Genomic DNA, 538,011 nt, shown 5'->3' with positions numbered 1-538,011 from the left:
TCAATGCTTTTGAACACCTGGTGCCATCCCTTCTTGTATTACATGCTCACCCTTAAACACATGCAGCGTGATTCAGTCAGAAGCGTACAATGGACACCTCTTTCAACAGAAATAGTGGTTGCAAATACAGCCACGAGAAATGGCCATGAAAAGAATCCGTTACCTTTTTGCACTTTTATTTCCCAAGTTTGTACGTCACTGGCTATTTGGTGAGTCTTTGGTGTATTACAGCATTATATTGAGAACCATGGACGCTCTGGAAAAGGATTATGGAAGACAAATGGTTATTGCACTCTGTTCTTTAAACCGTTACTTGAAGGTCATAAAACCTTCTAGCCTTGGCTGGCCACCGACCGCATCGCACCATTTCATATGGTTCGTATTCATTTTCCGTCGGGTTGTTAAATAACCATCTGTCGAGAGCAGGAGAAGCGAAAAAAGTGCCAAAATTGTTCTGCTTGTGCAATAAAATCTACAATATGGGTGGCAGCGGTTTAAATTTCTAAGCAGAATGTAATCTTGACCAAGGAAGTTTTTATTGGTATTCCCTAGCGACAGGAAACCAGTGAGAGTCGTTCTCTTGGTACCAGTGGCTGGGTGAATAGCCGAAGTGTAATTGTGTCTCCCAATGTGCACTGGTCTGATTACAGTTATGAAACCACTTTCAGCAAAAGACCAGACATTTTTTGCCTTTTCTTCTGCTTTTAGTGTCTGTCTGAAGCTGGGGAATTAGACCATAAACAGGCGCGAGGACGGACGGTTTTCGGCACGTTGTACATCAATTTCGTAAACATAACGAAAGGTAATACCTGCGCGTTGCCACATGTCTGATAAGTTCATCAATCTCCCCAAAGTACCTGATGTTTTTACTTTTTGTGAGGTCGTAGACAGTGAAAAAAATATGGTTGGCTTTATGATATTTGTAAAGGGGAGCCACTCTGTCAGTATCCGCGAGAAGAACATGTCTGATGCTAAGCCGAAATTCCATCAATACCCAGAAACGGCTTTACGAGCGTTTTCCATCAGAAATAGCTATCTTCCTAGCAATCCACAAAGTATTTATTGTACACAGGCATTGCATCGACATCGTTAGCATTTACAGTTCCCCTGTAAGGACATTGTCGCTGCATAACCATATGTTATAACACAAGACAAATAAACTACAGATGATTTCTGAACGAAACACTCCGTTTTAGGCTTAACATTCCGAGACAATGTTATGACAAAAGTATAGGAATCTTGGCATTGATGACCTCTACGTTTTTCGTTTCCTATGAAACTTCCAGCTTCTTAGATAGTCTTAGATAATGTTTCTTCAGAGGAAATAGAAAAGCAAATACTAAATTAAGTATCCGTACTGCCGACATATAACCCGTTCAGCAGAACAATTCAGCACGTGCACTAGGGCCAGGAACCTGTCTACCTGGGGCTTTGTTCCTTTTCCACAGAAATCGATTTGAGATATCTGGAATCAAAATACTGTCTTGCAAGTCAGCTCCTTGTATGTAATATTCTCTCTGGTGACACCAGTCGCAGAGTCCCCACATAATGTAATGCCAGACTGATGAACATTGTCCATGACTATCCCACTAAATTGGCCTGTGCTGGTCAATGCGTTTTCACCATTGTCGAAGTATGCTTCTTGAATTCATGACCACTGACACGTAAGTAATGACGATGTTAACAACAACACTGACATCGTATCGCCGTCGACCATGAGGGAAACTATATCCTCTCCAGTCGCAATTACACCCAGTACAGAAAGAACGCTATCACAACGGCTGTAAAATGAACAGCTCGTTGTCAATTAGTCTACTTATCTTGGCAACTTTTTAAATGGCTTAAGTTTGGGTTTGTCACTTACCGATTGTTTGATTACTTTGCTCAAAGACTTCAGGGTCGTTCAACAAATAAAAGGAGCATGAAGCAATCAACGTACATGAAATGAATAACCAGTCAATTCACCCAAAAACACACGACAGGATAAAACATTACATCGATGATATCTTTGCAGATTCCAGACATGTACATAAACACCTCATCAGTTTCCGAATCTTTAATGTCTGACAATGGAACGCTGTGGGAAATTTAGTGAAACGCTAATTTGGGCTAGTTTCATTGTTTCTCAAGTACAGGTGATTACAGGTAAAGGGGTGTTGCTGAAAGGTGTAACTCAGACCAAATGTAAACGAAAGTATATCCTGAACATTTCTAGAATAGTCATTTGTCAATTATCGTTTGTCGTGTTTAGTTCTCTTAAAGATTTCTGGGTCTCTTTTCAAAGACAAGTTGAGTGAGTGAATATAGTTTTTAGCTGCTTTCAGCTATATTCCAGCAATATCACAACAGGGGTCAAAGAAATGGAGCAAGAGGCATTCAACATATATACAGATAATAAACATTTTTAAAAATAAACACAAGACGGCTAAAATACAAAGCAAGTCAATGTTAAAAAATACGTCGATGACATCTCCGAACATTCCAGACATACGTATAAACACCTCATCAATTTCCACAACTTTAAAGTCTGACAATGGAACGTTGTAGCAATTTTAACACAACACCAATCTGGACTAGCTTCATTGTTTCTCAAGTACAGGTGATAACAGGTATGAGGGGTGTTGCTGAAAGGTGTAACTCAGACCAACCCCAAGGGACGCACCTGCCAGCTACTCTTCCCCCTGTAGTTATTACCTGGATGTTATTTGTTGGCAGTGTAGATGGAAATACGAAACAGGCCGACAAGTGGACTGGATGGGGAGATTCCTGAACCCACGTCTACATACAATCAAAGAACAATGGTGACCGTGACTTCATAATGCTAAGGGTGTGTTCAGGGCGAAATGAACTCAGTCCAAACATGCTGCATGTGTCCGTATTACTGTACGCCGCGTTCAGCGCGAATTTTATGTCTGGCACTCAACCTGACACTAAAATGGAAACGGTGTCTTCACTCGACATAGCCCTTTATGTTTCACACTATGCACATGAAGCAGACCTTGTTTTTCCTTTGATGTTCACCGACCTGGTCTTGCAACTGATTGGTGTTTGTTTAGAGGTTTCGGGGTGCGAATTCTCGATTGACCTATTATCTTAATGAATACTGATCAATCAGGTATCACACCTATAAAAGTAAGAAAAGAAGAAAAAACGGCATCACACCTACATAATGAACCGAGTTAAAATGTCACCTGTCACTTAATCATAATGATATGAAAAATGTTCAGTGGAATACTGCGTAAGGGAATGGTAATTTGTCCAAGACATCATTCCCAGGAATGGCAGAGTTTTTTTCAGGTGGGCAACATTTGGGTTGACATCAACGCCAGCACGCCAGGCGATGCTCGATGCACCAGCCTTGTCGATTACTTTACCAACCACTGGAAAGAGGGGGATCTACACACTCGTCAGTGAAACTACCACAACACCACTGGGCCACGGGCCAACAACCATTATGAAGGGTACCATAGTCAATTGAACAAAATCGTCAGAAAGGCTCATCCTGACATCCCTGAAGCCATCACCTCCCATAGTCCATACAAATATCCACTGAATCAAGGGCGAAACAGTATGCTGCCGGAGGCAAACCAACCTCAAAGAGAAGGAAATATGTCAGATTGAACCATGACCTATCTTGGATGAGACAGGAAGAAGAATAAACGCTCATGGAATATGCAGATTCTGCTTGTTTCAGCCGTAAGTTGTGCTAGTTGTTGTGTGACATCTGAATTGTAGAGACTTGTAAATGTGTAAAAATTATATATAAATTAAAATCTGATTTCGTTTTGAATATACCAATCTATCAGTGACGTAGGTCAATAGAGCGAACGAGCTGACCACTCAGGCATATAATCCGGATCAGATTAGAAGAAACAACATAATTAATACTGGTTTAACACTACTGGTCAAATGTGCATGAAGTAGACCTGCTTTTTCCAGCGCAAAGCTGTAAGGTCTGTTTCATGTGCATAAACCATCCAAACTTGAATGCCAGTCTTGACACCGGGTGTAAAAGACAAAAGGTTGCTTTAAAGTATGTGTCAGGAATCGAACCACCAACCCTCCACTCCCTTGGGAGATGTTCTGTCTGATATAACACTGGACGGCCGTTTAACATACAGACGACTATGTCTGTGAGGTCCAGTTTACCGTCTGTGTTTCTTTAATCCGGTAGCCCAGAACAGCAAACTGCCATTCCCAAAGATTGGATCGAGAGGGGAACATACACCATACCCCAACACAACTTCACACAAAAATCAGTCTGGTTGACAGATACGTCTATTTAGTCTATGTTTTCTCTGCTTGCAGTCAAACACGGGTTGAATGTGGGTCTGTGCCGCGTGGAATATGAATCAGCTTCTTCAGTGACAACTAAGACGCTCCATCTTGCCTCATCCTCCTCTGTGTTCCCCTATATCACGACAACACATGGACCAAGGTTCTACAACTTTGCACATTTCCAGTTTTTCAGACGGAGGAATATCGCTTTTACTGTTATCTACTCACTTTTGCAACCAAAGTTATGAGACAAGAAGGGTCTTGGTAGAGAGCTCTCCTACAAGAACCTGATAATAACGCCCTTTGAAGAAATGAAGCTTTGGCAAGAAGAGGCATTTGTGTCTTTGTCTCATAGCATCTCACAATAGTGTTGACTCAAAACAATTTATTTACATGAAGGTAAATAATAAAATAACAAGCAAATATGTGCTGGTGCCAGGCATAAGGGGTGGTCCCCCAAACAGGTGCGTCATGCAAGTCGGAAAGTAATACTTGAAGAAATGTTCGACAGGCAAGGTTTTAAACATATATTCCCTTATTGTATTCCTGAGATGTCAAAGAGTTTTGTAAATATATATAGTACACAGGTAAAAGCTTGTTGGGATGACTGTTATGTCAACACAACAAAATGGCTGACAATGTTAAAGCCGCAAGTGTTTGGTTATAAGAGATTATTGCGGGTTGAGGTTTGTTTGTAAGAAGGTGTTTGTGTTTTTGTACCATTAAGAACATTGTTGAATCTCAGATGTATGACACCATGTTCAGTTAACGTACACACACTTGTGTGTTCAGAGTGAATACGTGTGACAACACCAGTGTCTGCTCGTTCAACGACTCGGGGTTATTACACGTTTACCTTTCCATGTGGGTGTTGATACAATGGTTTAGATATCATCTGTACTTACCAGTGTCAATATTGTAAGTTTGTTTCGTTTTCAGATTGAATTTAACGAAAACATATATAGATAATTTAAGAAAACATCGATAAATGACATGCTGACTTTTTTAAGGATAACTTTCGTCTTTCGTCAATGATCCTACACTTCGTTAAAGAATACGTTTCAAATACACAAACGTGAAACCAGTTAGCTTCGCGGAAGGAAGCCAAATGGGAATCATCAATGTTGTCTTTTAATTTCACATTCATCAATTTCACGCTTTTTCTGCATACTTTCCAGCAGTTGACCTTCTGTCAAGGTCATTAAGTCACGTCAAAAGGCAGCGACTCTCATTTTTTACCTCTATAAGAACAAAGTGACTCTTGATGAAACCATGACGGCAAGTAATACAAATTAATGTGTCTGACAGAAGCACCTCGTGCTTGTGGCACTATTCATTAACTATTTGTCTTTGCAAAACGTTCTGAGTTAATTCACTTGTTTCTTGTCCGTGGCGCGATTTTCCGTAACTGAAGACATAATGTCTTCTCAAACCTAGATCCTGGTCAATTATCACCACCGCCAATCCTCACTATAGTGGCACTTTTTACCACATCTGACACCAAATTTGCAATTTTTCCCAGCTTTCTTGGTTTCAGGTTCCAGAGAAGACATCACATCTTGACATATAACATTCCGTTACACAATTCAGAAACATGTAAAAGTAGAAAGGGCTTAAACCGGTAAAAACGCTGCTCGAGAAATGCTTGTTAAAATTGATGCATCTCCTTCTCACTTGCACGGGGTGATGGTGTGAGATAACATTTGAAGAATGGAACCATTGCTTCTGTTTTGTTTTGTTTTGTTTTTTTTGCAAAAAAATAATTTAAAAAATCTCAGGCATCCTCTCCGACATTTGATGATCACCCGTCATTAAAATTCCTCAGAAATGGCTTAGCTCGCTTATTGCACTGACGTTATGGCTTCATGATATGATGGGAGTTCAATGGGTGTGCGTATTAATGGGTGCTATGTGAGAGAATCAGAATGAGGTAAGGGAATACGGTGATATGTTTTATTACTGAAATGGAGAGACCTCCATCAGAGACCTCACCTGGCAATACAAGTCTGAGTCTGTTGTTCGCGGAAAGCATACGGCAGACATTTGTCACCGTTAATGCTTCACTATCACTCGTAATACACTCTAACTGTACGCGAATATTTGGTAATGCTACATAGTAATGGCAGTCACAGTAGATCGCTCATTTACATGCTCTCATAACACACGATACATGAAATATAGGCTTGAGTATGATGATAATTGTGTTAGTATGTATTGCGATCTCCGTAGGTGTGGACAAATGCTTGACGTAATCTAGGCAGCTGCAGCTGTATCAGTCCTTGCTGCACTTCCACACGTGCTCTGGGAGAGACAGAGTGACAGCTTTTACGGAAACCATGAAACCATGCTTGTATGCATATAAACCCCAGTCCGGGTTTACATGCCAAGCTTAAGGTGGAGCTCGAGTTGGCTGCAGTATAACGAAAGATGTAGAGATGAGGGAGTTTTAGGATGTAGAAAAAAAAATGATAAATCTGAATGACAAATTTGTGGATTTGTTCAAACCCCGATAATAGAAAACACCTGCCTTAAAAAATTGAGATTTGTGCAGAGACCACAGTGATCTGTTTGTAAACCTCGACGGCAAAAAATTATCCTTGTTCGACCTTGCTCTCTTTCAAGAGAACTCTCGTCTGTTGTGTCTGTTCCAGCGTCAAGGCACTCCACAGAATGCACTCCTGCGGCTTCTTCCTTTATATCACGATAATCCCCGAGATTCCCCGAGATGTCAGAACGGTGGCAGAAGATACTTGACTTATGGCAGGCTTTAGGAGAGCATGTTACTTCCCCGAAACAGGGGGCGTCTGTGTGACGAGATCAAGACCTATAGGTTACATGTCTAGCACGGCACATTTATGTTTGCATCAAACACATACACAGATGAGGTGAAGTGTGGTTTAACGTGACGTTCAAAATACTTACGATGTGCGATTCCCAAAACAGGTGTGATGTGTGTTGTCTAAGTATGGTGCTCCACGCCGTAATACTGAATCAGATGTAATACTGATAAAAGCAGTGTGGCATCATACTCACTCACTCATTCCCTCACTCACCCTGTGTGCTTCTGGTCCAGACTGAAACCGGGTATGCTGTGATTTTCCCACTTATATTTCGTGATGCAGTTTAGCAGGTAACTCCACTTAGATACTCAGACTTGTACAGGTCATTTATTTCATTGAGCCAGGGTAACAACAAGCACCGTCTTGTCCCATGGTTTCGCATGGTTCATAGGGAACCAAATGAACATTTCGGATACTTGCCGCAGTTTAATATGAAGTTCCATTGGTCCCTCACCTGACAAGTATCAGACACTTTGATTCTGTTTCCACCTGGAATTCCCACGTTACCTGACGCACGTTTTTCTATTTCTTTAATCTGTACCTAAAACTTCAAACGACGATCCAAGTCAGTGACCACTGAGGCGAAACGGAATCAGTTAGTATGATGACATCAAACGGTAGATTTTTAATTTTTTGAGATATTCAAAACAATTCGTCATCTCATCGTTTCACGGTTACGGAATAAATGTCGGATTCGGCCATGGGTGGAGACAAGATTAAAGGAGCCGTCAACAGTTAATGCACACTAGATGAAGCCTATAGACACTTTATTTTCAAATTGGTATATGGTTTGTTGGTCGCCTTGGTTGTTCCCCCACTGCAAGCATATAACTGGGAAGTCCAACAGCGCCGGCGTCAGAGCGGAACTCGTCCGGGTTTATTCTCTCTCTGCTATCTTTACACAGTCAATTAGCGAATCCTAAAGGGGATTCCCCTCTTTCTCCGTGCTTGTAGCATCCATCAGAGAAGGGACATAAATGGCTTGTACACGAGCCCCCCTCCCCACCGACGCCATGAAGGATGAGACGGTCATTGTCATATGATATTATGTGAATGTACAGCAGAGATGGTGTTTGATAATGTTGCATCATCATTGTTCATTGCTGGGGAATTGGAGTGTCTGGGGAGTGTTTGTCAAAGGGGCCGTAACTCGCTGTGGAGAGTTGTTTCCCTTGTCTGGTAGGGTCGTTGTCAAACTGATTTTTGGGTTGTCAACAAACAAAACTATGGGAATAATCCTGATAGATACATTCACATCTCAAACTGAAGACATTATCGTGGCACCTTTCTTGTGAATAATTAAAGACAAGTTGCGTACATAAATTTTGTATTCCTCTTTCTCAACTCACTAGGTTGACCATAGATGCTGATAGCAAATACTCTCATATATACGACCCTGACGGATACATGTTCAATGGAAGTTCTTGGATAAGCAGTCTTAAATCTAACCTAAGTAATTATCCCCTTTGCAGTAATTACTTTGTAGAATTTTAGTCCTGACAGGCTATCATAACTTTAGTCGTGCTCGGTGCATCGTGGTCCCTGTGAAGTTCGTGCAGGTGTGTACGTCACGTGACCGAAAGGGTTCAACGCAAAGCTGAATATAAAGCCGTCTGCCATCACGAAAATGTGTCCCAAATCTGTTACAGGTATGGATATGTAAAGGTTCTTTAAAAAGTTAAAATAGGTGTAACGCCATACTACCTGTCAAGAAATGCTTAGTCGTGGTGTTCCACTCATTAGTCTACACATTTAGTTTATGTTCTGTTGACTGTGTTTGTTAGCATGTGCACACAATAGCAATGTTACAGCTGAATCAGTTTGTGTGCAAGCCAGAGGTTGATGTCATGAGAGAGGTACCACGTCATCGGGATACGATGAAATCGAGGCTGACCATCGCTTCCAGTTAGTATCATTATCCACACTGGCTGATCGCGTCCTATCTAGTTCTGTACCGTGACCTAGTGGTTGGAGCGTTCGCTCGTCAAGCCGACGATCCAAGATTGATTTCCGATATGGTTACAAAATGGGAAACCCATTTCTCGTGATATTGTTGGAATGTTGCTAAAGGCCGCGTAAAACTAAAGTCCCTCGTCCCAGCACCCGTGAAAGTCCGGGGTATGTTAGGCCTTCTGCAACCTATGCTTGCCATAAAAGGCGACTATATGCTTGTCGTAAGAGGCGACTAACGGGATCGTGTGGTTCGGCTCGCTGACTTGGTTGACACATGTCATCAGTTAACAATTGCGCAGATCGATACTCATGCTGTTGATCACTGGATTGTCTGGACCATCCTATCTGGCCCATATTTACTCACTCACTCATCTCCCATCTAAAGGATTTTGATACTGATTTGTTACAAGTGTCTCTAGAAGTGAATCATAATATGTTCTCTACTGAAGAACGTTAAGTAAATTTGTAAGGATATATTTAAAAAAAGCAAAGACACTGGGGCTGCCCGTAACTCTGTAACGACTAGTGAAAATTAAAGCAAATTTAAGTCTTCTGGAGGCCTGACCCTCCTGATTAGGCCTGATGAGGGTCAGTCTAATTAGGAGATAGTCCTTTTGTGGTTACATTTTGGAAGTGATTCGAGTTGGTTGGACGCTGGTAAAGCGTTAGCGCAGTGAACCGCCTCTCAAAGGTGGTTATTGAAAACATTTTCACCTCTGTTTTACGAACAGCCAGTCAAAAACCGGCATACCTAAATGTCGCGTTTGACTGGACGGCCATGGGTCACTCAAAAGTTACCTGACGCGACCTCTCGCTACGGTTTGCTAGACTCAGTAGAGGAGTGTAACGAAAAATACTGAGTCTAAGTTTATTTAGACTGAGATGCGGGGTAAACTTGATCTTTAGTAACCCACTATTGTAGTGAACGGGATCGCGTGGTTGACACATGTCATCGTCTCCCAGTTGCGTAGATCAATGCTCGTAATGTTGATCACTGGGTTATCTGGTCCATTTACAGACCACCACCATATAGCTGGAATATCTTGCGTAAAAGTAAACTCACTCTGCAGATCTGTTTGAACAGGGATATCCCTGTGGAGATATAGCTTCTTTTCGTGATATAATGAACATTTAGTGAATACAGACTTGTTAAAATATCCCTTTTGTGTGTTTTCATAAATGATTAAAACTTTAAAAAGGTGTTGTTTCGTGAATGCTCGTGTATGTATTTCACGACATTTGGCAACTGTTTGGTTGTAAAAATATACTATAGGCCCATCGCCTTTTAAGTAGCTTAAATACGAGTGACAATTTGAAAGTATATTTTTCCCGAGAACGGAGTTGCCCATGCATCAGAAGCAGGAAGACTGGTCCAGATGTCAAAGAGTTCGTCCCACATGCGGAAGTTCGATAGGAGTTCGTGATTTCGTAGTACGCCATAAAATCATATTCACCTACCATACACAAAACCAAATATCGTTGTGTGTTCCCATACATATCCAGTTCATGCAAACCTACCCAATCTATGTACGCCTGTCAGAGAGCGTTGCCTGAAGAGACGTGGCGAATCTTGTCAGTGCTTTGTCGTGGTTCAGTTATGGGGCGCTTCCAATCTTCCTCTTTCAGTTTCCTGCTTTTTGCTCGTTACACATGAACGTGACAGAAATGTCCCCTGAGATTTCAGAGCAAAAACGCGTCTACATGTGCAGCCGTTTGTTACGCCATGCCCCAATTGGGATCGTTTCGTGTTATTGTGCATTTTCCAAGTTTTTCTCTCTCATGAAGAACGTTTTTCCCCACAAATTGACAAAAAGTTTAACGGGGTAACAAGAGACAGTCTGCACTCTATTTGTACGTTTGGGCATTTACTGTAAAGATTAAACACATTTGGATTTAATTATTTACGTCTCAGAAACTCTGAACAGAGTGATGGGAGAAGAATGTCCAAGATAGCGGAATAATGAAGCGACTATGAAATCGTAGTTTAAAAACGGGGACACGTGTTGTCGTAGCTCGATTGTCGCACGGTGGTCGCGGTAACGTATCTAAAGGGGGCGTCTCAAAACATTTGTGATTTTATGGGAAGTGGTTGTTTGGTGGTGAAAGCGTTCAGTAGTCGGGTCGGAGACTTTTTTCCATTCTCAACGGTTACATGACTCCTGAAAAGGACCCCACACACTGTACCCATGCGGGTAATCAAACCCTGGTCTAGACGAGTGAACGCTTCAACCACTTGACTACTCTTACCTGCTGATCAGTGGAGTGTTCTCCTGAGTTAAATGTGCATATCTGATGGCAGAATTCGTGCATTAAAATTTTTACTTTCATTGCAAATGTTTCGTAATCGGTCCTATTCAGCAGCGTAGGGGGGTCCCATAGGTGTTACACGAGACATGATCATTACTTAAACACCACCTGAATTCAAGGGTCAGTTTTACAATGTTGGTCTGAACAGGAGGTTATACCTTAGCACTAACCAGTTGTAATTTATTTCTAGATGTGTCTGACCCGTGAAGGCCCGGGGTAGAATAGGCCTTCAGCAACCCATGTTTGCCATAAAAGCTTGTCGTAAGAGGCGATCGGGTGGTCAGGCTCGCTGACTTGGTTAACACATGTCATCGGTTCCCAATTGCGCAGGTCAATGCTCATGTTGTTGATCACTGGATTGTCTGGTCCAGAATCGATTATTTACAGACCGCCGCCATAGAGCTGGAATATTGCTGAGTGCGGCGTAAAACCAAACTCACTCACTCACTCAGAAAGTTAATGTACACTTGTCTTCCTCAGACATAACAATTGGTGGGGTAGACTAGTTCGTCACGCCGAACACCCGGGTTCGACTCCACACATGGGTACAATTTGCAAAGCCTATGAAGAGAGATGAGACGCATGACGCAATTCAAGTGACAGGTGTTACATCTCCACTAGGTTCTCATCTGTTCAGACAGATTACTGAGTTCGGTGTACAACTAAACTCACTCACTCACTCACTCTAGATCTATCTCCGCCATTAAGACGTCGGATAGAACTAATGTTAATTAACTAATATGTGTGAAGCTATGGTTCAATGATATATATATTAGCTAATTGAAAAAGCCAGATTAACCGATCTCGTTAATCCTGCATCCTGCAATATTCAGGGTTGCCGACTATCTGTTCTAATCCGAAGTTTTACATCTTCTAAACGTTGGTGTATCGGATGATGCTGGATTCACACCATGTGTTTGAATCGCAGACTTTCATCCTGGGTTTGTCTGTACCATATCGGTTTTCGGTTTTCACCAAGACGTAAACGTCCAAGAGCACATCACCTTGCGCCACGCGGTGACATCAATGAATACTGTCCAAAGGCACTAGCTCTCATTAATAAAATTGAATGTAAATTTGTTCACACTTTCTTCAAATGAGTATCTTGCTTGATGCGTGATGATCTGTGGAAGAATAGGATCAGCAATCCATGTTTGCCACAAAAGGCGACCACGCAAAGAGGCGACTAGCGGGATCGGGTGGTGATGCTTGTCGACTCGGTTTCCAATTGCGCAGATCGAAGCCCAGTCTGGTGATCACTGAATAATTATAGTCTGGTCCAGACTCGATTATTTACCTACCGCCGTCATATAGCTGGACTGAATGCAGCGTAAAACTAAACTCACTAACTCAATGAACACAAGGCACAAACCCTGAACTGACAAATGTTGAGCCCTTTACATATACGACAGAATAGTGTTGAGATGGTCCCCAACTCCGGCGTCACACGGTGCTCACAGCGCGGTAAAAGTTTTTAGACAGTTAACGTAGCATGAAGCGTTATACGACATGCATCACACGTCACTGGACGTGACACGTGATCACGATAGCTTGGCCACACGCCAACTGTCGTAAACATGTCTGACTAGTATTGACGAAGACTGATTTTTAAATACAGTCAACTCTCAGCTGTCGTCTTAAACTGTTATTTTGCACTAACTGTTGTAAAAAGAGCGGTAATTGCCAACTGGAAGTCGCATTGTAACGAATACAGTGGGGAACAGAACAAGGGTTGGATTGTTCCGCCACAGTTAGCTTGTAGGGCACAACTCAAAACTCTTTGAATACATCGATGCGTGCGCACACCGTCCTGTGTGCCGAGGTGAGGGCTTGAAATTTTTCAATTTTCAATTACTGTAATGAAAATTGTTCCTTTGCTACAAGACATTTCCTCAGAATGTTTGAAGTATTTCCCTTTAAGTTTAATAATTAAGTTACACAATTACACATATTTTCCCATAATGACACATGACAGTGTGCTGTAATCAAATATTAAGCATAAAAATCAATTTCTAAAACACTGAAACGCTTTGGAAAAAACATGTCTATTTTTTCCTGTGTAGCAAAATGGCCGGACAGGTCAGACAGTTCTTCTGAGTATCTAAACTTGAGATAATCAAACAATGTTTTCGTAGGACTCCAGATTACATCGATATAAACCTATCTTATTAATATTATCTTATTTCGAACTGAAGTTGACTGTGCGTTTTCAGTGTTCACAAACTGCAAAGGACAAAACATGATGAACCGATACATGAATTGGCACCGGTTAAAGAGGGCACCAGGTAGTATGGAAAATTCCTACTTGATTCATAATTGAGATAAAACATTCCCGTAGGGAAACGAAAGTGGACAAAAACAGGACTGAAACACGTTGAATTATGCCAAGAGCGTGTTCGCATTGATATCGATCACTCTGGGAACCAACAAGAAAATCGGCACTAAATATATGGGTCCATAAATCTCATTGTCATGTGTTACATACCTCACCCAGAAAGTTAACGGACCCGTGAAGGTCCCGGGGTAGAATAGGCGTTAAGCAACCCATACTTGCCATAAAAGGCGACTATTTTTTGTCGTAAGAGGCGACTAACGGGATCGGGTGGTCAGGTTCGCTGACTTGGTTGACACATGTCATCGGTTCCCAGTTGCGCAGACCGATGCTCATGTAGTTGATCACTGGATTGTCTGGTCCAGAATCGATTATTTACAGACCGCCGCCATAGAGCTGGAATATTGCTGAGTGTGGCGTAAAACCAAACTCACTCACTCAGAACAATTGGTGGGGTAGTGGGGTAGACTAGTTCGTCACGCCGAACACCCGGGTTCGATTCCACACATGCGTACAATTTGCAAAGCCTATTTCTGGTGTAATGCTAAATTATTGCGAAAGGCGGCGTTAAACCATGCTCACTCCTCAGAGCAACGGTTTATGGGCATCAAAACACACACCTTTGTTGGTGGTCTTTGACTTGTTTTGAGCTGTATATTTTACAGAATGAGGGACAATGCCCTTATTTCCCCGTCACATATTCCCACTGTCCCTTACACGGACATTGATAACTATAAAGAGAGATGAGACGCACGACGCAATTCAAGTGACAGGTGTTACATCTCCACTAGGTTCTCATCTGTTCAGACTCAGTCGTTGTCATGCCAGGTAACCAACAAGCTCCCTACCCGGTCAGAGGTCACATAACATAGGAATATGATGTTCAACATACAACCCATGATATTCTTTGATATTCAGAATCTGGGCCTTTTCAAGAATGTCGAGTGTCACTACGCCGTGCAGCCTTCTGCCCAGTTCCTTCAACATCAAAGGCCCCATCTCCTTCCATGCATTGTATATCATACTGATGTATATATGAAATAACTCATCTCAGCGCCTCAGCACATCACTGGTTACCTAATGGTGGCCAACTTGTTCGCCCAACCCTTCATGAGCTAACGACACACGTTAAACATTATCACCATCAGAATTAGGCTTCATACGAGATAATTGGCGTCTGTGGGATGAAAGTAAGGTTTGATGGTGGTTCCAGTGTTTCATGACTTTTTAATGAGTACATCAAAGTAGCCAGGTGATGTTGCATCGCCATGTGATGCTGTAATAACGGGATAATGCGTCGCCTCCACGTCGACCATACATCAGTTTGGTAATTCATTACCGTGACATGTAATCAGTTTGTGGCGAACACATGACGCTGGTCGTGTGTGATAGGTTTAAAGAAGTTGACAGTATAAGGTGATCAGATACAGAAGTGTCCACTTGTTTTGGGTCTGAAGGCCGTGTCCATTCAGCCCCAAAGTAGCCAAGGTGATCCACATCCATTAAATACTGAAAGAAGCGCTTCACGCACGCCAATATTTTTCAGACAATGAATCAAATCAGGATATACGACATCCATACAAGGCACATTTTAAAACTAATGGACCACGTTATGCCAAGTTAATATTTCTGACACCCCACCCCACCCCACCCCACCCCACCCCTTCTCAAAGAAAAATACAGACTGAATCTGATTATCCTTAGCATGCACATCACTCATCTACCTCTCAAATAATTTAATAATACTGACCAAGACATGAGATTTTCTATTGGAAGCGATTATTATGTTGTCTGCCAGAATATATAAGCATAATACTGAACCCTAACATAACCTTTAAATGAAATTGTATGATATGTTGTTTTAAAACTGGAAAACGCATGTACTGGGACTCGTCTCTATCATGCCAAATGAGGCAGTCAAGCAGGCTCGTCTGACCACCTGATCCCACTGTCACCACTTACGAAGATCATTTACCTGTTTCGTAGAGCAAGTGTTGCTGAAGTTAGTTCATAGGACAGATGTAGCGACCCCAATCCAGCTCATTCATAAATTTGGGAAACGTGCCTGCTCAAGGCCCGAACATCATTCACTTCACACAGCAGTTCTACTGCACAAAGTACATTACGGACCACAATTTTTCAATGTTACTGAAGTCATTCGATAATATGAGCGGCCTTTATCTCCTTTGAGTAGAATATATATAATTACCTTTGAGCATGTAACGTGATGTTGTTTTGACTTGTTCCTTACATTATTCTCGGGAGTGATACATATCACCATAGGACTGTTTGATCGAAGGCGGTTTACTTTTTATCGCTCTGAAAAAACATGTAAAGTTTGAACTGCTGCCATGATCTGTTTCGAGGAATTTCAACTTTCATGGTTTTTGTATATTCATCCTTCGTCTGGCTGTGCGTTATTAAGATTTAATTGCAAAGGGGGGACAGTGGCGATAGCTTGACTCTTTCAATTACAAGACATGTCAACTCGACCCGAACTCAACGGACTCATAAAACAGAATCTGAAGTTACTTTGACCTAACAGTTGAAGTCAACTTTCTGTAATAAATGCCCTCCTTGCTATTAAGTCTGAGTTTCATCCCTTGATTTGCGTAGACTTCGACGATATTAAACAACGGTCATAAAATAGTGTATGGATATTGTCAAGGAAGAAGCACGCGATCCCGTGATATCAAAGATACAAGTTAATCTGAAATTTCTCCTCAACGGAACAACATGTAGAAGACTACTACATGAAGTTACGTTCATGAGAAAATGCTTCCTTTGAACAGAATTTCTTTTCCAGGCAGTGAAATGTAAATGTTTAACGTTCATATCAAGACCGATCATCTCCACTAATTATCCTTGGCTTAGAACCGATATCTTTTCCTCCTCAATCTTGCAAACGTATGGCGCCGGAATGACGAGAGTTTTTGTTTATACGTATGTTCTTCCAACGATTTGGTTGTAGTGATAAATCCGACCTTGATCCCCCACGCTTTCATGTTGTCAGGTAACGTCAGTTTACGATGGACATCTCTGAGGAGTTGCTAAGGTTACTGACTTGTCATAAACATCAATTAACTGGGTCTGATTTCAGATGGCAGACTGTGAATACCATAAATGATTAGTGGTTGTAACATAATGTTATTACCACACCAAAGGTCAGAACTATATTTTGATCCTTCATCATCTGGAGTTATATCTTTTATACATCCACTCAACCCAGAACTGTTGCACACAGCAGAACGCATGCCAGCAACCACCACCTGTATTGGTCCAGACGGTACTTTACGGCGTGAATGAGGGGTTTATGAATGAATAATGTTTTTCGCCGCAGTCCGAGTCATCGCGTGAATAACACTGGGTCATATAAACTTTACGTCTGGTCAGGCTAGTCATCCCAGTCACTGAAACGACGAACAGCGATCACGTTCATTGGGTTTCAATTTACAGACCTTATTATAGTCGTGTCCTTTAAGCATTTATTATTTCACAATGACTAGGTTATAGTCAAGCTCATTTGATAGGTCCTTTGATTTATCAACGTGCGTATAGATTTCTACTGGAAAACTTTTCTCCTGTGGTCAACGTTGATATGAGTTTTTCAGCTTTGTAATTGACATCATCGTCAGATAAATGTCATCGGTAGTTTTTTTCTTGAGGCGTTTCTGGACCATGCAGAGAAACAATGACTATTATCTCCACAGGAACCCAATGGCCTAATTGGATGGAAATAGTAATCGGCAATACCCATTAACTGTAAAACGATTCTATATATAGTGAGTGTACTCTTGTGCGTCATAATATTCTGAAATATATGGCCCTAGCTTGATGGTATAATTGTCTGTAGTAATCGCTTTCGGACCACTTACATACTACTCGTGTGTAAACACCACACTATAGCTGTAGATTATCAAGACGGCATTGACTCTTGGTTTGACTGAAGCACAAGAAACGTCTGTGTGTTTCCACCTGCAAAGTAGTCCCTAATATTCTGATCTTAGGTCATCACCATGGAGTAACAAATCATGAACCTGGAATTGGATCCCATATGTCTTGCAACAGTTGTCTCAATTGTAAATTTGATTTTCACAGTGCGAATGCTTGAATAAGCAAAGATTAAACTGTTTGTTTGAATCATGCCGAAATTGTTCGTCCTTCACCTGAGCGTGGAGGCATTCAGTGTGAAATGACGTTACAGGCACGTCTTGCACAAGATGTAAGATAAAGTAACCAGTTAAGCATACGAGGTTACTGATGAAGATGGTATTTTTAATTTCCGACAAACTAATCCATTGAAACCCATTTGCAGGAGAATATCATTTTTTTCCGACAATACAATTAAATACCTCTGCTAATACCTAACAACATTACCTTTGCCATTAGAATGTAGCTCAGACTGAAGCAATAGTTATTGAAGGAAAAGTGGACTTCTTATGTGTTTTTATGGTTTTAAGTTAAAACGGCAACCACATGATACTGACCTCAGGAATTCGTTGTCTTTATCATTAATAACAATGTCTGTACGTGCTTCAATATTTACGACTCTTTGCTGTAGTACAACATTATATTGAGCCTCAAGGGCGCACTCAGTGACATGGGAACAGGGTAAGAAGAATTTTTGGAAGACAAATGGCTATTCCACTTTGTCCTTTATTCCGTTACTTGAAGTTCACAAAACCTTGTAGCCTGGCTGGCCATCGCAACCATTTCATATGGTTCATATTCATTTTCCATCGGATTGTTAAATTCCATCTAGTATTGTTCTGCTTGTGCAATAAACTCTACAATATGGGTTGTATCGGTCTATATTTCAAAAGGGAACAATGCAGTTTTGACCAAGAAAGTTTTCGTTGGTGTTCCTAGCGACAAGAAACCGGCGACAGTCGTTCTCTTGGTACAAGTGGCTAGGTGAAGGGCAATTGTGTCTCTCAATGTGTTTAGGCGTGATTACAGTTATGAAACCACTTTCAACAGAAGACAAGAGACTTTTTTTCTTCTGTTTTTAAGTATCTGTCTGAAGCTGGGGAATTAGACCATAAACAGGCACGAGGACGAACGGGTTTTGGCACGTTGTACATCAATTTCGTAAACATAACGGGGGGTCGAGAAGACTGTCTGATACTTACCCGAATTTCAATCAATATCCAGAAACACTTCAAACGTCCTTACGTGCTTTTTCTTTAGCAGATATGGAAAAACAAATACAAATTAAGTAAATACCCGTATTGGACACATAATTTGTTCAACAGGTCAATTAAGTAATATCCATGACTATCTCCCTAATGTGGCCACTCTAGTCTTGTCCAGGTTCATATTTCTCCACTACTGTCGAGGAATGCCTTTTGAATTCATGACATGTTGCTAACATTGTTGTCGATTACAACTCCACAAACGTTGTATCGGCGTCGACCATGCGAGAAACTACATCCCCTCCAATTGTAATTACGCTCAGTACAGAAAGGAAGCTATCACAATAGCTGTGAAGTGGACAGCCTCACCGTGAGTTAGTGGACAGTCATGAAGGACACTGTAATTATCCAGTTAATCCTTTCGAACCTGTTAGATGGGTCAGTCAGGCTGGACATACATTGTTTGTATGTTGTTGAACGCCATATTCGGCAAATTCATAATTACAATAAGGCAATCTCTAAATAATTCAGTCGACCAGACAAGCAAGTGATTTACTTACGATGACATACATCAACCAAATTAACCAGTCTAACTCACCGATCCTGCTGTATGCGTTAGTCTGTCTCCGGGACCCCGAGTATAAACTGAAACAAATGTAGATGTATTCAGCTAAAATCAAGAATTTGGTCTGGACTTCAATTTATTAAATTTAAGTTTCATAAGCAGATCTAGAGGTTGCTGAAAGCCGGATCGAAACCGAACCTTTACTCGAGGCCCATATGGGATCCTATAAGTAATGAAAACTGAAGCACAGGGCACATTTGAAAAGGCTCCTAAATAATAATGTCATCTGAGTGTGCGAAAGAATGTAATTATGTACACAAAAGTTACCGTTTGCTATTTCACTTAAGAACTTCGTGAATTTCGTTTTCATCTGAGTAATATCAAGCAACGAAACATGAAGCAATCAAGATATATACAGATAATAAACATTATTTAAAATAAACACAAGACGGCTAAAATACAAAGCAAGTGACTGTTGAAAAAATACGTCGATGACATCTCCGAACATTCCAGACATACGTATAAACACCTCATCAATTTCCACAACTTTAAAGTCTGACAATGGAACGATGTAGCAAATTTAACGCAACACCAATCTGGACTAGCTTCATTGTTTCTCAAGTACAGGTGATAACAGGTAAGAGGCCGACACAAGCCGACAAGTGGACTGGAGAGGGAGATTCCTGAACCCACGTCCACATACAATCAAAGAACAATGACGATTGTGACTTCATAATGCTGAGATTGTGATGTGGGTAATGTAAGCTCTACCTAAACATGCTGCACGTGTTGGGGTGTTTACAAACACCTGTTCTGTATGGGGTTGGTTTGATCAGGTTAACAAAGGAATTCAGACAAGGGTGTAAGGTGGACCATTGTTCAAAATACCTTTATTAAGACAAACGTTGTATGAGTGGTTGTGCACAGGTGAGTGTGTATTGTCTAGAGTTACCTTTTAGGTATACTGAAGCTTAATCATTTGGAATTACATATAACTACTCGACCCAAAGACAATCCTGGACAATCTGGGATAGCAGTCCTGTTTCACACAGCAGAGCTCATGCCATGAATCATACCAGACAATGAAAACGATAACGTTCAGTGGATTTCAACTTACAGTCCCTATTTTACTCGTCTTTTAAGCATTCAATACTTGCCAATTTCACTAGGGCTACGGTGAAGCTCATTTCATAGGTCTGAATCTTTTGATTCAGTCTACGTACTTGTAGTTTTCAGCTGGATGACCCTTCTCCTGTTGTCAACGTTGACATGAGTTTATCCGCGCTGAAAAATTAACATCACCATCACATAAATGTCAGCGGTAATTATACAATATGTATTTCAGGATCATGCTGGGATAACAATGACTATCGTTTTTGTAGGAACACGCTGACCTCATCTCGAAATAGCCATCGACAATACCCCTCTTTCAAACGGCTCTATTGAGAGTGGCTGCAACATAAGTGTCTACCATTTCTGAAGTGTATGGTCTTTGATATTATTATGTGCAGAAACTCGATTTCCCACCAACTGCATACTGTTCTTAACTTGTGGATTTAATTTATCAAGACAATATTGGGAGAACCAAACACACAGCGTTTCGACACTGGCGATTTACATATGTTTCACTGAAGCACAAGAAGCATATGAATGAATTTAAAACAGCAAAGTAGTCCGTGGTAATCTGACCTTAGGTCATCACTGGCCTGCATTTGGACCTTTCATATGCCGACACCAGTTTTGAGTAAAGAAAGGTCTAATTGTTTGTTTTAAAAAAATGTTTGTCCTTCATCCCGTAGGAAGAAAGCATTCGGCGTGAAATCAAGGCAGTTACATGTACGTCTTATTTAAGATGTTAGATAAAGTAACCAGTTAAGCATGTGAAGAACGTTTTCACGGTTGCTGACAAAGGAGGTATTTTTAGTTTCCGACAAGCAAATTTATTAAAACTAATTTGCAGGAGAATAGCATGTCTCTTTTTTTCACAATACAATTAAAATACCGCTGCAGATACCTAATAGCATTGCCTTTGCCATGATAACTTACCTTGGAGTGGGGCAATAAATTAGTGAAGGAAACTAAAATAAGATCAGTTCGTGTGTGAGTTGGGGATGATCTTTCTTGCTCGAAGTGACAAAACAGGAATGGCTCTGAAATTGCTATATGCATTACCTCCCTGCTTCAGTACAATCATGCACAACGTGACGTTAAACCCAGATAACTTCGTCTTTCCGTATTTGCAACGTCACTAATTGTCACTAAAGACACACGAGACTAAATTTTTGCCTGCATGGCTTTGTCATTCGTCTTTCGGGTAATCAACCCGAACAGTACCCTGCTTTGAACTATATTTTATATAGGGGTGCTGGAGACAACTGACTCGTACAACGTGAAATACGACCCATTGAAAAATGCGAATGAAAGATTTAAGCAAGATAAGTTTTATGATATATCAGAATAATACTGGCTGAAGAGAGAGACCGTTTCGTCGAATAAAACACTCCTTTGTCATCAACAGAAAGCATCATGAAAGACGCCCAGTTATGCAAGCTTGAGAAATATTTCTTTCTATTGTTCGTGTGGTCTAACTTGGAATTTTCGGGGGGAAGCTGTAGCCGAGTGGTTAAACCGTTCCAGTCGTCATGAGGGCGGTGGGGTAGTGGTAATGGTGAAAGCGATCGCTCGTCAAGCCGAAGACCCGGGTTCGATTCGCCTCATGGGGAAAACGTATGAAGCCCATTTCTGGTGTCCCCCGCCGTGATATTGCTGGAATATTGCTAAAAGCGGCTTCAAACTAAACTCACTCACTCCCTTCTTGATGTTGGTAATTTATTCGAAACACCGTTAAATCACACTCAGTCACTTTGACGGCCCTTGTCTCATTGCTGTTTGATTTGCTCTTCATATCGACTTGAAGCACAACCATTTCTTTCTATGGAAAGGTTTTTATCGTTTTAAGTTATTATAGCAATTGCAACCACCAGAAACTGACTTTCTAGGAAGCCGTTGTCTTTAGCACTATTATTTAGAATGTCTGTATATGGATCGATCCTTGTGACCGGTAACCCTTTGCCGTAGTACAACATTATGTTGAGTCACAAGGGCGCACTAGGAAATAAGAACCAGGACAAAAAGTATTTTAAGAAGACAACTGGCTATTGCACTCTGTTCTTTGAACAGTTACTTGAAGGTCATAAAACGTTGTAGCCTTGGCTGGCCACCGACCGCATCGCAACCATTTCATATTCCGCCAGGCTGTTAAATAGTCATCTGCAAGAAAGCAAACAAATGTGCCAAATAATGTTCTGTTTGTGAATAAATTCTACAATATGTGTGGTAGTGGTTTAAATTTCTGAGCATGGTGTAACTTTGCCCAAAGAAGGTTTTTATTGGTATTCCCTAGCGACAGGAAACCGGCGAGAGTCGTTCTCTTGGTACCAGTGGCTGGGTGAGTAGTCGAAGGGTAATTGTGTCTCCCAATGTGCACTGGTCTGATTACAGTTATGGAACCACTTTCAGCAAAAGACCGTACTCTGTTTGCCTTTTCATCTGGTTTTAGTGTCTGTCTGAAGCTTCAGAATTAAACCATAAACAGGCGCGAGAATGGACGGTTTACAGCACGTTGTGCATCGGTATCATAAACATAATGAAAGACAATACCCGCTCGTTGCCACATGTCTGATAATTTTATCACTCTCCCCAAACCAGCTGATGTTCTTGTTCTGGGGTGGTTGTAGAGAATACGAAAACTATGGTGAGTTTTGTGATGTTTGTAATGGGGAGTCACTCTGTCAATAGCCAGGAAACTTGTCTGATGTTTAGCAAAAATTCCATCAATATCTAGAAGCGCTTCAAACGACTGTACGATCGTTCTCCATCAGAAAGAGGCTTCTCCGTGCAATAACCAAAGTATTTCTTGTACTCAAACATCGCAGCGTCATCGTTAGCATTTACGATTTTACAGTAAGAACATTGTCGCATATGATTATGAATAAAATCCAAATAAACTGGACCCGTGAAGGTCCTGGGTGGAATAAAGCTTCACAACCCATACTTGCCATAAAGGCGACAATGCTTGTCGTAAAAGGAGACTAATGGGATCAGGTGGTCACGCTCGCTGACTTGGTTGACACATATTACCGGTCTCCAGTTGTGCACATCGATGCTCATGCTGGTGATCATAAAAGGAGACTAATGGGATCAGGTGGTCACGCTCGCTGACTTGGTTGACACATATTACCGGTCTCCAGTTGTGCACATCGATGCTCATGCTGGTGATCATTGGATTGTCTGGTCCAGACTCGATGATTTACAGACCGCCGCCGTGTAGCTGTAATATTGCTGAGTGCGGCGTAAAACTAAAATCACTTACTCCAAATAAAGTGCATGTGATTTCTGAATGAAATACTCCAAATTATCCACAATATTCAGAGACAATGCTAGGACAACAGTATCGGTATTTTGGAACGCCTATCAGCTTGGGAAGTGTCTTACCTTTCATTACTGCCTGCGGGTCATATTATGTTTTACACAACAAAGCTAAAGAGCACCTGATTCTTTCCAGAAGTCTACAGTACATTTATCATGGCCACTTGGTATTCTTAACTTCTTTTGAGCGGTGTGTAACGTCTTTCTGTTCTTTATTGTTATATCAAATAAGCCATGATGTTTTTGTTAGTTTTGACTATTTGATACTGTGGACCCGTGAGGGCCCCGGGGTAGAATTGGCCTTCAGCAACCTATGCCTACCATAAAAGGTGGCTGTGCTTGTCGTAAGAGACGACTAACAGGATTGGATGGTCAGGCTCGCTGACTTGGTTGACACATGGCATAGGTTCCCAATTGCGCAGATCGATGCTCATGTTGTTGATAACTTGATTATTACTTGATTGTCTAGTCTAGACTCCATTATTTACAGACCGCCGCCATATAGCTGGAATATTGCTTAGTGCGGCGTAAAACTAAACTCACTCACTTGATACCGAAAATTACAAATTACTTGTTCATATAAAATAAGGTCCACAGTGATGAATATTGTCGGTTGCTACATTACCAATGTTGGCACTGAGCTACAGTGCTGTTCCTTCACCATTGTCTAAGAATGCCTCTTGTTATAATCACCACTGACATTTAACCAACGACAATGCTAACAATAACTCCACTTGAGTCCTACCGCCATCGACCATGCGAGAAACTGCGTCCACTCCAATTGTAATTACGTTCAGTACAGTAAGGAACCTATCAGAGAGGCTGTAAAATGGACAGTCTTACTGTGAATTAGTGGAATATGTCTTAGGACACAGCCAGAGCTTCTAGTTAATCAAGGCAACCTGCCAAAATGGATTATTCTGACTGGACACTTGTTTGTCGTTTAACACCACATTCATCAATATTCCCTGTACATTAAGGCAATCTCTGAATGATCCAGTCGACCACACAAAGAGACTGACAAAATAAACATCAACTCGCGTAATTACGGTAGCACCACATACATCAACCAAATCAACGAGAGTGACCACCCGAACCTGTTTCGTCGTCTCACGCAAGCGTCAGTCTGTCTACGGGGCCTGTTAGTACAAATTCAAAAAGAACAAGCGTGTTGACTGCCAGTGCTAAAAAAAGACAATGTTGTTCGGACTCCATTTTGATTTTGCAGAAACATCTTAAGAGATATATATCTGATATCTTAACTTTTGTTTCTGGTACTACATGTTAACGTTGACTAGCAAAGGTTGCTGAAGGACGGTTTTCTGTTCACGGGAGGCCGACAAATAAACTATCAGTAATCAAATTTATAGCATTGGGTACATATCAGGAGGCTTATTAAACACAATAGTTCCAAAATTATACCATTAACGAAAGCAAGTAAATATGATAATGTCAGCAGAAGTAACTTGAACATTCTTCAGAATAATCATTTGTCAATTACCCTTTTCTTGATGACTGTTCAGATATGTCCGGTTTGTTCTTCAAGCGAAAGGGAGCATGAAGCAATCAGCATGTCTGCATACAATAACCATTAGTTCACGGAAAATAACACACGTCCGGGAAGAACCACTAAAACAAATGGATGTTGCAAATAATACATCGATGACATCGTCGAAGATTCCAAACATACGCATAAACACCTCATCAGTTTCTGAACCTTTGAAGTCTGACAATGGAACGTTGTAGCAAATTTAACGCAACACCAATCTAGACAAGTTTAATTTTTCTCAAGAACAGGTGATAACAGGTAAGAGGTGTGTTACTGAAAGGTGTAACTCAGACCAACCCCCAGGGACGCACCTGCCAGCTACTCTCCCCCCTGTAGTTATTACCTGGATGTTATTGTTGGCAGTGTGGATGGAAATATGAAACAGGCCGACAAGTGGACTGGAGGGGGGGATTCCTGAACCCACGTCTACACACAATCAAAGAACAATGGTGATTGTGACTCCATAATAATAAGGTTGTGATCTGGGGATTTATAAGCTCTACCTAAACATGCTGCACATGTCAGGGTGTTTACAAACACCTGTTCCGTAGGGGTGTAGGTCGTGATAAGGTTTGCAAGGGAATTCTGACAAGGATGTAAGGTGGAACATTGTTTAAAATGCCTTTGTTAAGAGAAACGTTGTATGAGTGGTTGTGCACAGGTGAGAGAGTATTGTCTTATATAATGGTCCGACATTGTTGGTGCCATAGTTCTCTTCTGTAGACTCAATACCTTGCATGAGAAAGTGGGGCGAACGACTGTCAGTCACTTTGAATTCTGTGCGTCACTAAAATCCAAACTAAAGTGATTACATATGTGAATGGGTCACTGGTGTCACCAGGTGTTGGAAAAGGGTAAGCGTGACTGTCCTACTGGTAGTTCATGCCACTCGCACCTTTTGTGTCAAATAGGTAGGGTTTGGTGATTAACACCAAGGAGTTCACAATTGAATCCAGACCAGACAATCTAGTGATAACTAGTTACAAGAAAATAATCCAGTGACCCGAGTGTAGTAACTACTTTCAATTACTGTGTTGAGATTCTAATACTTAGACACAGAGAAAAACAAACTGAGCAATACGCTGTCACAAGATGATTCATATTCAAGATGCGCCATGTAAATAGAAATTTAAACAATAATAATAACATAATAAAATGATTTGAGTAAATACGGTAACACTATAAAATATTGAAACATGCGAGACCATATGTTGATGCAAACATCACACAAAAATCAGTCAGGTTTGACAGTGGAGGCTACATACCATTTAATTATTGTCGGTGTCGTCTCTGCTTGCAATCAAACGCGAGATGAATATCGCGAATATCCCACGTGGGATATCAATCAGCTTCTGTGATAACGAAGATGTTCCATCTTGCCTCATCCTCCTCTGTGGTCCTCTTATATCACGACAACACACGGAACGCAACACATACAGAGCACAGATCTGCATCTTTGCACATTTCCAGTTTTGCAGATGGAGGAATATCACCTTCACTGATATCTACACATTTCTGGAAGTTAACTTGTGTTATGAGACATGAGGCGGGAGCTCTTATACAATAATAGAATTATCAAGATAACGAAGCCCTTTGTAAAAAAATATGCTTTGGCAAGAAGGGATATCGGTATTTTTGTCTCGTAGCATCTCACAATCGTGTTACCTCCAGACAGTATATTTCCATGGAGATAAAGCCTGTTGGTGATAAGCATGAGAGGTGGTCCCCCCAAACAGGTGCGCCATGTAAGTCGTGAAAGTATCCACCAAGTAATGCTGGAAGAAACATTCAACATAAATTACCATTTTGTATTCATGTCTTCATTGGGTACTGTATCCAGGTAAAGACATATCAACAGAATTGAACGGCTGACGATGTTAAAGGCTCCTGTGTTTGTTTACAAAAGAGTATTGGGTTTGGAACCTTGTTTGTAAGAACGTGCTTGTCTTTTTGTACTATTTTGAACGTTGTTGAATATCAAATATATGTAACACCGTGTTCAGTCAAGTACACATGCACACACTTGTGTCTTCAGAACGAAGACGTTTGATGAGACCCGTGTCTGCTCCTTCAACACTTGGGCTAATAATATTTACCTTTCCATCTGAGTGTTGGGAAAGTGGTTTAAATATCGTTTATGGTTACCTGTGTGAAATTTGAATATTTAGTTTCGATTTCAGGTAGGATTTAACAAAAACATCCATAAATGATTTAAAGAAAACATCAATAAATGAAATGCTGTCTTTGTTAGGTTAACTTTCGTCTTTCCTACAATTTGTTAGCGAACAGACTTCAAATAAACAAACGTGAAACCAGTCAGCTTTGCGCAAGCAAGCCAAATGGGAATCATCAATGTTGTCTTTTAATTTCTTTAAGATTCAATTTCACATTCATCAATTTCACGCTTTTTCTGCATACTTCCCTGCAGTCGACCTTCTGTCAAGGCCATTAAGTCAGGTCAGAGGACGGTGACTCTGATTTTTTACCTCTATAAGAACTAAGTGATTCTTGATGAAACCATGTCTGACACAAGCGCCTCGTGTTTGTGACTCCATTCATAAATATTTGTCTTTGAAAACGTGTTGAATTAATTCACTTTTGTCTTTGACTGTGGTTCGATTTTCTGTAACTGAAGAGGACATAACGTCTTCTCAACCCTCGATCCTGGTCAATTATCACCAGCGCCAATCCTCACTATAGTGGCACTTTTTTACCACATCTGACGCCAAATTTGCAATTTTTCACAGCTTTCATGGTTTCAGGTTCCAGAGAAGACAACATAGCTTGACATATAACATCCCGTCAAACAATTCTGAAACAGTAGAAGGGGTTAAAAACTGTAAAACCACTGCTCGAGAAATGATTGCTAAAAGCGATGCATCCCCTTCTCACCTGCACGTGGGCGGTGGGGTAGCCTAGTGGTTAAAGCGTTCGCTCGTCACGCCGAAGACCCGGGTTCGATTCCCCACATGGGTACAATGTGTGAGGCCCATTTTCTTGTGTCCCCAGCCGTGATATCGCTGGAATATTGCTAAAAGCTGCTTAAAACCAAACTCAAGCATTCACTCACTCACCTGTCCGAGTTGATGGTGTACGATTACATTTGAAAAAAGGAACCATTGCGTTTCTGAAAGATTTTCTGAACAATCCTTTCTGAAATTTGATGATCACCCGTCACGAATATTCCTCGGACTTGGCTTAACGGGTTTATTGCACTGACGTCGTTCATATAACGAGAGTTTGATTGGTGTCAGTTTTCTTATTTGAGAGAATCAGAATGGGGTAGGGGAATAAGGTGGCATGTTTTAATACTGAAATGAGAGACCTTCATCGAAGATGCTCCTCACACTCGTTCAGGGAAAGTATACGGCAGACCGCTGTCACCGTTAACGCTTCGCTGTCACTCACAACACGTTCAAACTGTATACGAATATTTAATAATGTTACATAGTAACGGACCCGTAAATGTCCGGAATAGAATAAGCCTTCAGCAAGCCATGCTTGCCATAAAAGGCGACTATGTTTGTAGTAAGAGGCGACTAACGGGTGGTTAGCCTCGTTGACTTGGTTGACACATGTCATCGGTTCCAGACCGCTGCTCATGTTATTGATCAGTGGATTGTCTGATCCAAACGCGATTATTTACAGACCGCCGCCATATAGCTGGTATATTGCTGAGTGCGACGTAAAACTACACTCACTCACTGACTACACAGTAATGACAAGCACAGCAGATTCTTAATGGACATGCAAGATGCATGAAGTACAGGCTTGAGTATATCTGGGACGGTGAAGCTGACTAGTAAGTGTTCGCTTATCATGCCGAAGATCCAAGTTCGATTCCCTTTATGGGTACAGTGTGTGAAGCCCGTTTCTGGTGTGCCCCGCCGTGATATTGCTGGATTATTTCTAAAAGTGTTGTTAAGTTAAACTTTCTCATTATGGTTGTGTTAGTATGTTTTACGATCTTTGTGGGTGCGGGCAAACGCCTGGCAATCTTGGCAACTCTGTATCAATCGCTGCGGAACTAGTACATGTGCCCTGGGAGAGACGGTGGATGTGCACGGAGAAAGTCTTTTCAGTGGATAATGTGTACACGTCTATCAGCTTATACGGTACCATTTGTTGATAAATAATTTCCCTTAACATAACACGACTAACCAAACCAGCATTGCTTTGAAATAGTCGTATTCATCTGTCAATTCGTGTGAATTGAAAATCTGAACAAGTAAAACTCCATTTCCAACATTTAATTGACTGGATGTAGATACTGGACTGGTGCATTGGGTGAAGACGTGACAGGGTGACAATTCTTTTGTATTGACCAAGGGTAAGCTGGACCTTGATTTGCTTGATGTGTAATGGATGCAGTATGGCGAAAGGGCTGGTGGTGACGGAAATTTAGGTTGGAGAAAAATAATACATCTGACGGACAAAGTGGTGGAAAACATACATGCAAAAGATGTACATGCTAACATTTTAACACTTGGATGAATTGCTGAAATTTGTGCAAGGAACCACAGTGATGTGTTTCTACGGGATAAGATAAGTCTGCGTTTGACCTTGACATCTTTCAAAATCTCGACCCGTGATGTAAGACTGAAAAATAGATAAAAAGAAAATCTCGTCTGTTGCGTCTGTCTGAGAATGCACCTTTCTGTATATCACGATAATCCACGAGGCTCCCCTACTTATGGTAGGTCTAAGGAGGGCATGTTCCTTTCCCGAGCCAGGCATCTGAGATCAGATCAAGACCCACCGGCAACAACATGTTACATGTCTGCCGTACATTTGTTTTTGTAAAACGTGAAGTGAAATGTGGTTTAACGTCGCGTTCAAGATGATTACGACACGCCTACATGCGTGAAGTGAAATTTCGTTTAACGTGGCGTTCAAAATGATTACGATGTCCATGTATGCGAGCGTGTGTGTATTTCTCTTCGTGTGTTTGCGCGTTGGGGTCCCATTCAGCTTAATTGACCAGAGCACATTTGGGAGCAACCTTTTGACTTTGAAAGATGTATGTACAAGTTGGTATGTATATGTTGGTATGCTTTGGGTGAAGTATTTAGTAATTATCCACTGTCTGACCAACGCAAAAAGGGTTTGGTGTAATTTGTTTTTTTGGTGTTTTATTTCAAAACCATAAAGTGCATTCTTTGTACACGTCTTATGAAACGAGGAATGTTCTTGGAACTATTGAAGTGAAACAGCTCCAAGTTTTCAGAACACATTTTCATGAAAATCAGAACTTTGAATGAGTTGTCTCATGCAGCAAGTCTCAGACACGTGGACCCTGTTTCTGCCTGGAATTCCCACAGACAAGTTACCTGACGTTTCAACAAATGTTTCCCAAACTGCTTACTTTAACTTAAACTTTCAAACAGAGAATCCAGGCCAACCAACAGTGAGACGAAACGGTATCATTTAGTCAAGTGACATCAACATGGCGTCAGATCAAACGGCAGATTGTTTTCTTTTTTTCAGACATTACAAACAATTCGTCATCTCATCAGTCATGGTTTAGAAACTAAATGTCGGATTCGGCCATGGGTGGAGACAAGATTAAAGGAGCCGTCAACAGTTAATGCACACTAGATGAAGCCTATAGACACTTTATTTTCAAATTGGTATATGGTTTGTTGGTCGCTTTGGTTGTTCCCCCACTGCAAGCACATAACTGGGAAGTCCAACAGCGCCGGCGTCAGAGCGGAACTCGTCGGGGTTTATTCTCTCTCTGCTATCTTTACACAGTCAATTAGCGAATCCTAAAGGGGATTCCCCTCTTTCTCCGTGCTTGTAGCATCCATCAGAGAAAGGACATAAATGGCTTATACACGAGCTCCCCCACCCCGACGCCATGAAGGATGAGACGGTCATTGTCATATGATTCTCTGTGAATGTACAGCAGAGATGGTGTTTGATAATGTTGCATCATCATTGTTCATTGCTGGGGAATTGGTGGACTCTCAAAGGGGCCGTAACTCGTTATGGAGAGTTGTTACCCTTGTCTGGTAGGGTCGTGGTCATGTTGATTGTCAACAGCCTCTTGTACAGAGCTTGAAATATAACTATAGGCATATTCCTGATCAAGACTAGATACATTCACTTCTCAAACTGAAGACATTATCCCGGCACCAGTCTTGTATATAAGGCATGTCAACAAATTTTAATGTTTCCCTTTCACGAGAAACGATTAAAGGCAGATGCTTAAGATGCTTATAGATTATACACAGGACCTGTCGGATATATGTTAAAGGGGAGCTCTTGGATAAATGTAACTCATTATCCCATTTGTAGTACAATAATCTTCGAGAATTTTAGTCCTGTCAGACTGCCATAACTTTAGTCGTGATCGGTGCATCGTGGTCGTTGAGAACCTCGTGCAACTCATGCAGTTGTGGCAGGTCACGTGACCTAGATGCTTCAGTGCAACGCCAAAGATTAATTCGTCTGTGAACAGAACACGAAAATGTGCCCCACATCTGTTACAGGTATGAATCTGTAAAAGTCCTTCAAAAGTTTAAAAAAGGTGTAAACGATATAATGGATGAAAAGAAAAGCTTAGCTTTGGTGTTTCACTCGTCGCCTTCAAAGTCACACAGCCCTTCGACTTCAGTACATGTTTCCGTTTGCATTGTTGCTTTACATGTACACATGACCGCAGTGTTCCAGCTATATCAGCTGATGTGTATATAATCCAGTCTGGACCAGATGGGCATGTGAACCTGAATCCACGCTACTGTGACCCGATGTCATGCACGTGAATTGCGCGCTGATCCATCCTGTAAGCTGTTGCGTTTACTGCGATTAATACTCCCCGTCTCTTGACACACAAAAAACATTCGCTTTTCACGTTCGATTCCTCACATGGTATAGTGTAAGAGGTCCGTTTGTGTGTGTACCCTGCTGTGATATTAATGGAATATTGCTAAAAGCGGCGTAAAACCATACTCACTCACTCGATTTAGTTACGTATTACTCGGTAGGCTGATCTTTTTCTAACTGTGAAGGATTTTGATGACAGTTTGTCGCTGAGTGTCGCAGGAGGTGAATGATTGTGTGTGTGTATGTGCGTGTTTGCGCGCGTGCATAACATTTGATCTCTTCCACGCATGCTCCTTGTTGAGTTCAAGGAGACTGAAATCGGTGATCTATCAGAAGCACTCGACAGGACTGCCGATAAATGTGTGGAGACTTGTAAAACTTAGATCGTTTGCAATGAGATAAGGTTTTGACACACATTCTGCTAGAGGTCTGAACTCGAATTACCCCCTGGAGATACATACTCACTGGTGTAAATTTAGCCACGTACTTCAGTTAACTGATCTGAACAAGATCTGGCAAATTATTCCATGCTTTTAAAGGTAATGTTTCCACACGAACTGATGCATGTATTGTAAAACAAATTCATAATGTTGAAACGCCTTGAAAATCGGCGAATTCCTAACAAAACTTTACACCAAAATGCAGGATTTCTCATGCACGATAGTTGCCCATGCCTTTCAGCAAGTTTATTCAAGCCTTGGACGTCTACGTTTTGGTCATGTGCACAGGGTTTGCCGTTGGTTCCGCAATGTTAGTATAGAAATTAACCTTCCATAACGTTATGTTTATGTATAGTGGGTGCATTAAGTGAGTCTAAACTTTAATAGGTAGTATATTATGAATAGTCCCATAGTACCTTACACTAGCATAAATATCAACTTTATTTGAAAGTTAAAGTAAACAATTAGTAAAATCAATCTGGACAAAGTATCCCTTTTTGCGATATAAACATTAAAATTATGGCGTTTAACGAATGCTCATGCGCATGCGTAACAAGACTTTTATTTTTGTTTATTCCCGAGAATATATTCAACAATGTCCATATAGCAGAGACGGTACACATGAGGGTAGCCAATATGTAAAAGTGTTCGTTCGTTCGTTCCAAGGTTGGAGTTGCATTACACTGTCTGGAGCTTGTTTCTGTTGTCATTCGCCGTGATATTGCTGTAATACTGGTTTATAACGGCGTAAAATAAATCTAACGTTGTCCTTGTGGCAGGCTCGGTAAGGGTGCTTCCATTCCCCACGTGTGTGCTGTGTGTAGAACTTATTTCCGTTGTCAAATAACTGTGATGTTTTTACTAAAAGCGGCATAAAATCATATTCACCTACAATACACAAAAAAACAAGTGTCGTTGTGTGTTCCCATACGTATCCAGTTTCATGCAAAACCACTGTGGCTATATTCAATATTTATACGAATGTCACATAGCGTCGCCTGAGGAGACGTGGCGAAACCAAGTCAGTGCGTTTTCATGGTGCGCTTCCAATAACTCCCAGTCTCTCTCTCTGTTTCCTGCTTTTTGCTCGTTAGACGTGAATGTCACAGAACTGTCATCAGATATTTCACTGGAAAAAGCACCTCTACATGTGCAGCCGTTTGTTACGCCATGCCTCAGTTGGGATCGTTTCGTGTAATTGTGCATTTTCCAAGTTTTTCCCTCTCCTGAAGAACGGTTTTCCCCCACAAATTGACAAAAAGTTTAACAAAGTAACAAGAGACAGTCTGCACTGTGTTTGTCTGTTTGAGCATTTACTGTAGAGATTAAACACATTTGGATTTAATTATTTACGTCTCGGAAACTCTGAACAGAGTGACGGAAGAAGAATGTCCAAGATAGCGGAATAATGAAGCGACTTTGAAATCGTAGTTTAAAAACGGGGACACGTGTTGTCGTAGCTTCATTGTCGCGCGGACATCGGGGTGACGCACGAAAAGGGGGCGTCGCAAAACAGTTGATACAGATTTCGTAGTTTAATGATGAACGTCAAAGACCCTTCCCATTGTCAGTGGGTATATTATAAATTGGCATAGCTGGATTAGCACAAAAACAGCGTGGAAACAAACTCTCTCTCTCCCTTCTTGGCTGGTCACAGTCACCATGAGTTCGAATCCAGGCCCTGCCTGTTTCTAGATTTGTCACTACCATAGCGGTGATTAGGGAGTTTGCAAGCGCAAATCTTAAAATATTAGTCAAAAAAAGTGATAATACCCTAACATCATATTTGTATATATATTAATATATTCCAGATCTGCCTCGCCATCTACGCACGGGCAGCCATTAAGACGTCGACGTAAGGACACGTGACGTGTAGCTGAGTAAGGTAACTGAAACACATCTTACCACTTCATTCACAGATGCTCAATCTCAAAATATTCCTACATCATGGTGATCTCATTCTGGGTTGCCATATTGGCTGAAACGTTCGCAAAGAACCGGTTCCCTTTTCCACATGAGTGCATGTCTGAAGTCCAATCTTCACATTGCAGCAACTCGCTACTCTTGCCAGTAAATCTCGCTACTTTCGATACAAAGCTGGTTCCCGGCTCCGGCTCCCAGCTCCCTTTGCGCGCGCCAAGTCCGAAACGGGGCCCGGCTTGCTTCCGGTATGATAGTTCCGGTCGTAAGGTGGTAAGGATTAATCAAGAACCAGTTCTGCTTCCAAATTGTGTGACCACCAGATAGGACTTTACGAGACCGGACTTTGTGTACATGCATGCTTGATTGTTACAGCTGTTGACAGTCGTAATAGTAGGCCTATTTGGGAATGATTGAGTCGCAGATTTGTTATTCCTGCAAGGATTGACGGTTCCTTACTGTTGACTGAGACCATTTGAAGTGCCATAACCTATTTTCCAAGAACGAATTTCTCAGTGAGAAAACGCACGTTGTATAAGATCTGTATTCACATCGGGTGGTCAGGCTCGCTGACTTGGTTGACACATGTCCTCGCTTCCCCATTGCGCAGATCGATGCTCATGATGTTGGTCACTGGATTGTCTGGCCCAGACTCGATTATTTACAAACCGCCCCCATTTAGCTGGAATATTGCTGAGTGTGGCGTAAAACTAAACTCACTCACTCACCTGCCACCCTGTGAACATACTGGTCAATGCCACTCGCTCTCATATGTTTTCTATATTCGCAATATTTCCCGAAATGTCTTCAGGAAATGATAAATTTTAACGTCTATACTTTCCTCTGAACACAAGTCACAAACTCTGAACTGATGTTGAGCCCTTCATGGGTAAAGGTAAAATGTTGTTGAGATGGTCCCCAACTCCGGCGTCAGGCTGTGCTCACTGCTCACAGACAGTTAACGTAGCATGAAGCGTTATACGACATGCATCACACGTCACTGGACGTGACACGTGATCACGATAGCTTGGCCACACGCCAACTGTCATAAACATGTCTGACTAGTATTGACGAAGACTCATTTTTAAATACAGTCAACTCTCAGCTGTCGTCTTAAACTGTCATTTTGCTCTCACTGTTGTAAAAACAGCGGTAACTGCCAACTAGGTGGTCGTATTTGTTGAGATTACAGTTGGGAATAGAACAAGGGTTGGATTGTTCCGCCACACTAGATTTCTTTGGCTTCTTGGAAAATGGCTGTAAGGGTCAAATGACCTTGTCCTGAGTATTTAGAAATCATGCTAATCAAACACTGTCGTCTTAAGAGTTCAGATCATAATACTCTAGACCTGATTTAAAACCATCTTATTTCTAGCTGAAGTTGACTGTCCGTTTGCAGTGTACATCATTCATCGATACATTTAGCTTGAGTGAGTTCAGTTTAAGGCCGCCTTTTGGCTATATTCTAGCAATATCACGGACTGGGGGTGGGACACCATAAATGGGATTCACACATAGTAACCATGTGGGGAATCGAACCCAGGCCTTCGGCGCGACCTGCGGATTCTTCAACCACCCCATTCAATGTGAAAAGAGGGTGGTGAAGGGAGTACCAGTACGGAAAGTCTCTGGATGATTTGTGTCAAGGTAAGGCAATCCCAAAAGAGGAAGCGAAACAGAAGAGACAGGTGACAGGAGACTAGGAATAATGTTAGTGTTCTTAAGCAAAGTTGAGTTGTGCTATCAATCACTACCAAGTAATCTGCATCAAATACATGGGTCCATACCTTACACAAATAGGGGGCGGTCGGGTAGCCTCGAAGTTAAACGCATTTTCACGTCACACCAAAGACCCAGTTTCGATTGGGCGTAATGTGTGAAGCCCATTTTTTTGTCCCACGCCGTGATATTCATGGAATAATGCTAAAAGGAGTGTAAAACCTAACTCACTCACTCATTCACGCAAGAAAGGTCGTTTCTTCCTCACACGACACAGTTGATGGTATTGCCCCGTCCCTGTTGTTGTTGGTCTTTGACTTGTTTTGGGCAGTGTATTTTACAGAATCCAGGATACAGTCATCATTTCCCCGTCACATATCCCCCTGTCCCTAACACAAACACTGACGACAATAAAGAGAGAGGTGTGACGCGTAAGGTAATTCAAGTGACAGGTGTTATATCTCCACTGGGTTCTCATCCCTTCAGACTCCGCCGTTGTCACAACACCCACGCCAAGTAACCAACACGCTCCCTTGCTCTGTCAGAGGTCACATAACACAGGAATATGGTATAGAACATAAAAGTCATGTCCACTTTGATATTCAGAATACGGACCTTTTCAAGAATGTCGAGTGTCACTACGCCGTGCAGCCTTCTGCCCAGTTCCTTCAACATCTAAGGCCCCATCTCCTTCCATGCATTGTATATCATACTGATGTATGTATGAAATAACTCATCTCAGCGGCTCAGCACATCACTGGTTAGCTAATGGTGGCCAACTTGTTCGCCCAACCCTTCATGGGCTAACGAGACACGTTAAATATTATCACCATCAGAATTAGGCTTCATACGAGATAATTGGCGTCTGTGGGATGAAAGTAAGGTTTGATGGTGGTTCCAGTGTTTCATGACTTTTTAATGAGTACATCAAAGTAGCCAGGTGATGCTGCATCGCCGCCGTGTGATGCTGTTATAACGGGATAATACGTCGGCCCCACGTGGACCATACATCAGTTTTGTAATTCATTGCCGTGACGTGTAATCAGTTTGTGGCGACCACATGATCTGCTCGTGTATGTTGAGGTTTTGGGGATATGAGATTATGGTGGCCAGACAGAGTTGTCTTTTGGGTCTGAGCATGGTGCCCATTTACCTGCATTTACCTACCTAGCTATGTCCTCTTCCACGTGGACATCCATCGATCACATAGCCCAGTGGTTAAACGTTCGCTCACCACACCGATGACCCAGGTTCGGTTCTCCACATGTATGAGGCCCATTTCTGGTTTCCCCCGTCATGATATTCATTGAATAATTCTAAAAGCGGCGTAAGCCAACTCGCGCAGTCACTGTGCATGGCAACAATGTGACGGCAATTACCACGTAATTGCATGTCAATGTGAAGGGTTGCGCCACATGTCCAGTACCAGTTTGTACATATATTTATCTACTGTAATTCCATAAACCTGATGTCACAGTAGTGCAGCCTGGATTTGGCATCAAGGCAACACTGAGATAAAATCTATTATGCGGTAAGTTCATTGGCCATTTAGCTCCTTAAGAATCGAATTTTTGTGATGACCGCATGGGAACTCCCCTGTTTGTTGTGACCGACTGGCAAAACTCCACTGTTTGTGGTGATCGACAGGCAAAATCCCGTTTGTTGTGACCTACAGACAAACATCCATCCACTGTTTGTGATGCCAAACAGGGAAAACACACTGCTTGTTGAGGCCAAACCGGGCTGACGTCTCCCCTGTTGTGGTTTCAAAGTGGAATTATTTTTCTGAAGTCCTCCTTGGGGTACATGTAAGCAATAAAATGTCCGTTTTAAAATCCTATGACAGTTGCCACTATATTTTGTAATTAGGTCTTTACAAAAGAAAAAAACTCGTTTTTGTCGTGAGACCACACCTACAGGGCCCCATACAACCAAGAGCAGGTAACTCTCGCCGTCATCCTCGTACCTCACTGTTCATGTTGAGGGTATTAGACCGGGTTATCTCCCCTTTATGGATTCTAAGTGGCAGTTTATGATTTGAACAGATATACAGCACTTGCAATGAGGCGATGTACATCTTCCCAAGACGTTAACGCCCGGAGGCCATGACATTTGTGTTGTAGTATTTTTCAAATCGGATGTTCTTTAAATTCTTTTGAGTGGAGCGTCCGCACGTTTCTTTAGATCCGGGTTCGATTCCCCACATGGGTCGATTGTGGGAAGCCCCTTTCAGGTATTCCCCGCCGTGATATTGCTGGAATGTTGCTGGAGGTGGCTTAAAACTTCACTCACTCTTTGCTCAAAACGACGGCAAGACGTGTGTATATGCGTTATCGATTGTATCAGTAATTTTGTTCGCCATGTCAATCTCACTTTATAACTTGGCTATGCCGAAGTTGACCGCACCTCCGACCCAAAACATAAGTGAGTAAAGAAAGAATATTCTTTAATTCGACACATATAAATGTTTGATGAGATGCATATTTTTACATTTTTGTGTAGAGTAGACAGACAGAAGAGTTTATTGTGTAAATGGCCATGAGGCCAATAGTACATCGACATTCGTTATAGTATAGAATCTGGAGCGCCTGGATATTGAGTTATACATTAACGGTACGTGACTGCATTATTTTTGTACAATACACAGCTAAACGCACTAGTATATTAGCTGATTTAGAATTCAAAACAGCTATAAACTTATGGGGATTTGGGTTGGTGTAACAATAGCTCGGTAGATATTTTCTTGCTTCATCGTCATACAGTGGGCATTCTAGTAATACATGGTATTCGTTTTCTATCTTCTTGAGAAAATGGTGACACTTGGCAATTGCGATATCTACACTTTTTGATCTTCTATATAACTGTATGTTAAGACCAGCGATGCCACATCTAAATTTTGTCAGTGCTGTACGCAAATGAACAGAACGTATTACTCGTAGGTAGGTTTCTGGCATTATATCACATTTATAGGTTGAATAAGTAATCGGAAGCAGTCACAGAAGCTGACCGCTCTTGATAATAAATATCTTTACATCTTTGCTTAAATATACTCATGAACAATCCATTATTGCCTACGTCTTGGTTAAACCAAGCATAAGACATGCGATGCTGGAACAATAGCTCTCGCACAGCTGAGGCCCATCTAGACGTTTTAACATGAGGTACGATCTTTTCGAATTTCGACAGTCAGGTTGTCTAAGCAACCGTAACCAATACGATATTACTCTAGCTTTATAATTTACATGCAATGGATATCATCCACACTCAGCAAAGTTTTTGTGGGTGAGCAGTACCCAGTTCGCAAGATAAATTTACACAAGTTTGAATGGACCTTTTCAATGTTTTGTCGGTACACTGTCCTCCAGATTTCTGCCCCATACAAGAGTATAGGTTAGATTTTTCCATCAAATATTTTAAAAGCAATGTTTGGAAGTACTTATTTATAGGTACAGATACATTTCTTGATTGGATACAGCACCCTTTCGGCTTGTTGTGATAAAACATCGCAAGCTTTAGAAAACATGTTTCTACACGTCAAAGTTAATCCCAAATATTTATAGTAATTGACAGTTTCAAGTTTCTCATTACCGATGTGCCACTTTTCATGTTTTGATACTTTGCCACCCTTTTTAAACACTACAACCTTGGTTTTGTCGGTATTTATAGAGTCCCCATTTCTTGTAATACATTTCTTGGATGTCAATTTTCTTTTGTAAATTTATGACATTGTCCCCAAATTTTGCAACATCGTCGGCAAACAGGAGAATGGAAAGTGCGTTTACAGTTTCGTCAATAAACGCACCACTGAGGTCACTGTTCACGATATCTTTAACTAGTTCCTCGATATACAGAATAAATAAAATAGGTGATAAGATGCAACCTTGTCTGACCCCTGTCGTAGAATTAAATACCTTGGACATTGTTTGCTTATTACACCGGACAGCTGACTTAACATTTGTATACATGCTACGAGGCAAAGTGTTCATTTTACCATGTAGGCCATTATTTAGGAGAACTGAAAGAAGTTTGCTTCTATCCACTGTGTCGAAAGCTTTGTTGAAATAGACGAAAATACAATTTTATAGAATTTGCAGCGTTTCTTTCTGATATATTTGTGTATTATAGAGTTAAGAATAAATATTTGGTCAGTTGTGCTGTAATCTTCCCTAAACCCCGCCTGTGACTTTGTGTAGAGTATTTATTGTTTAAATGCACACTGAACAGCAAACTCAAATGAAATTTCATGAAAGTCTGCGTTCATGTTTGTCTATTTAAGAACTTAACAAAAGAAAAAAAAGAGAACGATTTGCTTTTCTTTATTTTCATTTGTATCTATTTTAGGATGAAAATGCATTTAGCTGTTTTCTTCATACTTGAGTAAATGTATCTTGAATGGCTTTTCTACGTAACAAATTATTGAAATCTGAACATACGTTTCCGTCAAACTCACAATTCCTGTACTCTTCCAAAGATGAAAAATGAACTTTAATCTGTATAGCATGGCATGAAAATTGATATTAAAATCTTACAATAATCAGATTAATAATGCTGAAAAGAAGGAAGATCTGGTATTTGAAGTGCAAAAACGATTGTATCTGCCTGAAAGTGTATACCAACATAACACTTTTGTATAAATACATTTAATCGTTTGTGTATATTTGTGCTTAATATTTGCAAATTCAAGCAGGAAAATTCAAATTCTGCTTTGTGTAGAAAAACTCATTTCATTCAAAGACAATTCCACAGAAAAGTGGCTTAATGCTAGATATTGTCATGGACATGGTTATGCGAGGCAATGTAACGGGTAAACTGTCCACGAAAACATGGTACGTTGCGGGCGTTGAGACATGGAAAAAATATTTTAACCGTAATGTAGAGGAAGTAAACCTTTAGGATTTTGAAGCTTAAGTCGATTCCCTAATCTGTGAAATACTTTCATGGTGTTCGTCGTTCATGTTGAGCTGCCAGATCACCCACACGTGAGAAGGATATATGGATATATACCATCGACAAACGATGAAGAAACCCTCCCGTGCAGTTCCATTAACGGTAATTCTCTGCTGCTGAGGTCAAATATATTTCCAATTTCACACAGATTGCCGACAACATGTCTCACTGTGAAGTCTTCAGATTCAGACCATCATCTCCTTAACAATGACATTCAAACAGACCCACACACATTTAGTTTGGAAATCAGTTGAACATAACAGTTTTGGGAAAGTTTGTTCAAGCGACTAGCGTAATCCACGCAGACAGCTTGGACCACCAGTCTATGAAACCATCATGTCCGGTGTTCATTTAAAAGCTTCTGGATCAATTGAAATAAAAACCGTGATTATCAGTGCCATAAAATCATAATGCATTGGTTGTCTGAATGTTTCCGGTTCACATGAATAGAATAACACGCTGGATGCCCAGTAGTGTCTCACAGTTGGTTACCATTTAAATCATTTTCGCTGTCTCCCTGTGGCGTCCATGTTTCCTGGGTCGAGAACGAGGTTGATTGAGGATGGAAGCGAGGCTAACTGGGCATTGTGTACGAGCAAACGGCCGACATCAAAGGCCAAGTTTTAATGAAGTCCTTTAATGCAATGATTGGAACATGTTAGATGGTATTTTGTTGGACATTAAATAGCTTTCGGTATTCCCCCGTAATGATCGAATAGCATCTTCTCAGTAGGGGTCGTTTGTGGTGTATAGTCATGAACTTTGAGGTGACTGCGGTTCGGGGGGATAGGACGTCGCGTTTCTGACGTCCCTCCTTTGCCAAGCCAGCCACATCATCGACAGCCACACCAACCCATGCCCTCGACGTCCAGTTTCTCATCTGCAGGTGGCCTTGTGTCATTGAAGTCTCATTTGAGAGTGAAATCAATATCCTTATAAGCTGAATTATCTTTCTGAACATGCTACAGTTGTCTTTATAATTTGAACAATCGCTAAAAAATATGATTTGATGCATGAAGAAACTGTTATTATCGTTTGTGTCCATTAGGGTTTCTACTTCTTATCCTGTCGTATGATTTTATCTACAGAAAAATTACATACCGTAAATCTTGAAATGAATGTAAAAAATGGCCCTGATATTTTCTTGCATTGATCAATTTATGTATTTATGTATCAATTTACGTCGGATCTCTTTCAGCTAATAACACATGGTACAAAAAACAAACATTACAAGACAAGACTGTTTACCTTACGTTCTTGCTCTTCATGTTTTTATGGCAGAGACCGATAATATCACAATCTCTTTAAATGTCTATGATGATGGTCACATTGCTTTTTTGCCAGCTCCTGGTGACAACATTTTCGACATGTTTTGCTGAACTTTTAACAAGTGAATGAGTTTAGTTTTATGCTGGCGTAGGACACCAGAAATGGGCTTGGCGCCCGAACCCGGGTCTTCGGCGTGACGAATATGGGATATGGGAATACTGAAACTATTTTAAGTTTTGAAATTATTCTGTTTGGTTATTTCTTATGATGGCAGGAGGCTTCAAACAAACCCTTTGAATTCCTTTGTCTCGTATACTTTCTGTGGGCCTACAGAAAAACCTCCCTTCAGGATAAAAAGAGGTACAAAGTCCAGCAGTAACATACGTCTCGTAGCACGGATTCGTAAGGATCTTCAGAGTTCAGTAACAAAGGAAACGGACACGCCAGGTTTTAAAGTCAATAGTTTAACAAGAGATCTTCCCAATCTGACATACTGCGTGGTGTATCGTTTTATTGCACTTTACCTAGATCGGGGAGGTGTGGTAGCCTAGTGTTTAAAGCGTGCACACGTCGCGCCGAAACCCGTGTTCAATTCCCCATTTACAGGGGTAAATGTCTGAAGTCCATATCTGGCTTCTTCCACTCCCCGTGATATTGCTGGAATATTGCTGAAAGGGATGTAAAACCATATTCACTCACTTTTACAAAGATCTTTCATGCGAATGTGACAATATTCTTTCTTTCGGAATCACGTTCACCGAGGAAATTGCGTCATGTGTCCTGAAAACAGATGACAATATATGAATCAAGACAAACAAATCTATACATAATCATGTAATGAACTTTTGACTTAGTCATTAAGAGCGCTGCTAATGGGTGACATCGGACTTGCATGGAAAATTGTCCATAACACGTCGTCCTTGCTGGCCAATCGGCAGTCTAAATACGCAGAAATAACTGTATAAATGAGATTTTGTCAAGAGACGTCCTTCAAAACAATCGGCAGTCTAAATACGCAGAAATAACTGTATAAATGAGATTTTGTCAAGAGACGTCCTTCAAAACAGTTTACAAAAACACATCAACAAACTGGCCATTGATCACCAACTACATCAAATCTTTCAGTTTATATTGTGTAATATCTCGGAATACGTACACGAGTCCACTGATACGATCCCTGAAATAGTCCAACGAAACTGACACCGACACAAACGTGCCATTGCAGGAAATGTCGATTTCACGCTGAAAAGCATCAAGATTTCAATTCGTCTCTCTCGAGCCAAATGGCATCCATCAACAGTGAGATAAAGATGCAGTTGAACTTTGTATTGGGCATTTTATATAACTACTGTAAAATTATGGAGCTTCGGTGAATGTAAGTTACGTTCAGGTATTTCTACATTTCTACTGTCAATCAAGAAATTAGAAGTTGATATGAACAGCGCTTGTCCCATCTATAGTCCGTTTGGCGCAAAAGCGGACCGATGAATTGCAGTCTTGCTCGAAAACTAAAAATTTAAACATATCACACTCAGTGAAACGCTGATCATAATTAGAACATCATACCAACTCTGAGGTTTTTGCAGAATATTTTTCCTTAAAATGTCGAAAATGAAAAATAGTTGTTTAACAAACTGTCGTTAAATTATTGACACAGATGACCGTTCATTACGAGGGAGGAGTGCAGAGAAAGGGGCAGCCAGGTGTGCGAGACAGCGTGGAAACAGCACGGAACAGGTCAATGACTAAATAACTTTCTCGGCACTTGTGCACGTGCTTCTCGAAAACCTGACTGTGCCTTTCTCTGCACTCCCCCCTCGTAATAAACCGTGAACAGTATGCTGAACAGCAAACGAAACGCAAGTTTTGAAAAAATGAAATGTCGAAAGTAAGCATTCGTATTTGTCTTCTGTTTAAAAACTTGACAAAAGCGGAGTTTACTTTGTTTTTCTGTTCAGTATATTACCGTAGTTAATCAGTCACAGTTAACTTGAACACGATGAAAGGATATTTTGGTATTTAAGTTATTTTGGTGACCAAGTCCTTAAGAAGCTGCCTGATTATTTTGTCATTTGGAAAGTAGCGTTTTCTTTACAATGGTTTTTCTTCAATATCATTTTACCCATGAAGTGGCCTATGCTTGCCGTAAAAGGCGACTATGCTTGTCGTAAGAGGCGACTAACTGGATCTGGTAGTGAGGTTCGCTGACTTGCTTTGACACATGTCATTAGTTCCCAGTTGCGCAGATCGATGCTCATACTGTTGATCACTAGATTGTCGATCACTCACGGACCTCCACCATGTAGCTTGGATGTTGCGGAGTGCGATGTAAAACTGAACTCACTCACTAATGCCCTTTTCGTTAAAAATGCAAGTTCTGAATGTTTAGGCAGATAGGTTTTCCGCACATATTTTATTTACTGAACGGCAGAACGCTTGTTACAAAAAAATTAAATATATAAACAAAACAAAAATCTCGTAAAGGTAAGCATTCATTTTTGTCTTCTGTGCTCAGACTCGCTGATTTGACTGACGCACGTCATAGTATCCCAATTGCGTAGATGGATGCTTGTGCTGTTGATCACTGGTTATGCTGTTGATCAATGCCTGGTTCAGACACGATTCTTTATAAATCTCAGTCATATAGCTGAGATACTGTGGATAGTGTGGCGTTAAACAACCAACCAACCAACCAACCAACCAAGCAAAGACGGAAATGACAGGATCGGTTGGTGAGCCGTGCTGGCATAGCTGAGACGTCACCTTATACTGAATGCGTATATCGATGCTCATGCTGTAGATCACCGGGTTGTCTAACCCAGATTAAATTATTTACAGACCGATGAAATATCGCTCATTGCGGCGTTAAACAACACAATTAATACGCACACAACGTGGACGAGCGTCGGGGAAACGGATTATAACACGCACTTGCTTGACTTTTAGACCAGTAACCTCAAAATAACCAACAACAAAAAAACAAAACAAAAATCAAACAAACAAACAAAAAAAACCCTAAGAATTACGATTTATAAATACATCAAAGAGAAACCAAAAAGAAGCACGTATCTTGAGAAAGAGTTTTTCTCACATAAAACCCTTGCTTAAACAATTGCATCAATACAATAGATTACCATGTTCAGCATCTATTTTGTTTGTCTGAACTGGTAACAAAACCCCCGATATTCCAATTATTTCAGAGGATGTAGAAGACATGCACAGCATGATTCTGCTGAAGCCCAGTACTCCGAACTTATCTTCAGGTAAATAGTACCCTGTACGACGTCCTGCTATAGAAATTCAATTCCTTTTTTTCTAATATCAAAATATTCTACCCATTGCGGTTAATTGAATATAGAACCTCCATCCAGTTCTCTTTCCAAGTTATTACCGTTAGTTATTTGCGAAACTAATTTTGTCATGGGCTAAATTGAACATTGGCGCCAACCAAGCATTGTTCTGCTGTTTACGAAGACCTGATGTTATTGGCGGCCATTTTGTTATTGCTGAAGTGGGATCTGGTTACGAAGATTAAAAAATAAATTTAATAAGCTTGCTCGAAATCGTGTTTTTTGCCTGACAGGTCAGAGGCAATAACGAAATATATGCCAACATGTTGGCTCCTGGTACGAGACAAAGATTAAATGTTTGTAAAAAGGTAGGCTCTCTTGTTTTCATAAACATGGTCTGTTGTTTTCTTCTTTGAAAAGCGTGGTGGTTTTTTGTCATTTCAATCAACGCTCCTAATGCCAACCGTCGCCATTATTGACAAATCGCGATTGGGAAACGTGTTCAGGCAGATGTAAAAGCGATTAAGGGCAATATTTGTCCATCCACTTTTAATTTCTACGTGTACATTGCAAATTTTGTACGTTTTCCTTTAATCGACTTTCCAGGAAGACATGTAAGATCGTGAGGGTTTCTGTGAACCATTACAGCGTTAACACCAGGTAGAAAGAAGTGGTAAATTAGGATGTAACGGTTACTCAAACCCCACGTGTACTGTGGTCGTTTGTGAAATGCGCATGTTATTTACGCAACATTGTAGCTTAGTATTTTCAATCTGACAGCCGTGGTACTCTTTTGTCGTATATGTATAAAAACTTTCCGATATTTGTCGGCGTGCTTTTTTGCCATTCTCAATGCGGACTCTTCACCTGAAAACAAATACCGTCACAGAGCTTGATGGCTCATCGTAAACCCAAAATGACGTCATTCTTCATAACGTCACAAATTAATTGCAATACGTCATATGAACAAAGTGAACTGTTTTTATGGGGATGACTTAATCTAGTAAGTTTTCCTTCCTAAAATGTCAGCGAGAAATATATTGAAACTCAGGGATTTTCTCCTTTATTTTTCGTCGAAAGGCTCCGGAATAACACCTTTCGTTAATTCGGGGCAGCTAATCCGCATATCCACTAAGTTCGATTCTCTTTCGCCAGCTTGTGACGTTTTTCTCCTTAAAGGATAGGCTAATATATCAGATTCACCCCGGCTGTTTCATGTTTCCTTTAAACCACCTCGTAGTCATGTACCGACGCCATAGGTACCACGCAGACACCTTAAAACAGTATACAAACCCGTTAAACATTTCTGTATGTAAAACCCAGGAGTTGCGGAGTTCAAACTCCGGTTCGGCACCATATCCGCTCATATGCAGATCTAAGACAGTCTGTTTCACAGTCCCTGAACCACATTAGCTACCAACTACCAAGTCCTCCCTGCAATGCTGAAGCTGTAAATAAAGCAAGTCTAGATTTCTTCAGGTTCTGAAACTAAAAATGTGCTCGAGTGCCTTTTTAACTTAAATGGGTTTGTTTGTTACTATCAACATTAAATTACATTCAGAGTCCAAGTGTAAGACTATCCTCAAACGTTTGACCTGCATACGTTCCGGCTTTACTAAACTGACATATCATAGTAAGTGAAATGTTGTTGATCAACCAAACTTATTACCCCCGACATTGTAATTCGCCATTTGAGTCCTTCTAGAACTGACCAGTAGCCATCACGCTCAAACTGTAGACTGCTTTGCGTATGACTGGATAACTGTATGTGCATTGACCCCAGGTCCGTATATACTTTGACATGGAAGCCCTTTCTTTTCTCTTTTTTTTGGTTAAATCCGTGAAGGTCCGGGTTGGGATTTGTCTTCAGCAACCAATGCTTGACCCAAGTGTCTACTAACCTTGGCCTCGTTTCACAACACTCTCATAAGCCTAAGATCTCGTAAGTTTCCTCGTAGCCATTGTACTCCCTATACTGTAACACAGGAGCTACGGATGCTACGAGAAAAGTTACGAGATCTTAGGCTTACGAGAACTTTGTGAAACGGGGCTCTGATCAGGTGGCCAGACTCACTGGCGTAGCTGACACTTATCATTGTATTCCAACTGCGGACATCGATGCACTCATGATGTTGATCGCAGGGTTATCTGGGCTTGACTCTTACTCACAGAACGTCACCACCGCCTTAGGGCTTAAAACTTAGGTTAAGCAACAAACAAATGGAAAGAATGCTGTGGGACAGGATGACCGTGTGGATATCAGTCAGCGTTCTCTGTTTACTTTGATTGGAACACCCAAAGTACAACCAAAGCACCATTACCGATTGAATAGGCGTCGGAAGTTGGGGTTTGGGGCAATAGTCTATGGACTGTGTTTTTTTCAAAATAGATAATTCAGTGTGCAACGTTGTTTCTAGGTCAGAAAAATAATCATTGACCTGTGAATTGATATATGTAAAAAGCCTTGGAATCAATTTTTGTGTACAGACTCTGTCCGTGTTGTCACAACCCCTAGAGTACAGTACACAAACCTGTGCACTTATAAGAACACATGAATCAATTGGTATATGACCAGATGGTGGCCACATGAATACCTGCGAACACCAAGGTGCGAGTGCAGCAACCTGCAGTAAACTTTGACAAAGTACTGTACAAAGTAATTGGAGTGGGTGTCCCAGTCCACCCAACTGTGAATGGGTACCTCGATAAGATGAGACCGCTACAATAAGAGCTGTATGATCCACGGGGAGTTGAGACTGATAGTACAATGGGCCGCTGATATTGACGTCCAGTGATCAAGGGAAATACATGTCAGCGCCTTGAGCAAGCACTAGTTGCCTGGATATGTGGCTATATAAGTATCCTATAACATAAAAAAACATTAAATATGTTGCACGATCTGAACCAGCAAGGCAAATTCGTGCGGGGAAACCTACTGGTTGAAGCTTTCTCTCTTCACGACGAAGACCAAGTTCGATTCCCCATATGCGTGAAGTCCATTTCTGGTGCCCCAAGCCGTGATAGTGCATGAATATGTCTAGATGCAGCGTAAAACTTAACTCACGCACCCACTACAGAGGCACTCGGCAGTATTTCAATGACGTCAGTGTCCAAATAATCGTGTCACGGCAAGACAATCCGGGATCCGATATTACCCAGAATCCACCTGCAGGTTGGGAATGTTGTCCGCGTGTCAGCTAATACCATTCAAACAGAACTTCGAACGATTCCACAACACGAACCTGTCTGAAGAACGCGAGATTTTAACGAGATGATAGATGACGTCATTAGAAGGTTAGAAAACTCCTTGCAGGTCACATACCTTTAATTAAGGATACACGCATACCAGTGGCGGTGCCAGGAGATGTATCATCGCTGTGGGGAGCTTTGATAGCCTGTCTTTCCAATGAATGTTTAACGTGACTATGGAATGAACTTGAGACCAATTGGAAATAACGAGCGCATTATGCACGTTGTTTGGAGTTTAGATGTCACATGGGATACCTACGAGTCTGTGTGACGTCATATGTTGATGAAGGCATGCATTTATTCTCTTTGATTTTCAGTGTCATTTTGTCTCCTTGTGATCATGATTGCATAAACAGAAGTTCTTATGAGCTGGATTTAGCGCATTCCTGTAAAGGTTGCAGCTGTATACTAATTGGGGTATATGGTGCTCAATGTACTGTGCAGAGTTGCGTCCCTTCGGTCTTTTGAGTATTGGCCTGTGGTTGGTTCTAATCTCAGTTTAACGTTTGTCGGGGCGGTTGCAAAATCACCAAGGTGTATAATGAACCGATTCTTATCTATATCACATTGTTCTGTTTTGTACACTCTCACTTCCTCACCCGTGCGAAATTTCGCAAATGTGTTAAAGTGTACAGCTCAAACCCAGTAAAGTGGACAGACTTTTAATAGTATTCAGCTTGTTCTCATCGCTATGTGGCTGCAAATTAGCCGATGCGATGTAAACTTTTAACTCAATCCCAGTTAAGTGGCACTCGTTTGACAGTGTGCTCTCCTCCGTGGTCTTGTGGTATGAGCTCAAGCGTCCGTCAGGATAGCGGACGGTGGGTGATTGGATCCTCCGCCGCGTGATACCGATAGATTTTAAAGATGCTACTTGTTTTTGAACCTGGTGCTCTGCATTTATGGGAGGAAACTGTGGCTCACGTATGAAAAGGCGTCTCTCGGCTACCCCACCGCCCCCTTACTGTCAAGACAGCAATACCTGCGGTGTGTCTTCCAATGACCAAATCGTTACTAGATAATATGATCAATTGACTTTGATCTCTGAGACCAGCTACGTATGTTATGTATCAGTTGGGAGTGTCAACACCTTGGTTTGCTGACTGGACTGTGTCTGTGTGCTGTATGTATGCTTAACCTTTCATTGTTCCACAGCGGTCTTTGAAGTGTTCTGGGAACATTGCCGCCCTGGACTAGAGGTAATCGTCCTGTCTTCACAAAGGGTACAGACCTAGTCCATTTGGACTTCAAATGGTTTGAGGCAAAACGTCGGGAATACTTTCTGTACATAAACATTCAGCTAAATGCTGTTCCTAAGCGATGCGACGCCTATCTACATCAATCCCTTGCAAACTAGTTTCCAAGGTGTCTAAGCAAATAGCGGCGGTGGGTGAAGCCCATTTTTGGTGTCCACCTCCGTGATATTGCTTGGAATATTGCTAAAAGAGGCGTAAAACCATACTCACTCACTCTACGCAAATAGTTTGGAGCACGAATGATTATCTTATCATCCCCGATGACATGGATATTGTTTTTGTGTGAATCGTTTGTCTTCGTTTTTGGGGAATATCATTTTCAGACAACTTGGTCTTAAGCAACTACTCTTTTCGGAGGCAAGTCAGTATGACCCATCTTGGTGGTACGTCAAGGCCCGCTTTGGTCTGATGGTATGACTCACTGTGGTTTGATGATACGACCTGATATACGTGATGATTGCTTGGTCAGTCATGGTGATCAGATTGACAGCGTTTACGTCGTACCCCAGCTGGTCGAGGCTCGCAACATCAGTAGCTTTTCTTCTGGTCCACGATCTCTTACTTACAGACTGCCCTAAAACATGGAATATTGCTGAATGTGGCGTAAATTTGGCATCTCCTTTTCATTCGTAACTACGGCGTCTGAAAAGGCGCAGCCACTATCCTCAAGAACTGTCCCGGCACGCCTTCATCAATCAGCTGACTTGTCTGTTGGATGAATATCCCTCGTTGTTTGACAAATGTCTTGTCGGAGTGTAGGTGTGATGTGTACACTTTATTCAACCAGTTGACTACCACCTTAAATGAATGATTTCCGACTGTATGACAAATGAGTGTATGACTTTAGGGAGATGCCGTGCGGGAACCACTGACAGTGAGTGAGAGCGAATGTTATTTCCCACAGTCAGAAAGGTGGCAGATTTATTCCGAAAATGTAGTTTTGTCATTAGCAGAGTTTTACTCGCAGAAGCAGGTCGATGTCTCCATAACACATCGCATGGCTTTACATGTCTTACATGCTGAGTCAGCTGTGACATGAACATTTGTTTCGTGTGTTTGTTTGTTTAGTTTTTGGTTAAACGCCGCACTAAGCAATGTTCCAGCTATATGGCGATGGTCTGAAAGGAATCGAGTCTGGACCAGACAGTCCAGTGATCAACAGCATGAACATCAGGATGAAGATTTATGGATATCAACTTCTTTATATGAGAACACAACGTTTCGGAGTTAATGCTTACTCCTTCATCAGGTGAACATTAAGCATTAACTCCGAAACGTTGTGTTCTCATATAAAGAAGTTGATATCCTTAAATCTTCATCCTTATGCATTTCACTTCTAAATGCCCTTCAAAGACTTGAGCATGAACATCGATCTACTTTTCCTTTTGACTTTATGCATTTAAACCTTTGAGGCTACAATCAGTCCCTGTTTAGGAAGATTTCGGGGAGAGTTAGGATCAAGGTTAAATCATTCAAAACCCTGGTTAACGTTTCGAAAGGATATATATGAGACATGCTTAAAACATTGTCAAATTTGACCCATTAGTTCAAAAGGATAATGTTCAACGCACTTTCGTAGTAGCATTTTCCCCCGAATGAACATGTTATCGCGGTAGTAGCTAACGTGAGTGCAGCGTGCTCTTTTCTGTAAGAATTGAGTAATTAACTCAAGCTATTCGTGCAGTCAAAACGGAATAGATATTTCTTACAAGCACGGAAAATGTTTTCGTCGCCTTTTATTTGAAGACATTGGTTCCTTGTGGATTAAGTACCCAGATCTTCCTGTGCTTACCTTGCTTGTTACCGTACGTTTGTCTGAGATTCGAATCTCATATTCCCCTGGCCTGGCAAATTTGATATGTTACACCAAACCTAATCGCCATGGTTACAGGAATATGAGAGATCCATGTCCACATAATGCTGGGCAGTTCTTCGACAAAAGTGTTATGCATTATCTCTGTGTAGTAATCCATGAATGTTCTTACTTCATTGCTACCTTGTAAGATATGTTGCTAGTAAAACACAGCCATATGAACCCGTGAGCAAACAGCTACCATTACAGCATCGACTGTGGTGCTATGACTTACTAACTGTACAATCCTGTATGACATCTGTGTGGTATGAGTGTACATATTCATGTGAATGCAGACTGTGGGAAGAACACTACTGCGACATAACACAGTCGCTGAAATGGCAGTCGTTGAAAAAAACTCCTAGCAAAACAATTACCTACGACTGACGTACGTTCTTGTTAAAGTATGGAGTTACGGTAACCTCAACGCTGAGATCGCTTTGCGCAACCACCCCATGGATGTTAAAATCGAACTCTTACTGTTCTAGGATGGAGTTCAGGGCTGAGATTTTCGTAGCTCTCTTAGCGCAGTGATGGTTGAAAATGCCATACATTAACTTGAACTTAAGAAAGTCTAAGCACTGACAGTTTCGAAAATCTAGGTTCTGGGCCCATGTTTACAAAGGTTTCGTTAGCCTAAGATCTGGTAACTTTTCTTGTAGCCTATGTTACCTATACGATCTGGTAACTTTTCTTGTAGCCTATGTTACCTATACGATCTGGTAACTTTTCTTGTAGCCTATGTTACCTATACGGTAACATAGAAGATACGGAACCTACGACAGAGGTTACGAGAGCTTTGTGAAACGGGGCCCTGGGTTGTAGTGTTTCTAATATGGGTACCTCATAATCCATTACACTGAACTGTCAACCAACAGTGGGTTCGATCCCAGTATGACGATCCCACCAGAGGGTAGTGCAATACATCACCGTCACAGAAACATTAAACCAGATTATTGGCTGAAACTGACCCTTACATGAGAGTGAAAGGTACAGTGGCGGTGAAAGTAATATGAATGAATCGGTGGTGATACAGGTTCTTTGATGCTTGCAGTCAACTTGTCAATGTTCGTGTTATTTCCCGTTATCAACGCTGTAACATGACTTTAACATAGACTTAACCTTAGTGCTAAGATCGCCTTGTGGGGCGGTGGGGTCTCCTGGTTCGTTCGCCACGCCGATGCCCCGGGTTCGATTCCCATCATGGGTAGTATGTGTGAAGCCCGTATCTGTTCCACCGATATAATATTGCTGGAATATTGATAAAAGCGGTGTAAAACTTCAAGTGGTCGCCAACTGGAAGTATAGAAAGCTTCCCTCCTTGGATCGCCCAACAACCTGTCTCTCACCTTTGTGCTGCCGCTCCGCTATTAAGCAGATGTTTCTTGCGCATCGGAGAATCATTTTCATTGCCAGTAAAATTATAACAATTTCACAAATACACACTGGATCCCTGATAAATAAAGCTTAACACTTGCCAATATATTAAAGTATTAAAGTATGGAGTATCGTTCATTCCGCGTCGCTTTGTTTTAAGCCCACCACTGACTGGAGTCGGCAATTATAAGGACACAGGAGAGTGTGTCATAAGCCGATGGCGTAGATCGATCTTCGCGTTATCAACCACTGGTTTGTCCAAGTCGATTATTTACAGGAAGCATAATATTTCTCAGATTGCTAACAGCATCGTAGTAATTAATTACATTAATCACCGAAGCCAGTTAGAACTTTTCCAGATCTGTTAGGGGTAGTGGGCTAGCCTAGCGGTTAATGCGTTTTCTAGTCGCTTGAAGGCCGGGTTCGATTCTCCACATGGCTAAACTGCCCAAAGCCCACTTCCCCTCCGTTATATTGCTGGAATATGTCTAAATGCGGCGTAAAACCATACTCACTCGCCCCATACCTGCTGCCATTACCAACACACTCACTCTGACAATGACGGTTTTGTTTAATATCATAGCAGTATATGTTTCGCATTCTTCAGTTCACGTGTGGTCGTTCACACTCAGACGCAGGGCTGGCAAAACTTTGCCTCGACCTGGAGCGGACGTTCACCTGGATTAGGCCACTTCCTCTCGGTGGTGTGTGTGACCAAATGTCGCGGGCACGATATATATTTTGAAATGTCGTCTCGAATTGTGATACGTCTGTCGATCTAAGTCGGATCACCGTCACCTTCGTGAGAATTTGCCTGTTTGCTTCCGTTTGTATTGACGTATCGTGTTGCCCGGCTGATGGAAACCTTTTACGGGCGTTTCATTAAGTTGTCATGTCGTCATTGCATCTGATTTGATTGAACTTGCTTAATCGGCTGATTTGAAGGAACGAAAATAATGTCATAAGGAGGATGTTTAAGTTCACCTTTGTTCAGAAATGTGGAGCAAATATGTATTTGAAGAAAATTCAGGCTCTGGTCAAACTAGGTGAGCAAGTTCAGTTTTATGCTGCACTCAGCAATATTCCAGCCATATGGCAGTGGTCTGTACATAATCGAGTTTGGACTATACAATCCAGTGACCAACATAAAGAGCATCAATTTGCACAACTGAACCAAAAACGTTTCAAACATGTCAACGAGCCTGACCACAAATCCGCTTCTTACAAGCATGGCTTATTGTGAAATTGTAACCTTACATCAACTAAATATTCGACACTTTTGTCCCCAAATAGTACTCAATATTCTTTTTCATTAAAACTACAATCAATTCTTGAACAAATACTAGTGTCATTATTAGCAAGTTGGTGAAGTTCAAGTTCCCTTTGGTCCCTTTATGTTAACTAATTACTTTCAGTGTAAAGTGTATTTCAATCATTCTTACTAAACATTTTTCTAAATGAGCAGCCTTAAAGTTGGTTTTAATGTTACACTTGAGAACATTTTAGCTGCATCATTGCATGTCTGCCTGGAATAAGGACAGTATGAGGTGAGTGTGATAAGAGAAGTGAGCTTCACACATTGTACCCATGTGTAAAGTCTTCAGGCAGACAAGCAAATGAATGAGAATATGAAGTGAGGCACTTTGGTGAAACCCACAAGCAATATCTTGGCAAACAATTCATTTTCTAAAAGTATCTGTAATAATTCAAGACAGAGAAATCTCTTAAATACAAAACAATAATTTATTCAAGTCTCCTTTTTTTATCACTCACAGAAAGAAATGTTGAACATTCATGGATGCTATATTGAATCTGATTATCATACAGCTTGCACCAGTGAAGGCAGAGCTTACAAGGTAGATACACAAATGATTCCTTTCAAACTTGGTATGTGCATTGCATCTCAAAATACAGCCCAGTTTGTCTCTTTACGAACAATGTGTGATTGTAACCCCAGAATCATATAAATCATTTTGTTTATGAAAAAAAGAGAAAGATCAATGTTTCCCAAATGTCTAAAAAAAATTTTTTTCTAGTTCCAAAATAAATAAAAAATAAAATAATAATAAAAAAATAAAATGGATATACTGCAAAAAGAGATGAACACATTGATTGTAAATACATACCAAGTCTGAGTGACTGACAGAGGTGTTGATTGTCCATATAAGGTAATGAGGTTGTTGTGGTTACCAAGGTAACAGGGATACAGAGCACAATGACCACAAAAAGCTTATATTAACACTACCCAGTAGCAACATAATATATATATATATATATTTATATATAAAAATTTCAACCTTCAAAAAATTTGTACAACATCCTTTATATGAACTGATAACTATGTCCATAACAAGTTATCCACAGTCCATAACTAGTTATCAAGATAAAAGCTGGCTCAGCTTAAACGGAGCTTTGTGTCCCTGTTAAATAAACGATGCATTGCACTTGTCTGACAGATTTCTGAATGTGACAACCTAGCGCAATGAATGCATTCTTCCATCATCTGTTTGAAATTGTAATACTGAAAAACACTTGAACACAACAGCTTCATGTACTCGAGCAATGCTACACTGTGTGCAGGGATGGTTGTCACATTTGGAAATCATTTCAGAAATAACCACCTTGAAAACAGTCTCAGGAATCCACATTGTGTAACAGTGAGTCTATATCAAATACATGGTCAGGGAGCAATGTCTATATCACACAGCCCTGGACCATGTATAGAGCTTTTGAATAAATTTCTCAAACACAAGACAGTAAACAATTCTCTGGTTTCGTGGAGTGCAACAAACTTGAAAAGATGACGTTTACTACAAGACAGCTTTTAGCACTTAAGGATAGACATGAGTTCAATGCAGATGCGGTACATATAGGATGATCATATAGAATATGCTGTGGACAGTTGGACAGTGTGTATGTCCAGGGGAAGAATTTAGGCTAGGATGCACTTGGATGTCAAAATCAATGAATTGTTTCTGATATTCTCACATCAACAAATAAACAATACAGGCTTGTGTAGTAACAAAAATTGCACATTTTCAGTAGAAGTCTGTATTCACTGACTGTAGTTGTATGGAAAATACTACATCACAATCTCACAGCTTTCATACTGCATGTACAAATCCAACATGCGACAAGGCAAAGTGAGATGCCTTTATTTGCTGTATATTTCTGCAATGATCTATACTAGGCACATCGTGTGCAGTTATACTTTAATTGTGAACTGCCGTATTCAACCCCCAAAGTGCTCCATTCATTGTGAATATTCGCGAATGTCAGTTCAAATATCCTTTCACCATTCACAGTGTTAATAACAGCAAAGTCCAATGAAATAATTACAATGTCAATGTACACAACTGTACTGTACATGATTTAGTAAGCTCACCGATATCCTTCATGACATGCTTTTGATTAGACACTTACTGGGTTGAGTACAGTATACTGACTCTTTCATCTTAACTGATGTGCACAATATCAACTTGTATATTATTGTAACTCATCACCTAATTGGGAAAAACCTCTTCAAAAAGTATATTTCATCTTCATCACTATGCAAATCTAGATCGGCAGACAAAATCATACAAAATGTACAAATATACAACTTGAGTACAACGCGCCATACAATAAAACAAGTATAATTGAGGAGGTATACACTGTACATGAATAAATTAGGCTCTCTAGCCCACAAGGGCACAATTTACACTATGTTTAAATCGTTTTCTTATTGTACATCAGGCAATACATACAGGTTATTAAACACAAGGTTTGAATGTCATGGCTACATAATTAATCTTCATATTTCAATCCTATTTTGAAATTAAATCATGTATTACAAGAATCAAGCTCTAATTTTTCCTCTTTGCACAGCAATTTAATATTTTTCATACCTGGGCTCTATTTTGTGGGACTAAATTCATTCATAAGAATTTGGAATTAGCTCTGCTTCAAAAGTTAACTGTATATGGTTTATGAAAACTTACTGAATGAATATGATTTCAATGAGAATGTTCTTACAAATGTGACTGATTGTTGCTCGCTACATTGCATACATCATGCATTTAGAATAATCGAGTCTTACATTCTGGTCTAATAATATTGGATTTGTTCCCTGAAAACTCAAGTTACAAGTTTTTCCTTAATTAGCATACAAACATTCCATGCATGATTTCAATTTTTGGAGATATTATCTCAAGAACACCCAATGACAAACATACAACACATGAATATTTCTTTGGTGTGTTTTAGACTTCTAACCAAATTCACAAGTTCAATTATCAAAGACTTAAAGCACTGTTTGGACAAGTTCCTCAAATGTCTCACAATTTTCACAGTATGAACATACAAATGGCTCCAGTCCACAAAATGCCAAGCCATCACATACAGTCAGTTTCCAATGCTCGCCACTGACTTTATTCCTGCATATAATAAGTTACATGATAATGGTTTCTCCATCTCACCACTATGGGTTACACAGCCAGTATGGGACACAGACAGACAGACACTCAGTCTACATCATACAGTAGTGACGGACAGTAGCGGGTTGTATGTCTTTCCATCCGGTACACGACTACCGTGGGCGAGCATCTCCTGCACAGTCACAAAGTTGTCAAGGACTTTCTTGCCCTTGTGTTTGTTCATCTTACGATGACTCAGTTCAACAATATTCGCCTCCTTCTTCTCCTCCGCTTCCTTCAGAGTTTCCATTCTTGCCTTGATCATTAACTCTTTCTTCTTCTTGTAATCCTTTGCCTTTTCCAAGTGGCGTTTCCTCTCCTCCTTTGTCCAGTACCTTCCTGTTTTCATCTCGCTCATGGCATCGTCATCTGTGGTCATCCCACAGCGCTCTTCAGAGATTTTCTTTGCTCGTTCTTTGAGGATTTTGTTTCGCACGGGCCGTCTGGTGATGTAACGCGTGCCATCAGGCCGGCGTTTGACAACCCATTCCATAGCACCACTCTCTGATTGGGTGGCATCTTTACCCTGACCAGACTTGGCAGACTCACCTTCCCCCGACTTACTGACACCAGATGGCTTTGATAGAGAACGAGTGCGATGTTTCTGGTCCATCTGCTGTTGAAACAGTTTCTGTTGAATTGCAATTGTATGTTCCAGATTTGCACGATTTGTGTACATGACATCAGCGTATTGAATGTACAAATCCTGAAGAGATTCACCCATATGGATATGGTCTTTGAGTCCACCACTATTTCCATTGGTCTGAGGCGCTCCGGGCACAGGCACAGGCACGATGCCCTTGTAGCCATGACCACTGTCATCGCTAGAGTAATCCCGTGACTTGGTTGGGGTTTGAGTCTGTTTCTCGGTGTCACTGGATGAGGGGATAGCAGGACCGGGGGCTAAACACAACATTGAATTCTTGAAGCCTCTTTCCCCTTCATCACTAGCCTGGTTGAGCTCTAGTGTCAAGGGCGTGCTCCGACAGCTTTCACCAGTGTTGTACGCACTCGTAGTTGATGTGTCTTTCTCCCGCTCAGAGCTCTTCACATTCTGCTGGCCCATCTTCATAGAGGGCGCACTTCTCCTGATGAGGAGCTCAGCAGGATCAAGGGATTGCACATGTTTAAGATATTCCAGTCTTGTTCCCATTCGGGGCACAATTCGTGGACTTTTCTGTGGCTCTATTTTGAATATGTCTCTATGGTGTTCCAGTTTCATCTGATCTTTAATATGAGAGTCCACAATTTCTTGACACTCTAAGTTTATCTCCTCCATTTCTCGATTGAGGAGATGCAGCTCTCTCTCGATGCTGCTTCCAGAGTCCTTACGTTTGCCGTCCTTCTTTGGTGATTTTTCACCTTTGACACATCGGTGTTGTAGCACCTGACGGAACTGATCACAAGCCTCTGCAGAAATGTCATTGCTCATGAGCTCGGGATCGTTTGACGTGACACTCTCATTGCTGTGATGGAGTCCTTCCCGATTGAGATTACATGCAGGGGGAAACTTCATGTGCATTGGCGGAGTCAGGCACTCAATGTCAAACGTCTCCTGAAAAAGAAATATAAAAAAATTACTGTCAGTTCCACACACATTAATCTGAACATCTGCCTGAAATGACAGGTCATTTCTACAATGACACAAACCTGTATGGATGGCAAGGGATTGAGTTGGAAGTTTTTAACAGCCACAATTACATTAGGTTTAAACAAACAACCTGTAATCTATGATCTATAACCTCAACTGTAGAGGAAAGTGTTCCTATCTTTGATCATCAAAGCACTACAAATTCCCCAAATCATTATGCTCACACACTTTTTCCATCCTTACCAGCATCAAGAAATATTTTCAGGTAGTGGTTTCACGAAAACCTGTTCACAATGTATCCCTTCTGAGTGAGGTCTCCTGTTTCTAGATTTCACAATGTTAAGTGACTTTAAAGTGATTGCAGGATATTGAACATGTAAACAGCATTTCCAGCTGACACATATCTATGGAGATTACCCTGCAAAAATACACTACTTTCTCCGCTAAACAGATATGCCAATAGATGTGGAATAGTTAAGGAACCCATAGCTTCTGGATAAACACAATCTTTGGGAGGTCTTTATCTGCAGAATCCTGTTTCTCTGTTAAAGAATACAAACAGGATAAAATTTGCTCAACTTGGAAATATGCCTTAAAAATTGGTAATTCTGATACCTTTTGTCTAGGGCCTGGAACTAATTTTCTAGCTTTATGTATAAGAAGTCTGATGTGACATTTTTACCCTGGAGTCTAATGTTAGCATGAGTTATGCAGATCCTGGTACCATGTCACTGATGAATTAGATTTTTATTTTTCCCGGGTAACCTTAATATGTACTTGGAAACTAGGTTAGGAATCTTAAATATCTGGGGGAATATTTCTTTACAATGCCAACTGAGACTCTCTGAATGTATGGGTTCATGCTATATTTTTGTATACCAAATTTTGTTCTGATCAGTTTAGATGGTCTTGATAATATCTTGTATGATTTCAGGAGATTGAGAGATAAAACTTCCTAATAGTTTATATACCACTGGAAAGCAGACATCCAAAGAAACTGCTCATTGTTCATCAGAATAGATTTGTAACATTTTGCCTTACTGTAGCACCAAGCGACATACATTTTTTCTATTTTCTGATGCAATGTAATGTGAAACTGAGATATAAGAAACACATTGAGATAACAAGAGAGAAAAAATATACCTTGGCAAATGTCAGGCTTTGCATGAAACAATGCCTCCATAAATGTAACCTGGTATGGTGTACTTACTGGGTCATAAATCCTTTTTCATGATCAGGAGAAGAATGCCAGTAAAGTGTTTTAGAACGCAGACTGTGGTCCCAATGGGTCCCCCCATACACCAAGTGACCTATCACCTTTACTTCCTTGATGACAGCCAGATGATGAAGTGATACAAGTACTCTGATAAGGACAATCTACAGATTATACAAGAACCTACAAAGATTGCTGAACATGCTGAGCTTTAACAGAACTTTGTGTTTGACCACAAGTGTTGACCTGAAAAATGAGGCCGTGTTTAAAAATCATTCTTTTAGAATCCCCAAACTGTGCACATCCTTTATCCAATTCTCCATTACACTCAAAACATGAAAAGCTTTGCTGAATCACGGTGATGCCCATTTTGACATGAAGATTTTGTTATTGCCCAATGAAAGCACTAAGTTCATACAGACCATCAAGCTGGCCGTAACCACTGCAAGTTGAGACGAGGTCGTAAGTTATGAGCTAAAAGGGTTTGAACAAGGGCAAAATGGCTGCCTAATACTACTTTTCTCAAAGCATATCCTAAATCAGGCCACACTCAAAGAGCAAAGTCATTGAGCTAGAAACAAAACTGTCTGGTTTGCAATTAGATGACAATTGATTTGCAGACTTGATGATGGTAAATGACTGCAATGTGTTCTAACGGGCAGTAACTGCCTGTTGGTGATGGCGCCAGAACAGTTGTGCAACGACCATCGTCTCAAGCAAGGAAAGCTTGTCTTAACTTGGAAACAAACCAATACAGATTATTTCATTTTTTTCTTAAAGTTGTTTCAAGATGTCCCTGTAAAAATATGTTCCAGAAATGATAAAAGGTTTGGTACTCAAATGTTATGATGCTGCTACTTGAATTCAATGTTTTATTCAAGTACTCTACTTATTTTCTGGGCTGGTGGGTTAGTTTAGTGGCTAAAGCGTTGACATGCTGAAGACCATGGTTTGATTCCCTACTTGTGTACTATGTGTGATGCCCATTTCCTCTGTTGTGATACTGCTGGAATATTGATAAAATCAATACAAAGCTGTAGTCGCTTTAGTTATGTTCTATGAACCAACATAGATTGGAAAATATTGCCGGGACTACTGTTTATTGAGCTCACCTGTTCAGAACTTTCATCATTTTTTGTACTTTCATCAGTTCGCCCAACACCACTGTCTTTCTCATGTTTGTTCGAGTTCTCAGTTGTAGCAGTATCTGTTGTTCCCCCTTCTTCATCTAGGTGGCGCTGTAATAAAAATAATTTGGATAAGATCCCATTGAAGTCCCGAGACAAATGAAAAAAAAACAATTTGAAAATAAATGATAAAGCTGTGTGATACCTCTGCATCTGAACACAATCACTTTGAAATTTAAAACAAACCAAATTGGATTGCATGTCAGATGTTCAGGCAATAAAAAAGCTATCACTAACCATGTTATTACAAAAGATACCCCAAACTCAACACAAATAAATGTCAAATTCCCACAGAAAGGAGACCGTCGGCACATTACAAACAAGTACGATCTTTATACATTGCATATTAGATCAGATTAATATTTCAAACAATTTGCACCACAAAAGCCCTCAGATCACCCCAAATATCTGTATTCCCCAAACACCGACAGTAACTGAAGGGAGAATATCCCTGCCTATAATGTTGCATTCTACCAACACACATGTCCCTGGATACAACTGGCATGAACACCTGTTTTTATGTCCATTGAAAACATGGTGAAGATAAACTTCAAAGCTCTTGGTATCAGCAGAACACAAGGGATCTCCCTTCAAGCATCAATGCTGAGCTGCAGCCAGCCGTTTGTACTATGGCTAATGAGCTTATGTTATCGGTAGTTGGTCGTTGGTGTCTTCTGCCTTGTCTTGAAACAACATCAAACAAAAGCTGTCTCATAAATCGCATAATCTAACTGTTCTCATGAGAACACTGCTTCTTTTTCATAACTCTCCATGGGAAAAGGACATTTGCCGTCCATGTTACCTGGTTCTGAAAGGATGAGATGGATTCCCACCCTGATCTGCTTGCTCAATGATTTGTAAGATATTCCATGTGTTCAGCGCTAAACATTAACAAGAACACTCACACTGAACTGTGATGATCGTCTCTCCCCTCCTTGCTACCGTCTCACACTAATATAAGCATTAAACGTCCATGAGGACGTCAAAGTAAATATTTTGGTAGTCTCCAAACCTGACCTAGTTTAGATTGTTTCTCCTCTTTAACAATGACATGAAAGGTATTTTACTGACCTATATTCCTTTCATTCCATCTCCGATTTCAAGAAAATGGTCAACTTTGGCATGTTTGCACAACAAGAGCTGGTGCTAATTATACCGAGTATCTGGAGGCCTCAAAGATGACAAAGTCTTTGTACAGTGTTGACAGTTGTCAGGGCCCTCTCTCTCAACCTACATACATCATATTAAATGAATACATCTTTTTTTCCCTCACTAGATCCCCTATTACAGGCTTGGATGGCCAGGAATAAAGATATTCATGACAAATAAGCTCCCCTTTGGAGCTCTTCAATTGCTGGAGGCCAGGTTTCATCGTCACTGGAACAGTACACACATACATAGAAAGATCAAAGCCGTGAGAAGACTTCGCTCTCTATGGTTTGAGCAGCCCACAAAGGCTGTGTAGTTTCGACCATAAGTTGCCTACTGAAGTCCTAATTGACACGAACCCATCGATGTGATTGATTCTACAGGAGTCCAGACCTGTCAATGGACTGGACTTGTACAGTGTTGTCCAACAGGTAGCATGTACTGATGAAGTGACTTTATCCCTCACACTGGGATAATGTAAGCACTTCATTCACACCTTTCATTCGCATAATCCAAACTGGGGAAGGGGGGCAGTGGGTAGCCTAGTGGTTGGTGTCCATTTGTCATGCTGAAGACCGGGTATCAATCCTCACATGGGTACAATGTGTAAAGCCTGTCATGATATGGCATAAAACTGAACTTAATACAACTGGAGTAGAGAGTCACTGAAATGTAACTGGGAAAATATAAAGTATGACTCAACCATGGTTTAATCCATGCCATATTGTAACTAGACATGTATGCTACTCAAAAGAAATAAAGGACCAACCAAGATTCCACTAAAATCATCACTGTTTCCAGTGTTTTTCACGCAACAAATATTTAGGAATATATTGAATAAACTGTCAGATTCTCCATGGGGTAGCAAAGCAGCCCAGGTAGTGTTTGTTCAATTGCCAAATGGCTATAAGGCTTGAACCCTTTTCTAGTGTCAACTGCTAAAAGCAACACAAAACCATACTAAATTCCCAGACACCTGGAATTACATAAAGACCACAAAGGTAAATAGTTATTCCATTCACTATGTACAATTAAACTGTCTAAACCTCTTGTAAGTTGTAGATGTTACACTGTGTGAAGTTCATACAAACATGACCCAAGGCCACATGGAAATAGAATACAGCATTGTATTCCCTTAAACAACTTTGAGTTAAGCTAGCACTGCATGGACTCCCAAAGAAGTTCATACAAACAGTACTATAAAGACCACATAGAAACAAAATACAGCATTGTATTCCTTGTGATGACCTTTAGTTAAGAGGAAGCCAGAAAGTTCATACATCATAAAAGACCACACAGAAAAAAAGATGTAACTTTGTATTCCCAAAGATGGCCTTGAGTCAAGGATAAAGCCAGCTCATCATGTGGCATCATGTCAGACTACCTGCACAGGAATATGTTCAGGAATTCAAGCCAAAAACCTCCTTCCTGTGATACAGCCCAGGTGAAGTTCCTGTCAACACCAAGAGGTGAGGCTGCAGGAAAACATGGACAATCTTGACATCATCTCTGATGTGTCCTCTGATATACCAACTCATCAAGCAGCCTTTGATTGGCTGGCATCCTTTTCTTCTCTCTTCAGTCTGGGTGAAGTACATGCATACCCACATGTCCTGACAATTGCCTCCTTGACTCAACACTATGACCTTGGTAAGGTCTTTGGAGATGTTCAGTGAAAGGTGAAATGTTTTCTGAATATTCAGAATTCTTTTTTTTTTAGCCAAATCAAAGAAGGCTGTATTCCTTCTGCTTTATTACAAAGACTAACATTCATCTGAAAATACAACCAAATTTCCATCTTAAGGTAATAAACTTAATTATTTTTCCTGCCTTTCTCAAAACAAATGCCCCTTTCATCAGTCTGATAAAAGTATCCAGACAAGGAAAATGACAATATGTGTTGCATTCTTACATCATTTGATTATTACGGTGTTACATTTAGTTCTACAAAACATGCATACTTCGTTTGAAACTGCTATCAACAATCAAGGTACATAGAGGCACTGAACACATTTGTTTGGACTATTTGGACTGAAACCTAACAATTACATATGTTACAAAAAAAGACCCATTCTGGTTAGAGTCCTATATGGAGAAAGTGTTCGTCAAACAGACCTTGGGTTTGATACCTACATGGAGATGTGTGAAACCCAGTCAGTAACTGTCATGGAAATAGATCATCTCCAAAACAGAGCTCTCTTACTGAAGAGGATATAGATCAGCCATCGTGCAGCCTTGCTTACCCCATCCTGGCATTATATGACTCATTTCCACTCATTGTGGAACAGTTATCCACAAATGTTGCTGTGCAACACCTGTACTAACCATTTACCCTCATGACTGAATTGATCCCGTCAACTCCCACAGACGAACCTAAAACATGAGCTGAAGTGCCGTTTCCTGAACCCCAGATACGACAACAATCTGGGGGCTGTCCCATTTTCTTCTCGCACAACCACATTACTTCATAATCCCATTCATCAAAGTAATCCCAGCTCCAACCACAACAACTGACAGCCACCTTACCTTCTGTTACCTCAAGGTCGCCTAATTATCTGTTTTTCTCCAGTATCCCTGTATTTCTCCCCAAGATGTGACTGTCTTACTAAGCAGTCATGGTCTCCACTAACAAGACTTGACAAAAACACCCTGTGTTGTAGTACAGTCATGATTGTATGGAGGCAGGCAGTTGTGAAAATAATTACCTGTCCGAGGTAATACTCCAAAGTCGCTTGTCTCCTCCATTACAAACTCTCAACGTTCCTCCATACCAGCATATGGGCAGTGAGACATCCACTCAGCAAGCTTTAGCCCTAACATATGGAGACCTTGCTTCACAGAATTAGGTTTAAGTTTCTGTCACTTCCAACCAGTTAAATTATCATTTCAGTGGAGTCATGGCCGTTGCACCTAAGAGTTATTTCAAATGAAAACTTGAAGACCACTGACTGAAGTAACTGAAGGACACACAGTCTATCACTTTGTTACATGCTCAACAGAATAGTGGTCATGTGTAAAGTCTGACATTCTGTGTTCAAGAGTGAGAGCCCAAATTATTTCTTTCAAGCTTGACTTTCTGCATTCAACAAAAAGTTTTTTAACTTTATGAGGCAAGAATATATGGTTTTCCTTCAGGACACATTTTTTATCATGCACTTAGATTTTTTTTTTTTTGCACTGAATAACTGAGAGCACGAGCCAACATTAGTGGCAGCAGATGAGCCACAAATACATTCACTACTGTAAATTATTTTACATGGATCATAAAAAGTCATATAATCATGACCATATTTTCCTGATTGACATAAATCTAACTTGTAAATTCAACAATTCTTCCGTGGCTAGTAGATTACAACCAAAGTATATATAAGGGACAGTTCCCAAGGCAGATTAGTATCTGCGAGACAGCCTGATCTCTAACTAATAGCACAATAATAGGAACAGTCCACAGAACTAGTATTTAATACTGCCTTCCCAACAATGCTGATGTGTTCATCAATCCATATCAAACCGAAAACTGGGAACACACATTTCAGACTTGAAAGTGGCTGAATCGGATTGGATTGAATGTGTTTGCTTCTGCTGACAACATAATAGCAGTGTTCATCACAATTAGGGCCTAATGCTGTCCAAGGGGAAGTGCCAACTAGGTTTCCAGCCTTGCAGGGATGCAAGCTTGTGTTATCCTGCAGGTTTGACAGTGACAAGGATTCTGCAAGACGTCTTGGTTGAGTCAGGTGGTTTATGGGTCCATCTGCCCTGTGCTAAAATCCATCTGTTTCATCCGCCATCATTTCTGCCATCACTACCCATTACAAAGTCTCCATCTTCAACAAAACACGCTGCCTCTTGTTGCAACTGTTAGGAAATTTATATTGGCTGGTGTCTGGAAGATAGCATATTTCCTGACTACACCAGACACTTCTCCTGATCAGATGACCTTCAGGTGGTTCTGATACTGTTTGTCTGATAACCATGACATATGTTGGGAACTATGTCTAAAGGTTATGAATTTGCACCACCTATTTGTACAGAAGACAGATATGACAAGCAAAATAAATTTATTTTCAAGTACATTTTTGCCAGTTTTTCTGCATTTAAGATGTTCTCAAGATTCTGTGGCATTGCCTCACATCTCACTTGATACATACATCCTCAGATAGTTACAGACAACTTGGTTCACAGTAAAAGAAGGAATTCTAGAAGCAGATATTGCCTCAAGGAAATTGAGCATATTTCAGGCGTGTTTCTTTCAGCAGAGGCAAACATCAGTACTTCTTGCCACTTGCAATTTGAGATCAGGTTCCAAACACTCACAACCATTGTCTGAGGCAATTCACCTGAACTACTCTACAGTTCTAACAATACCAGGAAACAAATCTTGATATCTTCAAGACTGATTCTACAAGTTCCTGCCACTAGTACACCCGATGTGTAATAGTCTCATCACAGGTGTTGATGTCATAGTATCACGCTACATCTGGTCCCTCTCCTGTCAGATTCTTAAAACAGAGTAGGAAGTGAGGTTGAAGACATCCTGGATACATGCCCCTCAGCTGGATAGACTAACAAACTGTACCCCAGGTTGTAGCAAAAACAATTTAGTTAATCTCTGAGAATTAAACCTGACTTTTGAAGCAACTCACTATTGTCTCTCAGCAATATATTACATACTACTTGCATAAATAGTTCAAATGGCAAGAAAGGTTGGATAACAACTTGTCTCTGAAATGAACATATTTTATAGGGAAAAAGTTCACAGTACAAAAAAAAAAAAAAAAAACATGATGAAAAGCAGTCCTGGGACTATCTTCTTTTTCAGCTAGACCTGGGCTTTCTCAGACATGTTTCCTTCATGGTCTGTATGACAGATTAGCTAGAAAGTTATAGACTTTAATGACTGGACACAGCTTCGAACCTCAGTAATTACTGAAATAGAATTTCCAACCCTTTCAAATAAGCTGTGTGATTAATTGATAGGACATCTGCCTGGATAGTATTTGGTCCATCAGTGGTCACTTCAGACCAGAAGATGTCAAAAGATGGGACTTACTGTTACTCTGCCTGGCACTTTGCATTACTATGGCAATATGTGGCCTGACTGGCATGGAATCTGTATGCATGTTAATCACTACTACGATGCACGAGTTTCCTGGGAATATAGACCTGACACAAGCACACATCACAGTATCATATAACTTTTCCATTGTAAGATCAATCTTTTCACTGACAGTTACTGAATATGTCAATTCCTAAATATCGATCCAACAGTAGTAATGTGCAAAGTGACAGTGCATAAAGTTTCAAGTCACATTTGTAATATGTGGAAAGAGTTACCTACCCTTGCCAGCATATGGGCCATGTAAGCCATGTTGTCATGGTGATGTTTTTCCAGTAAATCCATGTGCAGGTCGTCCAAAACCATATTGTGCTCATCCATGAATCCATCATCACACTGTAACAAAAATTTAAAATATTTCTAAATATAAAGTTATCTTAATGATCCAAAAACTAAAATAATATGGTCACTTTTTACTGTTTCGAATGGATACAAGGATGATCTTCCATAATGAAATGAAAGTAGATACCAGTTACAAAAATACATATGCCAGCAATAAATGATATATATTTATTCAAACCAGCATTTTTCAAACTAGATATGAACTGGTTACATGACATGCTTGATTTATGACGTCTGATTAGCTGGAACAAAATCAACACCCCAGCCATCTGCAAATGAGGAAAGCAGGAATCTTATCAGCTAAGGTGTCTAAGACCGATATTCATCAGGGAGACTATATTTGGAAAGGGAGGAATCAAGAAATGCTCATCTTCAATCACAGCCCCATGGAGAGTTCAGTCAGGACGGAGATATTAGTTGTACTTTGCTACCTCCACATACAGAAGAGCTCTCAGACATTCACAGTAGAATCACAACAACTTGTATCCAGTGTTAATTAAAATGAGCTATATAAATCACCCTTCTTATCAAACATTTTCAACGCTGTGACTAATACACTAATACTGGATTCAGTGGAAGTTGAAGAAAACAGATATAAAATGAAAAAAAAACAAAAAAACCAAACAAAAGCACATATCTTAAACCTATGAAAGTTTATATTTTGCAGTAATTTAATTTCAGATCTTGCATTTGCAGACTGCACATCAAGGCAAGCAGAATCAGTTGTGAAACTGGTAGCATAATGCATCAGAATTAGTTGTAGGTAAATGGGAAGACTTGTGTTCAACTACTGAGCCAGTTTTTATGTTGAAGCAGGAGGATATTTACCCACCGTGTTGCATCTTGATTTCCCTACAGTGGTGAAAATGCTTCAAAGACACACGTGAGAAAATCATAGTCAGCGATGCAAGCTAACCTTAACCAACAATCATGTCTTTAGTGACTGTTTCTCAGATCAGGAAGCTATGTACCTGCCAGGTAAACAACTTTTTTGTAATTAAAACCACAACTTGCACTGGAAATAAACTACAAGTTTACTGAATACAGGTTATATGGACAAGTTGGTTGGTGTTGAGCACTATAACAGGGCTGTTTAATGTAGGGCAAAACCCTGGTGTCTTTAAGAGTAAACTAGCGCGACTACCAACTTTTTTTTACAATACCATGAGGATTGTTTTTTTTGGTTTTTTTGTCAGTTAACAAACACATGAAATGAAACAAAGAGTTTGGGAAACAAATCCTGATTAAAGTTGCAGCATCAGCAGCTGGTTAGTTCTGTGGGTACAGTATTCATAATGCAAAAGTCCGGGTTTGATTCTGAAACATTGTGAAATCTTTTTTTCCTTTTTGGGTGTTAAATTATTGGAATATAAATAAAGTAGTTTGTAATCAGAACAAATGTTAATCCCATTCTCATATCAGCTGATTTTAGAGATTGCTCATTTCATACCATTTTTTTTTGCTTTACAGAATCATGTTTCAGTTTGTTAAGCTATTAATGGTGTTGACAAAGTAGACTACTGTTAATATAGAGGTCCCGACTATGGAAGCATCTATCCCAACAAAGTACAAATTTGCCATCAAAGTTCAGCTGTCACCTTATCTGTGAAATAAATCAAAACCACATCAGTCTGAACCCTTGGGTCACGTTCAGTGACAACTTTTATTTACATGAAAACATGCGACAAGAACATTAATTTTTGTGGAACATATGCAATGCATAAGCATCATGGTATAAATATTTGTAGTTGTAAGGAAAACATCATGAGATAGTTAAAAGCTTCATTAGCTATGAAACACCTTAAGTGAATAGCATTAGAACATTATGATACCATCAAGTCCATTGGTCGTTTAAAGCTTCATTTAACATGTTTACACATGGGGACCATAACTAGAGTTATCCCCCTTCCTTGCATCTTCAGGAAAGGAGGTGAACTTTGGAGGATTGGTACAAGCAGGCAGTCACCTGAAAATACTTTTTTAGCCAGTTGTGGATTTTCTCCTGAAATCTTCTTATACACACATTTCGGGGTCTCGTCAGGAATTATCCTTACTTAATGAGAGTCAATCAACATTAAACACTGCTGAAATTGGGTCTGTAAAGATCGGACAATCGAAACCCACCCAAATCTAGATTAGGCTGTCAAATACAGTTGATTGTTTTTTGTCAGCAGCATTTATAAAGGTAATTTATTAGCACTGGCCATCCTTTACCCATTTGTACTTTCCCAAGATGCTGGTAATAGGGCTGGTCCTGAAGATCCACAACTACTTATATTTACAGTGAAAACAGAAGAAGGCCTCTGCTGATCAGACCAGCAGCTGGAGAGGAAAGATTTGTAGTTTTAAATCTGCATTATGGGATAGATGCTGACCAAAAAACAATATTTTCCCAAGATTTACCCGGATGGAAATACATAGATGATGAAATCAGGGAGAAACAGGGCAAACAGTTCACCTGACTGAATATAGAATTGAGTGATGCCCCACTGGATGTTCTGTCAATACTGCTATTTGCAACAGTTTGAAGTCTTGCAGAAACTGTGAAAAAAAAGTATCTAAACTGCTTGCTAACTTAACATCTGAAAAAGACCTTATACTTTGTTGGTTTATATGTTTTCAAATTACATGTTAATCTCTTTTGTATATTAGAACTTTTGTGAAAAATGAACCCTTTCTACTTGTATTTAATTAGAACCATTCTCTTTAAAGCATATTCGGGTTGCCTTGAGATCAAAGGTGTCAAATATGCTATTTGATATTTTTGTGTAATTCTATACAATATAAAAGTGGGACAGGTCTACAGATGTGAGTGTACAATTTCCCTTTATGCCAGAATAACGGCCATTCCCTCAAGAAAGTATCAAGAGATCCTGACTAATCATTTCCAAACTTCAAAGAGTTGCCAGGAATCAAAAACATAAGTCTGGTGCCAATTCCTACAATCGACAATAAATAAGCCGAAACAAACATGTTAAGTGGCGGTGAGTCTTCATATGATACAACGCAGGAAAGAATTTCTTCTGGCTCAAACTTGGCAGGAAAGGCCATGAAGACGGCTTGGATACAAAAGCAGTTACTCAACATCAAAGACTAGATTATACGCATCTGTTACTCTGGAGTCCAGTACCGCAACACGTCCACTTTGTGTATCATCTTCCCAGCCAACAAGCACCTGTTATGTTCTGGAGCCTAGATGTAGGAAATTCCTCAGCTTAACAATGGTATAATGGTGCTGCTGCCAGTGGAGGGTCTTGTTTACATCAATGATACCAAAAGTAAACAAACTGAAGCACTGTTCACCATAGACCAGACAGGTGGTACCATGATACAGTCTTATGTTGGTAAGGAGTTCCTTTTCATGAATGTTTTCATTTGAGGCTACCTAGTTTGTCAGAGATAAAAGAATAATGCTGGATTGCATTTATAAGTCAGGAGATCACTTTCTAAGTTGAACTTCTGAGCAAAGACAAATGTGTTTTAAAAGAGCCAAAAGTCTTTTGAGAATAGATCTCTACACCTAAAGCCCTTGGGTTCACAGACAAATCATTTCTGCTTGTACAGTTTTAATCTTTTCTTAGGTATAATTTCTCTTGTGAGACTGTGCGAGAGGAACAGCAACCTACTGATATATGCTATCAATCTCCCTTGTCTCTTGAGGTCTTTGTGTTCATTAAACTTAGTAACTGTTTGATGGGAAAACCGAGAAACAGACTTTCTCATTAGGACTAACCAAGACATACTAATAAGATGTTTTCCTATGGGTCTCTTTAAAACATCTATTATCCTGTCCAGTCTTGGCATAAATCTGTTCATTTAGTGTCTAACTTGTTAATTAACCACTGGCCTTCCAGAAACCTTTGGCGCTTCTTATACCTAGCTAAGTTCACTTTAAAATCCATTCAAGCAGGCAACAACCAATTACCCCTAATTTCTGCTGCACTCTTTCGCAGCAGACGTCCAAAATGTATGAAAGCAGATGCAAAAACCAGCCTGAGCAGACGCAAGACGATAGCAGATGTAACATAGGTGTCAGAGTTGAAGCCTTCCAAGTTGCTGGTTGTGATGACCTCAGGTTGCATATGCCACCTTGCAATCATTCCAGCTGTAAGAACTGCAGGTCTTTGATACAGCCTATTAAAGAATTAAGCTTAATAATGCCATGATGGTGAACATGATGGCTACCAGGCACAGCCAAGCATGGTATCTCTTCATCCAGATTCTTGAGGCATCCTCTTTTGGTATGGAACTCCCGTGATGCTTTAAATAAGCCTTATTGAAAAATTAACTATGTATTGCCTGAGGCCAGCCTCCAGTTAGACCCACTGCCGATGTAATAGACCTGATATTTGTTACGCTATAAGTAGTTACATCATGTAGAAAATGAGCTTATTGCTTTTTGTGGACTAGGCAAGAATGAGGCATGGAGATCCCTTAGAGTAATGACTTCAAGCAATAATTATTTCATTTTTTACGGAAGATGGTCAAGTCAAAAGTTCGTTGAAGATTAACTGGATAAGCAATTTCCCTGGAGAGGAATCTTATGTGTGATATTTTCAGCTGGGATTGTCATGACCTGCAGACTAAGGAGAATGCTCCTGTTACTATCCTGTAATTTGTACCCATAGGACCAGAGTAGTAATGTTTAAATATAGAGTAATTACTGCAAATGATATTGACTTTCAAATCTGATGAGGATGCAAGTTCAACCTTCATCACTGATTTATACGTGGAACCAGACAAGATGCAAAAGAACTGTTTGCATCCACAGTAAGATGCAAGTAAGAAATGGCTTACTCTAAAGTTAAAGTAGGATAAAAGATAAGATCGATAGACCAAACAGTTGTAGTCTGGAATTGTGTTGAGCTGCATGAAATACTTTCCTATTGTTCCAACAGTGGCACAAATTCAGTTTTTGATGCTTAGTGTTGTTTTGACCCATTAACAATCAGTATACATTGTTATGGTACATTATCCATAAACTCTGAGTACTTATGAAAACTAAACATTTGTTACTGTTGATGGTTGTAAGAGAATACTTCTTATCAGCCAACTTCAATCAGTGCTGTTTTCCAAAACACTTTGTCTTAGTTTTCTGCCCAGATAAGAAAGATGTTTATATGATGCTATTCAAAATAAATCTAAATTATTGGACTACACACAAGAAATTTTAGATAAGGAATATACATTAAATAACCACGGTATCATCAGGCTGATAGCAGACAAATATCTTGTAATTCGTAATGCAAGGCTGTACGAGACACTTTAGGTAGGAAACCCTCTGAAGTTTGTAAAGTCATTACAGGAGCAATTTTTTCCCCATGTGGATCAAAAGAGTTAAGAATAAGCAAGTTACAAAAACAAAATGGGAAAGAAAATAGTGCCTTGTCTTGGTCTCATCATTTTAGTGAAGCCATTTAAAAGCCATGATGGCGATTGACAAATGATGATGAATGAAATGACAGGATCTGCTGCCACATTTCTACCAACATTAAGCTGACATGACATGATCAATATTGCTTAAAGTGGCATTTTACGCATATCACACTATGATGATAATGTCATTACATTGTGTGGACATTATTGCCTAGTGAGCATCAAAACCCAATCCTTTTCACTTGGAGAATAAAACTGACAGCAAATTAATTGACATTGCCTTTAACGTCCATTTTTGGGAGTATCATCTTTGCCAGTGACCTATAGAATTCAGAATCATGAGTATGATGAAAAAATTTGTACAAAAACACAATCTCAACATACTGACTAAAAGTTTTCTGACAGCAAGTCATTGTTGTTGGGTGTCATTAACCAGGCAATGGTGCAATGTGAATGTTATCAAGGAATCTGATGCTGATAGAAACAGCAATCAGATCTGCATCATTTCACACAATGCGCACCTGTCTACCATTAAAACAAGAAATCTAACCCTTCCAAAAATGTCACAAATGGCATAAAAAAGTATATCAGCCCACAATCAAACACAACATGAATCTGACCAAATGGCTTCAACCTGCTGCTTGATCTAGAAGCAACAAACACATCTCTGCCCCTGCTGTTGGATGGCCCCACTCCTGGGGTTTACACACAATGTGGACATGTTTTTTTCTAGGCTATCAGGCACTGAGCACATATGCTAGAGATCTACAATACCTATCCTGGGTTGTAGAGAATGTTTATGTGGAGAACTAGCCTTGGGTCAATGATAAGGGAGGGGCATTAACCCTCAGAATCTAGGTTCATAATTTCTAACTACAGGATATTATCAACGGAACTGTAAATTATATGACTGGAATGAAGAGCATTTTGTTTCCACTTTCAAATGAGGTGCCACACTTGGGGTATCTTTTTAAACAATAAATACTTTTTTTGCGATTACAGGCATATCAGTGGTTAATGTGGTGTCTGTTGCAACTACCAAGAACCTGCCTCATCTGACAGATTTGTTAGACCAATATAGACAAGAGAACAAGCCCTATTATTCTAACCAGATATCAAAGTTTCTGATTATATGCAACTGAATTTCCCTGCATGACATTCAGTACAAGGACTCCTCTTCACCCCACCATGGATGGTTTGAATTCTAGATGCCTTGCTTTTCACACAGCAGGAAGACAAGGGACTGGAGGAAGTCAAGTATCACATCAAAGGCTTGATGTTGTTTATCATCAATGTTTTTCAGGAAGTCTTCTTTGAGCCAAGTTCAGAAACAAGAACAACGATAGATTATTTTTGGGTTTGGATTTTCAAGATTCAAGAGCAAAAATCTGGATTACATTACTTTGTACAAACAGACTGTTAACTCATGACAAATTTCTGTTTTGAAAAATTTCATACAACTAACAAATCATTTTTTTTCAAATTTGAAACTAGTGGTTTAAATTTCTCATCTCCTGCTGTGAATGTGAAGGTTGTGAAGATCTGATGTCAATGATAATGGCTTTTTGAAAGCATGCTCTAATAAAGTATTTTGATTCATAGAAAATATTTTCCCTGCCATAAGTCCCAAAGTGTAAATGATATGAAACTGGATCTTCCCTAGCATCATACACTGCTTTACTAGCACATAAAATAACATAAATCAATTAAGGAAAAACTGAAAAAGTTGTCATGAAACCTAATTATTTTTGGCATTGAGCTGAAGAATTTCTGATCATATTAAGCTATCATTTACAGAAAGCATCAGTAATCAATTATGTTTAAAATTTCCCATAATATTGGAAGCATGAGACAGAATTTGAAGACTACAGAGACAAAACTTTCATAATGCCATATGTCTGTTACAGGGCTTCTAGGAGCCCATCACTGGAACATATCAATGCTGCTGATAACATAAACAAGAAGAGGTAGCCTTTGGCTTATGCCAGTAGATCAGGTTTGATTCCCCACATGGGTACAATGTGTGAAAAACATGGTTGGTGTCTTTTTCCCCATATTGGTCAAATCCAAAAAATAAGCCAGTATACTACTTACTCAAACAGTGATTCTGAGTATCATCATGAAACACTTTTAGGACCTTGGAGAACACCTAAAAAAACATCACACATTGTGTGGTTGTTGGGAATCAAACCTTGAATGGTGAGCCAACACGCTTATGTGCTGTGGCACCATGAAGGACTTGAGACTGGGTGTGCAGTCCTACCTGTAGCTGAGGCCGGGCCACGAGCAGGGTTATGTCTGCTCCTTGATCAGAAAAAAGTTTAATGGCTTGGTCACGATTGTGAACATCCACACCATTGATCTGGAACAGAAAAAGGAATATCTTAACATGTGAGGAACAACTGTCTGCACATATGATCAATATATATAGCTAGGAATGCTACGGTTTGTTCTTTGCCTGATGGCGACTCTGTGATAGCCCAGCAATATGACGCTGCTGTTGGAAAATGCTACAATCAGGACAGGTTGCTTATGATGTCAGTAACTAAGTCATCAGTCTAAACAATCCAGAGAGACAATCACCTGAACAAACCATGTCACAGGACATGACCATCTAATCCTGTTACTCCCCTCTTTCAACAGGTATGGGTTCTTGAAGACCCAGATCTTCATAATTAAATGTAACAGGTAAACTACCAACCATGTAATCATCCATCAAATCAGGACCTCTTCAACAAAGTAATGACATTCTGGACAGAGTTGAAAGTGTTCAGTGTTGAAGGAGTTCCCTGACATGGTTATATGGCACTTATCAACGGTCATGCCTAGCTGTCCTTCCATACTCAGCAGTCATTTTAAACCATCCAATCCCAAAAGCCTTCTCAGGCATAACTGCATCATACAATTTCTACACCTTACATTGAAACATCTTTCAGTGCTGTAGTGTGAACACTGTGTGTCATAATGCCTGTTTGCGTTACTACAATTAGGACTAAACTGGTTATATAACACATCGCCCACATTCAACCTAACCACACTACATGCAACCTTGTAAACATCACCATGTTTACTTTTACGTTTTGTGATGGAAAAGATACAACCAATCTCCTTCAAGAATCATTTAGAGACAGACAAGTCTAACTGATGAGCTTTGAGGATGACAGGTCCAAGATATTCATCTCATTACCATGTCACTTCCTGTAAACACGACTCACTTTCACAATTTGCGTTTCAGCATCTACCAGTTGTTAACATCTAAACCATCACAGGTGCCTTGTATAATAATGACGACCATCACACAACAGGCTTTTTTCACCATGCCATTTTTGTATTTTCCCTTTGAAGTGTCATGGATGATACAAGCACCAATACATCAGTAATATGTAAAAACTTCCACCGACAGGGTTTTCAGTGACAGCCTTGCTTTGAATGTTACTTTAGCTTCATTATTTACGAGGGCAAAGCACAAAAGGTCAAAACTGCCGAGGTAATATTTATGGTTTACGTGTAAGTAGAGGTGTAAGGGTGATCGTTTGTTAGATGAAGGCTGAAACAGTAGCACAGAATCAATAATGAGTTCACACCTCAGAGTCCTGAAGAATTTTCATCATTTCTACACTGACTGAATTCCGCAGCCATACTCAAATACCATGTTCATCAACTACAGAAGGCTAATCTATTCATTTGGACCAAGTAGGAAACAACCTTAATGTATAATTGCTGTGAAAAATTACATGTCATTCTTTTAACTTATGACATGGATGAATTGGAAGATTTTTTTTCATAAGAAAATGGAGATTGGGCAATCACACTGTGTTTCAGGACCATCAAAGAACATGTTCATTTGAAAATAATCTGAGCAGATGCATTATGCAAATCACAGACCTGAACATGAGCACTGAAGAGCAAGCCATGTTGTGTTTTGAGAAGGACATGCAAAATTTGGGAATACTTCCTACCTGTAAGATTTGGTCCCCTTCTCGTATTCGACCATCTTTGGCAGCTATACTGTTTGGATCAATCTGAAAAAACAAAACGAAACCCACATACTTTAAGACTTTATACAAACAACTCAATCACATCACCAAAATTAAAAACATACAATTTCCCTTCATATTTGAACACAAATACAGAACTTTTAACAAGTCTCATTAGAGCTTCTTGTACAAAATGTCTTTTAAAATTACCAAAACATATGACATACAAACATAATTGAACCAAACGTTTCAATTTTATTATTCAGACATCAATCGAACTGTCACTTTAACTTAGTTTATTTACACAGGTTTCAGAATTATGTCTGCTGTAACTTGAAATGAAACATTTCTTACATTTCAATCTACAAGGATAAACACTCTATCTGACTATCTTATTCCAAATCAGCCCTAAACAGACATTGACCTTTGCAATAGATTTTCACCAGTCACATTTGACCTCTCTGGTTGTTGCGGTGGTGTAATTACCCAAGAGATTACACGTGTCAATTGAAATGATCTCCATTATACATCTCATGAAAAATTGTCAGCCATAGTTCAAATGGGACAAATCCAATTGTTGGTTTGTCAGATATAGTTTAGTTGTCTAAGCTTACTGGCATTACTCTCAAATCACATATATCTCTCTGCCTTCAGACCATTTAGAATGTCTCCGATACTGATAGTGTAATTTGAGATTTGTCTGATCAAATCATTGGACTTATTTTACCCACTCATGATGCAACTTTTTTTAGCAGAACAAATAATTTCTGCTGTCAGTTGTAGTTTGTAGACGCAACAGTGTCTGGACTTTTACTCTAAAACTTGTACAGTTACTTAAGCATCGCAGATTTCTGGATGTGGTTGGCTCATAGTAAAATACATCAATAATAGGAAACCACTCTATTCGTCCACACAGAAAACTGGATATGGACTGAGTGTAATACATGTAGCTTGGCATCATATGTTTCTTTTTCACAAGCTATATGATAGGATTTGGGTTTTTGCCAAAACAGTTCAAAACCTTTCATTAATGAAGTATGATTTCATTAGACATGAAGTACTTGATAGCAATATCTGTCAAAATTACCATGTGAAACATCTAACATGATTAATGTTGTGTTGGTATTCTGGACATAGAATGGCATAGCAAAGTTGCAAAAGATCATAAAATGTTGTTATCACACTTGAACTTAGGGTGCAAGCATCCAAAGAACTTCTTCAAGAAACTGATCTCTGACCTGTGATCTATACCTGTTCCATGACATATATACACACATCAGGGGTTGATAACAACAGTGGGGAGTTCTTTGTGAGGGGGAAAAGATTAAGTCGTTTCTGAACAATCTTAATGGAACTTTCATGTAACTGTGAAAAACAGACAGCTAAAATCCTGACTCCTAAAACATCTGCCCTGGACAAGAGGTGTGTTTTCAATCTCAAGTGTTCGCTTAAATCTAAAGTTGATAAGAGGTAGCTGACAAAACACAAAGAAACCGTGGCCTGCTGTGTAATGCTGGTGTTAACACCCATCCTTCTTAAACACAAAGTGCAAAGGTTGTACATACTAAATAACTCCCTAAGAATTTAGTTTACAAAGCCAATTTGTCCAAATGGGTTTGCTTCTAAAAAAAAGAAATGCCTGAATACGTATTGCATCTCCCAATTGAATCAAGAATCTTTGTTACCTGAAGATACAATAAAAGTACAATAAAATAAAATAAATAAAATACAATAAAGTACAATAAAAGCAGTGACATTTGAGAATGTGTCATTCACGAGTTTCCATTTCACATTCAAACTATGATTTTCTTGAACTAAATATTATGTGCTAAATATAAAGGTTATTTTTTTAAAGAAAAATTTTCATAAAATAGTACTTCTATAAATAGAGTGAGTGAGTGAGTTAATATTTAACGTCACATCGGCAATATTGCAGCCATATCTATATATAGAACCATATTATTTTCCATTGCAGTCAAGCCTTCACTGCAAAGCTAAAGTCTAGACTTCTCCAGGTTCAGGAATCTCTGGTCTCCCTTTCAAGCTAAATGGATTTATTTGTTACAATCAAATTCAATATATTAAGTGACTAAGCCTTAGTCAGTTGATGCTTGTTATGTTCAACACATATTTAACAAATGGGACCCAGGCATGGCCTCTCAGGTGAAGATATCAAAATATATCAGGGAGTATTTGTTAGCGAGTAACTTGCACATATGGCTGATTTGGATATATCTGATGATAGAAACTGAAATATACACGAGGCAGGCCAAAAAGTTCTTGATGATGGAGTTACGAGTTCTGCTACCCAGTTGTGAGAATTTGGCGGAATTTGCCATTTTCAGATAAATTAGGTGAAAAGCGACAGAGACTTCCTTGTATTTCCAATATGATTAATGTTTCCATCATAGCGTTGATGGAATATTTCAAACATCATCATATCAACACCCAAACATTCTTCATTTAGTTTTTGCCTTGCAATATGGTTTATTTATATGCTACTCAAAACAAGTTAAGAAACACAACTGGTAGGCTGCCACAATACCTACCAGTGACCACAGACTATCTCTCTAATTTTTTGTCTTGCAGATTTAATAAATTATTATTATGAATTACTATTAATACTATTCCACAACATCTGCTAAAGGCCAAAGTAATCTGAAGATGTCTGAAAAAATTGGTCCTTAACTCATGTTGACTAGTACATTTGTTCATGGGAACACAACATTTTTCTGTTCAATTATAAAAAACATTATCGTAGTGCCAAAACTTTTCAACGAGGCTGAAGTTGGTATAATGAGGCGACATGGAGCCACTGAGATTCTTCGAAAGGAGCATAATGTTAAGTGCACGTTTGTTCCAGATGACCATATTTCACTTTAAGGCACCCAGGCGTGCTAGTCAACCCAATTTGTACAACCATGACATTTTCGCCTGCAAGAAATTTACACCTTTTTCAACTTCTATATGAGATTAAACAAACCCTTTCCCCAAACTGTTTCAGATTTATCTTGTGAATCAGGCTACTTTTCACATGACAAATTGATTTTCTTCAATTCTTTGAGGCCTTACATGGGTAAGTTTCTAAATGAAAACAGGTCCCTGGCCAGTCTTTCTACATGCACACCCCTTATAACTAAAGTACGGCCAAATACACACTCCACTTCCAACAGATTTATCTGGAGACTAGTGAGACGAAGTTTTTTCATCCCTGATTGGATCTGGGAATAATTCGAAAGAAAAGCTGGTAATTACACACATTTGTGTCTAACAAAGTCAGACTGCTTGGCAATGAATAAATAATTAATGTCAAAAGCATTACTGCAACTTGATGAGGGGATGGAAGAGTAAAAAGAGCTTTAATTTCTGTGTGTTCCAAAAACTTCACCACAGAAACAGCCGAGTATTTATTACAGTTGTCACGGGAGCAAGGTTTCAGGGTTTTTGAATGGTTCCCAAGACAACGAAAAACAACATCCTTTCTCCAGGTCTTGTGTTTCAAGCTGTATGGCATTACTTTAAGTATGTAATAGTAGAATTATTTCTCACAGTCTCACATAAAGTCTAGACCGCTTTCAGGCTGGTTGAAACCTCAAAACCCTAGGGCACAGATTTGCATTACATACCACTCAAATCTTGATAGGGATATTCTGCAAGTTTGGGGGGGTTGCAAACTTCTGAGTAAGTTGTCACATGAATAGTATCGTACTATTGTTTTAGATATTCTGAATCCACTGGGACTGAATGCTTTAAGTACTCAAATAGTTTGTTTGTTGGCTAACACCACACAATGCAATATTCGAGCTATATGGTGATGGTCTGTAAGTAATCAAGTCTGGACCAGACAATCCTGTGATCAACATCATGAGCATCATTTTACATTGGATACAATGACATGTCAACCAAGTCAGCAAGCTAGAACATAATCTCAACACCTTTTTATGCTACATAACACTATACACACAATTATTGTCCTTGAAGTTTGCTAACAGTTTGAATATCTGAATGAACCTGTCAAAACTTGAGTGGTATATATGTAAATGTGGTACATAAATATTAATGCCATTCTTTTATTCTGCCAATTCAAGTCTGTAGATACAAGTACTTGCAAGATCAATCAGGGTGCACTAAAATACATGTGTGAGTGCTTCTTTGAAACAAGTAACTTGATACCAACATAAAGTCCTGTCAATAAGCCATCTTTCAAAGACATAAAATACAATTAGTTTAACAAAACCTAACCAATCGTCATTTCTTGTTTTTGCTATAAAAGCATGTATGTTAGTGTGTCATCAGGAATGTTTGCAATAGTGTTTTTCTTGGGCTGTTCAGTGGAAGGAAGGTTTATTTTATTCTTCTTTCTGGTGTTAATTCTTCAGAACTTTACTTTGAAGTGCTATCTGTTGGTTTTAGAAGATGGGATCTCCTGAGAAAAGCAACTCTAGATAACACAGCCCAGTTTTAGGACCACCAGGGACATGTGTTGCCAGATTAACATATCGGCAGATGAAGATGTAACACCTTCCCAGGATGCACCTCACTTATCGGTCAGATCTTTGCGAGAGAAAAAAAAAAAAGAAAAAAAGGTAGACATACACTGCCTTTGCTGAGGTCCTTGATCTAGAAAGTGGTTGGAGGGAAGTGACTACTAGATTTTCGTTTATGAGGAAAGTGTCGCAGTTATTTAGCAACAGGGGAGAACTTTCGAAGACAATAACTAGAACTGTCACATGAGAGCGAGTCTGTTCGTCCTTGAAAGAGAGCAAGTTTTCAGGTGTCTGTGAATCTGGTGTCATTACGATTAAAAGAGAAAAGCTTTAAATTTGGGTAAGGTTGTTGCACTAAATGGAATCGGTACTTTCGTATCTTATGATTATTTCAACTTTCACAAACTGCAACAAACAATATGTTGACATTTCTTTGTTGGCATATGACCACTCAATGCAGACATAGGTAAACTTACTTACAATTTCGATAAGACAGGTTCAAAAACAAATATTGTAACTTGTAACTTCCATGACAACATGTTTCCATTTGCTTGCCTTCTCTAGTCTGGGACCAAAAACCAGGTTGAAAGTTCTGAAGATTATCAAGCAATAAATATAAAAGAAGCTTTGTGTATGCTTATCTGATAAAGATGAAGACGAGCAGCGCCATAGAAACTTGAAAGCACCATCCCAAAACAGATACATTATACACAAATATGATGCCTTGCAATGAAGCCAAATTATTTTCTCATAACGTTGCTTGATGGGGCAATTTTAAGTCCAGTTGAGCGAGACTCAAGGTTCGTTCTTCCTCTCTCAATGCCAAGCTACATAACTTGTACCTCATCAAATGCTTTATAGTTTAAGAGACTGCCAGAAGAATCAACAGGCAATGATGTGACTACATTCTATCAAAACAACAATGGCCACAGAGAAAACATTGGAATTTATATGTAATAAGAAAAACTTACACATCAATTGCAAAAATAACATGAATTATGATACAGACTTACATTTTCATTGCTAAATAGGTCAACATTTTCTGCTTTCTGTAAAGTTGTTTTTATGTGGAAAAAAACCATAGAAGGGACTTTTGTTTCTATTTTTTTAACAATGAAAGGCAAGGCAAAGTATTTCACATCTGATTTGCTCTTCAGTTTGACATGCTGTTTGAAAAATTACACAGACCAAATGAAAAAATACATAACTGATTTGAAGAAAATGATTTTTTTACAGATCAAAAGTATTTGACATTCCTTGAATGACATGGTATTATGAATGTTTTAGGAAAGCAGTATTTCATTATTGAACGGATTACCCATGTGAAAATCAGTTCCTCACAAAACTGGTTTTTGTCATATGTGCAGCTAATATCTGTCAGTTGTCCAATTGGCATCAGCATTTCACAAATCTCAAGCCAAGATTAATCTCCGATTTCCTATGGGAGGGCTTACACTCGCAGAGCTTCAGTGGCTCAAACTGGTGTGAACAGGGTGACAATAAAATCACAGATAATACCTGCAGCTGCGGAAATTGCAGTCCAAGTGGTGGGGAAACCAAGTACAATATTCCACGAGTTCTAATTTGGCCTGGTTCAAATTGTCAGGCAGCGATTTCCAATTAATTTTCATTCCCTGCCAGTGGTTTACTTAGAGTTTTAAGAATGACTATATCATAATCTACTTCAACCAAGATACCTTCATTATTAACCCCTTTTCAGTATTTCAGAAAAGCCTGAGGACTAAGCATGATCACGAGTGAATGTAAAGATGTATCAAAGGATGTAGGAAGGAACGAGATACTCAGGACTGCCGTCACAAAATGAAGCAGCATGTCATCAAGACTTTGCCTCAACTGGAATTGAGAATGAGATTTTGAAACATTTCAGAAGAAAGTAGAGTTATCCACATATGGACCACTTGAGGGCAATACTTATATAACCAGTTGTAAGGGTAGCAATTTGAGAGGTGAGACATATATAGTCAGCCATATATAGCTACTGTCTGAGAAAAGAGAATGTGGGGCAAATAAATACATTTTGTGGAATAGTTTCTGAAACAGAACACAAACCAAATTATGTGTTCACCATTTCTGACATTGTTGTGGTGCCTTGCACAAATAGAAATACCATATAATCTACACCCTTCAGGTTCTGTGTGACCAATCTATGGATACTACTTTCCACACAACACTCAACCAAAGTGTCCCTCACTCAGCATCAAGATCATTATCTTAGACCGACACTAGGCTGGTTACAACATGAGACCCATTAGTTTCCCCTCTCAACAGTATTTGCTGCCTATTGTGTAAAGTATCGATGATCATTATTGATACAAATTGCGATAGAAACTGTAATATGACTTTGAAAATATTGGGACAGGTGACACCTAGAGCGCCCCCGACCGACGAACTTCCTACTTCCACTTTGCAGCAGTTGAGCTGCTTTCATCAAATATTAATTTGTAATGGAAGTTATTTTAAGCCACTTACTAAATATTTTTTACTCATATGAAAAAGTAAACAAGCAAAATAACAAACAAAACTCTCTTCATCTAACATTTTTTCCTATTTGTTGAAACTTCTCTTTGACATTTCACCCCAATTTGAACAACCTTACGATTCACGAAAAATGTGAAATTAGAGAATAATCTTATCAATCTCTTGGAGCATGAATACGATTTTACAAATCAAGTTGAAGACATTCTCATTTACGTCTGATTCAACCCTGAACAAATAGGACTTTATTTTCTAAAGAATTTCTTTGTTGTGGATGTAAATACATCTCCTCCTCAGCGATTGCGACTAAATGCAACACAGTTGATTAAAGCCTATAAGCTATTAGATGGGTGTTTTCTCTTGCCTCGGCTCAATACATATCTATGTGAGAATGGGATGAGCATTCCTAAAGATCTTGTACCAGCTGATTGGAATTTAATTGAGCTTCTGCAACTGGATAAATAGTCGTGCTCATAAATCACGCCTGCCTGTCGGTCTAAAAGTCCAGTCGGAGCCTCCACGTCCGCACAGACCCTGATCAATCCGTGTACAATGGCAGACCACATCAATCTGGCCCTACATCGAATCTAAGAAATAAATGTGATTGAGCTGATCTACTTGGGGATAATAGAGCTTATTGCCCCAATACACTTGGGTTAGGGGTTCATGCTGGTAATGTTGGCAAGACTGCTCTGGACTGTAGTGTAATCTTGTGTTATTGGTAGGTGGACAAGATCTAGTAGCAGTTATTACAACATTTCCGTCACATTTAAATCCTCAGATATCACTGTCTTGTATTATAGTTGCATTTTGAGTGAGTGAGATTATCTCACTTGTAGCAATATTCTTCACTGATCTGAGCACAACTGGGAAACTGAACCTGAGTAATCAGCAAATGTTTCGACAATGTAGTACCCAGGATGATTGGAAACAATTTTGTTATTATTTTCAGAACATCATTTTTTAGTTACTTGTTTTTTAACCTTGTCATCTGAAGAATTCGAGAGTAAAACATCTCAGATAATAAACATTACAAAGATATTCTTTTCATAACGCGTGAATTTTATTTATCCAGGAGTTCTGTCTGACTTTTCAAGAGGTACATATTGAACCTATACAGATCCTCTTCTTCTTTCCTGCACCTGAAGCCAGATCATGTTTTGAAGCCAGTTGGTTTTCTAATCAGGGAGAAGGGTAATGGATGGAAGCAGTTGTGTCAACAACTATCTTGTCAATTCTTTTTCAGATCTTCTTGCTGGGTCCTGGTCCCATGACCCTCAGTGCATAGCCATTACATAGGTACAGCACAGGCGTGATATCATTTTCATCACGCCCGGGTGATAAATTCACATAACACCTACAGCTCGGGAACTTATGTGGGGAAGCTCGTCCAAGGGGAATCCAAGCTTCAGTGATTACCAATATATACTAATGTGCACCTAGGCTTTGCTCACAACATTCTTGCCGAAAATCTCGGGAAATTATCTTCGACCACCATTAACCAAAAGTGTGGACTAAGAGCTTTTAACATGAAGAAAGAATCTACAAGCAACACATTGACATTTTTGTACCATGATCAGCAAATATTTGAGTGCTAAAAGCCCTGATGAAGGGAGATAACTCTGGTGAAATGTCAAGGCGTGTTCGAGCAATCCTGCTGGGATATTAGAGATTATGCTTACAGTTGTAAAAAGGATTCCATGCGTTCTTACAAATATCTTCAAATTTACTGAGGATGTTTTTCAAACACCAACATTAAGAAAAAAAGGGTGGTCATGAACGACTTTCAACAGAAGGAAATTATACAATTTTAGCAAAAGTAAATATCTTGACTGACGATTATATGATAAGGAAACAAAAAGCACAGGAAAACAGTAATTGCAGATACGTATGTCAGTGACATTCCTGAAAGTCATCGACACATTGCAACCAGCAGCCATTTTGAGCATTCTTATGCAATCAGCATGGGTGTTAGTTATTCCACATTGATTTTGCATGCATCTACTCGCAGGCATGGCATTATTACAATTATCTCTAGAGGGATCACATTTCTCCTCATTTATTTCTCATTTCTCCACTATTACCTAACCTGAACCAGCTGAAGCCAAAATTGACCAGAGATATTATCTGTTGCATGCAAGCTGTATGGCAAAACCCTGGCCTTCCACGTGAAATGCCTCAATTCCTTTCTGCAATATCTGTTTCATATTCCATTTCTTAAAACCATTTTTTAATGTGTAACTCATTCAATTTTTCATAATCAGTCATCCTGCAAATAACAATATTATTACATTTGAAAAGAACATTAGAAATGAAATTGGTTGGATCTAAAAACAATCCAGAGCAATCGTTTTTTGTGTTTAAAAATATTTTCATAACATATATTCACAACAAGATTAGAATGAATTTAAAAATTGCTACGAAACATATCACCTTGTTGATAAGTAGTGGTTGAGAAAATAGCATGAGAAAAGAGAGTACAACCCCACAAACAGATTGAAGATTGCCATACCACTGTAAGCGATACCAATAAGAACAGATGCATGTTCTCTCACTAACACAAGGCAGCAATTTAGGTTACTTATTTCCTGAATTTGACACAAATGGTTTAAAATGAGGAAGCTTATGCTCAAAAATTGTCAAATTAGAGGCAGTTTTAGATATTATCAGTATTAAGCCACAGGTTCTTCATAACAACATGTGTTTTGTGTAGATTGTTATCAGCTTGACTGTAATAGCTGCTCCTGCTGGCTTCGAAATGAATCATGTCTTCAATAACATAAGCATGGATAAAATTTCCCAATTCATGCTAAAATTAAATTCATATCAGCACGCTTCAGGATCTTTACTTCAGAAAAGACCTACAATGTCATCCGATACATGATTTAAGCTGAATTTGATACTTTTGTCAACTTAATCTGAAATTTTAAAGGATTTATTCTGATGCAATTCATAAAAAACCAAGTCGCAGTGAATCAGGAAACGTGATACGTTGCGGGATAAGTCAATCTTCCTCCTGATGAATTCCTGTCTTGCGCCTAAATGCTTCCAAAATCAAATTATCCCCAGGCTTTATGGTTGGTTAGTGTTTTCAGAATGAGAGTCTTCCCAGTTGTGAGAGGTCCTTACTTTGGGATTAGATTGTGAAACGAGGCATAAATATACTCCCATTAAATGCATGTCGGCCAAAGCATCCCCTGGAGATTAACCAAGGGATCATGCCAACAGTATTTCATAAGTGGATGAAATTTCAAAACACACTGTCCATGTATTTCATTCATAGACCTGGTATCATGCACTGCTCAAAAACTGACACAGTTTCAATGACTTTTATCCATCTGTAGGAGACCACAATGTGGGACGTGTTTATGTTTCACTTTAAAGTCCCATCCTGCTAGGAGGTGCTCGTTTCCTCAAGAAGGAACATGATACCTTTAGCCAAATAAACAGTAATAAATATCATCATTATGCTAACAGTTTACTTCACTTTTGGTGTGACTGGTAAGTTCTGCTTTCTACAGATGAATATGCTTTCATTTTCATTCCCAAATATCACTTATCACATAAATTGTTCCAGAACACTGATTTCACGGATAACTGATATTTATTTACCCAACAGTTAAGATATCTTTTCTTGGCAATAAATACCAGTTCAAAGGATACATAAATGTATGAAGTTTAATACATTTTGTGGTATATCCTTAATTCTTGCCCTCTTTTGATCAGAAGGAAAGTTAAGAAAAATTGACCCAAAAAAGTAACAAAAATATATTTATGTCTATTAAGCCCACAAAAAGTATCAAGATCAGCAAAAACGCAGTAAAACTATCCAGATGGAGTAACTTATCACAAATAGTTGTGAGAATTTTGACCAAATATTCATTGTCGACATTTATGAGGAAATACGAAACTTAAGAAACCCACACCAAGCATCTTGGATACAAAGAGTAGGTAAAAATATGTAAATCATGAACATCGCAATAAATGTCCTCCTTAACTTTAAGTAAGGAGATCACCAACAAATGTAGACCACCGATGAAGAGAAAACCCTACGGACATCCTAGCCACTTCGACATCAAAGGCCTGATAATAATAAAAACACCAAGATCACTTTTCTGTACAACGCCGAGAATAGAGACTAGACGAGGGGAGACACATCGTAAAGGGTGATACGTGGACTCCATAAATGACCTTTTAGGTGAGAAATGAATCAATCTGATAAAGGATAAGATTATCATTTTTTAGCCCTAATTAGGTGTATCACCCAACAACGGGATAAAGGGAACCTACTCCATGAAAACACATCCAACCAAGGAGAATAACAGACCTCTCACCTGTCAAAGACAATGCATCACAGGTGAGCACCTGTAAGTTTTCTAATACACAACATAATACTAATTTGAAACTGAAGTCATAAGGTGACAATGTATCTGGTTGGTATACTGTATCTATTACAGTTGAATACCTTGTAATAACAATTACACAACAATGCAATCCACAGCAAATAGTAACATTATCAAACATGAAAGCGGCAGGGTTATATTTGTGGATATATCATGTCAAACATAATCATAATTATCTTTTTTCTATTTCTCAAAATGGGCCATAACTGTCAGACTAATCAAATCAAATGTGTTTATATTTGTATAATAGAGGTTCTGTTTATATTTCCGCTCGGCTGATTTCTATTTATCCTCAAATCTGCATCCAACAGAGCATACCAGTACACCGATTTCAATGAAATAAGTCAACCATACACATCGTCCTCGGTAAACTGTCTATAGGCATGTACAGGTGTTTCAATCTCATGCAGTTTTATGTTCCTTGTCGACACTTATCTCATTGATTAGGTATATCATTCCTTGTAAATGTATATCGCTTACATATAAATGTCCATGATATACAAAAAGAACAAAGGCGAATGCTTTTACATCACATGGCGGCAAGTTCTGGGTAGTTAACTGCCAATATTTATTGCATGTTGCAACATTAAGTTAAGAAAGTCCATTATGCATTTTCTGAATGCTTCTCATTCGACCAACATCAAATGGAGGTCATGCAAGATGGCTACAGTAGTTTCAGAAATGTATAACAAGAGTTGAAGAGTTTGTTAAAGAGTAGGAGAACACTGAAGTATCAGACTGTCTGCCCCTTTAACAAAACAGGTATTTTATGCATCTCCTTTAAATGTTTAAAAGGCAAGTGAGACTGTCAAGGAGAGGACAAGAAAACTTATTGTATTGATACAGCAAGGGTTCAGTTTCTTACGGGTGTCTAAATTCAAGGTTTAGTCTATCATGATAAAGCTTCTTTGTCCAGTTAGTGATAGGCAACTTCAGCCAGGTTCAAGTTAAAGATCTAATAATTTCATCTTTTCATTTTCCCAAATGCTGTCCTTTAACAACTGATAAATATCATGGTAATGCAAGTGAGTGAGTTGGGTATAAACTGTATTCTATTCCTTATATGTCAGTTAATGCTGTATGAAAATCCTTAGTTCTGCATGAGTCAGACTTCTACCAGTCTGTGAAACCCTTGTAACTGCTGTAACAAACCTATACTGGACAAAAATAGTTAGGGATACTTATAAATTTTAAAATATGCATAATGATGTATTTATTTATTGACACACTGATAAAATATGTCATAAAAACATCAATATCCCAAACTTATTTAGTCCAGTATATACTGGAATCAGGACAGACCATGATTTGGTGCTTCTGGTATGACCAAAGGGACACAACTTTTCACAGAAAATTGCAGGGCCTTTGATGAGGATATCCCCATCACCTCTTTAGCATTGCAAATGTCATTGACTAGGTCCACATCAAGAAGAGTGATTAAGTGACAACTCACCTCACTGATGAATATATCTGTAACCTCATCCTCCAGAGAACCATAACACAAAGTCAGACCCAGCTTTTCCTCACTTGACACCCGGTGTAGCACCACCTCCTGTAACATCAACATCAACATCAACATCAACATCATCATCATCAATATCACCAACAACAATACCATTATCACAAAAATGGGGCTCAAGAAGTAGGGAAGTCCATAATATTTCAGTTATCATGAAAGGAATCTTCTCACCTTACACGGTTATATCATAAACAGATGAACACTATACACACAGGGAGTCCAGGGTTCCACACAGCCATCTTAGCATCACAGTCATTTTAAGGGTATGTGACAATGTGATCATCATAGCACTAAGATAACTTTGAGAATATGGACCTTGTCTGCAGCAAATCCTGCACTAGAGTCAATCATACAGGTTCAATCCATGTGACAACAGCCAGTCACAGCTGAACTGCTTTCAGTAAAATAATATGACAAAACTCTGTTCATGGATAAATAAATTCTCCATACATTCAGTGAAACACTTCATTCATATTGTTGACACTGCCAACAACCAGTATTATTTAATGTCTCTTGGAGAAAGTTAGTGGCTTCATCCATGATTTACATTTCATCATAAACATCCTCATAACAAATATCTTAACATTCACCATGTCACTGTTACAAGCCCAGTTGAGCACCCTGTCAACAGAGATTGAGCAACTCTTCTGGATAAGAAGGTGAGAATACACTTCATGACAAGATGAAGGATTTGACAAACCTGGGGTATAAATCTTGTTATGAAATACTATTTGCTTACCACTCCTAACAAGTTGCTACAGTAAAGAATAATCACCCGTTATGGTATGTGTTCATGACCTTTCTAACTGACTTGCAAACAGGCAAATAATCTGAATCTCTTATCTTTCTATGATAGTGTATGAAACCACTGACTTAACAAAAAATTAATAAACAAAGAAAAAAGTGATAAAGGAAAAAGGTGAAATGAAACTATTCCAAAGATTTTACAAGATGAAAGAAACTGGACCTGACACTGTAGGAGATGTCTCATTTTGACAATATTCTGTGCCTCCAGGTTTGTGCTTTTGTTTGAAAGGCAATCTTAACCCAGCAGATCAAAGGTGGTACATTGAAACCGATACTTTCCCAATATCAGTTGGTCAGGGCCAGCAGCGGTACTTTCACTTGACTGGACAAGCATGTCTCGAAAATGACATGCTATGTCAGACATGACAATTAGGTTTTCAGAAGGTCTCAAGTTTATAACAGGCCATGTTCCTGCTAGTTGCCCTCTGTGCTTTCAGCATGATCTAAACGCTGTCACTCCATAGAGAATATTAGCATGAACTTGTGACCTGAGTACATGTCTATTGTATTTTATGTATTTTTTATAGGAGATTGATAGAGATGGAGCTGTTTAAGCAGATTAAATATATCTAGTTGACATCTCATTTCTGTCTCCATGCTCAATCACCCAGAAAATCCAAATGCGAGCTTGACTTCATAGTCATTGGAGTGTAGCAGAAAGCGTTGTAAACTTGAGCCTTCTTTTATAACTGCTGAAATACCAATGGTCGGCCATTGAGAAACAGATGGTTTTCATACAGCCACAATTAAATCTTTCTACTGTATCACTGTTAAATGCAGATGATAGTCGTATACAATTTCAATTAACGCCACACAGGAGACAATGTAAGCTTTCATCAGCAACAGAATTAAGTAAGGGGCGTTTTAGTTCAAGCGTTCAAGAGAGTGCGTCTAAACAGTGGTTCAATTGAGCTGGGTTTGAATGATGATTGTGACATATTGTCAATGATGTATAAATATTAAACTAATTAAGTTTGTATTTTTAGACCTCTTCTATCCTGTCAATATCATGACAATACGTGTCAATAAACAGGTGTTACTAGGGTAACCAGAGTCAAGTCATTCATATAGAGAGTGCCTGTCAGAAAATGTGAACATTTAATTTCCAGGGCATATCCTCTTGTAAATGAGTGAGCATTGACTAATCCAAAGCAGCTCTTACCAATTTTCCAAAATAAAATGGTGCAGAAACTGTAAGAAATGCTTCCGTCTTTGTTTCCAACTGGAGAATCAAATCTGGGTGTAAGGCCTGACAGTGGAATGCTTTAACTACTTGACTACCTCATTGCTCATGTTTATCACGCAGTGTTATTACCTAACATCAATATTTTTTTAATAATCATTAAACAGAACACAAGAACAAACAACTTGTTTTCATTTACCAGTTCCAGAGAAACTTTACACAATATCTGAAACAATTGATCTTAATCTTTGAACATTGCCTAGCTGAAGATGAGACTGACAAAGTGAAAGTTTGACCTTTGATATTAGGCTTATTGCTAAAAATTCGCATTAAGAACGTCATCTGCCCAAAGAACCATTTATTCTTAGATATATCGTTAATTTTGCAACAGTAGCTGTCTTCCTGAAACATGCCATCATTCAAGTTTTATGAACTGAGTCAAGTTTCACATTCACTGTAGCAGGAAAAACATTTATCCTGAGCCTTTGTCCAATTCTTTTGATTCAGGTGACCTAGGAAAATATCACATGTTGTTTTTTTCAAATAGAACCAATTATTTGTCTCCTGCCAAGCCCTATCGAGTGTCTGGAGAAACAGAGGCAGATTATAGATAAGGTTATGTGTATCTCCTGGGTGGTGATGACCTATGGAAAAATATGATGATAATGGCCACTATTGTAACACAATTTGAACATGGGAACATTTCTTTTCAAAACCAGACAATACCACTTGTGTGGGTACTTGAGTGAAAGAATTTTTCGATCTGTTTTGTTTTAATGGGACATAAATATCAAACTTGCAAAAAAAGTAAAATTTGAATATTTCAGTTCATTCCCCAAGGCTTGCCATTCCTTCATATTTTTGTAAAATGTCAAGTATTTTGTCTGTTTGAACTTTAAACACAGAAAATATTACAATATCAAATTTGTTTAGGAAAGAGTCCCAGAAGCCGACAGGAAGCCATGCACTAGATTACTGCACCAGCTATAAACATGAAGGGTAGGATGAGGCCATCTTAATGGAATCTCACAACATCACATTTTGTCTTTGCTTGTTGACCAAGCAGGCTACGGCTGCTGGCATGCACCTAAAACCACAAAATAGCTGTCTAATTTGCCAGGGGAACCCATAGTCTTGGGGCAGAGCAGGTAACTTCGCTTTTGCCCTTTGTGGTAATGGTTCCAGCACACGGCAGCCATTATGAGGGTTGAAGGGTCGGAGGCACAAGCCTTGAAATTGTTTACAGCCTGGCAGTATGCATGCCGGAATTCATGGAAGGTTAGGAGGAGATAAAAATGTCCGTACCCAGGTAGAGTTGTTGGTGGCTAAAACACCATGAACTGGGAACAAACAGGTTCAGGATGACCATCTGGTTATACGGGGCAATGGTAGCATGAGAAACCATCCCTAACATCTTTTCAAAGAAAAACAATTAGCACGAACACATACTTCCTACTTATTTATGAGCAGGAATCCTTCTGATCTTTGCTGACCCACATACTGGTAGAATCATGTCAGTCATGTTATGAAGTTTCACATTTTAACAAACCAATCACATTGAATCCCTCTCCAAATCCCTCCCTTTTAACCCAGATACGAATCGCTAATCATCAGGACCTAATGTTACCACAATAATTTGGAAGGTGTTGTAAAAGAAAAGTGGAACATAAAACACTCCCATCTGTGCAATGCTTTCAGTGTGTAGGAATTCCTCCATTTCCTAAATGGGCTAATCCTCCTACCTCTATCAGCAATGATATACCTGATAAGCTAATGGACAATTTGGCAATATGGTCAAGCAACACTGACTGGTGACAATTGTAGCCAAATCGGTCACTGGCGTGATGAACAGTGGCTAATGGTGGCAATCCATACCTCCGATCTAGGCGCAGTACATCACCTTCCTCTAACTGGTCGACCTTATTTGCTAATGGCGCCAGAACCAAAGACGAAGATAACAGCATGGCAAAACAGCCAACAATGTCTGTGAGAATGCTTGCATTCATTATGGGGGATTAGTCTTCAAGATATTAGACAAATTACTTTGGGCATGATTACATTAGGGGTTTATTGACCAGTAAAGCATCAGCCTTTGTGAATCATCAGGGTATTTTTCTGTTTCTGTAGGTCATATGTAAGCAAAAGCTTCACCCATGGTGCACGGTATATCCAACAGACCAGAGTATTCATGGCTGTAACATATGATGTCCACCATCGCTTCAAAGACCAGCAAAGCCATTATAACAAGTGTTTTTCCTTTGTGATGCCTGATGACCTTCAGCTAAGTGAGAGGGGAAGTGCTACTATTCTCTTGACAACTTAATATTATGGAGGGGAGGGGAGTTAGTCACATAGGGCAGGGTTCAAATGAAACAGACCATGTCTTGGGAGCAGGCTTCTGACCCTTAGCAGTATAAGTGCCACCTTGCAGGGGTTTGGCTCACCTTTGAAGGGGACAGGAGGGAGGAATTGGGTGATGAGGAGAGAAAACAGAGGAGGGTGTGGAGAGAAAAAGAAATGACGGTACGGAGATGGCTAGACTAGTTTCTGAACATATGTAATTTTGATAGAAACAAATAATTCTATCTGAACTGAAAAGGCGCCTCAGTGAGATGAAACATTCAGGAATTTCAGAAAATCTACACTTGTTCACTTGTGCTGGCGCTCACTTCAAATAGTCACCTACTAATATCTACAGAACATGACCAAAAGGATTGATTGAAGAGGCAGGGGATGAAACTAGATAGAAAAACCAAATGAAAAACAAAGTGGCTAAATATAGAGACGAAGAAATCAAGACAGTAAATTTCCTTTGAAATCATAATTAATTTGAGGGATCAAATATCACAACATACTCAATCTTCTGAGGCTCTACGAATTTCTAATTTTGAACAGTAATCATCTTTTACTTTCAGTAGGTTATGAAGGAGACAAAAATATCTTCATCTGTGTAAACACCTTCATATTTCCCTCTTTATTTCAAATTTGAAACCTTCATTGAAAATTTGACATTCGGGACATGTCTGAAAAGAAATTCCACATCTACTACAATTGGATTGAGGGTTCTCTAAATATTTCATATTATTGATTTTTCGTAAATTTGTGAAAAGCCTGGATGTGATTAAATTACCATCTTCCAAAACTGGGTCAGATCAGCAGACAGGTGCCAAAATTGACCTAGATAGAGAGCAGCAGTCACATTTCAGATGAGGTGGAAATTGTTGGCACATCAGACTCAGTCTATTATAAGGACTGTAACCAGAGCATTGAGAAACATGTTCTATCAACATCATCGCTGGAAATAAGCGCTAATCAATACGTAGTGATGTTCTCCCCGAATTCATCTACACTTAATAAAGACAGATGGACCAGTAATGGCACCATGGGGTGAGGTCAGCGTCTCAGGGAGGGTTGCATAAATCCGGGAAACGCGACCAGCTGATGCTTATGCTATCTCTGATTGGCATTCAACAAGCTTGACCGATATTCTCCACTCCAGGAACCCCATGGTAGCACCTCTCAGCTGGACAGTCCGTCCAATGCAGACCACAACTATCAAAGCCCCTGCCTCTACAGACTACTTCAGTTTGGTTAAACCCTCAAAAGTGAGGTGTTTCCGTTAGAGATGAACTGTGCTGTGTCATCACTGAATCTCATGATCCCTCCAGTCCAAAGGGTTTGCATTAACCCTATATGTGATCTTACATTCTCTTGCATGTCAACCAAAATGAATGAAGATGACAATGTCAGGTAAAAGATGACGATACAAAAAACCGCCAAAACTTGGCCACCATGGCTCAAGCTGTTACCTAATACATGGTGCACTGTCAGCATATTTTTTGTTTCCAAAGAAAAGAAATACTGATCCTATTCTCATATTTAGCCTCATGCCAAAGAAAATAAAGAAAACTTTCAGCAATCTCATCTGTACACTCTCAACAGAAGAAAAAATCAGTGACTACTTCTAAAACTATGAATACTGATGTAAATATTTCTGAAACCAAAGATGCTGACCATAAATCCATTCACAGTATTCACAATATGTTTATTCACACAGTGATTGAGTTATCTAAGCTCAGTTTGTATGTGAAACACCGACAAGGAATGGTTGATGTTGCACATGTATTTTCTATACCAGACCTTCAAGGGTTAACATGGTTGAGATGGGCAGATATGAGAAGATTGTCTGTCTGCCGGCCTGTGATTGTCATGTCAGAATCCGAGCCCAAACCCAAGGCTCTGACATCCTTATAGTCCACATCCAGCCACAGACAGCATGACTGTTTAGACCCAGGAATCAAGGCGGCATTAACTCTTGCATGTTGGTCTAAGCACATAAGCTCTGCGTGTCATCCAAGATGAGATAGTGACAAGCCTATCAATAGATTGCTGATCGTATGTAAACACACACATCATATATATCAATCTATAAATACAATATGTCAACACGATGGCAACTGATCCTGGAAGATATTAGAAGAGAACATGCAACATCCATAGAATAAACACCCATAACATCATCGGATTGTTCCTGTTCCACCTATTCTCGTTTCTATGGATAATATCACCAACCAATACTGCTGCATAACAAGTGATTAACCAGAGGTTTGGGCGCCAAAAATGTACTTAACTGTACTATCTGCCAATAATTTATTGCCGACATAAGGCAAAAAGGTTCTTCCTAAAACACAAAATGCCTAAACAAAACCACCATTATTCAAGTTTTCCTTAAGGAACTATACTCATCATCTGAAAACATGATTGTAATACAGACATCCACCACATCCATACCTGAAATGTGTTATTGCAACGAACCTATACGACTTGGGGGGAAGAAAGATGTGGAGGTTGTAAAACAGGTAACAAACAGGTTTTTTTGCACATGGATCAACTGGTTGGATGGTGCTAGAGGAACCTTCTGGAGGTAAATAGCCTAGTTCACCCTGTCGTTAAACTAGGGAAAGAGCAAGGTGAAAAACAAAATGTAGATAACATGAATCTTCCTCTGGTGTTGTGTATGTTTTAGAGTGGTGTTATTTACTGTTGCCCCCTGTTGTGTGTGATAGTTGGCACCGAAACAATGGATTAGGCTTCTCAATTTTCTGCCTCATAATGTCCGACTTTCTTTCCACTGAACTTACTCTACTGGTAACTGTTTCCATACAGTATCACTTGTGACCCAGCACACACTCGCTTGGGGAAATTGCTTGAATCTGTTGATTCAAGAAGTACAATGTTTGAGTGTTGAAGGGATGAGTTGCTGCTACATCGGGAGTAAACTTTTTCTGTTTTCTGAACTGTTTTCAGAACTGAGCTTTCATAATGACCTGTTTGTTCAAATGGACAGAGCAGTCCTACTTCAGAACTGTCACAACAATTGAAATGGTTCAGCATGTTGGAATGATTTTCAGCTGTTTTGACAATATTCCTGAAAGATTTGATTTCACACCACATAATCACCTTTGGCATCAAACCTGAATCTTCCATAAAACAATCCACCAGACAGCATAGAGAGAAAGATGTATGTGAATTAAATAGTATATCCTTGAACCTTCAAAAAACAAACCTCTGTACTATGAGACCATGTGACAACATTTTCTGAAGGTCTTCAAATAGTACTGCTGCAATGGAATTTGTGTACAACTTAAGAAAACATTCAAGTGAACAGAGTATGGGAAGTTTACACTACAACTTCAGAAGTATTTCAGCACTTAAAGAACACACACACTTTCCTATTTGAAAATGAAACCTTTTTGATCACTACAAGAAATAAACACCTCACCCACTACACTACCCATGTGATCTTAAGGATCTGAGTTCTAACTGTGTTGACTAAGGCACACCATATGTTAGGTCTGCATTACTAACATAACTTCACAGTCATCATCCATCGAGTTCACAGCTCCTACGAAGCACCTTTTAGAGTTACCTCCCTTGAGACCACCAACAGAATGTCTGTGTAGCATAAACACTAGATTTATCCATCACTGGATGCGCTTGTCATCAGGTTTTCATGTTCACATCATCAACTGTACAAGCATCTCAGTTACAAAAAAAATATTATCAAGAGGCTACAAAGTCAACATCATCAACTAGGAACCTGGCTTTTCATTAAGTGCTATTAAACATCTTAGCCTGATGGACAAACGAGGCAAATCAGATATTACATTGTGGGGTTTCTGGTGTGTCTTTGAAAAGATGCAGTCACATGGTGTAATGCATCTTTGAAGCACACAGAGGTAATCCAGCTATAATTTAGACGAAGGTTACATCTTTTAGTGCCACAAGTTAACAAATGTACCTTAAAGACTTTATAATTATCTTCTTTTGATAGAGGAGCATTTTATTGATCCTGTGTTAATTCCCTCGGATTGTGCAATGAACTATGGATTGTGTCAAATATTTTGAGAAGGGATGGTTTGTGTGAAGGAGTTTAAACATATCAGGAACATTACAGTTGTATTACACCAGAGTTGACAGGTGGAAGTCCTGTGGAAAAGGTGTTTGCTTGTAAGCTGCATCCTGAGTTTGATTCCCTTATGTCTCTAAGCATGACAGCATGAGACGTGTACTCTCAATACTATAACCCAACTTATTCAGTAATGATTGAATCTCGACCAGGTAAAACAACAGGATAGTGAGTGAAAAGACAACATCACAGCAAAATGCATTTGATATTGGTCAGCATCTCCACAACTCATTATAGCCCAAAGGGATGAGTGCCTGCCCAGAGAGCCGGATGTCTATGGTTGGGACCCCCCTAATATCATACTAAAAATATGTTACTTCTTGTTACCCTGCCCAACATCTTGTTACCCTGCCTGACATTTATGATAATGGAACAAGCAAATGCTACCTGGCATAAAGTAAGAATATTGACTCAGAGTGTGGTATTATTGTTTAACTACAGCATGTTATCTCAGTGGGCGAGCAGTACCAAACTAGCATCATTCTGGGCTGGCACAGCAGCTACTGGTGCATGTGCATGCACATGCACATTATCTTGAAGTGAAACCATACTGAATGCAACATTAAACCCCATTTCACCCCACAAATGTCAAACAGGTGATACAGCTGGGTTCCTCACCAACTTAACAATATGTTCGGGGAAGTTTGTGTAAATGTGATAGACCTCACTCACTATCAATGCATGGAGTAACAAACCAAGAGTCTGTAATGATCAAACCATTGAAGGATTCAAACCCTAATCAGAAGTTTCTGCATGGGTGAGTTGGTGAGCAAGTGAGCAGATGAGTGGGTGATCGAGCGAGTGAGGTGGTGAGCAAGTGTTAAAATTGCCAATATTTCAGCCATATCATGACTATAAAAGCTAGGAGTTTACATTCAAAGTAATTCTAGCCCAAATGACACAATTGAGTACAACTGCACCCCTTCACTGACATAAGAGCATGGGTCACATGATCCTTATGGGACATTGACGCTAATACAGTGTTAAAGTAGTGAACGACTACATGAGAATGGTAGCTTGTGACAGCAGCAGTAGCAGCATCCTGCGAGACGACGAGGAACAGGCATCAGTAACGGAGGGATCAATACCCATGGATGAAAGACCTGCTTGTGCATGTAATAAGGTAAAGAGAGAGGCACACAAAAACACTGAACGTGGTGGAACTTGCTGCATAGAAACATCCGCGGAATTGATCTGTTTTTAAGAGAAATCAAGAGAGATGAGAAATAACGTATTCCCTAATGCGGCAAATCCATCGTCAGAATATATTACATAACTGATTTCCTGTGGATGGGTGGGAACTGGCTTTTGGGTTTGTACTGTAATGATAGGAAACGACAGGCAAGCTGAACAATGATTCCCTTTAGAGAAAATCTTCAGCCTCAAGCAGCAGTGCCACATGGCTTTTTCAATAGAAAGTCTCATTTCATTTCTGAATTCCAAAGAGTCCATAAGTAAACTTACTACAAGTATCAGGTTTCAAAGGGCTTTCAGAAGAAGTTAAAAAAAACCCATGATTTTAAGTAAACTGCAACATTTCAATTATTTTCTTTTAACTTAACAATGTTTTTTCGCTTTTGGATGAATTCATAGTTTTGATTACAGAAAAGCTCATAACCTGACAAAGTCATTCAATGGTATTCTAAAATGAGATTTAATTTATTTCAGTGCCACTCATGTTAAATGTGAATCACACAGATTACTGTCATACCTGTAAGCTCCTAATTGATGAATTGATGAAATAATCCTTTAACAGATAACAAAGAAGCAAGGTGAAAAACCTTTTATGATTGGTAACTTAAAATGTTGTAGTTATCCCCATGGTAACAACCATAGCGCAAGCAGTTATAAGAATGAGCACGACTCGGAATTATTGAAAATTTCCTCAGACTTTTTAACAAGTGCTATCTATGCCTGCGGCTAAATTCAACTGCAAATATAAGCATCAATAATTTGTCATATTTTCATGCTGAAAGTAAACACAGGGCTGCGATGACGATACTGGGATACTTGCAATCATCACTGATGAGATCTGCCAGCCATTATAGGATGCCAGCTAATGAAGAATTCATCAATTTTCTTTGTAATATTTACTCAGAGAATGCGCATACAGTATCAGGTCATGGCTGAATTTCTTACATTTGGACAGTTGTACATAAATTTTGAGTAACTCCAGGTTAAAACAAATAAATCATGCCCTCCACAGAACTATGTAGGTGGTAGGTAAAAAATATTCTCTTGACAACTGATATATATGTGATAATTTGAATGATAATGTTCAAGTGTCTTGATACAAGCAACTTCTTCAACTTCAATTTTTGCAGCAACAAATGCATAATCCCTTTTTAAACATAAATATTTTGTTGAGTTTTCCTGACAAGTTACAGCTGCTATACTACTTTGTCAGAAGGTTGGTCAAGTTTCAGGAAGTCAGTATATTGGGGTGGTCCTGGATTACTGAAACATCCATAACTAACACTGGAGAAACAAACCTATGACAGTACCAAATATACACTGTGTGACCATGCTATACATCTGACCATACTGATGACACATCCATTGCTGCTATACAAGCATTCTGAAATATTATCAACATAAAACACCAAGATAAGGAAACAGTAAGTCCATCTTTCAGTACTTTGCAAGAAGCTACAATCTTGCATACACAGAAACCCACAAATACACTAATCTCTCTGAAGAAGCCATACTTTTCAACAATACTCGGGTGTATTGAGTACACACTCGCATCAAGTAGCAATTACTGCGAAATTGGTGTTATTACATTTTTTTGCAAACCAGAACCTCTACATTCCTTGAAAGAGATCTTAATCAACAGATTACACGATAACATCAATAATGTTAGCAGCATTGATAGGAAATAAAATTAGATCGCCTACAGCACTTGGCTTTATGGATCTCATGGTGGGGTCACATTAAGATAGAAGGCCAAAATATATTCTTCTTTCAACTTCTTTCAGTTTCTCATAACATGCCAATTCTGAATGCGCTAATGGTACATATTTCAAAGTATTACATTAGTTTTCACTTTAATGTTTAACTGCAAAACCATAATTTATAAGAAAATAACCACAAAAACCCAAAATACTAATCTTATGAATAAAACAGAATGGTGAAAAGGAATCAAACAGGATCTACGTAACCTAAAAACCATATTTTTTATCATTATTTCATAACTTTTGAATTGAAAAACCAATTCAATTCCCTTTCTGTATTATTTCGTCTTTGATATTGTTCCAAGTCAGTTCAGCAGTTGGTTACTATGCACCAGAAGATTGTGTTATGTCAAAGATTAATTCAATTTGCCACCTCCATATTTGATTGCATATGCATAAGAAATGACAAGCACGGAGTTATAGACATTAAATCTTTTAAAAAATATTCTTATGAATAGATGATAATGAAGTATTTTAGTGAGTCTGCTTTACAAAAAAACATGCAATACTAAAAAACAAAAGAAAACTGTCACTCATTAGTCAAGGGTTCACAAATTGTGCATTCTAACAATAAAAACCATGCAAAAAGTATGGCATAGCTGTAACGCAAGATTATCCCAAACTTCGGGTAATGTGTTTTTATATAGATGGTTACAGACACCATGAAAAGGTATCTGTCTCTTTCTGAAACATGATATATATTTTTTTGAATGTATCATTTTTAATCCTGTTATATTGAAGTTGTTTGTCCAATCTCCTTATATCGAGGTATGGCTTCAAGAGCCAGGGAAGATGTCATGCTAATTGGGTGATACTAGAAATAGTGTTGGCTAAAAGCATAGTCTTGTAGGTATGGCCAGAATCAGTTCCTGCTCCAAGAGAGAATGCTTCGGTGCTATATATAGAGGTCATGTGACTACTTGTAACAGTCATAGTTTGTGACAAAGTACTTTTGGTCTGCCAGGCATGAAATTTCTTGACAAGGAATGATGATGTTTTGTCGCAAAAAATAGCCAGGATTTTATTTTTCCAGTTTGAGAAAGAACCATGACAAACTGTACTTGCATGTCAATCAATAACTGAAGAGTTCAAAACTTCACAATCTTTTTCAAAATCATTAAAAAAAAACATCACAAGACAAAACACTTTCCAGATTTGAAATGTCAAGAAAAACCATAAATATTTTCAAAAACGTAACACCACAAATTAATATTGAAATAAGACATCACTCAACCCCGCCACATCTACATCTGCAACAATCAGGAGATGAGGAACAGGATTTTGATGGCAATTTCCAAAAATGCAACCCATAAAACTTCATAAAATTTTCTTCTTGCAAATATATAATATGGCTGGGAAATCTCGTCCTGAATCCCCCCATGGGATGTGGAGCTGATGGCAACTGAGTCAGCCCGTTCAAGGCTGGTCTGGCATTAGGGACCTGGTGCTGAAGCTAATGGTGGGGCCAGCAAGGCCCAATTCATCATTGTGTAACATGCCTGATAGGGTTGAACAATCATCATTATTTAATACTTTGTTTCACAAACTATATCGTTTTGCAAGAAAACTTCTCTTTATTTTCTCATGGTGCTTGCTGTTATTTGCCGTGATAGATGCTGTTATAAAGATGCTCTGATCTCTCCAATAAAGATGTCGTTGCGAAACGTGTAGCGGGATATAAGTTATTGCTATTACCTATCAGCATGGAGAACTGTTTTTCATTTGTTTGTATCTGGTATGTGCTTGAATGATCTTAGCGATGAGAGCAATGCCCTAGCACTAAGATCATTGGTGTACCTGGGACCTGGACACAGAATATCTGAAAACAACATCTTAGAATAAACTATCTGAATCTTGGCAGACAAAACAGGAATGTGAACACAATTCCAGGCTGACACCAGCAGAACTACAAAAGTGGTCTACAACAGAAGGGGTTCTACAAGAGGGGTCCCACCACAAGTCAAAAAGCAGCGCAAGTGTTGTCATTGTTATGCAATTAAATATCACGATGAAAGTGCAGGATTGTTGTCTTACCTCTCCTACCCCATCCCAGGGCTGTGATACAATACCCCACGTTCTTGTCAACTCAGCACATTAGGATCACAGTGGGAGAGTATACATGTTAGCAATGTGGAATACACAACACAAAACAGTTATACTCTTTTCTCAACCAGTCTAATGGACTACTGCTGACCTGGAAACTTGCGTAGGACATGGGGAGTCATGCCAAGGTATCACTACAGGTGCTAAACAGGTATATCCTATTTGTAGCCAAATGAAGATGCTAAAGACAACAGGTATGACTATCTCTGCAGTCAAGTACAGGAGCTAATGAGAACAGGTATTGCTAATTACTTGGTCAGTACATGTGATAATGAGAACAGGTTCACTATGCTGACCCAAACACAGGTGCAAACAAGAAGTGGAATACCTAACTCCTCAGTCAAGTACAAGTGCTTCTGAGAACAGGTATACCTATCTCATTTGCATACAGGTGCTGATGAGAATAAGGATTCTATCAGACTACAATACATATTTCAAAATTTTGCAAATACAAGATGAACATGTATCACAGCATGGAAAACATGTTCCAAACAGCAGAGAGTGTTACAAGGAAAAATAATGTAGTAATTTTATTCATATGCTTCATTGGGAAAGAAATCTCTGATAAGCTTACCAGGGTTTTTCTCAGTGTCAAAAGTTCACCAAGTCCCAATCAAAAATATTTTTTCCACCTCAGTGTCAAATTGTGTTGACCGCTAATATGATGATGATATGCCTGTGTTGACACTCCTAACTGGGCACTTCCTGAGACAAGGGGAGCATATAGAATTCCTCCATGCCACTCCCCTATCAACAGATTCGGACAGGTTGAGTGTCACTGATTTAATAGCATGCACTTCCTGCTTACAACAATTTCAGTCATAGGGAATATTCAAAGAATGTTCTGAAAACATGTCAGCACACTGGTCTCCTTTCAGAAATGACATTTTAACAGAATTCTGGTGTCAGGGTTTCACACTTGCCACAACTGAAAGATAATAACGGAAGTGTCCACAGCTCTCCCATCAGATATTCCCCAGAAGCACTTCTCCAGGAGCATGAAGGGACAAGCACCTTTGTGGGGGTTGGATGGAGGGGGAAGAGGGAAGGGAGAGGTGTCTGCATCTTTCCTCAGTACGCTCACACCCCAGTAGTGTGTGTAAGGGGGGAAGGGAGGGAAAGAGAAAGGGGGAGAAGCAGTAAGACAGGAGTGGAGGGTTAGAGAGTTAGTGGAAGCCTTGCCTCCCACCCCTTGTGACCTCATGATACTTCAATGCTCCAGGAACAGGAAGGGTATAGTTAAAGGGGGAAGAGGCAAGGAGAGGAACAGTGTTGTGACAAGATCCCACCTTACCCCTGCATTATCACTGAAACACTTTTGAAAATATATGTGGGAACAGTGCCTGAAGATCCCTCAACCACACTATTTTCCCTTCACCCAAAATATTTCTGTAATGTAAAAACTCCGGGGTTATGTAAGTTCAGATTTTCCACAGGTGCATGTTCAGAACATCATACATGAAATGTAATTTTTCAGTGAAAATGGAATTATTTGTTTGTGACAAAAATTAATTTTCAGAGATAAGATTGTCTACCGGGAACATGGTAAGTCAAGGAGTTTAGTTTTATGCATCACTCAGCAATATTCCAGCTAATGCCGATAATCTGTCTGGTCCACACTTGATTACTTATAATCTGGTGATCAACAGCATGAGCATCAATCTGCACAATCAGGAATCTATGCCATGTGTGAACCAAGTCAGCAAGCCTGACCATCCGATCCCATTAGTTGGCTCAACAAGCATAGTTGAATTTTGGGGTCAAGCATGTTTTGCTGAATACCTTTTCTTCTCCGGATCTTCACAGGCAGGCAAGTCAAAAGGAAAAGGTGAGAGGATGTACTGATTTAAATCCACATATCTCCTCACATCTGTAATGACAGCACTACACCTGAAGTCTGAACCCCATCAGTAAAGGGATGGGAGACCTCAAAATAGAAAATAATTTAAAATCCAAGAACATACATCCTGCTCAACTCACAGCACCGACCGAATAAAAAAATCCCATGCTCCTCATTACAACGTATCTGCATCAGTATCACTGCAGAAAACATCCTTAATGAAAGAATAAGTTTATAAAGCCCACAGAAAATGGTTTCCTTTACTCCTTTAGATATCTTATCACGCAAAGAGAAACATCTAGATGAAGTACACTCACACTAACTCACATCCCGAGACAAAAATCATCTCAGATACAGGTGCCACAGCAGGTTTATGAGTTACAAATAAATCTGATGCTTCATATTACTGATTTAATTAACCACCTACAGATTTTAATACCACAGACTGCTTCAGTGACATTAACTCTCCTTCATGCCGCTGTGGTGATAACATAGACTCCGCCATCAGCGTGATATCCTGGCCAGCAAGAAGACGTTTGTTTCCAGGGACTAATTACTCCATACTTGATTGATAGGCAGAGTACACAGGTATAAATGTTAATGATTGGGATATCAGGCAGGTTGGAATCAGTTGTGCAGAAGCTGCTACACAAAATTCACAGGTGCATATAGGAAAGTCTTATCATTGTTGGCAAATATTGAGGTCACCAGGTACACAGATGGTTCAATGGTGCAAACATTTAGAACGCCTAGGATGCTGGTGGTTCAATGGTACAAACATTCAAGAGGATCAGAATCAATGCATGCAAAATGTTTTTGGCGTGTTTTTATCATTTTCTTGTGTGAAATACCATGAACCCTGTGGGAGACGGAAGTAGTTCAACGGTGCAAATATTCATGTCACAAAAGATATGTGGTTCAATGGTGCAAATATTCAGGTTTCCAGGTGTATAAGTGGTCCACTGGCGCAAATATTCAGTCATGCAAGATATAGATGGTTCAATGGCCTAAATATTCTTGTTACCATAGCTACATGTGGTCCAATGGTGTAATGCACTACAAGTTCATCTGACAAATGAGTAATGGAATTGCTTCCCTTAGCTATGCCTGGATCAGCTGGTTATGGGTTAAAAATGTTGAATGAATTGTCCTTCATCACTTCAGGCTTTTTCCTCTTTAAGCTGACACACCAAGATATAACTGAAATATTGGTCAAAGTGTCACTAAACCATCTCAGTTGCTCATGAACTGAACTACCCAAGATTGATATCTGAATCTTCAAAAAAAAAGTCTAAGAAAATATCACCTGTATGCCGTGGAACCAGTCCCCTACACTCTCCCTTTTGGGCTCCAAGTGGCGATGCAGGGGTCTAATGAGCCAAATATCATTACTCCGGAACTGCCAAAGATAACAAAATGGCGGCATCAAGATGTCCACCTGTACTGACACGAGTGATAAAAACTGACCACTCAGTCTCAGGCCTGCCAGACATCAGTAGCCAAGCTTGTTAACCACTTACATGGCAAATATTAACCCCTTGGGTGTTAGATAGGCAGGTGTCAGCCATGTAACATACTTGAAACTGAAGGAGTAGCCCCATGAACACACCATGCTTAAAGATACTGACAAGATAGACTGAGGTGTTTGCATAATACTCTCAGGAAGTTCTCAGGCTCCTCCAAACCAACTTGACACGAGAGTAGTTCACTACTGGGGTGGGAGATTACTTCATAAATGGACTATTATACTTTACATTTATGTTCAAGTTTCAATTAGAGACTGGGAGATCCAAACTCTTGACCACAAGAGACTGAAACATTCTAAGAAACATTTCACTATCACTATGATCCTGATCACCATGGTAAAACCTTTCTGTGATTTTCTAATCCAGAATAGTAGGTTAAATTATTCATTTACATGGGGTTCGATTCTCCATGTCTTATTGACCATAAGTTTGATTTGACTGACATGCTGCTAAAGTCACAAGAATCCACTATCACTAACAGACATATGATCTAATTTTGCCTGCTTTTCATCAGTATGTATATATGAGTGTGTACGTACCTACACACATATACTGGTAAAAGGAATCTGGTATATTATGACATATTAACTATGATACCAAATGAAATTGGAGGTTTTTTCCTCAATTAACCATCTAAACACACCTAATTTTGAGGATAATGCTCGTAAAGGACATGACCATTACACTAAGGAAATAATGATAAAATACCCCTGCATTCTAGACCTGGAAGTTGCCACCACAAGTACACACTAACTCTCAGGACATCATCAAGGGCAATACTCATGAAAGACAAGACCCTTACACTAAGGTAAATGTGATAAAATGTAGTCCCTGTAGTCTAGTCCTGAAAGCTGCCACTACCAGAACACACCAACTTTCAGGATATCATACTGCCTGCACTTGCATCAAAGATGTTAATGATAACCTGATGTAGCCAACTCCAAGACATGCAGGAACTTTAAAAAACATTTGTCTATGTATACTACGGAAATAAGAATCATACTAAGGCTTTCCACACAACGTGAACAGGTGCCTGAAATTGTTACAATTTTTAAAACTTCCTCAACAGTTTGAGTTACACGTAGCCTTCAGAGCAAGTTTAAGACCTCCACTACCCTGTCGCCACATGTGTGAGACTGCATACCCCGACTCAAAGTATGTTGGAATCTGCATTACTTCCATTACTAGATCGCCAAGGTGACAGTGGACGCCAAACTCAGGCAAAATGTCCATTTCACAATGCAGGTTGACATTTTCAAGAATTTGACACTAATTTTTAACATGTGTTGTTTCTGCACTTGATTTTACCCGTGCATGAATGTGTTTCTGTACAGTGGTGCTCTTTTGTTGAACTTCTTCTCAATATGTGTATCAACACCAAATATTTAGGTAAATATACAACAGAAAATACATGATGTAACAGACATATTTATGTCTTTGTACTGCTAATTTTGGATGTATAACACTGTGGTGTTTTGCAGTAGGTTCTGACACTATTATCAAACAAGTAATGACTTTCTCACTGTAATAAAAAAGTTGTTCATCCATATATTGTTGCCCATCCTTATGGTCCAGCATCTAAAAAAATCCGAAAAAAAGATGGCCAAACAGATCAAATTAGGCAATTTTGTATTAAAAAACAGAGAAACAAACATATTGCATAAGAATACATGGCATGTCATGTTCAACAAAGATATGAAAGAAATCATATTTCCATAAATCCGAAAAATAGATGGCCAAACTCACTAATAGGTTTCCGTTTCTTGATATGCTGAAAAAAGCTTATGTTTTATTGGGCAAAATAATGTAAAGAATTTCATTATTGTGTGTTAGTGACTAAATAATTATTGACAGTTCTAAATATGTGGACATACAGCATGTACACATCTGCTGTCATATCAACACTTCATCAAGCCCATAAGTTATCAATTCTCAAAGAGATTTGAAGCTTATGTAGTATTTGTGTAAAAATCTCTTCTTGTCTGATCTCCTACCTCATATGAGCAGCATATGAAACTATTTTTCATCTTGAATGAGAATGATGTATTTCAAGATAACAAACCACAGCGACAATTCCATGTTTGTACAGATCCAATCTTGTTCAGATAATTCTCCTTTTGAAGTGTCATTATTTTAGTTGAATATTATGGGATTAATATTTGAGTTAAGTTATAACCCTATCATCATGAGAGAGTGTTATGCAATTACCTAATGATGTTACGTCATATGATCTATAGCTGTCATGCCCAGCCAATCAAATTATGCTCCCTCATCATGTGACAAGCCGCAGTTAGATAAAGTTGTGAGACAACTGAACAGGCCAATCAGAGGAGAGGGCTCCTCGGGCCAATCAAACAGGCTGGTTTTATTGGCTCTTGTAATGAAATAATGAAATGAAAATGGTGGTTTGGAGAAAAACTAGGAGCAAACTGACGTTGATTGTCGGAAAATGACAGCATGCCTGGACTGAAAGTTGATTTGTAACTCCGAGATTTGTTCATGTTTCTTCAAGAGCAGACATGTTTAATGCTTCTATGCATCAATTTGCAAGAGATACGGCTCCATTACTGTTTCAATTCAATACACAAGAAGCTCGCCTAAACGTCACTCCTAAACAACATGGAGGAGGTCACTGCAACTGTTTTATAAGGAGTAGTTGGATGATTCAGTGATCGTGTAAAAGAATTTAACTTATGATCAATGCCAGAGCCCTGTTACATTATGTCAATGTAGCACAAGCATACATCTGTGTTGGAGTTGAAGTTACGACCACCCAGCATTACGCCTCGTAGCAACGCTGCTAGTCTGTGAGCTGGTTGCGTTGCATTATGACACTAAAGCACTACTGCATTCATTAGTTGGTTGAACTTATGACAGTCGTAGCATCATGTCATTGCAACACTACGATAAATATTTTTGACATTAATTAGGTTGCACGGTAACATGATAGGAACAGTATTACTACATTCATACTGTCCATAACATCACTGTAGGTATCGTAAGTCTGACTGGTAAAGCATGATCTCATCTTAGTACTACTGCTATCATTTATCCATCATATGTCTTGTAATAAGGAATAAAATGGGGACAAAGATCAAGTAAATGTTTTGGAATGTACTGCTGATAAGGGAGTCATCAAGAATCATTAAATTTCGCCACACACATTAAGAAAAAAAGAAAAGAAAAAAGACAGCAATCCTCGTAAGTGACACTTTAAAATGCAAACATGGGTAACAGATTTTACTGCTTCACATTTCCCTGACTAAACAGCATTCAACAGAGCAAGGATCAATGATATTGCACGACAAATATACTTGACAAATACGCTAATGGAGTTATATATGCTGCAGGAAACGGCCAGCATGTGTGGATTCCAAATTACAATCCTACAGCAGAACTGGTTCCCGATCTCATTATAACAAGGAAGTTTACCAAAGTGTCACCCCAGAACTGAAGAGCAGGTGCCCCTTACTACACATTCATGGTTTACAACATTGGTACAAAATTAGAAAAATATACAAATACCAGAAACTGCCAGATGTTAACATTATTTTGCACTTCTACCATAATACCTTTTCCAAAATATGACATCATATTTACAATTTTAAATGAATTTTGTTTATTACCATAGTCTCCTCATATTGTTTCCATGTGATTATACTACATATGATTTGTAAAATTGTTGTAATGTATATCGTTTATGTATCTACAAAAAATTTATTTATCTGGTTTTCTGTATATGTTTAACTATTGTGTCTATATCTCTAGTGTATAGAATACATGGAAGTCTACGCAATATATATCTTACAATATCTATCTCATGACGAACACTATCTGAGTTTGATTATCACTAACAGTTATAACCAGCTCAAGTGGAAGGTTTCGTAAATTGTATTTCATGTCATTAGATTTTCAACAATTGGTTTAATGTGTCAACCATATACATTTCTTTCACCAGACCAGTCAGATTTGACATTATTCATCTAGTTTCATCGAATACCATTTCTATGTTGAGAAGAATGTGGTGGCATCACAAAGGGATGGTACCAGTAATTAAACACAGACTTGTGACATATAGTTACATTTTAAATAATTTACTTGCGGGCTGCATTAACAATTCTTCTCTGTCAAAGGTGTGAATAAATGGCCTAACTGACACCAGTAGTTGTGGAGCTGATTTACACATTTCCAGAGATGAGGGTCAAGAGTTGAAACTTCCAAGAACATGTGCCTACTTTCACTTTGTTCTAGGAACAGGGGACCTGAAGAAACAATGACACAGTTTAAAATTGCTTCCGCAATCTTCTTCAGATATGACATTTTCAGCATGAGAAGTGAGTTCCCTAGCAGTTGTTTCCACTCCGTTGTGTAAATCTATATAATTTTCTGTGGAATGAGGTATAAAAATATTTTCAAGCAAACTACTGGGAAAAACATCAAATTATTTTCTCTTTGCCCTTTGATTTGGTCTATTTTAAGTTTCAAAGACTAAATGACACAAAAGAAGAGTAACAATTGATTCGAACTTTCTCGTTTTGACGTTATTTGATTCTCAGAGGACGTTTTTCTTTTGTGAAACCTTAAAAGTTTAAAGACTGTGAAAGCACTGCAAGCAGTCGCAGGCTGTAGCTGAATCAATACAGCATTGTAAACTGAGGGGCTTCCCTTCCTGTCTTCAAATCTGAAGAGTGGCTAAATGTATCGGCAAAACATCTCTCTCCAATGGATTGGCAACTGAAACGTCACATAGAGGCTAAAACAAGAATCACGTTCCAAGCATCAGCATTCCGTTAGACGAAGGATCATCTTGTTTAATGGCCTCGATTAAAACAAGAAGCAAACCACACATAACAATCCACAAAACTGCTCTTCCTAAAGCTCTAGAATATCTTTCACCTAATCCTACTGCCAATGATTGGTGAAAAATTACAGATTTTGAACCAGCTCTGTGTGCTCTTGAGGGAGAAATGTTCATGATCTGGAAGAAATATTCTTTTCAAGGTTCATGTTCTTTTCCTCCGACTGAGCTGCGGTTATGGAAGCCTCAAATGCCAACACGTGACTGTACAGAATTAATCCGCAGTATCCCAAACCACCACAGCTATCAACATATAAATAGACCTCAAATATGATGGACTTGCAAGGCATGTGGTCCGCACATGAAAAAACTACCACACTGAATGTCCAGAAAAGCTAACAAAATGTGAAAAAGAATTTCTCCCCAATGGAAATGATGGCAATGTTATTATTCCGAGGAAGGAAGGTGGGTAGGGTGGAATTGTGGGTAGTATCATGTGACATCTGCTCAAATACCACTTTCCTACAACTAATATTGCTTCAACCTATCAGAGAATTTCATTCGCGCATCCTATCAGAAACATGACGCATGTCATAACACATATAATTTATTTCTTATGGTTTATACAAAACAGTGCAATCTATGATTGGAGAGTTCAAAACCGATATGACTTCAATCAAATACCCTTCCACCAAGAGTCTGACAAATTTCATATCGCACTGAAGTCAAATAGCCTTATCTAATAAAAAAAACATGCCAGATAATGCTGAGTGAGCATTGTTTTCATAACATCTGGCATCTCAATGGATGAAGGGATCTAGTTTATTTAGAGAACAATGCATCTGTGTTTGTGACCAACCACCGACTGTTTACTTTCCTCTCATTAGCTGAATGAAGCAAGAGACTTGTTCCATAATACAACAGTTGGTGGAACAGCTAGAAGCGTTCTTCTTCCATGTCACAGAAACTGATGCCCTTCGCATAGCAACGCTGATGAAATACTTCCCACTAATTTTCTACATTGATTCAAAAACTGTTTCCAGTTAAGTAATCACCAGTTATATGGATGTAGCTTATTGGGTTTTATTAGCTTGGTATTTCTGGGAGTTGAGTGAGACAGGAATCCCAGCAACTGGTTCAGCTAACACTTGGACTCTCGGTTCATGTCAGAATGGGTGTTTCAATACTGCTGATAAATGGAGGGATTAACTGATGCAACAGATCGGTGAAGAAATTGAAATGAGTAAATGAGAGTGAGTGAGTGAGCTGCACATTGAATAGTATTTAAGTGACATCATTTAAACTTCATGTTCACAGAAAGCTGGAGAAAATGATTGTTTCAGATATTTACCACTTTTAATGAAACCCACAAGTAATGTTGTCAAATCCAGAAACAAACTGGACTCGAACCCCTGGTGTGTTCAAGGGACACAATATATAACTGAACCAATCTTTTTCAGTAAAAAGTACGATGTGGTAAAGAGCACATTGTGTTCATGTGAATATTGAGTTCAAATTGTGCTGAGAGTATCACATTCAATGTGTAAACAGCTTTAGCATTTTTAATGTTATACCATGTTTCCTGTTGGTTCCATGAACTCGGTAGCAGAAAGGTGATAGAATTCGCTTCCGCCAGGTGCTCCATTCCTTGTATTTCAAAGAATAACCAACAGAGGATTGATTGTGTGGCTATATATAGCATAATCACCACAATTAAACTTCAAACAGCCAGAGCTGCAAGATATTTCTCAGTTTACATGCCAAATGTCCCATCCCCTCTGAGGCAAGGACTTTTCACCTTGAACAATGTAAACATCAGTAGAAGGGTTATGTAACACGTGTATTACAGGGCTAGGGGTGTGCCAGCTACCTAATGAACAGGACTGGGGGGTACAGGGAATGACGAAATGGTGGGGGAGAAAAGACGGTTGGGGAGGAGGGAGGACTACTAGAGAAATGGGAGGGATGGGCAAGGGATAAGATGGTTTGTAGAAAAAGGGGAGAAAAGGGAGGAAGAAGGTAGGGAAGGATGGAAGACTATGGTAAAGAATGGGAGGATTGGGGTGGGGACAAGATGGAATGGAAATAACAAGGGGAGGGGAAAATCTGGTAGGTAACAGGGGTGGGGGAGTGTACAAGTGGGGAGAAGAAGGGGATGAAAGGAGAGAGAACTACAGCAGGTAATGGGGGGATGGTAGAAGGCACAAGATGGTTCAGAGAAGAGGAAGGTGAATAACAGAGAAGGTAGGCACTGAGGGCTACAGAAAGGAGGGGCAGTTTGGAGGAATATCATTTGGGGAAAGGACTAAACGCAAGGTAATGGGCACAGAAAAGTAGAATGGATAGATAAATGAATGTGAAAGGTTGAAGGCTGGCAAGGAAATGACAGCTGGTTGGATCAGGGAATATGTGGAACAAAGTTGCCGAAAGGCTGGCTAGGGAAAGGAAGGTTGGGTGGATTAATAGTAAATGGGGTATTAGACATAGAGAGGGCAGGATGGCATGGAAATCACAGCCATGATTAGATCTTACAGGACAAGTGATTGAACGATCTTAATCCAAGTTAAACATGGGAAGAGGCACATGATCAGGGTATGATTATGAGAGGGTGGACACTGGCCCAAGGATCATAAATTTACAGTGTGTAGGGATTGGTGTCAGGTAAGGCTGACCTTACAACTGATCAAGTTTCCCCACAAACACCACCTATATCTCCAGTGTCCATCATTCTTGAAGTCTAACAACATGAAACAGAAACAGTTTTCTCAAATACACTCTAACCAGTCAGTTGTACAGGGTAAGATAGTAGGGTTCAAGCAGCAAGGGGCAGCCTGGCAGACCTGATTGGTGTATATTGTTGTGTAACTCTCCAGTTCTGCACTCACCAGGGGGCAGCACCAGATCTATGCACTAATAGACCCCATGCTGTACTGTGATGTAACGGTAAGCAGGAACCCCTAGGCAAACCCTCATTGCTGTCTAATCAGGAGTCCACTGATAAATGGGATCTTGATGACCACCGTGAACAACAATTAATGACAATCCCCAAAGAAAAATAATCATATTACTAACCCATTTCAATATTTCAAGTTTGTGATAAACTTATCCACTTACAATGTAGTTATGACAACAGCCCCTTGTGAACAAGTCTCACTGTATGGACAATTTGACAGTTGTTGATTTTCCCTGTCCAAAAGTGCTTTCATACCATTTCACCAGCAAACTAATGTTATCACCTTATACTACTTGTTGACACGTAAGTACACCTAAAACTATTACTGACTTAATAGGGATTAATCACAAAACACAGAGATAAACTTCATCCTTACTAAAATATAAAAATAAAATCAATCAGCGAGATTCACACTGACATGGCAGTGTGAGAAACAGTTATTTTTGGCTGCTTAGGCCGGTTTGTTTGAAAAGTAGTTTTCAGTCGGTACTGACATGGTATCGAAAAGGATGAGACTTCACTTTAAACCTAGAGTGCCTTATACACAGCTTGGATAGCACACTGCACAAGGAGATGACCATGACAACAAAACCACACTAATCCACTGACCAGTGTACACTCTGAATATGCTTTTGATTGTGCGTTAATTTTCATAAATATGCAAACAACGATACAATAATAATTGAAGAGGAGACAATTACAGTTCTGGACACAGCTACCACAGTGTTCCTAGCTATGAGATCGCGAGGGAGATGTTCCGTGTACAAATTGATCCAGCTGACCATCCCCGACATGGACACTCCGAGCGAGCGGCCATTAACCCCTTACTGTCCACATGATTGCACACTGACTCCTGTTACTCTTGTAAAAATGTTTGTTTAGTGAGGTGCTTATTTGGAGAGGCATCATTAACATTTGTCACCTAGTAGAATAGAGTTGGTTGTGGCTGAGTTTCCCAGTAATTACAATTAGTGTGATGTCCTGAATCAGTTCGCAGAGCCCCAGACAACATTCCTGTGTTCGATAATGTCCACCAGCTTATTGTATTTTGTCAACAATAGTTCCTGACTGGCAATAAATCTCCACCAACCATTCCTGTAATTGCTCTATCAACTTGTCTGTTGCAATAGAGAAATGTAACACAATACAGAGAAAATGGTTGAAGTCAGTTAAGAAGCAACAGAAAATATTTATTGCACATTCAGTGAATATAAAACAAAAAAATGATTTGGTAATTTGTTTTGACGTTTTCTACAGCGGTAATTTGTTTTGTGAGACAAGAATGATAGACTACATAAAAAAAATGAATATCCTTAAATACCAAGCTATATCTCCCTCATCACTACAATGTACCTATTTGTATTGGTGGTGTATAATGTGCCCCGCCCCAAATTAAATGTAACGACATTCAATACTGAATGTTTGATCCGACGATTAAATGATCAATATACAGAACATTCTTTAGCTCCAAGATCATATACAAGCCGAAGACTAATCAGCTGCTGATGAGCTGTCTAACCATTGTATCAACCCCTCTCGCGTTAGCTAAGACGTGCGGTTATCAAACATTTCACCAGCGCTGGGATAACATGATCCTATCGGCCATTTTTTCCCACCAGTTGATCAAACATCTTGTATCCTAAGTCTGATCCTCGTCATCGGGGTTTCGGATGGGCTGGGATGGAAATGAAAGCTTTCCTAATCATGGACATTCTCTATTAATAATGTATTGGATTTCTAAGGGGGATCAAGAAAGGCTTGTGGAATCTCTGATTGAACCATGGCTCTTTCAGCAGTTGTTATGGCTGGGAGTGAAGGAGTGGAGAGTTCCACTTCCATCATGCTGAGGACAAATCCAGCTAAAGCTTCATCAAACCGGGTCCTTCCATGAATCACGTCCTTGTCCGTGAATCATGAAATTTTAATCAAAGGGATGATGGGAGATGGTGGAAAGTGTGTACAAACCTCGTATTCCATTTCGTAGGGCCGGTCATCAAAGTAGGGATCATCAAAGTCCAAATTGTGTGACATCTCGATGTCCGTTAATCCCATTTCAGCACTAGGTGAGAAGGCAACAGGTCTCCGTGATGACGGTTGATATAAACTGCAACACGAAAAGACATGTTTGTTACTAGCAGCCATGCCATGATCACTTGCCACCCCTCTGCTAATTATACTGACTTTCAATGCTAACATGTAATTTTTTGTAACCCTGATTAAAAAGGCGGGTGAAATAGTGGAATATTATTCACCAAGCTGCAACCAGCTCTTCAACACAAAGAATGCAATCAGATGAAGACGGAGATACCATTGAGAGCTGTCAAACTATGCAACGAGCCGATATGAGAATATTGATGTGGAATTGGGGAGCACAGGCGTGCAAGTCAGGGATCAAGCTTTGGAATACCACTTCAATATTTCACTATTTCGGGCCACTCAATTTATCAATGTGGCTGGCGAGCTACCCACCCTGATGAGTTGGGCTTTAGGAACATCCAATTACCAATGGCCACACTCACAGATTTAGCTAGTATCCCTGTCACTTCTCTACAGATATCAAGTCCTGTTTCAGTTGATCTATGCATGGCAAAATTATATTGCACAAGGATTTGCCCCCAGGTCACCCATTCTCTAGAGGGAGCACTCTGAGAAATTCATATTGCTAAGATTGTACCATCACGGTGTTTCATTAAAACGATGCCTCTATCCCATTCCAATAAAACCTTAACTCACGTTCGCTTTCACGCCTTGGTGAATAACATTGTTTTTTTCCATTCAGCCAAGCAACAGGCCTAAAAGCCCTTGTCAGAGAAGTGACATCATGCTTCCCTAATACAGTTGTCCATAGGCTTGATATGCTCTTAGTCTCTAATAACGACCCTGCAGTCACAGATTGCCAGTTTATTCCCCAGTCGAGTATAAAACAGTCAGCTCAACCACTGACAAAACATATCCTCTCATGAACTTGCAGAACTGTTGTCAAATTAACTCAACTCATATTTTAATAGCTTAACATCGAACACAACCAGCTTGAAAGTCAACAGGGAATATGACCCTGGAATGGTGGAGGGAACTTATATACACATTTCGGCAACAAAATCATACTTATGTTCACAATTTCCATGTCGTCCAAGACAGGAAGTGATGTAGCTTCTGACAAATGGTGCCCCGGAGGCCTCCATGGTCATCAAGCAGGGTGATCTAATTGAGCATGACACAAACATTTCCATAATTTTCCATCTGAATCGATCACTTGAGATTGGAAGCAACTTATGTCTACTGGAAGAACAACTTGTTAATATGCTGCAGTGTGATTTATCCAAGTGGGAGACGAGCTAAACTGTCTGTGAGTAATCTTTATGAAAGAAGCTGCACACTTATTGCAGGAGCCTTTTCAGCACTGATAGTTTCCTCTCCTCGGAGTATCATTAAACACCCAGTTTTTTTAGCCAATAAATATTTTTGTGTATTCCCTGATGTCCTTTCTCCTAATGTACAGAATTTCCTTAACATGTCCGATCTCTGAATCACCACAGCCATGTTAAATCAAATTTAAAATATTTGTAAAATTGGGGTGGGGGTGGGGGTGGGGGTGGGGGTGGGGGTGGGGGTGTGTTTTTCAAACTGAAACATCAATTTTAAAAGTATCATGAGACATTTTTTTTCTGCTACATGCAACTTTCAGACATGTTACACCATGTCTAACACAATTTAGGTCTATATAAAATTCATTAAAAGCTATTTTCCACAAAACTATTCCCACCACTATTCTTACGCATTTGCTTTTATCAAATTATTTCTGTTAATTTCTTTATGCAACACTTCCAAACCATCCAGACACATCCCCAGACGAATAACATAGTTTCTTTCAGCACTATGACTATAAAAACATTCTGCTTTTTTCATCATTCTGTGGAGCTCGTGCCATCCTATAAAGCTCAATCTGTCATTTGTCAGTCAAAACAAAACTTGTCAATACCAACAAACATCACCAGACATTCAAAACATAATAGTCTATACGGTGCTGTCTTAGGCTTAACCAAATATACTGTAATTGTATTCCGATAAAGAACAAGAAGAATTTACAGTAAACCTACCTACACCATGTCACCACCTACACACAGCTTAAAAGATGAAATTATCAATGCTTACGCTGAATATCAAGGAAAGATGAAATATCTCTATGGAAATTTGAGCAGTACGTATTAACACAACTCGAAACTAGCAACTCTTCATGAAAAATGTTAACCTGACTATCATTCCATTGATCAATCTACCTTTGAAAGCAATAATTCCAGCATACCATTTGTTTCTATGTCCATGTCACAGCGGTTGGCTGATACAAGATAATTTTATCCATACGATTTTGAGGTCAGAGATGTCAGTGATCGGATTCTTAGAAGATTTACGGTACACATGGATCATTTGTGTTACTGTGGCATCCGGATAAAGGTGTGACATTTGAAACAACCCCCTTGCACCTTTTCCAGGGCGCCCGACTCTCTCGAGTCAGAAATCTCTAATCGAATCCAGAATTATTCCTCCTTTCTTAACTGTTGGAAGACTATCTTTCAAACAAACATTTCATCTATTGTACCTCGGTAGATTTCACTTTCACACATTCCAAAACAATACATTTTGCATCATATCCGTGGAGAATCTCTGATGCGGGTCATGTGACAGGTGTTTCAAGTAAACATTTCTACCCGATGGCAAGGGGAGATAAGTCATGCTGGGAATATAACAAAATATTTACCCAATACCACTGACACTAGACAAAAGGAGCCATAAATATTTAGCAAAGTGGATTACTAGGTGGGCAGGGCACTGGGACCTCGCAGTGGTGTAGCTTTAAACAGTTTGTCAAAGAAAAGATTTCGAGAGACTGGGTATTATGTAATCTTCACAATGTTAAATATAACACATCTGTTTAACACTGAAACACAGGCATGTATATGTAACATTTTGGATAAACTTTCATCAAAGACAAACTTCAAAGTTTGAATAAAAAATTTGTTAAACAAACTGTGGAAGCTGATCATATTTTCCAAAAAACATTTTCCAAAGGCCATGTGTCCCATCCCTGTGTTTTATGTAATGTAAATTCTGTACATGCACTGCCCTGACATGAACTCCTCGCATTGTGTTTAGGGCTGACGGCATGTGAGCAGCCGGGTCTGATGTTGATCAGGTCATCAAGGCACCACTGGTAAAAACAAAATGGCAAGAACAAAGGCAAGCACCCATCACCCAAGTCCTTCCACTCAGGAAATGGAAATGCAACTCCATGTGTTGCAAGGAGTTTGTGCTCCTCAAGTCATAAGTAATACTAGTCTGCACCTGGATGAGCTCCTTACACTGACAAAAAGATTGCCACCTTTTGTTTATAGCATTCTCAGATTTCCTCGAGCTACCTCCAAAATTTCTCACTCTCATAACTGTCTGGTTGGATTTCGAACAGAGATAATAAAATCTCCACATCCTTGTTAGAAATACACCCGCTATTATCAATCATTCCTTGTCATTTTGCTATTTAACTTCTGACAGCAAAGAACAAAATGACAGCAGAACACAATAATTACAATGTCCAAAACATCACACCATTCACCATGTGAAAGTTGGAACCAATTTCACCGCTCCAACCAATTTAAAATCTCAATATAGCTTACTGTTATGCCATCACCCTATGAATCAAGCCCATCATATTACATAATGCAGTTTAGAAAAAAAATGACAGATCTTTTAAAGAGTGAGAAGGAAAACCTCCTCAACTTCTACTCAATTCAGATACTCCTATAATCAAAATGATTTATTTCCAGATCACTCATTCCAAAAATCTCCACAGAATACCCATAAACATTATCTCGGTTCCATGGATAACCAATTCCTCATCTGTTCAGCCCTCCACAGCTGTACTTAAGTGGTATACACCATTGAATAGCTGAGGGTTGGCTTTGTGCATATGCAACATGCCAAGGATACAGGACTGAATGCTCCAAGCCATCCTTCCCATGTAGAGACAAGGATCTACACTGGATTCTGAGAGGGACCAACTGCATGACATTCATCCAGTACATGAAAATAGCTTTTATGTTCTAAGCTCTCTTATAAGAATCTTTACTGAAACATCACACAGATATGAGGATTTACACTGGATTCTGAGAGGGACTAACTGCATGAAATTCATCAAGTATATGGTAGTTCTCAAGAAAATAGCTTTTATGTTTTAAGCTCTCTTTATGTAAGAATCCTTCACCAAAACATGCATCATAACATAATGAAGCTGAAATTATTATTGAACATCCTGTAAAATGCCAATCAACAGAACAGATATATGATTTTTTCCAAGAAGTAGGCGCATGGTTTAAGCTTTCTCATCAGTATTGTGTGTAACGTATGTCATATTTGGGATTTCACTTTCTTAGTAAAGTACAAATTCTAGTACTTTTTTTCGGTTGAGTCCCATCCGGGATTCGAACCCGCACCCTCAGAGTCAGGCACCTAATCGCCAGCACACAAAGTCAGCCGCCTAGCCCACTCAGCCACCGCGACTTCCACTTCCCGCGGCTGAGCGGGCTAGGCGGCTGACTTTGTGTGCTGGCGATTAGGTGCCTGACTCTGAGGGTGCGGGTTCGAATCCCGGATGGGACTCAACCGAAAAAAAGTACTAGAATTTGTACTTTACTAAGAAAGTGAAATCCCAAATATGACATATGTTGCATTTGACCACTTTCTAAATGGCATCGTGTAATCACAGTATTGTGTGTGTTGTTTAAAGCACCCCTCTGCAACATTTCAGCTGCATGTGTTTTTTAGGCACTGAAATAGACAATGACAATATCAATAGCATCAACTTTGGAAAAACAGTCATAGACAATGTAAGAAAAGTTCTGCATAGTGATAAATATTTAACTCTCACAACCACATATACATTTGTTCTTATCTCATAGCCTGAAATAAGAACAGCATGAAGACCTTGACATTTTAATCTTTAAGATTGGACTGAAGAAGATGTAGCATATCTTGTTTCATTATCAGAACGTTAAAAGGATGTAACCTTTCAGCCACATCAGCAACTATCACATTCATTTTACATGTATCTGATGATTACAGCCATGACAGCAAGACAAACTGCCAGGGTCATGTTCAGCGTTATTTTTTCAAATTCTATAACCAAAGTCTACACAATTAATAATAAACATGTAAGAAGTAGAAAACATAAACAACAGCAGTGTAGTGATGTTCTGCCATATGCTCTGCCATACTAGATCTTGTCATGAGCGAAGGTTGTACAAGAGAAGGCAGTAGGTGGAATCCTAGTCGTGTGTATTAACTGCACTCCAATTACAGCTTCCATGGCATCATGCTAGCACAGGCAGCTTCAGGCAAAAACTTGGGAGTTGGAGAAATTACTCACGCTGCGATCTCCTCGTTATGAGATGTCATTGATAGCAGACTCAATTGTGAAGACTCGCACAAATGGTACATTCTAGTCATTCGCAGATTTCCCGATTATAACTCTTTTCATTGTGTTATTTCGCTAATTCAGCAATTCTAATGACAAATTCTTGTGATTATTACCTTCTAGAATCTGAAAAGATTCATCAAGTCAAATAAAATGGAACTTGATTTCGTTGGTTAACAGGACTTAACCTACTTACTCCAAAGGTGAAAAAGGTGAGATGACAATTAATTGAGACCATCAGACCTACGAAGCTGCATGCTTTAAAAATAAATATTTCAAAATAATTTATGAGTGGAACTTGCCCTATGACCAGCCTGTACAATTGTTCAAATACCTTCAGTAAAATTCCAAAGCAATCTTTCAAGAGATGTTCCTTGAGGTCACAGGGCACAAGTATCGAGTTTGATGTGCTGTCGGAGGCCTGATTACTAAATAATCTGTATCCAGCAAGTCCGGCCCCGATTGACCCTTTCTGACAGTTTTTTAAGCATCATCAAAGGAGCAATCCCAACCTTAACTGAAAGCCTTTTGTTGAGATACTCATGCGGCCATATTTCTCTTTCTGCTGACATTGTACATGAAGTCCGTCTCAATGTAATCCCAAAACAGTCTGAGGCTGACTGAAAATGACTTTTAGTCATGAAAGCTAGTCCTAACGCAGAGACAGTGATGAACAGCTATTTCAAGATGTCCTTTTACGGGATACGACCATGCGAGATGGCATACAGTGCATCTTTAAGTCCCCAACAGTTAGCAACAGCTACAGGGTATTACAGGCAATCGCTCGTTGCCACGTACTATCAACCATCCTGCGGTCGTTCTGTGCTGAATGCATTTCATGCCCAGAGATGCAGAGTAACATTGCCTGATGAGACGGAACACTGTCATTCATCAGAGTAAACTTAGACATTTTATTACAGAAATAGAGCATGTTCAAAACACTGTATCTTGCGTGTAACAGCCCCCAGTAATACTTAAGGTCTGTTGCTTTGTTCTTGGTATGAGGATGAGTGCATCAACAAGAGTTGAGTCTCATCAAGCATACATGCTGTGAGTACAGTTATCTGATTCAATTGTAACACTATTTCACAACTGCAAACTTCTGTTAATCAAATACAGCATCTGTTATTAGAGGAAACTCTTAATCAATCTCAATCTTTAGTAACTAAGTACTTTGACAGTCAGTTAGATGTCATTTGTAAAATGTTACAAAAACCTAGCCTTACATAACTGAAAATTTTGCCAACTTCAAAATTATAGCGATGTGTGGTTAGTAAAGAACAGTCCTTACTTGAGTCTTGAAATATGAGAATCTGTAAGTTAACAATGATTATAGACCATGAACTTCCAGGCATATTAATATCAATAAAAGATATTCCAGATCATGGAACAAACATCATCTTAATAACTTCTTGATGTCCGCAATACTATCCACACATTGTAGAATAAAGCAAGCATCAACTACCTCTACTGCCAATGGAATGAAACAGATCTATCTTTAACTATTATTAGACCTGCACAGTACTGGACAATCATCACAAAATCCAAGTTATTGTAATAGGATGTACAACGCATGACTAAGTCATGCCTAAGATGAAAACAACAGATGGGTATAAAGCTAAACAGTTTCAAGCTTCCTGACTCATTCAAAATTTTTCAAGCACATATCTTTGTACACCTGTCTCAGATGGGATTTTAATGATGCACATGTACAATGTGTGAAATGAACGATTACAGACCTGGCAGACTTCATTGTGATGGCCACAGGTACCTTCTTGTAACTTAAAAAGGATGGAAATTGTGGCTATCAGAGCTAAAACAGCAACTGTACTAAACAGATTTGGAGTGCTACAAGGTCGACCACTCAGCCTTGTCTTCTCTAAGTTACCTACAGAAGCATAGCTCCAGCCTATCATTTTCATATTATCGCTGTTTTCTATTATGAAATCTGTCAAAATGATCAATGTGAAAAGGCTGACCCTGGTGGGAAGAAAGTTAACCAGAGCATTTGAAATGTTTTTGTTGCCAATCTGGCATGTTTGAAAGGAAAGATCCCAGCATGGTTGACAGGAACAAAGAACAATTGGTTAGTTACCTGCTGGATTGTCACAAAGGATATTCCACAAAAGCCTTCTTAGTTTTAGAACGTAACAGGTGAAACATGCATCAGTGTTCATCACGTCTTTCATTTTTATGACACATGGCCAGCAGGAACCCCTGAAACACTAACAATCAGATATCTGCTTTTTTTAGTGGAAAGGATTATTTAACGAATTGCAGTGTGTGTGTGCGTGTGTGCGTGCGTGCACGCGTGTTTGTTTGTATGTGTGTAGAACAGAAGATTTGATTCATTTTGATAGCATGTCATAAAATGCCCAATCACCTGTTGTTTTCATATGTTTGATAAAAATTAAAATGAGATGGAGGAATAAAATTGTTGAAATTTCATTTTCTTGAATGGACTATCATTCTGTCTAATTCATGCTGCATTTTGGTTTATTGCGTCTGTTCATTGTTTAATTTCACACTGAGTAACATTCAAACCAGAAAGCCCTGGTCTACAAAGGATCAATTCTGAATAAATACACAATACCTATGAATGAGACCATGTGATAATCCAGTAGTCAACAGCAATCTTGATGAGATGGATCAGAAGATCACATTAGTTGCCTCTTAGAACAAACATGGGTTGTTTCTTCACAGGAGTGTATGTGTAGGTTTAGGAAAGAGTCCAGCTGTCATGAACGCTTTCTTCTCAAAATGACATAAATTGCAATAAGCATCCTCTTGATCTTACATACTGCGTTCCTAACTGCATTACTGTACTATTTATATTGAGAAATGCATTCCCAATTCAACAATATACTGAATGACACATGATAAACCAGCCTTCAACTTTGATCACAATGACACTGCTACAGGCACATGAATTCCACCTGCAACCAATTCCTTACAGTTACAGTACCATGTAGAAAGCCGTTAGCATATCTGCAGGAATTCCAACTTGCTTCTCACTTCCTCTCTGATGCATTATGGGAGTGAATTATGAGTATTTTATCCAACAACACCATTTTGATGAGCACCATGTGTCTAACGAGAAATGACGAGCAATACATCTTTGTGATATGGGTTGCAGATTTTTCATATTGAAAGGGATGTCCTCTTACCTTACTGCAATTTGACAGTTCTAACAACACCCAATTTTATCTACATTCTAAATTAATATTTTAACTATTCTTTAACCTCTGGTATCTGCTTATCAGAAGAAATTTCTTTTGAATGACTTCTCCATTGACATCACCTCAAAAGGCTGGAGAACTTTTCACAAAATATTTAGAACCTTGAACAACCCTGACCACCCAGAACTCTTTTTATTTTTGTTTCACAGTTTCCTATCGCCACAATCAACAGTCATCCTGCACAAAGAAACATTCAAATAGCAACTCTACCACCCACAACTACAAATCCTTGCAACATGTTCTTGTCAAAATTGTGCATCACCAACAAGAAGAGGATTTTCTCAAGTGTGAAATTAGGATTCAAAGGATGCATAAAAGGAGCACCAATGGAGAGTAATTAGGCCCCTGTGGCTGCATTCAATACCCAGTCTCCCCAGGTAGGAAAATGTCTGTCTACAAACAACCCTACTTGTCCAAATCATTTGATCAAGGCTGACTGTTGTGTATATAACAGTTGAGACCACAAATGGCGAAGACAAAGTATTTCTTTCTCTATCAAATCACCAACTTCAGTTGCAACTACTTTTCATCACGTTATAATGACATTTCCTCCTCTTTTCCCCAAGAACCCTTCCAATAGTCTAAAGACCATGTGAAATTATGAGAGATTCCTTGTTTGGCGACACTGCCGATGACGGAGAAAGATCAGTCCTCTGCGTCCTCTTGCTGATCAATAGCTACTGTTGCATTTGCAACAAAAAATCCAATTTTCGACTCAATTCCTCCATTCTGCAAAGATCGGCAGGGATTAATGTTAAGGCCCGATTCAAACAGTGTTATTTGACATGAAAGGATTGTGGGAAATGAAAAGTGATTGTGAAGCAATGTAAGGGGCCCCAGGTAGCTCTTGGGCACCTTACTTCAAACACTCACCAAATAACCTGCAACTTCCAAATTGGAAAGCCATGCACTTTAATTCCCATAATGCACACCAAGTTTGAATTCCACCCGAGCGGGGTAATAGCAGAATATTGGGAATCCTTCAATATCCCTCATTTCTCATTGCGACGTCTAGATGCCAATACATTTTGGTCCTAATCATAAGGACTCCTGAATCCATTTCTAACTCGCTTCTTCTCAGCAAACGCTTCATTGAATTTTGGTTCAGATTAATCAGACAGATTTTCCAAAGAGAAAACTTAAATGGCATCAGTTAATACTGGTAATTTAAAACGAACTTAATGGCATTGACAATTCACTATAATTGGGCTAATTATCTTTCCACGTTGAAATATGCTTAAATATTAATGTTATACTATTGTGTCATGTCCAGGAAATAAGTTCACTGATATAAATATTGATGCGCATGATCCTTCAGTGATTCCTTATGAGGTTAATGTATAGCACAGTGGTTAGGTTGTTTGCTTGTCATGCAGATGACTTCGTTTAATTCACAATGTGGGCACAGTCAGTGAAGTGGTTGTCACATATTACTGCTGAAAACTGACCACAACACTGTAAAAAGAAACATTAAACAAAATATACACTAGAGAGATTGATACTGACTGAGGGCCAACACCAAGAAGAGATTTAACCTGTTGTCACCATTTACAGATTAGAACTCAAACACAAATGAACACCTGACCTGATCACATCCTTCAGACATCCCTAAAAAGAACATTTCAAATTGTAAAACAGTCAGCCAAAATTTGGTCACATTTTCTAATTTCAATGTTTTTTTTGGTTTGTACTTATAATCCAAGCAAAACAATGCCTATAACAGACATAACACAATCTACCAAACATATTCCAACCATCATAAAAGCAACAAGATTGCTACCCTCTAACTAATTTATCTCCCAAGGAAGGGACTCAGGAGAAATAACCCTGAAGGACAGTTTATCGATTCAGAAATATTGTCACAAATACTCCCAAAAAAGTATCCCTTTATAAATGAAGCCTGTTTGCCTAACAACTCAAAATTGACATGCTATTTTCTTATCAACATAGCAGGAAAAATATTCATTTTTGGAATGCTTTCATTTAGTGGTGTGGTATGATTTCATAGGAAGGTAAATGTTGCTTCTGTCTAGGAAAACCTCTTGGTATAATTCATTCCCTTTCACTGTGGGAAGCTTGAATAAAAAGTTAACACCACTATATGAGAGCTGGAAAGTGCCCTAACATCACAACCAATAACTCTGCCCATAAATAATGGGAAAATATGGGGAAATTTTCCCGTTCATGTCCTTTGACATAAACTTCTCAGATGTTTCAAACTTTGATTTTTTTTTATGAAGTAGTAGTAGTTGTTGGACAAGAAGAATATCAATATATGTAACACTAGTGGTTTTCACCTTCAAAATGGTACACACTTTCATATTTTAAAGCCATATCAGTTAGGGAGTGAGTGAGTGAGTTTGTATGTAACAATCCATTGTGACACACCTATTTGGTGCAAGTAATGCAGGACTGAAAAAACCTGAATGGTAACGAATCAATTCTAGCGGTCTCTTTGAATAGAAAAAATCTTTCTGGCCAGGTGTCAGAAGAGAATTTTTTTCAGGTCTTAAAGCAGATAATGCTGTCAAGCAAGGGTATTTCACTGATGGTGGAAACATAGAAGAACAGAGACCATTCTTTTATTTTTAGACTGCATGTTGTCCATGTTCCTCTAAGCCAACTCTAACGATGGAAGCAGTTCATCTGAGAGATGGCCAAATGCCATGGAGTGATGGATGACACCAAAGATCTGTTCCTCTCTCATGGCCTCTCACAAGTTCAACAGCGCTAAATCAACCAGGAAATCACCTTTTAATTAATCAGCATTTCTCCTCTTGCCATCTCCATGCAAGGAGAAAAAACAGCCAAAAAAATATCATTTGAAAAATGGCAAATTTGCATCCACTGGAACCATAAATTATCATTCAGATTGAATTAATTGTCAAATAATTTGCAGAGATTTCATAATTGTGGTGCTAATTTAGATCAATTAGTTTCACAGTTTTCCAAGTTAATCAGTTCTCATAAATAAGCGATCTGCAGTTTTTGTATATTTTTCTAAGTACTACGTGTTTGTCCATCAATGGGTACAAATGTGAAGCTTACTCAAAAACCTTTAGAAAAAGATCTGATTTCACTTCTTTAAAACATGGTGCATCCCTATCCCTAAGGCCAAAGGTAGCTCCATCATGTGACTCAATGGGATCTGCATCTGTGCTGCTTCTGACTGAGGGGATAGTGTGGGTTTTGAGCTGTGACGGCAGGTGCTGCCTGATTCCTCCACCAGATGGCTCTGCCAACACCCATATATCAGACAACGACAGCAAATGCTCATCACACTCATCTTTGACACACTTCGACAAAACTGAACATGTTCAAGCATAACACTCTTGTGCAGTACAAAATACATCTGACTGACTCCAAAAATTCTTTTCCAAAAACATTCAGCTTTTTGCTTGAAAGAGTGGAAAACAGGATTTTCTTTTGCATGGCCACACCAGATTGTTTTTCTTACTCGGTGCATTGGAAATGAATACCAATGACCTTGACATTCAGGTCACAGTAATGGAGAAAGCAGCCTTAACTTCACATCATTAGAAGAACAAGATATGAGGCAAATAATGAAATTATTTCTAAAACACATGAACAACAGAAATAAACTCACTGAAACGACATTACCATGGAAACCTATTCAAGTGAGATAGTTGTGTTATGGTATGTCAATCGTGTCATTCTTAGATATATGCTCTTCATCTCAGAATGGTCAAGAACAGTCAGAATCAATTCTTCTGCCAATATTTCTACAATATCGTCACATTAACGTCTTCCCGAGCTAGCACTGGCTGATGTCCTTGTCAGACAGACTTAACTCCCCCTAATCCTTCAGTAATTCAAGACGGTCGCCATAGAGATCAACATGTCTGTGGAACTGAAAGATTTACATTTAATGGTCATTGAAGATGTACTAAGTATAAGCGGAAATTGGATTGTAAAAAGATGGACAATTATTCCGTGAACATTGTTTTCTTAAGGTCGTAACTGCCATGAACGTTTATCACAGTCTAAAGTACCCTATTATTTTCCTATTCAGTTGTAATACAGCAAAATAAAAGGATAATGATTGTGTACCTTTGACGAGAATCAAATAGAATGAATCACAATCCATTTCTGATACGGGCTATCTGCAGCTAGGAACTCATAGTCCAAAAACATGAATAACCTTGATTCACATACAGCGGACGTTATGACATTCAACTTTACCAAGCAGTGCACTTGTGTTCATGAAGTCTTTGTGAAACTTTCTCTGTAATTAAACATGAAAATGCATAAACTGTAATATTGTAGAAATAACCCGATTTGGTGATTGCCTCTTCTGCACCTGTCTGCCTTCTCCCATAATGCATCTGGCTTCCTACCCCCCTTCCGCGGTATGTCGCGTGCCTGTATGTACTTTCCTCCTATTAACAGCTATTAGTGAAGTCTGTGGATCTATTTGAAGTTGCACAGTTTATGGCCCAAGTTTCAGCATTTATGTTTCAGCTCCGATCCCCTCGTTTCCATCTCATCAAAATCTGTGCCAGTAATTATAAATCTCTCGCCATCCTATGGCGTTAATGGCTATGGCACCCGACTTGTTCAACAGCCTTCCCTTCTCATTCAAGCCGGGATCGTCACACTTAATTCTTTTATAATTTTTACAACTTAGCAATAACATTGATGTCAAATTGATCATAGACAAAGAAAATGTTTTGATTAATCAATATCTTCTAAAAATAGAAAAAAAATTGACATGATGTAGAGCAGAACATATTAATGAAAAGATATCCAAAACACTCTTTGCCCGTCCAGGAAATAATAGCATACAGGCATCTCAAGATTTGAATTTCTCTAACAGTCATAACATGATAGAACTGGTGATTTTCTTCAGCTTAAATGACAAATATGGGACTTTCCCGATCTACTAAGACCAAACAACAGACTTTATGTTTTCAAATGCCCCACTTGACCTGTATAGAAGTAGAGAGCTCCAACCCAGAAATAGTCCATTGTAATTATAGAGCCTGCCTATAGCCTGTACTGAAAATAACAGCACAACATCTCAACCAGTTAAGCTCAGGTACCACTTTTATGTTCCGGAGATAAAACATCAAAGCAAGATCTGTCTCCAGTGACCTGAAGGGTTTATCACTGGGGCTGGCTGGGCTGAAGGAACAGGGAAGTGTCTTACCATAAAGAACAGTGCATGTTAGGGGCTGGACACGTTTTCAGTTGTGTCAAGGGGTCTTGACCTTGAGGTTGAAGGTCACACATATGTACAACCCTCATAATCCACAACTTCAGTACAGGGTATTGGGCCAGTTCCTAGCAACGATATTCCAGCTATATGACCTCAAGATAGGTCCAACTAGAGATTGATATCATGAGCAACAGTTCACACCATCAGATCACCAGATCACAGTATGAAGCAATTATCGGAGTTCATCTACCTAATTCATCTGCTTGGCTCTTCAAATCAACAAAGGATGCTGAGAAACAAACCTCACTACAGGAGTATCTAATCTCAAGCTTTACTGGAGCCATGTCTTGTCATGTTTTGAAAACCGCTACCATCATTTATATTTTACCATACCCATTAACAAAATTTGACTAAGCTGTATGCTTCATCAGGAAAACATTTTACGCAAACACTTTGAAAGTTTTTGAACTTGGGAGTATGGTACTTAAAATATCAATTGTTTTGTCTGCTTCAGTATTGAAAACAACTTCATTATGTCAGTAAGTATTGGGAAAAAATCTTTCTTTCTGGATATTCACAAAGTAATCTAACCAATGTGATGTTGATGAGAACACTTGAGATTACCAGGCAACGCCTAAAAGTGCTTCAGTAGTGCATGATGGGAAGGCAGCAGGATTGTGGGTAATCTCTCAGCTCACCTGTTGTGTTCGTTATCATTTACACCTAACAAGCAGATAGGTCATTGCTAAATGTCCCCAACTTTAAAAAATCTGCACCTAGTGTTTCCTAGATAAATGTGCTATCATGATCCGATGGGTTTAAACCACCTACATAAATTGTTTTTATTTGCCCTTTTTGACAAACCTGCTGAAGAGTAGCTGAGAGTTACTTTGAAGTCTTGATTATCACATTAAAAACACTCATATTTCATAACTTTATCAAGTTGTGATTTCCGTGGCTCGCTTCCACTTTTTAGTACATTGAGTGTGTCGCAGATAAAAGACAGAGGATGAATCTATTTTTTTCAATAAGCACGATGGAAAGCTTCAAGTCATAAAATAAACAATTATGAGTCTTGCGCCATATGATTCACCTAACTGGGTTTGCATAACGCTGTTTCTGAAGTTTTATGAAACAGGGAGAGATTCGGTGGAGTTTAAAGCACCCATGGCCCTCACATCACATCTGCTCTGCAATGACTAAGCTAGGCTCATTCTGGATTGAATTTTTCAAGACTGGTGTAATTTTCAGCTCAAATGTCATGACACAGGATTCCGCTGGTCACCAGACATGGAAATACCCTTCCAAATAAAGTATGTTTGGTGTAAATGTCAATAAACTAAGTCATCAAATCAGTGCATTTTTATCAAATTGACCCCAGGAGTACATAGTCTGTGATGTAAAGCAAATAGCATCCATACCATCCTACACCTTCAAGCTGTGAACACACTGAAGAAATTAAACACAGATCTCAAATGAAGGCCAGGTCGCCTTGTGGTATTGGATCATTTTTTCGTTATGGGACAAATTGTCCATCTGAGCTAGACTGTTGATATTTGAACATGGGAAATCCTATGCAATCATGTGAAGCTGAGAATCAACAAAGCAAACAAAAGTGTCCATTGGCATTTGAGCTCATCACATGGGGGTATCCCTTCAGATGTAAGTCAACATGATATAAGCATTTAAACCAAATATGAAAAAGCTCCTTTTTTGAAACATAAAGCATGCAATCTCCAGAAACAAGCATCAAATTAAGGCATCCCACAGCTTTTGTACTGTATAATCCTCCACGCTGCAAGTTCTTATCAATGGTGTTATTTATTGTGGATGGGCGATTATTGTAGAGGGGATTGACTCTCTCTGTTGTGCACCTGTTGTGCAATCTTGGATGACTAAACACTGGGGAGAGTCTGGAGGAAAGACCCCCCCAAAAACACCTCACCACGTAAACCTCAGATCATCTATTAAAGTGAGGCATTAATGCAGCTTTAATATACTACCACTCATGGCAATATTCAATCAAAATTTTGAAAGATATATAGACAGCACCAAGCATTCTATTATCAGAAACAAACAAACAAACCACTCCTCAAGATCTGATGACAAAGTCACACCACTGTAACTATGGCAACATGGGACAATCTTCTTCCTTGAATTTTAACTGGGTTTCAAATCATAGCCCTAACATCAATCATCTGATAACATGCTAGGTTGAACATGGTGACATATCATTATGTTTGTTTGCTTGTTCACAGTCCCCAGTTACTCAGTATTACGATGTCTGCAAAAGGCAATCCAGTGATTGACATAATGAGCATCAATATCCAACATGGACATAATGACGTGCATGAATCACATCAGCCATACATGCTCTTACAACAAGCAGTTTGTTAAAGATTCAAATCATTCAAACCCATATATTTATGAGCCATATCACTGTGGATTGTATCATGTACATATCAACCATAATAAACTAGATATAGTTGAATCTTGTTTATCTGGACATTTTGGTTACACTTGGAAATCGTCTGAATAGTGAGGCGTCCAGTCAACTGGATCAATTGTATCACCACATTACCTTACTGTGAGCCACCAAAATACATGTGTACTTTTCTTTGATGATGTCAACCAGGCAGCCATGGTAAGACTTCTGGCCGCATCCTCCCAAACTTTTTATGATGCGAAACAATTTCTTTGACTGGCATTTTTAGAAAAAGTTGGATATGTCTGTCCGGGTAACAGGATCATTTTTCAATCGAAATCTATGGGAATGGTTTTAAAATACTCTGCCTGGGTCTGCAAACCCTGAGACTAGCTAAGCAAGTACAATTACTGAAGCTAAATTTCATTCCACCATAAGGGAGTGTGGGTTTCCCAGATACATGTGTCTGAGTAAACAGGGTTCAATTGTATATCTCGGGTAAATATGTGATAAATGCTGTACTCACCCACTGACGTGCAAGGGGTAGAATCCTGGAGGTGGTGTTGGTGGTCTGTTGTAACAGTAAAAGTCCTCCTCCGTTTGCGTACCTATTGACACCATTGTCGGAGAACGATTTTTCATCTTATTCTTATTAACCCTACGTAAAACCTCCACCACGATGGGTTCCTTGGCCGTGCGGAATGCCTCTACCGCCTCTTCATGACTTGACTGTGACAGATCCTGCCCATTTACCTGTAACAAACAAACATCGTAAGCAACAAGGTCAGCTTGACATTGCTTAACATGACACTATAAAGTGAATGTCACATGGTCAGTGAAGGACAAGATGGACGTATTGTCCAGGAGATATCACAAGTGCCATGAAATGTCAGAAACATGGTCCATATGATATCGTAAGCAACATGAACTATGTGATATCAAACGTTCATTTGATATCAGAAGTCACATGGTCCACTTGATATTACTTGATATTAGTGGAAGCATGGTCCATGAAGATATTGTAGACAATGAGTTCAGACAGATATTGTGAGTTATATGTTTTATCAGATATGATAAAAAAAAGACCAATAACATATAGGTAATATGGCCTGTAAGATAGAATTAGTAAAATTGTCTACAGTATCAACAATGTGCTATTAAATACTTATGGTTCATAAGTCCAATAGAACAGACAGAGCATTATCACAATTGAGCTGTATCTGCTTAGTTCCACACAGTTATGTCTGTACATCTGTAAGTGATATTAATTATCATCATTATCAGCATCTTGTCCATGGATGGATTCAATATGACTAGCTGTGTAACAGCATGATGGAGTGGATCTGGTTTAGACTCACATGCACAAAAAACATGATAATATTTTAAGGAATGACTAAACCAATATCAAAACATCACAAGCACATTAAAAGAGCAAAGGAAGCTTCTAACAATATTCGTTGATGGGACACTATAAATTAGCATGCTACGTTGAACAGTTAAGATTTGAACCCAGACCTTTCACAAGACAAACGAACACTTTATCCGCACACCCACCTGGTCCTCCATTAGATATCAACACTTCTATTCCACAATGTCCACTTAATCACACATTGCAGCCTTAAAGCAAGGAAGTTGTCAAAACAAAGAATATCAAACCAAAACATTTCCATGAATTTCGATCACTTACAATCAAGTCAAGTCTTGGAGGAATCCATCTATGTCTGAGGTCATCCGCACTGCATGAGCCAACAATCAACCATCTTAATTACCATAATGCAAATCTCTTACAGAGAAATTAGCGGAAATACATCACCCACATCAAACAGATGAACTCCAAAGGACATTAGTTAATATTGAAGGTGATTCATTCAGGAAGTGATGTTGACCTCAACTCCCTCCTGCTACATCCACAGAACGACACATGGAACCCAACGCTTGCATCACTGGTACACCTACAAAGGCGTTATGGATTATGAAGTCATATCTCCCAACAGGCGTCCAAGCTTGCAACTAATTGTTGCTACTGGTCGCTTTCATGTACCCCTGGGGCAAGCGCCCTCTTGTGTAGCAATGGGTCGTTAGACCTCCTCCCGGCAACCTCATTCATTTTTTATGAAGGTGAGACAATAATGACATCAAAAATAGTGACCAAACAAACTCAACTCAATCTAGCTCACAGACAAGATTAACCTATCAACAGCAGTCCCATCTAATAAGGGGCAGAGATGCACAAACTACCTGGACGCCAAGTAATCAGCTTCATAAATATTTCCCTTTCATCTGATTGGCTGACAGTGGATGACAGCCCTGGTGGTGACCTTGGCCCCTTGGGACACAGCGGAGGAATCCATGTGTGGCCAAGGAAATGACGTCTTGTTGCACTTTATTTCAATGCTAAAACAAGGCATCGCTTGGTACACTCATTGTACAGGAGACTTGTGATCAATAGACGGAATAACCTGGTTCAATCTGATGGCAAGATATGGACTAAATGTCTCCTGGGTTTCGTCTTAATAAAGTTAACTTTTTTCCAACACCGAGGTTAAAACAATCCCAAATTATTCCATCTTTTTGTAATGGATATTTCATATCAAGTTAAGATTGTCAGTGTCAACAAAGGCAGAGAACAAACAAAATAGGAACCCAATTTGATGAAGTTTGGACCTGAACAAGCATGCACGCTCAAAAGTCAAACAATTCAATTTTTTGGAACAATTGTGAAAAATCCGTGGCCATAAATTTTTAAACTTTGGAGGCGATTGGAATCAATAATGGTTAACACTGAAGAATCATGGAAGTCACTTGGGGCCTGGCAACAACAGAGACTGATCCTGAACTTGTTACAAGTTGAAGAGCTTCTCCAAATATGGTGACCTAGCTGGTTCTATTATCAAGAATCCTTATCATTAACAGCCACTAAAGCTAGCGATTTAACTAGAAGTCCACTGGTTAAAAATACTAACATAACATAAACTAGTTCCAAGGAAGATTGAAAAATAAATTATTTCGCTTCCACATCCCATGAGTATAGGTGCGTATTGATAATAAAAATATTACCAAGAATGTAAAATAAATATGTGAAATTCTGTTATAGAATCCAAATTCCCACTTGAATTATTCAGCAAAAGCAATTACCCAAACAACTTCATTTTGATTTTTTTTCTAATGAAAATCATTTAAGTAGAAAGCTGGATCATGAATTGAAGAAAATCCATTAACATGCAATTGTTCTATGAAAGATCTCGGTTCGAGATTCTGGTAACAAATGTGCAGAGCCATTCATCTGGAAGACATCGCAGTGAGAGCTGAAAAGCGACCAGATATCATTCCAGCAGGGAAGACAAAAAAGAAAAAAAGAAAAGGAAAAAAAAAACCGAGAAAAACATGCCTTGATAAAACCATATGAGAAGGGAAACTCCATGTTCAGAATCTGAGATTCTGCTTTCTTTGTGGGTAGATAAGTCGCATTCTAAAATTATCTCCTAGAATGAAATATTTGTGAAATGTAGCCCTCGCCTTCTTCAACAGCTGTTACCCCCATAGAAAACTGATCTCCCTTGCCGCAGCCTTACAGATAGATATAAACAAAGATGAATGGACAAGCAGGTGAATCTGCAGACATCTCTTGAGCCAGGCTGTCTACCTATGTGTGTGAATGTTGTGGTATTGAGGCAACTGGAGCATGCCTTCCTCTCACAACTGTTTACTTCACGGTAGGATAGATGATCACTCATTGAAGTCAGTAGTTTAACGGTCATGTGATTCTGACTGTTGTAGTTTTGATATGGGATTGTAAAAAGTTGTGAATAAAGGGAATTACTACTTGTCTAGCTATAATCCATTTACAATCCACAATCCACTACCCACCTTCAATCCCACCTAGAACAGACCTCATTGCTGCTATATTCACCTTAAATGACCCCATTGGTACTGTTTCCCTCACCTAGTGGCAGATACCCACCTATACTTGTGGCCCAGTGTCAAACAATATGACCCCCTGCCAATACTCCTACACCATTTAAGTGACCCTCACTGCCACTGCACAAACATCCCACCTCCATCACTCATTCAACCCTCTTCTCCTGCTTGTCACCCATCCATACCTGAGGCCCAGTGCCACCCAATGTGACCTCTTGACAGTGTCACCCTACCTGACCCCCACAACCACAGCCACTCCACCTGACCCCTCAAACCAATGCTCCTCCAGACCTCACCAACCAACCAAACTCCTCCAGACTTCACCAACCAACGCCTATCCACCTGACCCCCCAAACCAGGTCTGCCCCTTGATCCCTCCAACCAGTGCCATACCCTCACAAGCCCTTCTAAGTATATTACCAGACACAGACCAATCATATTTACACTTCAAAGGTCACAGCCACATGCCACATCCATGCTTTGTTAACAGACTCTTCTCAACAACTATCTCCAAGATGCCATGGAAAGATGAGGCTGACCTTCCACTTCTAGGTCCAGATGCATAATGAACCACCTACCTTTCCCTACAACAATCATACAATCCCACCTTTCCTTCAGTGAAATATTTCACGAGGATCAAATTAAATGTCAGCAAATATAGACTGATGATTTCAAACTGCATATCAAGCTAAACCCATCCAATATAATGTTCCTAGAAATCATAAACAACAAACATGGGATATCACAGATATTCCACACAAAGTGCTCTCTTAATAACATGCTGTAACAGCTATCAGTCTATAAGATAACTTACCAATCTGCAAACTCTGATGCCATGAATTGAAATATCTTGCTTGAAATCTAAGTAACATGTCATGTTTCTACAGCAACAACGTGTCCCCTCCTAAACACTTATTTCTCCTCCCAGTTTTGTTGTATATTCCTGATGTAAATACATCAAGTTTACTTGCCCTGTGAATATGGGTGCAAAGATATGGTAGGCCATGCTGATGCTATAACATTTTTTTAAAATATGAAATATTAATAAAGATAGCATTATGAACTCTACAGAAACATGGCTGCAAGATGGCCTGATAAGACATTTGTCATAAACATGATAACACACTACATCGTTCACCAAAATACAGCTGCCTTCAATTAATCAACAATATAAAAGAAATAAACTTCAAATGAAATGTTATATAACTACGTTACTCTTATGGTTTGCTTTCTGACCAAGTCACGAAGAGATGTTTATTCAAAATTAAATTTGCCAGATAACGGAGAAATTGATAAACTAATTAATTTTTGACAATTAACATCTAAGATTGTGATCAGTGTCACTTTAGCAGTTCAAGTGCAGACTTCTAAACTACATTCACAAGTTAAAGCTTAAGATTCTCATTATGTTGTATCAAATGTTTTGATGTAAGAATAGACTCATTGACCCTGTGTTGTAAAATGCTGCACAGATAAATGATGACAGGCATTCCAGTGATTGACATAATGAGCACAATCTAAGCCACTAGGATATGACGACTGCATGTATCACGTAAGTCAGCAAGCCTGACCATCTCAAGAGATAAGAATGAGCAGCTGAAGACCAATTGTAACCAATATCTTCTAGGTTTAGAACCAGTTACATTTATAGTACAAGTGACATCGAAATCAGAAAAATTTGACAATCCAATCCATTCATCAAATGATACAAACTGATAATTTCATCATTTCAAGTTAGGTTCAAGACACAAGACCAGACTTACAGCAGGATGAAAAATCAAGTACCAGGGCCTGTGGAAGTGAAACATTAGGGTCTGTGCTGTAGAAAGCTGGATCATAAATATGGGATATTTATGTACTCATGTCTAGCCTAGCATGACCTATGGTATGAGAGGAGATACTTGTTACCGTGGTTAATGTATCCTTGGAGCTTTGCAGAGAATTACTGACTGATGAGAATGCAGGAAGCGCTGGACATTAATTGATGCTATACCTACCACAGACTAAATCAACAACATTGGACATTGATAACCATAGTACCTACCAGATTATATGGAAAGCAGAAGTTGTTTATCGTTGCAGATTCACTCAGGGAAATCGGAAAGATTGGCTTAGTCCACTAAACAAAGGTTTATATGTTCCCCCTGATTTAAGTTGTAAAATGAAATAATGTCCACCAAGACCTCCATTAACTGTCTCATTTGGGAATCAAACCATAGTTAGCAAACACCTTAACCACAAGGCTATTTCATTAGCCTAGCATAACATGATGAGTGAGGTCTTTCAACAACATCCAAAAAATGGTAAAGAATGCCTGAAGGGGAATTCAAAATGTCATGTCAAGATTATTTACAGAAACTGATTCTAGAAGATGTGAAGGGCACAATAGTTTTTAAAATTTATATCAATAGATCTGTAAGTGATGAGATCAGGTGTTCCTTGAAAAAGTAGGCATGTCACACAGTCCACTACAACACCGAGTCCCTTCACTCAATTTCTTCAGAATGTAAAGGTTTTTATGTGTCACCCACCAATACACCTGTCAACTGATAGGAAACTATAAACATTTGTATCTGGACCAGACTATTCTGTGATCAGTATTATGATTCATGTAAAACCCCCATTCCTTTGATGAGTGAATTCTGACACAAGACATCCCTCTGTCATGATCATCAATAGAGATAAGGATAATGGAACTACACCATAACCTGTTGATATTTTTACAGAATGAACTCACACCACACAAAACAAGTGATCACTAGATGGATTTAACTAATGATCTACACATTTGAGTAATGAACATGCAATGTTTCACTTATAACAGCAAATCAAGATGGAGTATCTAGTGCAATTACTCTTCCATATCAGAACACTCTGAGCAACTCCACCTGCAACATCATCACAATCTGGCTTACTGAAGTTCTTAATCCATTTCATGAAGTTCTGTGCATACTGAACAAGAATCCCCCACCCTTCCTTCCCTCCCAAATATCTAAAACCTTCCAAACCACAGTCCCAAGAAGTGGACATCTGCAGACCGTTTGAAGTCAGCTGAACGTCTGCTCTGCATCCGCTACCTGTCTGTTGTCTGTCTACTTACATGCTCTAGATGTCTATCACTAAAGTGTCACGGAGACAATCTCTCCAGCCTTGTCAATACCACCCTCTGGTCCTATGACTGTTTCATCCTACTTCTCAACCACCAGCACCTGCATACCACTTAACACATCAATCACAGGATCAATACTCTGCAGCCACCTCTCTCACCTGTGGTACAGTCACCCCTGATGCTGATACACACTGACCTACCAACCAACCACAATCACTCACTGTCCTGATAACACCAACACTAAACATTGCCAAAAAAAAAACAATTCATGAGATAATTATACACTACCGAAATTTAAAAATTTCATGAGACGATTATCATCAATCAGTCTTTTCCACCCAACCATTTAAAAAATCTAATCAGTTAACATAACTTCATCATCAAAATGAACTTTACCTGTATTAAACATCACACAACATGAATCTCTCTCCCCAAATCACATTGTCCACTCACCTGGGTGAGTAATGAGGCCTGTTTATCTTCAAGACTGACCACAGCACAGCTGTTGCAATACTTCCTATAAATGATGTCACTGCCACCATCCACAACTGACCATATCCGTTTGACAAGCTGTCTGTGTCTACCACAAACTACCAGCATGCCCTGTTCAGCTGTTGTCTTGACCAATGGCCACCTTCCCATTATCTCCCAGCCAGGACAGATTATACATCATGTGGGGCTTATCTCGGCTTATCAACACAATCCCTCCAAGACTTATCCCTCAATTATCTCTAACTGTACATACCTCGACCTTCGCCTGTCACATGACCTCCCCACAATGACTTAACCATGTGTGGAATGTTTGCTGGACCTTCTTACATAACACCACTGCATCAACCTATGTAGCCAAGATCCAGGTGGAAGTACCTGGAACCTTCTTCCGGTTCTTACATAATGTGGATTCATTAGAAGAATACATAGACTCCATCCATATCAAGAAAGAAGCGAGATCAAGAAAGGAAAGACACGAGAGAGAAAATAAAAAGACAAAGAGAAAGAGAGAGGGGAAGACGAGAGAGAGAGAAAGTGGGAGAGAGGGAAAGAGAGAGAGAGAGAGATTGAGATTAGTCTATTGCCACAACATTACAGTGAAATAAAAGCTTCCTAATCTATGGCCTCTTTAGAATACACAAACACAACAGACAATATTATTTCATCATCATTTGATATTACAGCACAATCTGCAACACCAGCAAGGAGACAATCTTCATCCCTTCATTCTATTTCCAGACCCGATGTGTCACGTTGAAGCCAACCAGTAAGAGTAACCTCAGACAGACGTATGTGCACAGACATACGAGGCTGTTGAGATATGTCATGCTCACCATGGCCAGGTAAGGCTTCTGCCTGAACGTATCAACATCAGCTGGAAATAACCTTCAGGAAGACACTGGAAACTGTATATTGATTCTCCACATTGATTCTCTATATCACCCACGGCAAAAACACATCAATTGAATCATTTACGTTTGGACTATACACAAAAATGTCACAGAATATACCTTTCTGCATATCAAATTGACAAAATAACCCAATAATTCCGAAACATAAATCCAAACACTGATAACTGTCTAAACTGTATTCAAATATTAATGACATTTCACTTAAAAATGAAATGAGGATTACACCAACAAAAGTTACTTTATAAATGTACAAATAGTCACTGGCATAATCTGTTTAAACAAAGATTCCTCTTTTCACCACAATGCACTAGAGTTCTAATTGTTGACCCCACATTTTACACAACAGTTAATGATCTATTTTCCGTTACACCAGTCCACCAAGCCGTCACATGCCAAAGAACATCGCGATCCTATCACTACAAAGAGAATTATGTGACCAAACAATTCTGGCATTGGAGCTGCTTGTGTATCAGTATCAAACAGAATTGATTGGGATGAGCTTTTCCAGCTCTGCTGCAATGAGTCAGAGGAACCGAAACACCTTCGGGTTTACCTGGCATTGCAACAACAAAGCTCACCTGCTCCCAGATTGCAAATTAATCAAATGGTTGAGTCATCGGGCAGAGCACAGTTCATGAAGTATTCACAAGATATAGGACTGTGTAAATGTTCTGTCCTTCAATGTCAGTGTTCTGAGGCATGACGGAACAGGAACAACATGGCATGACATTGCTGCCTCTTGGCATGACAAGGGCTTGTTTGTTGTACATTGTTGCCATGTGTTGCCGTACATTGTTGTACATTTAACTGACGACTGCATAATGTGTACATACCGATCATAATTACAACAAGAATGCTCACTGGCAGGTTGTCATTCATAAGATGCGGACACACGTGTGTGCAATATACCTCGTGTCTCGCATACATGTAACACACAGTTTCTCAATCTTCACCTTGGCTTAAAAATCATAAAAATGCAGGAACGGAAATTGTTCCAGCACTGAACAAAGGGTGACCTCCGCGTCTTGAGAACAAATCTATAGTTTCAAACACCTAGGATATTAATATGCATACCATACAACGACTGACATGGCGTCTGCTGAATAATTCCAATTGTTGTGTTTTTGTTGATGCAAATGGCATCCTGATGCAACACATAACGATAAAAGAAGAAAACGACCAGGAGTGTGGGGGTGAAGTTTGGAATGCAAAGACTTGACAAGATGGAGGGGGAGAGAAAGGGGCATGGGGGCAGACACTTCACAATACACAATGGGGGTTTCCGTGTCAAGCCCTTCACTGAACCCTCCTGCCCTTGGTTCCATATTGCAATTGAATTTTGATATTCATAAGGAGGAAGCTGAATTAAAATTGCCTAAATATGCAAATTATCCTCCATACAACCACTCAGTTTACTTCACTGATGGAAAAGAGGATTACAAGTTCGGAAAATCAAAAACATGCTAATTACACAATTACATTTAATTTAATCTGCATAGCTAGAAATTCTCTGATTAAAATCCAATTGCATTAGACTTCCATTCAAATGCCAGTTTAAATGGATTGCAGTTCAATGCATTTGCTTGGCCAGTCCCATGCAAGCAGGATGCATTCACAATTGTGAGAGTGGTGAATAGTTCGGGATACACGATGTGCAAATAAGATAACTGTATATCCTGGACGGGATGTGTGACATCAGGGAGGATTTATTCGACTTGTTAATGATAAGGTTCGAATGCAGCTGCTGCGCTATTAATTATTCAAAGGGCTATGTTGCACATCCCGCAAGCTTCCGCGCCAATGTTCATCCACAAGATAACGGAATTGATCATAAGCTCATTAAATATTCCATTGATTAATCTTCTTCAATGGTTAAGATTATTTGGACAGGATTAAACATTTACAAATTTTGAATTATGGAATTAGTTCAACAATTCCATCTTTGACTTGTTCTTAAGGAGGAAGCCTGTTAGAATTTTGTGCCCAGCATGGCCTTAATTCAATTTGAAGATAACACTTTTTGACGATCAGTTTAAATGATTAATTCCACGTTCCTCAAAGCTTCATTTGTCACATGTCATTTTCAATGAATTTGCAGCGTAATCGGACAATTTGATCAATTTGAAGTCAAGCGAAAGGAAGTGCCCTAATTTGCATGTGTTGAAAACTGACCGTTAAAGCTTTACTGTATGATTGCACTTGTACATTTTTTCGTACCACAATCAGAGCATGATTTACTGTAGTGCGTAAAAAAAATTCAAAATCTCTTTGCAATGTTATTTCAGCCTAACATGAGCGCTTCCAAAAGACGAAATGTCATCAAAGTATTAAACTGTTAAATCAAGACTCTGACACAAACTTAAAATATGTTTCCAAAAATAATCACATCACCAGCTTAACTTCCACTTCAGTTTAAAAAACCACGAAAGATATGCTTCATACGCCACCACTGGATCACTTCATTTAAAATTTAAACACCAAATGCGTCTGCACCACAGACAGACATCCAGCAGATTCGCCAACAATTAAATTAGACTTGTATTAAAAAAATATAAACTTCTGAAAGCACCATTTCCCTTACGTTTCCTCTCCTCATTTGGAGGCAGTTTCTTTCTTTTCAGATAAACTATCATCACCGTGGTAGCCCAGAATTGAAATTGTCCCTTCAGACCTTACTTTAGACACTTTAATAGCCCCCTATTGGTCATTCACAAGCAAAATGGCTGCCATCATGAGATTACCCATCATCCCTCTGTCCTTACAATCTCAACAGATCCTTTATCATCGCTGCCTAGGTAAGGAGGGTTGCAATTTCCTGTATCCATGGCAACAACTGGATTAGCAGACCTAAATCTGAGAGAGTATTACTCTGACTAACGCAAACAAGCAAGGTCTTAGACTGACATACATTTTTAGACTTACCGTAAAAAAAATCCTTGTGTAAGTCTTTGAATGATGACAAAACAATATCATACATTTTGAACTTTTCATTGAGAAGAAATGTGGTCCGTACACAAACAGATTGATGAATATATGCTTTGACAAGTTTTACAACACTGTTTAATAAAAGATATACGACCTAATACTTGCCTGAGTTTCTCTGTGTATACAGAGTATGGATATAATAATTCTGTTTCATATCCATAACCTCATCTCACAATAGCCCATAACAGACTTGACTATGGTCAAATTGGGACCCAAACCTATCACATCAACACACTCCATTGCCAAAAGCCTTCAATACGAGCAGGAGAGTCAATAAACCATTTATCCTATTGTGAAAAGCATGAGCAAAGTAAATCTACATTATAGATCATCCTGATTTATATTCAGCTTTTTGAGCTATGAGATTCATTAAGAGCAATATTCTCAAACATTGCTATTGATTATTTTGGCCCCTGTGTCTTACTTGCCTATAAAATAAGTATGATAAGAGGAAGTCAAGATACCTTCTCGGGGCTCAGCTACCTTCATGAGGGGTGCCTCTTGTCCTCTCCTCGCTGACTAATCCTAACAACTTCACTTCTATTTGACATCTACTGGACTCTGAGGACTCGATAAACTCTATCTAAGCTGCCACTTCAAATTGACAACTGATTTATGCATTACCGTTCTCCAGCATAGAAATCATTAATTCTGGATTCAAAACCCATGTCAGACATTTGTTAAGAAATGTAGAACTTGTACAATTGATTTTTCAAATGCCTCAATGGTATTTTTATATATTTTTCATAACTCACGCTCAATGTCCATAAGGGACTAGATCAATATTTGTTAAGTCAAGAGCGGGCTTGTTGTCTGACATGGAGGATGAAATACGAGATATTTACAGAAATTTTCTAATATTTGTATTTGAACAAACATCCAAACAAAGTTACAGTTTGATACTGATCAATCGGAATATTTTCCAAGGAGCATTCTGATCGGAATGCATATGATAAAATCTTTATGGAAATGCTTGACTATTTTTGCAATAAACATCAATGATGAGAGTCAGCATTTAGTAACATGTACAATATCTACAACCATCTGATGGCTATAAACAATTGAGGCAGGATAAGAATGCATTATTATTTTAAGTTAGCCAAAGGCTCTGTTGGACACAATGTCATACATTTTAAAGGAATGTATACAAAAAATTACTCCTGACCACATGAAATTTGCAGAATTCCCATATCTGTGAGAATGGCTCATCTCTGCATCCCAGAAGCACCTTCAGATCTCTTAAATCAATCTGTTCCTTAGCACTTTTCAACATCCACAGAATGGTTCAGGCTTATGCTTATGTCTAATGAACAATATGAACATTAACATTCAATGCAAATGCTGAAAGTCTCTCCTGGTAAACTGTCCTTAAAGGACCCATGTGCACAGATGTTGCCTGATCAGACGTGGTCACAGACGTTAGGACGACTAAACTGAAAATAAATCGGCTTGCCATCACATAAAGCTTGGTGGACAATGAGACTTGTGCAAACATGACACCATAAGGACACAAGGTCAGCCAAACTGGTCCAGCGCCAGATCCTTAGAATACCAAATGTTACCAAGAACACCCAAATGCTTCCATAAGTCAATGGAAATAATATTATTATGGCAAATTACCATACAACAACCCAAATTTAATACAAGCTATCCAAGTCTGGTCACATACACAATAAACCTGACCTGAGAAAGGAGCAAATTTGAATTGAAGGTCAAAGAATACATCATCCCTGACACAAGCCTTCTGTCCTTAAGTAAACATTTTTTGACATTTTTTAACCGACATTGACAAGATCAGATATTATAAAGTTTTGAACAAAATGATCTCTAGGATTTGATTAAACTACTGAAAAGAACTGATAAAAACAAAAGTATACATAAACCTGATGTGACGTGTAACTAAACTTGACTCTCGATATCTTCAGCATTGTTTATACAACAACTTCATCAAGGAATCAGAAAAGGTTTATATCAGATTGTGGATATGTATGCTTGCAAACATGAAGACACTAGTTTTACAGTGTAGCTGTACCCACAATCACTAACCACCCACAACACTGTCCCAGCACATGCTACTGATACCTCTCGAAGTGTTTAGTTTCAAGATCCCTTGAAACAATATTGATGCACCCACCTTTAGACCCAACAGGTCCAACTGCTCGGTGAGGGAATAACGAGTTGTATGACCCGCTACTCTTAGCATGCTGTTACAAAAACCAGCGTTTATCCACTGTTTACAGTAGGGACACTTTTAAGAGGTGTCCGAGCCTCGACCACAGCAAAACGAGTGTAGTAATTCCCATTCAGAATGTCTTGTTCTGATCTTAAAGCATAGGAAACTGATCTCCAAACCAAACGCTTCAATCCGCTCCAACCTTCTCATGGCGGTAATGTGACATAAGAAGAAGAGAAAGGCTTCCCAGGTAAACATCACCTTTCACAAGTGGTGCAGATAATCACCCGGCAGCCATCTTGTTTACACAGGGTTCAAGGGGTTTAATGGAAGGGGCTGAGCGATTACTCAGTCTTATAGGTATTAAGTTGGGCTGAAAAAGTTCAGACGAAATGCTGTACCACCTAATGATGCATATTGTATCCAACAATTAGTGTAATTAAACCATGTTTTTTGTACCGAGAATAAATATTTTGCCATCGTCTGCCGGCATTCTTTTGTCACAGAAAGAAAAACAATCCATTCCTCAGATTTACAAATAAATTTGATATAATGGAGCAACCTGTTGTGCAGTGTGAGGAATTCATTCATGTGCTAACCATTATGATAATTCATTTCAGCTTGAGCGACCTTACAAAGAAACCTCCAGTGCTCAGAATACGAACCTAATAATATTTGTGATTACCACTACAACAAGTAACCTCCTACCACAGGAAACATATTCATGACATTTTCCATAAATCATGATGGCTATTACGATAGGGATGACCTAAAAGATGCATCAAATTAGATAACAATTAATCTTCGGTGTCAAGCCCTTAATGAAGGAGAGAGACAGTCATTTGGGAGCATAAGCATCTCACTCCCTCATGTAAATCCTCTCAATCACTGTCACAGATTACGATTATTCACGGAAAGGTTTTCCAAACAACCATTCATATATCATGGAAAAAGCACCTACTAATTTCTGTTCATATCAAATAACAAAATTTCTTTACATACATACCATGATAAGATTTTGACAAATACACTCCAACATTGCACAGATTCAAGTTCCGTCAGAGCACAAGATTTCAATTTTCAGGTCTTGTGATGATAAATCACTTTCTTGCACAAGTAACAGGAAAGCTTGTAAGGTTCGGTCTCACGATACTCCAGGGTTGGATGTTTGGCTACAAATCTGGTTGTGGAGTAGAGCCACTGCTGTCCATTGTTCCCAAGTTAACACACGTTCACAACTCTGACCACTCAATCTTACACTGTCGCCATCAGGTCACCATCAGCAGTCATCATTCACAGCCTACCATCAGGAGAGAACTTACTGGAGCCATCTAGGATGATTGGTCAGAGTCATGCAATATTCTCATCAAGGCTTACAACTCTATAACTGCCAAATCCAATACATCGATTACTGCACACAATAATTGCAAGATACTCCTTGTCCATAAACTGTAATCATCACAAATGACAGCTATAAACTTCCACAACTGTAAAAACTGTCCCACTTCACACAGAATCTACTCCAGGTAACATCCCGAGCTGGAGTAGAGTGTGTCCACTGTCCACTGGTCAACCCCTTCTGGCCCTGCAGGCACCACTGACCCCTATCTCAGTCCCAATCTGGTCCAAATGGCCAAGTGGCAGCTGTGCAATCACTACCATGCCCATTAGACAGTTGCCAGGATTTGAATTAGCATCAGGACCTCTGTGTATCTTCTTCAACAGCTTAGCAGTATGTGGACTCCTGCAGTGCCCCCTCCCTTGAAAGGCTACCCCCATTCTGTACCCCTCCCCCATTCTAAAAGTACAGTCCATTCCCATTCTTTCAAAGGTTCCCATTCCCTTGGGCCTACTACTTTACCCATTCTAATCCCCCTCCCCTATCAGAACCCCCCTCCCCATGACTTCTCTCAATCCCTTAGGCCTACTCCTTTCCCTGTTTTGACACCCCTCCCCACCCCCCAGGGCTGCTCCCTCCCCTTAATCCCCTGCACCTGACCCTGAAATGGGATGTGACTGTCTGGATGTTGTAAATCAATCTGACATGCTGAGCAGGGCAGAGCTACCAAAATAAACTTAGTGCAGTAGAATTAGTAAACTGTTAACTCAAGGCACATTTCCAGTTATGCAAATCCTATCTTAAACTCACTACAAGCACCAGTATAATCAAACAACAAATTTCATTCTACAATCATTGCTTGAACATGATTTGTCTCCAATTACCTAAACTGACAAGAAAAGTGACGACGATTTAAAACCCTTTAATTGAAATTGCAAACATAGTTTAAGCTTCTTCAGTGGGGTGTTTCCTCTCTCCCTCGTCCTTATCAGTCCCTGCCCCGCCCCCTGAATTCCACTTGATACTACCCCTAGGGGTCTGTCTGAATAGTCACTATCATAAACAATAAGCAGAAATTGACTTGAACCTAATGAATGGAAGTACAGTGTTTCCACAATACTTAACGCAAGTTCAAGTGGAATGGATGACTCTTTATGACTACAAAAACTTTTGTGGTTGAAACAAAGCTTTGGGATTGAAGACTCCTTGTCCCTGAAGCTACTGAGGAACCATAGAACATGGAGCGTGGAGTCTTGAGACATTGATTACTTTGCTACCATCATCAGAAGGAACAGTGCCAACTTCACACCTAATGCTGATGTGCAGTAATTACAATAAGCTGACACCATTGAACAGATGTGATGACACAGTGATGACTTCCTAACAACTGAAAATTAGTCAAGAGATAACGCCGTGTCAAGTTGCGATAATCAAAATCAATTACCTTCTTGGTCAGAAAATAAACACATGCTTTCTTGATGGTGTTTGTGCAACTTGTAACAACTCGTTACATTTAGCACCTCCAAATGACACGTTGTGTCACAGGTCATAATTAAATGCCTGAAAGCACCAAGGTCAACAGTTCAAATAGCTGATGTAAATGCATGTCACTGAAAAAGCAAAACTACTTCAAATGAATACTTACAAAATGTCCTAAAATACAAAAAAAAATACCATATTCTGTAAAAAAAACCAAAAACCAAACATGAGTCATGTATTGTTAAAAGATTACTTGCAATAAAACATATTTCTGACACATGATGAAATTGTTATTTTGAGAACCTAAGCCAACTGCCCCAAACAATGACTTCAATCTGTCACAATAGTCTTGAACCCTAAAGCACAATGTCTGATCTAAAGACTCCTCCACAATAGGACACTAGTCAAGTGGAGTATTCTGGCAGTAATGATGTTTTCCTCGAAACTAATTACAAAGCATTGTTTGCTGAGCACCCTCGGGTGATTGAGTAATCTTGGGCAGATCGAAGATGTGATAGAAACACTAGTATATCCCTATCAACTTTGATATCTGATACTGGCATGATGATAGAAACCCTGACTCGACCTAACCACTCTACACCTGTCTGGTTGCAACTTGAGCAATTACCTTTGAACAATGAGAAAGACACCGTGGTCATGTGCCAATATTTGCAATTAGTATTTTCTTCATCAATGGCCACACATGACTCTCTCTCTTTCCGGTGTCACTATCAAAGTTAATATGGCTACCGATCTATTTACAATCATATTTAATATTACTTCCAAGTTTAATCTGATTAGATGAAAGGAAATAAACAAAGAAAAACCAAATTGAAAAACAGTCATTTGCCATTACTGAAAAAAATACATTCAATTTAAACTAATCAATTGAGCAAATTGAATCACAACAGCCATGGGACTTCTGAACATTATAAGAACATCGATTTATACAATAAGAGCAATATCAGAGCAAAATCATTTTTTTGACATTAGCATGGAAAGTAAGAACCTACTGAATGACATTAGAATTTCAATGTCGACATTAAGAAGATGAACGTCAATAGTAATGTAAGTTGCATCAACTTCATCACTGACCGACACAACTCACCTTGGTGTAAGAGTTTTTACATGAATCAAGAGGAGATAACTGTGTTTGCCTCCAGCTCTGTCGATGTCTCACGACGATTTTCGCGTGTGACCCACTCAGCAGTGAGTCTTGTACTCACATCTAGCATCATGAACATTTGTCTATATCTCCCAGCCAACCAGAGAGCCAGATTTCATCCCCAAGCAATCACAGAGTTGCGAATTTTGTAGCAATTCTGTCCGAGATTGTCGCTGATTTGCCGCAAGTCCGCCGTGAGTATAGCACGGGCCTGTATCACCTACATCACTGCCTGTTCAACAGTCATGCTCAGAGGAAAATTTGACCAAATCCAATTTGCCAAATTGATTTTTCGCCCATATTGTAACAGCATTTCCTTGACGATTGATCCCGCGTCTTAAAGGGAAAAGTGGTCTATCCCATGCAGCCTTCCTATTGATCAAACCGCACAGTACTCCGTTACGGTGCTTGTGGTAACACCCTTGAACAAACCCATTTACTCGGCTCTTCCCCCAAATAAGGTTGACATTCTGCTCAAGCCAATTGGATACATGTCTTAAAATCACAGTAAGCCACTCACTTGATCATGAACGGAACAAATCTGTTATTTCACACGCAAGATAAAACACGAAGGACGACATTCACTAGACTTTACCTTAATTGAACATCTCCTAAGGTATTTGAGAAATTATTTTCAGAATCCATCGTGTCTGTTGCCTAAGGCTTTACACATTCTTGCCTCACTTTATCACTGATGTAAATAAGTCCAGTCAATAGCAATGCATCCTGTACTATGAAAGCATTCAATCTCTCCTTCCACAGCTAAGCTGTGAGTTTTCAATGCAAGATATTACCTTGAATAAAATCTTATTGACCAAAGTCATCTTTACTCTGCAACATCAGCTTTAGTTAATTATCCTTCAGAAGAAAAGAAAATGAAGTAGTTGAGCAGAATCATGCCAATCTAGGTCTGTAGCCAAGATATTGAATTTTAGAATAAGATGTCTGAGCAAAACATTGTCACAACATATGGTCCTTTGCATCAATAAACAATCGGCAGTGAAAATGCTTTCATGGTCATAGAGGATCAATGCAAAAACATTCCACTCCAAAAACATTCATTCACCATCCAAGGTTCATATCCAAGTTTTTCACAATACATACTTCAAGACAGATATCATAGGAAGACATGAGGATCTCAACACTGGAAAAAGTATTGAAGTTTACCTGTGCTGGTTCAATATCCACAACGAATCTGAGTGAAAAAAATATATTTACCAATATTGTTGGACTGTCTTTTGTATATCCAGTATTGATGTCCAACACCTGGTCACAAACACAAAGACACGGACTTGACGCGACTATCACAAATGCTGCATTATGGGAAATGGGTTAGAGGTTTGCAGAGGAGCTACAATAGGTTGCCGGCTAAGAATAGGGGTGATAATCGTCACGACACAAAGTAACAATTTAGCCTCAATGAATGGAGCTACCTTTTTATCTTGAAGGCACTGACTCTTTCACAAGCCATAACCATGACAGTATATCTTTGTGGGGTCTACACCCACAATCCTACAATTACTTCATAAAGCAATAAATAATGGTGGAGGTGATATTGTATTTCTCATGAACAGCTGTGGCTCGATTTGTATGAATAGCTTCAGAAATATGCTTTTATTGAATCATATCCTTTTGTTCAAGAAGTTGTTTTGAATAAGGATAAAAAATGCTCTTTTAACTTTCACATCAAAGAGAGAGTACTCATTTTATCTCATTAAAACTAATTTGAACAAATCTTTCTTTAAAATCATTGTGAGCATTTGAAAAGTTTAATTTTGCAAAGTTGAAAGGAAACTTAATCAATGCAGTGCCTTAATTAGGAATCTCAACACTTGATTTAAAAGAATTTACAACAAAGGAAACAGCTATTTTTTTTCGCCACTCATAACATCCTGCGTACTTGACGTAACAGCCCGTGTGTTACAAAGTCAACACTGGAGTCTCCATCGAAATTCATCAAAGCAAGAGTTCCTGAATGTGTTATTCACAACACATGAGTCCCTTACAACAGGTGAATACAATCTCATTTACACCTACGAAGACTTTTATTTGCAGGTGAGTCGTCTCTCACAACACCTTGTCATGTTCGGTACACGTCAAGTGATAAATCAACGACCTGTTTCTACACCTGAGACCCAACCTGCACACAACCTGTCGGGAAGACATCCTAACCTTTTCATCACCAACTGCTCAGAATTTATGTGTGCTTGACAATAATGACCTCACAAAATTGGATAGCCATTACTCCAGGCTGTTCTGTACTAAGGCCCACTAATGTTTACTTCATTAAGCTCTCAAAGCAATGATTGAGCAAATTGCCTGATTTTATACAGACAGTTCTTCAAACGACTCTGTGAATAAAAGCCAAGCTAGAGGACTGATAAAGTCACAATATTTATTGAAATCATCAGATCTGGTTTATGAACCTTGCGAACCAACCTGAGGTTCGTCCATAGAAACTGCATGCCTACATCCTTTCAGGAATGGCCGATATTCTGCAGTAAAGTCTCCCAACATGACTGCCGAATTGGAGAGTAGAAAAAGATTTGAACACATTAAGGATATCAACTGGTCAAGAAGCAATAAGATATAGCTCAGATGCAGCTGGGAACCCTAGGACAATGCCGGATCGATGCGTGCCATAAAGGACGGTATATTCACAAATAAGACCACTTTGATGTGCGACTAATTAATCACTAGGGTCCTCCTTTAACTGCACATCCAATATCGTTGCCACGATTCTATTAACCACAAAGTCAATTCTCACACTTAATAAGACTGCATCAAAAAGACGTCTGTGTACAAACAAAACCTACGTACTTTAACAAGAATGTACTCTTTGTAAACAGCACATATGAACATTGAAATTAGGACAAAATAATGTTCTTCTCTTGATGAGTGTGAGCTCATTGTTTAATATGTGTAATTCTATTTGGATAACACATGTTTGATGTTCACACTCCAGCATCAGAAGTAGCCCAATAGTATGATCCCAGTCAACTCATAAATATATCGATCCAAATACTTAGGATTCTGTTAAAAATGGAGTTATTTGTATGATTTTGACTATATCACAAGCATGGGACAATAAATCACAATCAAACAGTCATTTTCCACAAGAGAGAGCACATGCTTCCCCAGTGGTGCTGCTTGTCATAAAAACATGCAAAGGCAAGTGAATAGTTCATCTGAAAAAATATGAACATTTGAAACAAGTCAAAACCAGGAATTGACAGAAATTTTTATCACTGATGTATGAAATTTGAAAATGTCGTCCACATGTCTACTATGAAAAAACATTTGAAAGCTTCACCAATATCTTGAATGTTAATACTCGCATCACTCAATTTTACAGCATAGGTCTTGTGCCACTCTTTGAAGTATTTCAGAAAGAACATGCCTCAAAAACTGAGAAATGACACCAAAGGTAGGAGTTGTTGCAATATTGCTTGACATTAATGGAAAATTGACTGCTTGAAAGTTAGAGCTCACACACAACCTCTCTGGAACAACACACTGGTTGCTCTTAACAACACAGTCTTGTAACATCACGAGAGCTGTTGTGTTTGTAATCTCAAATACAGAACATAAGTACCTGACAAGATAAACAGTTGCGAAACATGAAAAGTTCCACATTAAAAAATATCAATCAAGAATCTTCTGTCCAAAATCTGAATAATTACATAAATAATGCCCTTGGGAAGATGTTGACCTGCTGTCAGAAGGTGCAGGTAGAGTCTGGTACTTCTGACTTGATTAGTCAAAACACTGCTACATTGATATCGCAGACAATGGATCTCTTTTCATGAATCAATGTGTTTTCACTAACGTAGCTCTTAGTAGCAGTTCTCATTACAGCACATATACAGCTCACTCATTCACAGGTAGAAAACTATCATGGTTGTTTGTCACATGACCATAAAAATTACGAGTTAGGCATTTGAAAATAAGTCAAGCAAACAAAAAGAGAGTTTACAACAATTCCCCTCTCATCAAATTTGCCAAAATTCTGGATTCAAACATGACATGGTTGATGTTTTGGGGTAGCTGATAAGATCTTAGGTGAACTTTTTTCATTAAGACAAATGGCCCATGGTCTGTTTTACATGACGTCCCTGCATTAAGTCAGTACAACAAGAAAATGCAATTTCCAAGCAAAGGCAAATTTAGCATCAGCACCGGTGACTGAAGGTGATTATGAAGTGAAAAAATCAATACATTAGGTCAAGATGTCAGCTAACCTGGTATCTAATTGAGGAAAAGGCTTTACGGGAGAGAAAATCTTGTATAATGCTGACCTTATAAACCAACTCATGTCATTTTGGATTTGAAGATGGCTTCAGAAGAAAGCTGAGCTTATGTCAGAAGAGAAACAGCAGAAGAAATATATACCTGAATGCATTAAATCTGTTTCCTGGTGTCTCCTCTGACCAACATCAACTGATTACTCACAAAAGAAAAAGCATTGTTGAAGAAGACAATTGTGTGAAACATCCCTTTAAGGTCCTTGTGATCCTATTTTTTGTGGGAAGTGTCCTCTGCTGCCACCTAAAGTCAGGTTATTTGGTCATTGTCTTGGAGAGCGTGTCCTTGGTAACCCAATGCACAGAGGGTAATCTTCTTGTCAACCTGTTTGTGAGTGGCATGGAGTCGTTGATCCAACATGCAGTCAGGATCACATTCGATGGAATCAAATCGCCAAGTTATCAGTGGGACACCCCTAGACTAAGACACACAGGACAGCCAGTCTCTTATCACCTTATCATTCTAGGAAATTATCAGCCTATGTCCAGCTCAGCTGGTGGGCTTTTCTCAGTCAAGTGACCAATGCCTTGTCATATCAGACTACCTGCCTTCATCCCTTTGGACAGACATCTGTCCACCTCCCCAGCTGTCCGCAGTCCCCTGACAGGGATCAGTTGACCAGTGATCATATGCAAGGTCACCAGGTCAGTTTCTGTCTCCCATGGGTCAACAAACACAATGTCCAAAGTCCTGCGCCCTGCAAGCAACACAATGTCCACACTCTCAGCTTCTGCAATCGTTCATCATCTCCTAACAAGACCACCTGCTTCCAAGTCTTCTTTGAATCTGATAAGATTCTCCTCAACTGATGATCAAACCAAGTCCAGCTCTTCAGCCCACAGGTCCATCTCTTAAGTAGGTCAACAAGAAATAATGATTTGACACACTGGTTACAAGCTGCCTTTAGCCTTCTGTCCACTCTTTCTATACCTGTTGACCAATGGAGCTGGCCATTTGCACATATACCCAATGTGAACACATTCAGCAAACCACTTCAGAAAAGCAACCAATACCCTCAACCTTCAACTTCCCGTTGTATTGTCACAGGGGCTTCTGTCAAGAGATCAAACAGCTTCCAACAGCAGAGCTGATTTTGTCAACAATTGTTCTTCACAGAGCCATGTCACGGTGGACAATAGTCGCGGACTCCACACATCAAAACATTTCCTGCTCCAGCCTGCCTGCTGCCACCCACCGTTCTGACAGACGGGCTGCCCTCAACTCGTTCCTGCCTCGCAACAACAAATCCCTCGGCTGTGTCGATGTTTCCAATTATTAATATTCGCGAGTCATCTGACGCGCATCTCTTCATCGACTTTCACGCCTGATTTTACACTCATTGAAGCTGTGCTGTGACCAGCCGTCCAGTAGCTTGGACCAACACAGTGTTTACGGATGTAACAATGCCTGTTTGTCTATCAAGCCAGACCAAGTCACGTCACAGAAGGGTCTCATGATCACATTGCCACCCTATTACCTCCACACTGAGGCGACTTTATCAAAATTTAGGAAGAACTTGAGAACTAGTCATGAGAAGCAACTGTAACTGTGGTATGAAGAGGACTATTGATCTGTCAACAAATCTTTTATGAGGGAATCTAGTGTTACCGTCTGAAATAGAAGAGTTGAGTCTTTAAAGACTGACTCACTCGTCTCCTCAGGTCTGTGCGGTCAAAATAACAATGTATCATTTGGTGGAACTTGAAAACTCTGATTACAGCATATACTTTTGCAATATATAGGCATACACAATTTCACATATATGTCACCTAAACTGTAACTGACATTTAGGTATCAACTTGCCCATCAATTAATCCTCCACAAAACAGACACCCCATGCCCCAATTCTCCCCACTTCCACCCATGTTGAATGTAAAACACAAGTAAAATATATATCTGCTGCATATGAAACTTTAATTACAACTTTTTTTTAATAATTTCAAAAAAAGTCTCAATGAGTAAATGGACCAGATGATCTGCGAGTTTAAATTTCTTTTTTAAATTGTCGATAAAATCATACAGCCAATTCAAGGAAACAGATAATTAATAGCTCAGCTGAAAGTGAAAGTAGGATTTTAATGATGTATTTAGAATGGCTATTGCGTGTATATTGCTTCATTAGATTTCATTTCATTCGTCATGAAAACATCATTGACAAACCCTCTTAGGATCAGCCATGGTAAGAGGACAGTTAACATGTTTATAACACTGCTGTAAATGATTCATGAACTCTCGACACTGTAAGCTTCAACTCGTGTATTTACAGAGCAAATCCACAGCTACCTGGCTAGTGCTGGCCGACTTGGGATTTTAGCAATGAATAATCCCCACTGTGAAATGTAAACAAAGGCAGAAATCTGCAATCATGCGTTCACCATCTCTGCACAGGGGCGTGAATATATGCGTTGAGAAAACACTCTGCTTCCATAAATGTTTGTACTGTCGCCATCAAAATTGCTGAATTGGTTGAAAAATTGTACAAAGATTGCTTGGGGCGAATTTCTTGAGATAAGATTTGTCAATAATTAGTAAAAGCCATTTACAAGCTGCCACATACACTGCCCTCTAGTGACAAGCTTGGACGAACACGGACAGCTTCACTGACTAAAACGATGCAACTCATTCATCCCTGTATTTTTCATGTTAACTCAAACTTGGCCTGTTTTCATGTTTTCATCAACAGAGGTGCTTGATTGTTTACACTGATAATGTAAACAAATTTAAATCTGATAGATAATGTTACTCTTTTTCAATATCTGACAGAAACATAACTTGACGTGAAAATTGAAAAATAACAAACCCATTAATGCTTGATTTACATATAAACTGTATATTAATCTACAGTCTATAATTGAATTCAATTTCCATTTTTCAACCGAAATCGTATTGGTTAAAATTGCAGTAATCACCAGTTGGGTCTTAAGGTTAACTTGTCATTATTCAAACGTCTACGACACTTGAAGTGATATAATTCAATGGAGTTTTTGACGGAATTTCTTTCCTTACTTGATGCTTTGCGTCAACACCGTAATCAGCACTAATAGACAGAGATCACGATGCCACTGGAAATACAGGCGGCTTAATCAATATTCCATTGAAAGGATACACCATTCTTTTCAGCCATGTGCGAATGCCATCTACACAAATTATTGACATTTACCGAAATCAGTCAATGAACTTATCAGCCCTGCTTCAGACATAGCCAAAATAGCACAATTTCTTCAAATATTGAATACTGTAGAAGACAGGGAAGTACTACCGCACCTCCGATGATGTAAGTGTTGTCTCTGCGACAGTAGAGTCTCGGTGAATCTTATGCTGTTTGCTCACTATGTTTTGAATAGTGCTACCTTTATGCCAGCTCATTGATTTTTGGACATTTTTAACTCACAAATGTATCATCCATGGATAATTTGTTTAATTATTGACGAGTACATTGTGAAAACGTCGAAAAATGTACATATGGAAATGAGAATGTGTGAAAACATGAACAATTAACCTGTGGATTCACAGGGAACGTCGTTAACTGCATTTATGCTGCTGTTGTTGCATGTCTAATGGCCCAGGAACAAATATTTCAGACAATGTCTGCAGTTTCAAACATACCAGTGTTATTGTGCATGGTCATGAATATATAACTTGCATTTAACTCAAATGATTTTTTAACTGTTTCAAGAGAAAACAAACCAGTTTAGACAACCCGGGAACTGTTTGCTATAAACAAGCATTTTAACTTTTTTATCCTGCAAACTTATTTGGGAACAGCACAAGAAAATCAAATCAGTATAAAAGCTTGCTTAAATGTAAATTAATTCATTCAGTTTTGATGTAGTTTGAATCATATTATGTGCAGAGCATATTAACACAAGGTTCTCTTCAAATGAAGACTTTCCCAACAAGCCATTACAAATACGTCCTTGGGCTGAGGGTACACGTCTATCTTGCTATCAGTTTCAGTACAAAGCCCATCGATCTTTACACATGTATTGATAGAACTTACCTGGCATCTGTGCGGTAATTGACCGTTTCTCGTTAGTGTGTTTACCTTTGGGTTACGTGGAGTATCGTGTGTGCTACCTGTGACGGTCAAACATTTCTGACATGTTTCACAAACATGGTGGGATAATTCTGTGTATTAACTATGCTTATCTGTCAGACATGTCCATGTTGCAATTGACTATATTGTTTGATGTGGCATGATAGCGGGCTTGTATTGCAGCCATTCGGTGGAGACTGGAGGCTAGATTACTCTTCCTGCTGAATTACGCAGTCTTTGATCATGAAATGAGGAGCATTGTCACTCAATAGTCAATCTACAAAATTGAAATTGTGAAGCGGTTTATTGATTTTCAATTAATCTTTTTGTCACGGCAATTGCAGACAAACAGACATTTCATAACCACTTACAGAATTGTGTGTGGCGATTTCATAACAGTTTAATACACTTGACTTCCTCTATTAGTTAAAACATTCTAAGGGATCAGTCATTATTTTAATTGGGTTAGAAGTTCTTGCTGCACAAATGTACAGAGAATAAAGATCATAATCACTACCATATATTTGAATACTTTTTATGACTCTCCTTGAAAAAATAAAAATGGAAAAGTGCTCTACATTTTCTAAAACCACTTTCCATTTTTTCATGACCCTTATCAAATTCTCACAATATTGTTTATTACCCTTCACTTGAGATTGTCAATTTTTTTTGTTATTACCTGAATCCCTGTGACACAACTCCCCTCTATCCCCTACCCTGATAAATCAGAACAGATTAAAGAATATCATATTTCCATTCCTGCAAAAAGAGCACAAAGGTGATTTTCATCTTAACATTTATGGACTCTCCACTCAAATCTATCAAATGTTCATTTCCCTAACACAGGTAATGCTACACTGATGTTTACAGTAGGATTATAGCTCAAATAGATAATCTTGAAGCTAAAAGTCAGCAACAGGACCCCACAAGCTTAACCACACCATTCACACCAATGCCTCAAAACAACAGACTTAAGCCTTGTGAAATGGTTCACTGATGAAGCATAATTGTCATAAGATTTATGAGGTAATTTTAGCATTTGTGCAAAACATGTTCTTAGGGCAACATTATGTAGAAACCCTAAGTTAAGGCTAGTTCTTAGGTAAATACTGTGATAAGCCAACAGAAGCAATGAATCAAGGAGGATATATAAGAACGAATGCTCTTGTATCAAGTCTTGTGTTGCATGAGTTGTGTGTCTATTATTGTTGACAAATGACAGAACCTAATATCTCATACTGATAGTCATACAACTAGTCATCATTACAGATGTAGTTGAATATCACGACTGCTATCATAAATCAAAATTTTCATTACAATGACCTTCCAGATGACAGAAATGTCAGCGTAAAGCATTTATAACAAATTATAGATTCAGTTCGAGTTCTGACACATAAATTCATGAAATTAGCAGCTACATAATGTTTTTAATATTTTAATATATTTTAATACAATATTACACTGGGTGCTTGTCACAAGGATCACTGACAGTGACCAGACAACTGTCATTCAAAAGACTGCTGTCCGTGTGACCTTTTACTAGCTTCAGTGAAGATGACCTCTGCCTTGTTAGCATCTGTTTGACAACTCCTTTCACTTTTGCTAGATAAATAGTATTTAAATGTTGTGGGGGGTCCAATTCTCAAATGTCATTCTGTCCATCCAGACTAAGCTCAAGGAGGGTAAGGTGTAAACTGTCCAGTCAGGGCAACCCTTGTCTGTCAGCGTGAAGGTAAAGTTACATACTGACCTCGAGTGAGTGAATGCTGTTTTAAGCCTACGCTCTGTTCATCTCAAATTCTATGCCAGTCACAGGGTCAGAAAGGTTTGTTTATATCTTGTTTAATATCTTGCAACTGTGGCCTGTTTTAATTTGCTACCCATCAGAGAGAAACCAGTTGGCAGTAGCTCTTCAGCAACCCATATTTGTCGTAGCCGAATTGGACAGACTCACTGATTTGCTTGACACATGCTACCTTATCCCAGATGTTTAGATTAATGTTCATGCTGTTGATCACCAGTTCCAGACTTGATTATTTACTGCCCACCACCATATAGCTAGAATATTGCTGAGTATGGTGTTAACAACAAACAATCAAGCAAAACTTACAACCAACCAAATCTAGTGATTCGGCTCAATGGGAAATACAGTGTAAAGAGTGTTTCACCCGGTGTGGTTTTATTCTGACAATGCAGCTACTGAGGCCTCGAGGTGTTATTGATGTAAAAGGCTTGATTGCTAAGATTTTGGTTCAAGTCAAAGTGATATGATGTGACCCTAGGCTTGAACCTGGAGTCTGTGGTTCACGTCTTGATGTTGTGGTTCTGTGGTTTCATCATGTGAAAGTGATGTTATGTGACCCTCGGCTTGAAAGGAGTGGGTGGCTCAAGTCTGGGTATAGAGATACTGTGCTCGCAGGGTGAAGTTCTCTTGATAACACAAGACTTGAACCCTAAGTCTGGGGTTCAAGCCTGGATATTGTGGTCTTGGTGGTGTTGAGGTTACGCAATGTTGGTGACCCAAGCACCATATCAGCAGGAAGAGAGGTGTATTAATCGCTTCAGGACTCTTGGACAGACTCTAAGGAGCAATTGACCCAGACTGGTTAATTTGAAACAGTTCTGCATGACAGAAGTGTCTGGGAAAAATTGTGTCAGTCACAGAATTGCCATTAATGAACTGTAGAGCAGGATGAAGGTTAATCTCTCCATGGTGTGCATTACAACACAGTTGTCCATTGATCATAGTTGAATAGTTTCATAACACTAACATCAACACCCCCAGGGAGTTGAGGCCATTGTGCCTCACCATCAGTCATAGCTCCTCATCCTGCACAAAATAACTTTTCATCAAGGTTGCCGATTTGAACAGATTTTGCCGGGGACAATTCACATTGTGAGTTAAAACCATTACCCTATTTCACTGTCTTTCTTTGTTCAGTCTTGATTAATAATATTTCTTGGTTTGCTGGACAGCTGATATTAGCCTATGTGAAACTTGTCAAACTACGTCATGACATGAGGTCATGATGGATGATTATGAGGTTGTCACCCTTTCTGCCTCACTACAGAACATTTCATCCTCTATCAAACCTCCCATCTCACTACCCACTACTCTGCACCTCATATGTGATAGTTCCAAAGTGCCTAAAGACCAACAAATGTGTGTATTTGCTCCTCTTTGGACAAAAATTCACAGTCCAACCATATATTTTAAAAATCAATGACTCACAGCTAATGTGAACAGAAACAAATGACTTGCTCAAAAAAATAAAAGATAGAATGTAAAAAACGTACCAACCTCTGACATTTTGAAAAAAATGGTCTTTGAAAGAAAAATAATTTATCAAAGGTCATAAGGTTATTCATTCATTTCTATCAAGATTCATTCAGATTTTCCTCCATGGTTGTTGAGACAAAAACCTTTTACTTCTTCATCCAGTAGCAAATGGGTACCCTATGAGATAAGTCACATGATTCTTAACTTTCTGGTACCTCACAGGCAGTTGAGTTATCTGGTATAATAATGTACATTAAGTTGCATGTGCATAAGGCATGCCTGTGTAGCTTGGAGTCCTGTAAATGACCTCACTATTATCAGTATTTTTCATCGATCAAAGTGTTTAGGTGGGAGAAAACAGGAACCTGCACCACTGGCCTATTATGAATGTGGACAAGAAACAACATTATCCAACCATCAACTACATGGTTGTCTGGTCAACAAGTTGATATTACAGAAGAAATTCAGAATGAACTTTGATATGATCTATTATCAACCTTATCGATTTATTTTGCTACTTAATACGTTTTAGCACGTATTCATGAGAAATGATGTCCAATATGAATATTTCACAGCCATTATGTTTTAAAAGCAGATGCTTTCAAACTGTTTTCCATATTGATGCACGTGTCATGCAAGAGTTAGGATGCTGAGTTGCAGGGGTTAAACAAATCACACCATCAAACGACCTAGCCTTCACTCTGTTCCTCAACACGGAATCTATAAGTATCTTGCCTTGGTTACAATTAAATGAGATTAACCTTATTGCTGACATATTGATGGAGAGGTGCACTGAACGACTTCTAATACTTGTCTGGATCTAGTTGAAAATGAAAAGGGCACAATCCTCTAAATTCACCTGCACTAACGAGAGGAAAAGGTGACCTGGATGCACCTTAGACAGGTGATCCATCACCCACCTATCAATCTAGCAGATCAATAACCCAAGACACCAGCCTCTGAAGCAATGTCCCCTGTTTTTATCTCGGTGACAGTGTATTTCATTGGATGGGAAATCATTCTCACAAGGAAACATCTGCAAGATCTGAAGTCAAACCAGTGAGTTAGTCCATACATCAAAGATCTTTTCATGCCTTTGAATCTAATTACTATGAATGATTAATTAGAAATCAAAATTACAGAAATTTGACCCAAACTCATCATAATCTAAATAAATAATAGAGTTTGCTGGATGATGAACAGTGACAATTGTAAAATCAGTTGAGAAAAATTCAAACAATTTGTTTACTGTTTTCTATATTATGATGGTGATCTTATAATGAGATGGCTGACATGTCACCTGTTTGCATTGTGTTCAACAATAGACCAGAACATTCCGTATTCTGACAAGTGATGATTTCAAGCCTTGCTGCACATGTACCATCATGTAAGTACAATATACATTCAGGATCATCTTTTGGTACAAGACGAACAAAGCCCCTTGAAACCTGACTCAACACGGAATCCCACGCTTTCAAACCATCATCCCATTAAATTCACACTACAATCATAGAGGCAATGAATGATTAACTTTCTAGGTTGTGACGATGAATTTTGTGAAGATCTGTGAAATAAGTACTTACAATTCAAATAACAAAACTGAACTGTTTATCGGCCATGTACATTATTTCCCCCATCAAGAAATAGGAGTGATAATATGGAACACAATTTTCATCATCAATCCTCTCATTTTGGAAATGGAACTGACTCTTCATTGTTACAAGTAAACATTTAGTCACTTAAACTGACCCACTGTCCCCATGCAAACACTTCAGACAACCTCACACTTGACGGCTGGTCAACATACACCTTCAATTCATGTACATCAGCCATTTCAAACATCCAATACACTTCAGTCACATGGATGGTTTAGTGGGTAGGAATTCTAACTGGAATCTTAAGTGATACATATTTCTAGAAACATTGGAACAACAGAATACTTGCATCTACACAACACAAATTCTTTTTCTAAAACAATACTCCTTGCATTATCAGGGACTGAGGTAAAATACTTTCTGTCCAGAAAGAAACTAAGAGGAATCATAAGCGATACATATTTCTAGAAACATTTCTCGAAACAACAGAATACTTGCACCAACAGAACAACACAAGTTCTTTCTCCTTGCATTATCAGACACAGACTGATTCCAGAGGTAAAATACTTTCTGTCCAGAAAGAAACTAAGAGGAATCATAAGCCATACATATTTCTAGAAACACTTCTCGAAACAACAGAATACTTGCATCAACAGAACAACACAAGTTCTTTTGCTAAAACAATGCTCCTTGCATTATCAGACACTGACTGATTCCAGAGGTAAAATACTTTCTGTTGAGAAAGAAACTAAGACTACTTTGGACAACCCAAAATGGCTCTATATCTTACAGTCACTGCCGATCATGGTGGGAAAAGAAAACACTGGCACAAATAAACTAATTTCCTTTTAATCGTCCTACCTACTTGGCATATGTACCAAGTGCTCTTCGGATAAACTGATATTCAGTAACTGAATCCAGCTAGTCAGAGACAGAGCCACAGAACAATTAGCCTCATTCTGATGTTCAGGAAGTACAGTACTATTTGCCGAGACTGAGAGTTTGGAATTAAAACATTTAGCATGCTCACTGATGCATCATCTAGGAGTGTTTCCCATGGAATAAACTTGAATCACTGTGACATTACACTTCATATTGACTCAGAGAGGATGAAAACATTTTATTTTCAATACCTACTTCACAAAGACGTATTGTCCGCTTGTCAAAAGCATGGGTACAGGAAGGTTTGGCATCTGTTTTGATGGGAACCGATTCTTGAGATTATTCATCAAAAGATAATAACACCGAAGCGTAAAAACAATTTTTCATGATCCTAATTACACCTGATATATTTTCTCACAGACTGAATTACTTTTACGGAAATGGTATATTTAGAACTTTATCAGTCAGTCAATCCCTTAATACAAACTTTAAACCATCTGCTAAAATATGATGTTTCACTATTTTACCAATAAACTTCAGGTTATGTAAAAATTCAGCTTTAAACTGTTAAAAGTTTTGGAAGCAAGAACTATTCATGTGTAACAGATTCTGCATATGTTCAAATACAAACTTCACAAATCTACAAGATAGGCTTCAGTACTTCTGACACACAACTTATCAAGATTTGAATGAAAGCCAAACATTTTGAAATGAGGAATTAAATTTCAGTTAGAGGCAGGTCCTGGCATGATAACATGCTCCAGATATCCCTTCTCAGAATAGAACAATCTGCTAACTGACGTCAACACGTCTATCGGTCTTTAAGGGTTCATACTACATGATAACGATTAAGGATAACATACACATTTGTTTCTGTACTAAAAAAATATCATGTTATCAATTTCCAATGAGGCAATTTTATAATAATTTGTAACGATAAAAACACCTATTTTCACAGTGCTGGAGGTGTTTCCCTGCTAAGATCAATCAAGTAAACATGGACACAACCCCGGGATGAATGGTCTTTGGAATTGGTCATCTTGTCTTTGACTATTCCTGCAATCTCTGTTCATACAGGATGTCTGATACTGGCATCCTTTCATGGTGACCATTCAGTATTTATACAAGGCAATCAGTCTGGTGATCAGTTCACAGCAATACCTTTTCAATAGTGTTTATGTAATATTTACTCAATATCTTCAAATGCACTTCAAGTCATAATTGAAAGGTGTCTCTCAAAGGGTTTAACACATCTTGAAAATGTCTCCTGAGATGGATTGTCACAGATTGGAGAAGAACTGGCTTATCTGTAGGATATATGAAGACGAAATCAAAGAAGTATTGACAACAATCTCGATTGATAGCTTTCACATCTGTAGGAAGGAATGTTAATTTTCTCTGAAAAACTCCCATTAAGTAGCTATTGATAATCCTTCAGGGAGAATAGCATAATTGAAATTTAGACCCTCGATAAAATCATGAATGGGCCGGTGTGGTCATTTTATCAGCATCAATGTACATCACAACTTTCTCCTGCTCAAAGAAATGTCAACACAAGATCACATGACTCAACTGTGTTCATCACAAATTGGCTGCAGGCAAAGATCACAAGTTGCCACAAACAGTATCTTTACACAAGGGAGACAACTGTGTAGTGCTATCAGTAAACATACCACTAAAACACCAAACAACCATCATACCAAAGACAAGCCAATTTTGCAATGTTTTCCCCTGAAGATAGAGACTGGTCACTTAATGGGGGAAAAAGAATCAAAGGCAGTGCGAAAATGTGTCAAATAAAAGAGAATTGAAAAGCCGCTGTTCGATGACGATCTCCGGCTACAAACAAAAACCAATGTACAGATTTCTCCTGCTGGGGATCCGAAGCTATCTAAAGGGCTTTTAAAGAGCTAACAAAGTTCAGATCAAGCCACTTTTGGGGAATTAAATTTAACCAATCCTATTGACAATGTGTGGTGAAAACATTTATTCGCGAATTCAATATTGTCTTTATGATAGCAATGTTTTTTCAAGTGAAATATTTAACTTTTGTACTCGCAGCATCGTGTTTGCATCACCCTGATGTTTTTGTCATCACAAAAAACTCTTTCAAGCCCAAATGTTTCTTTGTGTGATTCCATCTGTGGGCTGATTGCTTCTCTGGTGCATTGAGTACGTTCTTAATGAATAATGTAGAGCATGCACTCTGTCGAAACCCCGGAAATGCCATTGCTATAGTCTTCTTTATTCACTTCATTGGTTTCAATGTTAAATTGCGCTTAGCAATATGTGATTGGTAATGGAGATGTACCTCAGTCTGGAGAAGTCACTGTCGGTTCATTCAGCTAAGGGCACTGAGGGATCAACTGATTTAATTCACAAGTAATTTCCTCTTAGGGATATTACATTCCTTTGGGCAAGTGAAGCAACAATCCGTTCCAGGTGACACTGATAGAGAACACATAGATGTGTGCGTGGACATACAGACTAATGACATCTGGATCTTGATCCTCAAAATGTAGTAATGTCATAGTTTATCAAAGGCTTACAAGTATCATAGCTTTGAGTGAATGAATTAAATTTTATGCAACTTTTATCAATATTGTAGCAATATGATGGTGGGGGCAGTTGGGAACTGATGACGTGTTAACCAAGTCAGCAAGTCTGACCACCCGATCCCTGTAATCGCTTCTTATGACAAACATAGTCACCTTTATGGCAAGCATGGGTTGCTGAAGGCCTTTCCTGTAGTGGAGCTTGTAGCATGAACCAAGACATGAATAAATATATATTATTATGAACTTCAGTCTCCATCCATACTTCCATCATGTTTGATATAAACAAGTTCATTCTTACATCAAACTTAATGGATTTAATGGATAACCATTCGAGATGTGTGTACATGATTGTCCTATCTAGTCCCAAAGTCCTGGTGTTCATCAAATTTAGCTCTATTCATCTAAATCCATCAGAGATATACACTTTACTCTCTCCAAGGACCAAGTCTGCTATTTTTCCTGTATATTTGCCAAACACATTTCCTGTTCATTCAATGGCGAGGAGACTGCACTTTGAACCTTTGGAGCAAAATGTCAGTATACCATCAAAGATCTGGCCAGCTAAAAGCTTTACTTACTTAAACTTCTTCCAACTATCGGCAAGATTTACTCAAGTTGTTGACAGACTACTAGACTTCAGAGGTACCTTCTAATTAACACTTGTGTTTCATTAGGCACTCTTTCAGTGCAAGTGAGGTACTTGCTAACAAAGATTTTACGACTGTAGCTACCATTGATGAACAGCCATTAGTACACCTCAATCTGAGAGAGATACATTGGGCAAAATTAGCTGCATTTTCTTCACCTGGTAACCAAGACTTGAAATCTTATCGTTTTAATAAACAAAGAAATAGTGAGTGAGTAAAATAGGTTTTACACCAATTTGAGCAATATTCCAGCAATATCATGGTAGGGACACTAGAAATGAGTTTGAGAAAAAAAAATTGTGAGTGAAACTGTTTTATATGAATACAGATTATGAGCACCAGAATCTCACCTTGAATTTAACTGCAAAAGCATCAAGGAATCTGGTTATTTGTTTTGATCCATGTTTCACAGCTATCCATGAGACACAAAATTCACACCCTGCATCTGGCTTTTCTGCATCTGCGACGAGTGACTGAATAATCATTGACCATTCTACTGCCCATTCCATCAAAGACAATTCAGGTCAAATACATGCCAATTTTGTCATTACACTTACTGAATCATATCATTAAAAAAAGAACATTTTTGAGTTGACGGAAGAACAACCAAGACCAAATATCACATGGGCTGCGACAAGGTGCAATTATAGCATGGCATTATTTGACACATCAAAGAAGAGTGGATGACAACCAACCAAGTCGACAACATGAGATAATCATGTCATTATAATTTGTGAATTATTTGCCGAAATGAACATATCAGGCACTGATTTCTGATATTTCCATGAAAGAATTCATTTTCTGACATTCCACCAGCTATTCAAAAACTTCAAAGATTGGACAGTGATGAAGCTGTCTTTTTGCTCAAATGAAAGGAAAGTCTGAAAAACTGATTGATCGTTAAATATTGCCAAATGGCGTAATTGTAATTACACCTGTCAAACTATGCGACAATGCTATTGATAATAGAGATCTATTTGATTAGTAAGCTCAAATTTACTGTTTCATTCCACGAAAATCCAAAGAAAATATCTCCTAGGATGATATATCTATTTCATATATCATTATTTTGAAAAATGTGATGCCCTACAGCCTGGCTATTCTCATCATCAAAGGCTATTCGCTGCAACCTCTGACAACTACAGTGAGACGAAATGCCTTAATCAAAGTGAAATCTTTTCAAAAAACAAAGAATGCAAGTTTACACAAGTTAACATAGCTGATTGTTCTTCTATCAATTTTCCTCCAGATCACTGGTCAAAGGCAAAGGTCACTTTTTACTGGCAGTTTGCCAATGGCAAATTCAGAAAGACAAGAGCAACATGTATTTATTTATCTGGTCTGGCTTTGGGATCAAAGTTAAACCATTCCATGAACTTTGCTCAACACACTGCAGATATATGCCTGTGGGTTATTTCACAACAAGGCAAAGATCAGACTTAGTTCAGTGGCTTATTTGACAGAACAGACGTGACCATTTCACAGAAATCAAATAAATCTTTATAATTTTGGATTTGAATGACATGAAACTTTCCAGATGTTGCATCTAGTGACTCTAAATAGGAAGCTTTATTTTCAAGAAAAAAGGTAATCACACAGAGGCTGTTGCAGGGAAACATTATTTCTGTCAAAAGATGTTAAGGATCACCTGTCATTTCACAGATTAAGTATAGCAATGGGCAAGAATAGTGTAGTCCATATCTTCTTTCGAGTAGCATATATTTACTTACTAAAAATGGATCATAGAGTGTGTGATCTTCTTGTGTGCAATTTACAAGTACGTGTGTACAATGTCATCAGGGTTTGTTGTCAATGTCATCAATTTGTGTGTACTCTTTCACCACAAACATGTGTGCTGGCCAGTGGAATGTCTCACCTGGTTTTGAACTCTGCAGATTGTGTATAATAATATTATCCTACCACTGCTTCTCATACAGGAAGTTTGACCATCAGTGGGCACTGTTTGACTAGAATGTATTGACGGTGTCACCAATATTTATATTTATGGTCACAGTAAAGACAGATTCAATCCACCACAACATCAAAGTGATTTGTGTGTAATATGTCATCAAAACATGTGTAATGTCATCAAAATATGAGTACATAGTCATCAAAACATGTCTTTTGCTAACCTATAGCTACAGCCCATACGAGCAGACCTGTACTCTATCCATTTGATCAATCTACTTTGGCTCACTGAAGTTAGTTGAATTCATGAAGAAATCAAGAAATCATTTGAGTATGAATCATGAAAAAATGATTTGTTTAACTTTTGCTGATGTTTCCTCTTTCAAAACTGTCAGCTATATTGCACATTTAGGCTGAAACCATAACATTTTAGAAAGGTGCATGAATTTTTCTCAGTAAAGATCTCTTTCCAGAAAATAGCTATGACATGCTGATTTGAGTATAGAATTCCTCAGACTTCTCAACAAAGATTTTAAAGTCATAAACTCGACACGAGACATGAACTTTGTTTTGTTCCTTCCATTACCCAGCATGCAATTCTTACCAGGTTGCATAAGATGCAAGGCATGCTTTTCTTGGAATCAACAAACCAGATAAAACAAAGTCATAACGGAGAAATAGTGATGCATCCCATCAAAACCTGGTACAGTAGGGTGCCATTTTACAACTTAGGCTCTCAATAAAACCCAGGACTGAGCAATGGTTAAGTCAGGGAGAGTTTATTGTCCACAATTCAACCGAGAGAGGCTGCAGTCTAGCCCAAGGGAGATTGTAGCTATATTGTTCCCTAAGCCAGCCTAATCCCTCCCTGGATCAACTGATCGCAAAATAGGTTGCAATTCTTTGATCAGTTCTAAGATTACCTCACATGATAATCACAGGACAATAACCCTCATCTTGGTGTAATAGTGAAAATGGCTCCAAATACTAGTGAACAATTGCCTTGCATTCCATCTGGGAACAGCCCATGGGACTCATACCTCATAGACAGATGTTTACATTCATCTAATTTCCCCATAAGATATCAATTTGTATGTTAAAAAAAACTTGAAACCTTTTGATATCATGATATCAAGTTGCTATGTTCCAACAAAATGAATACTATCTACACATAACTGCTGAGATATGATGATAAGGTGTCAAAAAGGGAATAAAAAATGTCATTTGGATGATGATTTAGTATAATCTGGTGTAATCAAATGCTAAATGTTCTTAATTCTCGTATAACACATCATAAGCATAATCATGACAGAAACCTCCTCGTCAAGCCTCATCAAGCAATCGTTATGACATAGGATAGCATGTAATATTAGTCAGATCATCCTGACATAGCACCTGTTATCACATGGTTATAGTCCCATAGTCCTTATCACCCTAGCACAAAAAAGGAAAGAAGCATTAATTATACAATGTTTAAGAGAAAGTAAAGCTCCAACAAAAGGGCCTAGATTTCTTAATTTACAGCATAATCCAAACAGTCTGGTTCAGTTTCAAAGAATCCAGGTTGCCTGACTAAGATAAAACTCTTATAAAACCCGATTCCATTAGTTAATCCCACTGTAAATCACGGATGTTTAATAACAAATGCTAACTGGGTCTGCCATGACAGATGGCCAGAATAGCCACCAAGTGGAACACATTCCTTGAGTGAGTTTACTACCAAACCTCAGTCAAAATCGCACAGCTTTAATGTCTGTCGCGTGCAGTTTCACGCTTTATGAGAAGATTTTCTTCAATCCTAAGATATTGCACCAGGCTTGGATAGCTCTTTACAATGAGGTTTCCATACTTTTTTCTCCCATTTGTGAAAAACACAAACCCAGAGAGAAGGGGTTCAATGTTACGACCACTGTGATGCTGCTAGATTTGAAATGTATGCTGGATTAGGTTTGATTTGACCTGGTCGCAATGGCAAATGCATGTAGTACTAGCATATGGTTAGCATGACATTACAGTTGCACCATTGGATTGCAGAGAAATATTCATCAATTTTCAAAAAAATGTTCTTCCCCATATTGATATCTGCTATCACTACACCTAACACACATTTTTTTTCATCCAAATCAATGATTAGTACATGATTATCACCAAAATCTTTATTTAACACAGTGTAACAAAACCGTGAGTCAAAAATACATTGCTTTGTTAAGTTCTATGTCACTTTCAAGTTTAAAGGAATTATTTTAAAAATCTTTGAATGAAATTTTTCGGAAAAGTAATGAAAATGCCAACTCAAATGATGGAAGTCGACGTTATTAGAATTAATATTCCTTGAAACATTTGCCAGTGATCTGATTTTGAAACAGGATTTGAATGCCCCATAAACAGTGCTGCCAAGACTGCTTCAGCCTGGGGAATCCTGTTTTTAAGCAGACGTGAGCCAGGCAGAACCCAAGTGGGTCCAAGCAACATTTGGGAAACATTTATGTTGGAGAAAGCTGGAGGAATCATCCTGGCTAGCAGGCAAAGATGAGAGCAAGTCAATCAGAGAGGAGGCCGACAGGTGAAACTTACACTGGCGGATGCATAAAACCAGGAGCAGACGGCATAGGCGGCCATCTTGCTTCTTGGAGATATTATAAAAAAGACAACTTTTCTCCCAATAAAGTTTCAGTCAAATCATGCATGGATAAATTCTTATTTAATATTTCCAAATGATTAATCATCAATTTGTTTTTATTCCTTGTCGTGTTCTTCAGCTCAAATGCCTCAATCCATATATGTAGAAGTAATCCAATGTTATACAGACCTAATCCAATATTTTTGAGTGAATGGACAGTGAACTGTTTCTATTCTTTTAAACTTCCAAAGATAACAGCAAAACTTGTTCTTTCAAAAACAAAAAACCCACAAAAACGTCTTCATTAGGTATGCATAACAATGCAGATCAGATTATGAAAAACTTGCCAAACATGTGAATACCAGGCTTTGAAGAAAAGCTTCCCAAGGAAACCTCCCATATCTGTGCTGATGATGGCTGTATCATATTCTCTGAGCAATATAGAAGCTAAACTGATCACAGCTGTAGAAAGGAAAGCCTATGCTTATATTTAGTGAGCCCCGAAAATTAGTCCTATGAAATGATTCCTTCTGCCTAAGCAGACTGAGGTGTATACCTTCAACCGTGCTGACTTCATAATGAGCAATGCCTAATGCTTGAAAGGATAAACGCATACATTTACTACGTCTGATTATGCTCATTAGTGGTATCATCAAAACGACGAAAAATTTACAGGCCACCCTGGCACAAGCATTTTTGTGAGTCTGCCTCTCTGAATCAAACGCAGCCTTCATCCCATGGAGCCGGGAGGATAATTGACCTCATACGGAGGGGTGTGAAGTCCTAACTGTTTCAGGGCTTTCAAACCTCCCCTAATCAAAACCTTTTAAAAACAATCCATAATTTGGTTCCATTTAATAACCAGAGGCTAAAATAAAGCTGTGGAATTTCTCCTGCACTGACCCCCCTTGGGTTTTTTCATATCGCTCATTCCGGATTCATCAAAATAACTGTATAGCAATGTATAGTGTTTCAGAGCTCAGGCACAACTAGTCATACACACTAAAAGATAAGGTAGGCTTCTTCCTCTTTTTAGTTTTGTTCAGGAGACTGACAGAGCCACAAACCTGTTTGTGAAATTATACATTTTCCAAACACACAGGACACATACTAGCTGTATCATTATCAAATATCAGCTCAAAGAAAAAGTAACTTTATCAGCCTTGAAAAATATATCATGCTTCTGTCATTCATGAAAAGTGTTTCACATATTACACAGACAAATCACTCATGTTTCGAAGATGATGAAACACAAGGAATTTCAATTTTCTGAATGAACGAGCAAGGGCGTTAACTTCAACACGACACAAAAGTCATGGGAGAAACCAAGCAATACCTTCAGCATTAAACACCCATCCATGAAAACACCCTGTAGTTATTTAATACCAATACTGGAAAGTTACTTAACATATTTCTCTTAAAGCTTCAGCATGTTCAACAGCTTAAAATAATAGAAACTCCTTCAGATTCTTCCACACTATCAAAGTTATCACTTCGAAACTATCAAAGTTCCCCTTTAATCAGACTGCTGATACAATATGCAAAAATGTATTAAACATTAATATAAAGAATTTCGCTGAATTAAAAATGATCCTTGAAAAGTAGAAGTCTTGAGCATCTCCTCTAACAACAGTTTCCAGACTGTGTATAATTTCTAAGTGCGTCTTCCCAGATGTTCGAACTTGAGACTTTAGAAATATTACAAAAGGTTACAAAGTTGAACAGAGGAATTGGCCAAGTCATTCATCAGAATGAGTCGGAGTGCCGACTTGCACATGAGACAGGAAATGAGGGCTAGATGTGCTTCTTCTACCTCGTCCCCACACACGTAATGAGATTTGCGAGAGGTTGGAGTTTTTTGGAGTGAGAGGATACCAAAGTCCTGGAAAGAGTTAAACACTCAAAAAATAGATGCCTGGATGTACTTAGATGATTCAGCCTGGGTACTCTTAAACAGTTTATATTTATCAGGTCTGAATATAGTAACACAAAGCCAAACTACTACAAGATATACTTGTATATATCCTAACTACTACATGCTATGCATGCATATAGCCTAACCATTACATGATATACATGCATATCGCCCAATTATTGATGGTATAGACTATATGGTTCTGTATACACTAGGAGATAGACAATAGAGTTCTGGATATACTACGATATAGATTATATAGTTCTATGCATACTTGGACATAGCCCATATAGTTCTGGATATGCCAGGATATAGTTCTATATACAGTTGGATATCAACCATATAGTTCTGGACATACTAGGATATAGATTATATAGTTCTGGCTTTACAAGGATAGAGCATGTTTAGTTCAGGATATACAAGTGTGCAGTTCCGGATATATTAATGTAGACAGTTTTCTAAGCAATCCCTGCACAAGTGGTAGTGATTTCCTGAGGATGTTACCTCTCAGTGTCTTGTACTACAGAATGTGCAAACAATTAAACTTTAGGTACAAAAGATTTAATACTTTCATAGTGAGAAGGCTGTTTGCTAAATTCATATTTCGCCTCTACTTTTAGTTAAGGTAAAATGTTTGCTTGTTACTCTGAAGGCTGGGTTTGATTCCCCCCATGGCAAGGCCATGTCTGGAGTACCCCACTGTGGATTTGCTTGAATAAGGCACCACAGGGTTAAACTGTAGACTTCTGGTTTATTGACCACAAGAATCTGTAAATCGAGAAGTCAAACCCCTCTGGTCAGGTGATAGTTTGACAAGGCTTTTTTAAACCAACAAACCAAACCCAGAGCAGTGTAATTGTTGTACTTCATTGATTTAAATGATTAGTATGGTTTTCCTAAGGAAATGAAAAAATCTGTCCTCTCAATTCCTTCACGTGATATTTTTAGGCACAAATACTATTTACCCAGAGAATTGGTCCCGAAGTTTTCCAGTGTCCATAGCTAGGCTTTCATAGAGATAAACCCCTTTGAAGGGATCTGCCTGACACCTACTAGAAATAACAGCACACAAGAATTCCATTAACACTGGAACCGGACTGGACGGACATCCAGTTTCAAATGGGCAAACTTCGACAAACCTACACCTTCCCCAACCCAGGAAAGAAATCTCCATCCTCCAGAGGTTACTACAAAGGGTACATCTCACAGTGGAAGACCAAGATGCTGGACTGAAGGGCCCTAATCACTTCAGCTGATCACCTAAGTTCAAAAAGAAGCTTACAGTAGAGTCCAACTCGCATATATCAACATCAAACATGGCTCTCACTTTCAGAGTTCAAAGCTTATGTTGTGTTTTGTCTTGCTTACCCCAAGTGCCAAGTTTTGTCCGACTCTCAGATGTCCTGGAGGTGTTGATGTTCCCTTAGTGTGATAATGTTCCTCTGTTCCCATCCTTTTATCTAAGACATTTAACGGTGTAAAAATTCTAATACATTTAACAGTTTCTATTATATTTTCTGGACTTTCAAAGAGAAATTTCTTCAATCACCTTTCCAGACCAGGGCTTTATAAGTGAGAAAAAAGGTTTTAATTTGGTTATTCTTTAATGAAAATAAGCAATAACTAGCAGATAATCATCTTAAACTAATTCTGGGTCTATTTTTGACAGGTTGTAGAAAAACGGACTCTTTACAGATGCAGCAAGAAAACATGGACACAAGAAAGAATTATGCACTAATTTCAATTATCTTCCAACAAAGTATTTCACAAAAAAATCTTTTCTTTTCAAAGTGAACAGCTATTACACTATAGCTTCCCTGGAGTGAACCACTATTCAACTCACTCAACACAGACAAGCAAAAAAACCGATAAACTAATTAACAGATAAAATGATTTTTTTAAAACTGGAATTTGCTTACTGATATCAAGATAAAGCTGGGTCTATTATGCTGACCAGCTGTTCCATTGAATATATATGGCTGTCACTTCTTCCCCTTTCTCTTTGGATAAATCTCCCTTATAATTGACCCCAGTGGTAAATGATGCATAGCACCTGAAACTTAACCATGCATGAATATTGATGAAATAATTAGCAAATAAGCCACAAATTATCATAACTGATTAGTTTTATTACTTCGTTTCCATTATACCTATGGTACCTGTCAAGAATATTAATGTATACTGCCAAGATATTGCACTTATATTGACTTCATTAAGGCAACAGGCTGATAACAGACATTAATAGCAATATTTGCGGTCATTTAATCTTCCATTAATTAAATCAAAGTAATTTGACTACACAAGACCAAAGTTTTTTTCAGCATGTAAAAAATAACGATTTGTTTTTAATGCATGCAAATGATGACATGAAAACATATAATCATTTGTGTGGGTTAATATATATGTGTGTGTGTATATATAATCTATCACCATTACGAAAGCATCCTGCCCCTTCAACAATTCCATAGCTGAGATATGTTTTGCGCTGCTTTTAGCAATATTCAATCAATATCATGACAGGGGACACCAGAAATGGACTGTAGGGAATCAAACCCAAGCCTTCAGCATGATCAGCAAATACTATAACCATAAGGCTGATCCACTGCCCCCTTCAACAATACAAGGGCCTTGGTTGCGTCCGCAATGGTTAGCATTAATGAAGCGAAGCAGGTCATATCAGGTGATCGGACCTGAAGCAGGAAATCAATGGCAACTGAAGCATTTAGCCAGCTTCACATGAGGGTCAGCTGATGTGGAGAGCAACTGTACTGCTTACAGGAGAGACTCCTGTTGATGGCGCTTGCTACACGGCTAGGCACAGCCAATCTCCCTTCCAGTAACACTATACCAGCCCATAAGCAGGCCAGGCATCACTTAAGTATCATGTAAAGTCAACTGAAAATCACTCCCATTTGAAAAAAAAATATTGTGGGTTTCCTTCACAAAAAATCTATGCATCTCACCTCTTATCTAACTGTTATATCAGATTATATTTCGCATGAGCATGTACAAAATAAAACATCCTCACAGACACAGAACTCGCATTCACATAAAACAACTACAATATGGACTAATTGCTTTCCATATAATTCATTTGATTTGTTGATCTGGTTATGGATACTTTTTTTAAAACATAAAAAACACATTCAAATAAATTCTCATCCATTTTCCCCTAAAAAAAAAAGCATCAGCCCTACAAAAAACAACTTGCACCGAAGACCTACAACCTCGAGTCAACAGTCTTTTCCCCCTTAAGGTACCTTCCCATATAACTGCAGCCACATGTCAAGGAGGTACCCCTCCTCGCCCTATACCCTACCCCCCAGCCATGACAGGTCTGGACTCGGCATGTATCACTGTGCAGTCAATTATTACCGTGAGGCTCAATGATATATCATACCCCAGGACGGGACACATACCGAATGGGCAACACCTTATTACCAATCCATATAGAATGGCTCTCCCACTGAAAAAGAATGTCTCTTCATACCACTGACATCTTGTGGTATGACAGGCATATTAATCTCACGTCATGTTGTGTCACCTTGTTCCAAATAAAGGTCTCACAAAATACTTTCCCAATCAAATCGGCTTCATCTGACATAAACATAACCCTGTGAGAACTAGGACATGTGCACAGCATTAGGTATTAAATCCTGAGATTGATATTGGGCAAATTACTTTACAGCACCACAGCCATTTTTCATAGTGGGCTATATATTCTGTATCCCATTACCCAATACAGTAAATTACATATCTACCTCACTGGAATCTCCTAGGTGAGGTAACTAATATATAATAGCCCATCCTACCCATGCATTATGTCAATTATACAATACATTATATGAGAACCAATATTTCACGTCCCTAGCCTACAAAATGTCAAATTACATCGCTACATCTTTTTTCTCAACATCCCTGACAAGACATCTACAGAAATAATCTAATCTACACACCTCCATTCACCATACAAGGCACTTAACTGTTTTTCCGTCAATATTTGTTCACTCCAGTCATGTGATCATTAAGGTCAAATGCCATATAACCGCAAAGCTTCTGCCATTAAAGTTCCAGGCAACGCATTGATTTTTTTTTTAAAAACAGAAAAATCTGCGTAGGGTAGAAGAGAGGCTTCCCAGCACTGAAAGGTGCTCCCTATAGACATGACAATTGCACAACAGGAATGTTCTTGAGAAATATCCATAGAGATTCTATATTTGGTACTCATATGATAAAGACAAGATTTATTTGTCAGAAGATCACAATCTTGACTACCTTAATCTTCATGTTTCAAAAAACCTTGAAAAACCTGACAAAACGCCTCATAGAATTTCCAGTTTTATATCACCACGCAATATCATAGCTAATTGAATTTCAAAAACATTTCATCATTTCCGTAAACATCAGACGAGGTACATTAAGACCCGAAGCTATTAAATCTACTCCAGCTAGTCAGCGACATGTATGACAAAAAGGGTGAAATACACTGAGGAGTTAAAGACCTGATTAAATGAGAAATTCATGGGAAAACAGTAAAGTGCAGTGAAACTTTGTACAAAAAACATTCACAAAGTTTTCTTCTGTGAGTGAAACCACAATCAGCTGTATAATGAGTGAACCAGCAAGTCTTATTTTAAAGTTTTTACAAACAAATGAAATCTGAATAATTGATAAGAAAGTTCAGGCTAACAATGCAGACAAAAAAATGCAGCAAAAAAAAGCTGTAAAAAACATGAGTGCTACAGACTTACTTTAAGTATCATGAAATCCATCACAAACTCGAACAGCTGAAGAGGAAAGCTCCAGTCCAAAAAGTGCCAGGAAATTTAAGCGAGAAACTCCACTTTCAGACATGGAGCTGGTGTAAGGGGGTAGATCTAGCAAATCTCACCCCCTTCATCCCAGTGGGGGAAAGGAGAAAGTACCCAGGTGTAAACATGTCCCCTACACAGCCATCCAACAGAGTAGCAGCTCCACTGATGACAGTCTCTGGTTCATCATCTACACTTTCAAAAAGTTTATATATCCTTTTTAAGACTAAAACTTTCACTTTTTTCCATCCAGAAACTTTCTCGGGGTAAAAATCCTGTTGCAGCTAATCCACGGACTCTATCCAACCGTGCTCCACTCCAAAAGCAACTTTTTAACACTTTTTCCAAAACTTTTCCCAAACTTTGACAGCTCCCCACACAAGTCCAATACACGCACTCCTAGGCCACAGAAACCCTCCTCTCTGATTGAGGAGTAATTTACTTCACTCTAAGGCTGCTGGGAAGTCTATGCAAATGGCTGCCGACATTTGATAAGAGCTAGCGGCTGTGACTTGACAGCGGCAGCAGCGATGTGCACCCGCATGCTCCACCACATGGGTCTGCTAGGAGGAAGGAGGGAGCGAGGATCCTGATAACCCACTACAGTCCAGTCACTGACTGACCTCTCACTAGATGGCAGTGCGGAGGTCAAAAGGCTAATACCATTTACCTGGCCAGTAGCTATGGGATGTCCAGTGACAGGGTACAGGAGGGTGTATGCTGAGCCGTCTCTCTCTACCCCACTGAATCTCTAAGGAGACTGTGGAACATCACTGAAGGCATGACTACTATATAATATGAGCGTAATTGGGAAGCTTCTCAACAATTAATTGATTGTGGGAGGAATTCCACGCAACACGTGTAATTAATATCTGTCATAGTTCCTTTCAACAAAACTTCAGTGAAAGTTGATTTTTTTCATTAAATCGCTTCATTGAAAATGCATTTGTTAAAGAATTTCTGTAATGGTATGGGGTTGAGAAATGAGTTATTCGAGTTCCTGTCAGCTGGACAACAAATTCTCCTTTATTACCAACATGATACGGTTGACAGATACCGCATTACACAATAAACAAAGAACTGTTTGACTAGACACCAGTCAAACCTTCAGCTATTCACAACAAACCAAAATGTCAAATCTTTTCACCATTATCGAAAATAGAACTCTAAACAAACATGGCGAACTTCCTCATTAAAATCATCACCACGCTAATTAAATTGTAATTCAAATCACACTTTATAATCCATCCTAAACCACCTCATTCACAAAGCATGCTGGAAACATTTTTCAAATTTAGCAATGAAAGGAAAGGTAAGCTTGCCCTGAGGCCATGACTTTTCTATACGGTCACCCATTCACAATCCAACGTTGTGTTAATGACATAATCCTGTATTGAAGATTAATGCCCTAAGTCAATACCCTGAGGTATGGGGCCACTGCTGAGGGTGGGGGCGTTATGTTTAAGGAGAGGTTGGCTTGTACAGGAGGGGGTATGTTATGATGAGGACTGTTTTCATAGGCAAGTTGGGGGGTATGTATCACCTGAATGACTGCAAGCTTCAAAGGTTATTAAATACAGGCCAAAGGTCCCAACCGGCTGTTATGGTGGTAACAATGTATAACAATACAATGCTGGTGTGGTCAGCCTGGCTGGACTCTATTGGTCACTTCGCCCAGGTAATGTCCTGCATGTGTTCTATCATGTGTTTGACCAGGAGGGACCACTTCCTGCTTCGCTTGTTAACCCAACATGTCACAAACAAATAGGGAATGTCAGCTATTCTATTAATGTGAATTTCCATTCAGAAAACAAAAAACAAGAATATATTTGAAAAAAATGTTATCAAAACCATAACTCAATCTTTCAATAATTTAAATCTTCAAAATTATTTTGAACTATTAAAATGAAACTAAAATTGAGTTTGCATGTATAACTGAATACTAAGAATGACAGTAATATTAATGATGTCCATAAGGTTACAGAAATACACAAAGAATCCTTTCGAAGATTTGCGCTTTATAAACGGTATCCATTATTATGGAAAATAATTAAATTTATGACATCTGTTTACCTATGATTAGAAGAAACAAGGTAATTCATTGTGCAATATTTCCTGTAGCAACAGTGACAGTATTCTACAAACTACACAAACAAGACACATAGTAAGTCAGAGCTACAATACATAAATACTAATACAAACGTGTATAATGGCCAGGACATTGAGAGATCTTCTAATCTTTTTTTCCTAAGTGAATGAAAACCATAAACTATTGAATTAAAATGCTGATTAAATGCAAATAAACTTGATAACCCACTGTTACATCACACCAGCTGACAGTGAAAGAGTTAAGGTTGTTCCAGGCTAGAGTGGTTAGGGGGATGATGAAGTAGACTGGACATTCATCTGATCAGAGTGGACACCTGACCACTGGCTATGGCTACCAAGTGTCACCACCACCTGATGAAGGAGAGAATCCATCATTGGATAAAGGGCCGACCAAATGCCCACCACGTTTCAGTCCAATAAATGACAGTCTTGTGGATAATATTCCACGTGTGATAAATATCTTGGTAGGTGGAAATAGCTGTGGAAACTTTCACTTCAAAGATGCCAACTCATTCATCCAACCATCTTATCAGATATCCTAAGTGATTTTCAAGTGAAAGATTTGTTAATTTCATTTCTGTATATTAGATAAGTAGTCTTGTGGGAAGCAGGCTTGGAAGGGTAATTCTGTTATATCTGGTTGCTTCTGCTCAAAATGAGAGGAAAGTGTTTTTAGAAGAGGAAAAGTGAGTGATTATGGTTTTATAACAAAATACTCCAGCAAAACCATGGCAGAGGACACCTGAAATGTACTTCACAGACTGTACCCACATGGGGAATTGAACACGGGTCTTCAGGATGACAAGCAAACCTTTACCTATAAGGCTTCACCACGGCCCTCCAGTGACTGATATCATGAGTGACAATCCACACCAATCCAGTACAATGACACACCATCAACCAAGCCATGAAACTTGTCCACCCAATCCACATAGTTGCATTTACAACAGCACAGATTTCTGGTGAAAAGACTCAGTGAAACAGGTCTACATGTTTTCTGCTTTGATCAGAATAAAATAGCTTTTAATATTTACAGACATGGATATTTTGCCACCAATCTGTGTGACAAGCCTGTTGATTATACACCCAAACATCACATGATTTAATTCATTTGAATTTAGTTAATCTCTCACGACTGTGACAGATTAACTTTTTTTCACATAGAAATGAAATGATGTTTACTTCAGCTAGCATAAACAAAATCTTTAAAATCAAAAAAGGAATAATGCTGAATACAGAACAAATTCTGATACAAGATATCCATATTTTTTTGAAAATATAGTCAGAAATTAAAAGATCTGAAATAATTGATTTCAGGTTCTCAAATCAAAGGTACTCATACCCGAAAATCCATGAATAATAACATGTCTGAATACACCTGCTCTACTGTCCACATACCAAGCAATACCTGGCATTGCCTACACTAAGCCATAAAGTCCTGGCTCTCCACTAAACAACCATAATCTGACCATCAAACAGCACTAGGAGGCAATACTAGTCAAACAGCGACCTGCAAAGCAGCTTATTGAGAGAGATGTATCTTGTAGAGATTAGCCCCGCTACAGACGGCACAAGCAACTGCTACCATGGTACATCCAGGTGCATGTTGCCCAACAAACCTACCTACTCTTGTTCAGTGATTATCAACTGCTAATCTGTGGAATACGAGAAACGGTAACCTTCTTGTGTAAACATCCCTACAGACCTTTCAGGAACACCCAAATTCTTTTTGTAGAAAAGCGAATGATCTGTGCGCTGAGTGCATTTGTTTCAGTGAGTGAGTAAAGATTCAAAGTCACATCAGCCATATTTCTGCAACAAAGTGAATGCTCATTTCAAAGAATAGTTTTATGTAGTACCATTCTGTTTCATTATCCAAATTTTGTTTCAACGTTTGGAGTTCTAGGCAGCTGGGTAATTATCCATGTCTGGGTTTCGAGTCACTGAGAGGCTAGCGGACTCTCCAGTACAGAAGGTAGAGAAATGAAATATGAAGATGAGCAAGTGTTGCAAACATTGAAAGATAAGACAAGCAGTGGAAGAGGGGAGGGGAGGGGGACGCACCAACCTGCCTCTCAAACCTCTCAAATTATCAGTTTGGTTACCATGGAAACGCCTGTTATAGAGGATGCTCCCTGTCTAAATTCAGAGCAATTTCTCCCAAATGTCTTAGTATTTCTTCTTCACTTCCTTTCAATTTGTGAAACAGATGCCCATCGCTGTCGAGAGACCAGACTTGCTTGCTGCCCGCCCTCCACCACCATCCTTGTTTATCATATCCCGCTATCTGTCAGCTGTAGGAGCACCCAATGCTGGCACTGGTCAAATACTTTATAATGTTACACCTGCGGGTGTCAGGTGAGAAGCCGGCTCGTCACAAGGGGGAGACTTGTTGGGATATAGTTCACAGAGGTGTGTTGTATAGTTCACCCATGTCTGGAGAGTAGGAATGAGTTGGATAGTTCCCCTGTGTCGTGTAGTTTACCTGTGTCTGGGTAGTAGAGGGGTGTTGTTCAACTGTGTCTGGAGAGTTTAGTTTACCTGTGTCATGTAGTTCACATGTTTCTGGGAAGAATAGTTCACCTGTGTCTAGGGAGAAGAGGTGTGTTGTTCAATTGTGTCTAGTGAGTGAGTGAGTGAGTGAGTGAGTGAGTGAGTGAGTGAGTGAGTGAGTGAGTGAGTGAGTGAGTGAGTGAGTGAGTGAGTTAGGTTTTGATCAATATTCCAACATCATCACACTGGAGAGGACACACAAAAAAATAGGATGTACACACTCTACTCTTATTGGGACTTGAACCCATGCCTTCAAGCGTGACAACCAGACCCATTAACCAATACAGGGAGGAACAGAAGTAACTGCATCCAGTTACACAATGTCTGAACTCCCATTCAGGAGATTCACTGGATGTCATGGAAGTAAGAATTCACCTCAACACATTCACAACATGTCAAACATCCAGGAACAAAGCCAGTAATATAAGTTTCAGGTAAAGCATTTTAGATAAAGTCATCAAAATATGCTTTATCTTACAAGCTGTAAATACACATAGCCTACATGAAAATATTCAAAATGCTGGGAAAAAAAGTGTTTTCCTCACAACTATCATTTTCAGCATAATTACCAAACAGAACTGCGAGCAATGAAACCTATCCCTTGTTTATGTCTGTGACTAAACAATTTCAACACATCATAAATCACACCATCTTAGCGCAAGTTAAAGAGGCGCTATATAAGTATTCTAAACCCTCTGTTTATTTTTTAAGAATACAGTATACATGTACGCATATAGGATTGTAATTATGGTGGACTGGGCGATAAACAACTTGTCAGCTTATTAAAACAGTAATATGTCACACGGAAAGCCCTATTCCACTTTCATTACCAGAAAGAAAGGCAACAAAACTTTTAGGAGCACTCATAATAGAGTTACCTCCCTTGGAACAAAAGAGCGTCATTACCCGTATTTACATTATTGAATGGGTTTGTGTCCTTCAAACAGTAGTTTAACACCGGACAACCAGTTATTGGGTAGTATTACCCTTACAACACATATTTGTTTCAGTATCAATCTCATAGAGTTAATTTCTTATCTGGGCTGTTTGCAGAGGAAAATATGCATATATTTAGATATGTTTGACATCAATCGTCTTCCCAATTAATCTATATGTCTATATTTACTTATTGTGAAAATGAAAACAGTGTTTGCTGTAGGAGTATAGTATTACATCCAATATTAACACAGGAACTGGAATGTAAAAAATATCAATACAGTATTCTATCTTTCCATCAACGTTAGCTAAATACAAAACAGTCATCAAACATGAATGCATAATCGGAATAATTATGGACACTTATTGTTGAGAAAAACAAAAATCAATACCCATCCATCTGAAATGATAAACATATGATCATACATGAGAAATTTGGCCCATATTTTTTCTAGAAAAAATGAAATTATGTAAATATTATCATCTTCACAAAAAAGCTTCTTTCACACATTCGTTATGTCATGTTGTGGAAACATCTCTTTATAGGTTTATACCGTGTTGATATTTACATATTTCTCCGAGTGATTGATAGCACATTTGATAATAGCTCCAGAAAGCATTTGAAATGAGTATATTTGAATTTAGTTTCGAATAAAACCCCTAAAGACTTGAGTTTTTTTGTCACGTCAGCAGAATTTTACAGAGGAATATAGTACATAATCTCCAATATCCTATTCTTGAACCATGTCAATCATGAAAATGTCAAATAACTTAACCCTTCCACATGTGCAATGCTAAATTTATTCCTTAAAAGCTTTCTAACCAAAAAAAAGAACACAAACCCATTTGAATAATTGCTCAAATTTCTGATATAATCTTTTTCTTACTGGCTCCGCGTGGACGGCTTTAGACTAAGTAGTAGGTAACCAGCCATTCCAGTAGAGGACGGGATAAATATTTACAAAATCATAGTTCCTGTCAAGGCTAAGATTTATTCTGTACAAGATTTGCCTGTTCCCTTTTTCTGCCAATTGTTTACATCTAATGTAGGATCTCCTTTATCGACAAAACTTGCATTCTATTTTTCTTTCTCCAAGCCATATCGTCTCCAAATACAGTCAATTTGGTACGACTGCCACTTGCAAAGACACTTACTTTCAATTTTCTATTCAAATTTGATTTTACAACATCCCTCCTCCCGATTACAATAACATTCAGTAAACTAATTTCTTCTGTGGGGCAGTCAAATATGCAGTAAATCTCATCAGCTTGCTCAGCCCATCTTAAAGGGGCTGACGACTGTAGAAGTGGACTTCAGCAGCTGGTGTTTATAAATAGCTCTCTGCCTCCTCACTGGGTTTGACTGGATGACTGTAGCACAAATTCTATACTATAACAAAGCATCTTTCAGTTAATCCTCTGGTGACTTTACAGGCAAAGGCAGTCATTATTTCACCCATGTTAAGCCGAGGTAGATATTTGTATAAAACCCTTATCCACAGACTGACTTACCACCAGTTCTTCAAAGAACCTTGTTCGACCCCTGAACGTTTTTTTCTTCAATAACAAGTCAACATAAATGTCCGATTTACACATGATTAAGTGTTCAGAGATGATAGGCTCCCAAAGTTTGAAAGGCCTGTCGTGAATTTATTGGCTAACAAGCAAGTTTAAAAATCCTTTTGCAATAACTCCCCTTCAGATGTTGGAACAGTTGGTCGTATAAACAAAGGGTGGTGAAATCCGGACAATAACTGGACTGGCTTGTAACTGCGTCAGTCAATCAAACCCTATGCAATATATTCCATGAATTTTCAAAACGAAATTGCAATGTAACAGCTTCCTTGAAACGCTCTCATAACAATCTCGCCAAACTTTATTGATATGCTTTGACAAGCTCAATTTATTTTGCTTGAAATTTTATGAATGTTTATTCACAGTGTCATCAGAGCTAGCTTCTTATTAACATTAATACAAACCCGTTGACATTTATGACACACAAATTCACCCACTAAAATACAAAAATACATTTATTCCAAGCCTACTTCATTTATACGATTAACTTCGGACAGTTGCAAATTTGATAAGAATCAGAACATGACCCCTTCAAAAACAACAATATATTTTCTTTGAAGTGAACAATTATGTTTAACTGTGTGTAAATATACCTTATAACATAACATTTTTTAAGTAATATATTCCCCAACTCCCATCCAATGTCTCGACCTCTCTTCAGAGAGACCAGGTAACAATAGAATCCTTCTCCAGGTATACTGATGTATGCATTCTACCTGCTGCTTACCTGAGCAGGGCATACTTACCTTGCCTTTGATGTGTGCCCCAGGTAGCTAATGACAGGTATGATTACACAGAGTCTACCAGAACTGTAAATCAAGGTGGCAGTGAGGACAGGTAGATCCTAATTAACTGATTTACACCTGTAATATTATATCCATAAATGCCAGAGGGAAGCAAGAGAATATTGATTATCACATTCAATAGGTGTGATTCATTGATTTTAATGTCAAAATAGTTTTAATGATGCTGATTCAACTTCCACTGTAGGTTAATTGACTACGAAGACGGTGCCGTTAACCCTTCCTGGAATTCCATACACAGCTCAAGACAAATTGACAATGACAAAGCTACTCTAACGCTCACCCACAGTTGGAACATAACTACTGACATTAACTGTGGGATGTACATATAATTACCTACACAAATTACTTAGGTGCAGACCAAGCAGAAAATCATCCAGAATCAACTTTAACATAAACAAACACAGGTCCAGTATTATATGTTTAAGAACAGTATTAATACTGATTGATGTGTTGTGGTGATTAATGGGAGGGCACTTGTTTTTGATTAACATGCTGACTTATCATATACAACAGCTCCATATGCTGTTACGAGTGTTGATCAATCTAAGCCTAAATCTCATAAAAAATAAAATTATGTTTTGTAATTTATTGTTCTGTTGAATGATTTGAGAGAATTTGAACATGTTCATGATTTTAATATTTGGCATTAAGAGTTTTTCTTCTTGATTATCTGCAATTTCTACAAAGATGAAAGTAAATAAATATAGTTTTACACTGATTTTATTAATATTCCAGCAATATTAGAGCAATGGTCACCAGTAAAGGGCTTTGTACACTGGGAATCAAAGCCGGGTCTTTGATGTGACAAGTGGACATATACTCATGGAAACAAATAAGGGAACGCATGGAAGTACACATGTTCCTTTATTATTTTCCAGGTTTCCTTACAAGGTATGTACTACACTGTGGATGAAACTCTGGAAATAAACAAAGGAACAATTGTATCCTCGTGTGTTCCCTTATTTGTTTCCATGAGTATATTAACCACTAGGCTACCCAACCTACTCACTGGTATTAAGATGAAATAATGCACACGTCAAATGACAGCAAAAGCAACCATGAACGGTATCTCAAAGTCTACAATATCAATGGTGTTTGATTAGCAAGTAAATTTAATTGCTACTGAATAACATCAGACTTTAAAAAACAAAATCATCAAATACTTTATCACCTCTAACCTTATAATTATGTATCCATTCAAAAAAAGTATGTAGGTGTGCATCCTAATACCTTGGTGAAAATTAAATCACATTTCCTTTGATTCTATTCAACATTACCGTTCTAAATCTTTCTGTTTGGTGACATATCTTTTATTTCAAAAGAAGTCAGAAATCAAACAGTCTTGATACGGCTTGCTTGAGGTTCAAGTCACAAACACAGATTACAATGGCAGTGTGATTTGTGACACCTCTATACTCTATCACTTCTCCCTTAAAAAAGTGACAATGTCAGGGTTAAAGTGTGATATCACCCGATCGTAATTAACATGATGAATAAGGGTTGGTTACCCAGCACGAGGGAGTACAATTTCCTTCCCATTTAAAACCCACAGAGCTAATACACGAGCTGAGGGTAAGCGATGCCCACCTCTTCTAACCTCAACATCAAAGAGCTGTTTACAGAGCATCTCAAACGACAGGTAAATATATCAAACAAGCACACCAACACGAACAGGTAGCATCCTCGTCACCTCCTGCGTGACTTTCACCAGCACTACATCAGGGGTACTTCTGAGACTCACATCAATGTCTATCTGTCCAGTCAATCCACATGGAGTGAGTGAGTGAGTGAGAGTGAGTGAGTAAGGCTTAAGCTGCTTTCAGCAATATTCCAGCAACATCATGCTCTTCACATATTTTAACTAAGGGGGAATAAGACCTGGATTTTCTTCATGACGAGGGAAAGCTTAACCCACTAGGCAACCCCAACGCCTCCAGTCCACATTGAGTGAGTGAGTTAGTGAGAAAGAGAGAGTGAGTGAGCGAGCATTGTTTTCAGCTGTTTTTAGCAATATTCCTGCTATATCATTTTGAGTCAACCAAAATGGGCTTCATTGTAACAACATGGAGAATAGAACCTGGGCCTTCAGCATGACATGTGTACACCTTATCCACTGGACTATCCCACCACCCTGGAATCCAGAGAAAGGGAAATGGATGAAGTGGATGAATGAGGCAGGGGTGTGTTGGAGTGGATGTGGGAATGGAGACTCAACGAGATGCCATCTAATACCCAATACCTGTCACATGGGTATTGGGAGTGTATTTGTTCTGACCTGGTTCTGACCTCATGCCATGACCTACTTCTTACCTACCCCACAATGTATTCTTAAGATGTTGGTGTTATACAGCCAGGATATCTCAGACCTTAATGTTGCTATATCTACAAAAACCATCAATGATAAATAAATCACATATTTAACGAGTGTAAAAATGATGCCTCATTAATTTGAAAATTATCAAATGAGACTTGAAATATAGATTTTCAATCTATTTCCCTATGTGCAACAAATGGTATCTTTCAATCACCAGTGAATCACATGTCTGCTTCAAGTCCTGCCATTTATCAGCAATCTTATCTCAAATCCATTAAACACAGTATGAATTCTCAGAAATTATTTAAATCGTTTCATAATCACTCCATCAATCAATAAAATGTTTCCCATCACACAGAGTTCTTGACTCTGTTCCCGGCATCACCAAAATCAGTGGGAAAACAGCCAAGTTTTAAATTCATACAACTTAAAAATAATCTGCCCAAAATGTTTATTTGTTTACAAGTTGATTAAGTTAGAAGGATTCTACTGCTTAACCACTAAATTGAAGATTTCAAAGGCAACGGGCCAAATGCTAAATTAGCCACTACCTCCTTGATGCTATTCTATGGGCATGATGAGATAAGGATCTAAGTCAGAACTAAATAGCGGCTATTCCTCTCACTTGATGTGTAGCTGATTCTATACAAGCACTGATTCCCAATCAAATCTCATATTCCTATGTTAAATAAAGTTCTTAGCAGCATAACAAGACTTTTTGCTATTTTGAAAAAATTGTTTGAAGAAGTGTTGGGTAAGGACCATCAAACTGTTTTCCTGACGAGCAAAAACTCAAGACAATTTAGACATTTTTTTTTCCGAATTGGAGATTTCTGGCTCACGCTTCTCAATTGTAGAAAACTACCAAGTGTGAAATATTTACCACTCACAGAAAATTACATTTCGTAACAGCAAGTGTTCAATTTGAAAGGACAATCTAGAATATCTTGCTCTTTAATCCCGTAAGTTCAACTAAACTAAGTGCAAAATTGCTCAGGCAAGTGCAACAGTTGGTCCTTTATTGGAACCAATTTCCATTTAGCTCCACCATACCGCGGTAGTACAGAAGGGATCGTGGCAGAGGACAATGTCCTACGGGCCGTCGTGAAAGTCCTTGGTTGAATGTATTAGATCCAAAGAGTAGACTAACACCACACTGAAGAGGGACTCGCAGTTAGAGTAATGTGCCCTTACACAAACACATTACACCGATGAGGTTGTACATGGCTTGTCAAAAGCTACAAACCTAATTTGGTAGAGCGATTCAGCATAGGCTGAGCACTGGTCCATATTGATTCAAATAAAATCAGTGGAATGAGAGATGCTCTGATTTGCTAATTGACTTCATGGCATAAAGAGGTTGCACAAAGAGGCAATTTCTAATCACAACGGCACAAAACCAACAAATATTCGTGTTTCTTTCGCAGTTTTCCTAAAATGACCACACTGTCATATTTTTTCTGCAAACAATGGCCGACTGGGGTTTGTGAGTTACGATGATGACATTCTAGTGTGTGGTTCAACGGGGAGGACTCCTTCTGAATGTTCATAACCCCTGCGATGTCCGTGCTGATTGCTTTCCTCAGAATAATATTTACCATCTCCCAAAACAAGCATCCTCCCAAATTCATATTTAGCAATCTAAAATCATGATATGATAGTAAATTGTCTCGTAGGAACCTAATAAATATATTATTCTTGAAAGGAATGTCCAAATAGATATAAGGCCTGTTTAAAGATGAAACTCCAGCAGTTAATTGTTTGTCATTTTCTGCCAATAATAGTACTGCGGACTGAACAGAATTGAAAACGTTGTGGCAACAGAACATCTCCAGACCAGTTGGCCTTTAACTGCCTTGGTATTAACTTGACCTCTTGTTTGAATTCTGGGTTCTGATTGGCCATAGAGGAATGTTATAACAAGCACCTGTTGCAGAAGAAACAAACCATTGGCGCCATAAAGACCCCAATACGTCAAAGATCACTCAAATTTTGGCAGGAATTATTCAACAGCAAAAACTTGAATCTATTTGCTAAAGCAGAGATCTATAATGAAAACTTTCAAGCCTGCAAATGCACTCTTTGTTGTGCCACCCAAAAACATCAACTTTTTCATTTATGATCTGAATGTTGTCTGTGGCCTAAATTAGATCTGAAACAAATGGATAAACAGGCATCTGACTTTAGTAGAGTGTATCTGTAGAACAAGATTATGTTTTCTTGATGATTAATAGTCAAAGAAAGAAGTAATTTCTTTTCTCAACATCAACATTTTCAAGACTATATTTCACTCCGTGAAAAGCAAGGAAAATTTGATGCACATTATGATAAAAAGCCAGAATCGAGTCCGTTCAGAAAAACCAATCCCAGATCAAAGGGAAGTAGGCTAAAGTAATTTGATGGAATTTTTGTTTCTCAAACTCGTTTGTTGCCATCATGTCATAAATCAGCAACTAGTTTAAGAATTGGTGACACAACTGGAACCTCTTTAGAGGCATTGGGAACATTCCTCTGAAAAACTTGTGAATTAAGTTAATAAATATAGAACAATATCATATAGCCTTGTGCTCATAACACATGTAATCCTCCCTGCAGAAGAGAGTGAGGGAGTCTGGTTTTACTCTGTTTTGATGAGTATTTTTTCAATATTATGGAATGCTAGCTTATTGCAACAACCTGAATTGCTGTAGATCAGATGTTTTTCACTTCAATGGAACCTGGGTTAATAAGAATGCATTTTTCTAAGAGTGAGTGAGTGAGTGAGTGAATGAGTGAGTGAGACAGCAACCATGTTTTATGCCATTTTCCCTGCAATATACCATTAATCATCAACTTAAAGAATGTCGAGCAAACAATTTGCAATATTCCAGTAATATGGTGAAAGGGACACCAGGAAAATGCTTCAAATATTGCACTCATGTGGGGAAACCAGAGTCTACCATGGGTCTCATCTTGATCCACATCAATAATTGTAGCCATTTGGAGCTTCTACTCATTTTAGCCCATCTTCACTTTCCTGCTCATTTGTCATAATGGATTGTTAGATGTGTAACTGAAAGTTTCCATGGTCTAATGCCATGTCTGACTTTCAGTACTCAGTACTCCGAGTAACTCCTTGATACTGGGTTCTTTTGAATATGGCAGATATTGTGCAAGTGTTTCATATATAACAAAACATTTTATCAGTTTTAATCATTTGAGATTCTAATTACTGATTACTGATTACTGGTGCTGTAGTTCCAAAATACCTCAGCAACACAGTCAGGTGAAACTGTTTCTACTTCTAAGAAGTAGAACTCATTAACAATTCTTCTACTTGTATCTTGCCCATTTTGATAACTGCTTGGGTGTGATTCACACTTTCACAAAGACTCCCCAAGATGTCTCTTCACTTTGGAGGAGAGAACTGACATGACAAAAATATCAAAGCATCTGTAAATGTTTAGATTACAAATTCTGGTTACAAGACATTATTATTACCCATTGGGCAGTTTTTTCAAAGTCCCATAATAAAACTCCATTCGATGTTGGAGACAGCTATATATTCTGTATTTGTTTGAAATGTCCTCGACTCTTGCTAAAGCATCCTCTAAAACATCACATTCAAAGGATCAGTCTGACAGGAAATACCCACTGAGAACACAAGCAACCTTGAGACAAGGCTCCTTTCTGTCACAGGCTCCATGCCTCATGGAGCCAATGCCCAACATACTCCACAGCCAACAGATGATTAGAAAAGTAACCCTTGCTCCAATACCAGACGCAAGCCATGCATATTCTCTGAGAATAATGGTCACCACTTTGGATGATATTGTCCTGTGACCCGTTCACACACTTAAGCCAATCTCAATCAACCGCACCACTCTTAGTCCATTTCATTTGGAAACATGTGAAAAAGACAAGTAATTTTACATGATGTGTCCAAAAGCTCACATTGTACATTTGTACAAGATCCCAGCTTGGATCTCATTTGCTTTTTGTTTTATTTTTTCTTGTCCATTTTAATATTACATTTCCAAAACTACCTTCCCGAAAGCTTATTTTTTGATCCAATAAGACCAAAGGAGCTACATTTATCCTTTTTCGCTAAGGAATTAAATGTGACAATATTTTTTGTGTCTTTCATGAAAAATGTACCAACCATTATCTGGGAACATTATAAGGAAAGACTTGCATTCCTTTCGATGAAAATCCCACATTTGATATTTATAAGTAGGGTAAAAATAGTAAAGGACATAAGAGATGTCTGGCACAATATGGAATAGTAATGGCTGCGAACAGACCTGGCATGATCTTCCCATGAATACAGTCATGAGGAAACATGTACATCGATAAATAATTGTCAGCATTCTGGCAGAGACATCATTCATAAAATCTGCTAATCTGGTCTAGATTCCAACAATGAAAGAACTTTAAATGTGTTCAAAGTTTGAAGCTAGACATAGGATACTAGGGAGTCTTTCAAGTAAACTCATAACATTTTGAAACGTAAAAGATTGAAAGATGACAAAGCAATCATAATTCTGGTTCTTGTTTTTTGACTCTGTTGTTAGTCTCGGACATAAAGTCTGAATTATTCATTGGTAAATGTTTGAAAGGTATAGAAAAGGAATTAACATTCAGATATTTAAATAATTCATTAAATTTAAATAAATGACATATAAGGAGATGTCATGAAATGAGTGTATAAGTTACTATACACACATGCATACTAGTCAAACATACATTTAAAGATAATTGTATATACTTCTATACCTCAAGTCTCTGAAGCAATTGGGACACAGCTGACAAATCAAATAATCATATATAAACTTAATTAAATATTTCATAAAATGAATATAATCTCTTGATGAACATTTTGGTTTATGTAATGCTACCTGACAGAATTAAAACACAATATACCTTCATGATTTCCCTTTCTACAAATATGGCTTTTGAAATACCAAAAAACTAACCCACCTGACTGGATTGTGAATCAATGATATTCAACAAGTAGAAACATCTTTCCTGACAACTGTCAATAACAAAGTCATCTGATGTATTACATTGTCCTGACAGCTGGTGACAATGAAAGATGTATCATGGCAGAAAATGACAAGGTAGACGTGCAGTGATTCTGACTGAATCACACTAGTCAGAAAGGAGCCGATTCATTGCATGATTCACTCGCACCACAAAGACAGGCATTAATACACTTCTTTAATTAGTTTTGTCATTTGTAAAATTAGCAGTAAATCCCCAGCTTCAGTACCAAGGCAGTAAATGGCTCCAACCCTACCACTACAGGAAGCAGGAGTCCCAGGGGGGTGGGGCAGCTTGGACCCGTCCCTGGGGGGGTCAGGGAGGCAGTCTGGCTGGGATGAGAGCAGAAGCTTCTACAATAACCACATTGTTACTACGAATCCTCTTCTCATTTTCCATTTTATGACAAAGGAGAGGCAAGTGATGGTTTTAACTAGACATTCCAGCAGACCAAATGCAACTCGATCCACTCTGGGGTTTTTTGAGCATCAGCTCAAACTCCAGCGAAGAGATCGTTGTCTAATTACTCCGAGTGCGTGACTAACGAAGTGTTCTCCTAACCAAACCCGACACACTGAATGACATTCAAGAAAACAGACTGGTCAGGATGAGCCACAAGTTGATTATCTTTTCCAATCCAAACAGGTTTTTACGTCCTCCCAGTTTCTTATCAGATATCAGAGTTATTACAGCAATTACACCTCATCCAAGCTTAATTGTGCATTCAGGGATCTTTTTTCAAATTGTGATGTGTTCAAACCTATGTGGACGTATGACTCAAGCATGCTGAAGGAAAGATTTTGAGTTGATCTGCTTTCATTACCAGTAGCATGACACTCGGTCACCTTCAGGGTTAACTTATCATATGCATTTCCCAAAAGACAGGCAATTTTTCCTGACATATGTAAACAAACATACTGGTCCCCAAGTAGGAAAAAATTGTGGGTCAAGATGAGGGCATGCTTGAAACAGATGGTTGAAATGGAAAATGGATTAACAAAGGAGAACTGACAAGAGACAGTTTAATGATGGTCAGTTGAATATGGTTGCGTTGTGGGAACGGATATCAGGATATGTGTGTATGGCTTCTTGGTGATGAATCATTAACTCTGCTGATGATTTTGTGGGTGAGTGAGTGAGTGTATCGGTAAGTGAGTGGGTGGGTGGGTGAAAGAAAGGGAAAGAAAGTTTGCACATGAGTGAGTGAAAGCAGGTACACATATGAGTGAGTGCATGTGAGGGTGGTTTAGTGGGTGAGTTGGTAAATTCAAATATGTTCCCCCATTATCATTCAAAAGAACACTGAATAATTTTTGTCATTACTGAAAATCTCCCTTGAAATTTTCACAGGTAAATGTACTCAAACAGATAATTGGTTACTTTTGCCTGCTATCTAGAGTTACAACAGAAAGATGTATGTTTGTGCATCCCAGCTTCTAAAACGCCACTCAAAGAAGTTATCTCAAGTTACACATGTCATTGAGAGTGAGAATGAGAGTAAAGTTACAATCATTTCACTATTTGCATAACTTGAGTGTCTTTCCCTCTATCGCTCCTTCCATGCTTCCTTCCTACCCTGAACAACACACATCCTAACATTTATGATATTGTATAAAGTACAAGTGAGCACACTCTGCAGGCTTTCCTTTATCCTGACTTCATCTGGTGCTAGATCAGAACGTTATCACCATTATCGTCCAGTGCAACTGGAAGAATACCTCAACACCATTCCAAAGACTTCATCCTACTTCAAAGCACCATCACCCACAACATCAAAGTTGTTGAAATCTGGGAGATATTCCTGCGAATGGATTCCCCTAACCCTACCTTGTAGAAGTGTGTCCATGTTGCCAAACATTGGTATCGTTTACCAAAACATCTCCTTTGTATCACTTCGGTTCAAAAACAGTTTAGTTTGGAGGCGTGGGCCAAGCGATTTCAAAGAGGAGGACTAGAAACATATATGCTTCTTGTAAACATGAGTTGGAGGGATTTGTTTCAGGACAAAACCACTTTTCTGATCATTTGACAAAAACTAAGCAAGATTCATCTGAAGGAATTGCAAAAGGCAAGAGGTGGGCAGTAGGAGAAACCATAAAGTCACTTTCATTTTGTAGCCACAAATAAACCTTCAAAGGACTCCTAAATATCTGCAAGTGTTATCAAACTGCTTACATGAGCAAACAGAACAGCTCAACTAGAAAGAAACACAATTACAGAAAAAGAAAAGTAAGACGAAATTTATTTCATGACAGTATCATATGTTAAAGTTAAAATATTTGCAAACATAAAAGCATGGTAAAAGTAACATCCGGCCTATAGGCCTGCAAAACACTTTGTACAATAAAATCAATATATGACTGAAGTAAAAGAATGTAATAACAAGATTAATTGCTCTCCAAAGTGACATACCTACATTCTCTAACATGAACATCCACCACATATCCACGGGTACCTACACAAGCTCCACCCCACTACCCACCCACACATACTAGCATAGACCCTTCTTTTCTCACATACCCCTCTTCACAAATTAGCAAATACACTATAGGAAATACCATATAGTCACTTCATTTTGTAGCTATAATCACACCTTAAAATTACACCTGGATATCTTTAAGTGTTATCAAACTCTCTACAGTTTAACCAAACTGTTGAAATATAAAGGAACACTGCTTTGCAGGAGCATCTCAGATCCTCGAAATGTCTTTATGTTTCGTATCTATTGGCTCTAATTGAACTTTTATGAAGTAGACATACAATTGAGAACCACTATAGGCATTTGACAGGTCACATTACTGGGCATCTCGGAGAGAGCGTCCAATTCCTTTCTCACTTATGATTTGTAAATCTTGCATCCTCGTTGTTGAAATGGATGTGTCAAATATTCCTGGATTCATTGTGAGGACCAAATTGATCACTTGTGATCGCAAACTTTTCCAATAGGCCAACTTCCCCGTTACATATTACAATCTTGGTACTAAGAAGAGAAACAGCCCACTGTGGGGCCACATCAGTAAATTCAACAGAAGTGAATCTGATAGACTGGATTTGTGATGTTATCACAATTCAGTTTCTCAAATGATGTCTCAAAGAAAAACTTAAGCTTAGTCCTTGTTATTTTGCACTTGTTTTCAACCTTGGATGACTCGAAGTACTTACATTGGTCCCCAAGCTTCCTACAATAGTGTTTGAATGGACAGATATATTTCCAAGACTGAAGATGGGATGACGTAGCACAGAAATACATCAGCTGCAGGCCACTTTCCATGTAATAAAACTGACAGCCTGAGGCAAAATACCAGAAAATCCATTTACTTGTACTGGCATACTTTTACAGTTATATAACTTGAAATAATCTGCATCAATTACAAAAAATACTGAATATCAATGTATGGCACTTAGGTCTCCAATCGAGAAATAGGACAATATCGTTACACCATATGCGTGAATGAGTGAGTGGGTGGGTGAGTGAGTGAGTCAGAGTTTTACACCACTTTTAGCAATATTCCATCATCAGGAATGGGTTTCACTGTGTGGAATTGAAACCTGACCTCAAATCTGACAAGTGAATGGTTTCACCATCATGCTAACCCAGTGCCTCCATTTCATCATATGAATTCAGTGAAAACCATGTCTCTTTAAGAAATCCAGTTGCTGCTTTGCTAATTGGAATTCAACCATCATAAAGATTTTAGATACATGAAGCTCCTGTCCTTATCTTCTTTAGTATCCAACTTTCTAAAGTCGACAAGACGGTAAGAGAGAAGTGAGTATGGTTCTATGTCACTTTACGCAATATTTCAGTAACAAGAGACACTTACAGGGGTACTTTTCTTCACATATGAGAATCGAACCTATGTCTTCTACAAGATGAATGAAGACTTAAAAAACAAGGATGTCCTTCAGCTCTAATAACATAGCAGACACAGCTTCAAAGTCAAAACTCAAACAAATCACCCATTCTTAAATTCAATTCACTTACTGTTAAACACACAGAGCTCAACAACTCCTTATCATTGTACACGTATATATATATATAGCTTCCTTAATCTGATCAAACATACAATTAAATATTCATGTAAACTACCATTGATACAAGTAAGTGCTCCCTCGACAATTACTAGCTCCCTTTGTACTTATCATCCTGTAATATCTTCCTCGCTAGGGAAACATAACAATGATAAGATTTCATAATCCTGACATGGAGATTAATCCAATTGGTTGTAATCCCAGACAAAGTGATAATCTGTTTGTTTTCAAACCAGCAAAGCGGGACATGAATATCATACTCTCTTGAGATCAGCCATTTACAACTCTCCTGAATGGCTGAAACCTGACTCTTTATCGTGTTTATAATGGCAATTTCTAACCTTTGGATTTAGACTTGATACAATGGAAGATCAGATATACGATAAAGAGAGATAACTGAAGATTGATTATCCTGCATGATTTGGGAAGGGACAACAGGCAAGATAAGTGATGGTCTGCCTTCATTGAAACCTCGACTGAGACTCGTTTATCTGAAATGTATCCAGACATGCAATGGCTGACAAGAGGCTACACTCCTTACTAATCAAACATTTATATACGTCTGGAGACACTGGGATTCGCAAACAGCTTCATAAACATTAGAAAGTGACAATCACAGAATAAATGTTGTATTTGTCATTGTTTGCAATACATGAATGCGAAGAACATTTCCATTCCATTGCATATATTCCCATTATGTAAAACATTTAATAATATATGGACAAAGGATCATCATCAATGTGCATCTTTGATGAAGCCTTGGCGCCGATGTCACAACCTAATATATACAGATGAAATAATCTCACATATTTTACCGTCTTTTGTCAAAATACATTGCTATGAAATGCAAGATGGCTGCCATTTGGTGATGAAGGCCATATTGGTTTTCATATGGCACAAAATATGATAAAAGTGTTCCATTACCTTCAGGCTTCGTAACCATGACAACACATCACCAACGTGAAAGACAACTTACCTGAAAGGAGAAAAACATATTGTTAAAAAAAAATAATTACAATTAAAACAAATAAACACAAATGTACACTTTAAAAAATGACAACAAAATAGCTCTTCATAAGACCTTCATTTTGTAACAAAGTGACTTATATCCCTGGAAACAAAGGATCCTTTACAACATTGCTGTCTCTGCAACAGCTACTGCAAGTGGTCACCATTTCGGGATCAACATATAAAATAGCTTCAGAACAAAGGCACTACCTGTGCAGAATCCATACACTGTATGACCTCAAAGGTGAAAACAACATGTATATTAAACCAAACCTATGCCCAACACACATCTAGGTATCTAGCAAAGATTCAATGCCACAGGCTTTCAATTAATGAATAATGGAAAATTACTCCTGGTAACAGCTTGCCACAGAACAGTAAACTGAGTCTAGTTCACATTACACTCTGATAGCTGGCCTTAAAACCAGACTGGCTGTTACAAGTCTGACCAGCAGTTAAACCACCAACTTCGATGGCTATTCTGACTAGCAGTTAAGTCACAGACTTCAATAGCCCATCTCATCAGCAGTTAAATTCCAAACTACAACGACCAATACATCCTCAAAGCAGATTCTGTAGCCAGTAAACAGTATCAGTCACAAATCAAGTCATGAAGATTTCATTCCAATGTAGACAATGCCACCCCGGGACGATTACCTACCTAAACGATGTCTTAATGCCTCAGACGATACAATGGAATTGAATTCCTTCGCTCAATATACCAGCAGCTCCAGCAAACAAGTTTATCATTCAGATGGCCAATATGAGGCAAGTGGCTGACTAGGAATCACGGCTGTATATATGTGGGGTTCTCAATCAATATCTGCCCCAATGATGAATACCTTCACCACACCTGAGTACCGCTGGCTGAAAATAGTGCGAGGTGTCATGAATCCCCGTGAAGGTCTGCCTGGCGTAACATTTCATGGTTTTTGTGTCAGTATTACTCTCCAAGAATCCTGACTTGTGACTTTTGGGGGTAAATCTGACACGTAAGGAGTGTTTATTTTCAGTGAATTAGGTGTCTGCACTCTCGTCTTGAACATCCAATCAGAATATGTATGAAGCAATGTCAGACAAAAGAGTCTGATGTCTGTAATTTGACAAATGAAATACTTGCCTGAAAATCATTCTGATATCTCAATCAATCAGGTATAGAAGATCCATATCCATTGCCAAAAATCAAAAGGGAATATTTTGCACAAAGGATTGAAGGCTTTTCAGTGGATTATAGGAAGATGTGCAGTTTGGGAGTAACTAGTCTCTAATCACTGAACCAGTAATTCCAGGGACCAAACCCAAGACCTGAATCTCTCTTGACAGATGCTGTATCTACTTGACCCTCTAGGAAATATATGTTGCTATTGTCCTGTAGCATACATCGTTTGCTTTGTGTGATGCAGCAGAAGTAATGATGGTTAGAATGTGTGTTGACTGTCCTGTGGCTACTCGACCTGACTCGCAAGAGTGTGATGTGGCTATGATGTGCCATTGATTTGTTTGTTGTTTCAAGCCATACTCCACAATATTCCATCTATATGGTGACTGTCTGTAAATAATCAAATCTTGACCAGGCATTTCAGTGATTAATACCAAAAGCATCATTCTACGCAACTGGGAACCGATGACATGTGTCAAGTCACCTCTTAGGATAAGCACATGAATTTGAAGACCAATTGTAACCCAGGTTAATTCGGGTGTCACGCTGGTTTGATATGTGTGTGACATGGGTGTGACAGTGGTCTAACCACTGAGATACCATACGATACTTAAGAATGAATACCCACTCAGATTCAGTGTCTGATTTCGATCCATCCAGTCCCTTTTGCACCCATTAAAGCTGAGCATCAGCCAGGGACCAACAAGTACCATATTTGACGTCATTAGGCATGATGCAGCCAAGATCGAAACAGCATCCTCCCGCTCACTGTGCGGAGGGTGAAACCACTTGTCGGGCGGTCAGGTACAATAAAGGGTAAGACTTAAGGATCCTTGATACCATCCGCCATCTTTGAAAGCAAGTGAGCTTACTTTTGGCTAGGGATGAGGTAAGGTTTCGGAGTTAATGGTAGAGGTAGGGTAAGGTTTAGAGTTAGCGTTAGGGTTGGGGTGATATGACACCAAACACTATAGGTGTTTGGTATCCAGTATTCTGCAACATCCAGTATTCTGCAATAAGGAGTGATATGGTTTATACCACAGCGACACGCAGGAACCAGCAAATACATCCAGTCCACAAGTATCTTCCTTGTGATCTGCAACATCTCTCTTCCCAAAAGGAATTAGTGATATCTGTCAGTGTTAATCTTAGACACTAGACAGCCATGCAATAAGCTCAGTCAGCAGGAATTATTCAATTTTATATTCGGTGAAACATACCAAACCCTCTCAGAGGGGAAAAAATGGTTTACTTGGTACTTCTTCAGAACTCTGGGTTTGGGGCCTTGGGGTAACTTCTAGTGACCAACAAAACTTACTATAATTGACATTTCATGCTACACTCATCAATATTCATGCTATATATACTGTCCAATCAAAGCTTTTCAGATATAATTGTTCAGCATTGCTCACATGGGCCATATGACACAACATGAAACAACAAAGGCACCTGAAAACCAGGAAAGTTCACGCTCTGAAGAAAGACAACTTCAAGACATCATAATACACTAAAGGCATATTGAAACCTCCCTTTCCCAAGTTGTGCCTTTCAACCTTGGTGAGTTTAAAACACTAACACAATGACTACTGACAAATGCTAATCTCTAAAAGAGATAAAAGTTGACAAAAATAGCTCCAATCAGATCCAAGTGTGGGCAAGTGAAAACAAGTTCTTCGGCAAACAGCTACAAAGGTGAGAGTGTTTTTTTTTCTTGCCAATACCAAGAATTCTGCACAATTATCTCATCTTTTATCGCAAGATGCAACACTATTTGCTTCACATTTAATAGGAAGGATTGAGGAATCTAACAAATTGAGTACTTTGGGTCTTCTTTCATCTAAATCACCTGAGATTAGTTGGTAAGCATTCACACAAACACATCAGAGTGAATGTCTAATGAGAGAAAACACTTAACATGATGTTTTTTCGCACCATGTGCTTGAGTTTATTTTTTTAAAACATCAATGCTCTTCATTTAAAACAGCATTTGTTTTGAAAAAATGTGCTTTTTTCCTGACTTACTATCATGACATTTAAAGAGTTAACATCCTAACTTCAGTCAACTTTACTAATGGTGACGATGTAGGTGGTAGTGATGATGATGATGGTGATGATGATGATGAACAAAAAACACTCAATCTTTCATCAGTGATGAATATCCTGCTATTCAACAGCCACATATTTTCTCCAATCTCTCCTCAGGCAGATTTCTGGCAAATAATTATGCCTTATTATCTGAAATCATATTGCTACATTTCTAAGCAGACTGTGCAAAATATCCTCCTTATAATGCACAAGGCAGAAAAGTAAACCGCCAAATCTCTTACACCATCAGTATAACAGCTCCATTTTTTAAAAGAGAAACAGTCCCATAACAGAAAAGAGCTACTTCCGATATAGCCTATGGTAATGATTTTCTCTGCAGCTTGTTCAAAGGAAAACAGTACCAATTTGATTGGCTAGTGACAGTATCTTTCCGACATGAAAACTATTACCCTCAAGCAAATGTTAATCACAGTAACAGGAGCATTTTTGTGCACTCGTTTCCGACACAATTCACAATTTAATTCGTGTTCATGTCGAGCAGAAAATCAACATTTTTTGCCTCCATGTCAAAAGGTGTCAATTAGTGAACTTGCAAACCTTCGGACTATCATCCAATTTCATCATCCAACATCTAATCACATCTCCAACATGGCTGCCTTAATACAGATTGCATTATCTTAGCTTTCAATGAAAATTCTTGACTGCAAAATGAATGGAAAACCTCTGACATTCCTAAACAAAATGAACCCAATATGACAAGTTTTAAATATTACCTTCCTAAAGCAGCCAGGACGTGAATATCATGCATATTTCAACGTCAGCATTGCAAGGGTTAAAACTTTTTCGTAGTATCTTCCAGTAAAATCCTATAATCATCAGTATCAAGTGTGTTAATAAAATACTATTTTCCTCAAGGCATTCTCAAACGTGCTAACTGAACTTGAGTAATAACATTTAATTCAGCAAAAATATATTTGACATTTTTTTCAAAACTTGTTTCTCATTAAATCAAATATCAGTTCAACTGCGTTGACAGATCAAGAAATAAAAGTAAGCCTTCAACTCAAACCTAATCCCAAACACAATCTCACAACCTTGAAATGGATATGCGCTTATGTATTGTCTGAGAATTAGAGGCTGTTCATCTTTGTTGATAATATTGCTGACGTTTTTGTAATCATACCTCATGTTCCACAAGCCCCTGGTGTGATTTTTGATGATCCATTCAAATATTTTCCAATACTATTTTGTGTTTGTAAACCCACTGGAATCCATTTCACCAGATAATTGAGACAGATTTTTCTGGTATTGACGCTTCATATATTTGATGCATTGAAGGCAAACACTAAGGAACAAACAAGGTACTGAAGCTCACATGAAACATGGAATCAAATAATCTAACTAGGTGAATGCAAAAAAAGTCAGTCAGTTTGGCTCAGCACTGATTCAGTCTTATGCTGGCATGTAACATGACATGTTAAGAGTGAGTGAGTATAGTTTTATGCCACTTTTAGCATACGGGTGAGTGAGTGAGTGAGTTAAAATTTAATGTCACATCGGCAATATTTCAGCCATATCGTGACGGGAACGGAACATTAAAATGGAATATATGAGTATTATAACAATCAGTCGACGAAGGACAGTAAAAAACTAGAACATCACAGAAATGAATGTAAAACTAGTAGCTATGCCTAAAACAATTTATCTATAGAGGACAATACAATATAAAACCGGGCTATAGATTGCCAACAACTGAAGGTAGACCACCATTCTAGGGACCATGGGGACTTACAGTACTTTTGCTACCTGCATGGACCCTAGCTGGATTTACATCATCCCCTCAGCCGTCAGCAATTTCGGAAATCTAGCCATTTACATTTACAAATTTAGAATTTACTTTGCATGTTTGTGGACTTACGTACCCTCTCAGGAGGACAATAATTTTACAATACTTCAACCCCCTTTGAGGGTACAGCCACCAACAATTCAAGTTACTAATTAGCATACGTCCAAGCAGTATCACATCAAGGAATCAAACCTGAGGCTTCACTGTGGTGAGCAAACGCTTCTCTATTCTCTAATCTGCACATTACTTGTGGTGAATAAAGCAAATCTGCCATTAAATGCAAAACAGTTGAAACAGGTACATTATCTAAAACATAACTGCATGCCTTTGATGTAATAAAACTGGTAAACATCTGAATGCTTGCCACACAAACAACCATTACGACCACAAGATCTTCAGATAGATCAGCCTCTATCATGGGAACCAGATTATCCACAAGTCCATTCTCAGAAACCACAAAAATGTCACTTGATATAAGACATGACCTAGTGATGTTCATAAGTGTTGAAAACTATGAAAAGTATTTCATTCACATACTTACATTTCTGCTTAACATAAAACATGTAAAACTTGGGACATGAGTACAGAAGAAACACAGTAGGGCGGGAGAGTGAGTGAGTGAGTTTCGTTTTACACCGCACTCAGCAATATTCCAGTTCTATGGTGGCGGTCTGTAAATAATGTCTCGACCAAACAATCCAGTGATCAACAACATGAGCATTGATCTGCGCAATTGAGAACCAATGACACGTGTCAACCAAGTCTTGTTTTAGGTCACTTTTAGCAATATTCCAGCAATATCATGGCAGGGGACACAAAAGTGGGCTTCAAACATTGTGCCCATGTAGGGAATCAAACCCAGGTTTCTGGCATGAAAAGCAAGTGCTCTAACCAGTAGGCTATCTCCGTCACTCCTGGTCCTAAATGAATCAACCAGGAAGTCTGAAATTGGTCATATGAAATTATTCCATTTTCCTTTGACTAGGTGAACTACACAAGCACCATCCTGTACCTACACTTTATCACAATTCAAGATGGGTGGTGTGGTTGCCATGTGGTGAATGTGTTCACTCGTCATGAGTCTAGGTCACTAGGTCATTTCTGGTGTCTCCCATCGAGATATTTACGGTCACTGACTTACACAGACCAAGACATGACTGGTGTTATAAATCATGTCTTTTTCAAGAAATAAGATATATTTTTCAATCTCACTAATCAACATAAAAATCACATCCGTCATTGACTGGCAGAGACAGAATTATGCAACATGCATACCTGCTGCAGTAATGGCTGCTTGGCTTCATGGCATTGTGGCATTCTTTTCATCCTGCCACAAGATTTCCAAATATGTGACCTTGCAAATAAAATACTTAATCCAAGGATTCTGTGAAAGGATGTGCTCAAAAGAAATCCTGGTCGACAGAGATAAGGGCAAAAAGTCGGAAATAATTTGCCAAAAACTTCATAAAATAGAGCATGAAGTCAATATAATTCACCTTGGTATTGGACATTCCCTGCCAACAAGACATAAAGGGTTCAAAGAGTTACCATTATTGCCGCCATCTCACCAAACCATTCCGATTCCTGGAAGCCCATTTTCTCTTGTGTTTAGCACGGGAGCTCATGAGGTCACCAGCTCAGGAATATGTTTTCTGAACCAGTAAATATCTACTCAAACCTCTGTCATTCTATACCAGCTAACAGATTTTTCTTGATAATGGAAAAGCAGAATGCAATAAAGTCACGGCGAAATCTTGATTAGTAATAAAAAACACACTGAGAATAATTGTTATTCATCAGCTGAGACAAGTTGTTTATGGAAATTTAGGGATTATGTCACTAAAGTTCCCTCTGCATTATATTGCCATGTCTTTGTAATCATGATTCCTATCCAATATGATTCCAGCCTGACAATGTGTTACCCTCTGCAATAAACACTAAATATGGTCACCATTATCACATGAAGCGACATTCATTCTCATATTAGGTGTCAATAACCCCATGAAATATGCAAGAAAAATAGTCCATGGTGCAATGAACATTGTACATCGCCCTTATCAAACTAATGCTTGAAATCTGGTTGAAGGCTTTTCATAGTTGCTCATAAAACTAGAAGAAGGAAAATGTGAACCTGCAAAGATATTTTCACTTTCTTTGTGTGATATAAAAAGTAATTTGTATTAGGAGTATCATACAAACATAAAATTTATATTAAATGAAAACGGGCACTTTAGAACTAAAATAATGAGCGAAAGGGATCAGCAAACACTAAATAATAGCTAAGAAAGGATATTTCACATGTCACATGTGCAAAACTTACAGCTATCTATTTTTTTGTCTTTCTTTTTTTTTTTTTAAAAATTGATCTGTCAAACAATTAATTAAAATAATTTATTCCTTGTATTGCAGTTTTTGTTTGCTCCAATTTGTTCCACTTTCTGATCAGAAAGCAAGGATGAAGCTGGATTGTGTCATGCTATTATTCATGCACATTTTAGATGGATTCCAAGACCTTATTGTCAGGAGATTTGGTAATGCCATGATTCAGTCTAAGATCAACAAAAGCCAGTGTAAAGAGGACAAAAAAGAATTCAGTTGCTTTCAATATGCAGAAAAAATGAAGTACTGGGGTATGATTTTAGAACTAATACAGGAAAGTGCTACTAGTTCATCGCCACATTTCCAAATTTGTAGTCTTATGCTAGATAACTATTTGAACTGTCAAATTCTGACAAAATGGTATGTAAGAATTCTAATGACAAAAATATAAAGGGACGTAACTCCTTGTTTAGTCTAGGCTTAAACCGATTCATGGGGGAGATACTGACATAAAACTAAAGAGACTTGAAACCCCAAATTCAGAATAAACTCAGTATTTTTAGTTTCATATGATACTAAAGCTGAAATCTATGAATACAGAATCAAACCCACACAAAACCATGAAAAGCAAACACTTTACCACAATGACAACACATGAAATTCATTTGGAGTCAGCATGTGAGCAAATATGGTTTTACACTGCCTTGAACAATATTCCAGCAATATCACAGCAGTGGACACAAGAAATGGGCCTCACACACTGTACCCATGTGCAGGATCAAACTTGGACATTTGGCATTATGAGCAACCACTTTGACCACTGGGCTACCCTATGGCCCATAACAGAAATAGTTATCTCAACAACTTCCAGCTGTATCAAGTTGCAAAGGTTCATAAAATACAAAATCAAGAAATTTTGAATTAAGTCCAGAATGATACACTTCACCATTTAAATCTATTACCATATTTACGAAAAATTACTTTCTTCATAAATATTTCACAAACATTAGTTTCTTTGAACGTAACAGATTTCAAAACATTTTGCTAAGTAATGCAAGGTGGGTAGGGAAGAAACCCTTGTTCTTGTGATGATTATCAAACACCTTGACCACAAAGTTAACCTCTTTTGTTGATAAAGTTGTCAACAATCTTAAATTTGTTCATCATTACCGAACATGCCTAGCTTGACCATCCGATAAGTTACTAAGATGACAGACAGTAAGATGAAATCGATATATAAGACAAATGATGCACCTGATGAAGTAATAATGCTGCATTTAAAAAAGCACTAATCCATCCTCACATGTCAAATAATACAGTAAGTTCTGAAATAACAGCCAGGCACAGACACAAAGGAATAAAAAAGCAGTAATCTTCTAAAAGAGCTACTGATTATCTTCACTTTCCCAATAAAACAAGATTACAGTCATTTCAAAATCTGTCGAATCAGCAAGTATGTAATGTTATATAATAAGTGCACAACACACATGATCAATAAAACATAAATACAGCCTCATCACCATTCATCACTCTCATAATACCTCCTGAGCTTCCGTATCCAGACCCAGGAACGCCGGGCAGCAGATCCAGTCAGAATTAGCAGAGGGTTCCATGTTCAGAGATATTACGCACTAACGGTCTGGAAACACTCTTTGTTAATTGAGGTATAATTCTCCTCACTCGATGCTAGGTATTGAGCAGACATATCAGAAACATTCCATTGATTTCAAGCAAGTTACAGCAGAGATAGTCTGTGGCTATGATAAGCATCGTTATCTTCCTCTGTATCTATATTGGGTTCATATTAGACTGATCTCGTCAAATAAAATGATCTGAATGGTCAATAACACTCTTACTGACCATCACACTCTGTCCAGCAGAACACCAGGCCGGAGCACGGCCGCTGACCAGATCAATTTTACGGATAACTGTGGTAGGCAGAGTGACAGGGTCTGAGTAAAGGTTCTCGAATGTAACGAGTAGTTCCAGCATGACAGCAGTATCCTGGTATAACACATACTGTGGTAACAGTGGCAGCTACTCTCTTCTGCGACACCTCTCAAACAAACTGTTTACACAACAAACAGGTTAAAGTGTTGTTGATGAAATCTATGTCCAGACTTAGGCTCAGTAATTGGAATAGGCATGAAAAACTTTTATCAACCTGCTTCACCAAACAGGCTCTCAGCTGCCCAAGAGCTATTGATCCGAAGTAAACGGGGACAGTTTCTGCGAACTAAAACAAGCGACTTGATCATCCCTATCTCGTGTGACAAACTCCATCTCTCTTCCAAAGCAACACAGCTACTCCATAAAACTGGAGAACATGTGAAACAAGCCGTGAACTGAAAAACATGATATTGATTGTAATAAATATGCCTATGAGGAATCTACATGACATATGATTCTATGAACGAACATTTTCCAAAAAGTCTATAAGCAATACTGATCGTATTATTTGACAGACATGTGACCTTCAACTGATCAGTTCTGAGATAGTGTGAAGGTCTATACAATCGTCTAAGAGGTATCGGCAAGCTTGTTAAATTAGTCGCACTATCGTACGAATCACAAATCGGACAATCCACCCATTGATCCAATTGGGGGACTTGTTCAAATATTTGCGAGACCTCTCGGATGAACTTCAGTCCTGATTTGCATGGAAGATACGGCTAAATAGAGACCCTGGACTTTAGTGACCCAACTTACAACCATCGCTGTCACTCAGAGCGAGACAAGACACTTGGCATTTGTAGATGAGGGACTCAGATCAAAAGTAAGAAAGGTAGCCATGTCAATGACTGATGCTTGCCTTTTTCCATCATTACTATCTTGCACTGGCTGGAACTCATGAAGTACATTCAGACTTGAAATCTACTTTTGTTTCATGATAAACCACTTATGGACACGATAGAAACCAAAAAATATATTGATCCACAAAAACCTAAGAAACAAAAAAATAGACTGTGATTATAGAATTCAAAATTAAATTCCACAATTCTAGATTACTGTGTTCCAAAAAATGTTGAGATGAACATAATCAATTTCTTTTTTTTGTTCACATTTTGCATAAAATGAACAAAAAACGTTTATTTATTAAAATAATATAGGGAAAGATATGTCATTATATGATTGTTACTTGGCAGCATTATTTCCTTTTTGTTCCTGGGTTTTCCACTTAGAATAATATTTCAGTTGTAGTTCTCAGGTTAACACAGTAAGAATTCCTAAAGGTCGTGGGAATTTACATCTATTCAGTCAGGCATTGGACAGGTAGACAAATATGCTTAGTCTCTGAATATAAATAACTTTTATAGTAGCAAACTAGCCCATATAAATTGAAATGGAGACCCAAGAAAAACTGAGATTCAGAATCCAGGGAAATCTAGACCTGTTTCATGTTGGCATGGCAGAGAAGGCTTGGCAGTAGGGAAAACAATGTGTCCAGGGGCTGTGAGACAGACTATACAACAGGTGATTAACAAAAATGTTTGTGTGTTTGTTTGTTGTTAAAATTCACAGAGAGGGATCTTATAGTTATTGTGGCTGCCTGTAAATCTACACCAGACAATCCAGTGATCTAGTGACCAACATTATCAGCATCAATGTATGCAACTGAGATATGACGACGTGTCAAACACACATGTGACCTAGCAACATGCATCAGTTGCAGAAGACTAATTTTAACCAGGATCTTACCTGGATCCGGTCAGTTAACAAAAACAGTGGGACACTCACACCAAATTGACAAATGCATCACTTTCTTGTCTAGCTGTGATAATTCCTGCTCATAATGTCCATCACTGGAGTGTATGGTCTCGACTTAATCATCTACAGATCTATATCAAAGAGTTCAAATATTGCATTAAACAATAAATGAAAATGAAACATATTTTGTGCAATATAGAAACTGTGCTATCATAGAATCATTATCTGGGTTGAAATAGGAATCAGTCCCAATACAAGGAGCAAAAAGATAACAGAACACTAGCTTTTGGGACATTTTAACTCTTATCAATGACATTTTCACAATCAACTGACCACCATACATCTCTGTTGAAGCCAATGGCAACTGGATCCGATAAAGAACATTGGCGCACAATCATTGCTGTCTTTTAGACATATTCGTGGAGAAGAAAGGATTTCAGCTGCAATTACAAGATTTGACATTTTCCCACCTTCATACAATTACTGATTTCATGAGTGTGAATAATATGTGGTCTCCCCACCGACAGCCATAGTGAGCTGCTTCTTGGCGACCCACGTCTGTAATTTTCCTTTCCTACAGGTTCGATGGATTGAGAGGAAAACCTGCCTCTGCATCCATTGTAACAATTATACTGTCAATTGCCGACGACTAAAAGACACGGGAAAGCCATTTGAGGCAAATTACACGACATTTCGTCCCCTATGCTTTCATCTGGCCAGTCACCTGCCTAATGAGGCCAGGCCAAGAGATCGTCTAAACAAGATGTCTACCACAAGAAATGATTGTGGAGTTTTGAAGTGATTGCCCGATCTAGAATCGGTGAAACCAGTGATCTATCAAAGTGTTTCCGCCTCGTCAAACTCGAGCACCGACCTTCGTAACACTGAGCAGACTGCTGTCACACAATAAAAGCTTGGGTTGACCCATAATTACACGATGATGATCGAAATTTTATTCCTCGATTGGCAAGGTGCAATTGTTTCTTGAAGTCCACTGAGCTCAAGTACTCCAGTGGTGTAGAAATGAACAGTTATTAACCACATGCAATGAGTCAATTAGTTGTGTCCTCCTTACACAAACGCCAAACAATTCTTTCATCTTCGTATTTCCATATTCTAAAAGACATCAATCAGATACGCCTTAAAAGGGAGATATCTGGCCACTAGCTGATGACGCCTGATATCAAGGTTGTTAACTAGTTAGTTCAAGGCTGTTAACTAGTTAATTCACAGCTCATGACTATACAATTATGACCACAGCACAAAAGGGTCAATGTGTCTCAATACGTCATGTAGAATGATTTGAACACGTTAAGCGAAACAGACAAATTGCAAAGACATGCCAGGAAAGTTAAGTACTGAGCAAAATAAATAGCATGTCTTTTGTCAGTTTTAAAAGCGAGTTTCATGGTGTTAATCCCTTAAACTCCTGGTTGGATTAATGTAATCTGACAACCTTTTCCTTTACAATTATGGAATCAGACTATTTCATTAAAAATTATGACACCTGAACACATCTTCCTGAAAATCCTTTTCTTCACAAGGTGAAATCAAAATACCTTAATCTTCAAATTGTGCAGTCTGACGTTGTCTCACTGAGGTCTGAGAAATCATCAAAAAGTATTCAAGCAATACCATAGGATGTGCATGAATTGAATGAGTAATGTTTTATGCCACTCCTAGCTCAAAATCAGCAATATCACACCCAAAATCTAACACTGTACACTATGGTGAAGTGAGCACAGTTCCTGGCATGATCAGCAAAAGTTCAACCACAACACTTCACTACCACCCCCAAGACACCAAGAGTGAGCTTCAAATGTGACTGTGAGGAATCAAAGCAAGATCTTCAGGGCCAACCAGTACTTCAACCACTTCACTACCCCACCATCCAAAGGTAACTTTCAGTGAGCTTCACACACTGTGGCTCTGCAAGGAATAAAAGCAGGATCTTCATAAGACCTACGACTACTTCAACCACTTCACTACCCCACCATCCAAAGAGCTAAGGGTGACCTTCACATCTTGTGACAGTTAGGAATGGAAGCAAGATCTTCACATCGCCAACCACAACTTTAACCACCATTATCCTGGCTACCAAATCAAGAATGAAAAAACCCTGTAAAGTTTCTAAACCTCTTAACAGAACACATCAATGTCTCATTTTAACTTAAAGACAAAAAATGCCACTCTACTTCTGCAGGTCGTTGTCAAGCATACATGGAGCACATTGACAGAACTAACAGCAGAATTAACATTGTTTTAAAGCCACTCTTGATACCATCAAAACTGCAGAGAGTTGGAAATCCCTAGAGAAGTGCCTGCATGAACTGTAATGGTAAGAAATGGATTCCCTTAGCATCAAATGATGAAAAATGAGAAGTGTCATCCACATTTTCTATCCCAGTGAACAGTTATTGAAGAAAAGGGAAAAAAATCTTGAAATCTCCAATCATTAACCCAAGGAAACAGTTCTCTGAAGATGGCTTCATTTGCTAGGCCAAACCAACGATTTTTACACTTTTTATGTTTTCTAATAGTTTCTTTCACAAAATCACTTAATGTTTTGTCTCACTAACTAACTCAAGGCGTAATTCTAAACATTTACGTTCATCTTTAGTTCAAACAGAAACCTGCATGCTTCAGTAGGCTGAAATGACTTGACATCCTCCCAAATTGTGTTAATATCAGTTCTGAAAGAAACTGACACCTGTCAGTTCATGGTGACCTGGGAAGGTCAAGGTTGTACAAAAATAAATTTTCATCCCGATCTACAACTATTTTAAATCTTGCCTAATGCTTCCTCAAAGCCAAGAAGATCTGATTACTTTGTTTGCATTTGCCAATTCACATCAAACTCAGAAAAAAGGTGTTATTTACAATTCACTTGCAATAAATATATCCACAAACATGTCAACAATAAGGCTCAAATCTATTTTCAAGTCATTCAAAACATTAAATCAGTATCAGCAACATTCAAATACACGAAGAACCCAGGGAATCGAAATGAATTCTGGTCTTAATTTACTCAACATCTCGACAAGAGCTCTACAGTGTACACAAATAAGCAAGTAGGACATGTTATCAACGTATATTACAGGTCTAGACAGTACTATTGATACAATGCGGGTTGATGTTCAATGTACAAGTTTTATTGTCCGCACCGAAATAACCAAGTCCTACAATTGGTAAAAAAATCAGCCCAACCCTGCACTTACTGTTCAGAGATGTTCACTAGAAGATCAGCCTTCACACACATAAATGTCTCTGTGCCAACAAAAACTTCCATTTTTTTCTCTCTGGTTCAGCAAAATACCAAAGTTGAGGAACAACAGCCCTGATTGCTGCAAGTTATTGATCTAATTTCTAAGCATGCTTTTAGCACTGGGCAATTCCAAGTCCACACTTTCTTACTTCAAATGTAGTCCCATTTGAAACACTGTAACAATAGAAAGCGTGGGCCATCGAAGGAAGATTTGTGTAAAGTGTTTTTACGAAGGTACGCTAGAGAGCGTTAGAAGGTTCTTGGGAAATTACTTAACAAGTTTCTGTACACAGTGATAACTGGGGGAAATGCTGTATACGTCTGGAGCAGACGGTGTTCAGACAAACACTCCGCTAGGATTTGGAGGTGAAAAGATGGTATAAGTCTATAGGTTCTTGGACTCAAAAGTCTGAGTAAAATGTTTGTAAGAAATATGGTGTCAAACACTGGTTTGGGTGAACTTCGTAGTCCATCTGCTCAATGTGTAAGTTTCATTGCTTCGCATCTCTACTGTTACCTGTTAGCTCAATTAGTGTTTGCAATTTATCGTCTCACTCAGCAGCAATATTCCAGCTACATGATGGCAGTTTTGACATGGTCAATCACATATTCTATTTGAAACGCATGTGAATTATCCTGAAAATCAGTTTTGAGTCCTATACAAGACAAATTCATCTGTGTCATGGACATTTTAGAAAATATCTCACAGTATGAAAAACATCACGACATCTCATCCCCACCCCCATATCTTTAAAAACAACAACAACACATAATCAGAGAGAAATTGACAGTAATTTCAGAAACTAAGTTAAATACCATAGTTTCCATGTTTTAGGCTTAATTTCTTCCTGTGGGGATTATACTGTCAGGTATATGATTCGTATCACCAGAATGCATTCCTTCCCCGAGGGCAAAACTTTCAAAATGAGCAATGCCTCCATGATTCTGATTGTTTAAGTCACGAACATCTTCGTTACTTAAAGGCCAGTAACAAAAACTATCTTCTGAATTCATGCTTTCAAATTCTTAAAAAATTCAAAGGATTCTGTTACTATGAGTGATATTTTTGTTTCTATGTACGGCACAGAACAGTGTTACTGTAACATTTAAAAGGGCTGATGATATTGAAACTAGCATGGCTTGAGTTTCACACAACTTTTAGTAAGTATTTATGGATTGTGTTCTTGTTAAATGTTTCTAATTAATGATGAATAGATGCAGTTCATGATCACAAGGGCTAGTTCATGCTCACCAAATAAGAAGATTCTTCCCTACAACTGGTACCGAAAACTAGCACAACTTTGCAATATCATTTCTAATGTTGATCAACTTTGTTACACTGACACATCACTACCACAATGACAATTTCATACAAAATTCAAACCCATTTTCAACAAAGCAGGAACAAATCTAAACCAGTAGATAAGCAATATCTGTCACTTATGATGATAGCACTGAAGTTGTCTAACATTTAAACTATTTCATCAACCATACCTCTACTGATTCACATCCATAATTCATGATAATTTCCTCTGTGTGTGATGTTACTAATGCATGCTGGGTAATAATGGTCATCGTTAATGCACTGCGCCATATGCTTGGCTGTGCTCACTGTTGTAAGCAGCACCTCCTTGTCACACGCTGGTCATTGACAGACAGGTGGATATCACAGACTGGTGACCATCAACCGACCAATGAACACCCAATACGTCCAGTACATCACTGAGATGATCAAAATAGTTGGACCAGATAAACAAGTTATGAGTGCCAAATACCACCAGAGCTTCATGACACCATCATGGGTTCATGACACCATTGTTGACACCATACAATCAAGATGACACCATCAGAGCAAGATGACACCATCGTGGCTCCATGACACCATTGGTGACACCATACAATCAAGATGACACCACCAGGCATTCATTAAACTACTGATGACATTAAATATGAAATATGACACCAAAAGATCAAGATGGGCATCATGACACCATCAGGGAAAGATGACACCATACATGAAAGATGACACCATCAGGAGTAAGATGAAAGATGACACCATCAGGAGCAAGATGACAAACCAGGACATCATAACACCATTATGGCATCATGACACCACTGCTGACATCATACATGAAAGATTGATCACACCAAATGAAAAAGATGACACCATCTGAACATCATAACACCATCATGTCTACAAGACACACCATCAATACAAGGAATAAAACTAACTGATCTGACTACAGATTGTCTTGACACTGTACACTACATACCACTAGGGGATCCACTGACTTTCAACCACAACACACATTATATCGGGCATTTATATTTACATGTGAAACTATGAGGACACACCAAACAAAACAACTTCCAAAGACATCTCTAAAATTGCTGTTTACAATGTATTTTCAATTTCATATTGTAAAATTGGGCAAACAGGTTTCTTTTCTTTATTCAAATTGTCACTTACATCACTTTGTACGAGCAAAATTATATTCATCCAATTATTCATCAGACAGGAAGTAAATATTAATATCACAATTCATCCTGGTACATTATTTCCTCTGGTTAACATAAACAACCCTACAACAGAGATCAAATGCATAATACCATGACAATTAATGGAATCCGTAATCAATATACAACATACACTTAACAGAATTTCCAGTTTAGCGAAAAATCAATATGTTATTTTAGAACCATGGACATGCTCAAGCAATCATTTGTAACTAGTCGTCCCAACACTAGTAGTATCCTTAGCCTTTCAATGAGTTATGTTTCAACCACCTGAAATCCATCAATTTAAGGTATCCATGTTACCATGACAACAGGCACAAATACTTCTGGGAAACGACAGATATAAAGCATAAATCATAAAAAAATTGTGACACTTTTATAGATCATAGACAATAAGATTATTCGCCCCAACAATTACAAACGGCCATTATTTTATGAGTAACAATGGCAGTTGGTACTCGTTCAACAATGCCAGACTTGATCCAGTGCCTAGTATTGGCACTGGCGTAACATAGTGATTTACAGGCCGTATTACACTTGCTTGATCATGAGACAGAAACCATTAGAAAAAAGATTGCACCAGTAAATACACCCATATCAGACATTATCAAGCGTCTAAAGTCCAATGGACAAGCTAGAAACAAGCAAGGCTATGGGTTCCTTCTCTTTGAGTTGGCTGCATGCAATAAGGTCTAGATCACATATGCATCCACAGACGTGATTGATATTTATGGTGCCTGCTTAAAAATAATATCAAATAAAAGAAAGAGAAAAGGTAAGTCTGGCACAAGAGTGAGTGAGGTTAGTTTCACACTACACTCTGCAATATTCCAGCTATATGGTGGCAGTCTGTAAATAATTTAGTCTGGACCAGCGATCAACAGCATGAGCATTGAACTGCGCAATTGGGAAACAATGACATTTGTCAACCTGACCACCCAATCCAGTTAGTTGCCTCTTATGACAAGCATAGTCACCTTTTGTGGCAAGCATGGGTTGCTGAAGGCCTATTCTACCCAATATCTTCACGGGTCCTGACAAGAAATGGAAAAATATTGATTGATAATATGGTTGATTATGTTTAGATAATTTGTAGGTCAGCTGAAATCGCCTAGTATTTAATTATATGTATTTTATGATGAGTTACAAGAAAATGTTCTCACCACCATCATCAAAGCAGTGAGTGAGTGAGTGAGTTATGACATCACACCAGGGGACAGGAGCAATAAGCATTGCCTCATACCTATGCAGGCTGAGTGAATGGCAGTGAATTTCCATTGCTTTTAGCAATGTTCAAGTAACACCAGTGGACAAAACCAGAAATGAATTTCACAGAAGACACCATTTAGTGAAACTGATCTCACTGAAACGCTCTGAGTAGTTGGATATTAAGACCCACTTGTTATCCAGGCTAACAATCAAAGTGATGGTTTCAACATGAAAAGTACAATTTCATTTTAATTCAGAAAACAAATAATTTGTGAACCCCAGTTCAAAAAGTATGGCAACCAGGACAACAGCAGCTGTGAAACAAAATAAGAACAAAATAAAATTGTGTGGCCTCAGAATCCTGACACACCAACATTACATGAACAGTTAGCTAATATGCTGTCTTGGAAATGATCTCAAATCACGTCGTAAATGCGACAGCCATGCTGATCATTAGGATAGCTTGGTTAGAACGCCTGCTTTTGTCACAATTGGTTTTGTTAGGTCAATACAAAATGCAGTGTCCACTTTTAAGGACAACCATTTCTCTACGTCTCTAGAGTCCAATTACATTCATCCCCGAAATAAAACCGTTACGAGTAAAACCTGATGGTTCTCATCGCCAGGGCAACGAGACACGATTCTACTTCTTCTACACTCGTCACACGGAATCCACACCAGGTCTTCAGAAATCAAATGAAGCCCTCCGTGCTTCACGTGATATGGTCGCGGTAACCGCAGCAAAAGTAAGTCGTAATATCGCATAAACTCTGCAAGGACTCATAATTGCTGGCAAGGTACTGCTGTCACCTTTTATAGTTCTGCTATGATGGCCAACCCCCTGAGCATAGATATGGGATTTCTACGAGTATGGATATGTCCTCATCAAAAGAGGCATCACCATAGCGTTTCTTCATTATTCGTGCCACGCTGGATAAAACGTCTCCCTGAACACACATTACCACAGCGAAAGCTGATAATGGATATACAGTTAATGCAAATCACTGCAGGAATTTGATGAAGTCATCAAATCCAGACACTGTTGGTTCAGGAGAGTCACACAAGTCGTAAGTCATTTGCGCCCCACTCATTTCAGTGGACACATACATACCTACCCTGGCTTACTGAAACACCACCCTCCACAAAACTATTTCCCTGATTGCATTAGATGTTTGGTCAGCTTATAAACAAATATAGTCATAGATGGATTCAGTAGGCTTGTGTTCTGTGTCAATATAACCACGCCAGCTTTGCAATCTCTTTGCACATTCACTAACTATGCAGTGAAAAATCTATTTGGTAATGGCATAATCTTTCACCAAATATTTGTACGATTAGTTTCAAGGGGATTATTGTTTTTCACTTTTGACCTTCTACCTACTGCTACATAGATTTTTTTCACAATAGTCCCAAACCGTTTATAGCACCAAAGAACAATGTTCCTCTGTAATATTTCACAAGGCTTCCTTCTGCCTTTTCTTCATAAACATATCGATTAAATCACATTTCATTCTACAATTTCATGAATTGATATCAAAATGGCCGCCACCATTACTATGCAAATATAATACATCTTGCCATCAGTTTCAGGTGAATATTACATAATCCATTCTGACAAGGCGCCACTGGCCGGATGCTAGAATCCAGCTCAACCAGCTACCTGTTGTGTGGAAGCAATGAAGCAGAAAAAATGGCAAAAATAAAAATACTACAATTGCTGTTAATGTCATTGCCAGTGCATTGATGGTTTAAATGCAAGTCCTAGGGAGAAAATTATGGAGCATTAAACCCTTGTTTCTCATAGACAGCCACCGTAAAGATTTTTTTCACATTTTTATTGGTTTTATTTTTTATTTCTTTCCTTGTTTAAGGTGAAATTGTCATACAAAACGATCCTGAAGTAATTCTGCTTCTCCTGGTGTATTGTAAAGGCGAACACAAGTAATTTTACGATCATTACACAATTGTTCTTATACATCAGGACAGCCCAGTGTGTATGAATGTGGAGGTTCTTCTATGACAAATGACTGGTATTATTTTCAGTTAAACAAGTGTTTTATTACGGTATTATTTCTTTACTGCATGAAGCATTTCTTGTTGTCTATGGACAAAGTTATGGACATTTTATTTGCTGCATGATGTTGTCATAAATTAAAAGGAAAAATGTCCAATTTTCAACATGCTTGCCAGATTCAAGACTTTTTCAAGGCACCATATCACATGTTTAAATTTCATCAATTAGAAAACATTCTCAATTCAAGGCCTTTTCGAGATTTTCATCAACATTGGGGAACTACAGGAATATTGTTGATAAGACTAAATGCAGACTAGAACTTTGGTCTTTGGAATGGCGACAAGTACACTCACTACCATATCATACCAGACCACTTGCAAAACTATCCCAAAACAGTATCTCTTAAAGTAACTTCAAAATTACTGAAGTCATGAGAAAATTTCTTAAAAAGCTTTATTAACAGTTTACTGCAGCAGCTTATAACAGATCAAACCCATGGGCAGTATCAATTGCAATGCCATGCACAGTATCACATGCAATGCTGTGCACAGTATCACATGCAATGCTGTGCACAGTATCACATGCAATGGAGAGTCAGATGTTAAATGGATTATCATGAAGTCAAGAGAAGATGCCAGAATACTACAGATTTTTATGATCTCATTTACCTAGTGCCAGTAAAGGCCTAAAAAATTAATTTTGTCATGTGCACACTCCGTTGCTTCAATCACTTACCGAGCATACAGGCATGCAAGCTTATGATGAGACGAAGCTTCCGCCATGAGGTACAGGCCCTGCGTATTGAGCTCAACAAATTGTTTTTCTCTGCATTAACTCCTAATATTCATTGGGCTGGACTGGTATAGTTAGAGTGATTAAAACTACAACTACACACAATTTAACAGCATAACATTTATTATCCATCAAACCTATTGGGCATCGTCCCCTACAGAGGAGCTTATTTCAACTAGAGCTAGTTTATTTCTTCAATCAAGACAAAGGGAGATAAAAACAACTACAGGTGATCATCGAAAACGGTCGGTATATTGTCCATCCTGGAAACATTTCCTTCCAAAATACAAAACCGTTAAATATTTAACAGGCATTTTTAATGTTCCTTTAATATCTGCCAAGGTCCTGTCACAGCTGAACTTGTGGAATTGGATTGTTGAATGTAATTTAGAAGATATTTTGTGGCTTTATGGTACTTAAGTGGGTTGCTTCAATTCGATTCACGCTCAGTTCAGTCTCCTGTCACTGACGAAAGACAAGAAGATCTTCTGAGATTCCTTACAGAAGCGCAATCACCATATTTAATGCCGAGGACAAGACATGGCAAACCAATGGAATGTTTTCTGTGTACCGAACCCTCACGTACAAAATGTGATTAATTCATTTTGCATTATCTTCGATGCACACCTCATCCATAACAGATCTTTTGACGTCAGCCTCTCAAAATTGTTTCAATGGACCATTACTGAACATTTTCTTTAACTTCTATCAGGAGAGTTCTAGTGTTGTTGCACTCTCCTAGTAATGACATTGACAGATTGAAGTTTGGCTTAAATTTTAAGAGTACCTTGTTATTCAGATGCTCAAGGATTCAGTGTAATTAAACCAAGACTCTTTCAATCTATGACAAGGGAAGCCAACTTACATGATCACAATTCTCATTTTTGTTTGACTGGGATCAATTTGGCTCCTGATAGTTTCATAGCAACCTAAGCACCAGATCCATGACGTAGGATTTACATGAGCAATCACTGGCCATGATCTCATCTCTATAGATTATTTCTTAGAGAGAACAAACATTACATCATTTGTAGTTGTCAGTAAGACTGTATCAGCCTTTCATACATGATCTAGAATGACTCACGTTGGTTGTTCTGGTAAGGCTTTCTGGATTAGTCAATGATTCACCTTTGTCAGTGTACCATGCATTGACTGGTTTGTCACTGACATTCAACTAAAGCCAGAGAGAAGGTAACATTCCATCAATTAACTAAGACTTAAAAATTTGTTACTTGATCACATGTTTTCAATGAATTGTATGCATGTTTGTTTGTTTGTTTGTTTGTTGTCTTTCGCTCTACTAAGCGCTCCAGGTCATCATGTCAGTCAATACTGTCAAGTCTGGATACATTGATTTACTTAACTGGGAAAGGTAGACATGCATCAACCAAGAAGACAAACCTGACTGTTCACACGAGTCACTTGTTACAAGCCTGTGTTGCTAAAGACCATTCCATGCACTGACTAAGCCTTCACAAAGAATTAGCTCTGAAATGTTGTTTAAGGAACAAAAAGAAGTTGTTATCTATAATAAAACATGTTGTATTAAGACTGGTTTGAAGACATCAAGGGTTGATTAACACAGTCTACATAAATAGCCATGACTGAATTCAAACCTTGTTTGTTGATGAGGCAGTCTAATTCTGTCATCATATAAACTTTTTTCGAAATAGATATCTTAAACAAATATATCAAATAATCTTTCTGTATAAAAAAGTTCTTTCCATTGGTGAAAAGGATTGACATTCATTTTCTTAGCAAGTGAGTGAGTTTAGTTTTACGCCACACTCAGCAATATTCTTGCTATATGGCGGCAGTCTGTAAATAATTGAGTCTGGACAAGACAATCAAGTGATCAACAACATGAGCATCGATCTGCACAATTGAGAACTGATGACATGTGTCAATCAACTCAGGCTGACCACCCAATCCCATTCGTTGCCTCCCATGACACACATAGAGGCTTTCGTTTTCTCAGAATATTCATGATTTGAAATAACAAATCCACTATTCAAACATTCAAAGAACAAATTATCTGTTTAATCACAGCATTTCTCCATGAAACACAATCCACTTCTGTCAATATCTTTAGACAACAACAACTGAGTGTGCTCGACCTTTGACACATCATCCACTACTTGTAAGCCAATGACCATCTCAAATATCAACCAATCGTGACCCTGCTTACAAGACCACTCTGATCTGACCACAAGCACTATGTCAATTAATAAGCACGCAGACAAATGACGAACAAACAAAATAATATCTCTTTCCCGTCAGTGGCACTGTGTAAACAGCCTGGTCAAATCAATGGCTGCCATTATTTTATGAAGATACTATTCTGTTAGGAACAATAGCAAATTAGCAAACACACATTTCAGGTGAGAGAAATTGATCAGCTACCTGACCAGGTAAGCATGTTAATGGGTGTTCACGGGTGTGATGAGCCCCAGGAACAAACTTAGAGGTCAGAGATGATTTACAATAATGGGGAGAGGGATTATTCTGATAAATCTGATATTGTATCCTGTTCTACAATGAAATGTGTCTTGTTGAAGCTAGGGTTACTATCTGTTTGCTAATGATATCACATGTCATCTTACGAACTGGTAAAAATGTCCAAGTGGGGAAAATGTTTGTAGCCAGAGGTCAAAAATGCATGAGAGTATTTTCGAAGGTTACATCGGTTTCACTGAATGAATAAAGACAGTTTCATGCAGGAATTATTTTCAACCTGTGAGTTCACAAATAACCTGTTGCTGTATTATGGAATTGTTTCTACCTTCGACTCTGCCTCAACTGTACTCTTATAGAATACACCAAATCTAGACTTTTCACAGGTTCAACTGGAATCGCATATCTCTGAAGGTCACCTTTTCAGTTAATACTTAGTTGATGAAGTCTACAATATTTCTTGAGTGTCAAAGTCTAAACATTAATCAAACAGCAAATGTTTGACAGTGGATTCAAGTTGGCCATGATTTAATCACAAGTTCCGAGGATGATCATTACTCAGACGTGTCACTCTGGATAAGCAGCCATAGACAATTCATTAAAACTATTTTACCTCACATTTCAGTATTCCGGAAACCAATTAATTCAGTAGTTATCGTGCGACCCGATGTATGGATGAACATAACATTGGTGTGTACGTCTACAAAACTGGTGGATGTCTGTAGGGCTAGGGGTCTTGACATTTCTCAAGTGGCTGGACACTGAGGTGACAGCAAACTACTGCTGCTTCCTGCTACTATATCCTGTGTTCCTATTATTTCTGGAATTCCCAAGGTGGTGTGGTCCTGAAGCTAGTCCTGCTCTCACCACCTGCCTTCCGCTTCCTTTCAAGAGTTACCCACACTGTTGGAGCAGAAGCTGGGAAGACACTTAATCAGACAAACAAAACCATCTTCTGAGTGAGTGAGTGAGTGAGTGAGTGAGTGAGTGAGTGAGTGTGAGAGAGAGAGGATGCAGCCATGTCACACATAATTTTGAAGAGACCATTTTAATTTTGTGCATGAGATGGTAAATCTTCAATGATGATGACAGCCTCAGTACGACAGCGGTGAAAGCGTCTGCTACAAAGTCATAACAGTGTGTCCACTGAGGATGCAGAGGGTTAGTCTGGTGGTTGAAGCATTAGCTTGTAATGTGTTAAGCTCATTTCTGTTGACTCTGGCATGATACTGGCAAAAGCTGCATAAAACCTTTCACTCACTCACTCACTCAAATCCAGTGTCCAGCTGTGTCCGAGAGGGGAAATTGTTAAACTGCAGCATGGTTTCTAAGGGAACTAGCACAAGAAACTGGCATTAGTCTGGACTAACAATCTTGACTTGCACTCATTCATGCACTATGTAACTGTATTAGTCTTATGTATGACATTAAAACCTCTTTCAACTCACCACATATATAAGTTTAAGACTGGTGTATGCAATATCTATACCATTGTGTCGTGACACTGAGTCATATGTCATGTTCACTGTCATGCTAACAGTCACGCGAGCTAACTTCAATACAGCTCTGTCATCTTACAGTCTGGCTGTGTTTGGTGCACTGTTCTAACATCATGCTGGCAATAACAGACTCATCTGTCATGTCACATGATGACAGGCCAAGGTTGCACAATTTACAACCCAGTGTCACGAAAATATCACATCTGTGAAAATCCATCTTAAATTGTATGTGATCCTGCTTGTAAATCGTCAGCTGAACTAACAAATTTCAAGGACAGATAAACATGGCTTCATGGTGGCAAGATTCAGATGTAATCACTTCAATGACCTTCACCTTTTGTTTCATTCGTAGTGCTTAATAACCATATTCCATTACTTTAGTAAGCTTCACAACATATATCACACCACTTAGCCAGACACTGGCAAGAAAATATATCAAATGTCAAACGGACTGACAGAATATTTATGATAGTTGACAGAATTTATGACATGTGTCAAATCAACATCCAGTTCAGAATAATTAATGTCTGAAAGCGATTCCCAACAGGATTAAATTCAAATTTACCAATCACAGTCAGAAATAACCATGGTGAAATCACAGCATATGACATGTGATTTCTAGGCAGTAATTGACATGATATATAACTGTTACAATGCTCCACTGCAATTGACTGACTTGACCATGATGGGAATATCGCCAGAGTATGGCACTAACTCGTCATCACAAAAGAAACCAAATCATACGTCACTGAATGCATGGATGTTTCTAATTCTGCCATCAATATTCCATAGTATCCTGACAAGGAACAGGTGAAATAAACCTCTGACATTCTTCCCATGTACGGAGTCAAACCTCAGAATTTAACAAACACTTTAACCACTAGGCTACCCTTCTGCTCCTTAACAAAATGTAACAGTTGAAATAAACACCTCAGATTCGACTCTTGTAGAGAATCGAACCTCAGCAATTAACAAATGCTTCAAAATCGTGGCTACCACTGCTCCTTAACAAATGTAACTAGACACAATGGTAAGAATGTAAAATGATTGACTATTGCTTTATGCCGCTTTTAGGAATAATACACCAATATCACCGCAAGAGACACCACAAATGAGTTTCAGACACTGTACCCATGTGGGGAATCAGCCCTGTGCTTTCTGCATGACAAGCAAATCTTAAGCCACTAGGCTACCCAACTGCTATAAATGTGAAAAGAACCCTGACAAAGGCACTGTTGCAGACATCTATGACACAGACCAAAGATATCTACTTGAAGTACAACTTTTCCAATTCATTAAAGAATATGTCTGCTTCTATAACTCGACACCAAGCGAGTATTCTTGTGACACGCTCACTCAAGACATCAGTGATCATAACCATTTTCTGTGATTCCATCAACTATCTCTTTGGGTATATTAATTTCATGTACAGCAACAACTGCACTTACAGGCACAGTCATTGTGGCCACAACAGAATATTATTTAAAACAGAAGGTGACAGATATCCATCTAGCTTGTATGAACATTCCGTCAAATCGTAAATTAATACAAACATTCTTCGAACTTTACAAGGGTTAAAGTAACCATAAGGGTAAGTTTAATCTCCTTAAAACAATCAACTGGTAACATCCAACTTATCAGTTTACAAAGACTATAAATTTATAGAAGTAACATGCACTCAGTATACCTCCGACTTCTCTGATGCCCAAAACTGTCCCTCTCCTAAACCTCGAGGGTCAACAGAAACAAATCAAAGTAATGCCAGGCAAGAACACTGACCATTACTGCAATGTGATTATAAGCAAATTACATCCTGCTCGAGTATCTTCAGGGACCAAAATCCTATTATCAAATTAACAAGGCTCAAAATTTACATTCAATCACCACTGTATATCACAAGCTCAACATCTTGTACACAAAAGCACAACTGATAATGATACAATTGAGGAAAGTGATTGCACCAACGAAACTGATATGGATGAGCTTAATGAGTAGGGTGGGCCTGTGGGAGATATTCCAGTCTGGACTGAACATTCTGCATACACATTATGCTTTACTTTTCAAAAGAAGATCCCATTTTTATAACATCTCTTGTGGAAAAAAAAAAATTTTTGCTTCTGCAGGCTAGGAAATGCATATTAGAGTGATTTCAATTTTAGATTTATTGGAGATGAAAGCAATGAAACCATACGACTGCTGGAGATCAGTAAATGAGATTACAGACTACTGTTGATTGTTAAGCAAAATATGTAGGAGACTTTTTGTCACTTTATAATAATCACAGAGCAAGATATCTTGAACCAGACTCTCCTTGGAGACTTGTTGCACAAACATTTCCATTAAAAACAATCAGACTGTTTGGTTTCCATCTGCAGTTGTTGCAGTTTTTCATAAATTTTTCCAAAAAGGTCTTCAGAAATATCAACTTTTTGCTTACCCAACTTTTAGCAGTTTTGCAGCTCAATGAAATCACTTTGATATTTTAGTTTATATTTGATTTATAATGAAAAGAAATGAAGTTTTCATGAAAAACTAGATTTTAAAAAATGTATCAAGCTGCAACTCCCTCTCGTATTCCCTACTTTAATCCTGGAATTTTCAAATCAATATTGTTGCAAGAAACATGTCTACTCATTTTGACTTAAGCTCGAAGCTTTTTTAGACCATGAAATCCTTAGGTATGAAATGTGCAAGTTTGAAACTGGAATTTCACAGATAAATAGGCATAGCTTCAATAATCAACAGTCTTCTGGGAAATCACACTTGATGAGTTCCGTGTATAACAACAGACCCTCGGACAGTGAATAAATCTCACACAGCCAATCTAATTTGTCACTCCACAGTAATCAACCGCTTGTGAAACATGTATTATTAATTACTAGGTAAACACATTACTTATAATGCTTCACAATACTACTTATTGTAAAACCTTTGTCCTATGATTAAATCACTTGACTGTCATCTACTAGCAACATTATTGCTTTTTTCAGACAAGCCAGGACCATTGGATGTTTTTCAGTATTACAGATTGTTAAGGGATTTGACAGTTGCAACCTGAAGGATTATTTGTCGTTTATAATAACAGTGCGATGATTGTTGCACTGTCTAATAACGGTCCCTCCATCCCAAATCAATCAAGCACAGTGACAAATACGACCTGCTATACTGAGCAACACTGTGTTGCAGCTAATGAGAATACTGATCCTCTCCAACAGCAAGAGAGAGCTACACCAAATCAGGTTGTACATGCATGGAAAAGCTGTAATTGTACTCCTGTTGTATAATTGTACAACACATCAACTGACAACTGACAGAACAAATGACAAAATGAAAGAATAAAGACCATTGATTGGTATACTTATACAAACCACACATAACAGTTTGAATATATTGATCGCTGAGACAGACAAATAAAGAACAAAGAACATAAGATAATGCTTTCTTTTAACAACTCATTTCATTAAAAATGCACAATGTAAAAATATTAATTCTATAATGGTAATTGACTCTTTTGAAACATTTAGAAATCAGTTTCTGTATCATTCCAAGGTTAAAGAAAGAAAAAAGAAAAAAAAGATTCAATGATGCAAATTCATTGAAAAAAATCACCAAATGATTTACAACAGTACATAAATAACAATAAATGCATCAAGTATTACCAGAACCTCATTTATCAAAGAGATTATAACCAGAATTACCGATCCCTTCCATGTATGTAAACACAGACATGAAGAAACAAACAATAATTTACCTGCCCCGCCATAATGCCACCTGTTGAATCTCACACTTCAGAAAATCAAGTCCGATTCGAACACTATCTATATACTATCACAAACTCGTCACACTGCCAGAAAAATCTTCTGATTTCAGTACTGCAACTCAGTGAAGACACTGTCAGGAGTTTCAGTTTCAAAAGACCTCCATAATACCTCAAAACTTTGGCTATGGCTATATATTTTTAAATAGATTGTGACTTCAGCGACCAAATGGAGCCAGGATTGCTTTGTCTAGGAGGCAAGGAGATTAGAAGGCCGACTTGACTGGCTGATACTTTTAATGCTTCTTGAAGGACATTGGTCGGTGACTGAAAACCTCGCCATGATGACACCCTATCTTATCTATGACATGTGCTCACAGTGACAAAGAATCATTCCCAGCTGGTCTGAGTATTGACCAGTATTGACCCACATCCGAACCAGTGGCTGATCACCTGTTGATGACAAACTTCTAGATGATGGACAAATAGATGATGTTACAGACGAACGGAGAAGGTTTCGGACAAGCAGACGGCACGGAAACAGCACTGAAGGCTGAAGGCAAATAACCAACAACATGGGAGATAAAAGATTGATGGTCGTCATTTGGGACTGGTGCAGTACTGATTAGAACGATGCGCTGTAATACCCAGCATGTTCTGTCGTCTTTATACGTCAATCTTCTCGCATCAGCACTAGGGGGGATTAGGGGATGTTGGCTGCATCTGGAGACTGACAATGCCAACAAGGGAAACATACATTACTGTTCAGATGCATAGTCAAAGAATGGATAAGACGGCTTACCACTTATGGTCGTTTAACCAATTCTTTCAAATTGATTTTCTCTAACACATCAACAGCCACAATTGCAGACATGGTTCACTCTTGAATGTATAATGCTTGTAGCTACAAAAACGCTTGACTGGAAATAAACTTGTAAAGTAAAATCTTATTTCATGACAAAAAGAAAACGAGAAAAAAAATGACAGCATCTCTTTTTAGGAAAAACTTCTGAAAAAATATGACACTCTCACAATTCATGTTGGAATGAAATAAAGAATTTTCGAAGTGATTGATAATCATATAAATTCAATCAACTTGTCATTTAAAATGACTTAATAGTTATCTTTGGTGTCAAAACGAGCCTTATTTTATTAGAGATTTCAATCAGGAACCAAAATAACTTGGAAACATGAGCTTGCTCGATTATGTCAGCGACAATTGGGACTGACATCTCATTCTTGCCACCGTTATCATAATGCCCTAGCTCAAATCCATCCAAGCACACATCACTGTCTCATTTATGTACTAAATTAAAACTCCTGACAAGATAAACATCACAAAATCTACAACATCCAATTGATTTTCCCGTTCTCATTTTCCACTTGATCGAGACAAATCCAAACTCCTAATGATAAGGCAAAAGAACAATTCCAGTTCTGAGTTTGTGAGAAAGAGGTAATATCTCACGAAAGACACTTATCAAGTTTGTCGAGAACAGAACCGATTCTAACTTCATTCACTGGCTGTAATAGCAACACACTCTAGGCAAACAGCCTGCTTAAATTTGATCACTGTATTATCTAATCCCAAACAATACATCATATGTCAATAGCTGCCCAAACTATGCAAATACCATTGGTAACTTCGTACGCATTTTGTCCAGAACAGGGAAAAGTTATTTGCATATGAATACGTGATCGAGGAGATTCAAGTAAGCTCTCACCATAAAACACACCATGATCCCATATCAGGGGAAAAGGGAAAAAGCCACCAAGTATACATCAATGAGCAAATAATATTGGTTATTGGGATAGGTTAATTGTGCACGCACGTTTGATAGTAATCAAACAAACGTCAAACAGTTCTTTCTTAATCTGAAGAGTTCATACACTTTAGCGGCAGAATCGGGTTGATTCTTTGCTGGTAGATGAAGCCGCTAGAGTCAACGATGAGAAATCAAGTGGGAAATCAATCAAGTCGACGTTTTATCTGTATGATATTGACTAAAATACATGAGAATCCTACAGCCTTTATGTCCGCTACACACACACAAGCCTCCTCTCTCTCAAAATTGAAAACCGTGGTGTAATAGCTTATGACGAACTGGCTATTGATGTTGAACATAGCCTATCACGTATATTTACCCTTTATATATCATCGAGGTATTCACAGATACAGTTGAAGCCAAATTACTGTTTACTCAAAAGATCTGTGGAACTGAATTCCATTTGTATGAAATCAGTTATGTGACTTGTTTTTGCTTACTGACTTGTCTCTAGGCAATTATCCAGAAAATATTTAAAATATATTTGGCACACACAAAAAACAAACAAACCAGATTTAGTTTGTTTGAAACTTGATTGAAAATCATCTGAAATTTTCATGGAATTGGTTTGAAATGAAATGCCTAGTTTCACTCAAGAAAGAATAGCTCATGAAATGTAATGGAACTTACAAAATGGATATAAGAATTCCATTATTATAAATCCTTTCCTGTTTTTAATTCATATATATTTCAAAGAAAACAAAATTCAAGAACTATACTGTCTTCTGATAAATTGCTGCCAGCTATAGTTTTTTCCTGAAACAATAATTTTATATTGAACCGAGTGATTTAATGTCAAACTTGTCATTGGTGTCTTGAAGTGAATTTAAGTCATTTTAAAACATTCAACATTAAAGCAACAATACCATTTGGTTTGGTTTGGATAAGGTGTTGTATAATGCTGCATGCAGCAATATTCTGGCAATATGGCGGTAGTCTGTAAGTGATCAAGTCTGCACCAGACAATCCAGGGATCAACATCATGAGCATCAATGTATGCATTTAGGATACGAAGTGTCAACCACTTCGTCAGCAAGCCTAACCACCTGATGTGTTTGATACACAATACTGTTAAATAGGAAAATTATTATTAGATGAGGTATTCTGGGGCCTATCTACAGCAGTGTAACTAGTTTAGTTAATGTTGGGAGGACTAAAGTTTAGCTATGGATTACAAAAAGGGACAGCTAAGTTAAAGGTGAACTAAACGAACAGCTAAAGGACAAAAGTACAGCTAAGTTCTAGCTATATCGCTGCAGCATATAAACAATGTTGATTGACAAACCAGTGCTTGACATCAGGAGCAACACTTAAAGCCATTACGGTACAATGACGTACAATGAACCAGGTGACTGACACTTGGTCAGACAATAACCAGACAATAACCAGACAATAACCAGTCCTGATTACACGATGCCGTTTAGAAAGTGGTCAAATGCAACATATGTCATATTTGGGATTTCGCTTTCTTAGTAAAGTACAAATTCTAGTACTTTTTTTCGGTTGAGTCCCATCCGGGATTCGAACCCGCATCCTCAGAGTCAGGCACCTAATCGCCAGCACACAAAGTCAGCCGCCTAGCCCGCTCAGCCACCGGAAGGTTGGTGGAAGTCGCGGTGGCTGAGCGGGCTAGGCGGCTGACTTTGTGTGCTGGCGATTAGGTGCCTGACTCTGAGGGTGCGGGTTCGAATCCCGGATGGGACTCAACCGAAAAAAAGTACTAGAATTTGTACTTTACTAAGAAAGCGAAATCCCAAATATGACATATGTTGAATAACCAGTCCTGACAATAAAGTTGAAATGGCAAAGAAACAGTATAAGAACAAATCACACAAAGTCAGTGCTTAAGTAAATGATGATGATTTTACACAACTTATAGCAATATTCCATCAGTATCAACTACTAGTGTCGGAAAATAACCATTCTCGAAGGTAAAACAGATTCTTCAGGGTGTAAATGGCAAAGAAGCGATGCAATTAATAAGCACAAATAACTACAAAAAAAAAACAGTGAGCAATATTCCAGCAATATCACGGCAGAGGACACTTGAAATGGGATTTAAAAATTCCACCTATGTGAGGAATCGAACCCAGATCTTCAGAGTGATGAACAAACCCATTAATCATGTGGCTACCCCACCACTCCAACTAGCAAAGGAATTACCTCACGTCAGCGTTAAATAAACACACTGATAAGGCATTGTTAACTAAACCATAAACATACTAATCATCAACAATGATGAAGACAATCCATAAAGGTTTCAGACATAACCCAGAGCCCAAGTACAGAATACCTTACAACACACTCGAAACATTGGTTCCCTCTTCGAAGAACACCACGTGACAAAGTCAAATTCATGAAAATATGACTCTCCACAAAAAGCATCCCTACCTTCAAGTGAAGCGTCTGTTGGTCCAGCACTGTTAGCACCATCCCTAGCTTAGTGCGTACCCAGCTCTCCCAGTCCAGTCACCTCAAACTCTATCACAATGTATACACACTGTCTTATCAAGGCCCCACCCTCCAACACCCCCCTCTTGGCAACCCCCTCAAATCAGCAGCTGAGTGAGGACTGCAACCAAATGCGCGTGAGAGGCCATGGATGGCCATGGTTCCACAATATTTTCCAAAGAAACCTTTTCTTTACCGTTTGTATTGTCTCAGACGTAACAGTTGCAGTTTGACATTTGTTTAGACACGTAAAAAGGGCAGGTTAAAATGCTACCATTTCTCATATTTCTTGTTTGCATTAGAACAGTGTACTTTTGTGAATGACTTACTTCACAGAACTGATAGTTCAGAATTTAAGCATTACAATGAAACACTTATTCAAAAGTTAAAAAAAACCACCGAACCATCTTAAACAAATTCTCATTATTACTGTTACATTGATGGAATTAAGTTAAAAAAACAAAAAAAAAACTAATGTTATTGCATTGCCAACAGCTTGGCATCTGTCTAATGTAAGCTTAAAAACGTGGTATCAACCACTGAATTATGTAAGAAATGCAGGCATAATAATCTCTTTGTTTAATATCAAAACCCCATGATGCATTATTTCCACAATGTTTTTATGATGATGTAATCACTTCTTGTAATAAACTTACATTAAGACCCAAATGTAAATATGATCCATCCAACATAGAGCATTTTCCATAAACAATCTTTACAAGATGGCATGGTGTTAATGCGCAACATCAAAGTGCTCCAACGATCACCTTTTACCACCCAGCAATAAAACATCAAAGACTGTTTTCCTGACACTATATAAACACCACATTACCAAACATCACACAATTTCATAAAGCATACAGTGTTTGGGCCAAAGCCTTTCTGTTGTAATTGACCCATGAGAATGCGAGACCAATTTTATTGTAACCTGGTGAGAATTGGAGGAGCCAAACTGGGGAGGGTTTCCATGTCTTGGGGGCTAGGGCAGCACATGTCCTGAGTTACCCCGCCAACATGTGACCAACACAGCACTATGCCATCACCCCTGGTGAGACCCACATCAAAGGTGGTGAATTTCAGACCCGACAAGGTAATTAACAATACTCTCTTAGCTCCGACAGTATACACCGCAACGGACAGATCATGTTTCTTTACAACAACATCCTCAGAAAAGAGAACTTTTCTAATTGTCTGGTTGTTGAAATCTGCTCATATTTACAAATAAACAAATATTAAAAGCCAGGTCTCCATGGAATTGTTAAAGGGTAAACAACACAAGGGTACAGTCAAACCACATTGAGAAGAAACATCGCAGAGATCCAATAACAAAATATTTATAAAACCCAACCATAAACAAAATGTACAAGAATTTTCAACATCAACAACGAATATTGAATCAAATGAATTCCCACACTTGAACCTTTTAATTATTTTATGAGAAAAATAATAAGATTTGAGAGACAAGGGGCTGTATGGATAAGCCATATTGCACTTAGGGGCATCAAACCATCAAAGGTTTATTTGGCTTGGAACCTGTTGCTTCTGTCTTCTCTGAGATTGTGTTGCTGCATCAAACAAAGATTTCCAGCGAGGAGAATTGTTTTCCTGGAGATACAGAGATTTCCATTGCATCAAAGGCCATCAGGAACCGTTGATGGGAAGTTCCCAGTACAAGCTTGCCTTAAATGATATGATCTTAATGCAGGTTTACTGAGCTCTCATACCCCTGTGAACGTGTTATATGTCCATCTGACCTTGAAAAGAACCAAAACAACTTTTGTTTCCTCAAAACTTGATACCTTTAATAATACTGAAACAAAATTGGTTTGAAACATTATCCATATTTTGAAGTTGATCGAGGGACAGCATATATGCTTCGAACAACCAGGTGGATTCATGCAGATGAAGGAGGCTTACATTACATTACTTTAGCTGTTCACCTTCATCTACAATGAGAATATTTAACGATCAACATCCTTCCGAAAACACTTGGATAACAGACTGACCAACATACATTCATGAAATACCTGTAAAATATTGAAGCATTTTTTCTGACGTCATTTAAATTTAAGTAATAAATTTAAGATTTTCAAATTGCAAACAAAAATTCAGAATAACTGGGAATCAGCAGGATGTTAAATTTTGGCTTTAAACCAGTTATAACATGTTATAATGCACAAAATAACAAGTTGGATCAGTCATAACATTATGTATCACTTGGTATAACATAACAAAATAAAGTACATCCTTCTTGAACACTAACCATTAAATGCATCAGTATAAACTTCATTTGTCTGAATATACATCTATGTGTGTAGATAGGCAAAATGTTTTTAAAGCCAGCAGTTTTTTGAAGCAGTCTTCAAGAAAGCAGTCTTCAGGAAAGAGAAAAGACAATCCTATCAAAGTTGAGTTCAGACAAATGAAATGAAAGTATCCAAGTCTGGTCTGCACACTTGTGTTGACAGAGAGGGGATCAAACAGATGCCATCGTGTCTGGACATTGGTGGAGGACTTCCAAAGTAACCAGAGTCACTAAATGTCTGCTATGGTCAACACTGGTGCCAAGAATGGTCAGGCGCCATATCCACTGACCACTTGGACAAACAGACTCTCGGTATTACTTCCAACAAACCAAAATGTTACATTTAGCGCCAGAAGTGCTTGGTATTGTCTGAGAGAACCACCACACATTTACTGTATCAATATGTATCCAATTCTCAGAGATGTTAACTTGGTTTAATTTAGATGAGAATAAACACATGTTAACAGAATCATAATTCTGACTCAAACCTGTAGAAATGTGCAGATATACCATTACCCATACAACTAACAACTGATATTATTATTTATTCATTTTTATTGAAAAAAATCCATCAGTTTTTGAACATGAAGATTTATAGAAGATGGGACCGATTTCTGAAAGTTCTGGTGCCACAGATATCAAAAGATCTACTAGATTAGAAAAATACTTTAAAATATCTGATCCAAGAACATATTTCTTCATTGTTCTCAGACGTGTGTCTGCATATGTTCTGGAATGAATTCCCAGACAAAAATAAGAATCCTTAGTTACTCCCAGACAATATTCAAGAGAAGTGGGCTGTCTTTATGGTTAGATAGTTGCATACATATTTTGAAGTCAAGAAATAGATTCGTTGCTAACCTTTGGTTTCCTGGTCTATGTTGACCAAAGCTCACCCCAGATTAAAGTTCTGATTGTATCAAAAGATTCCATTAATAAAATTCTTCAGACAAGAACCGTCTGAGTACTTCTAATATGCATTAGCAATTTAGGCATGAATGCATCAGTGACAGTCAAGATGATATTTCACGATTGTGCGATGCACAAATGTTACCTCTTTCAACAGGAGAGTTCCAGTAAATAAAGGAGCATCAAAAGTTCTTATTTCGGACTGGAAATAATCCAGGGATCTCTTGTTAGGAATTCCGTCTGTAGATCGGAAAATATTTGTCTTATTTGACAATGGAACCCCACAGGTTGACAGGGTGTCAGAGAGAGGCTGTCTACAGTATATTTACAGACTAGCAAGATCACTGTGGGATTATCAAGCAAGACTTGTGTCTCTGGAGAAAATGGCGTTATGTCTTTGGTAAGATTCTGCCTACTAATAATATGTTGCATGTTACTAATTGGCAGATTTAATGTCAATAATTCTATACAAGGATTTTCTTAGAAGTCATGGGAAAATAAAAGTGACAAAAACATTTCCATAATCATGAGAAATCTCTTCTAAAAGCAGAAACATTGACCGATTCTGACCATAATAATGCTAGAGGTTTGGAGTGAGCATATCTTGCCACACTAGTATCTTACTGGTGTTATCATCACATACACATGCAAAGGCAATGGAAGTTTTCACCTGAACAACCCAATCATAAGTGTTTTCAGTTATGGGATGACATATGTTCTTTAACTGATTAACGATGGTGGTGTGTGGGTGTGTGTGGTGAGGAGGAGGAGGAGAGAAGGGGGAAAGAGGGAATCACACAATCAGTATGTGAGTGTGGTTTTTAGCCAATTTTAAGCAATATTCCAGCAAAATCATGGCAGGGGACACTGGAAATAGGCTTCACACATAGTACCACTATGGGGATTCGAATCTGGGCTTTGTTTTGGTGTGATGAGCAAACACCTTAACCATTTGGCTATCCTACCATACCATCCCTTTCACACCATCAGTATCAAAGATGTATGACAAATATTTGACCTTCACCTTCAGCCTTAGCATCCATAAAAGGCTGACGAGTAAGAGTAATCCTCTTCCAAGTTTGATTACATGTTTTTACTAATTTATGAATGAGTAGGCACAAAAAATTGGAAAAAAAAACCCCAACACTTTATAAATACCAAAAACATATCTTCTTGTACCATCTGTTTGTATTTTCATAAAAACATTCATTACAAGACTTGTTTTCGGGAAATTAATTAGAAATCAAACTTCCACATTATTTTCTTCAATTCTCCTCCTGCATTTGTCGCTATTGACAAAGAAGACATGTAATCAAAAAGATCCATCAAGCCATATCAAATTTTCAGCCATAAAACATGACATAAATTACAAACCAAAAATATGTGTGAATTCTTGACACTACACCATACAGGAAATCTCTCCATATGTGTGTACAGCCATAACCTTGACCATCCTCATAAATCTCCTAATATTATTGAATATCTAAATAATTGAGTCTGAATATTAGTCCTTAATCAACCAGTTTAGGGAAAATATGGTTTGAATCTTGATTTCTCTTTAATCTTTCTCCACAGGCATATCTGGACATTCCTGGCAACAAGATTTATGTTCGACAACGTCAGATTCTCCACCTGGTTGTGATAGAGGCAAAAACATACATCCAGAGTTGTACCCCCTGTCCTGCTAGAGTGTGTAGATTAGGCCGATAATCTGCAGGCGGTGTGTCCAGACACTACTACCCACACAACTGATGATTGTTTATTTAGTTCGGACTCCTTCATCACAGGTGATTTATTGTATTTGTTCAACATCAAAGAAAAAACCTCTTTTGTAGTAAGTGTTTATCTATTTATGTATTTGATAAAGTTGCGTTAGGCGGACGGATGAAAAAACAAGTATTTATGGCCGTGATAATAGGACAAGAGAATGTGTAGTTTATGCATGAAACCTCCGTGATTTGAAACCTAACAATTTTCGTTACATCCAGGAAGGAATTATTTATCGCTGTCAGTAATTACAAATGTTACTTTCCATAAAATATCTTTCCGAATGTCATAAACCCTTTGTATTATTCACAGTGATCATATCACAATGTGAGTGACTAATTATACATAAAATGCATATCTAACGTTCAAGATCACCCCGACTGTTAATCATTCAGTGATGCCAATATATAATCTAATATGTGATCAGTTCACTAATTGATATCTAGATTTAAAGTGCCAACACCCAATGTCCACATTTCCCAAGGGTTCTCATTAACAAGGTCCATCCAGCTAGGGAAGGCTTCTGAAAGAGGTCCCTTGTATTGGAGCTGTTATTGTAATCCAGACAGTGTTGACCTCAAGGTCCCATGGGGCCTACAGATTGTCCAGAACCTTGTAGCAGGCTCTGGAGAGAAAGGGAGGGAGTGCTCTATCCCGACATTACTTATACTGTCAGTGTTCATTTTTCACGCTGACCATAGTTTGACCTGTGTCGGTTTTATATAACTTACAATAAAAACAGAATTACTGCGACTTGATTTTGAGTAAATTGTCTATTTTCAGGGATGGACTTTGAGACCAAGATTTTTTTTTTAGCAGGAAATGCCATCATTTTTGGTTGGTGCTGAACATATATCACACATGATCACAAATGAGTGTGAAAATGATCGGTGCATACTTTAAGCAAAGCTACACACCTACCAAAGAGATCTTCAAATGACCAACAAGGTGCACCAGATTGAGTGAGTAAGTGAGCGTGTAGCTTTAAACACTGCTTAGTGTGTTCCTTATATATCATAGTCTGTCAGTTTTTCTGAAAATAGTCTTCAGGGTACGCCATTTTCACGAACAGCTATGAAAAAGCCAGTCACCTTCCTATAACAAAATGGTCAGTTGTAACAACCTCCCTCATCTCTGCACTGACCAGTGATGTTCTCCAGACCACTGGTCATTCATCTACCTGACCAGAGCCATGACACGACACCACTCTTGTAATGAAGTGTGTCCCATCGCAATTACACCCCCATTAGATGGCCATCCAAGAGCAGGAGCTGATAGTCCCCGCTCGCTCGTATGTTGCACAGCCTGCTGATAGGCTCCTTTGATACACAGATAGTGAAAGAAAAACACTGAGCTTGAGATAACACTCAGAGTTTAATTGGTGCATCACCAGCCCCAGCACGAGGCTCTGTTGAAAGGTCCAAGATACAGTCCATTGATGTTTGTAAACAATCTGTGAGATATGTCACTAAATGTTACTGTAAATATTACATAAGTAACACAGGTGTTACTCCTCGCCTTTGTTTATTTCCACAGAACTTGCTGATTTCTTATCAAGGTCATTCCCTACAGCATTAATACCTTCATGCATGTTGTAGCAGATTTCAAAATATTTTGAATGTACTAACCCAGCCTCATTAATGTCATCTCGATATATCAATCTAGACTGGATGCCATATGTGCAGTTTCGCCTCTTGAATATGTTGTAATCTCATTTAGACTGTATAAGGCTGAAAAACATAAAGCTTTGATGTGTTTTAAGTTGAGTAGATTTCAGAAGAATTTTCAGCTTGTATCATGATTGCACAATATATATATTTATGAAAACAAAACTAATCTAGATTACACAAAAAGCAAAAGATGCCAGCTTCAAACGCCACAATATTAAACCACATAAAAAATTATATTTTAAGGAGGGAAATGTATTTTGTTATAGAGATTTCATCGCCTATGTAAGCCATGCATCTTTTCTGACATCAAAATTTGCATGACAGGATGTTTTCAATAGTTCCTTGAAAAATAACTCATTTTCACATGAAATAATCTGCTAATAGAGTAAGTGAGCAAGTGAGTGTGGCATTAAACAGTATTACTAAAGAAATTAAAAATCAGGAGAGCTATAAGAACAATACTTACAAAGTAAGTATGTGAGTGTAATTTGATCTGCGATACATCATCAATACAGGGAAACAGACAAATTGTACCTGTGTGAGAAATGAAGTATGAACAGACACAACTAACCATCCCCTCCCTCCCTCCCCCCACCCCCACCTACCCTACTATCAAACAACACAACCATTCACGGAAATAAGTACAGGTATTGTAGGGGAGATAACTTTATCTACCAATTCCTCAACGATGGAAGGTGAGTACTGAAAAGAAGATGACATTTCATAAGGGAAAATATGCCACATCAGAGCCAAAATTTATCAAAATCTTATTTCGGCACAATCAACATTCCAGGAAGAACATAATGATTCAGTGTGACAATCATCCACATCAGTATTTTGTAAGCAACTAATCGTCATTATCATCACAAAAACCTTCCACAAAATCATGGTTTACTATCAAAATAATTAGTCTATACTTCTCTTTTCAGTGCAAGAAACTAAAATTAAACTTCCTAACAAAAATATTAGCGGAAATCAGAACTGAAAAACTGGTGGCACTTATTGCGTGTTGCTCATTAGTATGCTGGATTGCAATGCAATGTAATGTAAAATGTAATATAAGATGCCCAAGGGTCCGGTTCAACATTAATTGTGTTTTAATGCTGTCCGTTTCAAGAAAACTCATTTTGCCTCGGGAAAATGATGGCAAATTTATTGTCCTACCTGCTGGCATATTGGAGGTCTCAATTCTAAAAGCCTTTCTAAATACTGCTCCTCAGACCTAGCAACTGGAAAAATTAATCTGAACTGAAAATTATCATTCTATCCTCTCCATCCAGGGCTATCATTTTTTCACAGCAAAATGTTTTTAAATGAACATTTGAAGAACTGTTTGAAGTATGAAATAGTTTTCAGGACAATGATTCCAAAATTGTAAAGTCAGCAAAAATCAGCAAATCATCTGCTTGATGATGTGGTTCTTGACAGGGACTGAGTTTTAAGTTTGTAGTCAAGCTGTCTGATTTGAATTGAAACTCGAGCAGGCTCATAAAAGTTTCAAAGGTAATCATTCTTCGTCCATACAAACATCGTGACAACATGAATAAGCTGCTCTTGTTTTGTTTCTCATGACATGTGACTGTGTAAGCAGAAAGATGAGAGTAGAAAGAGCGAGAAGTATACACCATTTCATCTGAAACCCTTGCTATCCCTGACATGAACAATATTCAGTTTCTTTGTCCACAATCATGCTTTGGAAGTTCAAATTAAAAGAAAGTAGATCAAACGTGCCTTGCAATATGTGATCTCAACATTGAAAAAAAACACTTCCAAAGAGCCAATGCATCATAACCTTGGACACAACTGAAATGTACATCAAAGTCTAGGATTATGTCAGAAGCTGTGCATATGCATCATAACCTTGGACACAACTGAAATGTACATCAAAGTCTAGGATTATGTCAGAAGCTGTGCATATGCATCATAACCTTGGACACAACAGAAATTGTACATCAAAGTCTAGGATTATGTCAGAAGCTGTGCATATGCATCATAACCTTGGACACAACTGAAATGTACATCAAAGTCTAGGATTATGTCAGAAGCTGTGCATATGCATCATAACCTTGGACACAACTGAAATTGTACATCAAAGTCTAGGATTATGTCAGAAGCTGTGCATCAGTCTAGGATATGTCAGAAATTGTGCATCAGAGTCTGGGATATGTCAGAAGCTGTGCATCAGTGTAGGATATGTCAGAAGCTGAGCATCAGAGTCTTGGACGTGTTGTGCCTAAGGGTCTAGGAAGCCACGGAAGCATCACTTGTCATTGTACCAATTGGCCTACCTTGCAACCATTTAGTACCATGGACTGAGGGACAGAACATGGAATGTCCATACCATTGTGCCTCCGACAACTAGATTGTGTTGAGATTACAGAAAGGCATATGCATACCTCCTCCACAGCACTGTCCAGTCACAACCACAGTGCACACAATCCTCCCTCAGATACAGTTATAATACACTGTCTCAAAACCTGGCTACAATGGTACATATCAGAGACTAATAGATGTGGACAGACTGCATGCTAATTAGATTTCCTATCCTCACGACATGCAGTATCAGATATCATCCACAGATAGAGCAAGGTTATCATCAGTCACTAGCACAATGATAAACCCCTAGATACAGGCTTATTCTGACTTTCTTTTTTCAAATTTCAAGGGAACAGGAAACAGGATAAATGGCGACACATACTTTATTCAAACTGAGATAATCAAATATAATTATCTCATGACTAACGTTGAGAGGATTACGTACAGTAACAGACGCTTGAGCACCAACTGCATATGCAATGTAGCATACTGAAAATAAATGTGCAATATATATGACAATGCACAGACAGCATGAGGCATTCTCGTTTGTGCAGTATAACTAATGCCATTCATATTTCACGACCAAGACTACGGATGTTACGGTTTTGCAGTGAGATCAAAGCTGTTGTGGAGTGTGCAATAAGATTAAAACAGTTGTTATAATAAAACTGTTTATGTTTTTGAATAAGATTAAGGGCATTACTGTTTTGCAGCAAAATTAAAGCTGTTGTTTGTGCAATGTGAAAAGCTGTTGTAGTTTGTGCCATGTGATTTAGATGTTATTATAATAACATTTATAACAAGATTATTGGAGTTACTGTTTTGCAATGTGATCAAACCTATTACTGTTATGTTTTTTTGTAATAAGATTAAGACTGTTATTTTTTGTAATAAGATTAAGACTGTTATTTAGGAGATAAACATCATGTGTTGGCCAATTTCCGGGTGTTATTGAGTATTTGAAGCACGGGAATATTTCATTTGAAACCTCCGGCTGACGCCGTCGGTTCCAAATGCATTCCCGTGCAAAAATGCAAATACTCAATAACACCCGGAAATTGGCCAACACATGATGTTTATCGACATTGTAAACACAAAAGTAAACCAAAGGGGTTTTAGTGTCTGCACTCGTTTCCATCGAATACGGACACAGCAGTGAAGTGTCATCAGCTGGCCGTTTCAGCTGGTTCTCATGGTAGCATCTGGAGTTGCACATTTGTGACGTCATTCTAACTTTACGTCACAATATGATTTGAATGACGTCACCACTGTTGATGACACAACAAAACAATTGTTTACGTGTCAATACGCGGTGAATAGTCTTTCAGTTTCCGGGAATCTAATACCATTTAATCATGTTTTTCAACCAATCAGATTACAGAACACAGTAACTTTTGGTTTACAATATAATAACATCAAAGTTATGTATTTTTTTTCAATAGGGCTATGGATATTATTGTCTTGCAATGAGAATTAAGTTGACACATGCTACATATGGGATTCTAGATTAAAACTGTTACTGGCAGGGCAAAAATATTTCAGCAGTTATGGTTTGTGCAAGATATTATATCATGTCAAACTTGTCTGAACATATTCTGTGAAAAAAAGGACAAAAAAACAATGAGGAACCTTTGCAAATCAGAAATAGTGCCTCAAGACATTTCATGCACCACCTGACAGCCACTCCAAAATGGCGCCATTAATCCAGATAACACCTCCTAGCAACCAGCTGATGTGTTGCAACTATTTCCCTTAAGGCTGCTGATGATTAACAAACAGATGACGCTCTGACTAGCAATGACATGACAATGAATATACAGGTGATTATAATTACCTGAGAAAACGATCACCTCAGGTGAGATGACAGGTGAGAGCAAAATGACTACCAGTATCAGAAAACCTTGTCGCTGAAAGACAATGAACGAACTTATGACCCAAGGCTAGTGATAACTTGATTAATTTGTTCTCAGACAATAGTTCCGAGGAAGAAGCACCAGCTGATAACAGCCATAACAAAACATGGCATTGGATCTCAATATTATGAATGTTGGCTTCAACTCAATAAGGGATTTATTAACAATAGTTTATTAATCATGACAGAAGCTATTGGTATTCTGTGATAGTTTGCTTAGTAACATGAACCTACAAGTTCAAGGACTCCGTTTACACTACTCGGGTGATTCAAATGTGTGAGGGCTGAATAACCAGGAAACAGTACATCTTTTATTTCTAGAGGAGACAAAATGTTTTCCTTCTGAAAATAAGCTTGCAGTTTAATTAAATTTCTCTGCAGGCCTGTAAAGTTTACTCATTTTTATAGTCTGAAATATCTGAAAATGTGATGCCAAGGATAATCTTATTATATAGAAGCAAGCACATGTAACAAAGCAATTACCGGTACCAAATAGGATTTTTTAGGAGAAGGTAAAGATAATGTTTTTGTCAAATATAGCCTTTTAGACATGAAACCTGCAAAAATTTCATTAAACATCCATGTGAGTGAGCAAGTGGGCAAGTCTCTAATTAATCCATGATACACCAAAACTGTTCAATGCCACAAATAAATGATGTTAGCGGTGTGAATCTCTCTGTCAATTAACAATAGCTAAAGCACCAGTTTGACTTTTCTTACTGAATGGAAGCTAAGTGTCTATGATTATGATTTAGGTGTTGCAACATTTCTATTACAGGACTTGTGAGGTCAAACTGATCAGTCAGACACTGTAAGTACACGACACAGAAGACAATGGTGGCAATCAGACGGCAGAGCAGACGTCAAGACCATGATGGAGTCTAATTGGGACTCCTGGAGACAAAGACGAAGACATTTGCGACAAAATCAGACCGAAATAGTCATATTTGTCTGAAAAACTTCCTTCATTTTGCCAACTGTGCTCGAATGTCAACTTAGTAAATACACTCTGATTGATAGAGGCGCAAGAACTGCCTCAGTGGTGGAACTGCTTCAACACAGTGGTAGATTTCAACAGACAGAAGAGTGCAGATTTCATGTGATTGAAATAGTCCGGCCCATGAGATCACATTGGAGGTTAACGGTGGTCATTTAGAAAGCTGCAGCAGTATGTTTCGATTCAAAATAATTGGATTTCCTGAATTTGAGATGTTTGTAAGAACATGATATTTCATTAGGTGAGAGGGTAGACCTGACGAGAAGCAAGACCCACACGAGACATGACCTGTATTTAGGACATAGACTGCAGCCGTAATGTGAGTTTATAGTCATGGTGGTCAATTTCCCGACTAACACAAATCAAAGCAATATATATATCAGTGTAGGTTTGTGAATCTTCCTCAAGGGCGTACACAGTATCATGAATCAAAGAAATGCCCCCCATAGCTGCCTCGACATCCAGTGATCTGTACCCTAGTCAATCTTTATTACATTAAATACATTCATATCTAGAGCATAACATTAAAGGTGAAGTGATGGGTGTTAGGCGTTATCCTTGTCTGAGCACCAAGATGAAGTCTGATCAGAACAAATCCTGGGCCGCTAGTCTGTCATTCCTTGATACTTTACTTTGACCACTGTTGGGCAATCGTAGACTCAATCTTAGCCTCGACCCACAGATACAGGGCTGTAGATTCATCATATTAATCACACGTGGCAATCGAGCTAATCCATCGCATGCTTTGGGCAAGACACAGGCTGATGGGAATTTAATGTCCATTTAATGGAAGTCATAATTCTCCAGACTACATGCTTGTTGGATGCCTGTAGTCTGTCTAAAAGTGACTAATTAAATAATCCATTCCTATTTTCTGCTGGCTAATCAAATAAAACATTCTAGATGCTTTTCTTTGGACCAAAGTACACTGTACATGGCTGTCTGCTTTGAAACATCGGAAGAATGATGTTATCCATAAAGCTCTATCAGTTAAGATTTAATTTCTAATTTAATTGACAGAGCTAAGAATCACTGCACAAATTTAAAGATTTTTAACAGGTTGTCGAGCTGAAATGCCAATGATGAACACACAACCAGGAGTGGGATGTTGATTTGGGATGCTGATCCTCACATTGTTGAGCTGATGCAGACGCGGCAGGAGAAGTGGTGGTCAGTTGAGATACATCAAACCTCAGGGTATGATAATGAGCAGTTAACAGTCTAGGAGCTGGGATGTACAAATATGCTGGCACATGATTCTGTTAATTAGGAAGATCATTTAGGCAGACACAGTGGTATGTGACCGTTCCTCTGGTCATGTAAAGTGGTCACCCTCCTCACCATCAAACAGTAAAAATGATTTTGCTTCATTGGCGTGCATTGTTACATTAATTTCAAGGTAAGTCAAGTCAGAGTCCAAGTCCATGTATGGTTGTGACTCCCTAACAATGTTTCACAGAACATGTGACTCCCTGTTTGTTAGCAAGTTTGTTGTTAAACACCACAATCAGCAACATTCCAGCTATATGACAGGGATCTATAAATAATGACACCTAGACCAGACAACTCTGTGAAAACTCTGGACAGCTTATCAGCTCCTGACAGCTAAGGGAAGCAACTCTTTGTAACGAATGACAGCATGTTAGTTGCATGGCTGAGTATGGTAAAGCTATAGAATCAATTTTGGTGCCTTTGACCACTGGGCCACCTGATTGCTCTTTACATCAAATATTTATAAAACAATCTACACCACAAAATTCTCATATAGAAAATCTTGCTAATCTTTTGATAGATCCACACACTGACAAATTTTTTTGCTGATGGTAAGGTTCACAATATTTATCCCCCAAATTATTCTTTCAACTGTTTTGGGATCTTTGAAGTGTAACAACTTACAGCTTGAGGACACAGAATGGCGCTGACAGTGGCTGAGAGACTAGTGATGTCATTTAATTGTGATGTCACTTTAAGAAATAATGTCATGACATGATGCAATCTTAAAGCTGAGAATTCTCCTTAGATCTCTACCAAAATCTGGTTTCAGATGATGAATGCCAGAACAGCCCACAGTAGAAGCTTCTGTTCAAGTCCATGTAAGCACCTTGAGACAGGACACACATCCCCGCGAGACAGGCAGCAGAAGTGAGGTAAGTATGGGAGTATATTAACCTGTGTCTGTGTCCGACAGGTGGCCATGTGGCAGAGTGAGGGCTTCAGGGCAACTAACGAGGGGGCTAATTGTGATTATTAATCAAGCCCGAGTTGCTTGTGACCCCCCTCCACCTATTGAATCTGGTCCCGCAGCAGGATACATTCATCATGTCATTATGGTATTAGTCAGAGACTACAGGATTAAGACTGTCAGTCATTATAAGGTCATCTTGGAACCTCCACTCCCCGGCAAGGGCTAATTGTTACTGCTGAGGCTACTGGTGATGAGATGGAGATTGAAGGAAAATGATTTATGAAGTTTACAACAGCAGCAAGAGAGAAACCTGTGTTATTTCGGCTTGGGTATATTTGTACTTGCGAAAAAAAATTGAACATGTCCGTAGCAGACGTGGCAATACTGACTGAAGTCTCAGTTTCAACATTTAGAGGTGATCAAGTTGTATATAATGAAACACTGTTTGAGAGAATCAGCAAAATTCCATCAACATCTCATCACCTTGCAAAGATGAAGCCAGACTGTTCAAAGGGACACAGTGTTGACCAGTGAGTATGATTTTACGTCACTCTGAGCAATATTCCAGCACTGAACCCAAATGTTTGTCATGGTGAGCAAATACTTTAATCACTAAGCTACCCTACCCACACAGAGGTTGACTGATACACCCCATCCGGTCATGATGTTATCAGTTACAAAGATTCACCATGTAACAGGAAACAGTTACTCAAGGAGCATGTTGTAACAAATAGTGAGGTAGTGTTCTGTCTGTCCACAGATTCCAGTGAGCATGAAAAGCCTCACAGTGACAAAAATATGAATGACTACCTGAACAGCTGTGACAGTACCATGTTAGCCTGAGTGTTGCTTAACCTAGAGCACTCGACACAATATGTTCATATAAGAATTGGGAGTTTGCACCTGAGTAGATGAGTTTAGCTTTGAATCGCACTATATTCCAGCTATCTGATGGTACTCTAACTCTGAAATAGACAATTCAGTGATCAACAGCAAGAGCATCGAATTAAGCAATTGGGATACGACGACCATGTCAGCAAAATGGACCACCCAATAGTGTTAGATCCCTCTTACGACAACCATGGGTCATTGAAGATCAAGTTTAACCCTGGTCTTCATGAGCTTTTGGTACCTGAGGCCACAATGAGCAATACCACTGCCAAAACACTGTAAAAAAACAACACTTGACCAGACAATCCAGAATACAGCAAATCTGGACAACCTCCAGCATCCTTTCTTCATCGGTTTTCCATTCGTTCTCTGGATTAAAGAATTTGAAACTGTGCTGAAACATGCTGATTCTTTTCATAAAAAAGCAGTGAAGAGATGAAGGTTTTATGAAGAACCTACCTGCAACTTCTGACAGTTACTGTTCCTGAAGTCAGTTGTGACTCAAGTGTTATCTTATGCATCAGAAAGTCCACTTACCTGGAAGAAAAGAAACAAATTTTGACCATCAAAACCAAATAAAATTGCACAAACATAACGAGAATAAACATTTTGATACAAACAATACAAATTTGATACAAATTTGACATTGATTTCAGTAACATTTCAAAGAACTTTCACCATTTTGATTTCATGTCGGAACATGTGCTATAAAAGGCAACTATGCTTGTCACAAGAGGCGACTAATGGGTGGTCAGACTCACTGACTTGGTTGACACGTCATTGGTTCCCAACTGCGCAGATCGAGGCTCATGTTGTTGATCACTGGATTGTCCAGTGACACTAGATTCAGATTGAATGAGTTTGGTTGCATGCTGCTTTTACCACTATTAAAGCAATATGACAGTGGGGGACACTAGAAATGGGCTTCACATATTGTACCCATATGGGGAAGAGACTCAGAGAGACTTAAGAGAATCAGAACTTACTATTCTGGCTCTGACCTTGTGTATTTACCAAGTGAAAAATTGCCAGAAACAGTGTTTAAGATATCTTGCAGATTCGTGTCAGCCTTCCAAATTTGTTATAAAACATAGTCAGAGAGTTGCAATCTGTAATGCGAACTTGCAAACAAATAATCGTACTGCTGGGCAGAAAATATCCGTATAAAAACAAATAATCATTACATGGAGTGATTACTCATCTGCTTGATCATACTTTTTTTCTTCTCTTCACGCAATTGTTTTATGGGCAATCATGACAGACGGCAAACACAAATACAGGCAAGACATGCTACAAATCTATACATAATTCAGATAAATCTGTTCTGCAGGAAGCTGACAAATCTGTATTTAACAGACGCAGAAGAGAAATCGGCAGATTTATCCCAAAGTACATTATGCTCCTGCTGCGTGACTTAACGCTATATCAGAAATTAGTCTGCTAGCTTACATTGTTGGCAGTAAATAATGGCAAGGCAAGATTTCAGAGGCCATGTTCAAATTAAAGAAAACAACTTGAAAAAGCTACACAGAAAAGATAATTCCTTACATGTTATTCTTATCTGTACATAAATTGCTTTTAAATTCACTGAAAGCTTTCAAAGAATGTGATTAAGTTGTAAAACACATTTCAAGCAAAAAGTCAAAATGGTGGAAATTTCATCATGAAACAGCATTTCCCTGATGACAAGTTATGTAGGCAGGGATCAGACGAAGGACTGAAGTGAAAACTTCGGAAACAGCGGCAGCACAATTACATGGGATTATATGGGACCCACGACGAGTAAATTGCCACCAAGAACGCAATATCACACGTCGTTAATCAAGAGAAGTCATGTTGAAACAATCACATTGTTGCCTGCCTTCCTCTTGTACAGCAATCCATCAACAACAACTAACAATTTCTTCGTGTAAATCTATGTGTTCAATAAGATCAAACCCTATGTATCAAGACTTGCACTGAAAAACTGCAACCATCTTGTTAAAAAAAATTAGATTTTTACAACATTTATCTAGCACCAAGAGACATCCATTGGGCAAATGGTGAAGAATCAATGTTAACCATGTCAATTTATATTTTTTGGGGAGGCCTTTTGCGATTCAACGGTTTCTCCTTCATTGTAGTACATATAAGTAGTTTCTCCCTTGCAGTAGACACATATAACATCCACTATGTTGTATTTTGCTCTGCTAAAATGAATGCAGTCACTAGGTAGTTAGCTTTTTGATAAAAAATCGCTAATGTTAAAAAGAAATCTGATTACTTGCCATTTCAGAGGAGAATCATATCATTGACATGTTACCATCAAACGTCTCAGTGACTCTTGTGAATATGGTATTTCCTACCTCTTTACTTTAGGAAATAGAAGGAAAATGCTTTCGTTGCCATATTCTCATAAAAAGGTTTCAGTCATTTGTCACTGTTAAGCTACATCTGAAATAGTCATCTTTATGAGAATATGCACCATCTCAAACCATCCCTTCTCTCACAGACAATTCACATTGCAGGTGGCAGTGCCCACACAACCTGTGACCCATGTAATAAGATCTGGGGTGCCATATTTCACATAAACAAATGTTCATTTTTTTAGGTGCATTGTACAAACAGAATGTTTCTTTCAGTGTTCTCTTGTCATTTGTGTTAAGTTAAAATATTTCTGATGACAATTCCTCGCACGATGCTAAATAATGATGTCAGTCTTCAAGTAAACTTCAAGCAGATTGTTTAAGTTGATCAGTCATATTAATTGCATTTAATAAACTCTGATCACACGTTGCACATGAGCTGCTGAGGCCACCCCTAACGCATAGAAATACAGAGTATAAGAAAAAACGGGCATCACAACACTTTTGTGTAATGGTGTAGCTGTCTCGAGGCTTTTTCACCAGCACCAAGTCAGTTGACAAATAAACAATGCTAGAAGTCATCATGGATGTTAGAAGTTTTTCAGACACACTGTGAGAATGCTTGACAAAGCTTGACAACAGCATAGTGTCTCCATACTCTGATGTCATGAGTAATCTTTTACATCTATGATCAGCAGATCCTGCTTCGGTCAAGGGATGAAACAAATAATAACAAAGGGCAGGTTGAAAACCCGGCTGAATATTGTTATGTCACCTGTCTAGTAAACATGCATTCTAAGATGCTTTGGTGAAAGATCAAAGGCACCGACAATACTTTATCAGACGATAATGTGCACTTTTTGCCTTATGTCACAACATCTTGATGCAACTGCTCCATTCCAGTATGCCCCATCATAATCGAACTTTTTGGCATTACGTCACAATGTAAAAGACGTCACGATGCATGTCAGATGTCAGCCTCCCACAATAAACTGCTTTGTTGCATCCCATTTCTTGGTTTGCAGTTGTATCACACAGCTAACATCACTGGTGGAAACAATACGTTTATGGCTCATAGTCTGACTCAAAATTTTACAGAGACATGGTAGTGTCTGCAAAGTTTACATTCCCACAATGCAATCATGGAACGCCGCATGACTAGTCAGCTTCAGCTGAATGTACTGATCTAAACTTTCATTGGTAGCAGAAACGAGACGGTCATATTGCCTTGTAGGGTTTATGAGAATCACCGATGTAATTAAAATGATGATCTAGAGAAGATATTTAACCCAAACATAAACCGTCACCAAACTGATTACCATTTGTTTTTCTAGTAACATTTGTCTTAACAAGCGTCCTTGTGCTTTATCTATAATAGTTCGGGGCGAAAGTGTGCTTTATTACACTATACATGGTAGTAGGATGTACTGTATTTCTTAATTATAGTGAAGACTTAGAAAAGCAAATATTTTAAGATTACTTTTTAAAATTTCTAGGAAGACCTTTAGTTTTGCCTGCAAACTTTTTTTCAGAGAGTACCTTATAACATAACATTTTGTCTCTCAAAGGAGACATTACACTTTTTTTTCAGAATATCAAGCATGTGGCCAATTCTGATAGATGAGCTGAAACTCTCTTGAACTAATTACCAATTTAGCAAATAATCAATCTTCAGCCAGAATGTGCACAACTTTTTCAAATTTGCTGTTTATTTGGTGGAAATCTCAGTTCAAGCACTTGAATGAAATGTTGTTTTCAAGACAAACAGACACAAGTATTTGTAATGACAGGATCCCTGAAGACTTTGCCCACAGTACAATAAGCTCTAATTAGATTATTTGTCAGCTTGAAACTAAACAGACAAGTACTCAAGCAAACATGGGTCAGTTGATTTGATCACCTATGGTCACACAAAGCTCATTAATACTTCTTTGAACGAAATGACGAGAAATAAAGATTTACATTTGGTCACAGTTCCCCCCTTAGGCATTGAGTCAGTGTTACATCTTCAACAATGTCAAGAAATAGAAAGATTATCGGTGGAATAATTATCTTAAATGGTGCAGTTGTGATTTGTTCCCGGAGTTAATAAGTTTAAATCCTGCGACTGTGCCGAGATTTTGAAAACTGAGAAGAAATGTCCCACAATACTCTTTGAATTTCTTCATCTGATAAAATTCTCAGAACATGGCCAAAAAATTAAAATCCTTTAAAGAGATTAAGAAGCTTTTGGTTATGTTCTCAATCTAGGATTGTAGAGATTTTTCATACTTTATGAATATTGGAGATTTGGAATGACACCTTTTGATCAATGTCAAGCCAATCAAACGATGATATTCAGAAGAAATTCGGGCAGTTTAAAATTACAGCTCTTTTATCCTTAAATATCCCTCTTTCAATCATAAAAGTTTTTTTTTTTAAAAGTCAATTCATGTTCCTGGGGGGAAAAAATATTCAATTTCATGATGAGGAAGTGATATTTCTTTTCAAAGCATGGTGAAATTGATAACTTTTTTGTGTCCCCTTGACAAACTTTTAATAGTCAGCTTCATGAAACTGTGAGTCACAATCTCGGAGTTTGTTCGTCTGTCACAAGCTCTGCCTTTGATAGTTGTTTTTTACAGGTCATATTTCGATCCAACTGCTGTGAATCTGTGATACTACGCATAAACTCTACAAATACATCTGTTCTCAAAATTTCCTATTCCTCTGATTTGATATATACAAAAAAACTTACATCAATCAAACCTCAAACACTTGGGACTAAGCATGAATTAAAGGAATCATACAAACACATTAAAAGAATTAGATATATTTTTTTGGTAATTTGTTCCTCTTCATAAGCTGAACATGCAGAAACAGAAATGCCATCAACCATTTTCCTATTCTTTAATTTTAATAATTCAATTTTTTTTTCAAATGTAATTTCAGGTTTTCCCGAAATCTTTCAGAGTAAGCTTAAAGTGCATGGAGACAGGTATCCCTGAGTCATTGCAGCAATTCTCACGTGATCTTGTTCACTCAGCTGCCGATTCAATCTCTGAGAATTTTGCATAAAATAGAGTTGAGCAGCTTAGAGCTTTACTTGGGGGATGTTTTGAGGATTGTGGGTAATCCCCTACATTCTGGATCAGATAACTAGCGAGTATCGTGAAAGCGTTGATGTCACTATTTTGGCGTGTCCACCTGACCAACCGTCTTGCCACTGTGTGGACAAAGATCGCAACATTAGCACAGATCAATCACATGATTGACTATTGATCTTGAATTCCCATCAATTCCTCGTAAAGAGGTCTTACGAGGGTGTCCTAAAGGGCTGACTGGAGGCAGAATGACCCCCGACGCATCACAGAAGATCCACACTACTCATCAAACAGAGAGTGGCTATATGCCGGTTTATAGGATTGGTGAAGAAATGAGAAGACGGGATAAAACCGATTTGCGATTTGATGGATACCTATACGTTGTTAACCCTGAAATAACATTAGGATATCTTTTCTAAGCCTGCAGGTGCTCAAGCCACTTGACAGACGGGCAAGCGTCAGCTTACACTGTCATGGCACCATCACAGATATATATATATATCCTCACTGGTGCAATTCTTCATTAAAGCCAATCATTACTCGAGCCATCTCTCTTGAAAGTATACTTTTCAAAACCATGTAAAGATTATTTTGACATCTGGGGAGCAGGTTTGGGGTAGCAAGAGAAGACTTTTTTAATATCACACCTTGTCTTGCCAGACTGTTACCATGATTAAAAAACATGTAAATTGATGTTGGTGATTATGGAAGAGCGGCAGGTCCTATTTGTTCTTAATATTGATTTTGTTCTTTCTTTAGGATATATATATATTTCAAAACATGATCACATTATTTCTAAACTGAACATCAGTTTAAATCTTGATGCTGGCAAGTGAATTTAGTTTCACAGCTCATTGAGCAATATTCCTGCAATATTGAGGGACACAAGAAATGGGCTTCACACATTGTACCCATGGGGAAATGAATCCGGGTTTTCAGCATGAAGAGCCATCGCTTTAGCAGTTAGGCTACCCCACCACCCAGAAGCCGAGAAAAATGTGACGGTTTATTTTAAGTGATAGCTTAACTGGATATTTTTGATTACATAAACAATAGATCTCTTTCAAAATGGCGTTAAACCAATCAGAGAACTTTCTCCAAACAAGCAATGGCAACAACTTCAGATGGAAGGCATCTGCACCAGTTCTTACTGAGCATGAATCATAGAATCTTGGTCAGTTCCGGTCACTGTTAAACTTTGGTATGCTATAAACACAGGAGCAGATTCTGCCATTTCCCCGACTCCAGTAATTGTCTAATTGACCAATTTCTGCGTTCCTTCTGACGAAGGGCTGCTAATTTGTCCTGGAGGTCTGTGAGTGTCTTGTTACCGATACAGTGGGAACCATTCCTGATAGCATCACACCATTTTTCACAGCTGACACTATTCTTTCTGCACTTGGCATTCAGTGAATGTTTTTTTCAGCATTTGGGGCAAAATAGATTTTTTCAGCAATATTATAATGAGGGATAAGTTGGGCTGGTGTGGGGGAAAAAACAAATATGTAAAAATATACCAACCTAAATTACAATCAATGTCGTTCCAGTTAACAGCATCATTAAGCACAGGTGATGAATTTTGCTTTCTTGCAGTGATTGTGTGTTTGGTGGGAACATTGATTCAAAGTGTCATACAAACTTGTAGGGAGTGTGGGAGAGAGATTTGGAAACAGTGTTTGGTTTGAAATGCCAGTTGTTTCCTCTTACTACAGGTATTTAGTGAGCAACTGAGACAGCATCACTTGTGGGATAACAACTGGGGGTGTCAGCTGCTCATAATGATAAGTATTATTTTGAATGAAAAATTCAACACTGTAGACTTTTTCACCATATAACTAAATCTTGCAAACTTCTTACATACGACATTGAATTTTCCAGAATACTCCAACAGGAAAGTTTCTCTGGTTCTTGGTCAAATGTAGGTATTACTTCCACCTTCATAAATTTTTCCACTTTTACAATCCAAATTGCTTGAAAATTACCTTAATTTTAATATTTACAAACTTTGGTCTTTTCCTCAATGATCTGATATTTTCAAAAATCATGTACACTTAGAAAAAAAAGCAAAACAATTACCTCCATATGTTGAACAAAGAGCTTAGCTTGCCTTAAAAAGATTCTTTCTCTCCCTCTCAAATTTGCTATGATAATTTTTTCGCACATTCTATCTGATGCCATGGCCCATCGTAGCTGACAATTTGTTCCTTTGATGTTTGTCAAACTATCCCTTAATCATCCTGTCAAATTTGCAAACAGCTGAAAAATTAACAGCGAAAGTCATTTGATCATCAAGTTATGAATTTTATTCTGCCAACCCGTTCTGGCCTTATAAGACCATATGTGACTCTTGATCACTCTGTCAGACTTGTAAGGCATTGTGCATGATTGTATCAATATTTTGGACCTGCGCCCAATAATTTTCCAATTTTTATGTGATCTCTCATCAGTTTTAAATGAACTCTGTCAAAATATCACGGAGATTATTTAGACCCAAAACAGAAGGAAATGGGATAACCAACGTTGTTAATCCCAAAGGACAAAAGAATGTGATCTGATGGTTCATAGTCCAACAGTTTTGATCTCAGAAATGACAACCAAAATTACAGTCCACAGTCCACCAGTAGCAAATAAGTGATGTTATCACAGAGAGTGCGTCTAATGGCTTAGAATCAAAGAAACACTCACTTACATTGTGGCCTGAAATATCACCCTCTTGATTGGATGCGAGATAGGATCAAATGTTCTTGTAACGCAAAGGGATAAATGCTATTGGTGGAAATTACACCTGACATCTCTTGGCCTGGCGAGTCACCATAGAGTTACATTCAACAAACATATTCATAAGTATTCCCTCCCAATCCAAACATCTAATAACATCTTAATTAATGATGTCATGGCCTTTCCATCCAAACCACCCCACACTTGCAGAGAAACCTCTGACTGTCCTTATCGGTAATCAGTGGTTTAGTGATTGAACTCAATTTTCTGCAAATGTACAAGTAAAAATACCGACCAGGATTATTAAATATTGAGCTTTTCAGGAAAAGAATTTGTCATATATTCCAAATGCTAAGGAATGCCAAATCTTAAGATAACAAAACATTAACACATGACATTTTGCCCATTTAAGAATTCCTTCCACATAACCCATCTGAAGTATGAGTGCTTTTATTGAAGAATTCCAAGTATGTGTTTCTGAAAGAAACATTTTAAGAGCTTTGTTTTCATGCTGAGATTCTTAAATACAGAGCTAAGAGGTTCATTCTTCAGGGTTTATGTAACTCTTATGAGTTTTTAAATCGAAAAGGACACAAATTTCCTATCGACTAAATATTTAATACTGTAAATCAAAGTTCAAGCAGTCTTAACAGTTACATGTAAGAGAATCTACTGGCGTTCATTAAACAGAACCTGTCCAAACTGTCCTGTTTATAGAGTCCTAGCCTGGAATCTGGTTTCTGTTGGTTTGCATCACAGTTGGAGAGTCTAGACAGTGGGAACGTATCTCAAGAAGTCTACATACAGCTAGCTATGCTATAAATTATTGTCTCCACCATCGGAAGTGAATACAGAGCCATGTGATAATGCTTCACATGCTGGGCTGCCACAAACTACAATATGAGAAAATGTTTGCGAGTATACGCATGTAGACCAACCTCCTGCAGCCACTTTGGTTTAGGTTCCATGTTCAAAAGAACATGCTCTATTTCAATGTGTTTCTCCTGCAAGTTTTCCGCATAGATTTGATACAGGTATAACATGAAAGATGAACTTCACTGACTCAACCACACCCTGCATGCAGACTATTTCCAGTTGGGATTATCATATTTCCGATGTCGTCTGCCAGATCTCCTTCCGAATGTCATGAGAATTAACCGCATCCAGTATGGTTTAATGATTGTGATGGCGATATCAACAATATCACCACCTTTTTATCATCAAACAATGATATTTACATAACATTGTAAATATGTGTCTGAGGGAATGATATCGCTCAGGAACTGAAGACACTTGTCAGGGTAAATAACTTCAAGCGGCTAAGATACGCATCGTAGTTCAAGAGGCATTATCGTAACACTGAGATCCGTTACATAATAATATGTGAGCTTTGGGTCATACTAGTGCAGATGTTGATATGAATACATTCATCCTGCCATATTAAAGCCCATATCAAAACCAGAAGTGACAAAATTCTGTGTCAATCGACAGCGACAGCATGAAAATGACAAGCAGACTACGAGGACACAACCTCATTAATAACATCTGTGGAATAAAACCATTGTCCTGATCAACCTTATCTGTTATTGATGAACCGCCAACAAAGCTCTCATAATGTCCAAGCTTGCATCAGTTCGTCTAGACATAACATGTGTCCACCTCACATGAGTTCACATTAACTGGACACTTCTGACCATTGACATATGTGAGCCGACAAATAACTGTTAAGGGTGTGATACAGCAACAACCTGCCATCATCCTCGCTGAAACACTGAAGCCTTGGCAACAGGGCCACTGGAATGCTTAATCCTTGTAAATTCAGCACACAATGTGTAATGAATACCACAAATACAAGGTCTGGAATTAGTCATATCATTGCATCATGACAGGTTACCAAGCACTGAAGCAATGGTCCGGAATGGCATGTGGGATTATTCCAATACAAAACAATGAGGACCTCATTTGCCCTGGACCATTGCTTGGAGTAAGATGGTGGTTATATTATCGGCACTCAGACAGGTTGCTAGACGGGCAGATCCAACATGGAGGCATTGTGGACGCCAGCATTCTTTCCCCGTCTGGCAAGGTCACGCTGAGGTCAATTTTAGTCACCCATTATCAACAGCTTACATAAAAAGGTTGAACATGTTCATATTATTCAATGCTAAAAAATATATTTAAACTTTTAACTTTTTGGTTCCAAACTCCATCCTTTCATGATTTATTATTTCCTGGTTTGTTTACCCAATGCCATCTTTCCTTGGCTAGACTTTATCTGATTTATCATGTTTATCTTATTTTCATGATATATATCTGACAGTTTTTAGGCCGGGTTCAACTGTGGTTAGCTTGGAGCTGTCTGTGTTCAGTTAATACATCACCTCTTAAGCACCTATGTCCAAAATGTTCTTATTTCCCAACCATAAAATAACACATACTTTTCAAAAAGGTTTTCTATAACATGTAAAAATACATAAAATACATATACATTCAAGGTATATCTTAAAACTGTTTCACATCAATAGATGAAGTAAATTCCTCATTTGAAAAAGAATAACCCTTACTATATATATATATATGTACTGTTATTATGATTCACTATATTTTGTTTGTGTAGTTTACAGAATATTCTCACTGTTTCTACATGGAACATTTGTGCAATAAATATCCTGTTTCTTGTACAGACAAAACACCTATTACAAAACTCACTATTTAACCCCACTGATCATACGAAACACTGGGTGTGACACTGTGGGTAATGTGTAAGTTCTGTTGACTGTGGTCTGCACCCAAATACTAAGAAAAGCATTCCACAGAACCCTTTTTCAAACTGTCCTGAACTATTTTGACAAGAAGAGTGTAGCGCTAGCTGATTTTCTGGTACACAAGTTGCAATCCCTGCTAACACAGCCCCATCACACAGCAGTAAACTCGGCTGCCATTTGCTTCTAATCAGGCTTAAAACTCAAGTTATCTCCCTTGAGTGGTTCTTCTCTCTAGGAGTCAACATTCACATTCATACAACTGAAAGCATACAAGTGAAGTAAATTTGATATATAACAGTATATTTTCTCCTTTCAGTGGCATTTTCTCAAAATATCTATATATATTCATAAGAATACTGCAATAATACCTTTGGCTCCAAAAGAATATCCAAATATCGTCAGAACTTAATACCTTCCACAGAACCACACACGTTAATTGCACACTGCCATACATTGCTCATGAACATCAAGCTTGATTTCAAGCTATGAAATGGAAACATTTTCAAGTGAAATGAACTTTAATGGTTCTTGACACGAGCTATGACATCACACCAGTCGACCTGCAATGCCACATGCTTGAGTGAGGCGAACACATTAACACATTACCAAGTATAAGAATCACAGTCTAGCAAGTTGATCGTATCGTGAACACTTGGAGGTGCAAACATATCGGCATGCTGCAGCCACATTCATGGTAAATCATCCAAACAAGAGGATTTAGAGTTGGGATAACTGTTCTAATTGGTGACATTAAGTGCAAGTTTGACTAATCGATTCCACTTATGTTTGGGTAGGAGTTTTCATAAAAATCAAGATTTAATCATAGTGTGAAGTTGATATATATATGTAGAATCTTAATTCAGAATATGAATGAAGCTTGTGTGCCTTGTGGTGTGCCGATAAACCCCACATAGTCGTGCCCCTGTTTATCTGGACATTCTGTTCAGTGCAGATCCAGGGAAGATACACCTGAAAACACATCGAGTCTGGACCAGACAATCCAGCACAAGCATCGATCTACACAACTGGAATGTGATGACATGTGTCAACCAAGGCTGCAAGCCTGACCACCTGAGTCTGTTAATCACCTCATATCTTATTAATTGAAATGATATTGAAAATGGTTAACTTCCACAGCAAAATAATACTATTTGCTTAACAACTTCTCCCAGCAATCAGTCACATTCAGCCTCTAACTTGACATAAAGAGTAAAGCTATCAAGCTACAATAGCACATGCATTGCTTTATTATACTGCCCAGATATTAAGTTCTCACACATAAACATTCATGTACAAAGCAATATTAAAAATAAACAATCCAACCAGAACCAAGAACAATGCTTAGCATTAGGACTGAGTCAATACAGCCTTTCCTAACCTGTGAAGACTCAAGTTGGACTTGTGTTTAATTTATTTTCTCTGGGAGACAGAGTGATACATTACTTCATAACCATGTTTAGTTATTCCAGACAATTTCACTTGAATGATAATGTCTAGACAAAACAAGACCTGCAGTGATCAAGAATGAGGCCTATGACTGAAACATATCCACATCTAGTAGCCCATGGTTTCATTTTCAAATTTGTAATTATTGGATCATTATTCAATTATGCCAATTATATTACTGACAAGAAATGAAGCACTCTGCACAAAAAGATATATTTCTTTTCCTGATTACTGCCAAGTTTACAACAAGGAGAGGGTACTGCCATTATATGTTTGTATCATTCCAAACAGCTGAATTACTTGCACATGGCTTGAAATCATAGACAAGAACATAAACTGTGATGAAATTGAAGCATTTACATCAATACACCCTTGCAACAAGTGCATGCTTACTGTTAAATGGAAAATACCTGTTTCAGTTGAAATTCAATATACAACTCTCCAGTTGTCATGGCAACTAAAGACCAAGCATATAAAACATTCACCCACTAAAAATAACACTAAAATAATGATAATAAAAATTTCTTTAAAAAAATATACTTGTAACTACCAACTTAATTTCAGTAGAGATTTATTGCAACAGCAATCAACTGGGGATTATTACAAGACAATTAAAACAGGAGAATTCCTGTTCTAAGAAACAGATTGTTAACACATGCTTGAGACTGAACATGGATTCTCGGGAAGGAGGAATACTTGTTATGACAGATAGGTGTAAAATTGAGATGGTGTGGTTGAACAGTTGCTCTATTGAGGAGGAGGATAGTGGGGGGGATAGCAAAGGATAGTTGGGGGTGGTGGAGGATGGTGGGGCATGCAGGAGAGAGGAAGACATACAGTATGGGAAAGTTCATCCAAGACGAGTAATTGTCCTCTAGGAATCTCTAACAGTTGTGGCACCAGTCATCTAGACGATTTGGGCCCAAAATGATAATGCCAGTTTTACCTCCAGCAAGTCATTACAGGATGTGGGTATTTGATAAGAGTCTAAAAAAGCATTTGATATGCAGAATCAGGTAGGCCAAATATTGTGTAATGGCTTGAAAAAATATAAAAAACCCTCAGAATTCACGAATGTTTAAAGAAGTGTCACAATTCTTGCTAACGGTGTTCATAAATCTTGTTGAATGGTGAGATTCTTTCTTGATGGGTGAATACTTATATTGCATGTATAGAATTGCCATGATCAATAAATCAGCCTGAGTTTCAGCTCGGACACAGTGCAGGGTGTGTGAAAGTAGCCGTGGAACAATAACAAATGATTTGAGGCATGTTGTAAGCTCCATCAGCACTGGCAGTGTGTTCCTGTTTGTTGTCTGGGTGTCCGTCAGCACAGGTCTGCGATTGTGAACTACCAATATCCCACCTTCCCACAGCGTGGTGGACCCAGGTGTCACAACATCGACACATGCTTGGGCAGATCTTTAAGTGTTCTTGTACAGTTATATTCAAAGTTACAGATCTGGGCACAAGCAGGCATTTTTCAACACCTTCTGAGGCAGAGCCTCACACATAGTGTGTCGCTTGCCACACATCTGTAGATGAACCCACCAAGGATGAACAGCATCAGAACACCCACAAATATATCATCCAGATAAAGTATAATATGCGTAAATGCTAGGAGTCCTTAATATCACATTTTTTTAGTAAATACTGTACATCAAAAGAACTTCCTGCAAGTCAGTTCTCTTTATGTGAAACCTGGCGAGTTTATTGTAAATAACCAAGTCTAACCAAGTCTAACCAAGTCTAACCAAGTATAACCAAGTATAACCTAGTATAACAAGCATAGGTTACTGAAAATCAATTCTAAGCTGGATCTTCACGGGAGCAAGTATGATGATATGTATGTATAACTGAGGTTATGATGAACTGACGCCTACCAAGAATTGGAGACTCTTCCAAATCAAATGGCAACAGCAAATGTAATTGATAAAGATATCTGTACATCTATAGATACCTAGAGAATGTTCACTTTCAAGAACAATCACATTAAAATGCAATTATAAAACCAGGTGTTCATAACTGGTCGATCATAATTTCTCTTCTGGTTGTGGCAGTAACCAGCCAACCACAGTTAGTATCATCCTTCACTCTTCCCCTCCCCAAATCTCCACCCCCACTACAGCCCTGTCAATCACTCAAACAAGTCACAGCCATCCCAGTCAAAGAACCCCACCCCATTTCAGTGGTCAGTGATTATATAACAGCACACATGGTCAGAACTTCAAACTCTCCCCCTCCCCTCATACCCATCCCGCTGCAACCCTCTTAATCATTCCTTCCCACCCCCCACCGTAGTGGTCAGTATAACAGTACCCATGGCCAAAGATCCACTACCCCCCAGAGTGGTCCCTGTGTAAGTAACAGTAGCAGCACTGTCAGACTCCCCTGTAGTGGTCAATATTTGTCTACCTGTAGCATTCCTGACCCTGTGTAATGGTCACTATTGGTTTCCTGGGCAGCTGAAGGTAAAGCAATTCTTTGATCTCACAAAGCTTGTTAACACAGACCTCTCCCTCCCACACTGCCACAATTAACTTCAAAGTGACCAGCCAAAGAATCCCTCATGATTATTTATTTAAAGACAAACTGAAATCAGAGGTAGATATAGGAAAATAAACTCTGACAGAGTGTCTACAACAACAGGTTCCAAGCTTTTAATCTTTGACTCCATGTTTTTCAAGAAGGATTTCTGTCTGGTTTGCTGGTTAACCCTATCATTTGAAATCTCCCCCTGGTAAATAAACACTTCATACAAGCCAGTATATATGATGGTTATTCTGGGTCTGAATACCCTTATCATGCTTCCATCTCAAAGTGTGAATTTCCTCTTCTCCTACTTACTAGAGTGACTTATCAGTCATCTATCTTTCACTCTGACACAAAAACAGGCCACAATGTGTCTTGTTAGCTTGAAATTTATGATATCTTAACCTTATTCTCTTTAAGCTAAAAAGATAAAATGCAGAAGAATATCTGTGCTTTACTGAGCCGTAATACAATCTGGTTTCAGCATCATGGCGGCATTGCTTTCAACATTACATAAAAAGATATTTTCTAGAGCTTTTATGCAATGATATGACATGCACTGGAAACAATTCCACAGATTTAAAATATATATTTTTGCGTGGTTAACTGCCTTTCAGTAAGTGAGAAAATCTGGTTTTACAAGGATGTCAGTAATATCCCAGCACAATCACAGTGGGACCCCTAGAACAGGCTTCCCACATTGTACTCTGGTCTCACAGATAGACATATCCAAGAAATCTCATGCAAGTAGAAAACGCGAGGTATGTCCAGATGTCTTCTGTTTCTAAAAATAAAAAAATTCTCAGTATTCATATTCCCTAAAACAATTAGATGAATTTGTTCCTACACTACTTACTGCTCAACACTGATTCATATTACAGTTACAATCATGTGAATTGAGTTAATGAGAGTATGTATTCAGCTCTGGGCATCATTGAAGCAGTATCATGACACGGGCACACCAGAAACGGGCTTCACATACTGCATCCATGTGGGAATCAAACCTGGGTCATCGGTGGGATGAGCCAATGTTTGAACCACTAGGCTACGCAACAGTTCTATGTACACATCACAAGCTGTATATTATGGACAACAGACTCTCGACCAAGAGCTTTTATCTTCTTTCATCTTTGACACACAACGTTTCAGGGTCATTTCAGGTCCCTATGTGAACATATACCCTAGTTGTATAATTTCTTATTCAATCTAAGGACAGTGTGTAGCCTAGTGGTAAAAGAATTCACTCATCATGCAGAAGACGTGGTTTGATTCCCACATGGGTACACCAGGATTGATCCTGAAATGTTGTTTGTCAAAGATTAAAGATGATTTATCCATAAAAGATCTTGGTCATCAATAACAACTTCTAAATGCCGCTAATCCTTGTTTATGACAAGGAGTGATGTTTCAATGCTGCTTTAAACATCAGTATCCAATATTGATAATAACGACAGACTCAGCATCAAAACTTCACATGGGGAAACACACAAAAAAGTAATATCCAGCAATCATTACTCCTCAACTTCGAGAAAGCCTATCAAACTACAAATATGTAAATTAGCCCACATGAGTATAAAGTTGAGACGAACACAGTACAAACCATCCATTAATATATTCCAGGTGCAGCATGAAAGAAAGATCATGTTCTGATTGCCGGCAATAAATACACATCCTCTGAATATACATCCGAGCTCATGTTTTCATAACGTGATGCAATATTTATCAGTTTCATAACAAAAAGCACAAACATTCATATCTACATGAAATAAAATCTTCCTCAGGTCTAACACCTTCCTACTGGTATAAATGAAAACAAATTCTAACCTGTTAGATTAAGTTTGCCATAACATTTCCACATTAGATAATGTCAAACATGATGATGAATCAAAATGGCAGGGGTAATTTGAAAGTGAGGTAAAATAAAACATACCGTTTATCTTGAACAAACATTTCAACTTTCTTCAACAAAGCTAAATATTCAATTATTGACACCTGAACACCAGACTTAACACCTAGGATAACACCTAACACATAAGCTAAAGATACTCACACACTGGCATAACACATCGACCATGTGAATCCACTCTTTCATAAACTCTGACCTGACCAAAACAAAGAAGCTGACATACCATCCCTCAGAATTCTGATATGTTGTAAGAGAAATGAAAACAAACATGAGCCAATAATGAACCTTGTACACCTTAGATGAGGCAATTAAATAAACATGGGGGAAATATTTGATAGGAGGGGCAGATCTTCTTATCAACCTAGCACTAAGCTTCCAGTTGCTCTGCAAACTCTTCTCTGTGCAAGGCAGTCGACTTAAAACGCAATGGTTTATTTACCTCGGCTGTGTTATTGGGGGGATCAGCTAGATTCTGCTCACTTCCACTTTGCACTATCTCAGTTTTGACACCATGCACTATATTTATCGAATAAATAAATAAACACAAGGGCTGGAAATGTTGCTGGGATCAAGAAGTTGGAGGCCAAGAAACAACCAGCACTGACTTTTAACGGAAATAACTGCCAAATGTTAAATAACCAATGCTGAATCACGAAGATACACACCATCTTGATCCACGTCATTCTTATCCACGGATATCTCATACAACATCTACAAGTTCCTCAGCATACGTACTGAAATTCATTTGATACAATGACATATTTCATTTTCCAAAGCTAAATATACACACTCAGTTTTGGGAGTGAGTGAGTTTAGTTTTACGCAGCACTCTGCAATATTCCAGCTATATGGCGGCAGTCTGTAAATAATCGAGGCTGGATCAGACAATCCAGTGATCAACAACATGAGCATCAATCTGCACAATTGGGAACCAATGACATGTCAACGGAGCGAGTCTGACCACCCAATCCTGTTACTGTCGACTATTTCAACAAGCATAGTCACCTTTTATGGCAAGCATTGGGTGCTGAAGGCCGACTCTACCCCGGACCTTCACACGTCCACTCAGTTTTGAGTATCAGCAGGAGAATACAATGTTGACATCAACAGACACTCATCAACTCAATATATCATCAACTTCTATTCATTTCTTGCATATAAACATATTTTTAAACTATCTCAAATCCTTGATGCACATTTTTTAACAGTACTTACTTTCTTGCATTTTCAGATACACATCTTAACCAGCAATTGTATCAAGTTTCAAGGGGCACACATTTTGTATCGGCTGCAAAGATTACCCATGAATATATAAATCTTTAACAGCATGTGCTTCATATGAGCTATATGACAATTGCTTTTAATCAGCTGGGATTTAAGCAGACTCGCTGGTTTGGTTGATCATGTCACCAAATCTCAACTGCATAGATTCATAGATTGATGCTCACGCTGTTGATCATGGAATTGTCTGGTCCAGACTCGATTATTTACAGACTGCCACCATATAGTTGGAATATTGCTGAGTGTGGCATTAAACAACAAACTAACCATCCAACATATAATCAGCTCAAGGCTAAATAGATCAGAGTTACATAAAGACAATGACTTGAAAGTTAGCTTGTATTGATGACAATTATGGCTGGCTGACTGGCGTGATGGTAGTGATGATTGTGATGGTTGTGTTGGTTGTGATGATTGTGATGGTTGTGTTGGTTGTGATGGTTGATTGTGATGATTGTGATGACTGATTGTGATGGTTGTGATGATTGATTGTGATGGTTGTGATGATTGTGATGGTTGTGTTGGTTGTGATGATTGTGATGATTGATTGTGATGATTGTGATGGTTGTGTTGGTTGTGATGATTGTGATGGTTGTGATGGTTGTGTTGGTTGTGATGATTGTGATGATTGATTGTGATGATTGTGATGGTTGTGATGGTTGTGTTGGTTGTGATGGTTGTGTTGGTTGTGATGATTGTGATGATTGATTGTGATGATTGTGATGGTTGTGATGGTTGTGTTGGTTGTGATGATTGTGATGGTTGTGTTGGTTGTGATGATTGTGATGATTGATTGTGATGATTGTGATGGTTGTGATGATTGTCATGGTTGTGATGATTGTCATGGTTGTGATGGTTGTATAATACAATCCAATATATTAGATCATGCACTGCATTATGATAAACAGTGATTGAAATTAACTATGAAACTAAAGTGAGGTTATAATAACCAATTGTCATAAATTCAATACTTTGGCATTTACATCACCAATAATTACCTGCAATGCAATGTAAAACTTGCCACCTCAAGTGAATATGACTCATATTTGAAATAGCAATTAGCCCAATCACAATACAATCCATGGTCTCCCTCATGGAGACTCTACCATCCGCAACATGAGATAAGTTGTACACCAACCATTACCTCCTTCACCCTGTGGGGGCATCAGGTTCCACCATGACACAGTGCTAAAGGTCCTCGGCACTGATGAACACATTAGAACCTGACCTAACCACAACCTCCTCCACAATAAAAGCGACAGAAACCTTGAAAGAAAATCTTTCAACAAATGCTGACATTTGCAAAATGAAAGATCAGTCAGTATACAGCTACTTCACTGACTTATATATCACAATAACTGCAACTTAATGTTCAAATGCTAGTATTTTAAAACAAGAGAATATGTGTGTGGATGACGACGTAGAAGAGCTAACTTACCTGGCCCGACTCCTTGCAGACTATTCCCTACATATCTCTGGGATACCTGCGTTCAATGCTAGTGATTCTTCCCATACATAATGACGAGGCGCAGCGCTGGCTGTGTAAAAACTACAAGAGCACCAAGTGCATGCTTTTAATTTCCGATCGTAAAAATCAGAAGAGGAGAAATGATCATTTAGCTCCCAATAAATTACAGCATACATATATTCCGTACTTGACTGTGTGGTTCATTCACATCTTGATATAGATACAAATACACTCAAAGGATATTGTCAAGGAATAGATACACACAGCAAGGATATACAGTCATGAAACTGATATAAACAGAAAGGATATATTCTCATGAAACTGATATACACTGAAAGGATATACTCTCATGAACCTGACATGCACTTGAAAGGATATACTGTCATGAAACTGACACACATTCAAAGGATATACTCCCATAAAATTGATAGCCACAGAAAGGATATACTCCCAAAATACTGATATACAATTAAATGCTAAACTCACATGGAATTGATCTTTACTTCACTGATGTGAATTTAGTGTCATGGAATTGCTTTAGAATGAAAGGATATGACATCTCATTAAACTCATATACACAATGAATGAATATACTCTCATGGAGCTGATGTACACTGAAAGGATATATTGTGTTTTTTGACATACATAATTGTATACTAAAAAGGATACTGCTAACAACAAACATGGCAAAAAGTGGCTGTTCTGAATTCGAAACTGTAAATAAATTACATGCTTGGGTAAAATCCAACATTCCTGCATTGTGAACTGTGCCAAATACAGGCTGGGTGAGAACTGGTAGTAATTAGCTAGAGACCCTCACTCGCTCCTTCCAATTAGCATTGAAAACATTTCATGGACCTGCCATACAATTTCACATTCTTGCCTTTTCTAGCACAGAATACCTGCAACCCACTGATAAACACTTGGCGTAAGAAATGGTGGGTAATCTCTCTTGCACATGGCTTCAAAAGCTTCAAATGCTTCAACAAACAACAGCAAAAACAATTTTCAGATAGTCAAGGTATGAGAACTGTGAATGAAAAGAATCAACGCAACATGTTTTTCCGTCAAATCCTATTCTCCTCATTGCTCCAAACTAATCTTCATTAAAATGTCCTTGAAGGCAGTTTCTTCATTTCATTATATTCAAGCAATCGAAGAATCCCTGGCATCAAAGAAAGGGCATAATACCTTTAAAATGGTTTGCGCTGTTTTTGTTTGAAAACTATTCCAGAATGAGTTACCATAAAATCTGCTTCAGACATCGATAACGTATGCCATTCCAGTGACTCTTCCTGGAGAACTATTCTTAACCAGGGTTTTTACCGGTTCACAAATACAGAGGATTCAGGAAACACTTACTTTCCATACTATAAAACATAAACACATTAAATTGCCCGATTTACTGAATCTAACAACTTACTGTGATGTATCAGGATCAGGTGTTGATATAAACCTTCCGTGCGAACAGGTATAACTCATTTGTCATAACTACGGGTAAGAAAGTCTCGTTAACACAGGTGAGAAGAGTTGTAACTAAGCTTTTTCCATCCTTGCTTAAAATAAAACTTTAATCAGCCCACAGAATCCTCCCAGTTCCTCTTTCTCTCACAAAAGACGAAGCAGAAAATGGAATGTGAGAGATCCAGAGGAGTTTGGGAAACAAGAGATGGTTTGTTTTAGTCCTTACTGCGGTCCTCTTTGGGCTATTACTTAATGAGGTACAGATGGAACAGTGCTGGAGGGCCTGAAGAAGAGGTACTGCAAGTCATTGCATCTTGGGCAAACTGTAGGACACTTACTGTTTGAGGGATATGATTGGACTGTATTAAGCACTGATTTCCTGCTATATGTAATTTTGTGAATGTGCAAATACAAATTAATTTCAGTGTGGTCTACAGAGAGAATATGATAATATTTCCCTGACATTAAAGGACTGATACTTCTGTTAGAGTAGTGAATTTTTTATGCTGCTTTTAGCAATATTACAGCAATATCATGGTGGGGGACAACAGAAAGGGGCTTCATACTTTCTGCCCATGTCAGGAATCGAACCCAGAAGAGTGGATGGTTGAATGTAGCCTCGGATGACTGGGTGGGTGAATGTTGACTTGGATGAGTGGATAGTTGGAAGAAGACTTGGATAAGTGTATGGTTGGAGGAACACTTGGATGACTGGGTGGTTGAATGTAGACTTCGATGAGCGGATGGTTGAATGTAGACTTGGATGAGTGGGTGGGTGAATGTAGCCTTGGATGACTGGGTGGGCGAATGTAGACTTGGATGAGTGGATGGCTGTATGTAGTTTTGAATGAGTATATGGTTGAATGTAGATTTGGATGACTGGGTGGGCGAATGTAGACTTGGATGAGTGGATGGTTGAATGTAGTTTTGAATGAGTGTATGGTTGAATGTAGACTTAGATGACTGGGTGGGCACATGTAGACTTGGATGAGTTCATAACTAGATATATTTACCTCTCTGGATGAGTGGATCTTTGAACGTCAACTGTAGTGAGCAGTTCATTGGAAGTAAACCTGTCAATCTCGAGTTAAAAACTGGATAGATGCACCAACAGTATGATGAAACATTAAAAGCTAAACATTTTCTGCTCGAAGTATGAACACCTGCATGATAAAGGTAGAATTGCCTATCACTGGAATGGATTTCAAAACCAACTCCAAACACAGATCTTGTACTCTCCGTTGTCCATCTGATATATATATATATACTCAAATCTGGTGATTCATGCGTTCATCAATACATTCCTGATACAAAAACATACTTTCATGATGTCAAAATCAATGACATTGCTTTTAAGGGACTTAAGAGTCAAGATGGAAAGCTGTTTACAAGAAGAAGGGATTAAACTCTGAGTGCAGGATGGGAGCTCTGGAAGCAATACATCCATTCTTGCCAATCATCCTTCAACAAAGAATGGGAAGAACTTAAAACAAGTTTGCAGAATACACAATGTGTTTGCATCTTGCTGTGGCATCAATTATGTCCTTTTTCACGTGCACAGCTGCAACAATACTCGGGCTTTGCTTTTAAGAAAAACATATTTAAACTCACAACATTCTTCTGTTATCCTGTGTTCCCTAAGAAGCCCCTTGGTAGCATGTTTCCACTTGGGTCTTTGTTGAAACAGATTATGTGCTGACACTTGTGGTCTTAGTATGTGTAATAATCACATTTACAGATGATTTTCGTAACTGTAAATGTGCCCTGCATCTGTACAATCTTAAATGTGACCATTGCATGCATCGTAACATCTTTCTCAAAGAGTGAGTGAGTGAGTGAGTGAGTTTAGGTTCGAGCTGCTTTTAGCAGTATTGCAGCAATGTCATGGCGGTAGACACCAGAAATGGGTTTTACACTTTGTGCCCATGTGGTGAATCAAACACAGGTCATCACAAGTGATTGTTTCACCTTTCAGGAGTGGTTGAAAAGTTGATTGTGAGGTTGAGTGATGGGTTGACTGTGTGGGTTTGTTGGTTTTTTTTAACAATATCACAACCATATGATGGGATTGTATATGTATGGTTGAGAAAGAGAGAGAGAGAGAGAAAGAAAAAGAGTGAGAGAGAGAGAAAGAATCCATGTTTACCACTTTGCAGGTGACAATAATGACCAAGAACTAAAACTTGAAACTTGACACTGAGAGCCAAGAAACCTACAGGCAGTGAACCATTCCTGAGAGTGTTTGTTTTCAAGAAGTTTCCTTAAACATCATCTTCTGACTCCCGGAGGACTTATCAATTCATCAAGAGCATTTCATTTACATTCAAATATTTCAGGTTAAAACACCCTTAATACATACAGATACTATTCTTCAAACCATAGAAATCTTCAAATCCAAGAATTTTTCAGATATTGTGAACCACTTCTTGCAAAACCCAGAGTAAGGGAAGCAACTCCTGCCTGATGAGCTATAAGTTAGAATTTGCAACCAAAACAAAGACGTCACAAATAGGATTTCTAGCAAACCCAAGTGAAATGCAATCAAAACAAAAATAATGTTTAGTTTTGAAAAACTCAAGCAATAGTGTAAAAACCTGTTTAACTATGAGGTGATTGTTCCATAAAATACTTTTATTGGCCGGTTAACAAACACAGGAAAATAAACAGCTGAAATCTTAAGAACAGATTCTTTGTCTTTAATAAAATTTATGTCAGTCGTGAACAACTGTGAAATGGCAAGTTGAATAAATAAAGGCAATGAGTTTATTTTCACACAAAATTCCATCAATATCTATCACAAACCTCTTTTATCAAGGGAAATAATTGGCCAGCTCAGTACCCATTCCTTCACCGGCATCGTGAGAAATTGAAAGAGAGACTTTTTAATAGTTACCCAATCCAGTAAAATTGGTCAAACCCTCCAATCTAAATAAACCACAGTTTCCTGAAAGCAATCACACAGAAAAATCTGTTTGATTATCAAATTTCATGGCAATTCTTGCAAAAAATTCTTTTATAAGAGCTTGATAGCAATGCCCTAGGCTTCTTCAGCCTCCATTGTTTTGTTAACGCCATAGGAGTTTAGTCATAGACCGTCATCTTGGCAATACCCTTGTTATCATATCATAGTCCAGGACAACATCTGTTAGTTATGCCATCACAGGTTGGGCCTAAAAATTTCACTTAAAGGGTCAACTTTTGCCCTAACATACTCCTTAAAATATTAATTGCTCACAATTTTTCTCTTTGTCTTTTAATAAGAAGATAACTCGATTAGTGAATAACCAATTCTGGCTACAAGATTTTTAATATTATCAGTCATATGGAAAATTGTTTTAGCTGGAAGCTGTATCCGTTTCAATCATCATCTTCAAACTCTGAAGCAATTTAGAATTGCCTTCAGGGAAATGTTTCTAACAGAAGGTGAAGAGTATGTTGTTGATTTATCAAAATTTAAGTTACTTCCTTACTGAAGTATAAAATGGAATATGCATCTACCAAAATGAACAGAAAATAAAACCTTTGAGATGAAATGGTACAACCTTTTCAAATGTGTTTTATAGTCTAGACCATTTGTTAGTAGTTCATTAAGATTGTTCCATTTTTTAAACGGATATGCATATTTTTTTAAATGCTAACATAAAATTTAGTTACATTATACAATCAGAATATAACAGAAGTCAAAAGAAGGCTTCTCTTGAATCAGTGGAATGATTCATGTATTAATTTTCACAGAATTTTAGCTGAGATATTTAAGTATCTTAAACAACTTACAAGGTGGATTCATTCCCATTACGTCCAAAAGCAGATTATATTTTCTTGAAGACAAATTAGAATAACATCAATCATCACCCAAAGAGTCTAAATCACTTTGACCAGATCCGTCATTCACATCATTTTGAAGACTTTCACACTGGTATTACATGGCCCCTGTGACACATCCCTCTCAATTTTATGACTGTAAATTAATAACGAATCTATAACCAAAGCTACACACTGCTGTGCAATAGTTGTAGGGAAATACAATGTCAGTTTTGTCATTAATTTACGATGAAAATTTTGTTTTGTGTGTCAGTAATATTCCTCGGTAGGGAACATTTCGTAAACGAATCCCCTGAGATCCCAAAATGACACACGCTGAGAGCCGTGACCAGTATCTGGCAATATCTTAATGAAATTTATGACCAAAAAGATCAAACTCAGGATCCTTGGTCAAAGGTGGGCCAATATGGCACTTTTGATTCCTGTACAGATTTGAATATATTCATGTGCAGATTTCACAGAAAATTGAATCAATTTAATTCAGACAGCTCTTTCTTTGTTCATAATCCTAAATTAAGTCAAGTTACGACAACATTCTATAAGATAATTAGATATCTCAAAATGGACAATTTCGTGACAGAATTCAATGATATTATCAAATGAGCATCATATGCAAAAAAAAAAAAGTCATCAAATGACAAAATTGGATATTATAGAATCTCTGACAAGCAAAATCACTTTTGTAAGTAAAGCAAATCGAGTAACGATACAATTGATTTTATTATCTTTTCCTTAAAAACTTAAAAACAAATTGTGGAAGTTAAGAAACTTCAAGGTACTATATCTCAGATTTTAACAAAATTACATAAACAGAGCAGAAAGCTATATCTCAAAACATAAAAATTGATTACTATAACACAAAAAGTGTTTAGCTGTTATTAATTGTAAATTAGAAAAAGCCCCCAAAATGCAATATGACAAAAATGACTTTCATCTGTCAAAAATATTTGCGACAACATTTAAAACAAAATGAGTAATAACATGCCCTATATCCCCTTTATCATTTGATCACTGTGCAATAAATGTCATTTACACTATTGATCATCGTAACTTAACAAAATATTATAAATTCAAACAATAAAACCTTTAATCTTCAACTCTCTAAACCAATAATCATAAACGGTGAGATCAGACCAACAATATTGGAGTTAAATATGCAAACTATCAATGATTTTGACATGAAAAGCTTCCCAATGGCCTTTTGCCTTCAAGTTTATGTGTTTATTTTTTACAGCCTCTAAGGGCCCCCCCTCGGAGACTAATTATGTCAATGATTACGAGGCTAATACGTGCATCTGTACATCCAAGCTGAAAACTCACCTCTTGCTACCATTAGTTATTCACAACCCACAGATTTTGACAGTACGATTAATTAAAAATTTACATTTATATTGACTCTGTTGGGCATCCAGATCATGTGGTATGCCTTGAAGAAACACAGTTGTGTAAAAAGTGCAAGGGCGGTTCACTTTTCTCCCCTGAAGAACTCTTCAGACAGAAAAGTCCTAAAAGTTGAATTAATTACAATCCATTCCCTGAATCAGTGAAGCCGATTCGCCCTTGTTGTATTTCAAGCACCGGTCATATTAAATGTTGTAACTTGTTCAAATTAAACCAATCTAGAAGCTCCAGAAGGAATTACTGTTCCTGACGCTGTTCGTCACGAACCCACTTGTGTTGGGTAGTATGCTTGTCAGACGGTCTACTTGAAACAGTAACCAATGGGATTTGCTAATTGTCATAACATTGTTAACAGGATTTGATTAGCAAGAAATTAACATGCACTCAAAATGTGATCAGAAGCAAAGAAAACAAATCATAAGAATGGATTTGTTAACTTCCGAAAATGTTCTCATAATTCTTACTTGTGATATGAAACTGAATCCAAAAGTTATTAAATCATAAAAGAATGATTGAGATTCTTTCATCCACCCAAAGCCATGAAGCGCACACTGTCATTTCAAATCATTTCAATAGAGTAAAAAAATATCAACATCATATATCAGTTTGAATTAAAAACTTTCAATTGACAAAAAATACTTTCGAAAAATCATTTAATGAAAGTGAAAATTATTTCAATCAAAACCAACCATGACATCTTTTAGCAAAACATACATATGCATTTTTTTTCCAACATTCTCACAGTTATCAATGAGTGATATAGGACTGCTTCACTAACTTCCTGTCAAGTAAGCCAGAAAGAGTTACCTCCCATTCTTGGTCTTGAGTCTCATACACCATGTTGAGAGCTGCACAGGAACTGTAGTATCTGTGTGTCTTGTACAGATAGTAGCAGCTGGTCATTGAAGCAATACTATCTATAGAGACCACTTCAGGAAAATATAGCATGAATTCACACCAAAACAAACACCAAGACAACCATAGAATGACTGCCCCATAGGATATTTACGTCGATGGCTGGCGAGCTCGTTTTAACAGTTCCGCGGGCCCCGCTACAGTGTCTGTAATTAACAGTGCAGCACATGCAGGGGTGTTGCAGTTTGATAAAATGTTGCACAGTGTGAAAAATGACAGTTCAAGGCATAGACTCAATTTGACTCCGAACTGGCTCCTGGCTAAACACTATTACAATGATCAATGCAGAGGCCGACTTCTCTTGTCGCAGCCCACAGTGAAACGACAAATTGACACTGTTATGTCGTCATACGATGAAGACGATCCTTTTAAACAGTGGACCGATTCAATGACTCAATTTCTTGGAGCCAACGGAGGCCAAGTTTGTATCTTGTTGTGTTCGATCACAGACAGGAGTGGATGGCTGCATCTGAACACGACACACCATTTTAAAAGGGAAGATCATCACTGATTTTAATTTCTTCTTGTGAAAGTTCAGAGAGCAAAACAAACATTATTTGTCAGTGAAAGTTCTCTGAAAACATTTCAAATCTGTTGTAACAAAAAGCTGATTTTTCTTTTGGGGCTCCTGCTTTCATTTGGCTAGATCCTTCTATCGTCAAATTTCCGGTGTTAATTACACCTTCACGCTGTTAATTACACGCTTGCATCAGTTACTATGTGTGGTCAACTACTTCACAATCATTCAAATAAACTTCTCAGCTTGGCGATTACACTTCAAATTCTTTTATCTATTTGAGTTTTTCAATGTTCTCACTTGACTTCTTGATCTCTGACGGTGATGTGTAGAGAGTTCAGTTCTCAATAAGATTGCATCAAGCATGTACTCATAGCAGAAGATATCAGATTTTTGTCTCATGAAATTAGAACTGTGAGATTTAGCTGTTTAAATTTTCAGCAAACATGATCATTGTCGTCAACTTTCACTGGCATAGCTAGATATCTACAACAATGCTGTTTAGGTACTTGTTACCAATTCAATATTCAGTATATACATATATATACACACACACACGCACACTCTTCAAAAGAGGGTCCCCCCCCCCCTCGCAATTAATCTTTCAAGGCATGGCATTCTTAAGAACAAGTATGGTATCCAGTCATAAGGAAAATCAGATGTGGTTTAATTTCTTCAGAGTGATACCTTACACTTCATTAAAGTTATCGCTGTAAGTGTAGAATATGTTCTTTTGTCTAGACTTTTAAATACCATTGGTAAGGGCTTAGCTAATGAGCTGGACTGCCGGACAAATGCCAGCATGGTCTACAATCATTCTCACTGATTTCAATATTGGTGGACTGAGAAGGAAACACATCAGACTCCTAATTTAATTTTTTTAATAAAACATGATACGATTTGGAAGAGTCGTTTAGATATAACATGCTGAGATGTTTCACTGTTCAGACGCACAGCATGTTTCTTGAAAAAACATGACTTCTCTGTAACACTTGCACTTATGACACATTGGCTAAACCTCATTGGTAATATATTTATTAAAGTGAATTGTTTTCACCGTATTTTAGTATTCTGTTCGAAAAATAATGAACTGACAGATTTTATCATTAATATATTCTAACCAGTGTTTCGAAATTCTATTGACTAGTTTTCATGAAACAGGTACAAAATAATGTAGGAAACCTCTTCCTACCAAAACCAGAGACACTGATGCCTTGATATAGACTGAAACAAGCAACGAAACAATTAACTGCTTGCAAAATCTATTAAAAGGTTGCAATTGTGCTTGGCTGGTGAAAGGTGCATTATTGAACTAATTAAAATACGCTTCTCGGCCAAAATGCATGTGTCTAGATAATTTCTATGCGAGGTAGTCATGTAGAAAACACTCTGAGATGTCGTCAGTGAGAGAGACTGCTGCCTACACAGGGGCTCCGTTAAAGAGATGGGACAGTCGTTATCCTTATCACTTTTGTTACACAAATTGAAGAATTAATCTGCGATGCACATTTATGCATTGAATTGAAAACAAAAAAGTTGCAACGTGTCAATGAGAGGGGGCTCCTGCTGTCATGATTGCATGTGTGCACGTCGCTCGAGCAGAAAATCAGTGTGCCGCGCGATCGTCACAGTGAGTGATTCTGTCATGCGCAAAGGTTGCATGTGTCACTACAAACAAAGCACCTGACAATGACATCAAACGAACGCACAGACGAACATTTTGAACCACAATAACGAAGTGGACTCTTTCACACTTTAGACCTCTCTTGACGCCTCAGAATCGAACACATCTCAGACTCTATCAGATTACGCAAGCAATTAAAACGGCAAGCTAGTCCCTTAAAAGATTATCTCATGCCTCTTTGATCATAAAATCAGTTCGAAAAACTTCATTCTACTGCCATTCATCAGACCTAAGAAACATTTTTGACAAGCAAGCAAGTCATTAAGTAATACGGAAGAATATAAACACACACCTCTGTCACAATAAATTTATATGTAGCCTACAAATGTGGAGCTCACACCGCAAGCTACCCCCACCCCCAACCCTGAATGAATAATCCCTCCCCCTGCTGTCTGCGACAGCATTAGGCTCTACAATAAATGTGTCGTCCATGATTCTCGTTGGTGAGAGGTTTTCTTTGATCTTTCTTGAGACGATTTCAAAATTTGTAAGACATGTAATGGCAGTAATAACACGGATCCCCCCTCGGGTGGAGAGTCAGTTCACCCAGCCCCGACTTTCATTAACTGGCATTAATTTCAATAGAGTAAAGACTCAAATTGCTGCAATTTTCTATACTCAAGACATGATCGAGTTACATCAAAGACGATGAATCTGCTGACTTGGCATTTCTCAAGTTGGCTTGTCAGCAGTGAAAGTTTAAATGTAATTAAGGAAAACTCCCTAATGAAAGAACAACATACATTTTGTCGATTTTAAAATCCCTCTCACTTTGAATCCTGTTATTGAAATTAACTTTGTGAATCAGTTGAAACGTTGCACAATCTCATTAAAACAAATTTACTTGTTCAGATTTTTCAATATTTACATTAACTCGATGACAATCTTATTGTCACGGATAAAACGATCTTTGGCTTCTGTGTCACTGGATGAGCAATGATTGGAACCAAGATATTTGAACCATATTTTAGTGCTAAATTTTCATTTCAAAACAAATTTGAATTTTAATCTATGGGGAAAGAAGACATGAAAAGTTTTTTCGTGTTATTAACAGCTGATACTTATGAAGGTACTTCCTTCAAAGGGGAAACATACTCCAAAATCTTATCATGATTCCCAGATCCAATATCTGTCGAAAACTTAACAAAATTAATCCCCAAACACAATCAACATTTGAAAGCCTTAATTCAATATGTCATTCTATTTCAATTTCATTGACATATTGGAATTAGTTTTGTATCATAGGATGATAAAATATCACAATCGAATTTCAAATATTCTGTAGAAATATATTCAGTCTTTACAGTACAAAAAACATCATTATTAGATTTATATCACAGTCATGTTGCCTGAAAAGAACAAAGTTATTGTATGATAACACACAGACAATTAAATGCAATGTAACAATAAAATAATTTTCCTAATCAAAATGTCAACAACCCAAGAATCTTAATCTGCAAGATCAGATTGGACACACCCATGATGAACTTGCAAAATTCTGCAGGTCCTCTTGATTATAACTGCCTTAATTCCATACGGAATCTGATACCGACCGACGCCAATCAGCTTGTGAGTCAATCATAGTCGTGGTGGTCAATCACAGGGAGCTGGACAATGGTGCCCCTCAAACAAAGCCAGCCTCTTCACAAAGCTCCAGCTCATCCAGGTTCCCGCCTCATCTCAGAGATGTCACGGAGAGATCTGGTGCCCAGTGTGTTGAAAGTGGCATTATTTGGTACTGAATCCTAGACTGATTACGAGACTATCAGCATGGATCTGCAGTCTTTCTCGTAGGATATTGGTCAGGAAATTACGTCACTATACTCAATACCATTGTTATGTGTTTGAACATATCTGGAAGATTCCATCAATTCTGTAGCTTTGAATTATCTACCGTCTTGTTTCAAGAGAAATAACTGAATTTCCATAATCGATAATAGATATAAACCATTCAAAACTATAATTTTCAATGAATTATTTTGGCTATTGAAGTTTCAGAAAGATTTGCTTATATCATCAGCAGTATGCACATCAATCTATACAGCATGGCATGAACTGAGGCAGTATGTTGAACAGTGGGTGAATTGAGCGAGTGTGGTTTTGCGCCACTTTTAGCAATATTCCATCAATATCATGGAGGGTTGAGGCACCAGAAATGGACATCCCACATTGTACCCATGTGGGGAATTGAACCCGGTACTTGAGATGAACAAGCGTTTTAATGGTACACCAACAGAATACCGGATTCCTACAAGTCATATTGTCTAGTGTCACATCACCATAACCCTAACTAAAAGCAAACTGCTTTCAAAGATGGCGGAAGGTATCCAGTATTCTATAGTCTTCCTGCTTTAACCATTAGGCTACCCTACCGCTCCGAGAAGTTGAAGCAAGGAAGGGCGAAGTAAAAGGAGTCAAAATGAGGTGAGTAGAAATGGGGTAGGGTGAAGTGAGGTTTGTAGAACTGAAACGAGGTTAGTTGAAGTCAGGTTAAAATAGGAGTTTAATGTTCAAGTCAAGATTACAGCTGTGTGCATGCTTGTATGTATAGATGTTTGTACCACTCTGGATCAATGAGATTCCACTCTATGTATCCTTAACCATGCAAATCGTCCTCTAAACAGTATGGACTTCACATTTTGTACTCTTGTGGAAAATCAAACCAAGTCTTCCATGTGACGAGAAAATGCTTTAACCACTAGGCTACCCCACTGCCCCTGATCGACAAGGTGGAAAGGCCAAAAAAGCACAGAAAAATGATATCCTAAACTTTAGAAGCAGGAGTCTGCTTGATTATCATTTTATGAAGCTATGAAAAGCTGAAACCAAAGCACCATTTACAATTTTGATGAAATCATGGATAAGGGAAACACAACTGTAAGGAGAATCTGGGATTCAAACCAATAACTAAGGGACACAACTCTGTATAGAGAGCTTTTAGACTACCATCACTAACTTTCCTGTGATCCATTGTTTCAGCAATATGGCGACTGTCTAAAAATATCTACATCTGGACTAGACAATCCAGTGATCAACCACATGAGCATTGATCTATATTGATCAAGAATCTGAATAAGGCAAATCAAGAGAGCTTGGATCCATATCCTCATTAAATGTAAGTCAGCAACGTGTTGGTTTGTATCCATAAAGGATTCATAAAGGGGATATTTTTCATGCACACAAGAAACTAAACAACCAGAATGAGTGATTTAGATACAACCACAACATTTATAATGCCATAAGAAGTTCCATACGTAACAAAATAGCTATTTGAAACTACTGAAACCCAAAGCTTTTTCACATAAATTTCAATTCTGTTACCAGACACAGCTGATACAACAGTGAGACCGTTATGTGAGAATGGATGATCCGAGGGTCACCTGTACATCTTGTGAAACTGGCGCCTATACAGACAAACCAGGGGTATATTTATGATCAAACCCACCACCCTATTATCCTGTAAATAACACTCCTCAATGCTTTCACTTAAACCATTGAGACAGGGCTTCAGAAGGGGATCGCCTACATCCATGAGGACCAGGAATATATCACCAGGTTAGATGTCAACAGTTAGACAGCTTAATTCACCCTATGGATCAGAGAATTATCATATTCGTGGAAAAGTGAAAGCTGAAATTGTGTGCTGTTATTTTTCTGGAACAGTTATTTTCAAGATATATTGAATTTAAGACTGAGACAGCCCCTGTAGTCATTATTCTTGCTATGTGACTAGGACCAACTTCCTTTATCATGACTATAAAGACACATACACTATTGTCTTTCTCAACGATGCTCAAAATATCCGCTTTCAAAACAACAGAATAAATTATTACTAACTGCAAAAACATCGAACTGAAAACCAAGCAAATGAAAAAACAAAGTACATCATTTCAAATGAAGGCAATTGTTTAAATACATAATCAATACTATGAATAATTTCAAACGATAATGAAGAATGTCATGTCAATGAACATGTCAATTTTTCCAGTTATAAGAAAACAATTCTTGAAAACTAAAAGTAAATAAAAACCATCACAAAATCCTGACACTCAAACAGAAAATTGTTGAAACAATAAACTGAAAAATTACACCTCATATTTAGAAACCCTGTAGTCAGTACTCAGCTTCTCATAATGGCAAACGATCACACACAAAAACTTCTTCACCTCAACATCACCTATTTTCAAAGAAAGCTTGCAAATATTATATTACACACTGAATCCATGAGCCATTATACCGTCGTCATCCTATCTCTCTGAAGACAGGTACAAAAACATGCGAAGAACACCAAAAGCTGGAAAGCGAAGCAAAAGAAATCACAACAATGAATACACAATGAAGATTCCTATGAATAAGCTTAAAGCAAAAAAACATTGCAACCTCTACCTTTCCTTGGCTGGCCTAATTTCAGAGAAAATCTTCAAATATTATTTTAACCGATTTGCTTTCCACAGACCAAAGCCTCACTTTGGCAGTATTTACCCCCAAGGCTAAACTCAAGCCTCAAGTCCAGAAAACCACTGATACAGCCTCCTATTGGATCATTCATTCAAGCCAAAATGGAAAATTACAGCAATGGCGCTTCTATCTTCTATATAATAATCTAGCCTTTCAGAAAGCCCTACAGATATAAAACTGCTTTGATGAGGAAATGGTTAGGATAAACGAAATCATATCGATTGGTGCCAAATTTGGGTCTGTCGTCTAAATAGATCTGTTGACGACGAGGAGGACGGAATGTAGGTTGGAAATGGGACAGTTGTAGTCAATAACTCTAATTATTGTGTATAGATCTGGAAAGGATTTACGCAAAACAAACAAAGAAGTGTCTGATTGGCTGTTCGTAGACAGGAACTTATCTTCTGACCGCACAAAAGCTCCAATTACATTATCAGATCAGAAGGCATCGAGACATGGCTGATGAAAGCCGTGCACATGTTTTCAGTGACCTTCATATGTTGACGCTACTTTGACTTTGTCAACACCTTGTCACATGTTAGGATATACCAAGAGCTGCTAATGGCATCCTTTGACGTCAAACACTTTCAAGATAACCACCATTAATCAGTTCTTCATTGCCAGAGTGTTCCTTGAGGAAAAACTTCAAACAAGAACATGCGAATTACTCTGTATTATTATGCATCACGTAATCAGAGGATTTAGAAGATGGTAAAATTTACAAATGAGCTTTTCAGAATGCCATTCATGTGACCATGTTTGAAAGTTTCATGGTAAAAGGGTTCTTTGTTTAAAAGCTCTTTGCTACTGCAAGCCACTGATAAAAGCCTAACTGAAAAAAAACAGACCTTCCAAAATGGCTGCAACTGGACTGGGACACTTTGGTTATGGCACCTTTACAAAATTCCAGGATATTATTCTTGGCACACTGTAGCCAAGTTAGGAATAGAACGTGGGTATTTGGTATGATGAGCATATGCGTTAACCAGAGGGCCACCCAGTGCATCACAAGATTTTCACAACAGGCAGCTAACAGAATCAAGTGGCCAGACCCACAGACTTGTATCCATGGCATGTATCCATGTATCATATCCGACTGTCATAGATCAGTGCTCATGATGTCAATCACTGGTTTGTGTGGTCCAAACACCGCTTATTACAGCATGATGTTAAATGATAAACACACAAATAATAATCATTTAATGATGAAATAAGTTGTAAGTTAAATAAATAATAAACAAATAAACAATAAACAAATCCTATGCACAAAATATGAAAAACCATAATATACACAAGCCTTGATACAATATATAAGATGTTAATTGAAATACCTTTAACCCTGAAAAATCACTGGGCATCTGATAGCAACAGGTACCTCCAGTTTTGCAAGCTATCCACTGTAAATGTTTTATTTCACATCAAGCGTGAAATTTTCTTTCAGAATATCTATGAAACAATTATTGATCTACAACCAAAGTTCTCAAAGGTAAAATCAGATTGGTCCCAAGTTAACAAAAGAGCAATTCAATCATATGTAGAAGAACATCAGTTATTAATCAAAGACAATGATCAACCTGTGACAGAGCCGTTTCTGATTGTGTCTTCTAGTATCCCAACTGATAACTTATCTTGTCAATCTTCAGCTAAGTGACAGATCAAGCACTCACAAACTGGAGAGCTGTCAACACTTAGCCGCAAAACCTAGCAATTGACACATGCCACATTTAAAGGGGCGCTTCAGCTCACGAGTCTGGTAAAAAATCCAATGATTATCTCTGGTAGTGCCCTCTTCGACAATGTCCAAATTATCTATAAGCATCCTAAATACATTCATTGTCATATTATTGACAATATAAAGCATGATAGGAGTTTGTTCTTCAAATCTTTCTTTTTTTAAATATTTGAAAATGAAGATAAATTTTCTGCTTTCTACAGCCAACATCACAGAAACAAATATTGCACAAGACTGTTGCACATTCTGAAAAAAAAATATATTCCCCAAGATATGTACTGCACTTGAGAAAAAGAATTGTTTACAGTGACACACAGGATGAAAACCAAAGTACCAGATTCCAAATTATTAAATGGCCAGTCCCTGTTGAAGGTTTCATTCTTCTTATGAGTATAATGTGTTGGTCCATTCTTGTCTGCAGAGATTCAGCAGGAACATTGCTACAGTTGTCGAGGCAAACCAACAACATACAGATGTATGTCAGTTTTGATAGTCTTGTGAAAATATAGTCAGCTATATACATGAACAGACTATAGTCTAGTTTGTGTTTGTCTTGATAGTCTTGTGAAAATATAGCCAGCTATATACATGAACAGATCATAGTCTAGTTTGTGTGAAACGTGCCTTTAATGACAGCTTCCTTAAAACATTCTCAAGGGCACTTACCTCAGCATTGACAAGTGGACACAATACATAATGAAAGAGCAAATATACTTCTCGCTGTATAACAGTCTTGACAAGTCATGTTGTCAGTTCTAATCAATATCACTCGACACCTGTTCCATGATCAATATTTAATCACCTACCTGTCCCTTCACCTGGGGACAGGACACTGGCAACGTGCCTTACATATCCAGCGCACCTGACTGAGTTACTTTAATGCAACATTTCATTTAAGAAGGTCCATATAATCAAAAGATAATGAAATGCACTGATCTGAGTCACCAAGTTTGACCACTCAATACATCTCATGGGTGAGATCTAACCTGATACCCCGTCTCCACCTTCATCCCCAAGGGCCTCAGGGGACAACTCATACACACATTTACTACTTTTGGGAAACGCATTCCTGTACATATCCTTGCAAATGAGTATGATAAACATTTCATCAAATCCTTGTTCTGCTAAGGGAGACAATTCACATGTAATTGTGTTGGACAACAAGCTTAAAACATTTACAGATAACGTTACAGGAACTGTTTGCTCCTCAAAAGTTTATGTTATCCCAACTAACCGAATTTCACAGAGTCTGGAGATATGGTTTACCTCAAAACAAATAACATAATTTGCTGGAAGAGGATGTCTGTTGGATTTATCACATGTCAGCCAAAATAGGAATTTATGACAATGATGTAACATACACAGGGCATTCAGATGGAATAACAGCATTTACAACCGAAAACTTCAAACATTTATGATTGATATAAATCAAACATGTTTCTGAAACAAATATCTCACAAAAGCTGTGATGCTGACATCCAGTCTGTGAAACAAACGTCAGATGAAGAATGATTTTTTTCACATTTCACATCACATCTCTTTCTGTCAAAAAACAAAATGCCTTGAGTAATGAATATCATAAATAACAAGCATAAAGCTATAATAACATAATTATGAGTGAAGACAACCTTTCATAATCAGATTCTACTAAATGAATAATACGCAGAACGGCTTCCACCAAAATCTAGATCAAAACTTTTTCTCACCTTCTGAAAAAATTGTCTCACACAGCGATTTGAAGCAAAGTGTTTCCACGCTGATTTCATGTTTCCATGCCGATTATATCCCATCTGGATTGCAGAAAGCTTCAAACATGGCATTAATGATGCCTTGCTCAATCCATCAATCATAACATTCTGTTCTTGTCAACAATTACATCACTGCAAGGGTTTTATCCGATAAAATTTGAAATTAATACCCAACGTCAATCCCACTGACCGGGGAAGGTATGACAGCATTTCAAACATGGCGGACATACAGCGATGGTCACAATTGTCTTCCAGTAATCACCTGAAATTAACACGGATAATACACAAGCTAGCATCCTGTCAAAAAAAACATAATTACCGCAGATTGATCTGACTTTTTCCTAATGCTTCTCACTTAGAAGTGTGTTACAGTATTCATGAAAAATCATGAATATTCATGAAATTCATAAAATACCAATCAAACATGAGGAAAATTAAATACACTGGCAGCCAATAGACCTTTTCATGAGTTGAGCATTAAAATCGTGACAAAAATGTCACAAGGACAATCATGCAACGATTTCAAATCTTTAGAAAATGAGATTCCTGGATGTCGCAATTCTTGTCAGGTGAAAGCCTTTGGTGCTCTTTCAGAAAGGTAAGTCATGTGTTCTAAAACTGACACAATAGCCAGGAAAACATTCATGTTTCAATCTTGGAACGGAAACAGCAACAAAAGGGAAAATCCCTTCCCACCCAGCATGTTGGAATGGTGATCATGTATTGATTTCAATCTTCTGAAACTTCATTCCAGTAGTAATCTAGTATTTATATTCCGTTGTATTTCTTTACATCGCTGTCTGTATGACTAATAAACGGTTCATGTTACATGATTCATTATATAATCACAATTATCCACGCCAATTGGGAAAATGGCAGGGTTCAATGCATATAAAACCCATTTTGAAAGATTCATATGAAAAACCTTTAACTCTACATGTAATATTTGTGACTAAAATATTTTTTTGTATTTATTGATTATCTTTGATATTCAACATTAGAATCCACTGGTTGAGGTTTAGTTGTACCACTGAGGCGTAGAACACTCCGCCTTTTACCCTCTAGTATGATTTGTAAGGAATATAATGCAAAACAAAAGCATTAATATAAGTGCCCCAAAAGGCATTAACAAAATTGACTTTCATAACCATTTTTTTAAAAGAACGAATATTTTTTAAACAAAATCCAAACATTGAATGAATAAACGTGATTCGAAGTATTTCCTGCTGCTACAACCAGATTCTCCTCGATTATTATTTCCTCTTAAGCAAATTAATGATAATCTCCAATTTCTACTGAAATTAACTTCAAAGGGCTGATTCCTTAACTGATAGACACCATTATAGATTATGATATTGACTAAATCATAGTACACAGCCCATTTTCATTCCTCTGGGACCAACCCTCCCTTAAATATCCAAACCAAACCCCCTAAATCTTACAAGAACTCCAACAAGAGGACAACTGGCCGACTGATCTCTGCACCAATGTCTTTGCAATGAGGGCATTCATTTGCCTTATCAAATCGGGATATCTTCCTCGTAGCAGTGCCAGTGAAATGTGTGACCCACGGGCCTAATAAAGACTTGGCACTAAGGTCTATCTACATTTTCAATGAAAACAATCAACTTAAATGATCCCTAACGTTTTGTGTAAACCATTTTCATCCTTTTGCAGTATGAAGCTTGTCCCATTATGTCTCTAGTTCGAACAATGCCCACAGGAAACATGCAACATTTGAATTGATTTAATTCTCTGTTCCCACAATATCAAAGGGCTTTACTGGCATCTCCCTTGAATAAATTCTAACATTTGGAACAGAAAAACATGGGTTTTAAGTGACATTTGTGATTTATCCCAGCAAGCATTGGGAGTTTAAAACATGCTGCTTAAAATGGTAATTTTCTCTTTTAATCATAGCATCGAGTTCAGGCAGACTAAGTTATTGCCTGTCCTTTACATGGAAATAGTTGTCAAGATGCTAGTATGGCTTACAACCTTTATTAACCTCTGATACAATATTGAAAACATATTATCAAAAGGAGAAAATGACAGAAAGGGAATTTATTTAATATTTTTGACAATTACTTAGAATATTTGTTCACAATTAATCAATAGTTTCTTGAAGAATAAGCAGGTTCTAAAAATACATCTTTGTGACAAAGCAATATTGTTATGTTTACTAATTTCATTAAATAAGCATGATCACATGATGACATATCGCATAAGAGCTGAATCCACTGTACTCATTTAATTTTGTCACAAACATGTTTCAGGAATTCTCAATCAGTATCTGTTTACAAAAAGGACACAATATCCACTGGACGAGACAACCACACACATAATACCTTAAGTCCTATCGATATATATGCAATGTAATTTTAATGACACCATTTTGACATCGTCCGCAAACCCACACATGTAGTACCTAAGGTCTTGTCAGTATAGGCACTATCATTACCTACCTGACACCTTTTTAAATCTTCCACAAACACTCAGTAATTACTAGTATGGGTTAAAAACCTTTTCCATTACCAACAAAAAGTGTCTTCATTTCTCTACCCAAAAAGAAAGTTTCCTTTCCCTGTCAAATATCTTCTGAAAGGTTCATGTTTTACATCCTGACAAGATGGCTTTGAGAGAGTGTTTCTTTTCTTGTTCACATGTCACAAGCACTGACCACAAAATCAGACAAAATCACAACCTTTATTGTCACCGACACAGCTGATGATGTCTCCCTTTGTCGAGATCTTACTTGTCCTGGTATACTTGTACCGTCAATAGAAAAGATACTTTGTGATTTGTTGCAAATGAAGAAAGCTTTAACAAACATTGTGCAGACAGGCCGTCGCCTCGTGTTTACATTCCTACAACCCCCCTGAGAACATACACAGTTTTCCCTATACTTTTTAGAACTAAGATCATGAATAGCCAACATTTCAAACCATCTCTCACACTCCCCCTTAACAATATATATTTCAAGAAGGAGTTTTTTTAAAAAATCGTGTCCCCTCAACAATCCTAAAGAATGTACAAGTCCAATAACATCATCAAGCTTTCATTAAAAAAAATTACATGCTTATAATTCCATACAGACCCTCAAGGACCGAGGCCAATATTAGCATTCAAAATCACCCTCACAGCAAAGATCCCTATACAGTTTGTCAGGATGCCATCTTGGCAAATCTTACGGACTAAATTGCCTCTGAAAGGACGCTTCATCCACAGCATATTTTATATTTATGAAATGTCAGTCTTTCAAAAAGAATATTACCTCTTAGACAAGCAGCCTGAACAGTGAGTCTGCGGAAGCTCTGAGTTGATTCACGGCAACTTCAAAGCAATTTTTATGATATTTTTATGCATAAAATGCGAAACCAATATCATTAGAATATTAATGTTGGACAGTGCACACACGCACACGACTTGCAGATAAAAGACATACTATGAAACATCCAACACTCGCCCCATAACTCCTCTTTCCTTCTCATTAGGTTGTTTCTGAAGGTCCCTAAACGGATCCTGGGGGTGGGCTATTTATTGGGCGGGGTTCATAACCCGGAATTAAGACCATCCTGAGCCCAGATGGCAAAGGAGCCCCCACTGCACACTAAACAATAGGTACCTCAAAGTCTTGAATTCAGTCCTTGCCATAAAGCCCTGCATCATTTGTAACGTGTGATTCTAAGTCCAGCATAAATCTGTCCACTACTGGTCAAACCGATTAGCCGACCGAGGTTTATGTCCAAATGACTTTGCTTTGGTTCAAGGCATTTTATTGCGATGGAGAAAATTAACTACTCATTGAACTGAGAGCTGATGCTGTTGTGTTCTCCTCCCTCACCCACCTGTCTAGAGCTTCAAATTAGATCTTATTTAAAGCAGAATGATTTGACATTTATTCAGGTGGTTGACCTTGAAGAAAGAACTGGAATCTGTTAAAACTAGGGGGTTAATGGAGGACAGAAATAGGACCCACCGAGCAATGACAGGGAAGTCTCAAGGCCATGATTAAACATAAGAGACATACTGAACATATATGATCGATAGTGATGAAGATAAAGATGAAGATAAAGATGAAGATGAAGATGAAGATGAAGATGAAGATGAAGATGATGCCATACTCTAACTTGCAGTCTTGGTGCTTCCATGTCTTAACTAAATAGAGCTTTAAATTAATATTTGAGACAACATGTGTTGCACGACTCTCAAACTGGCTGCATGTGAGTTCTAAATAAGGATCTGTTGAATAAGGGAATAACAGGCACAATGATTAAATGGCATCATACAAATACAACCATTTGGGTGAATGTAATAAAAACACTGCCATATTATTTGAAGTTTACATGTAGTGTCTTCGGTCTTCATATAAGACATGTACAATGGCTTAAGTTTGAACATTGTGCAAACAGTGCCATGCAGGGGAAGATCATATTAGAACCCAGTATGCATATATAATACAAGTGACTGAGTGAGTTGGGTTTTACACCACTTTTAGCACTATTCCAGCAATATCACGGTGGAGAATACCAGAAATGGGCTTCAAATGTTATATCCATGTGCGGAATCGAAAACAAGCTCTCAGGGTGATGAGTGAACTGCTGGACTATCCGACCACTCAAAATATAACGTAAGTAGCACCATGCAGGTATGTGCATATCTCACAAATAGTGCCACATGTTTGATTGTCACATAAACAGTACCATGCAATACCAATGAGACTCATATGTATGAAATCTGATCTTGGACTACTTCACAAATTGTGTCATATACTTGAAATTTGACCATAATATACTACACAAATATTGTTAGTAATACTGTTCAAACGAATTGGGCTTCGTATTCAGCAAAAAACACTTTGCATACACATAAAAAAGCAAAAAAGTATAAAAATATTCAAAAGTGTAACTGTATATCCGTCTATGAAAAAACATATGTTTACAAATCTACTTGAAGATGACATATCCAACTGCATTCAATAGTCACATTAGTTCTCATGCCCACAAGTGTGACCTTAAACTCAGTACCACTTAAACAATTCAAAACTTTCAACCATGAAGGCCATATATATGCTACATGATGTATCACAAAACTGAAATAGTTTCATCAAGGCAAGCAGAAGAGCCCTTAATCCACCAGACAAAAAATACTAGCACTGCTGAAAACAGTGGCTAGATGTGTCAACAACAGGATTACAAAATGCCTGCTTAATCTAACGATAAATCAGGAGAAATCAATCAGCAATTCTGGAATCAATAAAATCCTCCAGATTCTTGTTGTCTCTGCTGTTGAGGGGATTTGAGTAAAGAAGCGAGCGTCATAAAAAGCGTAAAATACATGCAATAGGGATATAACTTTGTCAAAGCCATGAATAAACACTGCAGTCTGCAGATTATTAAGCGCCTGCTAATCCTCTGTCAGTCGTTCTTGATCCAAGTTACATCGGCTGAAGTGAAATAGCAGTGTTTCTAGAACAATGGACGGATATATCATAACCAGAAGATTTGAAATGAAAGTTTGGCTTAAAAAAAAATAACTAGCACTACGATGAAATATTGCAGCGAAAGCATTGGTGACCAGGTTTATGCTGACTTGACAAATGCATGGAAACTGTGATGTGGGACAAGGTGATACTATCCTTTCTTCTCAAGTAAGTGGATGAAGATACTACAGAAACTATTAATCAGTGAGTGAGTGAGTGAGTGAGTGAGTGAGTGAGTGAGTGAGTGAGTGAGTGAGTGAGTGAGTGAGTGAGTGAGTGAGTGAGTGAGTGGGAAGGAAGAAGCCTGCTCTATACCGCTTTTAGCAATATTCCAGCAATATCATGGCAGGGGACACCACACATGGGCTTCACAAACTGTAAAGCTGACACTTGAATAACTGCACATGGATCCAGGATTTGCAGACAATGGCATGTCCAATGGACATCACTCTTCAAAGACATTTAAGTGTTTCCAACCACTATGAAGAGTCCATTCTACATTGCTTGTTATACATCCACACAAATATACTCACTATCAAATCACAAACATTCCTGACTGTAGAATAAACCTATTAACTCTCTACAAACTATTCAAACAGAAGAAGGAATTAACGTTCACTAATCAATGAAATGTTGTAATCCAACTATCATTAACTCAGTCAGCAATTACGATTATCACACATTCCTATTTCAACAGGTTTATCGCTCAGTTGAAACTATCCTAATGAAAGATCTTTTATCTGCTCATACCAATCAAATTGTTTAACACTTTACAAAGGCGTCTAGATGCTTAAGTAGCCATGGCAGGTTATACACAACACTTGATACGCTGTCTCTTAACCAAGCAGAACAATTAGTGCTAAATCACCACAATATTTAACAATTTCATCATCTGGATTGATAAAAATGAATCTTTAACAGTCTTTAGGACATTTATCTGTAATCAGAAGCATTTCGATTGTCAATTTCGGAAAGAGAGTATGAAATTTGATATTAATTGTTCTTGGATTCTTTTGAGGAAATTAACAGCATTTTAAGGTTTAAGGCACAAAGCTGGAGTTTACACACTAGTTAAGTCTTCAAACAGAGGTTTGTATCATTGTGTTTGATAAAGAACACTAGTAATCTCCATCTTCAAAATAACATGGCCTTCATAAGTCAGATGTGATTAATTTCTATCATATCCGTGAAAATAACTATGATTTTTAATTTGACATGAGTCGTCATGCTCTGTACAAGAGGTGGTTAGCCTGTCAGTGTTGATGACGTGATATGATTCATCATAACAATGAGAAATTTAAAGCTTTTTGAAAACGTTGATATAATGCTGTAATTGCCTCATTAATCATTTATGCAAATTTCACAAACATGAAAATTTTCAAAATGACCCCATCTAGGTTGGCAAGTAAGGGGCGAATCAGGGTGTTGAGGCCAACACAAACACTAGGTCAAATTCAATAAGATCAAATGGCGATTAATCCCCAGTAGTGACAGGTCACCTCGTTACTACGAGCCTCGTCACAAAAGAAGTTGAGAGAGTAATGGCTTAAAAAACTTGCCCGATTCCTGTTTAGCCTCTTAGAAGAAGATCAGTTTGTAAACAGATAATTTCTTCTGTTCACCAGGGCATATCAGAACACCATTGTTCCGTTCTGCTAACCGGAACAGCCTCCAATTGGGAACCATAGTTGGCCATTGTTTTGGGCCAAAGTGAAACAAGATCTTTTAATTAGTAATCCATCAGACTCTCTCAACATTGCCAGCGAAGAGCTAGAAAAAACAAAAAGCAGTGTTTACACACTAACGAACTTCAAACTTATTATGAAGTCCTCAAGGGAAGCGCATCTGGTTAGCAGTAATGGTTGCCTTGCTCTCTGGTTAGTCCATGCCTCAGGCAAAAAATGACGATGATTAAAATAAAAATTTGGTAAACTTCATAGGATACACTCTACAGAATTCATCACCAACATCCACTGTTGTTATTTAATAATCTGTAGAAAGTCATTAAAAGGAGACAACATCCTGAGCGGCTTCATCCAAGACGTTCCTGGTAATATTTACCCATAACAAGATCCCAAAATAGTCTGTCAACACATTTCCTATTTATAACATCTGGGACAGGAAACGCCACATGGGCAAAAAAACAAGCTTCACATGTTAGGTTGATGTGCAATTATTGTGGTTTGGCCTCGTTCATCAACACGAAGATAATCACCTTTCAGTCCCCAAAAGCCAATCAGTCGAAGACACTTTTGTGTAGCAGTGAACGACAGTCATCCATTAAAATGCTGACGAAAATCCTCCTCTGTCACTAAAACAAATGTTAATTACAGGGAAGATTAGCTAATCTTGTCTGTAGGGCCTACTGGCAAGTGTATCAAATTGCTACCCATGATTCCCTGAGGTTTTGGGGGTAACATGATGGAAATTTGGCAAAATTTTCCTGCAAATCCTGTTACGGACTACCTTTGATGTTGGCCGATCACGTTATACTCTGTTTCAGTTTCTACGATTATCCCCGCTTTCCTCTTTGTCCTGTCTGCAAACACCCCATCTCTGGTTCCACACACAGATTCTTGCCTGGCTTTTGTGTCAAAATAATTTCTTTGAAAAATGAGAAAATCACGGTTTAATATAAATTAATTTATTTTCTGAAATAGATACGACTGATGTTCTTGACCTTACGACACAACGGCAAGCAATGGCGTTGAACTTGAAATCTGGACTTATATTTGACGAAATGAGCAGAGATTTCATCATTGTCAACTGTATTGTTCATAGTGGTATTTAATCGCAGAGAAGAAAAAATCTTGTTCTGCATCAACAAATTGACAAGAATAAAATTTAGTTGAGCAGAAATTCACCCTGTTGATAAAACACAATAAGTACATGTTTGTCATTATAACTTTGTTTTCTCACAGTTTTTGTACTCTTTTAACCATTACATATGAAAGACATGATTAGTTTTAAGCAGAACACTATTTATTTTCTTTAAAAACTCACAGTCGTCTGTTTCACTCTCGCCCGCCAACGAAATCACAGACAGGTTACGTAACTGTCGCCACAGCACTGCTGCAAACTGCAGTGACGTCATGTGAGGAAGGATTTTCAGTTGGTTGTATATAGAATGTGTAGCTCATCAATAATCTGATTTCTCAATGTCAACAATGACAAGCTGAATCATTAGGTTGCCATCACATCCTCCCAGGTGTCGGGTGATGGTGTCACCATGCACAGATTTCCATGGGACCCGTCAGTTTGTGCTAAGTATGTTGTTTGTAAGTGCAAAGTGAGCATTATTGAAGTCTGTACACACTAAATCAGGTGGCTGGATAGCTACCTCGCTTCCAAGAAAGAGGATGTTATTTTGATTTGTTTTCATTGAGTTAAAAATATCAAAACAGCGTAGTAGTTGTAGTATATGATTGACAACCAAATGGATTTTGCATGACACAACTTGTAACATAACAATTTCTTCCTCTGAAGGAATGGAGGTTGTGGTCGAAGTGACAATAATATTGTAAATAGTATTAAATTGACACTCACCATTCATTCCATGAATGAAAATGTAATAAGCATGAGTGAGTGAGTATAGTTTTATGCCACACACAGCAATATTCCAGCTATATGGCAGTGGTCTGTAAATAATCAAGTCTGGACCAGACAATCCAGTGACCAACAACATGAGCATCGATCTGCGCAGTTGGGAACTGATGACATGTGTCAACCAAGTCAGCGAGTCTGACCACCTGTTAGTCACCTCTTACAAATAGCATTGTCGCCTTTTATGACAAGCATGGGTTACTGAAGGCCTATTCTACCCCGGACCTTCACGGGTCCTACGTAATAAGCAATGTCATGCAAAATCCTATTGTCTATCAATCAAATACATATGAATACTACAGCAACCCACATACATATACCTCACATTATATCATGGGGGCACTCCCCTCTGATTGGTTGAAATTTTGTATGCTGGAGAGAACTGTGTCATCAAAAAGTTCGATTTAAGGTAATTAAATGTTGAAATGAGTATGATTACACAATACCATTTAGAAAATGTCATATTTGGGATTTCACTTTCTTAGTAAAGTACAAATTCTAGTTGGGTTGAGTCCCATCTGAGATTTGAACCCACACCCTAAGGGTCAGGCACCTAATCACCAGCACACAAAGTCAGCTGCCTAGCCCGCTCAGCCACCGCCACAACGACTTCCACTGAGTAATTTTAAAGACAGAATTTCATTTATGACGATGTCAATAAATGATTTATGGTTTTGTACCACCATAGATTATGTGCGATCTTTAACTACAATAGAAGCAGTCCTTAGTCTTTAGAGTGGCAACGTACAGAGTAGGCTGATGCCGGATTAGAGGGTGTGCAAATGATCATAAATTAACTAGCTTCTGCATGCCAAATTGGTGGGATGCCGGTTTGGAGGGCTTCCACTGTGTGCTCTGAATATGCATATGGCCTGTTCACACATGTGGCCACAGGCACAGCCTGCATTATGATCAAATGCTATTTGTAAATTACCACTGCTAATTGAGTAAGCAGCAACAGTCAAAACTACAATCAAATCAGAACAAAATTTTGTAAAAAAGAAACCAGATAGATGACAAATCAAGCAGGGACAACAGCAAGTTCATATTTTTACTTGTATCAGTCTAGCAGTCAATGATCTAAAGGTCTAATATGACACAAGGTACACTGTAAGGTCAAGGTCGGAAACGATACAGAAACAAAGTATTGTCTCCCTTTAAATGACAACCAGTCATCATCACATAACAACGACCAACTCCTTAAAGAATTTGACCATTCCAATGTTTCTGGACAATCTTTGATGTTCGGACATAAAAAGTCTGATATTTGGATGTGACACAGACAGCATATCTTGACAGCATATCTTCTCTAATTCCAGTGATAGGTTTGGCAAGGGAGGTCACTCTAGGCAGACATGATTGACACTCCAATATCCATGACTGTCAACTTCACCTGACAGCATCAACAGCCGTCTTCAAAAGTCAAACAATCAAAGGAAACAGCTAATGAACATCTCTCACAATTATATTCATTACAGTTTATCAATCACAGTTACGTTCATTGTTGTTTATCAATCATAAAATATCAAAGATTTCTGACAGAACAAGAATGATTTTGCTGTGAAACTGCCATGCATGTTGCAGTGTGAAGATGACAGTTGAGGGTAGGTTATTGGTACATGTGTTTGCTCCTTATGCACAAGAGCTGGGTTTGTTTTTCTGGATACATACTGAAATTGGTTTCTTAGGCAACAGCATCTACAGACGTACTGTGCAGAGTTATAGATACAGCTTCACTCAACATACTGAAAACTCCAATATTTAAACAGAGTTGTTTTGCCTACCCCTCCAAACTGAAAACTGTTCTCAAAATTATATCTTTCTATTTCAAATTTATACCCTAAAATATGTCTCCCTTCTGTTGGACTAGATGAGATACATCAACATATATGATTTAAGGACAACCAATGTGATGTAAGGACGACCATATGACTTACAAACAAACAACATGATTAAGAACAGCCAATGCTGACGAAGGTTCAATATGGATGAGGTAAGGCGAACTGGTGTTACACATTATGTTCAAGATTACTGTACATATACAGCAACTCGGAGCCAAGAACAAGGCACGGTAACAGTAAGTGCCATCTTTTCTGCCTGCAAGAAGCAGCATGGGTTTGAAATTCACACCTTCCACTCAACGGGCAAATGCTCTATAAACTTGACCACATGTCCATTTAACATTGAAGTTAGCCCAATATTACTTACTAGTTGTTAGGAACAAGCATCTGGTCAAATACATATGGCATTATATGGACACATATTTTGTGGCCCTTTTGTGGCATGTGATTTCTTGAATCGTATTAAAGGACTTACAAAACCATACTCACTCATTTCACTAAGACAGCCAATCAATCCCAGTGCCAATATTTCATATTATATCATTTTCCATCACATATTATTCCAGAACTGAAACCTGGCAAAACGTTACACAATACAAAGCAAACTGTGTTACATCAAATTACTGTCAACAGTCGACACCAACTGACAGCAATTACAAGCATTTATCAAACACATGAAAGAAAAAGTCTGATTGATTTGTATCAAATGATAATTTTAAAAGTACACTCATGGCCTGATATAAAAAAAATCTGACAGACGATTAATGTAGTTTCATACAATTTACCAGAATTTTTTCTCAATCCATTATGAAGAGCTGTAAGGAAGATAGTTCAAGCGTTGGCAAAGTGGACAGCATGAGTTTACGATTGTGTCCTAATACACTTGGTGATGGATTTCAGCCAGTTGAGAGGCACATAACTGAATTACTTCGCGACTCAACAGGCAGAGAACGACCTGCAGTTAATGTAGCAGTAGCTGCAACAGCAGCAACAGCAGCAGCATCAGTTCCATCACATACATCAGTGAGCTGAGGCAGTAACTTTCCAGACCAACAGACATGTTTGATGCTGACTGTATAAGAGGTCTTGGGACAAACATGGTCAGTGAATGAGTAAGGTGATAGGTTGATCAAATAATATAGAGTATATTTCAGCTATGTCACTCTGCAGAGGCTCCATGCTGGAGAAATGATGATAGTGACACAGTCACTGTTGTGAAACTCATAAATTGAAGTAATGCCTAAGATTAAGGATTATAATTCCCAAAAGTCTGGCCTAGGACTATGATAAGCAACCCTGTGGATATGCTAACTTCACACAGTCTATTGTACTAATAAGTAGGGTTTGACAATTTTAAAGTATTTCAGTCCCATCAGACCATACTCTCTTGCTAAAACAGGAAGATGCAATGAACATCCAGAGGTGATGAAGACCTTGAATGAACAGCATTTTAGAGAAGCCAACAAACCCAGAAAAATCACTGTTAGAGAAACAGGACTGTAAACTATTACAATGTAGCAAGTCTTGATTTCAAAGAAGGGGCCATCAGCAATGGCCTTCAGCATGACAAACACCATCTTGCCATCACAGTCCATAACACACCCCTACTTTTGCATATGCACCACTTTCTGCTCTGAACATACTGACCTGTTGCACACAATTAAGGTCAACCTTTGTCCACTGGGGGGATTGAGAATTTGAAGCAAACTTTTCAAGACTACTCAATAGAGATTTAAATACAGGAGCTATGCATTTTAATGCACATGTAAAATTATGATCTTCATAAATCCACAAACAGAAACCCTCCTGTCTACTTTCTATGCATTATTAGGGGATGCAATAGTGTCTCGAGGGACACCAACCTCTGATTAGGGATCTCCGAAGATAAGGGATCTAATAAAATTCCTGAGTCAACCCAGCCCCAATAACAGTTCATTAAGGGACAGGACTGTCATGTTGCCTATTGGGAGCCCTGTATTGGAATTCCCCCTAGAATCCTTGCCGACAAACACCATAGCCCCTTTTTTCACTCAGAGGCATGGCAACGTTTCTCCCTCTTGCAAACAAATCTGCGTTAATGTAATGTGAATGATAGTCCTAACGGATCCTGGTGCTCAACAAGCCTCAGTGAAATGTCGGAAGATTCCGAGGAAATTCCCATGGTTAACTGCCAGGACCAATACGCGGAAAAAAATCCATGAAGAAGTGTATAAAAGCAACGTGTAACAAGTGGCCCTGTCTTAATGCAGAACCCGTGCAGCCACAGGAGAAGATTTATCGCCTGATGAGCAAACGATGTGTTAATTACATTCGCAAGAACTTGAGTGATTGCGCCACTGTAATACTTCTCTAGACCCTTTCCTCATTCTAATTCGATCCAAATCTCGCTTGTCTTTGCACCTTTTAAAATCAATTCCATGCTGGCTGGAAACCATTGGTGCTGAGGCTGGATTCCATTCCATTCATAACACTTAATTTAATCATACTCAAACGTGGAGTTTTTACTTTCCCATTTTTCACATCTGAAAAGTACAATTATGAACACGATATCTTTCAATGTTTCATAACAAGATTTAAATCGGTTCTGTTTGGCGGAGATTGTTTTGTTAGCAGACTTTGAATTCAGTACAGCAAATGAAATTCAGCTGCTAAACCTCTCCCAGATTCTAATAATAAATATTTGATACTGATGGACAGTATAAAACAATATTTCCCACCTGAAACTTTAACCTGGCTCCTGTTATCGGTGGTGTGTATGCCTGTAGCTCAAATCAAGAATTGCAAGCCTGAACACATTAAACGAAAAGCAATAATTTGAAACAATTTCATCAACATATTTATTTTAATTGAATCCACTTGAATGATTTTCAAATCAGCTATCAGTAGATCATCATTTCAAAAAGATGCAAACCAAGCATATTGATGATGGTATCACTTGCTTCAGTAATGACAGCATGTTAGAAAGCACACAATAATGTACATTCTCATATTCTAAGACTTTCGATTCAATTGTGAGTCATCAGAAATCTATGCAGTATTGGAATATCTGAAATGGAATATTAGTTATTAAAAACATGATGCAGTCAGTTTATGCCATGCTCTCATTCAATGCTTATTGAAGTCTTTCCTGATGAGCTCTTCATTGTCGTGGAGAGTCTGAGTTTGAATTTGTGCATGAACCAGCAATCCCATTAGCATATTAGACTGCAGATTACATTGATAATGTTGTCAAAATACCCACAGGAACTGTCATCGGAAGAGGATTTGCGTGTTGTAACTATCACTTCTGACAAATTAAGAGAATTATGCAATCTCGAGATCTTGAGGGATTTAATATCCGCTTTTTTGGCGCACCGTCGCTGCATGACTGTCAGAAAAAATACCGTCCTAGCGTTGATGACTTGATAAAAATTTACAAATTTTCATAAATGTAAGGCAAACTAAACCTTAACAGCAGATGCACGAGCACTTGAAGATGTCCTCTTCGCGTGAAGACGCAACATGCAGATTAGCATCATCCATAAAATCAGGAGCCAAACTGCACAAAAAGTGGCTTTCAGAAATAAAATATTTCAAATTTTTAAATTTGCTTTCAACATTTAATTAATGGATTTTTTAATTCACTGATCTCGGCAAAGCCATTCAAGTTTAAACCCATTAGAACATTTTGCCAAAAAGGTCGGGCCTCTTAAATCTCAAAATATTAATCAAAAGAGTTATGAGAGATTGTAAAATGGAAAGCCAGAATGCTAAATGGAAACAAACACCAAGCAAATGCAACCATATATCTGAAAAACCCAACTCTTTAAATATCATATAAATGAAAATTCAAGAAAAATAAATAAATTAATAGCCCATAAAGATGTTGGAGCCTGAAAGCAAGAGGAAAAAAAAATATTTATCTCACCGACGTCCCTAACAACGGTACTGCGGTCACCCAAAACGAACCACTGCACTACACTGTCATATCAGTGCGAGATTCAAAGAAAGGTTTGGTGAGCGCCAGCATGGACGTCAACAATACTTCAAGGACACAGCTATAAACACATGCCATGAAGAACACATGCAACGATACAGTCATCTCAAAGCCCCCTTGTATTTCACAATGTACCCAAGTTGGGCCCACATTGGCTCTAGCTCTGGCTCCATGGGGGGCTTTTTGACAGTTTTTGACAAAGTAATTAGTATCTACCCTGAAGGGGCAAAAAAATGGAGGCAAGCTTTTGGCAGGAACTGTTGCCGAATTGCTGACAAAATCGCTCCCTTTCCAAGCTTCCACAATAATAGTGTAATTACGACTAATTAAATTGAGGTAGGAACCCTGAGCTGCATGAGAGGCTTAAAAAGATCAAAGGAAGGGTGATGTAATCAAAGGCGGGTCCGGAAGGCGGGAGTGGAGGAGCCGACTATAATAGCTTGGGCGTCTCAATGAGTCACAAGTCACAAGAAGACCCGCTCTCCGAGATCCATGGGACTGGGAGAGACACCAAACCTAGGTGCACAGTGACACTCGTAATCCAATTGGGCTCCATTTGGAGCCTTTCATCCCCGTTAGCGTGAACAATTTCCCTTGCCGTTTTGACAAAGTTTACTGTTCGGACGTGAACTCTTGTGTGATGAAGGTGGACATTTTGAAGCGATGTCCTCAACTCGACAAGCTTCTATCGTGTCATAAACGTCTTGGGATTCACCTCTAAGTGATCATCTCTTCATGTGGAAAATTTAAAACATTAAAACTAAATTAGGATCAAACTAATCTATTTTCCACAAACTGAATTCATGTGAATACGCAAGCACATGGAAAAAAATACATTCATATTTCATCAGTGTTACTCACATCCTAGATCTAACTTATTTAAATACCAAGTTCAAAGAAAAGTATTTTTTGTCAAAAACATACTCCTTAATATTTAAAGCATAGCAGTGGCATGTAAATAATTACGTCTGGACCCGATAATCCAGTGATTGATATTGTGAGCAAAGGGTATGGAGTGAGTGAGTGAGTGAGTGAGTGAGTGAGTGAGTGAGTGAGTGAGTATTTCAGCAAAAATACAACAATATTATCATAGCCAGAGACACCAGAAATGGGCTTATTACACTGGGGAATCAAGCCCTGGTCTTCAGCGTGATGAGTAGACATTTAAACCATTAGGTTACATCATCACCCTGAGTATGAAAACATACAATAAACAAAGGCAGCAAGTCTGACTATCCACCACACTTCGTTCCCTCTGGCAACCAGAATAGCAGGAAGAAGACATTATAACCTTGAAAGGGGGTCATTAACAAGCATATCTCCAAATATAACCATTATAAAATAATGTGTTTCTCAAAACCTCGGTAAGGTATACTGATTGAAATACCAACCAAACCTTTAAATCTGGCATACATTGCAACCATCCCTGTTTTCCCCTTAAACAACGGTCCATTAAAACGAAGTACCAACTGTGCTTATCTCTTTAAATTCCTTCTAGACAATCCACATCAAATAGCCCATAAAGAAGAGATAGCACATCAGCCAGTCAATACGCGAAAACAGCATAATGTCGGCACTCAAGTGGAAGGGCAGAAAATGGCCAGTGTGACAATTGTACTGAGGGGGTGGACAAAGGCATCTGGGTTGCATACAGGACATCTGAGGACAAGAGGACGATGCAGAAGGACAGGAGGACGACACATTGCCTGACACATCACGGTCAGCTGGCCAGATTGCAGCTAGCCCTTGGACACACTTCAGGAAAATTAATGTTAGCTTTTGTCCAGATCAAAGACAATTTCTGTCTGGTTCTTTGCACCCATTGTGAAAGGACAATGTGGAAGTTGACCTGATTCGACCCGTTACAGCAGCGAACGTGTTTTACGATTGCCCTCCACCTCTCGATCTCTCATGCCTCGTCCCAATGATTTACTGCTCATGGTAATTGGTAGTTTTTCTTTCTAGTTGTTTGGATTATAAGCCATGACTGGTGGCCATTCCATGTGTTGTAGATTTGCCATTGTTCCTGTCTGTTTCAAGCCTGAATTATAGCATTTGTTCCTGGTAAAATATGCCAATTACATGTCTTTGTATTTAAAGCCACTTTTCTCAATGCCTTATTCTGTTGAGAGAACCCACATAAATCCGACTTGTATCTCCAAGCTCCCAAGATCTGTTCCAGGAACTACCACCATGGATTGCTGATTACATCTTGCCTTTTTGTATACTATTCACAAAAAGTTAAGGACACATTCATTCCTGACACTATAGTTCAGGTATTATACCTTTCCACAAACTCTGTGTCACATAAACACAAGTTATAAACAAAAAACATGACTTGCTTAACACATTTAGCATAGCATATTTGGTTCTTAATGTGGACTTTTCCAAATGTAAAGTCATAAGCTGTCTGATAATAAATTTCAGTATTTTTACTGTTAAATGTCTAAAATTGCATATTGGGTATAAATTTGTACCAGAATTTCTAAGACTTCTTTCTTCCTATGACAAGCCTTATGTATGACCTGATGCTATTGATAAATCTTCAAAATACTGAAACCACAAAATTAATTTTCAAGCCACAAATCTGGAATAATTCCAAATCATTCTTGGGCTATACTTGGCCCAGCCATAGCCATCAGTTATTAGTAGTCATACAATTAGTCATTTTTTTTCTTTTTGTTCCCAGAGATAATAGCATTGAGAGAAGCTCATCTAGTTTATCACCAGTCTTGGCCTTGAAACACACAATGGTATTAACTCACAATGGAACGAGGCTATAATAGCCTCCAAACCAAAAAGCAAAGTAGGTCTTAGTGGGAGGTACAAATAGCAGATGCTAATGAGGCAAACTCGTGCGAGAGTAACAGATTTAAACTGGAAACAAGACACAGACGTATTTACACTCTTGACAAACCCTGACACTCAAAAACTACAGTAGCCGAGGTGGCACATCAAAGAAAAGTCAGAGGGGGATTGCAAAAAGGAGGGGGACTGAATGAACCGAGGGGGACCGGGGCCTTGCATCTGTTTTTGACAGGAATCCATTAGGCTTGGGATTAACTCACTAATTCGCACACACAATCACAAGATGGAATGGTGTTTGCAAATCTTTTTACAGACAATAGATTGTTTTTGAAAATTTAATTAACACATAAAACAAATGAGACGGACGGTAAAACCATACAAAGTCGCAAAGATGTTGTCTGCACACGGACTGAGGCTAAAATTCACAGAGTGCTACGAACCTTCGCTAAATGCATCAATTTCAATCATGACAGTCAAAACTGAATTTGAACTCTGATTCAAGCAACTGATGAACGTTTGTGGGAAAGTGAGCGAAAATCTTACGTCAATTATGTTGAATTTATTTTCCAGACTTTAATGGGAGGCAGGGTGATTTTTCTTTTTCTGAACCTCATCCATGCAAAGAGCAATGATTTAGTTTCATTTAACTTTCAGACTTAAAAGGAAAATATTCAAAGAACCCTTTTTCCTTGTATTGAGACAGAACTCAAAAGTCGTAAATTCTGTCAACTGTTACAAGCCAGAATATTACTGGATATATTAAGAGCAAGGCTCTTCAGAGTCAAGATACATAGCATTTAAATAACTGACTGATACAACTTCAGGGGAGCATCACAATCCCTTGCCGCAGGAGTTTATCAGTGAGGTTTCTAACCTCATGCTGTCTGTCATTTCCTGGGATTTATCTACGATTCAAAACTAACTACCCTTGGCAGGCAAACTTTGGAGAAAACTCACAATACCACAAAAAAATAATCTCACTATTTCTATTTTCATATAATCTAAGGAAACTACATACTCATGAAAACAAATAAGGGAACATATGAAAGTACAAGTGTTTCTTAATTCTTTTCCAGGTTTCTTTACAAGGCATGTAACAATGTTAAAAACTGGACATAAGTAAAGAAACACTTGTGCTTTCATGTGTTCCCTTATTCATGTCTATGAGTATATATTCAAATCAGGAATTTTTACTACATGCGCTAGTAAGTGAGGTTTTAAAAAAAACAGGATATAGGCAGACTGGCTTCAAACCCATAATCCCAGGTTCTGGGGGGCACAGGGGCTGTGGGCCTGCAGAGCCACTTTTGGTTCCTTGGACTGGGAAGCAATGTTAGCAAAAACGTGTTTGTTTGGCACATCATCATGATAACAATATTGGGAATTACAAAGGGCATACAGCTTGTCCAAAGTGATGCGTTAAGGTGTTAATCTGATTTGATGTGGACAGCATTTGATTAACACCATGCCAGCTTCACACAGAATGCAAACAGAAGTGATGCATATCAAGATGATGATAACACCCAGTGACTTTAATTTTACACACTCATCAATATTCTGTCTATAGGGTGGCTGTTTGTAAATAATCACGTCTGGAGAAGACAATCCAGTGGTCAACATCGTGAGCATTCATCTTAAACTGGGATACAATGACATGTGGTCAACCAGATCAGCAAGCCTGACCAGCCAATCACTTCAGTTGCCTCTTACGACAACTATGGGCAACTGAAGATCAAGTCTAACCTGGATCTTTACAGTTTGTTGAATGAAGATCATTTGCAGCTGCAGTTGCGGCAGCCTTTTTACCCAGAAGGCTATGTACACACAACATTGTTAATTGTTAAAAAAATAAAATGAAATAAAAAAACAAGTTTCAAATGTAAATTGTGGCATTCTAAATGTATGTTCACTTGCTGACAATACAAGTCTTTGAGATGTAATGTTATTTGTTGCAGCACAGTATGTGCTGCCAATACAGAGTCAATCTCAACTCTCTGGGGAGAGCCTTGTGCTGACAGTTATTTGTCACAACACACCATAAGGTGATGGTCTTGTCCAAGTGTGAATTCTTCTTTCTCCAACCCAACATCAATCACAGCTCCTTGGGGAGAGTCCTGTGTTGTCACTGTCATTCTATACGCCCATGCAGCACAGGTGACCAGTCCTCTTCAAATAATACAGTCAATTCCAACTCCTTGAGGAGAGTCCAATATTCAGGACACACACAGTTTACTAACCTACCTGGTACCACCATACTGAGCAGAAACACAGTGACAAGTACCCATGACAACAAATCCTGAAAGACAAACAGCAATATCTTCCTACCTTAATAATTCTGTCATAGGTCTTCAAGCCATTATTATCTGCAGGTCCGTTTTCTGTGACTCGAGAAACGACGATTCCGTCTGACACTGTATGGTTGTTGTTGTTCTCAGGCTGTGGAGAAAATACCAACATGAAACAACCAGAATAGAAACCTTTAAAGTTCATGTCATAAGACATAATTTTCACTGAAAGATTAAAAACTTCAAAAGTACTTTTTCAAATTGTCTAAAATTGATCAAAATACTTTCTCCTAGATCTTATCAAACAGCCTTGACACAATGATGCTTTTTCATGACTGTCAACACGTTCATCTGATCCCTTGATGAAACGTTTCCGTTGTTCTTTTTGAAAATTCTATATCAATAACTCCAACAGCAAAATGGTCCTTGAAGTTCCATGGATCCAATAACTTTATCAAATTCCTAAGATCAAGCAACCTGCCATTTCTCAGAGCTCCCAAGTCTGACTCTAGACGTGTATGTCTTCTGTGTTACAAGGCATCCAACACATGCTTCAAACGTTAACCAACATGTTGAGATACAGTGAATCACGCAGCCACAACCAAAGTGCTTTTTCTATAGCATCCTCATCCACAGGACATACTATTAAAATCCAATAAAACATGATGGAATTTCACCAATACAAGAAAATGTAAATGGGCAGTGGCACCAAGCGTGAAATACGTGGAAAGGGGGCAATTTTGCGACAGTTTCTTCTGAAAGGGGAAGCGAGGGGTTACATTGTATGAGTGAGTGTCTTGAAGATGGCGGATGAGTCATTCTCGATGAGATTGCTTGCAGTGGACACGTCGCCTAATCAAATATCGCCCCTCCAATACTGACGCGAGGAACGTTACCTAGTCAGTTGACAAAATGAAACTATTTTCCAAACCATTTCTTTCACTGATGTCCATAATTATATTCTTTTTACGCTTTTTCTGCCGAGTTGTGTTACATATTCGATTCAAAACCTTGTTAATGAATGTAATGAGTCTTTTGGGATGTTACATTGTGTATACTGTCACAATCTCAGTCAAAATTTCTGAATGTTTCAATACATTCAAACCATGCCCATAATAAACACATCAACACCAGGGTCCTATGTAATTACTGTACTACTTTTTTCTGAGTCACTATATGTGCTTTAAGTAGAGCATCATGTAATTGCTTATAACAGCCAGCACTTATGAAAATTATCAATAAATGGATTAATAATCCACAAGTTGAACAAGTGTCAAATTTTTTTCTCGTGTATTACAGTATTTGGGCTTTGGAATCTGGATGAAGAACAAAGTGAGTGAAAATTTCTGATGGATTACGAGTACGCTCATGACGTGCCTAAATGCAGCTTCTCTGAACAAGGCTCATTTAGTAAGAGCTTGCACTATCATTATGGGTGCTCTACATTTAGGGGAATCAAATAGCCTGTGTCGAAGATAGGTGACCTGTTCCAAGTGAGGCCACAATTCGGAAGGTTTCAAACTAAAAAGCCATTTTCCACATCACTCAATTTTATTAATTGAAACGGCAAAAATCAATTATGATGTTGAAGAAATGGATTCAAGGGTCATTGTAGGCAACTAGGCCATTGATATATCAGACATTTTTCAAGCTGCATAATTGTGCCTTCTGGAGTTGTAGAGAACTTGAAACATGTATACTTTCTGTTGGTGTTTTACGATTGATTTAATAACAAGTAAGTGATTAATGTTCAAGAAAATAAGAGATCATGGATGATTACAAAGCTTGTGAACCTGTGAAAATTGGTCTGATACTGTTAGGTTAAGAATCAGTTAGAACGGGGATTCAAACTCACACTACAAAAATAGTGGCAATAAAGAGAAGCAACTCTAACATTTTCTTTGATTACAAACCAAACAGTATTAGCATAATGTAGAAAAATCACAATGTTCAATTTGTGAATCATCATCAGTTGAACTTTTGGCATATTCCAAATACCAAAGTCATTCTAATCATATCTAGAGTTCATTCATGTAGCTGTTTGATAATTCTTTTGACTCAAATAATCTTCTTGAAGATTAAAACATGAACCATTTGAAATCTTTTTGAAAGCTTCCTTTAAAGCATAATTAAAATGAATTTCAGCATTATAAACTTTCCTGCATTATATAATACATTTAATAAAAATAGGGAAAAACATTTTTTTCAAAATTATTTCACAAAAACATCATTGCAGATGGAATCTATCACAAGATCGCTGTATCATGTGTATATTAAACTACACTTTGATGCAAAAAGAATCCCAAAGAAAAAAAAACCCTATCAAATGCTATGTAATTCAAAGGATATGATGACGAAGTTGAGCCATATCTGATAAATTGTCAATGATTTATCTTTGAAATATAGCAGTTGTACGAAGACACTGTCGCTGTTTGAACATACGTTGCGATGATCAAGTAATGGGCAGCTACTGACAATTTCACAGTCCCTTGATATTTCCAGCACTGATAGATCAGTTTTTGTCAGTCGCAAAAATAATTTCCTTGATCAAAAGCTTTTGTCAATATCCGTCAGCCATTGTCAACCAGCTGACATGGAATCAACAATTAAAGTTAATAGAGTTTCAGGCTGCAAGATAGACACACTTTAACAGGCATTGTCTCGAAAGGACCAAGTTAATATGCTGTTAGTTTTCAATGTGAAACATTTTAAATCCTCCGAGAAACATAACACGTCATCTGTTAAATGTTATGTTTACATGGCTTATCATTTTGAAACATGTCAAGAGGGCTGATGGGAATTACAAAAGTCGCACATGATAATTTAACTCCTTAAATGTGCTAATGCAATGTAGCTCACTTTGTGTCCAGCCATTAAACCGTCATGTTTCTGACCAAGCGATTCCCCTTTGATTAATAAAATCAATTTTGGAAATACATAGTCGTTAACTGGAAATTTTCCTAATCAAATTTATATCTGATGCCAACAAGTGTACTTACTGACTTGACAATTATGCCGAGTTCCAGACAAGATGTGAAATAAGTGGGCAAAGCCAGAGAGAGCTCTGCTAATGACAACAGCAAGTATCAAAGCTACACTTCCGTAGCAACCCTTTACCACAACCTTTCCATATTCTGACAATTAATTCGCCTGTGACTTGGGTGTAATGGACCAACTGGTCCCTATGGTAGCCAATGTTGCATTTTATGGATGTCTCTTTGTGCCAAATTATTGCTTCACCAAACAAACATTCGGCCAGGCTATTTGAAAATTGCGTGGGGTTCAAAGAACTGAGAGGGTAAGTTGTTAGACAGGGAAAGTGGTGGGTAGGTCTTGAGAGGGTGTAGGGGTGTAGGGGTGTAGGGGTGTAGGGGTGTAGGGGTGTTCCTGAGTGGGTGGGTGAGTGAGTGAGTGAGTGAGTGAGTGGGTGGGTGGGTGGGTGGGTGAGTGAGTGAGTGAGTGAGTGAGTGAGTGAGTGAGTGAGGTTTTACACCAGTCCAACAATATCAAATCAATTTTCCATTTGGAAATATCTAAATTTATCTCATCAAACCACAACCTACACCTCTAGCACCAGCACAACCATCATCATCATCATCATCATCATCATCATCATCATCATCAAGAAATGTGTGTCACTGCACCCAAGTGGGTTATCAAACATGGCAAGATAGTGTAAAGGGCTAACACGATCAATATGTCAGTCTTCCATGGATAACTGCTCATACAACTGAAACATATTAGACAATTTAACTGTTTGCATAAACTGATCATCCAGTACGATGAACCACTTGTATGCCAAACTGGTTCAGAACCACCAAAAAATGAGGACAAAACAGTTTAAAGTATAGATTTTTCTCTTCATTATCTTAATGAGAGGCAAACAGTAACATACTCATAAACCTTCGTCAATGTAAATCAATATTTAATGAGAAATGTACATGTTTCTTCTACAAATCAATGTTTAAAACCTCCTTAATTCTTGACCAAGTGCTGTAGAATTGTCAACAAGAGCCTTTTAATGCTTGCAACTGCAATTATTATTAATCTAGAATAATGTTAGCTTATTCCATAAATACAGAATGCGCTGCCCATTATATTGAACATAGAGCCATCACATGTGATTTATTGTTCCAAATATGGTGCATGTTCTGACAACACACATTTAAATATGTAACAATTTCATTCAGGAGATAAACATTATGTGCTGGCCCATTTCTGGGCCAGTTATTGAGTATTTGAAGCATGGAAATACATTTGGAACTGACGGTGTCAACCACACTTAAATATGTAACAATTTCATTTTTGATTATAACAAGAAGTACTAGATTGTGAAGATATATATGATGACAAATTATAATAGCTCAATTTTTTGATTGGGTTTTGCATGGCATAGCATATCACGGCGTGTATTGTAAAAATGACTCCACGAGTTTTTTAGCATGAAGCCCTTTTTAAAAACAACAGTCTGCCAGTCTCATGACAGGCTAGAAGGGTTAAAAACATCAGGTAAAACATTACATGCCGTTTTATTGCCACATCGGGGAAAGGCCTAAAGCAAAAGATATCGAACCTCATATCAGCAATACTAATGACATTGTTATAATTACGCTGCCATTGTTTCAAAGATGGCTACATAGGCAGCTGTTCGTGTTCTCCTTCACTGAAGAGTTCTAACAGACAAAAGATGATAATCATCAACTTTGTCAAGTCATTTCTTTCCGAGACTTCAAAGAGGAGAGAGGCACTGTAATGGCCAGCCGACTTCAACACGTCCCGACCTCCAATACAACAATGCTGTACAAGTGACGCACGACTACCCAGATGACCAATCCACTAGTGCCACTCATTATTTCATCGACATCCAACTTAGAGAGGCCATAATTCTCCTTCCCCGTCACACGAAAAAATAACAGAAACTGTGATTAGAGGTTCAGGCAATGAACAGCTGATGTTTTTAGAAGTTTGCTCATTTCATACAAAATTTTCAGTGACAGATAACATCACGTTCTTCAGACTCAATTCTTTGCAGTAAAATAGAATTTCCCTTAAAATAATTTCAGGGGATAGATTCTGATACTATAAAGATAAAGATTAATTTTGATCAAACAATTCTTCAATTCTTGTAGAGAGGGAATAAATTTTATCATCTTATAGTAATTAATAAAAAAGAAAATAAATATAAATTTTTTTTATTTACAGTTAGAGCTGTCTTCAGGACATATATTGCTTGGCTATTGGCATTAACTGAAACAGTAAATAAATGTACTATCACACTTTTCCTGTTTATAAGAAACACCAATAAGTATTCCCTTGCCAATATGCAGTTTGACAGGGAAACACATATCATAAACAGAAACACTAAGCATTTAAATCCAAAGTTATTCTATTTATTAAAAAACAACAACTTTGAGAAGTATATGTATGAATATATCATAACCAAACCAACAAATCAACATATTAAAAAATAAACTACCTTCATTTCTTCTACTTTACTGGGAATAAGTATGAACACAGTATTTTCAAAAACACTTTGTATTTGCAATCAGACATATTCCTTTTTAAAAGAAAAATCTATATGTAATTTTTGTTCATAGGTTCAAGTGTCTAACACATTAGCATATTGTATTTTGAGAATGATTGCTCCAGTATAAAAAATATGTTGTTATGAGGAGATATATGATGAAATATAAACACCTCTTAATTACTTCTTTGTGACAAAACAAAATCAGTGGCTGGCACTGTTCATTGACCACCGATGTAAATGAGCGAGTTTGAGTCTATTAGTTGAAGGGGTGGACACTGCCTTCGAGACTTCGCACCAGCGATTGATGTTCTTTTTTATTACAGAAGGACTTCCCATTGAAATCAGCGACAGTTTGATTGATAGCGTGGGTCTTATTGGCAAATTTTTAATATCACGCTTGGAAGCTCTTGTCAGTGGGTCCGAGAGGCAAATTCAAATACACAACAAAAACACATGGCTTCACTTACTTCCTGATATTTGGGAGAATAGAAAGCGAGTGGAAGAAACGGACACTAATTAATTCAGAGAGGTAATGAAACAATTGATAAAGTGAACCCTCCAGATTAGGGTCCTTCAACAACACGATCACCCTGCTTTTGCCTGACCTGAAGGCTGTACCGTCAGCCACATTCAAAATCAATCTCAGATCAATTTAGATTTATGAGAATCTTATTCTGAAAATGGGAATTCTATACTCCACTTCTGTGGTAAATGTGGAAGCAAATATTTTTCATCTTAAAGCTGTGAAGAAATGTAATTTTATACTGGAGGTGTTTTTGATTCAGTCGGTTCAGTCTCTGGGGAGGCTGGAGGAGATGAGGGGATACGGGGCTGTAGTGCAAACAATCCCATCCATCTTGAGGGCTACTGCCAGGTCCTGCCTCACATGCTGCCTCCTTAAGCAGTCACTCTGTTAAAGAAAATCCTCTGATCTCCATACCCTATCAACATCTTCAGCATCTCATGTACCCTTTTACCTTCATCATCATCATCATCATCATCATCATCATCATCATCATCATCCAAAAGTCATCAAACCTCTTTCGCTCTCATCCTATCCATCCCATTTTTACGCAGTCATCATCTTTTCCATCCATTTGTCAGACAATCATATCAGATCTTCCAATCTACCTGAATCACGACTTATTGGTGTGTGAGTGAGTGAGTGAGTTTTACACCACCTTAGCAAGATCATGGCAGTGGAACAGAAGACATGGACTTCACACATTGTGCCCTTGTTGGGAATCAAACCTGGACCACTGGCATGACAAGCGACATTTAACCACTTGGCCATCACACTATCCTATAACCTATTAGCCAAGCCTATGTACATCTAATTACATCGTCTTCCATTCAATCACTCTCTTGTCACAAGGGCAGTGGCCCTGTAGTTAAAACATTCCGAAGGTCCAGGTTTGATTCTCCACATGGTTGCAATGTGTGAAGCCCATTTCTGTTGTCCCGTGCCATGATCTTGCTTGAGTATTGCTTAAAACAGTGTAAAACCAAACTTATTAACTCATATATATCAAGACTACAAACACAGACAGTCATAAAGTTATGACGGTCATAAACAGAAGACAGTGATTAAGAATATACCCCGAGTGACTTGGCTGTGATGTGTGCAGGAAGTACTTTCCGATACGCAATCACTATCATAAAAATCGCATGGGTCACAATGATAGCACATTGAGTCAAAACAGAAGTCTATCTTCAAGAGCAAACAAGTTAATCATATCTCTAGAGAGCTATCTTATATGATCATTTAATCTGTTGACTCAGAGGAACATTGCTGACAAGGCACAGGTAATCCCCTCCTCAGAAACTCTGGGTGAATTACAATGATCAGACAAGAACAAACGTGCAGCCCTGAACACTCCTGGCATCAATACAGTTAACTTGTGTTATGAACTTGAGGCTCTTGAGGAGCATGCTCACATTATGAACATTGGGCTCTTGAGGAGCAGGCTTGCAATATGAACATGGGGCTCTCGAGGAGCAAGCTTACATTATGAACATGTGGCTCTAAACAAGCAAGTTTACAATATGAACATGGCTCTAAACAAGCAAGTTTACACTATGAACATGTGGCTCTAAACAAGCAAGTTTACAATATGAACGTGTCTGTTGAGCAAGCTTACAATATGAACACTGGGCTCTTGAGGAGCAAGTTTACAATACAATCATGGGAAATTCTTCAAAGGCATTTAGAAGTTGATGAGGTAATACAAGATGCTATTATGGATGACAGGTGGGGCAAGAATTAGCCTTGAAACGTCATGTTAAAAGAATTAAAGAAGTTGTCATCCATAATAGCGTCTTGTATTACAATCATGGGGATCTATAGGAGCAAGTTTGCAATATGAACATTGGGTTCTAAAAATCCAGAGAAGTTTTAAACAGTGGAAGGATGGCCTTGTTGTTACAGTGGTTGCTCTTCCACCTTTATACAAGGTTTAATTCCACCCACAAGTATTACCAGAATACTGTTTCCATGAGACTGAATACACTTCAACATCAACAGGAGATGTGAACTATGTCATTCCTTGTATTACTGTAACAACTTAGCATTCTCTTGGCAATTTGTATTACAACACAGCTCCAACGTCTATCACATAGTGAGTGGCTTACACACTGCTGAACATAAATACTATACCTAATAGTTTTGATAAAATGAGAAACTTTTAAAACTTAAAAAAAAATTAAAATTGTAAATAATTCTTTTTTGAACATTGTAAGTTATTTTTTCATCATTTCCTTTATCTAGTACACTAGATTTAATTTGAATTGTATGCTACTACAGACAGATTTTAATCAGTGGATCAAATAATCTACTTCTATTAATTTTTTTGCTTTGTACCAACTGTTCAAGAGGCATGCACACATAATTACAAACAATCTGGAGTATGATGTTGTCAGTTTCATATCCTGGCACTTGACAACATTACATCCACCTACCCCTCTATAGCCACTTACAACAAATCTACATTAAGCCAGAGTGTCTCAGTCCTCTAGCGTGGATCATCATGGATCATCGAAGAGCACAACCCCTCAAGCCCTGTCCTTTGAAGTCATACTACTACTGTGTACTAGTCATCGACAACTAATCTTCATGATATGAAAACCTCAAATTAATTTGATGGACGTATCATGAATGTTTCCGTAAGTGTGGGACAAAAATTCAAAATGATGTGATGATAGTTTTGACCTATAATGCAGGTATGTCTTGAAGCTGAATCAAGTAGTTTCAGATGGTGGTGAAATTGTAAGGTAGAAACTATGTTGATCTCATAAAACATGGACAGAAAAAATAAACGTTTGCCAAATTACAACTTAGAGACATCATATGTGAGCGAGTGAGTGGGTGAGCTGATGGGTGGAATGAGTGAGTGTTAGGTCTGTGCGAAGGTGTTTTAAATTTTTGCAACAAAAAGTAATCCTAAATGTTTCTGTGCTAATGTTGCAATGCATTTAGTCTGAAGAAGTCTGAATTAGACTGAACACCTGTTTCCTACTGTATCTGACTTGCAGATTCCTTGACACAGGTTCATGAACATCCTTTCCAGACATATCCTGACTCTAAGCCAACCAGTCCTTGTTTCAACGTCTGAAACCCAGAGGAACTAACAAACACCTTCGTTTACCATGTTTTGATGAGGGGAAATGTTTGTGTCCTGACAAGATAATCCAGTGATCAAACCACTGACCTTGCAGTTTCTCGGAGATGCTTTACCCACTTATGTAATGATGGTTCTACACATCCTTGATATCTCCAGGGTATATGTTCCGATAAGTCTCCATTTTACCCTGGATGCATCTACGGCTCTGCCCGATAAAGTTATTAATTCCCTTGGCTGTCTTTTTATCCAATCAGGTGTCTACGCTGCAAAGTTGAGTGAACCAATCACAACTCACTTTCATTTATTAAATTATCTATCTAATTAGACATGGCAACACAAACCATGCAGAGGTTCTCTGGAAGAGTTAGAAGGAGTTCTTGCATATGTTATTTTAAAGTTTTGGACCTGTCAATTTGTTTGTATGATTTCCCTAAAATCTGAGTCGCACTGCGTGCAGACCTTCACAGTTGCAACCGCTAGCTTGACACTGGCAAGTTCAGTTATAACAATGGCCTAGCTGAAAGGCTACTGTGAGAATGCGGAGCCAGCAAAGGGAGGTAATAAAATTCTCGGGCAGACCCATAGATGCGTCCAGGGTATAGTGGAGACTTATACGTATACCCCAGAGATTATCGAGGATGGGTTCTACACTGCTTTTAGCAATATTCCAGTAATATCATGGCGACAGATGCCAGAAATGGGCTTGACACAATGTACCCATGTGGGGGACTGAACCTGGCTCTTCAGTGTGACAAGTGAATGCTTAAACCACAAGCCTACCCCACCAACTCCTATCCAATGCACCACAGAAGCAGTACTGATACCATGCAAGGTGCTCCCTGATACACACGTTCATGGGCAGACATGATCTCTTCCACACACACAAACTTTCAGGCAGTAAACATGTACACTGGATTAGCTGGGTTTGATTTCCTTTAACCTGATACAATTGTCTTAACTTACCATGATAAGTAAACAGCTTACTCCCTCAATACATCTTCTGTATATAGATCAGATGTAATCACACAGAGGTCATGAATAATCATTATTGATTCAGCTGTTGACGGAACACAGACTCAAGAAGTGACACATGCAAATATGACTTTTATGTACTTCTATTACAGGATTTTAACTTTCAAAATTTTAGTCATGTGACTTGGACTTAACTCTACTTTAAACAGTATTGAACTTGTGTGACACATGTCACAGTGTGAGTGGAAAGACAAAACGGAGAACTGTTCTTGACATGAATCGAATGAGCTTGGGTACAGAGCTGGCAAAATACAAGCCTTACAAGAGCAGTCTTGGAATTCACATCCCATTCAATTCAAACACAAAGTTTAACAAAATGAAATAGGGTCAATTTTTTTTTATCAATATTATTATTTCAGCAATAATCCAGCTCAATGATGGTGGTCTTTAAAGGATTTAATCTGGACCAGACAATTCAGTGATGCACATTATGATGATAAATCAGGACAGTCAGGATGCTATAACATTCACCGTCTCAAGGTGGTGAGCTTGACCACCGAAAGTCATAATTTATGACCAAAATGGATTGCTGATACAAGTTTATATTTACAGGGCTCTTGATTGTTACTATCGTTGATGTTGTTATCATTACCGTTGTTATCAGAGAGTGAGTGAGTTTAGTTTCATGCCACACTAAGCAATATTCAAGCTATATGACGATGGTCTGTAAATAATTGAGCCTCCAGTGAGAATACAGTGATCAACAACATGTGCATCGATCTGCACAAATTTTAACCAATGACACGTGTCAACCAAGTCAGCAAGTCTAACCACCCGATCCCTCTGGTCGCCTCTTACAACAAGCATAGTTGCCTTTTATGGCAAGCATGGGTTCCTGAAGGACCATTATCATCAAGATAATCATTATAATCATGATCATCTTTAGTATTGTTTTCAACGGTGGGTCAGCGTATTGGTTCACTGTTCACTTACTACACCAAAGACCCAGGTTTGATTCCTCACATGAGTACAAAGTGTAAAACCCATTTCTGGTGTCTACCCCCATAACTCCTGGAATATTGCGAAAAGTGGCTCAAAACTACACTCATTCATACACTCATTATTGTTTTCACAATCATCATAAACTCTATGATAACATTATCTATAGACCATGTTCCTAGGTATTGCAGACTTCGTAAATAAATAACATCATCTATAACATTACATTAATTCTTCAATCACAAAGACCACAAACTTTTAAGAGAGTCACTGGAGGTCAGTGACTTTGAAATCCCTTACTACACTGTGGCCTGATAATGACACCTACATCCTCTATAAGCCTGTCACTGATCTCCGGAACACCACCATGATTCACTACAATAACACCCAAGGAGAGTAGGCCTCACCATCACAGCCCTTAATATTCAACACTACTGCTAAAAAAATACTCCGCACAATTAACAACTGACATGATGTTTGAGGACTTTTTTCTCTGTGATCTTTCTTGTCAGGTCTTCATCTCTTGAGAGAGACCTGACAGAAAGTCCTTCTGGTCCTTTCCCCCACATTGTGTATCAATCATATTTCTCGCGATTATGATCATGGATACGTACGGTAAAAGCGACCAGCCCCATTTGGGAAAATCAGACGGCCACACTGTGGAATAATGGCTTCAAAGGGATGAGAGTAAACAGTATAACAATCCCATTCAGGGATAAACACGTCTGATCATATCGAACAGGCATGCCTCGGCTGAGTCAGTCAACATTTGACTCTCCTACGATGCCAATTTTGTCAGTCTGTTCCTTTCGAAGGCAATTACTGTCCCAGTCTGCCTCAACCCTATAGATATGTGTTGAAGCATTGGCTGATTATAACAAAAATAATCACTGCCCCTTAGGGCATCCCAGCCTGCTAAAACTCTGCCCTTTGACACACGAAGACAAGACACAAGGTTTTTGAAAATCACACCAAGTGGAAAAGGTATAATAAACATAAGATGGCGTTTCAATAGGAGGATAAATATTTAATACAACAATGGTTCCGTATCTGGTTTCTGCCACCTCAAACAGACAAAAACGTTTGATCCACGGTTTCTAACGGTCCAGTTCCTACCACAGAGGTTATCACAATCTAATAAGGACATTTCTGCTGGTTCGTTGGAGTGTCAGTCAAACACTTCACTCTGTACTCAAATCTCGCTAGATGTCAGTTCCCTGGACATGCTCTCGTCAGGTGATCGTATAAAACACCTCCGTTTGATTCAGGTTCTTTGAAGTGAATAGTCATCATCTCAATTCACTGATCATCAGCAGAAAAACTATATTTTTAAAGTTTGGAGTGTCTTGAAGCTTTCTTCAAATGAGATTGATCTTCAAGACGCCCGTCGGTTTTCTAATCCTACTGAATAAACAATTCCAACTTATGCCACCTCTATATCGTAAAGCATCACGATATCAGACTCTCAGTTGACATCAAATGTGAAGATCTGAAAATACTGATCCCAGCATAAAATGCTCATCTCAATGTCAAAGTCACTTTGAGGACATTTTCTGCGGAGTCAAAAACTACATGGCTGATTGTCAAAATTGGACACAGACTACATGGGCCTTGCTCACTGATGAAATGAAGACACTTTACGTAATAAAATATGATAATAAAAGTTTTAGGTAAGGATGTCTTGGTACATGTTTCATGAAGCTATAGGTATTATGATACCTATGTCACGATTTGATATGCATCACAATACCAATGTTCATGGCATTATTGCATATATCCAGTTAAATTTTGAAGATTAATATTTTATAAGTGTCCATGACAAGATCATTTTTTTATTATCACATCTTTCTGCATACACATAATCATCTATAACTCTCATAACATAAAAAAAACATGATACAGTTGCAAAATGTCAACACTACATAAACATATTTAAACTGAAACTTTCAAAACTAAATATCAACACAGTTTTCAATGTGTTGACAATTGTATCATATTAGAAAAAGTACTGATTCATCAATGTATGGATGCATCGTGGCATCCCTATTTTTAGGTATTTACTGAATTTTTTGCATCAGACAATTCAGTTTTGAGTGATATTCCAATTTAGACTGAATTTGTTAGTGGGTATGTTCTTGAGATGTTTTTAGCAATCCTCAAGCAATATCTCAACAGGGGACACCAGAAATGGGCTCCACACATAGTACGAATTTGGGGAATCGAACTCAGTTTGTGGCATGATGAGAGAACGCTTTAACCACTAGGCTACCCCACTGACCAGTGTGTGCTGAATACCCCTGGGTACCCCTTTCATCTCAGGTCCTGGAAATCGCTTTACAACGTTGTATCCCTTGGGTGCCACCTATGATTGCAGGTTTGAATCCTGGTTTGCCATAACCATATTTGTAATTTTGTATGCATCAAAGCCATGCTCATTAAGGATACAAGGCTTTGATGATACAACACACTGACTTACATTTCCTGTATTGCAATAGATACAACCTATTTTGGTGTAAAACATGTGAATAACAACAGAACTGATCGTGAAACACTTAATGCTGATTCCCTAGTATTTCCTAATTGGCTGTAAATAGCAGAATCCGTATAGTCCCCCAAGAATAAGTTTCGCAACTGATTCACTTGTCTTTAGCAACTCCTGCCTGTTGTAAGTGATTAACAGGCTCAGACAATCAGGCTCGGCGACTTGGATGACAAATGTGATTATACTCCAGTTGTGTACAATGATGTTCATGCTCTTATCACGGGATTGTCTGGTTCAGGTGCTGTTATTTATTGACTGCAGCAATATAGCTTGAATATTGCCAAATGTGGCACTAAACAACAAACCAACCTATTACTTGTAAATAGAGAGAGAATATGAATTTATGAAACATCAGAATATGAACTATATCACACCCTTACTATCGCAATACATACTGTATAAAAATTGTATCATATCATTATAGCTCTTATCCCTGGAATTCATCGAAGTGGCAACGATCTAAGAGCTTCATCATTAGGCTCTTTACTAAACTCACTCACTCACTAGTACATCTGCCAGCTGTTAGATCATGTGTAAAGTTACTGGGATACCAAATAAAGTCAAACATAAATCTTCAAGGATGAATTTTTTTGCTGATAATACTTAAACTCAAATCAAACACTAGTCAACAAATAACTGGGCCATGCCTGGTTTGAATCCCGGATGGGCCTCAACCCAACAAAAGTACAAGAATCTGTACTTTACTAAGAAAGCATAATCCAAAAAATTCCACATATGCCAATGAAATAATTATATACCACTTTTGCAATAAAAGAAAAGGCTGCTTCTTTATCTTAGTAGACACAACAAGAAATATGAACTAAATCACCATTTCCTCACAACATACAAAATAACAAACTATTAAAAGGAAATGATTCCTTACAACTCATTCATTGTCTGTCATAAGCTATAATTCAGTTGTGTAAAGATCAAAGTTGTTTATGAAATGTAAAACACATGTAAACATGATTGATAATGACCGTAAATCGTCCCTGAAACCCCAAACCTATTAAAATTCAAGTAACTTGAAAAACAGTGTCTTTACAGCCACAACCTATTTCAGAGAAAGTGCCCCTCTGATAATTTGATTACAATGCAGAATAGCTCCACTCCAGCTGCCCAAGTGTGTTTTTTGACAAAATATTCCTGATTCACCCCACTCTATTATTTCCTAAAAGGGGCACAAATTACTTTGAACTTAAATCCAGAGTTCATCATTTACATATTTTGAATGCAAGCAGCAGCTTGTGTTCGTCCCGTCCATGTCAAAAATCATGTTCGTATGAATGGCTCAGTGGTTTAATGTGATCAACCTTCAGTTGCGATAACGTAGGGGTGCAAGACTTTTCAAACATGGTTCATTAAAGTTTGCTAAATGTCTTTCAACTGCACTTACACTAGATGGACTTAAGGCATCTGTATTTTCCACTCTTTGTCTGTGAATCAGTAAAAGTCTGTACACTGTGTTGTAAACTATAGACCTCGAGAAACAGACAAGGTGGCATGTGTTTCATCACACAAAAAGAATCGTCAGTTGAATAACATCGCGCAACACTGTGAAAACTATAGTTGGAAGAAATTCTTTTCATACTCCAGAACACCCTTGGTGACCTTTTGATCAAATACTCAAGCAGGCGGGTATCTGCTTAAAGGTCCCTTGGTGCACTCAAGTTATTCAATAACGACACTTCTCATAATTCAAAACACTAATATTAAGCGTTGCATTTGACATAAATGATAAATAATTATCATCCTTTGAAGTTTCATTGTGAAAAAGTTTGTCTTACATATGTGATAACATTTTTAAAGTATTTGTAATTGTAATCAAATGTAATTGTGCATCAATCCCATCACCTATTTCAGTTTGTGGATTCATAACTTACAAAATTCACGAAAACAATAAAATTTAAAATATTCTCAGTAGTCACCATCCATAATTTCCAATTCAGTTCGGATAAAATGAAAATATTACATACTGATAATATCTTCAAAGGAGAGATTGTTCCAAAGCTTAACACAGATTTATGCACTGTCTCACATGAGATGTCTCAAAGTGTGTTATCACATGTTAAATATGGTGTTAAATGCCTCAAAGAAACATTTACTGATATGATCATAAAACAGCATTAAAAGATACTCATTAAAGACTCTTTTTTCCTCATTTGAAAATAAAATACGGGTTAAAATGTTCTTTTAACAAAAGACAATGGATTTACGACCCCCCACTGGTTTTCACCGAGTAATTCCAGCAGCATTAGGAAGATGAATGAGAGATCTGTAAGACTATTTTTTGGCTCAAGGAACAGCAGAACAGTCTGCTAAGTTTTCGTCTCTGGAAGTCCGTGAGTTATCAAGATTGTCAGAGAAAAGCTTGGCAGATGAAATGTGGATGTATCCAAGTTTCATGACATTCCCCTCGTCTAAATTTGATACATTGCAGAAAAAAACATTTCATCATTTGGAGCAAGTTAATCAGAAGAGTCCAACATCTGGTTATCTGAAGTTAAATGTTTAAACAATGTTAATTCTACATCTACTATGGTTAAAACTTGCTAGAACTCTTCAAATTTTCGAGAGTCTCATTAGTGAAGTCGGACTCAGGGCCAACTGAAAGCACATTTAGAACAATAAATCAAGATGAAATTCTACAAAGGGAAAAAATGAGCCTCTCCCTTGAGAGAGGTATTTGGCCGAAGCTTTCAATTGAACAGACAAAAATTAATGATTTTGTCTAATGGAGCATGCCCTTGTTGATAAATGGAGAACAACATTGAGCTGAGTTAAACAGATTTTCCTAAAAGCTAAGACCAAAATTAAAAAGAGACTTTTTCATTAAAAAGGCTTAAAAAACAACACCATGACTGTCCAGTTAATTGTTTCATATTTGATATTTCAAAGCTTCCAAATTGAAAAGGAAGTCCACGAGACTCGATTGATGTTAGTTCAGATGTGAGGTGAAAGTTGAAGGCCTAGATTCCAATACATTTAACAATAGTTAGCAGGTAAGTCCCACTTTTGATTCAGTCAGGCGTGAGCTAATCTCAAACGACCATGATGACTTCAAAGCATGGATCACTGGAGCTGTTTCTTTCTATACAATAACACTGCTGGTTAATATGCTATTACCAATGTGCGGAGTGTATAACCCGACAGTCTGCTATAAATCATTCGCAGAGTTAATGCAAAGTCATACAAAATTGTCCAGCATTATCTTCCCATTTAAGGTGTGTTAGAATTGAACAAAAACGTGTCAAAGAACTTCCACATGCTGACAGTTGGGATAATCATTCATAGTGATTGTACTTGCCTACAACTAATAATATCTGATTTATCAATCTCTGATTATGCTGTTGTCCTACACACCTGGCCACACTTAATCAGAACACACCTTTGTGTGTTTTTATGGCGAGAATATTAAAAATGAACTTGCTTATAGGTACCATCAATGAATCAAATCCTTTTGAAATGTCTGATTAAAAGGTGTGCTCTTTTAATAAAAACTGACAAGCCTACAGATTTCAATAGCTAGGACTGGCTAATTATGTCTGATATATTAACTCTGGAGAAATAAGAAAACTTTTCAACAATGCCTGTCCTTCAACAAGGCTGTCAAAAGTCAATTATATTAGATGTGTCATGTCAACAAATTGAACATACTGAGGTGATATTTCCAGAAAGCAGTCAAGCTGAACAATTTTTTACACATATTTAAAATATATTAATATCACCATCACAAATTTGGACTAACTTTATCTTGAACAGCTGCCTTAAATATGATTATTTGGGATCAGCTCCCAAATGGCTCCTTGGGGACATATGGTCTGTGAGAAAGGACTAAGTAGGCCAGTAGGACCACATGGTCATCATTGGTCACCACTGGTCATCCCATATGTCCACCAACACACCTGATCAGCAGGATGCCAAACATTCATTCACCCAGTTTGTCTACACTATGAGTAAAATCCCCTCTTTATGGCCCGGAAGTGTGATAATCCCTGGATGATTATCCTTTTGTTCCGGCAACAGTGGACACAATAAAAACATCCCCATCATGGAGGCTGGACGATCGACCGGTCATTCGGACACTGCCTATTGATCGGGACAATGTGGAGTCTCTACGACCCTTGAAACATCTCCAGTTCAACTTCCATCACAGCTATTATTACTTTCAGTATAAGCTAAAATTAATTATCTCCCAAAATATACAATATCAACAGTCTGAATAATACCCTTCATGAATCTGCCAAAAAATTATCTATTTGACAGCTGTCAACATTTCCATAAAAAATATACAGAAAAGGATTGAAATCACACTTTCAGTATGTTCTACAAAAGGTAAAGACGTTTCAACAATCGGTGTCGCCCAAATCGTTAGATGACAACAGGCACAATACGCCGGCATGTACTCACTGTGAAGCCTCCCATTATGTTGAATCCAAGCGATGCTTCTCCGTCACGTCCCAGGGTAACAGTGAAGCCTGTGTCCTCCGTTGAGCCCTGAAATGACACGCACAGATGGCACTTAGGACGATGCTTCTTGCTTAGACTGGCGATCTGCATAAACCGGCCTAATTAATATTCATATCCATTGTGTCGGTCACTTGACAAATCAAATTGAACTGACATGACGAACAAATCACACTACCCGGCCTTCTCCATTGGAGTCATAATAGTGTCGAGTTGTATTCCTGAATTCCTATTTAGTCGTCGTAAGATTCAATAATAAGCACTGGGCTGTGACTCCAATGAACAATGCTATGGCTTTAAGAGATGTCAATAACACTCTATGTATTATTATGTTTGAAATCTTTCTAACAACTGCAAATTTGGTTTCCTGATGTTGAGACTTTGGGTATTGATTTTCAATGCTGTTCAATATATTCAAATGATTTTACTAATGAGTAGCTAGAATTTCTATATTTGGTACTTGAGATCAAAGAGGCCATATTTGGCGTAAAGATTTAAAGACAATTGGCGAAACAACTCCCTGTGATTATTTGACGAGCCTTTCTTGGGACAAGTCATGGTCCAAATAGGGCTTAATGAGATGAGATCATTAAAGCATGAATTGTTGAAAAGTACATCAGCTGGTCTCCGAGGTAACCAATAACACTAGGAAGATATTTATTCAATTTGTTATTTTCATTAATAACAGATTAATTGGCAAATTACAATTACTTTCATGTAAATAATATTTTTTCAAAGCTTTATGTCCATAATGTCATCCAATATAAAGACTGACATCTTAATCAAGTGTCCAGTGAAGAATTGACATTTTGATGAATTCTGACAGCTGTCAATCAAATGATCAGCCACATTCAATATTTCACAATTGACAACAAAAAACGCTCCAGCAATTCTTTTATAGAGAAAAAGATACTTAATCATATAAGGGTGCTGTGATGCCATTCAGTTCCTAACCCCATTTTATTTGAAGATGTCACATGATAGTAGCAAGATTTCCTATTTTATGACACGAAATATTTTCCCATCTATGCAAAAAATGTGCACTGGATTAAACATAAAAAATAAACTTCTTTTAATCTGCAGCATTTACAAAACTAAAATGTGAATTTTATGGAGTGACACAGCAATAATGTTATTACCAGAAGCCTGTTAAAATCCTTTACATTAAACATTAACTTTTATTGCTCCTTAACTCCTCAACGTGTTCAATTCCACTATAAGCCTTGACAAATTTCAGTGTGAAGTTCCGCCTGGTCGTCGAGGCCAATAGCATCTAGTTGCAAATACAAGCAATTACATTCTCAACAGGAATGGATGATTTGAATACATTAAAGGAAAACAGTTAACGTTTAGAAATAATGCTCCCCACATTTCAGTCTTTAGTTCAGCTCAGCATATCATTATGATGTAGTCACTTAACAATTATTTAAAGATTTAATTGTCCTTTTGCTCATTGTTTTGGTTGTTCCAGTCTGTGTTCACAGCTTCTGTCAGACACTGAGCTGCAGGTTTCCAAGATGGAAAATATTTGAGGCGACATTTGAGTCATTCTTCAAGGCGTGACACAGAAAACACAATGAGCTATCTAACAAAAGGAACCTGTCTCTCTATAAAAGGAAACCTCTCTAATAAAAAACATACAGATCATTGTGACAAAGTTTGGTTTGAAAGTTATTTCAGAAATCTGGTTTTCATATCTACTTCAGGCTGGTCAGGAAATATTGCTACTGTACTTAGTGAACTGGTTGCAGTACTACCGTTATGGAAACAGAAGCAACAAGACCATTCCCAGAACAGAAAGAACTCTCTAATAAATGGATTAATAGCATGATTCACAATCAAATGATACAGGATCTTTGAAAAAAGGGGCCCATCACAAACACATGAAGAGGTAAGTCAATTATTAAACAGAACAATCACAGGAATTTGAGGTACAAGGAAATATATTTAAATGCACAGTTTTGTCTTAAAAAGGGGACTAACAACTTTGGAGAGCCAGCGCCTATATTTTCAGAACATTGTTCATTGAATGATACTTTTTCATTGAAGATAATTAATTTTGGTCAGGAGAGTTAACAAACAAAATTGTTGTCACTGTATAGTTTGGGGTAGCCTGGTGATGAAGTGTTTGATTGTCATGCTGATGAACCGGGTTCGATTACCGACATTGGTAAAATTTGTGAAGCCCATTTCTGGTGTCCCACGCTGTGATACTGGTAGAATATTGCAAAATGTGGAGTAAAACTAAAACTCACTCACTCACTCATTCATTCACTGCAAAGTATGGGTACAAATCTCAGATTTCCTGTTACAGTCTCGTATTATGTCACCACATCATTGTCGTCATGAGAACAGCGATGGTAAATAGTTACTATCTTTGTCAACACAGGCCTTGCTAAAACATAAGTCTGATATAATATGAAATAGGCTGAAAGGCTGATAGTGACAGGGACTGGGGAAGGCAGGGGCCAAACAAAAAATGGCCCATTGAAATTTTGAAGTTTGCTATTGATACAAGGGCAGTGACCCATTCTAAATTCAGAAAATGGTTAATAATCCTGAAAATGGCCCATCGTCAAAGTTCTCTTTCCAGATCCCTGTAGTGATACTAACATTATAAAGCTTTACTAAACTTGATGCCTGACTGAAAATCACTCACACGTAAAGATGTAAATGAATTTCCGGGAACCATTACTGAAACAAAATCACACAAGTTGTACAAGTGTAATAGGTGTCTTAATGATGCCTTGAGAGGATCAATAATCATAAATGTTGGAGGTAGTCAGTTGCATCAAGTCTTCAGTCCATAAAGCAGTGGTGACTGACATTCCTACGTACAGCTTCAATCAATTACACCCACCACAAAATGACTTATGATCTTTGTGAACCATCACTACCAGTGTTCTTCATCTCAAACTGAACCTTCTGAAATTTGCCCTTCAGCCTCCCTCAAGGTCATCTCGATTTCATCTTTTCATTATTGACAGGATTAAAACATTAATGGATACAAAGTCATTCCCAATCCATCTACCACCTGTGATTAACATCTACCTTCATAAAAGTCTGTTATCAGCAAATGCCTGAAGGAATGTTTCACGTCAATTGTCATGGTAGTATACATAACCTGTATCAGGTAACTAATGGGAGGAGGAGCTTGTCCTAAGTGGCTTGTGATTTATGTCAGACAATGGACAAGAATCTGTTCGCAACCTCTTCATGTCTACTGAATCATTTTGTGAATATGTAAATAAAAAAAATCAGAAAATTTTGTGTTTAAAAGAATCCTGTGTCGCCTCAAAATGAACATTAAATGACTTATCTTCATAAATTAGGCATCTTAACTGACAAAGAATGTTTTTCATACAAGGCAAGGCAGACATGTCATCATTTTTTTAAAGAACTGGCAGGAAAGTTTGTAACATTTTTCATTTTGTCAAATCCTACAGGCATCATTTGTCTCATGGAAAGTACGTAGTTTATCAAAATATGTTACAGAGTGATAAATTATATGACTGCTTGTCGTCTAGTGAACCCTATAGCTATATTGCCATTCATGCTCAATGATAATTTTTATCCTTTTCTATGAACTGCTTAAACATGAATTAGTAAAACAATGAAAATTAAGCAAATCCACATCAAAGAATAAACACTTTAACTTTTCTTCATGATTAATGATGAGGGTGAAAATAGGCTCATGAAAAACTCAAACCAAATTAAAAAAAAAAAAATTTGTCCTTTACATTCCGAATTTGTGTCATGAAGGCCTCTGGGAAAACTGTTTGGCATACTAACACAATTTTAATCGGTTACAATATTCCTCATGTTAATTGTGAACTATCAGTTTTGAATGGCAATCAATCATATTCAAATACTTCAAAAAAGCCCAGAAACTTTTGATCTTTATACAAGCAGTGACAGGGGTCATACTGAAAAGCACCAACAAAGTGATGAGATCTGCCTAATAGTATCCATCATTATTAAGTGTCATCAGTCTTGGAGCAAATTGACATTTATCGTTCTGCCCAAGAAAACTTTAAAGTAAAATTTATGAAGAACAGCTTTTCTTTTCAGATGGATTGTACTAAATCACTGTCCCTTGAATTGATAACAATAAATATTGATTTTAAATCTCTCATCCAATGTCCAAAAATTGATCACAATATTACCAAAGACAAAGAGATTTACAGAGACCACCCTGATAATCCAGACAATAAATAGGACTGATACGGTCTGGTGGAATGAATTAATGGATCTGTTGTGAAGAAGTGACAGATTTGTCTGCAAAGAAAGGTTTCCACAACCAAAGGGTCTTGACACTCTTGGTTTTCCTGCATAATACTATTTTTTTATACATATACTGTGATACCTTTTACAGACACATATCATGAGTGACTCATTTAGTGTTTAAGGGTTCAACCATTAATGGCAAGTAGAGTGTCCTGTCCGGATTCTGCTGGAGGTGAGTGAGTTCAGTTTTACATTGTACTCAGCAATATTCCAGCTATATGGTGGTAGTCTATAAATAACTGAGTCTGAACCTGACAATCCAATGATCAACAGCATGAGCATTTATCTGTGGGGATACAATGACAAGTGTCAACAAAGTCAGCAAGCCTGAACACCTGATCCTGTTAGTCGCCTCTTACAACAAGCACGGGTTACTGAAGGCCAATATCCAAATATTGCTATGTGCGGCATAAAATTAAACTCACTCCCTTACTTGCCACAGAAGGCAACCAAGTGACTGGGTGGTCAGGCTCACTTGGTTGAAACCATAGCGTAGACTGATGATCATAGCATTCCAGACTCGATTATTTACAGACTGATCTCAAGTAGGAAGAAATTGCTGGGCTTGGTGATAAGCAAAATACTAAATACATTCTAAAGTTTTGTACTTCTCAACCTATTACATTTGTTCCCATTTTTAAGCCAAAATTGGCAGTCCAATGTAAATAACATGCTCGAATTACTGCATTCATCCAAATTTCCATTTTCAAAACCCAAAATCAGTAGAGCATGACATGGACAAAGCTATTAAATACTCCACTGTTTATACAAGTCATCATGAACAAGGCAACAGCTTGAATGGTATATGTCAATATCACCTCATGATTGTGTATATCAACAAAGGCCACTACTTGAATGTATAAACAAGTATCACTCAGTGCAGGTACAGCTCGCTGATTTTATGCCTTCTGTTGCCAATTTCATGGCATGAATTCTTTGTTCTTTGAACAGATGGTCAGCAAGTAAAATGGTAAAGGGTCAATCTCAGTAGTCAAGGTCAGTCGAGAGTCCAATCTACACTATACACCAATAAAGTTAATATAGCAGAATAAAGATATGACACATATACCACTAAAAGTGTTAAAGAACCAAACATGTTTGTATATTTAGACCTAATCCCTCATATATTTAACAATATATAAATAAAATCTCTATAGACTTCAAGAAGAATGACAAATATTAATTGGAATTGAAAAAAATGTTGCAAAATAGGTTGTTTCATTTATCAAATGACGTTTCTGCATGTTGCATGCAAGAAAATGTTATGCTTCATAAAATCATTTGATATGTTTAATTAGGAAATGATATTATTTCCGGGATGGAAATAATTCTTGAATTGCTAATGTACCCCGGTACAGTGCCGCTTGTAAAATCACTTGCCCTGATAATTTTTCCACTATATCAGTCTATTTTCTTGTAGATTACTTAAATAAACAACATAATTAACAATGGAAAATTAACTGGACACCAGTACAGTGTGATATACAAATTAGCTTCCCCGACAGAGAAAAGCACTGGACTGGGACGTCAGACAATGGGTTATTTCCACCCCTTATTATTTCCTTAAAAATTCTGCATGCAAGAAAAATTCATATTTCATAAAATCATAACATTGTTGTTTTCAGAAACAACTTAAAATATTTCATTAAATGTAATTCTCATAAACACTGTTGACAATGTCAATGAATAAATAGAAAAAGTTGCCCTCCAAACAGCTTATGATTCCCCCAGCAGAGATACATAAAAGACGGAGTAAGATTGTTGTCTCACTTGAACATCATGACTTAAGCCCCTAGGATTAACTTGAGTGTCAGAGTCAACATTCTGCAATAAAGCTTATGTTAAACAGAGTAAAACAAAAGGCTAATGCTTATTAACAGACAAGCTAGCTGACTCTCATGCTATTTCAATCAGAAGGATTTGCACTGAAGCATTTATGAGGTTAGTTAATCTTGCATTTTGACAAGTAATGCATCCACAAGATAGTGGGTGTCTCAGTCACACTGCTGTTCCAGGCTGAACACCTAAATGTTGGAATGTTAATCTGTTCTGCTTATATCATCTGTCTTGGTGGGGAGCATCTCAAAACTTCTGATCAGTTTTACAGAGTAATGAATGTCTGAATTAAACTTGTGAAACATCTGAATGCAAACACTGGAATGAACTGTCAATGTCTTTTATAAATATAAATTATATGATTTCTCACTTACAGAAACATAAATAATGAGAAGAACTGAAATCTAGTTACTTGTATTATTGTTGCAATTCATTTCTGAAAATATCTGATATCAAGTTTACTACACAGTGTGAGAAACAACAGGAGTGAGTGAGCTGGTGAGTGAAGGGTGGGCTTTGAGTGAATTAAGGGGTGGTTTCTGGTAAGTGAGTGAGCTGGTGAGAGGAAGGGTGGGCTTTGAGTGAGTTAAGGGGTGGTTTCTGATGTGAGTAAATGAGTGAGCTAGTGAGTGGAGTGTTGGACTTTGAGTGAGTGGAGGGGTGGACTCTGATGAGTGAGTGAGGGAGTGAGTGGTCTTCACACAATACACCCATATGGGAAAATGAACCCAGGGTTTCTGCATGATGAGCAGACACTTGAACCATTAGGCTTCCCCTCTGGTCTGATATAGTCTGATAATATAGTTCATCAAACGTAAATCAGAGATGACTTCCATACAATTTAAACAGTTACAAGTCATTTCACTTCAAACTAGATGTGCCATTAAGAGAATCTCAGCTTGAGCACTGCATATGAAAAATGAATAAAAAACTTCTGAGATGCCCCCAGGTATTGGTAGCCTATGACTCTGACAGTTACATTTCGGCTGTTAGTATTCAGGTCTACTGGCCACCTTGTCTGGTCGGTGAAACTAGACACCATATACAGTTGTGATAAATCACCCATGACAGATTAATAAAGTAGACCACTTCTTGACAATCATTTAATCAAGGGAGCCAGCCTCATGTTTCCATATAGGATCAATTTCCCAATAAACATCAAGAAACAGTTTAATAGAAAGGTGTATGTCTAGTCTATATCATACTTGACTGACAGGTGTCAATCAAACAAACATTTGGTAGCTGTAAAGGACAATCTACTTTCAAAAAGATATTTTATTGTCCTTTTTGTTATCAAATGTGTAAATATACAAGATTTTTGTCATATTTCTGACAGTTTATTCAAACATTTCAGTGGTTGTGAATTTACAATCATACAGATGCTCCCAGAGTGAATTTACAATCATACAGATGCTTCCAGAATGAAATTAACTTTCTGATCATTGAATACTAAGTGATTGTCAGATCAAGTGTTCAGCATGCAGAGGCTCACAGACTGTAATTAATTGAAACCCCTGTAAAATGCCTTCATTGTAAAGGAGACACAATTGATTGTCTTTAAATAATGGATCTAGAAAATGTTTACCTGGAGACAACTATTCACAACATTTATTGTGACTTGATACATTATAATTTTATTCATTTCCCATGAATATTTTCGTACTGATTAAACATCGAATGTATTTTAAACTGATACTTGATCACCAAATCAACTATTGAGCAATGATACTTAAATATCAACATAACAATTTAAAATAGTGCTCAGCATGCCATACAATGAACAGAACTTGAAGTAAATTCTTATCAGGTGAAACCAACTGGTTTTTCAACACACAGTTTGTGACTAAGAAATGTTCGTGTTACATCTCACGACTTTGTCCTCACCCTGGTAGAGATAGTCAGGGGTGGTCTGACCCCACAGGGACCTTGCCAAGACCTCAGTGCCCCTTGACATCATAAATAATAGTCACGTTTAGTCTTACATCATGGGAGCCCAAGTCACCCCGTTATAACGCGGCTGTCAGAGCGAACCTTCAGCGTAGGTTCAAGGATTTAATTTGTATATCGACTGTGAACAGTGATCTGTACTGAGGCCATTGGGGTTATCTTAATGTTTCTGTTCATTATTGGTAATTACTGAGTAATTAGTTAAGTGAAGACATGGGCTAATTGTGTTTTATTTATAACTGGCTGAGATCACCTCAACATGTATGTTCACGGTCAGAAGTGACTGTTCTCGCTTGACATACCTTCCCAAATCAACTCCTCCATGTTTGTGGTATAACATCACTTTAGTATTGTATGATTTATCATGAAAATTGTCTGTTCACATGTGTGATGGCACTGGGCATGTGCTATTAACATTGCTCCTGAACAAAGTAAGTAGTTGTTGGATAACAAGCTTTCAGGAAGATGCCAGAACGTGTTCACTTGCCAGGTAACAATGGTTCCCGTCCTAATGAGACCAGGCTTTTAGCCACTTCCTATTGAGACCATATGGCATGCCTGACACCCCACCCCGCTCCCAACCCCCTCCACACACACTGTCCATTTGGCATCATTAGTAGACATTACGTCACAGACATAATTAATAATCATTATAACTCATCTCAGCGAGGGAACCATCAAGTACCATTTCCAATCATACAACTTTCCACACAGCAACACGCGAGCACTTGGGAGAGGTCAAGCGACCTCTGATGGCTTTTACTGCCATTTGACAGCCGGGCTGGTCATTTGTCCGAGCTATCATTCACTATTACTGCTATCAGTAGAACCAGCCATAAATTTAATGTCCGTCAGTGTTGGGAAATCATTTACAGTTCCAGACAGACTGTTACTGCAGCAAGTCAAATATTGTGCCAAGTTGTGATCGATCCCAACGGCCACAATATTTAGTAGAAGTTTGCTTTCAACAGATGCTCCACACTAACAAAACGCGATAAGAGTGCAATGGCGTAACGGCATTCTACAAAAACACTTAGGAATTACAATGCTAATATATCACAAATTAATTGAATCTGTCAACTTCTGGAAGAGGTAGTGTTCATCGGAAAACCAACAAGACAATGTATTAAATCCCGCTGACATTTTGCTTTCACCGTGGACATTTCCAAGAGGTTATAAATTACGCCTGAGTTCTCACAAATTTATGGCTCTCGGGAAGCGAAGCGTGTGAAGAGAGGCGAGTTGACAAACACTATGTAAACAAGTCTAAACGCCCTGGCAATAAAACATCGCTCCATCGCGCGCATCATTCTCCTATATGTACCGCCGTGACACTGTTCCTACAGGATTACAGCTGAACAGTAACCTACTTAAAAAAACACGGCTAAAAGATATATCCCTTGGCAGCGACGTCCGCTACACACACATGCGCGTGTTAAGTACAACGGCAAATTAAAATCTTTCGTGTAATTCGTAAGGAAGTACACTATCAAAAACAAATGGTCACGTTTACATATCGTTATGTGCCATGGCATTCAGGTATTCGTATTGACAACTCTGATATTACATGTAGATCCGTTTTCGTCCAGCAAACACGACCAAATCGCTACATGGTTCAACACCGTTCCTGTTTTACCACAGAAAAGCCTAATGAGCGCGTTCATTTTAACCCATTCCACCACTTCTGCTTCTACTGAGAGTAGGATGTCTAACCTTGGCCTTAGGCAGTCGGAAGAGAAAATAGATTTGAACAAACACCGCGAAACGCCTTCCCTTTGATCTACAGTGCCTCAATCGACCCTCTCGACAAACTGCTCATTCGGATAGCCCAGGTCAAACATTCACAATACAAAACGGCCGAGGGTAGCGAGTAATGGTCAGAAAGATGAGCTCCGTGACCCGATCGTGTCATCTCATCACAACGTTCCTCACACTGCGTCAAGTATTCCACAATTCCGACAATCTACACTACAAATATGTAACGAGAAATGGACCTCCCCCACGTGGTTTGAACTGAGTTGATATTTTTTTTAATTCAATGGGTGTCGTTTCATGTTCGAAGCCGTTTTTTTATAATTAGTTGTTACAAAAACAGACGCTGTCTGATGCTCGAGCGATAACAAGAGACACCTGAAGATTCAGCAGGTATAATACAGCGGTCGTGTTCACATCCCCTAGTGCTTTAATAATCTGAGAAGATTAAATGAGAAATACGATATATCGTCTGGCCTTTGGATGGACATACGAAGATAATCTAATTAGATGTCTGGCTTACCTTAGCTATTTCTTGCTCGAGTTTCGTCATTCTAGCAAGCTGATTTTTGTAATCATTGAGTTTCCGTTGGAAGCGGAGAGCTTGAAGCTGGATTTCACTGTGTAAGCTGGATACTTGTGTCAAAAGGGCCTTTTCCCTCTTCGTAAATTTAAACGAGATCCTTTTAATCTCTTGTTCCAAACCACCAACTTTCAGATTTTGATTGTTGATGTGATTCTTCAACGCCCCAATACAATCATGTTCTTCTGACGTGTTTTGGTAAAGGACAAGACCACACCCAATCTGACACACCCCCACGGGTCTATACTGACACATGGTTTCCTCGTGGTCCGACAGGTCCTTGAGACTGACCACTGCCCCACACCCTGGGTTACTGCAGCAGACGGGCCGGTGTTGACATTCCTGGGTATGCTCAACCAGATCTGTCAGTCGTAATATCTCAGTACATCCCCGCTCTGTGAAGTCGCACTTGACCCTAAGGTGTAGTATCACCTGCCTCAGTGGCAGCACGTTTTCCAAGTCCCCTGGGGTGAGAGCCTGACACTTGAGGGGGCAGCTCCCATGACGTACCACCCAAGGAAGGATGCACCCTGAACAAAACACATGTTGGCAAGGTGCACGGACTGGATTGTCTAAAACTCCATGACACAGCGCGCACTTTTTATCATCGGTTATACCATTGACAAATTTTTCCGTGTCGAAACCCATGTTTACATATAGAGTTTCCGCATCATCCAGACCCGACTGAAAGCGCCGTTCTCTCACTGAATATGTTCCCGCGATCGCTAGCACAGAACAACTGACACTGGAGAGAGACAGCCTCTCACACTCCGCTGGGCGAGATCGTGCTGTGACGTCACAAGGCGCGCGACAAGTGAACGCTGCTATCGTCTATCTCGGTATCCCGGCCTTGGATAATCACACAGACAACAATATGTTTGGATAAACATCATGAACAATTATTTTCTCATAACCTGAGCAAACATGGCCTCTCGCAGACTGTAAGGGATGTTTTTCAAAGCAGTTAACACAACTCCGACCACTGTCGACTGTTTGAATGGGCCTCGGTTAGACAGCTGTACGGGAAGGTGTGATATGTACGAATATTTTCATATGTAAATATTCGTTCATCTGTGCCATGAGATTAATACGCTCAAAACACCGACAATGCTTAGCTTCAGATGAAAATGATACAGCGCGAGCTTCACGTGAATCACGTTCACTTCGTGATTATATCCAAATCGTGATTTCTCTCTAACAACGTGATATTAACACAACCTTTTTTAATACCTGTTTTCAAATCAGCCTGGTGTTGGCATAGAATTGCGAAATAGGGATACAAAACTATATTGTCTGAAGAAGGGGTCAGTGTACACATGATCTAATTACAGGTTATCGATTTGGCTAACAGGAGAGCGCAGGGCCCAATAGACACCGCACGCGCTAGGACGGCGATTTTCCTTTGATCTTGCACCGCCTAATCGGATTGGACTTATAGCTCGCTCCAGGCTTTTCATTGGTTAGTGTGGTTTATTTGTCCCTTATAATACTACCGGATTTTAAATATGTCCCCGTTAGGATACGTTTGACAAACGCGTCTATCTTTGTCTTTAAAGAGCTATTTGGTCGGACCCACCCCAAACTTTGCAATCAAACTCTATGAATGTGTATGTGGCCAGCCCACCGTTCATATGGAATCTCGGTGTCTAAATCTGTGCTGGCAAAGTAGTACGGGTTTTATCAAAAGATGAAAGTCTCACTATCGCTTTAATTCAACCGTGTGTAAACAGGCAGTAAGAAAGAGCAAAATAACAACTGAATGAATTTGTTTGAAACGCGACTAAGGGATTTGCGAAGTGAAAGCATTGCAAACACGGGGTTGGGCAAGTGTCGACGGTAGCTGGACAGGAGTAGGACCCATCGCTGGCCTATGGTTCCCGAACGGCGTCGGCCACTTACTGTGCGAATACTGACACAAATATTAACAGTTATTCACTTTAAGCTTTAAAGAGTTCGTAATTTATGACACGAAGCCACGATGTCTCGCCGAGTCAATGTTAAAAGCACTCTGTATCTCTTGATCAAACGCACGGTCTGCCTTCACAAAGACCAAACGGTTTGTTTCGCTGTAGCGCCGTTATACTATCGACAACGTGATATCGCTCCTCTGAGTGTATTTAGCCGTAGTCATTCATTGATTTTGAATCCTGTTCATCAACGTCCCATCTGTTTTTGCATCGTGTTGGATAGTGTTATGTCATTGCTTTGCAGCGAGAGAATATTAGTCACGTCAAAGGTACGGATGATCGATAAAATGAACATCAGTCCAAGATGGTGGCACACGCTGCACCAGGTGAAAGTCTTTCTATAGGTCATCAACACGCAATCCACAACAGGTCTTTGTGATACCTGTTTCCCTGGGTGTTTGGTTTGTGGTTTAACGCCGAACTCAGCAATATTTCAGTTATGGCGGCGGTGTGTAAATAATCGAGTCTGAACCAGATAATCCAGTGAGCAACAGCATGAGCACCGAACAACACAACTAGGCTACTATGATATTATGATGATGGTGACGTGTCGACCAAGCGAGCCAGACCACCTGATCCCATTACTCACGATTCACAAAAAGCTTGGGTTGCTGAAGACCAGTTCTAACCCGGTCTTCGCGGTTTCGAGACCTATCACATCCATGGAGTTGTATACAGGAAACCAGACCTCTTTCCATTTTTTATAGCCACGGCCCTCGTCGGCGCCGAATGCCGCTGTTACAAGTGTCGCAATGTTGTATATTGCTGCTCTGGGCAATATTCTAGCGACAGCTGCATGTAAATGAGTACGAAAGGTCAAACCAGTGATTGATTTCACGAGCAATGCCCCAAACCTTTGGAACACAATGACATCAATCACGTCATACGTCTGACCATCCAATTCACTTACGACCACCTAATCCACTATGTACAACAAATGTCGTCATTCGGAACCTCCTCGGCTCGGCTCGGCTCGGCTCCTCCTCGGAACCTTCTCGACTCCAGAGTCACCATGGAGTGAGTAAGTGTGGTTTTAAGCCGCTTTTAGCAATGTTCCAGAAACATCACGGCGGTAGACAGCGCAAATGTCCCTTTTTACCCATGTGGGGAATCGAACCCGGACCTCCGACATGACGAGCGACCGCTGTAACCACTCACTCATTTTCGATGCCCACATTTGATTGCATTGGTAATGTTCCATGAGATAATATGGCTGAAGTGTCGGCAAAGGCTCGTAAATTAAAGAAACTTGTCATGGCGCTGAAAAAGAAAGTATACACTTAAAAATGGCTTTAAATTACAGACGCTCTCGAAACGTTATGAGTCGGAACCCAGACCAAAACACAGGTATGATGTTGTATAGCATACATCACCAACTAATGGCATCCTCTTCTGTTTCAATTTTAACCTATATCACAGACGAATGCTTTCATTTGCCCGATTAGTCTTTTATGTTTAAAAAGTAAACCAACTTGGGCAGATTGAATGAATGAAATGCAGTTTGGTGTTTAACGTGTCATTTCGCCCGATTTACTTTCAAATACACAGTGAAATTATTGTGTCATGATTACGTGACGCCATTAAACTCCATCATCCCGCGAGACACAGGGGGTAGAACAATTCAAATGTCCCCACCGGCAACGAGGACGAGAAAAATTCATGTAACAAATATGGCGGCCAGGACACTTGACAGTAGACGTGCTTTCCCCGGTAATATGACAGATATCAATCTATATTTTATATGTTTAGGGATTAACTCTACTATAACCCTCGGTGACTTCACTCAGCCCGTGAAATATTCTCACGCCACGAAGGGTAAACCAGACACACCACAATTTAAAACCCCATGACGGCGCTCACGGCTTCGTGTGTACGTGTATGTGTACTTCAGCCTTGGCGAACTGATCTTATTTTGGATTTTCTGAACCATCCATTACTGTTATCGCGAAAACTGGTTAAATCGATCAGTTGTTTCCTCTGAATAACTTGAATTAAAGACAGCGAGTGAGTGAGTTTGGTTTTACACCGCCAGACCAGAAATGGGCTTCACACATTAACCCCAGAGCCTGGGGTGATTTGTGCTATATCACGACGGTTTGTTAATAACCAAGTCTGAACCAGACAAACCGGGATGACTGACAGTTTAAGCAGCAATCTACGCATTTGGGCATGGCGATACGCATCTAACTATATGGCACTGTGAGTGAGTTCAGTTTTACGCCGCACCCAGCAATATTCCAGCTATATGAAAGCCATCCGTAGATAATCGAGTCTGAATCAGACAATCCAGAGATCAACAACATAAGCATCGATCTACGCAACTGGGAACCGGTGATAGTGTCAATGAAGTCAGCGTGCCTGTCACATAAGTCACGTAATGCGCGTTAAATCATCGCACACGCTTTCCTTACAAGAGTGACAATGAGTGAGTGAATTTAGTTTTACACCGCCTTTAGCGATCCAATGAATACGCTTTGTACATTGCAGCCATGTGGGGAATCGAACCTGGGCCTTCGGCATGACGACCAGCCAAAAAGGGCAACGAAGCAGCTCAGTGTAAAAAAGAGGTTGCCTTCTAGCGTAGGCTTGACAGCGAGGGAACAGATCTTATCTTAGTCTTGGGACAACCTGAAATTGTGGTAAACTAGACTTGTCACATATTCCACACTTGTATGAGCTGTATTATGTATAGTTGTTGCAGGATCTATATGACAGACGAGATCATCACGCCGCCTTTGACAGTATTAACTTCAGGCAAAACCAGAAATTGGTGCCACACAATGTCCTCTTATGAAGAATCGAACCCAGACCCGGGGCGTGACGACCGAACTCTGTACCCCCCAGGCTGTCATATTGGTCCTCACTTCAAGCTTATGAGCCTGACCGCCTTCTTAAGCTGTTCTCACGACTGGCATGAGGTTCAAGAGATCGGATTATAAAGCTGAGTAACCGACGAATGGATGAAAGATACAATGTTCAACGCATCACCAAATAACGAATCAATTTGTTTTAGCTCCTGCATTATTGCCATCGTCGACCCAATGAGGAATAGTCGTAAACTAGAATTCGAAAGACGAGAAATCATTGTTAAATAGTTGTGATGCTTTTGAAAAGTGAAAATATAACACTTTCAAAGACAGACACTCAGCTATTTGGCTGAAGAAGTAGATCGGACCCGGGTTCGATTCCCTACATGGACACAACGTGTGAAGCTCAATTCTGGTGTTCCTCGCCGTGATATTGCTGGAATATTGGTGAACGCGGCGTAAAACCAAACCCACTCCTTCACTAGTAAAAACTAGGGAACACAAGGCTTTGCGGAACTATGTTCATCTTGCATTGACTGGGACTAGAATTGCGTTACGTTCATGGTTATGCCTGGGCGGTGGGGTGCCTAGTGGTTAAAGCGTTCGCTCGTCACGCCGAAGACCCGGGTTCGATTCCCCACATGGGTACAATGTATGAAGCCCATTTTCTGGTGTCCCCCGCCGTGATATTGCTGGAATATTGCTAAAAAGCGGCGTAAAACTAAACTCACTCACTCTTGGTATACCTAGTACTACTTGCATGACAACACGTTAAAATGATGAGTTTCGTTCAGAATTGAAAGGAATTATCCCTACGGACAACTGAGTACCATTCGGACAACTGAGTACCATTCGGACAACTGAGTACCATTCGAAGAGGACAAGAAATACACACTTTGTTTCTTGGTGAAAGAATACCTTTTGCAATATCATCTTAGATTAAGATTTGTTTGGTCGTAAATGGACCAATTTGTGTAAATAGACCATTTTGTATTGACAATTTAGATTTGCCTATAGCATTGTTGTACGTAGAGATTTTGAAAGCATAGGCATGATTCCCTGTCCTTCAGACACTGTTATAATGGGCGGGCCCATATTGAAATAACATATTTTAATTAACATTAACTCTTTGAGTCGAAGTTAATTTTTTAGAAATACCCCGACTCACGTATTTAAACATTTCTGTGTTTTTTACGGCACTATACCATCACAACGCAGTACCCATCCAAAGTGCCACGACAATCAACTCCCATGCAGTCGATCTTCCATGTATCAATTCATACGTGTACCACTCCGTCTCTGGCATGTTTAGATGGATAATTGTGTGTTTACAATTAACGCCCTGTGTATCGCAGTGTACACAGTTAATTGTAGGAACTGCCGGACCACCGCTGTCATGTCAAACCAATCTGCCTCAATCCGGGCACTTCATCATTTTCAAGATGGCGATTACACAACATGGCTGATGGTAGCTGGCTAAGCTCGTCACTTATCGCCTCTCGTGTCAACAAACGGGTGACATATCTCCCCTCAATGGTGTGTCACTATTGAGGAACGGTGGGAGACGGCATGATAGGAAAATATGGACTGTTTTACTTGTATGTCTCATTGTTGAGATTACTCTCCCGGTCCTCATCACGTGATGGTGAAAGAGGTGCTCGAACCGGTTGCCGATACCATCTCGCCATTGTACGATTACGGTGTCTTATATAAGTCGGACTCACAAGGGGAAAGGGAGGTGTCACAAACTCGTATCAAAACAGTCAATCATTTGAGTCAAAACGCAGTGATAATATTATTATCTACACATGTTAATTTAAAATATTATTTTTGTTTATAGATGTGTGGCATAAACCTATACCGAAACGTCGCCGTCGTTGATATAAAGACGTTGACTATCCATGGACGGTTTTCCTGCAAACATATACAAGGCAATGATGGAAATGTTTTACTTCATTGCCTTGTATTTACTCTTTAAATGTTCCACCTCACCGAATATATTTTCACGTGTGTGCCTCCTTAGACTAAAATAGAAAGGCTCGGGAGTTCTGTAAAACTTCTTTTGAGGAATATATATTATGCGCCAATATGCGCATATTGATTGACATAAAACAAACATTTTCTCGAACCAGGGAGGCTATATACAGTTGTAGATTATCCCTGCTCGAATGGACGCGTAAAATTAGTCGCGTACACATTCTAAAATGTCACCGTGGTTACTATGGGGGTAACCATGACAACTGGCCTGCAGAGATTTATACGTATCTCATTGTTTCACCAATATGTTGGTCAGCTTTGATGCTGAATGAAAAATATCTTTCCAGAACGTGATGAAAATATCGTATTGTAAATGTACAAATCTATATTAATATCATGCAACAGTTCAGCTTATATTACCTAATATGGCGAAATTTTAATCAATACAAGCCTAGAGTCTATTTTCCTACGTGCACCAGGTACCTCATTTATCTAAATCACACTGTCAACTCGAACTGCAGTCGCGTTTTTCGTGATTCGATGCGAAATTGTGATTTTATTTCTCTGCGACAAGGCGATATATTTTATACGAATGTATTAACTGTGTCAGTTTTCAGGAATATAGGTAATATATTGGTGTGTTATGGTAAACATATTACATGAACGCGTTCTGCATTACGATGAAATGTAATGAAGGGCATGGAATCATTTGGAAATTCTGTCGGTTTTGTTACCATGGAAGTTATGTGTCTCATGTCACTGTCAGGTAAATAGTATGTAGTAAAACACTAATTACTAGCTTAAGCGCGTGCCCCAGAAGATGAATATTTCCATCGACTGTTATTGAAACATAGGTTTGCGGGCGCTATCCGCACTACTGAGATTTGCAATGGGCATTTTTCTCTATTCTGCAGATAACAGATGCTGATGGTGATGGTAATGAGTGTCTGTGGCGCCTGGTATCAATATCGAAGCTATTCAACAGCGTATCACAAAGTCTTATCCCGGATCACCCAAGCTGAAGGTTATAATCACATGACGTATCCCACTGGGTACCCAGTTTCTGCTAGGCGAACAGAGGCGATTTATTTAACAATCCCATAAACTCTCAGGAGTCAATCTTCCAAACATGGTCACCCAGAAAAAGACAACCCGCTCTCGAAGGGGCGGGCTGATGAGAGGGAATCGACATATTCGAGTTCTGCGACTTAAACGTCACACGTGCACAACCCAGCCAGTCATTGAGGGAGAAACCTACACAACCACCAACCAATTACACGCTCCTCGTAATACATTACCACCTCTAAGCTTATGACGTTGATATTACCCTTGAAAAGCGAGGATGTCCTGCTGATAGTACAGGTGTACATTTTCCAACTGATGTTAAAATGATGGAATGGTTTGCTGGAACCACATCCAGAATCTCGCTTTAACAATAACTCAGGCCTAACATAAAAACGGTGAACAAATAATCAAAACTTAACTCTCATACGCCAAACCAGAACAAAAATCACCAAAATGGGAAAATAGACTTCCAAAACTGCAACAATATCCTCAAAAACAGAAACAAACGCTCTGTAATGGAAAACTAATTCTTTGAAATGGAAGCAAAACTCGCGTATCAGCTACAAGAGCGCCCGAGAAAGGTACAAAACAGCAGTCATAGCATTACGAAACGGCATAAACACCGTCAAAGATGGCGGCGCAGGGAGACAAACAGGCTTTGGTCAATATTGTTTTTCGTCACAATGAGTCTAATCTTGAAAATGTGATATTGGGATGTAGCGCATAACCCCACTATTGTAGCAAGCTTCGAACCTATGTTCATACTTCAGTGACAGACTTGCGCGATTCTGTACGTGCAGAGGAACGAAATGAAGCAAGTCTAGATTCACCCAGGTTCAGTTTTGAATATCTGGTCTCCATGGAGATCCTTTTTAAATTTTCAGTTTAAATGGGTTTTTCTGTTACACACAAACTCATATTTTCAGAGACAAAGTGTTAGTCTATATAAAACGCTGGTAGGCTTGACTCGATCGACCATCGGTTGAAAATCACCTTGTAACTGATTTACAAAAAAGTGAAGAAAATGTGAAAAAATAAAAATCTTCACCGAAGGGAAAACGTGAAAACGTTTTAATCCTCAAGTCTAACTTGTTCCACGTCGTCTAAAAATGCAATAATTTGAAAAATGCTGAGAAGACGTGTCGTGGTTCATGACATTTCACTCACTCAGTTACTCACTCATTCACTCACTCAGTTACTCACTCATTCATACACTCACTCAGTTACTCATTCAATCAGTCAGTTACTCACACACTCATTCATTCAATGACTCACTAACTCACTCATTCACCCAATCAGTTATTCATTCACTCACTCAACTACTCACTCATTCACTCACTCGGTTACTCATTCAGGCAGTCACTCACTCGGTTATGGGTGGTGGGGTAGTCTAGTGGTTAAAGCGTTCGCTCGTCACGCCGAAGACCCGGGTTCGATTTCCCACATGGGTACAATATGTGAAGCCCATTTTCTGGTGTCCCCCGCCGTGATATTGCTGGAATATTGCGAAAACGCGGCGTAAAACTAAACTCACTCACTCAGTTACTCACTGACTCACTTATTCAATCTCTCACTCTCATTCAGTTACTCACTCATTCAGTCTCACTCGCCCATTCAGTTACTCACTCATTCAGTTTCTCACACACTCACTCATTCAATCACTCACTCGGTTACTCACTCATTCACTGACTCGCTCAGTTACTCACTCAGTTATTCACTCACTCACTCAGTTACTCACTCAGAAACTCATTGACTCACTCACTCAGTTACTCATTCATTCACTCACTCACTGACGCAGTTACTCACTCAATAACTTACTCCTGATGCCCCACAGTGATATTGTTGGAATAATGCTGAACGCGGCGTAAAACGTAACTCACTCACTCGCGATATTTATACAGGATGCCGCAAAACAAAGCGATCTGAGCAAATAGATGACCTTAAATCTAATACCTTAATTAAGTTATGACAATCATAACACTAGGGTGGGTTGAACGAGGGCACCCAGATTCAGATCTTGTCACTGGCAGCCTGCGCATACGAGGCACGGCCCTAGAGAAAAGTCACTAAAGACGCATTTGACACGTAAGATGTTAGCATACATCACACTGTCTCGATGCCCAGGTGTAGCTCACCTATCCTTGTCCACGTATACATGAATACATTACTGTTGTCCGAATCATTTGGTCAATTTCTACACTGCCGGGCTTTGGACACAGACCTACAATTACCCGATTAATTTCGCCCCCAACGGTAGCCCAACTTCCCTACCTGGTGATAAATATCCGCATTTCGAACTGTACATAAAAGTAGGTAAAGTTTGCCTTGTGATAAAAGTCGACCTCTGTGTGATAAAGGCGGTGTGTAAACAGGTAAACCCTTTGATCTTTGCCGCTCAGGTAAGTTTGTGTGAATAGCAACCCGAAAAGCTCAATATAGGTAGTTTTTGTGAGATATTAACTATTATGTTTATATCTTTGCAATTATTGTTTTATTGGCAAATGTAACGACGTATTAAGCCAAGAGTAAATTAATTTGAAACTGAATTGCTCTTCTTTTCAAAAGACGCACAAAAGAACGACTAGGGGCCATATTCGACTATCTTTCAAGCATAAAGACGCCATATATTTTACGAGAGGACAAGCGTTCTCATCATTATAGGGTAATATTTACAGGTACGTTATGGAATTATATAACTACATGCACCCTAAAGCTGTCACTCTTTATCAGGATCAAAGCGATCTTGTTCTATTAAAGAGAGTGGATATTCTAAGCTGTACCCACAGATCAAATATAAACGGCAGTGGAAACATAATAATACATTTGACTAGTCAGTGACCTTTCCCTAATGGTTTGTTGGCTGGTTGGATTATTTGAACTGCCACCTGACTGGTGAGTGAGTGAGTTAGTGAGTGAGTAGGCTTTGGTTTGATGTTTTACGCCGCAGTGATATATTTCGGCTATATGTAAGTAATCGAGTCTGGACAAGAATATCCAGTGATCAATAGCATGAGCATCACTGGGGACACGTTGGCATGTGTCAACCAAGTTAGCGAGTCTGATTATCCGATGTCGTTAGTCGCTTACAAGCATGGGTTGCACGAGATGATTTCAAACCCGGGTTTTCACGAGTCAATAATCGAGTCTGGACCAGACAATCCAGTGATCAACATCACCAGCATCGATCTCAGCAATTGGGATACGTTGACATGTGCCAAGCACGTCTGCGAGCATCTCCACCCGATCCTGTTAGTCGCATCTTACGACAAGCATGGGTCACTGAAGATCAGTTCTAACCCGGATCTTCACGGTTTTCACCCTGGACAAACGTAATACCGATGCTGGGAACCTCGATCACAATAAGCCATACAGACGATATGCTACGATTCCAAGGAATCACCTAAGTAAGACAGATTTGATACTGTATCCCTCCTCTGGACACATAATTCATCAAATGCGGTTTCCACAAAACAGCAGAAGTAAATATTAGTTATTAAAATGATAAATGAAAATGTTTGTGACAAGGCTCCGTCAGTGATATGGTTCGTATTACTGTGCGCTGGACCCTGTGGCGCATTCCAGTAACGTAACCAGCTTAACCGAGAATGAGACCAAACGAGGTGAGACAGGAAGCTAGTCTTCAAGAGAACATTTTCTATAAATCAGGATAATGTCCAACTGCGATCAGGTCCAAGAGTCCAGATATGTTTGTTAAGTCAGTATCATACCTATCCAGGTAATAGGCACAGGTTACATTATCACGTGACGACAATGGTCACGGCGAGAAGATGGCGAGCAGAAAGTGATGTGTCCATATGCTGAACCTTAAATGTCTGTAGGTGACATAATCCGATTTGATTATGTACCGAAACAGAATCCAAAGCTCGTAGAAGGTAAAATAGCTAAATATAAATAATACCAACTGAGCACTGAAAATCAATGGTGACAGTATTATCTCAGTCATAAAACGTCCATTCAAGCAATTTTCAGGAAATGGTTAAGTGTTTTATTGTTGTACAGACACGGATCGTGAAAGGAGAAATAGCGGCTTACATTAAACCAGTGTGTCATTGAACATCAATGCTGAAAGTATGTAAGAATAGACACGTCCTGCCCTGACGGAAGCACCTCCATTCACGCAGTCTGAAGGACAGCAAAACAGATAATTATGTGACGAAACTGCAGTAACATTATAGCGTATTTGCGCATATTGTTCGAAGTCAAAGTTACAATTACAATTTCAGTGACACAAGGTGGTATAAGCAAGGAAACAAATGGGCAACATAATGACACAAGGTCGCCTAAGCAAAGATAACCCATGTAACACAATGACACAAGATCGGGTAAGCAAGGAAACAACAGGGCAAGATAATGACACAAGGTCACCTAAGAAATAACCGTGTAACACAATGACACAAGGTCGAGTTAGCAAGAAATAACATGAGTAACACAATGACACAAAGTCGCCTAAGCAATGATAACCTGTGTAACACAATGACACAAGGTCGAGTTAGCAAGGAATAACATGAGTAACATAATGACACAAAGACGCCTAAGCAATGATAACCCGTGTAACACAATGACACAAGGTCGAGTTAGCAAGGAATAACATGAGTAACATAATGACACAAAGACGCCTAAGCAATGATAACCCGTGCAACACAATGACACGCACAGCAAGGAAGGAAACAAATAAGTAACATAGTGACAAAAGGTCATGTAAGCAAAGAAACGATTGTGAAACCAGTCACACAAGGTCATGTAAGCAAGGAAACACCCGGGTAACCATGGTCACGTCATCAAAACAACACAAAGGAAGCACACCCAAAGAAAAGTCGTAAGACTAAATACGTCAAAACTGTTCCAAATTTATCAGAAATGTCTGCCCAAAGTAGGGTCGATTGCAAACCTAGCGTCTTTAGCATGTGTTTAAAAACATCACTGTCAAATAGTCATGATTCCCGATGTTCGCGATAAGATTAGCGAATCATGTCCACATGTATATTACAAATACACGCAAAGCCAAGTCAGTTGTTCACATGGAAGCAAGGACATACAGAGTAACCAGTCTAAATGGGGAATTGCACCGGATATCATTTTTAACTCGGATGCTTCAAATTTTGAAATGTCTTCCAAATATCTGCTCAAAAATCTATGTAATACGTTACTACACATTAAACCTTGATTAAACACATGTTCTACAAGAGTCATAACGATGTGTACAATTCTGGTAGAAAGATCATGCTGAATTGAACTGCAAACGTTTCGCCATGTAAACACCATAGGCTGGAAGTGGTGGAAAACTTTTCGAGACAAAGGGAAAGTTGGAAAGGCAAAATGAAACAGTGCTCGTACGCAATGAAATGCAAGGAAACAACAGAGGAATACAATAAACCACCAATCAATACAGCATGTGCAACGTTAATGACACATCCGCCATATATCTTTGTTTATCAGAATGTAGCCACGTTGAGCTAATAGTTTGCAACCGATAAAAACACCACGTTCATCCAATCGTCATTAAGTGTCATGAATATGCATGTTCAGCATTTATAACAAAGCTGTCTATTAAGTAATGTGAATGTATTAATCATTCCAAACCTTACTTGCATAGTAGTGTTCAAGAGTTCCCGGCTTATCTCCCGAGTTGGAATCAGAGGTTCTCAGAACGTCCGATGATGTCTTCCTTGAAACTATCCATTGGCGTTTGTTATATACAACGGGATACATGCACTCAAATACGGATCACATTTCATTTAAATCCGTTTTAAAGAAGTACCAAAACAGTGCTTATCTTTTCTCAAAGATATTATTGTTTTGACGTTAACTGATCATTGACGACTCTCATATTGACATTAATGGCAATAGAGATTTAGGGTCTCGGTTAAAATGGGCAGATGTCACGAGGGGCGAGTTCCAAATCTATAGCTCCTTCTCTTAATGATACTGTTTTAAAATGTCTAGCGTTAGCCTCATTTGATCCTGTAAGGAATACGATTTTGTCAAATCTTCGACATGATGAAATCTGTTACGCTGTATCAAATCCTAACAAAAAACCAAATGCGCAGAAAATGATGTCATAAAAATTCAAATCGAAATTTGATTTTTACATAATTACTTTCAAACGGTTGTTATGAATCGGGCCCTGTCTAATATTTGACACAAAATAAATGCATTTCAGTTTTAAAAGATGTCATTCCTTGTAGCGGTGTTATTAAATTGACTCATAATTGTCTTAATTCTGAGACCCATAGAAGCTGAGTCCGATATTCGATCTAATTCTTTAGTTTTAGATCAGCCTTTAGAGAAACGAGTGTAATTCAATTATCTCTGGTTGACGTATGTGATTGATTGAATGTCGTTGAGTCCACAACAGTTGATGCAACAGTGCAGTGACGTGTCGTTGATGGAGCAAACATGGCTTCAGAAGGTATACATACATATGGAGTAGAGGCTGGCCTTTCGTTTCTTCCTTGATCAACACCGCAATATCCCACCAGTATAACGACTATCTATAAATAGCATGCACGGGTGTACCGTTACAAACACAATCGTTGATTTCACAGGATTTTGACAAGAAATGGTTGGGCAAGCTCTCAATATATTTAAATATAAAGCTTTGCAACCCATGGGCTTATACGTAAAAACTACGCGCTTGATCTGGACCAGGCAATCCAGTGATTAGCATTATGAACTTCGATCTGTGCAGCTGGGATAAGATGGTTTGTGTCGTCAAGCATTATTACCCGATCATGTTACTCGCCCTTTACAACGGTTGGGGACATCAGAGTCAGTGATCTAAGAATTTAATCAGGGCTCTGTATTATGTTTCAAAATAAGGAGCACTTTATCGTCTTCGTAGATTTCACAAAAGTAGCTAACTTGCATTACTTCGGATCTTCCTCCCACATCAAACAGACCCAGTGTGATATGACTGAGATAATATTTCAAGAGGCGTTACGCACTCACTTGACGAATCAATCAATGTGTTCAGGACACGAAAGCTCTCATCGTCAACATCACAACCGACGTGACTATTATTTTGTCCATCTTTATTACCATTTAAAATTGTCAGTCTTAGCCATCGGCAATGAGGGAATGAGGCCAGTGATGTTTTGTGTGTCCAGCTTTGTGACACGAGTCCGACAATAATCAAGCCTGAACTGGACAGTCCAGTTACCCCAGTTACTGACATCATGGGCATCGATCTTTTGTTTGTTTGTTTGTTTTTTGTGCGTCTGTTTTTTTCTTTAATGACAAACATGACAGCGGTCTGTAAAAAAATCGAGCCTGGACCAGGCAATCCAGTGACTGACATCATGTACAACGATCTATACAGCTGGGATACAATGACACAACCTAACCAAATTACCGGGCCATCCAGTCTAGTAAGTCGCGCACGACAAGGTCTCTTTGAAGACCCAGTCCATTTTCCATACGGGTACCTTGTTTGAAGCCCGTTTCTTGTGTCCGTCGCCATGATATTGCGGGAATATTGCGAAAAGCATTGCATGTACATATTCTGAATCTACGCGGAGTAACTACTATAGTGGATATGAACACTGTCAATTGCTTTTTGAGAATGCTACAGGCAGACTGAAAATAAATACGAAAATTCATATTCTATGGAAATGCAAAAGCGCTCTCGCTCCATTTCAGATAAACCATAAAGTTCCGTTCCCGCGCAGGTCACCTTCGAATACCGCCGTAAAACATACAGAATATGAATGACCCTAACGAATACACTGGATATGAATCCTAAAGTCTAGCTATAGAATGATTTGGCAAGTCTAGTAGTCTGTCGTACATGAAGAAAGTCTCAGGGCTCCCTTTCATTATATTATTTTTTGTCACTATGAACGTTTTTTCAGTAAATTATGTGACTAGTTGTCAGTCTACAAGTCTACGTTAGTCTGAAATTACGTCAGTGATTTTGGTTTATCGTCTTTTTCAGCAATATTGTAGCAATATCATGGTTGGTGACACCAGAAATGGTTTTCACGCATTGAACCCATGATAGGAATCGAACCTGGGTCTTCGGCGCGACCAGCGAATGCTTTAACCACACGGCCACCCCAACGCTTCTGAAATCAATCATATATAAATAAATAGTGTGTATTTTTAATATGGTTACTTTATTTTTTAGGCTAAATTCCAGTCTACTTGTAATATGAAAGCGTACAATAAACCCTTCTTGTTTGTTCAGCACCTTTTCACATTCACGCAAACAACTGTAAACTATAGGCCCCTGTCTGTCACAAACACAAAGCGCATTCTTTGTCGCGTGTACCAATGGCGGTACCAGTTACGTGCTGCGTCCGGGTCCCCGGATGTTCTCCTGATCGAGACAAATTGTACATCGAGCTATTTAGGGAGATTCGACACTCAATGTGAGAGCGTATCTATTCTAAGGGTTGGTTGTAGTGCTGACGGGAGTCTTCGTTCAGTTTTTATCGCCTGTTTTCCGAATCTGTCTGCACTACAAATCAGGGATAGGGAAGATAAAGTCCACTTGAATGTTTTTATTAAGACTACGGGATAAAATACAACCCACTGTGAACGCCCCTTCCCGACTGGCACACGCTCAACAGTCCTCAATATTTCATTTTCTCAACTACTATGCATATCGTCTTTCACTGCTGACGGCAGTGTGTAGCTCAGTTTCCGTATAAAAACTATGCGATGCAATTGAATACATGTATATGCAGTTTTTAGATACAAGTATCGCTCTTCCCTAGGAGTTTATAGTTTTACTACTACCGCAGTCCCAGCAAATTAATGAATGAATGATAGTTTCATCTTGTTCTTGGCTCGAGGCAGGTCACTGATCCTCTAACTGAAAGGTTATAATCTAGGCACACATGACAAAAAGTAGGCAATCATCGCCTTTACGTGTGGGCAATGTGACGCTTCGATCCTGGTTCCAGTGTCCAGTTCAACAACACAAGCTCACGGATCCGACTGTTGAAGGCCTGTCTTAAGATCTTCTTGGCATCAAGGTCACTCTGATCTGCACCTGTACAAGTTCCTTTTCAATGCATACTTTCAGTGTTGCATTATATTTCAAACCTATTTGAGGGCGTTTCTCAGGTAAATGAGCCGCAGATTGTAATAGTACTAGTATTTAATCTCTGGAGTCCGACACGATCCGATACGTGAACCACTTGCGCGACTGCAACGTGGACAGAACAGGACAATGCGACATCGTTGTACTTGATCTACTCCACGGATCCTGATAACTAAGGGAAATAACTTTGCACCACCATTGAGCAATTCATGTCCTTTGGTATAAATATAACATGCATTAATATCCCTACAGAATCAATATTGTTAGGAATAGTAATGCCGTCTTTCATTGATTGGGACAGAGTGTGTTCCACAAATCTTGAAGCAATCTCGATCTTTTATTGATAATAGAATTATATCACTTCAGATTTAACTAATACTCGTGGTGACAGATTTCCTCACAGCATTGAGCCCAACCCTCGTGTAAAGTAATTATTTCAAATCTCAACTTAAAAAAAAGGCTAGAGCCGATTACGCAAAAAATCAGCTTAACGCCATTCTGCCATAGTACTCTCAGCGTTTCCCCTATCCACCATGAACGATCTTCCATCTGGTTCTCCTCTCTCGATCTTCAAGAAGGATGAGCTGCCTCGCTCAATTTCCAAGCCATTGAAAGTATGTCGACCAAAATAGCTTCATGAATATGATTCGATTACTGTTACGACGAGGAGAAGATAAGCTAAGATTGGGACGGCTGTGTATGAATACACCGCAGTGGATTACGGTAATTCGCGCTTCTTTGTGGTTTTGTCATCGGCAGAAGAAGCCGCCGTATGGTCCGTACCCGACTCAACGTTAAACAGCTCCACGCGCCAGAACGTGCTTCTTCAAGGGCGAGGAGGATAACACCGATATGACTATTCGTTGTTGAAAGAACGTTAAACAGATACGATTTATATGGAAATCAAGGAGTTTGTCATCTCACTCTTTTCCCTTGTTCTCCCAATTTAGGGATTATTTTTGTCAACCGTGATGTTTGTATGGTTGTGAGCCGGTCTGATCACGTGACCGAAGGGCAGACGACAGACCAGTGTGTCGTCACGTGTGTTGCAAGGTGTTTCCTGTGCCATTATATCGTGTAATAGAATTGTGTAGAGTATGTTAAATGAGCAACCGTCCTATAAAATACGAAATGGAATGACGTAAAACTCGACCGAGGTGGTGGTGATGTGACCACAATCAGACTGAAGAATAAAATGAACAATGTATGTAGTTAGAAAAGTAAAATTAACAAACTGAATGTTCAAGTTCATTACCACACACCACCTCCAATCCCCTCCTCACCCCTCACCCCTCACCCACACCCCACCCCATCAACCCCTCTCTCTCATAAATGCCACACTCAGCCAGACCACCCGATCCCGTTAGACGCCTCTTACAACACGCATGGGTTACCGAAGATCACCTGTAACCCGCATCTTCACGGCCATCTTAAAGCAGTTACACAAAACATGTTGTGTCTGCCACCATCTTCACGAATATCCCATGTTCGATCTTTCAGCTAGCATCACTACAGAAGACATGCGACATCCAGGCTACCGGAGCATGATCAAGATTCCAGTGTCCTGTATCTCTCGGCTCGGATACACGGCTGGAATAGCAGCGTCGCACAAGGAAGGGGGAAGGGGGGGGGGGCGTGGTTTAGTGACAGCTGATAACTAGGAGCATGTCTTAACCACTAGATGGGTTATTTTACTCACCGCCGAGGAATGCTTAACACCTACACAACGACGAGTGATTGTTGTGAATCTTTCTGATAATGTTAACGTCATCTTTGAAAATGGGAACAGTTGTAAGGAGTTGTAAGTTGTATTGTTGCCTCCTTACAGCAAACAGTTCCCACCGAAACCTACGTACTCGTTACGACATGCGGCGTCTCTGCAAGGCATTTAGTCGGTCACATGACCGTGAAACTTACTTTCTTAAAAGTGAGTTTGACGAAACATTTAAATGAATAAACGCTGACTGTAGAGAAGGATCACCTTCATCCAAAGGTATCTTCACCCGTCAGGTCTATTCAGGGATACTCTACAACCTCTATATAGGCTCACTGGTATATATGAATTATATACTGCCATTGGGGCGATGGGGTAGCCATGTAGTTAATGCGTTCGCTCGTCACGCCTAAGAGCCAGGTTCGACTCCCAACATGGTGCCCAGTACAGTGATATTGCTGGAAACTTGCTAAAATCGGCTTAAGAAAACTCAATCACTCATTGATATACTGCCATAAAGTGTAATACTGATATACGGAGCAAATTACGAATATTATTATTTTGCATAATATCTTTATTAGAGACTGTGTAGGATACCCATTAATATATTAAGATAATTTACAACAATGTTCTGATTCAAGGCGATTTGATAATGTATTTACATTGATTCGCTCGTGGTCCCTCTTCCTCAAATAATCACACACGTTTAACAATGACGAGCTTAAAAGACCTTACACACTGTAACATAATCATGAATCAGGCTGATAATTTCTTTTCAGATATTTGTGAACAGACTGCAGCTTTCCAAAGTAATAAAATTTTATTTCAGATTATTCAAACATTAGTTTTGTAACAATGCGCAGCCACAGGCGTTTAGCCATTAGAGATCAAAGCGACCGCCAACAGAGGATGTCAGTTAATGGCAATATTCAATATTTCCGATAAAATTCATAATTGTGACAATGGGTGTCAGCCATATCGACGTTTTTCCGAGACGATCCATGTTCGTTCCCAGAAACCGTTCCATTTTACGTCATTTTAACGTTAGCGGCACAACGCGCACGGATAGACCGTGCACCGCGGTGGCCGTCACGCTGCCTGATCAAAAGAATCTCTCAGAGTTGAGTATTTTTTTAACAACATGTCCTGATGGGAGGGTTACGGGGTGAGAGAGACACGCTACTGGCCTACATGCATGAGTCCTGGGAGTTTGTTTTCCGCGCATTATAATGTCTATTAGAAAGTCGTGATTCGTAGGCTTGAACCGAGGTATTGTGGGAGGTGAAAACCTCGAGTCGAGGAAGAAAATCTGAATAGATAAACCATATACCACTCTCGATGACGCCGGAATTTATTACCACGTGGTAAGGTAAGGTAAGGTAAGGTAAGGTAAGGTAAGGTAAGGTAAGGTAAGGTAAGGTAAGGTAAGGTAAGGTAAGGTAAGGTAAGGTAAGGTAAGGTAAGGTAAGGTAAGGTAAGGTAAGGTAAGGTAAGGTGTGTGTGTACTGATAAGCAAAAGAAACATAACTTTGTTTTTTCACTAGTTTTTAAATATACGACAGTAACATGCGGTTTGGGGATTTCACTTTTTTCGAAACCTGCGTTTCTTTTGCTGTTCAGTATACTATGACAGCGTTAATTTGACCTACAACGCCTCATCAACATATTCATTCGGATATTCTTTAATCTTTTTTAAAGTAATAAGCTCTTATACACGTCATGGTGTCATTACTGTTTTGGACGCTGATTTAACAATACGGCACACAAACAATGGGGTCTTTTCACAACGGGTGCAAGTATCAGTTACGGGGTTGAAAAACGGTTGACTTTTGGCAGGTATGTTGGCTTATCGAAAATGTCAAGGTCAGGGGCGTAGCTCCCAAAGATTGAAAAAAAGCCCGGGCTTACACGTGATTGTTGCTAAAAAGGTTGAACAAGCCCCCAATACAGTCTGACGACAAAGCGTTGCAACCTATAGGGCTTGGCTTACACGAAAATAACGTCCAGCTACGCGCTTCAAAGTGCTTCCTTTTGTCAAAAACAAAAATACAAACTAATGGAATGAGTGTGTTTAAAGACAAGGTTATCATAGTGAGTGTATTTCGACAGACGGACGCACGGACAGAAGACAGGCATATAGACTACTGAAGGGAGCGCTTTGTGGCTGCCATGTTGTCGCTTTTTATGAGTGAGCCCTTACGCCGTTTTTATCACTATTTCAGCCGTATCACAGCGTGGTTCGCCACTAATCCGGTTCACATATTGTACCCACGTGGAAATGAAACCGGAACTTATGACATAATAAACATACACTCTAACCATTAGGCTACTACTACACACAGACTGTCAAGCATACGAACAGAATCACCGACAATTCTCCTCAAATCGTATGTTTACCCACTGTTTGAACCTATAGCGTGTGTGTGTCAGTGAAATAGATTCTGCACCGTGGTGTATTTCCGTAAAGTTATAATCAATACTTGGTAGAACGAAACAGTTATATATGATTAAATTGTTATTCCTGCAAAAAGGGCATTGCAATCAATACTGTCTCAGCCCGTAGTTCATTTCCATCTTACTCACTGAACCTGGGAATAATTGAATCTGCCCTTTATTATCGTACTCTTACAAAAACATTAGCCATCCAAATTAAAGAATGGAATATTTATATGCACATACAAGAATTTTGGCATTTTGCCTCTTTGAGGATAAATATTTATTTAACCACTTTTTCAAAAAGGCAATTTGGTTATTGTTAAACGAGAGTTATGCATTGAAAGTATTTTAGCCAGAATATGGAACGATCGATCACATAAAGCTGATCATCAGCTTGTGTAGGTCGGAATAACACTGTGTCAAGTGACACATCACCCCGGGGGTATAGGCCAAGCGAGGGTAGGGGGTCTTGCCAAGAGGTCTCAATTCACAATAAACACCTCCACTTCATATCAATCCAGATAATATTCCTCTATTTATAATGACCCCGGGACAGTGAAGACCTCATGCAGTGAACAGTCGACCTGTGGGGGTAAAGTGGAGATTCGGGGGTGGCGGTTTAAAAAGTTCGTGTAGATCACCGGGTCGAAACTAGCCTTCTTACGGGCTCCCTGGGCTGTATATTCACGCGCGCGTTCCTGGGGGTCGTACAACAAAGTAAATTCCAGAGCAACTGAATAATTATTAAACTGAGCTGCAAACTTCGTCAATTATCCGTGAAGAAACTTGCCCACTGCACTGGTACCCGTGAACTACATTCCACAAATGTTACCGTTGTGATATCGCACACAATGTGGAAGGTACTGTGGAGTTGAAAACGTTCTCATACCGTTACTGACCCAGGATGACACATTAATGTTATCAAAGAAACGTTTTCGAAAGCTTAGCGTCCATTTCAACATACATAATTCCATTACGTATAATCACGGGCAACAGAAAAGGTCAACACCGTTTACGATCGTTATCAAAACACCTGCAGATGTGCAATATTTTCTTACAATCTGCGTGTCTTGTTGATTGTTTCTATTTAAGACAGTGTAACAAAAACTCTGGGATTTGTTTGTGTTTAAGTCAGTCCTTGTTACATGTACAATGTCCCAACACCTGTACAGAGCGCATACAGGAAGTGCTTGTCTTTCTCGTCCGCGCACCGTGAGCGGGAACAATGGCGTCACCTTATCGACGGCCATCTTCATTTACTCACACAGCTTAATCATTTGTGAGCCGTTGAACCCAAGCAATCGCTGCAATCATCCTATTCGATACAGTAATTTGGGGAACGATTTACAATCTACGGCGAAGTGACTCCTTTGTCAGTAGAATTGTCGGTCAGGCATTGTTTTGTTACGAGATCTGGTATAGTGTGACTAATTAATGTGAGACATATTGAAACAAATATGACAGTTGGTTGACTACATGACGCGGTTTTATGGGTAAGAAATTATTTCTTTTCTTTGTACAATTCCCGCTCCTTCATCAGTTGAATGAAGTTGATAGCCATAAAAACGCATCATGTGGTCATGTTCGGCAAACTTCTAAATGCCTTGCAAGAACTGATTGTCAGTTGTCTGCATTTAAACGGCAGGGTAGTTCACTGGGTAAAGTGATCGCCAGTCAAGCGAAGGTACAGGTTCGATTCATTATACTGGTTAATGTAGAAGCCCATTTTTATGCTAAACGATTGCTAAATGGACGTAAGATCACACCTAATGTGTACGAATGAAAGGTAGATCGTTGCCCAGGTCGCGACAGTTAACCACGCGTGTAGCATAGCTTGAGTCAGAACCAATTTAGAAATCAAATCCACTAACAGAGGATCCTGGTGCCACTAAGGCAGAAAACTCTGTACATTGGTGTCCCGTGATTTATACTCCCTTCACACCTGAGGCGGAATGAGCCGGAATGCTGTCGGAATGAAAATTACTGGAGATTCCTGGAAATTCGATTTGAATTCTAAAACTTCTTATTGCATTCCGAATGCATTCCATCTATTCGGTTCAATTCTTGTAACCTGCCCGAATGAACATGTTCAAATCTTTCCAGGTACGTGCGAAGTGGAATATCATCGAACAGCAATTGAAGTGCATTCGAACTGCATTGTAAGTATTCTCACTGCATTCTAATGGCTACTGAAATATTTTTACTTCATTTTAACTGTATTACAAGTGTTCAGAACATATTCGAGGGAGAACAGAAAAGACAAGTCAGTTCAAATCCTGTCAGGATGTCTCGAATGCGTCTCAAATGTGTCGGAATGTGTTCCGATTTCTGCTGGACTTCAGGTGGAATATTCTCCAAATGAAGCCGAGTTTTTCGATTGAAGCTTGGATACAGCTCAAATCTACCTCAAATACAATCCGAATACAGTCAAAACGTCACGAATGCTCTTCAAATGAGCCCTGATGTGACCAGAACACCGCCGAATCGCATAAAAAGCGTGGTCACTGAAACATCGGATAGCATTTGTGTGTTGCATTCTTACAAAGCTTGAAAAAATGTTTATTTTGACATTCTTTCCCGAATGCGGTCCGAATTTGGGAAATATTTTTTTCTGGCTGATTCTCCTTGATTACTAACAATTCGAAACAAGTGTGAGGGGACCTTTAAGACCAACCAAACTATTGTCCATAATGTCTATTTACTAACAGTAAATATTACAGCAGCAAAACGCTCCATATTCCGGACACCGCACAAATCAGAACAAATATAATTAAGTTATATGTGAGTACGCTATTGCGCTTGTGTTCAGCGCTGCGCTTTTCTCTTTTAGGTTGATGGACCATGATACATTCCTTTCAATACCGTTCGCTCGTTACGCTGAAGGTCCGGGTTCGATTCCCCACATAGCTACAATGTTTGAAGCCCGTCTCTGGTGTCCCCCACCGTGAGATGGAATACTGATAGATGCGACGTAAATCCGAACGCACTCACTATAATAATTTCAGCTGTTGAAATCAGACAAAAATTAAACATTCACATTTTGTAAATTGTTAACACCACACGTATTGTTTGCTCTAAAAGAACGACAATGTAGTCACCGGAAGGCTAGTAATACCCTAGCAAACAGCCTCCGTACTGTGTCTTATCGATTAAAGTGAAATAGCATCCGAATTGCATTCTCCAAAGATTAGTATTTCTCAAATTCCTTCTAAAGAGGATTTGACCGGATTAAAAAGGATTAAGGTGAATTACAGGGATCGCTATCTCGATAATGCATCTAAACCGTGTCGCATGTTATCAGCGTTGTGAAAACAGACAACAGAGTTAAGGGTTTGAATTTAGTCCCTTTTAGCATTTGTTGGATTGGAAACTGATGAGTGTATCTCGCTTGGTCAGTACAGATGTAAGGGCGGTGGGGTGACCCAGTGGATAAAACGTTCGCTCGTCACTCTAAAGACCCGGGTTCGATCCCCCGCGTGGGTTCATTGTGTGAAACTCACTTCTGGTGTCCCCCACTGTGATATTACTGGAATATTGCTAAGAATCCCGTAAAACTAAACTCAGGTGTATTGACTACTACGCTACGTAAATGCCACTTGAATAACTGTGACGAGATGGTGGTTGTAGAATGACACCGTTGGTGGTTCTTTAAGTTTGAAATATTGTGGGGCATTCACGGAACTAATATTTGACTCCTTGATTTGAGAATGTCATTAACGTTTACTTGCAAAATAAATGTAGGAACATACAGTCATTTTGCCATTTAGTGGTGTCTCTTTCTTATATAGCCAAACGTTTAACATCAAAATATCGAGCATATACTCTCGCAAATATTCACCACCAAATGCTGTTGGGCTCATTTGATTCCACTCACAGACGGAAGAATAGTGTTGTTTTTACTTTGTGTTGTCCCAGGAGGGTTAAGGAAAGACATCTAAGATTCGAAATCAATAGTATCATTTGGCCTTCATCCTTTCTTGTGACCAAGGCACCGTGGATGTCTTTTGGGGATGGTGGAAGTAACTGCATAATTATCTACATTGCCAATATTACCATTAGCACAATTTTCCATGTTCGGAATTACCATTTGTCTGTTTCTGTTTTCACATGTGAAACAGAAGCATTGGAAATGGGCACAGTAACTGCTGCAGTATTTCAATTCCGAGTCGTCGCCGTACTCAAGAGAGGTAACCAGTCAGTCGCGATTGATGCCTCAGAAACTAGAGCTTGAAGAAATACGTAGATATTTTCACTAAGAATGGTTGCCATGGAAATCATTTGTGACATTGAGCAATGATGGGTTTTAAAATGTCAGATTCCCGTATAATCCATGTATGAATCAGCGTGTAGTTTGATACAGATCAAATGGGCACACTTGAGCTATGCTGTTTGAAAGTCTGGAAGAATGTATTGTCGCATTTTGCGAGTTTGACATGCCATTAAATCAATTGTAACCTTTGATATTCCAACATTATTCAATTACCCAAGTCCCATATCTCGGCTGTCTAGTCGAGACTGGGATAATGAGGGTTTAATGCCATTCGATTCTATACTTCCTACTGACGAAAGTGTACCCAGATTTCTGCAGGAGAAGCCATGTGCCTATGTTACTTCTGCCTTCTCAATTCGATTCTATCTGGTGACAATATGAGAGTATTTTTATGAATATTAACTTGCATTCTTTACCGTTTTACCTGCATTATCAATATTTACTTCAATCTGCATTTTACCAATATTACAAACCAACATCAATATTTAAGTTGTTGTTATGGTGACATAGACACGTTTCAGAACGTGTCTGAGGCATTTCCATCCAAGCATAGTGGCGGTTATATTTTATTCTAATTTGCATTTCTTGTCTTGAATAGTAATTGTCAAAGGATCTCCTTGCCTCCGATAAGACGAATCCCAGCTGAAAACCTCTGACCATCGTCAGAAGTACCACACAAAATGCATGCAATGTTTAAGGTGTCTATGTTAGTAGACGGGGGTTGCCACAATAACTTAAGTTTCAAAAACAGGGATGAATTTTAGAATTATTTTCGTAAAGACAAGACATCATCACAGAACACCAAATGGGTTTCTCCACCTCACCGCAGCCACTGCTGCTATTTATGTCCTCTTATTAAGATAAGAATGCTCCCAGTTTCTACGGAACATTACCCGTTAATGCCTGCGTCGTAATGACTTGCACCAATCTTCATGTTCAGCGCATGCGGCTGAGCATTCCCTCACGCCATCTGATGTGGGGAGTGACTTTAGCGAGTAAGTGAGTGAGTGAGTGAGTGACTGAATGTGAATGAGTTTAGTTTTACGTCGCACTCGTATCAATATTCCAGCTATATGATGGCTTTATGTAAATAATCCAATTTCGACCACACAATCTAGTGATCAACAGCATGAGCATCGATCTGCGCAATTCGGAACCGATGACGCGTGTCAATAAGTCAGCGATGATGACCACCTGATCCCGTTAGTCGCCTCTTACGACAAGCAAAATCGCCTTATATGGCAAGCATGGGTTGCTGAAGGCCTACGATACCTCGGATCTCCACGGGTATGCATGTTGGACGTAATTGTAGCAATAATATTGATATTAATTTTCAACTTCTCTGTCAATATTAAATCCATGCTGCCTGTAAACATCTAGGTGAACAGTTTTGTTGCCATCCAATTCTACCAAGTGGGCCGGTTGTGTAACCTTGTGGTTAAAGCGTTCGCTCGTCACGTCGAAGAACCGGGTTCGATTTTCCACAAGGATACAGTGTGTGAAGCCCATTTCTGCTGTCCCTGAGTTGGTATTGCTGGAATGTTGCTAAACGCGGCATAAAGCCAAATTCACTCACTCATTCACGTTTTCGTTGTTTGTTGAAGAAGTGTAGCAGCAACAACTGATATTGATTTTAAATAAACAACGGCCTGCCTCTACGACGCAGCATCACAAACTTTGAAAAACACAGCTTAATACTCTTTTACGTAACTGTGGGGGTTTTGGGTTGGGTTGGGTTTGGTTGGGTTAGGTTGGGCTAGGCTAGGCTAGGCTGTGGTGCTGTATTCTAAAGGTGCTCCTACATAACCCACTTTGCCTACGAGCATCTTAAAAGTTATCACTCTCATTTCCATCTTGTTCTACCACGTGCTAGCCGACAGAAATGTAACAGTAATAACAGATGTTCATTTCCAGCTCTCTGGGAGTAAACAACCCAAGCTGCCGGCGAGCATCACAAAGGTTAACAGTCTCATTTCCAGCCACATCAATTAAAAACCGTTAAAACGTTTGGAACCGATAAACCTGGATAATCAGGTTTTAGAAGAACGCTCGTCAATTTTTAGCGCACGTAACCTTTGTTATTTTGATTTGCACGACTGAACGACTGGATACTGTCTCTAGTAGTATAAGTTAAAAGCACCTTCAGGCTGACTAACGCTGTAACCGGAGAACAATCTCCGACCGAACACGAACCAGTACTCCTGGGCACCATGTCCCCGAGTAGTATCATTACACAACTGAAATTAGCTCCATATAACACAAGAGTCTTACAATATCGGAATGTTCCTATCGATCTCCGCAAGCAAGCCGAAGCCACGAGAAAACCCGTGATGACAACATCTCGCCAGAAGCTCTATTGACATGATTATTAGAAATATGATCTCGAACTATACTCTGTCATCTCGCGAGGTTTCCTCACAGCGAGGCTAATTTTTCTCTCGTTTTTTCTTCATCTTTCCAGAGCAATTAAAGCCTCACTATACCGCGGGTGTGTAACTTATCTGTTGCTTTAGACTAGGTAGGAAAAGAAATTGCCTACCGAAATCTTTTTTTACATGTGACTGATTTTTTTTCCAAGATATTGTTTCGTCGAAGTATATTTTTTCATCAATTCGTATAGCTGTTTAAGCAGATGTTCCGACTGCCTATTAATGCAGATTTGAAAAAGGAAATACGGGGGATATTTTCGAGAATTAACATTGTCATATTTACCTGGTATCAGGTGGTTGTGGTGCTAGACGACGGAGGGTGCGTCAGGTGTTCTTGAACGTAATTGATACCAGACAGCTAATGGCTGATAGCATACTTGGAATAAGGAAATTATTGATTTGCAGACAGAATTTTACAGATGAATGTTGTACATAGACTTGTCTAGTTTGTACGGAAGTGACGTCATAGAGTGTTATAATTCAAGGAAGAAGTGAATGAGTATGGGTTTGTGCCGCTTTTAGTAATATTCTAGCTATATCACGGTAGGGGACACCGAAAATTGGCTTCACACATTGTACCCGTGTGGGAAATCGAACCCGGATCGTCGGCGTGACGGTCGAAAGCTTTGACCACTAGGATTTCTCACCTACCCCCATTTGACAAGGGTGTCTCTGGGCTACTGTGACAACTCATCAGACCAAACACCCACTTAACCTGATTTTAACCCTCAGATTGGTTTGCGCACAGATGTCAGTAGTCATGCTAACAAGAATGTAAAACATTCGGTGATGCTTTAAATTTGCCAAACACAAGTACCAAACAAAATGTCTTTTGCAGGAATGTGTATCCAACAAAGAAAGAAACAAAAAATAAAATTAATAAATAAATAAATAAAATAAATAAATAAAATAAACGCTCTCTCACCAACCCTTAAGTTCCAGTTGTATAGTCCGAGTTGAAGAGAACGGTCAGTCTTACGACGACCTCGAACCATCAACTAACCACGCTAGAAAACTTAAAACGCACACAAAGTGAAGGCATTACAAACATCTTACGATACTCTTTTCCTGTAAACGTCATTCTTCTATTTTTATAAATATTTTGAAAAGCATGACACATGTCTAAGATAATATCGAACAAGCACGAAGTGCCTATTCAAAACGTTTCAAGTACATGTTCACAGTAATGTTTTTCTGGTTCCTGCTAATGGTTTACGATGTCTTTGAGGAAATGTATTCAGTCTGACAAACAGCAAACATCAAACGGTTTTGATAAGAAAATGTAATCAAATTTCATATCGAGAAATTATGTATTAAGGACGAAAACTGGGGTAGATCTGTGTTGTTGATAACAGCAGGATGGTATTCTTCTACCGATCTCCAAACATCTTTGAACCGTTTTTCAGATCAGGCACGCGGCTCAGTCGATGAGTAATATTCTCGTAAGGCACTGTTATTGTCCATGCACGCTGGGAATATAGATCATATTCCACAAGGCTATTCTCTGGGATTATCAAAGCTTGATAAGCCACGCGAGGATTATTGTCAGAATCCTGACCCTGGTTTTTGAGAACACGACTTAACAGCCTTTATGTGACATGTCTTTGATGATCAGAAACGCTGAGAAATGGTCGTGGCACTTTATTTCCGGTTCTACGCATGCCCAGACACACATCCGGAGCGGCCAAGCATAAGTGACTGTTTAAAGTGACTTATTGTCCTGAAACAAGGCTTTCGTGACAGAAGCGTTGAAGCAAACACAGACGCTCTGGTAGTCATGACACACATTCGAAAATACACATTGAATTAATGCAGAATTTTTTTTCAAACTCCTGTGTCTATAGGGGCTTTATTTACTGGAAATCTGAGTAGCAGTTTCACAAATCAAACTTAACGCTCTACCAAGGTACCGTTCATAATTTATGGCTGGAGGTTGGGGTGGGTGGGGTGAGTGTGGGGTTGAGGGTTGAGGTGTGATGCTTCTTACGGACAAGTTTAAGTATGACACACACACCCCACCCCCCACCTCACTCCACTTTAAACCACTTTTAGCACTATCACGGTGGCGGACATCAGAAATGAGCTTCACACACTGTACACACGAGGGCGATTGAACCCGAGTCTTCAGCATGATTAGGCTACCCCAATGCCCAGATCCTTGAAATATGTGACCCATGAGGGTCCGGGGTAGGCATAAAAGGCGACTATGCTTGTCGTAAGAGGGGTCTAACGGGACCGGGTGGTCAGGCTCGCTGGCTTGGGTGACAAACTCGTGTCTTATCCAGTGGCCAATAGCATGAACGATACACTGATGTTCATGCTGGTGGTCACTGGGTTATGTGGTACAGATTCAAGTATTTACAGTCATCATACAGAGCTGGAATGTTGCGATGTGCGCCGTTAAACGCTAACCAACCAACCAACTAACCAATCCCCTAGAACGAGTGAGTGAATTTTCTGCCTCTCTTGCCAGTTTTCGTCACAAACTAGCGTAGACAAACAGCACCTTGACAGACTGTTCCCACTTGAATAATGAAACACACGTCTTCAACTTGACGAGCGAACGAACACATTATCTGTTGGGCTATTCACCACAATAACACATTGAGCAATGGCATCGCTTTAATGTCCTCTTAATGTTTCATTTCGGGATATTCCTTTTTACGAAATGAGAAATTTCGCATTTCACAAGTTAAAGCAAGATGTAGCAGTAAAGATATCCATTGTTCAGCAGGAGTTATCTCTGTAAGGATAGCGCGGTACGTTTTTCACGATACTAATGTCCTGACGACTAATTGTATATATGGACAATAACGCCGTAAAGACCACGGCGTAATACGTTGCTTATTGATTTCCTAGAACTGAAATGACTTTTATTTCTCAAGAAAGTATTACGATCAAATTGGAGACCCTCAAATACCAGCGATTAAGGAGACTTATTTAAATTAAGTTAGCAATTTGAAGAATCCCGAATTCAGTTTACTATTTATTTCAGTCTTGCACAATGAAACGCTTGTAAAGATTGCAACTTCTTCATTCTCCGATTGCTTCAACAAATTTCAATATCTGTCGAAGGCAAGTTAATGTGTTTGGAGAACCCCAGTGGAAGCGTCTTTGGACTCGAATAACACACGCTTGTGGACGCTAGTACAGAAATGGTATTTTAACTCAAGGGGGATAACTGCTATAGTGACAAGGTACGTCGGCTTTACGGCGATAATTGTCGAATCTTATTCGTTTGGAGAGGACGAAGCGATCTCTCTCCATTGGAAAATCTTTATGTTTGTTTCGTCATTTACGTCGTCAGTGAACTCAAAAACAGCTGATAAACCAAGATGAACAATATAACAGCATCGGCTTCGATCCGATAAAAACAAGATGCCATCTTCCATAGATTTTCAATAAAAATAGTGTTGCTATTCTTCAGCGAGAGGTGGCAGTGCCGTTTTAGAACCCAGACCCTTTGCTAATCTCTGCTTGATTTCGATTCCTCGTATAAATATTGAGCAGTTTGAAGAGATCTGAAATGTTTGCAAAGCTTGTCTTCCTGAGAAACCCGATCCACTTAAGATGAGAGCTTTGAAAAAAGATAAATCACATAAAACATACTTTGTTCGTCATAGGAAGCCATCTCCGTTTACAGAAACGAATTTAAGCGGTAAACCCTAAATTCTTTCCTTCCGAGTGAAAAGAGGGGGAAAAAGAACCGAACCCCGCCCCCACCAAAAAAAAAACAAAAACAAAAACAAAAAAACCCCAAACAAACAAAAAAAACCCCACACAAACAAACAAACAAACAAAAAACAAAACAAAAAACAAAAAAACCCAACCCAAAACCAAAACGAAAAAAAACCCCCAAACATCAACAACATATTCGAATGACGATGGCACATTAACGCGCAACTTTAGAAACTACGATGCTCGTTTTTGGCGATTAGCGAAATCACTGAATGTAACATTTTGTGGGAGATTCTACAAACGTATTCACAAGTATGTGCTCATGTTGAAACAATGGGATTGTAAAATTAAATACAAACAGCTGTGATACACCAAGTTATACTATTTATGATCACCTGTAGAATCACAGGTGTTTCTCCTTCATTAGAAGGACGTTACAGGTGCGAAAAGGTTTCATTGCTTTATTGATCTGGCGGACATGTTCAACATATCAGGGGCTGCCCCAATCATCAACTCAACACACACACAGTAACAGGTCTCTTGACCCTGCTAGGTGAACTCTACACAACACACTAACGGTAAACGTACACACAAACAACAACCTTAGGCTACGACAAATAAATCACGTGTTGCTTGCGTTTGGGGGTTATATTTTTAAGATATTCCCGTATCTAAATACTTCCGACCTCGACCTCATAATATTTCCAATATATTAAAAAAATAAGAGCAAGCAAATCTTCCCAATGATAAATTCTCATGACCAAACTTTATGGCTATTTTAATAACGTTAATATTGAAGATTTTTAAACAGAAAATCATATTGGCCTATCTCGGCTTGTGCTCAAACTCTGAAAATGTAGTTTTTGAACAGCATTCAGAAGAAATTCTGAAAAATGTAATATAAATAGAAATAGAAAAAAGCAACCCTCAGACATTCAGTGAGGCTGGAAATTCAGAACTGACGCAAATCTAAAATTTCAGGTTTTTGTATTGCAGGAAACGATGGAAAAATGATGGTTCGGGGACTAGTACTGTGACACGGGTTAGAGGACCGTTCTCCATCATCCAGTATCTCCGTTCTGATAAACATCCGGAAACATTGGCCAGAATGAGTCGTTCTTTATCAGGGTAGTCTAAAAATAGCCAATCAGTTTATAATGGAAATCGACATGTTGTTGAAATTTTGTTTAATGCCTCAGTCAGAAATATTCATGCTATGTTACGAAAACCTGTAAATAGACGAATATTCGCCAATGGTCGATATCTTGGATGAAAGTAAACTATGTAACGCGAACCTGTAAAACGACAAGTTTTCATCAGACAGTCCAATGATCGATATCACGAGCAATCGAAAACGTTCCTGTGGTACTATGGTAAGTAGTCAATGAAGTCACGAAATCTGACCTCCCTGTCCGCATTGACGACCAGCTAAGGATGGGGGCCTATTATTAACAATTCAAAATAGGACATTTGTTTGACGTTGATTTGAGCAGTTATATTACAGTGGCCTTAGGAAACCACTTCTGTTTCAACAAGCGACGATGGCCTCTCTGGAATAATAGGGTGGGTCTGTGTTTGTGGGTATACACCATAACCGCTTAGCTGTTGCCCAGGTGTGAAGTATACTCACCTGTCCTACAGGTAAGACGAGCATTCTCAAGGAGGTTCTTACCCACTGTGAAGCTAATCAAAGGTGCAAAATATGTCCTATTGGGAGGCAACGTTTTTGTAGCGCTTAACATTTGTGTGACCCAGGGCAGTTTGTCATTCAGTCGCAGGCCAATATTCGCTGACTTTTACTCAATGTCTGCCCCTTTAACTTACTTATATAACGGATTTGTGGGCGTTTGGCGTTCACCTGTGACAATGGAGTGGGACGTGTAAGTTTGACTGAAGGGCAAGAGTTGAAGTAGCGGTTACTTGGGTTACAACGAATTGTGACGTAATGGGTTGCTATGGCAATTGTGATTGGTTTCTAGTGAACTATAAGATTAATAAGTGCAACTGTACAGTAATAAGCTTTAAAGAAAATTTGTTAATTTGTTAATGGCACCTTGTTTCGTCACTGCAGAGACCTCATTGATTCTGTCCTTAGACAGTCTGATTGGAGACAGTTAAGTGGGTGGTTTCGTCACTGCAGAGACCTCAGTGATTCTGTCGATAGGCATTCTGAACAGAGACAGTTATGTAGGTGGTTTCATCACTGCTTGAAGAAAAGGAAACTGAAAAAACGTCGAAAAATTGTATTCGTTATTTTGTCTGGAGTTCGGCGTATTTGTAGAATCGGGGTGTACTTTTTTCTTTGTTTGTTTGTTGTCGCTCTAAGCCATATTCCAGCTATATGGCGGGTCTCTAAATAATGAAATCACGACAACACAATCCAGTGATCAACACCATGAGCATTGGTATTCGCAGTAAGGGCATGATGACATACGTCAACCAAGACTGAGTGCCTGACCACCCCATTTCGGACTCATCTCTTCCGACAAACATCAATTCACCAGTGTACATCCAGATCTTTATCAATGGTGTATACTTTGAAAACATCGCCAAATTTATGATCTTGTGCCTCTTTTCTTAAAGCGTTTGGTGCTAGGACTAGATTATATCTGGTTTATCTGGTTCACGTTTTGCCTGCGACCGGTCTTCGGTGTTCTTAAAGTTCACATATACTCTGTGGGGTGCAAATACTTAAATCACTCATTGGGATCGTTACAAAATGAAACGGTGTCATAAAGTGTCATTTCGATCTTTAATGGCGAAGCTCCATTTCTGTGCGGCGGTCGTGTGCCGGCAGGCGGCATCCGTGCGATTATCGCACAAATCTAAAAAAATCTACTCTTTTGTTAAACTGTGAAGTTTAGCAAATTTTTAACCGCAAGGAGGTAAACGCACGATTATTTTTAATCTGTGGGATCGAGGGATATCCGCATGGCAATCCCACGGATACCGCACGATCACCGTGCGGCCTTTGTAAGATGTTCGTACAATCTCAGTACGATTTCTGTGCTGCCTCCATGACGGCTTGTCTCGGCCTGTCACTGTGGAAATAGCACGATACTCGTAGACAATGAGAACAGAAACGCCGTAACCCTCGGTCATCCGCGATGCCTAAAATCGTTCTGAAAATCGTAAACTATATCATCGGAGGGCACCCGTGCCAAGTGTGACCCTGGTCTAGTCCTGGGAGTTGCGATCACTGAGACGTCCTTGTCGAATGGCTGTATCGATCCGCGTATGTCGATCTAGCCTGAACTGCCACCTGACTGGTTCAGCGTATAATCTTACCGGACCGATCCTCAGTCATTTAACAACGGGATCGGGGAATCGGTTAGACGTGAAAGGAAACATTTACCCTCTGATTTAGTGTAGAAGCATGGCCGGTGTATATATCAGCCAATGTAAACATAAGGCTTAGTATCGATCACAGGTTCCAAAGTGAGTGAGTTTAGTTTGACGCCGCACTCAGCAATATTCCTGCTATATGGCGACAGTCTGTAAATAATCGAGTCTTGACCAGACAATCCAGTGATCAACAACGTGAGCATCGATCTGCGCAACTGGGAATCGATGACATGTGTCAACCAAGTCAAGAAGCGTGACTACCCGACCCCGCTAGTCGCCATTTACGACAAGCATAGTCGCCTTTAATGCCTACCCCGGACCCTGATGGGTCACATGTTTCAAGGATCTGGGCATTGGGGTAGCCTAATCATGCTGAACACTCGGGTTCGATCGCCCTTGCGTGTGCAGTGTGTGAAGCCCATTTCTGATGTCCGCCACCGTGATAGTGCTAAAGGTGGTTTAAAACCATAACCATACACTCGAAGAGTCTATTGTCGATTGATTTAATGTTAAAGCATACCCAACTCTACTCGATACTCACTCTGTCGACCACTGGTTTGAGGGTTCTATCACAAGTCAAAGACATTGTTTACCAGCTATTCTGTGTATTAAAAAGTTCAACCCTCTCACTGGATCAAATTCTTTAAATTAGATTTCCCCTCCTACATTCAACATCCGTTGGTACGAACTAAACCAGCGTCGTGACCGAAATAGTGGCATTCTATGAGACCATGCAACCTGTATCAACATACAGGTGACGACTAATTACTTGTCTGAAATCTACACCCAAATATCACTCGCGTCTACGCCATTTAAAGGGCGATAACAATTGTCTCGCGCATGCACCATTGTCAAAGAGGGCAAGTGCGGCCAAGAACGAGTGGAACACTCTCAGGGCGTCTCTTTACGTAGTGCTAGTTTTAGATGAAGTGTTGTCGAAGTCGAGTACGCCTTTGTTGCCTGAAATAATGCCATTTCGAAGAATATGTTGCACGCACGTGTAAAATAAAAGCGTTTTGTTCTGACCACGCTTCTATGTGAGTAGACGGCATCAATGCTTTAATTCGCTCTTAAGCGTGTAAACAAGCGGGTTTTTGTAAATGTTGTTTTGTAAACATGTCGGCGTTAGCTCCACATGAGGGTCCAGTCGGCTCTGATCAGTGAATGAGGGGACAGGTGTATGGTCAACGGTGGGCAGTTGGCCGTAGTAAAGAGAAGGTCTCCGATTCCGGCTCTCGATTTCAGTCAAGTGTTTAAGGTGTCAAAATGGCGTCAGTTCAACCCCGGGTTAAGAGTTGCTTTGTGTTTGTTGAGCCTTAATGTCAAATAAGTCTTAGCTCGGTTTTTCAGCACGTATACAAGACTGACAAGGGTAGACGAAACACGTGTGAAGGACGTAGATACGTTATAGCCTGATAGTGTATGTTTCTTTTCGATATGCCCATACGTTCTGTTACAGCGATATTCTTACTGCTCCTTGAGATCAGCCAGGACATGCTGGAGGTACTCCTTTTGATATTCTGTAACTATTTCATATAACGCGCTTTCATATAAAGTGTCTATTCTCTAGGATTTGCTCTGTTGTGAAGCTATGCCTTACGATTTGCTCTGCAATGAAACTATGCCTTATGATTGGCTCTGCAATGAAATTATGCCTTACGATTTGCTCTGCAATGAAACTATGCCTTACGATTTGCTCTGCAATGAAACTATGCCTTATGGTTTGCTCTGTAATGAAACTATGCCTTACGATTGGCTCTGCAATGAAACTGTGCCTTACGATTTGCTCTGCAATGAAACTGTGCCTTATGGTTTGCTCTGCAATGAAACTATGCCTTATGGTTTGCTCTGCAATGAAACTGTGCCTTGCGATTTGCTCTGGCACTGTTACTATTCTATACGATATCGTGTTCTATTCTGAAATTATTCATTACAATTTGCTCAGGTATTCTTTGATTTTGCCTCACGATTTGATCTGGTATTCATTCTTCTCTTGTTAATTCAAAACAGAATTGGTCTTCAGCAAACCATGTTTGTCGTATAAAGCGACTAACGGGATCAGGTGGTCAGGTTCGCTGACTTTGTTAACTCATGTCATCGGAGCCTAAAAAGCGTTGATCGATGCTGATCGTCACTGGATTGTTTGGTCCAGACTCGATTATTTAACAACCGCCGCCATATAGCTAGACTATTGCTCAGTGCAGCGTTAAACATCACACCAACCAATCAACTCAACAACCAAATAAGCAACCGTGCAACCAACTGACCAACCAGCCAACCAACCAACCACAACTGAAAGATGTCTTAGAAACTATTCACTTTGGAATCGAGATCTACGTTCACATGCTTCCAGCAAACTTCAGTTTATGACAAAAAACCCAATTCCATAAATTGTTCTGTTACCCCAGTGATATTTTCAGTCTCAAAATGTTGTCTATTTCACAAAGGTAATTCCAGTTTTATGAAAACCTTTGAAGTGTGCAGTATGCAAAGATATTCGAAACCCTTGATCTGATTTCTTAAATCTATCATTTCAAATGTCTTTTCTGCATCAGTAATAAAATCGAGCTGAACACAAGTAACATATCTATGGCGAACTAGGGCCATGATTATATTATTATTCCCGCACAATATACAGCATAATAGCCGTGGTTTAAGATGCATCGCACGCATGGCATTTCCTGAGCTTAACCAGTAACTTATGGCAGACAAATGTACTTTCAAGTCAGACGCTGAGATATAGCAATTCCGATATCGCATCCTCCTTGCACGGATCTTAAACCAATCAATAAACGCTACAAGAGTATGATGCACAGCCTACAAAATGGTTATGCAAATACTGATGAAAATCGAATTTGATCTGAATACGAATCAAGCTTAGGAATCACGTTTTCTAAGTACTCTCAATCGAATTTCATGGAAAACGTCAAAACCGATAACTTCACCTAGAAGCCATGTTTGCTTATCGAAGGATTAAAACCGATAGGAAGTCGGTTCCATTTATTATGAGGTCTTGACTTGATTGTGAATATAAATATAATCATTTTGTTGTCTGGTGATGTCTGCGTGAGCAGTGTTCAAAATGCCAGCCTGGCGGGGAAATGTCTAGGACACGATAGAACCGTTTTATGCGATACTCTCGCGACTGTTGTTAGCTTGAAAGCACTGAGATATAAATTCACGATTTCGAGTCTTGAATTTTGAATAATGAAATCCAGACGCTTTATGAATATTCTGTATGGATTGATAACATTCGTGTGACAATTTAAAGCATGGATATTGCACTAGCTAATGGTATTTGTGTTTGTATCTGAAAGGCGACTCAGAGTTGTAACCGACTGTCACACAAAAGCGTACATTTTCATTTGTGTCAATGGAGTCAGTGTCTCTTCATTTTCTGCTTGAGAATACGCTCATGACACATGTATGTATCAGATCTAAGCATGCGTCGTGTATTTCGTGTTGAAAATTCGAAATGGAGATATTCTGACATTATCACGTGTCTATAAGTGGTTCCACAGCCATTACTCGAATATGAGTGAGTTTTTAGTAATATTCCAGTAATATCACAGGGGGACACTATAAATAGGCTTCACACATTTTACCAATGCGGGGATTCGAACCTGGGTCTTCAGCGTTACGAACCCACATATAACGTATGGACGAACGGGTGTCTTTGGACTACAGCGCTCGAAATGAACACGACGTGGTGCGAATTATTCAACGACCATAAGCGGGGCGAGCGGACGCAACTCTTGCACGAGATGCAACTCTTGTTTTAACGTAAACTGGTTCTCGGAGACCGCTGCGAAAAGACACTAGCCCACTTTTGGAACAACCTCCGGGAACGAAGCCCTGTCTAGAACTCATGGGCCCCGGGTGTATCATCATGCCCTCTTGGGTGTGTCTGCAGCAACACTATGGACAACACGGTGCCACTGTGCCAAGCAACATCTCCGTCGAGATTACATGTGATAAATATCCCTGGAAATTAAATTTAATTGAAAACCATCTCTGGAAACCCCCTTTCCCTAAACGATTTAATTTAATGCAACATTAGCCATTGAAAGTCACGGAAAATAGAGACTGGACTTAACCGAATAATCCTTTAATAGCAAGTTTTCTGAACCAATTTGTAAAATTAAAGTTAAAAAATTTGAAATAGTAGATAGGTTTGTATGATACGCTCATTAATGTAATTGCGACTCGTAATTTTAAATCATGTATTTTTCATTATCAAATGTTAATCCTTTTTCCCTGGAGAAAGATCATTTTTGAGAAAACATAGCCTTCTGTAGGCTATGTGGTCAGAGTAAATCATAGTTCAGCCACGTTGTAACGTGTTTGGAAATCACTGTGGCAGTAAGTTCAAATACCATGAAATATCTTTTGTAATGTGTTCAGGTATTACTATGGTGACGGAGGCTGGATATTCTTTAAAGACTTCACAGACTTCACAACGCCTCCACTTCAACTTCACTATCTTATAGTCCGTAGACCACATTGTTTTCCCTTTCCACAAAGCTAAAGATCATCATTGTAAGCTCATTGCAATTAAGTAAGTCTAGATTTCCAAAGGTTCTGAATCTTTCGTCTCATCTCTTTTCAACTTAATAGGAATTGTTTATTTATGTCAAAACTGGGACGGTGGGGGTAGCCTCATGGTTAATATCTCCGCTTGTCACGTCGAAGATCCGGGTTCGATTCCCCACATGGGTACAATGCGTGAAGCCCATTTGTGGTGTCCCCATCGTGATATTGCTGGAATATTGATAAAAGCGGCGTAAAAACATACTCACTCTTTTGACTGCCAACATAGGCTGGGGACCTATTTTAACCAACAATTCCTACCGAGAGGTTTGTTTTACGTTTATTTGAACAGATGAATTACAGTGAACTGTCAGTGGCCTAACCATATGCATTCAGCGCTGGTCTCACGGACACCATGCACGTGGCAATGTTGTTACGCTCCTTGCCGGGGTTACGTGTTTGTTCGACCTTCCGTATAAACTATGCAAATATTCTCTGTGTCAGTTATATATTCAGTGCCGAGTCTATTCCCTGACTCCATACTGGGTGTTGAATGTTTTTGTTAGAATTTCTGCATATTCGCCTGAATTCCCTTCACGTATGCATATGCAGCGTTGCTGAGTGTGACTTCCATCTCAACGTTTCCCACTGGGATTCTTGAGTAGCATATATTCAGACTTGTCTTGTCAAAACCTGCATCAGTGGGTTAAAAATATTTACCCTAAACCTTTTATCGGCTAGATGCTGATTCCCCTGATAATATACCACGATGATTTCATTGTAATAGACGCTGAATCACCTGACAATTTACCATGATGGTGTCAGTTTATCATGATGGTTTTACTTGATTAGACGCCGAATCACCTGACAATTTTTCCATGATGGTTTCATTGCGTTAGGAGCTGAATAACCTGACAATTTACCATGATGGTTTCATTCTATTAAACGCTTAATCACCTGAAAATTTACATGACGAGTTCATTCTATTAGTTGCTGAATCACCTTACAATTCAACATGATGGTTTATTGTATTACACGCTGAATCACCTGACAATTCAACATGATGGTTTCATTGTATTACATGCTGAATCACCTGACAATTTACCCTGATGGTTTCATTCTATTAGACGCTGAATTCCGAACATTCTAGTGTGGCAAGCATATACGCCTTACATTGTTTCTACTTAACATGTCAGTGTGTTAAAAAACAACAAAGAAAGATCAAAGCTGGCACTTTAGAAACCCAAATGCCAAATGCATACTTTGTAATTCCTCCTATTGTTTCGGCATAAGTATCGGTAACTGAATTATAGCTTTAACCAGACACAGCCTGGGTGTCCATAAAGAGGTTTTCTCTCTTTAAGTATCATTTCTGATGGGCGTGCATATTTCACAATGGTCTCTTTCGGAGGGCTCTATAGCGGGCTCAACAGACTCTCATGAATAGCGAAAACAGAAGTACCCTTCACTGTATTTAACGACGAATCTACATCGATGCCCTTCCCAATCCAATGGCCTCTACATTGAACAGATCGTTCTCGTTAATTGAGAGTAATTGAGCTTATTCAGTCTCTCTTAAATGCCGGCAGCGAGATTCCCGTCTTCCTTTTCTTCGCCAGGGAGAAGAACTTGGGAGTAAACACTCAAGCTGCACATCTGATCAATCCATGGATTGCGTTCAAGGCATTGGGCTTTAAGGGAGGTGAATGGAAGAACCATGCTCGCCTGATGCTCGATTTAGCAAGGTGGTGCGCATGCAGAACTGCAGCCAGGTGTCAACGACGTCGCAAGTTACGACATCAAAGAGTGTGTCGTGGGACACCTGGGGGAAAGTCCGTGTTAAACATTACACGTCAAACACGACGAACAATCAGGTCGTTCACTGCCTGTCTCTTAGCTCGTGCGCTCAGTGTTATCCGCTTAAGTAGATGAAAACGAGGTCCCCTCACGAGCCCGCGCGAGACACAACGTCACGTGGTTGTTTGATGAGTGTCGTCTGCGTTTGGACATCAAAGATGACGGTTGGTTTGGGAGAAGAGGTAATGCCGGTTAAAATCCTAGGATACAGACGTTAGGTTAAATACACAGTACGAATCAGGTATTTCGACATTGAAAGAGGGAACTTGGTTTTCGTAATCTGTCGGGCGAGTCTTACCGGTTACACCATTAACATCACTATCACGATCGCATCATCATCACCATCAATAACAGGCTAGCGCGTAGTAAGTCAATTTTTTTCGTGTGAGCCTGGTAGTAGCACATGTCATATTTAGGATAACACTCAGCGACTTCCACTTGCGGGATAGACGGCTGACTCTATGTGCTGGCTATCAGGTGCCTGACTCTGAGGGTGCGGGTTCAAATCCCTGATTGGACGCAACCAAAAAAGTAGAAATTGTTCTTCACTAAGAAAGTGTAATCCCAAATATGACGTGTTACATTTGACCACTTTCTAAATGGCATTGTGTAATCCTAAGCCTGATAGGTTGTAAAGTTACACTTTGAGATAGAAATCTAGTATTGAGGGCTTGCCCAACCTATCCAGGGACAATAATGTGTAAGCCAGGTGTGTTTCTTTTTTCATAATGATAGTATCCGCTCCTGACAGCATCAAACTATCGCGCTTACACGAAAAAAAAAATTGCTCGCTACGCGCCTGACTCTCATATATGAATTTATTTTTGAATTCATTCGAACAATGGTAAATATTGTTCCACTGGCTTCTATAACGAACAAAACGACCGGTGAGTCATTCATAAGATGAAGGCTAACGACTATATCGCCCATATAAGCATATCAGATTTCGTCTAAACCTGTTGCAATATTGCGAATAAACACACGGACGCACAAAAAGATCACATATAGATCTATCCGATAGGTTTCAAGCCGTATTTAATTCCTCTAAATACTCAACATATACCGGTTCATTTAAGATCAAGTGGAGCCTTTGAATGTTATTGTTAGTTAATAGGAAACATGTATCTTGAATTCTAATCCATTTCAAGCTTCACAAAACACGAACGGGAAATACGATATAAGTGGAATAAGCTACTTTCTGTATCCTCACTTGGCTAATGACCTCTCGCCGGAGGCTTTAGGCACGAAGAAGACTCATGGCATAGAATTCTACGTTAGTTTGCTACGGCGATCTCTTTCTGATGAAGATTATGTTACGAAATTACGATTATTTGAGGATCTCCTCCCAGGCTTCCTATTTTAATTTCAAACTGTAGTGTTTGGCTCTGTAAGCTCGTGATTCAGAAGAAGGGAAAAGCTTGCGGGGTTTCTGACGTTTTCAAACACTCGTCTGGACACGGTGAGTTTTACAAATCTAATGAAAATTGACAGGAATACTTTAATTTTGGGATCGGAAAAATGGATGACGTAAAAAGACAAAAGGGTGAACTGTAGCCATGGACGGAAGCGTTGGTTCTTTAATCTCCCTCAGCGAAACTTTGACATCCACTGGCAACATTGGCCCGATGAAATCATCAAATTGCCTGAGCTTTTAAGACAAGTTTTAAAAATTTGCCTTTCATTTCTTTCCGAATTTGACAATTTGATTCAAAGGCTTTGAAGAATCGGAAGACTCGAGAGCACTGACATTTCAGACCTCCGATCCGAGAGTCTTTTATCAAACACCAAAGAGGCATGGAATTTGCTCTGAAACCACCAATAAGGCGTACATGAAACATGGTAGCGTGTGGTGCCTCGATAAAATACGGTTTGGTTATTGGTTTCTATGAGGCAATGTGGTGCCTGGGCGAATATTCTCGCAGGGACAGCGGACTTCAGATTTTTGTCGATTTTGAACCTCTTTTTAGTTGGATAAGGACCCAATGAAATATTTACAGAGAAGGATAGTCTTCGTAGATCTGTCATTCTAAAACAAAAACAATAGTTGGTGCCATTTGTCGAAGCATCTAATCGAGCAATGCCATGTATTCACCACATTCCGGTTGGAAAAGGTTGCAGAGTAGGTTTAGATTAAGGTTTAGACTCGTCAGGTCGAGGTCTGGGTTCGACTCCCTTTTCATGTACATAGCATGAAGCCGCTTTATTGAGAAATATAGCTGGACCTAGGGCAGAAATATAACTAGACTAATGGCGTGAAATGACTAACAACTTGTGGAGAATCGAACCAGGGTCTTTGGCGTGACAAGCGAACGCTTTAAATCCTAATAATTTCATTAACGGCGATCACCGGACTCATAAAAGAGAGATAAAGGGTACACGCATGCCACCTTTTATAGGGTTTACATATCACACGACTGGGAATCGAACCTTCCTCCCGACAAACGGTGTATCCACGAGACCACGAGGGTGGTTGTCGAAAACAGGATCCCAGACAGTACCGGGGCGATTCACTAAATCAAAATCTTTAAGGTAATTCATTGATCGACCCTGTGGCCAGACATCTGACCAGCCTCGTTAACCGTTCGCACTGACCAGACAAACGACTGGGGGCTGTGACATCGAGATATAGGCCTCTACGGTCACCACCGTAGAGATCGTTATCTAGTCGTCAGTTCAACCATCATATATCTTCAGTTATCCAGGATAAAATATATCTATTCTATTAAGATATATACCCTGGATCCCTGTCGCCGTTTTGAATCCAATTCCAGTTCCGCGACGGCGTCCAATCAAATTACGTACACGAGCGAAAGAACATATTAGGTACGAGAGGGGCGAGATGGTCGTTGACTTGTAACGAGGGGATCCATAAAGTCACCAGGCAGTTGGTCTCAGCAGTGTCTCACAACATCAGTGACCAGTCGCTCGGTGATCAGGTGACACAAGTGACTAAAGAGACTTGACCATTGAGATGACAAAATATCAAAACAGTTATAAAACTACATGTGTTCAACTTCATGGCTTGTTCCTCATATGACATCTTCACCCTTCAGCATTAATTCAGGATGTATAACTTGTGTTATAAGTATTTTTACAAGCTGAAAAAGTTTTTAGGGACTAAAATAGATAAATTAACACAAATTCCAGCCTCTGGAATATGAACATGATCCCAAACATTTTCCCGCTAATTATAGAATCGAATTTAGTGGTACTGGCGACTAAAATGTTGTTGCTAATTGTCAGTCTCTGTATAGTGTTGTCACAAGTGTTCATCATTTATGCTAACTTTGGTTTTCAAATATTAGGTGAGGCAAAACGACATAATTTGAGTTAAATACGAACCCCTAATCCAATGACAAATACTGACACTAGCTTAATAGAATTTGACGGAAATAAAACTTCCTGAAACGATGTATTGTCTGTTTGATATCAATGATGAATCAAAATCTCTCACTCTCTCTCTCCCTCTCCCCCCCTCTCTCTCTCTCCCTCTCTCTCTCCCCCCCCCCCCCCCCCCCCCGCCTCTCCCTCTCTCTCTCTCTCAACCGCCCCGCTCACCCAGAATGTGTGAAACTTTAATATGCACATTTCCTGCAGTTTATCAGCTGTAGGTTTACCTACAGTTTACAGACACCAACTGATGACGGAAATAGAGTTAAAGTGAACGCTAAAACATGTCATAACATTAGGATTAAGATACTAGAACCTGCTCTCTTTCCTGCTCCGAACTCCACTTATAAAATGTCGAGCAACTAGGAATATTCATACTGACTCCCGCTCGATAGAATTTAAGTTACTCAGATAACATAATATTTTACACGCTTTTAAAAAAAGGAGTGTGCTAAAGTCGGTTGAATATCAAAGCGAAATTAATTCAATTTCACAGTCTCTCTCTTTCTCCGTGATTCCCCTAGCCCGTAATGTTTGCATTACGACACAATTTCAAACAGCGGGGATCAACGCATCTTTGTGGAGTAACAACTCAAAGAGGTTGAGACAGATTGCTCGTCACCGATACCCACTTCTCCTTTCCCCCTCGTTACTTTATGAAAAATTTGCACCTAATTTGTCTGTCGTCTGCCCAAGCTTGCATTATTTCAGAGCAACGTGATCATCACTTGCAATTGTCCCAATCACACTCCGACAAACTCCTTCAAGCTCCCATTACCGTTTCTAGAGAGTCCGTTTTCCCCATCCCCAAGAACTACAGCCGTGTAGGGGGAGGGGGGTCCCAGGGGCGGAGAAGACAACAAAGTGTTTATTTTGTTGTCGTCTGATTACAAGGAAGCAGACGACACTGCTTCCAGCGCGTGTCTCAGGCGCCGCACGCGCTGCCAGTGTCACGTAACATTTGTAACGTCATTTGTTTGACGTAATCCCCTTACAAGGCTCATTCATGCCACTTTAACCCACAGCAATTCAATTCGCACTTAAATTTCGCACTACTGAAACATCAAAGAAATTTAGCAGATTTAAAACAGATATTGTAAAGCATCATCATTCATCGGCCGGCCGTGAACGGACTATACGACGGAGGGTTAGCTGGAAGAAGTGAAAGACTGAAACACCGCAGTGGAAGTCACAAGGGCGGAAGAGCAGCTTTTGATATCTTTCATGCACGTTCGATATCATGGATGTAATCCTGTTAAAACTTCATTTTGTAATTCAGGTTGTCGTTTTTGAACATGATGTCTTCAATGGGTAATCTTGTTGCCAACTAAAACCACAAGCGCAGCAGAGAATGATGGACAGCAAGACCCGATGTAATCAGGTATAAGCCCAGGTCTCTCTCGTGGCTCAGACTGGTCTTCAACGCTAACGCTAACCTTTGCACACTCGAGTTGTCTGATGTCATAATTGGTAGACCTGACAGCGTAGTTGTTCACGAATGATTACGCTGTTTCGACTACGTGAATTAAGCATGAACTTGCAAGACGCTTGAATCGATGCTTAGTTCAGGCAACAGTAAGTGAGTTTAGTTTTTCGCCATTTTAAGCAATATTCCAACAACATCACGTAAGGGACACAAGAAATGGTTTCACACATTGTACCCATGTAGGAAATATTAATTGAACCTGCGACTTCGGCGTGACGAGCGAACGCATCAACCGCTAGGCCACCCTGCTGCTCCAGTTCAGACAAAAGGTGCTGAAGATCAAACATCTGAATTTGGTATAATAACTGTCACCAAATAAGTGTTCGACTTATTGTACCGTTAACGGTTTCTGATAATGACTCTTGATCTTGAGTTCGCGATGGTGTTGCTAGTTGACAGAGATGAGACACCGCGATACAATTGACGTATTGGCCAAAACGGTATTAAATCACACTTGCGATAACCAATTAGATAAATTAATTTTAGCAAGTCGGATTAGAATTGATAGTCAACAACCCATGCCTGTCATTAGGGGCAACTAATGCCGTCGGGTAGCCGGGCTTGCTGACTTGGTTGACACATGTATCCCAGCAATGTTCTTGATGTGATCACCGCTGTGGGATTGTCTGATCCCGACTCTATTATATACACATGAAGTAAAATGGCTGGAATGTTTGTGGTTGAATATTGCTCTATGGTTGATGCACTTAAAGGTCACATATACTCTAATAGGGTACAAATGCAAAATCACTTGCTGACATCGTTATAAATGAAACCCCGTCATTAAAACTGCTCATTTCGATCTTTAATTACCTTAAATCGACCTTTTTGTGCACAATTCTCAGCTGCAAACGAAATTTCAACCAATCAGAGAGGCGCATCTCCGTGACGTAATAGTGGGTATAGAAATGAGGGTCTGTGCAGTATTCATCTACATTTCAGGGGTTAAACTATTTCGTTTACAGGTTTGTACAAACCTGAAATCGCGAAACCTGTTGAGAAAAATGAAAGCTATATGTTCTCACAATCTACTATCATTTAGTTTTGTCTCCTGCTTTGCCTAGTTTTCGAGTTACAACCCTTGTTTTCATAGCCGATTCTGTCAAAATCACTTGTTGTCGCTAGGTTGTAATCCGTGTTAGGTGGTATAAACCTACACGTTACTTGTCATCATTCACTTGATTACCCGACAAAGGCCCCCATTTGGCATTTCTTTTGTCTGGATCGATCAAAGGATTAACCGATAACACGCTGATTGATTGATTAGTTTTATGGGGATTGTGGTAGTGTTGATGTATGTACATTTACTAATCTATACTGAATACACTCTGTCGTGTCGGTGTCTATGTAAAACAACAACCTTCTTTCAAAGGATTAACCGCCAATACATTTATTGATTGCTCATTATTGGCTAACTAAATAACTCTTTAAAAAGAATGACGCACATTATGCAATTAGTTGCCAGGTGTGCTATCTTGGGTGACCATTGAAACTATACAGCCATGTGAAAAACCTGAAACGATAATCACGTTTTCGTATATTAGACTGTTAAAAGACACATCACTTGGAAAATCTGCAGATGAATTATATATCACTTGTTTTTGTGGATATTGATGGATACATTCCTCGAAGAAGGTAATAGCCTGACATTGCTCCTATAACTTTAATTTTATTATTTGCATTTTTGTTTTTAATACGTTGTCGTAGCTTTCAACAGAATCATTGTTTTCGTCGTTAAGTGTAATGATACAGATGACATACACTAGGGCGTGCGTGCAAATTATGATTGATATAGGCAAACTATGAAATGTCTACATATTACATTCCTGTTATACATTCGCAGATCGCTTCTTTTTATTAAGTTTCAAAATGCATACAAGTGTGATTAGAAAGTAATTAGGATTATGAGACAAAGCATAAAGACGTATATTGACAAGTGTCTACATACTGGTGAGTGAACGTTACAAACCAAGTAAATTTAGCAAGTGAAGAAATTTATCGCGCAGTATTTTCACTTCGACCTCGCTTAGGTTATGTTACAGGTTGTGTCATGCAAACTGCTTTTGGTAATGATTCAAATACATATTTATGTAGTTTTGATTTTCTAACGTGATGAGAACAAACCATACATAATCTCATTAATTCAAATGGATTTGACTTCATGATTTTCAAAAATGGCGGCGCACTGTCTTGGGATGAATGCTATTTAAGTTTGTTTTCACCGACTTACAAAAGGACAATTACTTTCTACTGATAGTAAAATATGTATTTTATTTATGGACAATAGGATTTTGCATGACATTGTTTATAACATAACAATTTCACTCTTGGAAGTGAGGTGGAGATCAATATAACATTGCTTGCATTATAAATGTCACTTCGACCCCCACCTTGCTTCCTTGGAGGAACTGCTTATGTTAAAAGTTGTGTCATGCAAAATCCTTTTGGCCATGATTCAAATGCACATTTAACTACCAGTAAAAAGTAGTTTTGATTTTCTAACTTGATGAGAACAAATCATAATCTCAATAATTCTTACGGACGTTAGCCCGTGACTTCAGGATTTTCAAAATGGCGGCGCCCTGTCTGAGGATGAATGCTATTTAAGTTTGTTTTCACCGACTTACAAAATCAAAATTACTTTCTACTGGTAGTAAAATATGTATTTTATTGATGGACATTAGGATTTTACATGACAATGCTTATAACATAACAATTTCACTCTTGGAATCGGTCAATATAAGTGGTCAATATAAGAGAACTTACGATAATATTGTCACTTCGACCACAACCTCGTTTCCGAGGAAGAAAGCGTTATATCCATGTAAAACCATTTTGGTCAGCAATGTGTAGTAATCAGTCTTAATTTTATAAACTCGATGGAACTTAAACTCCATTTTCTATCCTGGAAGCGTGGTAGAGGGCGAACCATCCGATTTAGTATACACCACAGGCTTCCACAAAGCTCACTTCGCACACACTAATTTAAGCTACGGAGTCTGGTGGAAATCTGTGCATAGTGACACCATCACCCGACCCCAAGGAACAACTGACGGCAACACAACAATTCAGCATGTCTTTGGTGACGTCGAGAAATCAGCAAAATGACGAGCTTCCTACACATTTTCTATATACTTAACTGGAAACCGTTCCTTCTATGACGTCACTGTAGACCTCTGGCGACAGGGGTATGTAACCTGTCTGCGGTTTCGTTTGCGGGCGAGAGAGAAGCAGACGGCTTTTTAGCAACTTTTAAGCGCTTGGTATTAATCAACCAGAAGATTCTTTTTTTTAAAAAATGGTGTTTCGTTTATGACTAACCGAAAGTCTTTCATATGCAGTGATAAAAAGAGTACCAAAGAGTTTAGTGGTCCTTTAAAGTAAATAGATACAGCAGTGCATGCTTGAATGCATGTCTGCAACTGGAGTATTGTTTGTTATCGGAATCTCCCCCTCCCCCAGTTGCAGAGGAAACTCAAACGTGAGAAAAAGTTCACATTAATCGGAGAAGAAAATGTTATCATACTCCATCACTTGCAGCCGATCCAAACTAACCGGAAGTCTCCTGCGTGAAATCCTACAGCCAGGAACCTTACTGAAATTTGCAGAGACACCAGGTGTTCGAAGGCAATATGTCAAAAGATGACCTCTGCGTGAAACACTACAGGTGTCATGATCGTGTCATGGAGACGGGCAATGGTGACAACTATCCCCTCTCTAAATCCTAGTTGGGATAAGAATTTAGATTAACTTTGACATCAATGACCATAAATCGCAGCACCCAGTCACTCACAAGACCACCAGGATGGACTGGGAGGTGTATGTCCTTGCTCAGCTGTCAAAGACGGTGAAGCCAGAAGATGCAGGAGGTAGGTTTAAGGGGCAAGAACCTACATTACTCGCCCTGAAGGGTATGCGACTCCCTGCCCCTCCTTGAAACCAGACAATTGACATTGTATTATAGGTTTAGGTTAACCAATACCGTAATAGAAATATACAGAGGGTCATGATGTTTGTGGTAGGCAAATCTTGAAATGTTTTGTTTATTTTTGTGTGGCACTGGGTAATGTTGTGGACATTTGTTCACTATTGGGTGACGTAAATACGATGTTTGGAGCCTGTGTTTCGCGCTGAGGTCACCAGAGGGAGACACAAAGGTTTTTATGAGAACGTTTAGTGTGTTCAAGAGAATCTACAGGCCAAGGGGGTCTACGAAATGTCAGAAGTCTCTCGCCCTCAGCGATGTTATAATGAGAGTTACTCAAACGAAATTTGTTGAACTCTTATCTTACACTTGAACAGGAACTGTCCCCGAGGCGTGAACAAAAGAACTTGACTGGAACTTTGTTTCTCAGGCAATGAGATATTGGAAATTTCTGATCTTCAAAGACGATGTTTGTATTGATTATGCTAAGGAACTGCCCAATTTCAGACAATGTTATGTAAAATAAATAGTTTTATTCCTACAGCGTTTGGGTGATGGCGAGTGGTCCAAGTGTTCGTTCATCACGCTAAAGGTCTGGGTTCAAGCCCACATATGTATGAAGGAGGGAATCCCCCTCCATCAATACTGATGGAGTATTGATGAAGAGGACAGAGACCTTAACCCACCAACCTTCCTCATGTGAAGGGTATGCTGGTCAGTACAAGGGGTCATGAGGTAGTCTAGAGGTTAAAGCGTTCGATCGTCACACGAAAACCTGGGTTCGAACATTATGGGTTCAGTGGGTACAATGTGTGAAGACCATTTCTAGCGAACGAACACTGATTACCAACGGCCATAGGCATAGTACTGGCCTAATCGAGCGAACCTAGCCGACGACCCCCTAAAGGACACAACTATCTGTAATGAACTCAGTGGGCCACATCTTGATAGCCGCAACTTGTACTGAACAATATGTCTGGTCATATTCACTTCAGAAGTCAGAAGTTTCACGGTTTTATCGCCCAGTTGATTTACATAACGTCGCTACAATTACCGCCAAGCTGTGAAATCCGCTGACGCACTTTCTGAACATCCTGTATGTATGTGTACGTTTCACCTCAGTCACAACGCAGAATAGAATTAGAAATCATGAACATTACTGGCAAGATGAAGGGTATTGCTGGACGTTCTAGGAAATTATTGTACAATCCTAAATCCATTCCTTTTTAGCGTGCCAACATACAAAAGACATTTTTTAAATGTGTGCGCGTGTGCGTGTGCGTGTGCGCGTGTGCGTGTGCGTGTGCGTGTGCGTATGCGTATGCGTATGCGTATGCGTATGCGTATGCGTATGGCGGCTTCTCTGGGCCGGACTTTCCATGGAAACAAACTGTGTGCTAATCTCCTTTCAGTGTTCCATTGGGAAAGTTTCAACTTGAATTATGCATCTTTTTATTAATATCTGCTCTGTCACATTGGGGTGATGTTACATCTTAAAGTCCGCGACAATGGCCATTGTGAATTAAGGGGCGGTGTAAAATCTCATAAAATATGAAAAATATTGTCTTTCACTTTCGAGGAAAACCTGACTGAAATAAATGGAAAGTCAAGAAGTACTGACGGTCTTTTGTGAACTAGTGTTAATCAACAACCGTGACAAGTCAAGCCACGTTTCTACCGTGACAGAAGTGACAGCCAGGTGCGTTGATGAAGTGTCCGTACAGAGACATCAAGAGCAGCAGCGTCCGGCATCGCCGTCTTACGTCATACAGTCACAATGTGGGGCAGATGACAACTTGGAGCAGACGACAACTGGCGTCACTCCACACCAAGACTTCTCTATTCCGTATGTACAGGTATTAATTTGTCAGTTTCACCGGAAAATAACAAAATTTGACTGTTTGAACTTAACTTTGATGTTAAACATATGTCGTTTTATACGACAGCGTCATGCGTCATGCTGTTGTGTTTGTTCCATGGACGATTTCGGTTTGTGAGATCAAAATGGAAAATGTCTTCACCTGTGATTGACATTGCCACACCACTGAAAAAAGGTCATTCAGGGACATTTGATGATGTTTTATTCTTCGCCAAGACCAATTTCCTGAGCATGAAATATGTAAGGCTGCGTTATTGACGCTTGTTTGAAAACTAACGTAGACATATAAAAATGTGACATTCACTATTTAGTGGTTAGCGAAAACGTGATAATGTAACCCGCTACCAAGTATTGCCACAGAGCGAGCGAGTGAGTGAGTGAGTGGGGTAAATATAAAGTGTTCCGGTTATAAAGCTTGTCAGTGAGTGGGAGACAAACCCAAAGATTATCACTTCGTTGAAACCCACCCGTGATGATAACAAGCCAAGAAAAACGACAGACGAGAACCAGAATTCACAAACACGATAACAGATTTCCAGTGAGACCACAGGCCACAACAGTGCAGACTGAATTGCAGCGCTTTAGACGAAAGGGACACCGTTCCCCTTAAACCCTAGCGAGGTCAAAGATTTGACATTTATTTCATGTCATTTTACGTAACATTACACCATTATCATTAAAGAAGAAACTTCAAATTGTCCATAAAGAGAATAAAACTCGGGTTGTCGACTTGTCAACCTGGACCTTCAGTGACGTTAACATCGGGCACAATGCCATGCAATTAACCAGTTCACTCGGTGGAATCATCCGATCCTCATTAAGGAAACATTGGGACTCATTCCCTCTATTCGGAAGCAAGATAATTCTTAGGTAAGTAAATATTTTTTGAGGAAAAATATCATTTGAGATATAATTGTGAGGGAGATGCTTGCCTCAAAATGGATAATGTCAAAATGGCGCAACCGCGAATTCGTTTTTCTTCAGACCACATACCATTAATTAAATATCTTACAAGCCTTAATCCGATCTGTATACCCCGGTCCAACCCACAACACATCTCTCATCCAATAAAACATAACCGGGCCGGGCAAAGAAACAATGCCCCTGTCTCTATCGAGACTCGTTTGACCTTAAATGGGCCAATATATTCCTAAACAAGCCGTCTGCCGACAGACCGACCGATACCACCGGTGTCCTCAGTGTACTAAGTTGGAGTTCAAGATGCCTCGACCTGTGTGCCGATGGTGGCGGGGGACGTCACTGTCGTTTGCGTGAGGCCTTGTAGGGGACTTATGGTAACGAGGGGACATAAAGACGCGATAAAGCAGCCATCAAATACTCGTTCCAATCACAGCACTATTTGTTAACGATTCACGGACCCTGATGTATGCTCGCTGTAGAGTTGTAATGTTTCACGCCTGTCTTGACAATTTCACTTACAGCACATTGAGCTAAGTGAAGCTAAAGTTGAGGGCATTACAGGCAGATCAGGTCTATAGATGACATCGACAATTAGAGTCTGTGACTACCATTAGTGACGATGATGAAAGGAAAGGCGACTTCTTATGACATATTGCGAGCCTCTTTAGAAGAAGACAAGTAATGAAACGAAAACGCTTCAAGCGTAATTGTAGGATTCGGTGCTATTTTGTGGTTTTCATCAAATGTCTTCCCGACCCCTCAACGTTAAGGGTAAAAGTGATACGCTTATTCATGATCCCTTTACCATGTTCTACAAAAAACACGAGTAAAGAACATTCACAGCTGGAAGGACTAACCATCAGAGATTGATGTCAACACCTGATGTTCCTCAATATCTTTTGAAATAAAACATATTTTAGATTGCAGCGATCCTTTACGATCCACGTTTCAGTTGGTCTTCAGCAACCCAGGCTTGTCGTGAGAGGCGACAAGCTGGATAAGTTCGTCAGGCTTGCTGACTTGGTTGACACTTGCGTAAATCTACATTCATGATCAAGACATGTGAGTGACTGAGTTTAGTTTTACGCCGCATTCAGCAATATTCCAGCTGTATGACGGCGGTCTGTAAATAATCGAGTCTGGACCAGACAATCCAGTGATCAACAACATAAGCATCGATCTGCGCAACTGGGAACCGATGACGTGTGTCAGCCAAGTCAGCGAGGATGACCGCCTGATCCCGTTAGTCTCCTCTTACGACAAGAATAGTCACCTATAAAGGCAAGCGTGGGTTGGTGAAGGCTTATTCTACCCCGGACCTTCACGGGTCTCAAGACATGTACATCGACATAGTTTATATAATGCAATAAACACGATGTTAAATTAATCATATTGCAGTACATCTTCTCAGTTGTGTCAGAACACAATGGTTCTATGTATGCATGCATGGTTGTTAAAAAGGCCAGGGCCTCCTTTCACGAAGCAACCTTTCCTAAGATAAGCCCAACTCTCATTCTTTAACATTGCACTAAGGTTACCTTAGTGACTTTCGATCACCTCAGAGCCAAGGCCTCCTTTAACGAAGCAACCTTTACTAAGGTAAGCCTAACTCTCATTCTTTAACATTGCACTAAGGTTACCTTAGTGACTTTCGATCACCTTAGAGCTTTGTGACAGGAGGTCCTGGTGTTGTGGAAGTATGCTTGTGTTGATTTAGCATTTTCAAAGATATTAGAGATAGTGTTGTTATATCTCAGATGGTGACGTGTTCTGTTGAGCTGAGTTAGTTTACGTCACATCGGCATTATTCCGGCCATATAGTGACGAGATCAAGTTGGCATCCATTACTGTTTTAAGTGCATGGTCCAAAAGATTTTGACTTTAAAAAGCATGTATTTTCATTTCACCACCACTTCAAAACAGAAGATGCTATAGCTTCGAATACAAAAGCGATCGATTCGTTATTCGTCCTATAAAACTACAATTGGTGATATAGGTCTATCTAAATAAGTAAACGTGTTGCCAGCCCGAGGATCATAATTAAACTCTCGGGTTAAAAACCCTAACAGTAGATCCTTTGTATGACCAAGCGACGAAATGAACAAAGGCTCCTCAAATGACAAAGACTAAACTACTTGATGACATAGGGACGAGGTCCAATACTGAAACGAATCTGGGATTCGAACCCACGATCAGCAGATCCCCATAGCAAAGAGACGTGATTATGTTCAGGGAACATCGGTAATGGTCACAAAGGGGAAGCTATGCGTAATCACAAAATGCCTTTTTGTATTAGGAGGTACTCAATGACCGCGATCTCAGCTCATCCCTTTTTCTGATAAACTTTTCAATCAGACTTGACATCACTGAAGGTCCTGTTACAAATTTAGCTGGGCGTCATAACAGAAGCGACAGTGTCTTTAATCTATGATTTAATCTGCGTAAAAGGTGAGGTGTAATTTTAGAGTTTGAAAATTCGACTTCACTTTTGACTGAATAACGCTCAAGTCATACGGGAAGGATACGGTAACAACACTAGGGGTCCCCACGTCACCTCTGGTCTGGATTGCAGATGTTGATGAAATTTAATTCACTCAGAGGACCTCGCGTCTGCCTCACTTACTCGAAAAGCAGCATCAGACGACAATTTGGCCGCCATTTAGAGGCAGACGCCAGCGAAAGGCGAAAATGAGTCCAATCTGGGTTCACGATAAAATTGGACGACAAACGCGGCGATTTAAATCACAGGTTGAGATAGCTAAGAGGTGTCGATGGTTTGCCGTTGAACGGAGAGATAGCTGGCATTGAATGATGTCTGTTGGTTTCTAATGACTATCTCAGTCACTTAATCTGTGAACAAATGGACATGAATTGACGTCGGGTTTTTTAAAATGAAAATTGGTGCAGATCGTTTTCACCAAGATACAAACTGACGACCACAACCGAACTTTAAAACACACATTTGTTAACGCCCCGAGAAAAGAGTCTTTTTTCTTTTTCTCCCAGTCTGTGTCATTTTCAAATGACAAGATGGATTCAAAAGCTAGGGAGCCCGGTATGTTACTTTTGCGACCGTTAAATCATGTGGTATGTTCTCGTTAATTTCACAAAAACAATAATATTGACGATGATTCATCCGTTTCTAATGCAGAAAGGAATTGCTGGTTTGCTGCTTGATGCCACATTATGATCACCCTGACAACCAAACAGGTTTTCATTCTCAGCATCCTCAGGAGTATGCAATCTAAGCGTATGTGAGGCGTTAGAAACGGCCACCCTGTCATCCTAGTCCCTCGGGTACCTATCCACAAATGGTGAACATCTAGCTATAAACGTGATCAGTATTCCCATCCCAGCTATGACTTACAGCCTACACTGCTCGACCCAGGCAAAAGCTGGTTGACACCCATCCCTTATGCTGTCCTCACATGTCACAGGGTGGGTTCGGGTACTTGATTATTTCACGTTTCCATGCTTATTCTGTTTCCAAAGGTCACAGCGCTGCTGTGCCCAATCACAGTAAAGCAGTTTGAAACGTTAACGTTTTCCCCCGAATATTACACTTTTGCACCACTACTGGTCGTTGATGCAGGTTAAGGCTCACAGCTTCCATTGAAGTCCGATATGCCGACTTAACACAAGTTCCGTCAGAGAGTGCAAATAAATTAATATTTTCGATTTTTCATTCACCTTTGATCACAGAACCCTATCCTTTGAATGTAGCTAAGCCTCATTCGGGACATTTTTTACAAATTTGCAGCCTTTAGAACACATCTGCTAATAGGCACATTCATCCCTTTCGTATTTACGGTATTTCAGCTATTGGACGTCTTTAAAAATAGATGGTTTGGTAGAAAGGCTGTATAATAGTTTTCAACATATTCCTTAATATACACTGTGACGTGCAAACATCGACGTCGGACTTTAAGAGAACGTTATCAAGGCGTAAAGCGTAGCTTTGTTAAGCCGATCAGTACAGAGCTAAGATTTTGCAGCTGAATCATTAAAAGCTCGCCGTCGTAAACCACTCTTGGTCGTAAATCACTCACTCACATGACGATTTACCACCGCATAAGGCTCATCACACACATGATTTCGTTCAAACCTTCACCCGTCACGCTTAAGATAGGGGTTCGATTCCCGATGTGGTCATATGTCCTTTTGGAGCTCCAGTTGTTATATTGCAGCTTTATTGCTAAAAGGGTCACAAACCTCACTCACAGAGCAACTGAAAAATGCAATTAAGAGTGTCTCCAACTCGCAGACACAGCTAATTCAGTAATCGTTCACAGCAGAAGGAGGGACCTACCCTATCAGAAAAGCAATCAACGCGTGAAGGCCTTGCCTGTATGATTACACTTCACGACTGTCAAAATATTAATTATTTCCCTCTAGTTTGAGAAATGAGATTTAAGTTTTTACACGATCAGAAAGATCTGAAGTGCTTTCAGAAAATGTTAATCCGATTTACCTCAGTACAAAGTCTGATACATCATCGCAAACATGATGGATGGCAAAATAGTTCGTTTGAACGTGAGCATTTTAATTTCTTAATGATGCAATTGCTCCTTGTGACTCTAGAATATTTGATTCTGAAATATTAATTAAATTAACGCAATTCAGAAAGTATAGTTTTAACATGATTAGCAACTGCTTGACAATGTGGAGCTTGTGTTACATCTTCCAATGTTGAAGTTAATGTTAAATATTAATGTTCTAATATCAGTAACCACATACTACAGGACAATGCTTCGCCTAATAACGTGCAGTTATGAGTGAGTATGGTTTTACGCGGCTTTTAGCAATATTCCAGCAATATTCCAGCAATATTCCAGCAATATTCCAGCAATATCACGGAGGAGGACCCTACTCAAGTAGGGAATCGAACCCGTGTTTGGGGCGTGACGAGTAAACGCTTTAGCCACCCCACCACCGGTGTATGCACGAACGTATATGACTGTAAAGATTTACGCCAGAAAACCCTTCAATTTTGCATGAGCCGCACGCAGTTGGTGTCGTTTCTGGTTGTGACACTTCCAAGGAAGGCCGATCAATCTCCATGGACCATTAGATCTGTCGAGGCAGGGGTAATCGTCACTGGTCACGTGTCAGGTTTTCATCTTAGTCCCAAATCACTTTGCACGTCCTTGATTGGCGTGGTCGTGTTCGTCGACGTCGGAATGGATGTCAAGCCAAAGTCAGCCTGTGACGTCAAGACAGATTTGGCGGTGAATCTGTTTTGGTGTGGGCGGTACGACAAAGCGAATCATACTTCATTGTGCAAGGAAGGGTCATTGCACAGTGGTATAGGGACAACATACATACTGACCCCCTTCGTTGTCCCGCTGACAAGGCGTTTGGATTGACCTTTGGCCTTTCAGGACGACAACGCACCTGCTTTCCATGCACGAATCGTGAAAGCTCACCTCTAGCAGCCATGGAATGTTATCGTTAGCAAAAGCCTTTCTCATGGAGACATGTGCGTCATGGTAACAGGCACCACATTGTCTAAACTTGGATAGGCGCTGCAAGAGGAGAGAGTATGATTTTACACCGCTTTTAGCAATATTCCAGCAGTGTCACGGAACACCATGAATGGACTTCACACATTGTAACCATGTTGGGAATAGAACCCGGAACTTCGGCGTGAGGAGCGAACGCTTTAACCACTAGGCTATCCCACCGGTTCGCTACACGTGGAATGGGACTGACTCTCTCGTATGCCAGTTGGACAGTCTGAATACGTTATATATCTCATCGAGCGAATGAATCTTTCAAGGGCTATTTGTGGTACTGCGCACTACAGACAGAAGAACGTCAACATTAAAATCAACCATTCTTACCCATTGTCCTGCAAAGTCGCTGTCGGAAGTAACACTTTATCCATGTTTTACCACCGATTATAATTTGGCCTATTACTTGTTATGACACAAATATAGCTTAAACATATCCCTTACAATTTTGGAAATTTCGTGCTACGTAGGGTATCAAACAGAACGTCCATATTGTTTTAGGCGTTCGAAATGAATACGAGGAACAGTAACTACAGGGAACATCAACAAACATATGCCTGGCTCCCTGCAGTCTGAACAATGAGGGACGGGGTTAGCCTTATGGTTAAAGCCTCCGTTCGTGACACTGAAGTTCCGGGTTCGATCCTCCACATGGGTGCAAAATGTGAAGCTCATATCTGGTGTTCCCCGTCGTGATATTGCTGGAATATTGCTGAAAGCAGCGTTTAGCCATACTCACTCGCACACTGAACAATGAAAGCAGGTACCTCCAAATATAAATAACGATCCATGTCATGCATGTACTACCAGACCCAATCTACAAAAGTTCAGTTTTACGACTTCCATGGCATACTGGGTTTCTCCTGATATAAACTCTCCCAAACGACTACGGCACACCACGTCGCTGGTTGACGTCACACGTCATTAATCTGGTCTCACATCCTAAACGTAAGTACAGTAAAGTAAGACAAAGTCAAAGCGACAACTAAGTGTTGTTCGTTATAACCGGAGTTCGATATACCCATTTCGATATACCCATTAATCGATTTATTAAGACAAGCAAAAACTCAGGGAAAAGATATTTATTACGTCAATTCCTGAGATATTAAACGAAAGTACGCAGACGTTATAGACACTCATTGGGTTAACATTCAAGACAAAAAAACATCTGTTACTACTTACATCTGCGACTCCTTTTATATTATTATTTATTATTTATATTTTAATTTAGTTGCTACTAATTATTTCCATCGGTACTGAATCCGCGTCTTTCCTCGAGAACGGAGTCCAAAGTCTTTCCATTTTGAAAGGGAATTTGAATTCCCCGCACATAAAACAACGACAGACGACAACGCGTAAAGTAGACCGGAAGTTGCTGTTTAACCAAGTGTGGGAGATGGTGGGTGGTGAGGCTGAGTTGAGAACTTACGTTCCCAATTTTCTGGACGAGGAGGTATAGATAACGTTGTTCTGAATGGAAGCCGTAGCGGGTTGGTAACAACGTGTACACCAACGAATCCGTTACTGCTAGCAACGACAATACAATGAATGCCAGTGTGGACCAGAGGACTGCTAACGTCGTCTGTCGCTCACGTCTGTGGGATCCTGAGCGGCCAAGACAGGTGGTGACTTCCGGTCTCTTCCTGCCGTGTCGCTTGAGGGTGTAAAACAAACATATGTTCAGCACGAAGCACAGCAGCACTGACGCATACACAAACGTGATCTTGTTGAACAGACTCAAAACCTGGAACCCAATCCTGTGTTTCATGTACATTTCCGTGAGCCCAAATGCGTAGACAGTCTGATTGTTGGGTTGAATCATTTCAGATATTTCGTACTTGAATATAACTTGCAGATGGAACACGAATGTGATGAGAAACGAAGCTCCTATCCACAAAGATGGCGTTTTTAGCAGACGACAGGTTCTGCATTTGAATCGGAAGGTGACGAAGACGTATCGTTCAAGACAAACGAAAGATGTCAGTTGGTACATGATGCGTCTAAGTGACCCGGTAACAAAGTGAGATACATAAAGGGAAAACGACAGGTAGAAAACCTTTTCCATTGCTTGTGCCCCATACACCGTTCCGAGAACTGCGTGACCGAGAGATAGACTAATGTAGAAGACTTGATTAACGCTGTATGTGAACAGGTATGTGCTGGTTGGTCCCTGCATGGAGCTTTGGCTGAATACCATAGAACTCAGTGCATTGAAGACAAGAGCGGTCAACATCAGGGGATATTCAGTCATCTTCAAACCTTCTTCCACATCCAGATATGTTTCCATGGATACTAGTCCTCTGTTGATGTTGTTTGATGACGTTCTGCCCCCAGAAGCAAGTAGGGTGAGTTCGTTTGAAGAAGAGCAGTTCTTGATAAGAGTTTGTAGGGATACATCGTCAATAACAGAGCAGTTTGGCATTAAGGCTGAACAGTTCAGAAAGATTTTGGCGTCACGCATCATTCTCCAGTCACGTTCCTTTCAGTGGCGTTACGAATGGTCACGTTGTGGCCTGATACCACTATTTGCTGTAATGCATATTCCCTATTGAAATCAGATCTACCACGATATCGTGGTACAGGGACTGGGATTTGATGAGTTTTCATTACAATGTCCCGAAGGAAAATGGTTAATCAAAACGCTCTATCCTTTCCTCCAACGCTCAGATAACATGCTATTACAACACTTGCCCTCTTGTCTCCACTCGGCAAATGTCAAGACTTACGAAACCACCAATGACTTGAGAGATAAAATGGCTGCGTTTCTGAATAAAAACATTCTAAACTCCACTGGACAGCTCTCTGGAATCACAGTTGGAATCACAGAGACAGGACCTAGCCATTGTGCAGTGGTTTACATTTTAATGCTCACACGTCTTAGTGAATGACGACACGTTATTTTGTTGTCTAGAGATATATGAGTTGTTGCGACTTAACCATAACGCAATTACCAAAGGCAGTTGCGCCACCGGATACACGCTAAGAGAAAGAAAAGTTGCCAGAATGTTGAAGAGAAGCAATTATCTTGTGTCAATGAAGCTGTGGCAAGATGGCGAATCTCCGCGAATGGTCTTTGATGGGGTTTGTCCGATTTGATACGTTACAAAACATTTCGGTTGGAGTTAGTTAATGTAAAGAATACAGAATCCTAAAAGAGATAAATGGAATCTCGTATTAAAAAAGCGGTGGTTTGGAAAGTTTGAAAAAAAGGAAATGATACAATCGTGTTTAAAGATCATTTTCCGTAATGACGTTTTCTACGGTAACAAAGAACGGCTCACATTATGTGTTGTTATTAACCTTTCATTGTTTCTCTTCATTAATAGTTGACAGAAAGCATTAATTCTAACATTATATTAATCCTAATGTACCATTACACTGCTGTAGAATTATTAATAGTTTACTTTCCATTACCGATGTTACAGGTCACGTGACCGATGGCGTTTCCAAACAGCTGTGGCTTCAACTAACAACTTCGTTATGCAAATTTAGTTTATTTTGGATAAAAATTAATTAAAGTTCAAATATGGAGATTTCGATTACAGCGCTTTGTCACGTGAGCTTGCGTTCGATACAGCCATATTCATGTCCACTTGCAGACGACAAGGCAGAGCTTGTCGACAACGACAGCAAACTTAAACACACACGGCGGAAGCGGAAGTACACATAGCAAGATGGTGCCCGGATGTCGAGTCGCCAGAGTGACTCGACAGGGTGTTGGTTCAGAAGTCGTAAAAAATTAACAGTTTGTTGCTGAGGGTTTTTCTGTCAGCAGTCGCTTACGAGCAAAGTAGTTATGCAAATAGAGTTGTGTCACGGATGCTACTTAAAAAAGAAAGGGCATCTGAATGCTGATAAATTTACAAAAACGTACTTGCAGTAATGACAGATTTCGGAATGACTGTTACATTTAAATCTCGCATTTCAGTAATTCGGGTTGGAAATGTCCTCATTTCCCAATGTTTGTTGCATATGTCGTTGAGAAATGGGGATCGTCTTGTTGCATTGTGACCACAATTGATCAGTATATGATTTGCCTCTTCTGAACATTACAGAAAACATTACGTACCTCCATTGTCACCGCCGAAAAAGCGACTTTTTTTCAAAATGCCAGGGGCGTAGGGTAGCCTAATTGTAAAAGCGTCCGCCTATCACTCCGGGTTCGATTCCCCACATTGTTCATTGTTAGAATCCCATTTATTCTATGTACCCCGCCGTGTTATTGCAGGAATATAGCTTAAGGCGGCGAAAAACCATACTCACTCGATGTACTGCCAGGTCCGAACTTGCACAAACAAATCGACACATTCTCTTGTTGTGTTATGTTTATTGGGGTAAATGAAACACAAAAAATGGTTTGTTTGTTTGCTTGTTTGATAACAAAGCGGAAGTATGAGAGATGTGGTTCCTAACACATAATGAATAATATCGCAAACAAAAAGTCTTCAAACTGCACGTAGTGTTCTACTTAATACAGACACTGTCATATTTAGCGCTCGGAGTGAAAATATTTCAGACGGCTAAATAAAGCTTGTCCTATTCCCTTCAATGGACTTTAACTCTTTTTTATACTGATTACTCGTCACATTGAACTTCGTTACATTCAGAACTGACTGTAATTAATTTGTCCGTTGCAATTATTCTCTGTAAATTGAGGTATCCAGGCCAGTAGTGAAGCTGACCAACGAGACTCGTTTACAAATAGTCATCGGTATCTTGTCACTATCATGGGAATATCCTAATTAAAACTGTATCTCAAATTTGAAACTAAATGCATAACAGCCCCGTATTTGGGCCCAGACGAGGGGAAGGAGCCAGTATTCTGGCGACAACATCAGTAACGACGGTTTAGTCACTACAGCGATACGACAGCGAATTACAAATGGAAATTGTGAGAATCAACCCCTGTCTCTCTAGATGATAGATTCTCACAAGACACTGGCTCCTTGCTGTAGACGCCAGAAGGTCTATTTTTTGGGCGCCGTTCGTCCTGTTTTTGTCCGCGCCCCCTGAAATATTACTACGGACGGCATAGTAGAATCTTTAACCCAATTAAGCCAGATCAAAGCGATATGAGGGAGGCAAATCAAGGACATCCCTGACTCATCCTAAGTGTGGTATGGTAGGAGGGCCCTCCGTCAGATACAGCTTCTTTGTCGACTGTAAAATTTGTTCATTATTAGAAGGGAGTCGCCATCATTATTTAAGATTTGTCGCTCCAACACCCGAGCTTCTTTTCCTTTTAAAAAATGGCGACAATCGGTTTGTTTTAATAAGCCCTTGAGATAAACGACAAGAGACCGAGAATCACAGAATAATGATCAAAGGTGTTTCTGTCTAAATGATGCGACAGATAGAAGTTTTGGGTTTTTTTAAAAGAAAATAACATCATTTGTCGTTCGTTAGTTTTAGCTCATGCGTCATGGCAAGTGTCAGGGGGAAGTGTGTATGCTATTAGTTGGGGACAAAAGACATACTAATTAACTGAAATAATGTGTTCATGCAATATGAGAGAGAGAGAGAGAGAGAGAGAGAGAGAGAGGCAGAGATAGAAGAGGGGATAGAAGAGGAGAAGTGAGAGAGAGGGAGACAGAGGGGGAGAGAGAGGGAGATTCATAATTGATATCAAACAGACAAAATATATCGTTTCAGTAAGTTTTATTTCCGTCAAATTCTATTAAGCTAGTGTCAGTATTTGTCATTGGATTAGAGGTTCGTATTTAACTCAAATTATGTCGTTTTGCCTCACCTAATATTTGAAAACCAAAGTTAGCAAAATTGATAAACACTTGTGACAACACTATATAGAGACTGACAATTAGCAATAACATTTTAGTCACCAGTACCACTTGGTACTTACCAGCCCTTTAAGTGTTCTCCTTTCTAGAGAAATCCTTAACTGCTAACAGAACAACCAGGTATGAACATGATATCTCATGATAACAAAGAAAATTTACCATTTGGGATTCAGTTATGATGATTCCATAATTTTTCCACGTGTAATTTTCATTAACTGTCACACTAAGTACATCAATGAATCTTTCACATAATGGACAAAGTTAACCAAACAAAAAGAACAGTTACAAAAATTGAAGAAATGGCCATGGGCACTGAAACACTTCTTCTTGCTTACGACTATGAATGTAATAAAATATTCTTTTTTAAACTCATACTTTTGTATAAAACGTTGGGTAAGGAATTTCCAGTCCTGACTATCCTCAGAAAGAGAATTCATTTGGTTTAAAGTAAATATAGCTGGGATGCATAGACCGATCAGTAGTGGCAGCTTTGTGGTTCTTTGACATGTTTACTCTTATCGGCACACACGTATCTCCGACTGAGGTCTTTCAGTAATAGCAGGAAACAGGAAACAACCTCCTAGCCAACAGTGTGTCGAGTAGTGAGTGAATGGGTTCAGTCTACCCCTAATGTCGCAATAGCCCAGTAACATAACGGCTGGGGACACCAGAAATAGGCTTCATAGATTGTGAAGGGTAATCAAGTTCCATGGATAGTCAACTTCTTTCTTGCAATGAATGCGAGGATTCGGTGTAGTTACTAAGAATGTTATTAAACATGGGAACATGGTTTTCTTTCATCTTCACAAGTTCTAAAATGCCTCTCAAAGACGTTTACCCATTGTGGCCTTATAGGGAATGTACCCCGGATCAGCAGGACGAGCGAACGCTTGACCACTAGGTTATTTCACCGCTTCTTGTCGAGTAACATTACTTGATTGATCAGTCACTTTAACAATATAATATCAGTCATGCACCAGGGGTGGCGGGGTGGCCCAGTGGTTAAAGCGTCCTTTCGTCTCTCAGACGATCCAGGTTCGATTACCCACATGGGTACAATGTGTGAAGCTCATTTCAGGCGCCTCTCGCCAATGATACTGCTGGAATATCGCTAAAAGCGGCATAACACCTTATTCACTCACCCGTTCGGTGCATCACATATATGATGACAACACATAAATGCCAGACAACAGCCAGCCTCGGTTAACCGCCCAAATAGGCCCGATTAGACGTGAAATACAATATAGCAGTGGCAGTTACTAGCATATGAACGAATAACTGAAAATCTGTGTTGACAACCATTTGTTCACGGATACGTGTTCGCACTGAGGTGTTCGAGGAAATGGGAAGGGATATCCTGCTCTGTCCCGCTGCTGAAAGCAGTTTGCATAATGCACTTCTGTCAGATGATCATGATTGTGATCATCATCATCATCTCTCATTCGGTAGGACCTTTGCCCGATGTATGAAGCCCAACCCCGACATGGTCGACAAATGTTGGGAGTCCAGATGTGATGTAGGCGATCAGGGGGTTCTGTCATTACAATGTTTTGACCCTTCACGACCCACGCCAGCAGCCCTGTCCATACGAAGTTAACCTATCCACCCGACTATGACGGTGTCAACTGTCGTGACTGGCGGGCGAAGCTGAATGATCAAAATTAATAAGATTGTATGCGACATCGCCGTCAAAAACCCACCTCGTCATCGTGCGGGCCACGCGTCGACGTCAGAAATTCGAGCCGAGATGAAAGCCTCGTCATCACACGCCGATGACAATGAGGAGATACCAATCAAGTAATCATTATAACTGCAGCGAAAATCACGTCTAAGCAGCCCGAGATTTGCTCCTAATTCCCCACCACTTCAACGTTGAAGCATATGGACGGGGAGGTAGCATGGCGCCTTGCCTAACCCCTCGCTCCACGCCTCTGATTATACTGCCCCTTCCGCTTCGTAGTGACAATAATTCCCTTTCTTTTATGCCATATCGGATGTCTTATTTGAATTAATAACTGCCATCTGAACTGTAAGGTTGGAATATTTAATTGTCTGTGGGAATTTTGATGAATGTTTGTTACACATTTATCAGCTGGCTTTGTTTTCGGTGCGACGTACTTAGAGCTTTCATAGATAGCACTACCAACTCCTCCAGCTATAGATACGTATCACCTTCACCCTGTCATTATTGATAAAATAGGACAAAAAGAATACTTAATGATGAAACCCTTGACATGAGATGTTGCATCAACTTTCAGGAATTGGGTTTCAAATTGGAATGATATTTCGGAGATGGTTTGATTACAATTCCAGTCGCCTTCAATTTTTTAAAAATTTGAACATAATTATGAAACATCTGCGCGAATATTGTGATAACATCTATGAAAACGACAGGTACCAAATGATGAATGACCCAACGATGAATGGGTCAGTGGTATTATGTCTGCAGTTTGCATCTAGAAGTGGCAACAAAAAAATATTTCATCACTTAATTTTCGATTACATTTCAAATGTATGTGTACGTTGACGGTGAATTGATTATGTACATGTATTAATAAGATTCACAAAATTGCAAAATATATTATGGTGAATATTTCTGGAGCGGCATTTCAGGGTGACAAAATAGAAATTCTCAAAGTAGTCTCAAAGGTCTGAATACCAATGCAGCATCTGTGTTACATCATCATAACAGTTTATAAGCAATACAATATTCATCGATTAAATGTAATAAACTCTAACTGTTATATTAAGATTAAAAATGTATGTTTTCAGGTCTCCTGTTAAAATTAAAGATGGCGAAGTTTGAACGAAGCACTGTGGCTATTTGCCTGTAACTCTACTTACTTCACTTATCGTCCATCGTAAGCTATTAACAGACGTTCCAAAGGCGGTGGTGACATATTGCTTTCCAGGGTGACACAAGGGCATGATAGATCCTCTGAAATCCAAAAGAGACACTTGAAATGGGGATTGGTTGGCTGCAATGTAGTATATGCTATGGAGAGAGCGAGAGAGAGAGAGAGAAAGAGAGAGAGAGAGAGAAAGAGAGAGAGAGAGAGGCAGAAATAGAAGAGAGGTATAGAGTGACAGAGAACGCCAGATCTTATTCTACCAATCCTCTTCATGCCATAGATGTATGACGGGCGGTGGGGTAGCCTAGTGGATTAGTGTGTGAAGCTAATTTCATGTGTCCCCCGCTGGATTATTGCTAAAAGCGGCGTGAAACCATACTCACTCTTTGAGCTGTATGAATCGGTGCTCGTAATGTCCATCTCTTGTTTGCCGTGGGTATTTATTAACTGTCGTAACATTGCTGAAATATTGTAAGCAGTATTTTGTCAGGTCTCTTGTTTTCCAAACTTTAACTATAAAAAACAAACAAATGTCGTTTACTGAACAAACTGCCATGGTGCTTTCTAAGCTGGAAACACCTTTTGTTTTAACAGATATATTTCAAAGCATAATATTACAAATGAGAACTGAGTAGTTTTCAAACTTTTTCAACTTTTAATACCGATGACGTTCCGTAAGAACAAATTAGCCTCGTTATGAATCTCTCCGCTGATTGACCCTTCAGACAAACGTTAAATGTTGCCATTTGAAAGACATAGTGATGGAGAGACAATCATGATGTTAAATGGCGACAACTTGAGTGGTTAGATCGGCTGAAGTAGACTGGCAAAGTTTTATAATCGAACAGTGCGGCGGCAAAAGGACAAATTGAGTGAGACAGTCAGTTGCATTACCATAATGTTGAACAAAATCCAGGACTATCTTTGGTAAGACTAGCATGCACTAGTATAGTTTTTATGAACCCAAGCAACGTAATCAGGGCGAATTTGGGATTCGAACCAACTGTCAAAAGATCCTTGAACTCATAAAGGGACGTAACTACATAGACCGAATTCCAGTACCACAGACGACAGATATTTGAAACAGGATGTCTGAAACAGGAAGACACTGAACATCTCTTGCCCAATCGGGACCGAAAATGTCCAGACGCTATTTTTAAGTTCAATTGTTTATTAGACCGAAGACCATACTAAACTACATTAAACCTTGCTGAAATTCCCCAACCGAATAAATCGACTGATTATTGGCGGGAATATGATCATGATGTATGTATACGTGTATGAATGAGGTTTTACCTTTCCACAAATGACAATTTTGGTTAAAAACAAGAAATAATATTGTTGACTTCCTGAGAGATTTTGGGTGTGTGGTATACCCGCATTCATGTGTTATTGATGTTCGTGATTGTGTGAAGGAGTTAAACTGAGATGGATCTGTAGGGGAGGTGGAGGTATAAAGCACGTGTGCATAGTGAATAGCCATGAAGGAGAGGAAGGATTTATTCAGGACAGAGATGCACTGGTTTGAGAGAGGATGGGATTTGCGGACTGGCTGATGTGTGGATGTATTGAGGTGCAGATGGGTTAAAGTATGGGTGTATTGAGGTGCAGATGTTTTGAAGTATGAATGTATTGAGGTGCAGATGGGTTGTAGTACGGATGTATTGAGGTGTGAATGGGTTGAGGTATAAATTATTGAGGTGTGGATGTGTTGTGAGGTGGCTGTTTGGATGCAAGTCATATTTGTGGAGGGTCTTGTCAAGGAGACTGTTGGCTGGTAGAGGTGCTTGTGCAGGTGCTTGAAACACATCGTAACGGAGTGGTCTTTAGAAGGGTTAGTATGGGGTTCAATGGGTTTTGAGTGCGTCTTGTGGGCAGACGGAGAAGAATGGAATGCATCTGTACCGGACTGGGTAGAGGTGTGTCGGTGTGAAAACGCACTGGGCGGGGATTTTTAAAGGAGTGTGCCTCAGGCCATTGTACGACTATAGGTTACAGAAGTCAACCTCGGCAGAAAGTGGAACCAAGTATTAATACGGGTAATTGAATTTAACACCATAGTTGTACCTCCTAATGTGTTCCGTCACGTGATTAAACTACGTCATAATTGTACGACTGGTGTTCACGTCAGTTATCCAATAACTATTATTATCATGTCTAAAACACAAACATAATTTATCGATGGCTTCCATAAAATAAATTCACGTAGAACACCATTTAACATTTTTAAAACAAAACAATCGTGTTCTCTGAGTGGAACTGGAACGATACAAGATTAAGTTAATTGAGCGGACGAGGGTTTGGTTTCGTTTTGAATCAGCCTGCACAAGAAAGCGAGCTGCGCAACCAGTCACGTGATACAAGCCGCGTCATGTTTCACAGCGTGGGGTCTTTTAAACTGTGCTCCGAACAATATATCATTGAAAGGTAATCATCGTCCTTTGATGACATTTCATGAGATGATGCGGTTATTTATTGGAAGATATAGCACTTTCACCTGTGATTTTAAAAAAATTTTAATTTCGATTCGTTCCATTTAGCCACATATTGTCATCACGCATCCTTAACGTGTTATTTATTACAAAAATAATTAATCGCTTTTACAAAATTAAGGTTTATATTGTTCTGTTCACCCCGAAGCCAGTCAGAACAAAAAAAACCCGTTTCAAGTATTTTTTAAAATGGTTTTAAATTGTGTGAGACCTGGTTGTAAAAACTGTTTTCCTAAAATATTCAGGAAACACTTACTTTGTGGCTGTTCCTATCCTAGGAAATAATTTATTGTTATATTAACTTTTCAAAATAACCATTGTCACGTCACGTGATTCGTCGCTGCATCACATTGCTAGTAATCACATGTATTGAATTAAAATGTCGTGTTTTGAAAAATATAGTGTTTTAATTAATTAACAAAGATACACATTACGGTCAAATATTGTATTTATGTTCTGAGCTGGAGCTAAAATTAGAAGCAAATGAAGATGACTGCGTGTGTAAAAGGCATAAAAAAGTCACACACCTTTCGATGGCGTCTAAAATCAGAGTGATACGGACAATTGTCTTTGTTAAGCTAAAAACTTGTAAGACCTAAACCTAATTTGAAAACCTCCTCTGCAACCGAATCATCAATTAAAACGAATTCGCTAATTGGGGAGAAAAGGGATGGAAGAAGATAATTTCAATTGGCCATCATTCGTGGTTTCGCTCGTCAACACAATTACGAAATGTAACCTTACACCAAACCTCACACAAGCCGCATGACATATTATCTGATTTATGTACATGCGCACGCAAAATAGTGCCAGCCAATTTTCTAACTACAAAAGAAAAATTCTCTTTATTGTTTTGCAATTGACTCTAGATAAATGAGATCGGAAAAGAGGATTCAAAAGATCCGGCAGAACAAAGAGGTTTTGAATTTGATTTATATGAAAATATACAAAAAGACCGCCATTGTTTTCAGCGCGTTGCGCCGGACCAGATCCGGCATGATGTAAAAGGTATCGGAATTAAATTCGAGTCGTTTGTTCTTGAAAGGATCTCAATTTTCTGCTAGATAACCTGGGCTCAGACTGATCAGTTACCGGATACAAGGCAGATATAACGTGGCATGACAAGCACCCTACAATGCTAGACTACTGTCCCTTGAGAAGAAAACCCGTCTCAAAACGACTCGATGGACAGGCAGGTACGTTACACATGGCGTACTGCAAGATCGATAATGCGTATCGGTTGGAATAAACGTTAATGACGAGTGAATATGATCTTATGCCGCTTTTAACAATTCCCACCAGGGACACCAGAATTGGGGTATACACGTTGTACCCATGAGGGTGTCGAACCCCAGTGATGAGCGAATGTTTAGACTACTCGACTTCTCCACATTCGCCTGTTCAGTAATGAACAGGGGGTGGGCAGTTTTCTTGGTATATCATGTACATATTGTTTAACGTCAGGTTCAGCAATTGTTCCAGTAGCATGTAGATAATCGATTCTGAAAGAGAACACAGTGATCGATAGTATGAGCAATGATCCACTAAATTAGAATACAAAAGAACTAATCAACTAAATCACAAAGCCTGACCACGGTTATTTTCGTCAGCTTCTAATAGGCAGCTGAGGACATACCGTCGAATGAAGTTGGACCAGACAAACCGGTGATCGACTCCATGAAGACCGATTTGTGCTACCAGGCGCACCTAAAGAATGATGCGTTTGGCACATGCCTTGGGAACTGGTTCTGTTAAAGCAAGATTATCTATCCGGGGATAGTGAAAAAATAATTTTCTGCAAATATCTTGTCATTCTTTGATTCTCACGAGCGAGACGCACTATGATGGCAGAATTGGTAGTTTTACCTAAAGCAGACAACATGCACTCCCACCAAACTAAAACAAAGTAACACACACCCAGACCTTACACACACCCAGACCTTACACACTCGGGGTCGACGCACTGTCCTTTAGATTAAGGGGCGAGTGTTAAAAGTTTGAACATTCAGTGAGTTATCCGTCAGTTATCTGTTATCCCAATACAACCGTTATTTTCCCTACTGTTAGGGTTAGTGCATTCTCTTCCCACAGTGGTTACTTGTCATATATTCCTCTGTTCTAATACGACTCTTTCATGGTGCGAGTGTTCAAGACTCGTGATTGGAGGCAATCAGATTTAGTAGTGCAATCAGCCACCTTGTTTCAAAAGTGATCGTTCGCAAGATCTCAGTAATTTCCGGTTGTGAGCGCAATACTCATATGTTTCTTCTAGACAGAACTAAGTCATGTCATATTTGTTTCTCCACATTGCTTGCATTTGTCAAGTTTAATCTAGGTCGATGTATCACGTGTTCTGACTGAACAGAAAAAAAGGGAGATAAATCTGTTGCCGCTAGCGGATTTTATGAGAACCGCGAAATATGATCGTGTTAGAACAGAGGTTCGTAGGAAGATATGACACGTAACCTCTGTGGGAAGAGAATGGGGTTAGTGGTGCAGGTTTCACTTCATTCGTAACTAATCGTGTCATTCCGGCAAGCCGGATGGCGTCTCGTACCCCTCTTGTGGCCATGTTTACGTCTGGGTCCTGTCTGAGCGCAAACGGGCTTTATTAAATTATCAAGGAAAGATAACTCTGAATTTCCAAACATGGCTTTAAGAATATCCTACATCCCGTGTGCAAAACAGCAATGCGGTCATTCCCTTTACAAATATGTTTCACTTTTGAAAGTTCTTCATCCTTTAGCTCAAAGCTTATGCTTAAATTGTGCTTGGTATAGTTTAGCGAAGTTTCAAAGTTCAACGGTTCCGACAGTTTCATGTTTTGAAATGCGTTTTACGACGCGCGATTCGATTGGTTTGCACGATTCTTGGCAGTAATGGAGTACGAGAGGGGTACGAGTCTTCTTGCAGACGAGTAGTTACGAATGGTTTCACTTGGGTTGGGATGAAAAGTCACCTTGGGTAGCAGTGAAGTATGATCTGATTTTTCGCTGACGCCTATTGTCTAGGTTAGCGGTGATGATGTCTCCTAGTCTAGCATTTGAAGTATCGCAAAGTTGCTGTGTAGGTATCGCAAAGGTTGGGGTGCAGGTATCGCAAAGGTTGGGGTGCAGGTGTCGCCAAGGTTGGGGCGCAGGTATCGCCAAGGTTGGGGTGCAGATATCGCCAAGGTTAGGGTGCAGATATCGCCAAGGTCGGAGTGCGGGTATAGCCAAGGTTTGGATGCAGATACAACCAAGGTTGGTGTGCAGATATAGCCAAGCTTGGGCTGCGGGTATCGCCAAGGTTTGACTGCAGGCATCGCCAAGGTTGGGGTGCAGGTATAGCCAAGGTTGGGCAGCAGGTAACGCCATGGTCGGAGTGTGGGTATAGCCAAGGTAGGGGTGCAGATATCGCTAAGATTGACGGGTTAAGCTAGGCCTGGGCCAGAGGCACCAGTAGCGACTAGGTGAGTGAGAAGGGGGATGGTTGAGTGAAATGGCTGAGGGAACTCAGTGGGTCGGATGAGTGATGAGCGACAGTTTGACAAGGGTCAGTTGGTGATAGGAAGAAGGGAGTTACGTACAGTCGTTTCAGTATTTCAGGTAAAACGCGGGGCGGAATTCAAAGGGATGCAGGTGGTATAATTTGCAACTTGGCGTAAATGACGTCCACTAGACATGCAGGAGAACCTCACGACAAACGCCTGAGAGGAATGACGGCTTACTTTAATTTGTCTCAGATTATGTGCATAGGGAAGTGTGTGCTTGTTGTTGAGTGGTCTTAGTTTCGAATTTAGGATTGAGCTCGACGTCGTGAACGTGACCCACATTGTGTGAATACGCATCCAATGGTAACCCAGGCGCGGAGTCACATCCGGTTTGTGAGAGTGACAAGTGCATCTGTTGATCTTTGCAAACCACAGTTGTATCTGTTGAAATGAATCCCTTAACCCCAAGTAACGAACAAAAAAGTCACTGTTTAGTGTCCGCCAATACACCCCATCTCCGAATGCTCACGTCAACCACTCGTTAGAGATGAGTCAAAACGCAGACGACAAGTAGCAGACGACACCGAGTCTGCGATCGTCTGCTATAACAACACTGGAACGTGACTATGTCCATCCTTACCGTGACCAGAATGACCTCATGGCATCAAGGAGGCACCGTCAGTTCCTCCGTCCACGATTTAGTCTTCAGAAAGTCGTCCTCATTTCCCCCATCAAATACCCTCAGACTTCCACAAGACCAGCCCCCGATCGTGAGCTTTGTGCTATGGCGTAATGCTTTTGTTACCAAGCACAGCCACACGAAGTCATTAATAGAAAACACGTAGCATTGTCCCCAACTCCACAATGCAGCGCCTCAAAGAGAAACATGCATTTTATCCAATTTTCCCCGTTCCCATACCATCTTTGTCTCAGTCTGAGGAACCCCAGGAAAGCCCTAATGTTATGGAAGCTGCGGGCTTAAAATGCATTCGCTTTAGGCAAGGTTTCATCGATAAAATCACGTTTGTTGGTCCGGCTAATAAAGCTATATGCCCATCAGGGGATTGAAGCGTCTAAGGCTAGCCTCTAACAATAATTACATGTGTCGGAATTTTTATGAACAGATTTTTTCTCCACCTAAATGAAATTTACATGGCAGTCCATTGATTCCAGGGCCGCGAGCGGTGGTACTGAGTAAAGGAATTCTTTGATGTTGAACAAAATGCCGTCCAATTTGGCCAGAGTCGCCTGCTCAGCGCAACAAGAAACAACGGAATGTGCTCCCCAACTCATTACGAACTGTACGGAATTGAAGGAAAGTGCCAGGCGAGAGCTAAGTGCAGTACACATTTAATTTTAATTTCCCGTGGTACTTTCGTTGTGTTAGTTTTTAACATATTCAAATCCAGCACGTCCAATAATTTCGAGACAAATTATGACCTTTCGAGTTCTCGAGGAAGCTCAGTTTGGAGTTTCCAACAGAAGAACTGTTATATTTATTGCGACACAACATCTTAAATCTCAAAGTTCATTAAACGAGTTGATGTCATCATTCTAAATGACAGATTCTTTAGCGCTTAAATCTATTTACATATTCTTACAGTCATGAGAATTTCCGAAACGATGCCATGGCAACAAACAGGTTTCACTTGAATGCTTATATAACAATATCCCAGTATAATACAGCATTTTTGTGGCACAATTCCACCATGGATACCTTTCTCAAAGCGCACAGAGACATCCCTCGGTTTAATTTTGAGGGCTTTGGGGAGAACACGACACAAGTGACCGCGAGGTGGGAAAACAGTTTAACGCGCACTTCTAACAGGTAGCCATTCATTTCTTAGTAAGAGACATAATTCTCACAAAACAATGAGAATCAGCCTGGAATACCTTTGGAGATTTTGTCCATAGCTTGACGTCATTATTGACTGTCATTATCTACTTTTTGTTACTAATCATTAAACCCCGACTTATCACATTACCACGTTTAATAGCCAACGTAATGTATTGACAGGGAAGCTCTTCGGTGATAATACATGATGATTATGATGATGGATTCATTCAAGAAAGTAGTCCCCGTTGTACCGAAACCAGCTCAATGAAACATGAACCAGAAGCATTCTCAATCTCAATGTATCCACACATTCGCTGTTCCTGCAGGGCTTGTCTTATGAGGGTAATTTTCTCGTTGGATTTTAACAAAAGCTATTTGCACCAATCCCGCTATTAAACAATTTTCCTGGCAGAAAGATTGTGCACATCGACGCTGACATCAGTGATTACCGTTGGCTCGTGTCCAATAATCCGCGGTTAAACTCGGGTACCGGACGCAATGCATCACGGTATATACGCCCATTGCACCCTGGGATCCACGCAGGTGGACAGCACGTGACTCCATCGGTTGACAATATAATCATGGTTGTGGATTATATACATTAAGCCGTAGACCTTATAGCCACCCTATAATCAATCATATAGTCCGCATTTTATCCGAACAGACAAAAGTTTGACAATGTGGATAATGAATTGATCCCGACGTTGACGTTGCAATTAGAAGCGCGGTTGCCCGCGTGACCTTGAATTGTTCCCAAGGCCACGTTGGCTAAGGGAGGTAACCGCTAATTAGGTGCGGTAACACGTGTACCATTTGATTTACGAGTTAATGGTTATGGCAGTGGTGAATGGTCATTTTATCCCTTCATCCCATGATGCTTCTCTTCCCGTCAAAATGTGATATTTTGTGTCATTAAAGAGAACAAAGTGTTTACTTTGTGTCAAAAATGAAAATTGATGTTAGTATTATTTGATAACCGGACAGCCCCCAAAACACTAGTGAAAAATCACCGTGTCATCGTATGTTGAAATGATCGCAAACTGGTAATAGCAATAAAGTTAATTTCCAATAATTTCATTATTATATTCATTCAAATATTTGGTTACAATGTCAAGACATTATTAAAAAGTTCTTGATTTTTATATAATAACCCTTCAGCTGACTGGAGATCGGCACTGTGTAGTTGATTTGAATGTGCAGTGAGTGAGAGATTTCAACATCTGGTTTAGTTGGGAAGAAATCCCGAAGTGTTGGTTCTTTTAACTACTTAACACTTTGGTGAAACCTATTAGAAATGGCATGGTGCTGCCAAACGTTATGGAATTTGAAACCTCGAAGTCCATTTTCCATTATCTGACGTGCCTACGACGACTGTGACAGCCGTGTAACAGACATGTTGAGGACGTCGATGCGCAGTGTGTTGATGTTGAGTATATGAATTGTAGGCATACATACGGTTACGTTCTATCATCAACTGACAATGGTTGGGTCTTATAGTGCTGAAAGGATTCTTGCATCCCATGAAGTCCCCGGTTCGAACCCCACAGACCTCTCCAGTCAATCTGACCTGATCGGAATATCTCAAGGCAGAGGAGAAATAATCACTCTTGAATATATTAAATGTTCTGAGCTTTGCCATTCTTAAAAATCATTTAAAAAACTGAAGAAGTAACGGGTGTCAACAGGATATTTATCACTTCAGTTGGTATGTTTGATTAAATTATTGTTTGACACTTAGTTCTGGGAGATGAATGACTTATTAAATTTAATTTTCTGAAATGCATTGCAATTTAAACAGTCAGTCTGTCGTACAACACAACGGTGATGACGGGATCAATGTTCCACAGACGTGGTACATGTTCTGCACGTGCAAGGACGGAAAACGTCACCGCGCGACGATTAAAAGTTCGTTCTTTTCGTTACTGGATTCTTGTAAGAGCACGTGGCAAGAACATCTTGAAGACGGATAACTTTTTTATGAGACACGGTTTGCTTGCTCCCATTGCATACTAATGTGCAAGTCGAGATCTGCATCATAATATCTCTTTCAATCATAAGCATAGCTTTTTCACACATCGAATAATACATTTAAATCTATCGAAATCCGTTCTCAAAGTAACGGGACATATTTTATGAGTTTAAGACAGCATTGTATTCATTATACAATAATTTTAAATACATTTACGATATTTGATTTATAGACACATCACATGTGATGAGGGATATAAACTGTTGTAAAAATACTTGTGTTTTATAACACTTTGGGTTGGCGCAGTCTGACGAGGCGAATTATAGAACACGGTGAGCGAGTGTGTTTGGTTTATTGCCAATTTAAACAGCATTCCAGTTAAAGATGTGAGCGTAACAGCTGATGTGGGAGAACAGCATAAGTGATGCACATTTATTTACGAGTGAGTGAGTGAGTTTAGTTTCAGTTTTCGCCAATATTCCAACTATATGGCGGCGGTCTGTAAATATTCGAGTCTGGACCAGACAATCCAGTGATCAACAGCATGAGTATCGATCTGCGCAATGGGGAACCGATGACATGTGTCAACCAAGTCAGCGAGTCTGGCCACCCGATCCCGTTAGTCGCCTCTTACGACAAGCAGGGTCGCCTTTTGTGGCGAGCATGTGTTGCTGAAGACCGGTTAAGTTTTATCCCGGATCTTCACGGGCACTTTGACGAAACCTACGAGCATGTGAAAGGTAGGGATAAACCTAAACAGCAGTTCGAAACTACTCTGATAGCTTTCTGTTCACACCCAGCGGGCGAATTGAAGTGCCTTAGACGACTGAACGAAGTGTTCCTTCGACCATGGCAATGCTGGGGAACATACTGGCCGAAATGAAGGAGAGCTGTCCTTGTGACAAAGACAGCTGGATATGCGATTAATGCAGCTTCTATTGACGTAAACAAGTGTTCTTCACCTGTATGTCTGTACATAAACGAGTCTGGATCACACAGTCCTGTGATCAACATCATGAGCATCACTGCACGCAATCCGAATACAATGATATGCTTCAACAAAGTCAGCAAGATTGCTTCCCACGAACATGGGTTGCTGAAAACGAATTCTTACTTGGATCATCACGGTTTAGGAATACAAACCGTGCCACGAACAGCGGATCCAGCAAGCTAAGGGACGCTACTTAGTAGCGTTATCTTAGGTAATAACAGACAAACCGGAAATGTTATTTTCCATCAGTATCATGTCATGTCAACAGGAGATTTTATTCACCCAACTTGGGAACAAACGTCAAAACCACGTAACATTGATGCCCCAATATAATGGATAGGAGGGATGCCCTGGTTGATCAAGTCTTATTCAAGGAAAATATCCTTAAAAATCCGATATAAATTGTCATTATGAGACATTGTCCACTCAAAGGCCAAAAGTTACAAAGACCCTCTTTAGTTAAAACTCCAATTTTTGAACAATTTGTTGAGATCACAAGAGCAGGTGCCATGTATGTGAATACGGTAACCATCTCTTAATGGCATACCGACATCTTTGATCTTGCGTCAATATGGAGAATCTTTACCAAGCTCAGCAGGAATCTGCGATCATTATGACCAGAGTAATGATTACTCGCACGGCACATATGGTGTAAATTAAAGATATAAAGAAACACCAGAAACTGCAGCCAATAGTGTCACTTTCGTACACGAAAGCTGATCGTTAAGTCATTGGTGGAGTTTTTAACAACGACCCCTCCTGTGACGACAGGCTTTCTTTCGTGACACAAAAACCGAAAGAACAAGTCTTTGAAGATCGCGGAAACATAAAGAGCGAGATAAGCAGGAGTAAATTGTACAGTGTTTGAACAGAGGGCGTCCATGTTCGAATCCGAGGTTCGGTACAGGAGCTAATAACTGTTCAGTATGTTCCGAATGTCCCGTGGAGCGACGGCGTTCATTAGGAGAGTCCCTTGATACGCTCGCAAACCAACACGAGGCTTAATGCTCTGTTCACCTCGAAAATTAATCTTTTGAAAATTGAAAGACGTTACATTGTTGCCGGGCTGCTGGTCCAGAAAGTAGGAAAGAGATTGATGGAACTTTGTCAAGGTGGGTGAAATTCTGAAAGGAAAAGCGAGGTCAGATTTATTAAGCTTTTGACAGGGTCTTGCGTCGCTGATGCGGACGGAGAATAGCAATTTAGATTGGTAATATGTCCTGCTGTCTTAGTCGACATGCTCGTCATCGTTGTCTCTGTCTTTCGCGTTTTACTCAAATTGACTCCTATTGAAATTAAAACTGAAAAAATTAAGCCACAGTTCTAGTTTTTTTTACACAAGACAACGACTGACAATCATGATTATCCCAAAAGATTTTTAAAAAAATTTACAACACAATGTGACAATGAAAAGCGTTGTGTTGTCGTGAGTGTTATTTTAGTTTTGGAATGGGTTCGTTGAAAAATGGTTTTGTGTAATACTGTGTATGCAAACAAACATGTCACAGTATAGTTAGTTTTGTTTGTTTGTTTGTTGTGCATCTGGGATTCGAACTCACGATTACAGTTTACTGACACGCAGTAGTGATGAAACTTCGCAGGACAATACATGATATACTGACAGCACCATTATTAGGATGGTATTTCACGACTAGGGTCCCAGGGCGTTCAACTCCAAGAGAGAAAAAGACATGATGTGCTCGGTACTGGGTCCAAGGTGTGGGTCCAAGGTGTGGGTCCAAGGTGTGGGTCCAGAGTGGAATCTAGTGATATGTTCAGGGAAAGATACCCCCACGTCATATGTATGTATAATGCCAATTCTCTGTCGGAGAGGTCATTGAAAACGATGCATTTAGAGGTATTTGTGTAATTTTAATGGTTTAATTATATTGTTCGTATGAAGCATTCACATAAGTAATATAGCATGAATCCCAAGTCAAAGGCATTGGCAGATATGGGCTCTGTGATTTGTAGCTGTAGATTTGCAAAGCAAGTTCAAGCCTACTTAAAGGTCACATGCAACCAAAAAATCAAACATAATTAAAACACATTTATCACTTATTCATGACATATAATATACATTTCTGCTTTTAAAAAAGCAAATAAACGCAATTATAAGCGTAAAATCGCGATTCAAAAGTGCAATATTTTGTACTTGGGCTTACTTCCCCCGAAACGAAGCCCTCGGGAGACCGAACCCAGTCACAGCTGGTGGATATGCACTCAAGTGTAACAACGGCTTCCGATTGGCTGTTTCATTTGCTTATATGCTGAGGGTTCATTGTGTGTACAGAAAGATGATCTTTTTGATTGGCATTTTAGAAGTATAGCCAGTCACAAGAAAGTAAGATTCTTTATGGATAACAACTTCTTTTTGTGTGCTTGTTGCGTCGTTTCAGTATGGATTCATATACTGTTGTCAAACAAAATCATATACACGAAAAGAAGTCGTTATCCATTAAGAACGTATATAGAGATGTTGGGTTTGGAAAATACATGTTCTCTGAATTTGTGCTCGATCCAATAAAAATCATGTCAGTAGAGATGGTAAACTACTGCGTGGCTGGAATCTGTCATTCGTCCAAGTACAAAGCAGGACTTAAAACTGACAAGAGTTTGCACCAGTTTCCTTCAGATCCAGTCATCCGAAAAAATGAATGTAGTTTGTTTGCAACCCACAGACATAAAAACATGTCATGTGTATCACACGTGCCTAATTACATAATGTGGCAGACACGGGACTCGGGTGCACGAGTCATAAATCAACTTATTTTCTTTATGTCGTATTGTCTGATAGGTGTTAAGTTCAAATTGCACGTGGTCAATGATTGAAGCTGTGTATTGCATGTTGTCTTTAGCAGACAGGCAGACAGACATATAGGTGTAAATAAACCAGACACTGAGCTTTCTCTGTGACAGTGACTGCTTACCACAATCAACAAGTTGTTTTACGTAACGAGTAGATTATTTACTTGTTTGTGTACACAACCAAGATTAGACTCCTGCTCATGACCTCAGACGCTGGGCATGCATGCTGTTTCAAGCTCCGCGAACCTATTCACTGCGCATGCGTCATGGACGCAGCGCAGCACAGCTGTTGAAACCAGTTTTCCCCCCAGCGCTGGGGGGAATTTAGTGAAACGTTTGAACTCCGATTTCGCGGGCTTTTTTTTCATCGCGTTTTTTTCAACTTTATAGGTTGAATTGGCATTTTTGATGATTTGTTTCGGTAAGTGCATACCGAAAGGTACCAGAATCTGCAAAGTTGTGTTTTACGTTGCATGTGACCTTTAACAAAACAGTGGTCACTGTCAGGGCTAACGTAAGATGACGTTGACGTTTTTAAAGAAATCACAACATTTACAACACGTTTATCACTGAATGTGCTTTCCACCTTTCCTGTTACATTCTATATCCCGAAAAAGCAAAATGGTGGATGATGACGTTCACGTCAAGTGAGTGAGTGAGTGAGTGAGTGAGTGAGTGAGTGAGTGAGTGAGTGAGTTTAGTTTTACGTCGCACTTAGCAATATTCCAGCTATATGGCGACGGTCTGTAAATAATCGAGTCTGGACCAGACAATCCAGTGATCAACAACATGAGCATCATATGTCATATTTGGGATTTCACTTTCTTAGTAAAGTACAAATTCTAGTACTTTTTTCGGTTGAGTCCCATCCGGGATTCGAACCCGCACCCTCAGAGTCAGGCACCTAATCGCCAGCATTTGACCACTTTCTAAATGGCATCGTGTAATCATAGCTTTCGGCCGTGGGAGCCGTGCCAATTTACACTCATCAGAGGGGTACACAAAGTACGCAGTCTAGACTACCAGTTGTCCGACTTTCATTTTGTGGAAGTCGCGGTGGCTGAGCGGGCTAGGCGGCTGACTTTGTGTGCTGGCGATTAGGTGCCTGACTCTGAGGGTGCGGGTTCGAATCCCGGATGGGACTCAACCGAAAAAAGTACTAGAATTTGTACTTTACTAAGAAAGTGAAATCCCAAATATGACATATGTTGCATTTGACCACTTTCTAAATGGCATCGTGTAATCATAGCTTTCGGCCGTGGGAGCCGTGCCAATTTACACTCATCAGAGGGGTACACAAAGTACGCAGTCTAGACTACCAGTTGTCCGACTTTCATTTTGTGGAAGTCGCGGTGGCTGAGCGGGCTAGGCGGCTGACTTTGTGTGCTGGCGATTAGGTGCCTGACTCTGAGGGTGCGGGTTCGAATCCCGGATGGGACTCAACCGAAAAAAGTACTAGAATTTGTACTTTACTAAGAAAGTGAAATCCCAAATATGACATATGTTGCATTTGACCACTTTCTAAATGGCATCGTGTAATCATAGCTTTCGGCCGTGGGAGCCGTGCCAATTTACACTCATCAGAGGGGTACACAAAGTACGCAGTCTAGACTACCAGTTGTCCGACTTTCATTTTGTGGAAGTCGCGGTGGCTGAGCGGGCTAGGCGGCTGACTTTGTGTGCTGGCGATTAGGTGCCTGACTCTGAGGGTGCGGGTTCGAATCCCGGATGGGACTCAACCGAAAAAAGTACTAGAATTTGTACTTTACTAAGAAAGTGAAATCCCAAATATGACATATGTTGCATTTGACCACTTTCTAAATGGCATCGTGTAATCATAGCTTTCGGCCGTGGGAGCCGTGCCAATTTACACTCATCAGAGGGGTACACAAAGTACGCAGTCTAGACTACCAGTTGTCCGACTTTCATTTTGTGGAAGTCGCGGTGGCTGAGCGGGCTAGGCGGCTGACTTTGTGTGCTGGCGATTAGGTGCCTGACTCTGAGGGTGCGGGTTCGAATCCCGGATGGGACTCAACCGAAAAAAGTACTTGAATTTGTACTTTACTAAGAAAGTGAAATCCCAAATATGACATATGTTGCATTTGACCACTTTCTAAATGGCATCGTGTAATCATAACATGAGCATCGATCTGCGCAATGGGGAACCGATGACATGTGTCAACCAAGTCAGCGAGCCTGACCACCCGATCCCGTTAGTCGCCTCTTACGACAAGCATAGTCACCTTTTATGGCAAGCATGGGTTGCTGAAGGCCTATTCTACCCCGGGACCATCACGGGTTTCACGTCAAGTACGTTAAATAGTCTTTTAATAATAATATAATGTCCATTCATATCTATTACTCCACAGGGCGCGCTCATAGCGCATACAAGAGTCAAGGACAAATTGGTAGAAGTACAAGGACACTTTAAAAGTAATTAATCTGTTACCTCCCATCTGGCGCTGCTCATCATGCCGAAGACCCGGGTTCGATTCCACACATGGGTACAGTGTGTAAAGGCCTTTTCTGGTTTCCCCCGCTATGATGTTGCTGGAATATTTTGAAAAAGCGCCGTAACACCAAACCCATTCACTTTCAGGTGCCTTGCCTTACACAGGACCGCCGCCAGCTCTCAATATCACTTGATTACTTTGTTACGTGAATGATGTTGTGATTGTCACCATTGACGGACAGAGCAATCTGTTATCAACAAAACATTTTCTTTGAAAAAAAACAACAAAAAACAAAAAAAACCCAAACAAACTATAAATGATAAATGACGTACAATTCAGAACTGATGCCCAATGTTTTAGCAACCATTTCACACTCAGATGCCAAATTCTGTGTACGACTGACTGTAATCTTGACAGATTGATTAATCGTCTCGATATAGCGTGTTCGCTGTCAATGTACCCACATCCATCAGTCACTGGACACAAACAATATATGTACACCGCCCCTACCCACCCACCCTCAGCTTCTATCTCTACAATCAGTACCTCATTCAGTCTACAGCTGCTCACTCAGTCACACATGGCGCCATGTTACCAGAGTGAAAAACGTGTGGTCACGTTGTCCAGGCCTTTGATATCCGACCCACTTTCTCCAGAACCAACACCCGTAACCAACAATAATTGGCCACATTTCCCCGAGGGCATTAACTGTTGTTATGATTGGCCTCGTTGTGGTTAAGTCGAAAAGGGTTTTGCAGAAATGAGCACCTTTGTGGGAATTCAAAGCGCCTATTTGCAATTAACTTCAATTGGGTATTTAAGATAGGAATCTTAATGCCACAGACAGTGGTTATTGAGTTTTCCTTACAAAAATAGATAAATACATCTTTATCAACAAAACATATGAATGCTGTTGAACTATGATTTGAAAATTAGGTATATATTTATTCTTAAGATGTTACAATACATTACTGTAAAATTTGTATAATTAAAACAAATAGTCGTTTTGTCGTTTTGAGGGTATTCTTATATATAACAAGTATCAACCTAAAATATTATTAGTGAGTAGTGTTTTCCGGCGCTTTTGATTCTGTTTAAGTAATATCACCGTAAGGGCTTCACACCGTAAGTGCTTCACACACTGTACCCATCTTGGAATCAAACCCAATGCTTCGGCGTGACGAACGACTGAACTTTAAACACAAAGCTTCTTAGACCTAGACACATCTCTATGGCAACAATTAACAGTTTAAATGATAATTTCGTTTAAAAGTATAACAGACTGGGGTCCTTGGAAAAATACTCGGAAAATCTCATAAAGACATGAAATGCCACTGATTACAAATCCACACACTGAATAAACAGGTGAAACGTTTTAATGACCCAACGTCAGCCTTGACCTTGAAACACAACACGAGTGGGAGAGCTGACTTTGATGATATAAAGATATTACAATGAACACAACTAAACACAACATTGGTGGTTGAATCAACAAAGTATACTACACCTTGAAACCTCGGAACGCTTTACCATCAATATCAGGTGTATGGAACGTGCTCTTTAAAAGCAGGAACAAAGGCTTCGCCATGTCATCAAGATATTACAGTCGCTGAAGGCGTCATGCTTGTCGGAAAATTAGCGTTGCCTTTTATAATATTTACACGTGTATGTACAAGTCAGCTCCATGAACCTAACCCAAGCTTTATGGTGGTTTTCTTATTGCGTTGTTTCGTTCACATTTCGCATGAAGAATGTACTTCGGAGATACGGTTGTTGCTACAAAACTAGGAATAGCAGAGACGAACGCAGGAAGACGGTGGTTACAAAACTGGGAACAGTTATTACGAACGACGGTTAATTAACTGTATCTGATTTACACATATGTTCCGGGTTTTGCACGTGGACGTAATTTCGACCAATATACCTTCAGGTTCGTTACTGTAGAGGACGTCATTAACATCACCCTGTGCCCATAGATCATGAATCAGAAGTTTTCAGTGGCTGATGCCTGTGTACGTGGTTCAGTCCGGATTAAGCGTGTTTCGGTGTTTTCAGGTGAAATTGATTGAAAACGAAAACCCGCAACGTTATCTAAACATATGGAGCTCATCACGGAGTATGGGATGAGTGAGTGAGTGAGTTTAGTGTAGTTTTACGCCGCAATCAGCAATATTCCAACTATATGGCGGCGATCTGTAAATAATCGAGTCTAGACCGGACGAACCAGTGACCAACAACATGAACATCGATCTGCGCAACTGGGAACCAATGACATGTGTCAACCAAGTCAGCTAACTTGACCAAGCGATCCCGTTAGTCGCCTCTTACGACAAGCATAGTCACCTTTCATGGCAAGCATGGGTTGCTGAAGGCCTATTCTACCCCGGGACCTTCAGGGGTCGAGTATGGGATGGTTGTACATGATTGTACTGATAGATACTGTTTGACTTAGGCGTTCGAATGAATAAAACGCTCTTCAATGAAAATTACGGTGAGTGAGCGAGAGTGCGTGCGTGCGTGCGTGCGTGCGTGCGTCTCAAGCAATAGTCCATTCATCACCAAAAATGGGTTTCACATTTTACCACGTGTAGATTCAAACCCGAATCCTAAACGTAACTAGTCAGCGGTTTACCCCCCACGCAAACCCATCACTCGTCACAGGTATCATTAATGCGGAAATCCTAAAGCTAAACTGAGGTTTGTTTCCTCTGACTGTCTTAGCGTTAGCGTCTTAGCTGAAACCCAAGGTAGCCACAAATAGCCCGGCAATTAACCCATTCTCAAAACGCTAATGAAACTCCTGCGAATATTACAAACCAACACGCGTCTCAGTGATACCCAGCTACCGTATAATGTATGTGAAACGTCATACCAGTCTTGAAAACTCATTTACAAGATTATTGAAAGCACGTGCAATATGAGCGATGGGCTTCCTGTCGATTATATTTTGTAGCCACCATTTTTCAAGCATTGTCTCCAGTTTTCGCGAGAGCCTGCTCAGTAGGACATCTTTCCACTTGGACAACTTCAGGAACTGTAATTACTACAACCACGCACGACATCGTATGGCTCATGAACATGTGTAAATGGTTCAAGCCTCATATACTCCAAGTCGTAAATTATCATGAAAAACGTGCACGGGGTGTCGGTCTAAATGCTGGATTTTGAAGGAGGGGAAGCAAATGATGAACTGGTCTTCATCCAAACTTGATGTAATCTTGTCTCTCCGTTTGGCGATGACTTCATGACTTCATCAATGCCACTGTCACATGTTTTATCACATTAATACCGTAAATAATCAATAGGATTTTTTAAAGGACAAAATGATCTCGAGATTGCGATCAGAATGTCTCACTAAACTTGCCCAAGTTCAATGTTAAAGAGGAATCGGCTGAAATTCATTATGAAATTTGTGGTGTGAGTATGACCCTGTGTTTTTTTCATGCAACACACGCGAATTAACTCCAGGAACTGGGTACATGAGATCCATTACACAGAGCCGTTTCAGGAATGGGATCACCGTAACTCTTACAGTTCAACACAAACGTACGACAGTTGACACGCAAAGATCGATTTGGGGTAGGAGTTCGGTGAAAATGGCACATTTTCAAAACTATGTTTTTCAGTGTCCGTTTATTTGTTTTTATGCTGCTCTCGAAATATGAAAACTATATGATGATTGTCGATAGATGATCAAGTCTGAACCAGACATTCAAGAGATTGAAGTCACCGAACCTGATTGTCCCATCTTGGCAGCTTCTGATTGGTTGGTTGGTTTATTGTTTAACGCCGCACTTAGTAACATTCAAGCTATATGGCTCCAGTCTGTGAATCGAACCGGACCAGACAAGCCATTGATCAACATAATGGGCATTAAGTGCACTGTTGTGTCAGCAAGACTGACTAACCTACCCGGTTTATCGCCTGTTACGACAAGCATAGGTAGGTGAAGACCCATTCTAACCTGGATCTTCACGGGTATCTTCAATATGGCGATAGTCACCTACACCCAATACCCTTGAAGGTTCGGGTTAGAATATTGGAATTCAGTAACCCATACTTGTCGTACCAGGCGATTAACCGGATTGGGTGGTCAAGCTCGCTGACTTGGTTGACACATGTCATCGGTTCCGAATTGCGCAGATCGGTGCTCATGCTGTTGATCACTGGACTCTCTTGTCCAGACTTGATCATTTACAGACCGCCGTCACATAACTGGGAAACTGTCTAATGCTGCGTAAAACTAAACTCACTCGCTAACTAGGTAATATCATAACCGATGGATGTCACACAAATATGAAATGACATCTGAAAGGACACATTGAGACGTTTAGTCCAACTCTAACTTTTGTGAGTCCTGAATTCAAACTACCTGTGTTGATGTTAAACAGAAATATTTAACGGGTAACTTACGGGTATAATCACCAAATGACACAGCAGACATCCTCCCTCATCTGACGCCTCCACCTGCAACAAAATAGCTAATTACTGCTCCATACGGGGACAAATGACCCCCAAACAAGAGACAGTATACACGTATTTATAAAAGGAAATTGTAAATGACAAGGAAATAATTATTGAAATATTTCTCCCATCTGTTTCAGAACGAGGTTATCAGGTACGCGTGGCATGCGCTCAGTCTCACTCGCCATAATTCAACGTGAATAAGTCTTACGTTACGAGCACGTCTCATAATCGCCCGGCAATTGAGAAAATGATATGGAAACAAGGGGGACCAAGGGGGGTGCGTTTTTATAGCACATTCTGTCTGTGGCTAACTATCTCCTGCGTCCACAACAGCAAGGGCAACGTTTAATGAGAACAACGTCTACGGCGTAATACAGCCTGTAGTTCAAGCAAGCTACCCCTGGGAGGAAGATCGTGCCGCTGTGGGTGGAACCCACGACGATAAATCAATTAAAAATAAATTATATGTAATCTTTGTTGCATTAAAAAGTGCAGGGGTGTTCACTGAAGGCGGGGCAGTGGTCGTAAATCTGTCGGCACCGTGGTGCAGGATAACCCTCTCTCTGCTGCGGCTCAAATAAATTGTTGTGGCATTAAGTTGCAACCGAGATCTACCCCGCGTCGCTCGGGCTTGTCAAATACAGATTTGGCTTTAATACGAACAAAAAACATCCAATTATTTTTGATAAATTTTCCTGAGAGTGAGTAATTGTAATTATGACCATTTTACGGAGTTTCCGTTTGGATTTTGGCCCATTAATGCAACCGAAACACATTAATATGGTAATCATAAAGACTCGTAATTTTGCGAATATCTAATGACGTCAGTGCTGATTAGTTAATCAACTAGTTGACCAGGGACAGTGCGCTGTTTAACACGTCTTTCTCTCTCTGCACAACAATAAGATGTCGTCTTGAGGAAACAGAAACGTAACTATATTTGTCGGAACTATAAATAATTTTATTCAATAAAATAAATCTTGAGGATAATTCTGTGTAAATTTATGATGCTTTTTCCATGTTTTCTCTTTGTTTTTGTTCAGAGAAAAGTAAGACATTGCTGGCTTTGTACGTTCAACGCATCCCATATTCACATTTAAGATGATTTTGCTCTCTGGAACTTGATAATATTTCTTATTATTTCTTATTGAATTTAACAACAAAAACCACAAACAAACCAAATAAAAACGAAAAAAAGAGAAAAAAATGCAAAAAAAAAAAAAGAAAAAAAAAAGAACTGAAAAAAAAAACCCGTACGAAATTAAAATAGAACTTAAAATGACGACATTAACATTTAAAAAACAGTATTAGCAAATTTACATTCGGTACCTGGGACAAAGAAAGCAGAAAAATTAGTTCAACAAAGGCAATCAATTAGATATTAAAAGCTTAAGTAAAGGTGCTTATGATATAATCAATCATAAATTGTCAAGGTCTATTTGCTATGGGCTCATTCTGCCTTCAGAGTCGTCGGTATTCTGTCATACGCGACCAGGGTCAACACACGTAAGTGGATGCAACCCTCATGAAACAATATGCACTGGCAATTGCGCACGTGCGCGTTCGGAGCACAGATAACCAGACGAAGCGTTCAAGTATTTCATGTCGGAATCACAACAAACGCTTTACCAAGAACATCGTGGCGACAAACACTTCAGTGATCTCACGCAAGCGACCATCTTTAATTCGTGACAGAGAATGCATTTATTTAATACACTTGTATGACCAGATGGTACGCCATTGGAAAGCTTGACAGGAGCTATGATATGAACAGAGACGCCGCTGTGATTGATGATGTCGTTGGCTACGCTTTTGATAACGCCAGAATGTTCACCTGTGACGTTTTGGCAGTTTGGAGCCGGACCGCTCCCAACGAAGTAGTGTAATTGGTCGAGATCGTTGTATTGACCAGTGAAATGACCTCACAGTGGCCTGGTGACCTCCTGACCGATATGCAGATCAGTGATGAATTGACGTCGAGTCGGCGGTGGTGTAAGACGTCATGTAATTCATTTTCAGTAGAGAAACAATTCGGTTGTGTTGCTATCATGTTAATATAGTCATTAACCTTTGGACTACGGAGTATAAACATACACAGTCCCTAATCTGAATCAAGTCGAAAATTCCCTCTTTGTTTGAGAACTGGAGATATTATCATATGCTTGTCAACGAACAAAGATTGATATATTGCACAGGGGACCGAAAGGGCTTGGGGTGTCCATTGGCAGCTTTCAGCAACGCTGATACCGAATTGCATAAACTGTCATTGCGAAGTTTTGACAGACTGTCGCTGCTTTGACTAATGTTTTATCAGAAATAATGACACTGGGATATACGGGTTCAATATCATGAATATTCTGCCGCATTGCAAAGTCCTACTTTGTATTGTCGGAACTCTTGTTATTAACTGAGGCTTCTGGCAGTTTAGAGTAGCTTGGGTCATTGAGACTGTTGAAACACAACGGCTGTCAAGATTGCTAAGATCGTCACAGTTGTTAAGATCACTATCTGCTAAGACTAATAAGACCATGGGTGTCACATGTCCAACTGCTTTACCTGATCCATAAACCTGTTTCAGTGAATACATTTCATACGACTTCATTATTTGAATGTGCCAAACCTAACTACTGGGAGGATACAGAAATGGAACACGCACGTTGTATCAATATTGGGATTAGAACTCAGATCATCTGTGTGACGAGCAAATACTTTGTTTACTGGACTTTTCCAAGGTTCTCGTCTGGTGTGCAGACACAAGAAGGATGAATAAAACGAAACTATTCCCATTTCAAAATGCGCAATACATGTATGCAATACTATTTAATTACCCAATAAGTTGCTGTTCCTGTTTTGGTTTATTTAACTTTTTAAAGACATTGGTCAGTTCAGATTAGACTAGTATAATCTATATGATCCCCATTTTGATGAGTTCGCTACCACCGTAGTTCGTCATGTCCATCAGTTCGCTACCACCGTAGTTCGTCATGTCCATCAGTTCGCTACCACCGTAGTTCGTCATGTCCATCAGTTCGCTACCACCGTAGTTCGTCATGTCCATCAGTTCGCTACCACCGTAGTTCGTCATGTCCATCAGTTCGCTACCACCGTAGGTCGTCATGTCCATCAGTTCGCTACCACCGTAGGTCGTCATGTCCATCAGTTCGCTACCACCGTAGGTCGTCATGTCCATCAGTTCGCTACCACCGTAGTTCGTCATGTCCATCAGTTCACCACCACCGTAGTTCGTCATGTCCATCAGTGCGCCACCACCGTAGTTCGTCATGTCCATCAGTGCGCCACCACCGTAGTTCGTCATGTCCATCAGTTCGCTACCACCGTAGTTCGTCATGTCCATCAGTTCGCTACCACCGTAGTTCGTCATGTCCATCAGTTCGCTACCACCGTAGTTCGTCATGTCCATCAGTTCGCTACCACCGTAGTTCGTCATGTCCATCAGTTCGCTACCACCGTAGTTCGTCATGTCCATCAGTTCGCTACCACCGTAGTTCGTCATGTGCATCAGTTCGCTACCACCGTAGTTCGTCATGTCCATCAGTTCGCTACCACCGTAGTTCGTCATGTCCATCAGTTCGCTACCACCGTAGTTCGTCATGTCCATCAGTGCACTACCACCGTAGTTCGTCATGTCCATCAGTTCGCTGCCACCGTAGTTCGTCCTGTCCGTTAGTTCTTTAGCACTGTAGTTCGTCAAATCCGTTAGTTCGTTACACGAATAGTTCGTCATGTCCTTTATTTCGTTATAGCCATAGTTCGTCATGTCCATCAGTTCGCTACCACCGTAGTTCGTCATGTCCATCAGTTCGCTACCACCGTAGTTCGTCATGTGCATCAGTTCGCTACCACCGTAGTTCGTCATGTCCATCAGTTCGCTACCACCGTAGTTCGTCATGTCCATCAGTTCGCTACCACCGTAGTTCGTCATGTCCATCAGTTCGCTACCACCGTAGTTCGTCATGTGCATCAGTTCGCTACCACCGTAGTTCGTCATGTCCATCAGTTCGCTACCACCGTAGTTCGTCATGTCCATCAGTTCGCTACCACCGTAGGTCGTCATGTCCATCAGTTCGCTACCACCGTAGGTCGTCATGTCCATCAGTTCGCTACCACCGTAGTTCGTCATGTCCATCAGTTCGCTACCACCGTAGTTCGTCATGTCCATCAGTTCGCTACCACCGTAGTTCGTCATGTCCATCAGTTCGCTACCACCGTAGTTCGTCATGTCCATCAGTTCGCTACCACCGTAGTTCGTCATGTCCATCAGTTCGCTACCACCGTAGTTCGTCATGTCCATCAGTTCGCTACCACCGTAGTTCGTCATGTCCATCAGTTCGCCACCACCGTAGTTCGTCATGTCCATCAGTGCGCCACCACCGTAGTTCGTCATGTCCATCAGTTCGCTACCACCGTAGTTCGTCATGTCCATCAGTTCGCTACCACCGTAGTTCGTCATGTCCATCAGTTCGCTACCACCGTAGTTCGTCATGTCCATCAGTTCGCTACCACCGTAGTTCGTCATGTCCATCAGTTCGCTACCACCGTAGTTCGTCATGTCCATCAGTTCGCTACCACCGTAGTTCGTCATGTGCATCAGTTCGCTACCACCGTAGTTCGTCATGTCCATCAGTTCGCTACCACCGTAGTTCGTCATGTCCATCAGTTCGCTACCACCGTAGTTCGTCATGTCCATCAGTTCGCTACCACCGTAATTCGTCATGTCCATCAGTGCACTACCACCGTAGTTCGTCATGTCCATCAGTTCGCTGCCACCGTAGTTCGTCCTGTCCGTTAGTTCTTTAGCACTGTAGTTCGTCAAATCCGTTAGTTCGTTACACGAATAGTTCGTCATGTCCTTTATTTCGTTATAGCCATAGTTCGTCATGTCCATCAGTTCGCTACCACCGTAGTTCGTCATGTCCATCAGTTCGCTACCACCGTAGTTCGTCATGTGCATCAGTTCGCTACCACCGTAGTTCGTCATGTCCATCAGTTCGCTACCACCGTAGTTCGTCATGTCCATCAGTTCGCTACCACCGTAGTTCGTCATGTCCATCAGTTCGCTACCACCGTAGTTCGTCATGTGCATCAGTTCGCTACCACCGTAGTTCGTCATGTCCATCAGTTCGCTACCACCGTAGTTCGTCATGTCCATCAGTTCGCTACCACCGTAGGTCGTCATGTCCATCAGTTCGCTACCACCGTAGTTCGTCATGTCCATCAGTTCGCTACCACCGTAGTTCGTCATGTCCATCAGTTCGCTACCACCGTAGGTCGTCATGTCCATCAGTTCGCTACCACCGTAGTTCGTCATGTCCATCAGTTCGCTACCACCGTAGTTCGTCATGTCCGTTAGTTCGCTACCACCGTAGTTCGTCATGTCCATCAGTTCGCTACCACCGTAGGTCGTCATGTGCATCAGTTCGCTACCACCGTAGTTCGTCATGTCCATCAGTTCGCTACCACCGTAGTTCGTCATGTCATCTGGTTCGTTACAACCATCGTTCGTCATGTCCATCAGTTCGCTACCACCGTAGTTCGTCATGTCCATCAGTTCGCTACCACCGTAGTTCGTCATGTCCATCAGTTCGCTACCACCGTAGTTCGTCATGTCCGTTAGTTCTTTAGCACTGTAGTTCGTCAAATCCGTTAGTTCGTTACACGAATAGTTCGTCATTTCCTTTATTTCGTTATAGCCATAGTTCGTCATGTCCTTTATTTCGTTATAGCCATAGTTCGTCATATCCGTTTGTTCGTTAGACCCGTAGTTCGTCATGTCATCTGGTTCGTTACAACCATCGTTCGTCATGTCCAGTAGTTCGGTACCACCGTAGTTCGTCATGTCCATTTACTAGTGACATTTACATGACGCTGGCTCAGGTAGAGACTGAATTTTGTGGGTGACAGATGGCTGCGCGTTGGTTGACTACATCTTTCGCCGGCAGAGTTACGCCCTTAGGGCCCCCTAGATGTACCAGAAGCCTATAATGATTATTTCGAATCTTAGAGTCACTCTGTTTACAATCTTGTGTGTATTTCAAAAACTAACAATTACTCCCTGAAAATATAACTTTGACAGAAACAAATAAATTTACAATTTGAAAAGGAGCCCCAGTTAATTGGGTGAGTTAGGTGAGTATGGTTTTACTGCGCCTTTAGCAATAATCCAACAATACAAAGGGCGGGCGACACCAGAAATGGACTTCATTGTATCCATGTGGGCAACCAAAACCGGGTCTTCAGTGTGACGAGCGAACGTTTTAACCATCAGGCTACCCTAACGTCCCGAGTGAAAAGCTTGATTCATATCCCGAGGAATCCTAGACTTGCTTCATTTAGGGCCTTAGCATTATACAAAGGGCTGGTTGGAAGGGGAGGTATTGTGGTTCACAGAGTGTGAGACAGAATAATGGGTTTTACTAAACTCACACCACAGACTAACACCACTTGATTTGCGTAAAACCAACTGACGAATATACTATTTGGTCGTTATCAAAGCCAAGTATGTGCTGCAAGAATAGTGAGTGAGTGTGAGTGAGTGAGTTTAGTTTTACGTCGCACTTAGCAATATTCCAGCTATATGGCGACGGTCTGTAAATAATCGAGTCTGGACCAGACAATCCAGTGATCAACAACATGAGCATCGATCTGCGCAATGGGGAACCGATGACATGTGTCAACCAAGTCAGCTAGTCTGACCACCCGATCCCGTTAGTCGCCTCTTACGACAAGCATAGTCACCTTTTATGGCAAGCATCGCTGCAAGAATACACGCCAAGTACTTTAAAGAACATAGTGACTGGTCGCTTACAGACATCAAAATCCAAAAGGAAGTTCGTGTGTTTCTGTCAGTTCACCAAAGTTTCTTTGATATGTCACTGTTGATCTCCCACAACCTGCATATGTAAGCTCTACGACATACGAGAATAGATTTTGCAGTAACACAAATCCTATTAGGGATGAAATTTGATACATCTCGGCCAGGCATTGCGAGAAGATATGTACGTACTGTATCCCAGCACTATACAGTCGTGCAAATATCTCTACCATCTACCCTGTCATTACAGTCTTACTGCACTGCCACCCTGGCGGACGGGTCCTTTCCACACACGACCCCTGCCATCTTTAGCTTGAACAAACACTTGGGACAAACGGTCCAATTTTACGGAAGATGACAAGAGGTGTCTTTAAGGGATGAGGATTGGAAATCTGACCAGTGGTCTAATCCAGGTCCAGACGTGCTTGTATCTAAATTGCTGGACATCAGGGAACATAGGGTGGCGGGTTAATTTGAGTGGGTGTGGGATAAGTCTGGGAAAGGGAAGTTCTATACACATGTAGACACAGTTATAGAGTATACAGGTGGGTACATGAAGGTGAGGTAGGTGGAGCTGGGGTGTGTCTTGAAGAGGTTAGTCACACACAAGGAGCTACAGTTATAGTCATATTGATATTGATAGACATATTGATATTGATTGGAGATATAGGCGGAGACATGGAAATTGATATGGACTGTAACATAGAAAATTATAAGGACCAACCTGCGGTTTGGGAAATAGAAAGACATTTGTGCGAGACACGGACCAATTTTACAGACCGAGATATGGACCTAAATCTGGATTGAGACATCGACTGTGATACATGAGACATGGAGCGAAATCTGGATTGACACATGGACTGTGAAATACGAGATATGAGACATGGACCAAAATCTGGATTGAGACATCGAAATGAAATATGAAATATGGATTGACACATGGACGTGATATGGACATAGAACCATAGAGACAAACACATGGACAGTGATAGTGGCTGAGATTTTCAATGACATGGATCAATGTACAGCCTACAGGTTTGGATCATGACATGGATCAATGTACAGCCTACAGGTTTGGATCATGACATGGATAAAGATATGAACCTTGATATGGAATGGAGTATGGACTTAGGTGAGTGAGTGAGTGAGTTTAGTTTTACTCCGCACTCAGCAATATTCCAGCTATATAGCGACAGTCTGTAAATAATCGTGTCTGGACCTGACAATCCAGTTGTCAACAGCATGAGCATCGATCTGCGCAATTGGGAACCGATGACATGTGTCAACCAAGTCAGCGAACCTGACCACCCGATCCCGTTAGTCGCATCTTACAACAAGCATAGTCGCCCTTTATGGCAAGCATGGGTTGGTGAAGGCCTATTCTACCCCGGGACCTTCACGTGTTGTATGGACTTAGGCATGGGCAGAGGTATGGACTGAGTTATGGACAGAGATTCATTCAGACGACAAATGTTGCTGAAACCTCAACCTTCATACCGACTGCTGGGAGGTGGGGTAGCCCACTGGTTAAAGCGTTAGCTCGTCATGCCGAAGACCCGGGTTCGATTCCCCACATGGGTACAATGTGTGAGGCCCATTTTCTGGTGTCCCCAGCCGTGATATCGCTGGAATATTGCTAAAAGCGGCGTAAAACAAAACTCGCTCACTCACTCATACCGACTGATATTGACATTGATGCGGAACGTTTTATGAATATTTTATAAACCTATTCAAATAATAGACCTTAATATTTGGCTCTGCGCCTTAACGGAGAGGGGGTCACGTCTACCATTGAAACACGTCAGTTTGTTGAGATGGTGACACGTGTCACGCCGGAGGGTGACAGCTGACCACATACAACTATCTGGCCCTGGAAACTAGATCCACTGACCAAAAGATTAATCACTGAACGTTTGTAATACCGCCACAACAGTGGCTTGGCTCATGAAACGTGACTGCCACGAGCAGTACAACAGCAGGGGAAAGTTCTGAACGAGTTACGCCTATGGACACATCGTTGTTCGATCCAGCCTTTCACAAGTCTGGTTTTCGACTTTCGTATTTATCAAGATCTGTCTTCTCGACAAAATGCATAATGCAAGTGGTATTGTTTCTCGATTCCACTGTATATACAGGCACGACTACACACATTTCATCTCGAAATTGTTGTCAGAATTGTATAATTATATTTGGTTAATAGTCATCAATATTTACTATGAATGTAACGAACGTGACGTGCTAGTATGAAGTCTCCAAGATTTCTCGTTATCTGGTCAGCATCAAATTTATTTTCATTGAAAGGAAAATATAGTTTGATGTGTAGCATCGAACTAGTCTTGACGAGCTAACCATTTGCCAACTAGACTAACCCTCTGCTAAAATGATATTTTTCACATACTTAACCATTTGCTAATAAACCATACTGAAATATTCGCAAAAAAATCGTCCTTGACCTTTGGCCATTTTATAATCAGTTCACTAATGTCATCATCCGTGACTCATTTCAACAGCAATATAATTCCAAACTTTTGGATTGTGGTATACCGAACATCAAAATAAACGCAACCCTGGCCTTTTAGCAAGTTTTTAGATAGACGACATAAACATGAATGCTTGCTTTTATGAGACTTAATTTTTTAAACGTTTCTTTTGGTGTTCAGTATATATGAGCCAACACTATTCACGACCTTGAGTGACCTCAAATTACGATGTCCTTAAATAAACCTTTTTTCACTGCAGAGGTTAGGCGATCATTTCAGTAGAGTTTAATTACTGAGAGTGGTAGTGATTTCAGGGTCCTTTCATTAAATATCAATACGACCCTTGCTGGTGCTGTGGTCGACTGTGTTTGCCCACGTATTAGGTGAATTATAGACTTCAGAGAAATTCACAGCAATATAAATACTTAGTCAGCTACAACAGCTGTATTCACAGGATTATCATTAGCACGTTTACCCTCGGGTATTTCTAGCACAGCACTAATGCGTTTTGATAGACTGTCTTTGATATTGAGGTGAGTATCTACTTGGTCTTAATGGTTCGCCCCAGCCATCATGTTCCCAAACACCACACGTCGTGCAGAATTTGTGGTAGCCCTCACAGATTTAACTCATCTCACGAGCGTACTAAAACGTGAATCGGATGGTAGATATGGCTGATGACTTTGAACGCTGACACCCGAGTTTAATGACGAAGAAATATGATCCTCCACTGAATCTGGCTACGTCTGCTTAGGCCACTGGTGTACATGTGTACGATCCAGACACGGTGACTTAAAAGAAAAGCGGTTTGGATCTTAGAAATGGTTGTGCATCTGAGTGTGATCAATCGTAATATACGTATACTCAGTGTGTGAGTGAGGGATTTAAACAGCGATTTAAACAGTATTCTGTATGTTACTGTACCAGACATGCTCAGAGTGGCTTGAAAATTGAGACTAATAATCTGAGTTAATATGGAATTCGAATCCAGGATGAAAGGATGCACATAACAATAACGGCAACTCAGCAAATTTACGAAGAAATGACAACGCGCGCATTTGCATTAACAAAACCGCCACATATTTCTTACGTAAGGGATTATCGTGTCTTGACGATACCCAGATGTTGAAGATTACCTCATAATTAACGTGATTATCCCAGCAACATTGTTTTGTCTGATGTGTATCATCTAGTCAAAGCCACCTGGAATTGTTTGCCCGTGTTCGCCCTGTCCGACATACAGGGATTACAAGATTACTGTCTTCAGAACGATGCTCAGACTGTCATCTGCAGAGCTGCACTGCTGAAGGCGAGTCGATTCGCCGTGTCATTGAAAGAGAATATAGCAGCGATCCGATCAAATATGGCTTGCTGTGTCCTGAAAAACTGAAACAATGTTTATCAGCTGCAGCGGCTGCGTTTTAATCTTTATTGCAGAATTAATGGATGTGTATTATTAATTTTCCGACGATTGAAGAAGGAAGTGCTACTGAGATACTTCTAGGGACAGCACGAGTCCTTTGGCAGTCTTTTATAATATTCTCTTGAAACCTTGCTAAATTACTTGAAAGTAATGTTGCAGTCTTGCAACTGTAATATTGCAGAAGTGTTACACTGGCTCATTAAATGAAAAATGCTCTCATATGATAAACTGAAGTACGAAAGAAAGTACCCTCCTGTCTACACATACATTTGTATGTCACAATCAAATCAGTGTTCAAAATATTTACGTCAGGAAGGACATGCTTATATTTTTCACGAACAGAATATATATCTGGCGTAGTCAATACTGGGTATTCGTAGTTCTGTCAGTTGGATGGGACCGTCTTAATCTTTTTATGAACACCTGGTGCCATTACTGACATTCGGTGTTCCATTCATATCAATTTCAAAGCTGTTTTTCCTTTACAGCAAACGAAATTTGTTTCTCAGGACTGGGTATTCTTTCACAACGACGTTGTTTGTACATATTATCCCCAAACAGCATACCATTGACATCATGAGTGATTGAATGAGTTTAGTTTTACGCCGCACTTGGCAATATTCCAGCTATATGGCAGCGGCCTGTAATTAATTGGATCTGGACCAGACAATCCAGTGATCAACAACATGAGCATCGATCTGCGCAGTTGGGATCCGATGACGTGTGTCAACCAAGTCAGAAAGCCTGACCACCCGATCCCGTTAGTCGCCTCTACACCACAAGCACGGGTTGCTGAAGATCAATCCCGACAAGACAATCCAGTGGTCAACAACATGAGCATCGTTCTATGTAACTGGGATACGATGGTGGCATGCGTCAGCCAAGTACGTGTGCCTGATCACCCGATCCTGTTAGTCGCCTTTCACGAGCGTGGGTTACTGTAGATCAATTCTAACCCGGATCTTCACAGGCCCACTGAAATCTTGAAGCAGTACGGTGGAACCGCAAGAGGTCTGCTACTCTCTTTACCACCCTGCTGTAGTCTTGCATGGTCGCCGTCAAAGTCTTAGTCTTGCTACCTCCCGAAGCCTCGTGATCGACTTCACCGTATACATACAGTGTACACAGTGAATACATATCAAAAGACGACGGACCACAACATCTGCATGCATCTCTGCGACTCGAAGGAACATCTAAAAGGAATACATGTCATATCTATTTCCTAAGTCGATCGACGACATTAATAATACATATAAGTGGCGGCAGCATTGATGATGAACACAAATGGCAATTTAACGTTTCCAGCTTTTTTATTGATCCTCAGTGCCTTTGATCTTTTCATTGATAGTTCCCTTTTGTGCGAGATGGTAGAATATCTGAGGCGTTGTATAACAGCAAGCGTCAGATAACGGTTATATATATGTGTGTATGTGTAGACTAGCCGCTCTGGCTACAGACAGTTTGGTTCTGCAGACAAGATGAGTTACAAATGACGACAAATGACGACTTGGATTAAAGTCTCATAGATTTGTAAGAAGATATGATTTGAAAGGGAAAGCTATTTGCGTTCCAACGAACGAATATTAATCTGTTTGTCGTAAGCTCATGAAGGAAAGTACTGGAGAATGAGCAGATGAGAGTGTAGCAATTCTGAGATGTTTGATTAGACGCACGTCAACTTCATTCGTAGGTTTTAAACAGGATAAATGTAGACTTCTTACAACCAATTATTTCTTGAAGACGTATTGAGTCTTGTATGAACCATCAAGGTAATGTTATTGGATGTTGAGTAATACACTGACTTTAAAGATGGTACTTTTGTAGTCCTGAATTATAGTCGCCATCAAGACGAATTGAATGAGCTTCACAACGTAGGTTCGAGTGAGTGAGTTTAATTTCACGTCGCATTCAGCAATATTCCAACTATATGGTGGTGGTCTATAAATAACCGAGTCTAGACCAGACAATCCAGTGATCAACAACATGAGCATCGATCTGCGCAACTGGGAATCGATGACAAGTGTAGACCAAGTCAGCGAGCCTGGTCACCCGATCCCGTTAGTCGCCTCTTACGACAGGCATAGTCGCCTTTTATGGCAAGCATGGGTTGGTGAAGGCCTATTCTACCCCAGACCTTCACGGGTCAATGCAGGTTCGAACACGCACTGCAGTCGGGCCAAGCGGTCGCTTCACCATGTGTGCCAAGTCTATACTTAATATCCAGTGTCAGTTGTTGTGAAACCTGTTTCGGGGAGACCGGGATTCGAACCATGTCTACAGGTTCCTGGTGAACATAGCATGCAGCCCACATGTGGCGGCAACTTAAACCACAGGGCCATATGTTTCCCAATCGGAGTGAGTGCGTTTGAACACTGTTCTGATCTCTTATTCATACATGTGACGAGTTAAAAGGAAAAGAGGGAGCTTGATATATTTAGAAAACCCATCAAACGTACATACAAATGAACTTACATACTGACTTTGACACCCATGATCCACTCACATGCACATGAGCGCACACAGTCACAGATACAGTCACACAGATATACGAGACACAGACACACATACACACACACATACAGACGAGACACAAATACACACACTGACAGAAAAGACACAGTTGCTCACACACAGACAGATGAGACACAGATACAAACACAGAGAGACGAGACACAGACACTGATACACACAGACGAGACACTGATACACGCAGATAGACGAGTCTCAGACACATTTATACATACACACAGACGAGACACAGACACAGATACACAGAGACGCGAGACACAGATACACACGAAGTGAGACAGGCACACAGACAGATATACAGACACGCACAGACACACAGACACACATGCAAATAGACACACAGACAGGTGCACTTGCGGACAGACACACACAGACACAGACACCCACACATACAAGTCACTAAGGTAAAGTCAAGAAACAGAAACTGTACACTCAACAAAGAATACACTTACGTCGGTAGTCTTAGACTTGGCATCACATTTCTTAATGAGGATTTATCTCCGATGCTATAGCAGCATTATTGCAAGACGACACCTTGAGCTGCTGGCACTGTCTGCCAGGTACTACCTAGTTTGTCTAGACAATAATCCCATACCTGGCGTACATTCATCATTATCCCTTCCTCATGGATTAGACAGATAAACAAAACGAATCTACAATAACCTCAGTGAACTTTGCACACTGTACATATAATATTTTCGACGTTTATAAACAAAAACTAAATCACAGCATTAAACAACGACACATTCACGTATCAGATGACAGAGCCGCCTATCTACCTGTCACAACAATCCAGGTGAGGTTACCTGTCTCAGGTAAACAACGTACCACAGCCGTGTTTCCAAGCACATCCATCATCTACGTGCTGATAAGAACATCTTTTGATTAACCCACGTGACACATAACGGTAATTTTTCATATTATGATATTATATTAATAAGTCCTCGTGTGTAGGTGTTGATCTGAAACACGACGGAGGACAGGTTACCCGCCCTTGTTTTTACTTGACATTGGCAACGCTCCATCATAAATCTGTGCTAGTCAGTGAACGTCTCCCCTGGCGGTGAACATCAAAGGGCTTGGTCTGACTCAACGTGAGCATGTAGGTGTGATAGATGCCATTGTACCTGAAACCTTTGTGTTGACTTCACACCGCTAATATCAATTAACCCGGAATTATCGTTACAATATCCGCGGCTATGAATAGAAGGATTTAAGGTTGGAAGGTGAAGGTCGTCACTGAGATATAAACCTTTGTCTGTGCATATGTGTTACGGATCATATGATATATGTATTTTACAGGTGATTAACATGCTTTGACCCAGAAACCGACATATACATGTTGACGCATATATTTCTTTATTCCAGAATGTCCATGAAATAATTAGGGACATTTCATTGTCAGAAAATGTATCAGCGGGGATAAGACATATATTTTCACACCCAAATGTGAAGGATAAAAAATATTAATTAACAGTTTGTTTGCAATATTCCAGCTATATGGCGCTCCGTAAATAATGGTTTCTGGACCAGACAATACTGAGGTCAAAATCATAGGCATCGATGTACGCAGTTGGGTTGGTTGATTTGTTTTACGCCGCACTTGGCAATATTCAAGCTATATGGCGGTGACCTGTAATTAATTGGATCTGGACCAGACAATACAGTGATCAACTTCATGAGCATCGACAATGGCATTTGGGTTAGTTGGTTAATTGGTTTGTTGTTTAACGCGCATATATAGCGTCAATCCATACAACAAAATGACCCGTGAAGGTCTGGGGTAGAATAGGCCTTCAGCAAACCCATCCTTGCCATAAAAGGCAACTATGCCTGTCGTAAGAGGCGACTAAAGGCATCGGGTGGTCAGGCAGTACTTACAGTACTTACAGTACCCCAGACTGACCCGTGCTTCTAACACAATGAACTTCTCCTATAAAGCCAATTAGCAATTAGCTGACTTGGTTGACACATGTCATCGATTCCCAGTTGCGCAGATCGATGCTCATGTTGTTGATCACTGGACTGTCTGGTCCAGACTCGATTATTTATAGACCACCGCCATATAGCAGGAATATCGCTGCGTGCGGCGTAAACCTAAACTCACTCACTCACCCACTCGATCTGTAAATCATCGAGTCTGGACCAGACAATCCTTTGATCCTCGCCGCACTTAGCAATATGAAAGCTTTATGGCGGCGGTCTGTAATTCATCGTATCAGGACTAGACAATACAGTGATCAATATCACGATGCGACATGTGTAAAACTTTTCAGTGATCCTGACCAACCGATCCAGTTAGTCGCCTTTTACGACAAGCATGGGTCGCTGAAGATCAATTCTAACCTTGATCTTCAGGGGAATAATTATGGTAGTGGTAGCAGTAATAGTAACAGCAGCAGTTGTTGCAGTAAGAAAAGCACACCTTCACAACTGATTTGTGTGTATTATTTAGTTTATCACTATAAATAGCTCAGCCTGTCCTCGTCTATTGATGACTACCCTTTCAACAGAATTTGAACTTATTGGTCAGCTGGTAAACTTTAACACTTTATGTTAAATTGAGATCTGAAAGGACATTAATTAAACGTGTGGAGATCAAAATACATTTCGTATCGAAAACACAATACCCTGGCTTGGAGGCAAATATCGAAGTAAACCTAATTAATTGCGTACACAATAACGTTTGATTTGTGTTATGTTCCCCGCACGTACATGGAAGATATAAACATGACAGTGTCAACAAACACGTGTGCCCGTTCACAGCGCCATTGCCTCGGACAAAGCATGCAGCACGTGCTCGTTGTACATACACACGATATCGCTGTCAATATCAACGAAGATCAAAGACGGCAGCGCCGTTTTGTGTATCACGTGGACTTTGATCACATATGTGGTTAATGTTGGTGCTTTTATTTGTGTAGCATTTTGTAGACGTGTTTGTTCCACTTACTTCACACGCTCACATTGTTCTGACGAGCTCATTTGTTGTGGATTGTTGGTAGGAAAGTTGTCGTTACACAAACAAAAGTTACGCGCGAAGTCCAAGACTGGTACATCTATTGACTCAAGTGCCGATACCACTACCACTACTACTAATACTGCTACTACAACCAAGTACTTGTACTATCGTTATTGTTACTAATTACTACTACCACTACTACCAATTCTAGTACTGTTACTACCAATTAACACCCCAAACACTGTTCAGTATTCCTTCGGCGTTTGTGTCGAAAGTGGAGACACTTTGATGATTTCATCAGGCTGACCTTCATTTTAAGATTGTCAGCAACATATCTCTAGGATGGGTCACTGGATTTTCTTCATACACTTTCAAGGCTTCTCTTCAATGTTTTTGATAGTCAATTTCTTGATTACTATTTTATTCATATTCCCTTCACCATGACATTCATGTCAAGGTCAAAGTGACTCTTAAAAATATTTTGTGTTTTAACAACTACAGCGCAAGATATTAAGAGAGGTTGATTGGTCATGTTTTGTTGGCATTTAGATTCACCTTTAACTACTACTTTCGTTTTCATTACTTTTTAAGTATAATTTGATAACATGCGGCAGGGGATTATGTCACCTTATCGACAATGCTTTGTATGGCATATAATCTTTGTAATGATGTCCGGAATCAAATTGTGTTTTTGAAATTCTTAAACTTTAAGGACAAAGAAAAATCCCGACCATCCACTGAAAGTGACCCTTTCGATCAACAATGAAAAATATCGATAAAACAGGCGAATGTACTAAAACACGTAAACACAATGGAATGTGCTATATTTGTTTCTAAATCTCTGAGGGTATGAATATGATATACATAAATGATGACAAAACAAATCTTGTTAAATTTCAGCACAATGGCAGCACCTGGTCTCAACATTACGTGACTGGAATTATTTCCGTCTGTCTGAAAGAGGAGACAATTACAAGATCATAATATTTGCATGAGATAATACCCCAGACTGACCCGTGCTTCTAACACAATGAACTTCTCCTATAAAGCCAATTAGCAGTTCTTTTATTCCTGCCTCGTCCTGTTCCAACATCCTGACCGGCGTCTTCGGGAACGTGGTCAAGTGGGCATCGCTGCAGTGGACACCAATGCTGTGGCGTCTAACACGATTAGGGGTCAAACCACCATCGGTATTTCGCTCGTGCGGCACGTGCAGTTCGGACGCAAGGGCACTAATGCACTACTTTTGAAACCAGCAGTCCGACAGCGTTTTATCAATTGGAATTAGATTTGTCGCATCCTCCACACCCTGAGTGGACAGCAGACTAAATAATCACGACCTTTTTATCACATGGCTGTCCTGCCTTCACGGTTCATTGTCCCTCCTTTCAGGAGGCACATGTTTAATTCCTTCTCTCTCTCAGACCTTTACATTTTGGTAAATGCAACATTGTCTCTTCGGGTAAGAGTGACGATTACAATTAGTGACATTAGGAGTGCAGCTACTGGCATTACTCAGATGGAATTGACAACTGTTTCTAGACGAGATCTTCCCTCTGGGGACAATTGGTTTGGAGACATGCCGATAATATAATTAAACGTGTAGGAATGTGGTGGAACGAACATTATAAACACGCGTCCGTGAGATCAAATTGTAACGCACCCAAACCCATCCATTGTCTCATTGTTTTAATTTACAGCCTTTAAAGCTGAAATATTTGAACTGCAACAAATATGGTCCACAAAATTACGATTTTGATTTCGGTATCAGTTTACAGTATTTAATTCAATATTTGCGTTCATTTTAGCCCATATTTCACATTCACAGAAGCCTCCACAACCCAAATAACACGTTTAAAGATGTTGAAAGGAAAATATTATTGTTGCATGCTGGAACCCTGGACAGGGGACGCGACGGTAATGCTGTAATTATCCATTGACCTGCGAACCGTGACGTCATTGCCATTGTCCACACATGGTTCTTGGAACTGGGTCAAATTCCTGTAAAGTTCGAATTTAAAATTCTCATTTCGATGCTGTTAAACTCACATTGCAAATTGTACCACACCCAACCTTAACCAATACATTTAGCTACACGAAAGTCATGTTTCGTGGCAGAGGACCTGTTATCGATCTCACAAGAGACAAAGAAAAAATCCCGATTTCTCGAATGAAGACGACTGTGGCATATTGGCTGAGAATTGTGATGATTAGAGACAATTGATCGTGTGGGCAGGGTAGATATTTCTTGGTTGGGGAGGGCCTTTACGATTTTCACTCTGAAAGAAAGATCCGAAGGATTTCATTTCTGCTATATAAAACAAACTACATAATCACGTGACAAATATGAAATAAAATGTATCATATATTTAAACCAACTATACGTAAATTAAATACTTAAAATTTTACAGTGTGTAAATGTTGTTTTTTTTTTTTGGGGGGGGGGGTTGGTCAGCGAATCGTGAATAAATGTTCAATGAAGATTTTGACAAAAGTGAGTGAGTGAGTTGAATTTTACGTCGCACTTAGCAATATTCCAGCTATATGGCGACGGTCTGTAAATAATCGAGTCTGGACCAGACAATCCAGTGATCAACAACATGAGCATCGATCTGCACGATTGGGAACCAATGACATGTGTCAACCAAGTCAGCTAGTCTGACCACCCGATCCCGTTAGTCGCCTCTAACGACAAGCATAGTCACCTTTCATGGCAAGCATGGGTTGGTGAAGGCCTATTCTACCCCAGACCTTCACGGGTTTTTTGACAAAAGACGTAAAACAACTGTTCCAAGAAACACAGCACACTTTAACTTAAATATGTAATTTGTAATCGTATAACTGAAATGTTTCATTGTTCTAAAGCAGCATTTTAGATGTTTCAATGTTTCTTAACCCTAAGACGCTGATGGCAAAGCCGTGTGTCTTCAGAAACACATTTCCTTATAGCTCCGTAGTAGGAAACAGTACTCCGATCACATATCAATCATGTTTGCTAATGTATAAACCAAGATATTGCTCAGTAATTATCCCGAAAACACTAAAAGCAATTGCAGAAGATCAAAGCGTGTTGGTGACAAACGTTCTGTGTGGAACCCTGCCATTTTCTAATGGACAGCCGACATGAGGAGATTTGCACATGGATTGAGGCCGCATGTCCGATTGTTTCAATATGAGTCCGGTCCAGTCGCCCCAGGCTTTCTTGTCACCTTGCTGCTATTAATTGAAAATGCGAGATCTTGTTTCGGTTCATGACCTCTCTGACTCACTGCCTGACCATCAAGTGGACACGGGTTGGTCTTGGGGCCCGTATGCCAGTGGACAATATCACCGCAGGGTCTCCTGACTTGGTGTTGCACGTTGATGTGAATAGGTTTTCATGGTGGATTAAGTCATTTTCAGGTCGGATGAATAAGCACAATATCAGGAATTATTGAGATTTGTAAATTGCATTTTATTGCTATCTTTACTTTGAAGAGGTGACGGGGACCATTATACGGATTTGTGTTTGACAGTACTGTGATTATTTGTTGCTCCCTTAGTGGAAACATGTGACCAATCAATATACATAGCAACTGAGATAATATCTTTGTTGTTTAACGGATCACTCCGCAATATTCCAGTTATGTGACAGTGACCTGTAAATTATCGAGTTTGAATCAGAAAATCCAGTGATCACCGTAAATTGCATTATTGGGATACGATGACATGCGTGAACCCAGTCAGCGAGCCTAACCACCCGATCCCGTTAATTGCCTTTCTGACATTCGTGATTTCTTGAAGACCAATTCAACCCGGGTATTCACGGTGTCGGATAATAGAAGTGACTTTACGTATGACAAGTTTAAAATCAACGCATAAAAATACAAAGTGTTGTCCATAAAAGAAAAATATGGTTCGTTACATTGGTTAATTCAATTGTATGGCCTTTTGAAAAGCTAAGTTTTCTAAAATTAACAGAAAGTATGTCCATATCTCCATATAAAATACTTCATTAATGGGGTAAGATAATATGCACGGTCATATGCGATGTTTCCTCTTTGCAGTTCTACCTTAAAATATACTTACATACATTTTATTCAACGATACTTGTTCTTATTTGGTCAGTGTATATAATGAAATAGGTAACTGACGTTCAAGGGTAAGTATAAGAGATTATACTCGCGCTTCAGCCTGAAACCAGCCATGCCTTCTGTAAGTGGGTGAATATACTTTTACGGCGCCATTCCAGCAATGGCAATGGATGGTACTAAAATGGGATTGGGGTGGGATTAAGATGTGACAAGAATCCACTCTGCTACCCCACCTTTCTAGAATGCTGTACATACCAATGACCAGATAATAGAGGAGAAAATCTTCATATCAAGGTTTCAGAACGTACATTGTCAAGTAACAAAGAAAACAGTTTAAGAAAAACATGATATATACTACTCTAAAGTTAAAGCACGCCCTGTTCTTTAATACAGGTTATCTGGTTATTTGAAATATCGGGTGATCTTCAACTTTATTTGAGCATATGTTCCCTAAGCTTGTTATATGCAGGTAAGTAGTCTAGTAGTTAAAACGTTCGATCGTCACGCTGAACACCGTTCGATTCCCCACATGGTTAGACAATGTGAAACCAATATTTTGTGTGTACCATGGCGTGACATTGCTGGAATATTGCAAAAGGTGGCGTAAAAATAAACTCATTCACTCATTCATATATGCATTATTGCTTGACACGTTTCAATCCAACTCGACTGGTTCTTTTCATTGTAAAGATGTGCGTGCATACTACAAAGAGTACATGAGTTAAAAAATGTCCATAGATACATTTTTGCATACTGACAGTTGGCAAAGACAAAGACGAAGCCGTCCATTTGAAAATTGAAATATAATATTAAAAATGAACATTCAATTTGACAATGATGAGACGAGTCCCATGTGTGAAAGTGTGGATTTCATTGATGACCCTTCTGAACTGAAGACAAAAGAGAGAAGAAAAGCCATTATAGTCTTGCGAGGGCCAGTACTAAACTAGCCTCTTGTCATAGTAGCTGATACAATCAATCAATAGGACATGTGGTGACAGCGCCATTTACATTTGGGACCTTCGTGATTTTTAATTGTTTCCCAAAACAATACATCACCATCGGTCTTTCAGAAACACCATGGATGTGCGTACCCATTGTTTGACCAATAATACTTGAAACAGTATCAGCATGACTCAACATAATGTAACAGTTCACACGATAGGGCCAACACGGACTATTTTATCTGTGACTGTAATACGATTTGACTTAATCGACTAATTTAGATAGGATTGATACAAGGAAGGCTTCTCCGAGCCTTGCTATTCGCAAGTGCTTAGTTCCGCGTAACAGGACAACGTAGTTCCAATCTTATCTGTCAGAAAGAAATCTGATGGACAATAGGTATTGTCATCATAAACAAGCGATCACAGGCTTGTGTCAGATTAGATTCCACGTCATGCACGTGTTTCAGTCAGTGTGAAATACACTAAGCGCGATTTGTGAGGCACTTTAGGGTACTGATACAACGTGTCTTAGTATGTCAATCACTTAATGCACGTGCGGGTGACAGGTCATGTGACCTGGTGACCACCTGGTCGTCTTTTGTCTTGTTTAGGTCAGTTTGTATCATTAGACAGTGTGAATGTTTGAGTGACTATTTGCATAAGAACAGTGATTGATGGCGTTAGTTTGGCTACTAAGATAATAATTTCTTAATCGATTGTTTGTTATTCTCTTGGCGATTCGCTGATGAATAGTTATTGCTGTTTCGGGGGTAAAGGGGAATTATGAATATCTTCCGATGATTTAGTGTAAATTAATGTATTGTTTGAAAAATACGAAACATGAGTTGTTAATTACATGTCACTTATTCACCGTGTTTTAATTGCAAAGTGATGGTTTGTCAAATACATGTCGTCGTGTGCGTGTTCTAATTATGTCAGCTGACTTGTATATGATCCAAAAGGAACATAACCATTGGAACAAAGGCACGAAACAAAACGGATGCTTTGAGATGCTTTTGTACAAATCGTTAGGCTGAAAACACATAAAATATGAATGCCTCTTAAAGTTTGTAAATTCCATTATTTGTGAAGTACACGGGGAAGATGCAGATGGTTTGGTACCTATGGTTTGTACGATTCTGATTTGGGAATTCGTGTTGAGTAGATGTGTGAAGGTTGGGAACAATAAATGAACCAGGTGTGGTGTTGTGATACATTTACATCAAGACCATGATATTATAAGACAGAATAGTTAATGTTGTTGTAACAACCAGCAGCGTTTGATTAACGTGGGATCTATTTGACCTCAAATCTTAAAATGACATAAAAATACCTGCAGCTGTATTATTTCCGAACACATAATTCAATCTGAAATAATTTTACAGACAAATATGCCGGCGTCCAATTATCGATGTGATAAAATGTGTATGTTTTTAAAGTGTATCGCCTTCTGTTTAAACCTCAGTCAACATTACAAAATACATGTGGAAAGTACTTGCAGTACACAGTCCTATACTATGAACATGCTACAGTATTTCTGTCACATAAGACCAAATTATTGGCAATGAGTTTCCACATGTTCTTTCTTAATTTACTTAACAGAAAAGACTTAGAATCTTTTATTTACATGGGGCACACGTTTGAACGGCGTTGATAATATATGTTTAATTGAAACGCCAGTGTAAAATTACTGCAGTGCAGGGCTGAAGATAGGAATTTGGAGAAATAGCCACAGGGATGAATTATACTCTAACAATATCACATTAAAAGCTTAACAGAGAGCAGGAAGAGAAAAAAGAAATGTCAACATATTCAGGGAGTCGGTGACCACTAATCTGTAATCTCGTAGCCGCGAGACTTCTATTGTGCACTTCCGGAGTCCGGTCACGTGGACTACACGTTACTATTAATAAATGGAATATGCTTAATGCACGAGACGTTATTGTTTTAAATGTTACCTAGCGGGCTTTGGACCACGCCCTACGTCACGCCACGTGCTTCTCACGCGACAAATGGCGTTTGGTGATGACAGATCACTGTTTGTAGAATTTTTCAAATAATTACATCGTTAGGAAAGTTTTGTTAATACCATAGTCTGCACATGGTGTTGTTTACTCTGGTTGAATTGATCAGAACAGATACCCGGAACCAGTCGGTATTTGATTACAACTTTACGTCCATGGCTTCTTTGGGCGATCGATTTCGTTTTTCAAGGATTTGAATAGTAGGACTTTTTTTAATCAATTACTAATGTTACCCCGAACAATATAGTATGATGCTGCCATTACAATTGTTAGAGATTTCAATGACAGTAAAAAACCCTCATGATTACCCAGTGCTTGTAAAGACTCGTAGGATGGTCTTTTTAGCTTTTCATAATCGTAATGTATGGGGCCTTGGATTTCCTCTTCTCAGAAAAAGAAGACTATTGATAGAATTTTATACTTGCTCATGACTCTACAGTGAAGGGTTGTTTGAATCAATCCCGTGTAATTTGACTTCCCCCCGCTGGGAATCTCTTAATTCATTGTAACCAGCTTTAACAAAATTTGGTTTGAACAGGCTTTGGTTTTTACGGTCTTTGAAACGGTCTGAAAGTCTTGCCGTCACTTGAGTAAAATTCACACTGATAACGTTTTCTTGTTCTCTCGCATCATGTTGTGGCTGTTTTAAACAGCCAAGTTAAACAAGTTGCAACAATACATGAACACACTGAAAAGACATATTGCAAACAATTTATATGTGACCGGATTGTTAGTTCCGGTTGAAATGGGATCCTTAACATTTGAAAATGTAAACGAAAAGTATTTATACAATTAACTTCCTGTTTGGAGGTTGCTTTAGACCGCCGATGTGTATATTTTGCAATTAATATATATGCAACGAATGTAGATAATGTAGAAAGTAGACACTTATATTTTGATAACAAAACAAAGTAGAACAAGCACGCAAATGTTAGCAAAACGTCACTAAGCTGGAAAGAGTTCATTAATTAATTTAAAACGACAGGAAGAGATCTTCAGCATATCACCATGACAATCATTTATTTGTATTGTTTTAGTCACAGTCAAACATAAATGTAAACGTTCTTTCGTCTGGCAGAAATTAATGCTAACGATGGTGGGATGTGTGTCAGGGTTCGTTCATAAGGTATGATACACACAGCAATCAAGTGGTTGTAAATTACACAAACACTTTTAGTAAAATGTACTAACAACCACATTTTTAATGTTAATAACTACGAAACGTTTAATATTATTTAATATTAAATATATGAAGGGAATAATTTCAGACCAGACACAAACCACTCTGTGACAAATCAATGCAGCAAGTCACCGCAATGAGCAAGAAAGCAAACTGAAACAAAACATATCAAGTGTTATGACCAGTAAGAACACTATCCTGATTCAACAGGGAAAACGTTTAAACATCACATTATTAAATGCCATTGCTCTATGAACGCAGTATGTTGATTTCTGCAATTGGTTAAAAGGTCTAGATTACTCCAACAAAGCCACGTAATCCCAAAGCTGAGTGGCAGGAGGGTGTTCTCCAGCTCATCCAGAACAAGAGGAGCATGCATGACGCAGGTGGATGGGGATTCGATGAGTGATACAGGCATCGATCCAGCTCTATGAATCGCCAAATTAGTTAACTTGATTTGTGTTTGTATTGCTCCTAATCACTCGGAACCGAACGTGCCGTGTAAGGTATACGGCAAATACGACCAACCATTGCTGTTATCCGGTTGGTGCGCAAAATGGAAGCATATTGGCTCAGTCAACGAAACGTTGCTTTTGACTCAGCAATTTGTCGACTTTGCTTGGGGATGTCAATTCTATTATCTAACAATGACATTAGTGACTCAGTCGTGTACATTAGTAGCGCTTGTACCGTAAATGATGCTCACGTGATGGAACTTCATTTTGCCCTTTTCCATCGGACTTCGATTAACTTCAGAGGCCGTTCAGCGCAATGTCTCAAGAGCAGATCTTCCCTCTTCACTTTCGGACAGATTTTTAATTAAAATTTTTAACGCTAACACCTACCCAAGTTGCGGTTGTTTTTGTCAAATTCTGTAAAATCAGTGGAATGTTATTCTGTAAAACCAATGGAATGTTATCTTTATAGGAGGATAAAGTGCAGAAAAGGTGTTTGAAAATGTATGCAGTTACCTCGCTTTAAGCAAAATTCAAATAATATCATGAAAATGTATGCAAGGGGATGGAACTCGTTTCTTCCGGGTAACGAGCGAATGGTTTACCATTAGGCAAACGAGAATGTACGGTTTGGTTCCGACGTTCAAATAAACAACTGACTCAACATATGGCTTCAAGCTCGTAGATGAAGGCGCAGCCATAACATTGGAATAAATATTACATTCTTGCATTCCCATACTGTTTAGCATGCCTTTTGATAAAGTTTGCTGAAGTAAGTTTTCCCCCCAACCCCGATCCTATTTTAATAGTCCGTATATAGGAGATACTACGGTAATTTGAAATGGGTGACTCAATCCTGATAGCATTTAATCCTTGAACAAATGATCATCAAGTTGTCTGCCCTTGAGATGAAGGTAAATACCCATGGCGACAGGGGGCGCTGCTTAAACCAGCCATCATCCTTAATCAAATAAGATGTGGAGAAAGTTAATGCTGTGAAACCGTCCATCGTCCACTCCTGACCACTTTACTGGTCATTTCTGGTGCATCACCACCACTCAAAGGAAACATCAAAGAGACGCCACTATCTCTGTATTTGAGATTCATTACTTTGTGCAGTGATTTACACTGCGCCCCATTAAGTGAAATTGGCATCAAACATTAAAAGGATTGCTGGATAATAAAATTATATTTTACCGATATTTACATCTTTACACACCCGTATTAGGCAACCTTTATTCTGCTCCAATGTAATATTTACGAGAGTGACACTGTCACATATTTGAATAAGTCCGTCTGTTTGAAGAGTGTATTCAATAGAGCAGATTACAAACTAATTCTATTTGTTATTCACTAGAAATTTGATAGACTGACAGATGTTCACGATGGTGGAAGATCCCTTCTTACACATGCTGACATTGACAGAAACGAGACCAGAAAAACCAACACCTTTGTTGAAAATAACCCTGGTGGAAGATCCCTTCTTACACATGCTTACATTGACAGAAACGAGACCAGAAAAACCAACACCTTTGTTAAAAAAAACCCTGGTGGAAGATCCCTTCTTGTTCCTTGAAACACTTTTAGGAACGTGCAACTACATAATAAACCGCTTGCAAAAGTAATGATTACTTCATGTCGTCATAATTCTAACATTATATTAACCATAATATACAACTTACTAGCAACCTGCTTAGAACGAACTCACCGCTATATTCCTTACAACAGTTAATTTGTCATGTCGTAACCACAAAATTATTTTACATTCTTTTACAAAGGGGACTAGAAGTGTCCTGAATAACTGCATAGCATGTCTTCATTTCAGTCTGAAGGGGATCTTAAATATTTTGCAACAGGACCATGCAAACACAAAACTGATACCAAGTGACGATTTTAACTCTTTTTCAATTTAACAAAAAAACAGAAATAAATATTGCTTCAAAGCTATAATGGCGTCGGTCGCGATCCACTGGAAGAATGTGGAAGTGAGCACGCAGCCATTCCCCAAGTGAAAACTCATCAAGCCTCAAATGTTCCAACGCGATGACGTATCTGGCCTAACAACGTCTCGATAATGCCGACGGAGTCAATGTTTGACTTTTTCTACAGAATTTTAATCAGGGATTTTTTTCTCAAATAAAATTGAAAACGCATTATCACGTCACCTCCTTTAATTGAAGCTGCAACAATATTGCTTTTAAAGTGAAGTGTGGTGGGATTTGTAACTCTCCTGAATGAATAACTTGCTACGCGTCCAATGTGTGCAAACGGGAAACCAATGATAGCTTGGGTCAGAAACAGACAGACACTTGTTCGCGCTGTGTGGGGCAAGGTCTTGAAATCCACGCGAGAAGGTTTAGGAACATCAAGGAAAATAACGATGTATAGAGACGTGCCACTTGACTTGACTTAATAACATCAATACCTAAAAGGCTAGCAAATTGCGCAAAAATGACATAATCTCACCAATTTATTGCCCAAATGGGAATGTATGACTCAGCTATGGGCTATAGTTTGCCACAAGTGTGCTCAAGAGTCTGGGGGAATGTGTGCGGAGTCCTCAACGTCAATCATCTTGTAAGTGCTGAAGGTGCTTCTGGGCGAAATTCCATATCACGGAGTATTTAAGAATGAAATAAATATTTATACCGAAGAAAAACTATAAATTTGTCGTTAAAGATGTAATTTAGTCATCGATACTTGAAACAAAGTGATTGAAGTTTCGGAAAACTGCACCGCTCATGATGACGAAACCATCTTTTACTTGAACTCAGACTTTGTCCCATGGACTCAAGTGCTGGATGTAACACATATTTGCATTCTCGTTAGAAGTGAAATTGTAACATGTCTGTGCTGAGGAAGTCTTTTTAACTTGTTTTCTGACTAACTCCAACCCGAACGCCCTCCGTTGCAGTCCATCATCCCAAACAGTTTCCGCTTCCGGCGGTGTACCATGAAATGGTTACCCATAATATATGTTCCAACTGGACGCCCAATGTCGAGAAAGGATTTGCCTGTTTGTCTTTGATTGATTTCTCTACTTTAAGCATTATTAATCACAGTGTCAAAGTGTCAGCTTGGTATGGGAAGACTGAACGTCCAGCGAGTCCTTTGGGTCATCAAATACGGGGTAATCCGTGCCACACTTCTTGTTTCAAAACTGACCAGTGAAGATCGAGATAGACTGGATCTTCAGCAACCCTTGTTTGTCTTAAAATGCGACTAATGGGGCCGGGTAGTCAGACTCGATGACTTGGTTGACACGTGTCATTTGGGTAGATCGATGCTCATACTGTTGATCACCGAATTGTCTAATCCAGACTCTTATATCTACAGAGAGCGGCGAGTGCGGCAGTCAAACAAACAGTGTTTCAAAACTATTTGAGTTGAAATACTAAGGTCAACGGCCTTATGAATAATTTCTTATTCAACGCCTACGAAAATACGCTGTTCCAATTTCAACAATGATATTGCCATCATTAAAAAGTCAACGTATTCCTGGATTACTATGACACGAGAGAGTAAATAAATCGCCTGTTAAAAGTATACACTGTTACAGTGCTTACGGGTGGTCTGTGATTGATATTAAGGCTGGGTGCAGTTTTGCCATGGAGAGATTGAGTTGGGTTGAACGCTGCTTAGAACAGAGTCACGTCACCCCTTCTCTGGTAAATGTGGAACGAATACCCGAAATAATGAGTGAGTGAGTGAGTTTAGTTTTACGTCGCACTTAGCAATATTCCAGCTATATGGCGACGGTCTGTAAATAATGGAGTCTGGACCAGACAATCCAGTGATCAACAACATGAGCATCGATCTGCGCAATGGGGAACCGATGACGTGTGTCAACCAAGTCAGCTAGTCTGACCACCCGATCCCAAAATAATGAAGGTTCCATATGTTTACAACTTCAGTAAAACCGAAAAACATCCTGTTATGCTGAGAAACTGTTGAAAGTGTCTAGCAACGAAATCGCCAATTCTATTGTGTCGCGATAATTTGTTCAGTAAGGGACATCGTATGCCCTGTAGTCTTATGAGTTAAGCAGATTTGCCTCCCTTAGACATAACAGAATCGTCAGAATGTGGGTTCGAATCAGGGATTACCCAGATTACATTTCAAGCTTTGTCAGGGGTATATTAATTTATTCTGAGATTGCATCACGCCCTGACATAACCGATATACTGGTTTAACAAAACCCGATCACTCCATCACACACGGTCATCTGTCTTGTATCAACAAGGTGACTTTATATTTGCACAGATTTCCCTTGTTTGTGCCGGGAAATTGTTTTGTTGCTTCTAGTTACTAAACACGAAAACCAGAGATACAGGAGGTTTGTTCTCAGAACATTAATGAAAAATTCCGGCTAGTGGACCTAACTTAACAATGACTTCAGCTGAAGGTGCATCGGATCATCTTACATTAAGTTCCCATTTTTCAATCCAATATTTTTAGACATCCCACGGAGACATCGTGCAGATTGATGCCGATAGTATGTCTAACACGAACAATATCTGGGACTACATGTAAAATACAGACTCGACAACTGTTATTAGGTCTCATATTCGGAACTGAAGATATATCTATGGTCTCAGTCAGCGATTTAATCCACCATGCCACCACTCAACCATCGCGCCAATGGGTATTCAATAAAATGGATATTGGCGCTATAAGCGTTTTCACAAGTTTGAACGGTCTATTTTGGAAATTAGAAAGACTGTTACTATCAAGGAGTCGGGGCACTGGTGTGGCTCAACAATCAAATAGGTTTAGGGGCTACACATCCAATAATTTAACAATGACTAACTTTGTCAGACATGGGTTTGTGGAATGGTGGCCTTAAAGCTGAGAATACAGAAGTGCTCCATTGTATCTAACTTCCAGATCTTAAGAAATGAGATGTTATTGAAGTAATTAATGCTGATTGGCTATATTATCTCGGAAACAATGCCAATGAAGGAGGGATGTCGATCACATAGGATATATCGAGTTTAGGAAGGTTTTCTTGACATGCCAGACAGGGGCGCTTCTATGGCATGTTAAACCGCCACGTGCTCCACGCAGACGAAAACACGACACATGTCACGAGGTCCTCGCCTTGCACGTGCAGTTTTCGCCCCTTCTACTTGTCACAATTGCTGCCACGCGTCCAAGGAACACATGCTAAGAGCGCCCGTCTCTCTTGCCCTCGTCCTCATAACTCTTCACCCCCTGTGGCATTGTCCAAATCCGCACGAAATAGTTCCCCAGTCTCTACCGAATAAGGATGTTGAGAGTTTATCTTTAAGCAGCTCCCATTTGCACGTGCGTTGTCAGATTTAAAGGGCATTAATCTCATCTCCGACAAGAGTCCATTTAAATCGTCTGCGTCTTTTGTTTGATTTGGGAAATTAGGATTTCGAGGATGAGAATTTTATCAGGTGTTAATCTATATTTGATATGGTGACATTCTACTAGCTGGGATTTAAGTCTCTTACTATGGGGTCATTTCGATCAAGTGTCACTTGACACGAAATCACTGTGACTGTGTCATAACTTGTTCACATCTCTTTCTCTTGTGGGTGACAGTTTGGCGACGGTGCCCACTGATCAGAGGCATCGTAGAGTCAGTTCTGTAATGTCTTGGAATTTAGTTTTCATAGTTTGATTAAAATGTGTGGCATAATAATCATGGAAACAGAAAAGCATTACACGCCAAAGTAATAAACAAAGTCAGTGAACCTAACTGCACAATCCCGTTAGGTGCCTCTTATACAAGCATGGCTGTAATCAGGATCTTCACGGGTTGTACAATCCTGGGATATACGTATTGTGATTTTTGCCATTGATACACATTGGGAATAACATTGTGCGTCAAATTTGAAAATATCCTCAACATATGCGCCATGAAGCCATTTTTATATAAGCGTAATCGATGCTTTGTGTCTGATCATGAGTATGTCCTTAAGTTCTTTGAAATAACATAGTGCATTATGCCTGATGTTAAACAATGTGGATGAAAAAACTAGGACCTTGAAATATTACTCGACATAGACTGGCCCAGTTATTTCAATATAAATGTACGGGATGAATCATTCATAGATAGAAACATGAAGCACGGCAGTGTTTATATAAATATTACTAGCTGATGTTGGAAAATGAACAAAGTTATACGTTTGGATCCTTCTGTTATTGGGATTATTGAACGGCATCAGAACATCAATACACCTAAAGCTATATTCTTGACCAAACAACGTCTTCCGATTGTGCAGCACCAGCTGTGTTGGTTATACAAGTTGTGTTATTGGTGGCATCGAACACAACATGTTGGGCGAGATATACCAACAAAATGACACCAGTGAGTATTTCCGGACCACCAAGGCTATCAGACAGTGGACCATAATCCTGACGAACTAGAGATTCGAACCAACGATCTTGACGCGACTGAGGGACGCAATATTTAGCACAGGAATTAGGACACCTTAGGACACCAACGCATCATTAATATTGTCACCCTCTAATGAACTGGGTTGAGCATCACTTACTTCAGGTCAGTGGTTCAGTTGAAAGAACATTTTCACATTGGTTCACATGTCAGTGCCATCCTGTGATATATATAGAGAAGACAGTAGGCAGAAAAACGACAGTGGCAGTAGGTTCAGTGGCAGATCATCCAATGGGCGCAGGGCTTCTCCTTGTGGGCGCCCACTAGTCGTGACAATAGCATGTCTCTTGTCTGCACATGTGTGATATTAGGGTAGGTATGAATAGAAGTTTGGGGTAGTACTGAGATACTGTTCAGACTCTCCGCACACACAAAACGCACTCTCAGACACACACCTGCACGTAATACACGTGCACTCGCATACGCTCTCACACACAGTTTTACGCCGCTTTTAGCAATATTACCGCAATATTACGGTGGGGGCGCCAGAAATAGGCCACGTATACACGGATCGAGAATATATCATGTAATTTTTTGTGTTAGGACCTTGAATTCCAACAAACGTAATGAAAAACATTAACTTCAGTTGTAAGCTTACTTTTGTTTCAGTTTATGCTGGGGCGGTGGGGCAGCCTTCTAATGAAAGCGTCCGCTCGTCACGCTGAAGCCCTGGGTTCGATTCCGCACAGTGGTACAGTGTGTGAAGCCCATTACGGGTGTTCCCCTCAGTGATATTGCGAAAAGCGGCGCAAAACTATACTAACTCGCTCAAGTTGCTACAGTTTTCTGTAGTGTGAATAACCAAACAGACAGAGGTACCACAACAGACTTGAAAGTGTCCCTATTTCCCAAGGAACTCGGACAAGGATAATAACAGCAATAAATGTAGCAACAAAACGATATTCTATAACAAATCTTATACAAAGCGTCAATCACACTAAAGATGTACATCATCCTGTTTATAGAGAAATGAACGGCCAAACAGTCCACCAATTCACTCCAGACTAAGTGCTCTGGGATTCACTCGTAAACGAAATAATAGCCATCACGCAAGGTTGTTAGTGAGGTGTCTGCACCAGCACGCCACCATAGACCTTTTGATCTGGAAGGTCATAATGACAAAAAACTGTAGGATATCTAATTCCCGTTATGAAATAATGCTAATGAATGTGGACTAAAGCAATTACATGAAACAATCAATTCACATTGAATTACAATCAATTCTGACATTGGGCAACACGTAACTGTTATCAAAACTACGCCTTATTAGATTGAAATACTAAAATGAAATTTCGGTATTTTTCTAAACCCACCGAAGACTTGGACGGCATTCGCTCGACCCAGACAACTCTATTACGATATGGAAAAAGCTTCGTTGTTTTATTTGAACAATGCAAATTAAGAATGAGACAATAAGTTTGCGGCAAATCAGTCTAGGCAGAAAGGGTGGCAGATCTTTCCTCCCTCTCCTGGGAGATATCGGTTGTCTCCCTTTTTCAAAGGGGTCAGACAAGGTGAGATATTGCTCTTTCGTTTCTTTGATGTTTTTTCGACGCGGATGAAGAACGTGAAATATAATGCTTTCTAAATCAGTGGCTATTGTTCTCGGATGCCCTTCTTTGCCTTCGACTACTGATCATCATAAAATGGCGTTAAATGTTTATTGCAGTTTGATCGCCTTTAAATTTGCTCGGACAATAAAGACGTAAAATACATGACATAATTTTGGTGGAAAAGATTCATAAATTGATAAAAGGAGTCCTATTGCATACGCTAAACGCGTGCACTGGCGCTACACAGGGTCATAATTCATGTATATAGCGTTTTGAGCTCCTGCCTGTTGTCTGCCGGGATATTCTGGTTATCTTAAATGTCTGGATTTAATTTAGATTTTAAACATCAAACTTTCAAATTTTAAGCTGAGTAGAATGCACGAGACAGAACCAACCCGAAATGTCCTTTGTTGTGAAATAAACAGAGCAACAAATCATTCGGCTGCAATCAGGTTAAGAAGTACTTTCGAGTTAAGAAGGGTATAATCACAATGAAAGTTCTTGTTTAGAAGGTTTGGGATGACACATAGTTTATTGCCTAACATCTGTTCAGTGTTATTTCACATGAAGTGTTGCATGACATTTTAATTCTTTTACAGCATACGTGCTATTTAAGATACGGGCAGGATGATTCAGAGGTAGTGTTGAGACTCATGTGTTAACAAGCACACATAAGATGAATCCTTTCAGTGAATCTCCCGGAAGTGGAAATAACGGAACATTGGTCAAGCCTCGTCCAAAACTCTCAAACTCCTTCTGTCACCGCCAAAGGCCAGTTATGACCACTTCCGGCCACTCGTGTTGTTCCAGGTCCAACCAAAAGCCAAATTTTCTGTCTCATCAAAGATACCGCAGGTGTGCGCAGTAAAAACATAGTCAAGTTATAACATATCCGCCTTTTTTCAAAACTTTCATGGACATTTGCAGTTACCATTTCATCCATTTGCTATTTGGTGTTGAACAAAATGTAATCGTGACTGTCACTTTTGTATACCTTTAGACAGACCAGATACTTTTGACAAAAGTGTGTTTTAAGCATGTTTGTTTCAGAGAAAAGTGTTAGGAACACCTTCTCCAACTTAGAATACGCCCCTTGGTATGTACAGAGGTAATTTAGATTCCCGCAACTGACGATGACAGTGTGCTCAAGAAAGAAGTATGAAAATGGGAGACAGCTTATACAGAATAATATCACAATTTTATACATATCGTTTTGTTGTCTCACTAGTGAACGACTGAACTTGAATTCATTTGTATTTTGACATGATGATAGGTCTGCACTTTGTTTTAACAAAAGTTTGAAGTCAACTGAAATACCTGCTGATTTAATCAGGGGAGTTTTTACCAAAGCAGTTACAATCTGTGTGTTTTGTTTTTGCCCTCGCACATGTGCTTGTTGTTTCGTATTGTTGTTAAATTCCGGAAATTCAAACTAACTAACTAACTAACTAACTAACTAACTAACTAACTAACTAACTAACTAACTAACTAACTAACTAACTAACTAACTAACTAACTAACTAACTAACATCTCAGTTGAGAGACGATGATATACCTTCTCCAGCTTTGACTTACGATAGTTGTACCGCAGAGATCGATCAATGCTTATATTTCACAGTGCGATCTTGGTTATACGCAATGTAGGTAAGTTCCGATTGCGTGAGGCTAAATTGCAATTAGCGACTTCGACTTCAAACAGTAACATCAATGAAGTTTTGACACTCACCCTGAAATTTCTTGCAAGGAAATGATGACAAAACAGTGACTTTCAGGTGACGTCATCACTTGCTAGATACACAGGAACGTCTCGCTCTCTGTAATTAAATAAGTTGTTAATATATAAATTGTTTTCCTTCCTTACTTCCATATACCTCTCAAAGAAGTCAGACAGACAGATAGATTTTATTCAGTTTTAGGCCTTTGGCCCAAAATACAGAAAGATTTAGGGTTACAAAATATCCCTGCGCATTGAACATATTTGTATGAAGTACAAGAGCGTGACAGAAATATATTATATATTATTTTGCCTTATTTGTTGTGCTTTGTATAAAAAAGATTGAAGTTTTATGGAATATATCATAATGTTGAGACGTAATTATGGAGAAAAAAGAACTTCTCAAAGAAGTTAGTCCTTGTAACGTATTGTGTTCAGTGACTATAAACCGCATTGGACAGTAACGGGAAATATATGTCATGCAAATACAAAACATTGATATAAATCTAATGAATGATTTCTTCCAGAACCATTATTTAGTTACCGGGCAATCACTGTCTCGCTTTCTAAAATGCGCCATGAATTCATTGGCGTGATACAGGAAAACGACGTTAAAAATGCTCCCGTACAGAATCGCGGCCCGGCTAGCGAACACCTGTACCGCTTGACTACCATCGATCACCTGACACGTTACTATACGAGTAAATGTCGACTAACGGGATCGGGTGGTCAGGCTAGCTGACTTTGTTGACACCTATCATCGTATCACAGTTGCGTAGATCGATGCTTGTGCTACTGATCACTGGATTGTCTGGCTTAAACTATTCACAGACCTCCGCCATACAGCTGGATCATTGCTGAGTGCGGCGTAGAATTAAACTCACTCGTAAAGATATGCATCACTTTATGCTGTTCTCCCACATCAGCAGTGACGCCGAGATCTATATCTGGAATGCTGTTTAAACCGGCATTAAGCCACACTTACTCACCCTACCGTATTCCATCATTTGCCTGTGCGGCGTTAATCAAACAACTAAATGCTATTTCGTATTGTTGGTAGATGTAGTCTGAAGGTTCAGACAACTGGTGTTCAAGTTTCCTCATGGGTTTCGATATCTGAATTGATTGTGTCCCCGGATGTACTATAACAATATTGCCACAGGGTAACTAAAAATCAGAGTCATTGGCTCGGGATGAAATTACATTTGATAAAACAGTGGTACATGAGATTGAAACTCAAGCCATTGCTCGAGGTATTGGACAACTTGTTTGCCCCCTTTTTAAAAAGTGGTTCAGTTATATAATACGTTCAGCCTCTTAATGCAGTGTGGGAAGGTTCTACACAATTACCGCGCAGGTGAAATCCACGACCACGTGTAAGACTGTGAAACCGAGATTCGAACCCCTACCAGGTTTCTAGCGAGCCCAAAGGGTATATAAATACAAAGCTGATAGTGATGACTTCAATGACTTGGACACCCGTGCCACCATAAAGATTCGGAAAACGTGTTGCTGATTCGTATGTTTCAGATAAATATTTCACCGATGATTAGTAGCTTATACACAGGAACTCTCCACAGGAACTCTCCACAGCAACAGCAACAACACCATTTACTATTTCAACTTCAGCAACGTCGTCCACCGCTACTTTTTACACTTCACTTACCATGCCGATCCTTTTGTTGCCAGTTCTCAAGCGACATTACGCAATTGTGTTAAGTATGAAAGATAAATTGTTAATTATGTAATGGTGACGAACATTTGTCAAAACGTTTGAGGTCTAATCAATATTCCAGTTAAGGACAAAGAAAAGACGAAAGCGGGGTTCTCTTATTTTGAAAGTTCGTCTCGGGACTAGGTTTCAATTGCAAACTTTGGGTTAAAAGGGCTGTAAATCACTTTAATGTAAAAATTATTTAATCAGCTCACCATTAAGGAAAATTAAGGGTTTATCAAGGGATGGTTAGGGGGTTATAAATTTATCACCAATCCCTATTTTATATTCAGTGCCACCTTAAGAATGTGTGAGGATGATGGCTTTTGCTTTCTTGAAACATTTGCTTAAAACAAGCTGGGTAATGACCCGTGGACAATTTGCCACGGCTGAGAAGTTGATGACCCAGGCTTAGTTTTTGTGACAAAATAATCTCCCCGATGGGCGATACCGAAAGTACTGTCTTGACGAGTTTAACAGTGCGCGCTCCCTGCTCGGAGTCAGATGCTTTTCGTGCGCCATCTTCAGTGCTTCTTTTGTTTTGTTTTGGCGTCTTTTCTCCCCTCATCACCTGTCGGGTCAGTACCAATAGGATAATTACATTGTGAGTTACGGGTCAGTTTTACAGACTTTATGCAAAGTAGGGTCTCTGGTGGTGGTGTTTCAGCGCTAGGAATTCAGCTTTGTTTAACGGACGACATTGTATGACGCGTCACGTCAGTGTGCCTCGGGGACCGTGACTTTGTCCGGATCCTTGAACACGATGTTGAAGAAACAACGAGGATGGCACTTGCTATGATTCATTTGAATCCACAAGATAAGTTCACAAATTATGATTAATACTTATTGAACATGAAAAAAGAATAGTTGTATAATTCATTTATTATATGAAAAATCACTTACGTCATGTGTCTTGAGATGGTTCGGGATGAAAATTATTCAAGGTATGAAAGAATAGTGCATAACACCAACTCCTTTACAGGTAAGGATATTTTCACGTTTATGCCTCTAAAGCAAACACTGCGCACACCCGTAGTGACTGGGTAACCTTCATTCACTAAAATGAATATGATCCATACCGCCCGGAGGACACCCCGCCTCCACTCCATCACCACACATTCAGAGGCACATCTGTCCATACATCCATTCGCGAGCGTTCGATCGCGTTTGGTACGAACATTAAATATGTTTTTGTTCAAGATTTCTACTGTAAAGTTACATATTTACCAACAAACATGTCATCGTCTCCGTGATTAAAACTAAAAATGAAATGAATGTCAATAGACTATCACATATGGAGTATGTATGCGGCTTCAATAAAACGGATCCTCTCACCAATATCATCACTTTTTAATAATAGGATAAACGCTTTAAAATGTTACTGCACTTCGTGATTTACCGATCTATAACTGAAAGCTCCAGTGACGGGACACTATTAAACCACCAAGTCCAACGGTCTCAACTCTGACCTTTGAGTCGTTATCGGAAGAAATGCTATCCCTCCCTCTATGATTTATAACGCATACCCTTTGCTACAAAAACTATAAAACTGTCAGTTATTTTAGACAATAGGGCATAAATTGTGCAGGAGTTATTAAATATCATTGTTTCCAAATCGAAATAGTGATTCAATGACCATGTTCCGTACTTGGGTAACCAGTAGGGACACACGCGTCACTGTTATTTCAATATGCCGGGAAAGGGAGACAACCCTATGTCCCCGAGCTGTCATTTTTTTAGAAAACTCAAGGGAAATCTCATTTTGTTCGGCTAATTCGTAAATTCGAGCGCCGCCCGTGATGACAGCGTCCTTGTCTTAAAAATACATTTATCAGTGTGGTACGTTCCAGCTTTGCAATTAGTTTAAGTAAAGATGGCGCTACCAACCACATTAACTGCCTGAAACCCTACTATCGCGCAAAGACTCCCTGAACCAGTTAAATCCGAACAGATTCGGTGTAAAATGTCGATCGCTTTGGCCTTCTTAACTGGATTACCATTAAGACTGGAATCACGTGCAAAAAAGTTGTATGAGATGGAAAATTTAAGGCAGTGGACTTAATATGTAATATTTGAGTGAGGCAGTTTGTAATTTTCCTAATGTTAACGCATCATAAATCAAATTTCAAATTTCAGTTTTGGAACTTTTGACAAGTTTGAAAAGTCGTGTACTAATGCGGTTAGAAGGTGACTAGCGTCAACCTACAGTTCTTTGTGATTACTTGTGAAACATCACGCTGAAGTTCAACCAAGTCTGCAAAATATGGAAGTTTCACATGAAGGCTGTTGTGTTCGGACTTTCAGCGAATGTATTAATATTACTGTACATAGTTTCATAGTACTACTGTTTCTTGTCATTTGAGTTTATAGTCGTTACGGCAAAACGGTCCGAGTAAGAATAAGCCAAGACGAACCCATTCTTATTGTAAGTGTTGCGTGGCCGCTTCGGCTGTTCTGACTTTGTGTTGCGTTCCATCTAAGTTCTATGTTCATTACGTCAATCACAGGGTTGCAATGTCGTGACTGTTATGTACAGACTGTCGCCATATAGCGGGAATATTGAGTGAGTCAATACCACAAGCTGCCATTCCTTCTTAACCATTAACTCAGCTCAGTGTATAACACACCATACTCTGCAATGTGTTATGGTCTATTTTGTGTCGGTGTGGCATCGAACTTTGTTCCATTAATCAAGTGGCACCTAGTCTGACAACGATAACCTTTCACTGTGCTGTATGATTTATTATAAAACAATGTGCATCAGTTTGTTTTATTCAGGTGAAACAACATCAGCATATTGGCTTCGATAATCTGCAGTCTGTATCTTATGTTTTGGTCAATTAGTGAAAAGCTGTTCAGAAGTGCAAGTTATAAAACTCGGACAAACTCGCGGTACATTGTGAGTTAGTGAGTGAATGAGTGAATGAGTTAGCATGCGGTATTTGCAATATTCCAGACCAAAATACGCCATGGAGAGCAGTTACTGGGCTTAAAAGCTTACCCAACACCTCTTTTCATATTAATGTGCAAATAGTAACGTTCACGTCTTTGTCCGAAAACGTTTCACGTTCTTCCACGTTCCACGTTCTTGCACAGTGGGTAGTGTAAAACCGTCTTAAACTATAGAGAATTCCCGTCCCCCTCCTCTGCCTCCAAACTGATAATGAAAGAAATAAACATGTGCATAACATCAACGCCATCAAAACAAATCAAATCACCGCCATGGTTTAACACGTTTGAAGGTCAAGGACAGCGTGCCTTCCTGACGTTGTACAGCGCTGGTCCACAAAAAGTGACAAATCCCGGAGAACAATGCCAGCAAGACTTATAACTTTCATCAACTTTGAAAACATTTTATCTCATAACAACGTGTGTGTAAAGAAGTGAACACAGTGATTAATATATACAGACACATTACATGCTGAACATTACGTCGCAAGATAAAACGGCACAAGTTGTAACTTGTCGCAACATTAAAATCTAAAATCCGGGTCATTTCCGAAAAGTCAATAACCAATTTTCCATGGAAACAGTCTAAGGTAATTTCAATGAAACAGTTTTGTATCAGGGGCGGTGTTCGGCATCAAATGTCCCCGACGGACATGATTAAATGTGCAGGAATCTCCATGACAGGTCCCTTTTCTCCATGGGCTATTTTCTTAACGCGTCACCGATTTCACAATGCGAGCCTCCCAAATTCGATGTGCAAAATAAATTAAGTGTAAACTTTGCAATAAAGATTTCCCATGGCCCAGGGAGGCTTGCCTCGTGAACAGAGGTGGGCTGGATCTTCATTTTGTTTTTTGCCCCGGCTGAAGGGAGTGGGGTGGTTGAGGGTTCATGTCACTGCACAATTAAAATTGAGTTGCTCCTTCAGAAATGAATTTCAGATAAGGCATTTTCTATTGACGGTGTTGTTTATCAAAATAATCGAGGTTTATCGATTAGAAGTCAACACACGCTATTACAACACAGTGACGCATGAAAATAAGACAACGTCCATGCATAATTAATTTCTGATTTATCGTTTTCAGAGTCACTAAGAAGTCAAAATATGATTTAAATCTCTATTTGTACAGACATTTGGACTAAACAGTGAATGTTTTAAAGGACACACAGCCTCACACAAAAATGAAATAAAATACACTAAAATAGACTTGAAAAAAAGAATGGTAATCAATCCGAGCTGGGTATCCAAGGACGAATTGCCATCTATCAAATTAAGCCCTCAGAATTGATTACAATTCCCATTGAAACCAATTTCCCCAAAGTGATTCCAGTGTCACATGACACCATTAAAAATATGATAACATGACTCCATACAATATGAAAGTAACAAATGCAAATTCAAGATTTGATTTGCTACAATATTTGGTCAACAAACAGGATTGTGACGAAGGGGACCATTCACGCTGCCTGAGCAAACAGACTGTTGCTAGTGCAATGACTGTCTGATGAGGCACCCCTACCATCAAGGCACCACAGTACATCAGGGTAATGAGACCAGTGCGACTGGTGGTCACTCCCAGGACTCCTTTTCTATAATAAATCTATTAGCCAAATCAGGAACGTCGGCCAGATAGAGTGACGGCGACAATTCCAGATATTAATCACAATCGCGCCACGTGCGGAAGAGAGAGGGTAGTTTTTATGTCACTGGTCGACAAAATTTGTTGCAGTTACTTTGACCACTGACCTGAAGGTTGTCCATGTCACCCCATGACGCCGTCTGAAGGCGAGACGTTGTGGCTCATGTCATTTAACGTCAAACGACGTCGAGACAGGACTTTAATGGGGAAAGAATCATGAGCGAAAGCTCTTGTTCGTTGCTCATAACATTGAAATAAATTGATTTTATTTCCTGTGGTCAACTCTGGACGGAAATGGCGATAAAATGATTGAGTTTCGTTGTTTCAGTTGTCTCCCCCTGGACATGGGTCGTGACCTTTGTCGTCTCGAAAATGACATTCCGTTTGTTGCGTCACATCAATCCAGATTTAATTGGAATGATATGCATGCATCACTGTGTCTGATGGGTTAATACAACAACTGTCACACACTTTTGTGCTTTGATAATGAAAATAACCAAGATTTCCGCTGTAGGTTGTCATTTTGTATTACAGCTGTTTTATCGACTTTGTTTTGTAATTAGTGAAATAGTACGGACTGTCCTATAAAGAGGTCTGATTGTAGCTTTCGTAATGGACAAACGAGACAGCTGAGACGGTTTATTCAAGACAATGCGGTTCATACAAGGTATTGCAGACAATGCATATAAGGTACTAGTACCTCTGACAATAAAGTGTGTTTCAGACAATGCCGTTCAGACAAAGAACTGATGAGGGTGTAGTCAAATGAAATAGTTCGGGCAAGCAGTTTAGACAGTGTACTTAAGAAGGTGTCAGAGGGTATTTCAAACAATGCAGTTCAGCCAGTGTACTAAAGAATATATAGCTCAGACGAGGCTTATCAGGCAACACTGTTCAGACAAAATACTTAAGATAATATAGTTCAGTTTAGATGCTGCTCAGACATTGAACAACCCAGATCAGACAGTTTACTCAGGACAATGCAACACAGGCTCGAGGTAATATATTACAGCAATATTACACCAATGTATGATCGACAGTGTCTCCTACCAGGAATATATTGTTGTCATTTATAAAACTATTGTGTAAGGGTTTACAATACATTTACAAATAGACGAGCGTCTTATTTGATAAAGTCCAACACTCACGACAGTTTGCAACACCCTTATAACAGGTTCAGTCAAGACAACATATTTTGATCACGTAACCATGGTGTTGAGACAACTTCAATTGCGGCCTGTCAGATCCCAGACCTTCCTCAATATCCCTCCTTTGGCACTGAATGTGACAGCACACTTCAAAACGGTCACAAGCAGCCATTACAATCTGAGAACCAACATTGACTTCACGGCCAATATCAAAACAAACTTGACGGAACGAAACCTAAGTTGCAGCTTTGGAACTCGGTTTAATTAAATGTTTCCCTATTTCAGTCTTTAAAAACGTCTCCCTTCAAACGAACCAATATAGCTTCTAATGTTATTTTCCATGTCCAGCGACGCTAAGCAAATAATGAAGCGGCTAAAAAGTCAATATATTGCTGTTCTTTGGAATAATTTTGTTCATATATTATTGTAAAAAATGTTACAAGGACCGGTTTTGTTAGATAAAAACGAATCAGATGTTCTTGTTTGACACAAGCACACATGGTGATCCACAGTTTTGTGTTGCAATTTAACACAATGCATGCATCAGAATGGCGATCAGATTCTTCCCCTGGAGGCAGAACAACCAGATGAGGCGATTTCATCCTCATTAGAGTCGAAGACCTCTTCTCGAAGGTCTCTCGACACTCCTGACTTGTTGATGTGCCCTCCAACCACGCTCTTAACGTCAGGCTCGAACCCAGTCCCCAGGTGGATGTATCACTATTCCACTTAACGGAGCGTTAACTGGCCAGCTAAGAGCATTCTTCTCCCCGGCGCTAAATTTGAACTGCGCATGACTCATCAGCCTCGTTTTCGTGTAAACATCCTTTCAGCAGCCTTGGATGCAAAGCCCTCGATAGGTGCAGATTGAACAATTACGGCTACATCTGATATGACTGATCTATTTGATAGCTGACAAGTTTAGAAAATAATCACATGACTCACATGGGTTTCTTATGGAATAGGATGGTGCTGATTTCTTTATTTTTTATCTGTTGATTGTGTAAAACAATGTTGCAATTGTTTGAAACTAGTCCGTTTTTTCTCGGTCGCTATTGACAGACCAAATAGCTTAAACCTGATTGCAAACTGCTGTAATGTATTTTAATGTATGCTAGTTAAACGTAATAAACATGTATGGTCGGTTAATTTTACTGCAAGTATTTAGCGAAGTACATGGACATGTATGGAAGCTATCAATATTGCCGGTCTTTATGTGGCAGTCCTCTGAGTTGCTATGCCAGTACCAAATTATTTAGGTAAGACACGACTGGGGACTTTTGGTGAGAACCCGTGAAGATCCGGGTTTGAATAGATCTAACCATGCATATTTGTCACTAGAGGCGTCTAATAGGACCGGGTGGTCAGGCTAGCTGACTTGGTTGACACATGTTGATCACTGGACTGTGTGGTCCAGACTCGATTATTTACGCACCACCGCCATGGCTGGAATATTGCTGAATGCGATGTTAAACAACAAACTAACCATTTGTGTAAGAAGCCAGCAGGGAATCGAACCTAGCCCAGAGCTGACGCTCTATCCGCTACACTAGGTACGAGACATGACAACAGAATTCACAATCATACTGACAGTATCATAACAACGGTTAAAATAAAAAAATGTTAATAAACAAAATAATACAAGCTAATTTGTGCTTAAAAGTTCATTCGCAAATTACAGTAATTAGTTCAGTGTGTCTTCCCATACACAACTGAACTAAAGTATGTTAACATGGAAGCAGTATATTCAGTCATGAATACGATTCCTGCCTCCCCTAATGGACATGACATGCCCCTATGACTCGGGGAAAAGGTTATTTCCTTAGTGTCATCAGTAATTGTGTTTGCGTCACCTGAGGGAGAGTGAGGGGTCACACAAGCCCTGACCACCGTGCTGACTCATAGTCCGGACACGGCGACCGCTGGTCAAGAATTAGTGGTAAGGAGATGATCTTATTGTGAGTAAGGTTTGAGTGGTTCAGTAATTATGTGTCCAGAGAAAACAATCGAGTGACTACAGCCTGAGTCTCATCCTGGCAAACGCTGGGCATACAGGATGAAGGAGACCCTGTGGTCTAATTTAGCAGAATGCAACATTTAGAGCGCGGGTCTTTGATGGCGAGTGACTTGGGAATTCCGCCAAGTGTTTACATAGCACACGAGTGAGTGAGTGTTTCAAATTACGGGGTGGTTTGGTGGTCGGATGGGTGTGTGAATGGGAATGTGAATGTTAAAATGGAGCCTGACATTTGATAAAAAATATCTTCGGGAATTATTAATTGTGCATTTGATTCTTGAGATCAAGAAATTGAACTGAAAGTCATATAGAGGACATTGTTTAAATTTCGGTTAAATAGTTTAAATACTCGGTTCGTAGAGATATTTTGAAATGTATGGTTCTGCAGAAGTAACTGGAATGACAGGTGATCTTGATCCAAAACCTTTCGCCCCTTAATCATACAGTAAAAAGTCAAACTAGCGAAACAATCTCTTATCACATGTTTAAACATTGGTTATCACAAACCATACTCAGTCATCAGCTATAAGTGAGAAAAGAACAAAGCACATTATAATCACCCGACAAAAAGATTCAATCTGAAAAGGCAATTTGTATACATTTATCTAACCACAGAGTAAGTTGTTGGCTGGGACCAATCAAATCCTAATGATCTGGCAACAAATCACGTGCATCCCTTTATCTATCACGTGATGACGAGAGTCGGCCATTTCGAGTCAGTGGTAAATGTGTTCAACCATTTAATCGGTATTTTCATTATCTTTTTCTTGTGGCAGATCACAGAGTAATTGCGACCTCAACACACGAGTTGTCACGGTTGCCTGTCTTAGTCTTTATTTGCTGGAGAAATCGGATTTACTGTAGTAGACACATATTGACGTACTGACGTGTTGGTAAGTGAGTAGGGTTTATCGCCGCTTTGATCAGAATTACAGTTCTGTGCAGATGCGTCTGCTTAATGTGGGAGGAAAACCCGAAGTAATGCATACGTTTACCGTATGGCGAAAACCACTCACACAGATATGGCGCTGTCAAACCTAGTCACATGGGGACGAACCGCGATTCGAACCCACAATCACAGGTATGTACAGTTCCCAAGTAACACAACTCAACAAAAGATTGCATCTACGGCTTAGTCTACTGACCCACCCTTTGACCGTTACATATCAAACGTCAAATATAATATCAAGTTGCGAATTATAGAGCGACTATATGAATTTATGCAGTCATAAAGGGAAATACATAAAGGATAAACTATTGGATAGGAGTGAGCTACGTCCCAGGCTGTTCCGAAGGATCAAAGGTCAATAACACTTTGGCGCAATTTCTGGTCAGATTGCCCTACTCCTTTCAGGAAACGAACCCATGTTCGATTATGTGCAGTCGAAAATATATTCAAAGAAATAAAGTGATGTGTTTTCCACGTATGAGAAACCCTTGACAACATGTCCTGTGAAGATCCGGGTTAGCGTTGATCTTCAGCAACCCATGCTTGTCGTAAGAGGCGACTGAAGGGATCGGGTGGTCAGGCTCACTGGCTTGGTTGACACATGTCATCGCATCCCAACTGCTTAGACCATTTCTCATACTGTTGATCATTGGATTTTCTGGTCCAGACTCGATTATTTACAGACCACCGCCATAGAGTTCGGTTATTGCGGTGTTAAACAAGGACAAGACCATAAACGATACGAATCTGGAAGCATGGGGTGCCTGACCAGAGTGATAGAGGAACACAAAGCTTCGGCATGTACAATCACCAACACCAGGGGATGTATTCTGGGATTATTTACACCATGTTAAAGGTCATGTAAAATTATCAAAGAAGATCTAACTTAAGACGACAGGTCAATCTAACCGACACACAATGTGTGTGACCATTTGTTCCGAACACCTAAACCTTGTCCCCAAACAGTGGAACAGTAATGAACATTAGCGTCCGGCCGGGTGACCACCGTCCAGAGAGACCCATGTCCACTATTACTAGTAATTATAAGACTTGTGCGATATCCATTGCTGTGTCAATTACGAGTAATTAACTGTCAGCAACATTAATATCCATTCTTCTAAATTACTCCTCTGGACTCTCGAGTTATTAAGACTCAAATCCTCTACGGGATTGATATTAAAGGGAAGGTAAAGTTAGAAGCGATCTTAATACAATCAGAATTTAATCGATTCTACTTCGGCTCTTCTTGCCTAGCTGCTTGTGCTGACGCTTCTACTAGCAATGGCAACTAGATTTTTTCAGTATTTATGCCCCGAATTACCCACCTTGAAAGGGATATTCCGAACTTTTAGGCTACCGGTTGTCATGGATACTATTAAAATTGATTCAAAAAGTAATTGTTGCCACAATGGCTCACTGTCATGATCAGTTTTGAATATTATGAATTATGCAATGCACAACATTGAACTCAGAAATAATCATTTAATCATAATTCAGGTTTTGATAGAAATCGCATGACGTCGACGCTTGTGTTCTAATGAACACGTTGTCAGGCACATGACGTCGGAGTTTGTGTTTTAATGAGTATGTTGTTAGGCAAATGAGGCGATCTTATGACTCACATAATGACTGATGTATTTTTCTACTTTTTTAGTTGTTTCATAACATATCAAGCACAATTACTGAAAACAAATTGTCAGCGACGAAACGTCATTACTTTTTTAATTATAGCAAATACGAACAACTGTAATTTATGTTTTTACCTAAAACATTATTACCAAACTTCAAACGCCTGCCATTCATTGTCGTTGATAATGTTTGAAGCTATTGTCAACAATTGTCGTTTATTTTTCACGCTTTATTCGGATGAATTATGATACGATCTTGAAATATGTGTTTTCGCTCAAATCCAAATGAAACTGCACTGGGCTTGTTAGTGTTGTTAAAACAACATATTTCAAAACAGTCGACGCCTCGTTTGCTCCATTGTAAACAACAGAAAGCAAAATGTCACTAGTTCACACCATCTAAAACTATCTAAATCACATTTTTATCAATTATTGAAGTTTTACTGCCGAGTGAATTCTTTCTTTAAATTATCGAGATTAATGTTTTTCTTTATATCTTTCATATCACGTGAACGCTTGAATAATCAGCTGGAACAAGAATTAGGCTAATTTCAAACATGTTATATTGGTTCTTTGACAAAAAAGAAATCAATCACAGCGAAACGATTCACTCTAAACAAATATGCATTTTGTGATGAAACGATGTTCAGTTTTAACAAATTCATTTTGAACTAAAAGTGGACAGATTTGAAAGTCCCAGTCATATTCTGACAAATTAAAATAACACACAATCAACGCTTCAAGCGGAAGTTAAATATTGAAATAGGCGGTCCATTCAGAATGGGAAACAAAGTTTGTGTTCTTTGCCCCAGGGAATAAAATGATACAACCTTTTAAATAATTTTAAAATAAATTTTGAATTAAACTGTTTTGTGGTTACATTTTTGGCCTACTGGGAATCAATCACTCTTTGTATAACCAAGTATCTTTATGTTATCGCTTACTGTTTTAGATTTGTAGAAATAGTGATATTGTTTTACACATTATATTCTGGATAGTCGCATGGTTCACGTATAATGTGAGTAGTGCATGTGTATTAATCAAATCCTAAATAATTATAACAGTAACATCCGGGTTAATCGGGCGCATACTGTGTGCCAGTGAATGTAAATAATTTTACGCCGCTTTAATCAATATTCCATACATTGAAAACTGGTTTCACAATGTATGTATTAATTTTCCTTAACGGCGCATGTAGTGTAAAAAATTACGTCACTTTCCATATATAAACACTGTTTTCACATTTTCACAAATTACTTATACGTTTTCCTTAAAGCAGAATCTTACGTCATGAGAATCTGTGAATGAGTGAGTTTAACTTTACGCCGCCTTTGGTATTATTCCTTCAACATCACAGCGGGGACATAAGATACAAGCGTCAGACACTGAACCCGTCGAACGCTTTAATCCCCAGGCTTGCCCCACCGCCCCTTGAGAATCTGTGATACCAGAGGCAGAATGAACGAGTTGCGAGGGTTCGAGTTGACTGAATCAACGAATTCGACCTTTACAGCCATATGGGGTTCTTTAACTTTTGATGAAAGCAGTGAATTAGCGAGTGAGTGAGAGAGTTTAGTTTTACCCCGCACTCAGCGGGACTATTTCCAGCTATTTGACAGCGGTCTGTAAATAATCGAGTCTGGACCAGACAATCCGGTGACCAACAACATGAGCATTGATCTGTGCAATTGGGAACCGATCACATGTGTCAACCAAGTCAGCAAGCCTGACCATCCAATCCCGTCAGTCGCCTCTTACGACAAGCATAGTCGCCTTTTATGGCAAGCATGGGTTGCTGATGGCCTATTCTACCCCGGACTTTCACGGGTCAGTGAAGTAGTGAGTATGGTTTCACGTCACGTGTCTTTAGCAATATTCAAGCAATATCGCGGCGGGGAACACCGGATATGGGCTTCAAATGAACCCATGTGAGAATCGAACCCGTGCTTTCGACGTGACAAGCAACCGCTTTAAGCACTCTGCTAACCAAATAAAAGTGACTAATTATAAGAGAAATTATATACTACTCATTAGAAGTTAGAGAACATACTTTTTTGATGATGACGAACATCTGTGTCGCACTGTTATGACAGATACCCTTCACGAATCGCTTCCATGGCTTCCATTGTGTCTGAATATCACCAATCAAATCAGAGATTATATTAATGGACGTACTGACGTCATTTCCGTAACACAGCTATGGTAGCGATGGTTGGTTATATGGCGGGGGTCTGTAAATAATTCAGTTTAGAACAGACAATCCAGTGATTACCAGAAGGAGCATTAATCTACGTAACTATATATGTTGAGATGACATATGCCAACCAAGTCAGGAAGTTTGACCACCCGATCCCGTTAGTCTCCTCTTACGGCAAAAATGGGTTACTGAAGATCAGTTCTAATCCAGATCTTCAGGATCTTCAGTAGTGAATGTATCCATCTTAGTATCCGAATGTTCCACGTTCGGAATCACTCGGATCCTTGATGTAACGAGGAAAATCTTTAGCAACAGTGGGTCAGTATAATTTTAAGCCGCACTCAGCTATATTCCAGCTATATGGCGGCAGACTGTAAAATAATCGAGTGGATCAGACAGTCCATCAAACTGGGATGTGATGCCGTGTCAACCAAGTCGTCTTTTGTGACAAGCATAGGTTGCTGAAGACCTATTCTACCCTGCTTTAACAACAGAACTTACATGCCTAAGAGGACAGAATAAGAAATCATGGCTAGTGGTGGTGGTGTTTCGGAGCAGAAGCAGAGGACGCAATCCCATAAAAAAATCTAAAAAATGTGACATTCCCTAAAATTCTTTGATCAGTACATAATGGCACACCGTAATTGTACAGGATACGATTCGTTTCGGAGCATACGTGAGACCGCTTAAAACATCGCAGGCAAATGACAGTTTTTTTCTCACAATTACAGTCGTTGCTTGTTCACGTGAACAAAACGAGAAGGTTTCATTATGAACCGTTGACGCTAAGCTTCTAAGATTTGGTCATTTTCTCAATAAAATTTCAATAAAGGTACTCATCTATGAAGACCGGTAACTGATGCTGAATTACGCTAGGAAGCCTGGTAATGCCCTAGTGAGTTTTATGAGCTGAAAATCACTTCATTTTGGAGTCTTTAACAACAATTTTCCGCAGGATTGGTTGCGGTGACTCATGCTTTCAAGTGACTTTATTGAGGAAATTACCTGCGGCAGCCAACTGTTGAACAAGCCAGCAAACTGATTTTGGAACACGATTACTTCTGAGGTACATTTCTACTCATCAGTTAAAGAAATATCCTTGTTCCGGGCCGTCAAATATCACTACCGGCCCTTGACAGGTATATCGAGATTTTAACACGGACACCTGTATTCGCATCGGGCGTGTTTGTTAAGCGAAGGAGCCCTTAGTGTGTATTGCGAAAAAACCTTCGCGTGTGTTTTACCCATATGGACATATCCTGATTTAGGGCGGGTCTTAATGATCGCAAGGCCCTTGTTTGCAATAAAGAAATATTAGCTTTTCTTGTAAATGTCGCTTAGTCATGACATAACTTTTGTCTTGAATCACACATTAAAGGAAAAATGTAATTTTATCTTTAAAAAATCAAAGAAGTTTAAGTTGTTTAGAAAAAAAAACCCAGTTCAATGCTTAGTCACAGACTTTTCTTGTCATGAATCACGTATTATCAACGGATGGACGAGTTTTTAGGAAACTTTAACATCCTCACAAGCTTTCAAAGGAGTTCGAAAACTTTCGGCCAACGATACAGACGCATTTGAGGTGTGGTCCTCAATGTTTTCAACCAAAATGTAAATTAGTGTAATCTCACATTTCGTTGTTGTAGTTTGATCACATGGTGCAGCTGTGAGACAATCTGTGAGCATCGACAAACATACCGTTGTATCGAGTGGGTGAGTGAGTGGTCTCAAAATACGATCTGTGTGCGAAATATCCCCTGGTCCACTAGTCCGCGGCTAGTAGAAATCCAGTCAGGCCAGTAAATTCCCAGTCACCGGCCCGACTGGCTACTGAATTTTCATAGGATCATTTTGTAAGTCTATCACTCGTTCCTACTTTTTAAGTTATAATACACGTTTAAATCATGTAAAATTAGGGTCCGATGAAAATTTTCGTGATATTTGCAGCCTCATGATGAAACCCGTGTGTACATTCATGTTTCAGGCTAGTGAAAATGTTGTGGGTTAGTAACTTTGAGACATAGCTACTCTCACTGGCTCGCAAAATTTGGAAACCGACACTGCTTACGAGAGATCTTATGAATGACATTATATCATTTTTGTGAAAATTACATGAAAAACAATATCCCATCCATATTTATCGGGACACACACTACTACTAATACTACTTAAAAGAACTTAAGGACCACCTATTATTTCAGCTTACAATAGTGAATATGTCACGGAATCGGAGTTTTTATGGACATCGGTGGGGCCATTGAGGCCGCTTTGGTACCTTAGTGGTTTAAGCGGTTCCATTCTCCACATGGATACAATATATGCAGTCACGTTCTGGTGCCACCCGTCGTGATCGTCCTTGAATATTGCTAAAAGCGGCGTAAAACTAAACTTATTCACTCACTCATACCAAGAATAATAATGCTGTCCGCATATGTTTTGAAACCTTCCCCAAGACACTGAATGCTGTTACCCATATCACAGACTATTGATTTCAAGTCCTGTCGGCAGTATTTCAACCATTTCGTGACTACATTGTATACTGATGTAGGTATACTTAAAAACATACATGTCTGTTGACAAAGGACAGTAAAATAAATAGGCAAATCCGTACACTTAAAACTAGCACTTAATCTCACAACGATATTTCTGTACACAGCACGATGAAAAAAGGCCCAGAACACCAGGACACCATACTACAGACCATGGGGGTGAGTGAGTGATATATATATATATATTCCAGCTATATGGCGTCGGTCTGTAAATAATCACGTTTGGACCAGACAATCCAGTGATGAACAATATGAGCATCCATCAACGCGCGCAATTGGGATACGATTACAGACAACTAGGACTTACAGTGTCTTTGCTACTTTCAAAGTGTCTTACAGTGTCTTTGCTAGGCTGGATTTATGCTATCCATACATTTGTCAAATTTAGCCATGAATATAAATAGCATAAATTCTAGTACGATTAAGACACTTGGAAGAAATATGGGTGTAAATGTATGCTATGGAGATACCATAAAAACGTGGTGATAAATGTGGACACCCCAAAATGGAGCAGATTAATACTGCTCGACATCGAGGTCTAAGTCGAAATGGGGGAAAGCCGAAGTTCTCTGTCAAGTCCATCTACAAGACACACGCTGACGTTATCCATTAATCTGAGTGTAAGGGGTTTCACCGACAGCATGAATTATTACGAGCATGCATCTTTCAATGGGTGAATGAAATTTTTCCACGGGCCACTTCTGTGACCTTGACTATGACCTTGACCTGTCACTCATGGCATTGTGAAACGTCGACACTGGTACGTCATGTCGTCTCCATTTGGTCTTGTGTCGGTAGACCTAACCAGTGTTATATTACGTTCGTAAAATTCGTTTGTGACGTGGTCACCGGATAATTTTTCAAGTGAGTGAGGACGAGTGTAAACTATACTGAAGCAAAATGACGCTAGTAGAAACAATGAATTTTGATACTCAGTTTGACGCTGCGAACGTGATCCTGATATGTAGACGAGGCATCGACTCGACATGCCAACAATATACCATTTAGAAAGTGGTCGAATCCCGAATGGATTCCTCAGAGTCAAACACCTTAATAGCCAGCACACCAAGCCACGCCCACCCAACTACCGCGACTTTCACAAGCGGCCTAAAACTGACTCACTCCAGTACCTTTTGGGTTGAGTCGCGTGCGGAACTCTTTCATCATCACCCAGGTATTGTTCGTGTTTTATGATACAGTGGCATACTTGTATCACTACTGAAAAAGCAGTCATAAAAGAAAAAAAACACACACAAAAAAAACAATTACAAAAGCGAGAGACTGAAATATGAAACTGAGGTCTGAATTCTAAACCCATTTCAATTTGACACGAGAAAAGTCAGATATGATTGAAATAGCATTTGTAATGCTTTTCAAAAATCTGAAAAAGTTTGGCACAAACACTTGAAAGTAACTCAGGTATTTGCTGGTGATGTCTGTATTATGGCCGATTTCGCGAATACCATGTCTTGTATGGGCTCTCATTGGCAGAAGCCATCCATCTGCACGGCAAGTATTTGAGAACTTCAATGAGCTTTTCAGAAATGAAACGCAGCGTAACCCGTGTCAGTAACATTGCTCCTTTTTCAAAATGCTTTGGCCAAAAAGTGTGAGTTGACTTGACACAAACAATCGTCTTCCGGTTCAGAGCGCAACCTTTCACGTCAAATTTGATCGCAGACGCACCTTGAGTTTGAGCCCCGACTTTCCCTCACGCCGAATTAATTGTTATATTCCCTTAGGGGCACCCTGATGAAATCTTACTAATATTTGAGCTGCTCCCAGCCAATCACAGCCGAGAATGATGACTCCATTTTGCTATCTGAGAGTCTTTTACAGCGATTTTCCGATAAGAGACGGTGTTGTGAAAACCTCAATTAATATTCAAAACCTTGGGATTGTTCGGAAAGAAAGAAGATGAACCATTAATCCATTGTCTGTAATGAGATCTTAAATCAAACTGCTCTCTGACTTTCTGTGACTGTTTGGTATTACGACAACAGATTTGTCTTAAATGCATGTTCCATGGAATAAAGTAACAAAACTGGAAACAATTTTGAAATTCATGACACTGTCACGGGTCCTAAAATGATCGAAAGGTTTGCTGGGACGACTCTCAGAATCACCATCCAGAGAGAAAGAGGGATATTATACTTTCAGCCACCATAAATATATATATTTGGTCACCATTTAACTATTTGTTTACCTACTTTATTCAATATATTCCTAAACCTAAAATTTATAGAACAACCACAATATTGAAGAGCTAGCTATGGTGAAGGCACGTGTTATAAGTGACAAATCATCGAAGATCTAGACCAGATAACAGTGTGATCAACATCATGAGCATTAATTACTGGATACGTTGACATGTGCTAACCAAATGAGCAAGCCCTTCACCCTCTACCGTTAGTCGCCTCTTACGACAAGCATGTTTGCTGAAAATCAGTTCTAACCCGAACCTTCAAGGGTCTGATCCCGTCATAAAGTTGTACCATACGATAGAGTGGCCGTCAACGTCACCAAAGAAAAAGGTATTTTTCATCCACGTTTCTAAAGGTCATTTATCGCTATATCGTGCTTCAGATTTCATTTTCAAACATCCTGTCCCGCCAGCCATCGACCGCTAAGGTCTTACACCAACTACTCGAAGTTATGAAGTATTCGCTTAGGGATTACATGTAGAGCCATCTGCATCGTCTGTTCGGATGTTACCAATAAATAAGTAAATAACCCCCCCCCCCCAAAAAAAAAAAAAAACAACAAACAAACAAAAAAACAACAACAACAAAAAAACAAAAACAAAAACAAAAACAACAACGATAAAAAAAAAACAAAAACAAAAACAAAACACGTCGTGGACATCATTGTTTGGATTGTTTGGATGACCAGAAACGCAGAAAAAGGAGAGTCCACTGTTGACATGCACAGATAACGGCTATTACGCAGCTTTGTGCCTCTCATATGAACATTCGATGATGACTCTGGACACTACCCATGAAAATCTAGGTTGCAACTGATTTTCAGAAAGAGCCGATTAGCGGGAGCTAGAGGTCAGACTCGATGACTTGGCTCACACGTCATCGAAATATGCATAGAACGATGATCACGATGTTGACCCCAGGAATATCTGGACCCGATCCAATTACTTACAGACAGCCACTGATGGCTGGAATATTGCTGAGTGCGGCATACACCAACAAACCAACACCCGAAATGATCTCAGAACACTGGGGATCGAAACCGCATCAAGCTTGTCAAGTGGACGCTTTGACAACATGGCTTGGTTACCGTTCACATAACGCTTTGAAAGGTAATTCAGGTTTGATTCACGATGCTCTCGGAACCCAAATGATGCTGAATCTTTGGTCATTTAATGTTCTGGTACCACCGTGGAACACAAGTTCATCTCTGAACAAAACGTCCTGCAATATCACTGCGCGGGACACCTGAAATGTGCTTCACATATTGTACCCATGATCGGGAACGAGTCCGGGTCTCCGGCGTGACGAGCGAACGCCACCAGACCACATCTCTCGCTGAGCGGCCACGAACAAGTACTTGCTACAAATGACGTTTGTATGCAAACTGCTACCGGTCCGCCAGGACAATGCCATGTGTGGTCGTGAACCAAAAACATTGGAAAACAAGCTCCATAATGACCTTCAAAATCGATTTTCTTTTACTTTAGTTTTGTGCAGCTATACGTGTTCCGAACATGTAGCTGTGCATATCTGACACCTTAAATGGCCAAGCCTGAAAGGTTCAACCCTGATATTATGCAAACCCCGTGGGCTCTTAACCCGCCCTCTCCATAACAGTGAAGTGTAAGTAAGCGAGTTTGCTTTCACACTACTTTTAGCAATATTCCAGCAATATCACGGCAGGGGACACAAGTGAGTGGGTGAGTTTAGTTTTACGCCGCATTCAGCAAAATTCTAGCTACATGCCGGCGGTCTATACATAATCGAGTCTGGACCAGACAATCCAGTGATCAACAGCATAAGCATCGATCAGCACAACTTGGAACCGATGTCATGTGTCAACCAAGTCAACGAGCCTGACCACCCGATTCCGTTAGTCGGCAGGGGACACAAGGAACGGACTTCACATATTGTACCCATCTTGGGAATGAAACCCGGGTCTTCGGCATGACGAACAAATACTTTAGAATAGCCACTAGGCTACATCACCGCCCCTATATCAGGGTGGAAACAGGCATCGTGGGACATCATGCTGAACATTGGCGTCCGTGATTACAGTACAGACAACGACATCCTCCCCGCCGACATACAAAGAACGTTTTATTAAATTCCGTACACTATAACATACATCGATCCCCCCAGACACACGTCTAAAGCTTGGAAGGTGCGGGTTAGGGTTGTTCTTCAGGAACCAATGCTAGTCAAGGCGACTGACGGGATCAGGTGGTTAGGATGACCGGCTTGGTTGGTGCATATCTTCATGCCCAAATTGGGTAGGTCGATCCCAGCTAACACAGAATGTTTCACCACGAGGGAAGGTGGTAAATGGGTAGCGCCATTCCATAACGTTGTCAGACCTTTAGTAGATGATCATAACGGTATTTAACAACGTTAGAGCACATACATGCATACGCTATATGTTGTGTATCTTACACAACGCTATGTTTCCTCGTTTTTAAATCGTTAACGTAGATGCGACGTAAACTGTCACTGTCACATTGAAGTGTGGAATCGAGTTATTCCTAATTTCAACAGAAAACAAGACCGTCGTGTAGTATTTGTCTATCATAATACATGGTTACCATTCCATAAATATACTGACGTCACGCAGAATAATGGTTGTGACACGTACATGGGAGCCCACGCAATAACGTTGTGACAATGTACATAGGAGTCCATAGAATAACGTTGTGACAATGTACATAGGAGTCCATAGAATAACGTTGTGACACGTACATAGGAGTCCATAGAATAACGTTGTGACACGTACATAGGAGTCCACAGAATAACGTTGTGACACGCACATGGGAGTCCACAGAATAACGTTGTGACAATCTACATAGGAGTCCACAGAATAACGTTGTGACACGTACATAGGAGTCCACAGAATAACGTTGTGACACGCACATGGGAGTCCACAGAATAACGTTGTGACACGCACATGGGAGTCCACAGAATAACGTTGTGACAATGTACATAGGAGTCCACAGAATAACGTTGTGACACGCACATGGGAGTCCACAGAATAACGTTGTGACAATGTACATAGGAGTCCATAGAATAACGTTGTGACACGTAAATAGGAGTCCACAGAATAACGTTGTGACACGTACATAGGAGTCCATAGAATAACGTTGTGACACGCACATGGGAGTCCACAGAATAACGTTGTGACAATGTACATAGGAGTCCACAGAATAACGTTGTGACAATGTACATAGGAGTCCATAGAATAACGTTGTGACAATGCACATAGGAGTCCACAGAAAAACGTTGTGACACGCACATGGGAGTCCACAGAATAACGTTGTGACAATGTACATAGGAGTCCATAGAATAACGTTGTGACAATAAACATGGGAGTCCACAGAATAACGTTGTGACAATGTACATAGGAGTCCACAGAATAATGTTGTGACACGCACATGGGAGTCCACAGAATAACGTTGTGACAATGTACATGGGAGTCCACAGAATGACGTTGTGACACGTACATGGGAGTCCACAGAATAACGTTGTGACACGCACATGGGAGTTCACAGAATAAGGTTGTGACAATGTACATAGGAGTCCACAGAATAACGTTGTGACACGCACATGGGAGTCCACAGAATAACGTTGTGACAATGTACATAGGAGTCCACAGAATAATGTTGTGACACGCACATGGGAGTCCACAGAATAACGTTGTGACAATGTACATAGGAGTCCACAGGATAACGTTGTGACGCACATGGGAGTCCACAGAATAACGTTGTGACACGTACATGGGAGTCCACAGAATAACGTTGTGACACGTACATGGGAGTCCACAGAATAACGTTGTGACACGTACATAGGAGTCCACAGGATAACGTTGTGACGCACATGGGAGTCCACAGAATAACGTTGTACGGACGAAAGCATATCATTGTGACAACGCGAAATTGTTAGCTGGAGTGCTCTTCAAGTCAGTCGTTAGACTTATCGCGTCTCCATTATTTTCACATGCTTATTCCCGAATGACACATTTCATAAACAAATAAGCAAACAAGCAAATCGTTATTGTCATTTGTCATTCGTTACATGATATGCACCATATTAGATAGGGTCACTTGCATGGCAAGAAACATCCACATTGATTCACTGGTTATACGTGTACTACAAGAAGACATGAATACATGAAGACACAGGTTTGTACCCACAGGGAAAAGACTACACAGTGCATCTTGGTTGTGGCGTTTGATGGTGTGAGATGAGTTGGTTTGAGGTGAGATGGTTTGAGGAGAGGGGAGGTTGTAGCTGAGGTGGTTTGAGGTGAGGTGAGGCTGTGTGAGGTGGGGTGTTGCGAGGTGGTTTGAGGTGAGGTGATGTTGTGTGAGGTGGGGTGTTGTGAGGTGAGATGGGGTGTACTATGTTGTGAAATCAGGTTAGATGGTGTAATGCGAGGTGGTGTGGGGTGAGGTGATGTGTACCACGTTGTGATATAGGGTGAAGTGGCGTGTGGAATTGTGGTGTGAGGTGTGGTGTGAGAGGAGGTGAGGTGATGTGGTGTAAGGTGAGGTGGTATTTACCACGTTGTGACATGAGGTGAGATGAGGTGGTATAAGGTGAGGTGGTGTGTACCACGTTGTGAAATGAGGCGATGGTGTGAAGGTATGTGGGGTAGGTGCGTCGGGTGAGGTAAGGTGGTGCAGGGTGAAGTGAGGTGAGGTGAGGTGAGGTGAGGTGAGGTGAGGTACTGTGAGCTGAGATAACATGTCGGTTAGACAAAATGTTGTTTACCATAGCATACAACATTATTGCCATCATATACGCATTATTGACGAACGCCAACATCCACTGGACAAAAGGGTTAAATCTCATTCCCAACAAAACTCCACTGAGAAATGGTGATTATCTCCTTTTATATGTATAAGCAGTGAAATTCCGTGAAAATCCGGATTAGAATTGATCTTCAACAACCCATGCTTGTGACAAGAGGCGACTAGCGGGATCAAGTGGTCAGGCTCGCAGACTTAGTAATCGGTTCCTAATTCCTTAGATCGATGCAAATGCTACTGACAACTGGACTGGTCCAGGCTTGACTGTTTACTGCGGATTGCGGCGTAACCTAAAGTCACCCATTCACTCAGAAAGTCATCAAATTCTGGAATCGTATTGACAGCTGAGTGAGTGAGTTTGCTTTTCCGCCGCCTTCAGCAATAATCCAGCAATATCACGGCAGGGGACACCAGAAAATGGCTTCACACATGGCATTCACGTAGGTTTTTGACGTGACAAGCGAACGCCTTAACCACTAGGCTACCCATTGTCCCGGTAATGTTTTTAACCAAATACTCTTCATAAGTTCTCGAGTATACTTCTACAGACTTCAGAAGTCAGCAAAGTGTAAAACCTAACTCGACCAAGGCACGGCAACGAGGTTTCACTGGTGGTAGTGAACGAAAAGACCTTGGCAGTTAAGTCCGACAACTGGCAGGCAGGCCAGCAGTGAACGTGGAAATTCTCACATTTCTGAAACAGCATGCTCACACCACCTCTATGAGAAGCATAGATACCAAAAGGAAACGAAGGTACATGGCATGGTAGGTTTACAGTGCAAGGGAGGTAACTCTAGCGACGGTAAGAACAAAAGAGAAATCGCAATATATCCATGGGGGAAAAACATGTTCATAAAAGCATTCCACTCTCAGAGACGAAAATCAAGGGCGGTAAGGCACCGCAAAAACAGTCAAGAGGCAGCCTGTGTTTGAAAGGCGATGTTCACACCCAAAAATTCGCAGTACGGTCACAAGAGGTGTTATATTACCTAGGATCTATACTTTAAGGTGACACAATAACCTGTCGCAAAAATATGAAATCAAACTTAAACAGTAATGAAGTGAAGATAAATGTCAACACAAACACAACACGACTTCAAAACACGACCTCAAACCAATTTCTCTTGATATCTTGAAGAGTAGCTATTCAAACACAAACAGTTTCAATACTCACTTTGGCCTTGACATGAATGTCATAGTGTTTGAAATATGCAAAAATAATATTAAGGAAATTTCTTTGATCTTGAACTCCGGTCCCCATTGTGAAAGATAACCACGACCCATGACTCAAGAAAAGTCCCAATGGATTTTTGTAAACGGCGTCTTCTAATGATTTTATGAGAGCTTCATTGGTATCTCCACACCCAGTTTTTTTCCGATGGGTTCAGACACAGAATGCCAACAAATTCATTCCAGTCGTCAAGTACATGCATATACGTGACTGTGCGATTCTGACAAAATTAATATCTCAGAGAGTATACCTTACAGGTGTAGGTACGTACATACAGGCGTACCCACACGCATAATGTGTCTGTGTGAGTGAGAGACACGTGTTTTCGTGTTAGCCCGAAAATGTTAGAAAACACTACATATAGATAGTTTTGACGGGATGCCCAACCCTTTTAGCAACAGTTATGTGAGGGTCCGGCAATATGAACGGTCGGGCTGGAGTCGTTGTTTGGTCATATCAAAGAGAAGAAATTGTTGTGTTGTAGCTGCCTGCCAGCAGTGATGATAATTTGAAGGTTTTACGTGCGCTTACCAGAAGGCAAAGTGTACTGGAGGTCAGTTTAAGTCACGTGATTTGGTGGTCAACAGATTGTTACACCACGAACTGACTGACTAAAGAGAGGAACTCCAAGACTGTTTACGCCGGTTTAAGATAGCTAGTTAGCACCGATCTGTAGCTTCACTGGTTTGACATGTTAAATGACTTGTTACGGTTTTTAACAATATATTATTTACATAGCAGCATAGCTGAAAGAGAAAAGAACACTCAGATATTGCAAACCAATCGTCACCGTGTTCTGTAATCTGATTGGTTGAAAAACAGGATCACATAGTATTCGATTCGATCGCGTGGAAATATCGCACGTAAATTCACAAATGAGCAGCTCCAGATGCTACCATGGGAACCAACTGAAACGGCAAGCTGATGTCAATTCACTGCTGTACCCGAATTGCGTACTGACAGTGAAACCCATGAGAGCATTTAGGTTTACTTTTGGGTTTAAAATAGGAGAAGACAAGTGTTCGCCATTTTCCGGGTGTTATTGAGTATTTGAAGCACGAGAATATTTCATTTGAAACCAGCAGCTGACGCCGCCGGTTCCAAGTCATATGTTCCCGTGCTTAAAATACACAAGAACACTCGGAAATTAGACACACATGATGTTTATTTCCTAAACTGACAACTTTAGCGTAACGATTGAGCATATGAGTGTGGTCACAAACGTGGGAACGTGATCGGTGTGACTTGGGATTCAAACCAGCATGTGTTCCCCGTGTGAATATGGGATGAGTGAGTATAGTTTTATGCCGCTTTTAGCAATATTCCAGCAATATCACGGTGAGGGATACCAAATGCAAGCTTAGGATTCTACCTATGTGGGAAAAAGAACCCGGTCTAGAACACTTTTATTACAAAGCTACCCCATCCCCTCTGTGCTCATAGGAGGCAACAGTGCAGAGAGAATTGCGGCACCTCAGACAACACCGTCCCCCTGTTTGATTGGTGTTTAATAAAAGGCACTGTGTGAGTGCTATAGTCACACGGTGAATTATTTTCTAAATCATAATTCATAAAAAACTTAATTTCACTCACCTTTTCTCTGAGTCTTTCAGTGCATCCAAGATGTTATATCTCTGACAGTTCCAAAATGACGAACGAGCCAAAAGCAGCTTTCGATATCATTTAACCATTATGTGTCTCAACCTGTCGACAATACACGTCAACAGCATGTGGAACACCTGCAGGTCGTGCTGCACGCAATTACCGGCACCCTGCTAACTACGATGAATACTGAACCCAAGGTAATAGCAGTATAACGTGAGTGAGTGAGTGAGTGAGTGAGTGATTGATTGATTGAGTGATTGATTGATTGATTGATTGAGTGAGTGAGTGAGTGAGTGAGTGAGTGAGTGAGTGAGTGAGTGAGTGAGTGAACATTTGACGTGACATAGATACACAATAAATGCAAGTAGTTAAAGAACCGGTCATCGACTGTAAAATAACTAGAGTATCACAAAATCAGTTAAAAACTAGCTAGTATTTAAAACAGAAAATGTTAGACAATACCATGTAAACATAGGCTATTGATCACCAACAACTGAAGGTAGATCACCATACTAGGTGCCATGGGGACTTGCAGTACCTTTGCTACCTGCATGTATCCTAGCTGGATTTACACCATCCCTTCAGCTGCGATTGTATGGAAGTTTAGTCACAAACAAAAATGACTATAATACCACAACTAAAAAGGTGGAAGTGTACAGGTGACTTTGAAAGTTTTGGGACTTACGTGCCCTCTCTGGATTACAATGATTTAACGGTACTTCAACCTCCCTTGAGGATACCGCCACTTACAATCTAATTTAAACGTCCAATTATATGTTGTTGAATAATTTAGTACCGCACAGAAAGTAGGGTATATTCTTAGAGGCGAAATTACAGGGGCGTACACAAATATCTACCTATGAAGTAGGCGAATTATCATTTTAATAATTTCAAAAGAGATCAATGTTAGGAACACACAAGAACAGTCACATGACCTGGAACAGGATAGCGATTCAGACTCAGTTTAGCAGATACAGACGTTGACGCATTCGTCACGAATATGATGAACGTTTACATGTCGTAGGTATGTTGCAGGTTGGCGAAAGTTAGAATAATGTTACCCAGACTCTGCATGTTTCCCAATTCTTCAGCCAATTTCTAGTGTCCCCGTGATGTTGATGGAATATTGGTGAAATCAGCGTCAAACTGAACTCCCTCATTCATCACAAAGACTGGGTTCCGTCTTTTAGTATTATATGGTAATACTTGGTATTATATCAATCAATATATATGCTACATATGTAAACTTAATCAGCGCAAAGAGCACATAACAGGTGTAACCAGTGAGCCATATACATTGAGAATCATGGTACGACCTCTTCAAACAGGGGCAGTCTGTGACGTCTTAGTTGACGACTGTGTAAACCTCGACACAAAATAAAAGTGAGTGAGTGAGGTTAGTTTTACCCAGCACTCAGCAATATTCCAGCTATATGGCGGCGGTCTGTAAATAATCGAGTCTGGACCAGACAATCCAGTGATCAACAACATGAGCATCGATCTGCGCAATTGGGAACCGATGACATGTGTCAACCAAGTCAGCGAGCCTGACCACCCAATCCCGTTAGTCGCCTCTTACGACAAGCTGAGTCGCCTTCTGTGGCAAGCATGGGTTGCTGAAGGCCTATTCTACCCCGGGACCTTCACGGGTCCACACAAAATAGAAATTTGGATCGGCTAAAAGTAGGTCGTTTGGCGTGTGGTCCTCCGCATAGAGCTCAGGTCGCAAATCAGCTAAAGTTAACCAACGTTAGTCGCAAACAGCCCTTGGATAGGTGTTGGGGTGCTTGACTCATAAGAGTTTCTAGAACTTCACTCCAGTCCCACAACGAAGCGCAAGTGACACACCTGGTCTCATCTTTGGCGAGTGAGTTAGTTCATGAACTGTCCCTGTTCACCCAGGTGGGAATGGGTACCACGTAGGATATATAGGTCATTCAAACAAATGTTTATAAACAACAACACATCAGTGTAAGGTGAACTGTTTTATACCATGATTACGAAACGGGGTGTGGGTGGCGGTGTATAGCTCATTTAGTACCCATGGCCTGTTTCTTGATGAAAGTCTAGCAGAGTGAACTCCGGGGTCTGCCAGTGAACGAAAAGAACCTCCACCCCGTACTTCCAGATCTGCAGACAAAACAAAAGCTGGCGTATGAAATTCGATCCGCGAAGATTTTGGTCAGAATTGGTCTCTCAGCAAATGGCCTTCTTGTCTAAGGTGGTGACTAACGGGATGGTCAGGTTGACTTGACATATAGTCACCGCCATATACTACTGCGGCCTCAAACAGCTAATAAAGAAAGAATCGTCATCAATATGAAGCCGTTGGTACTAAAGATAAGTGTTACCAATAGTAATTTTGACAAGCGTGCAGAGATTGGAGAGTGAGATTTTTCACAACCTTAGCATTGCCAATATTCTGGCAATATCCAGAATGGGTTTTTCACTTTCAATAGGAGGCGAACACTGGGCTTCAGCGTCAACAGTAGAGACTGTATCAACGCATCGCAGATCGTGGTCACGAGACTAAGGGAGGTAACTCTCATTTAACGTTAATGTTGTGAGGGCTGGTGTGCTCTCTTTTCAAGGTTAATCCCCTTACAAATAAGAGGAATGAGCATGTGTTCGGTATGCCTTAAACAGTTCCATAATGCACGATAAAGTCGTTCAGAAAGTATTACCATTGCTCCTTCGGGGACTGGGCAGTCGAATGGCGTGGCGTTGTGGTTGAGGGGGGTATTCTGGCAGACAGATTCCCCCATGGTCAGGTCCATACGGAATATTTCCCCAGTGACCACCGGAAAACAAGAAGATGGTCATTACACGTCCATGTCACACATAAACACAATAAGTTAATCGTAATTTGTCAAATTCTTTCCTTCATGAGTGAATGAGTGTGGTTTTACGCCGCTTTAGCAATAGTCCAGCACTATCACGGCGGGGGACACTAAAAATGAGCGTCACACATTGCACCCACGAGCCGATTCGAACCCGGATCTTCGGTTTGAGCGAATGCTTAACCAACCATTAGGCTACCCCCATCCCATCCTGAATGAACATGCGATTAAATTTTGCGTCCACTAAGACGATTATATTGTAATATGTTCAAGATAACACGGATGTACATGTTGCACGTTAAAGCTGAATCATACCAATTAGCCTTACACTCCCACTGCCATATAGCTGGAATATCGCTGACTGTGGTGTAAACCAAACTTACCCGATCACACCGCACACACTGAATAGACTGTACGTCGTCTCAGTGCGTTAATGTTAGATCGATAAAGGTAAAACAAACCAGATTTCGTAACTACAGATTAGTTGAACTGACAATCCAAGCAGCAATATTTTCCGTTTAACATCAGAAAACAACAAACCAGATTAAAATGAGGTTTAACTGTGCTGTCATAATTCTTCCAGTGTTTCAGCAACACACGCAGTTTAACGTGAGACTGGAAACCTACGAGAAGAGTTTTGTTCTGATAAGACACCCAAGATAATTCAGGACGACTTCAAACAGCGATCACAGAATTCTGACAAGTCTTTGGGACGCAGACCTACTTTCGCCTTGTGTTCATACGAAATCTATCCAATTTGTTTGTAGGTTAGGGTGTTGAGGACGTTTGGGTGTTGAGGGGTTTACAAGGCCGGGGACTGAAGGGGCCATGCATAGTCTGTACCTGTGTGGTGGCATTGCCGGCGTGAAGAAGAGTGAACCAGTCTTCAGAGTTGCTCTGATCGTTGATTTCATTGCAGGCAAAGTTGGCTGCATCGAAGACAGGACCTGTCACATTCACAGGCTTTGGTCGTCCACCCTGACACGATACCGAGGCTGTGAGAGAAGGAAGAAGGAAGCACGATAACTTCTAGATAATAGCAGTCAACTGAACAAATTATGAACACATTAATAGTGAGTGAGTGAGTTTGTATTTAAAGTCACATAGGCAGTATTTCAGTCATATCGTGACTAATAAATCGGTAAATATATGGATGAATTAAAAAGCAAAATTATATATTATACTCACCAAGCTGCAAAAGACAGTAAACCAACCTGATTATCATAGAAACAAGTGTAAAACAAGTAATCACATCTAAATATCCTAATCATAAATGACAATTGAATATGACAACAGGCTATAGACTGTCAGCAACTGAAGGTAGATCGCCATACTAGGGACAATGGGACTTACAGGGCATTTGCTTCCTGCTATCCTAGCTGGATTTACACCATCCCTTCAACTATTAGGAATTACAGATAATCTTGCCTTAAATTAGAAAAGACCCATATTCTACGATTAAACTAGTGGTAAGTTTTAGTTTGCCTTGAATGTTTTGGGACTGACGTACCCTCTCATGGGGATAATTGTACAGTACTTAAGCACCACTGAGGACGCAGCCACTACCAATTACTAATTTAGACTGAACACAATAATAAAAGAGGAAAATAGCCCGTCAGAAAAAAGGAACTAAACGTAGATCGCCCTACTACGGAAATTGGGGACTAAAGTAATACAGAGGTGGCGCCGGGTATTTGCATATAGTTTTCAAGGAGTGTTTCACTGTTCAGATGACGTACAGTTGTATAACTGTGTACACGAATACAAGCATGCATGCAGTAGGTCAATGTCATTTGTCTATGTAACTCTAACTGTCTGTGTCAACCTGTCTGTGTTGAACTTTGCCTTTGCAAATGCACGTTTGCCGTTTGTTGCACCCAGCAGTATTCCAGGTATACAGCGAAATATCTGTAAATAATCGAGTTTGAACTAGACAATATAGTGATTAATATCATGAATACCTTTCTACGCAATTTGGATACGACGAAATGTGTCAACCAAGTCAGCGAGCCTAACCACAAACATGAGTTGCAGAAGATCCATTCTAACTCGGATGTTCACGGCTAAAATGTACTTTAAATGATATAGATCCATCTTATCACATTTACTTTAAGAGTACTCACCAACAAAGAGAAACAAAAACACTATTGCCAGCATGTTCCTTGAATGTTCACTATTACATTCCGAGGTAACTGATAAGGTTATATAAGTCAGCGTGTCTCTGACATCATGTTGAGATAGTGGTCCGCGTCCTTGACCTGCTTCGGTGCTGATTTACTTTGAGTGAAATATGAAAGACAATACTTTGTACATAGAGGATACTAAACGACCTTCCGTGTAATACCATTTTTATTAAAAGAGTTAATGATTTGGTATCAGACGAGTGAAAGCGAAAGTGAAAATATTACACTGCAGTATCTTCAACGGACGAGTAATAAAAAGGGGTTTTACATTGCCAGAAACTAATAGTAGATCACTAGACTATGGACCATGGAGGCTTCCAGTATATTTGCTACCTGTGAGGTGGATTTACACTCGGCTGCTGGCAATTGTTCTTTAGGTTTGGGGGGCATTAACAGATATTCGATATTCAATGAATAAAAGTGTGGTAGAGCTATATTGAAGTATTTTTTGAAACTAATGTAACCTCCCAGGAGGACACTAATTGTGCAATACTTAAGCCAATCAGTATCTTACTCCAGGTACTAAATGACAATCTACAGTTATGAAAAGACCGTTAACTGTTTTGACATTGTAATGTTTATAACATATGTGATACAAAACGCAGCAGCTACATAAAAGGCTGGAAGTATCTTCGTAGATGAAAAACATCTCATCTCAACTGCGTAGCTCGATCATGATGTCAAATTATCACATATTTTATTGACGCTTCTTTTTCCAGCAGAACTTTTGATACCAAATGCAGTGAACACCGCGAAAGGTCTGGCACTGAAGGGGCGACATCACATTCTTTATTATCAGTATGACAAGAACAATGATGCCCCTACCGTTGCACGTGTTCCTGGTGGCCTCGTTGGTTTGTCGTAGCTTAAAGGATTTCAACACCTAACATCGACAAATCTTGTGTCGGGACAGCGGGGTGGCTGGGCACACTGGGAGGCTTGTGAGGATGTCGTTGACGGTAGACAAAATCCTTGATGCTACATTACCAACAACACCGGTCATTTATTCTTCGCTTCAGAATTCTGTAAGTGTGCCTATTCACGCAGAAGTATCTTCCATTTCGAGATGTCGGGAGAAACTTGTAATGTACGTTTGCCGTGAAGAAAGTACTGCATGAATGTCTTCATTTCGCCAGAACGATATCGTACTCTTTCTTGACACTGATTAAACGTTTCAGTAAATTTACTCACCCAGCAGTGTCTACTTATCGGAGTGAACATATTTTTTATGAGCGAACGCGCTTACCTATCATAGTCATATGTTTATGAACTGAGCTCATGAAAGCTAATTAATAACAATTCCGGACAACGCAGCTCACACTTTAACACTTCCCTACCAGTTAATCTTTTACAGAAACAACAGGCGTTCCCGGAAAGGGTGCGTGTGTCCTGCCGAACTGGTTGCAGCGGCACTTCACAAAATTTGTCTAAAACTGAAATAATACTCCTCACATAACGTTAAGCAAAACAGTTGTTTTTAGCTCTTATTACGTTTTCATTTATTGACATTGCAAATTCTGGAATGATGCAACAGAAAGGTCAAACACATGTACACACGATTAATAACATGAAAATGAAATGGTATTGAGCAATAATGGACTTATAAATCATAAAAAACATGTACCCGTGAAACAGTCGCGCAAAATTGTGCTGCATTGGAGTATCAGAATGTTAACATCAAAGTTCAAGTCAGTTTTGGACCGTGAAACAGTTTTCAGGAACTAGTATTACCGCCATGAGCACTAATGCAAGCTTCTACGCGTCTTTGCATTGACAAAACGACCCTTTTAATTTGCTGTTGTGGAATGTTCTACCATTCTCTATGTAACGCCTGGTCAAGGTCACCCAGAGGATGGGGGTGAACATGGAGACCGTAAATACTACTTCTAATAATTTCCCAAACATGTTCCATGAGATTAAGATCAAGTGACCTTGCATGCCAGTCCATGTGTATAATGTTGTTGATCTAAACAGCATCATTAACAACATGACATGATTATCCATGGACATTCATTATCATCTACAAAAATGAAGTTAGGACCCGCCTGTTGTACCAGGGTAATGGTAACAGACAGGTTTACACCGATCAGGGTGCAAGTGTGAAGAGTGGAGCACATTTTGTGCCATACATTTTGCATGTTGTTCCTGAGGGTGGTTGTGTGCTGGTGATGTTGTCAGTGTTCAAATAGGACAAATTGTTGTGGGTAACGACTTCTTTATTGCGTGATTGCGACGTTTTGGTACAGATTCTTGTACCGTTGTCAAGCAGAATGCTCATCACTCAAAACTTTAAACATTGTGACCCAAATAATAATTATTACTTAATAATATAATTTACTGAAAATACACTCTCGTAACATGTGTGTTTGATTGAAATCGCCGTTTGAATTAGAACGTCAATATCTTCGGGTTTTCTTCCATTGTCCGGTTATATGAGGGCGGTGTGTACATAAAGGAGTCCTGGCCAGTCAGTCCAGAGATTAACATCATGAGCATCGATCTACACAATAGGGATATGATATCATGTGTCAGCGAGTAATGACCCTATCCGCTGTAAATGTGTGTATCTAGTACAAGAACAAACCCTTTAAACGCCAGTAAAGATACTCATCATATCCTGAACAGAAAATGCTATTTCCACAGAAAACCGCATGCTCCAGCGTAATGCATATACACAGACACGAGATCATTTACACCAGCATCTGTCATAACTTTCTCGTTCCAATGATTTACTCAATAGTCTTTTGCTTATCCTTATAACATATCAAATGGGTTGTACTTGGCTAGCCTCATCAATAGATTAATGCGTTATTTAAATGTTTCGCGACTTAAAGCATGTTAATATTCATATTTTTGTTACAGGTATTGTCTTTTGTCGTTTCAGAGTGCTCATTAAAATCGATACCCAAGAAGTCATACATTTGTTCATGTATCATATTTGAATGAATTTGCTAATGAACGGTGCTATCGCAGAATACACAAAGTATGTATATATTCACACAAACCGTGAGCATTTTTAATAATATTTTTCTCGATGCCCTTGTTTGGGTACCTCCTGAACTCTTGGCGCAGATCAGGTTCTCCACACGGGAGCACAGCTGTTCTGGCCGTCTTTGTAATGTAGAAAGCTGCAGTGTTGGTTAGCCTTCATATTCTCCGAGAAAACCTTAATGGGTTCGACTAGGCAGCGTTTCCTGCGAGAAGTCCATTTCGCTGCCTGGGCTGCGTGTAGACGGGGCTAGGGCCCTGAGCTGATGATGAGCCATACCAGCCTGGCATATCTTTTATGTGTAAAACATACTACTAATAATGAGAAAACACACACTCACACACACAGGCAGGCAGTTTTGAACAAACTCACTTGCCTAAGGCTTTAGCTATTTTACTGCAATATCACTTTGGGGAAGTGATATGGGCTTCACACATTGCACCCATTAGGGAATCGAACCCAGGCCAGCGGACGCTTTAACCACTGGGCCACCCCAACGTCCCAAATGCTTACCAAGAATATACAAAACTCCTTCCATGATTCCATTATGGACAATAGTTTATCTTTGAAACGGACCTGGTTGTACACTTACCCAGTATATGTAATAACATATAGATCAGTCGAATTTAGAAGAATATATACATGAGAAGGATGTGAATGTCGACAATACAGTGCATTCACAACAAGTGACTTATTTCCGTGACTTGCCGGAATGACACGAGTAGTTACGAATGCAAGACAGAGGTCACCTGAGTATATGATCTGAAGACGATTTTGGCCAACCAGAAGCAGTGGAATTTACATTGTTGCTTGCAATCAAAGTCCATGGTGGTAGTTCCTAAAAATGAAATCCTCAAGAACATTTTGTAAAATTCAGTTTGCCCGTTATGGTTCCGTCAAAGGCCTCAGATCTCTTGCTTGTAGAAAGAAAATGCTGTCTGTGCCTGAACTTGAGGGTCCTGGTATCTGGTGTGACTAACAGCTTTGAATCGGTAACAAGAACACACTCTCATTTTCATGCTGTTTTAAAAGATATTACCGTTTTAAAGTCATAAGCTAAAGAACCAGAAAATAAAAAGATTATCTATCTCTATTCCAGAATGACCTACCCATGAAGATCCGGGTCAGAATTATCTTCAGCAACTCATGCTGGTCGAGGGAGGCGACGAACGGGATTGAATGGTCAGACTCGTGATTTGCTTGGCATATGTCATCATATCCGAAATGCATATACATCGACTGTCATGCTATTGATCACTGGATTGTATGGTGACTATTTGCAGCCATATATCTGATTTTTTGTGGTGTTTAACAGCAAGCAAACAAATAAACGAAGTCAAACAATTCTAAAACGTTCGCCAATGAAGGCAATAGTGTGATGGAATTGATGTGTAATCGTCCAACTTTAGAATGGACTGTGCAAGAAATAAAAACACAGTTTCCAATTTTTCAATAACATTAATTTGGATACCGCAACGACTTTTCTGATTCTACTGCCTGGTTACAGTGATACTACTTACAGAGTTTACAACACTTGAATCATTTTTGTAAAGCATATCAATAACTGACTTGTCCGCAACCTGAGACGTAAAGTGATAGCCCACGCCCTTTATCGAATTTACTTCAAATCTCGTAAAAAATATTGATCACTACACTTTTTTCAACTCGGCGAGTGAGTGAGTGAGTTAGTGAGTGAGTGAGTGAGTGAATTAATATGAGGTCTCTTAAATGATATTACGGTAGTCAAGAATGTTTGTAAAAAGTTTGGAAAACAACACGTTTTCACGTTTCCTCATGCTGTGTACAATTGTGAAATGAGGTATGTCTGATTTCATTTCATTTCATTCAAAATCCTGCATCACCATGGATGATTCATATGGGCTAAACCGTCTATAGAGACCACATCCCTACCCTCATGAAAGCTTCATAACCAAATGAAGTTCCACATTCATCATCAAATTGGCCTTGGTATATAAAATATTGCAAGCAATATACCAGATCCCAACCAGATGTTTGCAGCTCAACTTAGTGAAAATGCTGCCCAAAATTTCTTCAGCAAATCGTCACATTTGTAAATCATAGTTTATCAATGAACGCAAACGAGCAAGAATATGTCGTAGAAAAGCAGAAATATATCTTCACCGATCACTGGTACCAAACTGGTAACAACTCCAAACAAAAATATACTCAAGTCTCGGGTGCACTATGTCTTCAAAAATAATTCACTCTTATTTTTAAGAATAAGACCAAACGTTTAAAGTCTCCTGATCACGATCTTAAAGATAATGACAAACTGATTACTAGCAAATATGCTGTTAACCATGTCAAAGGTTATGACAAATTATGAACAAACGAATTTGAAAATCTACCAGGGTGAGTGATGGCAATACCGTAACACATGTCTTAATCATGTGGCACTTTTTTGAAGAAACTGACCTGATTTCTGCCATTGTAGTAACCACACCCAAATTTTGCTGTTGTTACTATCGTAAGTCGTTTGTTATATAGTCTGTTGATTACACGACTTTTATGTTATATGTTAGTTTCAATCCACATCCGGGATGTAGTAGTTTTCCCATCCTGTGTCGACGGGTATTTATAGCTGTTTAATGAGGATACAGCTCTCATAGTCAACAGATGGCTGAAATATTGATCATGTGAAATTTAAGTTTAATTCACTCAGTCATACAAAAAGCATATCTATATTGATGACAAATAAATTCTGCATGAAGCGTTAATTAATAAAGTGTCGACAGACAAATGATACTGGTTTTGTAAGAAATAAATCTGAAAGAAATGTTAATATACATATAAATCCATTATTTCACACATCAGGTCAAACAAGCAATTGCATGTTAATCCAGTCATGGTGAAATGCACCCTGTCTGCAATTGCCTTCTGAAATTAATGAATTTATATTTTATTCAGTGTGCGACATATTTAAGTTTCATTCGGTGGGGACTGGTACCTGGTAATTGACTGTGGTCTCTAAGGCAGAGTAAGCCAGTGTTGGAGCAGGGTCTTCCTCCTGATTCTACAAGGTAAGTTCTTAATGGATCTATCTCGCTGCAGAGGTTTTATACTGCAGCCAAATATGAGAAAACACATACACGCACACACACACACACACGCATACGCACCCCCAATCCTGCGAAGTGACGTCAGCCTTATTTACGAATAATTTGCCAGTTAAGCCATGGTGACAACGAAAACACACGTTTTTTTCCACGGGTGTAAATTTAAAATGTAAATGTAAAATGGGTAAATAACGCTAGAATATGTCTCTTTCTGGGGGCTTTTTTATTTAAATATTTTCAATTAACAACATTTCGAGACAAATTACATTTCCTGCGAGGTACACAGGTTAAGTAACAGAAGAGCCACAGAGTGAAAAAAATCATTTCGCTCATAGCTTGAATCTTTACAGAAATTACAAAATAGCTGGATATTATTTTCTCCGTGTCTTTCCTGATCATATCAAACCTTCAAACCTTTCGACTTTTATAAGCATGTTCGATATTTGATACTTTGGTGTCAGTTGGTACCAAATAATGAAACATTTTATTGCTAATAGAGTTTCGTAGAAGATATTACAGTTGCCCTTATCTGGCATCTTTCAGGACATTGTATCGTTGTAACACCATGAACACATTTTTATGAATTATAATAAAAAGGTGATGGTCATATATGTTCGCAGAAATGAATGGGTATATATAAAAACATGAACTTACCACCTCAAACCAAAAACTCAAGAATTTTTAGAACTTATAATATTTCGCAGTTCTCAACTTTTTATCTAAACGAGAAGGGGTGCAAGGGATTGCCAAAATCTAGTATCTGAAAGAGTTGCGTCGCATTATATATTTTGAACTATAAAACCCAAGGGAATGTTTCTTCAACCAATAACTGAACACAATTGAATGGATTGTTAATGAATTTCACAATAGTTCTCTAATATCAGTAAGTGTAGTTGAATGCTACACATTGATAATTAATTTAGCGAAAAGTGTAAAATTACATGTCTTGACTTCAGGAAAAAGAATCACATCAGTGTTGTTCCTAAAAATAATGTTACAGGCATTTATTGCAAGTTTTAGGGATTTCAGTAATGTCCTCTTTGTTATAAGGAAAAGTGCGGTACAAGGTTTGGTAAAAAACGTTTATTTCTGTCGAGGTTATAACTGAGGTCACATTTTCTGCATGTAATTTACATGTTTTAGTTTTGATATGTAATTCGGCATAAAAAACTGATTTCAAACCGTACTAAATATTCATTATCGATCCTGTATTTTAAAAGGACCTTTTTTGTTTTCAAATTAAGGATGACAGAGGTGCCAACTCTTCGATCTAAATTAATCCAAACACTTTGGTTGTTTGGGGCTTTTCATTTCAAGGTGAGTACCCCTAAACATTTATCAAGATATGCGGCAAAATGGTGCAGATATGTCTCGAACATATACCTTGCAACCAAACACTCTGAAGAACTGATAAGAAATAAAATTCATGATGTCCGTGAAAATAATATGCAAATTATATTTCACCGTCTAAACCACTGGTCAGTTACTCATATTTTCAACAACAACAAGAACATGGATTCAGAACTATTCTGATAGACAGGGGCATCTTTCAGTCCTTCCTGGATTCCAAGGCGAATTTTCAAGAATTGCTGTGTAAATCTTAGTAAATTCTGCAAAAACGTCTGCAGTTTAATACTGCAGTAAAAGCCCAATAATGATGAAATAGAGTTTGAAACTTTAATTCTTAAACACAAAGCTGTAATTGTTTTAGAGCTTCATAACATTCAAGGTAACGTCGGCAGCACGAATGTTCTTACAAAATGTTTATTGTTATTTAGAAAGATAATTTGAAACAATGCTCTTACGAGTGTGACCTGGAATGAATTTACAAACTCTACAAAGTATTGTTTCGTATGATAGACACTCCTGAATGATCCTTCCAAATAAGTTCACTCTGCGGCAGAAAAATGCAAATTCTGCAGGTGTTCTGGGCTAGACATTTTTCTGCATGAATAGATATTTTCTGCGGTTTATTTTGGAGCCGCGGAATCACGGAATCCAGTAGAACTGACGTTGGAATCTTCGATTACATAAACAGACCATTGTCACAAAACTGTTGCGATTGATCCAGGTAGATGAGAAATTTAAAACTGGTGTCTGCGAAACAAATCCCAACATGAATAATGTACACGGCTAATTTGTCCGTTCCTCGTTTCCTTGTAGGGTATCAGTGATTGCATCCTAGGCACGACCCTCCTAGATCTACAGCTGCTGCTGCAGACAGACCTGGACTCACTCACCTACCTGTTTCTGGTATTTGGAGTCGGAGCTGTAGCTGGTTCTGTTCTCTCGGGTGCCCTTGCGACCAGATTCTCCATCCATCTCCAGCTAGGGATCACACTGATACTTGGATGTGCAGCCATGATAACAATACCCCTAGTCCTGTCACTGCCATGCATGTATATCTTGGTCTGCATTTACGGAATGTCGAGAGGGTCAACTGAAAGCTGTAGGTACACATTATATGGTACACATTTATAACTTTTATTAAACCAAGTCCGATCACGTTACACAGATTTAGAAGTTAGATAATCTACGTGCGAAGGATATATTAGGTATTTCATGTTCAACACAAGAGCAGAAGCTAGCGCAATATGGAGTGCAGGAATCAATGGACAAAATGTATTTGTTGATCTGACACTTAAGAATTTTTATGGCAAACTTGCCAGTTGTCAAAGAGGAAGACGCCATTGATCCGCAATTACATGGCTGGGTTCTGTATAGACGAAATGTTTTCGCGACGCTCTGGGAAGGAAGAGACGACAGCAAGATATGACAGGGGGTAACCTCTGTGGGAAGAGAATGATCCCTTTGTACATTATCATTATTCTTCCTTTTGATAAAATTATATGTTTTGTAATAAAAGAGGGTGAATTGATTTTAGCGTCACATCGTGACGAGAACAATATATTTTGTATCAATATTGAAAACAATAAATTTAGGTAGTAAAAACCCTGTAATCGAAGGATACTAACAGTACTAGAATATTAGAGGTCTTAACTTACAACTAGTATACCATTACATAGATCTTTCGCTATAGACAACGCCACGATATAAGGAGGCTGGCCACTGTGCAAGGAACCATGTTGACTTACGGCACTTTTGGTACCTGCATGGACCCTAAACGGATTTAGATCGACCTTACAGCAGCTGGTGACTGTAATTAAATTTTAAAAAAACCCAATCTCCACTAAAATTCTGATAGAGTAAAATTTCCTTGAATGTTTCGGGACTTACGTGCTCAATCAGGTTCATGGGAACAATACTAAGGAATAAAGGGACCATCGGGACTTACAGTGCATTTGTTTCCTGCATGGGCCTTAGCTGGATTTACATCATCCCTCCGGCTGTTACCAGCTTAGACACATCTAGCCATACTTTAAAAATACACATTTTGTACAATTAAAAGCATGACAAGTTTAATTCAGCTGGAATGTTTGGGGACAAGAGTGCAATATTTTTACTGTTCTTTAACATCCCTTGAAGATACAGCCACTAACAATCTGAATTACTAATTCAAACACCCAGTCAAGAATTTATCAATTTAAAATACTTTATCAAATGTAATCCTTTAAAAATATGATAATTAAATGAGAACCGGTATTATTAAAAATGATCGAGCATAGTGATTTAAAACCCATTGTAATGACGCTGTGTTACTTTCAGACACAATTCATGCTGGAAGTAAACTCTGGGAAAAGAAAGGGCGTGCTTTTCAGTTCATCATATGTGCATCTTCCCTGGCAGCAATTCAAGTTCCACTTATAGCCAAACCCTTCCTGGCTGTCAGATCGGAACTCAACACTGTGATACCAGTTTATAAAGGTCACAATCATTCTGAAGTCTGGCTTGAAACCATTGAGACCAATGAGAGCTATTTGGTCCCAACTTTGGATTATGGATTCACCAAAGATTCTACACAAGTGCAGTGGGTATATTTCATATGCAGCATGATCATCCTGCCGAGTGGGCTGGCTCAGTTTTACTACTGGATCAAAGACCGTCAAACAGACTTCCATGGAACAACGTTATATAACCCTGTATCTGAGGCAGACGAGTATACATCGGGTCAGAAGATGTTTGTACTGTGTCTGTTGTTTATGTTCTTCTTGATTGGAGCGTCAGCTGTCTTCCTGACATCCATGCTTACTGTCTATGGTGTACATGGTGATCTACACATGGCCAAGACAACCATGATGACAATGACGTCTTTGATATCAATCAGCTCACTTGTAACACGTAGCGTGAGTACAGTATCACTCAGGTTCATCACTCACACCCAGCTCATTGTGGTTTGTCTGCTGGGTGAGATCTTTGGAGGGACTGCCCTGTGTGTATCAGCTTTTGCCAAAAAACCGATTCTACTATGGATTGCCGTGGCTTTCTTGGGAGGAAGTGCCGGCCCACTTCTTGCTGCGTGTTTGGCAAGAACCTCAGAAATACTAAACCTTCATCCTCTTCTTGTATCATCTTGTTTTGTGGCCAATGGTCTTGGCATAACACTGATTCCTTTTTTAGGTGGACTTCTCTTTGTCAGAGATGGACCTGAGACGTTTGTATACCTCAACTGGGCACTCATAACGGGGCATGCTGGAGCCTTCATTTTAATGGAAGCAGCTGGATGTGGACATCAACGTTGCAGTAAAAAATAGAATGAATAGTTTGATAGAGAAACAATCATGATACCAATCAGACCATTTATCACCTGTGATCATAGGTCCAGTTGCATTCACAGTTTAAGATGTATTTAGTTTCAATCAGCCTCACTGAATCGGAAGTATTTTGAACACATGAATTAGATGTTACACTTCTATCCAATTCCATAATAACAATTTTGTAACTATTGTGTATTCATGACACCGTGTAAGCTACATAATTTAACTAGTCACATGTAACACACAATTTCATGCAGAACAACTGAATCTGGATTATACTGTGTCAGCATATATAATGGCTGGTTTTTAGTGTTGACGATCACACACGGACATACACTCGGAATTATACTGGAGTTGTGTGCCTCTTCCTAGTCGATTTTGTCAACATCATCTGAATCACATGTACATTCAAGATTGACACTCAATACATTTAGTATTTCTGCTCTCACTGTACATTCCAAGACGCTGATGAGTTAATATTTGATGTTTGTTACTTATTATCTTAGATTTGTAACTCAATGTGCAATGTACTAAAAATCTGTATTGTGAATGTGTGCTTAATACATTTTTGAAAGTCTGTTTTATATTTTGCTGCTTCCATGGAGACGCTTACACTTTTTGTCACGGCAATTTTTAACCGTATCAAAATACACAGTGTCAAAATGCACCATGGCTGCTAACGTCGTAACTGTTTTTTGTTATTGGTGAAAACGCAGACAAAACTAAAACTGCATGATATGGTCTCAAAATATAATGCATGTTGACTTCCACCATAATCTACAGTAAATTCGATCAAACTTTAAGCAAATCGAGTTAGTCAGAGCGTCCAAAAATAGGTATTAGATATGTCTGTTTGGGTGACCATATTGAAAATTGAATGGAAACACTCTGAAGCGTGAGTAAAATTTAAAGTCACTTTGGCAGTACGTCCTTTTGAACAAGTATTTGATTCCATACGTCGTGTAACTGAATTAAAATCTGAAGTCACATCGGCAATATTCAAGCCATATCGTGACTAAAATCTGTCAGCGAAGTATAGTAAAAGAAAACGGAATATCACAACTCTAAAGTATACAACTCTAAAACAGCTTAATCACACAGGAAAGTACAATATAAAACACCTGCTAAAGATCACCTGCAACTGAAAGTAGATCACCATACTAAGGTTCAAACGTTGGATCAACCCGAAGCGAAGTTTAAATGTCACTGACAGAGAAATTTCTGACAAAATGATTTCCATGCACGATTGAAACACATATCACGAGAAATGAGAACTGCTTTATCAGTTCCAATAATGGAACAAATTAAACAATATACTTCCGATAGGCTGACATGCCCTAAGTTAATAAATAATGTACTGTGGAAACGGCCTAAGTAAAAACCGCTTAACTAAACATATCGGATAAGTAAACACTATTCTTTGGTCCCGGCAAACTTCTTCATTAATCATCACTATTTGAGTCCTGTTAACTAAAATTGGATAAGTAAACAATATATCATATCCCTGGTAAGGAATATAAAGAAATGTCCTTTTCAGACATACTGAAACACATCTGCTTACATTATTCCATGTGCGTTTTGTCGTCTCATAAAGCGCTATGGGCATGACAACCATTAGATGCAGGTAAGCGTGAAAGGCTAATGTGATTGCCAGTCATATAACTAATTGACTTCATGCGTAAATGAACTTAATATTGTATCTAAACAAGATAAATTGGTGACTCAAAGCTTTCCTTGATGTGATGATAGATTAGATGAGTATTTTATGTAATGTAGCATGTGATGCCATTATTATTTAATTAAAAGCATCATCCGAGTTGGCTCAAGGTAGATGAATCCAGCGTCCCTTCTCTGATGCTGCTGGTGGGGCGGTTGTCTAGCCTAGCGTTTCAAGCGTTCACTTGTCACACTGTTCGGTTCACCACATATGCACAATGTATGAATCCCATTTCTAGTGTTCTCGTCTTGATAGTGCTGGGATATTGCTTAAAGTGGCGTAAATTCAAATTCGCCCACTGATGCCGGTGGCACTTGTGTTGTGTGAAATGTCAAAATTGTGAATGTATGACACATAGCTTGAAGCTAATAGACTGATGACATCAGATTCTGTCGCCCCTGACAACGAAACGGCTGTTTTGCATTCCTTAAAACATGTTATTTTGACTTTTTGGTTAACACAATAACATTAATTTCTCCGCCAGTGGAATGTTAACGACAAAACCCTTTCCACATTTATAAGAGAAATTTGTGATTCCGACTGTATCGCGAGATTGTGTTTATGAGTTACATCAAGCAGTGGTGATACGGGTGTTCGTGAAACTTATGACGAATATATAAATAATAATAATAATAATAATAATAATACCGACTCATGATGAAAGCAAGGAATTCCACAGCTATTTTAAGCGTGCCAAGGTTGTTGGACACAATCTGAAATTTGAAGTTGATTTTGCTTATGGCGATGTACTGCTGGACGGTACAGCGATGGGAGTAAACAGGTGAAGTCCTTCACCAAGTCTGCTCAGAGTCGGTCCTTTGTGGAGAAGCTGTCTGAGAAGCCATTGCACCGAGTGTATATGCAGTGTGTGGAACAGAATAGCAATCCAACCGACTCCTTCGCCTGGGTGAAGTCGGCTGGTCTCAAATGTGAAACTGAGGGTTTCCTTTTTGCTGCTCAGGACCAATCACTTCCCACTCGCAATCGCCAGGATGTGATTCTTAAAGAAAATATCAATATGAAATGTCGTCTTTGCAATGACTTCACAGAGACTGTCCAACACCTTGTCAGTGGATGCCCTGCCTTGGCACAAACAGTATATCTTAAACGACATGATGGCATGGCTCGCTGCTTTTACTATCGTCAGATTCAGGAAGATTCGGCAAGATTCAGGAAAAGCATGATAAATATGCGGACCTCGCCTTTGAAATGTCTCGCTTGCATCCCAAGTACACTGTCGTCAGTCTCCCCATTGTTCTCGGTGCCCTTGGTTTGGTACCTCATGATCTCTTGGCGCAGATCAGGAGAGTGCCCGGGTTCTCCACCAGGAGCACAGCCCTTCTGACAATCTGGGTAATGCAGAAGGTTGCAGTGTTGGGAAGCCTCCATATTCTCCGGAAAGTTCTTGGTGGGTTCGACTAGGCAGTGTTTCCTGGGAGAAGTCCCATTCGCTGTCTGGGCTGCGTGTAGAGGGGGCGAGGGTCCTGAGCTGATGATGAGCTTGACCAGCCTGACTGTGCCAGGACCACCCGAACCCTCTCTGCTGCATTTTAATTCTAATCTGTAAAACAATAATAATGGCAATAATGTGTTTAAATCGACGTAACTCTATGTTTTGTCAGTAGATCAGAATTACGACGGGTGTCCTTCAAATTTTTAACACTAGTCAGCGAATTGCAGCATGAAACGTGATTCGTTTCGTGATATCGCCATTTGATATCGTGATATCGCGTTTTTGTGTCTAGTTTTCGCAATGTTGTGTCGAGTTGTTGCAATTTCGTGTCTTGTTATCGCTATATCGTGTCTTGTTATCGTCATTTCGTGTTATGATATCGTTATTTCGCTTTTGGCTGTGTCGCCATATCGTTTTACCGTGTCGCCATATCGCTCTGTCGCTATGTCGCCCAGATTTTACAGGGCGATAAAGCGATGGCCCGAATCAGCCACCATACTTATCACTAAGGCGACGGTGGAGTAGCTTAGTGGTTTGAGCAACTTACCTTGGTTTGATTCCCCAAATGGGTACAATGTGTCAAGTTTATTTCTCGTGGTCCCGCCATGATAGTGCTGGAATATTGCTGAAAACGGTGTAAGACTAAAGACACTCACTCACTTTTAGTATTGAGTGAGTGAGTTAAAAGTGACATCGGCAATATTTCAGCAACATCGTGACTGACACAAGTGTATGTATTCAGCATAAATACATGTACATGATTAAAACCTATCATCGAAGCACAGTAACACCCACTAGAAGATCACAATATCAAAAAATAAAACGAGCACAGATGTCTAAAACAGAATTTCAGATTGGGACAATCTGAAAAAGGACTGATCTAGGTGGATTTATTGTCTGTCGTACAGACCCTGAAGAATGTATATCCAAGAAAGACCATGCAAGTCTAGAAAATGTGGCAAGACAAGAAAGTCTCAGGGCTCCATTTCATTATATTATTTTTTTTTACTATGAACATATTTTTCAGTAAAATATGTTCATTTCAGAGACTAGTTGTTAGTCTATTGGATTTACACCATCCCTTCAGCCACAGGCGATTGTACTGATATTAAGACACAATAAAACAACAAATACTTTACGATTAAAGAGTATAGAGCTAAACTGATTTTAAAATCTGTGGACGACAATACATTTACAGTACTTTAACCCCCTTCGAGGATGCAAACCTAACAATCTAAGTTTTACTAACCTACTAATCATTAAGATATATCTCTCTACAAAATCTTAGCATGAAGATTTATGTTTGAATCCATGCGTTTCAAACCATCTCTGCTTGAAATTCGTTTTATAGATAACTGAATATCCTGAATATCTGATGTAGGGTCCAAATCCAATATACCTGTTATCAACACGTCGGTCACAGCTACATTATTGATAAATCATTCATAATGTTAAATTTGCTTGAGCCTTCACAGGATCTGTTGCAGTAACTATTGATTCCTAACGTCAAAGGGAGGCTACTCCTTCCACATTCACTTGAAATTTAGCAACATTCTTATAATGTGGGTGATGATATTTACTCTCTTGGTTAAATTGTTCTCACCATGCCCTGATGGAAACAGCGAATGTGTTCAAAGGATGTGCATTGGGGTGGGGGTGGCTTTGTCGTTAAAGCGATCGCTTGTCTCGAGTTCGATTCCCCACATGGTTACAATGTATGAGCCATCTCTGGTGAAGACCTTACTACGGTATGTAAATAGTCTGGCCCAGACTATAAAGTGATTGATAAGCTTTGATCTGCGCCACAGGTATACATCGATTTGCATCAAGCAGGTCAGTGAGTCTGACACTCAGACATGTTCGTCGATTTTTGCTACAAGCATAGGTTGATGAAGAACAGCTGTAACCCGAATGTCCATGAGTGAGGTGGTGACTTTGGCGCAATAAGCTCATTGTGTACTTAACTCGGGTATGAAGGCTAACCCTGTCATTGCTTGACCCAAGGCACTGTGACAGTTCAACAGCCTACACACACTTTGCCTTTTCGATCCGGTGCAAACGAAGAATGAGTTCTGCATTAGTTCTATTCATTTCTATCATTATAGAGAACATGTATTTGACAAAGACCACCAAAAGTTTACAATTATTAGTTGCTTGAGTCACCGTGAAGGTCAGGGTTGGAATTAAATGTTTAAACTGAGTAAATGTTTGACAATTTGCCGACATGCGGAAAGGGAGGAGGGGGCATGTTTATTTGGAACGAACATTCGATGTCTGGTATTTTCTTAGAAAAGGAGCCCCTTTAAGGAGATATGACAACGTTAATGTTTACTGATACGTCAGCATTAAACGCTCTAAAAAACAAAAGCATAACACAATTTAATCCAAGCCAAGCTGAAAATATAATTTCTTGTAACAGCAAAATATATTTAATGCAGGGTTAAACTCGTACTCAAAACACATCACCTGATGAAAACATTAGCCCTAGAAACGCCTTTTTCCAAAATGATTTGACATGTCACGTGGACACGTGCATTTGGATGAACTTTTGTTCTAAGTTGAAATATATAAACAAAGGACACAATGATGTATATAGTCGCATTTTGTGGGCTTAGAGACCTAATGCCAAGATTCGGAGCTGAAGATCGAAATATTTCCATTGGCAGTCTAGAGGTCGGAATGTCAACCACATCCGTTGCACGTCATTTCTGTGCTCACCATAGCACTATTGGGGTCATTACCAACACCTTAGATCCACCCGGTATCACACGTGAAGTGGTACGGAGGACAGGGTCGTCACTTCCGGTTGTTCCATCTGTGCAACAGGACTGTGGCAGCAACTGAAATGGCAAGAAATGTCCGAGGACTACACGATGCTTCTGCACAAGCAGTTAGAAATCGCCAACGACGGAGTGGAGGTCGTGCAAGAGGACCTTATGTTGGTGTACTGCTTTGCCGCCTTGCTTGTCTTCGTCGGTGCAGGAACGTTCAAAGAATGGATTGGAAACAATGACAAAGAATTTAGTTCAGTGTCGAGTCACGTTTCATGCTGCAAAGTCATGACGGTAGAAGCAGAGTTGTCCATGTCTAAATAAGCGTTACATACCTAGTTTAAACCATGTTGACAGATTTGGTGAAGATAGTGTGATGATGTGGGAAGGTTTCACCAAAGATCTGACTAAATGCATGTGCAGGGGAATCATTTCGTTACAGAGATGAAATCCTGCAATGTCAGATATTCATTCCAACAGGATAACGCTACACCCAACACAGCACGCATCAAAATGAACTTCTTCACCAGCCAGAACATTACAATGCTTCCATGACCGTCTAAATCACCAGATATATACCTAATCGAACACGTATTCAGGCCCCCCTAAGTAATGGAAGGAATTACGGCAAATTTGAAGAAATTGCATCTCAAATGTAAAGAAACGCATCCCACTGGAGAAACAATTGCAGCCATATAGGTAGTTTAGCGGTAATAACATAAACGCAATGTCCCTATCGGAAACAATGTCGGTAATACAAGATCTGCCATCTTCGGAGGTTTCTCGGCTCTAAACGCTTCACCACCTACGACAAATACAGCAGCATGAACGGGCTACATTAAAAGGGCTCGGGACCGAACTGTCTATGCCCAGGCGAGGTCATACAGTACTCCAAAGCAAACAGTGATCACTAATGACGTAAAGGCCCGCGTCAAGTTGTGTGGTGACATTTTTGGTGACATTAACTTCTGTCTGTTGACATCCCTCATCTTGCAAAATTTGATTTTTTATTTACTTTGTTGTTGTTATTTAAAAATACAAATATAGCAAACTTCCAGCAATATCGTGGCGGAGGACGCCAGAAACAGATTTAATTAACAAATTCCACCCACATGAGGACTCGAATCCGTGGCGAGCAGATGCTTTACCCATTAAGGTACCCCACGGACACCATAATGAAAGAACGTGCTTCAACGTTTAGTGAACACAATGGATAATCATCTAGAACTAATACAAACTTTATAGCATTATCTATTCTGCATAGGCGTGTTCTTGTTGTCTGTCAGACATGACAGACTGCTACCATTCTAAGCAAACGCATGTTTCTTGCAAAAAGGTTTGGACAAACCCTCGCTACTGTGTAAATATATAGCTTTGCAACCTAACGGCCATACATGAACGGATTTGCTTCCTGCGCGGCTGTATGGGTCTGTCATATTATACAAACAAACAAACACACAGTCACCTACTTGACTCTGTGTACTAGTCAGTACGGCAGTGTCTGACCACGAACAGGTCACCAGGACCTCCGAGTGGTTCACTCAGTCTACCAGGAGTGTAGTTGGTGGCGTTAACTGCTCCCATTAAACATACTGTCATGTGTTATATGACTTCCAGGAATAAACCACTTAAAGTGATTACAAGATGTGAACTCTTTTTACATTCTGTCAGTACAATGAACTATTGTTGTGGTTACTTCTAAGAAATGCATGCATAGAACGTCCCGATTATTTTCAATAAGCCGCTACTTGTCATTCAGGAAGGAAGTACGTCCGTTGAATTTTCATTGAGGGTAGAGTGTATACTGCATTGTGTAGTTTGGTCCAGACTGCCATATAGGTGGGACATTGTCGAGAGCGGTGGTATACACAAAAATAAACAAACAGCACCTAACCCACCAAACCAGTCAGCAATGACACTCCAAATTCGAACGTTGGCACATATCCCACTTTTAATTTCGATTTCGAGGAAATACATGAATAGAAATATAACGCAAGCCTTTCTTTGAAAAGTGGTATAACGTTAAATGGGAACTACTTGGGATTTGAACTTTGTGCCGAGATCGAACAACCCAAACCTATTAAGTGTAGCAGACTGAGTTGGGGCTTTGTAGTGCACAGAAGTTGCCTATTTGACATTGTCGTCCTTCTCTGAAGGTTCTACAAGGTTATGTTTCAGAAAGCGTGATCAATCTGACGTGAGTTATACAGTAAAAGACGATAGTCGAACGGTTAGTACCAAAGAGTCAGTCTGTCTGGCGTGTTTGCAGCTGTGGTGTTCATCTTGATACATTGGTTAGTCGGACGACAGGTATCCTTGTGAGTACTAACACTTTTTTTAATGCCATATCTGTTGGTTGTTGGTTGTTCCTGAACACCATACTATCGGCGGCCTGTAAATAATGGAGTCTAGACCAGACAATCCAGTGCTCTCTAGAAAGAAAACGTGTCCATTATCCCCAGGTCGCGAATAGTCTATTAAGCTTAGTTTTTATTCATGCGAGATAATATTCTAAGAAGTTAATTTGTTTTATTTTGAATTGGTTTGATTATCACAGTTTAGGGTCATTACCATCAACTATGGAGAGACACAACAAGCAGACTCCACGACAGGATCAGGGACAAGGACGAGGACAAGGACAAGGACTGGGCTATGAAGATGGGGTGAATGCTACGTGTCGATTTCCAAGTTGTAACAAAAGCATGGTGATCTACCTTCAGTTGTTGGCGATCTATTGGAACAGAAATTTGAAGAATTTGAGGTTTCTTTTTGAAAATCAAAGCACAAATCTAGCTCGGCTTAGCATCAATATCAGTAACAAAAATACAAATGTATGTAGGGGGCTGGTCATTTGAAATGTCTGTGCAAAAGATTTCATTTGGTGTAAAAGGTTCACCAGAGACGCTCAGTACAGCTAGTGACCAAACTGGAGAGATTCGGGTGGAACCGGAAGAAAGACATGGGGAGGAGGAAGAAGAAGTAAACCTGAGGAACTTGTCGACAGGAGTTTGGACATGGTCATGGAAGAGCCCTGAGGGAACATGGAGTGATGTCACCGACAGTCAAATATTTGAAGATAGATACAAAGAATATATACAAGCTAGGAAGAGGAGCTTTGTTATCAATGGTAAAATGTAAGTGTTATTAAGATACGTTTGGTAAATATCTGTTGTGGGCTTGGGTTATGCTTTTCATGAGAATGAAATAATTCTGAGGTAAACACAAAGCAAATTTCAGTAACGTTGATAGTGTATACAGGTACTTTGGTGCAGATAGATTAATGAAAGTAACAATCAATGGATTGATGGGTCCATACTCGGTTGTTTACAAACATCGTACAGCAGAAGTACTGCTAAAACAAATGCACACTCACGCTATAGACAGACTCATATTATCGACTCTCCTATTAGTAGAGATTTCTTATGGAAATAATTTCCATTTGAAGCATTCGTGCACACTAAAGTCGCATATACAACCAACGACATTTCAGATCTCATATAAATGAAGTGGCTGAGTGGTTAGTGTGTTTGCTCGTCACGCCAAGGCTTTGATTCGAGGATTCGATGAAGCATATTTACCGTGCCCCATACTGTGACATTTCTGGAATATTGATGAAATCAACGTAAAAGTAAACTCAGTGATGAGAGAATAGATTATATCAGGTTAATCTGTTATAGGTGTGAGGTGGACTTTGTCACAATGACAGGCGTGATCAATGGAGAAGATGTGCTGAGGTTCAAAAGAGTAAAGAAGTCAGACTGACAGAAACTGCTCTACTTCAGGCATAATGGACGACAGCCATGTCATTAATGTTGCCGGTGAGGTATGATTCGTCGCTTCGTCAGTACGATTGTAATATCTACACTGAAAAGGTAACAGTGGAACAAGGACTCATCACTTTAGGCCTGTTTCTTGAACAGCTTGATGTCGATGTGGCGACTTGAAATCGACAGAATAAACGGTAAAGAAACACGGATTATTTTGTTTTTGTTTAGTGCTAAACTAAACCAATCAGTGGGGCGGTTAATCTATTCATTGGATCGAGTAGATCAGTGAGATTGTTATTCCCTGACATGAGAAATGGAAAATGCCCATTGTCAGATGTGCAGTCAAATGAATATTCCTGATACTGTCACAAACTATCATGGGAGTCATAGTCGAAAGACATCAGCATCTCGTACATTAAATCGTTTGCAGCACAACAATACACATTACGTCGCGTAACAGCGTTAGATAACAACAGTGAATGTGTGTGGTTTTACGCCGCGTTCAGCAATATTCCACAGATTTTATAACATATACATATTCTTTATAAACGTCAAAATCGTTCTCGTCAGGATATGACGTTAAGCATTAACTCACTCACTCATTCATCAGCTTGACGTGCGAACGCTTTCACCGACCCACAGACTGGTGGGGACAGGGCGTGTGAGATATTTTACCAAGAGCCCTGCGTTTAGAGTAAATGAAAGGCACTAAATGTAAAAATGTGTCAGAAAACGTCCAATGGTATGCTTTGCAATAGGGACACTCAAAAGTAGAAACAATAGAAATACGTCAGTTTTGCTGGTGTTCATACACCATGAATACCAAATATGACGTTCTGAATATGTCTGCATGCATATGGAGTGATTTGTGTGAGTACAGTCCGTTTGGGTTCAAATGAGAATGATCAATGATTGAATAACAGTCATGGAAATATAGTGTGACCAGAAATTATTGAGAATTCTAAGAACATGTTTAATTGGATTTCTGGTATTAAACAACCTTGACCAGCCATCAAATGTATCAGCGCCCAAAGTACAGTCCAAACTTTAACGTGTGGGATGGCATGTTTGTGTCAGGGGTAATGTTCCTCCGAGTAGTTGGAGGAATATAAACAGTGAAAGGTACACATATATTCTCGGGGACATTTACTTCCATCTGCTCACGTGTTATATGGAAATGTTTAGATTTTCCAGCAGTGCAAAGATCAAAAACATCGTTCAAAGCATTCAAGGCCCTGGTTTTGGACCCAAAATGTCACATTGTTAGCTACAATGTATAGCCCTGACCTAAATCCAATAGAAAATGTTTGGGAACTCATTAAGAAAGTGTCAATAAGGAGAATCTGACAAATATTGCTGAAATGAAAGAAGAGGCGGTACAATATTAGGACAGGATGACCAAGATTTTCTAACGTCTTTCATCAGTAGTATGCCCCGCCGCATTGAAGCCTGCATTGCTGCCCATGATCACTTTACAAGAAACTAATTATTGAATCTGCAAATATTCTTTGGATCTGGAGTTCTGCAAATATTCACATCCAATACCTGTGTAATGAGTGAAAATCTTTTTAAATATTACAATCTCTAAATTCGTAATACTACAGTTGTGGGACTGATGGGACAGCAGCTACACACATTCATATGCATTTCAGCACAGCCCCCACTAGTAGTCAGCAGACCATCGCCGTTGTTCCACCAGCCGCTTGTCACCATGAGATGTGAAGCGTGAACATAGAATTCGAGTCTCGAGTTATTTAATCATTGATCGTTCTCTTTTGAACTCAAACACTCAAAAATATCCCCAAACGCAAACACGTGAGAGTATGAAACTGACGTGTAATATGAAGGTTTTGACTATAAAAGTTATGGAGGTTCATGTGCCTGTCATCGCATCTGGACAGCAGGAAAGCAAGTCTGCCAGAAAACTTTACTAAAATGCTACACGTACAATCGTTTTCTAATTTAACTTGATGCATTATAAATGTTCTGCCATTGTGAATTTTTTATTTCGTGAGTTATGCTTTAATAATACAAAATGTGGTATAACAAACTATAATTACAAAATTGACACAGTTCACTATTTGTTACGAAGGAGAAGTGCAGAGAGAAAATGGCGGGTGTGCGAGAAAGACTCAGCACAGGCATATGAATCCATTTCACTCCTTGACCAAATCGTCGCTGTAGTTTCGTTTCGTGCTGCAAGTAGCTAAATATAGCCTGTGAATGGAATCATGTGAGCAAATACATTATGTGCAATACAATGCAGGCAGTTAAACATTGCTGAACAAAGGACGACACTTGCATTTATTACAACAAAATGCATCCGTGAAGATCCGGGTTAGTTGGGTGACACCTTACTTGGGTTGTAAGGTGACGTCATGGAAAAACCATGCGTACAATGTTGACACGTGTGACTATTTTCGTGTCCTTATCAATGGTGATAGGTAGACGATATGGGAATGTGAAAACAGGAATCAACATCACTGAGATCAGCCGAATTAATATCCGTGATCTGATGCAAAAGAAGTGGGTCACAGAAGCAGGTATTACTAAATTGCATGTTATAGAACCCTATATCGGTTACATCTACTTGAGTAGTCAGTCCATATTTGAACTAGTCATTATGCGACGTTGACAGTCAAGTATGTCATGTCATGATTGTACTGATATTTTTTTTATCCCAAGGGATAAATATTTACAAAATGTCAAAACAGTAATCTGTTATGTTAAGTATCATTTAAATTTAGAATTTTAAAAAGAAATAGAAGTATTACATTCGTTTTGATCAATGATTTGTAAAAAGATACACACTCTTGGTAGTTTGAATCGAGCAGGCAAGATTGTGAGTAGCTGTATCCTCACAGGGGTTGAATTATTGTAAAATAATTGCCCACCTTAGACGGTACGTAAGTCCTAAAGCAATAAAAAGAAATCAATCTTACAACATATTTTAAATGTAGTAGTTATCTTTATAATTTTAAATTATGGCTAAATTCGACTACAATCACCAGTGGCTGAAGGGATGATGTAAATCCAACTAGGTAGCAGGTAGCCAAGGTACTGTAAGTCCCCATGGTCATTAGAGTGATGAACTTCCTTCAGTTGTGGGTGATCTCCAGCAATTTATATTGCGTTGTCCCAAAAACTTCAAGTTCCATGCTAGGCTTAATTATCTACCTCTGATTTTGTGGTCATTGTTCTGCCCCATCTCAACAGATTTTCACTTTATCTATTAAGAGTGAATGAATTGTTTTAGTCACGATATGGTAAAAATATTGCCGATGTGATAATTTTAATCCACTCATTGTCTACAAGTGACTTAAATCACATGATATATTTCTATCTCAACAAAAGAATAATACAAATCAGATGCTATATACGCTTGCATTTTCTACCCAGGTAAAGTGCCATGGGAGGGTACTGCTTAATTAATTTTGACATGCATACTTGGGTTAACCACCTAACAACCAACGTATGGTGGCAGGTGAGAAAGATTAGAAATAAATTCCCCACGACGTCCCCACGATGGTGCTCGGATACTCGTATCCAGCACAGTAGGGCTCGGAAACTGGTGTCTGTGGCGAGAGGGCTGGGATACTGGTGTCCACCATGGGAGGGCTGGGATATTGGTGTTCACTGCGCAAGGGCTGGAGTTCAGGTGGGGCGCAGTGGCGCTGCAATACTGGTCTTAATGAGACGGGATACGGCGCAAATCGCTGCAAACCCAAGCGGATGCTCTTGCATAATCGCCTACAACCACCAAGAAAAGGATCATCTTTTGTCAGAATGTTATAATATATAAACCAGTGTGTTGTTTGTGGACATTCACAGTCAGTGTTATACCTTGTGTACATTGACGTACACTGAACCTGTGTAATCAGTAAGGGAGAGTCGTGGGCTATGTGGAGTGAGTGAATTAGCATTTAGAATGATACCTCCAACATTTCATATATCATACAGCTTATAGTTATTTAAATTACAATTAATTAATTTCAGAACATATAAAAGTAAATAATTAAACCTCGTCACCATAGGACAATAAAACAACTAGACCATCGCAGATTTCAATTTAAAACTAGTAATTACATTTACAACAGACAACCACAGATGGCAATACACTATAAAATATAAGAAACATAATGTCATGTCTCAAATATACTTCCTGGAATAAACAACTTGAGCTGCAACTGTAGAGCTCTCAAGAAATGTACAATCACTAGATATATGACGTCAGGCTTGTTTTGGGATGGACAACTACTGTTTACGTAAGCATGATATTATAGAGGCAGATAGGTGCAGGTTGGTGCCTGCCAACGTTCCCGAGAATCACGTGAAGTTTTGCTCGTGCTCCCGCTTGTCTTTGTTTTTTAAAAAAATTAAACGGTTCCATATGGCCTGGGCAGTTTTGGGACCATGTAAAACTAATGTCCTCGTGTTGGTGGTCAGGTCAGAAAAGAGCGTATTCCATGCATCCCGCGTGGTTTACCGCATTTGAAACATAATCTTGTTTGTACGAAGATTTGCATTTACACAGCGACACGACGCGCATGTACACTAAATGCCTACCTCTATGAATTACTTAAAAACTCTCAAAGATATGTCAGAAGGTATTAGTATACAGGAAAGTTTAACAACACCACCCAATGCAAAGCACGAAAAATAATTCTCAAATGCATTCATCTTTTGGTGATATGTAGTTTTTCAAAAGTGTTAAATTGTCCTAATTTTGACCATGCCGATATAAACCAATAACAATAATATAGATGTCCAAATGAAGGGTTGAAAACTTCTGCTGTGAGATAAACCATTGAAAGTCACCATTTTGGCAACTATTACAACAAGACAAAACCTTTTGCAAATAAAACATTTTCTGCTACTTTACATTAGTGAAAACAAGTAAAACGTGTCTTTAATATTGTGGAAAAGTGATTAGGAACATCTAAAATTCTCTTTGTTAACATTTGTGCTTTCAAAGGAACATTTGTTTCCATTTATTCTGCTTATACGTAGCAATATCAATCGCACCCAGTATTTACATCCAACACAACTGTGGAATGATTCTGTATCGTACAAAGAGAGACCAGGATGCATGACGTGATACAAATGAACGAAAAATATGCCTTAAGTAACTGCTGAAGAGGGAGAAAGAGCCACTGGGGTTGTGTAGACGGGGTCGACATATACTGCTGTTAACAACGCCCTCGGATGCCACCTTATCACGGTTATAAGACTTATTCGGCGCTACAGGTACACTTGGTTCCATGGAGACAGACCAGGAGGTGGCACAACGCCAGATGAAGATGTGTAACTCCGCCATAAAGTAACGTAGGTAACGTTTCTTTTGACGTGTAATGTACATGTATGTATCTCTCTCTCCACATGCACACGAGCCTGCATCGTGGATGAGTAAACACTAGTCCAGAGTAGCGTCATGTTTATTTCTGAAGAAGAAATAGAATAATTTGATGGAGTATTGCAACAAAAAACATTCAATCTACTTAAAGCATCACTCACACCGAACCATTCTCTTCCCACCGAGGTTACTCCTGTCATATCTTCCTACGTAACATCGGAAGAGGAAGAGAATGACACGAAACAAATTATATTTTGAGGGCTGAAGATAAGATAAAAATCACACCACGATGTTCAGCTTCTAATATACTCAGTCTTTCCAAAAATGATTTCGCACTTTCCTCCACCGTGATATGTGCGCTTGATCCCCCCATTTCAGTCTTCACCCAACCAGGGCTCATTCCCACCACGAGGATACCATCAGGAAACAGTTCCCGGGACATCATGACTGTACCAATGGCGGTGGCTGATTTGGTCACAACGTAAGAATATCTCCGTTCATCTGGTAACCAATACGATGATTTGATGAGGCCAGTAGAGAGGTTGACAATGGCTGCCCTGTTACATCCGAGCGGTTTACATTCGTTTTGTTTGGATGCTTTTTTCAGTAAAGGAAGCAACGCCTGTGATACCATGAGCGGACCTTAAAATAAATATGCAGTGACACATAGTATAACACATCAGTGCTAAAAATAACTCCGCTTGGAGTAAAGGAAACATAGCTGTGCAAATTGTCTGAATGGATCACTAAAAGTCAGAAATGGTACCACATGTCGCTAAAAACCTTTGAATGTTTTCGATGGTTAATGGAAAGTATATTGTGTTTGTTTGTTTATTGCTCAACAATTTTCCAGTTGTATAACGGTGCAATGTAAATAATCGAGTTAGGACTGTTCTGGATTTCTGAATGAAAAATAAAACTTTTTTCCCCATTTCCACGACAACAAGTTTTACTTTGACAGAAATTTGTGGAAGAGATCCTTACCAGAGAAGATCTTTTAAGCCTTTGAAAACTCTCCTTCCACTTTGAGGATATTGAACAAAATAACGACACAAATCAACAATAGATCAGCAGATCAATGTGAAGAACAACGTGCGACATTTGGCATAGTTATAACTAGATGGCATATTCATTGAGAGTAGTTTACCATTAAGGGGATATTGATGACTTTGTCCTCTTATTGTATATTCGACTTGGCGTTCGTCACACCGAAGACCCGCGTTCGATTCCCCACATGGGTACAATATGTGAAACCCATTTTCTGGTGTCCCCCGCCGTGATATAGCTGGAATATTGCTAAAAGCGGCGTAAAATTAAACTCACTCACTCACTCACTCATATACGACTTGGCTTATGGAACTCTGCAGAATTTTCTTAATGACGACAAATACGCTTGCTTCTCCTTTCTGGTGTCCAGGCAAACTGACGGAACCATGTGAGTATTCGACAAACCGATTTTAACATAATCAACACTGCGCGTCGTCGCAATATATGGCATGGTCACATTTAGACAACCACAAGTTTTGACTGTTGTGAATTCATATTATTGATTATTAGGCAAGTCATTACTCCGTCAAGAACGGAAAATGGAACTATACCGTGAGTTTTCAGTATATTTAAAGTAAAAATACGACATTACCTGCTACATTACAATCACAGTGACTCGTGATATCATCCCTTGTTAATGACTCCAGGCCATACAACTGCGAGTTGACGGCCGCGTTGTTAATAAGCAAGTTTAACCCCCTCTCTCCCAGGACATGTCGCACTGTTGTTACGGCGTTGGCGATGTCAGCATCAGATCGCACATCAAGCTTCACCACCGTAATGCAGGGAGCTTGTGACGCCACTTCTCTCAACTCCGTGGACTCGTCGTTGTCAGGGTCAATGCAGGAGGCAAACACGTGCTTGGGTGGGTTGGGAAGTTCTAGGAATGCTTTCACAAGACCAAGACCGACTCCTTTGCTGCTCCCAGTGATGAAGACAGATTCTACCGATCTACAACAGTTGTGTTTTCTGGTTAGTTTCGCTTCGCTGTTTTATTTCATCAAGTTGGACAAGAATCTAGATTATGTGATTCTGCAACGAACAGTTATCAGTTCCAAATTCTTTAAACCACACCTCAAAACGTTTCTTTGACATTCTGAAAGTGTTAACTTTGAAAATGTTTTAGCGCCGTATGGTCTAATGCGTACTTACAGTGTTGACATGACTCTTTACACACCTGACTGCTGTCTACATCCACAAGACATGCAGGTCGATGTGGTTTGGGGTACATGCCTATGAATGTGGTCCTCGCCTGAATAGCACGTGATGGTGATTATCTACATTATGCTAATCATTGTCCTCCTTTTCAAGGCTGAACTGATCCTGACAAATGAAAACGTATACTGTGGTTGATGCATAATACAGTACACTTTATCGTAACATTGAAAGGTTTCTCGGTAAGATAACACCAGTGGATACAAATGTCATCCACTGGGACAATAAAACGTTTTATCTTAAAGGTCAAACTAATGCAACTATCAGCGTTGACAAACAAGGTGCAGATTGCCACCGTGACAGTGGAGAAAACTGCTGATATGTGTGTTAGTATCATGTATTATTATTATTATTAGCATTAGTAAAGATAATCACAGCCACGTGGTGTTCAGGTGTGGACTGCATTTATGGTCATGCATCTCACGTCACATCGGCGTCATGTATCTCATGCCATGTAGCGTTATTCATCTCACGTCACATCGGCGTCTTGCATCTTACGTCACATCGGCGTCATGCATCTCACACCATATAGCGTTATTCATCTCACGTCACATCGGCGTCATGTAACTCACGTCACATCGGCGTCATGCATCTAACGCCATATAGCGTTATTCATCTCACGTCACATCGGCGTCATGTATCTCACGTCATATCGGCGTCATGCATCTCACACCATATAGCATCATTCATCTCACGTCACATCGGCGTCATGCATCTCACACCATATAGCGTTATTCATCTCACGTCACATCGGCGTCTTGCATCTCACGTCACATCGGCGTCTTGCATCTCACGTCACATCGGCGTGTTGTATCTCACGTCATGTAGCGTTATTCATTTCACGTCACATCGGCGTCATGTATCTCACGTCATATCGGCGTCATGCATCTCACACCATATAGCATCATTCATCTCACGTCACATCGGCGTCATGCATCTGACGCCATATAGTGTTATGCATCTCACGTCACATCGGCGTCATGTATTTCACGTCAGATCGGCGTCATGCATCTCACGCAATATCGGCGTCATCTCAGGAAAAAACTGAATAAAAGTTTCTAATGAAACTATTCGATCTGCCACACCACACACTCGTAAACCATGGTCTACTGACGTTTGCAAACATACCAAGAAGAGTGTGAAAGAAGACAGAGAAATACTTTCACCAGCATCCTACAGGTCACAATTTAGATAAAGTTGGAATAAATAGTGGCAAGGCTCGACATGCCTTTAAACAGAATAAGCGTCAGTCTTGGCGAAATTATGTTTTAATGATAAATTCCAGCACACAAATTTAAAGGTGTGGAACATGATTTAAAGGATAAATGTCAGAGGTTTCAACGATTAAATCACCACAAGTTAAATGTACGCTTACTAAATTTAGATGTAAAACTCATAACATCAAAGTCCAAGCGGCACTATTTGCCAAAACTGCCAATGTAATAGATATCCGGTGTCCATTCTGTATTTATCACAAGATGATGAGTACCATGAGCTACTTATATTTAGAGATAACAGAAATATATTTTTTGTACAACCAACTGTTGAGATATAAATTCTGAATGCTACTACCCACAGAAAATACTGACTTGTTGTTTAAGGCATGCCTTGTGTTGTACCAAGACCGGCTCCTTTGCTGCTCCCAGTGATGAAGACAGATTCTGCCGATCTGCAAGATTTGTGTTTGCTGCAGAGTTTCGCAACATTTAGCTGTTTCATTTCATCAGGTTGGAAAACGACTATCGAATTCATTAAATCACTTCACTCAATTCAAGTGAGGGAATTGTTTTACGCCGTTTTACAATATTCCAGAAAGGTGCTTCACACAATGTATCAATTTGCCCCCTCCCTCCAGTTTCGATTCAAACACGGATTAATATTAACACGTGTTTTGTATTTACCCCATATTCAAATGGGATAGTTATAAAATTCTATTTTTTGTCCATTCAGAGTCACTCAAGTGAAAGGTATATGTAGGTCGATATGACGGGAGGTACATAATCATGAATGTAGTCCTTACTTGAACAGAACGTGACGGTGATTAAATAAACTATGCTAATGATTGACACCTTTCGAAGGCTGAATGAGTCTTGATAGAGATAGTTTGAGATATGTGACATATAACATAGTACACTTCAACACGAAATTGGTAGTTTTCTTCGGAAAGACGAAGCAAATTCAACCTATGTCAATGAAGATTTCGATGTGAAAGGTCAAACTGACACACAAGGTACAAATGGCCACCTTGAATCTGGGGAAAACTACTAAGATGCGTGTTATTATCGGGTATTATTATGTTTTGCAGATTAAGATAGATATGCAGCAGAGAGGGTTCGGCTGATCCTGGCACAGTCAGGCTGGTCAAGCTCATTGTCAGCTCAGGGCCCTCGCTCCCCCTAACACGCGGCCCAGACAGCGAATGGGACTTCTCCCAGAAAACACTGCGTAGTCGAACCCACCAAGACCTTTCGGGAGAATATGAAGGCTCAGCAACACTGCAGCCTTCTGCATCACCCAGATTGTCAGAAGGGCTGTGCTCCCGGTGGAGAACCCGGGCACTCTCCTGATCTGCTCCAAGAGATCAGGAGGTACCAAACCAAGGGCACCGAGAACAATGGGGAGCCTGACGACAGTATACTTGGGATACAGGCGAGACATTTCAAAGGCGAGGTCCGCATATTTATCATGCTTTTCCTGAATCTTGCCCATCACAATGCTGTCAAAAGGGACAGAAAATTCAATGATATAAATAATTTCATGAGCTTTATCAAAAAGAACAAGATGAGGTTTGTTGGCTGGAATTCGTCTCAGGCTGTATATTGGCCTATTCCAGGGAAGTTTGAAAGCATCATTTTCCAGGACACCGTGGACATGTTCAGGGTCGTACCATGGATGGACCTCGGGGTCAAAGCCACAGACATGGCGGAGACGATAGTAGAAGCAGCGAGCCATGCCATCATGTCTTTTAAGATATGCTGTTTGTGCGCAGGAAGGGCATCCACTGACAAGGTTTTGGACAGTCTCTGTGGATTCATTGCAAAGACGACATTTTATATTGATATTTTCTGTAAGAATAACATTCTGGCGATTGCGAATGGGACGTGACTGGTCCTGAGCAGCAAAAAGGAAGCCCTCAGTTTCACATTTGAGACCAGCCGACTTCATCCAAGCGAAGGAGTCGGTTGGATTGCTGTTCTGTTCCACACACTGCATATACACACGATGCAGTGGCTTCTCAGACAGCTTCTACCCAAAGGAACGAATCTGGGCTGACTTGGTGAAGGACTTCACCTGGTTTACTCCCATCACCGTACGGTCCAGCAGTACATCGCCGTCAACAAAATCAACCTCAAATTTCAGATTGTGTCCAACAACCTTGTAGGACACTGTAGAATTCCTTGCTTTCATCGTGAGTCTTGACGTGCATCACCAGATGATTATCCGATAAATAAATATACTCATGGAAACAAATAAGGGAACACAGGAAAGTACAAGTGTTCCTTTATTCTTTTCCAGGTTTCTTCACAAGGTATCTATTGCACTGTGGGTGAAATTCTGGAAATAAATATGGGATCACTTGTACTACCACGTGTTCCTTTATTTGTGTCCATGAGTATATGTGCAAAAGTGCACAATAGAATCCTATCACGAAGAGCTTCCACATTAATCAAACCCCGACCTCCAGAATTGATTGGCATGTATAAACGATTAAGAGTGGAACGAGGGTGATATGCTCTGTTATCAGACATGATCCTTCTGGTAAGGCGGTCAAGACCCTGGATGTCTTGTTTTGTCCAATCAACTACTCCAAAGGAATATGAGAGGACTGGCACAGCAAAGGTATTGGTGGCTTTGACTTTGTTTCGAGCATTTAGCTCGGAGCTCCAGATTTTCTTTAAACGAGATTTATACTCGGCCCGAAGTTTATCTTGAATCTGGGCATTCTGGAGCTTGTGTCGAACTTGCATTCCAAGATAAGTGTAAGCCTGATCTTTCACCAGATGCTCAATAACTCCTCCCTCTTGTAACTTGACCGATCCATCATTAGTTACCTTGCCACGTTTCAGATGAAGAGTATTACATTTGTCGAGTCCAAATGGCATGCCAATATCCTTAGAGAAGGACTCGACAAGGAGAACCTGTTCTTTCAAATTGGTCTCTCCTTTGGCAAGGAGCTCGATGTCATCCATGTAGAGGAGATGAGTAAGAGGTTTTGGGGATCTGTGCTGAGGAATTCCGGGATGGTACCCTTCCTCCCTGTTGAGCAGAAAACTCAAAGGATTTAGAGACAAACAAAAACTGATAATAATTATTATTATTATGAGCATTAATTAGTGTGAGTTATGCATTTCACGCCATGGCGGTCACATCGTCTACGCCGTAACAACGGTGCAATGTGTCCAGGGAGAGAGGGGGTTAAACGTGATTATTTACAACGCTGCCTTCAACTCACTGGACTGGATGAGAAGGGATGATATCATGAGTCACTATGATTGTAATCCTTGATATCCATGACGTCATAAACGTGGATGACGTCACGTTTCTTTGCAACAACCAACTCTCACTGAGCACTAAAATAATAATGTGCATTTAGAATTATTTGTGGATTTATAAGTTTACACATCCGTGCCCGAATTGTCAATATTCTTAATTCAATCAGACAGACTGATCAGTGATTTAAATTGTTCTAATGAGTGGACATTAGTTACTAGTTCTTAATTAGGTAGGTTATTTTATAACTATACATATTCTATATTGATTTTTCAATGATCTAGGGTCTGTCTATATAATGCAATCTTTTTGACTATACAGATTTGAAGAATAAACACTAGTTTTCAGTTCTTAAGTATTTATTTGTGGAGATGAAATCAAATTATTTGCAACAAAAATATCGACTTCAAACATCACTCACAAACAACATCACGTACTACAATTAAATGCAACATTTCAGCAATATCGTGTGGGTGACACCAGAAAGCGTTAACGCGTTCGCTCGCCCCGCTGAAGACCCGACCTCGATTCCCCACATGGGCGCTATGGGTGAAACCCATTTCTGGTGCCCCCCGCCATGATATTGCCGGACTATTGCTAAAGACGGCGTAAAACTAAACTCATTCTTAGTATTTAATGAGTTGAGTGAGTGAGTTAAAAGTCACATCGGCAATATTTTAGTGACATCGTGACTAAAACAAGTTCAGAAATCAGCAATAACACATATAAATGATAAGAACCTGCCATCGAAGGACAATAAAACTTACTACAAGTTCACAATATCAAAACATATAAATAGCATAGATCTCTGAAACAGAATTTCAGTTTGGGACAATACAACACAAAAAAGACTGAGAATTGGAAACAGTTGAAGTTAGACTACCACTTTAGGAACTATGAGGACTTACAATACTTTGGCTACCTCCATGCGCCCTCGGTGGATTTATACCATCCCTTCAGCCATTGGCGGTTGTACTGATATTTAGCGACAATAATACAACAAATATTCTACGATTATAAAGTGTATAGAGCTAAACTGATTTCAAAAGGTTTGGAGCTCACGTACTCTCTGTGGAGGACAATGTACAAGATTAAGATTTTATGTTTGAATCCATGAATTTCAATCCATGTTTGCTTGAAATGCATTTTGTTGATAACGGGATATTCTGAATATCTCATGTAAATTTGATTAACCTATTATCAACACGTCGATCACAGCTATATTATTGATAAATCATATACAATGATAAATTTGCTTAAGCCATCAGAGGCTCTGCTGCAGTAACTATTGATTCATAAACGTCAAAGGGAGGCTACTCCTTCCACATTCATTTCAAATGTATCAACATTCTTCGAATGCTCTGGATGGTGATATTTACTGTTCGCGTTAACTTGCTCTTACCGGGATTGGCATCCGCTTGCTTGAACTGTACAAGTACTCAGAACAAAAAGAATTATTTCTTATAGCATGTGCCCCGTAACTAATGTGTTGCATGATACGTCACTAAGTAACAATGTCGGACTCACAACCATATGAAGAAGATAATCAGGTTTTCTAGGTGTCGGGTCAAACTGACTGTGATCATTGATGGTAATATCAACGCTTGGCGTGCGTCATTCATGATTCCTGTGACAAAAAAACTTGTGTGTGTTTGTTGTTAAACGGGGAGGTGGGGTGGTCTTGTCGTTAAAGCGTTCGCACGTCCCGGGTTCGATTCCCCACATAGGTACAGTGTATGAAGCCCATCCCTGGTGTCCCCCGCTGTGGTTTCGCGGGAATATTGCTAGAAGCAGCATAGAACCACAGCCACTCATTTTCTGACGGTATGTTAATCATTGAGTCTGGACCAGACTATCCAGTGAATGATAAGCTTTGATCTACGCAACAAGGCAACATCGATGTCCATCAACTAGGTCAGCGAGTCTGACACACAGACATGTTCGTCGATTTGTGCTACAAGCATAGGTTGATGAAGAACAGTTGTAAGCCGAATGTCCATGAGTGAGGTGGTGACTTTGGCGCAATAAGCTCATTGTGGACTGAACTCGGGTATGAAGGCTAACCCTGTCATAGCTTGACCCAAGGCACTTGGACAGTTCAACAGCCAAAACAAGCTTAGCCTTTCCGACCGCTTACATTAAACCCCATGCCATGTCTTATACATGTATATACTTCCAGGAATAAATCATGGGAACTTTTGTTGTAGAGCTCTCAAAAATTGTATACACAGAACGTCACTGGTTACTTAAACCGAAAGTACGTCTGTCACAAGGCCTTTCAACGTTGCCAGGGACGACGTGAAGTTTGTCTGGTGCTACCTGACTATCTCGGATATTTTTTTTAAACTGAAATCCGATTTCTCACTTACACAAACACGGCATTCAGTTATTATGGCTTGTGAATGAGTAAATGTTTGACAATTTGCCGACATGATTTCAGCCGTATACTTCATGAAAAAAGAAAGCAAATATATTTCATTATACAATTACATTAGCCTCTTATTGCAGTGGGGGCATGTTTATCGGGAACGGACGTTCGCTGTCTGGTATTTTTTTTTTAAAAAAAGAGCATCTTTAAGAAGATATGACTACGTTAATGTTTACAGATACGTCAGCAATATACACTCTCAAAACCAAAAGCATAAATGCAATTTCATCCAAGCCAAACTGAAAAAAATACTTATAACAGCAAAATATATTTAATGCAGGATGAAACTCGTACTCAAAACACATCACCTGATGAAAACATTAGCCCTAAAAACGCCATTTTCCAAAATGCCTTTACGTGTCACGTGGACACGTGGAAATAGACCCCAATGCGTAATGCACGTGCAAATGCATGAACTTTATAAAGTAAGGACACAATGATATATATCTAGTCGTAGTTTTTGAGCTTAGAGACCAAATGCCAAGACTGGGAGTTGAAGATCGAAATATTTCCATTGGCCGTCTAGAGGTCGGAGAGTCAGTCACATCTGTTGCACGTCACTTCTGTGTTTCACCACAGCACTATTTCACGACTTTGGGGTCGTTACCAACATCTTAGATCCACCCGGGACCGCCAGCGAAGTGGTAGGCTAGGGAGCACAGGGTCGTCATTTCCGGTTGTTCCATCTGCGCAACAGGACTGTGGCAGCAACTGAAATCGCAAGAAATATCCGAGGACTACAAGATGCTTCTGCACGAACAATTAGAAATTGCCAACGACGGAGTGGAGTTCGTGCAAGAAGACCTTACGTTGGTGTACTGCTTTGCCGCCTTGCTTGTCTTCGTCGGTGCAGGAACGTTCAAAGAATGGATTGGAAACAATGGCAAAGAATTTATTTCAGTGAAGACCTTACGCTGGATGTGTACTGGCAAAGAATTGGTTCAGTGTCGAGTCACTTTTCATGCTGCAACGTCTTGACGGTCTAGTGACGTCTAAATGAACGTTACATACCAACTAATTTAACGCATGTTGACAAATTTGAAGAGGATAGTGTGATGATGTGGGAGGAAATTTGGTATCACCAAAGAACTGACTTAGTGCGGGGGATTCTAACCGCCATTCTTTACGGAGATGGAATCCTGCAACGTCACCACAGAAGCAGATATTCATTCCAACAGGATAACGCTAGAACCCACGCAGTATATAAACCCAATCGAACACGTACTGGATTATCTCGATCTACGGGTACAACGACGCCGTCCATGGCTATAAACGCTTCACCACCTACGACAAATATTGCAGCACGAATGGGCTACATTAAAAGGGATCGGAACCGAACTTTCTATGCCCAGGTGAGGCCAAGCAGTACTCCAAAGCAAACAGTGATCACAACTGACGTGAGGGTCCACGTCCAGTCCTGCGGTGACGTTTTGGTCATATTAACTTCTGTCTGTTGACATCCCTCATCTTGCACAGTTTGATTTTTTATTTACTTTGTTGTTGTTATTTAAAAATAAAAATATAGCAAAATTCCAGCAATATCATGGCGGAGGACGCCAGAAATAGACTTAACACATTCTACCCACATGGGGACTCGAATCCGTGGCGAACAGATGCTGTACCCATTAAGTTACCCCACGGACACCATAATGAAAGAACATGCTTCAACGTGTAGTGAACTCAATGGATAATTATCTAGAACAAATACAAACTTTAAAGCATTACCTATTCTGTATAGGCGTGTTCTTGTTGTCTGTCTGATACGACAGAGTGCTACCATTTTAAGCAAACGCGTGTTTCTTGCAAAAAAAACCCCTCACTACTATGTAAATATATAGCTTTGCAACCTATCGACCATACATGAACGGATTTGCTACGTGCGCGCCTGTATGGGTCTGTCATATTATACAAACAAATCAAGAAACCTACAGTCACCTACTTGACTCTGTGTATTAGTCATTACGGCAGTGTCTGACCACGAACAGGTCACCAGGACCTCCGAGTGGTTCACTCAGTCTACTAGGAGTGTAGTTGGTGGTGTTAACCGCTCCCATTAAACATACTGTCATGTGTTATATGACTTCCAGGAATAAAGCACTTAACGTGATTACAAGATGTGAACTCTTTTTACATTCTGTCAGTACAATGAACTATTGTTGTGGTTACTTCTAAGAAATGTACGCATAGAACGTCCCGATTATTGTCAATAAGCCGCTACTTGTCATTCAGACCGGAAGTACGTCCGTTGAATTTTCATTGAGGGTAGAGTGTATACGGCATTGTGTAGTTTGGTCCAGACTGCCATATAGGTGGGACATTGTCGAGAGCGGTGTTATACACAAAAATAAACAAACAGCACCTAACCCACCAAACCAGTCAGCAATGAGACTCCAAATTAGCACGTTGGTACATATGCCACTTTAATTTCGTTTTCGAGGAATTACATGAATAGAAATATATCAAAGCCTTTCTTTGAAAGTGGTATGACGTTACATGGGAACTACTCGGGATTTGAACTTTGTGCCGAGATCGAACAACCCAAACCTATTAAGTGCAACAGGCTGAGTTGAGGCTTTGTGGTGCACAGGTGTTGCCCACTTGACATTGTCGTCCTTCTCTGAAGGTTCTACAAGGTTATGTTTCAGAAAGCGTGATCAGTCTGACGTGAGTTATACAGTAAAAGGCAATTATTGAATGGATAGTACCACAGAGTCAGTCTGTCGGGCGTGTTTGCAGCTGTGGTGTTCATCTTGATACATTGGTTAGTCGGACGACAGGTATCCTTGTGAGTACTAACATTTTATTCACTACCATATCAGTTGGTTGTTGGTTGTTCCTGAACACCATTCTCAGCAATGTTACACCTATCAGCGGTCTGTAAATAATGGACAGACATATATTATATAAACCAGACAATCTAGTGCTCTGCAGAATGAAAACATCTCCATGATCCCCAGGTCGCGAATAGTCGATTAAGATTACTTTTAAGTCATGCTAGATAATATTCTAAGAAGGTACCATGTTTTATTTTGAATTGGTTTGATTATCACAGTCTGGGTTCACTACCATCAACTATGGGGAGACACAACAAGCAGGCTCCACGACAGGATCGAGGACGAGGACGGGGACGAGGACAAGACCGAGGACAAGGACGGGGACGAGGAGAAGCCCCAGGACAGAGACAAGGACTGGGCTATGACGGTGGGGTGCATGCTACGTGTTGATTTCCAAGTTGTAACACAATCGTGAAGATATGTAACCATAATGCCAGAATTGCTTCACGTACGCCAATGAACAAGATCCAGAAAATCTAAATCCAGCACACACCATCTAATTGACAACGACAAATTATTGACTAATAGACCGGATAAGGCTAACAAACGTGGTGAGACTTTGGCTAAGCATTCTTCATCTTTAAATTATGTACCTCACTTTGAAACAAATATCAAAACAACAAGAAAAGAAAGCTGTTAATTTCAATTCAAAAGGTGGGGAAAATTACAGCGAATTACATTCTGTCCTTGGGCAAGCTCATAATACCACTCATTATCAGCCCCTGCAACACTTACCAGAACCCTGCTTGGAAACTCTGCTATTCATATTTGATGAAATCTGGACAGGTAAATGTGTAAAGAAAGTAAATATTGTCGTCCTGAGAGGGTACGTATGTCCCAGAACTTTAAAGGTCAATTTCGCTCTACCGATTTTTAATCGTGGCGTATTCGTTGTTTAAAGTACTGGTTTAACCTTCCTACGATCGCCAGCGGCTGAAGGGATGTAAATCTAGCTTGGGTCCATGCAGGTCGGAAAGGCACTGTAAGCAGTCATGATCCCTGGCATGGTGATCTACCTTCAGTTGTTGGCGATTGGCATAGAAATTTGAAGCATTTGAGTTTTTCGTAAATCAAAGCACTCGGCTTGGCTTAACATCAATATCAGCAATAAAAGTACAAAAGCATGTAGGTGGCTGATCATTTGAAATGTCTGATTACAAGATTTTATTTTTATAAACCGCAAAATGAATAAAAATGACACCAGTTATATCTGTGAATGATGAAGTGAGTTAAAACTTTACGTCACATCGGCAATATTTCAGTAACATCGTGACGACAGATATTCTTAAATTCTTAATAAATGCTAGAATACTTGATGAATACTTGTCATCGAAGGACAGTATAACTACTAGAATACCACATATATTATATAAACTAGTTTGAGAAAAATTAAACAATAAGCGATTCATTGAAACGTACATTCTAAAAGTGGGCTAGAGATCTCTAGAGTAAAGCCACCATACTTGGTACCATGAGGACTTACAATACTGCTGCTTCCACCAGAAAGGTTTTAAATTAGCTGTATTAAAATATCTGACAGCATTAATGTTCATTCCATTGTGAAACATTACTTCGTTGATCTTAAATGCATATTCTTCTTTATAGTGTATCTGTCATTGGTACAGATCTGAGGCCTAAGATTCATATGCATGATGTTGGTGAGACTGGCGTTGGACATGAACTGAACACTGCCCGAAGAGTGGAGGTGGTGCATAAGAGCACACAAGATGAGATAATCATTCCCAATAGGAGTCCAACGAGGGTGACGGGGTGGACTCTTAGCGGACACTCACTGGACGCGTATGCCGAGGAAATAGGTAGGAACAGCAGGTTGGACATGGATAAAGGAAATGACGCAGAAGTAAAGTTCCTTGAGACTACCAACAGATCAGGTTCACAGGAAAACGACATGATGCATTCAGTAAGTGCGAGCAGAAAAAGGATCCATCCCGCCAATGAGTCTCGTGGACAAAGCTTATTTCGAAATAGCAGGAGCAGGTCACCGGATAGGACTAGGATAAAGAAACACAAACTGAATGTTGACATAGAAGGAGATACTAAACAAGGTTATCATAATCAAAGGGAACCATTCAGAAGAAACCTATCACCAGCTCAAATCGTAACGAATATGGGAAAATACATCAAAGAAAACAAAAATGTCTATGACAGGATGCAGTTTGGAACTCAGAGAAACAATTGTGTAGCCACAACGTCGGCTGAGCCAGTTGATTCAGAAGAGAGAATAAAGTCATCAAGTACAGCAGAGAAAGAAAACCTGGCCAGTTTGATTCTTCGAACAGTATGTGTAGATTACCCTGGCAAGGTTGATTTAGCAAACTTGAGAAAAACTCTGCATCAGAAAAAGATTATCAATTTTTCCAACACACAAACTTTATATGACTTCTTGACGCATTATGACAACGTTTTTGAAATAGAAGGAGACACTGACAGAGATGACACAGCGATTGAAGATGGTGAAGTGGAAGAAACAGTAGCTGAGGATAAGTTTCTTGTGACTGGTCATCCAAATCTACTCCTGTGTCAGCAACATTCAAGGAAAGCGGGATCATGCACACAAGACTGCAGGAGCCTTCACATCTGCAAATATTTCGTTTTGAGCAAATGTACCATGCAAGAACAGGGGAAGACATGTATCTTTGGTCATGACATGGACACAGAACACAATAAAGAGGTTTTGAGGAAATCGTTGTTGCACACGTTCAAAACGGAAATTGAAATCGAAGTTCTGCGTTCACTGAGATATAGAAATTCCACAACTGTTCCAGCGATATGCAATTACTACAACAAGCTTAAGGGTTGCAACAACGCTGAATGCGGATTCATGCACACATGTGTAAACTTTCTCCATGGATCTTGCAGTGCTCCATACAGGTGTAATTATTCTCATGACATTGTGGCTAACCAACCGTTACATTGTCTCCGACGTTACGGAATACGTCCATCAAATTATTATGAGACAGAAATCGTTGTCAAAACCCTTAAATCTATCGCAACCAAACAGAATCACCAGGTTGAACACAACAGACAGGTCCAATGCTCAACTGGAACACAGGGCCGATTCGCTGGTGGCTACAACAAAGACATACCTAAATCAAATAACCGGCATGAAGTCGCTAGTTATTCTGCTAACACCGGATGTAGTACAAGTGGAAAAATGAAAGTATCAGAGAAGCTTACTACAGCTAGTAACCAAACTGGACAGATTCAGATGGAAGCGGAAGAGAGACAGGAGGAGAAGGAAGAAGAAGTCAGCCTGAGGAACTTGTCGACAGGAGTTTGGACATGGTCATGGAAGAGTCCTGAGGGAACATGGAGTGATGTCACCAACAGTCAAATATTTGAAGATAGATACAAAGAATATTTGCAAGCTAGGAAGAGGACTTTTGTTATCAATGGTAAAATGTAAGTATTATTAAGAAATGTTCCACAGTTCTCGAATGTAAATATCTGGGTGTGAGCTTGGCTTTCCTGTTATATGTTTTTAATAAGAATTAAATAATTCAGATGTAATCGCAGTTTGCAAGTTTTCAGTGTTTTTTTATAATGTATATAGACACACTGGACAGACTGGTTAGGTTTTGTGAATTTACTTTACGAATGCATGCTCAAAGCCAGTGAATGTAACAATCACTAGATTGTCTAGTCCGCTGATTCGGTTTTTACTAACATCGTACAGCTGCAGTACTGCTAAAACAAATAAAATACACTCTCAAAATGTAGACAGGCTTATACAATCGACTCTGATTTTAGCAGAGATTTCTTATGGAAATGTTTTTGTCGATTCCATTGGAAGCATTCTTCTAAACTAAAGTCACATATGATATGGACGTTTCAGATCTCATTTAAATGTGGTAGTGGAGATTCCCCTTGGTTCGATTCCCTACATGGGTACAAAGTGTGAAGCACATTTATGGTGTCCCCCACAGTAATATTGCAGGAATATTGGTGAAAGTAACATTAACCCAAACTCACTCACTTGCCACAAAAATTGCACAGATTTTCTCACCATTTAACTGTATCTGTCATGGAATCTGTCATTCCATAACAAAGATCATCACGTTCATAAGTGTCAGTGATGAACCATTTGGTGATGTCAAGTTATTCTGTTGCAGGTGTGAGGTGGACTTTGCCACACAGACAGGCGTGATCGATGGAGAAGACGTGCTGAGCTTCAAGAGAGTCAGGAAGCCAGAGCGTGACAGAAAGTACTCTACGTCAGACATAACTTACGACAAGCATGTCACCAATGTTGTTGTTTCTGATGTTGATGTTGCCACAACGACAAGAATGATGGATGGAGTAGTTGCTCTTGACGTCAAGACAGTTGCGAAACTAGAGTGTGACACAGAGTCTTCTACATCAGACATAACGGACAACAGGCATGTCACCGATGTTGCTGGTTCTGATGTGGATGTTGCTACAAAGACTGAACTGAGTAATGAGGACGTTGCACTCGACGTCAAGAGAGTCGTAAATACACAGTGTGATGATACAAAGAGCTCTACGTCAGACATAACGGACGACAGCTATATCACCGATGTTGCTGGTTCTGATGTGGATGCTGCTACAAAGACTGGAGTGAGCGATGAGGATGCTGCACTCGATATCAAGAGAGTCCTGACGCCAGAGTGTGACACAACCTGCCCTATGTCAGACATAACGAACGACATCCATGTCACCGATGTTGCTGGTTCTGATGCTGACTCTGTTGAGTATGATGCCACAAAGACAGGAATGGTTGATTCCTTCGCCACACCTCCTCACTGATCCGTCCACATGATATGATGATTATATATACTAAATATTACCACGAAATACTACCACTAATACCAGTAGCTCAAGGTGTTGTTTAATAACACTTTGTTTGTAAACTCACAGCAATCAGTCAGTGTGAAGATAAATCTAAAGACAAGAAAGTGTGAATTAAAGGTCCATCGTCATCCCTGGACCAGCAATGAAATAAATGTGTGGATTTTACTGTTAACTGAACAAGGATGGACACTGGTTCTATGAGGCAGCAGATATGATTCGTCATTTTGCCAGTAAGAATGTAAAATGAACACAGAAAAGATGAACAGTGGGACACCTGCTTCTTGAGAACGAAGTTACCAAAGTACCTAAACAAAATATTTTCCGATCTAACCTGAAGTTGATGTGCCGGCTTGAAATACGACAGAATAAACAGTACAGAAACACATTTAGTATTTTGTTTTTGTTTACTGCTAAAATAAACCATTCAGTGTGCCACTTAATCTATTCATTGGATCGAGTAAATCAATGAGATTGTTGTCCGCTGACATGAAAATATAAAATTTGGATTTACAGCTGTGCAGTCAAATGTATATGACTGATACTGTCACAAACTATCATTTTTGAAAGGTATAGTGTAAAGACATCAATACGTATATTTTCTTGCTACTGCACAACCATGTACACAACATCACTAGACAGCAATAGTAAGTGAGTGAGTAAGTAAGTAAGAATGGTTTTAAGCAATATTCAAGAATTGCCACGGCATGGCATCTAGAACTGGGCTTCACATCAGTCTTGTACCCGTGTGGTGAATCGAACCCGGGTGTTCACCGTGATGAGGGAATGCTTTCACTACTTGGCTACCCTACCGCGCCTCATACAACAGAGGGGCTGTAAAAGCGCTAGTGCTGTCTCGATAAAACACCGTCGCCCTCACAGGGTTGTGAGATTTCTTTACCGAGATAAATTAGCTCTCCGTTACATAACATGCATACGCATATATATAGAAACATAGAAAACAAAGAAATAAATATGAGTTTTGCTGATATTCATACACCATGAATACCAGATATGAACATCTCATATCTGCATGCATGGTTGATTTGTTCGAGTAGAATAAAATATGGCTACTAAGTACCGTAAGAGTAGGTGAATCAACCACGTGCGAGCATAGCTGCCAAACACACCAGCATGAAAGTAATGTGCAACATGAATGTTGTGTCTATTACATCGTGTGTTTTATTGTGTCGTCTCGGCTGTTCAGCAAGTGACAGGGTGAACATTCAAGTGACTGATAGAAGTCAACTGCGATAGGCGGATCTTCTTCCAGATTTCCCCAGAATCGTCAATGACTAAGAAACCCGACTCGCGGATCAACACGTGATCTACCAGTGTTCCCGCTTCACCAGGTTCAGACAGGTTCCTACCTGTCTGTCATAATAAACAGCCAACAAACAAACAAATCCCACACCTACATGACTCAGTGAACTAGTCATTACGACAGTGTCTGATCAAGAACAGGTCAACAAGACCTTTGAGTTGGTATCCCACCCTACCCAGCAGTGTAGTTTGTAGTCTACACTTCTTATATGAAACACCATGCCATGTCTCAAATATATGCTTCCAAGAATAGACAACTTGAGCAGTTATTGTAGAGCTCTCAAGAAATGTATACACAGAACGTCAGGCTTGTTTTGGAATAGACAACTACTGTTTACGTGAGCATGATAGAGGCAGGCAGATAGGCAGGTAGATAGGTGCAGATTGGTGCGTGCCAGGGTTCTGAGGGACGACGTGAACTTTTGCGTGTGCTCTCTGCTTTTTGTTTTGTTTTGTTTTTTGATTGTTTTTTTAAAGGTTTTCTATCATATCAAATATCCCACTTATGCAAACGAAGTATTCAGTTATTATGGCTTGTGCCCAATTTAACGGCACTACTTTAGAGGTGAACTTACTTCATGACAAAGTAAAGCAAACATTCTGTATAATACAACTACATTAGTCTCGATGTGTGGAATGAAAATGGAAATGAAAATGAGTTAATATTTACAGGCACGTCAGCAATGTTTTAGCCACATCGCCACACGAACAATTTAAACGTTAACGAATAATCGATTTCGAACATAACAACCAGTTGTCAGAAGACAGTAAATCTACAACAGTATCACCGAGTTTGATTGAAAACTAGCTTGTTGTCATAGAACCATGTCACTATACCGGAGTAGAGAACAATAGAGCCTAATACAACACAAAAACCAGGTATCTCTTGGAAGATGCTACTTGCATTGACCCCAACTGGGTTTATCACCATTCATTCAGTTGTTGACGACTGTTGGGCAAACTAATGATATATGAAAAAAAACATCTAATAGACGTTCATAATATATATTATGTACACGACAGCCATACCAATAGAGTGAGTGAGTATGGTTTTACGCCACATTTAGCAATATTCCAGCAATTGCAGGCAGTGGACATGAGAAATCAGCTTAACCCGGCGATTCGAACCTGTGACGAGCAGGCATTTTGACTATTAGGCTCTCTATATACAGTGGAAGCTGTCAAAACCGGCATCTGTTCAATCCGACAAGGTGTTAACATTAGCATTAAATCTCAGTACCGTCTGTGGCTTCAACAATTATCTTCGGCTCTGCAATCTAAACTGGATTATTTCTTCAGTCACGATGAGAGTCGGTTTAGACAGCTTCCACTGTGCACCTATTCAGTATACGATAAAATGGCTTGTTCGTGTTGTGCGTTTAACTGTTATGATAAAGTTCCTTGTGTCAAGTAATGACACACTATTACCACTGAACAATTATGCTACGGAATGTGAACCATGATAATTATCATTCAAAACACTAAACGTTGTGACCCAATGGTAATTATTACTTAATTAATAATATAATTTACAGAAAATACACTCTCGTAACAATATGAATATCTGTGGCTCTAGGTAATCGGTATCTTACACTTATGCTTTCACCTACGACTGAGGGGGTGATGGGGTACCGATTAAAGCGTCCACTCGTCACGCTGAAGACTCGGGTTCGATTCCCCATGTTGGTACAGTTTGTGGAGCCGAATTCTTCACACACTGAAGTCCCCACATTGATCGAATATTGTTACAAAAACAGCGTAAAACCATGCTCAGTCGCTCACTCTACTCAATGTATGAGTCATTCCGGTTCATCAGGACCAGAATGTTTTCCTCAATCTATAGATTTGCGTACTTTCGAGAGCAAAGCCTCTTAATGTGATAACGAGGTATGAAGTCCCTATACATTCTGTCAGATCCAGGAACTGTTGTTGTGATAACTTGTTCGAAACGTATGCAAATAACGTCATGCTTATTTGATCACGACAAACGGCTACCCATTGTTCAGACCGAAAGTAGGTCCGTTGATATCTCATTCAGGGTAGAATGTACACTCCAGCATGTAGCGTGCATGGGTCGCTCTCTCTGTCTGTTTCTTCATATACCTCCCCCTTCCCCCATAACCCCCCCCCCCCCCCCCGCACACACACACACACACACACAGAGATACCCTCCCTCGCTCCTTTTCTCTCTGTGAGTGCGTAGGTATGTGCACACACCTATACGAGCAATATTGATTCAAAGATGAATTTCAATTGACAAAGTTGTCTCAGTAAATTAGGATGTCTTTCAACACACCATAAAGTTCTCGCTCTTTTAACTACGATTTGTGTGGCAAACAGATAGGTCGAAATGCTCTTCCTTGGGTTCCAAGCTAAAACTTAGCAATTCTTGATTATTTATTGAAGTCTTGATTACTCAAATCCGCGAGGATCCGGGTTAGAATTGGTCCTCAGCAACCCATGATTGTCGTTAAAGGCGAGTAACGGGATCGAGTTGTCAGGCTCGTGGTGTTGATCTCTGGATTGTCTGGTCCAGTGTCAATTATTTGCAGACCGCCGCCATATAGCTGGAATATTGCAGTGCCCGTTTTAAAACATGCAAAGGCCTTAACCAACCGTGGTCGTAAGAGGAGACTAAAGTCACCAAGTGGTCAGGCACCTGATTGGGTTGATACAGTTTATCGTATCCAAATTGAGTATATCAGTGCTCATGATACTGATCACTGGTATATCTGACTCAGACTGCCATATAGCTGGAATACTGCCGAGTGTGGTGTTAAACAAGATAATCAAAAAAGAGCGCATAACCCGTCAAACCAGTCAGTAAGGGCGATAACTACATGATAACATGTCGCCAAACGTTCGTGGAATCTCAAAGGTAGACTTCTAGGAAATACAACCGAGGATTCTTCTTGGAAAGCCTCTTCCTGGGATGATACTACATGGGATCTTGTTTTGAGATTTGTGCCCATATCGAACAATACAATTCAGCGTAGCAAGCTGAATTGTATGTTTGTAATGCACGGGCTGCTCATCAGACCTTGTCGTCCTTCATTGATCCTTGTGGAAGATTATGTTTCAGGTAGAGTGATCAGTGTGACGTGATATCTACCGTGAGAGTCGATTGTCGAACAGTCCGTAACACAGTCTTGTGACAGTGTGACGTCGGGTGTGTTTACACATAACTGTGACGACAGATACCCTAGGATCGTATTCACTACCATATCAGTTGGCTGTGGATTGTTGTTGTTTATCGCGGTGTTCTACCTATATAACAACGGTTTATGAATAATCGAGTCTGGACCAGATAATCCGGGAATCACTACCACATCAGTTATGTCGAGGCGTAACAAGCAGCGCCTACGACAGTGTCAGGAAGATGAGGAAGGACGAGGACAAGGTCGTGATCGAGGACAAGAGCGAGGACTGGCTCATGACGGTGAGGATTATGTTACATGTTAATTTCCATGTTGTAACAACAGCGATTAGTTACGCCTAATGTGTTTTATGGAAAGTAACTAATCTGTGAATTTTGAAGCATTACGCATTTTCTCTCTTTTGTAAATCATACCACAGATTTGGCTCGGATTAACATCAATATCTGCGATAAAAGTACAAAAATATGAAAATCAGTGTAGGCAAACATCTGTAAAGCATGAAGTAATAATTTGAAATGTTTGTGCAAAAAAATACCAACCCTGGCTATCTTTAGAAACAGATTTCATTTCGTGTGATGGGCAAAATCACTGAAAATTGCACCATTGACATTAGTGATATCACACGAAATGAAATTGATCTTTGAAATTATTTTCTATGATGTGAAACCTAACAACATACACATTTATCCCATTGTGAAACTTCACTTTGTCGATCTTAAATGCACAGTCGTTAGAGCATATGTGCTATTGGTACAGATTTGAGGCTCGGGCTTCAAAACCACGATGTCGGTGAGAGTGACGTCGGACATGCACAAGATATTGTCCGAAGAGTGGAGGTAGTGCACGAGGACATAAAAGATGGGAGTCCAATACGAGAGACAAGTTGGAATCTTGGTGGACACCCATGGGACCAGCGTACAGTAGAGGACATAGGTCGGACCAGCAGAAAGGACATGAGTAAAGGAAATAATGTATGTGTAAGATTCAGTGAGACTAGCAAACGATATGGTTCGCAGGAAAAGGATGGATGCATTTAGGAAGGATGAGCAGATGTGGGAAAAGGCCCCACCCTGATAATAAATCATCTGGACCAGGCTTCTTCCGGAATGACAGAAGCAGGTCACCGGATAGGATCAGACGAAAGAAACACAAATGGAACGATGACAAAGGGGAGGATAATTCATTTAATCGAGGCTATTTTAATCAAAGGGAACCTGTCAGAAGGAACCTGTCACCAGCTGAAATCGGAGTAAATATGCAACAATATATCGAAGACAACGAAAGCGTCCACGACTGGAATCCGTCTGTAACTCAGGGATTCAACTGTGTAACCACGTCCTCGGTTGAGCCAATTGATTCAGAAGAGAGAATAAAGTCATCAAGTACAGCAGAGAAAGAAGACCTGGCCAGTTTGATTCTTCGAACAGTATGTGTAGATTATCTTGGCAAGGTTCATTTAGCAAACTTGAGAAAAACTCTTCACCAGAAAAGGATTATCAATTTTTCCAACACGCAAACTCTATTTGATTTCTTGAAAACTTATAACAACGTTTTTGAAATAGAAGGAGACACTGACAGGGATGAGAGAGTGATTGAAGATGGTGAAGTGGAAGAAACAGTAGCTGTGGATAAGTTTCTGGTGACTGGTCATCCAAATCTGCTCCTGTGTCAGCAACATTCAAGGAAAGCGGGATCATGCACACACGATTGCAGGAGCCTTCACATCTGCAAATATTTCGTTTTGAGCAAATGTACCATGCAAGAACCGGGGAAGACATGTATCTTTGGTCATGACATGGACACAGAACACAATAAAGAGGTTTTGAGGAAATCGTTGTTGCACAAGTTCGAAACGGAAATTGAAATCGAAGTTCTGCGTTCACTGAGATATAGAAATTCCACAACTGTTCCAGCGATATGCAATTACTACAACAAGCCTAAAGGCTGCAACAACGCTCAATGCGGATTCATGCACGTATGTTCAAAATTCCTCCATGGAACTTGCAGGGCCTCATACAGGTGTAATTCTTCTCATGATATTACGGCTAACCAACCGTTACATTGTCTCCGACGTTACGGAATACGTCCATCAAATTATCATGAAAAAGAAGTTGTTTTCAAAACCCTTAAATCCATAGCAAGCAAAAAGAATCATCCAGTCGAACACGAGGACAGACAGGTTCAATGCTCAACTGGAACACAGGGCATGTTCACTGATGGATACAACAAAGAAATACCCAAACCAAATAACCGGCATGAAGTCGCTAGTTATTCTGCTAACACCGGATGTAGTACAAGAGGAAAAATCAAAGTATCAGAGAAGCTCACTACAGCTAGTAACCAAACTGGACAGATTCAGATGGAAGCGAAAGAGAGACAGGAGGAGAAGGAAGAAGAAGTCAGCCTGAGGAACTCGTCAACAGTTTGGACATGGTCATGGAAGAGTCCTGAGGGAACATGGAGTGATGTCACCGACAGTCAAATATTTGAGGATAGATACAAAGAATATATGCAAGCTAGGAAGAGGAGCTTTGTAATCAATGGCAAAATGTAAGTATCATTAAGATACGTTTTGCAAATATCTGTTGTGGGCTTGGCTTAGGCTTTTGATGAAAAATGGTATAATTCTGAAGTAAACACAATGCAAATTTCAGTAACGTTCATAGTGTATAGAGGTACATTGGTGCAGGTAGATTAGTGAACGTTAAAATCACTGGATCGTTGGGTCCAGGTTCGGTTGTTTACAAACATCGTACGGCTGTAGTACTGCTGGAACAAATACACATTCACAATATAGGCAGACCCATGTAATCGACTCTTACTATTAGCTGTTATTTTGTTACACACCCTCACAAATTCAGTTCTATGATTGCGTGTTTATGAAATAAACCTGTTCTACACTGTGTCAGATGAAATGGTGAAATCTGCTAGTACTTTTCAGTGCTCATAGTTTCCCCTCAACTGCCTCTCATAAAAAGTATTGCACTTAAGGTGATTTGGAGAGAATATTTTGATATTTCTGACTGATTTCTGACAATGTCTTACTCTTTAGATCATAAAACATTTACTTTCTAGTCCTGCTAATGAAGGACAGTATCATTATGCCAAAGACACTCTACGTTATTGGAAAGAAAATATGTCAAATAAATTTGAAAAACTATTTAATTGTAACTAAAATCTTTGCGTTTTACATTTAGAAATATAGTAAGTGTTACAAGTTACATCCATATCTTCAAATTAGGTGACTAACAACGACATGTTTGTTATAGAGAAGACAATTCATTTGTATATTTGAGTTAGGATAAGAATACATCAGTGGTATTGATGATAAGCTAGGTTCACATCAATCAGTTTCT

At 39.4% G+C, this 538,011-nt stretch overlaps 4 protein-coding genes and 2 long non-coding RNA genes across 10 annotated transcripts in view; 2 read left to right on the top strand and 4 right to left on the bottom strand.

Annotated features, from left to right (window-relative positions):
• Positions 1–57,392: 57,392 nt before the first annotated feature.
• On the bottom strand, positions 57,393–482,723 carry LOC137295711 (E3 ubiquitin-protein ligase PDZRN3-like). 3 transcript variants are annotated; one of them, XM_067827228.1, is made up of 13 exons: positions 482,513–482,723; positions 455,904–455,991; positions 400,796–400,889; positions 323,436–323,522; positions 305,406–305,516; positions 134,315–134,541; positions 117,446–117,584; positions 90,782–90,880; positions 77,925–77,987; positions 76,229–76,327; positions 68,470–68,583; positions 61,905–62,030; positions 57,393–59,543 (listed from the first exon to the last, which is right to left on the bottom strand). In XM_067827228.1, exons 2-13 carry the CDS (start codon positions 455,957–455,959, stop codon positions 58,047–58,049), a joined length of 2,712 nt encoding a protein of 903 aa, XP_067683329.1. In that variant the 5' UTR covers positions 455,960–455,991; positions 482,513–482,723; the 3' UTR covers positions 57,393–58,046. The 3 variants fall into 3 exon arrangements, with proteins under 3 accessions (XP_067683329.1, XP_067683328.1, XP_067683330.1); XM_067827227.1 differs by lacking the exons at positions 400,796–400,889; positions 455,904–455,991; positions 482,513–482,723 and adding an exon at positions 333,838–334,910; XM_067827229.1 differs by lacking the exons at positions 305,406–305,516; positions 323,436–323,522; positions 400,796–400,889; positions 455,904–455,991; positions 482,513–482,723 and adding an exon at positions 179,857–180,344.
• Positions 482,724–484,558: 1,835 nt separating this feature from the next.
• LOC137296544 (uncharacterized) lies at positions 484,559–487,521 on the bottom strand. Its single transcript, XM_067828350.1, has 4 exons — positions 487,488–487,521; positions 486,209–486,359; positions 485,209–485,326; positions 484,559–484,654 (listed from the first exon to the last, which is right to left on the bottom strand). Exons 1-4 carry the CDS (start codon positions 487,519–487,521, stop codon positions 484,559–484,561), a joined length of 399 nt encoding a protein of 132 aa, XP_067684451.1.
• A 22,823-nt stretch (positions 487,522–510,344) lies between these two features.
• LOC137295951 (uncharacterized) lies at positions 510,345–513,835 on the top strand. The gene is made up of 3 exons (XR_010957613.1): positions 510,345–510,519; positions 513,224–513,301; positions 513,708–513,835. It is a non-coding gene; the product is annotated as an uncharacterized lncRNA (long non-coding RNA).
• Positions 513,396–515,749, bottom strand: LOC137295948 (C-signal-like). The gene is made up of 3 exons (XM_067827546.1): positions 515,529–515,749; positions 514,969–515,327; positions 513,396–513,971 (listed from the first exon to the last, which is right to left on the bottom strand). The coding sequence occupies exons 1-3, from the start codon at positions 515,537–515,539 to the stop codon at positions 513,577–513,579; spliced, it is 765 nt and encodes a 254-aa protein (XP_067683647.1). The 5' UTR covers positions 515,540–515,749; the 3' UTR covers positions 513,396–513,576.
• A 7,016-nt stretch (positions 515,750–522,765) lies between these two features.
• Positions 522,766–524,549, bottom strand: LOC137295950 (uncharacterized). Its single transcript, XR_010957612.1, has 2 exons — positions 524,450–524,549; positions 522,766–523,221 (listed from the first exon to the last, which is right to left on the bottom strand). It is a non-coding gene; the product is annotated as an uncharacterized lncRNA (long non-coding RNA).
• A 537-nt stretch (positions 524,550–525,086) lies between these two features.
• LOC137295947 (uncharacterized) overlaps positions 525,087–538,011 on the top strand; it is a 17,762-nt gene continuing 4,837 nt past the window's right edge. The window contains exons 1-4 of one of the 3 annotated variants that reach the window (XM_067827544.1): positions 525,087–525,295; positions 525,563–525,711; positions 526,970–528,393; positions 536,835–537,205. In XM_067827544.1, the coding sequence (XP_067683645.1) occupies positions 525,585–525,711; positions 526,970–528,393; positions 536,835–537,205 (1,922 nt within the window). In that variant the 5' untranslated portion in view covers positions 525,087–525,295; positions 525,563–525,584. Of the gene's footprint in view, positions 525,296–525,562; positions 525,712–526,969; positions 528,768–534,405; positions 534,937–535,411; positions 537,206–538,011 lie in introns of those variants that run through there. The other 2 variants (XM_067827543.1, XM_067827545.1) reach the window with 2 other exon arrangements.

This window comes from Haliotis asinina, chromosome 9 (assembly GCF_037392515.1).
Source record: "Haliotis asinina isolate JCU_RB_2024 chromosome 9, JCU_Hal_asi_v2, whole genome shotgun sequence".
Taxonomy (NCBI): domain Eukaryota; kingdom Metazoa; phylum Mollusca; class Gastropoda; order Lepetellida; family Haliotidae; genus Haliotis; species Haliotis asinina.
This window is presented reverse-complemented; position numbering and strand designations above follow the sequence as displayed.

Excerpts from the sequence above, each read along its gene's own strand:
- LOC137296544 (XM_067828350.1), bottom strand. The coding sequence starts at position 487,521 with ATGCTGGCAATAGTGTTTTTGTTTCTCTTTGTTG. Across the intron at positions 486,360-487,487 it reads GTTTTTGTTTCTCTTTGTTG|CCTCGGTATCGTGTCAGGGT; the intron begins GTGAGTACTCTT and ends CTTCTCTCACAG. Across the intron at positions 485,327-486,208 it reads GCCGGCAATGCCACCACACA|GGTGGTCACTGGGGAAATAT; the intron begins GGTACAGACTAT and ends TTCTTGTTTTCC.
- LOC137295948 (XM_067827546.1), bottom strand. Across the intron at positions 513,972-514,968 it reads CTGTGATTGTAATGTAGCAG|GTCCGCTCATGGTATCACAG; the intron begins GTAATGTCGTAT and ends ATTTATTTTAAG.
- LOC137295711 (XM_067827227.1), bottom strand. The coding sequence starts at position 334,545 with ATGGGTTTCGACACGGAAAAATTTGTCAATGGTATAACCGATGATAAA. Across the intron at positions 77,988-90,781 it reads CAGATATATTCATCAGTGAG|ATTGATCCAAACAGTATAGC; the intron begins GTGAGTTGTCAC and ends TTGTTTTTTCAG. Across the intron at positions 59,544-61,904 it reads ATGATGAAAGTTCTGAACAG|GAGACGTTTGACATTGAGTG; the intron begins GTGAGCTCAATA and ends TTTCTTTTTCAG.